Raw genomic sequence first — 552,972 nt, 5'->3', positions numbered from 1 at the left:
CGCGAAGCTTCCTTTTCAGGAAAGGGCCCATTGGAAGTAGAATCGCCTGTAGGCTTCTTAAAGGGGCTGAAGGAAGATTAGTTACCCTATTTGAAAGGCAGGAAAGGGCTGAACACTTTATATGTCGCTGTGAGCAGACTAGTCCCAAGGGCTGAATTTAAAGCATCCTTGGAAATAAATTATTTTTTGCCAAGCCTCTCATCCTTCAGATCCCCAACTCCCCTCCCCCACCCCATCCGATTGTCCCACAAAAGTCATTTTCAGATTTTAGGAAAGAAACAACATAAAACTGTTTATGGCATTTAAGGAGAAAGCCCTGAGGCAAAGAATAATAGGAAGCACCTGTTTGTAGCTTTCTGTAGGATTTGATCTTAGCCCTGGCTGGTGTGGCTCAGTTGGTTGGGCGTCCTCCCATGCACCCCAGGTTTCTGGGCTTGATCCCTGTAGGGGACCCACATATCTCTCTCACATGGACTTATCTCCCTCCTTCCTTCCTCCCCTCCTTCCCTCCTTCCCCCCTTCCCTCTCTCCCTCCTTTTCACTCTCTAAAAATCAATGGAAAATATATCCTCAGACGAGGATTAACAACAACAAAGTCCAAAAAGCATCAACCAGTAAAAAGACTGAGAAATTTGCCCTCAATAAAACTTTTTTAAAAAAAGATTTTATTGTCTTAATAAGAGAAGTAATACAAGTCCAACTTTCAAATACCTAATCCTCTAACTAAAGCCAAATGTAATCCTATGAAACCACAGAAACAGGTTTTCTTAGAAAGTAGTATTCAAAGATATGATGGCACTTTCTAAACATATTCATATTGATATTTTAAAATTATCAAGTCTTTTCCAGAAAATGTTGTTTCTTTTGCTTCACTCTCCACACAAAAATAAACTTGGTCAGATCAACTTCCCTGCCCAAGGCCTCAGTTTGGTCACTTTTTATGTAGTGGTGATGTCACAAAATCATGGTGTCAAAAATGGCTACTTATGTTTTGGCCCCTGGGTCCTCTACTCACCTTGAGCATCATTGTTTAAGACATATGTAGGCAGGTAGCCATTCAAATAATTTTCAGTGGGTGTTTGTTATTCCTCTGCAGCAGGAATCAATTCAGTTCACCAATGTTGTACAACACTCACATTCCTTTATACATAGTCTCTGTGTTAGTGATGTTGGTTTAGGAATGTGCATTTCCCCCAATCCCCATTCATTAGTGTGTTCATTTATTCAGCATGTGTGTAGGACTTTGTAATGTGAGCACTGGTAGACTTTTATCTTGTTCCTGTCCCCGGGGTATCAGTGAATTGAGTTTAACTAATGTATACTGGTGCCTACTGTTTGCAGGCATTGTACACCGTGAAGAAGTTAGTCCTTGTATTTAGGAAGTTTATAGTACAGTAGGGGAGATAGCACAAAAAGCAAAATCACTACACTGCAAAGAAGAACACAATAGAGACATAAAGAAGGTTCTACTGGGGCACAGAAAGAAGCTGGTTCCTGCTGAGTGGATGAGAGGGAGGAGGACAGGGTATTTGGGTTGCAACAGCAAAGGTCAGCTTTCAACAGAAGAATGGAGGGTGCTGAGAGGAGACGTGTGAGTCAATCCCAGGCAAGGCAGCTTTACACGCCAGGAATCTTCTCATAGTCTTTCAACTCCTCTGACTATTAGCCAAAGTGAACAAACACTTGGAAGCTAGAAAATATAAGGACATATTCAGGAATTGTTAAGTGATCTGTTTTTGCTAGAGTATACATTGTCAATAGGGAAGATATTGCCCCTAATGAAGCAAAAATTGGTTCTTGGTGGGTGAAAACATCTTACTTTTAAATATAAAGTATAGAACATAAATATGTGTATAATGCATAAACAGATATACACTAGTATATTGGTGGCATTAACATTTCGTAAGAGGGGTGATTAAGAAAAATATCCTTGAGCCCTAGCTGGTTTGGCTCAGTGGATAGAGCGGCAGCCTGTGGACTGAAGTGTCCCAGGTTTGATTCCGGTCAAGGGCACATGGCTGGATCTCGGGCTTGATCCCCAGCAGGGGACATGCAGGAGCTGGCCAATCAATGATTCTCTCTCATCATTGATGTTTCTATCTTTCCCTCTCCCTTCCTCTCTGAAATCAATAAAAAATATATTTTTTAAAAAAAGGAAAATGATAGACACGTACTTCTTTAAAAAAAAATTCCTCGGAAGGCTCCTTAGGGGGACAGTAATGAAAATGAGGTTGAGAAACATCAGGCTAGGGCATAGGGCATATGAAGAGTAAATAAGGCTGAGACCCAACTATGATTACTAGGCTAAGGAATCTGGACTCCAGGTGTAAGCAATAAGGCATCAACACAGGGTTTGAGGATGACAATGATGTAGTTGAAATGGAGCAATGGTAAGATGACTGTGGCAGCAGGAAATAAGAAGAGTAGAGTGAGGATGGTGGCAAGGACACCACTGTGCTGGAATGCTGATGTAGGAGAAAGACAAAGAGGACCTGAACTAAAGCAGTGGAAGTGGGAATAGCAAAGAGGGTTGGAGTCCAAAGATATTGGTTGGCTAGACTTGGTAACACATTTGATATGAGGGTTAAAGGAGTCACAGCCCTAGCCAGTTTGGCTCGGTGGATAGAGCATCGGCCTGCGGACTGAAAGGTCCCAGGTTTGATTCCGGTCAAGGGCATATACCTTGGTTGTGGGCACATCCCCAGTGGTGGGTGTGCAGGAGGCAGCTGATCGATGTTTCTCTCTCATTGATGTTTCTGGCTCTCTATCTCTCTCCCTTCCTCTCTGTAAAAAAATCAATAAAATATATTAAAAAAAAAAAGAAGGAGTCACAAAGATGATGCAGGTTTTTAAGAGAAGTGCCTGAAAGTAATCTATCTGATGACACAAGAAGCATATGGTTTGTAAAGAGATTGACAGTTCAGTTTTAGACATAAAGAGATTGAGGTACCTGCAATTTATGGAGACACTCAGCAAAAGTGAGAATGTGAGGCAGAAAATTAATAAAACAGGGATGGAGAAGTAGGTTTGGGAGTCATCTGCTAAAAGCCAAAACCCTGAGACTGGATCAGATGGCCAGAACAGAGGGTAGATAGGGCGTAGAGGCTGAGCTCAGACCCTTGAATGACCACCTCAGACATCGTCACCAAGGCACGCTTCAGCCCTGGGTTGTGGCACAGCAGGGCATTCGATTGAGACATTTTAACATTGAGGTTTTATAATGAGAAATTTGCAAGGCATTGAGGCTTGCTCTAGAAAACATACAGAATAATTTCTGTGGGGTTATAAACATCATGCTTTTAAAGTAAAAATAATTCTCAAAGTGTTGCATGATGGGCTCTAAGCAACTATTTTTCACTTTAGTATCTGGTAACCCTGGCAACCTCCTGCCCAGCCTCCCAGCTAGAGCGATACTCATCAGTTTTGTGGGGTTTTTTTAGTAATAACAGCTGGATAGATAGCAATAATCTTTAGAAATCTCCCATAGTCTCCTGTTTCTCCAGTCTGTTGGCCAAATCCCCAATAGATGCCTTAGTTTTTCCCCTCCCCTTGGCAGTTCACTCAGCCAAGAGAAATGCTGATCACATACTTGGTTAAATATCTGAATTTTTGTCACCTAAAGTCACTTAAGCCCCTAGTAGGCCCTTGAAAATCATCTCTCTAGCATGGGGATGGGTTCCCTCCCACCCACACACACATCTGCTCTGGGGTGAGTTTGGGTGGTAGCTTTCAGTTAAACAAGCAAATACATGTTGGCTTGGATGTTAGATGTTGGCAACAGGACTTTATTAATAAACAAGAGACGCGAAACTCCAAGAAGGAAAGAGTTTGCACAGTTGTTCCTTTCAGTTTTCACTATTCTAACAGTAGTGAATAAGTTAGCAAATCTAGACAGAAAACTCCCTTTTTGGTTTCCCTGAAGCTTCAGTCCTGAATCCACAATTATAGAATAAATGTTCCATGAAGAACAGCATTTACACTCTCTGAATGTTAGTTTTTTGGTTTGTTTTTGTTTCCTACAAAAACAAGGATAATAATAGAACCAGCCTTAGAAGATTATTGTAAAAATTCACTGAGATGATGCAATAAAGCAATTGACAAGATGGATGCTTAATAAACGGTACCTATTAATATTATCTGCACACAGAGCAGCCTACAATTTTAAAAGTAACATTTTCTTTGACTACTTGAGTTTGGGGAAAACTGAAAAAACAAACAAACATAGGAGTCAAACAGATGGAGATGAAAAATCTCAGCTTCATTACTGTTAAGTTAATGGAAGAATGTGACTTCGTTCTGCCGCCAAATGGGCTCACCAGTCTCATCCCTCGCAAGTCTAGACCTTGGCACAGATCACCAGAGGGAGCTTTGGGTCTGGGCCGCAGATATCATTGGTGGTAGGAAGATGGTAGGGAGAATGCCACCAGTACTTAAAGTTTCCTACTGGTTGGTCTCACTCATTCAAAAAGCAATGAGTCATGGAGTTTCATACCCTTACTACCCTCCAATCAAATGATTTACTCCTCCATCTACCTTGAGAAGGAGAAAGTAAGGACCAGATAGAGAGGCTGGGAAGTTACTCTAGTCATGGAAGTACCTGCACAGAGAAGTAAGGGAATGGTTGCGCCCCCAAGTAATGTCCATTATATAAAAATATAAGAATATAGAAAAGAAAAAAAAAGGACCAATGATCTATAATCTGCTATTTAAAAATATTTTTATTTACATCCTTATATAGCCCCCCCTTTCATAGATATCTAGTATATTATTAAATAGTCTTCTATAACGGCCCCTTACATGGCTGCATAGAGCTCCCTAGGATAATGGCCCTTTGAGTAAGAGAAACACTGTGCAAGATTCATAAGGGCTTTTGAAGTGTTTAAACAGGTCACTGAGCCCATCTGAAATCCGAAGTACCATATAAAGCAAAGGGGCCAGAGCTTCCTGCTTTCATGTCAGAATTCAACACGGATGAGGTCTAGATACCAACATCTACCTGATAAAAACAAAGAATCCTGACTAAATCAAGGAACTGAGCAGCACACATTTGTTATTCATCCCAGTCCTAAACATTCAATTCCACCTCGCCTCACATCCTCCGCGTGAGGGGCTTTCGGTGTTCCCCCTGCGCCCGAAGGATGAAGGAAGGTGCCGGTGGGGAAGGATGAAGGAAGAAGGCGGTGGACTCTGAGGTTTGTACAAACACCCAAGACTCTGCTCCCAAACTCAAAAGAAGTACATGTTTCCTAGGGCATTATGTGAATTTGTTGTTAGCCTGGAAGCAACACCTGAAAAAAATAGGTTATTACACAGACAGGCAAACACAATATAATTCTCCTTGTGACTAAAGAGATAGGGGGGGAAATCCTAAGAAAAAGGCTAGAAAACATTTCTAGAAGATAGAAAACATTAAATGAACCCAGCTGGTGTGGCTCAGTGTTTGAGCACTGACCATGAACCAAGAGGTCACATGAGGTTGTGCAGGAGGTAGCCCGTTGATGTTTCTATCTCTCTATCCCTCTCTCTCTAAAGCAAATCAATTAAAAAAATAAATCTATGAAATGACTAAGTGCAGTTTTTCTAGAAATGCAAGAGTATTATAATTAATGTAGTGCACTTTAGTATTTCAAAGAAAGAATACTGTATGATCAAAAGTCCTTTGATAAATTTCCAGATTGCTTTTTGTTTGAACTAAACTGAATTTAAAACACAAAATCTTAGGATTAAAAGGATGCTTCCTTGGTGTGGTAAGTAATGTTCATCCCAGTGCCATAATTAGTGGTGAATTAATTAAGTAAAAAAAAAAATCAAAGATGCCTGGTATTACCTGTATTATCTAACATTGTTTTGTTCTAGTTGATACATTAAAGGAAAGAAAAAGTAATGAGTATAACTCTCAGAAAAGAAAGAATTGACTATAGATGATGATTATCTACTTAGAAAAAAATCCCGAAGAAATCCATTTACAAACTAGTAGAACAAAAAGAGAATACATATAGGTGACCAGTGCACTGATTCATTTAACAGTTAATTATGGAATGTCTAGAATGTGTTGGGAAATGTCCTAGACACTGTGTATACAGTGTTAACATAAAGATGTCCCGGCCCTAACAAAAAATACATTGAATGGGCTGAGGGGGAAAGAAAAAAAAGAAACAAATTAATAGAAATTTAGAGTGTGATAACAGACAAACATCACAGCAGTGGCTGGGAGGGGTGGCGGGTGGCATACTCCGTGAGATGATCAGGAAAGGCTCTGGCCAGGTGCCATTTGAGCTGAAACCTGCAGGCTAAGAAGTTAGACATGAAGAACTGGGAAAATAAATGTACAGATGACCTCAAAGTGGCTTAAATTTGAGTAAAATGTGGGTAAAAATAGACTTGTATGCTATGTGTAATGTCTTTTGAACTTATATCCTTTTTATGCAAGAAATAACCCATTGGGTTCCCCGCCCCAGGTAATGTGGTTTAGTGGTTAAGGTCCCTTAGTATCTGTTCAACCTGCTATGTGTCAGGCCCTGTGCCAGGTGCTGGGAACACAGAAGTACAAAGACAAACAAGGTCTCTGTCCTCATGCAGTTTGCACTCCTGAGGGGAGAGACAGACAATACCTAAGGAGATACATAAATAAAAGACTAACTGACCATAATAAGTGCTCTGAAGAAAATTAACAGGGTGATTTGACGGAGAGTGATTTTAGAGAAAAGGAGACAGCTTCACATGGGGTGGACAGAGGACTACCGTAAAGTGACATGAAGTCGAGAGCTGAGGGGCAATGCTTCAGCCTTGGTGAGAACCAGGAGAAGGGGTTTCCAAGCAGAGGCAAGTACACAGATGCTGAGGCAGGGAAGACACTGACATACTCTGGGCTGATGTCTCTGGACCATGGCAAAAATGGGGCATTGGTGGAAGGAGGAGGGACATAAAAGGAGGGTGGGGAGATAGGCATGGGCCTTACAACATGAGGCATTAGGTCAGGGCAACGGAGTTTAGATCTCATTCTAAGGGCATGGGCTGGGAGTCAGGAGTCCTGGGTTCAAGCTCTGGCTGTGCAGTTGAGTAGATGTGTGACCCTGGATGGTCATATCACGTCCTTATCTGTGAAATAAGAGTGATAGTAGTACCCACCTCATAAAGTTGTAGAATTAAATGTCATAATGTATGTGAAGTGCTTAGCACATAGTAGTTCTGATGAAATAATGTATAAATGAGAGAGAAAAAGGGAGATGAGAGAGCAGGAGAGAGAGAGAGGAAGAGAAAGGGAGAGAGGAAAGAAAGGAGAGAGAGAGGAGGGAGAGAGAGAGAGAGAGAGAGAGAGAGAGAGAGAGAGAGAGAGAGAGAGAGTAACTCTGGGTCAGTTGGTTGGAGCATCACCCGTACACCAAAAAGTTACAGGTTTGAATTCCCAGTCAGGGCACATACCCAGGTTTCGGGTTTGATCCAGATTGGGGTGTATACAGGAGGCAATTGATTGATGTTTCTCTCTCTCCCCCCTTCCTCTCTCTAACATCAATAAAAAACATATCCTCAGGTAAGGAAAAATAAGTAACAGAATGACACCTAAAGCAGTAAAAGAGAAAAAAAAGATATTTATAATCCTATCATCCTAATTCAGGGACTCTTTTCTATATTTGAATATGCTCCTATAGTTCTTGTCCATACATGTGTGTATAGATATAGTTAATGAAAACAACTGTGTATACACACATATTCATAGCTCAGTTATAATCACATTGTGTATAGTTTGATAAGGCTCTTAATATTGTTACTGAAAGACCTCTGTAGGAGATGATTTCACAATCTAGTGGGATCAAAAAATGATTTTGGCCCTGACCGGTTTGGCTCACTGGATGGAGCGTCGGCCTGCGGACTGAGGGGTCCCGGGTTCGATTCCGGTCAGGGGCATGTACCTTGGTTGCGGGCACATCCCCAGTGGGGAGTGTACAGGAGGCAGCTGATCGATGTTTCTCTCTCATCGATGTTTCTGGCTCTCTATCCCTCTCCTTCCCCCTTCCTCTCTGTAAAAAAATCAATAAAATATATTTTAAAAAAATGATTTTGAAGTTTCTCTGAGAACTTTAAAGTGTTTTACAGAAATAAGATTATTGCTGTTTCTTATAAAACCTCAGCAACTGGTTGTGGTATTCATTCTTTGGAAATTCTTTCTTAGAGCAATTCTGCCTATTTCCATTGTGGTTCCTTTTCTTTTCCTTTTCTTCTTATTTTAAAAATATATTTTTATTGATTTCAGAGAGGAAGGGAGAGGGAAAGAGAGAGAAATCAATGACAGAGAATCATTGATCGGCTGTTTACTGCACCATGCCCCGCCCCCCTTGGGGATCGAGCCCACAATAACTGGGAGTTGAACTGTGATCTCCTGGTTCATGGGGCTCAAACATTGAACCACACTGGCTGGGTATGGTTGCTTTTTCTTTTGGAAAACAATGCCCCTTTTTAAAAAGTATGTTTTTATTGAGTTTTAGAGAGAGAAGAGAGAGGGATAGAGAGAAAAATAGATTGCTTGCCTCCTGGTGCCTCCTACTGGGGATGGAGCCCACAACCCAGCCATGTATACTCACAGGGAATCGAACCCGTGACCTCTTGATTCATAGATCTACATTCAACCACTAAGCCACACTGACCAGGCGACATTCAATAAATATCCTTTGAACACATGAAGTGACACCTGGAAAGTCTTTTTTGTTCATTGTTGGGGAGTCTTCTCATCAGTAAAAAGAAGCAGGGTAAGTGAGAGCACCCATAGTGATGATGGGATAGAGACTTTGATAAGCACTGCCAACCTGAGAGAAAGGATGCTGTCCCTGCTCTCAGTAGATTTAAAAAAATATTTCAATAACTCACTTCTTCAAAATCAAAGCCATACATTGGTTTCTTCCCAGAGAGCTTGATTTTACTCTTTGAGTCCAGGCGGTTGCTATCTGGGCAACTTGGAAAGAAAGAGGGAGATGAGAAGAGACACTTCCCTATACCAGTACATCCCCTGTTGTATTGCATGGACCGGAGGGAGAGTAGGACAGAAAGAGCAAAGGAAAATCTAATATGAAGACTGATCTCAGCTTCTTCCATGCTTTGAAAACAGGCCCCTCAGAATGAAAGGAGAAAGATTGAAATCTACATTTTCCTTTCCCCATCCACTGGTGCACAGCGGCCTGTTTGCAATCTCTAATGAACTAAACCATTATGGTTAATTAACATATTGTTTACATCAAATCAAATCATGGCTCAGGCTAAACTGGAAGGTTTTTTCCCCTCGGTGCATTTAAAGAGAGCTTATGAATATATATTTTTTAATTTTTTCTCTTTTTGATTAAAAAAACCTAGATTTCAAACTAGATAAAGTTATCTCCTTAGTGTGACTACCACAGTACCAAGATTATATAGTTCTTCAAAACTTGTATTGTGAATTAAGCAGACAAATTTTCATTAAATAGAATTTGATAATTTCATTTCTTGTTTCTAAATTCATTACCAGGACCATAAGGTTGGAAGACTTTAAGTAGATCTAACTACTAATTATGGCCTCCTAACTTAACCTTCATTTCTTAATTGGGATATGTTCTAAGTAAATTTTGGTCCTTCACTGCCTTTACTAGACATTTGTTCTGATACATGGGCATGCTTCAAATGGTACCTAAACCACATAGATTTCAGGATTTGAGCCATCACCTTTGCTATGATACCCAATTGTTTTTTCTGGTCATATTTGTTGTGTCACACGGTTATAGTTTACTATATGTTAAAACCTAACCCCCAATGTGATGGTATTAGGAGGCAGGGCCTTTGGAAGGTGATTAGGTCATGAGGAGGGAGCCCTCATCAATAGGATTTGTGCTCTGGAAAAGAGACCCAGAGCGCTCCTAGGAGCTTCTTTTTTGTGAGGACACAGAGAGAAGGCAGCAGTATATGAATCAGGAAGTGATCCTTGTCAGACCCTGAATCTCCTGTCACCTTGATCTTGGACTTCTCGCCTCCAGAAGTCTGAGAAATAAATGTCTGTTGTTTATAAGCCACCTGGTCTACTATATTTTGTTATAGCAGCCCAAACGGGCTAGGGCAGCTGGCAAGTGGCAAAGTGGATGACAGGTACAATGTTATCAAGTGCCTTCAGACAGGATCATGAAACGTAAGTTTCCACATAGGAGCAGTTGAAAGAATACAGAAAGCTGTTGCTGTGCATTAAGAAGCTAACTCCTCTAGCTAAGCCTGTGGATGAAAAAGAATTGCTTGCAATAGAGGTTTTCCCTTCAGCTAATGGAATAATCCTGCTCAAGGTAAAAATATGCGTCTTTGCTTGTGGTCCCTGAGTTTAAATATCTAATTTGAGTGTAATTGGGCAGAAATGAATACTCTCAGAATAGAATAACTTCTAAGTCTTGCTAAATCCTATTCAACTAATTATCCTGTAGATAAAAATTTGCCAGTACTTTAATTAATCCTGTTACAATACCAATAATCAATGATGGTATGTATCATATTAGACATTCTTCTAGTCAAGGGGTTTACTGGATAGATGGTTTTAAAAAATTAATAGCATACTTCAATTAATAGTTATATGGGAGAAAATGCAAACCATAAATAGTATCCTCACGACTGACTAAGAAAGGTCATGCAAATTTATGACTATACGAGGAGCAATCCAAGCTTATAAACAACAATTTATATAATAGCAGGTGCTCTTCTACTTCCAGGCCCTTTTTTAAAACCTTAAGTATTCAAATTCAATCAATATTTATCCCTCAAAGCTGTTTTCTCTCAGTATAAAATGTTTTTAATTTCAAATAGTTAATTATGATAATCAGCAAAACTATGGAGACTGATCTTTTTGCCTCAAGTGTAAATATTTGAATACAAAATAATAAATTCTTTACATCTTTTTCCTATTTGTTTTTAAGGCTGGTCCAGCTGCAATTACATAGTAAACATTTATTGTGCTTCCTCCCATGGCTTATCAATTGCTCATTGAAACACTACTCCTTGCATGCTAGATCCATTTTCAATGCATGCATGCATTCATCCATCCATCTGCCCATTCATCCGTTCTGGGTTATTTCATTAATTCCTATGGGGGTAGTTTGTTCACTTATTCAGTCAACGAACACTTTTTTGAGCACCTGGCATGTGCCAAGCACTGTTCTTTACTTCTCTATTCTAGTTCCTCTTTTTAGTTTAATATCCTCCAATTCCTACTTTGGTCATTTCAAACTGTTATTTGCCCCCATCCCCTACACCTCTCTTTTTGAAGAGTGTATTCTATAAAAATCCATGTTACTCATCAAATTTCCAGGAAGGTTATCTGGGCTAGGAGAGTTTTATTCTGTGTAATTCACTGACTGTGATCCTTGGACTCCCTCTTCACTAAAACTGTCTTTAACACAAAGTGGGTTATAAGGAATCAGTAAGATATGAAAAACAAATAGAAACCCAGTGCCTACTACTGGTATTGTGCAAATCATATATAATTTCCTAGGCTGGTTTAAAAATTATATTTCAATGGGTGTGATTTTCTTTTGGAATGCTAAAATATTTTGGAACTAGATAGTAGTTATATAACATTGTAGGTGTACTAAGTACTAAATACCACTGAATGTTTCTATTTAAAATGATTAATATTATGTTAATTTCACTTCAATAAAATTTTTAAAAATTATATTTCACTGTATTTGTCTATGTTAATAAAATTATAAACCTCCCCATCTTCACTCCAGTAATCAAGGAAATAGTTCAAATATGAACTCAATGTATCAAACATAATGTCATTATTAATTCAATCTTTTTAAAATGTAAAGCTTAAGTTTCGTGCAGCAGGACAGCATTGGGTCAAAGGAGTTGTAAACACATGCAAGGCATAGCCACTCTGTACTGATTTATGGCCTGTTTGCTCCACATAACTCTGAATCCTGCAACAAATATGGCCTCCACCTGTGGGTGGAGAGAGCAGTTCCTAATAACACCTAATTACCATAAGGAGCAGGGCTCCCTTAAGGATTGAGCTGGAGGGAAGAAAGGCATTTTCTAGAAGAAGCAATACAGATTTCAGAAATTTAAGGAAAAAGAGGGCTGGGATTCTGGAATGATGTTGGGGAAGCCTAACAAGACCATTATCCATAAGTAACTAAATATACATTTGAGATATATCTAGTGATCCAGGGTAGAACAGAAGATGTTCTGATGGTACTTGATCCGATTTAGGTTAATTTTTGGAGGTAGGCAGGTTTTTTTTTGCTGTATTTAATTGGGGAAAGGGCTGAATGTCTTTGCTGATGAAAGAGAATCTATTTTCCTTCCTTTCAATTCATCTTTCCCTCATTACTCTCTCATCCTTAGTGATTTTCATATTTATTTTATGAATATTATTACTAAAAATTTGAACTCAAAGGAAAAGATTTCCCGATCCCAATCCCTGTTCTATAAGCAAGTGTCCTGGTTTATAGATGAGAAGGTGGAACAGCAACAAGAATGTTGAGAAGATAACTTTTAAAGGAGAGAATACTGAAGAACGGTGGACAGAAATCTGGTCTGGAAGTGAATGTGGAGGTCAAAGAGAATGCCAATAACTGAGGCCCTAGGAGTAAAGGGAAGGCGACAACACAAGAAGTGGCCATCACCTCTGTTCAAGGAGGGAATCCAAGTCATGAGAACAAAATCAGTTTTTGGTTAAAGGGGAGAGGAACACTGTAAAGAAAGCCTATAAATGTATAGAATAATTTGGTAAAGTTAATAAGGGTTTCAGAGATCATGTAGTGAACCAGATAGAGAGGTAAAATTGAGTTGTATGGAGCTGAGTTGGAGCAGACTAAGTTGAAAGGGACTGGGAGTAAGAAAGAGGTCAGCCCTAGCCAATTTGGCTCAGTGGATAGAGTGTCAGCCTGTGGACTGAAGGGTCCCAGGTTCGATTCTGGTTGAGGGCACATGCCTGGGTTGCAGGCTCGATGCCTACTAGGGACATGCAGGAAGCAGCTGATCAATGATTCTCTCTCATCATTGATGTTTCTATCTCTCTCTCCCTCTCCCTTTCTCTCTGAAATCAATAAAAATATATTTTTTAAAAAGAAGAAGAAGAAGAGGTCCATGGACAATAAAGACATTCTCCAAGAGCTAGATCACAGGGATTGGTGTGGTGTTTCAGTAGAAAAAAAAATTTCTGGGAGAAGAGCACCAAACCAATTATCCCCAAAGTTCCAGATGGAGCTGGCGTGTGATGGTGAAGCCCCTTGTACGTATGCTTCAAGGCAGAGAACCTTTCACTGCCAATGAATTGTAGCTGCTATTTCCAAAATGAATTGGTCAAAGAAGCAGTGACTCCGCTGCTTGGATTTTTCTCATCCTTCAAAGACTCAGTGTATGAGCAGCACTCGCCTGAAGTTTACAGTGACAGTAATGGAAAATATCTGCCTCAGTAAAGCATAGGAGAAAATGTTATTCTTCTAAAAATTAAACTGCATGATAAATTTAAGCATTGGTTTTCAACTGAGGGTGATTTTGGCACCTCTGGAGAACCTTTGGCAGAGTAGCCCTCTAAGACAGACGGCTTTGAAACCTTTGCGTAAGCACTATCTTCTACTGCCAAAGGTCAGCAGCAGCCCAATTCTCCTCGCTGCTGGGCAGGAGCTGCAGAAAGCCATCAAGGACACCTTCCTTCTGTACTCAGCAAATGTACTCGTTCTTCATTGTCACAACTGGGGAGAGGGGGTGCTCCTGGCATCTACTGTAGAGGCCAGAGATGCTGCTGAAAGTCCTACAATGTACAAGCCAGCCCCTTACAACAAAGAATTATCTGGTCCCAAATGTCAATAGTGCCGAGGTTGAGAAACCCTATATAGGAGTGATTTTGATTGAGAGAACCTTTATTCTGAGACATGCTGCTCTCATTGCTAACTCTGGGTCCTCTGAAAAGCTACTCGGTTTTCAAGGTTTCTCTGATGGATCAGAATACACAAAGTTGTGCCCTACCTGGTTTGGCTCAGTGGATATACTAGTAACTTCGGCCTGGGGACTGAAGGGTCTCAGGTTCGATTCCAGTTAATGGCACATGCCCGGGTTGTAGGCTGGGTCCCCAGTAGGGGGTGTGCAGGAGGCAGCCAATCAATGATTCTCTCTCATCATTGATGTTTCTGTCTCTCTCTCCCTCTCCCTTCTTCTCTGAAATCAATAAAATATATATATTTTTAAAAAGAATATACAAAGTTGCTTGCCATGACCATCCTATGGTGGACCTATGTGATAATGAATCATTCTGAAAGATGTGAATAGATTTGACTTTGGGTGGTGGGCAGACAGTGCAATATACAGATCTTGTATCATAGAAATCTACATCTGAAATCTATATGATCCTATTAACCAATGTCACCACAATAAATTTAAAGAATCCTAATTGATCATGTTGACTTTCAGTATTGCTGGTTAGAAAGAATATGGAATTTACAATCATAAAAGAGAAAAGGGTGACTAGAAATGCAGATGTAATAATTCACCATGGGAGGCAGTGACTGACAGTGACTTACGGTCCCTTCCCACCTTCTCACCCTATTCTGCAGGGCTCTCCCTTCCAAGGCCCACCACACCTTCCGCCTGGAGAATCGCAGCAGCCTTTGTGCTGGCCTCCCAGCCTCCACTCCAAGCTCTTCATAGTTCCAAATGGAAACTGGACTTGTTTTCCCAAAATGTTGCCTTTAGCACATTACTTCCCTGATCAGAAATCTGTGAGATATTGACATCACCTTCTACATCAAGCATGTCAAACTCGTGGCCCGCGGGCTGCATGCCTCATTTATTTGGCCTGTGTTAGCCTTTGCGTTTGACATGCTTGTTCTACACGAATCCTCAGAAGCCCCTGCCTGCCTCTACAGCCCCATCTTCCTTTGACCCTGTTGTCCCTCCAGACAACCCCAGTCAGTTGGTTTCCTTGAGGCCCAGGCTTTTGCTCAGGTGCTTTCTCTGCTTGTGCGCCCTCATCTCCTCCATTGCGCTTATCCATTTCCTGCCCACCCTACGGCTTGGCTCCCCTCTACTTCCTTTATAAAGCGCCTGCTCCAACCCACTTTTCCAAAAGCTTGTTGACTTATTAATCAGTCCCACACAATTTAATGCTAAATAATCCACTATTTATTCATATATTTTTTATTTGGACTCTCTAATGAGATTGTGAACATATTGATTTTAAGCCTTTTAAAGACAGTTTCATACTAACTTAGCTCAAGATTCACTGTGCACATGAAGACTTTCCCCACTTCTCTCCACATGATTCATCCTTGCCTGCTGATACCCTCCCTCAAGCCTCAGTTGACACATAGAGACTTTTATCACAGCACCTAGAATTAACCCCTAGAGTGCCGGGGAGCACCATCGTGCTCCTCCTGTCTTTCGCCAAAAGTGCCGGGAGTGCTATCGCGCTCCTCCTGCAGTGTCACTATTAGATGGTAGTAGTTCACGCTTTATGTGGGGGGAAAAAAATTTAAAAACCTTAACTCAAAATGCCTTGGCAATTTTAGCATAGTTCCTAGGATATTGGTTGGCACTCAAAGGGTTAATTCTTTACTGCACTTTTTGTTTACATACCTCTCTCCCCTAGCTAGATGGTAAAATCTGTGAAGCAGGAATCATATCTTAATTATTTTTATTTTAAACTCACACATTTGGCTCTAGGTTCAATTTTTTTCCATACCACTTATCGATTTTAAAAAATATTTTTAAATTGATTTTTAGAGAGAGAGAGAGAAAGAGAGGAAGGGAGAAGGAGAGAGAAAGGAAACATCCAGGCCAGGAATCGAACCAGAAACCTTTTGGTGCATAGGGCAACGGCCAACCCAGTGAGCCACAGCAGCCAGAACCCACTTATCGATTTTTAAAATTACAAACGGTTGAGAACATTTCCATTTACCCTCACAGACTACAAAAATCACAAATGATGGACTCTTCATTGTGGCCGTCTAAGAGTCATCAAATTGAGGCTCAAGAGGAACAGACAAGTTTAGGAGGTCTGAAAAATACAGGTTCTCTGGACATACTTTGAATCTGAGAATAAACAGAAGCTGTTCCAGACAATAGATCAATACAACACAAGTGTAAAATATTACTAATAAGAATATCACTACCAACATAAGATTTTAGAAAAAGGGGGGGAAGTGCCTCATTTCTGTGTGTTCCCTTTTCCATCTGCTTGTCACTCACATGCCTTGAAGAACTGGAAGAACTGAAAGACTCTAATTCGTATATTCCCAGTCAATGTTAACATTGAAAATAATAATTATTTCAAAAACTTACTTAGACCTATATTTATTTAATGTCATGTGGTTTTTAGTGTGGGAGAATATGAAGTTGATTGGAAAAGAATCCATCATATGTTTTCCTCACTGGATGTACAAAATCCCCTCCAAAGAAAACATTTTTGCTCTATACATATCTAATAGAGTATAAACAATTGGAAATCGTGTCTTTGCTGGTACTTACATCGGGGCAGCTGGAAATGGTGGTACGACGGGCATGGTGGCTCTAGAATGTGCTCATAATTGTCTTTGTTTTGTTTGGCTCGTATATATATGCTCTTCTGATTTGCATGTGTAATTACCTAAATGCCAAGCTATTACCACTTTCCTCACACGGTGATTTACGCATGTGAGGAATCCCTCCCCTTTACTAATCTTCCATGCCTCCACCCACGGTTACAGCAAACAAGATCACATGTGTCTGCTAATTACCTTCTCTTAGATCAAATCTAGAAACATTTCTTTAGCCCTGGGACTCTGTACTATGATTTTCCGGAGCTCTTCCCATGAACCAGTTTTAAAATCTTGTCTTCATTGAAGAAAATTGTGTCCTGGAATTTCTGGCAAATCATACATTTCTAGCTGATCTCAGTACATCCTTAGATTTTAGTTCCTTTACTAACTAGTATTTTTGAAAGGATTATCTAAAAACAAGAATCAGCTAGGTTACTTATTAAAAATGCAAATTTCTGGGCCTATTCAGACGAACTGAAACAAATCATGGGTGGTAACCAAGTATCTGCATTTTTAATTTAGTATTTTAACATAAAATTTACCATTGTGACCATTTTAGTTGTACAATTCATTGGCATTAAGTATATTCACATTTTTGCGCAACCATTACCACCTATTTCCAGAACTCTTTTCATTTTACGAAACTAAAACCATATTCATTAAACAAATGACTCCCCCTTCCCCCCAACCAACCTCAGCCCTGACAACCATCATTTTACTTTCGTCTCTATGAATTTGACTGCTCTAGGTACCTCATATACATGGAATCACAATTTGTATTTTGTGTGACTAGCTTATTTCACTAGCAGAATGTCCTCAAGCTTCATCCATGTTGTAGCATGTGTCAGAATTTCTTTCTTTCTGAAGGTTGAATAATAGTCCATTAAATGTATTTAAGGGCTCTACATTTTAATAAGTGCTGTAAGGTAATACTTACTAGTATACACAGTAAAGTTTGTAACCACAACTAGGTTTTGGGGTGTTCAAATTGCACTTCCCTAAAGTATAAAGATTTGGAAGGCTCTGCTCGTCACCTATTAACACTTCAGTTCAAAAGGAAGGTGCTTTTGTGATGACTGAGTTTCCAACATGGGCATTCAGGACAAGCTAATGAAGCTCTGGAAGCAGAGGAAGCTTCAGATACACCACTGTTATGCTCGGTTCTTCTGACTTGTCCCTTTGCACACGGTGAAGGCGCATTTGCCGAATCCAGAAGGAGGAGTCCTCTATGCTTTTCTGCAGCTCCTTCCCAGCAGCTAGGGCAGCGGTTCTCAACCTGTGGGTCACGACCCCTTTGGGGGTCGAATGACCCTTTCACAGGGCTCGCCTAAGACCATTGGAAAACACATACATGATTACATATTGTTTTTGTGATTAATCACTATGCTTTAATTATGTTCAATTTGTAACAATGAAATTGGGGGTCACCACAGCATGAGGAACTGTATTAAAGGGTCGCGGCATTAGGAAGGTTGAGAACCACTGAGCTAGGAGAACTGGGCTGCCACCTACATTTGCTGGTAGAAGGAAGTGCTGGAGCAGAGACTGCAAAGACTTCTGTCTTAGAGGCCTGCTCTCTGCGGGGGGCCAGCTTCATCGTCAATGAGGGGACAGGGTGGGAGAGAGAGACTGAATAAGTGAGCACAGGATGTGGGCTGATACACATAACCTTTGCCCCCAAGTGGGGGGAGCCGATATAGGGTTAAGCCTCAGACTGACCTGGACTGACCTGTTGGCAAAGTCACAAACAAGTCCCAGCTTAGAGGGCACAGTCCTCTTAGCATAATTAGGCTTGACCTTATAACACTCCCTAGATCTTATCTGGGATGCTAATTGGCTGAGGGAAGCGCAGGAAGTGTAACTGTGGTCAAAACAAGTGAAACTCACAAGAACAGTGTAACTCTGGTAACCACTACCTTGTTTACCTCTGACTATAAAATGGTTGGTGCGGCTGAGCACAGGTGGAAGTTCTTCCTCTTGAGTTGGACTTATCCGCCTGGCCCCCAATATTCTCAAATTATCTCTTGTCTTTTCTCTTTCATTTGTGTGCGGCTTCTCTTCCAGATCCTGAACCCTGAACCACGCAGGACATGGAGGGAAACATTTACAACACTGAGAATTATTTCTGCTTGAATTAGTCTTCCACACACGGACTCCTTTTGGGACCCTGGTATCTCACAACAATCCATGATCTTTGATTTGTTCACATGGTTCTATGTAAGTGGTTCTTAACCAAGGACAGTTTAACCTCCCAGGGGACATTGGCAATGTCTGGAGACATTTTTGATCGTCACAACCCAAGGATGAGGAGGGGGATAAGAGGGGCGCTACTGGTATCTGGTAGGTAGAAACCAGTGATGCTGTTAAACATCCTTCTTTACACAGGACAGCCGCCCAAACAAAGAATTATTTAGGCCAAAATGTCAGTAGTGCGATATTGAAAAGCTTTGTCCTATCTGATGTCGTCCTGCCTGATGTGGGCCTGGTCATTCTTCCCTGGCCCACTCCTACCCACTATCCTTTGCTAATTTTCCCTTAACATTTCCATCCCAAGCAGGTTTTTGGCTTGACGAATTTGCTCTGGTCCAGCTTTATTGTGGGACCTGCCTGACCAATTAGGACAAATTATAAAGTTTACAAGAGAGCATGTGGTGTCTGAGCAGCGAAGGTGTAAGAGAGGCTGAGCCTTGCACTATTGCTTTAATTCTCTGCAGAAAAGTGCAGAAGTCCTAGCCCATTTGGCTCAGTGGATAGAGCATTGGCCTATGGCAGTGATCGGCAAACTCATTAGTCAACAGAGCAGAACAACAATTGAAATTTCTTTTGAGAGCCAAATTTTTTTAACTTAAACTATATAGGTAGGTACATTGTTATTAACTTAATTAGGGTACTCCTAAAATGGCCTTTGCTAAAAATGTGGTATTTTGTGGAAGAGCCACACTCAAGGGGCCAAAGAGCTGCATGTGGCTCACGAGCTGCAGTTTGCCGACCACTGGCCTACGGGCTAAAGGGTCGCAGGTTGGATTCTGGCCAAGGGCACATGCCTGGGTTGCAGGCTCGATCCTCCCCAGCAGGGGATGTGCAGGAGGCAACCAATCAATGGTTCTCTTTCATCACAGATGTTTATATATCTCTCTCTCCCTTCCTCTCTGAAATCAATATATATAATTGCTAATAACAGACAAACATGTAAATTGACCATCCCTCTGCTACGCTCACCAGCCAATCAGGAGAGTATGCAAATTAACCCAACAAAGATGGCGGTTAATTTGCATACATAGGCGTGAAGCAGCAGAGCGAAGACTGAAGGCTCTGGTGTGGGCAGCGAAGACTGAAGGCACCGGCCGGAGCAAAGGCCTGGGTCCCGGGTGCTGGAGGAAAACTGGTGCTGGCAGCCAGGGGAAGGGAAGGCTTATTGCACGAATCTCTTTGTGCAACAGGCCCCTAATTATATATATGTATATAATTATGTAAATATTTATTTATATATGTAAATATATATATATTTAATGAAATAAAATAAAAAGAAAAGTGCATGGAGGATTTCTCTCCCTTTCCTTCCTGTTTTAGATTAACCTGATCTTCAGACCTCTCACTGCAGAACCGAGTAAAAGAACAGAGCTCAGTGCCATCATTGCACTGTTGGCTTTTGTCTTCTAAAAGTCCCAAGTAATTCTTATGACTAGTTTTCATTTACCCTTGAAAGAAGTTTTGGTATTTCCTTTGATACACTCTTTGCCATTTGCCTGAAGTGGCTTTCTAAATGTAAACTGGAAATGGACCTGCAGGTCAGATGGTGGTGATGGGGGATGAGTGAGACCCAGGAGGTGAAGAGCAAAAAGGAAAAAGAGGGTCATCATCTGGTGATTTTGCCATGATTTTAGGAGACCACAAGGCTTTTTGCTGTTTTGTTTTTTAATTTGGAGGGAAGGAGTAAGAGACTGGAATGAATCTCCTATTTGGCAATACTTGCTTTAGACTTGCAAAGCCCATCACGTGCAAAATGCCAATCCTCAAGTAAGTCTACAATACATAAGGATCGAGTAAGCTAATTCAGTATTTATGAGCATCCCAGGAACATGGTGAGGAGCCCAGATCAGAAGTGGCGCAATTTTCTCATTTCCCTGTAATAAAATAGCTACCATTTATTTATGTTTATCTTATTAATCCTTTTTCTGTATTTTCTTATTAATCCTCACTGTAGTTCTATGAGGATTAGTATTATCCAAATCTCACAATTCTAAGATGCTCATTTTTTCACACTTAGCATCTTAGGATACATTAGATGGTGTGTGATGTCTCATAGCTACTATCAGAAAGACAGCGTGATGACAGTAGTTGTCATTGCCTACTTGTGTGCAAATGGGGTTGTTACTCTGGGGTCATAAAAGTGGCAGCATCAAGGCATGACTTGGAAAAACATCCTAGAAGCAATAGTGGAGGCAGCTTTTAAGAAATAAGCATTGCCAATGCTCTTAATGACATGCCAGTATTGTGAAGACAAATGGGGACACCAATGACTCTGAGTCCAAAGTGACTCAGAGGGCTGTCTCTATGTAAAATTTGAGGGATATATTAAGTAATTTATGTTGCTAAGTTTGTCTTTTTATCTATGCACTAGAGGCCCGGTGCACGAAATTTGTGCATGGGGGAAGGGGGTTCCCTCAGCCCAGTCTGCACTCTATTCCAGGACCCCTTGGAGGATGTCCAACTGCCAGTTCTGGCCTAAACCGGCAGTCGGACATCCCTCTCACAATCCTGGACCACTGGCTCCTAATTGCTCACCTGCCTGCCAGCCTGGTCGCCCCCAACTGCCCCCCTGCTGGCCTGATTGCCCCTCACTGCCCCCCCCCAGCCATCCTAATAGCCCCCAACTGCCCTCTCTGCCAACCTGGTCGCCCCCAACTGCCCCCCTTTGCCGGCCTGGTCGCCCCTAACTGCCCCCCCGATGGCCTGGTCACCCCTCATGGCCCCCCCACCAGCCTGGTCGCCCCACGCAGTCTGCTGTTCAGTCGTTTGGTCATCCCTCACTAACCCCACTGCCGGCCTGGTCATAGGCAGCCATCTTGTGAGGGTGTGGTGGTCAATTTGCATATTGCCTCTTTATTATATAGGATCAGGGTGATATGAGAATGGTATGATTAAAATCTACCTAAATATTTTTAAAGGAGCTCTTTAAATAAGTATGAAATAAAACTTCTACCTTATAAGAAAGCATTGTGTTTAATTGGCAATATACAGACTATTAAGTTCAATGAAATATGCTATTCTCCTTTGCCTGGCAATAAAGAAAATGAGCCTTAAAGGTAGTAAGTTTCTTGCTTAAGGTTATACACTAATAAATGAGCTAGACTGTGACCCTAATGGTCTCCAAAACCTTTTTTTATTTCCCACTGCATTGTATTGCTCCTTTACTGCATCTTTTTCCCTCACAAGGGGAAGATTCTTTTAATTATTTACTTATTGATTGATTTGAGAGAGAGAGAAAGGGAGAGAGAGAAATATTGATTTATTGTTTCATTTATCCATGCATTCATTGGTTGATTCTTGTATATGCCGAGATGGGGGATCAAATCCACAACTTTGGTGGTTTGGAATGGTGCTCTAACCAACTGAGCTACCTGGATAGGGCAGCTGAGTCTTTCTTCAAAATCATAGACTTGTTTGTTTGTTTTCACTAACATTTTGTGGCTCTAGAACCAGAACATTTACTTCTATTTTTTTCTAAGTTCTTTTGCAATGTGATACATGAACTTGATAAATTTATTAATGACTTTTGACGTTGGAGAAGCAAAATCTGACAATTTGTTTCCATCTTTACTAGAGCTTGTCAAAACTCTTTTTAAATTTAATAGAGGAATGAACATTTATTGAGCTCTAGGCACTGTGCTTAGGATTTAGGTTTTATTACCCCCACTTTAAAGATGAGGAAACTGAGTCTCACAGAATTTAAGTAACTCCTCTAAGGGCATACCAAGGACATACTGGCAGTAAGTGGCAAAGCTGGTACTTTGAGTTCTTTTGACCATGAGTGTAGATATCTCTTCCTAATACACAAAAAGCAATAAAATATATTAACGTTTTATTATTAGGTACTATTGAACTGAAGTTACATTTGTCTGGAGAAGATTTAAATAACGCACATCTATTTCTTACATATAATTCCTTTATGGTATAGTGTTTGGTATTAAATAGAAGTGCTGCTTCTTCTCAGTCAGACATGAAGTTATCCCGGTTACTAACTCCTTAGCTGATATATATGTATTAATGTTGCATTAGATTCCTCAACATCCTTGCTTCCATTGGCAATGTCACCATTTCTCCCTGTGCGCCAATTAGATGCGTTAGAGATGCCCCGGACAATGAGCCCTTAAAGGAACATGTTCAGAAATTCCGAGTCCTTCAAGACTATCATTCGCTGGCATTGACAGAAAAATACGGTTAGTCAATCAATCATTCCACCTTCATCAATTTCCCAGGGGTTTTTTTTTCTTCAGATTTTATATATTTATTCAGAAAGTGATTCAACTACATAGGATGAAGCATTTTTAGCATTATGAAACACACTGTTTTGAAATAGTTTCCCCTACAATTCTGTTTATTACAATTTTTATAATCCTGAAGAGATTTTCTTATCTAAGGTTTTTTAGGCATGTAGCTATTTTGCATGATTAGTGATAAAGGTTGCAATGAAGTAGTGGCTATGATTAATAACCTCTTGCAATCTAAAAACAACAGGGATTGGGGGGACGGGTGGGCTAGAAGGGCTCACTGGGGGGAAAAGGGGACATATATAATACTTTCAACCACAAAGATTTAAAAATAAATAAATAAAAACAACAGGGATCTTCTTTTCTGTACAGGCAGCTACGAGTTGTCAGGTAGTAACTGTCCATCTGAAAGAAGCTGGTCATCCTTTCCTTGATCAGTTAGTATGTCCAGCTGAGAATTTGGATTGGACTTTACAAGATGGGCAGCATCATAAGGCTTCCATTTACTTTGATCAGTTTCAAAGTATCCACTAAAGGTTTTTTTGCCCCAAGGACAGAGCACTGAATTGCAAATTGAATCAAAAGCTGATACAGATTTATACTTTCCAGGATTCTTTAAAGCAAAAATGAGAGCTCCATGGTTTCCCACGGAGTGGCCAAAAATAGACATCCTTTGGGGGTCCACTGGAAAACTGGCATTTATGAGTTGGGAAGCTCCTCTGTTACATACGAGTGCATTCTGTGCTTAGTGGTCCAAGGATCTCCAGTGGCATTCACATAGAACTCAGCACCAGTGCCAAAGTCCCAGCTCTTACCTTCTCCTTTATTTTAGAAACTATATATTTTTATTGATTTCAGAGAAAAAGGGGAAGGAAGAGAGAGAGAGAGAGAGAGAGAGAGAGAGAGAGAGAGAGAGAGAGAGAGACATCAATGGTGAGAGAGAACCATTGATCAGATACCTCCTGCACGCCCCTCACTGGGGATCGAGCCCACAACCTGGGCATGTGCCCTGCCTGGGAATTGAACCATGACCTTCTGGTTCATAGGTCAACACTCAACCATCGAGCAGCACTGGTCAGACTCACCTTCTCCTTTAATATTTCAGCCATGAGGGTTGGTATCTGGAACAATGACAACAAGGCCACTTGCTGAGGCAGCCTAATGATCACCAGATTTTGCTATTAAAAAAACAGACAGCCAATATAGTACAGGGCATTTGCTTTTGGTGTTTTAAGTAGATAACAAATTTCATTTTGTAGTTCAGTCCAACACTGTCATGTTCAAGAACTTTCTGCCAACCCCCAAGCACTTGATGTTGGAAATCTGTTTCAGTGCCATTCACTTCCTGTCCAACTGCTGCATGTTTTTTTGTCTGCACCAAAGGGTACATGATTCTCGAGAGGCAGGGACTGGGAGAGAAGAAGCAGTCAGGGGCCTCAACATTTTTCCATTTTACTGAGATATAATCGACATATAACATTGTATTAGTTTAAGGTATACAACATAATGATTTGATATGTGTATACTGTGAAATTATTATTCCACCTTTCACTGTTTTTTGTTTTGTTTTTAGAAAGAGATGGAAGGGAGGGAGGAGGTGAGACAGGGAGGGAGAGAAAAAACGTCAATGTGAGAGAGACACATTGATTAGTGGTTGCTTCCCGGGTGAGCCTGCAACCGAGGTACCGGGAATGGAACCTGCAACCCTTTGGTCCACAGGCCAGCATTCTAACCACTGAGAAAAACTGGCCAGGGCACCACCCCTCATTTTTTTATGAACATCCCAGGAACATAATCAGTTATTTCGTTACCATTTGAGGTAGCATGAGGGTGTGGCTTAGTGGTTGAGCATCGACCTACGAACCAGGAGGTCATGGTGGTTCAATTCCCAGTCATGGCACATGCTCAGGGTTGCCAACTCGATCCCCAGTAGGGGCCTGCGGGAGGCAGCTGATCAATGATTCTCTCTTATCATTGATGTTTCCATCTCTCTCCCTCTCCCTTCCTCTCTGAAATCAATAAAATATATATATATATATATATATATATATATATATATATATATATATATATATTTTTTTTTTTTTTTTTAAAGTAGTTTAGGAGCTCCAGTGGTGCAATCGGTTAGCGCATGGTACTTATAAAAAAGAAGTTTACAAGTTGTGTGAATTTCTGAACTAGTATTTCAAAAAAGTTGGGCTATTAATTCTTGTACACATTATTATCAGAATAAACTTTAAAAGCCTTTATAATTCTGGATTGAAAAATACATTTTCAAAAAAGTTTAAACAAGTGACAAGAAGATTAAGGTGATCATATATAGAGTTTAACTATATAATTAGTAAAATTTAAATAGCAACTGTAGGCCTGGCTGACATGGCTCAGTGGTTGAGTATTGATCTATGAACCAGGAGATCATGGTTCGATTCCCGGTCAGGGCACATTCCTGGGTTGCTGGCTCAATCCCCAGTAGGGGGTGTGCAGGAATGATTCTTTCTCATTATTGATACTTCTTTCTTTCTCCCTCTCCCTCTCTCTCTGAAATCAATAAAAATGTATTTTTTTGAAAAGGCAACTGTCGTCAGATTTCATTATTGTGCTAATGCTCAGCAAGACATGCCAAATGAATTACTATTGTCCACAACAGGTAGCTTAAAACACATATAGCTAATCGTGCTGATGAGTTATGATTTTTAAGTTCCCATTTATAAAGCATATCAATCGGGCTCTGATGACTGAAGTAAAACTGGTAAAGACATTACAGCCACCAATGACGGGGGAAGGAATTGGGTTTCATGCCCTGTTCTTACTCTACATAGATCATTACAAAGCAGGAAGATTTGAGTCGAATGACCAGGGTACAACACAGCACTCTATTTCTGAGTCATATCTGTAGGGATGTGTATACAAGTGTTGTTTATTTGGCAACTGTCAAAATCAACAGGTGGCATGAGGAGCAGCAGCTCTGACCGAAGTGTTGACAATAGTGTCAAAGCAGTTCAACAGGTTCATATGAAGGACCTACCATAAGCCCAGCATGTCAAAGTCGAGAAATGCACTCATTCATTCACTAGTCGCTTATCAACTGTATATTGGACACTATTGTGTGGGAGACACTTTGTGGGAAGTCAAAATTGCTAAGGACGTTGACTGGTAGAGAAAATTTAGTCGTGCCAAGGGCTGTACAAAGAGGTTCAAAAGGCTCAAGAAAGAGAAGTGGCCTATTTCTTTCTTACCAAAAACCAGGAGAAAAACTTTATCTATCACAATGACTTATTAATGGGATTTTGTCCCCCTTTTGCTACTAAGCATCTCTACTAATATTGCGATGATGCTTTGTCAGTTATTTAAGAGATAACAGAGCCCTAGCTGGTTTGGTTCAGTGGATCGAGTGTCAGCCTGCAGACTGAAAGGTCCTGGGTTTGATTCCAGTCAAGGGCACATGCCCGGGTTGCCGGCTAGATCCCCAATAGAGGGAGTGCAGGAGGCGGCCGATCAATGATTTTCATCATCGATGTTTCTATCTCTCTCCCTCTTCCTTCCTCTCTGAAATCAATAGAAATATATTTTTAAAAAAGAGAGATAACAGATTTCATGTTCTCTCAAGAGCAATAGTTATGCCAATTATGTGAGGAGAGGCTTTCCTATGGGAAAAACTGTATTCTCCAGTCCTCACTTCAAATATCTATTCACAATAATTTAGGATGTGATATTTGAGTGGATATTTGAGGGAAATAAATATAACTCCTAGGAATGCAAACAAAAGACTTATGAAATTGAAGAAAATGTATATGATTCATTTTATTTCCTCCATAGACATAAAACTAAAACATATTTGTACGTAATGAGTGTTTAAATTTAAAAAACTCAAATGATCTGGGCCTTTTGTTTTTGTCTGTGTGGAAGGTGTGCTGCCCATTACTTATGTAACTGAGGAGCAAAACAAACCTGGATACTCAAACTTAGAGCATGACTCTTATGACTCATAATTGCTGCTCGACTTGAAATCCTATTGTCTAATGATTGCCTGGTTGGGATTATATGAATCATCCCCTGGCCTGTGTGTGTTGACTAGAAGGAGCCCTCCTGGTTTCTCCTGAGAGGCTGTTTCCCTTTTGCTGTGCTCAGCATCACCGTGACACTTGAGTAGGGTGATCACATTCCAGGGCACTGGATGGAGGCAGGAGAGTGAATTAGGGATAACATGATTCCATTCTATCCCTTAAATATTCCATGAACTCTGCTCAGTATAATGCTAATGATGGTGGTCCCTGGCCTGTAAGAATTCTCAGCCTAGCAGAGGAGTAGAAAATGTTAGAGTACAACTGAGTAAAATAGACAGGGTCGGAGGTTTATAACAAGCCATGCCAATTGCTTCGATGTCAATCTCTTAATATGACATAAAGACTAACCTAACCCAAAATAGCCTCCCGTTTTGGAATAGGAAATCATAAGATAGTTCCCAAGGCTGTCTTTTCTTTAACATTGAAATAAATGTGTAAGGCCAAGAATAAGGACCATGAGGATATTACCAAGAGCTATTTTGGATTTTTGAATTCTAGGATCCACTGTATTACTCCCTCCCCCCAATAAACACACACACACACACACACACACACACACACACACACACACACACACATTTTCTTGGTCCACAGTGTTCTCTTTCATAGGCAAGGGTTAGTGTGTTAGCAAATACATTCCTCTAAAACCATTGCATGAGAATGAAAATAAGCCCTTCCTCTCCTTGCCCAGTGTCCTCCCTAGACGCTCTGAGAGTATTGTTTGTTAATGGTGCATCATGTTTGAGGACAAAGGGAGATGATGGAAGAAAGAGGAAAGAAGGGGATGGGAAGGAAGATGACTAATGTCTAGTCCATGGATAGTTCCGTGGTTCAGAAAGAGGTGGAAGCTTTCCCTGTTTACTAAGCCTTGTTAGCCTAGAGGGGATGCACCTCCTGTTTGTGGATATGAAAAGCTGAGACACCTTGAAAAGGTGCAGACAGACAAGTAAGGCCTTTCTTCTCTATCCTTTCTGTATTTTCTGTTGACACCAGACATACACCAGGGAAGTCCTAGACAGGCTAAAAGTGCCTTTGGATTGTATTTGATTAGTGAATAGATAATGAATTTATGGCATAATTTGGGGAAAATTGAAAATAAGCAAATTAAGTCGAAGCAAAAGCTACCCAAACCACTTAAGCAGGATGCTTTTGAAAATGACTGTCTGGATCTAACCTGTCAGAGACTCCTATAAGCTATATCCTACCCCATCTTTTTCCTCACCTTTTATATGCTCCCCTGACACAAGAAGGCTTAATTTCTGCTTTTAGTCTACATATATGTTAGACTTATAAACAAAATATAAAATTACAAGAGAATAATTTTTTTTAAATTCAGCTGTGTTTGAATAGACAAAATAATATGACATTTGTTTAGAGATTCACAGGTGAAGTGGGGTGTATGTCTGTCTACATGCTCATATTTGGAATTTGTGATCCATTTTTTAAAATATTGATTTCAGAGAGGAAGGGAGAGGGAGAGAGAGATGGAAACATCAGTGATGACAGAGAATCATTGATAGGCTGCCTCCTCCACACCCCACACTGGGGATTGAGCCCACAACCTGGGCATATGCCCCAACTGGAATCAAACCATAACTTCCTGGTTCATACCTAGGCTGACGCTCAACTATTGAGCCACGCTGGCAGGGCTGTGATCCGTTTTTTGAGGAGGAGCTCTTGAAAGTGTTTATGTACAAAGATGGAATTCTCCCATGTATGACAACATGCCCTTTACAGTGTTTGCTATGTGAGGATTCCGTTCAATTCTTCCACCATTTGTCTCTATTTGGGCTACTTATAAAACTTCCACTCATTTATACATTAAGCTTGCACTTGATTTGAACCTATAATTCATGTATTACCTTTGCTTATAGTGTGGTTTTTTTTTCTCTCATTGGCCTATAACAGTCAAAGTCATTCATATCATTTTCATACAAGGAAATGAAATCCTCAATGCATCCACTTTTCTATGAAACCAGTCTTTTTTTTATTAATCCTCATCTGAGGATATTTTTCTATTGATTTTTTTTTTATAGAGAGTGGAAAAGAGAGGCAAACACAGAGAGAAATATTGATGTAAGAGAAACACATCGATTGGTTGCCTCCTGCATACGCCCTGACCAGGGCTCTGGCCAGGGAGAAGCCAGAAACCAAAGTACGTGCCCTTGATCAGAATTGAACCTGGGACCCTTTGGTCTGCCGGCCAACACTCTATCCACTGAACCAAACCGGCTAAGTCCAAAGTCTTGTTTTCTATGAAATGACCCTTAATTTTGAATTATCACCTCAAAAAAAACACCTTTTAACTTTGGTAAAAGAATTAAACACGAGTACTACTTTGAACACACAGCTCACTATGCAGACACCAGGGTGGGCAGAGGTAATTTTCAGACTTAGAAATTAACGCTAATATTTAGGGACATGAACTTTAAACCTATGCGGGGATACTGAAAGGGATGTACCTCTGAAAGGAATAGAAAAACTTTCTCCACTGTTCCAGGGAGACTCAAAGGAAACTTGTCAATGCCTAAGAAATCAAAGCCCCAAGTTTACTTCAGGTATGGATTTGGAATCTGAAAATACTGAATTTATCCCATGTAAGATTTGAAACTTCTTCATGGTCCAGAAAATCTTGTCTTGCAACCCCACCCTACCCCACATCAAAAAGTGAATGTAGCTCTGGCCGGTTTGGATAGCTCAGCCTGGGGACTGGAGTGTCCCAGGTCCAATTCCGGTTAAGGTCATGCACTGTGGTTTCAGGCTCCTCCCTGGCCCAGGCCCTGGTTGAGGCTCGTGCAGGAGGCAACCAATCTATGTGTTTCTCTCACATCAATGTTTCTCTCTGTCTTTCCCTCTCTCTTCCACTCTCTTTAAAAAATCAATGGGAAAATATCCTCGGGTGAGGATTTAAAAAAAGTGAATGTAAAAGTTTGTCCCTGTTGGTGGTACCACTCAGCAGCCTGGCAAAAGCAAAAATCAAATATACAAGAAGCTATTTGGCAGGGAACTTCTAAATTCAAGTTTGTATAGAAAAAACTACCCACTGAAGATAAACCCACATTCTGAAAATTATAAAACAAAAGAGGAAACAATTTGCCATCTGTGAAAGTTATTGGATTCAATAAACAATAGATTTATACATTCGCCAAACATTCCTCCCTAAAACGTCAGCTTATAGCATTATAAAAAATATATATCTTATAAAAATAATTTAAGAGATAAGAAAGAAAAACAAGCATAGGAAAATGAGGTACTACAAAAGATAGGCTTTAAAAATAGGACTTCGTGAAAGAAAAATTAAAAAATATAATTGTAGCTTAAAAGCTTAATTTCCTAAATAGAGAATTCATGACCTGAAATATAAAACTAAGAGAACATACACAAAATGTGAATATCAGAGAAATGGAAAAAATGAGAGTTTAAGAGACATGGAAGAAAGAAGGGAGATGTCCAGTGTCTATTAATAGTTTACAAAGGAACAAATGGAGAGTGAAAGGCAATATTTCAAAAGATAATGACTGAGAATTTTCTTGAATTAATGAAAGACATGAATGTTCAGGATAAATAATTACATTACACCTAAAATAAAAAGAAAACATTAAAACAACAAGATATTTTTACAATCCTATATAATAAAAATCTAATATGCTAAGTGTCAGGTTGACCGGTCAGCCGTTCAACCAATCAAAGCATAATATGCTAATGATATGCTAAGGCCGCTCAACCGCTCACTATGACATGCACTGACCAGCAGGGTCCAGCCGATCGGGACTGAGTGAGACAGGCCGGACATGCCCTGGAGCCCTCCTGTGGTCCCTCCCCAGCTGACCAATCTCCCGCATCTGGCCCTGGCCCCAATCATGCATCAATAGGGTCCCTCGACCCGGCTTGCACCCTCTCACAATCCGGGACCCATTGGGGGATGTCAGAGAGCCAGTTTTGGCCCAATCCCACAGGCCAGGCCGAGGGAACCCACTGGTGCACAAATTCGTGTACTGGGCCTGTAGTTTTTACTAAAAGAAAACATTAGTTAAAACAACAATGGACTTAAACAGGACTTATCAAGTTCAGAGTCAATGGAATAGAAATTTCAAAACTGTCAGCTTAGAATTCTATTTCTAACTAAATGATCATTCAACTGAAATGGTAAAATAAGGCAAAATAAATGTGTTTTAAGATTTATCTGAGGGGGTGCGGGCATGTGCCGGGGGGGCGCGAGTAGACAGGGAGAGGTCAACGAGAGAAAAAGGAGACATATGTAATACCTTCAACAATAAATAGTTTAAATTAAATATAAAAAAAAAGACATATCTGAGGAAATTTACCACTCACAGATTCTTCCTAAAAGAGCTACCAAAGGATTTACTTTATGAAGAAGCCATTTGAATGGAGAAGAAAAAAACAAGGAAGAGAGAGGATTGGGAAATCAATGAGGAGGAAGATATTGGTTTCTGACCTCTTGGCTCATTCTCTCCATCTCTTTTCCATTCCAGAGGGTTTCTGCTTCCCTTCCTAGTCTTGGAGTAAGTTTACCATATCTTCCCCATTTAATGGATTTTCCTTCTAGTTTATACCTTTTTTTCCTGGGGCACCATCTAGTTTAGCATGAATGATAGCAGGTTATTGAGGAACATGATTAATAAGGAGAACAAAAAATGGCCTGCTTAATATTTAAAAAATATTATCCCTATAGTATTTATATTATTGCTTTGATTATCATTGGAATGAAAATATGAAATTTTAAAACCTTGCATCCAAGATCCCCAAGGGTTCAGGGCCACCAACTGGAAAGACCTGTTCAACAGATTTGCCCTCTTAACTCACAGTTGTTCTAATTTTTTCTTAGGAGCAGGTTCATTTTCATTGCTTGTCCCAAACAAACAAGCCAATCTATGCTCATTGTCTTGTAATAAAGTTTTGTGCTTGAGGTGGGGCTTGTGCATTAGAGATGTCCCCATGGTGTAATCGGCATTATTGTGAAAGGCAAACTTCTCCAAGAGTCAACACAACTGTGTCTAGCATGCCTTCTGGGTGCAGGGTTTATATTGGCATGTAAGTCCGTGGAGAGCTCAGTTTCCAGGCCCTTCCTGTTCAATGATATTATAAACAAAAATGTTCCAGCGGTAGTCAAGTTATCCTGTGGCTGAATAGCAACTTTCATCCTTTAAGATTTGAGCAGCCCTCATTTGACTGGCTCTTTTGGTTTCATTTGAAATGTTTAAGAAGTAAGATCTCACCTGCCAAATCTCTGCTTTCATGAAGCAGGAAAGGACATAGATTGAAACCTCAGTGACATTTAAGATTCTGTGGTTTCACAGTCTACGCTCTGTTAAATTCCGTCTTCTTTTAACTTGCTTTTGTTTTGATACAGTGGGTGGGGAATTGGCAGTTCAGCTTAATCCACAGTGAGTAATGAAATACTTCTGTCAGTACACAAAACTGGAAAACAGCTCATCCAGATAAGCCTTGGAAGGCAAGCTAGCTAACCTGCAGTACTTCAGTGTTTCTATAGAAGCTGTTCCCTAAAAGGCCACTTTTCACAATGTAGCCTAGATTTCCTGGCCTGATCTGATAAAAACACATTCAATGAGATAAATGTCAGTCTTTCTATCTTATAAAAAAAAAAAAAAATGAAGACAATTCAGCAAAGAGAAATTAGGAGCAGCAGCAGCATTGGTAGAGTAAGTCATCATCTAGTTTATGGGTAATCTGAAAGGTCCTGGCCTTTCTCCAGTGGCCCTGCTTAGGTGATAGAATGAGGTTGTGTAGAGAACCATTTCACAAGGGATCTCCTATGACATGCTGCAAAATGTGACCTTAATGCTCAGATGGTTACAAGAATACATTAGGGGCTCTTTTTTCTTTTTAACTAAATAACTTTGTCTTTATAAACCAAAACATTGTGTCTTCATAAGAGTGATATAGCTACCCAGAGGCCTGATGCACGAAATTCATGCAAGAGTAGGCCTTCCTTCCCCCGACTGCCGGCACTGGCTTCCCTCTGGCACCCAGGAATTGTGCTTGCTTCTCTCTGACTGCGAGCAGGCACCTGGGACCCAGGCTGGCTTCCCTTCGGCCCCAGCTTCATCCAGAATGACGTCCGGAAGGACGTCTGGTCTAATTAGCATATTACCCTTTTATTAGTATAGATTATTTAAAATATTCAGCAATGGAGTTTTTATTAAAAAGTGGACTGAATACACTTCTTTACCTTTACTCTCTGCTAAAATGCCATCAAAATTATAATAGAGATTTAACATGTCCCCAAATCCACGAAGACAAAGAAAACAGAAAAAAGAACTGGGAATGAAACTTTAGAGGCTAAAAAGTAAATGGACTGGTGCTAACTGACTTAGCAGAACCAACAGAGGCAAAAAGCAAGTTGCTTCACACTGCAAAGCTACTGAAAGGGTGGAATTGGTGGTGCCAGGTCTCCCTAAAAATCAGGATATAGGTGAGGTTAAAATAAGATAGTTGAAAGTCTATGTAAGGGCCCTAGCTGGTTTGGCTCAGTGGATAGAGTGTCGGCCTGCAGACTCAAGGGTCCCAAGTTCAATTCCGGTCAAGAGCTTGTATCTCGGTTGCAGGCACATATCCAGTGGGGAGTGTGCAGAAGGCAGCTGATCAATGTTTTTCTCCCATCGATGTTTCTGACTCTCTATCCCTCTCCTTTCCTCTCTGTAAAAAATCAATGAAATATTTTTTTTAAAAAAAAAGTCTATGTAAGGAATAAATGAGACAATTATTAACTTCAGGAAAAAGAGCAAGTTATACCAGGCAGGGAGTACTCATGGCTTAGCTGTGAATCATGTTTACATGGATATTAATAAGGCAAACATAGAATATTAACCTAGCAAACTTATGTACATAATTAAAAGGGGAGCAGCTTAAAGGATCTAAATATTCATCTTCTATAGTAGAAAGTCAAGAGATAACATCTAAAACTGAAAATAAGAATTAGCTGTTTAAACATGTTTTTTGGGAAAGCAACATATAGGTAAATACTAAAAGAAACAGCTGAAAGAGTTTAAAATGACTGCTCCTAGAGACTGCAAAAAATTGGATACCTACGTTTTCACAGAGCACCTTGTAGAGCTCTGACTTTCACTACTATGATAGATATGTTTGACTTAGATAAGAAGTAATATTGTAATAATAAAAACAATAACCACACTAGTCTCCTGGTTTACTGTGAGGATTAAAATAAATTATGACCCACCTGATAAAAGGTTAATATACAATATTTATAAAGAACTCATACCACCCAACAACAGAAAAACAAACAATCCAATTAAAAAATGGGCAGAGGACATGAATAGACATTTCTCAAAAGAGAACATACAGATGGCCAAGAGACATATGAAAAGATGCTCAACATCACTAGTTCTCAGAGAAATGCAAATTAAAACCATAATGAGCTATCACCTCACACCTGTCAGAGTGGCTATCATCAATAAATCCACAAATGACAAGTGTCGGTGAGGATGTGGAGAAAAGGGGACCCCCCCCCCCACCCCCGCCCCCATGCATTGTTGGTGGGAATGCAGACTAGTGCAGCCACTATGGAAAGCAGTGTGGAGTTTCCTCAAATAATTAAAAATGATCTGCCTTACAACCCAGTAATTCCACTCTGGGGATACAGCCAAAGGAACTCAAAACACTAATGTGAAAGAATATATGCACCCCTATGTCCAGTGCAGTGTTATTTACAACTAGAAGCCTGATACACAAAATTCGTGCAAGGGTAGGCCTTTGCAGCCCAGGCTGCCTTGAGGCCCCACCCCCCGCCTGCACCCGCCTTGGCCTGGCACTGCCTGTGCCCACCTCCACACCCCCCCTCCCGGTTCCCCAGTTCCATGGAGTCCACCCCCCTGATTGATTGTCCTGCAGAAGGTGGCCTGGGCCTCCCTCTGCGGGGTGATTGTGGAGCCCCCCCCGATTGATTGCCCCTCTGGCTGGTGGCCTGGGCCTCCCTCTGGAGGGCGATCATGGGGCGATGGTGGGCCCCCGACCAATCGCATCACACCCACCTGGCACCTGTGCGTGTGTCATAGTGTGGTCATCCAGATGGTCGTTTTGCTGTTCGGTCTTTCCGCCTATTTGCATATTACGCTTTTATTATTATAGATAGCCAAGCTATGGAAGCAACCTAAGTGCCCATCAATAGATAAGTGGATAAAAAAGCTGTGGTACATATATTCAAGGGCATAACAAAAAGGATAAAATCTTACTATTTGTGACAGCATAGATGGGCCTAGAGGATTTATGCTCAGGAAAGAAGTCAGTCAAAGACAAATACCATATGATTTCACTTATATATGGAATCTAAAGTATAATATAAACAAACAAATGAAATTGAAACAGACTCATAGATACAAAGAGAGAACTGGTAGCTGCCAGAGGGTAGGAGGGATTGAGGATTTGGGTGAAAGAGGTGAAGAGACTAAGAAAGCACAAATTGATAGTTATAAAATAGTCATGGAGAAGTAAGTCAAGTGTAGGAAATATACACTGAGTGGCCAGATAATTATGACCACCCCATCAGTACTTCGTTGGGCCACCTTTTGCCTTCAATACTGCGGTGATGCTTCTTGGCATTGAGTCCACGAGATGTTGAAAGGTGATGTGAGGAATCTGACACCATGCCTGATGAATAGCACTGTCCAGTTCTGTGATATATGATGGTTGTGGAACCAGCTGCCTGATGGCTCTTTTAACTTTGTCCCACAAATGCTCAATTGGATTGAGATCTGGTGATTGTGGGGGCCACCTAAGCAAGGTAAAGTCTCCCTCATGTTCTTGAAAGCACTCCTGCACAATACGAGCTCCGTGGCATGGCGCATTGTCTTGTTGGAAGAAGCCATCTCCATCGGGATATGCCATCAACATGATAGGATAAACTTGATCAGCAACGATACTTAGGTATGTTGTGCTATTCGGACGTTGTTCCACACGAATTAAAGGGCCCAAATCATGCCAGGAAAACATGCCCCAAACCATAAAACTGCCCCCACCAGCTTGAAGGGTTGTACTCATGCATGTGGGGTGCATGCTTTCATGCTGTTTCCGCCAAATTCTCACTCTGCCATCTGCATGATGCAACTGGAAACATGATTCATCGGACCACATGACTTTTTTCCAATGCTCGACTGTCCAATCCTTGTGTTCCTGTGCAAATTGGAGACATTTTATCTTGGTAACTGCAGACAGCAAAGGTGTTAGAACAGGCCTTCAGCTTCCATATCCCATACGATGCAGTGTATGGCTAATTTGCCTACAAATGTCAGGTGGTCATAATAATCTGGCCACTCAGTGTATATTATGATAACTATATGGTGCTAGTTGAGGGCCTGGGAATATTGAGGAAAATACTATCTAAAGCATGTGATTATCGCCCTAACCAGTTTGGCTCAGTGGATAGAGTGTCGGCCTGCTGACTGAAAGGTCCCAGTTTCAATTCTTGTCAAGGGCATGTACCTGGGTTGCGGGCACATCCCCAGTAGGAGGTGTGTAGGAGGCAGCTGATCGATGCTTCTCTCTCACTGATGTTTCTAACTCTCTATCCTTCTCCCTTCGTCTCTGTAAAAAAAATCAATAAAATATTTTTTTAAAAAAGCATTTGATTATCTAACTGCTAAGCTGTACACCAAAACCAATATAAAATGAAATTAAGAAAAAAATTTTTAAAGACTAAGATATGACCTAGTCACCTTTTAAATATTAAATTCTTTTTCATTAAGTAGCTGAAAACCTAAAAAAAGAATAAGGTATTCTTTTTTCTAATCCCAGAAGTTCTACCTCATAATGAGTGCTCAATACATGTTCGTTGTTTATTATTGTTGATATGAAATAATTTTAAATGTTAAGCAATAAAGAAAAGTACAAAGAAAAAGCAATGAATTAAAAATCCCAATATCTAATAATAAATAGTGTTAACATTGGGTGACCATTACTTTAAGTATCTTTCCATCTCTATATACAAATTAAGGAAATAGAAGGATGGATTAAAGTATAGATGAATACATAAAAGTAATTTTATATGATCATGACATGTGTATTACTTTTTAAAACTTTTAAAAAACAATTTTAGCTCTAGCTGGTTTGGCTAAGTGGATAGAGCATCAACCTGTGGACTGAAGGGTCCCGGGTTCAATTCCAGTCAAGGGCACATACCTTGGTTGCAGGCTTCTCCCCAGCTTGGGCCCTCTCCGGGTGTGTGCAGGAGGCAACCAATCAATGTGTTTCTCTCACGCCAATGTTTCTCTCTGTCTTTCCCTCTCTCTTCCACTCTCCCTAAAAATCAATGGAAAAATACCCTCAGGTGAGGATTAGCAACAACAACAACAAACACACAAAACAATTTTAAGATTTTTAGGAAAATTGCAAAGATAGTACAGAGTTCTCATAAACTGTCACTGAAGGAGGCTATGGAGGCAGTGACTAAATGCAGTGTGGGATCTTAGACAGGAAAAAGACATCAATGGAAAAACTGGGCAAGCCTGATAGAGTCAGAGTTTAATTCATAGTATTGCACAGATACTTAATTTCTTAGTTTTAATAAATATACCATGGTCATGCAAAATGTTAACTGGCCTGGCCTGCGGGGACAGGGCCGAAACCAGCAGTCCAACATTCCCTGAGGGGTCCCGGATTATGAGAGGGCGCAGGCCAGGCCAAGGGACCCCACTGGTGCATGAATCTGTGCACTGGGCCTCTAGTTATGTTTTAAATAGCACTCTTGGCAGTGAACAAAACAGGGTAAGTTCTCTACTCTCACAGAGTTTGCATTCTAGTTGGGAAGAAGGGGGTGAGTAAAAAATAAACAGTAAACAATTAAGTACATTATATGGCGAGTTGTAAAGTGAGAAGGTAAGGAGCACAATGGGAAAGTTGGATCAGGCTAAAGGGACTTAGGAGTGGGAGTTGTGGGCCATGTTGCTGCTTTAAACAGTGTGGTGAGAATAGGCTGCACAGCAAGGGAGGAGTATTCCAGGCAGAAGCAAGCAGTGCAAAGTCCTAAGGCAAGCATGATAGTCATTTCTACATGTCAACTTGGCTTGGCCACGGTGCCCAGATATTAACCAAACATTGTTCAGGATGTTTCTGTGAGGGTGTTTTTGGATAAGAGTAACAGCGAAGTGCTGTCCATAACATGGATGGACCTCATCCAATCAGTTGAAAGGCTAACTAGAACAAAAAGACTGACCTCCCTCAAGCAAGAGGGGAGAACAATACTAAATTTTTAATAAATTTTCCCCAAAGCTGAGAATGATCATACCTATCTCAAGACTTTGTTGCTTGTGTGATCCATTTGAAATACATCATATCGTATATTATAAGATTTCTTTTATGTGCATGTCTTCACTCCCTAATTGACAGAGATTCATAAGAGCAAGTATTACAAATTACATCCTGAACCTTTTTGTATTCTCCTCATTTCAATTTTGTAAACAAGAACTGGGGAGAATACAGATAAATCAAATTATTAATTTTAGTTAATAGCTGTTCAACTTTCTGTTATACTGAAGTGGAAAGAGAAAAGTACATACATATAAATAATTCAGTATCTATATTATCAGATTCCTTTTGCTTTTTATTTTTTATTTTTCCTTTTTATTGAATTTATTGGGATGACAGTGGTTAACATAATTGTACAGGTTTCAGGTGCACAACTCTACAACACATCATCCATGCACTGTATTATGTGATCACCACCCCAAGTCAAGTCTTCTTCCATCACCATTTATCCCTGTGATACCCTCCTCCCCCTCCCCCACTCCTCCCCCACTCCTCCCTCTAGCATTACTACACTGTTGTCCTTGTCAATTTCCTATTGTTAATTCTATCTTAAGCTTAGAGTCTTGGAATTTCATATATATATTTCAGAAAGGAAGAGAGAGAGGGAGAGAGAGAGACAGAAACATCAATGATGAGAGAGAATCATTGATCACCTGCCTCCTGCATACCCCACACTGAGGATCAAGCTCACAACCTGAGCATGTGCCCTGACTGAGAATCAAACCGAGAGCTCCTGGTTCATAGGTCAATGCTCAACCACTGAGCCATGCCAGCCAGGTGGGTCTTGGAATTTCTTTACCTAAATATGTTATTATAGAAGGATAAAAAATGAAAATTAACCTTATCAGACAGAAACAGAAAATAAAAAAATATAGATTTGTTTTTATTGAACTATTGGGGTGACATTGGTTAATAAAATCATACAGGTTTCAGGTGTACAATTCTATAACACATCATCTGTCTATTGTATTGTGTTCACCACCCCAAGCCATTTATCCAGCTTTACCCTTTCTACCTCCCCCGGCCCCCTCCCCCTCTGGTAATCACCATAATGTCTGTGATTGAGTTTTTGTTTGTTTTTGTATTTTGGATTAATCCCTTCTCTTTTTTCACCCAGCCTCCCAAATCCCTCCCTTCTGACAGCCGTCTGTTCTCTGCATCTGTGAATCTGTTTTCTTTTTGTTTGTTGGTTTATTTTATTCATTAGATTCCACATATAAGTGAAATTACATGGTACTTGTCTTTCTCTGAGTTAGCTAATTAATTTTTTAAAAATATATTTTTTTTATTGATTTCAGAGAGGTAGGGAGAGGGAGAGAGATAGAAACATCAATGCTGAGAGAGAATCATTGATCGGCTGCCTCCTGCACACCCCCCACTGGGGATTGAGCCCACAACCCAGGCATGACCCTGCCCAGGAATCAAAACCTGACTTCCCGGTTCATGGGTCAAAATGCTCAACCACTGAGCCATGCTGGCTGGGATGACTTAGCTAATTTCACTTAGCATAATACTCTCCAGGTCCATCCATGCTGCCACAAAAGGTAAGATTTCCTTCTTTTTTTGTGCCCGAGCAGTATTCCATTGTGTAATTGTACCACCGCTTTTTTATCCACTCATCTACTGATGGGCACTTGGTTAGCTTCTAAATCTTAGCTATTGTTAATAATGCTGCAATGAACATATTCTCTTTTTTAAAAATCTTTATTGTTGAAAGTATTACATATGTCCACTTTTCCCCCTATTAATCCCTTCTAGCCCACTCCTGTCCCCCACCCCAGGTCTTCACCACCCTATTGTCTGTGTCCATGGGTTATGCATATATGCATGCAAGTTCTTTGGTTGATCACTTTCCACTCACCCACTCTCCCCCTCCTCCCTCTGAGATTCTGCAGTCTGTTCTATGCTTGTATGCCTCTGGATCTATTTTGTTCATCAGTTTATTTTGTTCATTAGATTCCACTTATGAGTGAGATCATGCGATACTTGTCTTTCTCTGGCTTATTTCGCTTAGCATAATATTCTCCAGGTCCACCCATGCTGCCACAAAAGGTAAGATTTCCTTCTTTTTTTTTTTTTTTGTACCACTGCTTTTTTATCCACTCATCTGATGAGCACTTGGGCAGCTTCTAAATCTTGGCTATTGTTAATAATGCTGCAATGAACATAGAGGTACATATATTCTTTCAAATTAGTGTTTCGGGTTTCTTAAAATATATCCCAGAAGTGGAATCACTGGGTTATAAGACAGTTCCATTTTTAATTTAATTTAATTCCATACTGCTTTCCACAGTGGCTGCACCAATCTGCATTCCCACCAAAAGTGCATGAGAGTTCCCTATTCTCCACATCCTCACCAACCCTTGTTTGTTGACTTATTGATGATAGCCATTCTGATACATGTGAGGTGATATCTTACTGTGGTTTTAATTTGCATTTCTCTGGCAATTAGTAACATTGAGCATCTTTTCATATCTCTATTGGCTACCTGTATATTCTCTTTGGAGAAGTGTCTATTCAGGTCCTTTGCCTATTTTTTAATTGGATTGTTTGTTTGCTGTTGAGATGGATAAGTTCTTTATAAATTTTGGATATTAACCCCTTATTAGATGTATTATTGGCAAATATGTTCTCCTATTCAGTGGGCTGCCTTTTCATTTTGTTGATGGTTTTCTTTTGCTGTGAAAATACTTTTCAGTTTGATATAGTCCCATTTGTTTATCTTTTCTTTTGTTTCTCTTGCCTGAGGAGATACATCAGAAAAAAAATATTGCTATGGGAAATGTCCAAGATTTTATTGCCCATGTTTTCTTCAAAGACTTTTATGGTTTTGAATCTTACATCTATTTGAGTTTATTTTTGTGTATGGTGTAAGAAGGTGGTCTAGTTTCTTTCTTTTCTTTTTTTTTTTTGCATTTATCTGTCTAATTTTCCCAATACCATTTATTGAATAGACTATCTTTATCTCATTGTATGATTTTGCCTCCTTTGTCAAGTATTAATTAACCGTCAAGTTATAGGTTTATTTCTAGGCTCTATATTCTGTTCCACCGATCTATATGTCTGTTTTTATGCCAGTACCATGCTGCTTTGATTATTACATTGAAGTATATTTTGATATTGGGTAGCATGATTCCTCCAACCTTCCTCTTCTTTCTCAAGACTGCTGTGGCTATTTGAAATATTTATTCTAGTTCTCTGAAATACACCAGTGGTACCATTGGTATCTTGATAATAATTGTGTTGAATTTGTAGATTTCTTTGGGTAGTTTGGACTCTTCCTATCCAAAAACATGGTATATGCTTCCACTTATCTTCTTCAATTTCTTTCTTCGGTGTCTGATAATTTTCTGAGTACAGGTCTTTTACATCCTTGGTTAAACCTATTCCTAGGAATTTTTTTAAAAAATATATTTTATTGATTTTTTACAGAAAGGAAGGGAGAGGTATAGAGCCAGAAACATCGATGAGAGAGAAACATCGACCAGCTGCCTCCTGCACACTTCCCACTGGGGATGTGCCCCACAACCAAGCACATGCCCCTGATCAGAATCAAACCTGGGACCCCTCAGTCCGCAGGCTGATGCTCTATCCACTGAGCCAAACCGGTCAGGGCTTTATGCAATTGTAAATGAGATTATTTTCTTAGTGTCCCTTTCTGGTAGTTCATTATTGGTATATAAAAATGCAACTGATTTCTGGATATTTATTTTGTATTCTGCTACTTTACTGAATTCATTGATCAGTTCTAGTATTTTTTTGGTGGGATCTTTAGCGTTCTCTCTATATAATATCATGTCATCTGCTAAATTGGTATATTTGGATACCTCTTTTGAAAGTAAATTTTTAAACATGAACTTTCCCCTGTAAGTTCTTGGAGGCAGAATACATTTTTCCTTTTAAAAAATATATTTTTATTGAATTCAGAGAGGAAGGGAGAGGGATAGAGAGACAGAAACATCAATGATGAAAGAGAATCAGTGATTAGTTGTCTTCTAATCACGGACCAGGAATTGAACCATTACCTCCTGGTTCATAGGTCCACGCTCGACCACTGAGCCACACTGGTCAGGCCGGAACACGTTTTTCCAAGTAAAGGAAAGTGATAACAGGCGTATAGACCAGGGTCAGCAAAAGTGCTTTACACAGGGCCAGATAATGAGTATTTTTGTTATAATTACTGTACTCAGTTCTGTCCTTGTAATGTGAAACAGCCGTAGACAATACATAAATAAGCATGCCTGTGTTTCAAAACTTTATTTATGGACACTGAAACTTGAATTTCACTTAACTGTCATGTGTCTTGCAATATCATTCTTTGACTTTTTTGATCACTGAAATATGTAAGCTCCTTTCTTATGCCATGAGCCCTACAAAAATGGAAGTGGGCTAGTGTAGATGCTCATTCTGCAGGGCCTTGTTCCCAGAAAGAGAGTTTGAAATAGTTATTTTTTTTTAATCATATATTTCTATTTTCTTTTTTTTTAAAAAATATATTTTATTGATTTTTTACAGAGAGGAACGGAGAGAGATAGAGAGTTAGAAACATTGATGTGAGAGATACACCGATCAGCTGCCTCCTGCACATCTCCCACTGGGGATGTGCCCGCAACCCAGGTACATGCCCTTGACCGGAATCGAACCCGGGACCTTTCAGTCCGCAGGCCGACGCTCTATCCACCGAGCCAAACCGGTTTCCGCTGAAATAGTTATTTATAAAAATAGATTGTCCCTATATCCTCTGAGTTGAGCCAGCAGCCATAATAAGAAAATTTTATGTTATATTAACAAAAAAGGAAGTGAAATAAAGATGAGTAAATAGGGCATAAAAGTGAAATTTTTGTGATATTTATAGTCACTATAATAAAGCCACTGGAAAAATTGGTTTTTGGACAGGTGTATTTAAATTTTCTCTTTTCTTTGATGACATAGAGCACAAGGTTTATGAGTTTATCAGTTGAGTGGGCAAATATGTCTTTGGGGAGGTCATGCCTGAAGGTGCTAAGTCAACTTCTGTTTTAGAAATAAATCAGCTACTTTTCCTCTGGGAAAGTAAGCCTGGGTTTCTTCAGGCTCAGATCCCTACAGCCTGACTGGGGTCAGTGGTCCTACTCAGGCGGGGGGTGGCGGGGGAACCAGGGGCCTGAGCCCTCTTACCTACCTCTCCACTCTCCTCCTTTCGCTGCCCCCAGGGATATTCCAGGGACTTGCAATGAGAGAAATGACCTTGACTCTTCCTGGCCTCTTGCGCATCTTTTGTCTGAGGTCTGGATATTTTCTTTGGAAACTCAAAATCCAGAATCTGACTCTTACTTTTATGTTCTGAAGTGCCAGCTTTTTATGTAGATATAAATGTAGAATGTTCTTGCCTATGCAAGGGAAAGGGAATGGAGCGTAAGAAATGAAAAGGAGGTTCCAGTATCATGACCTATTACCTTGCCACATTTTTCTTGCATAATTGAATTTGTGGACTGAAAGTGGTACCTGTGCATATTTCCTACGTGTTGCTTTCCATAAGGATGTCTTCCCCGAACAGCTCTTCCCTGCGACCTCTTCTTTGACAACCCCATTCACTCTTTGACGGCTTCCAAATCATTTCTCCAGCCTTTGACTTTAGAAAGTTATAAACACTGACTTCTGGATATAGCCCTTGATGACCCATAAACACTTCTGATTCAACGTGACCAAGCTTGAACTAACATCGTTATCCAAAAATCTTTTTCTTAGCATTTCCAACGTAGTTGGTGACGCTATCATTTGGCCCAATCATTCAATTGGAACCCTGGCTTTATCCTTAATTTTTCTTCAAATCCCATAGAAAATCCATCTGAGTTTATTGATTTTATCTCCAAAACATTTTCCTACCGCCGGTGTCCTTGCTCATACCCTTGTTATCTAGTGTTAACTGCAACAGCCTCCTAACTGTGTCTCTGTGTCTGGCCCTGCTTGCCTTGAATCCGTTCTCCACATTGCAGCTGCAGTGCCCTTTCTAAAACATAAAGCCCCTGCTCCTCCAGTTTTACCTCTTCCCCAAGTTTCAGCAGTTGGGTGCTTATCTAATGCGTTTGTTGTCTGACCTATCTTCCCAGGTGGGGTGAGACCCAGCTGGGACGCCTGGGAAAAGTTTGAAGGCCCGATGAGAGTGAAACTGGAAACAAAGAAGCTCCAAACAATAGGCAGAAAGCAGAGATGAGATCAAAGTGAGAGGGGCTTTTGACTGGAAATAAGAGAGATGACCCTGAAATAAGAGAGATGGGAGAGACCAAGCTGGGAAGAATCCCTCTGAGGCAAGGGAGGGAGATATTTATGCGCTGCAACTATAAGTCCCAAAGGAGCAGAGAGCTTAACAGAGGAGCCACAGAGTTGTGCAAGTTGCGACCGACCTTTCCTCATGTAGCTCCTTTTGTGTCTGATTTCTAGTCCTCTTTTAAGACTCCGATGAGACAATGCATCTTGGGAAACCTTGTCTGACCTTCCTCCCTATGAGCTGCTGCCTTCTCCTACTCCTGTATATATATTTAAGTGCTCCTACTCCTACCTTGTTTTTTGCCAACATCTGTGCATCCATTGCCTCTTTGTTTGAAATGATCAGTTGACTGTCTGTCTTCTCTCCCTTGGACTAACGAATAAGTACTGAGTCTTATTTATACATATGCTAATCCCCAGTGACAAACACAATGCCTGTGAATTATTGGGAGCTCCAATATTTGTAGACCTTAAATGTCATCACTTCCAGAATCTTCACTTCAATCTCTCTCTCTCTCTCCAGGTCCAATTTCTAACCCTCCACCTTCCCAATTCTACTTTTCCTTCCACTCCTCTTTGTCAACTGCACAAAGATTTCTATCCTCATCTCTTCCTTTTAAAAGATGTTTGTAACCCTTGTTGGGGAGGAGGAAAATTCCTCCCTTTCTACTCTGCTTTAGTTCTTATGGCTGGACTCATGGGAAGATAATAAAATTGACAGAAGACTAGATTAATAGGAGAAAAACCAATTTAATACGTTCACATGGGAAAATTGCAATATGATGTTCAGGTCATAAAATGAGGCTCAAAGAAATGACCACACCAGACACCTTTTAATATTTTTTAGACAAAGAGACAATAGACTATGAGAAGTTGACAGGACGAAGAAAGTTAGTGCTCATTAGAAAGAAATCTAAGCAAAGTTTGGATATTTGTTAGTGAGGAATCTGAACAAAGTTTGGGCTTGGGTGGTAAATTAGTAAAAACTTGTTTTTTATTTTATTTTTTAAAATTGATTTGAGAGAGAGAAGGGGAGACAGAGTAAGAGAAACACTGTTTAAGTTGCCTCCCTCAACATGATAAGTTGGGGTACAACTTATCATGTACCTCAACCTGTAATCTGGGCATGTGCTCTGATTGGGAATCAAACCTGCCACCCTTTGGTATCCGGGACAATGCTCCACCAACTGAGCCACACCAGCCTGGGCAGTAAAGGCTTGTTTATATAAGCTTTTCACTCTAACTCCTGTGATAAGGTTGTCTCACCCCTCAGGAACAGGCTGAGTACATATTACATGGGAAATTTATCTCCGGCTTCTAGGGGGACAGAGAAGTCAGATTTTCCTGCATGGGAAATTCCTTAAATAACTTTAATTCAAAATAATTAATATGCCATGTGTGATATCTTGGGATGGTCTGCCTGGGCCTCTACAGTCTTCGTCTAGCTTCACTTCCCAATCCAGCCTCAACATCTTGGTACATTATTTTAACTATTCTTTTGCCATAACAACCCCTCTCTCCCTTGCCTTCCTATCACTTCCATCCTGCAAATCATCAATACCAGATCTAGTCAGCCATCCCCTTCCTTGTATCTAAAATAGGGAACTTTTGCTCTGGCTGGTTTGGCTCAGTGGATAGAGCATCGGCCTGAGGACTGAGGGGTCCTGGGTTCGATTCCGGTTAAGGGCATGTACCTTGGTTGCAGACACATCCCTAGTGGGGGGTGTGCAGGAGGCGGCTGATGGATGTTTCTGACTCTCTATCCCTCTCCCTTCCTCTCTGTAAAAAATCAATAAAATGTATTTTAAAAAAATAAAATAAAATAGGGAACTTTCCTTTTGTAAATAACTCTAGGTTAATATACAAAACACAGGCATAAGTTGTCCATTGCTCTTTTTTTGTTGGAGTAGTCCTTTCTAATTTTACTTTATCTCAAGTAAACTACGCTATTTGCATTTCTGGAGCTTCAGATTTGCTTATCCTATCACACAGTAGTTATGAATATGTGCGCTTTCTAACAATAGATCTGTAAGGTTCTTAACAAAGATGGTTCTGAGACCAAGTAGGGCTGCAGTCGTCAGGTGGTGAACATAGATGACTCTTTCAGCTCTCCCTCCTGGGAGTGCTGGCTTATCCTCTCCTGGTGATTCCACTTCCCTCAGGTCTCACTGGCTGCAGCTCTCTCCATTCCCCTTCGATAAACCAGGCCCTTCCCCCACCCCCACCCCTCCACCACCACACACACACACACACACACACACACACACACACCTCTGCTATGGCATCATGGGGCTTATTGGAAGATATGTTAGCTCTCAACTTGGCATCCAGGCCACCTACAGCCCTCACGATTTCCTCCTAGAACTAGGAGATACCATGTTTTAAGGTAAATCCAATTTTTCATACAGAAAGTAGATGTTTGTTTTTAAATTGTACCTTTTTTCAGTCTCCAGAAGACACTCCATTACATGAGTCATCACATTATAAATAGATCTTAATTGTTAAGAATAAGATTTTGTTGATGTGATCATAAATTGTTAAAAAGTCATCTGAATAGCAATCTAGCTACATATTTTAAAGAGCTTTAAAAAAATACTCAGATCAACTTGTGCAATGATACCTCTTAGGAACCTTTCATAAGGATATAAGGAAAAGTGCAGACATAGTTTAATATACAAACTTCTTCACTCTGATGTTACTTTTAATCTAATAAAATCAGAAACAATCAAAATGTACTTGGTTAAATAACTTTTCATAAATCCATAAACGTGATTTATGTAGCTTTTAAAATTAAGTTTAAAAAGAAAATTTAAAGACACTGGAAAACACTCAAGAATGAAAAATCAGAATACAAAACCCACACGCTTTATGAAACTCAATGTTTTATTAACATAACAGAAATTAAAGAAATTTGTCAAAATGTTAGGAGTAGTTAGCTGTCATGGACATAACATTATGGATACTTTGTTCCCTTCTTCATTCTTTTCTGGGCTTTTTTATCTTTCTATATTCTTTTCATAATCAGAAAAACAAAATAAAAAATATATAAAACCAAAGAATATTACGTACTTACAGTTGCAGCAGCGCAGATGCATACAGACTGGTTCTCTTGTCTACAACTAATTATTGTCCGCAGGCCCCACGCACAGGCTAGTAGATACACCTCACTGAATGTCTGATCCTGTTCAAACGTATTCCAGTTCTATGATTAAACAGTCCTTTAAGCTCTCATTTGGCTAAAAAGGCGAGGTTTTTACAAAAAGCCTCTGTTACCTCCCTTTCCTTCCCTGGAATTTTACGTGAGGGGCGTGGCTTATGTGACCTAGTTGCAGGGAGGGGAGTTTTTAGGCTTGATGTCCTCTACCTGGTCCTGCTGGATGGTATACCCAAGGTTTACTCTTTAGACTCCGCCTTCTTCTGAGGACATTGGTTTCCCCCCTTGCATATTTGATATCCTCTCCGTTATTACAAGCGGGAGACATCTGGGTTTCCAACTCAGGCCCCAGGCCCCTGACTCCACCCAGCTCTAGCATTGTTGTGGGATCGTCTGTCCAATTATGGAGGACCCCATGACAGGCTCACTGGTCACCCAAGAACCGAGGGAGGCTCAGTTCGGATGTGTCAATGAGAGGCTCCCTCTATCTGTCCATATGCCTCTTTTTCTTTACTGTATTGAATTGGCCCAATGTGACAAGAAGCTCTCTGTACAGAGATCTCTCAGAAACCAGACAGGGCAGCAGAAGGTAGAGCTCATTCTGTCCTTAGGTTTTGTAATAGTCAGACTTCTCCAGAGAAACAGAACCAATAAGATACATAGAGATTTTTAAAAATAATATTTTTATTGATTGCAGAGAGGAAGGGAGAGGGAGAGAGAGGTAGAAACATCAATGATGAAAGAGAATCATTGACCAGCTGCCTCCTGCACACCCCACATGGGGATCGAGCCTGTAACTGGGGCATGTGCCCTGACTGGGAATAGAACTGTGACCTCCTGGTTCAGATGTCGACACTCAACCACTGAGCCACACTGGCCAGGCTGAAAGAGCTTTATCTATGAGGGAGTGACTCATTCATTATGGAGGCTGAGCAGTTTGCCTGCAAGCTGGAGGTCCAGGATAGCCAGTAGTTCCTGTTTAAACCTGAAGACTTGAAGACTGGGGGAAGATGGTTGACGTCCCCATCTGAATCCAAAAGCCTGAGAACTAGGAATGGTGATGTCCAAGGGCAGCAGAGGAGGGATGTCCCAGCTCAAGCAGAGAGCAAATTTGGCCTTTCTCTGCCTTTTGGTTCTGGGCATCCCTCAGACCAGTCAACTAATCATTACAGGTTTATCCAAGGTTTAACACTGAAAGAGGAAAATGTGGACATCTCTCTATTTGCTTTGTGGAGAGGTTACATATGATGCCAAATGAAATTTGTTGTAATTAGTTTTTTGACTAGTCTATATTCAATGTCTGAAAGCATTCTCTCTGTGCTTGAAAGGGATGAGTATTGCTCAATTGTTGTGTGGAATGTTTTATACATATGTTTAGGTTAAACATCTTAATTGTGTTGTTAAAATCCACATACTTATTAATCGTGTTTTTATTTGACATGTAAATCACTGAGAGATTTATGTTAAAAATTTCCCATTTTGCTCATGGATTGATCACATTTTTGCTTCAGATATTTTGAGACTATTGGGACTAGGTACCACAAGTTTATAATTGTCACATTTTCTGAGAATTGGCCACTGAAGCTGATAGTCAAATTTTCCATTTTGTTTATGTGTTTAGCCAAGTATAATACTCCCAAGAGTGGATAAAGACTAGCTTACCTCAGTGTTACATTCCATTTTACTTAAAGGAAAATACTTTGTGACACTTTGCATATTAATAAAAATTTTCAAGTTAATATTTAATGTAAAGTTATTTGGGGCAATGATTTTTAGTGGACACTTTCATTATAATGACACTAATAACAAAAACAGATTCTAATGCTGTTGAGAGTGGTTGTACATTATACAGGCCCCCAATTGTCAGTCAGTCTACCACTTTTCATTACTTTGCCAGTAGGACAGCTTGGGTATTTGAACAATATCATAGAAACATGAGATATGACATTGAGTAAATGAATCTCAACTAAGTCAAGATTTATTTATGAGTATAATAATAAAAACATGCCCTAATCAGTTTGGCTCAGTGGATAGAGCGTTGGCCTGCGGACTCAAGGGTCCCGGGTTCGATTCCGGTCAAGGGCATGTCCCTTGGTTGTGGGCACATCCCCAGTGGTGGGTGTGCAGGGGGGAGCTAATGGATGTTTCTCTCTGATCGATGTTTCTAACTCTCTATCCCTTTCCCTTCATCTCTGTAAAAAATCAATAAAATATATTAAAAAAAAAAATAAAAACAGGTTAAGCCAAAGACTATTCTCTTCACTTACTGATTTTCACATGGATTTGGAAACCAGAATAGATTCCTAATCCTGAATATTATATCTGCTTATTAAAATGTAGGTATTAAACCACTAAAAATGCAATAAAACTCCACAAAGCATCTAAATACTTCTTTATATTGAATAAATAACTGCTTTATGCTGAAATTATAAGAAATATTCAATGAATAAAGTTACTGTGCTCCTACTCTGTTTTGTATTGAGAGATACTAAGAAATATAAAACAAGTAGTCAAGAAACTCAGAATAATGTTTGGAAAGAATGAGAAATACAAGAAAATGGATGTTACAAGACCTTATTAGGATGCCAAATGATTGTTAAGGTAATTCTTTCATTCATTAAACCAGTAGTTCTCAACCTTGGCTGCACATTAGAATCACCTGGGACTCTTTTTAAAATCCTGATTTCTGGGCCTCATCCTCCAGAAATTCTGTTTCTTTGTTACTAATGTTGTGGCCCCACCCCATAACAAAGAAACAGAATTTCCAGATGAGGCTGCCCAGAAATCAGGATTTTAAAAAGATTCCCAGGTGATTCTAATGTGCAGCCAAGGTTGAGAACCACTGCATTAAACAAATATTGATTGAGCATAGGAATTCAGTGCAGGGAGGATTGATGGAAAAATCATTTGCTGTGTGTTTTAGACAGGAGAATATATGGGGAGTAATCTAGCACACAAAATCAAGGAGGTAAGAAATGGAAAGCCCATTAAATTACAAACCATTACAAGTATACCCAAGGCATATTTTGATTCTTGTGCTTGATGTTAGCATCATAATCACACAAGTGGTAAATATCATGAATATGATGCTTGGCAACCCCCAGCTGAACGTTTATAGGCATACACTCATACTTTGTTAACAATAAAATATGCATAGCTGTACAATGACCTCCAGTGGTAAATATCTGTTCATTTAAAAACCAAATGCCTTCAAAACCATTTCCTCCTTTGCTACTGCATTGTTTTCTTGGATGACTGCAGAGTTGCTAATGATCTGAAGTCATTAAATTCAATATGTAATTTCACCAGAATATGAAGTGCAAATAGGATTTCAAACACAGCATTGACCCTCCTGCTATCTGCTAAGGATTTTTCATTCCACACTGATTCTTGTTGCTGACATAATTTTGAACTTGTTTTCTGTTTCCAGATCAGATGGTAGAGGCCTGCTTCCAAACAAATTGGTTTGTTTCTTCCATGAATGATTTGTGTTTGTGCTGAAGGAATCTTGACCAGCTAAATGGTCCGGCAGAAGCACGTATAATTGATGGCCAAGCAAGAAATGCTTTCAGCCCAGCCAGTGTGGCTCAGTAGTTGTGTTGACCCATGAACCAGGAGGTCACAGTTCGATTCCTGGTCAGGGCACATGCCCAGGTTGCGGGCTCGATTCCCAGTAGGGGGCAAGCAGGAGGTGGCTGATGGATGTTCATCGATGTTTCTATCTCTCTCTCTCTCCCTTCCTCTCTCTCTAAAATCAAGAAAAACATTTTTTTAAATACTATTTTTAACTTACCAAGAGATTATGTTCAAAAGTTCATTAGTAAATCAATTATTTACAAAATTAAATATATTTACATAGAAATATATATTGTGTCTAGATTCCCTGGGCAATCTTCAAAAGTCTGTTCATTCCATATTATAATTTTTCAATATAACTAGTTAACAGTAATGTTAACAAGGATGTCTGCTGTCATCTTCCTATTCTAAATTATCCTGGAGGTTTTAGTTGACATGATCAGGAAATCAGGAAGGAAAGAGGGAAGGCAGAAAGGTCGGAAGGAAGGATAACAGATATAGTGCTGTAAAAGAAAAAACAAAATTATTGATATTGACATGTAAAAGCTTCCAAGAAAATCTACAAACTTAGAACTAATAAGAGTACTCAGCAGGGTTATTGGACACAAGATCAACACATACAAATCAAAAGGGCAAAATGTTCTTCACAACAGAATAAACCTTGTGAGGTGTCTTACAATGAGGTATAGAGAACAGTAATTAAAACAGTTTTTTAAAAATATTTTGTGTTTATCACAGATATCAGGCTTTTATCACAAAATAACAACATCAATATTCAGAGGATAGGACAGTAATAACAGCAATAGGAGTGACAGCAACTAATAGTAAATACTGCTATGATCTGAACACATGCCAAGAGCCTTTAGGCCAGTGGTTCTCAACCTTGGCTGCACATTAGAATCACCTGGGAATCTTTTTAAAATCCTGATTTCTGGGCCTCATCATCCGGAAATTCTGTTTCTTTGTTATGGGCTGGGGCCACAGCATTAGTAGCAAAGACACAGAATTTCAGGAGGATGAGGCCCAGAAATCAGGATTTTAAAAAGATTCCCAGGTGATTCTATAATGTGCAGCCAAGATTGAGAACCACTGCTTTAGGCATTGGTTCTAATCCTCACAAAGCACCCAAGTATTAGAACCCTCACCCTCATATTACATACAAGAGGCCTGGTGCACAAAATTCATGCATGGGGGGAGGGTGCTCCTTCAGCCCAGCCTGCGCCCTCTCGCAATTTGGGACCCTTCTGGGGATGTCAGGCCTAAACTAGTAGTCGGACATCCCTCTTGCAATCCGGGATGCTGCATGCACCAGTGACCATACTTTTCATACCGGTGAAAGCCATCTTGCTATTGTATGGCCAGTTACATTTTTTTGCCCTGATTATAAAAAGTACTACTTCTGAGGCAGTAGTACCATTTTTCCCATCTTATGGGTGGAAAAATGGAAGCAGAGAGAAGTTAAGTAATTGGCTTTGTCACACAGTTCTAAGTGTCAGAATCAGGGCTGACCACAAAATGTGCAAGCCAGAGTCCATGCATGTCATCACTGCATCATCCTGTTTTTTTCAGTGTTAGAGTAGCCTTGCCAGGTTTTAATTTTTAAATCTAAGAGACTGTTTCCAATACATAGGGTAGGGTCCCTTGGCCTGGCTGGTGATCAGGGCCATCTGTGGGGCAACCGGTAGGTGGGGCATAGGGGGGGCCCCCACTGACACCTGCCTTGGCTGGAGACCTGGCACTGCCCACTGGCCAGCCCTGGCCCCCAATCGCCACTGTGGGTTGCCGCCCCCTGGTGGTCAGTGTGCGTCATAGCGGTTGTCCCACTGTTCGGTCGATTTGCATATTAGGGTTTTATTATATAAGATGAGGAAAATGAGGTATACAGTGATAAAGTCGCTCTTTTAGTTACATGGCCAATATAACCGTGTTTGCCTTATCTTACAGTGAGATAAGTGATTAAAACAGTGAGCTCTGGAGCTAGACTGGGCATAGTGTCTGGACCCTGGCTCTGTTATTTACCAGTCAGGTCTTGGTAGTTGTTGGCTTTCTAATTGGACATACTGTATTAGCGTGATTCCAACCATAACTGTATTTATGCCGAGGCCATCCTTTCTAAGGCTCTATCAGTTAAAGTGACCTTGGGTAGGTTACATTGCCACTTATTCTTTCATCCTTAAATAAGTTCATCTCTTGCTTCATAACTTGGAGAAGCTCTTTTTTTGAGTTTCTTAGGTTCTCTCTCTCCCAGGGTCTGTATGTTATTGACAACTGTCTAAAATTATCTTTTCATTATCTTTTCAATTAAAGCATTTTGGTTCATTTTCAACATCTTAAGTCTCATCATATCTAAATAGAGATTCTAATACAAATTTAACCTGTTTTACTTTCAGTGCTATCATTCAGATTTCTCTTGTTTACAACATCTTTGAAGTAGGAGGAGATTTATTCTTAGCTGTTGACTCTCATTTTCTTCCTCACATTCCAGGTCTCTGACCCCTTTTGTGTTCACTGGCCTTCAAGTACAAGCACTATTTGTTTCATCCACTTGTTATATGTGACTATTTCAAAGACCCCGGATTTGATGAGATGTTTAAGCTTGTCTTCATTTTTCTGCTTTGGAGCAAAAAATACAAGATAGGTGAGTCAAGACACTCATATTGACAATTAACTGTCATTTGTGTAGCTTTCATACGCACTGTAGGTAAAAATGAGGCTGACTCCGTTGATGCCGCTTGTCGGGGCCCACAGACTGTGAGGTGCCTACACAGCCCTGTCCACGCTGGGGGGCTGCCAGCCAAGATTCTTCAACTGTAACTCCTTTTCTCAGTCTTCCTCCTCCTCCTTTCTAGAGAGCATTCCCAGAGAAGAGATAGTTGAGAGATAAAGAGAAGAGGGGTATAGACAGAATAAAGGAAGCAAAGGAGAAGCTGAGTTTGTAGAGCTTCATGTTCTCTGTAAACTCTTGTGTATTGTTCTGTGATACGGGGAGACTCAAACTCAGCTGCCCTGGCTCCAGGGAAGGCCCTGATGAAGCCTGCAGGGGAAGGGAAACAGCTACACACGGAAGCACCAGCTTTCTGTTCAAGCGTCCTTCCTCTCTCTCAAATACACACACACACACACACACCCCAAAAATCAAAATACCAAAACCAAAACTAGCACCACAGCAAAACACTCTTCCTAACTTAGTCAAACTCATTTCCCCTGCTTTCAAAAGAATGGAGATGAGCTCTTTAAAAAAATTATATTCAGACACATTAGACTTGGCCTCGGAGGTTAATTTGATTGACTGGCCTCTGATTTCTACCTCCTCATTTGTTCGTAAACCCCAGGAAGTTGTTTCTAAGATTTCCATGAGACTCAGATAAGTTAAGTGCTTAGCTGCTGTCATGTAAACATTAAACATCAAACAAAGGAGGCAGATCATCTTCACATGAAATTATATTAGTCCCTAATTCCTAGGAGAGCACTTTGGGTAAATTCTTATTTTCTAGAGTAAGCTGCAAAGAATAAAAATAAACAAATAATAAGTGCACGGACGAATAGATATTGTAAGGCGTTTGCTAGGTTCTCTGTGGGGAGGCAAACAAACATTTTTTTTGAAAGAAAGCATTTAAAGACATGTGGGCAGTTGACACTATTAGGTCCATGATTTCTAGTTCAGACTCTTACACAGTTAAAGTCGGGGACACGGGCAGGCAGGTAGATTCTAAAACAAGATTTGCATAACTAATGATAGTTTCTGTTTGTTTGTATTGCAGATGACTAGCAAAACACACTGATCAATGCAGACATGCAAACTTAAGCTAGCATGCATCCTTGCATTTAGAATATCCTTTTTCTATGTAGATTAAAGGCATTCAGTCTCAGAGGTTCAATTAAAGTATTATTACCTTGAGATATTTAGGATAATTTACTGATGCCTGTGAAAATTCTGATAAAAACTCTTAAAATAAACTTGAAATATTAGAAAAGTTTTAGATTTAGAGAATTACTGCAAAGATAGCACACAGAGTTCTTATATACCTCACACTCAGTTTCCTCTGTTGTTGATATCTTCTGAACCCTGGTAGGTTAGCTCAGTTGGTTAGGGCGTGGTCCTGACATGCCAAAGTTGCAGGTTGGATCCCCTGGCAGGGCACATACAAGAATCAACCAATGAATGCATAAATAAGTGGAACAACAAATAGATGTTTCTCTCTCTCCCCTGCCCTTTCTCTCTCTCTAAAATCAATTAAAATTGATATTTTCAGTAAGTTTGCCACAATTAATGAAACAATATTGATACCTTATTATTTATTATAATATATACTAGAGGCCTGGTGCACAAATTTGTGCACAGGTGGAGTCCCTTGGCCTGGCCAGCGATCAGGGCCAATGGGGGGCAGGGGAGGGTGGCTGGCTGGGGGAGGTTGGCTGTGGGAGCACACTGACCACCAAGGGGCAGCTTCTGCATTGTGCATCTGCCCCCTGGTGGTCAGTGCACATCACAGCAACGAGTCGAGCAGTCATTCAGTTGTTTGGTTGCTTAGGCTTTTATATATATATAAAATTTTTAATTGATTTCAGAGAGGAAGGGAGAGGGAGAGGGAGAGATAGAAACCTCAATGAGAGAGAATCATCAATTGGCTGCTTCCTGCATGCCCCCTACTGGGGATTAAGCTCACAACTGTTATGAATGTACCCTTGACTGGAATCAAACCTGAGACTCTTCAGGGCGCATGCCAGTGCTTTATCCACTGGGCCAAACCAGCTAGGGCTTGATACCTTATTATTAACTAAAGTATGTACTTTATTCAGATTTTCTCAATGAATGTCTATTGTTCTTTTTCTGTTCCGGATCCTATCGAGGACACCACATTACAATTAGTTAGCATGTCTCCTTAAGTCCTTCTTGGCTGTAACAGTGTCTCAGACTTTCCTTGGTTTGGTGATCTGACAGTTTTAAGGAGTATTGGTCAAATATTTGGTAGACTTCTTCAATTTGTATTTTATTGATGTCCTTCTCATGATTGGATTGAAGCAATGTGTTTTGGGGAGGAAGAGCATAGGAACAAAGTGGTATTTTCATCACCTTACATCAAGGGCACCTATTCTCAATGTAACCTACCACTGTTGCTGTCAATGGTTTTTGTTGTTGCTGTTGATCTTGATCACCTGGATGAGGTGGTGTTTATCAGGTTCTTTCGCTGTAGACTTACCCTTTTTAAACTCCCTGTCCATACTGTACATTTTGGGAGAAAGTCAACATGCACAGTTTAGACTTAAGGCAGCGGTTCTCAACCTGTGGGTCGCGACCCCTTTGGCGGTCGAACGACTCTTTCACAGGGGTCGCCTAAGACCATCCTGCATATCAGATATTCACATTATGATTCATAACAGTAGCAAAATTACAGTTATGAAATAGCAAGGAAAATAATTTTATGGTTGGGTCACAACATGAGGAACTGTATTTAAAGGGCCAAAAGGTTGAGAACCACTGACTTAAGGGGTGGAGAGTTATGTTCCATCTCCTTAAAGGTAAGTATCTGCATACGTTATTTAAAATTCTTTTGCATGGGACATTTTTTATCCTCCCTCCCTATTTATTTATTCAATCGTTTATTTACATCAGAATGGGTTCCTGCATATTTATTTTATACTTTGGGTTACTATCCAATATTGCCTTATTTATTTTGTTGCACAGCTTTTTCTAGGTTTGGCGATTGGTAGCTCTTTTGGTTGGCTCCTATATTCCTTTGATATATCCCATCATTGTGGGATTTTGTTTTCTTTTGTTTTGTCTTTTGAGTACTTGCTTACTTTCTCATTCTACAAAATACCCCAGGCTCATCTTATCTATTTCTTGCCTCACTCTTAGAATCAGCCATTACTAGATGTTCAAAAAATGTTAGCAATCATTTGTTTTTAATTGAAAAAACATGGTGGAGGAAGAAAAAATTTAAAAGTATTCCAGAGAACTTGAGGAGGACTAATTGTAAATCATGTTCTAAAAACAGATAAGCTAACTAGTAAACCTACTACTTGGTGGACATAAAACTCGGGCCAAATTTGGTTTAACCCCAAGAGACAACTATCGTGTGATCCTATGCTGCCACCTGCTGGCCTGCAATGAACTGAAAAGAACTATCTGAAAGTTCTGATTCCTCACTAAGTGCAAACTGGTAGAAGTTTAGTTTATCTCCGATAAATGATAAGGGTATGAGTCTTCAAATATTTTTTACTAAGTAGATCTCCTGATCAGAATCCTTATGTGTGAGAGCCACAGCAATTTTTATTGATAACATTAGTGAGTGGAGGTGGTTTTGTTTGGCTTAGTATTATGGCTCAAATAGGAATCAAGGGCGTATGAAAGCTTTATTTACTAATTCACTACTATTTTCCTAATCTTTTATAGTTTTTATTATGATTTAATTTTAGTGCATTAAACTATAACTTATTTAAGCTGTGACCAGTTTGGCTCAGTGGATAGAGCGTCAGCCTGTGGACTGAGGAGTCCCAGGTTGGATTCCGGTCAAGGGCATGTACCTTGGTTGTGGGCACATCCCCAGTGGGAGGTGTGCGGGAGGCAGCTGATTGATGTTTCTTTCTCATCGATGTTTCTAACTCTCTATCCCTCTCCCTTCCTCTCTGTAAAAAATCAATAAAATATATTTTAAAAAAACAAAAAACTATAACTTATTGAAAATATGTAATTTAAATCAGCTTCAATTATTATGATTAATTATAATTTAACCAGAGGTTCCTAAAAGGCAATCTGCAGACCAGTTGATCTGCTGAACGTATCAGAATTGCTTAGTCTCTGTTTCATACTTGCAGAATAGAATATTTGGGGGTAAAGCTAAGGAAGAACTATTTTAATCCTCACTCGAGGATATTTTTCCATTGACTTTTGTAGAGTGGAGGAGAGAGACATATTGATGTGAGAGAAACACATCGATTGGTTGCCTCCTGCAGGTGCCATGACCAGGGTCCAGGTCAGGGAAGAGCCTGCCACTAAGGTACGTACCCTTAACCAGAATCAAACCCGGGACCCTTCGGTCTGCAGGACAACACTCTATCCACCGAGCCAAACCGGCTAGAGCAGGAAGTACTATTTTTAAAAGTTTCCTATGTGATTCTCATGCAGCTAACTTTGGAGACCATCATACTAGATTATAAGCTCCTTGAGACAAGGACAATTTCTTATTTATTTTTGTATTCTTGAGGCTTAACAATATCCAGCACATTATAGGCACCCACAAAAAATAAGATAAATGAATGAACAAAGGTGTACAAAGCCAAACTTAATTGATTCATGACTCTTGGCAGTAGTTAGCAACACAATAGCTGTGTTGGGCTAAACCTCTTGGCCTCTAGTTTCCGAGTATTAGCCAACTAGGTAAAGGTTGTTTGTTGTTCTTCAAAATTTCAGGGAGGTTGCACTTTGGGATGAAAGTGGTTGCATGTTGGCCCTGCCAAGTTTGAAAGGGTATGAATAAAAAATGCTGGAACCAAATTTAAGCAGCAACCTCTAAAATTTCAGAGTAGTGTATACAAAGGATTACTTCAGGCTATTATGTCAATGTTATAAAGAAACAAAAAGATATTTCATTACTTGAATAAACATATGCTTTGTTGTTTTATTGATTTTCTTTCCAATAAAAAGTCTACATGGATTGGATTGGATGGATTTACCAAAAATTATTTTCCATTTTTGTAAGACACGAGGACTTGGATGGGTTACCTTTTAGATTCTTCAGGCTAAGTTATTCAGATCTTGTGGGACTCGCTTGAAATTAAAGAGTATTTAATTTCAGTAACAATAAGAGGCCAGTACAGTATAGAAAGCAGAAAAGGCTTTTAAAAAGAGCTATTATTATTATTTTAATATATATTTTTATTGATTTCAGAGAGGAAGGGAGAGAGAGAAAGAGAGAGAGAGAGAGAGACCTCAATGATGAAAGAGAATCATTGATTGGCTGGCTGCCTCTTGCATGCCCCACACTGGGGATCAAGCCCACAACCTGGGCATGTGCCCTGAATGGGAGTCGAACCTCGACCTTCTGGTTCATAGGTTGATGCTCAACCACTGAGCAACACCAGCCGGGCAAAAGAGCTATTATTGAAGAGGTCCTTTGTGTGCCTGGGGAAAAAATTGACCTGTAGCAGTTAACTCTAAGATATAACTTAGTAAAATTGTTTAAGATTTGTTAAAAAAAAAAAAAGAAAGAAAGAAAGAAAAGAAAAGAAAGAAAGCAAAGCAAAGAAAAAAAAACCTTGACCCTCCAGGCAAAACAAATAATTTAGAAATATCTAGGTAATTATATAAGAGCGCTTGTTTCTTGTTCTTTTCTCCTTTTTTTAAATATATTTTTATTGGTTTCAGAGAGGAAGGGAGAGGGAGAGAGAGATAAAAACATCAATGATGAGAGAGAATCATTGATTGGCTGCCTCCTGCTCGCCCCCTACTGGGGATCTGGCCCGCAACCCAGCATGTGCCCTGGACTGGAATTGAACCTGGGACCCTTCAGTCTGCAGGCCAACGCTCTATCCACTGAGCCAAACCAGCTAGGGCCATTTCTTGTTCTTATGAAAAAATCATAAAGGCAACAGTAATTACTCTTAAAATTTAGCAACATTTTTGTATATATGGTTTCAAATTTTTACAAATTCTGAGATAAAACACAGAACTAAGATATTATATAACTTCTTACTAGACATTTGAAAATAATTTTTAAAATTAAAAGAATCAGAAAACAAAAACATAAAGTCATTATTGAGGAAAAGAATATTATTTGGATAATTAAATACATTTTTTTCTGGATAAAATATAGGGAATACTAGGAAAAAAGACAGTAATTTCATCAGAATGTAGAGCTGAGAGCATAATGGTCACTTAGGCTTTTATATATATAGATATATAGATAATTGGGAGGTCAGAGATAAAACAGTGCTACAATATTGTATATGAAAACATAATATATTTCACAGAATGATTCTCAAAAAGTAACTCTAGAGCATTCCACATTCATTGTACATTCTTTAAACTTAATGATGCAATACATAGCAAAAATATTTTTTTACACTATTGAAAATTTTATATCATTCAAGAACTATAAACTACCTTATAGTTCATTGAAACATGGAAGGGCATTGAAAAAAATGTTTATCTAATTTTTTTTGTTGTTGTTAATCCTCAACTGAAGATATTTTTTTCCATTGATTTTTAGAGAAAGTGGAAGGGGGGGTGGGTAAGAGAGAGAGAAGTGAGAGGTATAAATTGATTGATTGCCTCTTGCATGTGACCAGGCCAGGGATCAAACCAGCAACCCATGTATGTGCCCTTGACCTGGAATCAAACACGAGGTTCATGGGCCAATGCTCTAACCATTGAGAAACACCAGCCAGGGCAACAGTTACTTAATTGTGAAATCATAAAATATATGATGCGAAAGTCCAGTTGACACTATCTTGCTAATACTCAATTAGAGGCAGTAAGCAATGATGTTTTATAAATTATTGATATTTTCAATGATTGGTTATCTAAAGACTAGAGTCCCGGTGCATGGATTCTTGCACCAGCGGGGTCCCTCGACCTGGCCTGCACCTTCTCATAATGCGGTACCCCTCAGGGCATGTTAGAGAGCCGGTTTTGGCCTGATCCCCAGGCTGAGGGACCCCACTAGTGCATGAATTGTGCACCAGGCCTCTAGTATGCATATAAGATTTTTGGTTAATCTCTTCCTGCCCTCCCCCCGTCTCCCCTCCCCCTTGAGATTCATCAGCCTGTTCCATGTTTCCATGCCTGTGGTTTCCGCTCCTGCGTTGAGCATCTGGCCCCTGGTGGTCAGTGTGCATCATAGCTACCAGCCGGTCATCTGGTCGTCCGGTTGGCTGGTCACTTAGGCTTATATATATATAGATTATATATAAGGTATATATATAGACAAAGGATACTTTTAAGAGCACCTATATTTAAATGTATCTTCTCAGTACTAATTTGTCATTACTCTTTTGGTGTGGAATTTTATATTTTAAATCATTTAAAAAGTATATCCCTAGGAAACTACATAAAAGGAGTAGAGAGCCTAATGAAGTATTATTAGGCAACATTCTTGTAACTACCACCTAGGTAATAAAATAGAGCTGTGCCCTTCATTTCCACAATTTTTTGAGCTCTTCTTTCTTTTCCGGCACCTCAAGACATTCTAGACTAATCTAGTGATTTCTTTACTCTATCCCTGGAATTAGCTATTTCTCCAAAAGAACTCTGGTTCATTTGATTAAAAAGAAAACAAAAGTATTATCCTGGCTGGGTGGCTCACTTGGTTGGAGGGTTGTCCCATACACCAAAATGTTTCTGGTTCAATTCCAGGTCAGGGCACATACCTAAGTTTTAGGTTCAATCCCAGGTTGGTCTGGGGGTATGCGGGAGGCAACTGACTGATGTGTGTGTGTATCTGTGTATGTGTTCTCTCTCTCTCTCTCTCTCTCTCTCTCTCTCTCTCTCTCTCTCTCTCTCCCTTCCTCTCTAAAAATATCAATAAACACATGTTCTTGGGTGAGGATTAACAAAAAAAGTATTTACAAACCGAGATCTGGTTGACAGTTATACTCATCATTACTGGGGTATTATTGTTTTTATGCTTTTTCAAAGAGACTCTTTTTTAAAAAAAGTTTTAAAGTACTGGAAGAAATTAAAGTCTTTTCAGAGTTTTAGAGACATAGGTAATTTGAAGCATTATGATGATCAATCACAACTATGTAAAATTTTACAACACAAATTAACTGACGAATAGTATTAAATGGATATCAATGTGTGAGGAGCTAATATTACATCCCCTCCGCCCTAAATTTAGAATAGGGCCTACCCCTACTGAAGTGTCGCCTCTATTTACAGTAGCAGTTAACAGGCACATTTCCAAATCCTTTTCAGCCCTTTGGCAGTGTTGTACATAGTGGTCATTGGTAGTGGAGAATGAGTCTCAAAATTCAAATGTGTTAAAAACTATTTAATGTCCTCAATGTCCCGACTGAAAGCCTGTCTAGGGATCATTTCTACAGAAAATAAGTTATTGGAGCAAATAAGGATGGAAACCATTCTAAAGAAGTCATTTTATGCAGTTAAGATGTGAACAATTTAAATTCCAAATTATTAAATCCTAATAACTTTGGAATGTGATATTGAGTTTTAAATCATGATAAAAACTTTGAATTTTCTATTATAAATTTTATTTATATAACAAAATGACTTCTCTTAAGAGTTTTATTTCATTATCTTAATAGTTTTGTTTTCATTCATAGATACAATGCCTTATCTTTCTAAAAATATTAATAATTTTTGAATATTTCTTTTGCTCTCTGCTTAGTTTATTAGTTTTAGTTTCCAGTTCTGAAGTTAAAAATTTTTTTCAAGTGTTTGGTGGTCTTTGGTTATCTATAATGTAAAAGCCTAAGCGATCAAATGACCAAACGACGGAATGACTGGTAACAGGTTGCTATGATGTGCACTGGCCACCAGGGGGCAGACGCTCAATGCAGGAGCTGCCAACTGATGGTCAGTGTGTTCCCATAGCCAACCCCCCCCCCCCCCCCCCCCCCCAGCCAGCTGGCCCTGATTGCCCCAGTAGGGACTGGGCGAGAGAACCCCAATCGGCCCTGATTGCCAGCCAGGCCGAGGGACCCCACCCATGCACGAATTTGTGCACCGGGCCTCTAGTTCTTTTATATTTGAGTAAGGCTGATTAGAAACAATGAGTGCATGGAAGAGCTGTAATATTCAGGTATTTCTCTTAGAGCAGTCAGTTTCCATAGAGATGAATTTTCTAGGTTTGTTTATTTTTTTTCTTTTTGTCTGAGACATATATGCCTGGCTGCTTCAGCTTTAGGAGAAAAATGAGAGTTAGACCTAAGAGCCTCATTGTTCTGTATATATATCTCACAAAATTAAAAAGTTATTTTAAAAATTGTGGTAAAATACACATAAAATTTACTATTTAAACCTTTGTAAGTGTACAGTTCAGTGGCATTAAATATATTCACATTGTTGTGCAACCAATCTCCAGAACTCTTTTCATTTTACAAAACTGAAACTGTATACCCATTAAACAAAAACTCCCCTTCCCCCCTTCTTCCAGCCCCTAGTAACCCCCATTCTACTCTCTCTGTGATTTTGACTACCCTAATTATTTCATGTAAGTGGGATCATACAGTATTAGTTTTTTGGCACTGGCTTCTTTCACTTAGTATAATGTCCTCAAGGTTCTTTCACATTGTAACACTGTCAGAACTTCTTTTCTTTTTAAGGCTGAATAATATTCCATTGTATTCCTGGATGGACACTTGGCAATTGTGAATAATGCTACTATGAACTTGGGTGAGCAAATATCTTTTCCAGATCCTGCTTTCAATTCATTGTATATATATATCCAGAAGTAGAATTGCTGGATCATATGGTAGTTCTACTTTTAATATTTTTGTGGATGTATTAAAAAAATTTTTTTTAAATTGATTTCAGAGAGGAAGGGAGATGAAGAGATACTAGTAGAAACATCAGTGATGAGAGAGAATTATTGATCGGCTGCCTCCTGCATGCCCCACACTGGGGATCGAATCCATAACCCGGCCATGTGCCCTGATTGGGAATCGAACCGTGACCTCTTGGTTCATTGTTGGACGCTCAACCACTGAGCCACACCTGCCAGCTTGCAGATGTATTTATACTTATTTTTAACTAGAGGCCCAATACACGAATTTATGCACCAGGGGTGTCCCTAGGCCTGGCCTCTGGGATCAGGCCAAAACCGGCTCTCCGACATCCCCTGAGGGGTCCTGGATTGCGAGAGGGTGCAGGCCAGGAAGAGGGACCCCACTGGTGCATGATCAGGGACAGGTGGGATGCCAGAGGTTGGCCATCCAGAGAGGGACTACGGGAGGGCTCCAGGGTGTGTCCAGCCTGTCTTGCTCAGTCCTGATCAGCTGTACCCCAGCAGTAAGCTAACCTACAGGTCAGAGCATCTGCCCCCTGGTGGTCAGTGCATGCCATAGCAAGCAGTTGAACAGCCTTAGCATATTATTAGCATACTAGTAGCCCTGTGCACGAATCCGTGCACCAGTAGCTCGCTGCCACCCTCCTGTAGCTCTCTGCCCACTGCCCTGCCCTCCTGTAGCTCCTCCCACCCCCCTCTCTCCTACCCTACCTCATTGCTTGCTGCCCTGCCCCCTCCTGTAGCTTTCCATCACCCACTTGCAGCCAGTAGCTTGCTGCCACCCTCCTGTACCTCTCTGCCCACTGCCCCACCCTCCAGTAGCTCCCTCCTCCCTCCTCCTTCCCCCCTCATCATCCCCCACTCATAGTTTGCTGCCGTGCCCCCTCTTGTAGCTCTCCGCCACCCACTTGTAGCTTGCTGCCCCACCCTCCTGCTGATCCGTGATCTGGTCTTTATGTAATGACGATTTGCATATTACATCTTTATTATATAGGATTATACTTTGGTTGAATGGACGACTGGGCGATTGGACACTTAGCATATTAGGCTTTTATTATATAGGATTATTCCTCACCTGATGATATGTTGTTATTGATTTTTATTTTATTTTTGTTAATCCTCACCTGAGAATATTTTTTCATTGATATTTAGAGAGAGTGAAAGGAAGGGGAGACACACAGAGAGAAACATTGACATGACAGAGACACATTGATTGGTTGCCTCCTGCATGGCGGCCAGGGCCAGGGATTAAGCCTGCAACTGAGGTAAGACCCTTGCCTGGAATCAAACCCTGGGCCTTTCAGTCAACAGGCCAACACTCTATCCACTAAGCAAAACCTGCTAGGGCTGATTTTGAGAGAGAGAGAGAGAGAGAGAGAGAGAGAGAGAGAGAGAGAGAGAGAGAAAGGGAGGGAGGGAAGAGAGAGAGAAAGAGAGAGAGGAAGGGAGGGCGGTGAAGAGAGAGAGAGAGAGAGAGAGAGAGAGAGAGAGAGAGAGAGAAACATTGATGTCAGAGAAAAACATCCATCAGTTGCCTTCTGTACATGCCCCAATAGGGGGATTGAACCTGAAACCTAGGTATGTGCCCTGACCTGTAATGGAACCCTCAACCTTTTGCTCCATGGGGTGACGCTCCAACCAGTGAGTCACGGGCCAGGGCTGTATATATTCTTTTTGTTAAAAATTTTAAATCCTCACCCCAGAATATGTTCATTGATTTTAGAGAGAGAAAGGGGGGGGGGGGAAGACAGAGAAACATTCATGTGAGAAACATCGATCAGTTGTCTCCCGTGGAATTGAACCCACAACCTTTTGGTGCCCGGGATGACACTCCCACCAACCCAGCCACCTGGCCGGGCTATGCATTTATATAACTTCTCCTTTTGAGCTTTACTCTATACCACATCTAGTGACCCTGAGTGTGGAGATTCTCTGGTTAACGCCCTCACCCCCCAAAGCCCTCTTCTGTTTAGGGTTAGGCATGTGGCTGGGGTAGTCGTGTGGAGTTGGAGGGGAATTTGAGAGCCCAAACACTCCATGTAAATTTTGAACCTAACCTCCCTGTTTTCCTGTCCCACCCGTGCACACTCTAGGTAAATGTGCCAGAAAACCATTCATTGAAATCCCGTTCACTTAAATAGCCAACAATGTTTCTCTTAACTCTTTATTTTTAGTTATTTTGTCTTCATAAATAGAATGTTAATGCAAATGCAGTATGCCTCTGCTACAGTTACCTGATGCTGCAGAGTCTGAGGCCAGAAGAAGGGAAAACCTTTTATTCCTAGGGAGGTTCCCTGCAGTGGATAGAAACCAAAAGTTATGAACTAGCGCAGCGGTTCTTAACCTGTGGGTCGCGACCCCTTTGGGGGTCGAACGACCCTTTCACAGGGGCCGCCTAAGACCATCTGAAAACACATATATAATTGCATATTGTTTTTGTGACTAATCACTATGCTTTAATGATGTTCAATTTGTAACAATGAAAATACATCCTGCATATCAGATATTTACATTACGATTCATAACAGTAGCAAAATTACAGTTATGAAGTAGCAACGAAAATAATTTTATGGTTGGGGGGGTCACCACAACATGAGGAATGTATTAAAGGGTCGCGGCATTAGGAAGGTTGAGAACCAGTGAACTAGCTGTTTGATTTTTGGGCAAATCCTTTGGGTCCCTGGGCCGAAATATGCAAAACAAGTTTTATAATTACCATTTACAGGTTGTGGATGTGCAAACGCAGCCCAGGCGAGAACAGCCCTTAGGGGTTAACTAGTTCTGACGTAACCATAGTAACAACAAGCTGTGCGGAAGCGCTCCTTTAAAGAGTCCATGCTCTCTGACATGGACTGAACCCCGCCCTCTTCCTCAGCTCGCTCCGCCTCCGTCTTCCCGGGCCTGCTTCGCTGCGCCCTGCGGCACCCAACTCACCAATCACCGTCCAGCTTTTCCTGGCCGGCCACGGCGCGTGCCCCGGGTAAACTCGGGGGCGGGCTTCCGGTTTCGCGCATGCGCCGTCGCCTACCTTTCCCCACGCTGGTTCCGCGTCCTGTTGCCTGGCCCCGGCAGTCTCGTGTGCGGTGGTCTGGGCTGCTGCCGCTGCCACTGCGGCCGCCGCCGCGATGGGCAAAACTACCGACTTTCGGGGTCCGGGAGCCCGGCCCGATCCGGTGCGGAGCTTCAATCGCTGGAAGAAGAAGCACAGCCATAAGCAGAGTCAAAAGAAGCAGTTGAGGAAGCAGCTGAAGAAGCCCGAGTGGCAGGTCGAGCGCGAGGTTATCAGCCGTCTCATGCTGAACTACGGGAAGGTACGGCCGGCGCCGGGGAGGGGCCCCGGGGAGGGGGCGCCGGGGAGGGGGCGCCGGGGAGGGGGTGCGGGGAGGGGGCGCGGGCCGGCGGCCGAGGCGCGCGGGGTGGGTGGGCCGGCGGCCGGCTGCGTGTCGCCGCGGCGCTGGGCTGCGGAGGGCATGGGGCGGACCGGTCACCGGGGACCGGACCTGGGGAGTCAGCCGGTGGGCCGGGAAGGGAGTGGGTGAGGGTTGACGCGGGGGGCCCTGTGGTCTGCCGGGCGCCACAGCCCAGGCCGCCTGCGAGGCCTGGCCGCCCTCCCGCTCCCCACACTGTCCTCGGTCAAGATGGACATGCAGGGACTTACAGGGTCGGGAGGTTAATGGTTCCAGTAATACGCATGATAATGCCAACCACATAACGGTAATAGTGACGCCAACGTGTTAAGACCCTTACCGTGTGTTTCACATTACCTGGCTGGGTCTCGGATATGGGTTTTATCCCCATTTTACAGATGAAAACATGGAGGCTCCGAGAGGATCAGAAACTCGTCCTGAGCTTAGTAGTAGTAGGTGGTGTGGATTTGGAACCTAAACCCATGTCTTTCTTATTCCAAGCTTTTTGCTTTTAACCACCGTGCCAGACTTGCATGCCTCGACATCACCCATCTTCCTTCCTGTGCCTGTCTCATTCTCTCTGCTTGCTTTACAAGTATGTCCCCATTCAAAAACTGGGAAGGAAAACTAGACTCCGGGTCTGTTTTCAGTGTCTACCATCCCACATGGACGCTGATATTCCTAGATGAGTTTCCCAGGAGATGTCATTTTGACCTCTTGACCTCTTCCCCCATCAGGCTCCTTGGGGCTGTCGGTACCCCTCTTTTCCTCCCCCCTAATTCCCATGTCTGTGACCTTCAACCACCTCTCTCAGCCTCTCAGTGATTGCTCTCTTCTAGTGCAGTATAATCAGGAATTTAACCTGTGGGATATTTCTGGAATTAAAGTCACCATGTGTTGTGCTGCTAGAGCTTTTCTTTAAACCCTTAAATCACCAGTAAGGCTAGAGAGAGCCTCGAGTTTGTTTTGGCTTTTGAGTTGAGATGACGGTGATCTAATCATCCTAGCTTTTGTTCATCAGATTGAGTGGCTTTGGGCAAGTTACTTACTCTGTTGGCTTCCCTATTTTTGTGCTGGGGGCCAGCCCCAGCGGGGGTCCAGGGGTTCCCAAAGGTGTGGACAGAGTTGGCGAAGAATGTTTTACACAGAGACAGCGTTCAGAACTCTTTCCTTAGTCTCCGTGGATCTTCCTGTGCCTGGCTGAGGCCACAGAGAGAAATATCCCAAGGCAAGCTGAGCCTTTATTTTATAGTGAGGGGTAAACAAGGTAGTGGTTACCAAAGTTACACTGTTCTTGTGAGTTTCACTTGTTTATACCATGGTTATACTTCCTGCACTTCCTCAGCCCATTAGCTTCCCAGGTAAGATCTAGGGAGTGTTATAAGGTCAAGCCTAATTATGCTAAGAGGACTGTGCCCTCTAAGCTGGGAATTGTTTGTGACTTTGCCCACAGGTCAGTCCGAGGCTTTACCCTATATCAGCTCCCCACATTTTTGTTTATAAGAGGCGTAGTAATGTTTACCTTACAAGTTGTTGTGGGGAGTTAGTAAGAATGCATGCAACGCATTCTGCACAATGCTTGGTATGTAAATATTGCATATGTTAGCTGTTCTGTTAGTACTGCTGCTACATACATAGCGTCTCAAGAAGCCATTGTAAAGTAAATTACTACTGGATTGTAGTAAATTTTGAAACTTCATCAAAGACTAGAATTGTTCTGGGGGTTTAGCCTCAGCCCTTGCTACTAACCCACTCCGTTCTTCTCCCTGGTGTAATCTCAAGGTTTATTCTTGTGGACCAGTGACTGCTTCTTCTTGTATTCTACCCAGAGCTCGTCTGAGTTTGTATCTTTTTTATTCTGACTGCACTGGATGTCTTTACTTGTGTCTTAGGATACCCTAAATGCCACAAGGCCAAAACTGAGCTCATTATCTTATTCTTCTAAATTCTCAGTCTTGTGTATTAATTTCCCACTGCCATTGTAACAATTTATCACAACCTGAGGTGCTTAAAACAGGTTATGCAAAGTGCTGAAGTCCCAGAAAACCTCAGCGTTTTGTTCTTGGATTCCCAAAGAAGTAACCCGGAGGACTGGCTGTGAAAGACGTGGATTTATTAGGACTGACATGCTCACTGGTGTTGGCTGACTGGTGAAGTTTACCGCCCCACCAGCTTCCACCAGTGAAGTTGAACTGCTAAGGTGGATGGCCTGCACTGGGCGGCTGGCTGGCCCTATTGTTTGAGCACCACCCAGACTTTCCCAACACAGGGTTTTATTGAGGACAGAAAACAGGGCATACAGGGAGAAGGTACGTGTGTGAGACCAAAACACTAGCTGTTTTCTTGACTAAGGAGCTGGCCAGGCTCCCAAGGCCTCACGGTCCGCAGACTGATGGCCTTCACTGTATTTCCCTAAGGGAGGGGCAGTTGGAGTATGGGAGGGGCCCATGTTCTCATTTACCAACACAACAGAAAATTATTCTCTCACTATTCGGAAAGCCAGAAATCTGAAATCATGGGCACACATACTCTGGAGGCTCTAGGGCAGGAGTAGGGAACCTTTTTCTGCCAAGGGCCATTTGGATACTTATAACATTCATAGACCATACAAGATTGTCAACTTAAAAATTAGCCTGCTGTATTTGGTCAAACATTTAATTAACTCACCCTAATGCTTTGTCAGGGACAGACTAAATGACATTCCCCAACCCTGCTCTAGAGGAAAAGGGGTTTCTTGCTTCTTCTAGCTTCTGTTGGCTATTTGTGTTCCTTGGCTTGTGGCTGCATCACTCCAGTATCTGCCTACTTGGACACATTGCCTTCTGCTATTCTGTATCATCTGCTTGTGCCCTTTTTAAATAAGTGCACTTCTGGGACCACCAGATAATCAAGGATAATCTTCACATCTCAAGATTATTAATCACACATGTGCAAAGTCACTTTTACCATATAAGGTGACATTCACAGTTCCAGGGGTTAGGCATTGGGCATATTTGGGGACCATTATTTAGCCTGCCACATCTTAGCCTACCTTCTAAGCAGATTGCTGAGCTAGAAACCTAGGAGTAATCCTAGAGATTTCCCTGTTACAACTCTCATATCCCATCAGTCACATTGGTGATCTTAAATTTCTCAAATGTGTCTCCATTCCTACTGTTGTGCCCCATTATTTCTTGTCTGGTTACTATAGTAGCTATTGCTTATAATAGAAGCTAGCAAACTTTCTGTAAAGGACCCAGTAGTGAATGGTTTCAGCATTGCATGTCAGAAGGGTGGATCCACTCAACTCTGACATCGTAACACAAAAGCTTCCATGGAAATATTTAAACAAATGGGTGTACACTAGTTGTGTTCCAGCAGAACTTTAATTATTTAAACAGGTGGCTGATGGGATTTGGCCTTTATGCCTTCTCCCCCTCTAATCTACCCTCCATATTGCTGCTAGAATGATGTATTTCCAAGATGAAAATCCAGTCACTTAACTCCTGAACAAAACTTTTCCTTGCTTCACAATTACTTTCAGGAAAATGGTTAAACGAATTAACTTATCAACATGCTCTAGTCCAGTGGAAGAATAAGTTATTTATGGACAGGCAGACCTGGTTTAAATCTCAGTTTGGGTATTGACTAGCCACATTTCTTAATGTTCCTGAGCTCAGTTTCTTCATGCAACAAGATTATTAACCACCATTTGTAAGGCTCAAATGAGGTAATGTATGTAAAGCAAGCAGTCTGTGATAGGTATACATGAAAGAACAACTTGCAGTTTTGTGAATTGTTCGTGCTCTTCGATGCCTCTTGTCCTGGTACTTGATGTCCCTACTGCAGTGAGAAATCCCCTTCCTCCGCATTAGGGACACCTACTTGTCCTCTCAGATTTAAATTTCTCTTCCTGCCCTCCCCAGGTAGAGTTAGGGCTGTTGTGCTTCTGTAGCATTTTGTATACACCTTTATTACAGTATTTATCACCAGGTTGTGATGATTGGCTTCTTTAACTTCTTTGTTAACTATCCCACTAGACCAGTGGTTCTCAACCTTGGCTGCACATTAGAATCGCCTGGGAATCTTTTTAATATCCTGATTTCTGGGCCTCATCCTCCGGAAATTCTGTTTCTTTGTTACTAATGTTGTGGCCCCACCCCATAACAAACAGAATTTCCGGAGGATGAGGCCCAGAAATCAGAATTTTAAAAAGATTCCCAGGTGATTCTAATGTACAGCCAAGGTTGAGAACCACTGTTGGCAAACTTCGGCTCGAGAGCCACATGCAGCTCTTTGGCCCCTTGAGTGTGGCTCTTCCTAAGCCTTAGGAGTACCCTAATTAAGTTAACAATGTACCTACCGATATAGTTTAAGTTTAAAAAATTTGGCTCTCAGAAGAAATTTCAATCGTTGTACTGTTGATATTTGGCTCTGTTGACTAATGAGTTTGTGACCACTGCACTAGACGATAAACCTCTAAAGGTCAGAGACCATTGATTCAGTCGTTACATTTGCTTTGCTCTCCCCAAAGACTGGTCATAGAATGCTTGTCCTTGAGTAGGTGCTCAGCTGGTGTTTAGATATTGTTTGGTGCACAGTGACCTTTTCCAGATGGGTTTATTCTAGTTGATAACATTGGTGCATTCTTTTTGGCTTCTTATTTTATACTAGAGGCCCGGTGCACGGATTCATGCACCTGTGGGGTCCCTTGGCCTGGCCTGTGCCCTCTTGCAATCTGGGACCCCTTGGAGGATGTCAAATAGCTGGTTTCGGCCTGATCCCTGCAGGCCCAATTCAGACAGGAGGGAGCCCGATTCTCTGTGTTGAGCGTCTGTCCCTTGGTGGTCAGTGCACATCATAGTGATCGGTCATTTGGTCACTTAGGCTTTTATATATGTAGATTACTCATATTTACTAAGCATTTACATGTTTTGATTTGCCATATCTTCAAATAACAAATAGCCCTATGATATTGTTCCCATTATGCAGGTGAGGAAACTTGAAGGCACAATAAGGTTTAATTGTGCAAGGTTTAATAATTTAAACAGCAAGTGAAAAAGTAAGAGTTCTAGCCCAGGTAGTCTAAGTCTGATGCCAGAGCTCCAACCCACTACACTTTATTGCGTTGCAGTGCACAGATGTTTAAATCTTTTCATTAAATTGAAAGAGCAGTTTCCCCTCTTATTATTCTGTTTTAGTTTTTTAAATCTTAGAAGTATTTTTTTAAGACCTTGTCAGTAGAAAAATGCAGAGTGTAATCAATTGCCAGGGCTACAAATACCAGAGTACATCACAGCAGATTTGTTATTCTGGAGGTAACTAAGGGGCAGACCCTCAGCCTATGACCCCTCAGATGGAAGCGTTTATGCAAAAAACTTGTTACACTGCTGTAGTACACAGGTGGTGCTCAATAGCCTGAGCAATTTGATTCAGAAACATTTTGAAACAATTTGACAGGTACTTGTTAAGGTAGGTCTAGGTAAAAATAGATGCAAAACAAAAAAACCCCACATGTCTGTGACCCTAGGGAGGTAGGTGGAATTGATACATTTTGACAAATGTAATATGTACAGTGCTGTGGTGTTGCAATGGTTCTCAACCTTGGCTGCACATTAGAATCACCTGGGAATCTTTTTAAAATCCTGATTTCTGGGCCTCATCCTCCGGAAATTCTGTGTCTTTGTTAAAAATGCTATGGCCCCATCCCATAACAAAGAAACAGAATTTCCGAAGGATGAGGCCCAGAAATCAGGATTTTAAAAAGATTCCCAGGTGATTCTAATGTGCAGCCAAGGTTGAGAACCACTGTGTTAGAGGATGGTGTAATGAAGAGAAAAAAGGTTGTGTTATCTGGCCAGATGAATTGAAAAAACGTGTTTCTTCTGGGCACCCTTGCTCCTGGTGGTTGTAGCCTCAGGCCTGGCTTGGGGTTGGATTTCAGCCACACCTCAGCCTTACTAGAGGCCATGCCTATAATATTTGGCCTTCCCTTTGCTCCTTTCCTGTTATTAATAACTAGGCTAATTACAGCGGTATCACATTTGCCAGTCACTGTGAGTGAACAAATGCACATGGCTGGGGTGTGGCTTAGCGTATGTCTGCACATTGGCCAGCCCGCATTAAAACTGCCTGCCTGGTGTGCCCTGGTAGTTGAGCATCGACCCATGAACCAGGAGATCACGGGGTTCTGGGCTTGATCCCTGGTAGGGGGCATGCAGGAGGCAGCTGATCAGTTGATTCTCATCAGTGATGCTTCTATCCCTCTCTCCTCCCTTCCTCTCTCTGAAATCAATAAAAACATATTAAACAAAAACAAAAAACTGCTCTAGAAAGTCATACCACACAGCAATAGAACTAATTATCTCCTGTGATGAGGTGTGATCACATGCTAATCATTAGCCAAACATTGCATATGAGCAGTGACTCTTGGATTTAATATGTAGAATATAGTTGTAGATATATAATATTTATGCCAGCAAAATTACTACAGTGTTTTTTCCAACATATGTCCTATTTGCTAAAATTTGTTAAAAATAACAGTGAATTAATAACAAAAAACCCCCTGTTAATTTAATTATAAGCAAATCTTGGTTAAAAGCATTTAAAAATTAACAGGGTGTTAATTTTCACATAGGACATACCCACCAGAAATTTTGTCCATTAAATCCAAAGTCCGTTAAATTGAGGTCTGCAACATTGAGGGTTATCTATATTTCTTGGAATATAATTGAGAATCTTCTAGAACAGGGTCTGCAAACCTTGTCTAAAAGGGCCAGATAGTCAATACAGACATACCTTGTTTTATTGCACCTCACTTTATTGTTCTTCACAGGTGTTGCATTTTTATTTTTATTTTTGCTAATCTTTCCACTGATATTTAGAAAGAGTGTAAGGGGGAGAGACAGAAACATCGATGTGTGAGAGACACATGATTGGTTGTCTTCAGCATGTGCCCTGACCAGGGATTGAGCCTGCAACCGAGATCCATGCTCTTGACTAGAATCGAATCTGGAACCTTTCAGTCTGAGGGCTCTATCCACTTAGCCAAACCAGCTAGGGAGGTGTTGCATTTTTACAGATTGAAGGCAAGGTCCTCTACCAGCAAATAGGTTACTTTCCTGTGTTGAGTACCCACTTTATTTCAGTGTTCTGGAACCGAGCCACAGTATCTTTGAGGCTTTGTGGGCCATACCCTGTCTGTCACAACTATATAGACAATATATAAATGAATGATTGTAGCTGTGCTCCAGTAAAACTGTATTTACAAAAGTAGGCACCAAATTGGATTGAGCCATATTTCTGTTCTAGAGCATTAGCAGGATAATAATGTCCTTTGGTTTTTTGGTGACTTCTTTCTAAGACTATGGTGTATAGCTTTACATTGTCATGGCTGATAGAGTGCTGGACATGTTTTATCCTTCCAGACTCTTCCTCTAGGACAATGGTTCTCAATCTTCCTAATGCTGTGACCCTTCAGTACAGTTCCTCATGTTGTGGTGACCCCCAACCATAAAATTATTTTTGTTGCTACTTCATAACTGTAATTTTGCTATTGTTATGAATCTAATATAAATATCTGATATGCTATATGTGTTTTCTGATGGCCGCGACCCACAGGTTGAGAACCGCTGCTCTAGGAGGTTAACAGACTTTAGAAGTACGTATTTGTTTGAAGAGCCCACTTTGCCTATGCTGTTTTTCTAAGAGAGATTGAAGAGTATGTTGCCTGTCTAGCTCTTTCTGTAAGCATCCCATTCTCTGAAAGCAAGTACCAAGGTGGACTGCACCTAATTTTAGTGTCCTATTTAGAAGATTACCTTCTAAATGAGGTAATTTTCTCCTTCTAATGCAGTACACTGATTCTGCCTTCTCTCCAATGTTATCTGGAGTGATTTGTAGGGATTAAGGCAATGATTTAATATTTCTGTTTTCAGCATTGGAGGCCAAGAGTAACCTGTCTGGACTACAGCAAAAATCTTGGGAAAGATGTGTAGACTGTAAAATGAAATACAAGCTGTCATCCTTTTATTGCCTGGAGTGTAATTTAAATAAATGAACCTTACAAATGCAAGCTCCCCCTTTTGTGAATTATGAATAATTTGTCAGCCTATTCTCATATCTGAACAGTAGTTTTTTGCTTTCAGCATCTGTAATAACATAATTCTCCTGAGCAGCCTAAATGAAATTCAGAAAATTGGGTTGATGCTAATGAAGCACATCAGTAATGCACATTTAGATGATGTAAAGTTAAAGGACAAAATGTTACTTATTGAGGCGTCAGAGTGTGGCAGAGACACTTCCCTGGTTATTACTAAATAATGCCCCTCCTTTACTGTATTCCCAAATGAGTAGTTGTCAGATTGGATTTCTCATGCCACTGATTTATGGTTAAACTTTGAAAGTTTGTGCTAACAAGATATATTTCTCCAACTAACTTAAATCTGTTCTCTAAACTGTGTAAATAGAACTATTCTCATCATTTTTTGTGATTTATTTATAGTCATTTTGTGTCTTATTTCTTAAACTGATATTCTTTGATGGATGGACTGAAAGTAAATTTTATTCCTAAAATTGACGTGGTGATAACTTATTGTGTTAACATTTTAGAGATGAAGGATGTTCAAGGTAGTAGTATGTTTTGAGCGAATTTTTTTTGACCATTTGAAGTTATGAACTTATATTTTAATTTTTTAAAAAATATATTTTATTGATTTTTTATAGAGAGGAAGGGAGAGGGCTAGAGAGTTAGAAACATTGATGAGAGAGAAACATCGATCAGCTGCCTCTTGCACACCCCTTCCTGGGGATGTGCCTGCAACCAAGGTACATGCCCTTGACTGGAATCGAACCTGGGACCCTTCAGTCCGCAGGCCAATGCTCTATCCACTGAGCCAAACCAGTTAGGGCTACATTTTAATTTTTAATTTTTGTTGATTTCAGAGAGGAAGAGAGAAGGGAGAGAGAGAGAGAGATAGAAACATCAATGATGAGACAGAATCTTTGATCGGCTGCCTCCTGCATGCCCCCTACTGGAGATTGAGCCCACAACCCAGGCAAGTGCCCTGACAGGGAATTGAACCGTGACCTCCTGGTTCATAGTCCAATTCTCAACCACTGAACCACGCTGGCCAGGCTGCAACCTTATATTTTTGATAACAGCTTCCTCGAGGCATATTTCCTTTCAGAAGGAATAATGGTTTTCAGTTAGAACTCATGATTGAATTTAATCCTGTAGTACCAGGGGTAAGCTAGGCAGCATAACGTAAACCTCTAGCCCCCCAAATAAATAAATATTGGTTTTGTTGTAAGACGAATCAGTTATGTAGTATGTTATTTTGTTTTATTTGACATAGTCTTCTTTTTCTTTTTAGATAAATGTAAATGAAATTACAAGATTTTCAGATTTCCCCTTGTCTAAAAAAACATTGAAAGGTAGGTAAATGATGATCTTGGAACATGTTGGATTTCTTGATGCTTTTTATAAATGACAACAGATTTAGAAAGTTTCACCTGAAAAATCTTATTTTGGCAAGTAATTTTGATACCATGACAACCTATGACAAGAAACTGTTCATTTAAGTTTTACCAATTTGTCATTCTCATCCTTTCTGGACTAAAGAACAGTAGTGATGAAAGAAGATGCTAGGGCCTCTGTATAATTAAAATGAAGCCTAATTATGTTAATATGAGCAGGAGAACAAACAAAAATGTGATACCTTTTGTCTTAGTTTGCTAGTGCCACTAGAACAAAAAACCACAGACTTGGGTGGCTTAAACAAAGAAATTTATTTTCTCTCAGTTCTGGAGGCTGGGAATCCAAAGATCAAGATGCTGGTAGGGTTGGTTTCTTCGGAGGGTCATAATGGGCTTACAGAAGGCCTCTCCTTGGCTTTATATGGCTCTCTCTTCCTGCTTCTTCATGGAGTTATCCCTCTGCACTCATATCCCTCATGTCTTTGTCCAAATTTCCCCTTTTTATAAGGACACCACTCAGATTGGATTAGGACAGTGATGGTGAACCTTTTGAGCTCGGCGTGTCAGCATTTTGAAAAACCCTAACTTAACTCTGGTGCTGTGTCACATATAGAAATTTTTTGGTATTTGCAACCATAGTAAAACAAAGACATATTTTTGATATTTATTTTATATATTTAAATACCATTTAACAAAGAAAAATCAACCAAAAAAATGAGTTTGCGTGTCAACTCTGACACGCGTGTCATAGGTTCGCCATCACTGGATTAGGACCTACCCAAAAACAAGGGCTGTTTTTGACTCAGTCATCTCTTTAAAGGCCCTGTCTCTGAATACAGTCACATTCTAAAGTACTGGGGTGGGTAAGGGTCTCAACCTATAAGGGGCCCTCAATGTATACACAGGTCAGCCCATAATTCTATAGGAATTTTTCTAGAGTGTTATTCTCTTCACAACTGCAGGTTTGCAAGAAGCCCAGTACCGTTTGGTAACCGAGATACAGAAGCAGACCATTGGGTTGGCTTTGCAAGGTAAAGATGTCCTCGGAGCTGCCAAAACTGGATCTGGCAAGACTTTGGCTTTCCTGGTTCCAGTAAGTAGCTTATTCATATTGGGTCAGATTCTTTATTATATGACTTTTGAACAAGCGTCCTCAAACTTTTTAAACAGGGGGCCAGTTCACTGTCCCTCAGACGGTTGGAGGGCTGGACTATAGTTTAAAAAAAAAACTATGAACAAATTCCTATGCACACTGCACATATCTTATTTTGAAGTAAAAAACAAAACGGGAACTAATACAATATTTGTATTTGCATGTGGCCCGTGGGCCGTAGTTTGAGGACCCCTGCTTTAGAACATTCTGTGCCTAGATAGAAACTAACTATGTCAAGAGTTATTTCATGTTGAATCTCCCTGGTTAGAGTGCAAGCTTTATCAGACAGGTGTCTTCTTCTTCACCCTGGTCCTAACATAGCACCTTGTACATGTGAGCAGTCAGTAACTCACTGAGTGAATTATTGTGCCTCGACAAGCCATTCCAGGGTGGCAGGTCAGAATGGTTCTGTTCTGCTGTACAACTGTCAAGGGAGGCTTTTGCTGCGCTCCCCCTTGCAAATCTGCTAGTTGCATTTATAGTTGCCATTTGTTTAGGATGAAGCTGAAATATGCTTACTTTAAGAAGATTGGGTCACTCTTTGAGAAATGGTATCTGTCCTTTATAGCACTAAAACAGTAGGAATTCACTTATATCTCAGTTATGCAGCTGCTTTCATAATTTAGTTCCTTCAAAATAATTGGCTCATAAAAAAATCACATTTAAGTTTTTTTTTTTTGCATTTTAATTAAATCTTTATTGTTCAAATTATTACATTTGTTCCTCTTTTTTCCCCCATAACTCCCCTCCTCCCAGTTCCCGCCCCACCCTCACTCCCCACCTACTGTCCTCATCCATAGGTGCACGATTTTTGTCCAGTCTCTTCCCGCATCTCCCACACCCCTCCCCCCCCGCCCCCCCCAAGAATAGTCAGTCCATTCCACATTCAAGTTTTTGATCCAAGTATTGCAAAACCATTTTTCTCTTAAATCCTAATTTTCATAATGATGTTACTCCACAACTAGAAAACTGCCACTGTGTAACTATAGTAGCTACACAAAATGAGTTTATTTTGATGTGGTTTCTGTTCAGAAAATGGTGACATATTTTTCTGAAATCTGTTGTAAGGGTTTGGGCTTTGCAGGACTTCTCTGATTGCCATTGTGCTCATGGCATGGCTCTCGCAACCTCTGAACTGCCGTGGGCTTCTTTTTCCCTTCCCTCTATGACTTGGGGGAGGATACTTCTGATGGATGGAAGAAAAAAACACACAAAGTAAACAATTTCTTCTTTCTGATTGGAAAACACTTTGATATGCTTTCTGCTTAGAAGGTGCCTCTGATTGGGAGGGCAAGGTTGACTCAGCAGTCAAAAAGCTGCCTTCTCAGGACTTACTGAACATGAATTTGCTGCTTTTTTTTTTTAGGTGCTGGAAGCCTTATATCGTCTACAGTGGACCTCAACAGATGGCTTGGGGGTCCTGATTATATCACCTACGAGAGAGCTAGCTTATCAGACCTTTGAGGTTCTCCGAAAAGTAGGAAAGAATCATGACTTCTCTGCTGGTCTCATCATTGGTGGGAAGGTTTGCCCTTTTGTCCTTATCCTTCTTTCTTTTTTTCTGTAACTTAATGTTGGAGCACTGTGGCAGCTGATGGGGAAGGGGTGGAGATTTCATCTAGACAGACAGGCTGGCTCTCTGGATAGGGGGTGGTAGCATCCTGGTGTGGTCATTGTTATTTAGAGTCTGCTTGTCCATTTTGTAGGCCTAGAAAGTCCATATGTCAGGGTATCTGAATTGATCAGGTTCTGAGACCAATTTACTTTAACCAACCTGTAAATCTATTTGTTAGTATACTTTGAGAAAGGAACCATTTCAGTATGTAAACTATTTTCTTTTAATAAGGTATCTAAGAGGTTGAATAATTCAGAAAATTGCTGAGTTAGCAGAAGAAAGGAAGATATAGTTTTGAGGAATGTTTATTTTAGGTAATGGTAAAACCTGCTGCTAAGCTTCTGCGCTACCTTGTGGAATGCTTGTCTTCGCTAGATTGTAAGGATAAATGCTTGAATTGTTGAGTTTATATGCAGCCGTACACAAAAAAAAGAAAAAAATAGCATCACAGACCCTTACTTATTCGTGTACCTGTTACCCATGAACTTTAATAATGAACATTTTATGGTTCTCATTTCAAGAAGAACTTTCAGAATATAGAGAGATGAGCTCTTTTTTTTAGTCCATGAAGTGCAGTGAGTGGTGTCAGAGAGCCTGGGAATAATTCTGGCATTTAAGATGTTTTTGGTAATTCTAAGAGGAAATCAAGACTTGGAACATTCATATGATATTTCTTATGGCCTCAAAATCCTGCATATGATTAAGAATGTAGAGGAACATAGCACTCTTTAGGTCTTCACTGAGGACTTTTCTTTAGTCCAGAAATTTGGATGTGTTTCAGAAATAGAAGGAGAAGTTACATTTATTTCTAGAGTATCTACATTGCTGTGATAAAATGCCATATGCAGATGGCTTTTATACTTTTGCTACACAAGCTGCTCAGTGATGTGTTTGTGTAATAAAAAGAAACAACTGTTTTCAGGATCTGAAACATGAAGCTGAGAGGATCAATAACATAAATATACTGGTTTGCACACCAGGTCGGCTTCTTCAACACATGGATGAAACAATATGTTTTCATGCTACTAATCTCCAAATGTTAGGTGAGTAATGAATTTATAATGAAAAAAATCTCAGATTTAGGAGAGAGCCCTCATAAATTTTAATGATAAGAATGTTTTATTCAATAAATATTTTGATTAAAGACAACTTGAAACAATTTTTTGGCATTTGGTTTTTAAAACCAGAGAGTACAACTAGATTTAAAAAATCAAAATTAGTTGGAAGAATGTAAGTAGTCATATGAAAGTAGATACTTCAGTATGTGACACAGCTAAGAGTTTTTTTTAAAGGTACAGCCACCACCGATATTATCTAATGTGTTTTCTTAAATCAGCTTTTATTTTGGAATAATTCTAGATTTATAGAAAAGTTGGAGTGATTATACAGAGTCCCTCTATACCAGGGGTGGGCAGACTTTTTGACTCGAGGGCCACAATGGGTTCTTAAGCTGGACCGGAGGGCCGGAACAAAAGCATGGATGGAGTGTTTGTGTGAACTAATATAAATTCAAAGTAAACATCATTACATAAAAGGGTACGGTCTTTTATTTCAATAATTTTATTCATTTCAAACGGGCCGGATCCAGCCCACGGGCCGTAGTTTGCCCACGGCTGCTCTATACCCTTCCCCAGTTTCTGCTAGTATAACATCTTATATAACTGATACCTTTGTCAAAACTAAGATGTACATTATATAAGTTCCATACTTTATTTGGATTTCAGCATTTTTTTCACTAATATACTTTCTCTGTTCTAAGATCAATCAGTATGCCACATTGTATTTAGCCTAATGTATATTTTATTTTGCTTCACTTTTTTATAAATCTTTATTGTTCAGATTATTATAGTTGTTCCTCTTTTTTACCCTGATAGCTCCCCTCCCCCCAGTTCCCACCCCACCCCATGCCCTTACTCCCTCCCGCCCCCCACTGTCCTCGTCCATAGGTATAAGATTTTTGTCCAGTCTCTTCCTGCACCCTCCTCACCCCCTTCCCCCCTAAGAATTGTCAGTCCACTCCCTTTCTATGCCCCTGATTCTATTATATGCACCAGTTTATTCTGTTCATCAGATTTTTTATTCACTTGGTTTTTAGATTCACTTGTTGATAGATAAGTATTTGTTGTCACTTTGTTGTTCATAATTTTTATGTTTACCTTTTTCTTCTTCCTCTTCGTAAAGAATACCCTTCAGCATTTCATATAATACTGGTTTGGTGGTAATGAACTCCTTTAGCTTTTTCTTATCTGTGAAGCTCTTTGACCTTCAATTCTAAATGATAGCTTTGATGGGTAAAGTAATCTTGGTTGTAGGTTCTTGCTATTTATCACTGAATATTTCTTGCCACTCCCTTCTGGCCTGCAAAGTTTCTGTTGAGAAATCAGCTGACAGTCGTATGGGTACTCCCTTGTAGGTAACTGGCTGTCTTTCTCTCGCTGCTTTTAAGATTCTCTCTTTGTCTTTTGCTCTTGGCATTTTAATTATGATGTGTCTTGGTGTGGTCCTCTTTGGATTCCTTTTGTTTGGGATTCTCTGTGCTTCCTGGACTTGTAAGTCTATTTCTTTTACCAGGTAAGGGAAGTTTTCTGTCATTATTTCTTCAAATAGGTTTTTAATATCTTGCTCTCTCTCTTCTGACACCCCCATAATTCGGATGTTGGTATGCTTAAAGTTGTCCCAGAGGCTCCTTACACTATCTTCATATTTTTGGATTATTTTTTCATTTTTCTTTTCCGGTTTGGTGTTTTTTGCTTCTTCGTATTTCAAATCTTTGACTTGATTCTTGGGATCCTCTAGTCTGCTGTTGGATCTCTGTAAATTATTCTTTATTTCAGTCAGTGTATGCTTAATTTCTGATTGGTCTTTTTTCATATCTTTGAGGGTCTCACTAAATTTCTCAGAGGTTTCTAGAAGATTCTTGAGTAACCTTATAACTGTGGTTTTGAACTCAACCATTTGCTTTCAGCCATTTCTTTCATTTGTGACTTGTTTCTTTGTTTCCACATTTTGGCTGCTTCCCTGTGTTTGTTTCTATGTATGGGTAGCTGCTAAGTCTCCTTGAGTTGATAAAGTGGTCTTCTGTGGTTGGCATCCTATACAGCCCAGTGGCTCAGCCTCCCCAGTCACCTGAGGTGGGCGCTCTTGGTGCACCCCTTTGTGGGCTGTTTGCACAGTCTTGTTGTAATTAACCCATTGCTGTTGGTATCACTGGGAGGAATTGAACTCCAGGTCAATTGGCTGTGATGACCAGCTTGTCTACACTGGAAGATCTGTCATGCAGGAGACACCCTTATGGGGCAGGACTTGCTTCAGTGGGGCTTTGGTGCTCACTGAGTCTGCCCCTTGAGTGTGTCTCTTATGGATGTGAAGAGTTGTAATCCAGTATGGTCTCACTCTGGCCACTGGGTACACTGGCTCTTGGATCTCCAAGGAAGCGCAAGGTCAGCCACTGTCTGGGGCAGCTCAGCAGGAGCTATAGAGACATCTACAGATTCCTCCTCTTTGTATGGGGTTTGGAAGTGCGCAGATGAGGCCCAGCTGTGAAACAAGGTCGGCAGGGCCTTGGTCCTTCTTTTGGAAGCTCTGGGCCTCTCTGACCCAACTGCAGTTTGACAGGTTTTAGGCAAAAGGACAGGCCATTCATATGCAAAAGCCAATGCGCACAGCTTGGGTGGGGTTGTAAATTGCTTGGGGCGGGGTCTCTGGGAATCACCAGGGTAGAGCAAACAGCAGTGGCTGCCAGTCAGCCCTGAATCAGAGAAGTCCCTGGTTCTCTGCGTCCCGTGTCCCCGTGCAGGAATAATGATCGCTGTGAGCCCCTCTAAGGGAAAGCCGCCCTTGCATTCCTGTCCCAATGCCAGACAGTCCAGTTTCTCCCCATATGTGCCTGGGTCCCCCAGAGTCTCACCCGGAACTGGAGTTCAGAGCAAGCAGGAGCTTGTATCTCCCTCCTGATTAAAAGAGCAGCACATCCAGGTGCCAGCATTTTCTGTTCCTCCGCACTTCCTACCAGTCTCAATGCACCTTCTTCACCTCTCTAGTTGTGGGACTTTCACTCTGCCAGCCTTCCCGCAGCTCTGGGTGGTAGTTGTTCTGCCATTTAGTTGTGGTATTGATGTGTTTGTGAGAGGCAGCAAGTATAGGAGCTTACCTATGCCGCCATCTTGGTTTTCCCAGCCTAATGTATATTTTAAATTCTAGAGGCTTGGTACATGAATTCATGTACCAGTGGGGTCCCTCTGCCTGGCTTGTGGGATTGGGCTGAAACTGGCTGTTCGACATCCCCTGAAGGGTCCCGGATTGTGAGAGGGTGCAGGCCAGGCCAAGGGACCCCACCTGTGCATGATCGGGCCGGGGAGGAGTGCAGGAGGTTGGCCAGCCAGGGAGGGACTGCGGGAGGGCTCCAGGGTGTGTCTGGCCTGTCTTGCTCAATCCTGATCGGCTGGACCCCAGCAGCAAGCTAACCTACCAGTCGGAGAATCTGCCCCCTCCTGATCAGTGCAGTCATAGTGAGTGATTGAGCGGCCATAGCATATGATTAGCATATTACACTTTGATTGGTTGAATGGATGACCAGACACTTAGCATATTAGACTTTTATTACATAGGATTGTAGTTCAACCTGCATTTTCTTTTTTTAGTTCTTGATGAAGCAGATAGAATCTTGGATATGGGCTTTGCTGATACCATGAATGCTATTATTGAGAATCTTCCCAAGAAACGTCAGACCTTACTTTTCTCAGCAACACAAACCAAATCTGTAAAGGACCTTGCACGCTTGAGTTTGAAAAACCCTGAGTATGTCTGGGTTCATGAAAAAGCAAAATACAGGTATGTGCTGTCTGAAACCATATTTGATGCAATCAAAACAAATGTTCTCTCTTTTTAGTTTAAGAATTTGACATTTCAAATTAATACTACTTTTCTAGGAAAGAAAATAAAATACCATTTTATGAGTTATTAGGTATGCAAGATATAGTAAATATATTAGTAAAAATTATTTAAATTCTCAATGCATCATTAAATGTGAGAATACTGCAGTGAAGATTTTCCAGATTGTGGTTTGGGAAACAAATATTTTCTCATAAGATGTTATCAGGTATTTATTCATCAACTATCCTTCATAAAATGTGGTGGGTGAGCCTGGGGGAGGAGGGATGCATTCCTCAATAGATAGTGAATTTTGAGTTAAAGTAAAACAGTATTCTTTAAGACTTCTCTGAACCTTTGATATTTTCATAGACATTCTGATTCTCCAAAGCAGTAGATGAATATAGTTTCCTGTATTTACCAAAGTTATTTGGGTATGGAATCCTTCTTTATAGCTGCATTAGGCAGGACTAATGTGCTGTGGAACACATAAAATGCATTAATATTTAGCAAAGTACCTTTATGTTTAAAATGTCTATTGTTTTGTCTTGTATTCACTAAAAACTGGACAGTTAAGGTGTGTATGTTTATGTGACAGTAGAAAGTGTAAAAGAGGGAGAGAGTGTGTATGGTATGTGTAAATGGTTGGGGGAAATATGCTTTATTTATTTATTTGATTTTTTTGTTAATCCTCACCGAGGATATTTTTCCATTGAATTTTAGGGAGAGTGGAAGAGAGAGGGAAAGACAGAGAGAAACATCAATGTGAATGAAACACATTGATTGGTTGCCTTCGACCAGGGCCAGGGCCTGAGTAGCCTGCAACTGAGGCACGTGCCCTTGACTAGAATCGAACCTTGGACCCTTTGGTCCGCAGGCCGACACTCTATCCACTGAGCCAAACTGGCTAGGGCGGGGAGAAATATCTTTTAAAGTGAATTTTGATGTTATGACATTTAGAAGGATGTATATGTTTGGTTTGAATCATTGTAGACTATGGACATATTTGACTTCCAGAAGTGCTTTCCTAGGAATATAAATTGAATGTGTTGAAGATCTCAATATGGATTCAACTCCACCATTATTTCTATTTTAACTTTCACTTATTGCTATTAAATGTTAGCCTAAAAGAAATAGATTAGGAAAATGAATTGGGTTATCTTCCTGGGACATCTTCAAATATAGGGAAAATGGCATTCAGTCCCATCTTGACCTAGCTCGGGTCCTCAAACTTTTAAACAGGGGGCCAGTCCACTGTCCCTCAGACCGTTGGAGGGCCGGACTATAGTTCAAAAAAAACTATGAACAAATTCCTATGCACACTGCACTATCTTATTTTGAAGTAAAAAAAACAAAACGGGAACAAATACAATATTTGTATTTGCATGTGGTCCGCGGGCCGTAGTTTGAGGACCCCTGACCTAGCTGATAGCTGTCTAGGATTAGAAAAAGCTTCAGAGGCAAGGCTCTGCACTCCCAGGTGATCCTAGTGGGTAAACTTAGGAGAATCTGAGTACTGGTGGCTTTGTTTATCAAGGATTCAGGAATGGAATAGCAAAAGGTACTTGAGGTATGGTTTCCTCCACGGCTTACTATTGAGTTGACATCGGTCTTGTAAAGTTGTGTTGAGGTTGCTGTTGAAATTCTTGGTACAATTAATTTTATAATCTAAAGACTGCCTAGGTCTTTTGGTTTTCTTCTTTTCGTTGTTTGCTTTCTGCCTGTTTTCAAAACATAATAGTGTCTTCTAGACACTGATTTATCAATCATTAGATGGTCTATAAAACCTTTTGTAATTTATGTTAGGTAAATTGTACAAATTATCCCTGTTCTCTGTTGCTATAGATAATAGTTGGTTGTTATCTGTAGTTTATAGAGATGGTTAGATAAAATTGAATCCAAAGACTGTATCCAAAGATGTTTATTTCATAAATGACTTATCAATTGATTTTTAGAGAACAAAGGGAAGAGAGAGAAAGAAACATCAATTTATTGTTCCACTTATTTATGTATTCATTGGCTGATTTTTGTATGTGTTGTATAAGTTAGAATCTATGATGAATTATGAAACATTTCAAATTTGAGATGGATATTCTGAGCTTATGGTATTTGGTGCATACAAATTTAGTATTTCATTATGAAGTGTTCCACTTTATCTTTACTAATACTTTTTGCCTTAAAGTCTAATTTGATATTAGTCTGCCTATAGTAACTTTTTTTTTGTTTAATATTTGCTTAGTAAATCTTTTTCTTTTACTTTCTACATTGTATATGCCCTTATTTTAGATTTGTCTTTGTAAGCAGCTTATGGTCCAATCCCTTTTTTTTTTTTATAATAAATTCTCTATTGTTGAAAGCATTACATATGTTTCTATTCTTATTTAATCTGGTGTGATAATTGCTTTTTAACTGGAGGATTGAATTTGTTTACATTTAACTTACCCCATTATTTAAGTCTCTTTACCCCTTTCCATTGTGCCTTCATTGTGAAGTATTTTTTAAAAATATATTTTTATTGATTTCAGAGAGTAAGGGAGAGGGAGAGAGAGATAGAAACATTTATGATGAGAGAGAATCATTTATCAGCTGCCTCCTGTACACCCCCTACTGGGGATTGAGCCTGACATCCCCGCATATGCCCTTGACTGGAATCGAACCTGGGACCCTTCAGGCCACAGGCCAACACTCTATCTACTGAGGCAAACCGGCTAGGGCCATTGTGAAGTATTTTAATTGCACTTACTTTAAGCCCCATAAAGCCATTATTATTACTGTTTTAAAATCAGTATTTATTTAGAGTTACCCAAATACTTATTTTTTTCTGGTGTTTTTTTGTTTTGTTTTGTTTTTAATTTATTGATTTTTAATTTATTGATTTAATTTAGAGAGAGAGAGAGAGAAAGAGAGGGGAAAAAAAGAGAAACATCAGTTTGTTGTTCTACTTGCATTCCTTGGTTAATTCTTGTATATACCCTGACTGGGGATCAAACGCACAACCTAGGTGTATTGGAACCATGCTCTAACCAACTGAGCTATATGGCCAGGACCTTTTCTGGTGTTTTTTATTTCTTATGCCATACTAAAAAAAATTTCTGTATAGTTTAAGTTTACTAGTGAAAAATTCTGTTTTGACTTTTCTGAAAATCTATTTCATTTTTGAAGGATATCATGGTAGGTGTTTTTCTTTCTTCACTTCAAAGATATCTTTCTATTGTACTCGAACTTCTATTTTTTTTTCTTCTAACTGTTAAAAGTAGCTGACAGTTCTCTTGTTCCTTTGAAGGTAGTTTGTGGTTTTTAAGATTTTCTTAAGTTCTTAGCAAAATCATGAATGATGTCTTTTTGTTGTATGAGATGTGGTAAGGACTTTTAGCTGGTCCTGGGCTATTCTGGTTTTTACGCTCTGGGGCTATTCTGTTTTTGTTTTGCCCTTAGTCCTGGAGTATAGCCCTGACTCAGAGGCCTAGCCTTTCTGTGGATCTCGAGGGAAAGACAGGGGAGTTTATCTTTCCATCCTTCCCCTTTGTAGGCTCTGAACTTCGTGGCACTGTGAGACTGCCAGGATATGTGCTCTGCTCTGAGCTTCCCTGTTACCTGTGGCTTGTTTTCACTCATTTTGCCTTGTGTGTGCTGAGTTTAGGAGTTGACATATGTGGGAAAATTATATGAAGAATTTCAGATTTGGTTTTTCATGGTTCATCCTTTAGGATCTTGAACTGACATGTTTAGGCCTAAGTCTAGTTTGTCTCTCATCTCTCTTGTAAATCAGCAGATGCTTTGTGTGAAAAGTGGAGATTAATATGGGGCTTGCACAGAGCATTTCTAGGTCTCCTTTAGCACCTCCTTGCTGCCTTGGTTGCTCTCTGATGCCTACAGTATTTTTTGTTTTATATTTAATCTGGCTTTTATAGATAGTGCTCTAAAACAAAGGATCAATCTGATACAAACAGCTTCTTATGACAGGAATGAGAACTTTGTAACCTTATAATTTTAGTAGTCAGTGATGATGATTGCCTGGATTCATTGTTTCATTAGGATGTGCAAAATTATGATATTCTGATTCTATTATTTTTTTAATTGAGATTAGAATACCAGAATATATGCTTCATTCTTGTTACTTAACAGTTTTTATACTAAAGAGTTGCTTCCCTAATATTTTCCAGAGGTGAGCAGTTTTTTAAAAAAATTAAAATGAACTCATTGACTTAATGACATTTAAGATGAATTAATTATTTAGTGATATTAACCTATACATTTAAACTTACTTTATTATTTATCCTTCAATAAAAATTAATACTGTGTTTTTAATACACAAATTATCTTACATCATTCCAAACTTGGTTAATAGGAGGTTCTTTAAATTGTTACCTGGATCCTTTAGACACAGCCCAGTAGTTTTGGGCTTCCTTGCTTCTGGTGTTCTCGGTTCACCTTATGTTTCCATCCCATGTAAAATTCCTTTGGCAGGATATTGTGTTTAGAGACCATAGTCTAGGTGCTATGAGATGGTCACTGTGTTCAGGTTTTTCAGTGGACAGGCTTATTTTATTGTTTTGAAGAGAAACATGTCATGAGTTCATACTGATACTTAAAAAGCAAATTTAAGCCTTTTATTTTTGCAGTCTCTTTGATTTTCATATATGTATTCTTTTCTTATGCCAGACATCTTCTTTCCTTATGTCTTTTACTTATTTGTTCTATTTATTAGGTACTATATCTAAAGTTTCAGGATAAAGCAATAATATTGCTAACAACATGATTGTTTAAGAAAATTAAGATTCCTTTGCATTTTTTCCCTTAAATATCCCAGTAAGTGTAACAACAATTCAAATTTCTTTGAAATTCCTTTGTCATTAAGCTATCAACTTGCTATATCTTTAGGATTAATTGTTTTTTAAATTAAATTCGGTTCTGTATATCCCCCTGCGATAACCAATTTTTAGGTTTTGGTTTGTCTGCCTCTTCTTTTTTCTTTTTTAAATTTTAAATATGTTTTTATTGCCCCTCCCTTTTTTTTAGAGAGAGAAAGGGAGGGAGAGGAGTAGACATAGAAACATTTATGAAAGAAACATCAATTGGCTGCCTCCTGCACGCTCCCCTGTTGGTGATTGAGCCTGCAACCTGGGCATGTAGGTTGAACTGGTGATCTCTTGGTTCATGGGTCGATGCTTAACCACAGAGCCACACCTGCTGGGCATCTGCCTCTTTTTTAAAGTTATAAGCAGACACAGGGATGCCTGTGTACATGAATGTGTGTGTGTGTATTTTGTACAGCCCAAGCCAGATAATATGTGGATAGATTATTTATTCCTTTTTTACAGCTGCAAGATACTTAATTGTGTGGGCACACAGTAGTTCATTCCACAAGTTTTCTATTAATGTGGATTGATTTTCATTTTTTGCTTTATAAATAATACCATATCTTTTTGTATGTTTATCAGTAGTCTTTTTTAAAAAATATATATTTTATTGATTTTTTACAGAGAGGAAGGGAGAGGGATAGAGAGTTAGAAACATCGATGAGAGAGAAACATCAATCAGCTGCCTCCTGCAACCAACCCCCTCAACCCCGCCCCCCCCCCCCCCCCCCCGGATGTGCCCGCAACGAAAGTACATGCCCTTGACCAGAATCGAACCTGGGACCCTTCAGTCCGCAGGCCGATGCTCTATCCACTGAGCCAAACCTGTCAGGGCTATCAATAGTCTTATTAGTTCAAAGAGTAAATATATGTATATGTCTTTTCAGTATTTTATTATGAGAAATTTCAAACATGTAGCACAATTGAAAAATTTTACAGTGAACACCTTATGCCTGCTACCTAATGGTAGTGGCATTCATTTAGTGTCCGTTTATCCAGTTCATTTAACTATACACCCACATATTTTTGATGCATTTCAAAGTAAATTGAAGCCATCTGTTCACTTCCTTTAGGTATTGAAGTGCACATATCACTAAGTAGAATTCAATATATAAGTTTTTTATCTTGATGTAATTTTTACATACAGTGAACAAATTAAGAGTACGTTAGCTGGGTTTTGATAAACATGTATATCTATGTAACCCAAGTTCCTATTAAGATGTGGAAGTTTACCATCAGCTCAGCAAGTTCCTTCAGTGAAAGAAAGAGAGAGAGAGAGAGAAAGAGAGAGCGCGAGCGAGAGAGACAGAGAGAAATACCCAAGAGGCATGCAACTGTAATGTTTGAGTTCTTCGTTTTCTGGTCTGGTTTTCAAAATTACTAACATGGCATGTTTTTAATGTTTTTCCTCCTTTTATTTCCATAAGCACCCCTGCCACTTTGGAGCAGAACTACATAGTTTGTCAGCTGCAGCAAAAAATAAGTGTACTCTATTCCTTCTTGAAAAGCCATCTGAAGAAGAAAAGTATTGTATTTTTCTCCAGTTGTAAAGAGGTACTGAATGTTTATTTTTCATAAGTTATTTGTGTTGGATCATCTCTTTTAAAATACCAAATTTCAGTTAGACAAATAGCACTTTCTTTTCTCTTCTAGTAAATAGAGTGCTAGATGTGGTGAGGGATCCATAGATAGAGAATCCTGTGTCTTTGTTTTAAAAAGGAACTTGTGGATGAAACTATAAGCTCTGTAAGGGAAGAAACTGTCTCTTGTACTGAAGTATTGTTAGTACCTAGCACACTACTTAGAACATAATACTGATAGAATGAACAATGGAATGACTAGACTAACCAGAAGTCTTTATAATCTGAGACTCACATACGCTCCATGAAGACTGAATTGAATATGTCATTTATTTTCATGTTTCCATATCTTTGTTCATGCTGATCTTTGGAATGCCCTCCCTGCATCCCTTCATCCCAATTCTGGGGAAATATTTAGCATCCTTTATGGCTAACAAGCTCAAATGTTATACTTGGAAGTCCTTTTCTGACACTCCAGACTCCCTTGTTACAGTCAACTCCCTCTCCTACCCTCTGTAGTGTTTATATCTTTATTTAGTTATAAACATTTCTTCAACACTAGCCTTGTACTACAATTAAGGGATTCAGTAATTGTATAAGAAAACTGGGTTCCTTCCCTTACAGAGAAGAGACCCTGGTTGACTTTTGCCACTTTTTCACACTCCCTGATGACTTAGTTGTTGGCATAGAGTAGATTGATTCTAGATTTATAACTTTTGGAATAGCTTAGCCTGGTAAATATGAGGATGAATCTCCCTTTATCTTATGAGGAAGATAAGTAGTGGTTGCTCATTTTACCATGTAAAGAATGACTTTGCAGTTTTATTTTAGGACCTACTTCAGATTTTTAGAACTTTACATCTCTGAAAGAAGGGATGTTTTTGCTATGTATATATAAGAAAATAAATTTAGAGTTTATATTTAAAATTTTACTCCATAACACTCTGCTTTCCCTTTCATCACAGTGGATGAAGTATCTATGACTAATCCTCTACTGGTGCTCCCTATCCTCTCTCTGCACAAGGCTTTTATTACTGCAGATGTCCTCTGTCCTATGTTTTCTTGTCTCCTTGTTCGTCTTGAATATTGCCCAGATTAAGAATAAAATACAAAGCTCATATCCCTTTACAATTACTGCCTCTATTTTCTGCTCTTCTTCACAGCAATCTCTTTTAACGATTTATCTCTCCACTCAGCATCACTGTCTCATCTCCTCTTCTCTCCTCAGTCCTCCAGAGTTGGCCCCTTTAAAAGGCACAGCCTACCAAAGTGGGTGGCCAGTCATTAGTCTTTACTTATTTGACCTCTTAGAAGCATAGTAATACAGTTGAGCATTCTCTCCTTCTTGAAACACTTCTTTAGACTTCTGTGACTCCACACTAACATGTTTTCCCCTTGCCTCTGACTGCTCTGTTAACCTTCCTTGCTGGCTCTCTTTTGCCTTCCACTGCAGGTTAAAGTGCTTCCAATCTCTGTCCTCTACCCTTCCCTGCTGCTTTTCCATCTATACTCTTTCTAGGTAACCTCTTCAATTCCATGCTTTAAATACCATCAGTATTCTGGCAGCTGCCAAATCCACATCTCAAACTTGATTACTAGGTATTTCCAATTGCATGTCTAAAGGGCATCTCAAATTTAACATAGGAAAAACAATTTAAAATTTTCTTTCTCTAAGGTTTGCTTTCTCATCTCAATACATCACTTGTTTTTTTCCCCCTTTTTATTATATTTATTCAGGTGATACTGGTTAACAAAATTATATAGGTTTTAGATGCACAATTTTAAAACACATCATTTGTACATTGTGTTTTGTGTTCACCACCCTAAGTCAAGTCTCTGTCCATCACCATTTTCCTCCAATACCTTCCTTTACCTCCTCCAAACACACCCTGAATTCTTAATTTTTGTCCGTCTATCCATATTCAGTCTATTGATAACTCTCATTAGCGCTGCCATTCTCACCACCCCTCATGCTGCACTTTACTCTGAACCTGTTTGGTCTCTCCATTTCTTTACTCTCTTTCCTATAGTTATTCCACACTATAGCAATGATGATCTTTGGAAAATGGAAACTGGAATATGTCACTGCCTTGCTGCAAACCTTCTAAGAATTTTTCTATAAATTTTAGAATTAAATATAAATTCCTTACTTAGAACCTATATGGCTTTATTCTATACCAGTGGCCCGGTGTATGAAATTTGTGCACATTAAAAGGGAATTAATTAGAGGAAATATTTTAATATTGCTATTTGCCCTTTATAATAGAAGTGTCAGAGATGAAAGAAAATGAGTAAAATGTATATGAAAATCTTCCTCCTGTCAGAGTCTGGGACACGCCGTGGGACCCAGGGTCAGGTCCCCGCCCACCCATGTGCACCTTGAAATCGTGTGAGACCCAGACCCGGCTGGCCCCAACCCCGTCAAGCCCTTCTGGGTGGGGGGCACAGCCTGAGGTCCACTGGCCCTTCGCCAAGGCAGGGGTGTGGCCTGAGGTCTCCCAGCCCAGAGCAGGGGATGTGGCCTCAGGTCCCCTGGCCTGGGGCTGGGGGCGCAGCTTCAGGTCCCCTGTCAAGCCCCACCCGGCGGGGGGCACAGCCTCAGGTCCCTGCTCATCGCTCGTTGTGGGAACCCTGCCTCCGCTGTGGGCGCAGCCATCTTGTGATGGTGTAATGGAGTGAGGGTCAATTTGCATATTACCTCTTTATTATATAGGATATGTCCTCCACCTCAGCGAGTTTTTTCAATAGTGGGAATTCAAGGTCAGTCTTGATTTGAGAGAGACAGATTGCAGAAAGTTTTCATGATCTCAATTTATACCTCAATTTCCATATGTACTTCTCTCAGATTGACTTGCCTGTGGGGGCCTCTGTGGTCTGCAGGTTCTCATTTCCCATTTCCTTTTCATGGTTGTTCTTTTTTTTACTTATTTTTTATTATATACATTTTTTATTGATTTCAGAGAGGAAGGGAGAGGGTGAGAGAAACATCAATGATGAGAGAGAATCATTGATTGGCTGCCTCCTGGACACCTCCCTACTGGGGATCAAGCCCGCAACCCAGGCATGTGCCCTTGACCGGAATCAAATCCAGGACCTTTAAGTCCGCTGGCCAATGCTCTCTCCACTGAGCCAAACCCGATAGGGCCATGGTAGTTCTTTTAAAAACTTTACAAAAGAAAGGCTTATGTCCTTCTATCCTTAATCTTATTGATTCATTGTCTCATGGTCAGAGAGCCTTTTTGGCACCAGGGTAGCTACTCAGAAAGTCAGTGACTCTAATAAGGTAACAGGTCATTTCAAAGTTCAGGTGGTTTCCCATTCTTTATTTTGAACAAAATTTGAAGGGAGACTTAAATGGAGTTATTAGGTGCTAGATTACTATAAATTTTATCTGTCATGATTTTGCAAATTTTTTACCTTTATATTGAATTTATTAGAGTGATATCTACATGTATAAAAAGCTTATATGCTAAGTGTCCCTCCAACTGTCTGACCGGTCACTATGATGTGCACTGACCACCAGGGGGCAGATGCTCAACGCAGGAGCTGCCGTGACGCACACTAGCCATTTACAAAGAAACGGCAGCACAAACCTGGTGCAGACAAAGCAACACTCGGCTTCCCCCAAGTGGGACACAGGCCCCGCCATCATCCCAGAGCGACAGCCCACCAAATTGCAGCCAACACTGCCAAGACCCTATGGCACTAAATGCGGCCCACAGCCCAGCCTGGAAACAGTCACTATGGGCACCGGGTAATGATGTCACGTAGCAATGCCTGACTTCTTCTCCCTAGCAACTACTAGCCTCCTTGCAGTTTCTTCAGCCCAGGAACATGACTTGCTTTATAGCCAGGTGCAAACATTTTACACTTTAACCCAGGGGTGGGCAAACTTTTTGACTCGAGGGCCACAATGGGTTCTTAAGCTGGACCGGAGGGCCGGAACAAAAGCATGGATGGAGTGTTTGTGTGAACTAATATAAATTCAAAGTAAACATCATTACATAAAAGGGTACGGTCTTTTTTTTCAATAGTTTTATTCATTTCAAACGGGCCGGATCCGGCCCGCGGGCCGTAGTTTGCCCACGGCTGCTTTAACCAAATGTCTGTGAAGCGTTTTCCCGTGCCTCATCTCATTTGATCCTAACAGAAGTCCTGGAGTAGGTAGATAGGAGACTCGGTAGAATCCTATTTTCTTTTCTTTTCATTAGCCGGAAAACACATTTAGAAAGCTTAGAAACTTCGCCCAACTGAAAAGAAGTAAGAAATGGTGGAACTTGAAAATGACTTCAGGTTTTCTCACTGCGCAGAATATAGTCAAACACTGCTACAGTTAAATATTTTACCCTTTGTTCTCCCTGCGTGATCTACAATAATAATCTGCTTTGTGTTGATATTTACTGCTGTGTTGCTGACAATTACCTGAAAGAGAAGTTGGGGTGCTTCACTGGGCTGGAAAAAGTTTAGCTACATCAGAAAGCAGGTCTAATTAAACAAGTTTATTCTATACAGTGGGGCCTTGACTTACGAGTGTCCCGACTAACGAGTTTTTCGAGATATGAGCTCTCGGCCGATATTTTGCTTTGAGTTGCAAGCTAAAATTTGGGTTATGAGCCGGCTTCAGTTACCCCACCGCTAGTTGGCGCAGTGAACGTCACAGTGAACGCCACAACATCAGCCCAGCATCACGTGTCTCACTTGTTCACTGTTGATGTGACATACGAGTAATTTGAGTTATGAGCTCCATCACGGAACGAATTAAACTCGTAAGTCAAGCCCCCACTGTATATACAAAAGGCTAAGTTGATTAGCGCATGCGCGATGCATGTAAAGCTCTTGCTGGCGCCAATCGCATGCATGTGTTTTGATCTGTCATTGTCAGTCATGAATTTGGTTGACACCTCTATTATAGAGAAAGGACGAGTAGCAATATTAAAATATTTCTTCTAATTAATTTCCTTTCAGTGTGCATGAATCCGAGCACTGGGCCACTAGCTGGTTAATAAAATTATATAGATTTCAGGAGTACAATTGTTTCATACGTAATCTGCATATTTATTGTATTCACCATCCAAAGTCAAGTCTCCTTTCAGATTTTTATAAGAGTTCAGAGAGTTAAAGTTCATTTCAGTCCATTTCCTATATTTTTGTGATAAGATTTTCTTAGTACCTACATTATAAAGAGAAAATAGAAATTAAGTGATGCTGTACTCTACCTGCATCTAGCAATCAATAGTATTCACTTATGAATACATAAGATAAAGACAAGTAGTAAAACTATAACAATCAGCTCTATTTAGTCCCATAAATTAAGAGACGTAATAACATCTACTGTTGTATGTCCAACATCTTACAACAATAAATTTTTTTTATGTCTAACAGTTTTTAAAAATCAAATTCTAGCATTTCTTGTTTTGGTCATTTCTGTACTAATAATGATTATAGTAATAGTTTATTTAATCCAGAAAGAAAAATTTTAATACATCTTTATGGCCACAGGAAATTTTAAATGTTAAAACTGATATACATAGATTGGTTGTAGAAAATAATAAATTTTGATAAAGTCTTCAAAAGACTTTCAGGCATAAAGCTGTAAAGATAAAATTCTGTGGAGTCAAGAAATAAGAGTTCACGGAGGAAAAGAAATGATGTAAAATTTCTTTTTGTTAAACAAGTTTCTTCACATTGTGTTTTTAATCTTTTATTTATTTATTTATTTATTTATTTATTATTATTTTTTTTTGCATTTCAGGCTTTTATTATATAAGACTAGAGGCTCAGTGCACAAAATTCAAGCACTGGTAGGGTCCCTAGTGGTTGCGGCCTGGTACTCCCTCCCTTCCCCCAGTCGCCTGCTGCCCCATAATCTTTTATTTTTTTAAGACTTAATTTTTTTTAGAGCTGTTTTGGTTTGCAGCAAAATTGAGGGGCTGTCTCTCACAATGCATACTCTCAATATTATGTTTTAAAATATATTTTTTGTTTATTTCAGATATAACGGGAGAGGGAGAGAGAGATAGAAACATCAATGATGAGAGAGAATCATTGATTGGCTGCCTCCTGCATGGCCCCCACTGGGGATCAAGTCTGAAACCCAGGCATATGCCCTGATTGGGAATTGAACTGTGACCTCCTGGTCCATAGGTTGATGCTCAACCAGTGAGCCACATCGGCCAGGCGTCTCTTCATTATTTTGACATATGTTAAAAATAATTGATAGTGGGTATCAAATTGCTCTGCTATTTAGAATCTATTGGGTACATTTATAAGAAGTTTTAAGTATTTACTTAAAAATATTAATATTTACAATATATCAGAAATTACGTTCTTTGCAACCAATTAAATTTGCAAAAATATAAGCTATAAACTTTAAAAGGTAAGGGGAGCACCCCCCCCCCCCCAGAATTGTTTTAGGGAATAACGTGAGGAAAAATGCTTTAACACCGTAACTCTACTACATATCCCTTTCTCTGCTCTCTATATATTTAATCGTGTTCCTTAATACATTTTTGCTGTTCCTTTTGTGAACTTACTTTGCTGCTGCTATCCAGATGTATTAAACTCATTTTTCTGTTAATGCCTAGGTTCAGTATCTGTTTCGAGTGTTTTGCCGGCTACGTCCTGGTATATCTATCCTTGCTCTGCATGGTCGACAGCAGCAGATGAGAAGAATGGAAGTCTATAATGAATTTGTTCGCAAGAGAGCTGCAGTACTGTTTGCTACTGATATTGCAGCCAGGGGACTGGGTAAGAAGGCTTTGGAGAAAAGATTCTATGATCATGGGAAATATGATTTACTTATAAATGCGTAGATTCTGGGTATTCAAATAGTTTGATTCAAATAATTGGGCTGTCTTATAAGAGAAAAACAAGTGAATTGGTAACTAAGATAATTAGCATGAAGAATATACATCAGTGAAGATTTTTTGTAATATTTCATCTTTGTGCTCTTACTGTTTTATGATAATAGCGATAGCATAAAATCCTGAGGAGCCTACAAAATCAAAGAATGAAAGTTTTAAAGATATTAAAAAATTGTCCTGTTTTTTGAAACTGAAAACTTAATAAATATTACAACTTATTTAACAAGGAAAATCAGTAAAGTCCATCTTTTCAGCAAGCTTTATAGTTTTTATTTTAAAATCATATTTAATACTAGTGGCCTGGTGCACAAAATTGGTGCGGGGGAGGGGGGTGTCTCTCAGCCCAGCCTGCACCCTCTCCAATCTGGGACCCCTCGAGGGATGTCCGACTGCCGGTTTAGGCCCGATCCCTGTGGGCCTAAACCGGTAGTCAGACATCCCTCTCGCAATCTGGGACTGCTGGCTCCTAACACTTGCCTGCCTGCCTGATTGCCCCTAACCACTCTGCCTGCTGGCCTGCTCACCCCCAACTGCCCCCTTCCCCCCCCCCCCCCCCTTGCAGGCCTGCTCACCTCCAACTGCCCCCCCCCCCCCCCCCCGCTGGCCTGATCACCCACAACTGCCCTCCCCTCTTGGCCCCTCACCGCCTCTACCTCGGCCCCGCCACCATGGCTTTGTCCAGAAGGTCTCCTGGAAGGTCTCCCAGTCTATTTAGCATATTACCCTTTTATTAGTATAGATTTGTATAGATTAGTATAGATTTATTAGTATAGATTTGTAAACCTTCAAAAAGCTACTGTGGTATACATTGGTAGCTTTGTGAAGGTTGAATGAGGTATGGAAATAATTATGGGAAAACTAGAGATGAGAATAAATGAGATGAGAATAAATAGGTGGTAATTTGAATTCTTGAATCACTTTGTTTTGCTGTGTTAATTATTATGGCAAATTTTAAACATACAAAGAGAATAGGTCTACTATACGGTCATATACTACCCACTTTTCTTTTTTTTTAAAAATATATTTTATTGATTTTTTACAGAGAGGAAGGGAGAGAGAGAGTTAGAAACATCGATGGGAGAGAAACACCGATCAGCCGCCTCCTGCACATCTCCCACTGGGGATGTGCCCGCAACCCAGGTACATGCCCTTGACCGGAATCGAACCTGGGACCCCTCAGTCCGCAGGCCGATGCTCTATCCACTGAGCCAAACCGGTTTCGGCATATACTACCCACTTTAAGTAACTGTCTTTCTCATGATTCCTTTTCCTCCTGTCTCTTTTTTTCTCTTGGAGTACTTGAAAGGATAGCTCAAGACATCATATTAGTTTATCCCCGTGTAACGAGGTAGTTAGATAAGTATCTGTGTTTTTAAAGCTCTCTAGGCTATGTTGTTATATCACGACTTGGTAAAATGAGCATTTTGCATTTGCATTGTTTTGACTGTAGTGTGGTCAGGGAAGTAGCGTAGTATGATTGTCTTCTTTTTGTGCTTTCATTTGTGTTTTTCTTTGAATTAGTAATTAAAATTTGCTTAGTTTTGTTTCCCAGTTCTAATGTTTCTCAAACGTTCCAATAGATGTCACATGCCTAATTGTCTAGCAGTTCAAAAACAGTCTGTTTTTTTTCCCCTTGAAACTTTCTCTGGGAGTCTTTTGTCTCCAGCTCTAATCTAAATGGTTGCTTCATAAGCTTGATGCACATTTGCCATCGGGAATTCTCTTTCCAGATCTTTCTTGATTTATTCTTTTTAAATTTCATTCTCTAATAGCTTTCTAAGAAAAGGGTGCATGCCCTAACAGGTTTGGCTCGGTGGATAGAGTGTCGGGCTGTGGACTGAAGGGTCCCAGGTTCGATTCTGGTCAAGGGCATGTACCTTGGTTGTGGGCACATCCCCGGTAGGGAGTGTGCAGGAGGTAGCTGATCGATATTTCTCTCCCATCGATGTTTTAACTCTCTATCCCTCTCCCTTCCTCTCTGTAAAATCAATAAAATATATTAAAAAAAAAAAAAAAGCAAAGAAAGGGTGCATGGGAGGTAAATTTTTTGAGTCATTGCATTATCTGTGTCCTGTTCTTTTTTTTTTTTCTTTAATCCTCGCCTGAGGATATATTTTTATTTATTGATTGTTTTTAGAGAGAGAGGAAGGAAAAGAGAGAGAGAGGGAAACGTGGATATGAGAAACATCGATGGGTTGCTTCCTTGGATTGAACTCAAAACCTAGGTATGTACCCTGACCAGTAATCAAACCTGCAACCTTTTGATGTATGGGACAATGCACTAACCAATTGAGCCACCCCAGGGTGGCTCAGTGTCCTATTTTTGAATGACAGTTGGGATGGGAATAGAATTCTAGGTTGAAATATTTTTCATTACAGGTTTTGCAGATATCTTGAAATATTGTTAACCCTCTTTTATTTTGTAATTATGGTGGTTATCAGACCCACAACTAGGTTGTTACTTAATATGTTAGTAAATAAGTATACATAGTACAATATTAAAATTTTAATAAAAATGTTTGTTTTATTATAATTTTTCTTTTGTAGTCCTAAACGTTTTACTTTATACATTAAAAAAGGGTCCATAACACAGACACTGGGGCGGTGAAGACCTGGTGGGGTGGGGGGGGAGTGGAGGGGGCCAATGGGGGAAAAAGGTGACATATGTAATACCTTTCAAGAATAAAGAATTTTTTTTAAAGGGTCTGTAGGCTTCAGATACAGCACAAAAAATGTCGAGAACCTTTGTTCTAGTTTATTTTAAAAAGTTTAGATGAATGTATTCATAAATAGCATGTACTTTCTTAGGTGTTTAAAAACTTTGCATTAATAATATTAAACAAACTAGTCTATGACTTGCTTTTAAAGTCTTCCCATGTTAATGTGCAAAGATCCAGTGTATTTTGTAGAGTATGTCATAGCATGAATTTTTCCATTCCTGGAGTAAAGGACATTTAAGTTTATGTTTTTATTCCAAAGAGGTGCAATGAATAATCTGAAGCTCTATTCTTATGTAAATGTTCAAGAATTTCTTTAGAATACACCAGTATCTTTTTTAAACTTTATTTTATTCTTAACTTTTTCTAAATTATTTTACTTTTTTAATGAGCAACATATGCATATGGGTAAAAATGAGTTATGAGACAAACCAGTCCCTACTCTACCCCTCTTCACTTCAAAAGCAATTATTTCAGTCTGCTATTTCTTCTTTTGACATTTAGTTTTATATTTTGAAGTAATAATCTTGTCGATTCTTAATTTGTCAAGTTTAGAAATTATCTCAAGATTTGCTTTAAAAAAATATATTTTTGTTAATTTCAGAGAGAGGGAGGGAAAGGGAGAAAGGGATAGAAGCATCAATGATGAGAAAGAATCATTGATTAGCTGCCTCCTGCACGCCCCCTACTAGGGATTGAACCCGAATCCATCTCAGGTATTTGCCCTGACTGGGAATTGAACTGTGACCTTCTGGTTCATGGGTCCACACTCAACCACTGAGCCACATCGGCTGGGCTAAAGATTTCCTTTTGTTACCTCTTTACCCTGTTATTCCCATCTTTTTTTAAAGTGCGCAGTCCTTTCCTCTACTATAGAAGGTAGTCTGAAAACCTCATAGCAAAGTTTCTAAATGACTAAAGATAGTAAGAGAATGAGCATTAAGGAGTTGAGAACAGGATCTCTGGAAATGAATGGAAACTTATGTAGCCAGAAATATATATGGAGTAATTATTGCCAGGAAATTGGGAGAGGGACTTAATTCGAATGGAGATGGGAATACCAGGAAAAGTAAACCTTTATTTAAATCTAGAAACCAGTTACCACATGATCTCACTCATTTATGGATAATAAAGACCATTATAAACTTATGAACAAAAATAGATACAGAAGCAGAGCAGCCTCGAACAGACTGTCAAACTACAGCGGGAAGGCCGGGGAGGGTTTGGGGGCAGGAGGGGAGGGTAAGAGATCAACCGAAGGACTTGTATGCATGCATATAAGCATAACCAATGGACATAAGACACTGGGGAGTAGGGGAGGCCAGGGGATTGTCAAGGGCGGGGAAAAAAAGGAGACATATGTAATATTCTTTGTAATACTTTAAGCAATAAAACTATATAAAAAAAAAGAAACCAGTTTTATGGTTCACTAGGAGGCCATGAGAACTGGTTCTTTTAGGTTATTAAATATCAGGATATTTCATTATTTGTGTAACACAAAGCTGTCTGTCTCTGCTGTGTAAGATAAATAATTTTCACATTCAAACACTGTCATTAATTTTAGCTCACTTTGTCAAAGAAGTGTTTATTATCTCTTGGTTCATGCAATTAACTTTATTTTTAAGAGTCTGCAGATTATAGCTATCAGTTTAATGTGACAGAAAGTCCTAGCAAGCAATATTGTAAAATCAAAATAGTGCAGCAGGGCAGATCTTGAAACTGATTTTCTACCTTGACATTCCTTCTGTACAGATTTCCCAGCTGTGAATTGGGTTCTTCAGTTTGATTGTCCTGAAGATGCCAACACATATATTCACCGTGCAGGTAGAACTGCCAGGTAAGTGTGCTGGCCCATTTCTTTGCTTTTGGTGCTATCTAAATAAAAAACTATGCTCCCTGAAATGCAGACAAAGAATTCAGGTAAGTGAGTATAGTTGGGCATTTTTATGGTGTAGTTTGAGAACATCTGGTCAGCTGTTGCAAGTCAATATAGATGAGACTTGATTACTGCTGTGAAAAATCAAAGAAAATCTTATTTTAGTTTTTTTTTCTAACTTTGTTTACTTACTAAACTTTTTACAAGAACTGCTCACTGAACATCATCTCTCTGAATCCTAATGAACCCTCAGTGAGGTATCAGACTGTTATTTAATATCTATTTTCAGAGGAGGAAACTCTTTGAGCAGTTAAATAATTTTTTGAGGGCGCACAGCCCCAGGATTCTAATCCAGGTAGTCTGACTTCTCTAGTCTAGATCTGTACTCTTACTTTCTATGGTATTGGCCTGAAGAGGCAAGGTGGTTTTGAGATGTAGATTTCTCTTTCTTTTTTCTCCCCTAGTGTGGAAATTAGACATTGCTGGAGGCTACTCCCAATTACTCCCTTTTTCAAATATGTCCCCCTTCCTCCCCAATAAAAGCACCACTAAAAGTTGGTGGCTTAAAAATCTGAAGTGACTGTTCCAGTTAGTGTCTCTTCCATCATGAAACATCAATGTCTCATTGACGTCCACATTATAAATATTCGCTTAACCAGTTTTGATGAGAAAGAAGTGGCAACAAAATGGAAAACCAAAGAAATAGTCTATCTGTGGCTAATCATAATGAATCATAACCCTATTGTGGTTATTATTTTCGCTGTTTCCAATTCTTAATCATCACAAATATCAGTAAAATGAACAAGTGCTAACAAGTGGTGGGGAGACTATCTGGAAGAGAATATAGCAAAGTCATAATCATTTGGGAGTAAATGGCATAGAAAGGTATCTGAATGAATGAAAAGAATAACAAATGTCATTGCTATTGAGGTTGCAGTGAAGTTGGGATATGTATGCTGCTGGTAGAACTGTAAACGGTTAGCATCTTTCTGGATAGCATTTTGTAATCCTTATCAAAAGTCTTAGAGTTCTTCCTTTTGACTCAGTAACTCCATATCCAGAAATTGATCTTAAGAAAATAGGGAGAAGGAAAAAGTTTCAGTCAACATGTTCATTTTACTGATATTTGTGATGGTTAAGAATTGGAAACAGCCAAAATAATAACCATAATAGAGTTATGGTTAATTATGATTAGCCACAGATGGACTATTTTTTTGGTTTTCCATTTTGTTACCACTTTCTTTCTCATCAAAACTGGATAAGTGAGTATTTATAATGTGGACGTCAATGAGACATTGATGTTTCATGATGGAAGAGATACTACCTGGAACAACAGTCACTTCAGAATTTTAAGCTACGAACTTCCAGTGATTCCCCAGGGATGGCAGGGTCTTTAGACCAAGATTGGAATACTCATCTAAGTGGAGACTCATTCTCCAGCAGTTTGCTCTTCCATTTGCCCTGCATCTCCTTTAGCAAGTGGCCCAATTGTCTTCTGTCCCTTGTTTATCTATGAGGTCCCTTTGGTGTTTACTTGTACATTTCTTTGTGTCCACAGTTCTCATGGCTTTAACGAAATTTTATCTTTTTGTTTGATTCTGTTGTTTGTTTCAGCTTAAGTGAAGGTTTTTCATATTCTTCTACAGCCTAAGAAGTAGGTTCAAACATTTTTCAGTTGGTTCAATTTTAGCCCGTGGGCTCTTAAACATGGACTTTAGTCAAGGTCTCCTCACTTAAGTGCTTTTCTTTTGACCACCATGAAGAGAGAGCATGGTATAAGAGTGAAAGGTAACACTTTTTATAAATAGGATTTATGTATTAGAGGGTTCAAAGTATGTCATTTTATTGCAGTTAGATAATTTGAATAAGCAATGGGGTTAGAACTGGGTTCTGTGTATGATGTCTTTCTACATTTAGACAAACTTACCTTAGAATGACAACATTTTTTTTTTTTTTTAAAATAAGATCTAAGTAAATGTGACCTAGGTAGAATAGCACCTTGTTTTCCATTTTATGAGAAGGTACATTGTGTTTCAGTGTCTCTGATGCATTGGGTACATGTTCAGATTATCTTTCATAGTGAGATTTTCAGAAGTTTTTAGTTGTGATTGTTGGAATGAATGTTTCTCTATTGTTTAATTCTCAACGAATGTGTAATAAGTATGATTTTGTACAGGTACTCATGTACACACTTGCATTTTGTGGTCTTGTGGGCCTTTAGGTAGATAAAGTTGGGTCTGGTCTCTCACTAGCATATTGGACCAGGAGTAAGCAGGCTTTTAGATGTGCCATTAGTGTTGACATGGGCAAGGCAAACTAATTCCTTTATAGAATACATTTAGCAATGTTTTGAAATTATTCTTCCTATATGAAGATTATTGGACATTTTAGTGTATCAGGAAAACGTTGATGAAGGGCAAATATTTCCAGATTCTTATTTCCTGGAGAAGTTGTTAAAAATGTATGTAGTTGCCCTAACAGGTTTGGCTCAGTGGATAGAGTGTGGGCCTGCGGACTGAAAGGTCCCGGGTTCGATTCCTGTCAGGGGCATGTGCCTTGGTTTGTGGGCACATCCCCGGTGGGGAGTGTGCGGGAGGCGGCTGGTCGATGTTTCTCTCTCGACGATGTTTCTGACTCTCTGTCCCTCTCCCTTCCTCTCTGTAAAAAATCAATAAAATATATTAAAAAAAAAAAAGTATGTAGTTGAGCCTGGCTGGTGTGGCTCAGTGGTTGAGTGTTGACCTATGAACCAGGAGGTCATGGTTCAATTCCCGGTCAGGGCACATGCCGGGTTGTGGGCTAGATCCCCAGTAGAGGGTGTGCAGGAGACAGCCAATTAGTGATTCTTGTCATTGATGTTTCTATTGCACTCTCCCTCTCCCTCACTCTCTGAAATCAATAAAAAAAAAAAGAAAAATAAAAAAATGTTATGTAGTTGAACATGCCATAGTGAACATGAAATTGGTCTTAATGACTGTGGAGCTGCGGAGGAGGTAGAACAGCATCACAATTGATTGTATTTTAAGAGAGAGAATACTAATTTGAAAAACTATATTATAATGCAATTTCTATTGTGGTCATTAATTTTTAAAGTACAAGCCTGTTTGATCCTTCATAACCAATTAAAAATACTTTGAATTGACACTTTTAGGTGTATAGTGAGTGGAAAGGTTTAGGATATGTAATGCTTATTTTTCTTTGTCAGTTTAATAAAAATTGACTAAATTGCCATTTAAAAGTTGCCATTAATGGGTTTAGAGATAATTAGAAAATTTCTCATGCCATGAGCCCTGGATAATTGAATTGAATAAAGGCTAAATTAAAATTTGAAATTAATTAAAATCCTGTGTATATGCTGTAATTAAAACCAGGTTGCCAGATAGCATTTGCTTTTGGAGTTGAACGATGACATATGAATATAGATAAATGAACTTAGTGCTTTGTGGCAAAATAACTAAAGTTTGGGAAAATGAGTTTTCTTTTTCCTTTCTGTGTTTTAGCTAAGTGAAAAGGATGATTCAGGTACTTGTTGCCTTGAAGTACTTATTCTAATTTTTAATTTATTCACCTGTCTAAAATTCTTTTGCTCTTTAGCAATTGAGAAAAATTTCCCTCTGTTTCCCTTAATCATCCATACCCCTTTTAACATAGTGGTTAATCTCCTTTAGAAACAAATGAGGCAAGGGATCCAAATCTTGTTTTATAAAACTGTATCCTGGTATACTTTCTCCGTCTTAAATGTGATTATCTTTAGGGCTTGCAGTGTTTGGTACTCACAAAATTAGGCTCTTCCACTTACAAAAAGCCCAGTTGAAAATAAACATTTGGGAATAGAAAATAGGTATACATCAGATACTCCTCACTTTCAAAATGCTTTCATTTTGGAGAATGAGGATCTGTGGGTAAAAGGTGGCACTTCATGTAACTTTATATATAAGGAATTGGGAGTTGATAGGAGTCTATCTATCTATCTATCTATCTATATATATATATATATATATGTAACTGTTTTGTTTTCCAGAGTAGCAGTACAGTCCTGCAATATTCCAGCTCCACTTTAGTTATCTTGGCTGTTTTGTGGCTCTCAGATTTTGTGGGAAGTGATTTAGGTGGGCCCACTAGGGGACAGCAGAGGACAGTTCTTTGCATTGCACACTCATGGGCAATAGTTGAGATCAGCGGCAGCAAATATACAGATGGAAAGTGGTTTAAATTTTTAACATAACTTGTGAAGAGTTTATGATGGCTGTTTTTTGGAAAATACTGGTACTTTATAGAACAGATAATGAAGAAAAAATTTTAAATGTCTTTAATTGGTTTGTAAATTGAAATAATAAAAGTGAGAAGACAATTTCCATGAGTATTAATTTACTGAAGCTTACTATGTGTACCTTAGGTTTAAGATAGGTACAACATTTGCTAGTGAAAATTCTTTCATTCCTCTAGTTTAGACTTTACAGAGATTATCTTCAGCCCACTCTACCTTTATAGAGGCTGGTCCTTCCTTACATGGCCTTCTGCCTTTGTCTATTGGTATCTGAAATTTAAAGCTTAGAAAAAGGAGGACAAAATCAATCCATTATTTTGCATCAAAGAAGCATTAGGGAGATAAGGAAGAGTATGACCAGTCTAGCTATCAAGGTAGGTAAAGGGGCTGATATTTCTTAGGAATCTGTTATTTCCCAGACACTTCCCCCTTGCTCTCCTGCTGTCTGTCCTCAACACAGCAGGCAGAGTGATCCTTTTAAAACACAAGTAAGATCATTTTGCTCCTCTGATGGCTTCTCATTTCACTCAAGAGTAAAAGCCAGCGGCTTTCTGGGCTTATACTGTGCAACCCCCTTCCAACCCCAGTTCCTATTATCCTATGCTCCACACTGGTCTTGTTGTTTCTCCTACATGCCAGGCATGTTTTTGTCTTAGACCATTATATTATGTTTCTCTGGAATGCTTTTTCCTTAAGTGTCCACATGGCTGGCTGTCTTACCCTGCCCTAACCTCTCCTTCTTACCTGGTTCTTATTTTTTTTCATAGCACTTAACACTTTTAAATATATTAGAGCATTAACTTATATTTATTATTTGCTTTTTGTTCTCTTTACTAAAATATAAGCTTTATAAAGGCAAGTCAGGTTGTCTACTTAACTGATGTACTCTGAGTGCCTAGCACAGGGCTTGCAGAGTGGACACTTGAGATAACACAATTAGTTTCTCAAATCAGATGCATGAATTAGAGATCTTACCTAATATATTAATTAGCTGTACAAATTATCCTACAATTTAGTGACTTAAAGCAAGAACTGTGTGTTACGGTTTCTGTGGGTCATCTGGGTCTTCTGGCTATTGGTTAATCACATGTTCTTAATCTATTAAAATTTAGTTTCATCTTTTGTTGTTGTTGTTGTTGGGCTACAGTCAAGGTGTCACACAGCACTTTCAGATTCAACTGGAGATGGACCCCTTTCCGAGCTTGTTGCCAGGATCATTTTCTTACTGACTGGTCAGAGGTGCCTCTCAGTTCCTCTCTACGTGGTCATCCTCTTCATAGGGTTTCCTCACAACATAGCAGCTGGCTCATCAGAGAGAGCAAATGAGAGGGAACGGAGAGTAAGATGGAAACCACAATGTCTTTTATGACTTGGACTCGGGAGTCACACTCCATCGTATCTGTAGTATCCTAGGGTTACACAAATTAGCACAATTAAGTGTAGGGGGTGAGGTGAGTACGAGGGTGTGAATACCAGGAGGCATGGATTATTGGAAACTGCTTAATACACCTAATATCAAACTTTAATGATTTCAAGGATAAAGATAATCACAAGGTATATATGAGGCAGGAAAAGATCTGGGGCTTTCAACACAGGTGCACAGGTCCATTCTTGCACATCAGGGTGTGCTCTGGCCCAGATTAACCTCAGAGTCTCTAAGCGATATGTATGGCTTATCACTTACACAGAAGGGTCATTGGTATACTCGGTTACAAGGCTGACCGTCATGACCTACCTCTTGAATCCATAGACTGTCAACAAACCTGGTACATCCTGTTAATAGCATCTCATAGTTGAGGACTACTCTCACACTAGCAAATTTGCCAGGTTTGTTCCCAAGCAGGCCTGTCATTGGTATGTTTATGAGGAGATCTGACTATATTGCTTTTTATTTATTTACGGGGGGGTGGGGTGGGTGGGGAGCCCTGGGTGGGGAGCCCTCTCCAATCCGGGAGTTTCTGTCTGTCTTTGCAATCATATGAACGAATTGTCTGAGACCCCCAACTCAGTTTGGTTTGTTGCTCACAGAATAAGAGAGGCATTTTTTTTTCTTTGCTTCATTGGTGGAGATTTCCTGGAAGTTTTAGGATATCTTCCCTTTAATTTTTCCTAGACACTCTGATTTTACTTATGTCTTTCATCTTTGCTTTCCCTCCATCCCCCACTGCAACAGTAACTTGCTCTTGGCTCACTTTGCTCTAGTGTCTAGGACAGTGATGGCGAACCTTTTGAGCTCGGTGTGTCAGCATTTTGAAAAACCCTAACTTAACTCTGGTGCCGTGTCACATATAGAAATTTTTTGATATTTGCAACCATAGTAAAACAAAGATTTATATTTTTGATATTATTTTATATATTTAAATGCCATTTAACCAAGAAAAATCAACCAAAAAAATGAGTTCGTGTGTCACCTCTGACACGTGTGTCATAGGTTCGCCATCACTGGTCTAGGAGATCTGTCTGCCACCAGAACTATGATTCCCAGCATTCCTGGTGCTCCCCGCGCTCTGGGCTTCCGCTTCCAGTCCTGGCGCTGCCATCAGAACTACTATTCCCAGAATTCCTGGTGTTTCCTGCACTGGGAGCAACCTAGGGAGCCATAGCCCCCTAAGCCTCCGGCTCTCCTGCTCTGCTCTCCGCCCAGCGACCAAGGGAGCCATGTTCCCCCCAAGGAAGTGACCGAGGGAGCAGCCAAGGGAGCCACATCCCCCCAAGCTGCCGGCTCTCCCGCTTCTGCTCGCCTCGTGGCGCCTGTGTTTGCAAATTAACCCGCCATCTTTGTTGGGGTAATTTGCATATTCACCCTGATTGGCTGGTGAGCGTAGCGAAAGGATGGTCAATTTACATGTTTCTCTTTTATTATATAGGGGTTTTTTGAAGCTGGGGAGACTTCCCTTCCCCTGGATCCACACGGGGAATGCTTGGATTATAGCTTAGCCACTTCCTCATACTCAATAAATATCTGAGTGAATAAAGGAATGGGCTCATTTAGCCTTTATGATAGCCTTATGAAAGAGATCTTATTAGGGAACTCTTCCTCAGAGATTAGGAGGTTAAATGTCTCCAAGCTCTTCAGGAAGCACCAGGGTTGGCATTATACTGGGGTCTTTCTGACACAGCTCACATTCTTTTTGTGTGCCCAGAGCAACTGTTTTAACTTAATAAACTTTAGTGGTTACTCCTCTCATTCAGGGCTTCTAGACTTCATGAAAGCCAGGTCCTTGGAGAAGGAAGGTAGATAGCTTTAATTTGCTACAATTTGTGATCATGTACTAAAATATATGCATTTTTTCCTTCTTTATTTGGACTATGAGAGACACATATCGCATAGTTGATCAAACACTCTCCTTAAAAGTCAAGAAACTTGGGTTCGGCTCTGTCATCGGAAGGCTGCATACCCTTGGAAAAGTTATTAATTTCTTTAAGCCCCAGTTTCTGCTCCTGTAAAATGCGGTTAATTGTAGCTAACTCAGTTTCCTGGAAGTATAATTTTAGGTGGTATCACTACTGCTTTAAAATGGGTTTTCTTTTTTTTCTCTCTCTAAATCTATTAAAAACAGTCTTAGAAATTTTCTTCTGGAGATAGTTGATAGTATTTAATGATTTCTACATTTGTCTTGTGAATGCCATAAGTCTTTGTTCTTATTTATTTTTTTAGATGCTTTCTATGCAATACACATCAACCAGCTTGGTTTCTTTCCAGTTATTTGACGGTGAACTTCATTTGTCAAATTGTTGAGCCTATTGTGGTATACTTGTTCATGTTTCCATGATCTTCAGCTGCAGATGACTTATTTTTCCCAGGGTATTTCCCTGTCTTTCTCTTTTTTAAATCTAGTGTAAGCCTTTAGATATTCTGAGTCAGAGATACCCCTTTTTTTCTTGGAATAATCTCTCCTTTGTACCATGTTGAGCAGGAGTAACAGAACAGTTGGACTCTGCTGCCTATGGCTCGCTGTCTGCATGACTGGCTGCACTGTTCTCCCACAGTAGCAGGAACTGTTGGGGCTGGTTGCCACAGGAAAGGCCGAGGCATAGGGAGAATGGGAGACGGAGGGGGAAAAAGAGTGAAGAGCTGTGGAATAGCAGAGTGTGACCAACAGTTGTCTCCATTTCTCTAACTCTTGATCAGACTTGTATTGAGAACAGTGATTAGTATATTAGTAGTTGCAGGAATAGAATTTTAGCTCTTGAAAGGACCTAGATCATCTCATTCAAATTGTGTAATTTATAAATAAAAAAATGTGATAAAAATGCCCGGCCAGTGTGGCTCAGTGGTTGAGCATTGACCTAGGAACCAGGCGGTCATGGTTGGATTCCTGGTCGGGACACATGCCTGGGTTGTGGGCTTGATCCCAAGTGTGGGGTGTGCAGGAGGCAGCCAGTCCATGATTCTCTCTCATCATGGGTGTTTCTATATCTCTCTCCCTCCCTTCCTCTCTGAAATCAATAAAAATATATATTTTTTAAAAAAGTGATGTACAATGATAAAATGACTCATTATCCAGGGTTTATAAATAGTACAATAGGGATTTTAAATTAGTTCTTTGAACCCCAAATCCAGTATTTTTTCTACTAAATACAGCAATTCTTATCTCATGGTACACAGAAACTAATTACTAAAATTCTGTGGGATACCAAAAAATATATATTTTTGCTGATCTGAGCAAAAAATAGGTACAATTTTGATTCATTCACACCGAACAGCTATTGTTGTGTTGGCTGTTGTCATTTTTTTATTTGACAATCTGAGGGAAAAGAAATCAGTGCCCTTGAGTAAATAGGGATTGCATGTTTTAAAAATTCTTGCGTCATGATGGTTGAAAATCGCTGTACTAATGTAACTCCTAGTGGTTCGTTTACATTTGTTCATGCACCAAATATTTAGTGACCAGATTTTAGGTATAAATGATGTATATGTTAGGTGCAGAAGGTAAATTCATACATGTCTTCAAAGGTAATGGTCAGGATAAGGAAATATGCTAATATTGGTAGAACTAGGATGTGTTAACGAGGTAAGAGTGATAAAAAAAATGTAGATTATTAAAAGCATATACAGTTTTTTACTTGGTTTTAATAACTTGTTTTATTATAAAAGTAATGCTTATTCATTATACTAATCCTAGACTATGGCAAGACAATAAAACACCCAAACCCTACCACCTAGAAAATTTTTTCTATATGTTTGTGCATTTTTAAAAAATTATAAAAATGAAATTATTCTAAATATAATATTTTATGATTAGTCACCTGGAGAACCAAGCTTGGAGAAGTGAGGGTGGCTAGGTGGTTGTGAACCCTGCCAGATCATCCTCATATCAGTAAAGGTATGGATGATCAAAATCAAAGGGTATTTACAGACTCAACTGGAATGGAGTGTGTGGTGGGGAATCTAAATTGGAGTAATTGAGGATTAATAGTTCTTGGCTAGAAGGCAAACTATTGCCATTATTTCAAATGGAAGAATTACCATCGGGATGCAATAGGTCTGGATCTCCTATTATGGCTAGAAATACTAGTGTGCTCTAGGGTGTAGAGGTAGTTTTCTGATAGCAGAAAATCGTGATCAATCTATTGAAGATCCTTCTTTCTGGAAGGAATTCTGGTAGAGTTGAAAAAGCAATGAATTGGAAATTATAGGTCTCTGAAATGTAGTGATTAGTGTGCTACCCCGACACTACCCTTGTCATTTCAGGAACTTTATTTTTTATTTGTTTCTTTCATTGTTTGCTTGCTTTTAAGTTTGGCAAATTAATGTAAAATGAAGCTCTGTAAATTCTAAAGAGTTCTATAAATGTAGCATGTCATTAATACTGCTGGTGAAAATGAGATTTTTGTTGGTTCAGATTCTGGGCTTTTTATATGGTGCCTAGAATGTCTCTTAAAATAATTTGTCTTAATATATGGAGTTTTCAAATGTAGTTCTTATGAAGAATACTTATTTCTCTTTATATATATACTTAGCCTTGGGCTTTGCATATTGCTTTTGAAATCTAAAAGCTAGCTCATGGGTAAATAAACTATTCTTGTAAGCATAAAAAAGTGAAATGTGCTTATGCCTTCTTTTAAAAGTGCTTTTATTTTTGAAATAAGAAGCTTACTGGAAATTTTTGGGTGTTGATGTGTGGGAGATAATTTGTGCTTTCCATTGCTTCCGGAAAAAGTTGTGTAATGTAAGATAGGTAAAATGGCTGGTGATCTTTATTAGATGCTTGCCTTATGGGGTCCAACTTTAGACATTTGCCCCCATTTTCCTTTGGGAATCTTTCCCTTCTAAATTTCAGTGTTGTGGTCTGTTTTAACCTTGTGTAGCCATATATATATATATATATATATATATATATATATATATATATATATATATATGTATATATATATATACATTTTTTTTCTGTTAGCTATAGTTTTGAAAGGTTTGGATATGGCCCTCTTGTGACTTTAGTCATAACTCATTCTCCCAGATTCTTCTTGGGAGCATGAATGGGTAGATATGATAGATGTAGATAATTAGATTATTCTTCTTGTTTATGAGTCAGTCTAAAGATCAGAGACCTTTAGTAGATGACTTTTTGATGTTCTAGATCTTTCTCTTTACCCTTGGCTATAGTTTGGCCCTATATAGAGTCGCGGGCCTATTGATTTTTCTCTCCATCTCTGCATTTGGTTATAGAATGTTAAAGGGCTGTTTATCCTCAACCCACTAATCTCCCTTCTTCTTGATTGTTCATTGGGCCACACAAAGTAAGTTTTTTTATCGACTTCACCCCCAGTCTAGTTGCCTTGAGGGCATTTTAGTAAGTCTACTACATAGTGGCCAGTATTAACTGATCTCTGTCCTTTTTGACCCTTATCCAGGTCCCTGGTGAAATCTTGTAGTCTCAGAAGTTGTGATGTTGCTTAGATATTGTCTCTGCTCATGCTGTTACCTCACTACTTCATACAGTAATAATTTCTGCCTTCAGAGTTAGTTTAGTCCAACACTGTGAAGGGAGATGCTTTAAATTCATATTTCTTCATAGGAAATGAGGATGAAACATTTGGGTCATACTAGTCTATATTAAAATACAATGAGGAAGGTATTAGGTACTAGATTTTCAGTTATGAAATATACTTAGTGAAAGGCGTAAATACAGAGTGGGGCAAAAGCACATTTACAGTTTTTCGTATGAAAAGTAATACAATAATTAATACATTATAATATAAGAATAAACTATTTTTGCGTACTCATTACTGTAAACCTTGATGTTCACCCTTAATTTTTTCTTCCTGTTTAATACTCATGCAATTAGAAAACCTAGTAAATGCAAATAAGCATGAAGAAGATAAAACTTGACTCTCTCAATTGCTGCCTTTTGCCCCTGGAAAATTGACTCTCCATAATATTTGATTAATTTCTAATTGTTCTTTAGGTCTCAGCTTATAGAGTCATTTCCATAGGTAGGTTTTCTTGACTCCTACACTACATTCAATAGAGCTTTCCATTATAAATTCTCATGGCTTCCTGTATGTCTGCTATGGCACTCATACCACTCAAACTCACTGGTTTGAATGTCTGTGGTGGTCTTTTAGTTCTGTGACGGCCAGCACTATGTCTGTTTTGTCACTCTATTTCAATGCCTGGCATATAGTAGCCCCTAATTTTAAAAAATTTATCAGTTACCTTAAAACTTTTAACAGTTTTGATTTATTTCATACTTTTCTAAGTGTCTGTGTACACATAAAGATATACTCGCACATACTTCTGTAAAGGTATTACACTGGAGTTTCACCTTACGTGTTGAAGTGGAGTTTTGAAGTCAATATTTGATGTAAAATTGCCCTTCAGTCTTTGTATTACAGAATAATAAGTCACCAAAGTCAGTTTTCCCTCCAGTGTTCAGTGATAAAGTTCTGTTTACATACGATGGTATTCAGTCTCTCTCTACAGAGACATCCAAGAATTCTCCCAAACCAAACCAGACTCTAATGTATCTTCCTAGCAACCTTTCCTGCTATTTACTTACATGTACTGGCTTTGCTTGAATTTCTCTTTAAGTTTGCTTCATATTTTCCAGTTTCTGTTCCTTTGTTCATGCCATTCTCCCCCTTTGGGATTCCTAAGCTTTTATCTTTCTGTTTTCAGGGCCCACCTCAGAGTCCATCTGCTATGCTTCTGTCTGTCTGGTCTCTTTTCACTTCTGAGTTCATGGCATTTATTGCCTGTGGTAGTTCTTTGACACTCATTTACCATTTTGGGGCTTTTTAAATTTTGCGTGTGTGCGTGCGTGTTTTCTAGTTAACTGGATTGTTATATCACTGAAGATAGGGATATTCATCTTCTATTTCTTTGTGTTCTTCAGTTTATTCCTGCCACAGTTTCTCAGTAACCAAATTGTTTATTTGGTTAACTGTAAAAGCTTTCCTTCTTATTTTATGGAAGAAAACCTGAAGGGAATGCTTTGCGATTACTTTTTCTTTTGGGTCTTTAAAAAATTTCCATAAATACCCAATCACATTCTGTCTTACTGCTTGTATGTAATAGCTGACACTAAAGTATCAGCGAAATCTGTAGTCAAGTAGTACAAGAAGCTTAAGTAACTGTGGGTACCTTTTGGCCAGTTTATGCAGAAATTTATTATGGTACAGCACGAAATAAGATATTACTAGGTAAAGGAGAAGAAGAAGTACATGAATTGGAGGCAAGGTTTTCTCTGGGTAGAGATACATTTCAAAGTAGCCAAATCCCTAGGAAGTTGATTAGATTTCCTTAATGTACTGAGTTCCATGTTTATTAAATGACTAATTTTATTACAACATTCTAGTGGCTTAAATGAGAAATTGTCTCCTTGCTATAGGTATAGAGCTATTTAAGAAATTCTTTTTAACCCCGGCCAGATGGCACAGTTGGTTAGAGCATTGTTCCATGAGAGATTTTGGGTTCAGTCCCCAGTTGGGACATTAATGGGAGGCAACTGATCTCCCTCCCTCCCTCCCTCCCTTTTTCTCTCATTCCCTTTTTCCCTCCCATCCCTCCCTCCAAACATATCCTTGAGTGAGGATTAAAAAGAAATTCTTTTTAATTGATTTGTTTCTTAGTATCTAGATCTTCTATTGTAGTATAGTCACAAAGTCACTAGGAATTCTAGCTAGTGAGGAAAATTTGAAAAAGGCATTCAGAGTCCCAGTATTTTTGGTGTCACAGAAATTAAAAAAAAAAAATGGTATTCCTCAACTTACACCATACACCAGAATAAACTCAAAATGGATAAAAGACTTAAATGTAAGTCAGGAAACCATGAAAATCCTAGAAGAAGCCATAGGCAGCAAAATCTCAGGCATCTCTCGTAGCAATATGTTTACCGATACATGTCCTAGGGCAAAGGAAACTAAGGAGAAAATAAACAAATGGGACTACATCAAAATGAAAAGTTTTTGCACAGCAAAAGAAACCAACAAAGTGAAAAGGGAGCCCACTGTATGGGAGAACATATTTGGCAATGATACATCTGATAAAGGGTTAATATCCAAAATATATAGGGATCTCATACAGCTTAACAAAAGGAAGACAAACATTCAATTAAAAAATGGGCGAAGGACCTAAATAGATACTTCTCCGAAGTGGACATACAGATGGCCAAGAGACATGAAAAAATACTCAAAGTCACTGATCATCAGAGAGATGCAAATTAAAACAACAATGAGGTATCACCTCACACCTGTCAGAATGGCTACCATCAACAAATCAACAAATGACAAGTGCTGGTGAGGATGTGGAGGAAAGGAAACCCTTGTGCACTGCTGGTGGGAATGCAGATTGGTGTAGCCACTGTGGAAAACTGTATGGAGTGTCCTAAAAAATTTAAATATGGAACTACCATTTGCCTCAGTGATCCTACTTCTAGGAATATATTCTAAGAAATATATGTATGCACCCCTATGTTCATACCAGCACGATTTACAATAGCTAAGATCTGGAAACAGCACAAGTAAGTGCCCATCAGTAGATGAGTGGATAAAAAAGCCGTGGTACATTTATACCATGGAATACTATGCAGCAGTAAAAAGATCTCTTATACTTCATGACAGCATGTAGAGACCTGGAGAGTATCATGCTAAGTGAAATAAGTCATTCAGAGAAAGACAGGTATCACATGATTGCACTCATGTGGAATCTAAGTAATAAAATAAACTGATGAATGGAGTGGATTCAGAGACATGGAAGCATGGAACAGAGTGCAGAATCTCAGAAGGAAGGTGGTGGAGGTTGGGTGGGTGGGAGATAATCAACCAAAGACCTTGTATGCATATATGCATAACCAATGGCCACAGACAATAGGTTGGTGAAGGCTTGGAGTGAGGGGCAGGGGCTGACGAGGGTGTTAATGGGGGGGGGGAGGGGATATTTGTAATACTTTCAACAATTATTTTAAAATATGATATTCCTAATATTTACTAACTAGAGGCCCTGTGCACAGAATCGTGCACTGGTGGGGTCCCTCAGCCTGGCCTGCACCCTGTCACAATCCAGGACCCCTTGGGGCAGTCCAACATCCCCCAGGGATGTAGTAGTGTGCAAAGCAGCAGGTGGCCAGGGAGGAGCCTGAGCCTGGGCCGGGCACCGCGCCGCTCCTGCTCATCCTGGCCCCGCTGTACCTGCTGCCTCTGCCACCACTTGGTAGTGCGCTGCCGCGGAGGCGGGAGAGGCTCAGGATGCCACAGCTGCGCTTTCCAGCCATGAGCCCAGCGTCTGGCACCCAATAGTCAGCTGAGCAACACTCCCACTGTGGGAGCGCCCTGATCACCAGGGGGCAGCTCCTGCATTGAACGTCTGCCCCCTGGTGGTCAGTGCGTGTCGTAGGGATTGGTCGACTGATTGTTCGGTCATTTGGTCACTTAGGCTTTTATATATATAGACTAGAGGCCTGGTGCACACATCCGTGCACTGGTTTGGGGGGTGTAGCCTGCGGGGGTTGGCCCGCCCTTGGAGCACCGCTCATCCTGGTCAGCCAAGCAGCTGTGGACCCATCCTCTGAGCGGCTGCGGAATGAGGAAATTAGACTGAGCTGATATTTCAGGGTAATGTCTTGGGTAATGGTGTGTTCTGTGTCCTGGAGGGACCTGGCGGAAAGCTTTTCACACCAAAGCCACTTGATGAATGTCCTTGATGTGTGATGCCAGGTCAGTGACACCATCGGGGATGTTCAGGGCAGCCATGCTCCAGGATCCTCAGCCATCAGGACAGCCTCCCCGGGGGGTCCACAGTCACGTCCCCTCTTGCCATCCGCCTATGCTCTTTCTAGAACACACCTTAGAGGGCCTGCATCAGCTGGTGGGGGCAGGCCAGAGTCTGGATTGTCTAAGGCAGTGGTCGGCAAACTCATTAGTCAACAGAGCCAAATATCAACAGTACAACGATTGAAATTTCTTTTGAGAGCCAAATTTTTTAAACTTAAACTATATAGGTAGGTAATTGTTATTAACTTAATTAGGGTACTCCTAAGGCTTAGCCCACTGACCAGGATGAGCCCTAAGGGGCCAAAGAGCCGCATGTGGCTTGCAAGCCGCAGATTGCCAACCACGGGTCTAAGGTATTTGATAGGTGCAGAGACTCGGCCTCACCCTGGTCCTGCTAGCGCAGGGGTGGGCAAACTTTTTGACTCGAGGGCCAGAATGGGTTCTTAAACTGGACCGGAGGGCCGGAACAAAAGCATGGATGGAGTGTTTGTGTGAACTCATATAAATTCAAAGTAAACACCATTACATAAAAGGATACGGTCTTTTTGTTTTTTAGTTTTATTCATTTCAAGCGGACCGGATCTGGCCCGCGGGCCGTAGTTTGCCCACGGCTGTGCTAGTGGCTGCTCCTGCTGTGGGAGCAGCCACTTATCCTGGTCAGCCAAGCGGAGCTCCTACTGTGGGAGCGCAGTGACCACCAGGGGGCAGCTCCTGCGTTGATTGTCTGCCCCCTGGTGGTCAGTGCGGGTCATAGTGACTGGTCAACCAGTCATTCTGTTCGTTCTGCTAGTCGGTCGCTAGGCTTTGATATATATAGATTAGGTGAACTTGCTTCCATATTATCTGTTCATCAAACCGTTAAAATATAAAATGCAGACTGCATCGATGTGGAAGAGATTTTGTTTTTTTTTTAGGTATAAAGAGGATGGGGAAGCTTTACTAATTTTGCTGCCCTCAGAAGAGAAAGGGATGGTGCAGCAGCTCCTCCAGAGGAAAGTGCCTGTGAAGGAAATCAAGTAAGACACCTGGTGTGATGATGGGATTGTCAGGGTAACGAAGGCATGACATTATTATGCTTACTTATGTGTGCCCAGTTCCCCCCTCCTCCTAATCTATTCTGCTGTTTGGTTTGTGACTTCTTTGTTTTTAACTTTTACAGAAGACTGTTAGTGGAGAAAATAAGATGAAAAATAGAACTTGTTAGCTTCAGGAGACATTGATGGTTGAAAGGATTAAGTCTCTTGGATGCCATTTTTTAAGGTTGTTTGTCTATTTCAGAGGATTCTATTTCCCTATCATTGAAGATACTTATATTGAGTGTTAGCAGAACTGAACAGAAGCTCACTTGTATTGGAGTCCTTGAAACACCTTAGCGTTTATTTGAAGGAAAACAGTTGGGAAGGTTGTTTAATTGGGGGCAGGAGTGGGAAGGAGGTTAGATGAAATAAGATTGGCTGATTTGGTAATTGTTGAATCTGAGTAAAAGTTGTCTACCTTTGTGTATTTTGAAATTTTCTATAATTAAAAAACAAACTAAGTAAAACCACCTCATCTATTACCATCTGTCACCACCTCAGACTTGCAGGAACAAAGTGATTCAGTCTAAAAATCAAGAAATCAAGTGGGATTTCTTTTGTGAAACCCATACTCTTATAAAAATTTCATTTATTCCTGTAGCCTACCTGGGCAGAGTTAAGTAACAATTATTTTATATTGTGCCTAATATTCAGATAAGGAATATGATAATATCCTTTGTTGACTTGTTTATTTGAAGTTGGTTTTGTGATATTTGACTGAAAATGGAAATACACAAATGACATTAGGTTTCATTTATTCCATTTCAGTTATGATCCATCATCTCCCATAAAAGGCTACTCTCTAACTTCATAGAATTAAGTTACCAATGCTTATTGTACTAGTAACCTTAGTGTCTTTCACTTACTCAGCATGGGATGTTTAGAGATCTTTAATCTTTCATTTCTTTTTCTTGCATTATTAATATGCAAGAGAGTCAAATTTCTGTCTAGTAATTTCAATCTAATCTGGCTCATAAATGAGAAATAATGTTATAAATTTAAAAGTACTGAGGAAAACAGGAAAATGCTGTGTACTATTTTTAATTTCCAAAATTGAGATGTCTTAGTTTAACCTTTATGTTTTTGTTATAAAGAATCAATCCAGAAAAACTTATTGATGTCCAGAAAAAACTGGAATCATTTTTAGCTCAAGATCAAGATTTAAAAGAAAGAGCTCAAAGGGTAAGTCATTTCTGAATCTGATACCTTCATTGGAATGGAGCATATATATAATAAAGTTAAATTTCAGCATTTTCTGATCCTTCTGGTTGCATGCTTCAGATATTTAAGTAGTGTAATATTCAGATAAGATTAGCTTACTCTTAATCCCAAAACACCAATCAGAAGAAATATACTCATCCTTATGTTTATAGCAGCATTATTTATTATAGCCAAGATCTGGAAACAGCCCAGGTTCCCATCAGCAGATGTGTGGATAAAAAAGTTATGGTACATTTATGCAATGGAGTACTGTGCAGCTGTAAAAAAGAAGGATCTCTTACCTTTTGTGACAGCATGGATGGACCTGGAGAGTATTATGATAAGCAAAATTAGCCAGTCAAAGAAAGATAAATATTATATGATCTCACTAATGTGTGGAATCTAATGAATAGAATAAACTGACAAACAAAATAGAACCAGAAGCATGGATACATGGAACAGACTGTCCAGTGCCTGAGTTGGGGGTGGGGAGGGTGGGCTGAATAAAGAAGGTGAAGGGATTAACTAAAGAAAATATATGCATACCCCATGGACACAGACAGTAGTTTGGTAAAGGCCAAGAGAGGGGGTATGGGGATAGGTTGAGGTGAATAAAGCGGTGGGAGGGGGATATCTGCTATTATCAGCATTAAAATCCTATATAATAAGCCGAAACCGGTTTGGCTCAGTGGATAGAGCGTCGGCCTGCGGACTGAGAGGTCCCGGGTTCGAATCCAGTCAAGGGCATGTACCTGGGTTGCGGGCACATCCCCAGTGGGGGATGTGCAGGAGGCAGCTGATCGATGTTTCTCTCTCATCGATGTTTCTGACTCTCTATCTCTCTCCCTTTCTCTCTGTAAAAAATCAATAAAATATATTAAAAAAAAAAAATCCTATATAATAAAAGGCTGATAGGCAAATTGTCTCCTCGACCAGGAATTTGATCAGAGCGCGGGACTGGTCTGCCAACCCCCCTCAGCCCCTTCCCCCAGCTGGATATGCTCTCGATCAGTTCCCCCACCCCGATCAGGGGCAGGGCCGGCCCACCAACCACCAGCGGCCCCTCCCCCCAGCACTGGGCCTCTAGTCTCTATATATAAAAGCCTAAGCGACCATTATAATCGGTCAACCAGTTGCTGTGATGCTATGACTAGAATAATTGGTCAACCAGTCGCTATGAAGCGCACTGACCACCAGGGGGGCAGACGTTTAATGCAGGAGCTGCCCCCTGGTGGTCAGTGTGCTCCTACAGCCAACCTCCCTTGGCCAGCCAACCTCCCCTGGTTCCTCCCCCTCTGCTGGCAAACCTCCTGCAGTCCCTCCCCCGTCCCTCCCCCCATCCAGGAGGCCCCATCTGGTAGGCCCTGTCTGGCAGCTGGCATGCCCCGGCTGGCCTGGTCCCAGATAGGCCCTGATTGTTAGCCAGGCCTAGGGATCCCACCCGTGCTTGAATTTTGTGCACTGAGCCTCTAGTTTTTTGATAAAAACAAAACAAAACAAAAAAAGAGGTTGGAGACATGAAAAAAGTTTAGTTTATTCTTTTTTTTAAAATATATTTTATTGATTTTTTACAGAGAAGAAGGGAGAGGGAAAGGAGAGGGATAGAGAGTTAGAAACATCGATGAGAGAGAAACATCGGTAAGCTGCCTCCTGCACACTCCCCACTGGGGATGTGCCCGCAACCAAGGTACATGCCCTTGGCCGGAATCGAACCTGGGACCCTTCAGTCCACAGGCCGATGCTCTATCCACTGAGCTAAACCGGTTAGGGCTAGTTTATTCTTTAACTTTTAAAAAATTATATATTTCTTGTAGTAACCTGGGAAAATTATATATTTCTATTATTTGTCCATAAAAAATCCTCTTAAAGATTATTTTTTTCAGTGCATAGTGACCTGATTTCTAGTATACTTGAAAAGTTATCAACTTTTGATTTCTTCAGTAAAGTTACTATAACTCCTGATTGCACTTTCTTGAATATAAGATTATCATCTCTAATTATATTAGTGTGAATTTCTGGAAAGCATTAACACTCTTGTTAAATTGTCTTTAGGAATGAGATTTTAACTTATACTAGTAAATACGATTTAATGTTCCTAAATTACTTTTTTGGACTTAGAAATTTTCTTGATTAGCAAATATAAAAAGTGTCACTTTTAGTTAAACTTATTTTTTAGTCTTAGAGTCCCCAGCAGTAGATTCTTTTGAAAAGGAAGATGTGAAATTAATTTGCATTGTGAGTATAGCTATCCATTCTTTGGATTGACAACTATTTGCGTCTCTGTTACAAAGCTCTTCATTTTCAACACTCTTACTTATATCATAGTTATGAGATCTACATTCCCCATCTACATCTGCACTTACCATAGCACACCATCGGTGATTAGAGAGTAGAGATTCAGAGGTTGGATTCTGTTCAGCAGATAGATGAAGTGGGAGGAAGAAAATAGAGGATATGTGAAAAGGGCATCCTAATAGAGAGAGGAGTCCAAGTGGAAATACAGGCAGTAGTCAGGCTTTTATGTGATGATTTTGAAACTGGGTATTTTCAGCAAAGAAGTTTTATTTAAAGAGCAGGTCTTAAATTTAAAAAATTAACTTATAGTTAAATCAAATTATCATCACTGTTCTTCAGATACATGAAAGCTAGAAGTTGAATGCTTACTATGTGTTATTAGGCACTTAGCTGTGACGTGACTTTTATGAGGCAGTTTGTACACTGTTTTAATCTTCCCAACAACCTATTAGTAGGTGATACTGATTTAATTTTATAGATGACTATATAGTACCTTGAGGAAATTAAAAATTGTCCACCGCTACATGGCCATTAATGGCAGACCTGAGATTCTGATTTAGCCTGCCTTTCTTCAGAACTTCCATGATAACTCAGGAGAGACTAATTCCACAATATAAGAAAACCAAATAATGAACTATGCAAAGTTGGACTTCTATAAGTTCATTTCACCTGAAATATAAAATGTCTTTACACACTTTTTTTTTCTTGTACTATTAGGGATGTATTTGGAAATGCACATGTATTGTCTAGCAGACATACTTCAAGCTAGGAGTACAATCTTTCATTTGAAAGCTTTGGAAATAGTATGTACATATAAAAATAATATACATAAATTCTGATATGTTGTGATTTATCATATACCCAGAAGATCATTCAATTATGAATTAGGAAATAAGAAACACTGGAAGGATGCTATTTCACTGGTTTGTGCATACCACAAAATGAGGCTTCCAGAACAAAGATTATAGGAAAGCACATTGAAATAAATGATGTGATTTATCGGGTTTCATGCATGGCTTAGCAGCATGGCTAACTGTATTGCCAGCAGCAGCAAGCTATCTAGTTTCATAGAAGTGATTTTCTAGCTTTTGGTTTTAATCTGGATAGAACAAGAATGATAAGCAACTGGGGTGGTATTTTGTGGATTGTTGTAGGGGAAAAAATTATCCTTGAACTGGACCATTCATTGTTCCTTTCTGTGTAGACAGGGAAAGCGGTTTGAAGATTCGTGTACATGTTTTGAAGAAAGGATTAGTGTAAAGTTAGAGAAAATGTGAAGTTGAGATATAAATGGAAGTTAAATATGGTTTACAAAAATTAATTTTAAAATCTAAAAATAAAAATGCCTGCTTAGATGTGTTTCATAATCTTTGTTGTCTGTTTATTTTACAAACTGACAAAGGATCAGGACCATGTTTAATTTTTGGTTTGTATAGCTCTTTCCATAAAGGTAGTTTTATAAAAACAGAAGAAAATATTGCAAGATGACAAATTACTTGAAATTATGATGATGGTGTACTATTTAAAATTATAATAGAAAAGGAATAAATTTTAGGAATAAACTTGTTCCTATCATGATTTTATTAAGCTTAATTTAGTTAGAAATGGTAAAATCTTGTTTTGGTGGAAAATATCCTTTGACTCCTATGATAATAGTTATTACTAATAATGAGCATTTATTGACACTTTCCACATTCCAGAAGATAAGCCCAGGTATTCTACATACATTTTCTCATTTACTCCTCATAGTAGAAGGTGCTGTTATCTCTGTTTGATATGTGAGGAAACTGACAAAAGGAAGAGGCTTGCTCAGAGAGTAAATTTTGGAGCTCAGATTATCATCCATATTATTCTAAAGCCTGTGGTTTTCCCCATTACACCATATTGCAACTGAATAATAATAAGAACTTCTAGAACAGCTTCTTGAAAAGGTGACATTCTATGTTGAGTTGGCTTGATGAAACCAAATCTTAAGTCTTTTGGTATTATAGTCCTAAAAAGGTAGGTTTTGTTTTTTTTGTGTGGAATGGGGATAGACTCAACTATTTTAATATATATATATATTTATTTATATATATATTATATTTATATATAAATAATATATATAAATACATATTATTTATATTTTATATATATACATATATAATATGTATATATATATACATATATATATATATTTAATGTACACACACACACACACACACATACATACAGTGGGGCCTTGACTTATGAGTGTCCCGACTAACGAGTTTTTTGAGATACCAGCTGTTTCTCTGCTGTTTTTTTGCATTGAGTTGATAGAGTAATTTGAGTTAATGAGCTCCTTAACAAGCTTGGTCTCGGAACGAATTAAACTCGTAAGTCAAGGCCCCACTGTGTGTGTGTGTGTGTGTGTGTGTGTGTGTGTGTGTGTGCATTTTTTTTAAAATTTTTTTTTTTTTTTTTTTTTTTTTTTTTTACTGATTTCAGAGAGGAAGGGAGAGAGAAAGAGAGATAGAAACATTAATGATAAGAGAGTATCATTGATTGGCTGCCTCCTGCATGCCCCGCACTAGGGATTGAGTCCACAATCCGGGCATATGCCCTGACTGGGAATCGAACCATGATCTCCTGGTTCATAGGTGGATGCTCAACCACTGAGCCATGCCGGCCTGGCTCAACTATTTTTGAAGTGTTTTACTACTGTTGAATTTTACCCTTTGGTTTATTTTATCTTTAATTCATTTTCCATTTCTGACTATTTATATGTTGTATATTTAAACCTCTTTTACAGTGTTTTGTCTCTTATATACGTTCAGTATATCTGATGAAGGATAAAGAAATATTTGATGTGAGCAAGTTACCTATACCTGAATATGCCCTGTAAGTATTCATATTATAGCTTTATTTATGAATCCTCAAAGTTAGAGGGAATTTCTTTGAAACCTGGTTATCAGAGAGTCCTGGTTTAAACCACACTGCCTTACATTAAGATAATCTGTTAATAATCTGCAGAGAAAAAGTTTCTATAAACTGGAAGACTAGTTGAGTGTTTAGTTCTTATTATAAGAAAGAAATTTCTTACTTGTAAGTATAAATTCCCTGCAGCTTCCTATAGTATGGCCTTAAAGGAGATGGAGAGCAATTTATAAGCATTCTTTGAAATTTTTAAATGTCTGTATTCCTCTTAATTCTCTGAAATGCTGGCCTGGATTACAATAGACAGTTCTTTTTATGCTTTGGATACAAATAACTTCCTCAGTTCTTCCTTTATTTTATTATTATTTTTTAAAATATGTTTTTATTGATTTTAAAGAGAGAGGAAGGGAGAGGGAGAGAGAGATAGAAAAATCAATGAAAGAGAAATATTGATCACCTGCCTCCTGCATGTACCCCTACTGGGTGGGGATCAAGCCTGAATCTTGGCATGTGCCCTGACCAGGAATCTAATCTGCAACTTCTTGGTGCATGGGCCGGCGCCCAACCAACAGCCACACTGGACGGGCAGTTCTCCCTTTATTTTAGATTGGTTTTCTAAATACTGCGTACTGCCTAAATATTCTTTTTGTCTTGGTTTTTCTTACAGGTACTCACAGTTACCATGGCAAAGCGTCCCTGTTTAGTAACAGTGGTTACAATTATGTGAAAACAAAACTCTTGGTCTTGTTTAGGCTTGGTATTTGCAGGATTTTTCCCTAACATTTTTGGCTATAAAGGAGGAGCATCTATTTTTTAATGGGGTTCTACCTGTGGGAAAATAACGGACAATATCCTATAGATAGAAGCACCCTAGAGGTAGATCATACTTAGAATTTCAGCATGAAATTTCCTAGTCTGTGATGAAATATGTACTTTTAAGTCCAGGTCTGTATATTTAGCCAACTCTCCAGGAATTTTAGTGTCTTTACCTGTAAAATGAGTCTAATAAAAACTTGTATCTGGATGAGCTGCTGGTTTCTGTTTTCCATGTTAGAGTGCAATTATAGTATAACAGGTAATTTGTCAGTTGTAACATTTTAGAACCATTAAAATTGCTAGGTAATAGAAGTAAGGCCACTGACTTTCTGTCTAGGTCAGTGATTTTCAATCTTTTTCATCTCATGGCACACATAAACTAACTACTAAAAATCTGTGTCACCCAAAAATATATTTTTTGCCGATCTGACAAAAAAGACAACAAAAAAAGGAATAATTTTTATTCATTCACACCAGATGGCTGTTATTGTGTTGGCTATTGCCATTTTTTTAATTTGACAATCTAAGAGAAAAGTGGTCTGTGCCCCTCACTAGTCAGATATTGCATGTTTTAAAAATTCTTGTGGCATACTGGTTGAAAATTGCTGGCCTAGGTAATAAACACATTTTTGTTTGTTTATCTGTTTATATACCAGTTACTCATGAAATTCTATTCTGGTTGTCTGAATGACTTAGTTGAGAGGTTAGCAACAGGAGAGGCACAAGTCATTAACACTGTGGGACCATATTTAGGGGACATTTTATTGCCACAGGTGCCAGTAGATCTCATCTGTTTACATTTGAAGACGTTTGCTTTATCAGGCTGGTCACACCCCCTTTAGGGTGGGGGTCCCCACTGGAGTGCCATGCCAGTTTGGGTGAGGGACTGAGGGCCGTTTTCAGGCTGGCCGGGACTGAAGCTCCCAGCCTCTTCTTTTTTTCTGTTCTTTTTTTTTTTTTTTTTTTTTTCCATCGGATTATTTATTCACTTGATTCTTAGATTCACTTGTTGATAGATGCATATTTGTTGTTCATAATTTGTATCTTTACCTTTTTCTTCCTCTTCCTCTTCTTAAAGGATACCTTTCAGCATTTCATATAATCCTGGTTTGGTGGTGATGAACTCCTTTAGCTTTTCCTTATCTGTGAAGCTCTTTATCTGACCTTCAATTCTGAATGATAGCTTTGCTGGGTAAAGTAATCTTGGTTGTAGGTTCTTGGTATTCATCACTTTGAATATTTCTTGCCACTCCCTTCTGGCCTGCAAAGTTTCTGTTGAGAAATCAGCTGACAGTCGTATGGGTATTCCCTTGTAGGTAACTGAGTTTCTTTCTCTGCTGTTTTTAAGATTCTCTCTTTGTCTTTTGCTCTTGGCATTTTAATTATGATGTGTCTTGGTGTGGTCCTCTTTGGATTCCTTTTGTTTGGGGTTCTCCGCGCTTCTTGGACCTGTAAGTCCATTTCTTTCACCAGGTGAGGGAAGTTTTCTGTCATTATTTCTTCAAATAGGTTTTCAATATCTTGCTCTCTCTCATCTTCTGGCACCCCTATAATTCTGATGTTGGTACGCTTGAAGCTGTCCCAGAGGCTCCTTACACTATCCTCGCATTTTTGGATTCTTTTTTCATTTTGCTTTTCCGGTTGGGTGTTTTTTGCTTCCTCGCATTTCAAATCATTGACTTGATTCTTGCGCTCCTCTGTTCTGCTGTCGGGAGTCTGTATAATATTCGTTATTTCAGTCCGTGTATGCTTAATTTCTAGTTGGTTCCCCAATATAACATCGAGGGTCTCATTAGTTTTCTTGTAGAACTCATTAAGTTTATCGGCAGCTTCTAAACAGTTCTTGAGAGACCTTAAAAGTGTGGTTCTGAACTCTATATCTTCCATTGACAATTTTGTCCTGTTTCTTTGTCTCCGCATTTTGTTATATCTATTTTTTTATTCTGGGATTTATTTACCTTCTATAATTGAAACTTTGTTGCCGTCACTGGAGCTGAGAGTTGGTCTCCTGCTCGCTGCAGCTCTGAGGCCACGGCCTGCTGAAAGCAGGTATCTGGGGTTTGTTTAGCTTCTATAATTGAAACTTTGTTGCTTTTGGGGCTCAGAGCCAGGCCGCGGCAGGCAGGGAACCTTGGCTTCCTCCATCACTGGAGCAAGCAAGCCTCCTGCTCGCTTCAGCTGCGTGGCTGCTGGCCGCCATCTTGATTGGGTTAATTTGCATATCTCGCTGATTAGCCAATGGGAGGTATAGCGAAGGTACAGTCAATTACCATGTTTGTCTATTATTAGATAGGATTTTGCAGATGAAGGAACTGAGGTATAGAGAGGTTCAATAATACCTTTTGATCATACAGCTAGTAAGTGGCAGAGCCAGGATTTGAACCTTAACAGCCCTATTTCTGAATCTACATTTTACCATTATACTTCGCAGTGTCTATGGATCATGTCTTATAGGAAAAAGGCAGTGGATCCATGTTGTAATGTTAGCTGTTTGTTATATCAGGCTGTGCTTTAAGAGTTTATTTCCAATCCATCAGTGGGAATTTAGAAGCTGGGAAAGACCTTATCATAAAGTGAACCTTGATATTAGAAGGAGAAAATAATTTTTTTTTTTTTGTCTCTGATTTGAAAATTGTTTCTATAGAAGTGATTACCATTATATCTCTCAGAAGGGATGACCATGATACTGGACTTTATTCTTTGCTGAGAACTATATTTTGTCCTTTCAGGGTCATGTTTTTTCCAATGTTAGTATTTACATTTTACAAAGTGTTTTTATAGAGTTAGTATATCATATCTTCACAACAGTTGTGAGATAGGTCTGGTAGGTACTGTTATCCCATGTTTCAGGAAGTGGAGGCTGAAAGAGTTAAACTGGAAGTTGGCAGACCTACTACTCGTATTGTTTCTTTGTTTCTGGTCTCATGCTTTTTCTTTTATAAGGTGTTAACCTCTTAATGAAAAATGGGGTATCGTCAATGTTTTCTGACAGGTATTCAGTATTTTCTGGCTAGCCTGTCAAGACTTTTGTATCTCAGAGAAACATTTTCTTTGGAAAAGGCTCTAAAAATAGATCCTGACTCTTGAGAAACTGTTTCATAATAACCATAAACACATCATCAGTGTATTGATATAAGTATTTTTAATTGCCCATTTAAGGTCTCTTGGTCTTGCTGTGGCACCACGGGTAAGATTTCTTCAGAAAATGCAGAAACAACCAAACAAAGAATTGATAGTGAGCCAAGATAAAAAAGTAAGTGAGCCAAGGGCCCCCTCCCTCAGCAATGATGAAGTGGAAGAATTTAGAGCCTACTTCAGTGAAAAAATGTCCATCCTTCAGAAAGGTGGGAAAAGACTAGAGGAGACAGAAGATGGACTGGCTAATGGCATTAGTGATGAAGAGGAAGAAGAGAAGGAAGGTGAAGAAGAAGTGGAAGAGAAACTGGGAAAAGCAAAAGGGTATCAACCTCATTCTGGCCCTAGCACTGATGAGTCACAGAAGAACAAGGAGGCTCCCATGCAGTTCTTGGACAGAGATGATGATAATGAGGAGGAAGCTGATGAACTTGGTGCTGATTTCTTTAAGGTGAAGCGACACAATGTGTTTGGGTTGGACCTTAAAGAGAATAAAGCATTACAGGTAAGTGTACTCCCAATGGAGAGTCTTCTATTATTTCTCAACGCTTATTGTGTGTTGCTTTGTTGCCTTTGGGCAACTATGGGACAGCAAGAACTAGGAAGGATTTGTAGAATGATTTTTTTTGCAGTGAACTCTCCTTCTTTCTCTATATTTAGAGATATGTACCAAAGAATTCTCACTTTTTTGTGACTTGAGGAAATCTTAATCATCTTAGTTACTGGTGTTCTGATGCATGTTTTTAAAGTAGCCAGTGTCATGATTATAACATTAAGAAAGGTGATGGGGTTTCATGGTTTATAGTGTGAAGATATTTCATTGTGATTCCTAACATACTACTGATTTAAATAATTAAAATGTTCCTTACAACAGTTTAATCTCTCTAAACATGAATTTTACTTTTAATGAGACATTTGCATTTGGGCATCTATCCAGCATCTTAAATAGAAAAGTAGCACTTCTTTTTAAAGGCCATTTATGAAGGTTTATTGAAAGTTTCATGTAGATTCCTTGTTTCTCTGTAGGTATCTGCTAGGAGGAATAAAAGAGATAGCACCTGTTTTCTGGAGTACTTGCGTGTGCACAGTAAATGTGTTTATCCCTTGTTCCCTATTTCCCTTCCTGTTTATATGCCTTTTATTCTTGATAATTTCTTTAAAGAGAATTGAATGAAAAATGAAATTGCACTCTTATTTATATAAAGCTTAATAAAATTCTAAGACCCACAGTAAGAAACATTAAATTTTGAACCATGAGTTCAAAGTAACTAAATAAAAATTTTAGAAAGGTAGCAATCATACTTATTGAGTACTAAATTATATTGGGAATTTTCTAAACATCTCATTTTTTTGTTTTGTTTTTTTTACTAACCCTATGAGGTTGGTACTCTCTCATACAGATAAGAGGGAAAAAACAGACACACAGACAATAAAATAGTGAGGTATGCAATTTGTTACTGGCAGAGTTGGAATTTGAATCTAGATATTCTGACTCGAGTAGTTCTTGACCAACAAAAGATGTTTTTTGAAGTCTGGTTTATCACTTTTTAAAATAATTGATATATTTTGTGTGATATCTGATTAATTCAAGGTCACAAAAATTTTCTCCTATGTGTTCTTTTAGAGGTTTTATAGTTTATTACTTAAATTTAGGGCAAGGATTTACTTCAGCTTAATTTTTGTGTATGATGTGAGGTAAGGTTTGAGATTTTTGTTCTGTCTTTTTCAAAAGGCTGTCCAGTTAGACCAGTCCTGTTTATTAAATGCTGTGCTGTTTCCATCCATTTACTTGACCTTTTATTTATGAATAGGTCTCTTTGTTGACTCAGTTCTGTCTACACAGCTATCCTTTCACCAATAACACCTGTCTTGGTACTGTAACTTTATAGTACATCTTTAAATTGTGTAGTGTGAGTCTTCCTTCCAACTTGATGTTTTTTAAAAAAATTTGTTTTGGAGATTTTTGGATTATTTCATTTCCATATAAGTTTTGAATCAACTAGTTAATTTGTACAAAAAACCCTGATGATAACTTCATTGAGGTTGCATTGAATCTATAAATCTATTTGGGGAAAATTGACATCTTAATATTGAGTTTTCTGATTCATGAATATGACATCTTTCCATAGGTCATCTTTACTGTCTTTTAACATTGTTTTATAGCAGCGATTTTCAACCATTGTGCCGCAAGAATTTTTAAAACATGCAATAACTGACTATTTAGTCAGGAGCACTGACCTCTTTTCCCTTAGATTGTCAAATAAAATAATTGACAACAGCCAACACAATAGTCATTGGTGTGAATGAATCAAAATTAAACCTTTTTTTTTTTTATCAGATCGGCAAAAAATATAGTGTATTTTTTGGTGTACCAGAGAATTTTAGTAATTAGTTTATGTGTGCCATGAGATGAAAAAGGTTGAAAAACACTGTTTTGTAGTTGTAAGCACACTTGTTAGATTCATCTCTTACTGTTTCATAGTTTTAAATGGTATATTATAAATGTTACTTTAAAATTTTCAATTTCTAGTTCTGTTGCCAGTATATAGAAAAATAATTTAGTTTTGTATAACAAGCATTCTAAACGGACCTATTAGTTCTAATGGCTTATTTATTTACTTTTTCTTTTGCGATTTTTGGGACTTTCTCTGTAGATGGTCATGGTGTTTATGAATAAAGATAGTTTCACTTCTTTCTAATTTGTGTGAATTTTTAAAAAGTATGATTTTATTGATTTTAGAGAGAGGAAAGGAGAGGGAAAGAGAGAGATAGAAACACCAGTGATGAACGAGAATCATTAATCAGCTGCCTCCTGCACACCCCCTATTGGGGATTGAGCCCGCAACCCTGGCATATGCCCTGATTGGGAATCAAACTATGATCTCCTGGTTAATGAGTCAACACTCAACCAATGAGCAACACCAGCCAGGCTAATGTGTGGGCTTTCTTTTTCATTTTCTGACTTGATTACATAGTATGTTGAATACCAATGGTGAGAGTGGACATTGTTGTCTTGTTCCTGACCTTAGAGAGGGGAAACATATTCAGGCTTTTACCATTAATTACATCTGATGTTAGCTATAGGTTTTTCTAAATGCCTTTATCAAGTTGAGAAAGTTCCATTCTATTAGTTTTTTTAGTGTTTTTATCAGAAATGGATGATGAATTTTATCAGATGCTTTTTCTGCAACTATTAAAGGGAACATATAGTTGTTCTGTTGAAACATTGATTTTCTAACCTTGAACCAACCTTAAATTCCTGTAGTAAACTTCACTTAGTCATAATGTGTTTCCCTTTATCTATTGGAGGATTCTATTTGCTAATTTGCTAAGGATCTGTGCTTCTATATTCATAAGGGATATTGACTTGCCGTTTTCTCTTAATCACTTTGGGAACATGACACATTTTAAAAGTTTTGATACATTTTGTTAAAACTACCCTACAGAGAGGTCATATTGATGACTGTCTTTCCAAATTTGTATGTCAGTACCCATTTATTGATACCAATGCTGGATATTATTGAAATTTATTTATTTATTTATTTATTTATTTATTTATTTATTTATTTATTTATTTTAGGTATATGATTTCTGTGTATGTGTATTGCTTATGTGTTTCGCTGCTATGATATTGGCCTCTTTCCTGTTGATTTCCAAAATGTCCTTAAACATTAGTATACTATCCCTAGCTTTTAACTTTTTTTACAGCCCTTGTCACATAGACAAGGGCTATTTGTCTGCCTTCCTACTGGATTCTGAATTCCTTGAAATTAATGTCTTAATGAGCAATATGTGTTCAGAACCTGGTATAATGTCTAACTCCTGTTGCAGATTTCACAAATGTTTTATGAATAAATGAGTGAATTACTGAATTTCTTATTCTCTCACTTTGATAGTTTTGTTTGCTGTGAAAATTCATATATATAGGATTATTCTTGGAAGCCTATAATTTGAAACTATGTTAAATTTACCTGATTGATTTATTATGATTCAAAAGGTATTGTTAAATTTCTACAAACATGAGTATAAGTTCTTTATTTGATTCTAAATAATATACCTGTGCAGGCCAAGCTTTGTAATTGAGGTAGTAAATGAAGGCATCTAATAGTAATGATGTAAAATTCTAACTAAGAATATGTTTACAGGTATAGTTAGTAGGCTTCTGAGATGCTGATTGTTAGGTCGCCAAAGGAGGACCGCATGAGGCCAGAATGGTGAGGGATTATGAATTTATTTGATCTTCCACACACCAGGTGGCTGAGCCCCAGATGGCTTCAGCATCCAGTGATGGAGTCAGTGGTTTTTAAAGGACTTTTGGTGGGCTTTTTCTGGGCGGAGAATTCTCTATGCAGGTTCAGAGGGGAGAGATAATGGAATGTGGCCTCAACAAGTAAAGTGTGGTCTCAGCGAAAGGGAATGTCCATAGTGAAATGGCCTAAAGGTCAGTTCCCAGGGGAGGAGGTATCGATTCAATTATTTGATCAGGCCTAGTATTCCAGCCTTTTTGTTCTATGGAATAGGGATGAAGGTCATATCTTCTGTATTTACTTCCTGTTGAGGGGGATGTTGAGATCACAGGGGAATGGGCTTTGATAGTAGTGGGCTGGATGAGGGATGCAGCAGCATGATTTCCCGAAGAGACTAGTTGGTGGAGATTTGAAAGCAGTCCTGTGAGTGACTTGGGAGGTAAAAGCTAGTCCCAAGTTTGCCACAGCGTCACCAAACTTGTCTGGTTTTGCTGCTTTTGTGGGCCTGAAGCTGAAATACAACTGAGGCCTAGATGTTATCTTTAGGGAAGAAAAGATCAGAGATCTTCGTTGCCTGACTAGTTATTTGCTGGGGGAGGATAGGTTATCCTGGGGGATGAGGCTCTTGTTTTCCCAGTTTTGCCCCTTGGTAGCATCCAGAGCTCTCTGGCCCAGTGAGTATCTGTACCTGGCCCATCATCCTTGCTCTGTGGGAGGGTTGGGGTGGTCAAAGGGATGATGACATCTGGACACAAAAGGAGATTATTATGGTGTCTAGAGGTGGTATTTCCTGAGTACAAGTAGGGCTTGTAACCTGGTGGAGACAAACTGTTTTATAAATTTTAATATTACTGGGGCAAAAGCTAGAAGAAAAAGAATTATAGTAAATGGGCTGGTGGAAGGAAAGAGACATTAATTTGGAGGGCTATAGTCTAACTAGAGGCCTGGTGCATGAAAATCGTGCACTGGGGATGGGGGCTGTCCCTCAGCCCAGCCTGCACCCTCTCACAGTCCGGGACCCCTCTGGGATGTCCGCCTCCTGGCTTAGGCCCGCTCTCCCTGGGGATCAGGCCACAAAATACCACGTGCGGGTGCGCACGTACAGTGCGATCGAAACTTCGTGGCCCATGCGCAGAAGTTGGCTTTTTATGGAAGAGCCACACTCAAGGGGCCAAAGAGCTGCATGTGGCTCGCGAGCCGCAGTTTGCTAACCACTGAGCTAGCCCCTTCTATCTCACTACCAGCCTGTTCTTTCTAGTGTGTGTTTCCACTTAACACTGAAGTGATTTTTTCCTAAAGAATGCTCACCATTCCAGCATTTCACATCTTACCTATATTTCAAGAATTCTGTGCTGATCTTGATTTTTTCCTTGAAGATTACAAAAAAATTTTTTTATTTATTTCAGAGAGGAAGGGAGAGGGAGGGAAGGAAGGGGGGGGGGGAGAGAGAGAGAGAGAGAGAGAGAGAGAGAGAGAGAGAGAGAGAGAGAAACATCAGTAAGAGAGAAACACTGATCGGCTGCCTCCTGCCGATTGAGTCTGTAACTTGGGCATGTGCCCTGACCGGGAATTGAACCGTGACCTCCATGTTCATTCGACGCTCAACCACTGAGCCACAGTGGCTGGGCCCTTGAAACCTTTCTTTACTTCTTCATTCCACCACCATCTGGATTCCAATTATCTATTTTGCTTGTATTTTACTTTTTGGCATTTCATAATGAATATCTTAATTTCTGATTTTTCATACCTGGTTATTATTGATATTGTCATAACCTTTGTGTGCAAGGGTCTTATTTAATACTTAGTTGAATTAAACAGAAGGAGAGGTCTTTAAAGTAAAACTGAGGAGTCAAGATTACTATACTCTTAATATTTTGACCCATGAAGAACAACAGTGGGATGATCTTAAATGTTGAATAGTTGAAATATGGTATATGTGTTCTCTTTTCTTCATAAGGTGCCTTTTCTTTTTCTTGCATCCTGTGCTCAATTCTTTAGTTATAATTGAAACTTCATTCCGATTCAAAAGGAATAATTATTGTGTGACTTGAAACTTAGATGTACATACACAAACACACATGCACATGCGCACATGCGCGCATGCACACACACACACACACACACAGTGGGGCCTTGACTTAGGAGTTTAATTTGTTCCGAGACCGAGCTCGTTAAGGAGCTCGTTAAGGAGCTCGTTAACTCAAATTGTCAACTCAATGCAAAAAATCGGTGGAGAGACAGCTGGTATCTCAAAAAACTCGTTAGTTGGGACACTCGTAATTCAGGGCCCACTGTATACCCACATTTTCTTCCTTTCCTTTTTAAGTTTTGTATGCATATGATTTCCCAAGGCTATAAATGCACAATGGAAAGCAAAAAGTTTTTATATTTATGTTTATTCTTTCATATGCTGGATCATTTTTGTATAAAAGTATTTTGACTTGTTTTTCTTCATTTTCTACTTTTATATACTCAATATTTGAAGCAACTGCTGACTACTGAATTTTCTATTGACCTACTTTGTAGTCTAAATTTCAGAAACTATCAGGGTTTGTTTATCCTCATTTTAAGATAAAGTGGAGGTAATAAAAGAAATGTGAAATAGGGACAGATTATTATTATTATTATTATTATTATTTTGAAATCTATTTTTATTGATTTTTTTACAGAGAGGAAGGGAGAGGGATAGAGAGTTAGAAACATCGATGAGAGAGAAACATCGATCAGCTGCCTCCTGCACACCTCCTACTGGGGATGTACCCGCAACCAAGGTACAAGCCCTTGACCGGAATCAAACCTGGGACCTTTCAGTCTGCAGGCCGACGCTCTATCCACTGAGCCAAACTGGTTAGGGCCATTATTATTATTTTTGTCGTTAATCCTCACCCAAGGATATTTTTCCATTGATTTTTTTAGAGAGAGAGTGGAAGAGGGAGGAGAGACGGAGAGAGAGAGAGAGAGAAACATCAATGTGAGAGACACTTTGGTTGGTTGCCTCCCACACATGCCCGCACCAGGGTTGGGGATCGAACCTGCAGCCGAGGTATGTGCCCTTGACTGGATTCAAACTCGCAACCCTTCAGTCCACAGGCTGACACTCTATCCACTGACCCACGCTGCCGGAGCGGAACAGGTTATTCCTGAGGGTCATATAAGTTGTTCTTGAATTTAATTGTTGGAATAATCAGAAATAAAGTAGCTTTTCAAAGTAGTCACAAATGCTTCTTTATTTTTATAGCTCTAACAAATATAACTGTAGAGAATTTAGCTAATATGGTAGGTCCTCTGCTTATGAACAGGTTAGTTTCTAAAATAATAATCATCAGAATTTTTATTCTGCAGTTTAGGTAGTTAACATATGTATAAAGGACTGTATTGATAGTAACACTGGATTTAACTCTTAATGCTTCCCTCCCCCCCACCCCCCATAAACTCTTAAATTTGTCCAAATGTATTTTATGGAAATGTCAGCAAGTAGGAAAAACAGTCCAGATAGACCACCAGGGGGCAGACGCTCAACACAGGAGCTGCCCCCTGGTGGTCAGTGCACTCCCACAGCGGAAGCCCCGCTCAGCTGAACAATGGACACCAGACGCCTGGCTCATGGCTGGGGAGTGATGCTGTGGCTGCACAAGCCTCTCCCGCGGACACTCCCCCTGCGCGCCCCTTCCCCATCCGGACCGGGACTGTAGCAGGCGTAGTGGGGCCAGCCTCTTCATGCACTACTACATCCCTTGGGGGATGTAGAACTGCCAGTTTCCGTCTGATCCCCGCAGGCCAGGCTGAGGGACCCCACCGGTGCACGAATCTGTGCACTGGGCCTCTAGTACTAAAGAAAGATTACAAAGTGAAATGAACCCCTCTTTGTTTTTTTTTGGCTTCTCTTGACCTTTTTGTTTTGTTTTGTTTTGTTAATCCCGAGCCAAGGATATTTTTCCATTGATCTTTTAGAGAGAGTGGAAGAGAAAGGGAAAGACAGAGAGAAACATGGGTGTGAGAGAAACACATTGATTGGTTGCCTCTTGCACGTGCCCTGACCAGGGCCCAGCCTGGGGAAGAGCCTGCAACCAAGGGTATGTGCCCTTGACTGGAATTGAACGTGGGAGCCTTTGGCCCATAGACCGACACTCTGTCCATTGAACTAAACTGGCTAGGGCTTTCTTGGCCTTTTTTTGTTGCCTTCTTTTTCTTTCACTAGGTTGGGTTATTTTTCTCTTTTTACCGTTTAATCATAAAGCCTCCTTCTGTATATATTTTTCCTGTCTTTTTTGTTTATGTGACTAAAAGAATACAATGTTGTGGGATGTTTGAGTGTGAATGTGTTTGTAATGCATGATGTTTAATGAATGGAACATTTTTGTTTGTCATTTACAAAATTATGCAGCTTCTTTTTTAATCCTTCCATGTCTTTTGGGTTATTTTTGATGGATGGGATCACAGTTGCGATGTAAGGGTTCCTTGACCCCTTTTGGTATTGGGTCCTTGTTTATATTGTGCATGTACCCCTTAGAAAAGGAAGGGAGGAAGATTAAGAGAAAGAATTGGTAAATAGGCTTTTGATAGGCACATTGACTATTCAAAGAAATGTGTAGTAAGATGTATCTCCTTGAGAGCTGGCAACATAATGTAGCTCTCCCTAAACAAACAAAAAATGATTAGCAGCAATACAGTAAACTTTTAATAAACCTAATATTTATATTTTTACTTATTTTTCAAAGGACATAAAGTTTATCTGTATTAAGCAGGTAGCAGACCATCAATCTCTGGACATTTTCCCCCCAGAGGGCTGTTGCTGTTTTTGGTTTGGTTTGTTTTTTTTTTTTCTTCTTTTAACATGCCTGCTGGCTGTTAGAATAGAGGTGACAGATGGTCCTGATATATCATTGGGCAGAGAATCTGCTAGTTTTTATTTGGCATAATAAATGGTTGAAAACAATGATCTTTTGTTACAGTTCTAATCAAGCCAGCACAGTGGTGATTCTTGGAGTACATTACTTTTAAGCTCTGGTAACAAGTGTCTTGGAATACTGGGCACTACGATTGTCCTAGGAATATATGAAGACAGTCTTAACCATTAGGTACGCATGAGATAGAAATCACATATTGTAACTTTCTGAGAGCACATAGAGGGTGTGGCTCAGATTTTCAGGGATAATCGGTCTTGATGCAATTTTCCATCCTGCTTGTCTATTTCCTCCCGCCCCTCATATTGGTGGAACAAGTGATTCAGTCTGTTAGTGGCAGTCACTATAGAGAATGCCTCCAAATAACAATTTCTACCGAAGTTTGTTTTCTAAATTAAAATGGCAAACTCCCTATTCTTCCACCTGCATTCATTTTCATATCTGCTGGTTTTTGTCAAAGGAAGCAATAGCCCAGGAATTCTTTTTTCCTTGCTGTGATACCTAATTTTGGAAGGCATACTAATTTCAGAATGTTTGATGGGGGAAATAGTTGTATACTGCAGAAACAGTAAGAACCTGATGAATGTTCTCTCCTGTGGTTTGGTTCAGCATTGTTTTGTTTTTCTTACATCTTTTGATCTATCTGGACTGTTTTTCCTACTTGCTGACATTTCCATAAAATAGAACTTTGCAAATCAAAGAGGAGATAAAGTCTATTATGTGCTCTATCTTTATACTTTACTCAAATCTTCTGAGACTTAATTTTTTTAAAAAAATGAAGCTGATAATTTGACTTTTAATGAATGTTGTTTTCTTTTTACTATATCCTGTTAAGGGTTTTAGATTGACTCACCTTCAGACACACTTAGTAGTACATGTTTTAAAAGCTATTGAGCCATTTTATTTAATAATGTGAACAAATTATTGGTTTTTAATGGTTGTTTTTAGAGATAATACTCTGTTTCTAACACTCTTCCTTCCACAAAAAGGAGGGAGGGGGTATTTTATTGTCCAACAATATGCTATCAGTGTCCTTGAGGCTACCTGTCTAGTTTCCAGCCTGTCCACTAACACCAACCAGATTTATGGTTATAGGATTGGATATGGTGTATTGGTTACTCTTCTTTCTTTCCTCACCTCCCATTAACTAGCCCTGTTCTCTGGTGGAAATTGCAGATTCATTTGTCTTCTCCATTTACTGAAGAGAGAAAAACAAATTAGGCTTCAAGAATTATGAAGAACCTGAGATTCTACTCTACTTGCAGATTAACAAGTTAGCCTGCCATGTTTTGATATACTTCGCTAGGCAACTCGTGGCACAGCAGGCTACATGAACTTCAGGTTTGCCCTGGTTCCCCTGCCTCTCAAATTCCACAGGGGCCACGCGAAAGTGTGCCCAGGTTGTGTCATCCACAGAGTAGGTTTGTGTCAGAGCTAAGAAACCCCCAGTCCTGTGAGAGGTCTGCTAGCCAACCTGCCCAACCTTCACCCAGAGGGAGACATTATCTTCATTAACCTGGTCAGGAACAAATCTGTTATCTGCTCCCAACGGCGATATTGTCTCTATCATCTAAGGCTGTATTCTATTTTTACATGCTTGAAAAGCTAATCTGAAAGAGTAATTGATAGAAGGTGTATGGAAACAGGGATGATTTTCTCCCATGCCAGGTACAGCAACCAACTTTACATTAATCTTTCCGCTTTGGTCAGCTTCTCCCAGATCAGATTGTAGAAAAACTACTTCACTTTAAATGCCAACATGAATTCCATTGACACACAGGTTCTTCCATGTGAAAACCATTGCTTTTGTTTGATAAGGCCCTAAACTAGTGTGTAGTTAGGTTTTCTGGGACCAAGACAGATGCTCCAGAGTAGCAGTCGCCAACCTTTTGGACCTCATGGACCACCTGTTGGCAACTGCTGCTCCAGAGTGTGCTTACCCCTCCCTGTCTTGGCACTGAGCACACTGCACTGTCATAGTTTTGTTTTCCCTACTATACTGTATACCTGTAGGGAGGCAGGGAATTGTATTATTCATTCTGTGTCTTTATATCTGTCGGGGTTGCCTGTTATTGGAGTAGATTCTCAGTAGCTGTTTGTTGAATGGGATGACTGAATGAATAAGTGAGGAGAACCTCTAATTCAGATCTGTTGATCTTTTGTTTATTCAGGTTCCTTACCCCAATTTGAGACTTAGATATTTGATAGAAAAATGTACCTAGACATAAGGGGTCAGAAAATATTTGTTGGCTGAATGGGTTAATCTTAGATAGGACTCTTTTCTCAATAAAGGTACATATTGGCATCTTGTTTTGGATGAAAAGCTGGTTAGATACAGAGTAAATATCTACGTGAAATCATTCCTAAACGTGAATTAACCCATCCGTCATCTTTTCCTCCGCACACTGATTGTTTCGATCTCTAGGGGCCTTGATGTGGTCCTCCGTGTTCTCTAGAAAAATGAAAATTTAAGTAAAAGTTGACTACCCTTCTAAAGTTGGTTGAAAAATTTTTTTTGAAAAACTAAATTTTATAGAGCGTTCACTGGTAGAGATCAGTTTGATCCTAATTCTTTCTCTTGAGTGGCTTGTTTTATGTCTAAATGTGTGTAGTTCTGAGTAGAGTTATGATGAAGGGTGTGTATATAAATCATTGTTGCCAGAAGACTTTGCAGAACTCTTGACAGCACTGTGCTTCAGCTGAAACTTCAACGTTAGCAGAGGCAAAGGCACAGTGCCCACACAGGTTCTTGCATAAGTGCAGTGCCTCTTGAGTTTTGTTGTTCCCACATTTAAGAAGCTTGGAGAAATAGTTGAAAAACTACTATGTAGTACCTGTGTATCTCTTTTGAGACATATGTGGAAACATCATAAAAATTATCTAATTACTTTAAACCAGAAATGAATTGTTTTGGACAGGTCTATGTGTTAACATTTGTGTTGGGTTTACGTGTTTTTACCAAAATATATTTAGTAGTATAAAGGAGAAAAATGATTCATAAGCTTTTTCAAATTCAGATGTAGAGCTCATTTGTACTTAATTGTGTCTTCCTTAATATTAGTAATTTGAATGGTTTTATGTAGTTTTCTAGGAATTTCTCAAGTCAGAAGTTGAAGGAAAGAATTGTTTCATCACAGTTTGGGAGCATTTTTTCAGAAGGATCTATGTGTTGAGTTGCGCACATTGTGTGAAATGTGAAGCCTTAACAGATGCCAAGAAATGAATGATTATTTAATGAGGCTATTTATGTCTCTGGTTTTCTTAGGTTGAAACATCCTACTGGACTACTTAGAACACCAGCTTCTTCTATAAAAACACCTACATCAACTTTAGGAACTCACTTATTCCTATTTTCATTGAAATGATTCATAGTGCCAAGACCTAAAAATCATTGGGGAAGGAATAAAAATACTGAGCCTTTAGGTAGGGGTTGGCCTAAATATTTGGGATCAAATTTTGGGATCCTCTGCCACATTTTCCCTCGGTAGTTAATCAAATGTTTTATTTTCTTAAAATACTCAGTACAGACATTACTGTATCAAATGTGAAACAGACTTCTCAGTACTCAGTAAAGTTACATAGTTGTGGAGACATGATATTCATATGGAAACATTAAGTGAAATAATATAAGATCGAAATATAAGAAAGATTTATGTACAATATTCATCTGTAGTAATAAAATGTTTTGAATTTGTGCTAGAATTTAGGGCCAGAGTACTGGAGCTCTTTCTGGAGAAGATGAGACTTGATTAGTATTGAAGGTTATGTTGGATTTGATAGGTAGAGAAAGAGGGAAAGGTTATGACGGATGGGGGCAGTAGTTTTGGTCAATCAGTTTTGGAAGAATAGAAGAGCTCAGCAGAACATGGTGAATAATGAAGCAAGTGAAGGATAATTTCTATTTATATGTTTTGCAGTTTAATTATAAATCTGAGATTATATATATATATATATATATCTCTAAGCAACCGAACAACCAGAATGACTGGTCTCTATGATGTGCACCAACCACCAGGGGGCAGATGCTCAACGTAGGAGCTGCCCGCTGGTGGTCAGTGCACTACCACAGCGGGAGTGTTGTCCTGGTGGCCCATCAGCCTGGCAGCAGCCTCTCACTCCCTCAGTAGTCCTGCAGATCCAATCTCGGGAGAACGGGCCAGGCACCGACGGACCAGTGCTGCCGACATAATCCTGACAGCATTGCCAGCTTCTTGGAAGTCGGCCTCGGGCACCACGGTTGCTTCTCCTCTCTAGATGCTCCACAAGGAAGAAACAATATAAAAACAGCTGCCAGGGGGCTCCTGACAATGTGTGAATGTCAGCGGGACGGATCCAGATCCCTAGCTGGCAAGGGTGTCCCACTGCCTGCTTGGAGGGCCAATCTCGTCCTGGCCTTCCCAACCTGCCCCCTCCCCGGCGGCCCGCAGAGGGAGTCAGTCCTGGGGAGGGAGCTGTGGAAATGGAGCCATCGGACTGGCCTCTTGGTCCCTCCCCCTGCCTGCAGGCTCTGGGGAACCAGAGCCATGTTGCAATCTGGGAATCTTGGTCCCTCCCCCAACCCGCAGGCTCCGGGGAACTGGAACCATGCTGTGATCAGACTGACCTCTTGGTCCCTTCCCCTCGGCCCACAGGTACAGGGAACCAGAGCCATGCTGCGATGGGACAAGACCCTACCCGAGGGGTCCTGGATTGTGGGAGTGTGCAGGCTGGGCTGAGAGACCCCCCTGAGAGCACGAATTTTTGTGCACCGGATCTCTAGTATTTTATATAATACTTGTTTGGTAGTGATGAACTCCTTTAGCTTTTTCTTGTCTGGGAAACTCTTTTATGTCCTTCTATTCTAAATGATAGCTTTGTTGGGTAGCGTAATCTTGGTTGCAGTCCTTGCTTTTCATCACTTTCAATGTTTTGTGCCAACCCCTTCTGGCCTACAAAGTTTCTGTTGAGAAATCAACTGACAGTCTTATGGGAGCTCCCTTATAGGTAACTAACTAATAGGAGCTGAGGTCCTTGCCCAGCCAGCCCTCAAAGGCCTTGTCTCAGGAGGCGGTTGAGCTCTACCTCTGGCCAGAGGTTTGGTGGGTGGTGGGCAGCAGTGTCTTGGACTTCAGTGGGGTCCAGTTTTGGGCAGGTGATTATGCCAAAGACCATTTTCTGCTTTTCGGCCAGAGTGGCTACCTTGTCCCTGAAGAGGGCGGCTGCTTTCTTGTTATACTTATCCTGCAGGGATCAGCAGGAGTCCTAGTCTTCTTGAGACTCCAGGAACTGTCGGAACTTAGCATTACCACCAGCTTTCACCTTCTTGAGTCAGTGTCCTTCCATTTGCCCATAGTGACAGAGCACAGAACGCTGAGGTACACTCTAGGCAGACCCAGATATGCTGTAGGTCACACTCACCCACTGAGGGTTGAACGTGCCACACTCAGAACACATGTTTTCATCCTGCACCTTGACTTCCTTAAGAACTTTCCTGGTTCTGGGCTGGCCATGATGCAGGCAGGCTCTATCCTCATGCTGTGGTCGGGTGGGGTCCGGTGAGGTCTGGCTGTGCTGCAAGCTTCACTGAGGACTTTTGCCAGCCACCATTTACCCATTTTAAGTATACAACTTAATAGTTTTAGTACATTTGCAGAGTTGTCCAACCAGCACCACAATTATAGAAAGTTTCATCACCTCCCAAAGGAAACTTCACCCTTTAGCTGTTTTCCCTAAATCCCTTGTTTTCCCATAGCCATGATTAACTGTTGATCTATCTCTATAGGTATGCTTATTTTGGTTATTTCATATAAATAATCGTTGGTTGTCTTCTGCGATTGGCTTCTTTTACTTAACATAATTTTTTATTTTTTTATATTTTTATATTACTTTTAATTGAGGTAACATCTATAATAAAAGCATAATATGCTAATTAGACCAGACATCCTTCTGGATGTCCTTCCTGACAACCATCCGGACAAAGCCGGGGCTTTGAGGAAAGCCTGGGTTTTGGGTGCCTGCTGGTGGCTGGAGGGAAGCCCAGGTCCTGAGTACCAGAGGGAAGCTGGTGCCGGCAGCTGAGGGAAGGAAGGCCTTCTCTTGCACGAATTTTGTGCATCAGGCCTCTAGTGCAGCGGTTCTCAACCTGTGGGTCACGACCCCTTTGGGGATCGAACGACCCTTTCACAGGGGTCGCCTAAATACATCCTGCATATCAGATATTTACATTACGATTCATAACAGTAGCAAAATTACAGTTATGAAGTAGCAATGAAAAGAATTTCATGGTTGGGGGTCACCACAACATGAGGAACTGTATTAAAGGGTCGCAGCATTAGGAAGGTTGAGAACCGCTGCTCTAGTGTCTGTATAACATCCTCTTATTCAGCTGCCATTTTTAATCTGTAACAATGTTTTTAAAAGTCATCTATATTGTTGTGTGTATCAGTCCTCCATTCCCTTTTATGGCCAATTAATCTTCCACTGTATAGATATGCCACGTTTTTTTCCCATCTGTTGATGTACATTTGACTTTTTTTCCATTTTTTAAAAAAATTATAAATGCTGTCATTGTTAACATTTTTGTACAAATGTATGTGTGCACATAAGTATTTATTTCTATTGGATATATACCTATGAGTTCAATTGCTAACTCAAATGGTAACTAACTTTTGAGGCATTGCAAGTATATTTTCCAGAGTGGTTTTACTATTTTGCATGTCCACCAGTGGTGTATGGTGGTTCCAGTTCTTCTGCGTGTTCACCAGCACTCATTATCATCTGTCTCTTTGATTATAATCATCCTACTGTGTGTGAAGTGGTATCTCATTGTGGTTTGCATTTTCCCAATGACCAGTGAGGTGCTTATACTCATGTTGTTTGTAGTTTGGTTGAGTTCAGAGAGCATAAGCATTAAGCGATGAGTGACAATACCTGTTAACTTTAGGTATGTTATAGAAATGTTTTGGAGAGAGGAAGCACAAGGACCTGCGAGGGTAAGACTTGAGCCTTGAAAAAAGAAATTTAGCCAAGAATTGTGATTATAAGGATTTTTTAGCAAGGGGGTAGTATAAGCCAAGGCTTGCAGATAGAAATGTACATGTAATGTTGTGAATAGGGAGTGGGTGGAGTCGCAGAGATATATGTGAGGGAGTCATAACTAAATTTGGATAGGGAGGTTGTGCTAGATTAAGAGGCTCTATATGAATTTGAACTTGTTAGTGTAAATAGGGGTCATTTAACTATTTTTGTTTAGTGTGATTAGATATATAAAATCATTTTTTCAATTAGTCAGTTTGATCAAAATATGAATTAAGGATAGCATATAGATTTCCTATTATGTCTAACTGACCAGTTGGTGGTGGCAACTTGAATCTCTATATTGAAAGGAATGATAAATTCAGTTTGTCTCAACGAGCCAGAGTGCAGTAGTTGAAGAGTGAGGCTCACTTTTAGTATGGTATGGAAGAGTTTGACATGATCACTACTTATTTCCCATTTCTGAAGGGTAGATGCAGGTGATAACAGTGAATACAAGAAACATGGAGAGAAGGGTTAAAGTCATTATTTTCAGGTTGCATATTTTATCAGGTCAAAATTAAAAGTCCTCTTGTACTTAAATGTCAAAGAATTGATCCTCTTTTGTTATGCTTGAAAGAGAGGAACCATGTAATTTCCTTATTAAACATTTCCTGTAAACACTTGGCTTTCTCTCATGATTTTTGGAGGTGCCACTGCCATATATATACACACACACACATATATATATATATATATATATATATATGCACATATATATATATACACACACATATATATATATACATACACATACACACACACACTATATATATATATAGTGTGTGTGTGTAAGACATAAACTCTGGCTAAACAACATTAACTATGTAAAATTTTGTTAATAAATTGAGTTATCATGACAGAAATCACATAAAAACTAAGTGTTTAATAATCAATTAAAATACTGTAGAATTTCAGCCTGGTCAGTATGGCTTAGTGGTTGAGCATCTGTCTAAGAACCAGGAGATCACTGTTGGATTCCTGGTCAGGACACATGTTTGATTCCCAGTAGGGGGCATGCAGGAGGCAGCCAATTGATGATTCCCTGTCCTTGATGTATCTCTCTTTCTCCCTCTCTCTTCTCTCTGAAATCTATATCTATATATCTATATCTATATCTATATCTATATCTATATCTATATCTATATCTATATCTATGTTTTTTTTAAATGAGTGTACAATTCCAACCAATTATAATTTAAGTAGAATTACTCTTACTTCAAATGGATTATTAAAATAGTCATTTGTACTTTATTGTTACAAAGGTTTTTCTTTGTTGGTAAGAAAATTAGGTAAAACAAGTAGTTAAGAGTTGTATTTTATTGAAGTTCTATATTGAATTTATTGGTTGGTAATCCTTTTAAGTACTCTGTAAAAAAATGATTTTTTATCTTGAGCTTGTAATTTCTTTAAAGAAGAAAAAAATCATCAATATGGTCAGAGCTAAAATAAAATTGCAGAATTTGTATGAAGTACAGCTGTTGCTTTGAATGTTTCAGTTGATGGAAATGAGAAGCCATATTAAGACTCTATTATGAAAGATTCCACTTGAGAAATTGGCTGTTAGAGTGTGTCATTGTTTTCTTCTTTGGGAAACAATCAGAAAAGCTAACTTTAAAGGAACCTTTTGTTTTAGTATATTTAGCAGTGAATGATGTTACAGCACTGCTACCAGCTTGGTTTGTCCTTCTTTTCGTACTGACTAAGCAGCTGTGACTCAGACTGAAAGTCAGTCACATAGTTGTCTTAAACTTTCTTAAGGTTCACTTGCCAAATAGAAAATGTGAGACCTGAATCTTAAGTTTTCTACTAACAAGTTACAGGATATTGAAATATTGGCACACTTTGAAGATATTATGAGTTTAGCTCAGACCACCACAATAAAGTGAGTTGAAATTTTTATGCTAGTGAAGTATCTTGCCTTCAGTTTGTAAAGTACACAACATCTGTGAAAAGCAAGAAAGTGAAGCACAACAAAATGATATGTTTGCACTCACACAGTGGTGCTGTAATCAATTTCTATATTGTACAGGGGTTCCTAACACTTGGTGTCATTCTCACCCTCTTCTCTTTGCCATGGGCCCTTTCACAGGCCATGTATTTTAGCATAAAAAATTAAAGGGTCTTGGGGTGGGGTAGGTATAGGATGTATAAAGAATCACAGTAAATTGTGAAGCATGGGATTTTTACATTAGTTTAAGATATGTCATTATCAGAGGAGACTTTCCATAATTTGGAATCAAAGACTTTAAGAAGTAGAAAAGTTATTATAATTCCCTCTATAACAAAACCTCTTATCCTGCAGTGGATAGAAGAAAAAGTCAGGAGTCAAGTAATCCTAAATATTTTATTTTTTGCATCTGAAACATTACTTTGAGAAGGGGACTATAGGCATCATTAGACTCCCAACAGGGTCCTTTGCAAAAGAGGAAGAGGGCAAAACAAAAGGTCCTTTCTTTTGGGGGCTTTAAAGTGTTGTTAGGGAGACCTCTACATCTTAAAACAACAAAAGGCTTAAAGAGATTAAGAAATTAGCAAAAATACACATTCTTGAGCCAGGATGTGCATCAAATGTACATCACTTCACATTTATCTTTTTGTGTATGTGTATGGGTAACTACAGTCAGCTGTAGTTACCGTGTTATATGATAGATCTTCGACCTTACTCATCTTACAACTGGCAATTTGTACCCTTTTACCAACCTCTTCTTATTTCCCCTACCCTCCAACCCCTGGCAACCACTTTTCTACTCTTGCAGCGACTAGTTTTTATGTGGAGGTCTTAGACATACATTTGTGCAGGGTCTTCAAGTTTCATCTGCAATAGTTGTTTCATACTTTTGATGTGTACTTAGCAAAAGATAGAGAAAACAAGTAGAGGTATCCTAATAGGACTTCAGCATGTCAGTGTTTGGGGTTTCTGCCACCTATTTCTACATGGTCTTTACTGTCTCTCCTGTGGGATGAATTGGGTAGAGGTGGTTCACCAAGTAATTTAAGAAAATCCTTGAACACAGCTGCCACTCTTTTAGCATGAACATCCAATAGTGTTTCCTATGATAACCAGAGACGCATGTTTTGCATCACTATCATGGTCCCATCTTGATATACTTATGAATATTTGTTTTGAGTAGGTAGCTGATGAATATCATGACTCAGTGGGAACAATTTTATTGTTCTGGTCTTTTAGCCAGATTGGATGCCATGTGCTTGTTAGTCATCCATTGTGGAATGATCGCAGTGAAGAAAACTTGTGATACTTAGTAGTATTTGAAATGGTTTTGTATTTGTCATAGTCATATTATGTATATGTGTAAAACAGAAATGGTAGAAAATTGCAAAACTATTTTCCAGAACTAAATTGTAAATGTAGCATAACATTTTTTGCCACTGTGAGCAGTAGTGCTGGGGTCCACCCGAGCAGGTCCAGGGGTCCCCAAAGGTGTGGACGGAGTCGGCGAAGAAGGAATGGCACGGAGACAGCGTTCAGTTGATCAGCAGCCTAGCCAGGATCTCTAGCCAGGATCTCCAGCCAAGTTCTGTTCAGGATCTCCAGCGAAGTTCTGGTTAGAATCTCTAGCCAGGTCTGGTCACCAGGTTCTAGTCAGGTTCTTTTGCCATGTTCTATCCAGGTTCTGTAGCCAGGTTCTGTCTCTAGGTTCTTCAGCCAGGTTCTCTTGCTAGGTTCTGTCTCCAGGTTCTGTGGCCAGTTTCTGTCCAGGATCTTTTGCCATGTTCTCTCCAGCGAAGTTCTTCTGTCTCTAGGTTCTGTGCAGGCTCTGTGTCTAGGTTCTGTGTCCTGTTGTCTTGTTACATCTGTGTTTATACCAGTTGATTCCAATCCTATCAATCTCCATTTCAAAGGTTAGGGCGTTTCTTATCTCCATTCCAGGGAGTAAAGACTATGTAGCTTAAGCATGATTGTTCGTAGTTAAAGTGATTAATTACCCGCCTGGCACTTAGTTAAGGGGTTTTATTCCCTCCCTAACTTCAGGGGAAAATCCCTACCTGGGGAAACAACCTTTCTCAGAGAAGTGACCTTGGTTAAAACACATAGTGCCAAGAAAGTGAGCAAACATATTAAGAACAGTATGCCATATATGCCAGGTCCCTTGAAACAGCAAGGATGGACCGGCTCCTGGCACAGTAGCATCTTTTTATGTTCCTCAAGATATTTAGTGTTACTCTCTTTTAAAAAATTTTTTATTGTTGAAAATATTACATATGTCCCCTTGTTCCCCCATTGACCCTCTCCAGCCCGCCCCCGCCCCCCCACCCCAGGCCTTCACTACCCTATTGTCTGTGTCCATGGGTTATGCATAAATGTTTACAAGGTCTTTGGTTGATCTATTCCCACCCACCCCTGCCTTCCCTCTGAGATTCAGTAGTCTGTTCCATGCTTCTATGTCTCTGGATCTGTTTTATTCAATAGTCCATTTTGTTCATTAGATTCCACATATGAGTGAGATCATGTGACACTTGTCTTTCTCTTGACTGTTTTATCTCGCTTAGCATAATACTCTGCAGGTCCCTCCATGCTGTATCAAAGGGTAAGAGATCCTTCTTTTTTACTGCTGTATACTATATGGTGTAAAAGTACCACAGCTTTGTTATTCACACATCTACTGATGGGCACTGGAGCTGTTTCCAGATCTTAGCTATTATAAATTGCGCTGCTATGAACATAGGGGTGCATATATTCTTTCTGATTGGTATTTTGAGTTTCCTAGGATATATTCCTAGAAGTGGGATGGCTGGGTCAAATGGCAGTTTCATATTTACTCCATACTGTTTTCTATAATGGCTACACCAGCCTGCATTCTCACCAGCAGTGTACTAGGGTTCCCTTTTCTCCACATTCCTGCCAGTAATTTTCGCTCCCTAACTGCTTCCCTGCTGGCCTAATTGCCCCCTTACTGCTCCATGCCTGCCTGATTGCCCCTAACTGCCTCTGCCTCTACCTCTGCCATGCGGCTTTGTCTGGAAAGATGTCCGGAATGATGTCCAGAAGGTCTTTTGGCTGTCTGGTCTAATTAGTATATTATGCTTTAAAAAAATTTCTTTATTGATTAAGGTATTATATATGTGTCTTCATCCCCCCACTACCCCCCACCCCAAACCGCCCTCACTCATGCCCTCACCTCCCTGTTGTCTGTGTCCATTGGTTAGGCTTATATGCACGCATACAAGTCCTTTGGTTGATCTCTCCCCCCGTAACCCCACCTTCCCCTACCTTCCCTCTGAGGTTTTACAGTCTGATCAATGCTTCTCTGTCTCTGGATCTGTTTTTGTTCATCAGTTTATGTTGTTCATTATATTCCATAAATGAGTGAGATCATGTGATATTTATCTTTCTCTGACTGGCTTATTTCACTTAGCATAATGCTCTTCAGTTCCATCCATGCTGTTGCAAATGGTAAGAATTCCTTCTTTTTTTACCACCACATAGTATTCCATTGTATAAATGTACCACAGTTTTTTTAATCCACTCATCTGCTGATGGATACTTAGGCTGTTTCCAAATCTTAGCTATGGTGAATTCTGCTGCTATGAACATAGGGGTGCATATATCCTTTCTGATTGGTATTTCTAACTTCTTGGGATATATTCCTAGAAGTGGGATCACTGGGTCAAATGGGAGTTCCATTTTTAGTTTTTTGAGGAAACTTCAGTCACAAAGGTTGCTTAGGCTTTTATATATATAGATATGTGTGAGTATACATTTCATTTTACAAAGATTATTTTGTTAGTACCAGGTTTGGAACCTATGGCCATAATAAAGTTTATAAGTAGAATGTGTGTGATGAATCATTGAGATATAGCAGTGGTTCTTAATCTTCTGGCCCTTTAAATATAGTTCCTTATGTTGTGCCCAACCATAAAATTATTTTCCTTGCTACTTTATAACTGTAATGTTGCTACTGTTATGAATCGTAATGTAAATATCTGATATGCAGGATGGTCTTAGGTGACCCCTGTGAAAGGGTCGTTTGACCACCAAAGGGGTCGCGACCCACAGGTTGAGAACCGCTGGGAAATAGGAAGAATATTAGAACTTGTATTTACATTTGACCCCTCATATCTTTCTTGTTTATTTGATTTGATATACACCCATATATATTCATGCACAAATTTTATAAATAAAAATGTATGTTGGGTGTATATTTAAACTGTTTTTACTAAACGGTGTAAGTGATTAAAGACATTTGGAAACCAAATAGATGATAGGTGGATAAGAATCAAATTAGAGTGGTAGCATTAGGAAAATGAGAAGAAGGAGTATAATTTAAGATATATTGCACATTTAGCTACAGGTGAGAGAGAGGATAAGTATAAGTGATAGAAGGATCAGAGAAAATACCATTTTGTTCATGATATCAGTTAGCCTGGGGGACTTGTAAGAACATAGAGCAAACCTTGTTCACTTCCTGTCACCTGTGTCTCACTGGGTGAACAGCCAGGAGGATGGCAGTTAAAAACTAGGAAGTTAAGAATCAAAGTGGAATTTTCAATTGGCCCTTCCCTGACCTCCCTTCCCCTATGGTAATCACCATTCTGTTGTCTGAATCTGTGAGTTTTGTTTTGTGTTGTTAGTTTGGTTGTTACTCTTTTGTTTTATATTCCACATTTAAGTGACACTTTAGATTGATTCATTACGTCTTTAATTTGCGTAGCTAACTCAAGTGCACTCACTTAGTAGCTTCCTGCCTTCATTGTTCTAGAAAATCTGATTTTGTTGGCTACATGTCAGGACCCCCATCCTAATAGAATAGATGCTGTTGATGGGGAATAAATGTAGGCTGTGCAGCAGCCCTGGTGCACACTGCTGTGGCTTTGTAAAGCCTGTTCTTGGCAGGAGGTCCTGGCATCCCTTGTCATTTAGAAAAACCTAGAGCTGTCCATGGCAGCAAAGGGAAAAGCTGCTGTTAACACTGAAAGATTTAAAAATATAATTAAAATAAAAGTTTTCTGCAACTAAAATCACTTGCCCTTGAGAAGACTTATGTGCAGATTGTTCTGTAATTGATATATGTAGGAGTCATGAGTTTTATAGTATAACGAAACTTTAAATCTGCTTATGAACTGGTCTGGGGTTGACAGACTGTGGTCACTGAGACAGATTAGGCCTACCTGTTATCCGTGTTTGCAAATAAGTTTTTACTTTTTAAATCAAGTTTTATTGGAACACTGCTGTGCTTATTTGTTTATTTATGGTTGCTTTCTGGCTACAGCAGCAGAATGGAGTAGTTGTGACAGAGACCAGGTGGACCAGAAAGCCTAAAATATTTATTATCTGGCCCTTTACAGAAAAAGCTTAACCTCTCCCTAACTGAGTGAGTTGAACTTGCATGGTTTTTATGAATAGTTTTTTTCTCTTTCCCCAGTTAGATGGTTTTCTAGATGTTTATATGGAGAAACTTACCTTACCTTTTATGAGACAGTAAGAATGGTTAACAACATTTGTTCTGGAGTAATACTTTGTGAGTTCAAATCTTGACTGGGCCGTGTGTCAACTTTATGACTTGGGGAATATTCTCTTCCCTTTAGTTTCCTTTCTGAATGGTAAGGCTAATAATAAATAGTATTAGCTCAAGGGTTTGTTCTGATAAATAAGAGATGTGTCTAGTATATGACAGGTGCTCAGTAAACAATCTTAGCTGTTTTCACTGTATATATTTTTTCCTTTGAAAGCTAAGTAAAGGAAAAGGTAAAAGGAACCTATGCCAAGTTAATGCATTATGTCAGTTATACTTAGGCCCTGCCTATATTAATTCATTAGTGCTGCTACAGTTTTCTTCTTTAAAGATGTTTGTTCAAGCCACAGGAAGGTTAGTTTGCAGTTAACTTTATTGAATGTGATTTTTGTTGGTTAATCCATGTGTATTTTTTTATAATCAATTTAATGAAATTCAGTATGAAGCTGTTCATTGAACTGGGAGATGCTTACATATAAAATTTTCTAGTGCTGTGAAACCTCATGCATCCGGATGTCAGACTCACTGAGATCAAATTGCATTCTGCATCTGCCTTAATCAGATTGCAAGCATAATAAGTTCAAATTTATGGTTGTTTTGAGAATAAGGTCCCTGAATAGACCAGGGGAAAGTTGAAATTGACCCTGTATTTTTACTCAATTTATTCACTTCACTGAGCTCTTTAATTTAGCTTTTAGATTGGTGCATGCAGTTGGACTTTTCTTTTGATTTAAGATATTATGGGCTGTACCTGATCTTTGGTTTACATAGTTCTGAATTAGTAATGTTCTTCCTGTAACATCTTTATGGTTCTGCTGTTAGAGCTGTGGCTATGAGCTGTGAGTAATTTTGTGTAGATTTCAGGTTGGTCACTATTCTCTCACTGTGGCTTGCCTAAAAACAATAAGGTAGTTTTCTCATGATATTTTCAGAGTATGTATTTGTGTTTTCTCGACAGCTTGTGATAGCCATTAGGCATTTTGGGCCAGTCTTCTAGTGAGAAAAATGTAGGTCTTATGATTTAGTAAATTACAGTCAACATTCATCTAGTCATACCTTTCAGATTCTTTTGGTCTTTATTGAAGGAGAACAAGTTGTAAAGTCACTTATTGAGTAGAATCATCTCCCTTATAATTCCTCAAGCACCCACACATTAATTCTCTTTCCTGACCTAGGAAAATCTGAAAAATAAATACAGCCAATATAGAGCATTTGATTTTAGTCTGGGTCTGTGTTAAACTGGTCAGTGAAATGGATTCTTCCCAGGCAGCAGATGGAGGCTGAGGCTGCTGAGGACACTCCGGAATGACTTTTTGGAGTCTGTGATCTGTGGCTTCGTAGGTTACCTCAGCATAATTGTAGCAACCCAGTCTCAGAACTCTCCCATTTCGCCCTGCAAAGAATTCTCCAAGCCAAATTATCAGCCTATCTGCATTCACCTTCATCTCCAAGATCTTCTTTTCCTGTCTCAATAGAAGTAATGTTTGTTTTCCTTTCCAGGATGAATGCTGTAAATGAAAATAATTTTATTTCTAAAAATTCACTTGCCACCTTTTGTGTACCACTCCATGTAACATAAGCTACACACCTGTTAATTATAATTTTATGCAATTATCCAGTTAAAAATATTTGCTGGTAATCATATTTGTATAGTTTGGAAGCAAATGTATGCACATACCATTCCTTTTACTAATTATAATGATTTCCATACTTTTGTAAAACTCTTAGGTCTAATAGTCAACAGTTCTGTGGCCAGTGCAACCCCCTCTCCCCCCAAAGGGTTTCCTGAAGAAGTACAGTTATCTTCCTTGATGCCTTTATTTTCAAGCTTTTCTTTACACTCTTGTGATTCTTTTATGCCTAAATTTTACCACATTCTTTTGACTGTTTATTTCCTTCTAGAAACACCTGTCACTTTCTGTCCTGGAAACCATCATCCTCTCTGGCCCTAATTTCTTAACCTTTCAGCCTTTATAATTTATTACTCTCGACCGCTTGCCCTCTCTCTTTTTTTCTGGCTCTTGCCTGATCTCCCATGCCCCAGCCAGTTAATTTCTTACCCTCTATAAGCTTCTATTCTTTTCTTGTATACTCTCTAATTTGTGAACCATTTCTTCAACATTTTTCTGCCGGGGTTCTTGTCCCAGCATCAAGAAGGGTTCAGGAATCTGGAAAAGGTGCTGTGCGTAGATGACATAGGAATCCAGAGACTAATAAAGAGTCCGGAAACGACATATAATTTTGAAAGGCTTGGGGGTCAGAGGACCTTCAGCTAAAGGAACTGAAGACTCCCTCCTTGTCTAGGACCCTTGCTTTTATTACCACAATTTGTCCTAAGGTAAGGTGGAGATAATACACTTCAAAGGGTAAGGTTTCAAAGGGTACAGAAGCATTGTCAGTTTGGGGAATAGCCTACAGCTGTACAGGTGTTTGGTCAGGAGGAGGCAATAACATGTAGATTAAGATGCCCTTTAACTCTCTGGGAGCCACAATCAGTTTCCTATTCAGGTTTGGGGAAATGCCTTTAGCCATTCCCAACAGGTGACTACATGTGTGACTCAACCCTGTTGATTCCCCAAGTCTCATCAACCTTTTGATGAAACTCTTGAAATTATGGCATGCTGGAATTGGTCTACGGCATTTTTCTTTTTTGTTTTGTTCTTGTCAGTACATTTAATGCCATTACACTCTTGTCTTTGGGCCTTATCTACCTGACAAACTTCACACAGAATTCATCTGACTGTCCAACTTCACCATGCCTGAGCTTGGGCTGCCGAGTGCCACAGCAACCTCAGAGGGGCCCAACTCTTTCTGCCTCCTCTTATTCATTCAGAGTGGCAACATCAGATCTTCACTGTTCCTAAGCCTCCTTATCGGTCATCCTCCTGTTCAATTTTATGATATGACTCCAAAGAGAAAATAGGTGCCATCTGGCAGAAACCCTGGGTCATAGTAATAAGTGAAAGGTAAGTCTATAATACACTTTTGTGTTCCCAACACCCAGTTGCAGGTTTGTGTGCAGTGGGTGTTCAGGATGTTTGACAATATTGTATGATTTAGTTAAAAAATTTTTATCGAGAAACCAAGATGGTGGCATAGGTAAACACCTGAAATTGTAGCCTCACACAACCACTTCAAAACTACAACTAAAAGACAAAATGGACATCATTCAGAACCACAGGAAGGCTGGCTGAGTGGAAATTCTACAACTAGAAGGAAAGAGAAAAGCACACTGAGACACAGAGGAGGTGCGGAAGTAAAGTGCAAAGGTACGGAGGCGCATGCGGAAAGGGCTGGCAACTGAGGACGCGGTTGTCTTTTTCAATCGGGAAGGAGACACAAGCTCCCGACTGCTCTAAACTCCAGTTCTGGGCGAGTCTCTGTGGACCCAGACTCATATGGGGAGAAACTGGACTGTCTGGGATCGGGTGGAACTCGAGGGCGGCTTTCTCTCAGAGGTGCTTGCAGCGATTACCGTGGGACACTGAGACCCAGGGCCTCTTAGGGCAGGGCTGAGGATCAGCCATAGCTGTTTGCTCTGCCCTGCTGATTCCCTGAAACCCCGCCCTACCCAAGCTTCATGCAGAGGCTTTTGCATAAGAATGGCCTGGCCCTTTGCAATCTAAAATTACCTAACAAACTGCAGCTGGGTCAGAGCGACCCAGGACATCCAAAAGAAGGCCCAAGGCCCCACAGCAGCTTGCATTGCTTCACAGCTGGGCCTCATATGGGCACCTCTAAACCCCAAACAAAGAAGAGGAATCTGCAGATCTCTCCATAGCTCTTGCTGGGTAGCCTCAGGCAGAGGCTAAATTAGCACCTCCTTAGAGATCCAAGTGCCAGTGTACCCAGTGGTCAGAGTGAGACCATCCAGATAACAACTCCTCAGTTCCATAAGGGTCACACTCGGGGTAGAATCAGTGAGCACCAAAGCCCCACTGAAGCAAGTCTTGCCCCGTAAGGGGGTCTCCAGCACAGAAGTTCTCCCACCGTAGACACAACTGTTTTTCACAGCCAGTTGGCCTGGAGGTCAGTTTCTCCCAGTGATAGCAACAACAATCAGGCTTAACTACAACAAGACTGTGCACAAAGCCTACAAAGGGGTGCACCAAGAGTGTCTACCTCAGGTAATTGGGGAGGCTGAGCCACTGGGCTGTATAGGACACCTAGCACAAAAAGTCACCCTGTCAACACAGGGAAAAGAAATAGGTCACAAATGACAGAATGAATTGTTGAAGCAGAACTCTATAGTAATGAGAAGAACCTCCTCTTACGCTATTCTCAAAGAGGAGTTTTAAGTTTGATTTTAGCTTTTGCCATGTGTTTTAAAAAATATTTTAGAGAGGGAGGAAGGGAGGAAGAGATAGAAACATCAGTGAGAGAGAAGCATCGAGCGGCTGCCTCCTGCCCACCTCTTGCTGGGATTTGAACCTGATCCCAGGCATGTGTCCTGTCCAGGAATTGAACCAGTGAATCCTTGGTTCATGGTGGACGCTCAATCTCCTGGATTATTTTTATGATTATTTTCTGTCTATGATTGGTAGAGCTATCACTTAAATCTTCCTTGAAATGATGTAAAATATCGTGGGGAGTAGAAGATTGAATAAACAAAGTAATTCAATCACCTCTGTATATTAATTTATCACCTAAGCACATTCTGTTGGAATTCAAGCTGTGTGACAGAACCTAACTCCTCTATACCAGGGTCTGCATAAAAAAGTGGTACAAAATACAAGGTACAAAATGAAAACAATTTCCATACTCTCATCACTTCAGATAGCTTTTATTTCAGAATGTGATAAGGCATCCAAGGACCTGGTTGGTTTTCTGTTTCCTCCTTCCTAAATGTGGCAACAGTATGAGCATCCTTCAAGAGTGAGCGAGTCGGCGGATCACTTTTCACCTCTATTGAATACTCAAGGCAGAAAAAGCCTGACTTCCATTTTGATTCTGTTATGAAAATACTTTTACTTTGTACTTGTGCTTTTCTTCTCCTTTTCTTTTAGAGAACAGCAGTTTAGAGGCAGCTCTCTCTCAATTTATTTTTTTGTGTGGTCTGTGAGGCATTTCATTCTGCATGGCTGTAACTTTAGTGGGATTGAAGTAATGCTTTTGGTCCTTACTGATTCTGGATTTTCTTTCTAAATGGATGTCAATGTTAACTTTTAAAGACCTTTTGGACTTCCGGTCCCCTGACTTAGAATGCTGTGTGTTACTTCTGGCTTGGTGAGATTGCTATTTCCCTATTACTGTGTTGTCCTCAGTGATCAAAAAATTAACAGTGATAAGCCTCTTTGTTAGGGAGCTCGGAAAACATGTATGGACTACTGTATAAGAGAGATGAGTATTTTAGAGAAGGGCCAAGTAGAAATCTAGATCTATTTTCATTGTAGGACATTTCAACAACTGTAGTAGTGTTGTTTCTGTTCTAACTTGCATACATTTTGTCATCTTCCATTTGGGGACAGAATCAGAAAGGACATCAGATAGAGGAAGCACCTTGTAGTAAGAAATAAAACTTCCTTGGTAGCATGGAGAGTTATAATTGTAGGAAATTTAAATATACATTATGTGAGAGCACAATATGTTATTACCATGGGAGATTTATTAGAATGGAAAGTAAGGTAAATATATGTAGTATTTTCTGTAGTAATATAAAGATGAAAAAAAAAATCAATGTTTGACTTTTGCTCTCATTAAGAATGAATATGATATTTATTCACTGCTACTTCTCAGGCTCAATTCTGGTAGTTGGATTATAACAGTAATCTTTCTTTTGGATTGATACTGCTGTTCTTAGTATTCTTAAATTATTTTTAAAAAAAGAAGACATATATTTAAATGAAGAGTTTTGAGCAAGTCATAGCCAGTAGTGCTTTTGGCTATCCTAGTAGTGTACATGGGTTCATGTACTAAATCTGATTTATTTACTAAATCTCTTTGTTGAGAATATTATTAATATTATAGCCTACTAGTTTTGAATCACAGGTAACCTTTCCTTAACTCCCAGTTCTAAAACCCTCCTGATTTGCCAAAATCATTTTGTGGTGGGCATAATAAAGCTTCTTTGAGATAGCAAACAATTTGACTTTATTTTAAATACTAGAGGCCTGGTGCATGGATTCGTGCACCAGTGGGGTCCCTTGGCCTGGCCTGTGGGAATTGGGTTGAAACCGGCAGTCCGACATTCCCCAAGGGATCCCAGAGTGTGAGAGGGCGCTCTGCAAAGTTGCTGTTGCTCAGCAGTTCCTGTGTTGAGCGTATGCCCCCTGATAGTGCGCTGACGGTCGCTTAGGCTTTTATATATATAGATTAGGTGTATTTTGCCAAAGTTGCAGAAAGCGACATTTTGTGCATATAAAAACATTTCCCTGTCGACTTCTTCAGTAACTTAAGTACTATGGTAATAACAAAGTTTGTACACAGTGCATAATAAAAATCAATCTTAATAACTTAAATATTTAATGCAAGGAGCATTTTACTTTTAACTGAATGATGTCATGAGGCATTTAATTCTCCATAAACACTTGCAAGAAGATACTCAAATGGGCAGTGAGTCTTTATAACTTTACCATTAAAAAAGACTCAAATATATCAAAATGGCAGTTAATTCCTGTAAGTTCTTATGACTTCTGTATTTTTTCATAGTAACTTATCAATCCATTTCAACTGAACTATCTTAAATATTAAATAGTTAATTATTTGGATTGATGCATTATTCCAGTACTTGCTATTTTCTAGATATAAGCCATACATAGATTTCATTCTACCCTCCCTCCTTCTTACCATTTTCTTCACATCTTTCCACCCCAAAATAATGAATTTTGACAGCATTGAATTATATGCTTGGCTTTTAAAGGAAATTGTAGCTCTGTTCATTGTGTCCCCGAATAGTACTTGAAAATTTATAAAGAAGTGATAAAAAGTAGAAGAATGTCATATAGTGAATGGTTTTTTGTTTTGTTTTTTAAGTTGAGGTAAATTCTGGCAGTGAAAACTGGCAATCTAGCCCTATCTGTGATGAAAATTCTGGAACTTTAAAAATAGATGTGAGCAACATAGGGAAGAAAAAGGAATGAACACTAGAAGCCAGTGTGAATTGCTCACTTTAAACCTAGCTCATTTCATTTTCTAAATAGGATAGCTAGATAGATAAGTAGAGGGAATTCTTTAGATGTGTCATGTGGTCTGTTTTTGCAGACATTTTAGAGTACCTTTCTTTGGTAGCAAGATAAAGGGGCTAGCAATTCCCAAAGAAGTGTCTACTTTGTTCTAAAGCAGTGCTACTCAAAGTCTGACCTGCACACTGTAAATTGTTATTGACCTTGATCAAATTGCTATTTAAGTTTCTAAACTGGATTCTTAATTTCTGTTTTTATCTTATAGTAGAAAGGAGAGAGTTGGACTAGACCAGCGATTTTTCATCTCTTGGCACATATAAACTATTATGAAAAATTCTGAAGCACACCAAATAAAAATATATTTTGCTGATCTGACAAAAAATAGGTATAAATTTGATTCATTTCATTTACACCGGATGACTACTGTTGTATTGGCTGTTGTCATTTTTTTTTATTTGACAATCTAAGGGAAAAGAGGTCAGTACCCCTGACAAAATAGGTATTGCATGTTTTAAAGATTGTTGTGGCACAGCATTGAAAATGGTGGACTGGACATTCCTGTAACTCCCTTCCTTGTTCTAAATTTCAGATGCTTGGGGGTATTCTTATTCCTAATGGTTCTATTTGCTTCAGTTGAATAAAATGCTCAGATTTATGAAATAGATGTGTACTAGTGAGATGGAAATATAGCAGCAGTCTCTATCTATTTAGGTAAAAAAACTCAACAGAATGGATAGTTATTCCCCCTTGAGTTACTTTCCCATTTAGGAGGGTTGTGCTGTCAGGCAAACAGTGTGGGTTCATTTATATTGTGCTTGTGAAGATAAATGAGCAAACACACTAACCAGGGGTTATAGAATAATAAATACGTCATTTTCTGTTGCTGGTATTACTCTCATGGTGGGAATCGGACATAATCAGTGTAGATTGGGAACCCAGGCTTGAAAACAGGGGAACAACTAGGAAGCCTAACAGATTGCCAGACAAGAGGAAAAACTGGAAAGAAAAGAAGCTTTATCCAATGCTTGCTAGGTAGCATTTCTATTTATAGCACTGATGTACATTTTGAAACTTTCTTCTAGGGTGGGGGCTAAAAGGGGAGCGGTGGATATGAAGAGGTAGATGAAAGCTTTAATTTAAAAAGAAGAAAAAGTTTGAGTAAAAGGAAATTATTTTGATTAATTATGTTTTATTTTATCTGGGTATTTTTGGACCACATTATTAAATTAATTGTTAAGCTACAGTTGAGTTGTTCAAGTGAGAGGTTTTTTTTTTTATGTTATTTATTTATTTATTTATTTATTTTTTCCTTTTATTGCTTAAAGTATTACAAAGGGTATTACATATGTGTCCTCCCCCCCCCGCCCCCCCGCTCTTGACAATCCCCTGGCCTCCCCTACCCCGCAGTGTCTTATGTCCATTGGTTATGCTTATATGCATGAATACAAGTCCTTCAGTTGATCTCTTACTCCCTTCCCTCCTGCCCCCCAACCCTCCCCAGCCTTCCCACTGCAGTTTGACAATCTGTTTGAGGCAGCTCTGCCTCTGTATCTATTATTGTTCAAAAGTTTATAATGGTCTCTATTATCCATGAATGAGTGAGATCATGTGGTATTTTTCCTTCATTGACTGGATTATTTCACTTAGCATAGTGCTCTCCAGTTCCATCCATGCCATTGCAAATGGTAAGAGTTCCTTCTTTTTTGCAGCAGCATAGTATTCCATCGTGTAGATGTACCATAGTTTTCTAATCCATTCATCTACTGATGGGCACTTAGGCTGTTTCCAGATCTTAGCTATGGTGAATTGTGCTGCTATGAACATAGGGGTGCATATATCCTTTCTGATTGGTGTTTCTGGTTTCTTGGGATATATTCCTAGAAGTGGGATCACAGGGTCAAATGGGAGTTCCATTTTTAGTTTTTTGAGGAAACTCCATACTGTCTTCCATAGTGGCTGCACCAGTCTGCATTCCCACCAGCAGTGCACGAGTGTTCCTTTTTCTCCACATCCTCTCCAGCACTTGTCGTTTGTTGATTTGTTGATGATAGCCATTCCGACAGGTGTGAGATGGTACCTCATTGTTGTTTTGATTTGCATCTCTCGGATGATTAGTGACTCTGAGCATGTTTTCATATGTCTCTTGGCTTTCAGAATGTCCTCTTTTGAAAGGTGTCTATTTAGGTCCTTTGCCCATTTTTTGATTGAATTGTTTATCTTCCTTTTGCTAAGTTGTATGAGTTCCCTATAAATTTTGGAGATTAGGCCCTTATCAGATATGACATTGGCAAATATGTTTTCCCACGCAGTGGGTTTTCTCGTTGTTTTATTGATGGTTTCTTTTGCTGTGCGAAAGCTTTTTATTTTGATGTAGTCCCATTTGTTCATTTTCTCTTTAGTTTCAAGTGCCCTAGGAGCTGTATCAGTGAAGAAATTGCTTCGGCATATGTCGGAGATTTTGTTGCCTTTGGATTCTTCTAGAATTTTTATGGTTTCCTGTTGTACATTTAAGTCCTTTATCCATTTTGAGTTTATTTTTGTGTATGGTGTAAGTTGGTGGTCTAGTTTCATTTTCTTGCATGTATCTGTCCAATTTTCCCAACACCATTTATTGAAGAGACTATCTTGGCTCCATTGTATGTTGTTGCCTCCTTTGTCAAATATTAATTGAGCATATTGGTTCGGGCCGATTTCTGGGCTCTCTATTCTATTCCATTGATCTATATGCCTGTTCTTGTGCCAGTACCAGGCAGTTTTGAGAACAGTGGCTTTGGAATACACCTTGATATCTGGTATTGAGATCCCACCTACTTCGGTCTTTTTCAGGATTGCTGTAGCTATTCGGGGTCTTTTTTTATTCCAGATGAATTTTTGGAGAGTTCGGTCTAGATCTGTAAAGTATGCCGTTGGTATTTTAATGGGAAGTGCATTGAATTCATAGATTGCTTTGGGTAGTATGGACATTTTAATGATGTTGATTCTACCAATCCACGAACACGGTATATTCTTCCATCTGTTTATGTCTTCCTCTATCTCTTTTTTCAATGTCTTGTAGTTTTCTGAGTAGAGGTCTTTTACCTCTTTACTTAAGTTTATTCCTAGGTAGCTTAATTTTTTTGGTGTGATGGTAAATGGGATTGTTTTTATAATCTCTCTTTCTGAAACTTCACTATTGGTGTATAGAAATGCCTCAGATTTCTTGGGTTTAATTTTGTATCCTGCTACATTGCCAAATTCATGTATTAAGTCTAGTATTTTTTGATGGAGTCTCTAGGGTTTTGTATGTATAATATCATGTCGTCTGCGGATAAGGACAGTTTTACTTCCTCTTTTCCAATTTGGATGCCTTTTATTTCTTCTTCTTGCCTAATTGCAATGGCTAATACTTCCAGTACTATGTTGAACAGGAGTGGTGAGAGTGGGCATCCCTGTCTTGTTCCTGTTTTTAGGGGAAATGGTGTTAGTTTTTGTCCATTGAGTATGATGTTGGCTGTGGGCCTGTCATATATGGCTTTTATTATGTTGAGGTATGATCCTTCTACTCCCACCTTGCTGAGAGTTTTTATCAAAAATGGGTGTTGCATTTTGTCAAATCTTTTTTCTGCATCAATTGATATGACCATGTGGTTTTTTTTCTTTCAATTTGTTTATGTGATGTATCACATTTATTGATTTGCGGATATTGTACCATCCTTGCATCCCTGGGGTAAATCCTACTTGGTCATGGTGTATGATCTTTCTGATGTACTGCTGGATCCGATTTGCTAAGATTTTGTTGAGGATTTTGGCATCTATGTTCTTGAGGGATATTGGCCTGTAATTCTCTTTCATTGTGTTGTCTTTACCTGGTTTTGGTATTAGGGTGATGCTGGCTTCATAGAATGAGCTTGCAAGTGTTCCTTCCTCTTGAATTTTTTGTAGTAGTCTGAGGAGGATAGGTTTTAGTTCTTCCTTGAATGTTTGGTAAAACTCCCCTGTGAAGCTGTCTGGTCCTGGGCTTTTGTTTGCTGGAAGCTTTTTGATGACTGCTTCAATTTCTTCCATAGTTATTGGCCTGTTGAGATTTTTAGATTCTTCCTGATTGAGTTTTGGAATGTTGTATTTTTCTAGGAATTTGTCCATTTCCTCCAGGTTGTCCAGTTTGTTGGAGTAGAACTGTCCATAGCATTTTTTAACAATCATTTGTATTTCTGTGGGGTCTTTTGTTATTTCGCCTCTATCATTTCTGATTTTGTTTATTTGGGTCCTCTCTCTTTGCTTCTTGGAGAGTCTGGCTAGAGGTTTGTCAATCTTGTTTATCCTTTCAAAGAACCAACTCTTGGTTTCATTGATTTTCTGTATTGTTTTCTGGTCTCTATGTCATTTATTTCTGCTCTAATCTTTATTTTCTCCTTCCTTCTGCTTACACTGGGCTTTTCTTGTTGCTCTCTTCCTAATTCTTTGAGTTGTAGAGTTAGATGATTTACTACCATTTTTTCTTGTTTTTTCAGATAGGCCTGTAGAGCTATAAACTTCCCTCTCAGGACTGCTTTCATTGTGTCCCATAGGTTTTGGATTGTTGTGTTTTTATTGTCATTAGTTTCCAGGATGTTTTTAATTTCTTCTTTGATCTCATTGGTAACCCAATCAATATTTAATAATATGCTATTCAGCTTCCAAGTGTTTGAGTATTTTGGGTTGTTTTTATTGTAGTTTATTTCTAATATTATGCCATCATGGTCTGAGAAGATGCTTTTTATGATTTTAATCTTCTTGAATTTTTGGAGACTTTGCTTGTGACCCAATATGTGGTCTATTTTTGAATCTGTCCCATGAGCACTTGAGTAGAATGTATATTCCGTGGCTTTGGGATGAAGTGTTCTGAAGATGTCTATTAAGTCCATCTGATCTAGTGAGTCATTTAGGATTGCTGTTTCTTTGCTGATTGTTTGTCTAGAGGACTCATCCAGTGATGTCAGTGGTGTATTAAAGTCCCCTACTATGATTGTATTGTTGTCGATCTCTCCTTTGATATCTTCCAGGAGTTTTTTTATGAATTTGGGTGCTCCTGCATTGGGTGCATATATGTTTACCAGGGTTACATCTTCTTGTTGTATTGATCCCTTTAGTATTATGAAGTGGCCTTCCTTATCTCTTGTTATGGCCTTCACTTTGAGGTCTATTTTGTCCGATATAAGTATTGCTACCCCAGCTTTCTTTTCCTTTCCATTTGCCTGAAAGATATTTTTCCATCCCTTCACTTTCAGTCTGTGTGAGTCCCTTCTAATGAGGTGGGTATCTTGTAGACAGCAGATGTATGGGTCATGTTTTTTTATCCATTCAGCCACTCGATGTCTTTTTGTTGGAGCATTTAGTCCGTTTACGTTTAAAGTTATTGAAAGGTACTTGTTTGTAGCCATTTCTTTTTTTGTGTGGCTGTATTCTTTCTGAGCTTTTTATTTCTTCTTTTTACACCAGTCCCTTTAGCATTCCTTGCATTGCTGGCTTGGTGGTGATAAACTCCCTTAGCCTTTTTTTGTCTGTGAAGCTTCTTATTTCCCCTTCAATTTTTAATGATAGCCTTGCTGGATAGAGCATTCTTGGATTCAGTCCTTTGCTTTGCATCACTTTGTAAATTTCCATCCATTCTTTTCTGGCCTGATGTGTTTCTGTTGAGAAATCATTTGATAATCTAATGGGAGATCCATTGTATGTAACTTTCCTCCTCTCTCTTTCCGCCTGTAGGAGTCTCTCTTTGTCCTGAACATTTGCCATGGTAATTATGATGTGTCTTTGTGTGGGTCTTTTTGGGTTCACCTTGTTTGGGACTCTCTGGGCTTGTGTGACTTTTTTCTTCCCCACCTCAGGGAAGTTTTCTGATATTATTTCTTTGAATAGGTTTTCTAATCCTTTTTCATCTTTCTGTTATTCTGGCACCCCTAGTATTCGTATGTCGTTTCGTTTCATGTTGTCCCAAAGCTCCCTTAGGCTCTCCTCCTGTCTTTTAATTTTTTTCTTCAATTGCAGTACAGTTTGGGTGTGTTTTGCTTCCTTGTCTTCCAATTCACCAATTCGGTCCTCTGCTTCTCCAAGTCTACTGTTGATACTTTCAATTGTGTTTTTTATTGCAGCTATATTGCTCTTCATTTCTTCTTGGGACTTACTTAAGTTGTTGATATTTTCATCTGTTTCTTCTAGCTTCTTGCATATGTTATTGATTTTTTCATCTGTTTCTTCTTGCTTCTTGCATAAGTTGTTGATTTTTTCCTCCATCCGGTTTATGCACTCTAGGACCCTTATTCTGATTTCTTTTTCTCTCATTTTGCATGCCTCTGTATCACTTAGCTGCTTTTCTGGTGAGTCCTCCTTTTCTTTCCTTTGGGAGTTTCTTTGTCTACCCATGTTTGATCTCACTGACATATCTAGACGTTGAGTCGGTCAGTGGCTGCTCTCTGGGTGGCCGTGGCTCCTTGGGCTGTGGTTACTCTTCGGGCGGTTGCAGTACCAGCTGCTTCTCAGTTGGCAGCAGCTCCTCTGGTGGGTGCTGTTCACAGCTGTGGTGGCTCTTCTGCCTGGTGGGGGGTGGCTTCACGTACAGCTGCTGTTCCTCAGACAGAGGGTGTGGTGCTCAGGAGGCTGCTGTTGCTTGGATCTGCTTCGTTGATTTAAAGGCACAAAATACAACAAAACAAGGCACCACGTACCAGGCACTAAACACAAGTATATTCATGATATTGATAACCCCAAATAAAGGTCACCACCCAAATTAAGAGAATTAGGGGATAAGGAAGAAAGAAGAGAAAAAGAGAAAAGAGAAAAGAGAAAAGAGAAAAAAGAAAAGAAAAGTAGGGGGATAAAAAAGAAAAGGAGTGCAAAAATGAAATTTGTAAAATGGAGGGGGAGGGAAGAAGGGAAAAAAATAAAGAGCGAAAAGAGAGAATGAAGTAGAAGAGGGGAAGAGGCTATTTATATGAGGAGAAAACTCCTATAGAACAGCCACTAATCCCAACAAATTCCAGCAACAGCTCCCTGGATATCAATGCAAACTAGAAACAACCAATAATATCAAGAGAGGCAAGGGAAAACAGAAGCACAAAAATTACCAGAGAAAGAAAAAATAAGCAAAACAGAAAAATGAAAAACAAAACAATCTCCCAAACAAGCATAAAAAACCCCAATATACTCAAAATCAAGCAAACACTAGCAAAACGACAGAGAGAGAAAAAAAATTGGATAATGAAGAAAGATAAGAGAGGTGTATATGGATTTAGAGCAAGGGATTGGAAATTAGATATATAAGTAGGATGAAATTTAGACAGTGGGTAAAAAGAAGGAATAGGGAAAATCTAAAGCAGGAATAGGGTAAGAGAAACAGGGTAACAAAAGGGGAAAAGTGAGAAAGAGAGTTTTGGCTTAAGGGGAAAGGTGAGATAGAAATGATGCTAAAGAAACGATGAAAATAGAGAGTAGAACACTATTCCCAAAATAAAATAAAGAAAAAAAAATAAAATGACAGTTGAAAAAATAGTAAAATGATAGCAATAATACTGGTTAAAAAATGTAGTAATTAAAAAGGTAAAATCAGGTGATGAAAAATAAATAAAAAAGAATAATAAAATAGGTTCTTAATGAAATGGTGAAAAAAGAATTAAAAAAAAAAGATAAAAATGTGCAGTAGTGAAGGTGCTTCAGATCTTCTACTCTTCTTTTTGGCACGCCTTAGTCCTGCCAGGTATTCAGGAGAGTTGTGAATTTCCCTGCGATACACTGTCCCTCCGTGCTGTAAACCACAGTCCTGATTTTAAGGCAGGTTGTATTTGTTTACCAGACTGCCTTTATTTGTGATCACAGAAGAGACAGTTCGTGGCTCTGCCTCTGGGTGGCAGTGTGTCTGGATTGACCTCCGAGGCTATAAGTCCTCTCTATCAGTAGGGTTTATTTTCTCTATGGTACTTGAAAATGGTTTGGGAAAGTCCACTGCCCAGAGCTGGTTCTTTAATCATTACTCCCTGCTCTGTTTCCCAGGCTCCCCAAAAAGAACTTTCCCCTACAGGCTCTGCGCATGACCCCAACTGGGGAATCCCATGCACTGGGTTTAATAATCAAACTCACGGATCTAAGGGGAACTGTAACAAGAAGAGCCTGATACGTTGTGCGAATTCGCAAGCCACCACCTTCCAGGTCTTTGCCCAGTCTCCGTGGGCCCACTCGCCCCTGGCACCAAGCACCGGCAGACTGGCAGAATCCGAGGCTGCTTTTTTTGCATCCAGTCCAGGTATGGGCTTATTTTTAGCATTCCCTTCTGCCAGCAGCCCTGTGGGGCCCCTTCCCCACTTGCGGTCACGCTGGTCCCAACGGCCGCGAACTCTGTGGGACGCAGATTTTGCCCCAAGCGCGCGTGGTCCTCTCTCAAACCTGAGTTGCAAACCGCACCTTTAGGGGAAGTCTAACCTTTCCATGAGAAGAAGCAGTGCTCGTCTGAGTTCACGCAGTCACGCTGCTTGAGACCCCTTGTTTCCAGGTTAGTAGCTGATCTCTGGATGCCAGTAACAGCCACTCAAGGTGGCGCGGTCTCCGCTGCTGAGCTGGCGCACCGGGAGAGGTTTCAGCCGCAGTCTCCAAACGTCCTTTTTTTCCTGGGAGTTCTCTGTCTTTCCCAGCTGCAGACTGTCTCTCAGCTGAATATCCTCTGCCTATTCAGGCTATATGTTACCCGTTTCAGCTGCTCACCCTTATCTGCTCCAGGACAAGGCACAGGACCCGTCCGTTTATACCTCTGCCATTTTTTCCCTCGTGAGAGTTTTGATTAGCCATGAACGGACTGTGTTGTGAATCACTCGCCAGTTGTACTTTATGGTGCTTATTTCATGATTTAAAATACTGTACTGTACATAGGAGTTGTTTTGCCTTCTCCTTATTTGTATGTTTACCATATAATTTGATATTTGAAATGTTATGTACTGGGAAGGCCACTTATATTTATAGAACAGATTGGATTTTATGCAACCTTTTTTCCTTGAACTAACAGCAATCCTCCTATATAATAAAAAGGTAATATGCAAATTGACCCTAACAGCAGAATGACAGGGAATGACCGGTTGTTATGATGCACACTGACCACCAGGGGGCAGACACTCAATGCAGGAACTGCCCCCTGGTGGTCAGTGTGCTCCCACAGGGGGAGCTTCACTCAGCCACAAGCTGGGCTGATGGCTGCAAGCACAGTGGTGGTGGCAGGAGCCTCTCTCACCTCCTTGGCAGTGCTAAGGATATCCGACTGCAGCTTAGGAGCGGGGAGTGGGCCTAAGCCAGGGGTGGGCAAACTTTTTAACTCGAGGGCCACAATGGGTTCTTAAACTGGACCAGAGGGCCGGAACAAAAGCATGGATGGAGTGTTTGTGTGAACTCATATAAATTCAAAGTAAACATCATTACATAAAAGGGTATGGTCTTTTTTTTTTTTATTTTTATTCATTTCAAAGGGGCCGGATCCGGCCCGCGGGCCGTAGTTTGCCCAGGGCTGGCCTAAGCTGTCAGTCGGACATCCCCTGAGGGCTCCCAGGCTGCCAGAGGGATGTCTGCCTGCCTGCTTAGGCCTGATCACCCGGGGAGTGGGCCTAAGCCAGCAGGTGGACATCCCCCGAGGGGTCCCAGACTGTGAGAGGGTGCAGGCCAGGCTGAGGGACCCCCCTTCGAGTGCATGAATTTTTGTGCACTGGGCCTCTAGTAAGAAAATAAAAAACAAAAACAAAACAAAACAAAACAAAACAAAAACAACCTAGGAAGGAGGTCCTTAAAGCAGTATTAGTCAAACTAAAGGTTTTCTTTTGGATTAAGGGGATCTTGATTACTAAAGGCCCTATGATACAGGTTCTCAGAATACTTTTATACTGATCTCGTTGAATGGGTGAAGCAGATCTAATGGAGGTAAATAAATGATCCTCATTAAAGGTAGAGAAAACTAAAGCAATGTCTAGATCAGTGGCCTGTTTTTTTTTGTTTGTGTGGTTGTGTGTGTGTGTGTGTGTGTAGGGGGTTATGCAAATAAAAATTATGTTCATTTCTACCCTGATATCATACATTGAGTATTTTTATATCACATCCCCCTGGAGAACACTATTTGGCCAAGTGTGAATGTTCCTTTCCTTTTCCCCTTTTTAGAACAATGTTGACAGTAGGCTCTGCTGGCTTTCTTTCCTTGTATGTAGAATAATTGGATTCCTGTTAGAGTATCTTTGAATTTCTGAGTCATGCTTCGAAGAAATAAGTTCTAGTTACAAAGCAATTGTGGTGTATATAGATCCTCTTCTCTCTTATTGCTCCCTCTCTGTTTTCATTGATTTTCAGACAGACTTTCACCATGCATGTCTCTATGCATGAGCTGGAGCTGGCTGTCCTTGGCATAAATCACATTGACCGGCAGAGCAGGTGCTCAGTTAACAGATTCAGAGAAGGGTTTGTCTGTTCTTCCTCTGGTTTCAGTTCCATTGCTGCCGAACCTGTCTACACTGTAGCAGTAGTATCGAGAAGTTGATACCTCCTCTCATGGAGCGGTTGGCACTGATGTGGAAGTTCATAGGCCTTCTTCACTTGGGTCATCCTTACTTGGGCTTTTTTTTTTGCGTAGTCTCCCCTTGGGTTAAGAAGAATTCATAGTAATGCAAAACATTTTTAAAGAGTACCTTAACACGTTAAGCGCCATGTCAGTCACTGGTGCCACCAGCATATCGGTGAAATCAGATATTGTGGGCTAAACGGAAAGGAAGACAAAACAGGCTTGGTGCTTAATGTGTTAAGGCATTCTATTACCAGAAACACAATGTGTTAATAACAAATAATTCTAAATAGTCAATTTAGAGATCTGTGAATAGAGATGTAGGGAATGCTTAACACTGGGTAAGTGAGCACCATGCTTTTTCCAGTATTGAATTTATTGGGTTTCCTTTTAAAATGGGCTTGAAAGCTTTGTGTTTTTGAAATGTTTTATAGTTGTGCTTTGATAGAACCAAAGTCATTTGGTGAAAGAACAGTGAACTTTTAAAATTGAATTTTTAAATTGAGTTGTGATTCATTGGATAGTAAGTTCTGTTTTAATGGGGAAATAAAGTAATCTGTGACAAAGAAAATACTTGATCTTTCTCAAAATGTATGAATAGGAAAAAGCAAAAGGATTTCTAATCCCAGTATACATTTTTTACCTAGCAATACTGCACTAAATAGTTCAGGTTTTAAATTTTGTATAAGAATAGTTAATATTCAAAGAGAGAATATACTATGTTCTAAAAGTTTTTAAATTTTCAGAAAATACAAATTGACAAGTGTTAACCATTCAAAATATGGAACTTTCATTATTTTATTGGCCAAGTGATAATTATGAGAATTGGGGCAATAGACCATTATTGTTTTGAAGGCAAAACATCTAAAATCTTTGGTAGGTTTTGAATGAAAAATCTTCTATATTTTAGCGCATCTTTATAACCCCAGCTCATGTTTGCAAACTGCCTTTGCAGTTTGCAGTATATGCTGTTAGTCTTAGTGAAACAAATGAAGTTTACCTTTTTCAATTTTATGGAATAATCAAATACTCCATCAAAGGATATCATAACTTCCAGGGAATTTTAGATTTAGCAAATTAGAACACAAGATGAAGAATGAGAGAGATGGGGGTTGTTAATTTTGGTGTAGGAGGGAAAAGAGCAAAGGTCCTGAAGTTGCTTTTAAAAAATAAAGTTCATCCCTGGCCCATGTTGCTCAGTGGTTAGAATGTCGGCCTGAGCATGGAAGGGTCTAGGTTCGATTCCTGTCAAAGGCATGTATCTGGGTTGCAGGTTCAATCCCTGGCCCCCATTGGATCACATAAGGAAGGCAACCTGTCTCTCTCACACTGATGTTTGTGTTTCTCTTTCTCTCTTTCTCTCTCTCTCTCTCTCTCTCTCTCTCTCTCTCCCTCTCCCTCCCTCCCTCCCTCCCTCCCTCTCTCTCTACCTTCCTCCCCTTTCTTCTCGTTGACTCTCTCTAAAAATCAATGGAAAAAATATCCTAAGGTAAGAATTAATAACAACAACAAAGAGGTCATTATAACACAGGTCAATTTCACTGTGTTTGCAAGTAGATGTTGTAATATTAGGAGGACATCCAAAGGGCAAAACAATAAAAGCAAAAGGAAGCTTAAGAAAAGCTGCCTTGATACTATAAATACAAGAAAAAGTCTCATTTGAGATGGGCTACTATGGGGCCTGGAATGCATTTCTTAACATTCCTTTTCTTGACTTTGTCTCTTAAAATCTTTATAATGACTTGAAAACTGTGATCATAAACAAAGAAAAGTACTTGGATAAAATGACTTTTAGAAGTGTCACATCTGTGATGATTCTCGTATAAATTATAAAATAAAGTTAAAACTTTATATTCATCTATTAGTTTTAGAATTAAAAAGCATGTTCTTATATTAGGCAAAACATGTAAATGAAAATAAATCTACATGTATTACAATTTCAAACTTCATTATTTTTATTTAGTTTTAACTAAGCAAGGTTTTAAATGACCTTCAAATTAAATAAAACTGTACTACAGAAAGCAAAATTTCTTCACAGACCGGAAAGACACAGAGAAGTCGACACTTATAAAACTCTTCCAGTTCCCCAAAGTAGGTGTGTACCTTGACTCTGAGGCAAGAAATATAACAATCTCCTGCTTGCTAAAAATTGATTGAAGTGTCAAAACAGCTGTAGTGGTACTGAATTTAAGAAGTAGGCTGCTTCATGAGTTATATGCTACATCGTCATATTGCCCCTTCATTGAATTAGTATTAATCATAGAATTGGAATATGGCTAAGAAAAAAAAATTAGCATTGAAGTTTAACATACTTTAGTTTTAGGAAATTACTTACAGCTCCTTTAGAAATGTTACTTCGGACTAGATGACAAGGTGCTGTTAATTTTTCAGTAAATTAGGTGCTCTGCCTTTAAATTTGGCCCAGAAAAATATTTGTAGCTGTAGTTTCACTTCAGCTGCTGAAAGGAAATAAAATATTTTGACTGTAGTTTGAGAAATTTGACAACCTCATATTAAATTCAAGAGTTACTTTGTATTTAATGCATGTCACTTTACTTCTGCATTGCAAAATATATTACTAACCATGATGTTTGACATTTGTTCATGCACTTCATTTTTCATGTGAGCATCACAAAGTGATTTCGATCTGTGTCCAAATAGATGAGATTTTCTATTAAGTCAGCTCTGCAGTTCAATCATTTAATTGCCCTCTGTGTGCTTTGCACATTCCTTGGTGCAGTGAGAAGGTGTTGAATAAAGTGGAAGATTGGGGTAGGTGGTGCTGTAATGAACCTTACATTGTAGCTGAATTTGATCAAGTTTTAAGGAAATTTACAAGGTTTCTCATTAATATGTTGGAGTATTGAATCATAGGTGCCTGCAAAATTGAATGATCAGTGTGAGCTACAGTTGTAATTCTAACTTCAGCAAAGGCTTATTTAAATTTGATTGATGTTATCAATTTAAAAAATGATTTTGCATTGGATATTTTCCCCAATATAATAATCCATGAACTCGACATTTATAGTTCTAATTGTATTTTTTTGTTATTTTTGTACCTACTTTCTCCTCTAGATTATAAACTTAAGAGGGCAGAAATCTTTTGTTTTTCTTTGTATGTGTTACAGAACCCAGAAATAAAATAATATGTAGCTATACAATTGATTTTATACCATATACCTAAAATTACATATTCCTGATTCTTCCTTTGTAATGTCTGATCTGTAATTTATTTTCATGGTAACAGTTAAACTAGAAACAAAAGTAGCGTAGGATTTTAAAAATTCTTTACTTCATTCAAGTACATAATCTAGATAAAAGTAGTTCTACACACATGTGACTTTAGCCACGCTTGCTTGAAAACCATTACATGCTAATTCCTTTTTTAGATTTTAAAAAATGATTATAATTGCTATTAGCAAACATGTATTGAGGATCTACTATGTAAGACGTGTATGTTTTCTTATCTCAATTATTTAGATTCAGAGCAAACTTGTTATAGTGTACCTGGTTATCTTAAACATTCTAACTTTTTGGTTACTCTTGATATCATAAAAGCATACTTGGTTTAACCAAGTCTGAAGTTACCCATTTCCTCTGCCCTTCTTTTGTGTAATATGAGACACTTTGGGACACTTTCTATTGCTTTTCCAACTCAAATGTTATTGTGCTCAGTATTTTAGTTTCATATATTTTATGCCTTCTTAGCTGTTACCCTTCTCCTTGAACAGCCATGCTTATGGTTTAAAAATATACTTGCATGTTTATTCACATGCTCAGATCTTTCTTGTGCCTCATTTTCTCCTTTTTAATTGTTTCTTCTCAAAATACCACTTTTAGTGGTTCTTCTAGTGAGGGTATGTTAGTACTAAATACTTTCTTTTTGTCTGAAAACGTTTCACTTAAATGTTAGTTTTCCTTGGGTATGATGGTTATCTTTGTTAATCTGAGGATATTTTCCCAATGTCTTCCAGCTTATGCTATTTCTGGTGTTAGTCTGTCCTTCTTCTGTAGTACTTTGCCTTTTCATTCTTTCTTTTTTAAAAAAATATGTTTTTATTAATTTTTAGAGAGAAGAAGGGAGAAAGATAGAGAGATAGGAGTATCAATGAAAGAAACATCATCCATCGGCTGCCTCCTGCACACCCCCTACTGGGGATTGAGACCGAAACCCAGGCATGTACCCTGACCTCCTGGTTCATGGGTTGACGCTCAACCACTGAACCATATCAGCCAGGCCTCTTTACCTTTTCTTTCTATTATCTGTTTGGGTTTAGAATGCATACATCTGTCTCTATGCGGTCTCTACTTTTGGTCCCCGGTATCAGGGTTCTCTCCAGCGAGTCTGCTGTATTCAGGAAGTTTCTCTGTATTTTAGTTGTAATTCCAGTTTGGTCTGGGAGCATGTTCGTGCAGCATCCACTTACTCTACTGCCATTTTTAATCCGATTTATCTGGAAATTTCTACATCGATTTATCAAATTGTGAATTATACCTTAGACATTAACATTTTTTCCAATTCCTGGAACTCATACTTGGTTACAATAGGAAATACTATTTTACATCCCCCCAAACCGCCCCCCCCCCAAAAAAAACACCCACAAAAAACCAAAACCATGCCCCACTTTAGTCTCTTACACTGTTCGGTTTACCTCAGTGAAGAGGATTTTTGAACTTTACTTTTTATACACTGAGTGGCCAGATTATTATGACCACCTGACGTTTGTAGGCACCTGCTGAAGTTGCTAGAGGGCCAGATCATTATAAACGTCTGAATAGCACAACATACCTAAGTATCGTTGCTGATCAAGTTCATCCTATCATGTTGATGGCATATCCCAATGGAGATGGCTTCTTCCAGCAAGACAATGCACCATGCCACGGAGCTCGTATTGTGCAGGAGTGGTTTCAAGAACATGAGGGAGACTTTACCTTGCTTAGGTGGCCCCCACAATCACCAGATCTCAATCCAATTGAGCATTTGTGGGACAAAGTTAAAAGAGCCATCAGGCAGCTGGTTCCACAACCATCAAATCTCACAGAACTGGACAGTGCTATTCATCAGGCATGGTGTCAGATTCCTTGCCTCACCTTTCAACATCTCGTGGAGTCAATACCAAGAAGAATCACCACAGTATTGAAGGCAAAAGGTGGCCCAACGAAGTACTGATGGGGTGGTCATAATAATCTGGCCACTCAGTGTAGTTTGTATTACAGAAAAATATAGGCACGTGAAATCTGCTGTTTCAGACTATTCCTGGTATGTTTTGAGGAAGACATTTGACATGTGATTCTTCTCCAGTGAAAGTCATACACTACTCACTGTGGAGAGATTACAGCCTCCTCTGATCAGTATCTTACTTGCTAGAGCCAGAAAACAGGGGCTGGCAAGCTGTTGACCCTTGGTAATTTGTTATAACTTTTCTTTTTTTCTAATTTTCATTTATTTTAAGAGAGACAGAGAAAAACAACAACATGGACTTGTTGTTCCACTTATGCATTCATTAGTTGTTTCTTATATGTGCCCTGCCTGGAAGTTGAACCCAAAACCTTGGCATATTAGAATAGTGCTCTAACCAATTGAGCTACCTGGCTGGGGCAATTTGTTATAACTTTTCATGTCTACTTTTATTGAAAGAGCTCAATACCAGTAACTTTTTGAATGACAGAACGAAGAAATGTTTTTTTCCCCTTTTGATTGAATTTATTGGGATGACATCCTATATAATAAAGCAGTAATATGCAAATTGACCATCACTCCAACACAAAAGTTGGCCACCCCCATGTGGACACAACATGGCCTGCAGGGGAGGGTAGTTGTAGGTGACCAGACCAGCAAGGGAGGGCAGTTGGGGGCAACCAGGCCTGCAGGGGAGGGCAGTTGGGCATGACCAGGCTGGCAGGGGAGAGCAGTTGTGGGGGACCAGGCCTGCAGGGGAGTGTTTTTATTTTGTGTGTTAACTTATTTTGTTCTTTAGATTTCACATATGAGTGAAATCATATGGCTACTTGTCTTTCTCTGACTGCCTAGCATAATGCTGTCCAGGTCCATCCATGCTGTTGCAAAGGGTAAGATTTCCTTCTTTTTTATGGCTGCATAGTATTTCATTGTGTAATTGTACCACAGCTTTTTTATCCACTAATCTGCTAATGCACACTTGGACTGCTTCTAAATCTTTGCAATTGTATATTACGCTGCAGTGAACACAGGGATGCAGTGTTAGTGTTTTGGGTTTCTTTGGATATATTCCCAGAAGTGGAATTGCTGGGTCATAAGGCAGTTCTATTTTTAATTTTTTTGAGGTAGCTCTGTGCTGCTTTCCCGAGTGGCTGCACCAGTCTGCATTCCCACCAACAGTACATGAAGTTCCCTTTTCTCCACATCCTCGCCAACACTTGTTTTTGATTTACTGATGATAGCAATTCTGACTTGTGTGAGGTGATATCTCATTGTTCTTTTAATTTGCATTTTTCTGATGATTAGTGATGTTGAGCATCTTTCCATGTGTCTTTTGGCCATCTGTATGTGCTCTTTGGAGAAGTATCGAGGTCCTTTGCCCATTTTTAAATTGGATTTTTTTTTTTTGGGGGGGGGTGTTAAGTTTTGTAAGTTCTTCATAAGTTTTGGATATTAATCCCTTATCAGATGTATTATTGGTGAATATGTTCTCCCAGTTAGTGGATTGTCTTTTGTTTATGGCTTTCTTTGCTGTGCAAAGGTTTTTAGTTTGATGTGGTCTCATTTGTTTATTTTTCCTTTTGTTTTCTTTGCCCTAGGACCGTGGTTGGCAAACTGCAGCTCGCGAGCCACATTTGGCTCTTTGGCCCATTGAGTGTGGCTCTTCCACAAAATACCGACTTCTGCGCATGGGCCACGAAGTTTCAGTCGCACTGTACGTACACTCCTGCACGTAGTATTTTGTGGAAGAGCCACACTCAAGGGGCCAAAGAGCTGCATGTGGCTCGTGAGCCGCAATTTGCCGACCACTGCCCTAGAAAATATATCAGAAAAAATATTGCTGCATGAAATGTCCAAGATTTTACTGCCTGTGTTTTCTTCTAGGATTTTTATGGTTTCAAGTCTAACATTTAAGTCTTTAATTCATTTTGAGTTTATTCTTGTGTATGGTGTAAGAAGGTGGTCTAGTTTCATTTGTTTTATACCTCTCTGTCCAATTTTCCCAACACCATTTATTTAATAGACCATTTTTACCCCATTGTTTGTTCTTGTCTCCTTACAAATATTAATTGACTGTAAAGGTATGGGTTTATTTCTGGGCCCTTTATTCTGTTCAGTTGATCTCTATGTTTGTTTCTATGCCAGTACCATACTGTTTTGATTATTATTGCCTTGTAGTATAACTTGTTACAGGTAGTGTGATTCCTCCACTTTGTTGTTCTTTCTCAAATTGCTATGGCTATTTGGGGTCTTTTGTGGTTCCATTAAAATTTTTAGAATATTTGTTCTAGGTCTGTGAAATATGCCATTCATATCTTGCTAGAAATTGCATTGACTTTGTAAATTGCTTTGAATAATATGGAAATTTTAATGATGTTAATTCTTCCTACTCATGAACAAATTCTTCCACTTATTTGTGTCTTCTTCAGTTTCTTTCTTCAGTGTCTTATAATTTTCTGAAAACAGGTCTTTTACATCCTTGGTTAAATTTATTCCTAGGTATTTTATTTTTTGATGTAATTGTAAATGGGATTGTTTTCTTAGTTTCCCTTTTTGGTAATTCCTTATTGGAATATACAAATGCCATCAATTACTCAGTATTTACTTTATGTTCTGCTACTTTACTGAATTCACTTATGCTAGTAGTTTTTTTGGTGGAATCTTTAGGGTTCTCTGTATTTTACACTGGCAGATGGGCGCTTGTGAAGACTTTGACCTTCACAAGGAAGCACACCGTTCATTTGACAATTGAGTGAATCTCTCAACAAATAAATGTGTGACGTAGATCATCTGTTTAATCCAGGAGTTGGTGACCAGTGAACTGAAAAGAGTAACAAAGAGGAATATATGTTAAGTCTTGGTATCTGGGATGAGTTGTGGAAGCTATGACCTATCCAGTTAAGTTCGACATCTCAAAGCAATACCTAAAGATCTTGGTTTGTTGTTCATATAAAGGCTGCCCCAAGGAATTTTTCTCTTATTGCTAAAATCATACTACCTTAATTATTATAGTATTATAGTAATGTCATGGAAACAGGTAATATAAAGCCTTCAAGTTTAGTTTTCTTTGATGTTGTTTTGCCTATTCTAAGTCTTTTGAATTTCCATAGAAAATTTTGTCATTTCCTACAAAAAGTATGCGGGATTTTAATTGCAATAGCAATGATCAGTTTGAGAAGAAATGACATCTTACTAATATTTGAGTCTTTCAATTAATGCATATGAAGTACCTATTTATTTCTTTAGAGCCTTAATTTCTGGCAGCAAAATTTTGGAATTTTCTGTTAAAAGTCTTAAAGAGTTTTGTGTTCCTTTGAAGTATTTTATGATTTGTTAGTAAGACTTTTTTTCTTTTTTTAGAGTAGTTTAAGGTTCATAGCAAAATTGAGAGGAATGTACAGAGATTTCCCATATGTTCCCTGACCCCTCACTCCTAGACTTCCCCATAATGATACATTTATAACAATTAATGAACTTACATTGACACATCATCACTCAAAGTCCATACTTTACATTAAGGTGTATTCTTGGTTTTGTACATTCTGTGGGTTCAGACAAATGTATAACATGTATCCACTGAAAGGGCGAGGGCTATGCCCTCCATCTTGCCCCGTACCCTCCATGTTGGGGCAGCCGCCATGTGCTCAGGAGAGTACCTTCTTCCTGGAAGCCCAGGCCCCCGCTGGCCATGCCCGGGATTTCTTTAAACTAACCAATGACAATCAAGGGACGTGCGCGTCATAGAGATGACCACATCCTGTGTAAGAAGACCCGACTGGCGCCTGGCCAATCGGCAGGGCCCACAGTCAGCTCCCCTCCCCTCACTCCACCCCCTATTAAAATACTGTTTCTCCCACGGCAGGGACACTCTGCTTCCGGTGGCTGCGTCGGCCAGGAGGGGGAGTCGAGCTAGCTCAATAAAGGACCCTCTGCTTTTGCATCGGACTGGCTGGCTTCCTGGTGTGGTTTTCTTGGGGATCTTGAAATCTGGGCACAACATCCACCATTATGGATATATACAGAGTATTCTTACTGCCCCCAAAATTCTCTTTGCTCACCTATTATAAATTTATTTTTAAATATTTTATGATTTTTTATGACATTTGGTAACTGGTACTTGAAAATTTTATTCTTAAATTGTTTATTGCTAGTACAACATAGAATGCAACTGATGTTTGTATTTTGATTTTTGTATCCTGCAACATTGGTAAATTTGTTAGTTCTATTAGGTTTTCTTTTTTGGTAGATCCTTTGATTTTCTGCATGAACAATAATGTCATCCAGAGCCTTTGGAATGAGATGTAATGTGAGTTCACATTCTGATAAGCTGTTTACTAGTTGTGAGACTATGGCAAGTTAACCTATTTGAGTTTCATTTTCATCTTATGTGGAAAGGTAAGAAAGTCTAACCTTTATGGTTGCTTGAGGTTTAAATTATATGGTTTATAAAGTGTGTCCCAAAGTTCACGCAAGAAGTAATTTTGATAGAAAACACAGGTTTATAATTAAAAATTGTAAATTTTTTATTGATTCATAAAGTATACAGTATAGGGTTATGTATGGAATAGCATATCGGGTAAATGGCCTCCATGGCTTTGCTGGCACATACGCACTCTTTTGTTGAAATTTTCCATGGCCGTTTTGCATAAATGTGGCTGAATTTCGATGAGACTCATTTTCATCTTGATGGCTTGGTTAATCAACAGAATTGTCGCATTTGGGGTTCAGAAAATCCACGAGTGATTGTTGAGAAACAAATGCATCCACAACGTGTCACTGTTTGGTGCAGATTTTGGGCTGGAGGCATCATCGGACCATTCTTCTTTGAAAATGCGGCTGCTCAGGCAATAACAAAAGAGTGCATATGTGCCTGCAAAGCCATGGAGGCCATTTACCCGATATGCTATTCCATACATAACCCTATACTGTATACTTTATGAATCAATAAAAAATTTACAATTTTTAATTATAAACCTGTGTTTTCTATCAAAATTATTTCTTGCGTGAATTTTGGGACACCCTTTAGAAAGCACTGACAAAAGACTAGATGCTTAATGGGAGATGAGGAGATCAATATTGTGATCATAGCGATTGCTGTGTTTGCTTTCCGCAAGTAAAATGCCAGTTTACATCTGTACTGCTTCTTTTAATAGGTCTTCTATGTCACTAATGAAACAAAGAGGGACAGCTGCAAATAGTGGAGCACAGGACAGGGTAGCTGAAGTTACAGGTGAAAGAACAGACTTTACAGTACTACCATGTGCATATTTGATGCTGAGTCAGGTCTCTAAAAGACATAATTGTTCTATTCTCCTGAGTTTGTGCATTACAAGGAAATCCTTTTGAGATGGCTTAGAGGAGTGGTTTCTGCCTCCCTCCCCCTTCCCTTTGTGCTTCCCTTTAGGTCTAGTCTGTTTATGCCAGCAAACTGTACCATTTGAATAATTAGTAGGAGTCCTAAAAAGCTTTGTATTGGAGATCTTTTTGTTGTTGTTAACCCTCAACTGAGGATATTTTTCCATTGATTTTTTAGAGTGAATGGAAGGGAAGGAGAGAGACAGAGAAACTTGGATGTGAGAGAGACACATTCATTGGTTACCTCCCACCCTGACCAGGGCCGGGATGGAGTCTGCAACTGAGGTACATGCCCTTGACTGGAATCAAACCCGGGACCCTTCAATCCACAGGCTGTTTGTTGCTCTATCCACCAAGCCAAACCGGCTAGGGCTCTATTGGAGGTCTTTATCAAGTGCTAATTGGATTTATAATTTTCCTAGTTTACCACATCTTCCATAAATATACTTGTCTTGTTTCTGTGTCCCAAAGGGTGCTGTTTTATTACAACACATTGAAATGATATATTCTTCCTATTCAATTCAAGCAATTTATTAATGAAGATGTCTGAGTTATGTTGTTGGGAAAGGTTTTTGTTACTGACAACTTTTTATTTAGATGGGGCAGTAAATAAAACTACTTAATTTACATAAGCTTGTTAAATGAAATTCTCAAGAGGAAGGAAAATAATTTTAAAAGCAGTTTACATTGTGATGACAGCTGATCCACTTAACAAAGAGGCTCATTTAGTGGAATTAGATTGAATGAAAAAAATCTTTAGTTTCATAACGTTTTTTATATATACCAAATGTTATTTATAATATTGAGCTGCATTAAGGGATTGGCTCCATTCCTATTGACCTTTTTTCTTCTCTCCTCTTAAAAAGAAGACACAGAGTTTTTGTTTTGCTTTCCAAAATGGTTCTATCAATTTATAGTTGAAGTGGTTTTCCTTTAAATGAGAAGCAGAATCTGATTGGCAGTTACTGAGGTTCTAAAGGTGGGAATTGGGTGGAGGGGGCAAGGAGACAAAAGTGGAGCATCTGTAATACTCCCAACAATAAAGATTTAAAAAGTGTAGTTAATGTTGCAAATCAAAGAGAGTCATCTTCCCCAATTGTTTGTTTACTTTCTTGGATGAACAATTTGCTTTTTCCATGTAGAAATAAAATTAGCAAGAGAATATGAATAGGACAACTGAATTCCTCTATTTTAAGTTTCTCATTAAGTTTTTGAAAACTCTTTGTGTAATTTTATAAGAACTGTTTCTGTTGGCCATTGGGAGTTAAAGGCACAGCCATGAGAAGAGATTATTCTCACATACTCCTCTTTGACCTCCACAAAGGTGTATTTTCTCCTTGAGAAAGCCCTTGGCAAGTTTGGCTAATGCAGAACATGGGGTTCATCTGCTAAAAGGCTTGCAGCCTTAGTGCATAAATATAACACGTCAGTCTTTTCAGCTAATTTCTGACAAGCTCGGTGATGACTTTGATATATCAGAGTATATGTGGTATGGATATGGGCCTTGATTAACTTAGAAACCACCATTTTTCCTTAGGTTTCTGCTTAGAAATTGTGATTGTTACAGGCATTTCTGCAGAACATTTTCAGATTTGAATTTGGATATAGACGACCCTACGTTCTTCAGAGAAAGAGCAAGCCTAGAAATCATCTCCCATGAATTCATTATGTAATCATTTTTTAACATCTTGATATGCTTAAAATTTATCTGATAAATTTTTCTCATCTGCAGTTAAATTCTAGTTAGACTATTTCTAAATCACTTTAGATTCTGCAATTTCATTTCCCCAGGATTTCTGCTTGCTTCTGTTGAACATTTTATTCATGTTAGTATACCTTAGGCCACTGCTCATGCACCATATTATCCTTATAACTGCTATTTTTTTTAATTAAATCTTTATTGTTCAGATTATTACATTTGTTCCTCTTTTTTCCCCCCATAACATCCCTCCTCCCAGTTCCCGCCCCACCCTCCGCCCTCACTCCCCACCCACTGTACTCATCCATAGGTGCACAATTTTTGTCCAATCTCTTCCCGCATCTCCCACACCCCTTTCCCCCCCAAGAATAGCCAATCCATTCCCTTTCTATGTCCCTGATTCTATTATGATCACCAGTTCATTCTGTACATCAGATTATTTATTCACTTGATTCTTAGATTCACTTGTTGATAGATGCATATTTGTTGTTCATAATTTGTATCTTTACCTTTTTCTTCCTCTTCCTCTTCTTAAAGGATACCTTTCAGCATTTCATATAATACTGGTTTGGTGGTGATGAACTCCTTTAGCTGTTTCTTACCTGTGAAGCTCTTTATCTGACCTTCAATTCTGAATGATAGCTTTGCTGGATAAAGTAATCTTGGTTGTAGGTTCTTGGTATTCATCACTTTGAATATTTCTTGCCACTCCCTTCTGGCCTGCAAAGTTTCTGTTGAGAAATCAGCTGACAGTCGTATGGGTATTCCCTTGTAGGTAACTGAGTTTCTTTCTCTTGCTGCTTTTAAGATTCTCTGTTTGTCTTTTGCTCTTGGCATTTTAATTATGATGTGTCTTGGTGTGGTCCTCTTTGGATTCCTTTTGTTTGGGGTTCTCTGTGCTTCCTGGACCTGTAAGTCTATTTCTTTCACCAGGTGGGGGAAGTTTTCTGTCATTATTTCTTCAAATAGGTTTTCAATATCTTGCTCTCTCTCATCTTCTGGCACCCCTATAATTCTGATGTTGGTACGCTTGAAGCTGTCCCAGAGGCTCCTTACACTATCTTTGTATTTTCGGATTCTTTTTTCATTTTGCTTTTCCAGTTGGGTGTTTTTTGCTTCTTCGCATTTCGAATCTTTGACTTGATTCTTGCGCTCCTCTGGTCTGCTATTGGATCTCTGTATATTATTCTTTATTTCAGTCAGTGTATGCTTAATTTCTAGTTGGTTCTTTATCACAATATTAAGGGTCTCATTATATTTCTTGAGGATCTCACTGCATTTATCGGCAGTCTCACCAGTCTTTTCGAGGGCCTTACTAAGTTTATCGGCAGCTTCTAGACAGTTCTTGAGAGACCTTAAAAGTGTGGTTTTGAGCTCTATATCTTCCATTTCTGACATTTGCGTCCTGTTTCTTTGTCTCTGCATTTTTTTATCTTTTCTTGGTGCACCCCCTAGTGGTCTTGGTGCGCAGTATTGTTGTAGTTAAGCCTTGATTGTTGTCGGCAATAGTGGGGGTGATTTGACTTCCAGGCTAACTGGCTATGAGAGTCCGCTGTGTCTGCAGTGGGAGAGGTTCCGTGCTGGATCTCTAGGGCGGTGCTAATCTAGCATTTGCCTGAGGCTATTCGGCAAATGGCTCTGCACAGGGCTTGGGCAGGATGGGTCCCTGGGGATCTACAGGGCGGGCGGAGCAAGCAGTTATGGCTGCTCTCAGTTCTGTCCCTAGGTGCTCTGCCTCACAGAGTCCCAGCAACCACTGCAAACCTCGGAGAGAAAGCTGCCTTCGAGTTCCGACCAAAGCCAGACAGTCCCGCTTCTCCCTTTTGAGTCTGGGTCCCTAGAGACTTGCCCGGATCTGGAGCTCAGAGTCTGAAACTCCCTCCCAATTAAAAACAACAACCGCGCCCTCCACCTCCAGCCCGCTCCTCGTGCACTCCGCACCTGAGTATTTCACTTCAGCACTGCCCCTCCTCTGAGTCTGGGTATGATATTCTCTTTCCTCCTCGTTGTAGAATTTCCACTCAGCCAGCCTTCCTGTGGTTCTGGATGATGTCTGTTCTATCTTTTAGGTGTACCCTTGAATTGGTTGTTCGCGGCAGCAATCTCCGGCGTTAACCTATGCCGCCATCTTGTTTTTTCCTCCTATTTTTTTATATGTTAGTTTGTACATTATTTTTGTGAAAGCAATTGATGTGGCTAATCCTGGGATTCTTTTGTTTAATAGTACCATCATAAATGTTACATATAAAAGCTTTTTTTAATAGTAACCTGGTTTGCAGTGTCTCCCAGCCAGTGCTCAGCTTGGATCAAATCTTCCTGAGAGCATTTAGAGTGGGAGGGGAGGGGGGCAGACTCTTGGGAATAGAAAAAGGATACAACAAAAGAGAGAGATAAGAGGAGCCTGAGGGAAAGTATGGTCAGTTCTTCATATTATATGGTTTTGCATAGGTGGATCAAAAGTATTTGCAAAAAAAGTTACATTGTCAGTGATGTGTACTATGTAGTTAGGCCTGTGATTGTTGCATCTGTACTGAATACAGACTTTTTTTCTTGTCATTGTTCTCTAAACAATAGAGTATCACAACTAATTACATAGCATTTACATTGTATCAGGTATTATAAGCAACCTAGAGATGAATTAAAGTACAGTATATGGGAGAATATGCATATTTTATATGCAAATACTACACCATTTTATATAAGGGACTTGAGCATGCATGGAGTTTGACTGGAACCAATCACTCACAGTTACGGAGGTATGACTATCAAGAAGGAAAAATAGCCAGTAATATCAAATTCTGACTTACAGTTTAATTAATTTCTCTTAGAGTCATTCCCTCCTTCCTGCTCACTGCTATGACCTGAGTTTAGGTCATTTCTTTATTCTTCACACACATATGCTGTATTTAGAATATTTTTCAATGGCTACAACCTTAAGAATTTCTGTTAATCCTTTAAAAGTGAGATTACTCATCGCTTCTTTAAAACCACTTTCCAGCTTCCATTCCCAATAATTTCCTTCTATAATGTATAAGGCTTCTTTCATCAAACATACCATAGTATTAGAATTGTCTCTGTGACTCTTTCACCTGTTATACTGTGAGCTTTGTAACATAGGGACTGTTTTAAGCATCTTTGGCCATCTAGTACCTAACATACAAGTTGGTATTAATGGAAGCTTAAAAATAATCAAGAAAGAAACACAAAGACTTAAAAGGGGTCCTTAATTTTAGCAACGAGGCAATAATTGGTGATCTTTCCCAGAGCAATTTTAATCAAGTAGTGGAGATGGGAGGCAAAATGAAGTGGGTTGATAAATGAGTGGAAGAGATGAATGGGCCACATTTCAAGAAGGTTGGCTGTGAAAGGCAAGGGGTGGGAGTGGAGGCTGTAGCTTGTAGGAAAGGAATATATGGTGCAGAGTTTTATATGGGGAGGTGAGAACATGTTTAAAGGTCAAAGGGAAGGAGCCCCTGAAACTCACTGAAGAGGTTCAGGAGGAGTTGGAGGGAACAAAACCAGAATATGGGCAGAGGAGAGCCTTGGAAGTGACAAGCTGTCTTCATTTCCTTTGAAACCAAAAAGAGAAAAGATTTAAATAATTGACTTAGAATTGAATTTGGGGACCCACTCCTTTGTTTATTTCAGAGGATTAATTCACTTTAATTTTCTTGTATAAAAACTACATGGTGTTCATAGCTGAAACCTAGGTCTTCAGCGTGGAGACCCTGATGTGGGTCTTTACGAGATGGTCTGTGAATTCCTGATAGGGAGACTTGGTGAACACAGTCTCTTTCCAGAGGTTGGATGTGAGATAGCTGTAGGTCTTGGAGATGGCATCAACGTTGTCCTTGACGAAGTCCCCAGAGTGGCATTGCAGCCTTGGCTGAAGTGTAGCCTTCATTGATACTGGCCATCAGCGCAGCTTCTTGGGCACAGGGGCCTATATGATGCCAGTGCCCTGGGGGCAGGGATGAGGCACACCAGCACAGAGCCGAAGCAGCCAATCACCAAGAGACAGCGTGGGGCTTGCTGATCTTGTTCCCCCAGTAGCCTCACCACACAGGGATGATATCCCTGCAGATGGTAGTGCCTACAACCTCCTTGGAGCTCTTAACACCCAGACTGACATACTGTTGTAATCCTTGATGGCAGATGCCTTGAACCTGGCGCCCTGGTCAGCACAGGTCTTTTGTATCGGCATAATCTTTAAAACCTCACCCTTGAGGGAGATCACCAGGAAAAAGTATGTGATCTCAGATTCCTTGATGGGCAGGGCAAAAAGAGAGATTTCTTCCAAGGACTTCATCATCATGTTTTAGACCAGCTGGCTGTGCTTGGAAAGGGGGATCCATTCCATGTCCTTGCCAGCTCCAGCTCCATTGCTGCAACTCTAACCCTGGTCTCACTCCGAAACCTTTGTAGGAGCCATCTTGGCCTTCCAGTCCAGGGCTCTCCCAGTGGTGTCATCCATCACTTGGTGTTTTCTGGAAGAAGAAAACCATGGTCCTTTAAATCTGGTGTTTCCTGTTCATGTTGTACCATAAATCAGAACCAAAGTTGAGGAGTATCTACCATCCTCAAAGATTGGTGGCAGTTGCTTTTGATGTGTTTAGGTAGCTTGAATTGATGAATAGAACAAGAAGGATATATCATCCATGTAGTGTTTCATTTTGGTTTTTCAGAATGTCTTTAATTATTTCAGACTAATGTTAAAAGAATTTCTGGGAGATAGCTATTAAAAGATTGTAAAAGGTATATGTGCAAGATGATTCCGTCTTGTACACTACTGCATCATTGAGTTTCAGAGAGGAGCCATTAGTCATTTGGAGAGGCAGATGAGCAGACACATACTTATCTATTCAGATATTCATATAAGCTGTGGGAAAAGATCTTTGCATGTACAGCAAAACATCATTCTTTGCTAGCTCAAGTAAAATTGGCTTGTCCTTTGTCAGCAGAGTGACTGAAGTTCTGCTTCCTGTTTAGAAAGCCAAACTTTTATCCCAAAAATTGTATTGCCAGGTGTAGCATGTAAGATACTTTTCACTGCCAGTAATGGAAAACAATCAGAAGTGGCTTTAAATATGAGAGAAATTTGTCATTTTACATGATGAGAAATCTGGATGAAAGACAGTTCAAGGGTTAGTTAATTCAACAATGTTGTCAAAGTCAAGGTTCTATCCATCTTTTTGCTGACAGCCTTGGTTCCTATTGAGTTAACTTTTGTCTTAGACTTATCCCCTAATAATTAAAAAACACTATAACTCTAGACTTATCGCCTAATAATTAGAAGATACTGTAACTCCAGACCAATTAAGTCAGAATGGGGGAGAAAGGGTATCTAGGCATTAGTCTTTTAAAAACGCCCCTTTCATTCTGTTTTACAGCTCCCTGGGATTGAGAACAATGAGCTAACCCAAGTAATAATTCAGCCTGGAGCTTCTAAGCCCAGCTCCTCTGAAGCATGTGGCCGTTCAGTGACTGTAGAACGCAGTTCCTTTAGCAAGGAATAAGAGAAATTAATTCACCAATGGTGTCTGCACTGCTATTGAGGATTCACAGTTTAAAAGGAACACTGTTTTAAATTCATGCATGATCACCATTATCACTTAAAAAAGAGCTATATACATTTTTCCTACCCCCTCGTCTTAGAAACAAAACCCCAGATAGGCAGTTTATTAACCCTGTGAACTACAAACAGAATGTTTTCATTAGGAAGGAAATGGATATTAAAGCATACTTTTAGTCATTTTGTATGTAGATAAACATCAGTCTTTTAGCTAATACAATCATCTATGTTGCCTTGTCATCAGAATGTAGCCAACTCTTGATTGCTCAGAATTGAGTCTTTTCTTAATGTGTTATATAAAATGTGCTCTTTATTGTGGCTCTCTTCCTTGTTATTTCCAAATACATTCTGCCTTCAACAGCAATGCCAAAGAGAATTTGTTACTGTCCCTCCTAAACTTTGTCTTGCTTAATAGCATCTCATTTTCCAGAGGATCCAAGTTTACCCACATCCACTAGTTGCCAAGAAATTTTACTTGTATTCGTAGGGTGCCTCTGACAAGCCTATTGCCTCATCATTCTTATCACAGATTTTGTTCCACTTGAAGGTCTCTTTTGCTTTGACTCCTGAAATACCACCTTAATGGGTTCTCATTCTCCATTGCTGTGCTCACACATACTTTTTTAGTTTGTTCTTAATAGCGCTATTGGAGTTATCATCCTAAACTATAGATGGGATTATATTGTTTTTGCATTGTCCTAATGGCTCCCACTTATCCTATATAATAAAGAGGGAATATGCAAATTGACCATCATGCCCTCACACAAAGATGGCCGCCCCCTGTGGTCACAAGATGGCCGCCACAAGATGGCCAGCAGGGGAGGGCAGTTGTGGATGATCAGGCCAGTAGGGGAGGGCACTTAGGGGTGACCAGGCCCGCAAGGGAGGGTAGTTGGGGTTGACCAGGCCTGCAGGGGAGGGCAGTTGGGGGCAACCAGGCGTGCAGGGGAGGGCAGTTGAGAGTGAACGGGCCAGCAGGGGAGGACAGTTGGGGGCGACTGGGTGGGCAGGGAGCAGTTAGGCATCGATCATGCTGGCAGGGGAGTGGTTAGGGGGTGATCAAGCTGGCAGGCAGAAGTGGTTAGGAGCAATCAGGCAGGCAGGTGAGCGGTTGGGAGCCAGCAGTCCTGGATTGTGAGTCCCAGATTTACAGGGATTGGACCTAAACCAGTAGTTGGACATCCCCCGAGGGGTCCCAGATTGGAGAGGGTGCAGGCTGGACTGAGGGACAACAACCCCCCCCCCCCCCAGTGCTCAAATTTTGTGCACCGGGCCTCTAGTCTACAGAATAAAAACTCAATGTATTAGATTATCTTTTCCTAGATGGTCAGAAAAACAACTCCCATCTCACATACTGTGCTTTATAATGTGACTTTGATACTCCTACCATGAAGAGGTGGAGTCTGTGTCCCTCCACTAGAGTCTGGGTAGGCAGGTGACTGTGGTGGAAGGTCACTAATATGACCTTATAGACCATGTCATAAAAAGTGTTAGGGTTTCCTTTTTTTAAAAAAACAAAAAGTTGTTGATTGATTTAAGAGAGAAAGAGAAACATCGTATTGGTGTTCCACTTATTGATGCATTCAGTGGTTGATTCTTGTATGTGCCTTGACCAGGGATGGAACACACAACCTTGGCATATTGGGTTCACACTCTAACCAACTAAATTACCTGGCCAAGGTGAAGTGATAGGGCTTCCTATGGAATCAAAGCCACCATGCTTTGAGAGAGCCCACCAAAACCTTCCCTGCAGCCCTAGCTAAGCCAGCCAGCACCAGCTTGCTGCCATGTGAGCTTAAAAGTGGATCGTTCAGCCCCCAATCAAGCTGCCCCAGCTGATCTGCATGGAGCATGGATAAGCCATCCCTGCCAAGTCCTGCCTAAATTGGAAAGTTATGAAAGTGAAAATACTATTTATATTTAAAGTGCATGGTGTAAGTTGGTGGTCTAGTTTCATTTTTTCCCCTGTATCTGTCCAATTTTCCCAACACCATTTGTTGAAGAGACTGTCTTGACTCCATTGTATGCTCTTGCCTCCTTTGTCAAATATTAATTGAACATAGTGGGTTGGGTTGATTTCTGGGTTCTCTGTTCAGTTCCATTGGTCTATATGCCTGTTCTTGTGTCAGTACCAGGCATTTTTGAGGACAGTGGCTTTGTAATATAGCTTGATATCTGGTATTGTGATCCTTCCAATTTTATTCTTTCTCAGGATTGCTGCTGCTATTCGGGGTCTTTTTCTTTTTATTCCATATGAATTTTTGGAGAGTTTGTTCTAGGTCTGTGAAATATGCCATTGGTATTTTAATGGGGATTGCATTAAATCAGTAGATCGCTTTGGGTAGTATGGACATTTTAATGAGGTTGATTCTACCAATCCATGAACACGATATATTCTTCCACTTGTTTATATCTTCCTTTATCTCTTTTTTCAGTGCCCTGTAGTTCAATGCTGAGTACAGGTCTTTTACCTCCTTTGTTAAGTTTATTCCTAGGTATCTTATGCGATGGTAAATGGGATTGTTTTTTTAGTTTCTCTTTCTGTGAATTCCTTATTGGTGTATAAAAAAGCCATAGATTTCTGGGTGTTAATTTTGTATCCTGCTACAATCCCAAATTCATTTATTAAGTCTAATAGTTTTTTTGATGGAGTTTTTAGGGTTTTCTATGTACAATATCATGTCATCTGCAAAAAATGACAGTTTTACTTCTTTTCCAATTTGGATGCCTTTATTTTTTCTTCTTGTCTGATCACTATGGGTAGCACCTCCAGTACTGTGTCAAACAGGAGTGGTGAGAGTGGGCATACCTGTCTTGTTCTTGTTCTTAGGGGAAATGGTTTTAATTTTTGCCCATTGAGTATGATGTTGGCTGTAAGTTTGTCATATATGGCCTTTATCATGTTGAAATATGCTCCCTCTATTCCCACTATGCTGACAGTTTTTATCAAAAATGGGTGTTGGATTTTGGTGAATGTTTTCTCTGCATCTATTGATGTGATCATGTGATTTTTGCCTTTCAATTTGTTTATGTGATGTATCACGTTTATTGATATGCAAGTATTTTATCAGACTTGAATCCCTGGAATAAATCCCCACTTGATCATGGTGTATGATCTTTTAAAAATATTGCTGGATGTGATTTGCTAATATTTTATTGAGGATTTTTATCATCTATGTTCATCAGGGATATTGGCCTGTAATTCTCTTTCTTTGTAGTGTTTATATCTGCTTTGGAATTAGGATAATGCTGGCCTCATAAAAAGAGTTTGGAAGTGTTCCTTCCTTTTGGATTTTCTGAAAGAGATTGAGGAGTATAGGTGTTAGGTCTTCTTTGAATATTTGGTAAAACTCCCCTGGGAAGCCTCCCAGACCTGGGCTTTTGTTTGGTGGGAGTTTTTTGATTACCACTTCTGTTTCATCAGTGGTTATTGGCCTATTCAGGTTTTCTGATTCCTCCTGATTCTGTTTTGGGAGATTATATTTTTCCAGAAATTTATCTATTTCATCCACATTGTCCAGCTTATTGGCATATAGTTGTTCATAGTATTTTCTTATAATCCTTTTTTTATTTCTGTCGTGTCAGTGGTTTACTGCACTTTCGTTTCTGATTTTATTTATGTCCTCTCTGTTTCTTGAAGAGTCTGGCTAATGGTTTATCAATTTTGTTTATCCTTTCAAAGAACCAGCTCTTGGTTTCATTGATATTTTTGTTTTCTGTAGTCTCTATATTATTTATTTCTGCTCTAATCTTTATTATTTCCTCCCTTCTACTTGCTTTGGGCTTTTCTTGTTGTTCTCTTTTTAGGTCTTTAAGTTGTAGGATTAAATAGTTCATTGCTGATTTTTCTTGTTTTTTTGAGGTATGCCAGTAGTGCTATGAATTTTCCTCTCAGGATTGCTTTTGCTGTGACAGAGATTTTGGGTTGTTGTGTATTAATGTTTATTTATTTCCAGGAAGTTCTTGATTTCTTTCATGATCTCGTTGGTAACCCATTCATATATATATATATATATAAAAGCCTAAGTGACTGTTACTACCGGTTAACCAAAGGACCGGTCGACTGGTTGCTATGACGTGCACTGACCACCAGGGGCCAGACACTCAATGCAGGAGCTGCCCCCTGGTGGTGTGTGTGGTCCCACGGCCAACCTCCCGCAGGCCCTCCTCCTGGCAGGCCGGCCCCGGTCAGCCCCGATTGGGTTGGGTGAGACAGCCCTGATTGACTCCGATCACTGGCCAGGCCGAGGGACCCCACCTGTGCACCAATTTGTGCACCAGGCCTCTAGTATATATATAAAAGCCTAAGCGACCGGCTGACCATTTGGCCATTCCACCGGTACCTATGACGTGCACTGATCACCAGGTGGCAGACACTCAACTCACAGCCATGGAAACATGGAACAGACTGATGAATCTCAGAGGGAAAGGGTGAGGACAGGAATAGATTAACCAAAGATCTTATATGCATACTAGAGGCCTGTTGCACATATTCGTGAACTGGTGGGGCCCCTTGGCCTTGCCTGCGGGGATTGGGCCAAAACTGGCAATCGGACATCCTCTAAGGCGTCCCGGATTGCAAGAGGGTGCAGGCTGAGGGACCCCACCGGTGCACGGATCCGTGCATCGGGCCTCTAGTTGTTTAATAACATGCTATTTAGTCCCCATGTGTTTGAATGTTTTTGGGTGTTTTTACTGTAGTTGATTTCTGATTTCATTCCACTGTGATCTGAGAGGTGACATGCGAACTCATTTTTTTGGTTGGTTTTTCTTTGTTAAATGGAATTTAAATATATAAAATAAATATCAAAAATATAAATCTTTGTTTTACTATGGTTGTAAATATCAAAAAATTTCTATATGTGACATGGCACCAGAGTTAAGTTAGGGTTTTTCAAAATGCTGACACGCCGAGCTCAAAAGGTTCACCATCACTGTTATAAATAGTATGTCTGTGTAATGTAACAAATATTTCAGTTTTGTTATTCACATTCTTAATATGCTTTCGATAATTGTGGTCTCACTTTCTTTTGGTATATAGAAGGAGAAGGGTTCTTTTAGTAACTTTATCTGTTAGGCTTCCTTTTAACCTCATACCAAGCCTTTCTCACATGCTGCAGTGGAGATGAATGCAAAGAAATCCACAGTAGGATATAACAAAGGATATAAATTATTTTCTATTTCAAAACGATTTAGGAGGTAGAACTTGTATCTAGTAAATATGGGCTTACCTAGCACATTTAACATGTGACTGGAGTTAGCACAATTTTATTTCTAAGATATTTCAGAATTGTATCTATCATGTAATTTGTAAGGAGAGCTATGTTATTATCACAGCAGCTCAAATTCTGGGGTAGTGTAAATACTCCCATTATGCTTGGCCAACAGCTAGTAAAGAAGAGTAGTTATTTGCTGACCTTTTCAGATCTTTTTAGATGAGGAAAGGTATAAATAAATAAATTCTTTGATTCCTGATAAATGGCCTGGAGGCTGAAAAGCAATAGAAAGGACCTCATTCTGTCTCTTGGGCAGTTTACAGCCCCTTTATCTGCTTGCTCAGCCACTCTTTAATTATCCCAAGGGAGCAGGCTCAAGCTGTATGCTTCCTCTTACCATGCTAGAAACCATAACAACTTCATCATTGAACTGATACCTTGAGTTCTCTTACATGTCTTTCAAATTTTTCTGTGTTTCACTTGACATCCTATTTCCTGCTCTTTACTCTCATGTAATATATTGATGTCATATTAATTTTAGTAAAAAACATTTCAATCATCGTTGACCCTTGAACAATGCAGGGGTTAGGTAGGAGCATCAACTCCCTGCACAGTCAAATATCTGCATGCTACTGTTGACTCCCCCCAAACCTTAACTACTAATAGGCTTCTGTTGATGGGAAGTCTTACCAATAAAATAGTCGCTTGATATGTATTTTGTATATGTATTATAATATACTGTATTCTTACAATAAAGTTAGATAAATAAAATGTTATAAAGAAAATTATAAGGAAGAGAAAATACATCTATAGTATTTATTGGAAAAACTTTGCATATAAATGGACCTGTGCAGTTCAAACCCATTTTGATCAACTGTTTTGCCCCCAAACTTTCAATTCTTACAAATAAGAAACTCGTAAACTTTTACTGTTCAACTAGAGGCCCAGTGTGTGAATTTGTGCACATGTGGGGTCCCTTGGCCTGGCTGGCAATCAGGGCCGATTGGGCGTCTTGCCCAGTCCCAATCAGGGCTGATTGGGGCAGGCCAGTGGGGGGTGGGTAGGGGCTGCAGGGGGTTGGCCGGCCGCGGGGAGGGGCCATGGGAGGTTGGCTGTGGGAGCATACTGACCCCCAGGGGGCAGCTCCTGCATTGGCATCTACCCCCTGGTGGTCAGTGTGCATCATAGAGACTGGTCGACCGATCGTTCCATTCATTCGGTTGTAACAGTTGCTTAGGTTTTTTTTTTTTTTTTGTGTGTGTGTGTGTGTGTGTGTGTATAAGTATATATATATATGGTTCTTCTTGTTTCACCTTCTTGGGATGTGGATTCATTCTGTTATTTACCATTTCAGTCTTAATGAATTATCTTTTCAAAATTTTTATTATTTATTGTGGTAAAACTTATCCTATATAATAAAAGCCTAATATGCAAATTGTCCCCTCGACCGGGAGTTTGACTGGGAATTCGACCACTTGCTATGACGTGCACTGACCACCAGGGGGTGGCGCGGAACATGGCAGGCATTGGCAATGCGGTGCTGCAGTGGTGGCGTTGCCGGTCCCCATGGGCCCCAGCGAGAGCAAGCCTGTGGCGGGATGGTTGAGTAGGTGAGCAAGAGGTGCCAGGCCAAGGTGGGTGCGAGCAGGGGCCTGATCGCCCCGCTGATCTCCCCACAGACGGCAACAAGCAGTGGTGGTGGTAGGGGGTGGGTTCGCTGCCTGGCTCCCAGGCAGTGAGGGAGCGGGGCAGGGGGCCCGGCCCTGACCGATTGACCTGCAGACTGCGACCAGTGGCTGGGATGGGGAACTGGAGATGGGTGGTGGTGGCCAACCTCCCACGGCACCTGAGCGGGGGCCTGCGACCTTACACCGGCTACCAGGGTGTGGGGGCCTTGGGGATGGAGGTGTGGTAAATGTGGGGTTTCCGTTGATCTCTCACTTCCCCTGCTACCCTCCCCCAGGATGCCAGGGCTTGTGCGCCGGGTCAGTCTCCCAGCTCTTGTGCAAACCCATGAGGAGCCTGCCCTGCACCCACGTGGCCTCTTCCAGGTGAGCTGGGCGGCAGCCTTCAGGACTGCAGGGACCGGTAGGGCTCCCCATGGGTTCACGCAGGAGCTGATCTGTGAGGCTGGGCGGGAGATAGTGCACTTCCGTGCGGCATTGCTGGGCGGCCCATAGGTCGACACTGTGCCCTGGCCCACAGCGTTTAGCCACACTCACCACATCTCCGCGTGGGGACTTGGGCGTCATGACTCAGGCTGAGAGGAATGCGCGAGGACCCGGGAGCCCAGGTGCTGCCCAGGGTCCAGAGGTCACCTGGGACCTGCCCTTCCATGCCAGACACTCGTGCTTCGATTGCCGGCCAGGCCTAGGGACCACACCCATGCACTAATTTCATGCACTGGGCCTCTAGTTTTATATAACTAATGACCCAGTCCATGGATTCGTGCACATTCAAAGGAAATTAATTAGAAGGTGGCCTGTGGGGCGGGACTGGGCGAGATGGGCTGGACACACCCTGAGCCAACCTCTCACATTCCCTCCCCAGCCGGCTGCACCTGGGGTGGCACCATGGCTCAAAGGGTGTCTGCAGAGTGAGCGGGGTCCCTATGGCAGGTGACGGTCCTTCAGCCTGGCCTGTGGTGATTGGGCAAAAACTGGCTCTCCGACTTCCGCTGAGGGGTCCCAGAGTGCGAGAGGGCACTCTGCAAAGTTGCTGTCGTACAGGGTGTGAAACGCAAACGGACGTGGGCAGTAAACCAGATTCGGGACTGACAGTGCCCCAGCAACAACATAACCCACGGCCGAAGGTGGAATTGTGCGGCCCTGCGAGGAATCGGGCTCCCTCCTCTCTGATTTCGTGGTGCATCACCCGAGAACCACTGCTGCCAAATCATTGCAGCTGAGCAGCTCCTGTGTTGAGCACCTGCCTCCTGATGGTCAGTGCACATCATAGCTACTGGTCAGACAGACACTTAGATAGATGCTATCTATCTCCAAAATGACTTACATAACATTTTACTATTATTATAATTATTCTCTTATTATTGGTTATTGTTAATCTCTTACTGTACCTAATTTATAAGTTAAACTTGTAAGTGCTTTGCTGTTTGATATAAAACTAAATCTTTGTCCTATTTCTTGCCAGACTATAATTCTCACTCAGTTCCCTTTTACCTCTGTCTTCATCTCCACCAGATGACTTAGAGTTCTCCAAATGAGGTTACTCTGGCCATGTCCAAGCAAATGTGATTCTGCCTGCCTGGGACAACCTTTTCTTGTTTCTTTCTATCTGGTGAAATCTCACTATTTGATTGTGGCTTTTGTCTGCCAGGGTTCCTTATCCAAACCTCAGACTATTAATTTTCCCGAGGATGGTATTTGACTATTACCATTCTAGATGCTAATTCATTACTTTCAGTGAATGCTTTAGGGAAGGCCAGACTTTCCCTACCCCTACTTAAGGGCATTAAGAATTAATTTTCTTTTGAGACCCTGGATGCGTAAGGTCTAGACTGAGTTTGTTTCCTTCTGTTGCCTTTGCACAGATTTCACACTCCTCCAGAACATTTGTCACATAATTATTTGTTTGTATAATCAACATCCCCTTTAGACTGGGCTTCTAGAGAACAGATACAATATCTGTCTTATACATTCCCACACCCAGGACTCAACAGCACCATTCTTTACTTAGAGTTGATGTTCAATAAATATTAGGGGAATAATAGATAGAGATACTGAGAGGATTATGTTGACTTTCTAAAAGTAGTTTAGCTTCATCCTTTTTTAGTATGACTGCATTCTACATTGTTTATTCCCTTTTCTAATTTTGTTTTTTTTGCATAGTCTTTCTTCCTTAAAATGATCACCTTAATATTTACTACCCTGTTCTTCACTTGGTTATCTATCACATTTCAAGGACTTTTCTTGTTCCTTGTGGATGCTCTTCTTGCCTAAACAGAGCTAAATACTCCTAGTGAGACCCTATTGATAAGGGAGTTTTAGAACCTCTAGTGCAGCGGTTCTCAACCTGTGGGTCGCGACCATTGGAAAACACATATAGCATATCAGATATTTACATTACGATTCATAACAGTAGCAAAATTACAGTTATGAAGTAGCAACGAAAATAATTTTATGGTTGGGGGTCACCACAACATGAGGAACTGTATGTATTAAAGGGTCGCGGCATTAGGAAGGTTGAGAACTAGAGCTTAGTGTCAAATTTAAAAGAAATTAAAATTTTGTTGATTAATTGACAGTCACATGGAAAATTGTAGAAGATGATGCTTTTCCCTGATTTTATTGGAGAAAATATGGTTGAACCATTTTGAATAATAATGTTTTTGTGATATGTAGTTTGCTAGCTATACCATTTTCTTAGTTGATAATATTTCTTATATGCTATTATAACTGTCATTTGAGTGTTTGCTCCATAAATTGATTTCTCATCTGGGTGATAACAGAATTTTCTTCTTATTTTTTTTGCATCCCTATTTATTTAGTATGTAGAAATGGAAATGGATATTGATTATTATTTGATGTAATTTTGTCAGGTAAATGCTTATTTATAATTTGTTGAGTTGGTGGAATCACAGAGTTGAAGCACCAATGTACTTTCAGATGTATAAAATGTAAAGATGTATATAACTTCTTAAACACCTCTTTCCCAGACTTTGCAAAATGATTATAGTGTATATTTTCTTCATAGAAAAGCCCCTGTAGTTGTTACATTATGTACTTTGGAATGTCAGAAGAGGTACTTTGAATGCCAGAGTGTGATTATTTCAAATTTAAGGAAATATTTAACTGTAGGATTTAGATTGTAGTTTTATAACAATATTAGAATTTAAACAAAATTTTATCTTCACTTCTCCTTACCTGCCTAAACTATGAAAAGAAAGGACAGATCAACTATTTTGTAAACTGCCGTAGAATCAGTAGGTTTCTGTTCCGTTGGCTTGACTTTCTCCTCTCCTTAAAGCTTGAGATAAGTGTGTGTTTTGAAATCATTTTAGAACCATGTTTTCAATGTGTCTGAACTTTTAAAATGTTAAACAATCACAGAATTAGAAGTAGCTTGGTGTAGAGAGCTGCTGAACTAGATATCAGAAACCGGTGAATCCTGAATATACAATGTTTTGTTTTCTGACCACAGGCAAGTTTCTTAACTACTTAGAGCCTTGATTTTTCTCCTGCTGTTCAAATCAAGTAAAAGCACAAAGGGAAACATTGATAGCCTGTGTGGTATAAATATGAAGTGACATTTGCTTCTGTGTTCAGCTCCTATTTTCGCCTGCATCAATACATTCTCCACGTGCTTTTCACCCCTTTATAATGTACCCAGCTGCTTACAGCAGTAGTCCCCCATTTCCTCATAAATTTTGTTTGTTTTTCTAGATACTACTAAATAAAAACACAACTAGTAACTATCAAAGTTAGAATTCAAATCCAAGTCCTTTGACACCTAAGCCTGTGCCATTAACCAATATATATGCTATCAACTATCAATATTCTTTTACCACCATTAACTGTAGAATGGTGATCTTGAGAATCTTATTTTTCAGAAATATCTTTTACTTAAAAGGGAGGTGTGAAAAGCTTGAAAAATAAAGAGATTAGCTTATATGGCATTACTTTGTAGTCAAAACAGAAAAAAATAGAATACAATGTGACCTATTGTGGACCAACCCATTACTACTCCATTCAGAAAACTCAAATGTATGTGTATTGGTAAATCTGGAACATTCAGTTAATAGTGTCTTTATGAGATTCAGAATGTATTGTAACTAGAAAAATACTAGGTGTGTTCTTTATTCTCTTAAACTGATTTTTAAAATATTTATCAATCCTTTTTTGTTTATGTATAAGACAGAAGACACATCTGATTTCTTTTACACAATTTATGGTTATGAGATAGCATATTGTTTCCCTTCAGGGATATGTTGTTCTGTCAAGTCTGGTTTAGTCATACTTAGAATAAATTGCCTTTTTTGTGTGGTAATTTTCTGAAACTTTATTCCGTAGGAGATTTTTTTAAAAGATAATTAAAAGATTCCATTTAAAGTGCAGCATGGGGAATATAGGCGATAATATTGTAATAGCCATGTATGCTGTCAGGTGGGTACTTGTTATACCAGAGGATCACTTTGTAAACTATATGATTGTCTAACCACTGTGCTGTACTACCTGAAACTAATCCTATATAAGAAAAGCCTAATATGCTAAGTGTCCAGTTGTCCGTTCAACCAATCAAAGCATAATATGCTAATGATATGCTATGTGCACTGACCACTAGGAGGCAGACGCTCAGTGCAGGAGCTGCCCCCTGGTGGTCAGTGCACTCCCACAGGGGGAGCACCACTCAGCCAGAAGCTGGGCTCATGGCTGGTGAACACAGTGGCAGAGAGCTCCTGGACTGTGAGAGGGCACAGACTGGGCTGAGGGACCCTCCTGAGTGCACAAATTTTGTGCAGTGGGCCTCTAGTATAAAATAATAGCGAAAGTCAACTGTAATTGAAAAACAACATAAATGATTCCTAGAGTTATTTGCTTATATTGCATGGAGACAGGGATGTACTTATTAAATATGCACAATTTAGTGAAAATCTCCTCCCTCTACATCTCACTTTACAAAGACAATTTTTGAATGATAAAGTGGTAGCACAGGATACTTGAATTGATCTTTCCAGACTTGAAATTTAATTATACCAATACCCAAACTTAGGTATAGTGCAACTCCTAAGTACTATCAACAGAAGCAAGCTATAAAATTAATGTTGCACCTATCATTTAAAAAAGTAAATCCAACATAGGAAAAATGAAAAAAAAAAAACAGTTCTCAGAAAAGGCCATCAGATTCGAATTTATACTGTAGATTTGATATCTGCTATTACAGACACATGCTGTCTCCCGCAACCTTTTCTTTTTTTAAATTTTATTTTCAATCACTATTTACATTCAGTATTATTTTGTATTAGTTTCAACTATACAGCATTGTAGTTAGATAATCATATACTTTACAAAGTGTTCCCCTGATATTGTCATACCTACTTCTTCATCATTATTACAGTGCTAGAGGCCCGATGCATGAAATTCGTGTGTGTGTGTGTGGGGGGGGAGGTTGGGGGGGGGGGCTCAGCCTGGCCTGCACCTTCTTGCAATCTGGGAGCACTGGCTCCTAACCACTCACCTGTCTGCCTGCCTGATTGCCCCTAACCCCTCTGCCTACCTGATCGCCCCTAACCACTCTGCCTGCCTACCTGATCACCCCTAAGTGCTCACCTACCTGCCTGATTGCCCATAACCACCTCTGCCTTGACCCCCGCCTCCGTGGCTTTATCGTTCAGCCATCCAGTCTAATTAGCATATTACACTTTCGTTATTATAGATTATTTATTGACTATATTCCTTATGCTGTATTTTACATCCCATGACTATTTTGTAACTACCCATGTGTAGTTCTTAATCCCTTCACCTTTTTTACACAGCCCCCTAACCCCTCTTCCTCTGGCTACTATCATTCTGTTCTCTGCATCTGTGAGTCCAACAACCTTTTCTTTTTCCTTCTTTTGGCTGCTTATTTCAGTTTCCTCTACTTTTTCTTTTTTACTTTTCAAACAAATGGTTCTTTGCCAGCAGCATCCTTTCAGCATATCAAACTTGGTTAAATATTGCAAGCTTTTGCTACCTTTGTTTCTCAGGGTCATTGTCACCCAGATGAATAATAGCACCCAGGAGCAGTATTTTAGAACCTTCAAGGGTTTGTTTTTATCATTGCTGTTCTCCTTGTTAGTTCTCTGAGACATATATTATGTAAATCAGAGTTGTCTTTTGAGGTCATGTAGAATATACTTAATATGTAATTTCATATTCTCATTCTTTTATATTTTTTAGGTATGTATATTTCAGATGTTAATTTCATCAGAATGTTGTGATTTTTAATATTCTTTTGTTTTATCAGATAATCTCTAGGTAACAGACTGAGAAAGCAAATGCTCATATGTTGGAAATATCTTTGGTTATTGTTTGTGGGCTGTGTTTTCCTTTTTTAAATCTCTGAGGAATCACATGAAATAATCACATTCCTTTGATATTTTCTTACTTGCAGGTTCTATAGCTTCTTATCCCTTTGTAGAGAAGGTACTGCTAATGGTTCTCTTTCAAGGCAATTACCAGCATCTCTTATTTGTGGGATTTTTTGTTGCTTGTTTGTTATTATAGGCTTGAAATTTAAGTAGTTCAGAAAGATCAGATTCTCAGTTAATTCAATAAGCACTTATTGAGGGCAAGATATATTGTGTTAGTCCAAGTACATCAAAGAAATAAAAATAAAATCAAACTAAAGAGCCATTCTGAGGCAATGCGTTACTTTTCTATTGCTGCATAACAAATTTCCACAAACACAGCAGCTCAACACATTTATTATTGTGTGTTTTCTGTGACTCAGGAGTCTGGGCACAGGGTAGGTAGCTGGTCCTCTGCTCAGGGTCTCACAAGACTGCTGCAAATGCAGTCAATGTGTTGCCCAGTCTACAGTCTCATCATGTAGGGACTTAAATGAAGAAAAATCCCCTTTGCAGCTCATTTAAGTTAGCAGAATTTCTTTGGCAGCTGTGTGACTTAGGGCCCCTGCTTTTTGCTGGTTGTTGGCTGGGGACCACCCTTAGCTCCTAGAGGCTGCCCATAGTTCCTTGCCATGCAGGCTGTTTGTATGGCTGCTACATCATTAAACTGGCACAAGGGGAATGTAGCTCTAGTCCATGGAATCTTATATAATGTGACGCAATCATGGGAGTGATATCTCACTACCTTTTGCATATCCTATTGGTTGGAAGAAAGTCACAGGTCCTGCCTACACTGAAGGAAAGGGGATTACACAAAAGCATGAATACTAGGAGGTGGGATCATTGGAGGTCATCTTGGGATCTTTCTGCCTCAGACAAGATATGAAGAAATAGGTGATAAGTAAACCTTAAGTGATTAAAATGACACATTTTATTGCCTAGATATTGTGCTCATGCCAGGACTAGATTAGACAATATTTTGCACATGATTAAGTATTCCTTTTTGAAATGCCTTCACTTGGCTTCTGGCACCACACTTTCCTGGTTTTGCTCCTATCGTAAGTGGTTGTTCCCTCTTGGTTTTCTTTGCTGGTTCCTCCTTCTTTCCCATTGTTTAAATGAGGGAGGACCCCAAAGCTCTTCTGTCTACATATGGTCCCTAGCAAACGGAAACATTGGATCTGTCAGTGAATCCAAATATATGATGTAAACCCCTTCTGTTAACCTTAAACTTCTTTTAATGAACTATTTTATGTCTTGTGAATATTTAACACCAGTCATTCAGTGACTCAGTCCAAAATCCTAGGAATTATTTCTGAATCCTCTTCTATCTCCCACTTCTACTCTTCTTCTTTTTTAAAATCTTTAAATATTTATTGAATTTATTGGGATGACATTGGTTAATAAAATTGTGTAGGTTTCAGGTGTACAATTCTATAATACACCATCTGTATATTGTATTCTGTGTTCACCACCAAAAGTCAACTCTCCTTCTGTCACTATTTATCCCCCCCTTTACCCTCTACTCTTCTGTCAAAATATATCCATACTCTACCATGTTCTTCACTTAATACTCTGATTCAAACTATCACCTTGCTTGTAGACTAATAAATTAACTTTTTAATTGATTTTCTTGGTTTTTAACACCCTTGCTTTATGCAGTCTAGTAATCCAGATCATGTTATGTTTCTCAAAACTGGTATTCATTTTGTTATATTTGGGGTAAAATCAAACTCCTTACCATGTCCTGCAGGGCCTTACGTAATGCAAAATCTTCCTTTGTCTCTGACTTTCTGTCCTTCCACCTGCCGCTTTGCTCACTCTTATCTAGTTTTTCTGAATTTCTTTTCTTGAAAACAACGAACTCATTTCCACTTGTGGTCCTTTGTTGCTTACTGTTTACCTAGAAGTCCTATGCAGATGACTTGTCTTCCTTATCATTTAGACCTCTGCTCAAGTTAACCTTCTTTAGGAAAGCCTTCTCTCCTATCTAAAATTTCTTCATTCCACCCAGTCATTCCCCAGTCTGCCTTATTTGTTTCTAGCTCTTAACGCTCCTTGACATACACAGTATTCTGTGTTCGTGTGTGTGTTTTCCTACTAGGATGCAAGCTGCACAGTATACTCAGCGCCTAGGATAGGACTAGAATAGTAGATATCCAGTTAAGTGTTTGTTGAATAAATGACTGAACTTCTTTTATTAGTTTTAATTATATTTTATCACTTCTAATCCCATAAGGAATTTGAAGTAACTTTAAAAATAACTTCAAATGTAATAAAATGGAAAATATCAGGCATGCAAAATATAGATAGAATAGAAATGACTGGTGGGACATTTAATATGCAGGTTATGCAAGGCTTTGGTTTTTAAATATGGATAAGGAATTTGGCTCTGAGATCTTACCTGTTAAAATGAAAAGAACACCTTTTCCATAAGGAAAAAACATTCTTCCCCAAAGAAGCACAGCTTTTTCTTGCAATTCAACAACTATCCTACAAGACATAAAATAATACATTTTATATGGCAATGGTTAATACCTATCCTTAAAGTAAACAGGAGAGATGATACCAGGATAAAGTTTAGGGAGAGTGACTCCCTGAAAACTGACTGATAAGGTACCCATCTATATTTCTCCCCCCGCCCCCCACTATGCATGCATGCTTCCCTGAGTAAGGTAGAGCTCTTTTCTGACAGAGTAGTGAGATGTAGTGCACTCATTATTCTTAAGCTAGAGGCCTGGTGCATGGAATTCATGCACGGGTGGGGTCCCTAGGCCTGGCCGGCTATCAGGGCTGATCAGGTTCCCCACTTCTCCACCTACCCACCTCCTCCTTCCCTTGCCACCTGTGCACTGCCACCATATGGTTACCTGCTTCCCTACCTCCCCACCTCCTCTTTCCCTTGCTGCCCATGTGCCGCCACTGTGTGGTTCCCTGCCTCTTCGACTACCCCCCTCCTCCTCCTTCCCTTGCCTCCTCTGTCTGCCGCCACCCACCCCTGGTTCCCTGTCCCAGCCCCAATCAGGTGATCGGGGCCTGCCGGCCAGGGGGAGGGTCCAACTGCCACTGAGGTGGGTGGGCGGCGGGCCAATCGGGGCCTGCCAGCCGGGGGGAGGGACCGGGTGTCCAACGCCTCCCACCCCCAGTTTCCCGTCCCAGCCTCGGGGCCTGCCGGACTGGGGGGATGGACCAGGAGGTTGGCCAGCAGTCCCAATCAGCGATTGGGGCCTGCAGGCTGGGGGCAGCTGCTATGTTGAGCGTCTACCCCCTGGTGGTCAGTGCGCATCATAGCGACCGGTACTTCTGGTCATTTCGTTGTAAAGGTCACTTAGGCTTTTATATATATAGATTGGTAGCTTATTCCAAAGTTGAAAATTAGCCAGATATGTCTTTAGTTGAAGGAGGCTTTCTGTAGGTGCTCAAATAAATTGCTGATAACAGTATTATTTTATCAAGTTACTCTATGATAGTTTGTAGTCTTTTATTAGAAAGTTTTGATATTCAGCATCTTGGATTCAGATTCAATGAGGCAAATTATTAGTGAGTTTCATAATATAGTAACTTCAGAAATCTTAATATACCTAATGGAGAATTAATTGCATTTTAATAGAGAAAATTCCCATCAGTTCGACCTGTTTACTTGATTAGATTGGAATTGAATGTTCACAACTAGTTTGAGGTGAATATTTTATTAGTATTATCATTAAGTTTTCTATTGCATTCATGTATTAATAATTCAACCAATTCATTTAAATTATTATATGGCTTAAATAATTCAAGTTTTCTGAAACAGTCTAGATAAGATGTAAATAATGCTTGCCAGTGATAACATACTAACTTGGAAATGACCACATTGAGTTCCCACGGTTCATTTCACGTTCCAATGTATTCTTTTCTTTTGGACTTACCACTTCTAGTCTTATACCTCAGGAATTCTTTTGGTATAAGGTAGAGAATATTTGGGAGATGGAAGATAATTATTACATATCCTGTCAGTAACTGGTTAATAAATTCTCAGTTTCCTGATTTTGGTTTAATTATTTTGTTTTCAAGTTTAGAATTGATTGTTTGGTTGGGTATCTGTTGAGAGGAAAATGATTTGCAATGTTTTTGCAATGCATCACTAATCATGAGAGGTGTAATGTTTTTGCATTGCATCACTAATCATGAGAGGGATTTTTCATAGCACTTTTACTAAAAAACTACAGTAGTTCCTTTCTTGTGTTTTTGTTTTCAGTTTGTCTGCTTTTATTACCATAACTGTCTTAACTCTACATGGCCGTCCTTTTCCCTGTGTTTTGTTCTGTACACCCTGTCTCTTTTGCCCCGAAGCTTGTCACAGAACTCTTATTACCTTTCCAGTCTCCTAACTTTACCTCTATCTGTAATTACTATTGTCTTTTTCCTTGAGTGATATAAGAAAATACAATTAGTCTTTGTTTTCAGTAGTAGGTAGACCTCTCAAGGGTTAACACTGGAACTTGAAAAAAAAAAAGCATTTAGATTGAAATTTTACCAATGTTAATTGCTTATTTGGTTTGGAAACTACATGAATTTTTTAGTGAAAACAGTAATTTTCCTTATTGTTTTCCCTTGATGTAATTTATTCTTTAAAAATGTACAGGAAGGATAATTATAGGTGTCTTCATACAATGCATTCTTCTTTTATTTAGTGGATTCTCTCTGCAAGGATTTATTCAAGGAGAAACTGTATATCTGTATCCTAGGGAGGTCATGGGCTCCAGCCCTTGGGGAGTGGACTAAACCTTCCTACAGACAATGTTTCTAGAATTTATTTGAGTCAGTGACATTGTGGTGTCCCGAGAAGAGCACATACTTGAAGAGCACATTTTGAAGTTTAATGAGCCTCTGTTTAGAGCAGGGGTGGGTAAACTTTTTGACTCGAGGGCCACAATGGGTTCTTAAACTGGACCGGAGGGCCAGAACAAAAGCATGGATGGAGTGTTTGTGTGAACTAATATAAATTCAAAGTAAACATCATTACATAAAAGGGTATGGTCTTTTTTTTTTTTTAGTTTTATTCATTTCAAATGGGCCGGATCCGGCCAGCGGGCTGTAGTTTGCCCACGGCTGGTTTAGAGGCTGTCTCCATTAGGTAATTGTTTTTTTTTTTTTGATCCGTACTTATCTTTTTTCATACAAAACTGTAACTCTGTCTGACATTTCTTCTTAAAGGTTTTTCTTCCTTGCTACAATGTGCAAAGGAAATTTCTTTCTTTTTTTTTTAAATATATTTTTTATTGATTAAGATATTACATATGTATCCTTATCCCCACGTTGCCAACTACCCCCCCCGCGCCCCCCCCCCCCCCCCCCCCGCTCATGCCCTCACCCCCCCGTTGTCCGTGTCCATTGGTTAGGCCTATATGCTTGCATATAAGTCCTTTGGTTGATCTTTACCCCTTACCCCCACCCTCCCCTACCTTCCCTCCAACGCCCGACAGTCCAATCAATGCCTCTCCATCTCTGGATCAGTCCTTGTTCATCAGTTTATGTTGTTTATTATATTCCACAAATGAGTGAGATCATGTGGTATTTATCCGCTCTCCAGTTCCATCCATGCTGTGGCAAATGGTAAGAGTTCCTTTTTCTTCTTCCTCTTCTTAAAGGATACCTTTCAGAATTTCATACAGTGCTGGTTTGGTGGTGATGAACTCCTTTAGCTTTTTCTTATCTGTGAAGCTCTTTATCTGACCTTCTATTCTGAATGATAGCTTTGCTGGAAAAAGTAATCTTGGTTGTAGGTTCTTGCTATTCATCACTTTGAATATTTCTTGCCACTCTCTTCTGGCCTGCAAAGTTTCTGTTGAGAAATCAGCTGACAGTTGAATGGGTACTCCCTTGTAGGTAACTGACTGTCTTTCTCTTGCTGCTTTTAAGATTCTCTCTTTGTCTTTTGCTCTTGACATTTTACTTATGATGTGTCTTGGTGTGGTCCTCTTTGGATTCCTTTTTGTTTGGGGTTCTCTGTGCTTCCTGGACTTGTAAGTCTATTCCTTTCACCAGGTAGGGGAAGTTTTCTGTCATTATTTCTTCAAATAGGTTTTCAATATCTTGCCCTCTCTCTTCTTCTGGTACCCCTATAATTCTGATGTTGGTACGCTTGAAGTTGTCCCAGAGGCTCCTTACACTGTCTTCATATTTTTGGAATCCTTTTTCTTTTTTCTTTTTCGGTTGGGTATTTTTTGTTTCTTCGTATTTCAAATCTTTGACTTGATTCTTGGGATCCTCTTGTCTGCTGTTGGATCTCTGTAGATTATTCTTTATTTCAGTCAGTGTATGCTTAATTTCTAGTTGGTCTTTTTTCATATCCTCCAGGGTCTCACTAAATTTATCGGCGGTTTCCATAAAATTCTTGAAAAACCTTATAAACGTGGTTTTGAACCCTATATCCAGTAGTTTGCTTTCCTCCATTTCTGTCATTTGTGACCTGTTTCTTTGTCTCCGCATTTTTTATGCTTCCCTGTGTTGGTAGAGTGGTTTTGTGTGCTAGGTGTCCTGTAGGGCCCAGTGTCTCAGCCTCCCCAGTTACCTGAGGTGAACACTCTTGGTGCACCCCCTTGTGGGCTTTGTGCACAGTCTTGTTGTAGTTATGCCTTGATTGTTGTAGGTTCACTGGGAGGAATTGACCTCCAGGCCAATTGGCAGTGAGAATCAGCTGTGTCTGCAGTGGGAGAACTTCTGAGCTTGAGACACCCTTCTGGGGCAAGACTTGCTTCAGTGGGGCTTTGGTGCTCACTGAGTCTGCTCCCTGAGTGTGTCCCTTATGGATCTGAGGAGTTGTAATCTGGATGGTCCCCCTCTGACCACTGGGTACACTGGCTCTTGGATCTAAGGAGGTGCCAATTTAGCCTCTGCTTGAGGTTACCCAGCAGGAGCTATGAAGAGAACTGCAGATTCCCCTTCCTTTTTTGGAGTTTGGAGGTGCCCTGATGAGGCCCAGCTGTGAAGCAATGCAAGCTGCTGTGGGGCCTTGGGCCTTCTCTTGGAAGTTCTGAGTCTGTCTGACCCAGCTGCAATTTGTTAGGTAATTTTCAGGTTGCAAAGGGCTGGGGCATTCATATGCAAAAGCCTCTGCTGCAGCCTGGGTCGGGCGGGGTCTTAGGGAATCAAAGGGCAGAGCAAGCAGCTATGGTGGATCCTCAGCCCTGCCCTAAGGGACCGTGGGTCTCAGTGTCCCGGTAATTGCTGCAAGCACCTCTGAGGGAAAGCCGCCCTCAAGTTCAGAGTTCTGCCTGCTGCCAGACAGTCCAGTTTCTCCCCGTATGAGTCCTGGGTCCCCAGAGACTTTCCGGAACCGGAGTTCAGAGCAGTTGGGAGCTTGTGACTCCCTCCTGATTCAAAAAGACAGCCGCGTCCTCAGGTACCAGCCCCTTTCAGCGCGCGCGCTCGAGCCTCTGTACCTTTGCACTTTACTTCCGCAGCTCCTCTGAGTCTCAGTGTGCTTTTCTCTTTTCTTCTAGTCGTAGAATTTACACTCAGCCAGCCTTCCTGTAGTTCTGGATGATGTCCATTTTGTCCTTTCTTTGTATTTTTGAAGTTGTTGTGGGAGGCAGCAATTTCCCGGTGTCTACCTATGCTGCCATCTTAGTTTCTCTCTGTTGGGTAATTGTTTAACTTGTTTTATTGTCAGTTTCATCACCTATAAGATGCAGGCAGTACCTTAAAAGGGAAGTTGTGAGGAGTGATTCAAATATTAAACGTCTAGCATGGTATCTGGCAGATGCCATCTCTAATTACTGTTGTGTAAATTCAAAGTAATGTTTAATGGCCTTTGATTTGCTCAGTGAATCCATCTGGATTGTCACTTGTCATGTATTGGAACTTAGGACAAATTCGGCAATATCATGGCATAAATTAAGGAATAAACTAAGGGAAAAGGGGGCATTTTATGGGGAACAGCCAGGATCAGCAAGACTTGAGGCATGAGTTCCCAACTCCCTTATTCTAGTTAGAGGGGTACCAGAATTTTGACAGTTTGCTCAATATATAGAGCATAGATTTTATTCCAGTGAAGGTATCCTGTTCCATATTATTCCCCCTTATTTGTTACAGAACAAGCCACAGATTCAGCCTTATCAGTGACCAGTTGCACAAACTAGTTAGGAACCAGACAGTATAGTTGGATGCCTATAGTCATGTGAGGAATTCATCTGTCCCGCATGTGGAGACCTGGGGTCCATGGGAAACTGAGTCTGCCCTGCTAAGAGAAGACACTATGGTTCTGTCTGAAGCTGAGCGTGATCGCGGCCTCTCCTGCTGGGAGAAAGGGATAGAGGAGTGGTTCCAGCTCATTGGTTAGGCATCCCAAGTGACTCCTGACAGCATTTTCAGACAGTTCTGCTTCTTGCATCACACTTTACTGCCCAGGGTCAGTAAATCTGTTTTCTCAACAAATAAGTGTCAAATTAAATGCTAAATGTTATGTTTGTTTATTTCTATGCTGTTTAAGCAAGTTGATGTCTTTGAATGACTCTTAAACAAATTCAGAGTCTTAGAATTAATATTGTTCCCGATGAAAATTGGTCTAAATTTGCCTGTGCACAGCTCAGCTTCACAAATAATTATTGATTTGTTCAGGCACAAAGTAGATGCTTACTCTAGGAATTAAAGGGTAAGACAGACTCTCTGTCCACAGGGACGTTAGTGTCTAAGAGGGGTAAAATAGAAGTGGAAGAATTTCTTAAAACTAGAAGAAATGCCACAAGAGATATCACTGAAATAAATGACTGAAGGTAGAAAGTGAGAAAAGGTCTCAAAAAATAGCCAGTGTTGAATTTTACTTAATCACCTTAATTTTGCCTTTTGGGTGAGAATTTCAAGCATATTGATAGCTTCTGCATTTTCTAGTCTGTGGATAGAACAGTAAGGAGAGTGAATAAACAACAACAACAAAAAAGTGGCTATTTGGCTTACAGAGTTTGGAGCCTAGCAAAAATTATATTTTAATTCTTTGGGTATTGTGGTATACAGTAGTTATTAATAATTTGTAATTCAGAGTATTACATTTTAGTGTCACAGACTTACTAATGAAATAGGGTGGAGGAAAAATAAACAAATGAGCAAGTATCTGTCAACAGCTTCTAAGGCTGTCAAACATTTTTTACTGTTTAAGTGCTAAGGAAGGCAGATGGAAATTGTATTAATCACTGCATGCTCAACCTGAAATTTGCCAGGAATAAAAAAAAAAAAAAAGACAAAGTATGGAGCACTGAAGGACAGAATACTTTTTTCTAGATGTTATGCTTTTGAGAGAGAACATAAAATTAGAGGTAAGATTTAGTCATAGCCATATGGTCCTTCTTTGAATAAAGACCACTTTTAAAATAATTCATTTAAGCCTGGCTGGCTTAGCTCAGTGGTTGAACATTGATCTATGAACCAGGAGGTAATAGTTCAACTCCTGGTCAGGGCACATGCCTGGGTTGTGCTGGATTCCATTGGGGATGTATGTTCAGGAGGCAGCTGATCAATGATTCTCTCTCATCATTGATGTTTCTATCTCTCTCTCCCTTTCCTTTCTTCTCTGAAATCAATGAAAAAGATATATTAAAAATAATTCATTTAAAGCCCTGGCTGGGTAGGTCAGTTGGTTAGAGCGTCATCCAGATATGCCAAGGTTGCAGGTTCGATACCCATCAGAGCACATATAAGAATCAACCAATGAATGTATAAATAAGTAGAACAACAAATTGATATCTCTCTCTTTCTCTCTCTCTCAAATAATTTTCAAAAAAAAATTCTTGAGGGATTCTTTCCATTTTAAAAATATTTGCTGTTGACCAACTCTTAATTTCCATTTTATGGGGTGTCTTAGTGTTGCTACAAAAAATTATACTTCTCAAAGGAAAGTGTATCCTCTGAGATGTTTCTGACTAAAATCTTGTTATATGTGGTGTCAAGGAGATCACAGGTTAGGCTTTTTGGAAGACTATCCCTAACTTCGCTGGTATTTACTGTGATCTTGAACTTCTCTTAACCTCTGTATACGTATGTGCATGCAGTGCTATTCCTCTCAGGCAGTGGTTCTCAACCTTCCTAATGCTGCGACCCTTTAATACAGTTCCTCATGTTGTGGTGACCCCCAACCATAAAATTATTTTCGTTGCTACTTCATAACTCTAATTTTGCTACTGTTATGAATCATAATGTAAATATCTGGTATGCAGGATGTATTTAGATGACCCCTGTGAAAGGTTCGTTCGACCCCCAAAGGGGTCGCTACCCACAGGTTGAGAACCGCTGTTCTAGGGCCTTTTTAGCCTTCTAAGTTCTGTACTTAATGCCAGTATTTTTAATTGCCATTATATGGTTTTGCATACCACTATTTCATAAATGGTGTATTTTTAAGAATATCCAATTTTAAATGATTAAACATCATCCAAGCATGCCTTGTTGTAATGTGGTACACGTAGGCTAGCCATTGACTTTTCATTTAGTCTTTTTGCTTAGCTAACTTTCTTATACAGTAAAGATAGTCTTGGAAACTTGACTGTATATGTAGTTTTGAACGTGACGTGGACTAGACATGGTAGTGAGACTTGTTATTTCTCTTTCAGTTATGATAAATCCTATGCATATCTTGTGATGTAGTAAGTCAGCAAATTTAGAAAAATGTCAAACACTGGATCCATGGATAACCAGTAGCAGTGATTACCCTGTCTTGGGGATCTGGGAGGTTGGCATAAGTATATCTCAAATGTCTTAAAATAGAATGTCAAAACTGGTTTAACTAACCAGGTCCCAAGTCTGAGTTGAGTTTAGTGTATATCTTAGTTCTATGATTGTAATTCTTTGTGAAGTCTTTAAATCATACAAAGATTCTATTTTTGTAATTTAGAGTACAGATCCATGTCCATGTGTGTGTTTGCATATAATTTTTAAATTGGTGTACTGAACAACTGGTATTATGTCCCATTTGCTTATTATACATTCACGATGAATGAATTTTTACAAATTCTTCTTTATATCACAGTAACCAGACTGCCAAATAATTTGATATTTTTTTAGGTCCTGGAACCAGCTATGGAATTCTCAGTTAAACCTTATAATTACATATTGTTGACTGTTATTTTGATGCTATATAATTTTGGCCAAACTGATTCTGATTAATAAACTACTGGTTATTGCTGAGTCTGGTATCACTTAGAAGTAGGTCGATAGATTAGATACTCCTCTAAGAGAAGCATACCTTAGTGCAGCGGTGGGGAACCTTTTTTCTGCCAAGGGCCATTTGGATATTTATAACATCATTCGCTTACTATAATTCACTTAATCTAAATGTATGTTCTATGATACAAGCTCCTAGATTTATTGAATTTCGAGTCCTGCTTGCAGTTGCTTTGGCAGGGCAGACCAAATGATTTTGCAGCCCTTATACAGCCGTGGGCTGGATGTTCCCCACCCCTGCCTTAGTGTCATATTGCTTATTGTAATTTCAGAAAGCCTGCCCACGTTTTTTAACATGTTCATTACCATCATCCTGACTTACTTATGTAGTCTCCATCAACCCCATTAATTCAATGGCCATGTAACTCAATTAGCTTTCCTTTTTAGACAGTACTGTTTTTTTAAATATAAAGCTTATATTTCTAAGTTCTAGAATTCTAAAAGTTGTAAGAGACAACAGAAATTGATGCAGCCAATTTTTACATAAGTTAGAAATAAATCCATACTGTAATTTTTTGAAGTCTAAATAGAGAGGCAAAGAAGTACATATCAAGCTCCATTTCTTTAAATTGCTTCCAGCTGCCTGCTTCCTAATATAGAAATATTTATTGAAAGTGGCACTTTAAAAATTAGATTCCTAAGGCAAAATATGGCTGGCTCCATAATTTTGTTAAAGAACAGGAAATATCTGGCTTTTTTTTTTTGAGGGCCATGGTGTAAGCAGATAATACATACTTTCTGGCTAGTAAAACAGAACAGTTAACAGCCTAAACCAGTGGTTGGCAAACTGCGGCTCGTGAGCATGGGCCACGAAGTTTCTTCCTTTTTTTTTTTTTTAATTAAATCTTTATTGTTCAGATTATTACAGTTGTTCTTTTTTCCCCATAGCTCCCCTCCACCCCACCCTCCGCCCTCAACACCCCCAACCCCCGCCACTGTCCTCATCCATAGGTGCACGATTTTTGTCCAGTCTCTTCCCGCATCCCCCACACCCCTTTACCCCACCAAGAATAGTCAGTCCACTCCCTTTCTATGTCCGATTCTATTATAATCACCAGTTCATTCTGTTCATCAGATTATTTATTCACTTGATTCTTAGATTCACTTGTTGATAGATGTGTATTTGTTGTTCATAGTTTGTGTCTTTACCTTTTTCTTCTTCTTCCTCTTCTTAAAGGATACCTTTCAGCATTTCATATAATCCTGGTTTGGTGGTGATGAACTCCTTTAGCTTTTCCTTATCTGTGAAGCTCTTTATCTGACCTTCAATTCTGAATGATAGCTTTGCTGGATAAAGTAATCTTGGTTGTAGGTTCTTGCTATTCATCACTTTGAATATTTCTTGCCACTCCCTTCTGGCCTGCAAAGTTTCTGTTGAGAAATCAGCTGACAGTCGTATGGGTACTGCCTTGTAGGTAACTGAGTTTCTTTCTCTTGCTGCTTTTAAGATTCTCTCTTTGTCTTTTGCTCTTGGCATTTTAATTATGATGTGTCTTGGTGTGGTCCTCTTTGGATTCCTTTTGTTTGGGGTTCCCTGTGCTTCCTGGACTTGTGAGTCTATTTCTTTCACCAGTAGGGGAAGTTTTCTGTCATTATTTCTTCAAATAGGTTTTCAATATCTTGCTCTCTCTCTTCTTCTGGTACCCCTATAATTCTGATGTTGGTACGCTTGAAGCTGTCCCAGAGGCTCCTTACACTGTCTTCGTATTTTTGGATTCTTTTTTCTTTTTGTTTTTCCAGTTGGATGATTTTTGCTTCTTCATATTTCAAATCTTTGACTTGATTCTTGCGATCCTCTAGTCTGCTGTTGGAACTCCACATAATACCCTTTATTTCAGTCAGTGTATGCTTAATTTCTGTTTGGTCCTTTTTCATAACCTCAAGGGTCTCACTAGATTTCTTGAGGGTCTCACTACATTTATCGGCGGTCTCACCAGACTTTTTGAGGGTCTTACTAAATTTATCGGTGGTTTCTAGAAAGTTCTTGAAAAATCTTAAAAGTGTGGTTTTAAACTCTATATCCAGTAGTTTGCTTTCCTCCATTTCTGTCATTTGTGACCTGTTGATTTGTCTCTGCATTTTGGCTGCTTCCCTGTGTTGATAGAGTGGCTTTCTGTGCTAGGTGTCCTATAGGGCCCAGTGGCTCAGCCTCCCCAATTACCTGAGGTGGACACGCTTGGTGCATCCCCTTGTGGGCTTTGTGTACAGTCTTGTTGTAGTTAAGCCTTGATTGTTATAGGTATTACTGGGAGGAATTGACCTCCAGGCCAATTGGCTGTGAGAATCAGCTGTGTCTGCAGTGGGAGAACTTCTGTTCTGGAAACACCCCTCCGGGGCAAGACTTGCTTCAGTGGGGCTTTGGTGCTCACTGAGTCTGCCCCCTGAGTGTGTCCTTTATGGGTCTGAGGAGCTGCAATCTGGATGGTCCCACTCTGACCATGGGACACACTGGCTCCTGGATCTCTAAGGAGGTACTAATCTAGCCTCTGCCTGAGGCTACCCAGCAGGAGCTCAGCTGTGAAGCAATGCAAGTTGCCATGGGGCCTTGGGCCAGCTGCAAGTTTGTTAGGTAATTTTCAGATTGCAAAGGGCCAGGCCTTTCATATGCAAAAGCCGGCGCACAGCTTGCGCGGGGCTGGGGTCCCAGGGGATCTACAGGGTGGAGCAAGCAGCTATGGCTGTCCTCAGAGGCCCCGCTTCTCAGTGTCCCGGCAATAGCTGCAAGCACCTCCGAGAGAAAGCTGCCCTCGAGTTCCGACCGATGCCAGACAGTCCAGTTTCTCCCGTATGAGTCTGGGTCCCCAGAGACTCGCCCAGAACTGGAGCTCAGAGCTTGAGACTCCCTACTGATTGAAAAAGACAACCGTGCCCTCAGCCACCAGCCCTCTCCGCGTGCACCTCCATACCTCTGTACTTTGCTTTCGCACCGCAGCTCTTCTGAGTCTCGGTATGCCTTTCTCTTTCCTTCTAGTTGTAGAATTTCCACTCAGCCAGCCTTCCTATGGTTCTGGATGATGTCCATCCCGTCTTTTATTTGTATTCTTGAAGTGGTTGTGCTAAGTAGCAATCTCCGGTGTTTACCTATGCCGCCATCTTGGTTTTCTCCCTGGGCCACAAAGTTTCAATCACACTATATGTGCGTGCCCACACATGGTATTTTGTGGAAGAGCCACACTCAAGGACTGGCCTAGACAATTTCAGTGAACCAAAGGAAATTTCCTAAAGTATTAAATGAGGAATATGAAATTATCCTTTATATGTCCCAGAAGTGTAAGTGCTCAAAAGGTAGCAGGAACCATCCTATATAATAAAAGGGTAATATGCAAATTTACCCTAACAGCAGAACAACCGGGAACAACCAGTCTCTATGACGTCCACTGACCACAAGGGAGCAGATGCTCAACACAGGAGCTGCCCCCTGGTGGTCAGTGTGCTCCCACAGGGGGAACTCTGTTCAGCTACAGGCTGGCTGACAGCTGCGAGCTCAGCGGTGGTGGCAGGAGCCTCTCCCGCCTCCTCGGCAGTGCTAATGCTGTCCGACTGCAGCTTAGGTCCGCTCCCCTGTGGGAGTGGGCCTAAGCTGTCAGTTGGACGTTGCCCAAGGGCTCCCAGGCTGCCAGAGGGATGTCTTACTGCCAGCTTAGGCCCGATTCCCCAGGGTGCAGGCCTAAGCCAGCAGGTGGACATCCCCCAAGGGGTCCCAGACTGCAAACTGTGAGAGGGTGCAGGCCGGGCTGAGTGAACCCCCCGAGTGCACAAATTTTTGTGCAATGGGCCTCTAGTTTAGGATAATAAAAGACAAAGACAATGATAGATTTGGCTGGCCATGAAGTTGGGAATGAGGCTAAAAGTAAGGAAATAAGCAAAGTAAAATATGGCGTGGTAGAGAAAAGAAACTTAAATCTTATCTGGACTAATTGGGAGCCAGGAAAGATTTAAAGAGTTAGACTAAAATGCTATAAAGAGGCTTTTTAAAACCAAGGGAAATTTTGTGTTAATTATTGCAAGAAATTGAGGAAAAGAAGACAAATATGTTGGCAAAAACAACACCGGCGTTTGAGAATTTGGTGGGGGGATTCATCTGAAAAATGAGAGAAGGGACAGAGGGAAACAGAATCTGTATTGGAGATCTGAAAGTTATTTTTCTGAAAGCTTTCAGTAGTTAAGGTGGAGGTACACACTCTCAGGTAGAGTTTATTAGGTTAAAAAGCAGTTTCTAGAAAGTATTCCAAGGTAAGCCTGTGGATTCAGACAGTAGGAATCCTGAAGGAGGAGTCTAGCAATCAAAAAACATTGCGTAGAATGGTATTGCCGTATGATCCTCCATTAAGAGAAGGAAGAAAGTCCAAACATAACTGAGATCACTACATATCTATGTAGTTTTTGGTCTGGGGAAAAAAAGAAATAAGCAATACTCAATTGTCTGTTTTCCCATTAATGTTGACTCATCAAGATGATTTTTAAAAGAATCATGAATATTTCATAATAAATATTTTGTCATTGTTATTTAATATATTATAGTATCCATTGACAAATTTAATCATTTTATATGTTGCAGTTGCAGCTTTATTGAGGAATAATTGACAAATATAATTGTATACATTTAAAGTGTACAATGTAATGTTTTTGTGTACATATACAATGTGAAATGATTGCTATACTAAGATCAAGATAACACATCTGTCACCTCACAGTTAACTCCTTTTTTGGTGCGATAAGAATGATTAAATCTACTCTCAGCAACTTTCATAATACAGTATTATTAACGATACTCACTATACTGTACATACATTAGAACTTCAGAATTTACTCATGATTGATAGTTTGTACCCTTCTTCCCAGCCCCTGGGAACACCATTTTGTTTCTATGAAAGGGGCCTTTTTTTTTTTTTTTTTGCCTTTAAAGATTCCACAATAAGTGATGATATATAGTCTTTGTCTTTTCTGCCTGACTTATGTCACATAACATAATGCCTTCCAGGTTTATCCATGTTTTTGCAAATGTCAGGATTTCCTTTTTCTCATTGCTGAGTAATATTCCATTGTTGTTCGTATACCACATTTTCCTGATCCATTCATCCTTTGACACTTAGGTTGTTTCCCTATCTTGGCTATTTTAAATAGTGGTGCAGTGAGCATGGGAGTGCAGATATCTATCCCTCTCAGATACTAATTTTGTTTCCTTCAAATATATATCAGGAGTAGGATTTCTAGGTCTATGGTAGTTCCTATTCTTATTTTCTTTAATTAATTTTAGAGAGAGAGGAAAGGAGAGGGACAGAGAGAGAAACATGGATATATGTGAGAGAAACATCAATATCAGCTGCCTTCTGCTCACCCCCTACTGGGGATTGAGCCCACAACCTGGGCATGTGCCCTCACCAGGAATCCAACCAGTAACCTTTCTGTGCACAGAATGATGCCCAACCAACCGAGCCACACTGGGCAGAACGTGGTAGCTTCTGCTTTTAAAGTTGTGGTGTTTTTTTTAAATTGATTTCAGAGTGGAAGGGAGAGGGAGAGAGAGATAGAAACATCAGTGGTGAGAGAGAATCATCAATTGGCTGCCTCCTGCAAGCCCCCTACTGGGGAATGAACCTGCAACCCAGGCATGTGCCCTTGACTGGAACCGAACCTGGGACCTTTCAGTCCACAGGCTGACACTCTGTCCACTGAGCCAAACTAGCTAGGGCGGTAGCTTCTATTTTTAATTTTTTGAGGAACCTCATACTGTTTTCCACTGTGGCTAAACCAATTTACATTCCACAACAGTGTACATTCTTTTTCCTCCACAGCCTTGCCAACATTTACCTCTTGTCTTTTTGGTGATATGTATCGTAACAGGTGTGAAGTGATATCTCACTGGTTTTTATTTCATTTCCCAGATGATTAAAACTCCTAAAAGAAACATAGAGAAAAAGTTAACTTGATTTTGGTCCTGACAATGATCGTTTGGCTATAACACCAAAAGCACAAGCAACAAGAGCTGAAATAAACAACGTGACTAGATTAGAGTAAAAAACAAATTAAAAAGGCAACCTATGAAATGGGAGAAAATATTTTCCAATGATATATCTGATAAGGGATTGATATCTGAAATCTATCAGGAGCTCATATAACTCAAAAGCAAAGAGACAATCTGGTTTTAAAAATGGGCAAAAAAACTGAATAGACATTTTTCCCCTCCAAAAAGACATACAAATGGCCATTATTGTACATGAAAGTTGCTCAATATTACTACTCATTATTTCTCAAGCAAAGATTTTGTAGATGGCTTTAAAATAAAATGTCAACTAGTTCATCCTTAATTTAAATTGTAAAATTAGAATGACAGAAGAAATATGCTTTTATAGAAGGTGACTTTCCTTTTTCTTTTTCTTAAAGAAATCCCACCATGGGTAAGGTTTGGTTACTTAGGCAATGGAAATACCTAAAGTTAAGTACTTTTAGGCAACAGTGTTTATAAATGCTAGGAAATGCCCTTATCTTTAACACAGAGATGGGGAACATCTGGCCAGCGGGCCCTATACCGCCCACTAAATCATTTGGTCTGGCCCTGCCAAGGCATTAGGATTGAGTTATGTAAATGTTAGACCAAATATAGCAGGCTAATTTTTAAGTTGATAGTTTTGTATGGCCCACGAACAATGTTATAAATATCCAAATGGCACCTGGCAGAAAAAAGGTTCCCCACCCCTGCTTAACATAAGGGTTTAAGGTATAATAGGTAATTTCTAAAGTCTCCACCAGAGTTGATGGTTCTTTATTTTGTGGATTTCCTTCAATTTTGGATACAGTTGGTATTAGAAACTTTTAATTATTCAGTGATACATATGGGAGCTGCTTTAAGGAAGCATAAAAATATGATTTCTTTAGAGTATCTTTTCCTTTAATTCTAAACTTCATTTACTTAAGCTTTCTTTTCTTTTCTCTTTTCTTTTCTCTTTTCTTTTCTCTTTTCTTTTCTTCCCTTCCCTTCCCTTCCCTTCCCTTCCCGTCCCTTCCCTTCCCTTCCCTTCCCTTCCCTTCCCTTCCCTTCCCTCTCCTTTTCCCTTTCCTTTTCCCTTTGCAATATGATACTCCTTCCTGCCCCTGGATATATAGTAGTAATACTTACATTAAGTAGGTTTTCTTAATTACTAGAGGCCTGGTGCACGAATTTGTGCACAGTGGGGTCCCTTGGCCTGGCCTGCAGGATCAGGCCAAAACTGGCTCTCTGACATTCCCTGAGGAGTCCTGTATTGCAAGAGGGTGCAGGCCAAGCCAAGGGACCCCACTGGTGCACAACTGGAGCCGGGGAGGGATGTGGGAGGTTGGCCAGCTCAGGAGGGACCATGGGAGGGCTCCAGGGCATTCCTGGCCTGTCTCGCTCAGTCCCGATCGGCCAGAGCCCAGCAGCAAGCTAACCTACCCGCCAACTGTCTGCCCCTTGGTGGTCAGTGCGCATTATAGTGAGCAGTTGAGCAGCATTAGCATATCATTAGCATATTATGCTCTGATTGGTTGAACAGATGACCAGATGACCGGACACTTAGCATATTAGGCTTTTATTATATGGAATATTTTGAATCTTGTAGCCAATGTTAACTATATCATGATTCTTCTGATCAGAGCCATTATTGTTTTTGTGATGGTGGTGGTTATCTTTCAAGTTTTATCAGTTTTGTATTTTTTGATACTTTCCTTTTAGCATTTTATTTTGAAGTCTAGCATACATGTTGTGGAAGAAGTGCAAATAGAAATGGAAATTGGATTTTGATGTTTTACATCTTGTCAGAAAATCTTTCATAATACTTTCTGGCTGCTGCAAATTTCATTTTAATAGCAATAACAAAGTCTTATAGTCAAAACAGAATTCTTTCCTAACAATGGAATACCTTATATTTTTTGTGATTTAATGAATAGAAATTTGAAATTATTAATGAGTACTTTCTCCTTTGTCCAAGGGCCAGTGTTGAAACTTTTAAGTAAAATCTGCATGTGAAGGAGTTAAATTCATTTTAAAAAAGTCTTTTAGCCCAGCCAAGTGTGGCTCAGTGATTGAGCGTCGATCCATGAACCAGGAGGTTAGGTCATATGCCTAGGTTGCTGGCTTGATTCCTAGTTGGGGGTGTGCAAGAGGCAGCTGATAAATAATTCTCTCTCATCATTGATGTTTCTCTCTCTCTTTCCCTCTCCCTTCCTCTCTCTGAAATTAGTAAAAACATATTTTTGAAAAAGTATTTTAGTTAGAAAAGTATATTAAGGTATGCCACAAACCCAGAAAATTTCATTACTTAAAAAATGTATTACATAATTAAAAATATATGCTTGCCAAAGAAACCCAACAATTTTATCCCATATGGCAAAGTTTAAATATAAATGATGAAGTGGGAGAAAGTATTAATGCATCTTTAACAAATGAAGAGATTCCCCAAAATTAATAAATGCTAGGAAGCATTAAAAATACTGGCAAACAATATATACAGTGTACAAGAAGATGTGCCTTTGTACAAATGCAAATTAAGACTTCCCTGAGATGATATTTCTTCACCTAGTTGACTGGCAAATATAAAGCCTAATAACATACTTTATTTAAATAGATGTGGAGAATCAGTTCCTCTCAAATTTTTTGGCAAGTGTATAAATTTGTATAACTTCTCTGGACGCTTATTTTGAAATTTAAATGTATATACTTTGAGGGCTTTAACTTTAGAAATTTACCCTAGATATATAAATGCACACATATATGAAGGTTTATATACAAGACTTTTTGTTTTGTTAATTCTTACCTGAGGATTTTTTCCATTGATTTTTTAAGAGAGAGTGGAAGAGAGAGAGAGAGAGAGAGAGAGAGAGAGAGAGAGAGAGAGAGAGAGAGAGATATCAATTGGTTGCTTCCTACACTTGCCCTGATTAGGGTTTGGGATTGAGCCTGCAACTGAGGAATACCCTTGACTGGAATCGAACCTGGGACCCTTTGGTCCGAAGGCCAATGCTCTATCAACTGAGCAAACCGGCCAGGCTACAAGGCTCTTTCATGAGTTCTTGGTGTCCTTCATATACTAGTATACTTGCGTTGGGAAGGATGTCTCTGGAAGGATGCAGAAAAGGCTACTAGCAATGCTTGCTTCTTGAGATGTAACCTGGGGTGGCTTAAGAGGACACAAATGACAGGGTTGTGTTTTTTTAATAGCCTTTATAAAATAAATGAGTGTGTATTACCTGCTAAAATTAACATTCAAAAGGATGACACTGAGCTAAGACTCTGTTGTGAGCCATATGTGAAACATGCCGTCACTGTACATACAGAAGGTATTTTACACCATTGATGGCCAACAGTACAGCTGTGTTGAGTTGTTTGCTGCTCAGTTCAACATCTGTCCCTCAAAAGGAAGTGTTCCTGACTTCCTCTCCTTACCGTAACTTAGCTAGGGCAAGCATCTGTTACATAGATTTAGTCATCCTGTGCATTTTTTTCTGAGCACTACTGTATTTGTGATTAAATATATTTTCCAATGGTTTAATGTCCCCCTCCCACCACCCCCCCAACTGATAGAGTTAGGCTCAATGAGGATTGGGAGTCCATCCACCTGGCTTTTTCACTGCTGGGGCCCCAGTATGTACCATGATGTGTCTTGTTTTTTGATGACATATTTGAGTGAAGAATAATTCTAGAATATCAGAACAACGCCATGCCTATCCGGAAAAATATGACAGAATCTTTTCATACATGTTGCCATGTTTGGTCCTTTTCTCAGTGGCTTCTTCCCTTAAACAAGCAAAATTTGACCTTTTTTTCTTTGGGAGCAGGGTTGGGGCATAGGGGAGGGGGGGTCACAGATCCCATTTAGAAACCATGATAAATCATAAAAAATGCAAAGATACAAATACTCCCAAATTTTGTTACATAATTTCAGTGGTTTCATGGATTTCCCTTAAGCTCTTCTAGTAGACCTGCATCACTCCAAGCTTCCACTCTGCAGGATTGTTTTTCTGACTGACCTGTACATACTCTGTTCTAACAGTTTTTGGTATCTTTGCTTTGTGACTTTTTCTCTTGTTCCTGAGACTGGGCTTTTATATTTTATTACAAATAATTTTAAACATATAGAAAAGTTGAAAAAAAAATGTGTGCTTTTGGACACTAGAATACCAACCACTCATATTTTATAATTAACCTTTTACTATTTTACCTTTAATATGCAATTCTCCATCTATTCATCCATCACTCTTTTTTATTTAATGCATTTCAGAGTAAGTTGCCAGTATCACTACATTTTCTCCCATATAATTCAGCTGGCCTAGTTCTAACTAAAGTTCAGTTTTTGCTTACAGGATTCTTTTGAGGTAGAAATTTACAAACAGTGAAATGCATTAATCTTAAGTGTAATATTTGATGAGTTCTGATAAATGTAGAGATCCATGTAACGCAAACTCCTGTCAACATATAGAGCGTTACTGTCCCTCCAGACAGAAAATCTGCTCCTGATAATCCCCATTATGTTTTGTTTTTCAGTGATAACTTACTCCTGTTTAATTGTCTTTTTTTTTTTAATATATTTTATTGATTTTTTACAGAGAGGAAGGGAGAGGGATAGAGAGTTAGAATCGATGAGAGAGAAACATTGATCAGCTGCCTTCTGCACACCTCCTACTGGGGCTGTGCCCACAACCAAGGTACATGCCCTTGACCAGAATCGAACCTGGGACCTTTCAGTCCTCAGGCCGATGCTCTATCCACTGAGCCAAACTGGTTAGGGCTTAATTGTCATTTGAGACTCTCAGTTTGCGGTTTCATTGGCATTCTCTCTATCATTAATTGAGGTCTAATGACAGAGTAACAGCCAGGCAGATATTGTATGGTTAGGATGGACCAAACCATAAAATCAAGAAAATCTAGTAGGAGTCAGTAACATTGTCTTCACCCCTGGTGGTCAAGTTGGTGGTGTTCTTTGATAAGTGTTTGTGGGGAGAAAGTTGTAGGAGTAATGATTGGGAGTACGTGTGTGTGTGTGTGGGGGGGGAGGGCGGGGGGTATTTGTGCCCTGTTTTGTAAGATGTCCTATTGGTAGCAACTTATTTCAGTTGACAACTTCTTTCCACCCTATTCCCTTTTTAATTTAGGAGTTTTACCACCGCGGTTTATTCATACTCTCAGAAGCCAAATAAGGAAATGAGGATTGCACTATTTCATGAGGGAGAGTAATAGTGATGTATCATAGAGCATGGTGTGGGGAGGGGGTTTTGGGGGAGAGGCACACCAATTTAGGGCCTTATTTCATCAGATGTTAACATTCATGCAGTCATGGACCCCCTGAGGGGTGGCAGAGATGGGGTGTTCCATGGTGAGAAGAAATCTAAAAGCAAACAATCTCTGTAGAAGTCCTGTCAGATGTAGGTATAGAGTTTGTAGCATATTGATGTCTCTGTCTGATGTAATAAAAATTAGTTACTTAAGAGGAGATTAATCTTTTCATAAACATTTTATGGATTTGAAATTCTAGCAGATTCTTAAGTGCTCTGATACTATAGTTTGCATGTACTAAGAACAAGAAATATAAAAGTAGTGTTAGTAATACCTACATAATAGAACCATCAGTGCCAAAATTTTCCTGTACTTAAGTCATAATGTTATTGCAGATGTTCTAGCTGATTTTCATAATAGCTATTATCATTATCTAGAAATATAATTTATTAACAACTTGTCAGAAGCCTATTTTAGTAAATTTGTTGCTTTTTATTTTATGGTGTTATGTTTTTAAGCATTTTTGTATTCATCAGCAATAATATTTTTGTTGAATGAATTGTTTTTTGTGTGCATATTTATTACCATAAAGTAACAGTTGTAATTGATGTATATCTTGAAGCTTCTGATAATTCTTGTGTCCTAGATCAATCAGTCCTGTTCCAACTAGTCCTGTGGTACAAAATTAAAAAAACCCCCACAATCGACTAGGAAGCTCAAAGTCTGGGATTTTGCAAATTGTCTATGCAGTTGGTACAATTTCTTTAGGTGTCATGGAATCAATATATAATAGTGGTATTTGAGGTTTATGTAACACATATTTTATATGTTTACATTTATTATTAAACTCTCCCAGCACCCTATGTGATAGGTACTATTATTATCCTCAAGCCAAGAGGTTAAGTAACTTGCTCCTAAATGGTAAAGCTTGAATTCAAATCTATTTTCTAAACGACACCATTTTCCTAACTTCTACCATTCTGACTACTTGTCTAATGGAGGCTTCCTTAGATTAGTTTACTAAGCATCACCACTGGTATTACTGGCTTTGATTTAAGGAAAATAATCCAAATTCTTCTCAAAGGAGTTATTTTTTGTCACTCATTGAAGTAGGCTATGGTATGATCTGTAACTTCCTATTTTAGTTCACTCAGCATTCGCTTGCGTAGGTAAGCTGTGGCTTTGTACTTTTAATATCTTGCTCTAGTGGTTTTAGGTCACAGTTTTCTCAACCTTCCTAATGCCGCGACCTTTTAATACAGTTCCTCATGTTGTGGTGACTCCCAACCATAAAATTATTTTCGTTGCTACTTCATAACTTTAATTTTGCTACTGTTATGAATCGTAATGTAAATATCTGAAATGCAGGATATATTTTCATTGTTTGCGACCCACACGTTGAGAACCGCTGTAGGACATTAGCTACGTGCTGATCATTGTTTCTCTGTTAAAGTCCTCTTATCCCTTCTCACCTTTGGTGCCAGCTTAGTTTTCATAGGGTGTTTTCCCTTGTTCATCTAGGAAAGTACTGTAATGGCAGGAAGAATGTTGAGTGGCCATGTATTGCAGCCATCTTGCTTCCCAACTAAACATTTCTCTAGCCTAAAAGTTTAAGTTTGCACTTGGAAATTAGATGTATTTTTAAAATGTGCTCAATTTTTTTAGCTGGAAGATAGCTTTATTTATCTTACATGCCCATTTATCACATTATTATGTAGTTCCATTACCAGGGTAACATAGTTTTAGTAATAGAATAAATTTTAGAAGTTATGTCTAACTTCCATTTATTTACACTTAATCCCCTTTAGCATTGGCGGGGGGTGGGGGGGCGGGGGGCGTGTGTCGTTAGTTAAGTCTAATGACTTTATTTCTGGACATTGTTTTTGGTGCCTCTCATTAGCCATTGAGCAGTAAATGTACTCAGTTTTGGAAAGTGTATTTATTGCCAGACAGAGTTAAATTGTTAATATAAAGCAGCATTTACTTAATCGTCTGTTGTTGTTTTTTTATATTCTCACACAGAAGAAAGAATCTTCTAAATCCAGTGTCAAGAAAAAAGTGACCAAAGTCGCAGAAGCGAAAAAAGTAATGAAGAGAAATTTTAAAGTGAATAAGAAAATAACGTTTACTGATGAAGGGGAGGTAAGATTCTTAAATGCTTCATTTCTGAGGTACAGCAGGTCCTCAAATGTGTCCTTTTAGTATAATGTTGATGAGATGATGTAGCAGCTTAACTCTTGTTCATAAGCCAATTGGTTTCATCATCGGTCCATTTACTTGACATCCCAGAAACTAGTGAGGATGTTAAGTGAGGACTGTATGTTCCAACTCTTATAAAGAGTAACTGCCCTGCTAACTACCACTCACTAATGAGAAGAAAATGTTTCTCTAAAATAGGATAGGCAGTTCCCTTCACTGTTACCAAAGGAATTCCATCAACTGTACACCTGGAGGCAAGAACATTTTATTGACAGTAGACTGAGATACTTCTTGGTGATAACAACAGAGTTAGTTTTGAGCTTCCTAAATTCTGCTTGTATAGATTAGATTTTCTTGTCCTGGTGTCCATCAACATGCTCTGTGGGGACAAGCACAAGTAGTAGCACAGCTACTTGCCACAACTCTGTTTGCTGGACTCGCAAAGAAACTCTGCTGTGCAGTTCCTCAGTTTTAGACGTTGTGTTGGCATGTTTCTTACTTGCTGGCCTGCTAATGGGGAGGATTTCTCTGCTTTAAAATAATGTCAGACACACGGGTGCCTGGCTTTCCTCTCATCATTACCTTGGTCTGAGTGTATATATACCCATAGCTTAGGGGAGGGTTATCACTCACATATTGCTCATGAAGGGTCACTCTATTACAAATGAATACTATCTTTGTTGCTAAAGAAGAAGGATATCTGGAAAGTCGAGTGACTACCTAAGGAGTAATGGCTAGAAGTTCGTAGTGATTGCAGGCTCTTCTGAATATTATTTCTTGGTTTCACTCACCAGCCTACAGGTTTCCTTGTTCATCCTAACACAGCACACAGCACACAGCACTCCACACTTACATAATCTCATTTTTCTTGCCTTGTCTTTTTGTTCTTTTTCCCATAGCACTTACTGTGTAATTCATTCTGTATTTATTTGGTGGTGGTTCGTTTCTTCCACTGTGGAAGGTATTTGTTGACTTTTCTCAATACTCTGTCCTCAGCACTTAGAACAGTGTTTAACATATAGTAAGCCCTCAAAAAAGTTTGTTGGATGAGTGAATCATTGATACCTCAATAAAATAACAGTTTTTTTATACCAACTGTAATATATCACATCAGCTATTTCATCATTATTAATATAAGTGATGCCTAAGCAGTCTATGTCGAGTAACATATATTTTCTTTTAATTTTGAAGTTAAGAAAGACTTGGGTGTTTGGGTGGGGGGCGGGAATTTTATTTCAGAAGCCTGGGTTTGCACTAATAATATGGAGTGAAATGGTATATGAATCATATGAAAACTAACAAAATGAAGTGCAGTTCAAAGTTGTTGGTAGTTGCAGAGGAAGCCTGTATAATTGATAAGTAATGAAATCTTATCATTATGAAATTACTAAAAAGAGGTCAGCACCGGAGAAGCAGGCCAAGCCATACTGTAGTTGTATGACATCAGATGCTTAGGGTAAACAGGATCAGTGCTGCTAGCATAAAGAGGTTCCTTACTGTGTTAATAAGTAACTGCACAGATTATACCAATTGGCTCTAAGGGGGATATAAATCTTTAACTATAAAATTTCATTGTAAACATTGATAGGAGCTCTGTGTAGCTGTGAACCACATTGAAAATTCTGACCTAAAACTCAGAAAGAAATGCTGCTATTGGTGCAAACCACAGAGGGATGGACTTTTTTCACTCTGACAAAAAAAGGGGAAGAGCAGTGGATGGCATTCTTACTGCCATAGCTGATTTCTCTTCACTGCTTCTTCATTCAGTGTTAGTAACTGCTAGCATGGCTGCTCATGCAGTACATTTGTGACCTCATTTGTTGCCAAAGGTTGAGACTGTAGGAATCTCATCTTGAAGAATGACTGGTGGCGATAAGAGGGAGAGGCGACTTAATACCTGTGACCTGTGTGCCTACAACTTCCACTTGCCTGCCAGTCAATTCGCAGTCTTTAAAAAACAATTGCAGCTATTTAAATCCTGTGGTAACAATAGTAGGTAAAATAAAAGAATCATTCTTTGTCTAAATTGTCTAGAATTTTGCAGTGTTAGGCCTGGAATATTGTTGAGTCAAACCTTATTTTTCAGACAAGGACACAGATGCCCAGAGATTAAGTGACTTATTCAGGATTGTACAGCGGGCTAAGTGAGAAAGGCCTCCCAACTCCCAGGCCTCCCAACTCCCAGATCAGTGCTCTGACTTTTATGTCACCTTGTTCCTAGCCATACACTGTATGTGTAAAGTCATGCAGATCTGAGCAGCCTGTGAAACCAGACTGATTTTCTCCTTTTCACTTAGTTATTTCAGTCTTTATGTGTGGTCCCAGCTGGTATGTGATCCATTGATCAATTTTGAGCAACTAAAGTGTGCCAGATACTGTGTTGGGCTCTGAGAATACATGAACAAGACATGTAACTGTCCTCAAGGAGATAAATTCTAGTGAGAAAACCAGGAAAATAAAACAACCCAGTACAGTGAGAGAGGTGTTGGAGGGGCCCTGGTGCTGGTGGGAGGGGGCTCTCAGGCAGTCTGGGTGTGGCCCATGCACATTCAGAGCCAAATCAGTGGACTAATGCAGCAGTTGCCAACCGGTGGTCCGCGAGGTCCGAAAGGTTGGCGACCGCTGGACTAGAGCATACTGAGAACACTGCTTGAAATGACCTGAGGTGACTACTACTCCTCCACATTAATTTATGAAATTTTCCTTCAGTCTTGCCCTCATTGGGTTATGGTGGCATTGTTTTCTCCCAATTGGGACAGTCTTCTGTGGCTTGCTCACTTTAATGATAAAGTTTGTTAGAAAGTTTAAAACATATAGGTAGTAAAGCAGAGAGTGTGCATATGCACTGGTTCAAAATCCTTATACAAAGGGAAATGGTTTTTTGCTGACGCGCCCTGTCCCCTGACCCATACTGAATCTTTTCCTGTCTGCAGTTGGTTCAGCAGTGGCCACAAGTGCAGAAGTCTGTTTCGAAGGATACTGAGGAAGAGGATGACACTGGTGGTATCAATTTGGATAAAGCAAAGGAAAGGCTTCAAGAAGAGGACAAATTTGACAAAGAAGAATATAGAAAGAAAATTAAGGCAAAGCATCGGGTAAGCTTTTTCCATCATGAATTAATACCGAGAGAAATTTAATATGTCCCTATACATATCTAAATATTCATTACATATTCATTAATAATCATATCACTGTATTGTTTTCTCTGACTTCTTTTTTGGTGGCTATTTTGTCCTTTTATCTATTTCTTCTTTTGATTGGTAGAGGCTCTGTATACTGCCTGGTTTCTGGGAGTGTCACCAGATATGCTTTTTTTAAAATTAAAGTTTTAATTTTGGGATAATTGCAGTTGCATATGTAGTCATTAGAAGTACTGCAGAGAGATCCCATGGCCTCCATTGCTATAGTTTGGCACTTCAGGAATGTTGCATAAGTGAAACTAGGTAGTATGCACCCTTTTGGGATTGGCTTTTTTCACTCAGGTAATTCTCTGTCAATTCATCCAAGTCACTGTGGGAATTAGTACTTCATTCTTTCTATTACTGAGGAGAGTTCCATGTTATGGATGTACCACAATGTGTTTCACCACTCACCCACTTGAGCAACATTAGTGTTGTGTTAGGCTTCAACTTAATGGTTACATTTTCCCCCCATTGCAATGACTTGGTAATGCATATAAAATTAAACTTATTATATTTAAAAAAAGGAAACCTTGTAAGAGGGAGTGCTTCTATATAAGCACATGCCTCGTTGACTTTAAACTTGGCAGTTTTTTCTTATCCTTGAAATGGGTTATTCCATTCTGATTACTCATGATGTTGCTGTCCTTTCACACCACTTAATTTCCATTTTGCTACACAAATGAGTCAATTAATGAAATAAATAGAAATTTACATTTTCAAAGAAGTTTCTGCAGCATACTCCTGAGATAGTGCATGATGTCAGCGGAATACATCATCATAACCAAGAACCACTGTTATAATATTAAGTTTTGTATTAAAGAACAGTCAAGCCTTTTGATGAGGCCTTTATTAACTGTATCCTGAGCAGGGTTCTTACTTTTTGACTCCTATTTGACCTTGTAACCATTTAATTGCCCCGGAGAAATTTGTTTTAAAAGAGCAGCAGTTCTCATTTCCTTCAGGTTTGATGCAGCTTCACAGTAGCATTTGATGAATAGGAAAAAGTAGATATTGGAGTTAGCTTCAGGGATAGAAATGAACTGTGAGAAAAACATTTCAGAAATAACACTAATGAACCTGAAACGTACTGGTTGCTGTTGCTGGATATTTATGTTACTGAGAGAACTAAACATTTCCTGCATTGCTGCTTATAGGATAGTACTTTACATGGAAATTTGGCATTAATATTTGTTACTAAAATTTTTAATATTACTGAGAATGTCAGTATGTTATGTTATGTTTCATCACATGGTCTACTTTGAGCATTTGTCTAGGGGAAGATTGGGCATAAGAACATTTTATACTTTATTTTTAAATTGTAGCCAGCAGTAAAAGAAATATGAAGGCCCCCCCCCTTTTTTTTAAACAAATCAAAGGTTATTTTATATAAAATATGTATATTTTACACAAAGTGATCATGGCATACCTTCCATATTGGAGGTTGAAAATATGTTGCCCGAAAAAAGTACAAAGGAATAACTATAAAGTAGTCTTCTCTATATTCAATTTTTAAATATTTATTTTTTATTGATTTTAGAGAGAGAAAGGGAGGGAGAGTGGATGAGAGGGAGGGAGGGGTGAAGAGAGAGATAGAGAGCTAGAGAGAGTGTGTGTCTAACCTCAATTTGTTGTTTATGCATTCATTGGTTGATTCTTCTGTGTTCCTTGATCAGGGATTAAACCCACAACCTTGGAGTATCAGGACGACGCTCTAACCAATGGAGCTACCTGGCCAGGGCCTCTATATTGAATTTTAATGTAAATGCTTCTTGACACAAATACGATTAATTTCTTGGTATTATTTTATCAGTAAAGTTATTTACCCATATGTAAGTATTTGCTTATTGGTTACTAACTTTTACTTCAAAAACTAAATATAATAATACCACACACATTAATTTTTAATTATTATCTTAATTTCTCTAACTGAACACGATATTGCTTTTGAATTTGTAATTTTTTCCTAATTAAGTATATTACTAAAATGGTAATTCTTAGTTCTTCTAGCATAAAATTTTACCTTGGGCAAATGTAATTATATTTCCCTTAAAGCTATCACTTCTAATTTATTTTTTTGAATGTATATGGAGAAGAATTGTATGTCCCTAAAGAATACTTGAAATACTAACTTTAGAGTCTAGGAATAAGCTTTACTTCATGATGACAGAAAATGTAAAGAAACTTTTGACACAAAATTGTGAATAAGGAATGTGCCTGAACTAATTGTACATGTGAAAAGAAAGCTGTGTGAAAATCTATAATATAATTCTATATTTGAAACATACTACATTTTTAAAAATGTGTCAATTTTATTTTATTTTCTTATTTATTGTGCCAATTGTAGAAGTTTTCATAAACTTAGAAGTATTCCTTCAGTATTTTGACTAGATGTTCAAAATATTTCATGATTATCTTTTTTGGTTTAAAAGGATAAGATATTTAATATGTAAGTGAATTTAGTGTTAGTAATTCTGTTTGAAAGTAGTTGTTTGCTCCTGCTCTTCAAAATTAGCCTCTCACCATAGTTTTGAATGAGTACTTGGTCTTTCTAATGCAGGATTCAGCTACCCTTTTTTTTCCTACCTCTTTTCCTCCATGCTATTACATCTGTTCTTGACTCATATTTTCATCTACCAAATTCTGAAAGCCCTGTAATTTGTATTGTGATTCCAGTAAATATCTTTCTCTTAAAGATTTAGAAAGTGAGCAGTACGAATTTTTAACTAGTTTATAGCAAACAAAAACAAAAACCCAAAACAACAACACAAAAATTACAGCATCACTGGGAGTAGAAGCTTATCTGCCTGTTTGCTGGAACTCATAGCTACACACCTGGTGGACTTCAGAGTGCCCTTTTGCAACTGCTTTGTGTTAGTTAGCAGTTTTATTTCATTGTAGCCATTAAGCATTGTTTTCTTCTGAGACCATTTGGTTTTTAGCTTCCCCTGGCAATTCAGAAGTAAATGTACTTCACTAGGCCTCTTAGTATTTTCTCTGTTGAACTTCTTGAAACTGTTCATCAGAAGTAAAATTATAGCACAATTTTGCATATAAAGTCATTAGTAAATTATAAAGGCAAAAACACACTGCTTTTACTTGAAAACATTGTGTTTTTGGTAATTAGAACTGTGAAAGATGGGTCATGGATCACATTACTGATAGGATTTTAATTTAGTGGAGTGAAAGTTTGCTCTGTGGTGTATGTCATCATTCTTAGTTATGAAAGATTACTTGTGTTTAGGATGATAATATCTGCTATACTAGCTGAGAGTAGAGAGAAGCAATTCATTATGAAGTTTTCTTTAATTCCCTTGAAATTTACTTTGAGTACTCAATCCACTTTGGATTGTGTATTTTGGTAACACAGCCATGCCTCAAGATGTGACTGGACTGTTCCCAGAGAAGGCATAGCATTGCTTTGGATTCCATTTATTAGTAGCACAAATACTAGAACGTTAGCAAAGAAGTAAAGGGACTTTTTAAAAAATGTATTTTGTTGACACAGAATTTAGTTGGCATGTAATCTCGGTATCTTAAATATAATCTATATGGTAGTCAAGAAGGAGGGGAGCAGTAATCAGGCATCTTAGGAATAGTAATAACAAGAACATTAACAGCCGTAGCTGGTTTGGCTCAGTGGATAGAGTGTCGGCCTGCCAACTGAAGGGTCCCACATTCAATTCTGGTCAAGGGCATGTACCTTGGTTGCAGGCACATCCCCAGTAGGGGGTGTGCAGGAGGCAGCTGATCGATGTTTCTCTGTCATCTATGTTTCTAACTCCCTCTCACTCTCCCTTCTTCTCTGTAAAAAATCAATCAAATATATTTTTTAAAAAAGAACATTCACAATAACAGGTGGTAGCAGTTAGTTACTTGGGCCCTGCACTAAATGCTTCGTGTGTGTGTGTGTATGGTCTTAGGCGAACCCTGTGAAAGGGTCGTTCGGCCGCCAAAGGGGTCATGACCCACAGGTTGAGAACCGCTGCAACCACCGACAAGTACCAGCCAGGGCTACAGACCTTTTTTTTTTTTTTTAACAGCACATGGTGTTTGAGAGGTGGCAGTGGTTGTTAAATTGATGGTTGATAACTGAAACTGGGGTTAATGAGCAGGAGTAGAGTTTGGTACTGATGGAATTAAGGGGTCTGACAAGATGTCATAGACTACAAAGACTAAGTTTGTTTTGCCCATTTCTATATTCTCAGAGCCTGCCATGGGATGGAGCCTGGTGCATAGTTGCCAGCAAATATTTGAAAGAATTGATTAGTGAATCAGTGTTTCCATGTAAATTTTTCTACTTGTCTTTATATCCATATTATAGTTAACAGATTTGTATACGGAAGACCAATTTTTTTATGATGTTTAAATGAATAGGTAACAAATCAAAGAACCTTGTTTTGTTCCAAATTCCTGGGAGGGTTTTAGATTTATTAGGATTTTTAAAAAATATATTTTATTGATTTTTTACAGAGAGGAAGGGAGAGGGAGAGAGAGTTAGGAACATAGATGACAGAGAAACATCAATTAGCTGCCTCCTGCACACCCCCCACTGGGGATGTGCCCACAACCAAGGCACATGCCCTTGACTGGAATCAAACCTGGGACCCTTGAGTCTGCAGGCCAACGCTCTATCCACTGAGCCAAACCGGTCAGGGCTATGAGGATTTTTTTTTTTTTTTTTGAGGGGAGGAGGTATCTTCAGAGCCAAAAAATCTTTGTAGTTCTTCTTTTATTCTAGCAGTTCTCAACCTGTGGGTCGCGACCCCTTTGGCGGTCGAATGACCCTTTCACAGGGGTCACCTAAGACCATCCTGCGTATCAGATATTTACATTACGATTCATAACAGTAGCAACATTACAGTTATGAAGTAGCAACGAAAATAATTTTATGGTTGGGTCACAACATGAGGAACTGTATTTAAAGGGCCAGAAGGTTGAGAACCACTGTATCACTCTTGGTCAGTTTCTATGCCAGTCAGCGTCAAAATCTCTGCTTCCTAGGCAGCAATTGGCTCATCACCGTTGACCCAGATTTGGTTCTGATTGGTCAGTTTTTATGCTAGTCAGCGTCTCTGGACCTATCAACGGAGCCTGATCAGAAAGGTGGGGCCTGGAGAGAAATGGAGGCGTGGCTGGTGGCCAGGTCAGGAGAGAAAGAGAGGCAAGTTCTGATCAACGGCTGCCACAGAGGCTACGGATCAGACCCTCCTTCTCTCTCTGCAGGCCTCTCTCCAGGCCTGTACCGCAGCCCCCTAGGCAGTCAGTGCTGGGTCAGGGTGCCCGCAGTGGCCCAGATCAGTGCTGGGTTGCCTTCCAGTCTGGTAGAGCCTTCAGTCGTAATCAGTTGTTACAACCCTGGCTCTTTATTATATTGACTAGAGGCCCAGTGCACAAAAATTTGTGCACTGGTGGGGGTGGGGGGTGGGGGGTGTCCCTCAGCCCCACTTGTGCCCTCTCACAGTCTGGGACCCCTCGGGAGATAACCACCTGCTGTCTTAGGCCCGCTCCCCGGGTGGCAAATGGCAGGCCCGATACCTCGGTGCCTGCCCCGCCTCCCCGGGTCGCGCACATGGCAGGGCTGATCCAGGGGTTGGGGCACCGCCACAGGTTGTGTACATGGCAGGGCTGATCCGGGAATTGGGGCGCCACCTGGGTCAGGTCGCACACGGGACGCCTGGGCAGGCCGGCCGATCTCTGCTGCCCCGCCCGGCCACCCTGGGTCGGGTCGCACACGGATGCCCACTGCCCCGGGTCGCAGATAGCAGGCCCAGATGGCGGCAGGGCAGGCAGGATGGTGCTGTCCTGCCCTGCCTGTAGTATGCAAATTAGCCGCCATCTTTGTTGGTGGTTAATTTGTATATCGCTTGATTAGCCAATGGGAGGCATAGAGAAGGTATGGTCAATTACCATGTTTGTCTATTATTAGATAGGACTAGAGGCCCGGTACATAAAATTCGTGCATGGGTGTGTGTGTGTGTGTGTCCCTCAGCCCAGCCTACACCCTCTTCAATCTGGGACATTTCTCTCACAATCCAGGACTGCTGGCTGCCAACCACTCACCTGCCTGGCTGCCTGATTGCCCCTCACTGCTTCTGCCTGCCAACCTGATCACCCTCTAACCACTCCCCTGCCAGCCTGATTGATGCCTAACTGCTCTCCTGCTGGCTCGATTACCCCTAAGGGCCCTCACCTGCAGGCCTGATCACCCTTAACTGCCCTCCCTTGCCAGCCTGTTGCCCGTAACTGCCCTCCCCTTCCAACCCGATTGCCCCTAACTGCCCTCCCCTGCCGATCTGGTTGCCCCTAACTGTCCTTCCTTGCAGGCCTGGTTTCTGCCTACTGCCCTCTCCTGCTGGCCCAGTCACCCCTAACTTCCCTCCCTTGCCAGCCCGGTTGCCCTTAACTGCCCTCCCCTGATGGCCCGATTGCCCCTAACTGTCCTCCCCTGCTGACCCGGTTGCCCCTAACTTTACTCCCTTGCAGGCCTGGTTTCTGCCTACTGCCCTCTCCTGCTGGCCCGATTGCCCCTAACTGCCCTCCCCGCCGGCCTGGTTGTCCCTAACTGTCCTCCCTTGCACACCTGGTTGCCCCTAACTGTCCTCCCCTGCTGGCCCGGTTGCCCCTAACTTTACTCCCTTGCAGGCCTGGTTGCCCCCAACTGTCCTCCCCTGCTGGCCTGGTCGCCCCTAACTGCCCTTCCCTGCAGGCCTGGTCCCCCCCATCTGCCCTCCCCAGCAGGCCTGGTTTTCCTCAACTGCCCTCCCCTCCAGGCCTGGGTCCCCCACAACTGTCCTCCCCTCTGGTCATCTTTGACCGCATGGGGTTGGCCATCTTGTGTGTTGGAGTGATAACCAATTTGCATATTACTCTTTTATTAGATAGGATAGTCCTGACTGCTGATGAAAGTCATATTTCATGGCACTTTCTTTTCTTGAAGGTAAGGACTATAGTATTTGAGACGTCAAAAGAAGTACAATAACATCTATAAAGGGAGTATTTTGTACCTTGAAATGTGATTTTTCTGTTCTCCTGTCCTGTGTAATTTTGATTTTATTATTGAATTTCATGCTCTTCTTATACTTAATCATTTGAAGCACGGCAGAACTAAAGATAAAATGTTGCCTTCTTTTTGTGTGGCATAAAATAGTTTTTGGTACTAATCTGTCCTCAAGAATGAAATAGAAAACTGAAGGATTTCAAGTATTTGAACTACATAAAATTAAGGTGGGTAGGAGTTGAATCAAAAAAAGTTCAACTATATTTTCATCTCAAGTAATTGTACTCCAACCTTTTATCAGTATAGCAGCTATAATTCATATGCATACTTTTTGAAAATAAATTTTTCTGCCATAATATAGGGAAAAAATCATACTTTCTTCCCAATATTCATTTTGCAAATTTTGGATTATCATAATTCTACTTTTCTGTTATCTGTTTAAAGACTACTTTTTACTCTTGCCTTTTTTCAGAGTGTTAACATAGCTTTTAAAGATAATGTACATTTTTCTAATTTTGTTTCGCCCAGTATTAAGTTTTTTTTTCTTCTTGCTCTTGAGTTTCATGGATATCTCTGATCTGTCAAAAAAAAAAAAAATTGTCCCATTTTCATGCATATCTGAATTCTGATAGCCAATTGAAATCTGAAATTTGAAATATCCTTCACTGAGTATAATAATTAACAATGGAGTTTAGTAGTAGTGAAAAATTGTCAATATAATTTTTTGTGTGCTGTGATTAAATTGGCTAGATCAGTGGTCAGTGAACTGTGGCTCGGCAGACTGCGGCTCGTGAGCCACATGTGGCTCTCTGCAACCCTAACATGTGCTGACCAGGAATCGAACTGTGACCTACTGGTTCATAGGTTGATGCTCAATCACCGAACCACATTGACCAGGCTCCATTGATTTGTTTTTAGAGTGAGTGGAAGGGAGGGGTGGTAGAGAGAGAGAGAGGCAGAGACAGAGAAAGAAGGAAAGAATATGTGTTAGAGAGACACATCAATGTGAGAGATACAGATTGATTGGTTGCCTCCCACGTGCACCATGACTAGGGCTGGAGATTGAATCTGTAATCCAGGTATGTGTTCTTGACCAGAAATTGAACCTGAGACCCTTTGGTGCCAGGGCCAGCGCTCTAACCATTGAACACACCGACCGATGCTCAAAGTTTTGTTAACAGATTTAAAAATATATGTAAAAGGCCTAGCACACTGGTGATACTTAATAATTCAGAGCTATTACTGTTAGTAAGAAAATAACAGTAGTAATAGTGTGCTAATGGGCAGATATTCTATATAATAAAAGGCCAATATGCACACAGAATGAACAGCATAACAACCGGAACAACCAAACAACCGGTTGCTGTAACATGTGCTGACCACCAGGGGGCATGTGCAGAACATGGCAGGTGTTGGCCATAGCAGGATGGTTGAGTAGGTGAGCAGGGGAGCCAGACCAAGGCGAGGCGCCAGTCACTGTCATTGTGGCGAGCCTCTGGTGGTTACTGAAAATTCTTTGCTTCTGTACACCGCAGTCCCACCCAGCATTCACACCTGCTGACAGTGCTGGCCCCGCTTGCACCCGCTGCCAGCACTGGAGCTGCTGCTCGCACCCACTATCGGCGCTGACCCCGCTCGCACCAGCGGCCAGTGCCAGCCCCACTCGCACTCACTGCTGGTGCACGGTGCCAGTCCTGATCACTTGGCGCCATCAGTGGATGCAAATGGCAGCTGCTGGCCCTGATCGCCCCTGAGGGCTTCTCCACCTCCCCCTGCTCCTGAGGGGTGATCAGGACAGCAGCACTGCGCACACCTGCTGACGGTGCCAGCCCCGCTCACACCTACTGCTGGTGCCAGCCCCAATCGCTCCGTGCTGTCAGCAGGTGCGAGCCGGGGCCAGTGCCGTCAGCATGTGGGAATGGGGCTGCCAGCAGGCAGGGAACCAGAGGCCACAGCGGGAGGGGCCAGGTGAGGGTGTGGAGGATGGGCCGAGACCCACCCCAGTGCCTACCACAGCCTCACAGCCCATAGTTTCTTTCAAGGTGCACGAATTCGTGCACTAGGCCCCTAGTATTCTTATAAAAGTACAACTTGTTATTTCCAGTTATTTGTTGTTTTTTTATTGCTATAGTTTTAAAATTAGTTTAAGCAGCGCAATGCTTGAAAGTCATTGTAGTCTTTGTAGAAGAACATAGAACACTGCTCTGCTTAATTTTATCTCCTAAGACATAAGAATTATTATTATTTTTTTTTGGTAGAAGATAGAATAAAATTGTGTGTATGTGAAAGAGAAGAGATAAAATTACAAATACATGCATCCACAAACTAAAGCCATCTCTCAAACTAAGCATAATTATGATCAATTGTTTTTAATTCTTTTCTTTAGTATTTTGCTACTTCCTTTTTTTTGTCAGTGTTTATAGAAAATCAGTAATTGATACCAATGTTAATGGAAAATTTGGGTGCAGATGTTTAGAAACTGCCATCCATTACCTTTTTTTCTTCTATAAATTGAGGAAAGATTGAGACGATTTTACTTTAATGGTAGAACAATGCTCATAAGCTCTTTAAAGAACCAGTTCAGGGATAGAGTATTATAATAACTACTAGAGGCCCAGTACACAAAATTCATGCACGGAGGGCAGGGGGAGTCCCCTCAACCCAGCCTGCACCCTCTCTAATCCGGGACCCCTCGGACATCCCTCTCACAATCCTGTACTGCTGGCTCCTAATCGCTCACCTGCCTGCCTGCCTGGTCACGCCTAACTGCCTCCCACTGCCATCCTAATCGCTCCCAATTGCCCGCCTGGTTGTCCCCAACTGCACCCCCCATCTTGCTGGCCTGGTCGCTGTTAACTACCCCTTCCCCCCACAGCCTGCTTGTTCAGTCGTTTGGTCGTCCCTCACTACCCCCCCTGCTGGCCTGGTCGCCCCATGCAGCCTTCTTGTTCAGTTGTTTGGTCGTCCCTCACTAACTCTTCTGCCAGCCTGGTCATAGGCAGCCATCTTGTGAGGGCATGAGGGTTAATTTGCATATCACCTCTTTATTATATAGGATTGCATTAATTGGCTGTTTGTTCAAATAATTCTAGGTCTTATTTTCTTTTGTTATTAAAGTCACATCTGTTAAAGTTTTTAAACCTCAACTTTTTAATATTTACTAGAATTTCTAGAACAAAACACTAGACTTGGCATACAAAGATCCAGATTTGAGATCAGTCTCTGTCACTTTCTAAGTAAGCTCTTTGAGAAAGTCAGAATCTGGGTTTTTGTTTCTTCATCTTTCCTTTTCCTCCAACCTTGGTCCTGGAACTTTCAAGTAATCTTTAGAATGTTCCTCTGTATAAATAAGTGCACATTGTTTTAAGTTTTACCTACCCTTTTAGTTGTATGTTTTATTTGGAAGTCAAAATAACACCCATTTTCTCCAAAACTGGGGTAGAGAAAGAATAATAATCACAGAAAGTCATAATTTAACATTATGCATTAGGGGTGTGACACATTCACTGTTGCTGTTTGAATTTGAATTCTTGTTAGTTTCGCTTAGAATTTAGATTTTCTGCTGTGCAGTCTGAAACTATAGAAAGTTAATCTCTAAGCTCTGTGAACTCCCCTCTTCTTTGAGACTTTCAACATTTATGTTCTCACTTTGTCGTAAAGGAGTCTATAAACCTTGATAAGGTGGTTAGTAGCAATTGTCTGTCCTTCTCAATGCTGTAAGCAGCAGAGCAACCCCAGGTCTGTTCAGAGTGTGTGTTAGAATTGGCTTTTGAATCTGAAGAAAGCCATGAATAGTAAAGCAGATATGATGATGTATTCAGATTAGGAAAACTTGTTAATTCTCATGTTAACAGCTGTTAATATAATAGTGAATCATGCTTGCAGTTTCAGATTACTTCATGAAAAGAAAATTTTAAAAAATATATAAATTGTTAGCTATGCACTTCGGATTGAAAATAGTCTTTATTATGTTAACACTTTATTCTTGAAGAGGAAAAGAGATTTTTATTTAAAACAAAATTCTTTTCAACTTTAGATGGGTCAGTTTGTTGCTATGGATTTTAATATTGTGTATATTTATTTTTTCTTATTTAAAAAAAGTTAGTGTTGCATTTTCTGACAAGTTTATGATCATTGAAAAACCAATGAGGAAATTACAGGGCAATTCAATGAAATAACATGCTTTATGAGAACAATCTTTTATTGTTTTTTGTTTGGGGGAATATTACCACTTTTCTAAGAACTCCAGAGATGAGGATTCATATCCTTATAAATTCTGTTTAGATAAAGGAAAAGCGAAATAGGCAATATTGCATTTTTTCCTTCTTTTTATTCTAATAGCTAACATTGATTGTGTACCAGTCATATATCCCTAATTGTGCTGAATACTTATGTATGTTATTTTATATAATTCTTATAACAGTTTTATGAAATATGTGCTTCTGTTTCCATGTTTAGATGAGAAAATGAGAGTTAGAGAATATAAATAAGATGCTCTAAATTGCATAGTAAGTGGTAGAAATGGGATTTGATTCTAGTTCTGTTTGACACATACTTAATGATTACGAATATGTATGCCAATCTCATAAATATTTATTCAGTAATCATTTGATTTAATAAAAACTGTTATGAATGTGCAGTCTGATTTATACCTAATAGTTGGAAGTATATCACTCATTTTCCCCCTCTTCTTGTAGGAGAAAAGATTGAAAGAAAGGGAAGCCAGAAGAGAGGCCAATAAGAGGCAAGCAAAGGTAAGGGTTTATATTTTCATGAGAAAGTGTTTGTAACACTGAATGGAATTTAAATACTCTTCTTTTCCATCTGCCTTTTATGTTTATTTATACATCATGACAGTCAAATTGGATTGGAGTCTGTGTAGCCTGTGTCACTTTCTCATATTAATTTGTTTCCTCTGATGTGGGACGAAAATGCCCAAGATAATTTGTTGATTGGCCTTTGCCCTGCTACTTCACAGCCTTTTTTTTTTTTTTCATTATATATTGCGCCTGTTTAATATAGCAGATGGTTGACTCTGTGGGCCAGGCCTGATAGGATTTTAAACTATATCATCTTTAGGCTTGCTAAACAGCTTACATGAACCCAATATGATAATAACTGAAAGCATTGGTTGCTTCAGTTCAACTCCTAGAATCTAGGGCAGCCGTGGGCAAACTACGGCCGGTGGGCCGGATCCTGCCCATTCGGCTGTTCTATCCGGCCTGCGGAGCCGAAAGAGTGGAGGGTTCTCTTGCTCTCCCCTCTGCTCCTTCACCAGCAGCAGTGTTAATATGTATTAGTTCACACAAACACTCCATCCATGCTTTTGTTCCGGCCCTTTGGTCCAGTTTAAGAACCCATTGTGGCCCTTGAGTCAAAAAGTTTGCCCACCCCTGATAGGGGAAAGCTTTCTCTGTATCTCCCACCTTCACTGTATATTCTGTAAACAATTTCCAGCAAGTATATATGTATAATAGTAAACGCCAGTCATGTGCAGCAGTAATTTTTATCTGGTGTGTTAGACACCGAGAAAGGCTCAGCTTCTGCATTCCGAGGACATTTAGGAGAAATGATTTCCTAGAAGCAGGCCCAGTAACGTATGTCATTTCTCATGCTCCCTTTGTGCTGTGCCTGACTGGCCATGATTTCTCCTTGGCAGTCAGCATAGATCTGACTCCCTTGAGTAAGACCATAATGTCCTTTGTCATTTTTTTTCATGCTGGCCATTGCATTTAGAGAGCAAGTCAGAGATGATGGCTCATGTTATAGTTCTGAAGTGGGAAACAATTACTGCACGGTGGGAGATGAAAAGCCCGCTTATATTCCATGTTAAATATCACTCTGTCTTCAAAGGTGCCCGAGAACGAAGCTACAGCGTGTGCAGCCTGACTGCTAAATCAGGTGGTGGATTCTGCGCAAGCTTAAAATGCAGACATGAACTGTCATGGCATGGAAATTAGATCTTAGGGCTATAGTGGGAAAATTTAAATTTAAGAAGGGAATCTTAAATCTAATGAAAGCATTTGATATTTATGAATATTGCATGTTCACATAAGAACATACCTATTCATTTCACTAAGAAGCTCTCATTTCTGCATATAAAATTGTAAAATGAAAGTTAAACTCTAGACCAGAAGAAATCCCTGTTACTCTCTTTCCTTTGTGTGAATTCATGCATATTTGTGTATGTTACTAAATGTGCTTTATTGTTATAATTGTTGATACTGTGTACTTGATTTTTCATAGTGTTTAAGCTGTAAGAAATTGCTCTTTCCCTTGAGCTGGCCTCTTCTGCTTCTTCGTTTGTTTCCTCATAAATTCGAATGTATTTGGTTTTGATACTGTGCCAGCTGGGAAATATACAGACAGAAAGTGAAAAGGCTAGCAGAGTTTGCTTTTTCCTTTGCGGCAGATACCTAACATGAACTCCCCCAGCCAAGGCCATCCCTTTACACTTCACCCCCTCCCATATTTGTCATGTTTGTTTGTTTTCTGAAGTTTAAGGAAGGAGGAGGAATTTATTGTCAAAAGGACACCTCATTTCCTTCTGTGTAGCCACCAAGGACCATGCTGGGGACAGTAAGAGGCTCTGCAGCTGACTGGCTTTGCTGCTCAGTCGGGAGCTTTCGGTGACAAAGGCTGTGCTTTAGCATCGCTCTGAGTGGTCGAGCTGCCTCCAGTTCGCAGCCTTGTCTGAGTGCTCAGAGGTGGCAGCCCTCAGAAAGAGGGATGTTCACAAAGGGATGAGTGCCTGGGTCGTAGCCAAGACTCAGGTGTTCCCTGAGACACTAAGGACTGCAGCCTGTTGACAGATTCAGGCCTATTGACGGATCCCAGAATTAGCTCTTTACACTGAGCTTCTTTGCAAATGAAAGTGACATGGGATGAAGGCCTTCATGGCTTTTCAGGTGCCCCTTTGGAAACAGACCCAGAAGGTGTCATTTGGAGGGACTCTGTAAAGCGGTGATGGCCCACAGTTCTGTCATCTCTAAGAATATATGATGTGAATGATCAGGTTTCCTGTTTATGTGTGTGTGTGTTCAATGAATATGGTAGTTTTAGAGTAAACTTTTTCCTCCCTTTAATATGTTTAAACATAATCATTTTGTGTTTGATGCTGTGCCTTCTGAGGCCTTTGGTCAGCTTCATTCTAGAGCACTGAACCTACAACTATTCCAAATGGTGCTGTAGTATTACCTTTTTATAGATATTTTAAGAAATTAGTATATAGAAACTGAAAGTGTGAGAAAGGGACACACATAGCTTTCTTTCTGCCTGTTTTGTGCTTCTGTCAGCAAGTGTGTTCATTAAGAAGAGCATATGATACAGAATATTTTTTAATTGGAAAAAGTGTTTGAATAAAAGTTAATGTAATTATCTATATTTCCAAGAAATTTTATAAATGATGGTTGGTAGTTATCTCTTTCCTTACATAGAAAATATTCCTAAGAAAATTGCTTTAAAGTCTGAGTACACTAAAATAAAGTTGGAACACACCTCACAGGAATCAGATGCAACTTTTTGTTAAAAGACAGATCTAAGATCTGACTAGAATATGTTGTATGCCTTGTTAGGAGTAGGAGAGAGACATGAAGTTGAAAAATCTTAAGGTTTTCTGGATACCCAACATGTAGTGATTTAGGAGATAGCGGTCTTTTGGGTATCAAAACAAGCCGAGAAATATTTGAACTGCTCAATGGACTTTTACTTAACTGACAAGATGTTGTGTGTTCTTGTAACTTAGACATTTTAAAGTGAAATCTGAAAAAAGTACTTTTAGCAGAGATCAATAGACCACATTGCTTTTTGGATTTTGGGATGTTACATAATCCTGGACTTATAGCTTCACTTCATTATTCAGCCAGATTTCCTCATGTTACTTTGATGCTCACAAAGGCCTATACCAGCCTCTGGTGCCTGGAAGGACTTTGCAGAAATGTAAAGAAAGGAGCAACAGTGCTGAAACTTGAGGAAATACATCCAAGAAATATCTTAGTGCTATGCTGTTTTTGAAAAGAAAGTAGAATATAAGGCTGATAAAACTGAACGTTAAGTATAAAGGAGCAGAGTAGGAAACAGCTTAGAGGCACTTTAACACTAGAAAATTAAGCATTACTTTGAATATATTCCAGATGATGCTTATGATTCTTATTTTTTTAGGTGTGGGAAAATGATATTAAGATAACTAAGATTATGTCATACATTAACCCTTTGTGGTCCAATTTTATTTTTGGAATTCAAACAGTCTGGTCCAAATTAATTGATGGGATTGAATGTTGAACTGGTTTGCAGTGTCGACCTCAGCCTCGATGTTGGACCTGCTCCTAGCGCCTGGTCTGTCGAGTCAGCCTCCATGTTGGACCGAAAAGGGTTAAAATGTTGAAGTTTTATAGTTGTACATTTTAACTTGATTTCTTCCTGTCTGGTTTTTATTGGATTTTTATTTTAGTGACTCTGATATATTTAACGGTGCTCTAAATGAGCCATTTGGTTCTCTAAGCAAACTGCTTAAGTACTTTGTTTTAGTACTAAAATAAGACCCATTATGCTGTTCTTCCTTTCCTTTTAGATGATGGCTTTTTAGCAATGAAAACACAAGTAGGTTTAGTGTTGTTGTTGTTATTGTTTTTAAAAACAGTAACAAGAATGTATCCTCTCACAGTTGTGGTGGCTAGCAGTCCACAATCCAGGTGTCATCGCCGACGCCATGCTTCCCCTGAAGGCTCCAGGGAGGAATCCTTCCTGGCTTTCCTGGCTTTTGGTGACTGCGGTCATCCTTGGTGTTTCTTGGCCTGGAAATGCAGCCCTCAGATCTCTGCCTCTAGCTTCACATGCCTTCTTCTCCCTGTGTGTCTCTGTGTCTCTGTGTCTTCATCTACCCTCTTTCAAAGTCAGGGTGTCCAATTAGCTCCACACCTGCTCCTACTTTTGTTTTGACAAATTGCTCTCAGGTAAAGTAACCACCGTCAGTGTGAGAAGTCATCTCATGAGAGGGAGGAGTGCTGCCCATCTCTCCTTCTAGTCCAAGGGGCTGGGGTCTCTGGAGGCTGTAGAAGTTCTAGGGCCTGGGAGTTTCTTCTGCCAATGGAACCTTATGTCGCAACATGCTCCAGGCATTGGGATCCTTCAGCAGTGACATTGCCACAGTTCCCACCTTTTTTTTTTTTTTTACTGTTCCTATTGCGGTCACAGTACATTGAGAACTAGCATTCCTACTTCTTCATGGCAGTGCCTTTTCTTTTCTGCCTAGGGATTCTCAGGATGAGGGCAGAGGTAGGTGACAATATCAGAATCAATTGAAAAGAATATTTTTATGCACACACCAGAATTCCTTTAGATTCTTTTTTTTTTTTTAATCAACAGTACTTTATTTTTTGGTGATTCTATTGTTTGTTTGTTTTGCTTGAGGATTATTGTAGTGGTTTCTTTCTTTCTCTCCTCCTCCCTCCCCCCCTTTATGAAGAAGAAGGGGATTATGAAATTTGAATTTTTAACCATCTTGGATTATTTAAGAGGTACTTTCAGTGTTGCCTTTTCAGAGAATTGGCCTTCTCTAGTCATGAAGATTTAAAGGGATAACGCTGCTCATGATATCATCTTCATGTGCATACATACTGTGCCTTTAAGATTCAGCTTATTGAATTCTCCCTTTGTTTTTCTGACCCTCTCAGACACAGTGGACTCCTGCTTTTATTACTACTATTCCAGTCTCCTGTTAAAGCTTCTGATAGTTTACAGCACTTATTTGGATAGTATCTGTCTTTCCCACTCAGCTCTATGTCGTGTTCTCCTTGTGTCCTTGTCCCAATGCTTGCTTCATAATAAGCACTTAATAAATAAATATTTGAATGAATGAATGAATGAATGAATGAGTGGGTGAATGAATTGCTTAAAGAGATACAGAACCTGATGGAAATAAGAGCATAAAATCATTTCAGTTGTCCAACATTCTTTACAGAAATTATCCTCCCATTGTTGGGTATGTAAATGTAAAGCAGTTGGATGTTAGCCTGCTATATTTGAGAGGTTTTGAATAGCTAGCTCTGGTTGGAAATTTTGAACCAAGGAAGTAATATTCCTAGGTGTAATGTCCCACAATACAGAGTTTACTACAAAAATTAGATTCCAAAAAAATAAATTCTGAATTTATATTTGTTCCCTGGCTCTAATAAAGATTTTTCTAAAATGATGTAAGAGGAAGAAAGAAAGAAAAAAGGAAAGAAAGGGAGAGATACAGAATACAGACTTACATTTTTTAAATATTTTTATTGGGTAAAAAATACATAGCATAAAATTTACTATTTTAACCATCTCAAAGTATATTTAATTGGCATTAATTATAGTCACATTGTTGCACAACAACTACCAACCATTTCCAGAAGCTTCTCATTATCCTGGACTGAAACTCTGTGCTCATTAAACTGTGACTCTGGAGTACATACTCTTCAAGAGAACACTCTTACATTCCAAATAATGTTTCAGTATGCGAGGAAATGAAGACTCTTTGATAAATAGATGACTCTTCCAAGGTCTTACAGTTCAGTAACAGCAAAACTGGGCTAGCCCCCAGGTCTTTGGTGATTTTTCATTCTACTTTCAGCCCCCCCCCGTATAACAATATAGAAAATGCCAAAGAACACTCAGTGTGGCTTCGTTTTATTAGATTTATTTTATTCAAGGTGTCACATATAAAAATAACAAAAAAAATTATTAATACTGTTCCCAGTCAGTCCTCAACACATACTGAAAACTGTAACCCAAGTAATATTGAAAGTTTCAATAGCATCAAGGTTAAAATAGCAAAAGATTTTGTGAAGAATATCTTTTTGTGTGTGTCTAGAATAGAAATTGTAATAGCAACATTAGTTTGGGGTATGATTTCCACAGCTAATGTAAATCATAGTAGTAATTTCATTCATCGACTGCTTACTATGTTGCAAATACTGTGATTAAATTTAGGCTTTGCCTGTATCATTGCTTTAATACTCACAAACAGCACTGAGAGGTAACGTGTATTATTTTCATTATTTTAGATAGGGAAATTGAGGCTTAGGAAGCTTATGCAACTTTCCCAGATTGCATAGCTAATTTATGGCAGAGCCCAGACTTGAATCTACTTTACAGCACTCTAAAGACTTGACACTTAAACATCAGACCATACTGTCCCCTCATTTCCGAGGCAGTCAAGACTATGCCCATTTGTGAATCTTAAAAGTTAAAGCAGAAATTGCAGGTAAACACTTTTCTCATGAAATTGTTCTCCTCATCTACAATTACTTCTATTTTGTAATAGATACTTTAAGAAACAGAACATTTAGTTGCATAACCATTGGTAGATACAGAGTATTGTTAATTTCCTCACCAGAATCCCAGGAATCAATTTTTTCTTATGAGTGAAATATTATGAAACAATATACCATTTCCAGTCCACGGAGACCCGTTAAACATACCACATACCGTATTCTCCTTTACTTCTTTACTTTTGCAGGAGTGTTCCTCTGCCTAAGATTCTTCTCCACTGCTTCTTTCTCCTAGCACTGTTTCTCTTTAATATATTTTTATTGATTTCAGAGAGGAAGGAGAGATTAAGATAGAAACATCAATGATGAGAGAGAATCATTGATTGGCTGCCTTCTGCACACCCCCCATGGGGGATGGAGCCCACAACCCAGGCATGTGCCCTTGACCAGAATCGAACCCAGGACCCCTCAGTCTGCAGGCTGACACTCTTTCCACTGAGCCAAACCAGCTAGGGCTAGCACTGTTTCTTTTTTAAGCCTTTCCTACAGCCTTCAGGCAGATGTAGACATTTTTTTCTTTCTATTCCACTATATTTTTTGTACATTATTTTCCTATAGTACTTAGTGATTCTCTCTCTCATTGTTAAACTCCTTGAGAGCAGCAATGGAGTTTTTTCATAGCTGGTACATAGTAAGTGCTTATCAATGTTTATTGAAAGAATCAATGAAATACAGTTATATTTATTCTTAAAATAAACATTTACATGTCAATGCTATGTCAATTACAGGGTCCTTAGAATACAATGGGAGTTGTATCATGTGCATTTAAATTTCTGCTAAACTGGGTGTACCCAACACACCCAGTGCTCTCAAAAGCTGTTGCTCCTCTCCAACCCCATCTTATTTGTTCATCACAATTTCAGACAGATCCATTAACTTATATTAAGGTTATATATCCCTGATATTAAAATAGAATGTATTAAACTCTGTAGGTCAGTGGTTCTCAACCTTCTGGCCCTTTAAAATACAGTTCCTCATGTTGTGACCCAACCATAAAATTATTTTCGTTGCTACTTCATAACTGTAATGTTGCTACTGTTATGAATCGTAATGTAAATATCTGATATGCCGGATGGTCTTAGGCGACCCCTGTGAAAGGGTCGTTCGATCGCCAAAGGGGTCGCAACCCACAGGTTGAGAACCGCTGCTATAGATAATCGGGATGCTTTTAGAATACTTGACCCCATATCCTATTTGCTAAGAAGTTAACAAATTAATCTTAAACGTTGAAATGTCCTAATATGTACATAATGGTTTTCCTTTTCTTCCCTCTTTTTATCTAACTTAGTGGTCCTCAGACTTTACTGTAGGTGATTATACAAAACTATGTGGATCGTACTTTATGGGTGATAGAAAGGAAAATGTAGTAGTTTTATCACATTGAGTTTTACCTTGCTTCTTAGCTTTGGAATTTAACCCCCATAGAAGTGGGGACTTCACTTTGTCATCTAGTACCTTGCTCATAAATATTTGTTGACTGACCAAAACAGGGGATATTGAAAACTTATATGTTGGCAGTATCATGCTGAATATTGAATTTAATAGCATTAAACGTATGTTGCCTGAATAATTGCAACCTTTTCAAATGTGGTTAGACCATGAGAAAACTGGGATGCAGATCTGTATCTACCTTCTGACTCATGACCACAGAAGGCTGCAGTGGGTGTTAAGGTTAAGAGTGATCTTAAACTTGTCCTGTGCAAGCCATTCACCCAGAACAAGAAGAAATTTTTCAGAAAACAAGTCAGACTTGTTGCTTTTAAACTGGCAATGCAATACAGATTAATTAGAGACAGAATTTTAATGACTATTTCAGGGGATGTTTCTTCTAATACTTTGTAAAAAATGATGTTTCTTTTATAAAACTTGCAAAGTAAAATGTTCTATCCATATAAAATTAGGGAAAAATTGATTCAAAACACATTTGAATAAGATGTCAAAAAGAAGTGTTTATGTGCTCATGTTCTCTCATATGTGTGTATATGTACATATACATGTATGTATATATGTATGTATACACACACATAAATCGCTTTGTGTATGTTATAGACAGTAATTTTTATAATATTAAATATTCCGATGGACTCTGTTCAGTTGAATGGTCACTCACGTCCATTCCAATACATTTTAATACTCTGAGTTCAGATTGGACCAAAGCAGAATAAATCAATTCCTGTAATGCCCTTTATAGTCAATTGTGGTTTATTCTGCTTACCTCAAATTAGAGGTAATTGGACATTTATATGCTTCAGTTTGTGGTTTATAGACAGATCAAATAAACTTTATTTGAACCATTGGGGTCAGTTGATAATTATGTGGTTGAATGTGTGTATTTTATTGGATAATACTCTACTTTATAGAAACTACATGAGCATCTGTGTTTGTGTATGACCATCATGATTGAGGAGACTGATCTTAAAATCACTGACCCATATTTTTATATGTATTGCTCTTCACTAATGGTCTGCACAGCAAGATAACTTTGTTTGGTTGTTAAAGCTGTTGTTGGCTTTTGGAAGATTATACCATCATGATTTCTGACACAGTATATAAAAATCTCAAATACACTGGGGGTGGTGGGGTAGGGAGTGCATTTTTTTTCCTGTCCTGAGATTTTTGCTTTACAACTCAGAATCCTTTCATTTATACTTAGATATAGATACATGTCTAGAAAATCACCATAAAACTTGATTTTAATGATTCTCAAATTGTGGTACAAGAATCTGTATGGGTCTTACATGATATACTAGAGATTTTTTCAAGTTGTCATAAGCACACAACATTGGCTATAACAGGAATAAATTATATCAAATATACACATATATATACTAGAGGCTCGATGCATGAAATTCATGCATGGGTAGGGTCCCTAGGCCTGGCCGGCAACCAGGGCCGGTCTGTGGAGCGGCCGGGGGGGGCCCCGCTGGCACCCACCTTGGCCAGCCTGGTGCTGCCCGCTCACCGGCACTGCCCCCTGCTGCCGCTGCTGCCTTTGGGAGGCTACTGGCAGGGCAGTCAGGGGCGGCGCTGGCCCACTCACTGGCCAGCTCCCCCTCTCCCCCACAGCTGCCACCTGCTCACTGGCCAGCCCCACCCCCCGCCGCTGCTGCCATTCACCTCCTTCTGAGGCAACTGGCGGGGCGATCGGGGGACCCCCACTGGCACCTGCCTTGGCTAGCCTGGGGCCTGCGGGCTGGGGGCAGCTCCTTCCTGCATTGAACATCTGCCCCCTGGTGGTCAGTGCACGTCATATCGACCAGTTGTTCCACTGGTCATTCCGCAGTTCGGTTGATTTGCATATTAGGCTTTTATTATATAGGATTACCATTTTTAAATGTATGTAAAGGCTATTAAGGTTATTAAAATAGGAATTTTTATTGCTAAATATATAGTACCTTTATAAGTCTTGTCTTTTCTTAAATGACATTTACCAAATGTTACTGTTATCTTGTAAGTAGTTTTGTGTTAAACTTTTTACCAGAAGAGGTGGAAATCACTGTCATATGGTGTATAAATAGGACCAGCCATATGTGTAACAGTCAAATATCTAAGACAATAGATACCAGGGAGGATAGGGAGAAAGAGAAGGCTATGTCCCCCAACGAAGTTCATGGGAAAAGAAATGGAACATAGGAAAAGGAGAATGGAAATACAGTTTTGTACCAATTCCTGAAGGCCATTCCTGATTTTGGAGCTGAGTGATAGAATAAAACCGATTCTTTTTTCTTTTTTAGCTAGTCTTCATTTATTAACCTTTCCTTGTAGAGTAGAGGACAGAAGAAGTCTCAGAAATCATGACTAATTCAGACATGGACAAACCTCATTAATGTTAAAGATAATATCCATAAAAATAAAGTTTGAATTAATGATGTCTGTATTATCTGATTAAGAACCAATTCTTAATTTTCAAGTATTAATGGTATCCACTCCTGTAAAGTAACTTTTTGTGAGTAAGGTATGCCCTGTTGGAAGATGAACTTCTACTCACTGCAGGGCTGTGTGGGCTACTGAGTGACCAAGCCACGAAGACTTCTCTTGAAGAGCACTGCAGCCAGTGTTCTAAAAAGAAAAGTTAGTGGTGGCTACGAGAATTTGTTACTGGAGGTAATCAATGGTATTGGAAATATCATTGAGAAGAACTTGTTTTTCTAACTTACATCTTATTTTTTATCCTCTAAAGAATTACATGAAATGTTTTTAACTATAAAGCTCTATTTAGCTAATTGTTGTTTATTACTGCAGTTATTGTTATCAGCAACATTAAATGATTCTTGTTTGCTATATTTTCTTGTTTTGGGTAAAGATGTAGGCAGGTGTCTGCAATGTTTTGTGTGGAAATAGTTTTCCTTTGCCTATTAAGTCTTTATTTTTTATATATGTCATGGGATTCAAAGGTCTCTTTACTTGATGAGAACTCCAGAATTTGTTGTTTATGAACTATGTTGATGTATTTTTTCTGTAACATCACATAGTGTTTTATCCTTTTCAGATCATTTTCATTAAGATTATCCCATATGATGAATGACTTTATGTAATAAGTAGAAACATAGTAGTCATCTGACAGTTGAAAAAGTTTTACTACAGGGATGCAGTTTGTAAAAATTCATCAAGCTGTATGATTATTACATGTGCATTTTCTGAATGTCATACTTCAGTTACAAAGCTTATTTTATCTATATGTACTTTCAGCTTAGATGTTTTAATCTGGATTCAGGAATCTATAGTGCAATGGTTCTCAACCTTCTGGCCCTTTAAAATACAGTTCCTCATGTTGTGACCCAACCATAAAATTAGTTTTGTTGCTACTTCATCACTGTAATGTTGCTACTGTTATGAATCGTAGTGTAAATATCTGATATGCAGGATCGTCTTAGGCGACCCCTGTGAAAGGGTCGTTCGACCGCCAAAGTGGTCGCGGCCCACAGGTTGAGAACCACTGCTATAGTGCGTTATGGATAACTCTCGTAACTATAGGAGTATTAGGGCCTTAGTCCCTAGAGTCATCCATGTTTTATGAAAGCTATGAAAGAAAATGAAAAATGTATATTTTTCCAATACACATTTTGTTCTAAACCCCCTTGCTCAAGAAGTATGATATTTTTACCTCCTAAAACTTATAAAATGGTTTCTCCCAAATGAGAAGATAATTGTTCTTTTGATTCCCATGCAAATTAAAAAGAAAAAGTATATTTTCTAAAAGGGGGCACAGTAATTATTGGGCTGGTCAGAGACCTCCCCACATCAGTGAATTTCTAAGTTTCTATACTGAATTTGAGGTGGTTTGATGACCTTGGATTGTTGTGTAGCTTTGTATTGTTCCTGTCATTTGAGAGAACCCTGAGAGCTATTAAATTGGACTGTATAAGGAATAAGGAACACAATGATGATGCAATGGACATTAATACGAATATTTTTTTATGTAACTATTTTAGCTTCATAAATTGAAATATATGTTCAATAAGTTAATAACTGACCAGAGAAATTGGGAAAAATACAAAGCTTGAAGGATCATTTAATAAAGAAGTGGATTTCCTTCCCACAAGTAGACTTTTTTCATTGGGTTTACCTTGTTCTTGCCATAGACTCTTATTATTCAAACTAGAGGCCCGGTGCACAAAAATGTGTGCACTCGGCGGGGGGGCGGGGGGGGGCACGTCCCTCAGCCCGGCCTGTGCCCTCTCGCAGTCTGGGACCCCTCAGGAGATAACGACCTGCTGGCTTAGGCCTGCTCCCGGGTGGCAGAGGGCAGGCCTAATCCCTAGGTGCAGCCCCTGGTCGGACTCAGAGCAGGGCCGATTGGGGAGTTGGGGCGCCGCCCCCTGTCATGCACAGAGCAGGGTGGATTGGGAGGTTGCGATGCCACCCTCAGTCACGCTCAAGGTAGGGCTGATTGGGGGGTTGGGGCACCGCCCCCTGTCACACTCAAGGCAGGGTCAATGGGGAGGTTGCGGTGCCACCCCCTATCACGCACAGAGCAGGGCCAATCAGGGGATTGGGGCGCTGCCCCCTGTCTCACACAGAGCAGGGCCGATCAGGGGGTTGGCGAGCTCCCCCCTGTTACGCACAGAGCAGGGTCAATCAGGGGGTTGGGGAGCTCCCCCCTGTCACTCACAGAGTAGGGCTGATAGGGGAGTTGGGGCACTGCCCCCTGCAACACACTGAGCAGGGCAGATCAGGGGTTGGGCCGCCCTCTATCACCCACAGAGCAGGGCCGATCAGGGGGTTGGGGCGCCGCCACTGTCACACTCAGGGCAGGGCCGATGGGGAGGTTATGGCTCTACCCCATCACACACAGAGCAGGGCCCGTTGGGGGGGGGTTGGGGTGCCACCCTCTATCACCCACAGAGCAGGGCCGATCAGGGGGTTGGGGCGCCACCACTCTCACACTCAGGGCAGGGCCGATGGGAAGGTTATGGCTCTATCCCGTCACACACAGAGAAGGGCCCGTGGGGTGGGGGGGTTGGGGCGCCACACCCTGTCACACACAGAGCCGCAGGGCGATCAGGGGGTTGGGGAGCTCCCCCCTATCAGGCACAGAGCAGGGCTGATCAGGGGGTTGGGGCGCCTTCCCCTGTCACAAACAGAGCAGGGCGGATAGGGAGGTTGTGGCCCCGCCCCCTGTCACACACAGAGCCACAGGGCGATCAGGGGGTTTGGGCGCTGCCCCCTGTCACGCTGATCCCGGTGCCGGGAGGCCTCGAGGCTCCGCTGATCCCGGTGCTGGGAGGCATATTACCCTTTTACTATATAGAATAGAGGCCTGGTGCATGGGTTGGGCCTGGCTGGTTTGCCCTGAAGGGTGTCCTGGATCAGGGTGGGGGTCCCCACTGGGGTGGCTGGCCAGCCTGGATGAGGGGATGATGGCTGTTTGCAGCTGGTCACACACCCTTGAGGGTGGGGGTCCCCACTGGGGTGCCTGGCCAGCCTGGGTGAGGGGATGATGGCTGTTTGCAGCTGGTCACACACCCTTGAGGGTGGGGGTCCCCACTGGGGTGCCTGGCCAGTCTGGGTGAGGGGCTGAGGGCTGTTTTCAGGCTGGGACTGTAGCTCCCAACTGCTCCTTTTTTTCTTCTTTCTTTTTTTTATTCTGGGCCAGCTTTAGCTCTGAGGCTCCAGCTCTTAGGCCTCCTCTCCTGAAAGCAGGTATCTGGTTTGTTTCGGTTCTATAATGGAAACTCTGTATCAACTCCAGCTCTGAGATCCCAGCCGGCTGAAAGCTGGTTTCTGGGGTTTTGTTTAGCTTCTATATTCGTTACAATGTTTCTTAAACTGCAGGCTCAGAGGCCAGCAAGGCAGGCGGGGAACAGTTGGAGTCCTCCATCACTGAAGCAAGCAAGCCTCATGTTTGTTTCAAGCTGCCTGGCTGCCGGCCGCCATCTTGGCTCGCAGTTAATTTGCATATCACCCTGATTAGCCAATGGGAAGGGTAGTGGTTGTACGCCAATTACCATGTTTCTCTTTTAGTAGGTAGGATACGCTCTGTGCATATTTTGTGAGAGTTAAGTATTTGCTCTCTTGCTTTCCCCATCTATAGAAAAACATAAATTTGACAGTGCTTACTGTCATGTACCTGGTCCAGCAGTAAGAATTTACAGCATTAAGGAGGATGTAATCTCTCTTGTTAATGTAGCCTCATTTTTTCTTTACTAGGGGGAGTAAATCTTTTGCAATTCCAGATCAAATGTGAACCTTGGAATACACAGAAATGGTATATACGGTACATGATCCAAAAGATTCTTTATCAAGAGTCATATTGCTTATCTGTCTTTGGGCTATAAGATGATTAGTGTTAGAATTTAAACTAGGTATTTACCCATCTTGATTTTCAGCTGTGTAAATTGTTTCTCCCTCACTACAGACACATTTGATTTTTATTTCATAAAGTCATTTCATTTCCTTTAGTTAGAAATGATACACGTTCTCAAGCTTATACATTTATATTAGTGCAGCTTTTGTTGGAAACTAGAAAGTGTATTGTCATAGGGCTTCAGCCTCATTGAATTGCTCTTTACATGAGTCTCATCTAAATTCTAAACACGACTGCTATTGATCACTGCCTCCTGGCATTCATCCAATCTTAAGATTTTTGCCCTTCTCAGTACAGCTGGTACATGGCATTTTTGTAGTGTTCCTTTGAGGATGACAGAAAGTGAAAAAAAGGAAGAAAAAGGAAGTCATCCCTTAAGTAAAAGAGAAAATTAAGATTGAATGATACCACGGTCAGCATTATAAGTTCAGCAATGTTAAATCATAGATTTTGAGTTTAAGGTCAGCTTTTATCATTAACTTCCAAGTTGTTAGCACTGTCCCAAAAGAGCATAAGATTTGGAAATAGAAGATGGAGGAGGTTCAGTTCTTGCCAGTAAGCTTTGGAATTCTAGGCAGTCATCTTTCCCGTGAGTCTCAGTGTCCTCTTCTGTAGAACAGTGGTAGTGATGTTGCCTGCATTGGCAGCTTTCCAGGTCTCTTTTAGTGATAATAAATGTGTAAGGGCTTGGTGACTTTATGAATCAAAATGTTAACCGTTATCAGCATGAATATATGTATGTTGCCATCTCAGCCAGTCGTGTTCTCAGTTACACAAAATCTAAATCAGTGGTTCAATTAGGATTGGGATATGTTGAGTTCAAATCACTGAAAGATGTCTTAAAATGCACATATCTACCTCTTTCCATCCTCACCCTCCTTTCATTAGAATCTCTGAGCGGGGAATGTGGAATGGGGGGACAGAATATAAAATTGTCCTGAGGTTTCCTAAACTTGGCACCTATCATATGCTGACTGCTTGTGGAGAACAGGTCTATAACAGAAGGCCATTTAAGCTGTTTTATTTAGTACTCACATCTAGATATTCTCAACTCAATTTGACAGATGAGGGACCTGGAACTTAAAGAAATTTTCCCCAAAACTGATATTTGATAAGTGACTGAGTCCAAAATCTTGGCAGAGCTAGTAAAAAACATACAGTGATGGACATTATTATAGTAGCAGCACCACCCATGAATGATGCAAGGTACAAATAATTCAGAAGTTGGAGAGGTTATTTTTGGTTTGTAGGATTAAAAAAGAGAGCATTCCAGGAAGGGAGGCCATTTGAGTGAGGCCTTATAGCATAAATCAAGGTAAGTGTTCCTGAAGTATTAATTGTTATGGACCATAGAAATATTATATTCATGACAAGTGAGGTTAAATGTACAAAGTTGCCATCAAATAGAAGAAAGGGAGCATGAAGTCCCAAGTTACTATCAGCAATTTTCCCCCCCTGGGGGGCTAGAGATTCTCAAAGTGGAGCAGTACTAGTTGAGGCTGGAAATAGAAGATCTTGAATATTATAATAAGTAGACTGCACTTTATTAGTAGGTGGTAGAGAGCCATGAAGAGCTGTGAGCAAGGGTGTGTGTTTATGTATTCAGCTCATGTTTTAGTATTTTTGCATATACATATATTGAGTAGTCTAAATAGAAAGGTGGAACTTTGAAAAATAAGCCAAAATTTCACTTGATTCTTCACGTTGGGGGGGGGGGGAGGGGGGTTTCCCTGTAAATTTATGCAAATAATTAATTTTAAAAATTGAAATGTAATATCCCTGATACAATACTTCATGTATTTGAAAATTGACTACCATAATCAAGAACTAGGAAGTGAACTGGTTTTTGTTACTGGTTTTTGTTACTCTTACTAGTCAACGTAGAAGTCGCAACACCTGGGCACTGGGCATGCCATGTGTCTGCCTCCACGAAGGTCTGCATTCATCACACATTGATTTGTATTTCAGTCACAGTCCTACAAACATGGTTTTGTGGGTTATGAGGTTACAGAAGATAAATAGCAAATTAGAACAGATAGTTAAAGGCCAGTCACCTAATCATTAGTGAAATGAGCTCTAACTCACAGCAAGGAAAATTTATAGAAAAACTATTAATAAAGTAAACCTCATGATTGACAATCACAGTAAGATAGGGACACAGAGCCCTCAGGAGTCTCAGTGGACCGAGGGCACCATTTTGTTACAGTACTGATGGTTATTAATTTATGTCCTCAGGCAGCAAGGAAATACTATTACACTCAGTCTCCAGGCATCCCTCCATAAATAGTTTAACTTAAAGGCCTCTTCCATGTGAATGGTAGCTTAGAACCCAAGGTAATAGGAACTCCTCCTTTTATAGATAATTGCAGCTTGGTGTCCACTGGGTTCATTTTTCTTTTGTGTCCAGTGGTCAGGATTACCAGCATTACTCTTTACCTTGTCATAGGCGCTTGCAGTCAGGAAAGAAGAAGGGGCAGAGAAAAGCTCATCTCTTTTAAAACCTCGTAACGAAGGACTTTGATCTGCTCTTCATAGCAACACTGTGAGATGCCTATTTGTGTTAGTACCATTTTTCAGGTAAGGAAAGAAGACCCAGGAAGTTTAGATTGAAGGGTAGTTGGGTGCAAGGAAAGTGATTGGTATGGCTAGATGATTGAAGATCATGACGGTGTGGTTGTAGAAGAGGGAATAGTTCACCATACAGTTTGCCACGCTGTTTTGCCTGGACCCTAGAGTAAGAAACACATTTGACATTCCTTGTTAGTAACAAGTACAACATTGAAAGAAAAATTTCACAAAACAATACTACCCTTCCTATGCTTCATATACTCAGATATTTTCTGTTTCCTTTAAAAAAGTGATCATCACAGCCCACTCCATGATTTCTGAATTCACCAATGAGTTAAGATGTACAGTCTGATAAAACTAGTCTAATGTGACTAAAAGTGGATTATTTTATGAGGAGGTAAAGCCGGAGGGGATATATTGAGGTTATACTGCAGATGTTCTCAGGTACTATGCCTGAACTTGTTCTGATCCAATGGGCAACAAAAAATCCTTAAAGAGTTTATGTCCTGGTGACAACATGATTATGTCTTTGTGCCAGGAATCCTCCTATATAATAAAAGCTTAGTATGAAGATTGTCCCCTTCCCCAGGGAGTTCGATCAGGGGGCAGGGCCAGCCGCCTCCCTCCACAGCTAGGGACCCTACCAGTGCACGGTTTTCATGCACTGGGCCTCTAGTATTTTTATATACCCAAACAGAAGTCCTTATAAATAACTTTTACATACATCATTTAACTTGTTTCCCATAATAACCTTGAGAGGTAGATAAGAGGATATATTTATTTCCTTCACACAGGTGAAGAAACTGAGGTTTAAAGAGGTAAAGCCCTGGTGTCAAGTTTAAAGCCGCAGTTAGGACTTAAGCTCAGTTTTTGTGACTGCCAAATCAGTGAGTAGGGGGAAGAACTTAGCTAAGTGGCCCTTTCAGAAGTCTGGGCTAGAGGTAATGATAGTGATGGAAATGGAAGGGGGGGGGGTCCTATTTAAGGAAACCCAAATGGTTGCTTGAAAATGTAACTACTTTGTTGAAAGCCATATGCATGCACCCTAACTCGGATTCTTTTTTTTTCTTCTTCTTCTTTTTTTAAAGATAGCTTTTTTGGTTATGTTGTAAAATTCCAGCCCTTTACCCAGCAAGGCCAGGGTATAAAATTGCCATTATGTTCTGTCATGGCCTATGATAGTTTTCATCACTCATTTTCTCTTTGGAAGGAACTGAATTGAGAAAGCATTTTTCATTGTTTAACGTTCAAATTTGAAAATACTGATATTTAAACTTCATACACGTATAATTTGGAATAAGACATGTCAGCAGGTCTTTTGTCAAGTGTGAATTGTTATAGATGTGCCTGAGTTCTTCCTTTTTGTTATAGATTATTCTGTATTTTCATTGATAAGCTTTTGTTAATATCGTTTTTATTTTTATTTCTTACCCTTCTGAAAGTCATTAACAGAATGACTTGCTCCAAATTTCACTCCGAACAGACTGCAGTTCATCAGTGTTAGTCTGAAACACAAGGATGAAGAAATGAATCCTTGAATATATTTGTATACAAGTAAACTTTACAATCTCAATTTTGTACTTTTCTGATCTCTTACAATTTTGCCAAAAGAATTTGTTTCTTTCACCAAGAAAAGTTTGATATATGTTCTGTTTTATTTTTTTAAATAATACTTTCTGCAAAATGTGTTAATTTTTAAAGGTTATTATTGAAATTTTGACAGTTGATATTTGTAGCTTCATTTTAGAGAATTATGGTAAAATGTGGATATTAGTTAAGAGAGGGCTAAAATTAAAAAAATTCTCTAACATCATTTACCTGTTTTTTCTTGCCTAGAAACCTGGGAATCATTTTTAGTTTCTTTTATGCTCATCGTATGCAATTAAGTGTCAAGTTCTTGCAATTCTGTTTTTTAAACGCTCTCTCAAACTAGTACATACTCTTCCTTGAAACCTATGCTCATAAAACCAGCTGCCTATGGGACATATCCAACTGAATTTTTAAAAGGAGTCTCATTAACATAGCCAAATTCAAACCTGGTCTTCAAACATGGTCTTTTTCATCCCAGGAAATAACAACTCCATCCTTCCAGCTGTTCAGGCAAGACCTTAGAGATACCCTTGACCTATTGTTCTTATACTCCATCACCATTCATCAGTACATCCAGTTAACATTGCCTTAAAAATGATCCAAAAAATTGGTGAAATCCAAATTAAGTCTAGAGTTTAGTTAATAGTAACATGCCGATTTTGGCTTCTTAGTTGTGACAAATATGCAATAAGATGTTAACAATTGGGGAAACCGGGGTGAAGGTTATATGGGAACTCTGTACTATCTTGGCAAATTTTCTGTAAATCTAAAATTATTTAGAAAGAAAAACTTTCTTATTATATATAGAATCTAGCCATTTTTAACACCCCCATTACTATCACTTTGATCCAAGTCACCATTATCTCTGGCATGGATTATTAATTGTAATAGCCTTCTGACTAGTCTACTTGCCTCCCTTCTCTTACCCTCCTTCCCACCCCCTCCTCCAGTTTATTCTTAATGTAGTAGCCAAGAATGAATCTTTTAAAAGTAATTGGCATTATATCTCTCTTATGCTCAATCTTCAAAGGGCTTCTCTGTTTTATAATTAAAACTATAAAGTCAGTCCTACATACAGAATCTAACTCCCAGCTTCCTCTCTGATCTTACCTGCCACTATTCTGCCATAAACTCACTTAACATTAATACACTAGGCTGATTCTGTTCTTTGCCCTTCAAACTCCAGATAGTTAAGTGATTTGCTTCCTTACTCCCTTCTCCTTCTCCCACCCTGCACTATCTTACTCTGATTTATTTTTCTCCTTAGTACTTATCTCTGCCAAACAGAATATAAATATGTGCTAGTTTATCGTTGTTTGTCTTACCCCCGCTAGAATGTGAACTCCATGACAAGTGTGCCAGTAGTGTCTAGACTAGTATCCAGCAAATAGTAGACACCGACTACTTAATGTGAATGAAGCAGTAACTTTACTTTTTAATCTTCACCTGAGGATATTTTTCCCCCATTGATTCTAGAGAGAGAGGAAGGGAGAGGGAGAGAGAAACATTGACATGAGAAAGAAACATCAATCAGTTGCCTCCTGTACACACCCCAACTGGGAATCAAATCCAAAAACTGAATATGTGCCCTGACCAGGAATTGAACCTGGGATCCTTCACTGCCTGGGACAATGCTCCAATCATTGAGCACACTGGCCAGGGCAGTAGTAACTTTTTAATGTAGTTAACTTATTTTCACTGTGATACTTAAAAAACAATAATACAGCAAAATTATAGCATGACATTTATTGGAAGACATAACTTTGGTGATATTTAATGGTGACTTCAGAGGAAGAACAATAAAACCAAGCAAAACAAAGTTGGTGGGACGACCCCAAAGCAGTGTTGCCAGTCCAAATAGGTATTATTAGATACTAGTGGCCTGGTGCACAAAATTCATGCATTCAGCGGGGGAGGGGGGGGGGGCGCGGGTTCCCCCAGCCTGGCCGTGCCCTGTCACAGTGCGGGAACCCTGTGATCCATCGCCCCAAAGAGGTAGGCCGGGGGGTGGGGGGAGCTCCGGACCCCCAGCTGGGGCCACAGCAGAGAGGCCTCTCTGCATACCTGCGGACCCCCAGCGCAGGCACGCAGAGAGCCCTTTCTGCCTCAGCCCCGCCCCTGTCCTGAGGCTGCAAGTCCCTGCCCACCTGCGCCTGCTGTGCACGCGGCCTGCTGATTGGTTGTTATTGTGACGGCATCCTGACCAATTTGCATATTACCCTATTATCAGTATAGATAGGCAACCTCTAATTGAACATTTTGTGTCTCCATTTTCATTTGTCAGCTGGAGCATGTTTTTTTCATAGGAAAGATGTTGTACACTAAGGTTGATTTCCATTGTTACTTAGAGTGACCATGTAAAGTTCCATACAAACGGGACACTTTAGAGAGTGAAAATAGGTGAAATGAATAATTCCACCTGGTCACTGGTCTTGGACAGTCGTAAGATTGTACTTGGCAAACCCTCGGTCATATGGTCACCCTTATTGTAACTCAAACATGCAGTTACCCTAACCCACGGGAAAGGCCATCCCAAGTGCTCCTGGAGGATTGGGACTGTGGAAAATAGGCCTTTGCTTGTAAAAAATAGGAGTTGTAATATAATGCCATATTTTGTTTCATCTTTCCCCTTTCCTTCTCAGCCCAGCATGCTCTACTTGTTACCCTTGCCCTAGTCAGGGGAAGAGGGGAGTCTTTTTCCTGTGCTGTTCTAGAATCTAGAATAAATTAGCATTTCTTCCCCTATATCCATCTACTTGCCCACATCCAAACTCCATTCATCTTCTCTACTAATCCCCCTCCCCCCAATTTTTTTTTAAAGATTGAACTTTTTTGGTAGATGAATGTCTCCCCCTTTGTTTATGTATAAAGGAGTTTCGGTGAAGTACTAAGAATTTTTTTTAGTGCTAAGAATTTTAAAAGTTAACAAATAACATCCATTGCAACATTCTCAATTTGTCCTATGAGTTAACAATTTTGCAGTTTTTTGATTCTTACTTTTGTACAATGTGTTCTTGAAAACACATCTTGTCAAATGTTACTGTGACTACCAAACACCGGTATAATGCTGTATCAACAAGATAGATCACAAATATATAAAAGAGATGATTAATTGCAATCAGTCAACTTTACATAATTGACTTGCTATTAGGTGGTTATTGCATTAAATATCCTTTAAGATCATTGTGTTCCATTTTAGTGTCTGTAAAACATGCACTTTCTTCACTATGTTCAGCTCTTTCAGCGATAAGCAAATTGGTATAAGCATACCATACTTAAGAAAACATTCCTCATTTCCTTAAAATTAGCACTTATATAAGTTAGTGTAGGGGGTAGAGGGATCGGTATGTAGCTTATTAAAAGTATGTGAGTTGCACAAAACCAGGGATGGTTTGAGATAATATTCTCTCCAAGTTTAAACAGCTTTGATTTACAAAAGAAACTTGTTTTGACAGCAAAAAATGAGCCCATTTTGATTCAGTGTGCTAGCTTCTCAACTGACTATTATTTCTGGCGCCACCACCGTTCTGTTTCTTTTAGAAGAACTGTCTGGTACTCAGTGGTGACTGGTTGAGTGTGTGTGTGCTTGAATTTGTGGAAATACTCGCCTTTCAGTAGTGTTTTCTGGTGCAAATATAAGTGTGTTGTTTATCTCAAAAATAAGAATGTTAATTTCTCCTGTCTATTCCCTCACTCACCCATTTCTCTTTCTCAGTCCTGTTTTTCTCATTCTCCTTCCCATTCTATCTTTCATTCTCTCATCCCTATTTCCCCCATATTATAAAGGCTTCTGAAAACTAGGAATTGCTCTCAGCAAATATAAGATATACTGTGATTTGAAACCAGGAGCCACTGCCCACGAGAAGGCTTGGAATGAATTCTCTGTGCAATTCATAGTTAAATCATCCCCAGTATTTACATTAATCATTATAGGGGTCTCATGAATCAGTGGAAGGTTACCATGAGATTTAGCATTGTCATCTTGTAGTAGCATAATTATTATGGTATTTAATACCATATTATGGTATTTTCTTTCAGTTGGAAAATGGAACCGTGGTGTATTGTTCTTCTGAGTAGCTATACAAGGCTGCCTTAATTTTCTGAAGGTCAAACTTGAAGAGATTTTGACACTCTGTCCCTGAATAGCATGATAATTTCAGGAATGAGTGTGTTGGCTCAGTCCCATGGAAAAAGATTTACAATCTCTTTCCCTTCCTCCTTTTCACTGTCAGCTTCAGATCTCCACATGTATGGCTGATAGTTCAGGCAGATATATTTTTTTTATCCTCAAGATTGACCAAACACCCCTTTTATATAGGAGTGAATCACTATTTTCTTTTAGTCTATGGTTGCTTTTGTCTTATAACATTGTCCTGGGTGTTCCAGCCAAGAAAGTTTTATTTACCTGAGAACACCTTTTTGGGACAAATTCTTTAAGGATTTGGATTTGCTTTTCTTTGTCCCTTTTGAAGAATTTTAAATTCCTTTCATAAAACCACTTTCCAGTGATTGATTAGCTAAGAAGGATAACTTGGACTTTATGTCCTGTGACATCTGCACTGCCTATGTGTTTCATTTGACCCTCAGCATCCCTGCAAATTATTGTCCATGATGCAAAGCTGCCTCGTGTGAAAGTTTCGATGTTATTATAGTTTTAGCAAACAGATTATATAGCACCAAGCTCAAATAAGTTACTTTATTAATCTTTTATCCTTCTTGGCATTAGACTAAATTGGACCAAACAGTGCCTGAGCTGTTTCATCCGAATAACTGCAAGGGGTCTATTCTGTTTGGCTGTTTAGCTATCCACAGTCGGTGGCCCTGCCTGACCTGAAGGAGAGCACATTCTGTTTAATCTGCAAGATTGCTGAGAGGCAGAAGGGATATTGCTTTAGGTGACAGTATTGTATTTTCACAGCAGCAGAATAAATTCCAGTGTTTATTCCAGTTAAATTACAGCTACAGGAAATGTAGCAAAATTGGTGATTGCTGCAAGATGACATGGCTTATGAAAAAGAAACGAATTAAAAAATACTGTATGTGATGCGGACTAAAAGTTGCCTTGTGGAACAACTTCAGGACAATTAGAACTGTTGAGAAATGGGAGGAGCTCTCTCATGATGGACAAGGTTGTGCCCTCCACTTTTCAGGCATCCTTCTCATTGAAGCAGCGGACTCCTGCCCTCCGTGAGAGTTTGAATGAGATAGCTTCAAAGGCCTGTCAGGACACCTAGAAACTCATAATTCTGTTGATTCTACTTTGAGAATAATTAGAAGAGGCAAACATATTGTCCAGCAGAGAGCTGTGGATTAGAGTGGTAGTTGCTTTAAGAGGGTGGGGTAAGGGGAGAGGTCAACCAAAGGACTTGTATGCATGCATACTAGTATAAGCATAACCAGTGGACACAGACACCAGGGGGTGAGAAGGGGATGGGGGAGGGGGGCGGTCATGGGGAAGTAAGGACACATATGTAATAACTTAATAAAAAAATTGACTCTGAGATATTTGGAGGTACTTTAAAATACTTTCCTATCTTAGTAGCTCACACCATCTAACATCCTAACAAATCCAGTCTTACCTGATAGTTTAACAGTTAATTTCAGCTGTACCTTTTTAGATGGGGCCTAAGTTAATGAAGTATTACAGTTCTCCTCAGCTTATCTATGGCAGCAGAGCAATGGTAAGGAGGGCTGGCTCTGGAATTAGAATGCCTGGGTTTGAATTCTTGGGAAAGTTATTGAAATCCTTAGAGCACTTTCCATTTCTAACAGAAGATAACAATCGTTTGGGGGATAAAGTAAGGTAGTGCATATAAAGTTACCACAATTAAAGTTAAACAGTCAACAAAAGGTTGTTGTGGAGCCAGGAAGAGGTTTTAGGGCAGTAGTTTTTGCTTATTTTAAGGAATAACTTTAAACCAAGAAAGGATAGAAACTTTTTATGAAGACTTCATTACTTATTGACAACATTTTAATTGATTTAAAGGAAAAGATAGTGGCCAACATTAGTCAGTCTATGCTGGTTGTCTACTGGCACACAAATGTTTTCTAAACTTTTAATATGTGTATTTTTAAAATTAGACTTATTGTGTCATAGAACCTGAGTCATGGTTTGAAAGTGCAGGTCCTGGTGGAAACCTTATGTCTCATAAGCTTTAAAAAAAATTGCAGATTCTTCTGATCCCATTTTTAGAATTCCTGGTGGCCCTTTTTCGGTCATCATAGAATAACAATCTCAGGGGTTGTCAACTCAGAAGGGTCTCTCAGCAAGAGATTTATTGCTCCAATTTTTTTTAATGTGTTTTTATTGACTTTAGAGAGAGGAAGGGAGAAGGATAGATAGAAACATCGATGAGAGAGAAACATCACCAATTGGCTGCCTCTTGCACACCTGCTACTGGGGATCAAGCTCGAAATCCAGGCATGTGCCCTGACCAGGAATTGAACCAGTGACCTTTTGGTTCGTGGGCCGATGCTCAGCCACTGAGGCACACTGGCTGTGTGGTTAGTTATTCCAGTTTTTAAGCTCACATTGGAATGCCTTTTGCAGTTGCTGGTGTGTTAAGGACAGAGATAGAATAGTGCCTGTAACATTTGCATGATCACCCAGAATAAATAACCAGGTAGCCAGGAGATTAGACAGAAGAAGGGAGAGTCTTCATTTCCACAGGGAGAGTCCAGAGCCAACATCCTGCCAGATGTTACCTGTAGCAACAGTGGCTGGGGTCTGCACTGGCCTCCCAGGACCTGGAAGTCTGCCTCATGGCATGTTCCTGTGGGTTAGCTTCTCACTAGTGGCCTTAGCAATAACATAGGTAGGGATTACTATTGTATTGGTAGGAACTGGAGGGGGACTGTGTAAAGTTGGAGAGGCCAAATGATTGATTTCCAGGAGGCATCTGAGTTTTGCTGTTTATTTTTATATAAACAACTCAGAGCAAGTGGCTAAAGTCATTATGTGCAGTAGATTATAAAATGTTCTTAAACCTATGATGTAGGTATCTTTGTCTCCCAGTTTTGTACATGAGGAAAACTAAAGCCTTGGAGAGGTTAAATATTAGGTTGAATTTTAAAAATACTGATAAATGATAATCTTTCATTGAGAACAGGAACAATTTGACATGGTTCAACCTAATACTTTACTCAATGTTGCTAGCTAGATATGTCTGTGTATCTCTGTTCTGATTCATTTTATGTTGATTTTTGTCATTGAGTCTTAGGAGATTGTCGTTTTTAGGTTCTTTGGGGGTACCTTCCTGTCATTACTATGTCTTACCTGACATTTATTATTTTCTTCCATTAAATGAAGAGCCTGAGGGTCAGAGAGTTTAAATGATTTGTCTAAAGTCACACAGGTTATGTGCCTGGTAAATAAATCCACATACTCCAAACTTTTTTTATTTTGTGCCAGAATGGTGAGGGGACTCTGGAGCCATGAGATATGAGAAACTGTTACAGAGGAACTTTTGTACTTAACTTTTCTGAGAAAACACTTAGCATGTAATCTCTTTGTGTGTGTGTGTGTGTTAATCCTTATCCGAGGATAGTTTTCCATTGATATTTAAAGAGTGGAAGGAAGGGAGAGAGAAACATTGATGTGAGAGAGACACATTGATTGGTTGCCTCACACGCAGTGGTGGTGGTAGCCTCTCCTGCCTCCTCAGCAGCGCTAAGGATGTCCTACTGCAGTTTAGGCCTGCTCCCCACTGGCAAGTGAACATCCCCCAAGGGCTGCCGGGCTGCCAGAGGGATGTCTGATTGCCATCTTAGGTCAAATCCCCCCAGGGACGGGCCTAAGCCAGCAGATGGTCATCCCCTGAAGGGTCCCAGACTGCGAGAAGGCACAGACCTCTATCCTATATAGTAAAAGGGTAATATGCCTCCCAGCACCGGGATCAGCAGAGCCGTGAGGCCTCCCGGCACCGGGATCAGCGTGACAGGGGGCAGTGACCAAACCCCCTGATCACCCTGCGGCTCTGTGTGTGACAGGGGAAGGTACCCCCCCACACACACACACACACACACACACGGGCCCTGCTCTGTGTGTGACGGGGTAGAGCCATAACCTCCCCATCGGCCCTGCCCTGAGTGTGACAGTGGCAGCGCCCCAACCCCCTCATCGGCCCTGCTCTGTGGGTGATAGAGGGTGGCGCCCCAACCCCCTGATCCACCCTGCTCTGTGTGTGACAGGGGGCGGTGCCCCAACTCCCCTATTGGCCCTACTCTGTGAGTGACAGGGGGGAGCTTCTCAACCCCCCAATCGGCCCTACCCTGAGCATGACTAGGGGTGGCATTGCAACCTCCCAATCTTCCCTGCTCTGTGCATGACAGGGGGCGGTGCCCCAACTCCCCAATCGGCCCTGCTCTGAGCCCAACCAGGGGCTGCACCTAGGGATTGGGCCTGCCCTCTGCCACCTGGGAGCAGGCCTAAGCCAGCAGGTCATTATCTCCCGAGGGGTCCCAGACTGCGAGAGGGCACAGGCCGGGCTGAGGGACCCCTACCCCCCCCCCCCCCCGAGTACACAAATTTTTGTGCACCGGGCCTCTAGTATATATATAAAAGGATAATATGCTAAGTGTCCCTCCCATTGTCCGACTGGTCTCTGTGATGGGCACTGACCACCAGGGGGCAGACGCTCAATGTAGGAGCTAACGTGACATGCACTGGCCATTTACAGAGAAACGGCAGCACGGACTTGGCGCTGACAAAGCAACACCTGACTTCCCCCAAGTGGGACACAGGCCCTGCCACCACCCCAGAGCAACACCCCACCAAATCACAGCTGACTCTGCCATGGCACAAAATGCGGCCCACAGCCCAGCCCAGAAACGGTGGCTGTGCGCGCCGGGTAATGACATTATGCAGCAACACCCAGCTTCCTCTCCCTAGCGACTAGCCTCCTTGCAGTTTCTTCAGCCCAGGAACACAACTTGCTTTATAGCCAAGTGGAAACATTTACACTTTAACCAAATGTCTGTAAAGTGTTTTCCGTGCCTCATCTCATTTGATCCTCACAGAAATCCTGGAGTAGGTAGATAGGAAACTCGGTGGAATCCTGTTTTATTTTCGTTAGCCAGAAAAACGGAGATTTAGAAAGCTTAGAAACTTGACCTGACTGAAAAGAAGTAAGAAATGGTGGACCTTGAAAATGACTTCAGGTTTTCTCATTGCGCAGAATATAGTCAAAACACTGCTGCAGTTAACATGTTAAGCGCCATGTCAGTCACCGGTGGCTGACACTATACTTTCCATCCAGACCAGTCAGTCACTGGTGCCTCTAGCATATCGGTGAAATTGGATATTGTGGGTTAAACAGAAAGGAAGACAAAAGGCGCTTGGTGCTTAACGTGTTAAATATTTTACCCTTTGTTCTCCCTGCGTGATCTACAATAATAATGTGCTTTGTGTTGATGTTTACTGCGGTGTTGCTGACAATTACCTGAAGAAGAAGTTGGGGTGCTTCACTGGGCTGGAAAACGATTAGCTAAATCAGAAAGCAGATCTAATTAAGCAAGTTTATATATATATGGCTAAGTTGACTCACGCATGCATGATACATATAAAGCTCTCGCTGGTGCCAACGCACGTGTGTGTTTCAATCTGTCATTGTCAGTCGTGAATTTGGTTGACACTTCTATTACAGAGAAAGAGCGAATAGCAATATTAAAATATTTCTTTTAATTAATTTCCTTTTGAGCCACTAGTCTATATATAAAAAGGCTAATATGCTAAGTGTCCCTCCGCCCATCCAACTGGTTGCTATGACATGCACTGACCACTAGGGGGCAGATGCTCAACGCAGGAGCTGCCGAGATGCAGTGACTTGGCAGTGGCAGTTCTTGGATGACGCACCCCGAAACCAGAGAGGAGGGAGCCCAAGTCCTCAGGGGGCTGCGCGATTCCACCTTCAGCCATGGATTATGTTGTTGCCAGTGCAACTGTCGGCCTCGAATCTGGTTTACTGCACACTTGCTTTTGCCTTCCATACCCTGTACCACAGCAACTTTGCAGAGTGCCCACTTGCACTCCAGGACCCCTCGGGGGATGTTGGAGAGCCGGTTTCAGCCCGATCCCCATAGGCCAGGCCAAGGGACCCCACCTGCTGGAGGGACTCCGCTCATGCCGCAGATACCAGGAGGGACCATCGGAGGTTGGCTCCAGCATGTGTCTGGCCCATCTTGCCCAATCCCGCCCCGCCAGCCACCTTCTAATTAATTTCCTTTCAATGTGCATGAATCCATGCACTGAGTCACTAGTTGAAAATAATATTCAAGACACATTACCAGATTTGATTGTCTTTGAACCTCCCCATATTCAAAGTTAGACATGTTGGATTTGTTTATAGAACAGGACATTTTTTTGTTGTTGTTAGAGACAGTGTAATGATTTTTTCATCTCCACATATGAAAATATTTTAAAGCTCCCCCCCCCCCCAAAAAAAAATAGATTGAACAGAAATTTTCATTTACTGGGGGTTTTTTTGTTTGGTTTGGTTGGTTTTTATTTGCTTTCTTTTCTTTTAGAAGAAAAGCCAACTAAACTGAGATACATTGAGACATCATTTTATAAAGAACGAGTTGTCTCAGTGAACTTTTGATTGCATGTCAAAAGCTTTATATAAAATGCTTTTGTGGGTATAGATGTATATCACACTACTGCTCCAGAAAGCTCTTATATCTTTTTTTACCCTCATTTCTGGGTAGCTACTATGATATATTTTTACTGAAGTATGTATGACCTCCACACTTGTTCTCTTTTCTTGCCCCCCCCCCCCCCCCATGATATTCCTGTTATCTTTTGGAATGAAATTATGATTACTTGAAAAATCATTCTTTTTTTCACAATAGCCCATCAAGTCAACAGAAGTTCCTAGAATGTTTTAGTGAGATTCTCTGTCTTGAGTACTGCTTTGGGTCATTCCAGCATGAACTGCTATGGTTAAAAAGAGTTGAGCCTTGAACCGCACAGGTTTGAACTGTGCAAGTTCACTAACGTGTTGTTTGTTTTTTTTCAGTAAACATTTTCTCTTATAATATTCTTAACATTTTCTTTTTTGTAGCTTACTTTATTGTAAGAATACAGTATATAACACATATAACAGACTAAATATGTGTTAATCGACTGTATGTTATTGGTAAGGTCAACAGTAGGCTATCAGTAGTTAAGTTTTGGGGGAGTCAGAAGTTATATAGGGATTTTTGACTGTGCAGGACGGTCAGTAGCTCTAACTCCCTCATTGTTCAAGGGTCAACTGTTTAATTATCCTGAAATAGTAACTTCTGCATTGCTTCTACCAATTGTGTGTGAAATAAGAATCACAATAGGCTTTAGAAGCAGTTAGAGACACATGGTTTTGTTGCAGTTGGCGTGGCTATTTGATACAGATAAATGCTGAAGTACAAGAAAAGACAATCGAAAATCTATTCCTTTCACCTGTTTTGTTATTGAGTTAATGGCAATAAAATAGGTAACCATGCACCTAACCTGACTACTCTTGCCATCTCGGGATAGGTGACAGGCAGGAATTGATTGAGTTATCGCTATGTCTGCACATAATACTTGATAATTTAAAAAAATTGATTTTGCCTTCTAATGGGGTCACTCTGACATGACTTCATCAAATTAGTCTTGTCAGGATGTCGCTTACTTCAAGGTATCCTTGTCAGGATCAAGTTTTTGTGGGTATAATTGCATGCTTTTCCAAATTTAAGACATTCAAAAATATGTGCTAATAATTGAAGAAAATTTACTGATTTGTGGACCTCTTAAGAGTAGCTTTGAAAAACACTCTACCTGACATAATACTTTTTTGGCATTTACAGTGGTCAGTGCAAGCTGCCGTAACAGAGTACCACAGAGTGGGAGGCTTAAACAACAGAAATGTATTTTCTCACAGTTCTGGAGGCTACAAGTCCAAGATCAGGATTGGTATCTAGTGAGGTCTTTCTTTTAGGTTTGGAATCTGCTTTCTCGTTGTGTCCTCACATGGCTATCCTCGGTGTGAATGTATTGCAGGAGAGAGATCTCTGGTGTGTCTTCCTCATGTGAGGACACCAGTCCTGTTAGATTAGGGTCCCACCCTTATGACGTCTTTTAACCTTAATCACCTCATTAAAGACCCTGTTTCTAATTATAGTCAGGGGTTTACAATATGAATTTGAGAGGGGGGGATATTTAGTTTATAACAGCATTGCATTAAGCATTGGATATGTTAAAACATGAATTAGATCTCATCGTAATCTTTAAAGGGCTCACTCTAATGTGGAAGCTCAACATATAAAAATTATCTGTATATAATCTAGTAAATAAAATAGATATATTCAAAAGACAGTATTATTTTAGCTGGATAATGAAAAAATTGCAGGCTTTGCTATGAACAGAGGAAATATTGGCATTTTGGGGAAAGGAATTGCATAACATCCCATTCCAGGGTTGAACTGTAGTTAATAGTGAACGCTGCAGAGTTTTAAACAAGAAAGTGACAATCTGATTTATATTTTAGAAAGATAGCAGTGACCATCTGGCCCAGTCTCTAGATAGATGTAGAACTTCCTAATTCTTGAAAGCACTCAATCAAAGCTGTTTCTAAGTAGTACTTCTCACTATATTTCTTGGGAGAGCTTTCTTCTACCTTGTAATTTGGAAGTCTTCTAATGTTAACCTTGAATTTTCCTTATGTAGTTTAAAGCATTTTTACATTGCTTTCTTCTTGGACCTTAAACTCAAAACACCTTCATTTTTATCACTACCTCTGTATTTATAGATTCTTGTGCACCTTTTTGCTTTCTCTGAACTAAGCCATATGTATTAAGTGTTTAAAACTTAATACTTTTTGAAGTGCTCTTTAAACTCTCACTTTCTTGATGTACCACATGAATTGTGAGCACAAGTGCATATGGGATAGCACCAAAAAAGGATTCAGTATTTGTTTCCTTTTGAAAGCTCTGTGAATGGTCAGACTGGGAGCTTAATGGTAGTTTTCCCCTCTCGTACAAGATAGACTCTTAGGTGTCATTACTGCTTCCTCTAGAAATATTGGCTTTGTCAGAGATTTTTTTTATAGATTAGTTTGATGATGTGGAAACCTTAGGTATGAATTAAAGATGATAAGCGCAGTGTGATTATAATGGCAACCTGATATTTGAGGTAAAACAATCTGGGAAAATATACCTTATAAAATAAGGTTCAAGAAATTAGTAGAGTCTAGTCTAGATTAGAAAAGACCTTGAAAATATTTAAAAACAGTCTGGAATATATAAAAGTATATTTTTCAGGTGATCATGATAACTTCATTTTCTTTTAGTATAGGATAGAAATATGTGGGCCTAAACTGTTGTCAAAGGAATTGGGTTAGACACCTTGAAATGGCTTACCACAAGAGCTGTGGAGTTGGGAAATTTCAAGGGAAGGAGGTGGGTCAGGCACCATCTTTTATGGGAAAGAGTTGAGTAGATGTATTTTTAGGAGTCCTTTAAATTGTATGTGTATGTGCTATTTTAAGATATTGTAGGTTTTACAGAATCATAATTTGTATTCTGAATAAAACCCATGCTTGATAGAAAGGAGGAAAGGGTGTTTTTGCTGGTTAGAGAGCAGAACTATAAATAATTAGCTTTGCTGCAACTTTTTATTTCTGCTTTTAGGCAGGATCATTTTTTGATGATAGTTTAAAAACTGTCTTTATCTTACCATTAATGACAAACACGTTACAATCACCAACAAACTTTTTTTTTTTTTTACATATCGCCTATCAGAAAGAAACAAGATTCTATGAGCTAGTTCCAGGTGTAGAGAACATTTCATTAGTTTTACTTTCAAGAAATTCATTGAATCCACCCAGCTTCCTTTCTTAAGTATATGAAACATTTCCTTTTCAGTCATCTTTCCCATTTACAATCACTCCAGTTTGACGTTTCTGTTGCATCAAACTGCTACAGAAGCTTTCTGAATGGCTCTAAACTCTTAGAATTATTTTCCAGGGGTATAATTTACACACAGTATAATGCATCTCATTGCAGCCCTGTGATACCCCCTTCACCAGTCCTGCATAGTTCTATAAAATTAATCTGACAGTGTGCTGCTTTCACTCTGTTAGTCTGTTGTTTAGCAATCTTCATATTTTGTTTTTGCTTACTAGCTGAAATTAGAACTCTAGCCACATCTCTTATGGATTATTTCACTCTATTTTGTGCTCACAACCAATCTGAGGGGTGCTCATTTTTCTCAATATTTCAGACCACACACACACACACACACACACACACACACACACACACACACACACACATTTTAAATATTGTTAGGGAGGGGGGAGCGAAAAGGAATTAAAATGTGTGTACTGTGTACTGTATGGGCCAGGGGCTCCCGTATGGTATCCTAGGTAGTAACATCCCAATTTGACAGAGGAGGAAATATCTTCAGAGATATTAAGTCATTTAACTGAACTTATGCAACCATGAGAGTTGGGATTTGAAGTTGGGTTTGCCTAATTCTAGAGCTTCTCTGTCTCCTTAGTATATTAGTTTTTATTTAGCAGTGTGCCAGGTTATATATTTTTCAGTTTTATTTATTTTATATGAAAATGTGATCTAAGGCAACTCCCAAACAGAAGGCTTCCTGCTTTCTCGTTTAGGTTATTGGGAACATTTCTGTCTCTCTCTTTGTTTCTGCCTCACAACAGGATTATAGTTTGAATAGTGTTAACCCTTTCAATTCAGTAATATAAAGTAGTCCTTTTGTAATAATAAGAAGTATATCTTAGATAAATAAAATCTATGTTTTTATCATTTTATCCTGTGATAGAATATCCTTCAAGAACAAACCATTAGAAGAATCACAAGTGGTCAAAATTGTCAGGTCTGAAACCAATTTATTTTATTAACTTTACTTGGTAAAGAACTGAGCATCTTGAGGGTTGTCTAACCCTGAGATAATTATGAATTGTGGGGAGAAAGAAAACCAAAAGCATCTTGATCTTTCTAAACTTAATGAAACAGTCCAAATTCCTCAAGAATTCTCTGAAGTCATTTTCTGGCTTTTCTATACTGTGCCTTTGAAGAAGTGTTTGTTCAAAATTTGTTCCCTCTTGTTTTTTAAAATCTGGGGGCAGGCATAACTAGTCTCATTTTTTGGTGCTAACTTAAAAAGATAATTCTCAACCATTATGATCTCAGGGTGTTCCATTCATGATCTAATTCCTCATCTAACTCAGAAATGGAGGCAATGGTTAGAAAAGAGCAGGCCCTAGTCCAGGGGAATCCTCAATTGTTTAAGTAACAAGGTAATTTGAAACATTCTTTAAAACTATTATGTAGTTAATGTGTAAAATTTGTAGCCTTTCATTGATGTATTAGAGCCAGATTTCTGTTTTTGTGTCTTTGTTAGCTTTGGTTTCTAGTTCTCTTAGTGCTTTAGGAAATTACAGAAAATGTGTTTTAGTTAATATTGTACAAACTTCCTATATAATAAAGAGGTAATATGCAAATTGACCATCATGCCCTCACACAAGATGGCCACCCCCATGTGGTCACAAGATAGCCACCACTAGATGACTGGCAGGGGAGGGCAGTTGTGGGCAATCAGGCCTGCAGGGGAAGGCAGTTAGGGGTGACCAGGCCAGCAGGGGAGGGCAGTTGGGGGCGACCAGGCCTGCAGGGGAGGGCAGTTGGGGGCGACCGGGCCGGCAGGGGAGGGCAGTTAGGGGCAACTGGGCCAGCAAGGGAGGGCAGTTGGGGGCAATCGGGCCGGCAGGGGAACAGTTCGGTGTCGATCGGGCTGGCAGGGGAGTGGTTAGGAGGTGATCAGGCTGGCACACAGAAGTGGTTAGGGGCAGTCAGGCAGGCAGGCAAGCAGTTGAGAGCCAGCAGTCCCAGATTGTGAGAGGGGTGTCCAACTGCCGGTTTAGGCCCAAGCCTATGGGGATCAGGCCTAAACTGGCAGTCGGACATCCCCGAGGGGTCCCAGATTGGAGAGGGTGCAGGCTGGGCTGAGGGACACCCCATCCCCCACCCCAGTACATGAATTTCATGGACCGGGCCTCTAGTATTTTAATAACAAAGGATTCAGAGCAGTAGGCTGTAGTTAGGATACCAAACTTCTTGTTTGTTCTGGGCCAGTGACATGATCTTTAACAAATCATTTTAAATCTCTGGGTCTTTAACATTTACTCATTTATTTTAAAAATGTTGCTTTCACATCTAAAATTGTATGATTCATTCATTCCTCTTGGTTGCAACTACCATTTAAAATGGTTATCATTGGACACAGACAATAGGGTAGTGAAGGCTTCGGGCAGGGGGTGGGGATCGGCTAGAAGAGGTTAATTGGGAGAAAGGGGGCATATGTAATACTTTTGAAAATAGATTTTTTTTTAATCAATGGAAAGACAGAAAAAGGTTATCGATAAAATCCTTCAACACTGATTTTAAAATTATGAGTAGATATATTGTGGATCCGTGCTTTCCTTACATGCTCTCTGTTTAAGGACACTTGCACTGGTTTCATTAAAACTTGAATTATTTTTTAGCAGGTTGCTCATTATGGTTGATTGGAATAACAAAGAAAATTGAAGATTCAAGTCTCTGTTTTTCTCCGTAATAATAGTAATTATGAGATTTATGGGAAAAATAAGAGTTTTCTGCCTTCAGACCTGACTATAATGGAATGAAATATCAGATATCATGCATGCTGCTTTCTTTTTTACTTTCAGGGAATACATAGACTTGGAGGATAACATGTTATGAATAATTTTGCAGTTTTTCACTTCTGTCGTAATCTGCAGATCACACCTTCAATATTGAGGCTTGCTTTATTTAAACAAGTGTTGTCTCAAAGGCAAGCACTGAATAAATAAATGTTGCAACTCTGTAGTGGTGGGCTGTGTGACTGATTTTATGGCAGATCTCCACACGTCGATTCTGTACTAGGGGGAGGCTGAACTAGATGATTTTTGGTAGTGATCACAATTGCTAATGTTTCTTGTACAAATGTGCAGCCTGATGAGGCATTTAAAAGGTAAAGAAACTGAGGTCTAGTAGAGACTAAATAATTAGCCTTATAGTGAGTGGCAGGGATGGTATGCAACCTACACCACCCTCACCCACCACCTCTGAAGCTCATGATTTGACCAGTTTAATTACACGGCCTTCCTACTTCAACAGTCCATGATCCTCTGAATTTCTAATTCAGAAGTATCTACCTTAAATCACGTTTCAATTTTTTAAGACACTGCTCATATAAGTTGCTAAGCATTCCTTTGTAAATTTTCTACAGCCCCCACCATATCACTGTGTATATTTGTGACACTTACTGCTGTTCTATATAACTTTAAAATAGTTTGTACTTGCGTTCACAACACTCTATAAGGTAAATCGGGCAACTGAGGTATTATCATACAGGTGAGAAAGGAGATTTGGCTGGTGGTATTTTGGTGGTAAACTGAACTTCCTGGAAGCCACTTCCTAGCTGGTCCTGTTTTCAATAGGCCCTATACCTTCGATGGTTGCTTTTAAAGATTTGGGGGGGAAAAAAAAGATAATCACTCCTTCTTGCATCTGTGCATCTGTTACCATGAATAAATTGTCTCAGCTTCCATCCAAGGCCAGCCTCTCCTCTTGGGCTCTAGATCCAACCCCTTCCCTTCTATTCAGAAACTTTGCTCTTGGATATTCCCATGTCTCTTCTGTAACATTGATTTTTTTCTTTTTATCAGACTATTCTTATTAGCATGCAAACATGTTGTATCTCCCTTCATAAGGGGGGAAAATCCCTTCCTAGCTTCTACATTCTCCCTTGTTTTGTCACATTTATTGATTTTTATTTTATTTTATTTTTTACTTTTTTTCTTTATTGATTAAGGTATTACATATGTGTCCTTATCCCCAATCACCCCCCCCCCTTATCCCCCTTATCCCCCCCCACCACCACCACCATTCATGCCCTCACTCCCCTGGTGTCTGTGTCCATTGGTTATGCTTATATGCATGCATACAAGTCCTTTGGTTGATCTCTTCCCCTTACCCCCACCCTCCCCTACTTTCCCTCTGAGGTTTCAGCATCTGATCGATGCTTCTCTGTCTCTGGATTTGTTTTTGTTCATCAGTTTATGTTTTTCATTATATTCCACAAATGAGTGAGATCATGTGATATTTATCTTTCTCTGCCTGGCTTATTTTGCTTAGCATAATGCTCTCCAGGTCCATTCATGCTGTTGCAAATGGTAAGAATTCCGTCTTTTTCACCACAGTTTAGTATTCCATTGTGTAAGTCAGTGGTTCTCAACCTACCTAATACCGCGATCCTTTAATACAGTTCCTCATGTTGTGGTGACCCCCAACCATAAAATTATTTTCGTTGCTACTTTATAACTGTAATTTTGCTACTGTTATGAATCATAATGTAAATATCTGATATGCAGGATGTATTTAGGCGACCCCTGTGAAAGGGTCGTTCGACCCCCAAAGGGGTCGCGACCCACAGGTTGAGAACCGCTGGTGTAGATGCACCACAGATTTTTAATCCACTCATCTGCTGATGGGCACGTAGGATGTTTCCAAATCTTAGCTATGGTGAATTGTTGGGCTATGAACATAGGGGTGCATATATACTTTCTGATTAGTGTTTCTAGTTTCTTGGGATATATTCCTAGAAGTGGGATCACTGGGTCAAATGGCAGTTCCATTTTTAGTTCTTTGAGGAAACTCCATACTGTCTTCCATAGTGGCTGCACCAGTCTGCATTCCCACCAGCAGTGCACTAGGGTTCCTTTTTCTCTGCATCCTCGCCAGCACTTCTCGTTTGTTGATTTGTTGATGATAGCCATTCTGACACAGAATTTTTTCTATGCTTTTGTTACCACACTCTCATCCCCCATCTCTTCCAACTACTTGCCCAGATGTTATACTTCCATTTCTCTGAAAAGTTTCTTTACACAGTCATCAGCAGTTTCCATCAAATCAAATGACCAGTTCCCAGTCTTCATTTTATTGAACTTGTTCATTCTTTTCTGCTTGAAACTTTTCAAAACAGCAAGTTTTGAAAATCTCTCTGGAAATCTCTCATCTCTTTGACTAATTTCTTTTCTACTTCTGGGCTTCTAATTGTAATGCTCTGGGCTCAGTCCTTGGACCTTTGTACTTCTCTGTCTTCACTCATCCCCAGGTAATCTCATCCATTCTCAGCACTTTATATATCATTCCAATGTTGATGAATCCTAAAGTTATATCTTTAGCCTTCATTTCTCTCCTGAGCTCCTGCTTCGTTTATTTAACTGCCTACATAATATTTCCATTTGGGCAGCTGTTAGGCATTTCAAATTTGTCACAGCTAAACAAACTTTTTTTCCATGCTGAGTAAGGAAATTGGCATGCTTTTAAGGTCAACAAATCAAAGGGAATGATAAGAATTTAAATGATCTCTAGGGAAAGCACAAGTGGATGTTATGTAATGTGTAGCTTGTCAATTCATCTTCATTTATGGCCAATTCCTAAGGTATTCTGTATTCTCTCCTGCGTGTTTGGTGAGTCATTTCAAAACAGACTCAATGACAGAGAATCAATCCTTCCTAACAATTTAGAAACATACTGTACCTAGCAATAATTTAACCAATGCCACCCATTGCAGCTAGATGAGAAACTGGAAAGGCAAGCCATTTCGAGTTGAAAATGCAAGCTAAACAAACTGTTCTTTACAAATCCCTGTCTCCATTTCTGCTAAATCTGCATCTCTCCAAGTCTTCATCATAGTGTATGGCATACCATTTACTCGTTTGATTGGGTGAAAATCGTAGGAGTTGCTTTTTAAGTACCAAGCTCGTTGCTACCTCTGGGCTTTACACTTGATGGTCCCTCTTGTGAGAATGCTCCTTCCCCAGATCCATGTATAGTTCTTCCTTTCTATCTCTCCTCCTCTCTCCCTTCACTCTCCATCTTTTCTCCTCTCTCTTCCCCCCAACTCTTCCTCCTCCTTTCTTCCCTTCTTCCTCTCCCCCTACCCCTTTCTGTTCCCCACTCTCCCTTTTCCCTTCCCTTCCGTCCCTTCACCTCCCAACTTCCTCTCTCTTTGTCTATCTGTCTTCCTGTTCTAGTGATGAATCCTCTGAAGAATTATATAAAATTTTTTGAAAACAAATTCATTCTTTATTACCAAGTTTTTGGTGAAAAGCCTCTATCAATACCCTTAAAATATAGGATCTTCTGAAGTGACTACTAAATCTTGCCAAAGAAAATTCATTCTCATTAGAATGCTATTTATAACATTGCTTTTCCTCCTTTGACATCTAATAAAAATATCAACAAGTGATGTTGATCAGGATATCAGACACCAAAAACAAAGTAGCTTTTCTTTATTTGGAATGAAACAAATCAAAACCACAAGATAGCAATTAAGAGAGATGTTTTATTCAAGACAAATCAAACAAACATTTTTAGTTGTTTAGCCATCAGGTTATTAAGGTGATCTTTCTTTGAATCTGTGTTCTTGATTTTGTTGTTATTTTTTTACTAGCAAACATTATTCCATTAGCCACACAAAACTAATCTCAGCAGATGAAAATACACCTGCTATCCTGGACATTTGTAGGCTATCCCTTTTATTACCACTGCTTTAGCTTAATGAAACATTTCCATTTTTGTCTTGTGGCTACCCTTAGTCACCATCTTCCTTTTTTCCCTTCATGGAATGAATAACTTTTGGGAAATGATATATTACTTAGAAGCATTAGAAATAGTATAACTAATTACTTAAATGTGTTATAGTTTTGGAAAAATCTACAAATTAGCAAGTTTTATATTGATGGGGAAATGGAAGGTTAATTTTGGGGGGGAGGGGGCGGCTTCTGAATGTGAGAATACTTTACTGTTACATTATACATAGGCAGTGTAGGTATCATGTTCTCTATTGCTTTACCCAATACAAAAGTCAAGGCTATTCATCACAAAAGAACTAGTTGGTCTTTAGAATTAAGCACTTATTTCCAAACAGAAAAATGGCAAAGCATTTCTTAAAATCTTAGAAGTATTTTTTCCCTCATATTTGTCTCTGTGTAGCAAATTAGATGCTTAGAAAACGGTTGTTCTTATTTTTGTTCTATTCTTTTTTTCATTTTTGGGTTATTTTCCCCTAAGAAAAACTGTGGTACAGGAAGTTTATTAGGCTCTGAGCAGATAATTAGTGAATTCTCTTAATGCAAAGAATGAACTCACATTTTAAGTAACCTGAAATCATAGTCTGCTAGTAACATTGGCTAGAAATATTAAAGTTTTTTTTCATTCTTTATAGTTACTAAATTAGCCTTGGTTTTTATAACTTTTTCAACCAGAGGAAATGCATATTGCTTTTTTTGAGATAGTGTTTTTTGTGCTTATAAGCCTTATTTTTAAGATGAGATGAATCATGGATTTTAATAGCCCTGTCATTCACTTCATAAACATGTCTCCTCAGCAGAGGGATAATGATTAGAATGAAAATAAAGATACAAAACCATTTAGGTTGTAGGCCCTGAACTGTAAAAATCATGTCTGTATGAAATGTCAAATTAAATTCAAGTAAGGGTGACGATACTATCAGATAATATGATTTTATTGATATCTGCAAACACCATGCATGGCTCCAGTTATCTTAAAATACTTACACATATTCACTATATATGCCTCCACTGCCTTAGCATTGTTAAGTATGCTAAGTATGTGGGCCAAGAGGCCAGTGAACTTCCTTTATTCTGTAGTCGAGTATAGTTATTAATATTGCCACGTCTTGACTGTTTCTATATACGCTCTGCGGAACTGCAGTCTGCACACATGACTCATGAAAGGCTGCACAGCTGTACCTTTACCCCTGACGAGGTTTATGCCACAGAACCCTTGCCCACTATACCACATCTGGTGAAATTTGCTTAAACCAGAGCATTATACCAGGGAAATTGGACATGCTGTACTGGTAATATGTCAGAAATGAGATGTAGATGTTGATATATCTGACAAGATTGATCAAATCCAGCCCCCTGTAACATTTTTTATTTTGAAGCCAAACCAGTCGATTTTCTTGGTGTTCATCTCTGTGGTTAAAATCTAGGTTTCTGCAACATAAGCTGTGGTGATGTAGTGATAAGAACATAGAGTTTGTAGTTAGAAGATCCACTTCCAGTCCAGACCCTGCCATTTACCAACATTGTGGCCTTCAGCCAAGATATTTAAGATCTCTGAGCCTTATTTACTTATTTATTTAGTCTATAAAAGAGCAAAAAAGCCCATCAAATAGATTTGTTTGAGAATTAGAGTCAACATAGTAGCCCTGGCTGGTATTCTCAGTGGTTAGAGCACCAGCCTACACACCAAAGTTTGATTCCTGATCAAGGGCATGTACCTGGGTTGCAGGTTCAATCCCCAGCCCCGGTCGGGGCATGTTTGGGAGGCAATCAATTCATGTGTCTCTCTCACATTGGTGTTTCTCTCTCTGTCTCTTCCCCTCCCTTCCACTCTCTCTTTAAAAAATCAGTGGAAAATATCCTCAGGTGAGGATGAACAACGACAAAAAGAGTCAACATATAAAAATGTGCTGTGAGCCTGGCCAGTGTGGCTCAGTGATTGAGCGTCAACCTATGAACCAGGAGGTCACAGTTCGATTCCCGGTCAGGGCACGTGTCTGGATTGCAGGCGCAGTCCCCAGTGTGGGATGTTCAGGAGGCAGCCAACCAATTATTCTCTCTCATTATTGATGTTTCTGTCTCTCTTTCCCTGTCCTTTTCTCTCTGAAGTAAATAAAAAAGTGTTTTTTAAAAATGTGCTTTGCAAACATATTGATAATACAAATACCAAAATTCTTAATAGATATCTTCCCTTAATGATTTAGTATCTTACAGCTTTTATAATGATTACATAATTGATAGATCTTAGAGTGACAGGAGTTGGAGCCGAATCTGTATGACCCATACCACATAGTACTTCTTTTACTAAAAGTTCATTGTCCGCCAATTTTTACTTAATTGAAGATCACAGTTTTGTTTGAATAATGGGGGATTTAGTTTATTTATGACCTTAAAGTACTTACAGCTTAGAAAACTGGAGCCAGAGCACAGTTAACCATACAAAATATGCTAAATTCTGTAGCTGATATTAGCCTAACTTGAAATCTAGCAATAGTGATTTACTGTGTACTTTCATGGTTGCTATAAAACAAGTAAACTAAGACTTAAAAGAGCACACAATTTCAGCAGAGCCAAAATGAAAAAGAGAAGCCTCAGAAAGAATGTTGTTTGATTGTTCTGACCGTGAGGCATATTAAAGAAAATTTAAGGCATAATGTATCAAGTCCTTAATAAATAAAAGTTTTAATTACTTGTAAATAGCCTATTTAATAATTAAATAGATTAAGGAATGGCAATTTTATTTCTTCTGTAGCAGAGCTTTCCAAAAAGGTGTATTGAATCTCCTTAAAAAGCTAAGAATACATGACCCTTAACATAGGATTAGATTTTACAGACTAGACAGATTTTAGGTACTTCTTAAAACGTAGGTGCATGGCTGCCTACATGATATCCTTTGAGAATTTCACTATTCTGAGTATTTGGTAGATTTATAATTCTTTCACAAAGGTAAATATAATTTGATAGAAATGTAAGAATGAGGAAAGAATAAGACCTATATGGTACCCACATTCTGTGTCTGGAAAATAATAGCATGTAAATAGGCCATCAGTTTAGGGACGATCAATCCACACCACTGTAACTGCTACTGAGAGAGAGACTAGGGGTTTGTCAGGAATGACAAGTGGAACCTGTGTGGGCATGGTCCTCAGCTGGCCTAGAGCTGCTGCTTTGTTCTCAGTGTCTTCCGATGGTCACCTGGTACCTGTAGTGCTCCAGCACCCTCGCCAGCTTCGGCTTTTTAAAAAAGAATAAAACAAAATGTATCACTTCAGTATGGGTCTTATGACTATAATGAAGTTTTCAAGTATCATTTTTTTTATGCCACATCCCTGCCTAAGAACCTATGCAGACCTCCTCATTCATTAAACTCCTTTTTTCAGCACACTGAGTCCTCCAGAACCTGATGCCACCACAGATTTACTTGTTGATTATACCAAGTTTCATTCCACAGACGATTGAGGGATCCCATGAAAACGCTTACTATAAAATAATGAAATAATATATTTAGAAAAGAGGGAGGAACCATGGAAAGAAATAACAAGCAGAAGATTGAGACTAGGGAAGAGAACTCCAATGTATAAGTCAGACCTGTGGTAACTTAGGTTAAGATTTAGCTCTGAGCTGCTAGCTATCACCTGTTCTATCCCCTCCAACACACATCTACTCTAAGTATAAACTTCTCTGCACTGTGCCGTGTTCAGTAGCATTTCTGTGTGTTTACTTACCATCTTTCCATACACTGTCCGTTATTCAGCATTCAGCTCACACCCATTTCCTGCCTTCCATGAAGCCCCCTCCATGCACCCCAGCCCTCTTGGAACTCCTCCTTTGGACTCCTGTAGCAGCTATGCTCACTGTGTGAGCCTTTCATGACCCATCTTTTGTGGTCAACAGAATAGATTTTAAGTATTCTGAGAGATTTTGTATTTCTGAACTTGTCTGTTGGTGGCTCCCTTCATTCGCATCATCATCCTGTAGTGGTGCCTGTGTCACTGGACCCTCGAGAGACCGTGGTCACTCTCCTGAATCCTTCATCAGAGCCTGCACAGAGCTGAGGTTCTAACATAGCCAGTGAAATCAAGATCCATTGGCAAGTAATTAAGCCTGTCTGTGCAGTGTATGGCAAAAACCTTTAATAATTATATTAATTATAAAAAATAACCTTTTCAGGTACACAGCTCAACAACTCTCCCAAGAAAAAGTAGACTTTATAGAAAAGTATTACAATTCTGCACTTTTTTTTTGCCTTAAAGTGCAATTGTGAATCAGTCCCCTTCATAATGTTCATACTGTGGTTCTGGAATGAACCTTGGATAGGCCCCAACCCATCCGCTAAAACATTCTTAGCCTCTACAATTTACCTTGCACTCACCCAATGTTGCAATAATTTACACTCAGGATTGTGCTACTAGTTACTTGGATTTGGTGAGCAGCAGAAATCTCCAGAACATTTTGGGGGGAGGGCATGGGGCAAAGAGGTGAAGAGCTACCAGGGTGATACAAAAACTCCTGTAATATTGGCAAAGATGAGTGTCACACACCCGGTTGTGTCCACAGTCTGTTCAAGTAGTTCTGCAGGTCTCCAGACAGACCTTCTGCAGACCTGGGAGGCCTGCCCCTCTATCTGGGAAATGCTACAGTGTCTCGTACTTTCTGTAGTAGTCAGAACAGATGTAGTTCCATATGCTTTGCCATTTCTATATTTGTGTTTTCCTTCATTTGTATCATTATCCTATAGTAATGCTTGTGCAACCAGCATTTTTAAAAACACACCTCAACTGAAAAGACAAAACTGAATAATTCTCCTATATACATACCACAGGCACACCTCATTTGATTGTGCTTCATTTCACTGCCCTTCACAGACATGACATTTTTTTAACAAATTGAAAGCCAGACCCCCACCAGCCAGAATATTGCAACTTGCTTTATTAAGATACTAGCTTCATTGTGGGTGGTCTGGAACCAAACCAGCAATATCTCCAAGGTATGCCTGTACTAACTTGAAAATATGTTACTTTAGACTTAGTAAAAATACACATTTCAAAAGGGTCTTTAAATCTACAGTAATTTTTGTCATTATGTGTAATCTTGAAGATGATAAAAGTACAGTTACTATCATTTGAGGGGAGATGAGGATGGAAGAATCTACACAATTTTTTTTTTTCAGGATAAAAGAAGTGCTTGTTTTTATATACCCTTGGGTTCTAGAATTTATTCCAGATTCCCCTAGCATGCCTTCAAGGTCCTCCCCAAGCTAGCCCTTGTGTACTCAGCTAGCCTGGGCTCCTACTATTCTCCTGTCCTTCACTGCACTGAAAACTCCTTTTTCCCCTCTACCTTTCCCATTGCCCTCCACATTCTAACTCATCCTCAGGACTATTTTTGATCTCTTCTGTGAAGTCTTCACTGTCCTCTTGGATTTCTTTTGTGTATATATGTGTGTGTCTTGGCATTAATTAGGTAATTGTATGAGCAGATGCTGTACAATATAGAACTATTACTAAACTGCCATATACTAGGTTGTCAAATGCTTGCTGAAGGAAAGAAGGAAAAGATGTGCTCATGGGAATTCACAAATTTGTATGGTAGCTTCTTGGTATAGTGATTGTTTCGGACTTATGTTGGTATTTGAAGATTGTCATTATTAACATCATTGACTTAGTAGTAGTTTCTATTATGGATGAAGGGGAGCAATATTTGGTTCTTTTGTATTAATTTTGTATTAAAACCCAAAGATTTGGGTTCTAGTTCTACCACTAACTATACCTAAATTGTCTAATCCTATTTCCCTATCTGTAAAATATGAAATTCTGACATTTTCATAAATTCGTACATTTGTTCATTAAACAAATATTTATGTTCTAGACATTGATATTTCAATGTTTAAATTTTAATCTTTAAATAATTATGTTGGTTTTTCTATGTATTGCCTATACCTCTAGAAAATACACAAAAGTGTTTGTTTTATTATTTTCCTGTTAGCTGCTTATTTACCTACCTTTTTCTTTTTAAAAAATATATTTTTATTGATTTGAGAGAAAGAGAGAGAAACGTTGACCGGTTGTCTCCTGCACTCACCCAACCAGGGATCGAACCTGCAACCTGGGCATGTGCCTGATCAGGAATCTAACTGCCAGTCATTTTGTGCACGGGACGATACTCAACCAACTGAGCCACCGGCCAGGGCTGCCTACCTTTTTCTTTTGGAAAACTGCACAAAATAAATTGTCTTTCAAATATATGGTCACTAGAGGTTGTAGTCTCAACTCTTTATCTCTGTTAATAGATGATTTAATGTTAGCTCAACACCTGAATGATATACAAAAATTGCTTTTTGTCAGCCCCTTATCAGGGAAGCATTGGTTGCTAAGTAGAATATTAAAGAGATTGATATGCAAGATTAGCTATTTTTTCCAAACAGAGAAAGTAATATAAGATAAGAAATTTCATGTAAATTTATGCAGTCAATGAGTTAGCTATGATTTCCAGGTATTCATCTCCTTAAAATATGCTCATGTGTATATAAAACATTATCTTTGCTTTTGCTGAATGGAAAATTGATTATCTTAATTGTACCTCTATTCAAACTCATGTATAGAGGACTGTGTGGCAAACTGGATAGAGACAGAATAGACAGTTTCAGCATCATGTGAAGGTTTTCACTGCACAAGTGAACTTGATGAAAATCGAACTTGAATATTAAAATCATGAACTCGTTAATTGATTTCTTGGTTAAAAAAAGTAAAAGGAGCCTGGCTGGCATGGTTCAGTGGTTGATCATCAACCTATGAACCAGAAAGAAGGTTGATTGATTCCCAGCAACCTAGGCTCAATCGCCAGTGTGGGGTGTGCAGGAGGCAGCTGATCAGTGATTCTCTCTTATCATTGAGGTGTCTGTCTCTCTCTCCCTCTTCCTTCCTCTCTGAAATCATTAAGGATATATTAAAAAAAAAAAAAGTAGAAGGAAAGCTCATGAGAACAGGAGGATAATACACTTTAGCAAAAGAGGTCCTTGGTTGGTGCTGTGAAGTTTCATAGCCGGAAAGTGAGAATAGGGAAATAGTACGTGAACTTGAAGCATCCTGATTCACCCTTACTGTCTTTATTTAAGGTGAAAATGGTAAAGATACAGGAAATCGATAGTAACTGAGATTTTTATCATTTCTATAATATAATCCATTTATATTATAGATGGAGATTGTTATGTAGAATTTTAAAAGATATATCTATACAATTTAAAATGAGAGTTATCAATCGTTTTTCATGATAAGCCATTGCTTATTATGTGCTAGAAATCATGATTTTTTTTCTAATTTTTAAAAATATATTTTTATTGATTTCAGAGAGGAAGGGAGAGGGGAGAGAGAGATAAAAACATCAATGATGAGAGAGAATCATTGATTGAGCCTGCAAACCGGGCATGTGCCGTTGACTGGAATTGAATCCAGGACCCTTCAGTCTACAGTCCAACGCTCTCTCCACTGAGCCAAACCAGCTAGGGTGATTTTTTCCAATTTTAATTTATAATTTATTTTAACTAAACTTGAAACTAGATGCCTAAAACGAATAATGAAGCAGATTTAAGAACATATTATCATGGCTTATCTTAAACCTAATTTATTAAATTTTGTAAATAAAAACTTAATTTTGTTATGAAAACGTGGGAAATAACAAAATTAATTATTCAAAATACAGAACTTCTTAGAAAGTGGTATTTTGCTTATTTAGATATACTCTTTTTTAAAATACTTTATCTTTAAAATTTTTAAGCTTTTAGTTAAGAACAACTGTGACTTTTTTTAATGGATTCATAAAACAAGTATTTATTCAGCAGTTTGATATATATTTATTACCTCATGGTGTGTTTTTTTTTTTAATTATATAATTGTTATGAAATTTTAAGGGAACTTAGGGACAATTTAGACTTTATTTTCATTTTGAAGACCATACATGCTTTGAGAATAATAGCTCTAAGGCAGCAGTCTCCATGTACATGAGCCCTCCAGGGTATGCTGCCCAGTTATGATAGTTAGTTATACATAATTTGCCTTCCCTCTCAGCTATAATGTACACAGTTACAGCAGTGGTTGGCTGACGGAAAGTTGAACAGAGTTAGTCTACGTGTTGTGGATTGAAAAGATATTACTTACTGCAGGTGAGAGTCACAGGGTGAAGTCACCAGTGCCTACGTGAATCATATGTTAGTTGGAATAATCAAAAATTTCATCTTATGAGTATATAAGCACTCATGGCAGTCGTTCCATCCAAACTTGACCCAGTGCCAGAATGATATCTTTGAGTGAAATAATTATGGATATTCTGTGGATGAAACACGGTATCTCACATTTTTATAAATGAAGTGTGAAGCATGTCCTTGTAGGAGTAATTATGTTGCATTGTGGACACTCTTTTAAATATCAAAATATTCTAGGAGGGGGTCCTATATTTATTAACTTACATGTAGTAAAATTCACTATTTGTGGTATTCACTTCTAAGGGTTTTGACAGTTACATGGGAGTTGTGCATCTCCACCATTAAAGACACAGAATAGTTCCATCATCTCAAAAACTTATTTCTTGCTGTCTCCTTCCAACCTTAGCTCCTGGCAATCACTGATCTGTCTTCTTTCCCGATAGATATTCCTTTTCAAGAATTTTATGTAAATAGAGCAGTTGAGTATGTAACCTTTAGGGTTTGTCCTTTCTTAATAAGATACATTGAGATTCATCCATGATGTTGCATGTGTCAGACTTGTTGTTGTTGAGTAATACTCCATTCATCAGACTATTCACTGGTTGATTTACCAAGTAGTGCTTTTATTTATGCTTGAACCACCTTCCACAAGTACTCTGGTTCATTCTAACATTGATTACTTTCACCTTTTATAACCTTAACTAGGGTCCCAGTGCACAAATTTGTGCATCTTGAAAGGAACTGTGGGTCATAAGGCTTTAGTGGGCACAGGGGTGGGTCTTGGCCCATCCTCTGTGCCCCTGCCCAGCCCTTCCCATCATGGCCCCCAGTCCTCTGTCTACCAGCAGGGCCGTTGCCGCTGCCACTCCCATACGCTGAAGGTGCCGGCCCTGCTCACACCCGCTGATGGTTGGGGTCGGCACCATCAGCAGGTGCGAGCAGCGACAGCTGCCCCTCACACCCACTGATTTCGCTGAGCAATCGGGACCAGCACCAGGAGTTGGCCGCGGGTGTGAGCGGGGCTGGCACCGGCAGCAGGTGGGAGCACCTGGCAGGACCACGGTGCGCAGGAGCAAAGAATTTTCAGTAACCACCAGAGGCTTGCCCCTATGACAGCAACCAGCACCCCACCTTGTCTGGCTCACCTGCTCCACCAATCCACCGCGGCCAATGCCCACCATGTTCCGCGCTCTGCCACCTGCTGCCGGCACCTTCCATGTTCTGTGTGCGCCCCCTGGTGGTCAGCACACATCATAGTGACCAGTTGTTTGGTTGTTCTGCCTTTAGGTCTATTTGCATATTAGGGTTTTATATAGAGAGATTATTTTTATAATTTCAATTATATTCTCTTTTGTGTGTAATCTTTTGTTTGACTAACATGTTTCTCTAAGGAGATTTAAATCTGTTGCACATTTCTGCCCAAGTTAAAATTTGGTTTGGGCAGGAGAAAGCAGGAGAGTACTTAAGAAGGATAAGACCGCCAAATTGCTGGAATGTCTTTTTCAGTTTGCACAGTTGTTAATAATGATGATAAACATTATTGTGGACTTCTTCAAACACTTCTTATTTAGTGTTCACAGCAACATTGAATGGTAGATGGCAGTGTTTAGGTTACATACAGATGAGGAAACAGGCTCCCTGAGTTAGTAAATTGTCTCAAGGTCACACAGCTAGCCACTGGTGGAATGATCAAATCAGAGTCTTGTGACTCATATTAAAGTGTTCATTATTATGAGAAGAATGGCAAAGTGGGCTTGTAATTTGTATTATTTAATATTTAGTGTAACTTTCCTCTGGAAAGCAGAGAATGAGAAACAAAATCAGTATCATTTAATAGGGTGTTATGAAATTTTAGCGTTTTCAGTATTCTGTTGAGCTCTGGGAGATATTCATGTATCAAATAAGCAGATGAGTAAGCAATATAGGAAGAATAATGAATTTTGTACAAGGCAGCTTTAGAAGAAATTGTATTTTGCTGAAAGTCTTACTAATGTTAAAATGCTGAATCATAGTCTCTCTGTGTACTGTTGCATACTGCACCTTCTTTAACAGCAGTGCTCAGTGAGTGTGCAGTCAGTGGTTGTTGGATACTTGATTCTGAAGATCTTCCAGATTTGGGACTTGCTCTTTGAGGCTTTGAATATTCATGTGCCAGCCCTTTGTCTGCCATACTTAACTATGCTTACTTCTTGTGTATTTATAGTGCCTCTTCACAGTCCTTCAATCAAGTATTCCTATTGTTTTGGAATGCTTGGAAAAAATAAAGAAGTCAACTGAGTGAAATTCGGTTAAATTCTACTAGATTTAAGAGGGAAATTCTGTAACGAGGTGTCCTTTGCATAAATTCTATTTGTTCCCCTGGATATTGCTTTTAGCATTCCCCAATATTGTGCATCCCTTTTGTCTTCTCAGATGCCTTTATGGTTGGGTGTAGAGCTGAAATGTGTTGCCTTCCTCTCATTTGCTTTGCCTGTTTTCATAAATGCTGGATGTTAGAAAGGACACAGATGTTTCTGAGCAGAATCCCCACAATTGAAGAGTCCAGGGCCCTTGATCAAAGTGAGGGTTTTCAGTGGCAATTCAGCCAGTACAATTCAGCCATTACAAGTGCACAAAATATACTCTGATTTATAAACCAAGTATACAAATCAGCATTAGGTCCAACATCACCATTATGGAATACATTTCTATATTTTAAAAATATTTTAAGGTATTTCAATTAGTATTACAATATTATTAGAAGGAGCAGTGATTTCTCAGCACTATCAGCTGCTCCTGTGTTTACTGTTCTGCACATTTGCCTTAGAAGATAGATGCTCACTTTCAACAGGCACATTTAATAATATCATTAACCTTTTGGGTGTATAATTCAGAAATAAAATTTCAGTAATTTCTCCTCTAAGTAACTTTGTGCCTTGGATTTATAGGTTAGGTAAATCTCAAAAACCAGTCCATCTCTAACTACTGATGATGGTTAGCTAGCTATAGCAGTCAGAACTTTTAAATTAGAAAACTATGAAGTATCCTGTTCTCAATTCTTTTTTAGAAAGTTGTTATGAAGTTCTATATTAGTGAGAAAAATAGTTTGAATACCTAACTTTTCTCTAAAATTGTCTTGTCTTTACATTGATTTTCAGTATCAGAAAGAGTTTATCATGAATTTTGAAATTTTCCTCATGAAGTTTTGAGGTGTCAAAGGTGACATTCTGCTCTTTAATTCATATTACTTCATGAAAAGAACTCGTGACTCCAAGAATTTCCATGTTGGTGAATGCTTTGATGGTCTGGGAAGGTGGCTCATCTGGAGAGGCCATGGAAGCGTTGCACCCGTCCTCACTCCATACCTTGCCCTATGCATCTCTTGTGTTGGCTGTTTCTGAGTTGTACCCTGTAATAACTAACCTGGTAATCAGAACCATGGCACTTTCCCAAGTTCTGAGTCATTCTAGAGAATTATCAAATCTGAGAAGGGAGTGCGAGAGCCCCGGAATTTGTAGTCAGCCAGGCAGAAGGGAAGGTGGCTTGGAGACCCTATTTACAGGTGGCATCTGAAGTGTGGGTATTCTTGTGGGACTGAGTTCTTTTACCCATGGGGTCTGGGTTAACTCTGCTTGGTGTCAGAATTAGATTGTTGGAGACTCATTTGGTGCTGGAGAATTGATGTCAAAGACACAGTGTGTTTGGTGTCAAGAAAACACCACAGCAGGCAAGAGAAAGTAGAGGAGGAAGTAGAGAAACAGCTGGTGTGGAGACTCCTGGGTGTCAAGGGGCTTGACTTGTTCCAGCCCCTGAAAGAGAGTGTGGCTTAAAAGTTTGGAAGCAGGTGATAGACACAATTAGAATAGAAACTTATTGAAAAAATACGAAACTAACATTCTAATTACAGCAGAGAATTGGAGTGCTGGGAGGGGGGAACAAGGGGGTACAGGGAGACTCGTTAGGAAGCTGGTGCAATATTCACATGAGAGAACAGAGGCTTGGGAGAACTGGGAGTGAAATGGGCACATACAGGTTGACATAGAAAGCACCAGAATGTGTTTCATGAAATTTATAAAATATGCTTGATATGGAGAATAGTATAAGCATCAAATTCAAAGCTTTAATGATCAAAGTTGAGATTCAGGGTGATGTAGGAGAAGACCTGGTGTATGCCCAGGTTTGCATGACCTTGGTTAAGTTATGTAGTCATCTAACTCAGTTTCTCAATTTTGAAGATGGGCAAAAATCCTTTTTCTTCCTACTTTATAGGGTTTGAAGATCAAGTAAGATAATGTGTGTCAGCACTTCTTAAATTTGTTATAGGAGAATGAATGCTCTTCTCATCTGTTTCTTCCGTCATCAGAACTGAAAACAAGTAAAAACTAGCTAGGCTACATTTCTTTTCCAGATATTTTCATCTGCCCTACTTGTGATTGAATCTTCCAAGTAACTATTTTAGGAAAAATCATTCCTATTTTAGGTGAAGTGATTTCCTCAGAAGTTCTGAAACTATGTTTCAGGAACAACCAGTTCATAGAGGTGACCCTGATTTCTTTGTGTGTGTGACCTACTTCCTCCCAACCTCCTCGGGGCTTCAAGAGGAGTGTGAATGTGAAATCAGGGGTTCTTGGTTCTTATTTTGTTTTAAGCTGGGAGGGTGGAGAGAGATGGGAGAATGATTGGTTGGAGAGAAGTGGTTGCCCCTTCCAACCCAGCAGTGCCCAAGTACCCAAGAGAAAGAGGCATACTGGAGGGGAGGGTTCATATCAGCTACATGTTAGGGGTCCACAAGTAGAAGACCATTCTAGCAGATGCTGGGCATTGAGCAGGGCCAGTAGAGTCAGTTCACTCTCGTTTGGCTGTTCATCAGCATTAGCAAAACATAGATTTCATGTTTATGTTTGTGTGGGTGTTGTAATATACCCTGCGAATCACAGAAGGACACCTCAAGAAGTCGAATTAAAGAGTCACATTTATTGCAATCCGGGACTATGAGGGGCCATTCTCCAAATCTCATAGTGATAAGATGGTGGGAAAACCAGACTTATATAGGCAAAGATCACAAAGGCATTGATTACATCTCAAGGTTTGGAATGAGGAACCTGATTTGCAAAAAAACAGTTTACAGAAGCAGAATTAAGCATGTTAATTATAGTTTTGGGTCTCTGGGTCACTGAATTGACAGAAACACCTTATCTAGAGCCCTCGGGTCTTAAGACCACTGGGTTGCCAGGAACTTATTATCTAGAGCCATCGAGGTAATTTAGAGTAATTGCGCTGTCCTGGTCTTGGGACCACTGAGTCAACTGGAACGCATTATCTGTGGCCACTAAAACAATTTAGGATAATTGTGCTGTCCTGTTTCCCAGGTACAGAAGAATGTGCTTTCTAAAACCAGTAAGATAACAATCAATGGAATAGTTATTCAGTCGAATGGGATGATGTATACAATTCAGAAAATCAAAATAACTTGTCCATTGTTAAACAAAGCAAATAGGTACCATACTTCATGGGTAACTATCTCAGAACAGTTTATCATCAGGGCAGGACTGTGTCTTATTCATAGCTGCACCTCCAGAACCTAGTAGTGTGTCCGGCACATGTAATAGCTGAATAAAGGCATTTTCCTAAGGCATCTTCACAGTATTTACTAAACTGCTTTCTTAGACCATATTTAACATGCACAGTTATGCTTCTGTGCATGTTGATTCTCTGAAATATATTATGTATCCATAATATATTGGTCCACAGTCTAGTTGGTTCTCCTTCCTTAACATCTTTCATGCATGCCCCCAACCTCTATCTCCACTGCCAAAGTCTTTATTGAATCCCCTGCTCACCTGGATTATTGTGTTTTTAATAATACTTCAAATTCTGCTTACTGCTCCTGGTGGCAACCTTGTCCCCTCTGATATTTGTCTCCAGACCCTTTATTTTTAGCAGGAAGCTTCACCAAAAAGCAGTAATGAACTTAAGCACTGATGACTAATCCCTATTTTCTTTACATCTTCTTTCTTTTGTTATGTGTAGACTTACCAAAGGAGAGCTGTTCAAAGTGTTAGAGGCCTGCATGCTCCATTGCTTCTGTAGTGGCCTGCATGCTCCATTGCTGTGCTAGTCTGAGTTTTAGTTTCTGGGAAAGAATATTTCCAGAAAATAAAGAATCACTGAAGTTTGTCTCTTGTGGTGTGAAGAATTATAAAAATGGAAGCTGAGAGAAATTATAATCTTTTAAATGCATGTAGAAATGCTTATTTGTATTTCTTATCTACTAGGTGACAAAACCAGTATGCCAGAAATAAATTTGTTATAAGAGATGTTTATTACATAAACTAGTGGCCCAGTACACAAAATTCATGCACATTAAAAGTGAATGAATTAGAGGAAATATTGCTATTTGCCCTTTATAATAGAAGTGTCAGAGATGAAAGAAAATTAGTAAAATGTATATGAAAATCTCTCTCCTGTCAGAGTCTGGGGCACGCCATGGGACCCAGAGTCAAGTCCCGCCCATCTGTGCACGCCTCGAAATTGCACAAGACCCAGACCCAGTCGGCCCCACCCCCGTCAAGCCCCACAGAGCGGGGGGCACAGCTTTAGGTCCCCCGTCAAGCCCTGCCAGGCAGGAAGTGCAGCCTCAGGTCCCTCAGCCCTCGCATGAGGGTGCGAGGGCATGACAACTATTTGCATATGAGCCTTTATTATATAGGATGTGTAGTAAGTTTATTTTGACATTGTATCCTTTATTCTTTGACAAAAATAAACTATCATAAAACAAAAACAAAATGGCCCACCTACCTACTTACTTGTACAAAACTGGATAGTTCCCAAGTTAATCCATGTTAGTGCTTTTTTTATCTCTTGCTATTTCTTTCCTTTTCCCAATGTTCTCATTGACTTTATACTTACACTTGAATTTAGAAGAACCCGTACTGTTAATGAGTTTGTACTCATCTGATTTTTTTTTTTTATTGATTAAGATGTTACATATGTGTACCCTCTACCCCCCCCCCCCTCCGCTCATGCCCTCACCCCCCCGTTGTCCATGTCCATTGGTTAGGCCTATATGCTTGCATATAAGTCCTTTGGTTGATCTTTCCCCCTTGCCCCCACCCTTCCCTACCTTCCCTCCAAGGCCCGACAGTCCAATCAATGCCTCTCCGTCTCTGGATCAGTCCTTGTTCATCAGTTTATGTTGTTCATTATATTCCACAAATGAGTGAGATCCTGTGGTATTTATCCGCTCTCCAGTTCCATCCATGCTGTGGCAAATGGTAAGAGTTCCTTTTTCTTCTTCCTCTTCTTAAAGAATACCTTTCAGCATTTCATATAATGCTGGTTTGGTGGTGATGAACTCCTTTAGCTTTTTCTTATCCGTGAAGCTCTTTATCTGACCTTCCATTCTGAATGATAGCTTTGCTGGATAAAGTAATCTTGGTTGCAGGTTCTTGCTATTCATCTCTTTGAATATTTCTTGCCACTCTCTTCTGGCCTGCATGGTTTCTGTTGAGAAATCAGCTGACAGTCGAATGGGTACTCCCTTGTAGGTAACTGACTGTCTTTCTCTTGCTGCTTTTAAGATTCTCTCTTTATCTTTTGCTCTTGGCATTTTAATTATGATGTGTCTTGGTGTGGTCCTCTTTGGATTCCTTTTGTTTGGGGTTCTCTGCGCTTCCTGGACTTGTAAGTCCATTTCTTTCACCAGGTGGGGGAAGTTTTCTGTCATTGTTTCTTCAAAAAGGTTTTCAATATCTTGCCCTCTCTCTCCTTCTGGCACCCCTATAATTCTGATGTTGGTACGCTTGAAGTTGTCCCAGAGGTTCCTTACACTATCTTCATATTTTTTGAATCTCTTTTCTTTTTTCTTTTTCGGTTGGGTATTTTTTGTTTCTTCGTATTTCAAATCTTTGACTTGATTCTTGGGATCCTCTTGTCTGCTGTTGGATCTCTGTAGATTATTCTTTATTTCAGTCAGTGTATGCTTAATTTCTAGTTGGTCCTTTTTCATGTCCTCCATGGTCTCACTATACTCATTGAGGGATTCATTAAATTTATCGGCGGTTTCCATAAAATTCTTGAAAAACCTTATAAACGTGGCCTTGAACTCTATATCCAGTCGTTTGCTTTCCTCCATTTCTGCCATTCGTGACCTGTTTCTTTGTCTCTGCATTTTGGCTGCTTCCCTGTGTTGATAGAGTGGCCCTGCGCGCCAGGTGTCCTGTAGGGCCCAGTGGCTCAGCCTCCCCAGTTACCTGGGGTGGACACTCTTGGTGCACTCTTGGTGCCTTGGTTGTTGTAGGATCACTGGGAGGAATTGACCTCCAGGCCAACCGGCTGTGGGAATCAGCCGTGTCTGAAGTGAGAGAATGGTCCCCCTCTGACCACTGGGCACAGTGGCTCCTGGATCTAAGGAGGTGCTAATTCAGCCTCTGCCTGAGGCCACACAGCAGGAGCCACAAAGAGGCTCAGCTGTGAAGCAATGCAAGCCGCTGTGGGGCCCTGGGCCTTCTCTTGGAAGTTCCGGGTCTGCCTGGCTCGGCTGCAATTAGGTACATTCACATGCAAAAGCCTCTGCCGCAGCCTGGGTGGGGCGGGGTCTCAGGGAGTCAAAAGGGTGGAGAAAGAAGCTATGGCTGATTCTCCGCCTGGAGTCGCGCGTCTCAGTGTCCCGGTAATGGCTGCAAGCACCTCTGCGGGAAAGCCGCCCTCAAGTTCGCCCACTGCCGCCTGACAGACCAGCTTCTCCCCGTATGAGTCCTGGGTCCCCAGAGACTCACCTGAACCAGAGTTCAGAGCAGTCGGGAGCTTGTGATTCAAAAAGACAGCCACGTCCTCAGGTGCCACCCCCTTTCCGCGCGCGCGAGCCACCGCCGTACCTCTGCACTTCACCTCCGCAGCTCCTCTGGCTCTCAGCGTGCTCCTCTTTTCTTCTAGTTGTAGAATTTACACTCAGCCAGCCTTCCTGTTGTTCTGGACGATGTTTGCTCCGTCCTTTGCGGTATTTTTCAATTGTTGTGTGAGGCGACAATTTCCCCGTGTTTATCTATGCCGCCATCTTAGTTTCTCCCTCATCTGATTATTTTAAAACTTAGATTATTGTGGTTATAAAATGATCAAAATCATCAGGCAAAAAGGGTCTCTGTACTCTCACTCCTGGCCTTTTATATTTTCACCTAATAATTTGGGTAGTTTTAACATTTACACATGTGTGGACGGGAGCACTGACAACTTTATTTTATACTCTACTAGAGGCCCAGTGCATGACATTTGTGCATTTGGTGGGGGTTGGGTGATCCCTCAGCCCAGCCTGTGCCCTCTTGCAGTCCGGGAGCCCTCAGGGGATGTCTGACTGCCAGCTTAGGGGAGTGGGCCTAAGCTGTCAGTCAGACATCCTTAGAACTGCCGCAGAGGTGGGAGAGGCTTCCGCCACCACTGCTGTACTCACCAGCCGTGAGCCCAGCTCAGGGCTTCTGTGGGAGTGCACTGACCACCAGGGTGCAGCTCCTGCATTGAGTGTCTGCCCCCTGGTTGTCAGTGTGCGTCATGAAGACCGGTCATTCTGCTGTTCGGTCGATTTGCATATTACCCTTTTATTATATAGGACTAGAGGCCTGGTGCACGAAATTCGTGTGGGGGGGGGGGCAGTCCTTCAGTCCTGCTTGCACCCTCTAACAATCTGGGACCACTGACTCCTAACTGCTTGCCTGCTGGCCTGCTTGATTGCCCCTAACCACTCTGCCTGCCTGCCTGCCTAATCACTCCTAACTGCACCTGCCTGCCTGATTGCCGCTAACCACTCGCCTGCCTGCCTGCCTGATCACCCCTAACTGTTCACCTGCCTGGTCGCCCCTAACTGCCTCTCCCTGCCTGCCGCATTGCCCCTCATATTACACTTTTATTATTATAGATTATTATAGATAGTTGCCTTGCTCCAAATTGTAAGGAACTGCTTGTCATAGAGATAGAAAAGTTTTAATTTTTACTCTTGATTATGGCAATCAACTAACACAGATGGCCACCAGAAAGGTGACTTACCAAAGGGTGCATAGCGAACGGTGCTGTTACGTCCTCTTCCGTGAAAACGTGCATGCCGTGCATTGCATCTGCCTGGGTACACGAAAGAGTGAAGTTTCTGTCTGTCTTTGCAATCATATGAGTGAATTGTGTGAGACCCCCGCCCAGTCTGGTTTGGTGCTCACAGAATAATAGAGCTTCTTTTTTTTTTCTTTGCTCCATTGGTGGAGATTTCCTAGAAGTTGCAGGATATCTTCCTTTTAATTTTTCCTCAACACTCTGACTTATGTCTGTCACCTTTGCTTTCCCTCAATTCCCCACCCACAACAGTAACTTGCTCCAGGCTCACTTCGCTGGAGTGTCTAGGAGATCGCGCAACGCGTTCGCCACCAGAACCACGATTCCCAGCATTCCTGATGCTCCCTGCACTCTTGGCTTCCGCTTCCAGTTCAGGGACCGCCACCAGAACTACAATTCCCAGCATTCCTGGTGCTCCCCGCACTCTCGGCTTCCGCTTGCGGCCCGAGGCTCCACCCCTTTTGCCTTGCGATTGGGGCAGGGATGCTGGGCTCATGTCGCCAGGGGTGAGGCAAGCCCAGCGTCCCACGCCCAGGCCTCTGGCCAGAAGCCCTTCCCCTCCCACTGCATGGCTGGGGCGCAGAAGCTGGGCTCACATTGCCGGGGCAACACCGCCAGCATCCTGCCCTGGCCACTATGGACTCCGCCATCTTTGTCATGGAGTGATGGTTAATTTACATATTACTCTTTTATTAGATAGGATTCTTTGATAATTGTATTATATGGAAGTAACAGAACTGACTGCTTTCCCCCATATCACGTGTGAGAGACTTAATAATGATTTACTTTCATAGCCGTATTGTAATTTTGAAATGACTCGTTTTCTTTCTCTTCGCCAATGATTATGGTTCTGAAAATCATATAGAGGCTTTCACCAGAATAGAAGGCTTCTAATTTGAGGATCTTAGTCAGAGGAGTATTTAGTTTTGCCTAGAAATAAGACCTGAGTATTTATTAGCTGTTTTCTTACACCACAATTTCCCTTGTGTTTTTTCTTAGGCCAAAGATGAAGAAGAAGCCTTTCTGGATTGGAGTGATGATGACGATGATGGATTTGATCCAAGCACACTTCCAGATCCAGATAAGTACAGAAGCTCTGAAGAATCAGATAGTGAAGAAACGGAAAATAATATTAGGTATGTCTCTACCTTTGGTGGCATTAACTATATGAGTCTTCTCCGTTTAATTCAAAAGATGTAGAAACAAATGTCTCATGCTCTTCTCGTCATTTTAAGGGCTCTCTTACTGTTTCTATAATCCCTGTCAACAAATGTAAGGGTGTTATAAAAGTTGTATTTTCTTTTTCTTTCTCTATTCTTTTTTTGCCTCTTGTCTCTTTCTGTGGGAATCCATTATGCTTAATTATTTGATGCACTAGGACAGCGATGGCGAACCTATGACATGTGTGTCAGAGGTGACACGTGAACTCATTTTTTTGGTTGATTTTTCTTTGTTAAATGGCATTTAAATATATAAAATAAATATCAAAAATATAAGTCTTTGTTTTATTATGGTTGCAAATATCAAAAAATTTCTATATGTGACACGGCACCAGAGTTAAGTTAGGGTTTTTCAAAATGCTGACACACCGAGCTCAAAAGCTTCGCCATCACTGCACTAGGGTATATTTAATGCAAACAGAAGCAGGATTTTATTTTGATTCACTGTCAAAGAACCCTGTTGAAAGTGTTGTTAAAAATTGTCTCTGAGTTTGCCCTGACCAGTTTGGCTCAGTGGATAAGAGCGTCGGCCTGTGGACTGGGGGGGTCCCAGGTTCGATTCTGGTCAGAGGCATGTGCCTTGGTTGCGGGCACATCCCCAGTGGGAGGTGTGTAGGAGGCAGCTGATCGATGTTTCTCTCTCATCGATGTTTCTAGCTCTCTATCCCTCTCCCTTCCTCTCTGTAAAAAAATCAATGAAATATATTTTAAAAAAAATAAATAAATGTCTGAGTTTAAAAAGAGAGCCATTATACTTTCACATTCTATGATATAAAATTAAATAGCATATGCATAATATAATGGAAAGCTTATACATAAACAGCCCTTGGCAAATTCTCTCATTTTAAATTCTGTTCATTTGTAATGTGGACTTATTTGCTACCTGTCCAAAATAGATGAAATGTGATGAGTTGAATAATAGTGTGACTTGTTCAGCATTTGTTTTCAGAATACTATGTATTAGATTACATTGAGAGTCTATTGATTTAAAAGTTGAGGACATGGAACTCATGGGCATTCTAAACCAATGTGTCTATTTAGGCAGAAGGTAGGTTCTAATGACAGATGAAGTTAATGTGATTGAAGGGAAGAGAAAGATTGGTGGAACCCCTAAATGCTAGCCCAGGTAGAGTTGGAGAAATAGGCTACAGAGAGCTATAATCTGGTTTTAAGTAAGAACAACATTAAGAAACAGTCTTAAAAAGATTATCTCCCGAGAAGAAAATGCTGTAGGGGGATAACTTCAGTTACTCTTCATTTTAATCTTGTGCTCATTTAAATTATTCAGTAATAGTGAAAATGTCCAAAATGCAGTCTTACCAAGTAATGCTAGAAACTTAAGACATTTGCTATTGGACACGTAGGTAGTGGCTATAATAGTGTTCTAGTATATTTGCTGACAAGGGAGTGAGAATTAGCTCTCCTACCACAGGAGGCACCATAGATAAAAATAATTCGATTAGTATTTCAAAAAATGTATAGTCCTAACCGGTTTGGCTCAGTGGATAGAGCGACAGCCTGCGGACTGACAGGTCCTGGGTTCGATTCCGGTCAAGGGCATGTACCTTGGTTGCGGGCACATCCCCAGTTGGGGGTGTGCAGGAGGCAGCTGATCGATGTTTCTCTCTCATCGATGTTTCTAACGCTCTATCCCTCTCCCTTAATCTCTGTAAAAAAAAATCAATAAAATATATTTTTTAAAAATGTATGAATGTATGACATGGGCTTAAATAATTTAGTTCCAGGGCATATTCCTAATCTTTAGAAATTAACTTTTAAGAGTAAACATACATGCTTTGCTTCAGAAAGTTCCTTAGTGTACCTGTCGAAACCTGAACTACACTGTGGTTAAGTTTGCTGCTCCTTTATGCTTACGTAAATGTCTCGCTGTGAGAGTGGTTTAAGGGATCTCCATTCTGGTAGATGTAATCTAACTTACACATATGGCTTTATATCATTAACTTCCGAATGTGTCTGTGTATGTTTACTCTCTGGAGGGAACATTAATCGGTTCTTTCAGTTTGTCATGCAGCCATACTTTGCACATCTGTCTAACTAACATCTCTAACACAGAGAACCAGCTTTTCAAGTACCCCTTATGTATCTGATTCATAAGGAATTTTCCTAACATTTCATATGATAGTTTCTGGGTCATCCTTATTCTGTGTATAGCAGACATTTTATTTCATTCTCTGGCATTTCTTACTCTCAGGTTGACATTTCCTTGCTACCACCTAGTTAATATGATTGGTTGTTTAATAGCTTTATGTGTGTTAGCCTCTTAATTAGCCTGTAAATGCTTTGTAGCTAGAAACTCAGTCTTTTTGTACCAACACCTCCAGCTCCTCCAGCCTCTACTCCTATTCCTAACATTAATGTCATAGGCACAAAGAAGACCCTGAAATATTTGAATTGATTGATTGATAAAAACATATTTATAGAGTAAAAAAGATACATAGTAATAAACAGCTATGCAGTTGGTCCTAATAGCTTAAATGATACAGGAGATGACAGAAGAGATGGGTGGAGACTTGGAGGAAGCCAAGTTCAGATGTTATTATGGTGATGTACATGGAGATAGAAGTACCTTGAGATGCCAGAGCATTCTGACTTAAAGATAAGCGTTCAGCCCTGCCTGGTGTGGCTTGGTTGTTTGGAGCATCATCCCATACACCAAAAGGTGATAGGTTCAATTCCCAGTCAGGGCACATACCCAGGTCCCCAGGTTGCAGGTTCAGTCCCTGACTGGGGCATGTGCGAGAGGCAACTGATTGTCTCCCCCCTCTCCTCCCCCATTCCTCCTTCCCTTTCCCTCTCTCTCTCCCTCCCTCCCTCCCTCCCTCCCTCCTTCCCTCTCCATCCCTCCCTCCCTCCATCCCTCCCTCCCTCCTTCCCTTTCCCTCCCTCCTTCCCTTTCCCTCCCTCCCTCCCTCCCTCCTTCTCTCTAAATAAAATAAACAAATAAGCATGAAAAAATCTTTTTTAAAAAGGTAAGGGTTTAGACAAAATATTTAAGCATTACATGAAAATTAAAATAGTTTTAATTCAGGCACAGCTAGTAGTAACCCTGCATCCTGTGGAAATTGAAAGGAATTGGTAAACTTGCCTTAAGCTGAAGAAACATTCTTTTGTAGAAGAGAATATCAGCAAGGGCTTTATTCCTTTAGCCATTTAAAGGGCTTCTTTAGCGGTTTGTCTTTTGCCTACTACCAGTGATTGTCTAGTCAAACTCCTTCTAATTCTATTCAAATAAAACAGTAATTTGTCCATGATCACAATACAAGTGAGGGACAGTGTGAACTGCCCAGATCAAACAGATTCCCTAGTTCTAATACTCCAGTCAAGTCGTATGGAATTGCTCTAGCATTAGGAGAGGTAGCTCCGGAAAACTTCCTGAAGACAAGTTGGTTTTCATTTGGCTGAAAACCTGATCCATGGATAGGATAGACATGGTTCCCCAGCATTAACATTACTGACATTCCGGCCCAGATCATTCTTTGCGGGGGTGGGAGAGAGTGCTTGGGAATGATTGTCGGCTGTTTAGCATCATCCCTGGCCTCTACCACTAGCACCTCCCCCATCAGGACAACCAGAAATATCTTCAGACATTGCAGATATCCCTTGGGGAGCAAACACCCACAGTTGAGAACCACTGAACTAGACCCAGAATGGCAGGTACCTATTTCTGGTGTTTAATTTCCCCATCCTTCATCCATTACTTTCCACTTGGCCCAAGCAATCCTTCTCAATGCAGCCTCTATTAATCAGTTGGGATTGGAACACAAGATCAAACCTGTTTGCCATTCCTGGGCTAGAAGGCAGGATTTTAGGGTAAGTTATATGTGAAATTTGTATTTGTAGTCTAATTTCCATTTTTCTCCTTTTGCCTCTTCTCTTAAAATCACCTCATTGGCAATGAATAATGACATATATAAACTAAATCCAAAATTGTTTTGGTTAAGAAAACATATTCACAAGTAAATCCATACACACTAGAATTTTGACAGTGGTAATTGCTGCCAGTACGGCTAATTATAACAGTAGCACCAGTACAGTTTCCTGGGTTGTTGCAGTTTGGCTCCATCTCTTTTCTTTGCCTTCCATGCATGACTAGATGCTATGATTTTATGGTGTTGGATTAGAGGGTCCTTCAGGCGTGCTCACAGGTTTTATTTGCTGCATTATTTCTAACCTCCACTTGGTAGTTTTAGGAACAGCGAGTATTCTAGCCTTTTGGTCATCTTCTTTCTCCCAGTAGGTTATACTCTGGGTATTAACTTTGCATTTTCAGAAATGAATGTACTCTTAAGGGACTAAATACACCAAATGGAAAATGGCTATTACCAAGGTAATAGCATAGCTAGTTTCTTTGGAAGTTTTCTTTGTGTATTTTTTTCCCCTTCACTTTTGTGACATTCATAAATACTCAGTATGGGTAACACCTTTGTCTCTCTACATGGAAAGACACTTAGTAGGAAATAGGCAAAAGAGAGCCTTAATGGAGAATGGCTGAATCTGGAGTCAATAATTTCTCCTTAGGGAGGTCTGATAGGATTTTATACCTCTTTCCTCCTCAACTCAGTGCACAGCCACAGTCTATTTAAACCATCCTCCACCCTCTGTACAGTGATCAGAATTGTCATCTCTACCACTGAGATTCCAAAGGGATTCTGACGTGCAAGATTCAGGTCCTATAAGTTAGCATGACAAAGAGAGACTCTTGCTTTCAATATGGTCCCAGGGACAATGAAATAATGTCACCTTGAGTTCCTTTTAAGGAATTTTAAGAATGTCATCATTAATAGCTCTATTTATTAAAACTGTGAAATTTGGGTGCAGAGGGGTGTCAGCTGGCTCGTCCACAGCAGATGCCCAACCCAGTCAGAAGCTCTAAGCTTTGCTGTGTGCTGTTTTGCAAAACAAGTGTAGAGCTTTGATGCTCTCTTGTTTCTTTTCCTGTCTTCATCCTTGTTACAGATTGGTCCAGGATGCGCTTTGCTCTGTGGCTTTCACTTTGGCTCCCCTCGGAACCGGAGAATGAGCATAGGTAGAATTAATACAGGATGTTAGGATTTGTTGTTATTGTTATTAAAATGGAAACAGGCCGAAACCGGTTTGGCTCAGTGGATAGAGCGTCGGCCTGCGGACTGAAAGGTCCCAGGTTCGATTCCGGTCAAGGGCATGTACCTGGGTTGCGGGCACATCCCCAGTAGGAGATGTGCAGGAGGCAGCTGATCGATGTTTCTCTCTCATCGATGTTTCTAACTCTCTATCTCTCTCCCTTCCTCTCTGTAAAAAATTAATAAAATATATTTTAAAAAAAAAAGGAAACAGAAAAGTTTGGTAGGAAACCTAGCTCTTTGTTGCAGTTGACTTTATGACATCACAGAATTCACTAGTCTGCTAGGAACTACACAGAATTATATATTCTTGTCTCTAGTGAGTTTTCATGTAGACTTTTATACCTTTTGAGGAAAAATGACCTCAAATATTACAATGGTCTTTTTGCTCATAAATGATTTTTCATTTCTCTCTCTTCCAAATACTCCATACAATGTAGTTATACTGCTTTCACAATAAAAATATTTAGGCAATTTTCTACATGTGTTGTCAAGAACTGGAGTAAGAACCTTCAACGTTATTTAAATCACATTCTACTTAAGAGTTAAAAATACCCATTTGATCTGTTAGTCCCTAGCTTGTAATATTTCCTCAGTCTGTTCTTTCAACTAAAAGAAAATTTTAATAGCTGTCATGTGCCAGGCATAGTGAGTACAGGTACAGAAGATAAAACATTAAGCAAGGGCCCGGTCGGTTTAGCTCAATTGGTTGAGCATTGTCCTATGCACCAAAAGGTGATGTTTGATTTCCAGTCAGGGCATCTGCCAGAGTTGTGTGCTCGATCCCCAGTAGCGGGTAGGCAGAAGGCAGCCTATCAATGTTTCTCTCTCATTCATGTTTCTGTCTGTCTCTCTCTCTCCCTTCCTCTTTCTCTGAAATCAATAAAAACATTTAAAAACAAAAACACAAAACACTAAGCTAGAAAAATACCTTTCTTGCTTTCATAGTGTTCAGGTCAGTGGAGGTGACAGGGAGCTAAGCACGGAATTACAAAGCTGTGTGATGGGTCCATGTTGTGATTTGTGCCCTGAGGCAGGCAGTGAGGAGGGTGGGAAGTAGGGAATGGACTTGGAGATCAGGCAGGTGTGGACCGAACCTGGGCTTGATGGGAATCCAGAAGAGCTTTCTATGGGAAGTTACATCAAAACTAAGCCTGAAGGAAGTTTAGGGTTTACCCTTCTAGAATTTGAGGCAAGAGTGTCTAACCATATTTCAGTTAAACTCTTTTTTCAATAAAATTGTTCCTTTTAGCTGTGCCTCGCAAGCTGAGAGGTTTGGTTCTGAGCATGGAATATGAGATTGATTTTTGTATATCTAGGAGCATTCATCATGCTTGGTTTATGGCCACCTTCATGTGAATTGCTAATGATGTGAAAATTTGCAAAGTATTGAATTTGATGAAAAAGAAGCAGCTGGATATTCCAGATAGTCATTATCCAAATTAAGTTTTTAATATTTATAATCTTAACCTTTTTCTAACAAAAAAAAAAGGAAAAAGAAAAAGGTTGTGGTTAGACGCTTACTGACTTACATCAATCTTTTCTTCACAGACCATGGTCTTTGGCTAAGGCAACCAGGTTGCTTTATAAAGAACTGTTACATTGTGGGGTGTTTCGTAGGTGGCATAAGACCCATCAAATGCATCTATAATTTGTACTGATACTATTGGCATCATTTAGCCATGATAAATTCTGTATGGATTAACACCTTTTCCTGTTCAGAGTAAATGTTTCACATCTTAATACATTTAGCTGTTCTTTTTGCCTGGTCTGTCTGACACAGCTCTGAGCCAGAAGACTGGTCAAGTATTTTTGTCTGTTTTTTCATTCTGGGGTTTTTGTTTGGTTTTGTTTTTAAAATCTGTTCCATATACTTTTCTATTTTGGGGTGAACTTGCCTATCTTTGAAAGGTATCTCTTACATAAAGGAGATGAACCACTTTCATCTCTGTGGTTTCACCTAATGTTAATGTATATTTTGGTCCAGTAACTATTCTTCCAAGATTTTATAGCAACTTTGAAATACATGGAAGGCTTTTTGCCTGGAAAAGAAATGAGTATGAGTCAAAAAAGAATTTCTGGGGAAGGAAATTCCTAGAAAGCATTTTCATTTCCTTCTTAACTATTTTGGGAGCTGGTATGTTACATTAAATATTTTATATAAATTTTGGTGGAATTATTGGTGCCAAATATAGGGGGTGATTTTTAAAAGAATTTTTCTTTTTAGAGTCTAGATACTATTAAAAGAAAAATACTTACTGACTATAGTTTCCCCTGACTTGAATCCTGTTGGTTGGTGAATTTGGTTGAGGCGGGCAGATCACTAAGATGGACGAATGGCTTGGATGCGTTGAAAGAAGTCGGCTCAGCTTAATGCTATATTGACTTTATTGTGTGCCTGCCATTCTTTCCCTTTACTCTTCTTAACTTTAGGAGATTTATCCCTGATTCTAATATGCCTGGCAGCTTCCAAGAGAAAATCTCGATCATTCTCTTTATTGGTAAAATACAGAGTTCCGCGAATTAAAATTTCAGAGAGCTTTTATCAGAACTTAATATGAATTGTAGATAAAAGGAGGAATTAATTTACTTGACTTTCTTTAAATTATATTCCTTTGGTTTTTCTCCCTTATGCTAATGCCCTAAAAATAAAACAAGAACATCGTGTGTGACATTTAGCATGAATGGAGAAACTTCCAAGGAAGATTGGTGGGGTGGAGTATTATCTGCTTGGTGCTTTTAGGGGAAAGGTTGCTACCCGTTGAAGAAGGAAGGTGTTATTTCCCAGGGTGAGGGTTGGGAAGGGGAAGTTGTATTTTGTGAAATTGGGCTTTTGAAAGCTCGCAGCTTGATCTTACTTGGCATCTTCAGTTATTGCTCTGCACTCTCTATTCCTCTGTCATTTAGGGACCCATTGAATGGCTGTCACTCAATGACAGTTATGAGTTTGTTGTGTTTCACAAGTGCTAGGATCGCTAAGATGGACGAATGCTTGGATGTGTGAGGCCAGGATGAGCCATCCGGCAAGGGTGATGAACCATGCGGGCTTCTCCTGGCTGCTGCCCTGATTCTGGTGCAGGCAGCTTTGTTTTCACTGAAAGACCTCGAGGAAGACACTCTCTGGGGACCGTCCTTTGCCTTTCCCTTTCCTTCGTGTGGCATGCTTTCAGACCAATGACCATATAGTTTCCCTGTCCACTCCCCTTTAGGATTTTAGGTTGTACCCAGGCTTAGGTTTTTGGTTCTGTTGTTTGATTTTTGTTTCTGCCATTATAAGTAATTTTTTAAAGGACAACTTTTGTTGAAAATTGGGTAATTTCTCTCTTGATGAAATCATTTGAAGGACTAATAAAGAGTAAGACTATAGTGCTAGACTTAATTTTTCCAGATAGCTGGAACACTGGGGACGTGCTTGGGTAGGTGATGATCTTGAATATTGAAAACTAATCAGTGAAAATAGTTGAGGAGAAAAGCCAATGTGCTCCTGGGGAGCACAAAATGGTTTACACACAGATTAGTAACAAGAAAAATACGTAATGCAACCCAACTTGTTGGTGTTTACGAGTTTTGTTTTTATAAATCTGGGAGAAGAGAAATAATTATGTATATTTTCTGTATTGCTGCAGAGCAGGGATTCTTGACCTGGAGTCTGTGGATGAGCTTTAGGGACATCTCAAACATCTTGAAATTGTTCTCAAAATGATGGTGTGGGGTACAGGCAGCATAGACACTCCCCTTCATTTATCTGTGAAAGGGTCATGAATTTTTATCCAGTTCTCAAGTGTGTTTGTGAACCAAATAGATTGGGGACCAAAACGTTGTTCCAATCCCAAATGATGCGGGCATTTGTAACACATGTACGTTTTAGAAGGAAATGTCCATGGATCAGTAGTCTGATTGCAGTCCTCTGCCTTCTATATCCTCACCACCCCCAGCATTTTCTGATTATTAGAATTCTGATCTAAGAGGACATCTTCTGCTCTTGTGGTTACGTTTGTAATGAACTCTGAGCCAATAAATCTTTTCTTTGACTAAATTGTTTTTAAGTACCGAGTGTTAGAAAAGACGTTAAAGGACATGATACATTTTCAGTTCCATTTCTGTATGCCTTCACCATCAGAATGAAGCTGGGCAGATTTTATGGAATGTACTGCAGTAATTAATCTTCATTAGGACTGTTGCCACAGCCTTGGAAATTAAAATTTATGATGAGGGGGAAAGTCTCTGGCATAACATATTGGAATACCAGAGTGCCAATATTTAAAAGACATGTGTAAAGATTTCTGAGAATTTTTTAGTGGTCTCAAGATCATTTATTATTAGCTTAAAGTTCTTTAGGAAAATGTCTAAGCTACATTTATTGATATGAATGTAAGAGGGAGAGTTTTGTACAAATAAGACACAAACTAGACATTCAGGTACTGTGCTCTTGGTAGCTTTCCACACACAGTTTGGCAGCATGTTGGGAAAGGACACCCAAAGGTTTCTGTGTGACTGAATATCCACCATTCTCCACCTCTGTCTTCAGCTAGTGTGCAGCTAGAACATTCCACAGTTTCCCTGATGTATTTTCTTTGTGTTCCAAAAGAGAGAGAAAAGCAAGAGTTTCAAAAGCTGTGCAGACACTCAGTAAAGGTACTGTGCTTTCTTAGCAGCCTCCTTGTCCTGGCTTTTGTTAGATATTTTAAAATGTTAGAGAGAGAGAGAGAGAGAGAGAGAGAGAGAGAGAGAGAGAGAGAGAGAGAGAGAGAAAGAGATTTATTGATTGATTCATTTATTGTTCCACTTATTGATACAGTCATTGGTTGATTCTTGTATGTGCCCTGACCCAGGATCAAACTTGCAACCTTGGTGTATCAGGACAATGCTCTAACCAACTGAGCTACCCTGCCAGGGCCTAGATTTCTGAATAGGCTTGTAAAGTGATGTTACTGTCCCATTTTTCTGCAGTAACACACAAACATACCCCACTAAATGCAGCCGCGGCAGAGGTTGGGAGCTGTAACAGGAGGCGTCATGACACCTGGCTGCACAGCCTCCTTTCCAGTGTCAGGCTTAGTGTCTCCAGTGATTTCGGTTGCCTTTTTATAACTTCATTATTGGACCTGCTTGCCCCAGTGTCCTTGGAAGTTTGGTGCTCACTCTGCTGTGCTGTGTTTCTGTAAAGCTCCGCATATACCTGGGAAGAAGTCAATAGGTTTTCCCAGCAGATCTTTTTCTTCTATGGTGCCTTGACCACAATCGTTCAGACAGCGCTTGAAACATTCTCAAGGCTTGAAGGAGTGGTCCTCAGTGCAGCATTGTAGCCCAGGGAATGTGTTACAGATGCTCTGGCCCCTTTTTATTGGCGTTAATTTACACATTGTTTATTTAAAGTATGCTCTTTATCAATAAGCCCATTCCTGTTCATAGCAGGTACGAATGACGTTCTTCTTGGTGCATTGTATCATTTGTCTCCTCCCTTTCCATGTCTGTAAGCCTTGGCAAAGGCTTCCTAAGGAGAGAGAGAATTTTAAAAAATCAAGGGGAATAAGACCTAGTAGTTTCCTCTATCTAGAAAATTATGGTATCAGTGAATCAGACTACCTCCTTTGCCTTTCTGTATCAGTACATAGGAATGTAAACCGTATCTGTTCCTGGCAGAATGATCTCAGGAGCATCTGTATTACAAAAATAGTTGCTATAGCAGGTGTAAGATAGGCATTGCATGAGCTTCTATGAACCAACAGACTGAATGCCTTGCCCACATTCACCACTGCATGTAATTTGGGAATAAATTATGGTATGTTATCATAAACCTTGCAATATTGGGAGATGTAGGAGTTTGGAAAATTAAGTCTGTGTTAGAACAAAGACAGGCTACTTGACCCTGTGGGAAAACTGTGACTTTTGGGGTCAGATAAACAGACCTGAAGCTTAAGAAACTTAAGACCTGAATGTTTTCTAAGAAAAGAATCTTACTTTCTTTTACAGGTTACTTAACCCTTTGCACGCCATAAGCATCTATAGACACAAGTAAATTCAAAATATCATTGCACGTGGGTATGGTTTCCATTTTGGACATGTGGCAGTTAACTGGTTAATGACAAGTTATTTAACCTCTTGACCCCCAGTTTTAATCACCAGTCAAATGAGGATAATTCTTATGTTGCAAGGTTATCATGAAAATCTAATAAGGTATAAAGAATGCAGCATATGATGCTACTAGGGTCACTAATCTATGCTGATCAATTTAATTACTAAAAGTAAAACAGTGTTAGAATTTTTTAAATAAGTATGTACATTTACAAAAATATAATTTAATGCCCTCTCAGAAATCGACTTTCCATTTTCTTTCTCATCAAAATCATTCGTTGAGCTGCATGTGACATGGCAGGCCCTCTATTCAAAACAGTCTGCAAAAATGTCTTCCAGACTATGTTGAAATGATGAATGATACAGTAAAAAAAATGTCATGTAATATATTGCATCCAACATATGGGTAGAGTCTGTATCACCAAATTGGAATTATTGAGGCATTCAGTAAATGGAAAGCTGTAATGTGTTCCTGGCATCCTATATAATAAAGAGCTAATATGCAAATGGTCATCATGCCCTCACGCCATCACACCGTAAAGGCTCAGACACTCAACACTGGGGAGAGAGGAATGGGGATCGGCCAGGCACAAATGAGCTTGTGAGAGAGGAATGGGAACCAGCCAGGCGGTGGCCCTGCGGTTCCGAGCGCCTGCGGCTGTGGCCCAGGCGAAGCTGCCTGCCCATGCTCCCCTGTGGCTGTGGCCAGCCCAGGCAAACCACCCTGGGTCCTGGGTTCCTACAGCCGGTCAAAGGGAAGGCCCGAGTCCCAGGTGCCTGTGACTGGCCGGAGGAGGGAATCCTGGGTCCTGGGTACGGGGTAAGGCAGAGGCAGTTAGGGGTGATCAGGCCAGCAGGGGAGCAGTTAGCGGCAATCAGGCCGGTAGGGGAGCAGTTAGGGGCAATCAGGCAGGCAGGCAGGCAGAGGTGGTTAGGGGCAATCAGGAAGGCAGGCAGGCTGAGGGGTGGGGTGATCAGGAAGGCAGGCAGGCAAGTGGTTAGGAGCCAGCAGTCCTGGATTGTGAGAGGCAGTCAGACATCCCCCGAGGGGTCCTCGATTGGAGAGGGTGCAGGCCAGGCTGAGGGACACCGAATTTCATGCACTGGGCCTCTAGTAGAGTAATAAAGAAGATAGACTAGCTCCCAGCCCGCTTAAAGCTTACACTCTGGTGAGGGAGACCATAAAGAAGTAAACAAAAAGTAGAAAAGAGATGGTGATGAGGGCCATGAAAATGGTAACTGTAGGGTAATGAGAGGGGTTGGGAGAATTCACTTTATATGAGGTCTTTAGTAAAAGCCTCTTTGGGGTGACACCTGAAGAATTATTGAAAGCCTTCTTTTTAGGTAAAGAAGGAATGATACATGCTAACATACTAACCATTAATTCCTTTGACATTTATTAAAATTTAAATATTTACCCTAACAGCATAATCATGACTGTACAATTATGTATATTCCTGCCAGAGGTGATTCCTCAGCTTCTGTTCATCCCATCATCCTTCAGCCATGTGTCTATCCAATGATGCTAGTTGGCTTCATGGAAGGTGATGAGGGTAAGAAACAGCTGCTGTTCTAGTCCACAGGGGGGCAACTCATTAGAAAGGCATATGCCATCCCAACGTTTCTGAGAACAGAGAGTGGAGCTGAGATGGTCCGAGTACTCCAGGTGAAGGCTGGAAACATATACAGGTTCTGAACTAAAGTGACATATCATTCTTTAGGGATAAGAGGAGAAAACACTAATGTATTTTATGCTTAATAATTTAAGTTATAATTTGTTGATGGTATACCAACTCTTGAACTATGTAAATCTTTTTATTAATAGACTTTTTAGAAATTTTAGTTTTTACAATAAAAATTGAATGAAATTTTTGCCTCTCTCCCTCCCCACCCCAGCCTTTCCTATTACCAATATTTTGTTAACGTTTGCAACCTCTTAAAGCTATGGTTTCTTGTCAGAAATAAGACTAATAATAATAGGCTTAATTATTTTAATTAATTTTAGAGGGAAGAAGAGGGAGAGAGAGAAACATCAATGTGAGAAACATCTATTTGTTGGTTACCTTCCACATACACCCCAACCAGGGATTGAACCTGCAACCTGGGGTGTACCCTGACCGGGACTTAAACCCATGACCTAAACCCGTGACCTTCCTGTGCATGGGACAATGCTCCAACAAACACAGCCACGTTGGCCAGGGCAATAGACTTAATTTTAATAAAAGCACCAAAGACTATTGTTGCTGAGATTTTGCAAATTATATAAACCTAGGAACTGATTGAATACGCTGGCCTGGTGATGAGGGAAAAGCTCTACGCTAAAGATGCCTGTTTTTAAAGTCATTAGCATATGGGAGCTGCTTGAAATACTGAACTGCATGAGAATGCTCAGAATGAATATGTAAAATGAGAATAGTAGAGAACCAAGGATGCAGCTAAGAAATATGGACATTGAAGCAATGGACAGAGGAAGAGGAAGCTAAGAAGGTACAACCAAGGAGGTAGTAGTCAACATTTAGGTACTTAAAATTTAGATGGCTTTCCATTACATCTCTTAGGGAAGCTGCAGTAATGGTATCATTTTGACTGTCCCCTGGCTGGGTGTTAACACAGTAGAAGCCATTTGTTTGGAAAAATGAGTACTGAATATAGCCATAATATGACCATTTATTTAATTTTGAAAAATATATGCAAAGCCAAAGTTTAGAAAACCAGGAACTTGTACTATTAACAGAAGCATTGGTGAGGAGAGAGGAGACTGCGCCCTCACACACTGGACTGAGTGCTCTGGGGTGCTACCATGGCAATGTGCTCCTCCACGGCTGTTTTGGAAATTGAATTAGAAACGTCTGTTGAAACATAGCCTCCTTCATTGCAGTGGCAGTAGTTCTCACGGCTTAGAACAACCCAAACAGGACATGATTTCTACCATTCACATATGTGGACATTTATTGAATGAGTTTTATTCAGGTTATCTTTATAGATGAAGGTAACAAACAGCCCCAGGCTTCAAAAAGCTAAGAATTTAGTAGACACAGGGAAGACTCACTCAGAGTGAGTGCCATGGGAGAGCACAGACAGTGCATAAAGTGGTGCAATCATGTAGGATGGAGTCATTGAGGATGAGGTGACATTTGAACTGGGTTTTGAAGGATAAGGAGGATTTAGATAGTTATAAAATAGAAAGAGGGAATCCATATGGAGACAAAAGAAGGTGAGAACCTAGAGCATGTTTAGGGAATAACAAGTAGTCCAAAAGAACATAATAGTTATAGAGGCAGGCCTAAGCCAGATCGTGAGAGTCCTTAAAAATTATCTATATATATAAAAGCCTAAGCGACCATTACGACTGGTCAACCGAATGACTGGTTGACTGGTCGCTATGACGATGCACTGACCACCAGGGGCAGATGCTCAACACAGGAGCTGCCCCTGGTGGTCAGTGTTCTCCCGTAGCCAACCTCCATGGCAGGCCAACCTTCTGTGGTCCCTCCCCACGGCCAGCTGGTCCCTATCGGCCCCGATCGCCGGCCAGGCCAAGGGACCCCACCCATGATTGAGTTCGTGCACCGAGCCTCTAGTAATAAATAATACTATAAGCAGTCACTGAAATGGTTATGAAGAATTACAAGAGCCAGGGTGATTATTTCAGCATGTCAAGGAGTTAGTAGCCAACATTTAAGAAGACTGCTTTTTAACTTTTTTCTTGGTGGATAGTAGGCATGGAAACCAGTATTGAACAACTTCTTTAGAAGCCCATGTAAAACTAGCCAAAACTTCTACAAATTTCTCCATGTGGTTTGTGGAGCAGCGTTATCAAATCTAGAAAACTGACTTCTAACCTTTCATCACCACCGAGAACGTCTGCTTTCAACACTAATGATCTCTATGTTTTGAAAGACTTGTCTTTCCCATTTGTTTTATTAATAAAGAGAAAATTTTCATTCCACTCAAGCTTCTGAAGTGTAAAGTATGTACAAAGCTCAGTTAATAAAATTCTAGCCAAAAGAAAAGAAATACTAGAATTTAGTCTGTGGCACATAGTTGCAGGTGTTTTGTGATACTGAAAATTACCCATGACACATCTGTCCTGAGCTAAGAAGCCTTACCCTTCCCCATACTTGTACGGGTCCCAGGTTGACACTTAAGTGGAACACTTACTCTCTATGCTCCTGAGCTTTGTGAAATTATGGAGAATAATTGACATATACCTAGATGCCCAGACTACTTTCTCCTTCTAATTTAAGTTTCTTTCTTTTCTTTTTTTTTTTTATTGCAAAGAGCAATACAAGCTTAATACAGAAAAACAAAAACAAAAGATGCACGTACCAGCAGAAATAACATAAAAAAAATCTCCCAAATCTTTTTCTATGCAAATATGCATGCTGCCTTATTTAAACAAAGATTCTTTCTATATTGGTTTTATTACTGTTTTCAGTGTCGATAAAGAAATTCCTGCAACATTGTTTTTAATAGCTGCATCATGTTTCATTTGAAATTTTATAACATATTTAACAGATCAGTCCCTTATGATTGGATGTTTGGGTTTCCAACTTTCTGAAATTACAAATAGCTTTGCCTTGAATATCCAGTAACTAAATCTTTATACATATCCTTAATTATTTCCTGGGGATAAATTCCCAGAAGAGAAATTGCTCTGCATGCATACGTGAATGACTTTTGAAAGGCAGTTGTAGTAATATACATTCTCACCCAGGAGTTTATATTCTGATTGAGAGTTAAGATGCTTCCTGGTGGGGAAAACGTCACTTTAGTATTAGGAAGTAGCAAGTCTAGTAGCAAGTCAATTAGGAAGATGCAAAATGGCTAATAAACAATTAGACCTGTAGGAATTCAGAGGAAAGAAATCACTTTTAATAGGGAGCTTGGGTACCTTTCATAGAAGATGAGGAATTGAAGATGAGTCTTGAATCAGGGAGTACCCAGAGGAGGAAGAAGTGCCCTGCTCACAGAGGGGCACAGGTGGGAACACACAAGAAGTGTCTCTGACCTCATGAGTAAGAGCCACGCATGAGGACTGCCCAGAAGAGGGGCCAGGAGGAAGGCTGACCCTCGCGTGGTAACTCCAGGCGCCCCTCCTTTTCCTGTTTCTCATATAACAGTCTACCTTCTTGTCCGGGGTAACTAGGTTAGCTACAAGTACCTGAAAAAATTAAAATGTTGAAACCAGGAGTATCATATGAAATAAATCATGGCCCAGTAGAATCAGCACAGAACTTTCTATGAAAGCCCCTTTCTGCTAAGAATTACTCTGCTAACTGAATCCCCATCACAGGGGACACTTTCATTTTCACCTTTCCAGGCGCTATTTTAAATGCAGTTATTTGTGGGTAACCTCAGTGTTGTCTGATTTCTCTTTCCTCCAGTGGTGAGAGAGTGCGGCTGCTGAGTCAGCATTGGGCATTTCTGGGAGGTAAATGGGGAAATTAGTTTTGCTTTAAGCTGGTCATAACTGGATATGCTTACGAGGCACATTCACTTTGATATCCAGGCTGTCTTACGGAGTAATAGGCTCCATTGAAACTTGAGCAGTTTGTTCTCTTTTGGAATACATCATATGCTTGGACGATAATGTAATTTCTGTGATGTGTTTTTCCCCCTCTATATTATATAACAGCAATGTAAGAATTTATTTGAAAGGGGTTAGCTTAGAGTCCCGGGACCCATACAAGTATGGGGAAAGGTAAAGCTTCTTAGCTCAGGACAGGTGTGTCATGGGTAATTTTCAGCTTTCATGTATTGATCACTAATATGTTCTTACAGTTATCTTATTGTATTTAATTCCTATAGCAGGTCTGCTAAGTAAATTATATAATCCCATCTTTCAGATAAGGAAACTGAAGCTTAGAAATGTTAGTTGATTGGCCACGGTCTGACTGTGTTCATGTCAAAACCAGTGTTCTTTCCACAGCTAATCCTTTCTATTACTGTTCTCCAGATGCTGACTAAAGATGTTGACCAATTCAAATTGCTTTGGGCTGAATTTAGAGTCATTCAGATCTGGGTGTGAATCCCACGGGTATAATGTGGATCCAATCATTTAACCTCTCTAAGCTCATTGTGGAATGAGTCTAAGGACTCCACACCAAGGGTTTTCATGAAGATAAATTTAATCTCTGTAAAAAATGTAGTACAGAGCCAGACCCTTGAATAAATGGTTCCTACTGCCATTGCTGGTTTTTTATTTTGTTAATTTTGTATCTAGTAATTGGGTCATCTTTGAACATGATGATGGTATCTTAAAATCCTTTTGTATCATGTGATTGACTCTATCTTCAGAAATTAGCTTTATTTTTATAGTCTATGCTTCAGGTGTGTGCAGAATACAGCAGTAATGTTTATGCTTCCTTAAGACTTTGTGTGGGCCTTAGATGCAGATTTTAAATGGGGAAAATTTATTTGCTATCTTAATTTGTAATTTAACATTTCAGGTTTTGTTTTGGCCATGGTCTGTATATCACAACTTAATGCAACAGATAATAGAATTAGCACCTGGTATCCTGATATCTGTTAGCCCACAGACTGCTCCTAAAGGATGGCCCAACTTTAATAGAGGGAGAGGGGTGAGGCAGCACAAGCACAGATTGGAGCCAGACTGTAGACCTCTCAGCGTCCTCAAATTGTGGATGATACATCTAGTTTTCTAGAGTTACTGTAAGGATTGGACGAGACAGTATATGCAGACCCCCTGCAGGTGCCTGGTGCCTGATGGGCCCTCCCCCCGCCCACTGCTGGGAAGGTACTTAACTTATGACACAGATATCCTGACATTGTTACAGTTTCTTTCCCTCTTGAATAATAGTATCACTTTACCAGCTATCTGTTATTGGTAATTTTGTCACGTTTTAAGTGTTTGATTTCATAACAATGAATTTAATTATGTACTTACAAAGTAAATCATTGGATTTGTTCTCACCAGTGATACCAAGAAGAAGCAGGGGATGAGGAAAAGGAACAACAGCGAAGTGGAGAACACGGGACTCACAAGTCGTAACAGAAAGAAGGCCAAGTGGGAAGTCTTAGAGCCATTGGATACAGGCCTGTCTTTGGCAGAGGATGAAGAACTGGTGTTACATCTGCTCAAAAGTCAAAGCTAAATGCTTCCTGCTTCGTCTTCTCCTCAAGACCTCTGGTCATGGTTATGTGGACAAAAAGTTGAAAAGCTGTCGGCTTTGGGGATGTCAGATAATGTGAGTCCCAGGCCCAAAGGACGCGTTCCAGGCAGAAGTGAGAGTCCCTAAGCCCCTGTCACAGCAAACTCCGTGAGGGTGGATCCTAAACGTCTGATCCCTTTTCCAGCATGTGCTCTGGTAGATTGTTCTCTTGGGCTTTAACCTGTGACATCTTGTCACTGGAAATGCTTTCTTTGTTTTAATAGCAAGTTCTGGAGACCTTGTTTCGTTGTTAGGAATTTCTTTTCTTCTTATCTTACAAAAGTGTCTATGCTGTTAAATAAAATTGCTCACAGTTTTGATTAATATCTTCAAAAGACAGAATACGATGGACCAGCCCTAAGACTGAGTATTTTTTAATTGAGATGATTAATAATAAACATATTTCCTATAAAATTATTGTTTCAATTGTGTCCACTAATATGAATGCATTCTCAAGGGAAGGTTCTTAAGATTAAATTCTTGGCCTATTCCTGAAACTGAATTTTCCATATTCTTAAATTAACCTCCTCAATGATGTCATTTAACTTTCACTTGGCAGATTTGCTAGCTCTCATTTATAAAATCTATAGATGTCCTGAATCTAAAACCTCATCTCTTGGCATGTAGTAGCTTGCAGGCCTTCTCCAAGTGCCTCCTCAGCCATTTCCTCCAGCAAATGCAGCCGCCTGGGAGAGGCCGGGAGAATAAGACCCCACACGGAGGTGAGCAGGTGAAGGATGGGAGAGATGCTGACAGCGTCCTCTGAGCCCCTGGGCTTCACTCATCTACTCCTTATCCTTCCCTGTATGTCAGGGCTCTGTATTTTTTCTTTTTAATTAAAAACTTTTAATTTCTGTTTTCACATTTTTCCTTTGTTTTACTTGCAAAAGGAAAGGCGAGCTTGGCTCCGTAGCTTGTATATGATGCACAGCCCTTGGGCCTGGCAGTCCTGACCCCATTGTCCACTGGCTGCCTCAGGGCCTGGGGCACGGGGAAGGGGGGGGGGGGGAGGGAGATTCACATGCAGCCCCCAGGGCTGGGGTGTAAATTTCTTTTTTGCATAAACTATTTCCAGTTATATTCTGTCCCTAACACTGAATGGATCTTGACTACGATATACATTGTAGGGGATTTTAGTTTGCTGATTTGGAAAACACCAGAATAGAAAGCTCCTAACAACACATGGTAGATTATACTGTTGTTTAGCAAATGTTCACTCCAACCCCTTCCTCCCGTCGGGGAGCATATCTTTCCCAGGCTGCTGGTACTGGACTGACTGTGTGACTGACTTTAGGCCGTGGGGCGTGTGCCGGTTCAGCAGAGCCTTTAAGGTGCACTGACATTTCCATCAGCTCTCTCCCACTTTTGCCTTCCATCTTGGGACCAGCATGGACCAAAGAGAGGACACTGCTTCCGTGTGGGCACAGGGGAAACACTGCAACAGCTGTGCAGCTCCCACGGGCCCTCCCAAACCTGTGAGCAAGAATCCACTGAGACTCGGGGAGTCAGCACAGAAGAGCCTGATTAGTGCAGAAGGGGAGAGAAACAAGAGCATTCATTCATTCATCCATTCATTCATCCCATAAACGTTAATAAATTCAGCAGCTATATTCCAGGCCCTGTACTTGTAAGAATACAAACAGTTCCCTCTCCTGCTAACAGAGTGGAGGAAAGAGAAAAGCAAATTCATGAATTCATTATTGTATAATGAAGAGCCAGAAAGAGGAAGATTGTTGTCTGAGTGAGAAAGCTGTTGCTGGGACGCAGGAAGGAGGGAGGACAGGGTAGGTGCTTGTCCTGGGACCCAGGACAAGGGGTGAGTTCTTGCCTGATGGCTTCCCCGAGGCCAGTGCACCAGTGGTTCTCAACCTTCCTAATGCCGCGACCCTCTAATACAGTTCCTCATGTTGTGGTGACCCCCAATTTCATTGTTACAAATTGAACATAATTAAAGCACAGTGATTAATCCCAAAAACAATATGTAATTATATATGTGTTTTCCGATGGTCTTAGGTGACCCCTGTGAAAGGGTCGTTCAACCCCCAAAGGGGTCGCGACCCACAGGTTGAGAACCGCTGCGGTAGGCCGTTCCTCAGATTCACTCAGGTAAGATGATCTCTAAAATTGCCTCGTCTCAGAGTGGATACACCCAGCCATGGAGCCCTTTGGAGGACTGCCATCTCATAAGCTTAACATGGCATTTTCGATTTGTTTGGGGCTGTAAAAAGTGGATACATTTAATTAAATGTAATTAATTTTGTTACACAATGTTTGGAGCACCATGAAAACTGAACATGAAAACTCATCTCCACAACTGTCGGGGTCTGCCAGAGGATGCAGTATGCTGAGAAGGGGGCGGGGGGGGGGGGGGCGGGCGGAGAAGGGGAAAGTGTGGCCATGGAGGTAAAGGGGGAGAGCCTGCAGCCAAGATTTGAAACCCTGTTTCATGTCTTTGAAGACTATTGTAACTGGACGTGTGACCATAGTGCTGAGCAGACGGCAGGCAGGCAGACATGTTTATACCATATTACCCAGCGCCTGCTGAGTCAGGAATCGGCAGCCAACCTACAGGCTGCCCATTAACCTTTGAGAGAGGCTGGTGCAGAAAGCTCTGCCCAAACACGGACGAATTGGGCAAATAACATTCTTACTCTCAGAAACTGAAATTTAGGTTGTCAGCAAAATAGGCTCTGAGACAGAACAGGGAGCACAAGATAAGCAAAAAGTGAGTTCAGAGTCAGAGTTAGGCGAAGCTGTAAGTGAACAAAAACTGGCTAAACGGTAACAGAGCAAATGGTGAGGATCCAATTAGTAACATGCATGCAGAGTAGTGAGCACAGGGCAGCGCCCCGAGGACCTGCAGAGGGCCCCTGTTGAGGTCTCAGGTCCTCCCTGACCCTCTAGGTCAGTGGTTCTCAACCTTCTGGCCCTTTAAATACAGTTCCTCATGTTGTGACCCAACCATAAAATTATTTTCGTTGCTACTTCATAACTGTAATGTTGCTACTGTTATGAATCATAATGTAAATATCTGATATGCAGGATGGTCTTAGGCAACCCCTGTGAAAGGGTCGTTCGACCGCCAAAGGGGTCGCGACCCACAGGTTGAGAACCATATTCTAGGTTCTGTCTCCATAAGGCTTCCCTCCCCCTGGGTCCTCTTCTTAGATTTCTGTGCAAGTTGGTTTCCTTCACTGCCTGAGTGTGAGATGCATTGCCTGAGCTAGTCTGAGGGAGTCCTTGGGGTTTTTTGCACCCAAAAGAGCTTCATGAAAGCTCAGAATACTCTGAGACTGTGCTTCGCAGACTTCAACAGGCGCAAGGCATTACCAAGGGGTCGTTTTAGAGCACGAACCTCCAATTGTTGGTCTGAGGTGGGGCCTGGGATTCTGCACTCGTACAGGTTGCCAGGTGGTGGCATGCTCTGGCCCCTGGCCACATTTGAGTAGCAGGACAGAATGGAACTGAGTTATTAGAATCATTATTCACAGCTAGGGGTTCTGTCAGAGTCCCAGCAGGAGGCAGATGGTGCATACAAACCAGGATCATTTTAAGGGGATTTAGTGAAAGGATTGTGTCCATGGGTCGGGGCAGGATAAGGAAACCACAGAGGTCCACCTGAGGCTAGACATGGAAGTGTTACCCTCCTCACCCTGCGGGCAGAGAGCAAAGGAGAGACTAGCAATTCTTGACCTTCAGTTGACATGCGCCAGCCCGAGGTGACCACAGGGAACCGTCCTAGAGAATAGATGCTGTGACCTCACTCTCCTGCTGCTCTGGACTCCTGCCAGGGTTCCCTCTGGCCCCAGCCAAGGCCAGAAAGCAAACTGTGTAGATGTCATCTGTGCCGTCTCCCGGGACACAGAACAGGTAAGGGGCCAACAGGACATTGGGATCGAGATGTAGGGCATAAATAGGTGGGATCTTTTTGTGGATGAAGAGAAGCCCTCAGATTTTGTCCCTTTAACACTGTTCTAAGTACTAGACACAGCAAGGATGGACAACAAGCAAGCCAGCGTATAAAGCACCGTCGAGTGAGGATAAATGCTATGAAAAAACAGCAGGGTGAGGAGAGAGAGCAAGAGGGGCCGGGTAGTTTGATGAAGGCAGCGGGACCTCGTGGGTAGAAGTCTGAAGCCACAGGGGCCACTTCCCAAGCACACGCAGCACCTTAATGGGTGATGCAAATGAAAGCTGGTCTTCGCCAAAAGAACCATTTCACACATTTTCCTCTCGTCTTAAACCTCCACAACCTCTCCTTCACTCAGAGCTGGTAACCTTACTTTTCTTTCTTTTTTTTTCCTTCCTTCCTCCCTCCCTTCCTCCCTCCCTTCCTTCCTTCCTTCCTTCCTTCCTTCCTTCCTTCCTTCCTTCCTTCCTTCCTTCCTTCTCCTCACCTGAGGATATTTTCCCATTGATTTTTATAGAGAATGGAAGAGAAAGGGAAAGAGAGAAATATCAATGTGAGGAATATACTCCTAGAAGTGGGATCACTGGGTCAAATGGCAGTTCCATCTTTAATTTTATGAGGAAACTCCATACTGTTTTCCATAGTGGCTGCACCAGTCTGCATTCCCACCAGCACTGCACTAGGGATCCCTTTTCTCCACATCCTCGCCAGCACTTGCCATTTGTTGATTTGTTCATGGAGCCATTCTAACCTGTGAGATGATATTTCATTTTTCTTTTAATTTGTATCTCTCTGATGATCAGTGACTGAGCATTTTTTTATATGTCTCTTGGCCTTCTATAAATCTACTTTGGAGCAGTGTCTAAGTTCTTTGCCCATTTTTTAATTGGATTGTCTTCCTTCTGTTAAGTTGTATGATAACTTACACCTACTCTCCTCAAACTATTCTAAAAATCCAAGAGGAAGGGACATTTCCAAGTTCTTTTTATGAGACCAGCATTAACTTAATTCTAAAACCAGATAAAGACACTACAAAGAAAGAGAATTACAGGCTAATATCCCTGATGAACATAGATGCTAAAATCCTCAACAAAATATTAGCAAATCACAATACATTAAAAAGATCATACACTATGACCAAGTGGGATTTATTCCAGGGATGCAAGGCTGGTACAATATTCACACATCAACAAATGTTATACATCACATAAACAAATTGAAAGACAAAAATCACATGGAAAAAGCATTCGACAAAATCCAACACCCATTTTTGATAAAAACTCAGCAAAGGGGGAATAGAGGGAGCATATCTCAACATGATAAAGGCCATATAAGACAAACCTATAGCGAACATCATATCTAATGGGCAAAAACTAAAACCATTTCCCCTAAGAACAAAAACAAGACAGGGATGTCTGCTTTCACCACACTTATTCAACATGGTACTGGAAGTTTTAGTCACAGCAATCAGACAAGAAGAAGAAATAAAAGGCATCCAGATTGGAAAGGGGGAAGTAAAACTCTCATTCACAGGTGACATGATATTGTACATAAAACACTCTAAAGACTCCACCAAACACCTACTAGACTTAATAAATGAATTTCTCAATGTAGCAGGATACAAAATCAACACCCCCAAATTGATGGCTTTTTTATACATAAATAATGAATTCTCAGAGGAACTAAATAAGCAATCCCATTTACCATTGCAACAACAACAACAAAAAATTAAAATGCTTAGGAATAACTTAACCAAGGAAGCAAAAGACCTATACTCGGAAAACTACAGGACATTGAAAAAAGAGAAGAAGAAATAAGCAAGTGGAAGAATATGGTATACCATGTTCATGGATTGGTAGAATTAACATCATTAAAATGTCCATACTACCCAAACCAATCTACAGATTCAATGCAATCCCTATAAAAATACCAACATCATATTTCACAGTTCTAGAACAAATACTCCAAAAATTTATATGGAACCAAAAAAGACCCTGTATAGCCACAGCAATCTTGAGAAAGAACAAATTGGAGGAATCATAATACTAGATTTCAAGTTATACTACAAAGCCACCGTAATCAAAACAGTCTGGTACAGGCACAAGAACAGGCAGAGATCAATGGAACAGAACAGAGAACCCAGAAATCAACCCAAACCATTTAATTAATATTTGACAAAGGAGGCAAGAGCATACAATGGAGTCAAGACAGTTTCTCTTCAATAAATGGTGCTGGGAAAACTGGATAGATACATGCAAAACAAATGAAACTAGCCCACTAACGTACACCGTACACAAGAATAAACTCAAAATGGATAAAAGGCTTAAATGTAAGTCATGAAACCATAAAAACCCTAGAAGAAAACATAGGCACCAAAATCTCAGGCATCTCTCATAGCAATATGTTTACAGATACATCTCCTAGGGCAAAGGAAACTAAAGAGAAAATAAACAAATGGGACTACATAAAAATCAAAAGCTTTCGCACAGCAATAGAAACCATTAACAAAAAGAAAAGGGAGCCCTAACCAGTTTGGCTCAGTGGATAGAGCGTTGGCCTGCAGATTGAAGGGTCCCAGGTTCGATTCTGGTCAAGGGCATGTACCTTGGTTGCGGGCACATACCCAGTAGGGAGTGTGCAGGAGGCAGCTGATCAATGTGTCTCTCCCATCGATGTTTCTAACTCTCTATCCCTCTCCTTTCCTCTCTGTAAAAAAAATCAATAAAATATATTTATTTTAAAAAAAAGGAAAAGGGAACCCACTGTATGGGAGAACATATTTGGCAAGGATACATCCGATAAAGCGTTACTATCCAAAATATATTAGGAACTCATACAACTTAAAATGATCCCTTTAAATAACAAACTGGATCATGTGACTCTTCTGCTCCAAATTCTGTGGCTTCCTATCTCAAGTCCAATAAAATCCAATGTCTTCCATGGCCTCTAAGACTCCATATTTTTCCTATTTCTGACCTCAACTATAACCAGTTCTACCTCCAACTGCTAATTAATTGGTCTCTGCTACTTAGCTGGTGAATGACATTCGTCCTTGCTGAGCCTTGAACTAATCTACTGTAAAGTCTAATGCTAATGCTCACCCCCAACAGATCTTTTGAGTATTCAATGAGACAGTACATGTGGGACAGAGTATGTGCTCAAGAAAATATCACTAATAAAACCAAAGATTCTTCTTGAGATCCAGCTAGAAGACTGAATCATGAGAGACCACATAGAGAAAGGGGCTCAGTCATCACCAGCCATTCCAGCCATCCCAGCTGAGGCACTAACACTGTTCCAAGCCCAGCCACGTCCCCAGCTAAATGTAGCCATATAAGTAACCCTGGTCACCACCACCCGATACTAAAGAACTGCCCGGCTGAACACATCAAACCCACAAAATTGTGAGAAAAAAATGTTATTTTGTAAGCCTTTAAGTTTTGTCATAGTTCGTCATGTACCAATTGAAAACTGCAAAAGCTTAATTATACCACAATTGGTTTATCCATTTTCCTGTGGATAGACGTTTGAGTTGTTTCCAGGTTGAGTCCATTAAGAATAAAGTAGCCATGAACAATATATGGATATGTGGATGTACTATTCATAAACAACAAATATTAACCAACTACTGCATAAAGTCTTCCAAGAGAGCTTACTCTGCAAATTATCAAAAAGTGAATCACTAGCTAGAGAACCTGTGTCCTCGTCAGTGTGGGGGGTGTTAGTTGATTTGTTGTAACTAATCTAATAGGGACAATGGACTATCAGTGTGACGTTTAGCTATAAAATTAATAGACGGTTCTATCTATCGGCATGGATCCCGGAGAAGCACCTTTGAGGACTTCTACCAGAATTCTACAGAAAATGATTATTTCCACTTGCCCCAAAGGTCAATGTAGCCTCCATGGGACCGACCACCTAAGTCAGGGGTGGGGAACGTCTGGCCCACGGGCCATATAAAGGCCCTCAAAATCATTTGGCCTGGCCCTGCCAAGGCATTAGGGGTGAAATAATTAAATGTTTGACCAAATGTAGCAGGCTAATTTTTAAGTTGATAATTTTGTATGACCCGGAAATTATGTTTTAAATATCTAAATGGCCCTTGGCAGAATAAAGGTCCCTCACCCCTGACCTAAGCCTTTGCTATTCAAACATTTCTCTGCAGGAAGGAGGTGCTGCTCGAGGCCTTTGTAGGAGCCAGTGGGGCATGACCAGCAGCACTGGGAGAAGCCCTGCACTGCCCTGTGCCCCGCCAGTGACGATTGCTCAGTGTTTGCTCTGCCATACAATGGCAGGTTTTTAAAAAAAGTGTGAAAGATTTGGATTCAATGGACTTTAGCATTTTACAATTTTAAAAAATATGGACATTTTAATTTAAACAAACTTTTTTTTTTTTTTTTTACAATTTAGTACTATTTTTATTTTTCATTTGTTTGAGGAAGGGAGACTGCACCACAATTTTTTTGGTGATTGTCAAAGGTCTGAATCCAATTCCACTCTTCCAGGGTGAGACCTCATTCAGGGTGTGTCTGCTCCCTTAGAGCTGCGTGCCGGGAGGGGGGCAGTGGGGCAAGGCTGGACCAGTGCCCCTGTGGCTTCAGCCAGTCCTGCATAGGAGCTTCGTAGGCTCCTCTTACTAATGAATAAACTTTTGTTGTAGAAACTTTAAAATTATAGTTGTACAAAATGGAAAAATTGAATGTTCAGAGATAACCATTGTTAATATTTCAGTGTCTTTTCCTCCATATATATGAAAGAATCTATGGGCTTATATTGTTTTTATAAAATAAGTCTTTCTTTTAATATTTAGCAGATATTAAATATCCTTTTAACACAATTTTCAATAATATATTGAAATTCCATGGGAGGCCTGGTAGCAGTGAGCATACTCAGCACCTGGATCTCTGTTTCTAAAAGGAATCAGGCTCTTGGAGAAACGGCTGATTCTAGGATGAGGGCGGAAAACATTCTTGTCATGCCAGAAAGTAAGAAAATACTCTGAAAAAAGAAATAAAGAAAGGAGAAGAAAAACCCACAATGTGGGGGTATGCCGAAGGGGTGCCGGAGCCAACTGAGAGAGCTCACAATGGCCAAAGCTGAAAGCGTTGGAGCAAGAAAATAAAGCAGCATTGAATTATAACCCAGTAGATATAATAAATATACCTGCTAGTCCTCGTTGACATAAATAAATGATTGAGTGCATAAATAATTCCTGTGGATACTCTGCCCTCAGGGAGGTGGGCCATAACTCCCCTTCAGTGCAGTGACTTTCTTCCCAAGAGGACAGCGTGAAAGAGGAGGGAAGTAATTTGACTGTGGAAAAACCTGACAAACACAACCTTAGCCAGGTGATCAAGGTCAACATCAACAGTGGTAAGTCATGGTGTTTGCTCTTGACATGTGACAAGAATAGCCTTTACTTGTGTGATCTTCCCAACATGTATAACCCCAATCTCTGAATGAGAAAAACAGGCAAACCCCAGTTGAGAGACATTCTACAACATACCTGACCAGCTCTTCTCAAAACTCTCAAGGTCATAGACAAGAGGGAAGTCTGAGGTACAGTCACAGCCAAGAGGAGGTTGAGGCGACATCATAACCGAATGTAACGTGGTGTCCAGATGGGAGCGTAGAACAGAAATCAAACAGCAGCTAACACTAAGGAAATTTGAATACAGCCTGGGGTTTAGTTAGTATTAATTTATCAGTACTGGTTCATTGGGTGTGAGAAATGTACCAAAACAATGTAAGATATTAATCATAGGGAAACTGGGTGCAGGGTGTATGGGAACTCTCTGTGCTACCTTAACAATGACTCTGTAGGTCTAACCGTTTGAAACATTTATTTTAGAAATGACACACAACAGATGCAACACATTTAATCTAATCTTTTATAATTGGACATTTAAGTAGTTTCTAAAATTTTGCTTTTGAACACATTTAGAATGAACGTCCTTACAATTAAATCTTCGCACACAACTGTTATTATTTCCCGTAGAATAATTTTTGTAGAGGTGAAGTAATTGTGGGGTAATGGTTGTGCGTATTATAACAGTATTACGGATTTTGATACAAGATACCTAATGAGGCACTCAGCTGAAGCATGTTCACTCCAAACCACAGCCTATGCTGAGGGCTGGTCACCCGTGGGGAGGACTGTGGGATATTCTTCCTGGCCAGGCCAGTCACATCCAATGCGACTCCCTGAGAAAGTAACTAGCAACAGCAGGCCTGTGTTGAGGGGTGCATCTTCTTTGAAAAGGTAAACTTGGCAGAACACAACACTCACCCTCAAGCTGTCTTCAGGCCGCTGTTAATGAAGCCCCTCAGCTGTGGGGCCCCAGGAAGAGGACACAACGTCCGTCAGGGGAGTCGGCCATTGTGGCCGATGCTCAGAGCCGCCAGCCAGGCTCTGAAGGGCGAGCCCAAGTGGTTTTTTCTGGGACACTCTACTTGAATTATCGTTCAATCAGTCAATACAATAGATTTTCAAAGTAGAACAAGTGGTTATCACGATGAGGAGGTTACTGCATTCTTTGGACTGTATGTCCTAATTGTGGTCAGTAAATTCCGACAGTCTTAACAAAAATAGCCTCCAGCATTGCTACCGAATGATATGTGTGAAGGTGACTCCCCACTGGGCTTTCTTGTTTTGCTGGACAATATACTATTAATAAGCTAAAAATACCAGCATTTTTCATTCATTATGTTTATAGGCATTCACTGCTTGAGTCAAGGTTAGGCTTATTAACTGATTAAAGAGTTTTATTACAGCCACATGTACTTATTTTTCTAAAAGAATAAAATGCATAAAGATAAGCAGCTTTTATTTTGATTGCAATCTATAAAATTGAATTCTTTTGCTGAGATAAAATACCAATAACTCACTTGAGGACCATGCTACCTTCTGAAAATGCCACACACCTGCCTCTAAAACCTGACAAAGTTACAGCACGTCGCAGACTTGGCCAGAGCTGAAGCAACCAGCGGCTGGCGGCTCCTGCACAACGGGCGCTTTCCCGGCCACAGCTCTGCTGCTGGAAGGCAGCCTCGGAGCGGAGCGAGGTGGTGCAGCCAGATAGGAGGGACTTTTTACTTAAAGGCAAAACACTCAGATGCATCTTGCATTGGGTGTCTGCAGCCGGCATAGCAGAAAAATGAGCCTATTAAGGCATCCGCTGGTCAGAAGACTTCACTTCTTCATGCTGTTCAACCAGCCCAGTCCAAAAAAAAAAGGAAAGAAAGCAGAAAAATAAATACAGTGGGGCCTTGACTTACGTGTGTTCCGACTAACGAGTTTTTCGAGATACGAGCTGTCTCTCGGCCAATTTTTTGCTTTGAGTTGCAAGCTAAAATTCGGTTTACGAGCCAGCTTCAGATACCCCACCGCTAGTTGGCGCAGCGAACGTCATAGTGAACGCCACAACATCAGCCCAGAATCACGTGTCTCAATCATTCACAATTGATTTGACGTACGAGTAATTTGAGTTACGAGCTCCATCACGGAACGAATTAAACTCGTAAGTCAAGGCCCCACTGTACCTATCTCTAGATATCCAGGCGACATGGACAGAGCCTGCCTGGATTTTATCAGAAGAATACTGTACATCAGTGGTTCTCAAAGTGCGGTCCTGGAACCAGCAGCATCACCGGGAAGCCTGTTAGAAACGCACATTCTCAGCTTCAACTTCATCCACTGAATCTGCATCTGGGGTTGGGGCCCAGCCAAAAAAAAAAAGACAATATATATATATTTAGAGAGGTATATACACTTAAATTTTGAATATGGTATATTCACATGCCATACAATTCACCCATTTAAGGTATATAATTCAGTAGTTTTTAGTATGTTCATAGATCTGTGCCATCATCCCCCAATCAATTTAAAAATTACTATTACCTCAAAGAGAACCCTTGCACCCTTCAGCTATCACCTCCTATCCCTCCAGCTCTCCGCAACAATTCATCTACTGTCTGCCTCTACACACTTGCCTACTCATATAAATGGAAGCATGTACTCTGTAGCCTTTTCAGTCTGGCTTGCTTCACGTAGCATCATGTCTTCTAGGTCCACCCACGTAGCAGGACTACACTTCATGTGTTCATGAGTGATGGTCCCACCTTTTGGCTGTTGTAAATAGTGTTCTCACGAGCCCTCCGGTTGACTGAGTGCGCGCTGTGGTTTGATAACCTCTATCATAGACGAGGGGGGACACGAGGTAACAGGACAGAGTATTTTAGTAAGTAGGGAGCACCATTTATCCTTTAAGGAAAAGGAAGAGCTGAGAAGAGGAGGGAACTGGGCAGAGAGCTCTGATGGTGTGTGGCCCATGGCCTGGTGTTCCCGTCGTTAGAGGTGCGGGGACAGGCTGGGCTGAGATGGCTGAAGGAAAGGAGTCCCCGGTTATAATGGAGCTGCTCACCTTCTGACCTCTAGGCTGCCCCTCGCTGCTTCACCAGCAGGTCACTGTTCTGCGGGTCCCTGGGCTCTGAGTGTGGAAGCTTCTCTTCAGAAGGAGTGACTCAATGGGACCTCAGTTCTTGGAACTGTGTGAAGCTTTCCTCTCTGCACACTCCCTTTGCCTTCACCCTGTCCCTGTCCCCGGTATAGCGCGTCTTTTCATGTCAGAGATCAGGCCCCCAAGGCATCGCGAGGGGAAGTGCCTGCCTGAAGTCATAGAGAGGGTGTGTTCAATGGTCCAGCCTCTGTCCACCTCAATCCCAACTACACGTTAAAACCACCGGGGCAGGGGGCTTTTAAGAAATACTGATATTCAGGATCCATACCTGGACATTTGATTTAATTGGTCTGAGGTAGGGCCCAGGCATCGGTATTTTTTTCCATTACTTTCTTCTTTGCATTTTCTTTAACTTTTCCTTTTGAAATAATTCCAGACATAAAAAAAGCTTCAAAACTAGTACTAAGAAATAATTTCAAATAATTTTAAATAATTTCAGACATAAAAAAAGCTTCAAACTAGTACAAAGAAGTACTGTATGTCCTTTTCCAACTTTCCCAAATGTTAACGTCTTATGTAACCACCATGCAATTGTCAAAGACAGGATATTATATTGATGCAATACCATTCACTGATCTACAGACCTTATTCAAATTTCGTCAATTGCAATTCTGGATCATCTTAGTTGCTCCATCTTCTTGGGGTCCATTAATATTTTTCCAGTGATTTTAATGTGCAGCCAGGGTGGGAACTGCTGGGGCGCACAGCGGAGCCCTGCGGTTAGCATTCTGTATGAGGACATAATTGGCTATATAATAGTGAATGTTGCCCATTCTCTGGCATGTAAGCGTCGTGTCTGAAAAGCCAGTGTGTTTCTAAGCTATTGTTATGCTGCTGCTGGGATGAATCATTTGAAGGTTTCTGGCTGTTTTTTATGAAGTGTCAGTTGTTATATCTGCCAGGAGGAGAAATGAGGCTAGTTATATTCATAGCAAGCTTACTGGCACCCAGGTGAAAATGGAAAATGGCACATCGGGAAAGAAAGAGTTAAAGGGCTTTGAAATATTAACTCACAATCTAGGTCTAGGTCTCTGCTGAACAGAATGGCATTCTTTGGATGTAAATGTCTCGATTGCAATTTAGATTTTAATTAGAGATGTGTTTGGACCTTAATGTAGAAGCATTTATATAGGGAGGCCAAATACACCACACTGAAAACCTGGCGTTTCTCACAGATTGGTTTATTAAATTAAAAAGTGTCTCAACCTCTAGCCTTGACCCTGCTGTTGCAAAGATGAGTCATTGTTTCAATCAGCCTGTCGGTTTCTAGGAGTGATTGGCGGGGTGCTCCACGGGGTACATTGCCCTGCAACCCATGCAGCTGGGTGAAGCACAAGGGCTTTTATTTCCTCCCTCCGTCAAACTACCTTCATCCAATTAGAATTTTCATCCTCATCTATTCATTAGCCTCTGCTCTGAATAAAAACAAACCTGCGTGTCTCTGCGGTGTGCAAATCAGCCTGGTTCTGGAGGCTCCGGTTCATAACAGAAACCCATCCGCCAGGAAGTAAAAATGTTACTAAATTGGAGACTGCATCCCCATCACCAGCACTGGATTCCTTTAAGCCACAGATGTTCGCTGCCAGCAGATACCTCCCCTGCGAGGCACCAGCCTGGAAGCATTTGAACCTAATAGCATTACACGTGTGTTTATAGCAGAAATCATATGCACGGATACAGCAACGGCCTTCAGCTCCGCGGAGAAGCAGCTGGTTGCAGGGAGGTCAGACAGCTGCCAGGGCCCGGGGCCTTAGTCCCTGCACAGCAGACACCTGTAGCCCTGGGCTTTGGAATATGCTGCTCCCTCCGCCTAGTACGCCCTTTCCCTCACCAGTTCTCAGCCCTTCTTTTCCTGACTCATTGCTGCCACCTCCTCTCAGAAGCCCTCCTTGATTTCCTCCTGAGTTAGTAATTCTCTCTGTGTATTTGCATGGCACCCAGTGCGTATATGTGCTATAGTATAAGTAATTGTTTATAAGTGTGAGCTCTCATATTCTAACACCTAGCCCAGTGCCCGCTGCATAGGAAGTGCCTAAGACAGGTTTGTGTGTTGGAATGGATGGATGATGAATGGGTGCTACTTATTCAGCCTGTGTGTCAAGCACTATGCTAAGCCATTTGCATCCATGAGCTCATTTAATCCAGCCAACGATTCTGAGAGGAGAGGATTGTTTTTCTCATTCACAGGTAAGAAAACTGACTGAGGCAGGATTTGAACCTGGCCTGTCCAGTTCCAGGGCTGGGCCCTCCACCACCGCGTGCACTGTTTCAGGGGCATGCTGGCATGGCTGGCCGGCAGCTGCCTGCCTGCTGCCTTGGGAACGGAAGGTCTCCCCAGGGCGCTGAGCTGTGGGGCTCCGTGGGCGATGCCTGGGGTCTTGGTTCTTGGTGGAGAGGAGTGCGGCCGCCTGCGCAGAGGGTGTGCCCTCCTTGCTGCTGACACAGACGTCCTTAGCTTGCACCACTTGGTGGGGGGATGGCCTGGAGGGTCCCCAGGGCCAGCCAGCGCCTGGCCTGTGCCTTGCAGCCCAGCACTGCTGCAGCCTGACCTCACTCCGGTAGGCTGAGGCATGTAGCTGGCAATCTGGCTGCTCAGCAAGAACCCTGAGCCCCTGTTTCTGACCAACTCCCTAAGGTTCACAGCCAGTTCCTTCTCCAAAGTCCTGGTGGGTGGGTGCCAGGGCAGGCAGGGCAGGCAGTGCCTGGAGGGAGGGGAAGCTGCACTGAAGGGACAGGGAGAGGAGGGCTGGGTTCAGGTTGCCCCTCCAAGAGCCTGCACTCCTGTGGGGTGTCCTGTGGGGACAAAGGCCCTGCCGTCAGCCGCCTGCACACCAGCCTTGCCAGGCCTCTCCAGGTGAGTCACGCTCTCATCCATCCTCCTCCCAGGCGCACGCCTCCAGATGTTCTGGAAGACAACACGCACAGGTGAGAGGAGGCACTCCTTTTGTCTGGAGGTTCCCAGCAGGCTTTTCAGACGAAGAGTGAAAATGGTCCCAACACTTTTAAGGTTTCCAAGACCCGAGCTTGGATTTCTTACTGGGGAGGCTTTTGTTTCCTTAAAACACTTCTCCTCCACCTTCTTGATGTGCCTCCCACGCCTGACAGCAGAGCTTGTGTGGCCGGTTCGAGAAGTAGCAACTGTGATTTTTTCCCTACAGGAGTGCATCTTGTCCAATGTCCTACATGATAAGAATGAAATTTTCCCTTCCATTTTCCCCCTTCTAATCTAGAAATATTCAAACTGCTGCCCCCCGCCCTCCCCCGCCCCCTGTGTGACATCCAGTACATCTGTGGGTCTCTTTCCATGGATGCCCAGCTGAACAAAGCAAACACTGTCAACATTATTGAGACAACTCTGAAGATCTGCTGGAAATTACCCCCTCACTCAAGAGTCACTGCGGTGCGTGTGTATGTGTGGTATTCCCGGGGGGACGCAGGTCAGACGGAGGCCTGGGTGTCAGGAGACTGGGGCGCCGAGCGGGCACATGCCACACTGCCAACACAGGGTGCCCTTCTGAGCACCTCCCGACAGCAGCCACCACGGACTCGGAGGACGGCTCCTGGGAGGAGAAGGGGCAGAGGAATCAGGAATCTAGCGAGGGGGCTGGCAGTGAAAGAGGGTTAGGAAAGGATGAGCCGATTCCAAGGGCAAACTTAATATTCCAGACTGTGATCTCTGGGCTTCGGGAGGCTGCGATGTAGGTGCTCAGAGAACAGATGCAGCACAAAAGCGTCACGACTGGTCTCCGCCAGGAGACCCATTAGCATTCGCTGTAGGATGTTGGATAGAGTTCTTTTTATGCGGCTGTGTAGCTGTGAGCAACTCCAGGGACAGAAAGAACGGCCAGCAGGCAGCGTCACCACGGGAGCGTCTGTGTTTATTTGGACAGACGCACCTGCTTCACCTTCACGCGAGGAAAGCGCGTGTGTGGGGGATGGTGGAGCTGTTGAGGCAGTTTGTGCAGAAGGATTGCAGGCCATGAAATCTTTGCAGAGATCTGAGAAGAGACCACTGAGGGTTTGTGCTTTGGTGTGATTCTTTTCTCTGTGTTGGAGAGGGCTATGGAGTTCTCAGGAAATGGAAATTAGTCCTGTTCAGAGAGGCTCAAGAAGCTACATTTAAAACACCTCAGGGCAGGGGTCCTCAAACTACGGCCTGCGAACCACATGCGGCCCGCCGAAAGCATTTATCCGGCCCGCTGGGTGTTTTTGCCGCCGCTGTGTGCATAGGAATTTGTTCATAGTTTTTTTTTTTTTAAACTATAGTCCGGCCCTCCAACGGTCTGAGGGACAGTGAACTGGCCCCCTGTTTAAAAAGTTTGAGGACCCCTGCCTTAGGGTTTCCTGCCTGGCTCAGCTTTAGTCCATCGCAGGGGCTGCAGCTGCACAGGTGGGAGTGCTGCCCGACCTTGTGGGGAGGGGGCTCCGCACCTGCCAGGGCGTGTCGGGCTCCCACTGCCACCAGGGGCATGTGGGGCTGAGGCCTTACACACGCACAGGGCAATACAGAAGTGCAATGGTTAGGAAACCAAGCTGCCTGAAATGAGTTTGCTGTTTCCAGACGTGTTTGGCAATATACATCCAAAGCTGTGAATTCTGTGTTTCTTCTACCCAACAATTCCAGTTTCAGCAATTTGTGCCAAGGACACAAGGGTCTTCATTTCAGCCTTGCTCTTGCCACCCCCAATCCATGTTCCCTTCCACAGCCAGAGAGACTTTCTGAAACCAGACGAAAGCACGTCACGTCTGTGCTTAGGATAGGGTTTGAAACCCTTGTCTCAGTTCACGTGTGCTCTGCAATGCGGCCTCTGCTCCGTGGCTTTGCTGTTCCCCAGCCACACTGGCTGTGTCTGCTCTTGAGCGTAAAGAACCTTCCTCTCCCACCTCAGGGCCTTTCACTGCTCCTCTCTCTGCCTAGAGCACTCTTCTTCTTGCTCTTCTTGGCAACGCCTTCTCATCCTTCAAGGTCTTTGAATAAATATTACTTTCTCAGGGACTTTCCTGTCTCATGCTTACTCTCATACCCCCTGGCATGTTCACATCTCCTATAAAACATGTAACTATTTATATAACAACTAGAGGCCCAGTGCACAAAATTTGTGCATGGGAGGGAGTCCCTCAGCCCAGCCTGCACCCTCTTACAGTCCAGGACCCCTCGCTCCTTACCACCCGCCTGCTCGCTGCCCCTTACCGCTCAGCTTGCTGCTCTTCAGTGCTGCTGCAGAGGCAGGATAGGCTCCCGCCACCGCCGCTGCACTCATCAGCTGTGAGCCTGGCTTCTGGTTGAGCATCTGCCCCCTGGTGGTCAGTGCACATCATAGGGACCAGTCATTCTGGTCGTTCTACCATAACAGTCACTTAGGCTTTTATTATATAGACTAGAGGCCCAGTGCATGAAATTCATGCACGATGGGGGAAAGGGGTGGTCCCTCAGCCTGGCCTGCACCTTCTCACAATCCGAGACATCCCTCTCGCTCCTAACCGCTTGCCTGCCTGCCTGATTGTCCCTAACCACTCACCTACCTGCCTGATCGCCCCTAACCACCTCTGCCTCTGCCCCCACTGCTGTAGCTTCATCCGGAAGGACATCTGGAAGGTCATTTTGTTGTCCGGTCTAATTAGCATATTACACTTTTATTATTATAGATACTAGTGGCCCAGTGCATGAAATTCGTGCACATTAAAAGGGAATTAACTAGAGGAAATATTTTAATATTGCTATTTGCCTTTTCTCTATAATAGAAGTGTGAGAGATGAAAGGAAATTAGTAAAATTATATGAAAATAATGTATAAATTTATTAATAAATAAACAGTAACAAAATGATATAACAACAGAGGCATGATATAAAAACAACAAAAACATGATATAAAAACAACAGTGATGCAAACAATGACTGATAAAGTGATTAAACTTATTCTAATATCTCCCTGTACACCACATTAAGAGTGAAAACACTTTTAGAGTGCTTGACTAATTTCCCTTGTGATGAAGTATTTAGAACTTTAACTTTAATGTCACATGCTCCTCGAACTCAAGAGAAAGCAACATATAACTGACCATCTGCGAAAACAGGTTCAGGTAGGAATATTCCTACTCTATCTAGAGTTTGTCCTTGTGATTTATTAATAGTCATCGCAAATGCTGGCATCACGGGAAACTGTCATCAAATTAATTTAAATGGGAGGCCAGTGTCAGATGGGGACAAATCAATTCTTGGAATCGGAACAACCTCTTCCTCTACAGATCCTGTTAATACTTCAGCTTCGATAATGTTAGGTTATAATCCTATCTAATAATAGACAAACATGGTAATTAACCATACCTCCACTACACTTCCCATTGGCTAATCAGCAGGATATGCAAATTAACTGCCAACCAAGATGGCGGCCGGCAGCCACGCAGCTGAAGCGAACATGAGGCTTTGTTGCCCCAGCGATGGAGGAAGCCAAGGTTCCCCCCTGCCGCGGCCCAGCTCTGAGCTCCGGATGCAACAATTTTGCAATTATAGAAGCTAAACAAACCCCAGATACCTGCTTTCAGCCAGCGGGCCTCGGAGCTGGAGCCACAACAAAGTTTCAATTACAGAAGGTAAATAAATCCCAAAAGAAAAAAATAAAGAAAAAAAGGAGAGACTGGGAGCTTCAGTTGCAGGCTTGGCCTGCCTGAAAACAGCCCTCAGCCCCTTATCCAGGCTGGCCAGGCACCCCAGTGGGGACCCCCACCCTGAAGGGAGTGCGGGCAGCCTGAAAACAGCCATCAGCCCCTCATCCAGGCTGACCAGGCACCCCAGTGGAGACTCCCACCCTGAAGGAGGTGCGGGCAGCCTGAAAACAGCCCTCAGCCCCTCATCCAGGCTGGCCAGGCACCCCAGTGGGGACCCCCACCCTGAAGGGGGTGTGTGCAGCCTGAAAACAGCCCTCAGCCCCTCATCCAGACTGGCCAGGAACCCCAGTGGGGACCCCCACCCTGAAGGGGGTGCGGGCAGCCTGAAAACAGGCCTCAGCCCCTCATCCAGGCTGGCCAGGCACCCCAGAGGGGACCCCCACCCTAAAGGGAGTGCAGGTAGCCTGAAAACAGCCATCAGCCCCTCATCCAGGCTGGCCAGACACCCCAGTGGGACCCCCAACCTGAAGGGGGTGCGGGCAGCCTGAAAACAGGCCTCAGCCCCTCATCCAGGCTGGCCAGGTACCCAAGCGGGACCCCCATCCTGATCCGGGACACCATTCAGGGCAAACCAGCTGGCCCCCACCCGTGCACCAGGCCTCTATCCTATATAGTAAAAGGGTAATATGCAAACTGACCCCAACAGCAGAAAGACTGGGAATGACTGGTCACTATGACACACACTGACCACCAGGGGGCAGACGCTCAATGCAGGAGCTGCCCTCTGGTGGTCAGTGCGGTCTCACAGTGGGGAGCTCTGCTTAGCCACAAGCCAGGCTGATGGCTGCCAGTACAGCGGTGGTGGTGGGAGCCTCTCCTGCCTCCTCAGCAGTGCTGAGGATGTCCGACTGCAGCTTAGGTCTGCTCCCCGCTGGCAAGTGGACATCCCCCGAGGGTTGCCGCGCTGCCAGAGGAATGTCTGATTGCCAGCTTAGGCCCAATCCCCTGGGGAGCAGGCCTCAGCCAGCAGATGGTCATCCCCTGAGGGGTCCCAGACTGTGAGAGGGCACAGGCCGGGCTGAGGGACCCCCCACGCAAGTGCACAAATTTTTATGCACCAGGCCTCTAGTCCTATCTAATAATAGACAAACATGGTAATTGACTGTACCTTCACTACGCTTCCCATTGGCTAATCAGAGCAATATGAAAATTAACTGCCAACAAAGATGGCGGTTAACCACCAACAAAAATGGTAGTTAATTTGCATACGTAGGCGCAATGCTGGGAGGAGAAAGGGGAAGAACGGAAGAAGCTTCCTGCCACTGATGGTGATCGGAAACCCAGGTGGCAGGCAAGAGCTGGGTGGCAGGGCAAAGTCAGCCCTGGGGGCCACCTTTGCCCTGCCCCCCAGCCCGTGATCAGAGAACCGGGACCACCTTTGCCCACACCCAGGCCGGTGATCCGAGAAGTCGGGCGGGGCAGGGAAGAGGTGGCTGCCAGCAGCCGCCTCTTCCTTGACCCCCCTGACCGGTGATCAGTGATCAGAGAAGCCGGGTGGGGCAGGGAAGAGGCTGCTGACAGCAGCCGCCTCTTCCCTGCCCTCCCCCACTCCCACCCCTCCACCCCCCCGCCGGCCGGTGTTCGGAGAAGTACCTGTATTTTTTTTTTTCAAAGTACCTGTATTTTTAATAATTTCTTGACATGGTAAAAAAATTTTACATTACGATCCAAGGGTGGTGGGGTGAGGAGAAGGAGCAGCAGAACAATCCAGCAAACAAAAAGGGAAACAGAAATGCATGGTGGAAGGGATTTGAAGGGTGGGTAGGGGCATTGCCCAACTAAAATGCAATTGGTTTGTTACTGAGTACTATTCATGGGAAGACAGCATCCTGACTCCTTCTCTATACAGCATATTGGTAGTAAAAATGATGCATCCAGGTGGAAATATGATTAGGGGTTGGAAGACAGACAGGGAAAGAAGAAATCAGAAATAGACACTGAGAGAGTCCCTGGCTGGCTGGCTGCAAATACTGACTCTCCAGTAGTGATAGAATAAAAAGTGGGGGATATCTCTGGAAGATTCAAGAGATAGGGGGCAACTCTTCTATGGTTTTGACTTGCCCAGCGGATTTCCATATACACACGTGTACACGCCTATGTTTGCATGCACACACATATACACATAACTGACTGCCCTCCCTGGAAGCGCAGAAGAAGAAGCTGCCAGAAGAAGAAGCCGCCCACCTTTGGTGCAGGCGCCAGTGCCTGCGGCTGGCTGCAGCCCAGGAGATGGACAAGCCACCCACCTGAGGTCCCAGGCTGCAGCCATCCGGAGAAGCAGCCAGCCCTGTGGTCCAGGGTGCCAGTGCCTGTGGCCAGGGAAATAGGTTCCCTCTTCTCCTGCAGTCATTACTTCAATATTCCCCTTCTGAATTTCTCTCCTGTGCTGCAACCCAACTCTACTTTTCATTGGAAGGATACGGAACAGAGAGAGCAGTGTTAAAAGCTTACATTTTTAAGCCGGTAAGGTTGATACTTAAACATATAAATGGAAAACTAGAGTCCTTAAGGTAACAAAGGGCAGGGACAGCACATGACCTATTATATTCAGCAATCCATATGGGGACTGAAAACTTAGCAATGATGACAATTAGTGAAGATATGAATCAACTAAAATAGTTGACAGGGACAATTCTTCCATCTTTGAAAATATCTACATCAAATCTGTTTAAATAGATTTTCATCTGCATAATATAACACATTCTGACAAGACCACCACCACCACCAATATGGTCAATGTTGTGCCAATAAATGTTTAATAACTGAGGGACCACCCCTGAGTGCACAAATTTTTGTGCACCAGGCTACTAGTCTTGATAATAAATCTGGTACCATTACAAAGACCCCATTTACTATTAAGATTTCTCAATAGCGTGATGATTCACCCACTTTCAATTTTAATTTATGACACGGAATTCCCAAAGGAGTAATACTATTAAGAAATTCGATGGGAAAACTTTCCTTTTCAGCATCTTCTGTTGAATCAAAGGAATCATCACTCAAATATATGTGAAAATCTCCATCGAGTATATCAAAAATTTCTTCATTTAATTTTGAACATGCTCATTTTTTGGACAAAGAATTGCATGTTTAGATATATTTTTAATATTATCTATAGATATATTATTTCCAAAGGTAGCTTCAATAATAGATCCATTATAAATCATTTCATAAGAGATTTCGATAATATCCATTCCTGAATGAAAATTGCTATCAAGTTTGCCATCTCCAAGTTTTACTAACCATTCATTATAAGCAGAATCCTCTGATCTCATATTTGTTGTAAGAGACAACTTTCTGAAACATCCCCAAACAGTACAGTACTTTAAACTCGTTTGTACTACGGCCAATCGCATAGCATGTGGTACAATACTGAGACATTGTTGAAAATCCCCTCCAAGAAGGAGAACTTTCCCACCAAATACAACATTCAAATTCATAATTTCTCTTAGTAATCTGTCTATGTCATTTATAGCATGACTGGATGCCATGGTGCATTCATCAGTGAGAAATTGAGCCCTTTTAATAGTTTTAGCAACTTCACTGTTTATATCAAGTCTAGAAATTGAAGTTTCATTTAATGGAATTGGTAATTTATATTGGGAATGAAAGGTTCTTCCACTGAGAAGTAAATTTGCAGCAATTCCTGTAGACGCTGTGGGTAAAACAATACCACCACGACCTCTAATATAATGTATTAAAGTTTTATAAAGATATGCCTCCATGCTCCGAGGGCCTGTTCCTTTCTCAAACCTCGCCCTCGCCGGAAACAGCTCAGGGAGGGCGCAGCCATTGCCAAAGTGACCCCCGCAGGACTGACTTCCTTCCAGTTGGTTGAGCCTTGGTCATGATGGGTGTTACACCCAGGGTTTTTATATAAATAGGTCTTCCTCACTCGACAAAGTGAACCCCGAGGACAGGGTCCATATCTACCTGTCTTGTTAGATTCCCTGTTGAATTGGGTGAATCAATAAAGCATTTGGATTCTCTGAGCACTGTGTAGTCATTTCAAATGAAGCAATTTAGCGCCAGGTTGGGTGACCTTGGGGAAGGGCTGTCAGCCTGAGGAGAAAGGCTCCCCAGGACGAATGTGGAAAGGTTAGCGAAGCATTCACTGACCTTGAGGGAGACGCCCGAGTTTTAGATGTTGAAGAAGCTGGAATCGGTAGGAATCAGATATTTTAGAAGATGCAAGAAATAAATAAGTCTGACCTTGTCTTCAGAACATTCCCGGCCTCTGGGATATATTTGTACGCAGCTGTCATTTCCTATTTATAAAGTAGCTGGGAGGGGTTGTGGGTAGGCAGGTAGACTGAAGGACAATGGCGAGTCTATGTGCGGTTGAGAGAGAGGAAGGGAAAGAATGGGAAAAAGTGTCAGCTATTCGCTATTTTGTACATCCATTGAACAAATAGTTTTTGGCGACTTACCAATGTGCCAGGTACTGTGCTAGAAACTTTCTGAGTCGGGGTGGGGGGCAGGTAATGGGGGCAGAGGATTGGAAGCTCAAGGTCTGCAGAGGAGAAAACAGTAATTTGCCAAAGCCAGGTGATAGCGGGTGTCCCCAAGAGGGTGACTTTGAGCTGGGCTTTAAAGAAAACTGGAACTTTCCAGTCAAAAAAGAAAGAAGGAGAAAAAGGCATTCCAGAAAGGGAATGACATAACATGAACTTGACAAGTCCCCAAGTGTTTAGGCCATAGTGAGAAACAAGCACGCAGTGCGCCGGGAGCCCAGGCCTAAGTGCAGCACCCATGTCATCTCAGCCTCGCAGTGGCAGAGCCAGGGTTTGAACCGAGGCGACGAGCACCAGCCCACCCTGGCAGCCCGGGGCTGGTCCTCAACGCCAGGGAGACTGTGCCATGCGACACTCCCGAAGTGGGAGGAGGGTTTGGGAAAGACTTTATCATTTGGACATTCAGACTGTGATTCAGAAAGTCCATTCTGAGAGCCGTGTGCAGACCAGCTGTGCAAGATGTCGGTCGAGAGAGGCAGAAAACGGGATGCTGCACCCCCGCGTGGAGTCTCCTTAACCAGCAAAGCTCACGATGAGCCAATGAAACGCCTGAGCTGCGGGATGAGAGCCATGATGAGTTCAGTCCTAGAAGAGGGTCCTGACAGCAGAGCTCGCCTGGCCAAACACATGCATCTCTTTTAACGTGAAGTCAAGTTGACCTGTCCAGATTTAGATTTCCTTTGCCTGCAGTGAAATGACCCCGGTTTTGTTCCTAGATATACCACTTCGTGTCCCCTGACAACTCATGGCCACCCGGACCTCAGAGTGTGACCTTGTTTGGGAGGAGGGTCTTACAGATGTGCTCAGTGACGCTGAGGTTGTTCTGGGGTGCAGTGGGCTGAAAATGCACCCTCACTGGTGTCCTTGTGCTAAGAGGGAAACAGACGACACCTGCAGAGAGGACAGAAGAACGCGGGAGGCCCTGCGGTGGGGGCTGCAGAGAGTGGAGTGAAGCATCTGCAAACAAGCAGTGCCGGTGACCCAGAGACTGCAAGAGGCGAGGGAGGATTCTCCCTCCTCCTCCCCCTCCCCCCATCCCCCCAGGCTTCAGAGGGGGTGCCCTGCCAGCCAACACCCTGGCATAGGACTTTCAGCCTCCAGAGCTGTGAGAGAATACATCTGTTATCTTAAGCCACCCAGTTTGTGGCCATTTTTATGGCAACCCTGAGAAACCAGTGCCAGGGAGGCTAAGAAACCGGAAGCTAAGGTCCTCCATGCTCGCCTGACTATGGGGAGTCCTCTGCCCTGTGACTGAGTTAAGCAGACAGAAGACAGGCCAGGGACTCTGGCCTTCAAGTCCTCGCTCCACCACGCGTTCACTGGGTGACCTTGGGCTCGTGCCTGGGAATACTTACCTGTACGATGTGGTTCATGCTGGTCCCTGCCTCAGAGGGTTGTTTGGAGGGTGAATTGAGTTGCAGTCCATCAGCATTTAGAGCAGTGGTTGCTGTTACCGTTGTGGTCAACGAAGGCATCATTCCCTTGGGTTTGGGATCAGGAACCATGGTTTATCCCCCAGCTCCAACTAGGCACATCGCTGCCTCTGTGCACCGCGTGCTCAGCGCCCACAGCCATGCTGCCTGCACAGGACCCTGGGGATGAGGGCGGGGGTGGAGTGGGGGGTGCTCCATGCGCAGATATATGGGCCTGAGGCTGACTGAATCCTGCTGTGCATCTCCGATCTGGTCTGCGGGCGCCCCTGCAGGGCTCTGCTGCCCCAGAGCCGTCTGCGCTTTGGCTGGTGTGGTTCCCAAGGGCCAGGTTGTTTGCTCTAGAAAAGGTGGTGCCAGCTGCCAGGCAATGCAGAGGAATCGCACCTCCAGGCCCACTGGGCCCGTTTTGGTGCGGGGTCTGGGCAGAGCTCCAAAAGCATCACTTGGAGCCTCTTTCCCAGGCTGGCCTGTCCCCCGGGTCCCAGGACAGCAGCTGGTGAGCACAGCAGCGCCGAGCTGCATGTTGGCAGCAGAAGAGACTGAGGAGGACACTCACCCTTGTCTGGGCTCCTCACCCTCTGAGCCGGCCCTGGCTGCCTCGGGCTCCTGACTTCTCTGATCCAGGCTCTTCAGGTCTGAGAGGCAACCATCCCTTCTACCCCTCAGGGCCCGGTGTAGGGAATGTAGCCAAGCAGGGCTCCACACGCAGTCTTTATTTCTCAAAGTCAAGGCTCCTCAGGGAACTATGCAGGCATGAGATAAAAAATGGGGATTTTTGCCTCTTTCCCCATCTTAAAATTGATCTCCCCACCCTGGTAGCTGAGGATGGCCACAAATCCTTCGGCCCTCCTTTCATTGCCAGTAGGATCTGTGGCCCCATTCTTAAATGTGGTGAGAATCTGAAATGTGATGAGTATCTGAAATGTGGTGAGGATCTTTGACCAAGAGGACATGGGCCGAAGTGACACTGCTCTGGCCCTCCCCCTGACCCCCACCACCTGTACCTTTGTCTTGGTCTCTGGAGTGCTTACTCTCAGAGCCCCGAGTGCCACGTGCACATCGTCCAACCATCCTGCTGGTGCAAGCAGCAGGGCCCTGTGACTCCATTGGGGGAGGCCCAGTGGAGCCCAGCCTCCCAGCCATCCCCGCTTTGATGCCAGGCATCTGAGGAAAGCTGTCTGGGGATCCCCAACCTGGCCCAGCCCACAGCCAAATACAGTGGAGGAACCCTGCCAGTGCCAGGGGGAGCAGAATGGCCCAGTCACATTCCTGACCTACGAAATCGTGATCTGTAATAAAACGGCTGTTGTTTTAAGCCACTATGCGTTGAAGTAGTTTGCTTCTCAGCAATCGCAAACTGGCCCCTGCTGGAGACGCTGGGACACTGAGAGCAGAGGTCGGCTTGGCAGGACCAGCAACACCGCACTGACTAGACGAGGCTGGGACCCAAACAGAGCCCGGGGTCCCGGAGGGCGTGAGCTGAGCAAGGAGCCCGTGTCCCTGTGCCACGCGCCAACCTGCCCTGGCAAATGGCCCAGCGGTGACAGCCGCTCGCCACCAATCAGACAAATCATCCTCTCTCTGGAGGATGTCCAAGAGGGTGGAAGCGTTTGCAGAAGTTTCTTCTGTGAGAACCTGAGAGCAGAGGAGTAAACACCCTTTGCTAACACAGAAAGCCAGACACGGGTTATCTGATTTGACTCTGCAAGGCAAAGACATACTTGGAACCGATAAGCTAGGAACTGGCAAAATATTAGATTTCCCTCTCAATTTGTCTTTAATCCAGAGCAGGCCGGTCCCATTATACGTCTCTTGGCCTTTTTTTTTTTTCTTTCTTGGAGCCCCTTCCACAATGACAGTTACTTGTTCGTGGGATTATCTGTTTAACGTCTGTGCCTCCCACCGTGGCAGCTCAGAGATGGCAGGGAGTTTTCTCACTGGATCCTTGGGGCCTCGCAGTGTCTTGCTCATCACACATGCCCAGTGGGTGCTTGCTGAATGGGTAGATAGGCAGGCCAGTCTCCCCTGACATTGGATTTGTGGAGACCTGATCTCACCTGCTCCTCAGGCTCCTCCTGCGAGCGAGCACCTCAGCCCTCCGTTCCCCTTCTCCACGTGGAGCCAGCCATCTGCTGGGCTCCCTCAAGGCCTTGCTGTGTGACCACTCAGGGTGGTAGCTCCTCATTTGCACTCGGTTGAACTGTGTCAGCAGGAGGAGGAGAAGCCCGATGCACCAGGAGGCAGATTTCCTGTCCCCATCTTTCCTGCCAAGCTGGCTGTGTGGCCCTAAGTAAGTCACATAATAGATTGGGCCCATTCTTCTGTAAATGAGCGTCATCTTTTCTGCTCTGCCAACCGCACAGGGTAGCTGTGGGAATTCAATCAGAAAATGAGGCCGAGTCATCTGTAATGCTCCTCTCTGAACCATTAGCAGTGTCATTAGCGCATTCATAGGGTTAAACTGGTGCACAACTCGGTCATGGCTCAAGATTTTAAAAAATTGAATGTGTAGCATATGGTACACGTACCATACAACTCACCACTTAAAAAGTATAACTCAGTGATTTCTAGTATGTTCACAGAGCTGTGCAACCATCACCGCAATCAGTGTTTGAACATTTTCATTTTCCCCCCAAAAACACAGTATTTGTTAGTTACACCCCATTCTCCCACTAACTTCCCCAATCCTAGGAAACCACTAATCAATCTACTCTCTCCCTATAACTTTGTCTATTCTGCGCATCCTACATAATAAAAGCCTAATATGCTAAGTGTCTGGTCGTCGGGTTGTCCATTCCACCAATCAAAGCATAATATACTAATGATATGTTAAGGCCGCTCAACCGCTCACTATGATTCACTGACCACCAGGGGGCAGTAGACCGGTCTACCAGTCGCTATTATGTGCACTGACCAGCAGGGGGCAGACACTCTGACAGGTAGGTTACCTTGCTGCTGGGGTCCGGCTGATCGGGACTGGGCAAGAAGGGCCGGACACACCCTGGAGCCCTCCCGCGGTCCCTCCCAGGCTGGCCAACCTCCCAGGTTCCTCCCTGGCCCTGATCTTGCACCAGTGGGGTTCCTCAGCCTGGCCTGTGCCCTCTCTCAATCGGGACCCCTCGGGGGATGTCGGAGAGCTGGTTCTGGACCAATCCTGCAGTCCAGGCCAAGGGACACCACTGGTGCACAAATTCGTGCACCGGGCTTCTAGTTTCATAAGCTTCTAGTTTCAATGCAATCATAAGCATGTGACCTTTTGTGTCTGACTTCTTTCACGTAGCACAATGTTTTCAAGGCTCATCTATGTTGAGGCATGTATCTAAATTTCTGTCTTATTTATCTACTCTGCTGTATAATGAGCACGCAACATTTTGCTCATCCACTCATCAGTTGTTGGACATCTGGGATGTTTCGCTTTTTGGCTATATGAATAACGTGCTGTGAACATCACTCATCTACAAGTGCTGATGTAGACAGGTTTCCCTTTCTCTTGAGGATGTATCTAAGAGTAGAACTGCTGGGCCATGTTTTACATCATGGCCGAGGAATTTGGTACTTCAGGAAAAAGATGAATTGATCCCTGAAATTTCTGCCTGTCTGCTGCTTTGTCTGAATGCTGTCCCCGTGAGGTGATGATCCTCAAATGCTTACTCCATCAATTAGAGGACTTTGACAAAAATCAACAAGAATCAATTAGTTATATGACATTTACAATAGAGAGTATTGTAAATGTTATTATTGGTTGTCACGTGTATGTTATGCACCTGTTAGATCTATAAGATTAATAATCAATGAATGGATCTATACATGTGCATACACTTTTGCCCCAAAGAGCTGTTGTCAATATGGACCAGTTCAAGTGGCCAATCCGAGGAGCAGCACTGTGGCTCATCAGTCAGTGCTGAATGACTGGAAAGGAGCTCTGGTGAGGTGCGGGCAGAGAGGGAAGGTGTGTTTTCAAACTTCCAGGACCAGGCCCAGTAATCGCCAGTTACAGACTGCAATCCCTCAGTCCTGTGTGTGCCCTGCCCCTCTGGAGCAATCCCTGGCACCCCCTTTTAGGGCCTGCTTCTTCTGGGCTTCGATTTGCCCTAATAACTTGGTGTCCCCTTGCTTCTCCGGAGAGCCCCATTTGTCACCTCCTGCCTGAGGAGAGGCCTGGTTTCCCACTGGGGAAGCCAATGCCCTGCATCCCACAAGGTGTCCATGGCTAACACTCAACAGGGGGCCCAGCCCGTGTGCTTCTCTGCCGGCAAAACGGGCCCTTTGGGGAAAAGTACGCTCCGGAAAGATGTCAGAAAGAGACTCCTGCGTCTCTGTGCTTTGACTGCACACGTTTTCCTGGAGTTGCCCTTTATTATGGGAGCAAAAAGCCTGCTGACGTCACTGGCATCAGTTGCTGTCAGGTCTGGAGAAGGTACCTCTGGGCTTGAGGAATGCTAGTTCCCAGGTGCGAACAGTCTCTGATAATACCCAGCCTTTCCCTCCCACACCATTTCCCCAGGGCTGAGACCTCCGTTCGCCTATTGATTTTCCTTTAAACAAGCGTGCTCTGGGAAGGACCTGGGACAATGATATTGCTGCCTGGCCTGGCCAGGGCTCTGGCCCCCAGGTAGGCCTTCTATTCTTTGACCCTGCCTGCGGCCTCCCAGACGCACTCACCAGCCAGCCACCCGCCTAACTCAGAGCTTTTGGTCTGGAGAACCACAGGGGACCAACTGTTGAGCAAAGTGGGGTGGGGACAAGAAGCCACATGTGTTTTCTCTGACAGTGGATGCTCATTCTGCCTCCAGCTTCGCAGATGTTTACGGCCTTGTCTGAGATCACTGGTCCTGGGAAGAACGCAGGCCTCCAAGCCTGGGATTGCTTCCTGTGCACTGTCCTCTGTGGGCCCGAGTGTCGAAATGTCGCATCTGCAGATAAAGAAATCTCACAGTGAGAGTTTTGAGAGAGAAACCCCTGTTACTAAACGTACAAAGATTTCTGCAGAACCAGTATGTTTCGCCTAATGACTAGTGCTATTTTAATAATTGGCATATCGATTCCTTTGTCAGGGAGATAAATTGGTCAGGTGCTCACATCATGCCGTCAGATCAATTTTACTGCACCTGCGGGGCTGAGGGCATTCTTCATTGTTAGCGCGTAACACCCTCATTGATAGAGGCTGGATTGCTTCTGGGGATAACAATTCATTTTTATTGGCAAGAGGATGTGTGGTGTTTCCCCAAAGTGATTAGAACTGAGACACATGTGAGATCAACGGGGAAACACCTCTGACATCTGGATCCCAAAGAGACAGCCCCTGACCTGTGCTGCTTCTGTGCAAGTCACACGGGAGTGAGCGTCTCCTTAGGCCCCCCGGGGATGCCCAGCGAGTGCTAGATGCTCACAGGCTCTAACTGTCACTGGCTTATTGCAGCCCAGCTGCAGCGAGTTAGACTCTGGTCCAGTGTCCTCTGAACAGTTACCAGCCACCGAATCACCACTTTCTGTGCCTACTTTGCTTTGCCAGCGTCACGGGGGAGATGAGGAGCTTTCTAGGAGGTGGGACTTGGGTCTGCCCCAGGCTCACCTCTGCACAGTGTGGGCAGCCCTCACCGCACCCAGAGTGCAACGCCAGGCTGCCTGACCTGAACCTCTCTCCCGCCCTTCGCGCCGATGCCATTCAAACCTCGCCCAGATAGTTGCAGGCACATATCAATTCTGAGCAAATGAGTGCCCACAGGGTCCACTTGTTTGCAGCGTTTAGTATTCTGTGCTGCTAGTTTCTCTTACACATGTTATGATCCTTAAGTGCAACCAGCAGCAAGTGCGTTTGGGAGGGTGCCCATGGCAGAGAGACAGAGCGAGCCTGTGTAGAACTTTTCGTTCACTCCAGCCCCACCCCCGCCCTCTCCACTCAGCACCTGATGCCATTATTCCTCACTAAAAATAGGACGGTTCTCATAGCCCTGCTGCAGGTGGGAGCTTTGTGGCAAGAGATTGTCTTTGATTTTTCTGGCTCCCCTCCCAAGCCCTTGAGCATGTGATGGGCTGTTGCTGTTTGATTATAACATGTGCAGGGCGGGCTGGGGAGGTGGGAGCAACACTCCGATTTTGCTCACGGTCAGTGGCCAGGCCGGGCAGAAGAGCTTCCCTAGTTCTCCTGCTCCCACAATCAAGGGAGGGTTATCTAGCTGGTCCTCACCATGGGAAACTGAGGCACCCTCTCACTGGGACATTTGGAGGTGCTGTGTGCTGGTTTCCTAGGACAGGTGGGACAAAATGCCACAGCACGGGTGGCGTAAACAATAGGAATTTACCGTCTCACATTCCTGGAGGCTGGGAGGCTGAGATGGTGTTGAGTGAGAATGTGCGCCAGGCCTCTCTCCCAGCTTTCAGTGCTTTGCTGGCAGCCTTTGGCGTCCCTTGGCTCATAGAAGCATCGCCCCATATCACCCTTCATGTTCACATGGCCTTCTCTCTGTGTGTGCATCTGTCTCTGTGTCCAAATGTCCTTATTTTATGAGGACACCAGTCCTGTCGGATTAGGGTCCACTCTCAGAACTTCATCTAACAGGACCATCTGCAAAGACGTTTGAAATGAGGTCACATTCACAGGTACTAGGGGTTAGGACTTTGTCACCTTTTGGAGGACACAATTTAACCCATAATATGTCCCATTCAATGCCAACAGGAATCCTCAGTTTTGGGTGTGATGAAGAAGGAAACTTTATTCTGTGCAAAACAGCTCAACTGTGATACAGCATGGCCATGAAAACAGCTCTGGGCCAGGTGGCCCTGGGGCCAGGCTCATCTCTGCTCCATGTTGGTCTGCTTTGGTCTGCCCCATTCTACTCTGCTGGCACACCTTCTGCATTTAGTGGAAAGGGAAAGTGAGCTCTGGGACCTAGAGGGGAACTGGCTGACATGGACAGAAGTCCCCGCCCCTGGTCCCTGATGGGTCCATCCTCATGTAAATGAGGACTCCACATCCTCCAAGCTTGATTAATTCAGAAAAGTGCTGCTCTGATTGGATGGGGGAAAGCCTCAGTCCTACTGGTTGAAATATGATTCCAGAAAGTCCTTTATAAGGGCTGGCCCAGGTGGCAGAAACACAGTGCGCACAGGCAGGCAGCTCAGAGCAGAGGCAGGAAATTCAGCACCTGCTTCTCTGTGAAGTGCAGTTTGGGAGAAAGGCTCCCATGTAGAAATGGCTGCTAGACTCTGTTTTTCAAAATTTGAGCCCAGTTAGCCACCAGGAGCTCTTCCTAGTGGGTGTCTTTTTTCCTCATGTCCCCAGGGTGTAAACTCTCCTGTTCTTCCAGATTAGACCTGTGGCGTGCCCCGTGGTCCTGCTGACATCCCACACAGCAGCTGCAGAGAAGACGGGAAGGGAGAGACACCTTGAGCAGTCATTGTGGTGCAGCCGTGGGAAGCTGGAGTGAAAGCTGGGCTTAGAGGATACGAGGTGAGGCCAAGAGGCGTGTGACACGTGCCTCCCTCCCTAGACTGGAGCTCACGAGGGCAAGTCCGTGCTGGTCTTTTCCACCACTGTCTCCATCTTGCACAGCAGAATGGCTGGCACATCAGAGCAATTAATTCATACTGAAAGAAGAAAGGGAGGTGGGGATTTGGGTCCAGTCCCAATCTCTCCATCACAGCTGGAGGTTTTGGAGACTTGGAGTAGCTCAGTAGGCTGCTTAAGTGAATTGGGGAAATAGGATCCTCTCTCTGGTTCCACTTCCACACACAGTTAAAGCACTGGGAAGTTTAAAAGCATCATCTGCCACCTCCTCTCCCCTCTCTGATCCCTAAACATCTAGGGGACAGAGCGAGGAATGAAGGTAGAGCAAGACATTTGATTTCTTTTAAAAAAAATTGATGTACCTCAACTGTGTTTTCGGTGAAACCACCTTGCAACGTGTCTCTTAGGTATTTTAGTGACCACATCCCTTTGCACAGGCCCCAGGATGGGGCCGCAGGAGAACAAATAGTTCTGTGACAAGGTTACTGAGCGCTACCATTGTCCTCATCTTTATTTCAACCTTTCCTTGCAGAGAGGGAAGAGAGGTCACGTGCCACATGCTCATTTAGGAGTAATTTCTAACATCTGTCTGCACTGAGCGCCACATTAGGTACTAAGTGTACGGAGCGTGTTCAGTTGGGATCCTAATGAGTGCGTGCCAAGCACTCACAATCAGCTGAGCCTGGATGGGATGGGGACACTGTGACCTGCTTCCAGGAGTCGCTCATCAAGAAAAGCAGAAAAAAGAAATCTGTTTTGTTCTGACCTCAGAGTACTTCTCAGGCTTCTGTACCCATAACCCAGGCTGGGTGCATGCTCCCTGGGACCATGGGTCCCCGGGGCTCCTCCTTCTCCATGGACACATCCCCGGTGCCTCTCCACCCTCTGACTGTCTCAGGAAGTATGTAGCCTCGAGCTCAATGGCCTGCTCCCCTCCTCATGACTTAAAAATCAGGGACGCTTACGTAAAGCATCACATGTGATGGGACAAATAAGGTCCCACGCCTCTTCCTTTCTTCTCTCTCAAACGTCTCTCGGAGGGGTGAGGGGCGTTGGCTAGGTATTATGGCAACAGTCACCAGTCTCACTCTGTCTCCTAGATGTTTAGGGATCAGGGAGCAAGAATCACCAAAATGTGAGGGGAAGACTCATTTGTGAATCTGCAGGGAGGGAGTGGAGGGGTGTGGCGGATGGGTGGGTGTAGCCGCAACTGCAGCAGCACTGGCCACGACCCCCCTGACGCTCTCCTCCACTGAGATGGACATGGGAGGACAAGGGGAAGGAATGCTTTCAGCGTAAGGAGAGTAGCCCTGAGGCCAGCTCTCCCCGCTGGTCCATGCAGACAGCACCGGAGCCTCCTCAGAGCTGTGCAGGAGGCACATTGTAGGGGCTCCCTCCTTGGGCTTGGAGACAGAGAGAGCCGAGTTCCCACTCGGCCCCTACTAGCTGGGGCGCCTGTTCAAGTGGCTGAACCCCAGCAAGGCCCAGTCCCCTCCTGTGTAAAATGGGAGTAATAGAAGAATCTACCTCAAAAAGTTATCATGAGAATTACATGGAAAGCTGCTTATCACAAGACCTGAGAACAAACCGGATTTTAATGATCAGTTATTATTGTTATCTATTCCATGAGGACATTATTATATGAGCAAAGGAAAAAGTATGGAAGGACACATGTGAGGCTGTTTGGGGAACCAAGCTGACGTCAAAATGGCATCGTGTTTGTATGTCAAAAACAAAACACAAACCCCTGCAGAATCTGAGACTTTTAAGCTGTGGGAAAATTTACAGAAATTTGAAAATTAAAACTGAGGATTATGTAACCCTAAATAATAGTTCTCTTTGGACTATATCTTTTCAGTTTCTTTCTAATAACAGACAAACAGACACATATACATCCAGTTATTGATAAAAGGACGCTAGCTAGCGTCATGAGTTCCTGTGTCCTTCCTTGTCGAGGCCCTGGCCCTGGGCGGAGCCCGATCTGACAAGAGCAGTGGAATAGTTGGGATGGGAAAAGGAAGGGCTCTCCTAGGCCAGCAGTAACCAGGTGGACGGAGCCAACGGGAAAATGGCTAGAGGGTGGCACAGACAGGAAGGGCTGGTCACTGTTTGGGTGAGACAGGTGAGGGGCAAGGAGGAGTGTAGGGTGTCCCCAGGCAGCATGTGCAGGAAAGGACCAGCCTTAGGGAGAGCTGTGAGGAAAGCTGGGTCCTTACACACCGCCCTCTCCTGAGATGCTTCACAACGCCAGCGAGGCTTTGCTGGGCCTCATCAGCAGGACACAGTTTGCAGTCGCCCTCAGGACTCTTTACTGAACTTCCGCTGATTCTAGTGTGAAGACGGAAGGATGGTTTGGTTCATTTTCCCATCCCACAGTGTGCCTGTGTTGTAAGAGGCCCATTTGCGGCAATGTGTAACTTTGCTGGCTTCCATGGATGTTTTCCTTCTGTGAATATTGTTTCCTTACGTGTTTATATTTATCTTGTCACATTTGCACAGGCATTTTCTAAAATCGTTTTTTAAAAGGAAACTCAGACACACAATTTGAAGTGAAATTGGGATGAACTTATGTTAGCTTTTGCTGCAATGAAACTAACTTTTCTTGGGCCCTTATTGTTTAAGCTGGTGGTTTCCATATACAACTGCTCGTCAAGATGACTGAGATGCTTTCGGTAGATACAGCTTCCTGCCGTGACCCCTCCCCCAGGAGCTTCTGACTCACTGGGGCTGTGGCGGCTGCATGTCAAGTTCATCAGAAAATTCTCATGAGCACCTAGGTGTGGGAATCACACCGCACCCCCCCCCCCCCCCGCACCCCAGTCACATTTTTCTGATTTACAACCCAGCTTTGGTTACATTGGCATTGTATTTTCTCTGAAGAAGAAGACGGGCATTTTAGTGTAGAAGTAAATAATGGTTTGTTAACAAAAACCAATATTAAGTCACTGACTACCTGCGATTGCCAGATGCTGGGATAGGGACTTTCCAAGAATTATTTTACTTAACTTAGCATAGTCCTCATGGATGAGCCATAGGTCATCCTCATGTTCTGGAGTGAAGGCATGTGAAGCTGAAAGAAGTTGGAGATTATTTGAGGAAAGATTTCAAGTTTGGGATATGGTTGTGCCCAGGTGTCTCTGCCCGTGGAAGGAAGCCTGTCACTGAACCACTACCCACGGCCGCTAGTCTATGAGGTAAGTGATGGTTCCAGAATTTCTCGGCTCTTTTTTGCCTTTGGAGATAAGACTTCCTCTTTGGCTATTGGTGGGAGGGCAGCGAGTCAAAGCTGACACCCCACGAATGCTGAGCACTCTGAGTGAAGAAAAATTCTGGTTATTTCTCTGCCAGAAGAACTAGAGAGGAGGCCCATTTTACAAAAAAAAAACAACAACAACACACAAACAAAACAAAAACACACAAACAAAAGCAGAGAAGACTATCAAAACAAAAAACTACGCTTTCTGAAGGATTTGGCCTAGTCAAGATCTTTCCCTTCTTGTCTTGTTTTGAAGAGCCAGGATTGATTTATGTTTATTACTTAGAAATATTATCTTTTATTGCACAGTTACTGTATCCAGTCAGCTATACCCGGACGCTGCTGCTCCTGTTTGCGCTGTCATAAATCATTGAGTGACTGCTCATAGTAACACTGGCTTCATCACACGGAGGCCTCTTGTTGCTAATGGGGATTATAAAAATAGACGGAGGTGTGAAGAAATGTGTTGTCTGAAACCTGCCGGGCTTGGAGGGAGCAAAAGCAGAGATCTGGAAAGTGAAGCTGTAAAAGCCTTTGGGGGGACAGGCGACGATCTCCACTCCATCACCCGCTTTCGCATGGCTTGCCTTTACTCATGGAGAGCCCTGTGAGGTAGACATTTTAGCGTCTACCTCCAGGTGAGGAAACCTGGGCAGCTTCCTAGTCCAGAACTTTCTCCTCCCATCACAGCCCCCTCTGGGCCCAGATGGACATGTGCCTGGCGTTGGTGCATTCAGGCTTACTGCTTGCAGCCACGGACCATGCTGCCCGAGACCTCTGGGCCTGTGATTTCCCCGCGCGCTTGATTTGAAGTGAGTTGGGCTGAGATTCGGGAGCGGCCCCGGGCTGCACAAACAAACTTCAATCGTTGGTAAAAGGGAGCAGAGAAGCGGAATGGCCATTAGGCTCCGCAGAGGGGAGTTTTGCTGTAAATCCTCAGCCTTTCCGATAGCTCCGTTTTATTAGGGCATGAGCCAGGGATATTTTTCTTCATTTCCTAACTTAGTGCTCACGCAAGGATTATTGCTTTGTAATGTGTCATTCTCTTGGCATTGCAGCTGAATTAAATGAAGACCAGTGGGAGCTGGAAGGAGGGGAGGGGAGGGGAGGGGAGGGGAGGCATCGCCTCTGCTTAGGATCTGCCTCTTGGCCCAGTTTCCTGTATTTAATGAACACAGTGGCGAACATAGAATTGACCCACATGCTGTAGGCCTCCGCAGAATCAGGGCAGGCCTGCAGGAATGAAGAAAAATAGCATCTAAAGCAGAGCTTCTCAACCTGTGGGTCGCGACCCCTTTGGGGGGCGAACGACCCTTTCACAGGGGTCGCCTAAGACCATCGGAAAACACATATATAATTACATATTGTTTTTGTGATTAATCACTATGCTTTAATGATGTTCAATTTGTAACGATGAAATTGGGGGTCACCACAACATGAGGAACTGTATTAAAGTGTCGCGGCATCAGGAAGGTTGAGAACCACTGAAAAGTGTTTCTGAAATTGGATTCCTCCTATTCCCCCTCACTCTACCCCCCCTCCCCCCCCCCCCCCCCCCCAGCCCCCAGCAGGCCTCTCATGTGATTTTCTAGTTGGAGCTAGGCTGAGGGGAGGTGGAGAGGCATATGATGTATTTTTTTAGGTTTTCGTGTTTAAGAACCTGTGAGTAGGTTAACTTCATCGCACTCCCAATTTCAATGTCCCCGCCTCTCTGTGCCTGAGTGGCAGCTGGAGTCAAAGCAGCTGGGTTCGGCTGGCTGAGGCTGTGGAAGGGGAGAACTCACACAGGAAGCTGACGTCAGAACTGGACACCAGTTTGGCAAGAGTTGTGGGACCACCATCGGCATTCTGTGGAGATTGGGAGGGCCTGGCCCAGGGAAATCCTGGTACCCAGATGAAGGACGGCAAAGGCTGCGGGAGCATCTCACCCCCTTGGCGCCTGTGAAGAGCCACCAACCAGACCGGACCCCGCCGAGCCGGAGAGAAAGAGCATGCGGGTGGGAGACCCCGCAGCTAGAGCGGGAGATGAGTCAGAGCCAACCGCACACAATCTCAGCAAAAGGGAGCTGCTGGGGGAAGGAGGCAGAAATGTAGTAAGAGAACCCAACGCGAGTTAATGCAGTACAAAAAAACATTACAGTGTGAAAATATCCTCATTAATCTATTCCGTAGATGTAATTGAAAAGAGTTAACAGTCACTATGGAGACCCACATTGGTGGCTTGGAAGACCAAACCACAAGAGGGAAATCACAAGGAGAGGAAAATCATAAGTAAAAAAAGGAGAGTTGGGGGGGCGGGGGGAGGGATAGAACCAGGAGACCTAACCTGCAAAAAATGGGGCTTACAGAAGGAAAAAGGAACAGCTGAAGATGAAGTAATAATTAGACGTACAGTAGAAGAAAATTTTCTGGAAAGATCCAACTCTCCATATTGAAGGGATGAGCCAAGTTCCAGGTCAGATTAATGAGAAAAGTGAGACCCAATTTATTCTGGTAAAAATTCCTGAACGCTAAGAATAAAATCTCGTACATGTTCAACAGGAAGAACAAGTTATTTGCAAGGGAATAAGAATGAGGTTGGCATGAGACTTCTCATCTGGAAGCTAGAGGATATTGGAGCGAAATGTACAGAAAACACACAACACAAGGATCCTATTCCCAGCCAAGACATCACTCGCCTGTCAGGCCAGGGGGAAAAAGTGATGTGAAGATATGTAATACTCTGGCGTGTTTCACTCACATTCACCATCTCAGCAAAATGCTTGAAAAGGATTCTACACAAAGGGGAAGCGAATGGAGCTGGAAGATGAGAACTGGAAACAGTATTGAGCAAAAAGAACCTTGCTCTCTCTGGCCATAGGTTCTGAAAGACTGAGCCATCTCTAGCCCTGGGGCCAGCAGCATCAAGAGCAGAGCTGAGAGCTAGTCTTGATGAAAGAATTCCCAGTGAAATCAGGCGCCATGACTCAGATTTACCTAATATTTAAAGAAAGACAGTAGTAGTGTTATTTTAAGTATTCTCAGCCGTAGAGAAATACAAAAAAGAGTTGAATTCACTTAATGGGGCCAATGTAATTTTAATCCTCAACTCATAAAGGAGGCATAATTGGAAATTTAAAATTATAAACCAATCTAACTTGTGACTATTGATGCAAAAAATAAAATAAATAGCAATTAGAATCTAGTGAAGTTTTAAAATACTACACTGTGACCTAGTAAGATTTATTTTAGGGATGGCAAAAATAGATTTTAAAAAAGAGTATCTATTAATGTAATTCGTTACATCAGCAAATTAAAAACAAAAAATAATATTATTAGATTAATAGATTTTAAGCATTCATTGTATAAATCTATAATAATAAAAGGGTAATATGCTAATTAGACCAGATGTCCTTCTGGATGAAGCCTGGGCCGGAGGGAAGTCCAGGTCACAGAAGCCAGAGGGAAGCTGGTGCCAGGGGAAGGAAGGCCTACTCTTGTATGAATTTTGTGCATCGGGCCTCTAGTATTTTATAAAAGAAAGTTAAGTAATAGAGAAATAGAAGTAAACAATGTAAATACATTAAAGACCATTCACCAAAACTTACCAGCAAATATAATCCTTAGTGGCAAAACACAAAGTCAGGTGTTTTGTTAAAATCAGGAACAAAAGAATATTCCTACTATCATTATACAACATTGTATTGAAGTTTTTAGTGGGTTAAATATGAAAACAAAAAACTGACATTAAAATGACTTCTTTTTGCTGGTGATATATTTTCTTTAACCTTTTAAAACTCAATCTCTACCCTTAGTTATTAAAAAATACTCAAGTTAATAAGATCATTTTGTAAGGTAGCCGAAATAAGATACATATACAAATACCCAAAAGTCTTTTTCTACAAGTAAGCACTTAGAAATGAAAATTTAAAAATTTATTCATCATAGCTTTAAGGACTATGACATATTTATAAGTAAGCAGATTAAGAAATATGCAGAACCTATATGAAGAAAACTATAAAGCTTTATTGAGGGATACGCAACAATCTCTGAACATTTGGAAAGACTTTATTTTTTAAAAAAATTTAATACAAATTCATATACAAAACTTAGAAATTCCTGTCAGTATTCTAACAGGGAGTGTTTGGGGAATTAAAGAAAATAATGGTACAGAGTATATGGAAGAATACATTTGTTTAAAAGAAAAATGCAATGGCAGAGAGACTGCCCTCAGCTGATATCGCCACCCACTTTAAGGCAGTGAGATTACATCAATATATTCCTGGCATGGATAGACAAAGAGGCTAGCAGAACAGGATAAATAATGCAGAAATAGAGCTTGATTTGGTGAGAATTTAGTGTATTCCAGAAATGACATTTTAATTTAGCAGGAAAAGGCTGGATTTAATAACATGGTCTTGGGATTCCTGGTTTCCCAATAGTGTATTCCAGAAATGACATTTTAATTTAGCAGGAAAAGGCTGGATTTAATAACATGGTCTTGGGATTCCTGGTTTCCCAACTAGAAGAAAGTGAAATTGGATCACTTTCATATGCACATATTAATGTAAATTTTGCCCCTTCAATTGTGCAACTTGGTGGCAGAAGAGTTCTTAACCAAGACTAGAAACCCACTAGCTATTAAAAAAATAAAAGATTTCACTAAGCAAAACGAAACAAAAATAAGTGAATGCTAGTCATAGAAAAAAATCAATGAAAAAAAGGATCAATAGCCATATATCTGAAAATATACAAACAATTCTTGAAAATTGTCAAAAAGGGACAAACTACCCAGTAGAAAAATGAACAAATAATATGCAGAGGCTGTTGGCATAAAAACAACTCCAAATGGCCAAAACTTTATGAGAGGATATTAAAAGTCACTGGTATTCAGGGAACCCAATTTTAAATAAGAGCAAGACATAAACTGGCCAACTTTAAAAGGGCAAGAGCATCCATTCCTGGGGGTAGGGTGGATATGGAGAAGAATCCTCTTATACGATGCTGGCAAAATGTAAATTTTTATAGTCTTTGTGGAAAGCAAACTGTTAAAGCCTTTAAAATTAACTACATCTTTCTTTTGGTTCAGTCATCTCAGTACTGGGACTTTATAAAAAACAAAACAAAACCCCTAAACACCTCTGCCCTGGACAGTTTTTCTCAGTGGTTAGAGCGACAACCCAAGGTCCGAAGGGTCATGGGTTTGATTCCCAGTCAAGGGCACATATTTTGGTTGCAAGTTGCCCAGCCTCGGTAGGGGTGCATGCGGGAGGCAACCAATCGCTGCTTCTTTCTCTGTTTCTCCCCCTCCTCCCTCCCTTCCACTCTCTCTCTCTAGAAATCAATGGGAAAAAATATCCTTAGATTAGGATTCACACACACACACACACACACACACACACACACACACACACACACACAAATGACTTCCCCCAAACAAACATCCAAATAGTATCTAGAGATTGTGATAGTTAATTTTATGTTAACTTGCCTAGATATTTAGTTAAACAGTCTGGGTTTGTGAAAATGTTTTTGGATGAGATTGACATTTGAACCAGATTGAATAAGGCAGGTTGCTCTCCCCAGTGTGGTGGGCCTTGTCCAATCAGTTGAAGAAGTAAAGAAGAGAAAAAGGCCGACTCTCTGAGAGTAAGAGGAAACTCCTTCTGCTGACTGCCTTGAACTGGACACTGACCTTTGCCTGCCTGCAGACTCGAACTGAAACAGCAGCTCTGTGTGGGTCTTGAGCCTGCTGGCTTTGGGACTGGAACTTAGGCCACCAGAACTTAGGCGCCCCTGGTTCTCAGGCCTTTTCCCTTGGATGGAAACGACAGCATTGGCCTTCCTGGGTCTCCAGCCTGGTGACCGCAGAGCTGGGGACTTCTGCTTCCATAACTGCGTGAGCCAGTTCTGTATAATAACTTTTTCTCTGTGCACATGCCTCCTCTCAGACCTGTTTCTTTGGAGATCCTCGACCAACGCAGATTTACACATAAAAAATGAAGTGACTGTCCAGTGCGAGAGGAGTGGTTTCACCAGGCATTGTATTTTCATGCATACCAAGGCATCTTGTGCAGGTATTTAAAAGTCAAAGCAAAACGAACAAAATCACCTCTAACTCCGTTGCCTGACTTGGAGGGATTTCCATGAGGTGGGCTGTAGTGAGAAAAGCAGGATGCAGAAAAGGGTTTAAAGTAGAATTCCATTTTTGTGAAACAATGCCACATCTCTTCTCCATGTATATGTTCATATATGTACACGCGTCTGTGTTTGTTCATTATTATATGAGCACAGGGAAAAGTATGGAAGGACACGTGTTAGGCTGTTACCAGAAGATTGCTGTTTGGGGGACGAGGCTATGATGTGGGTGGAGCCATGAGGGAGGAGAGCAAGGTTGCAAAACAAAACAAAATAGCCATCATCGCCGAAATGATACACTTGGCATACAATTATAAATGTTTAGGTATAAGCTATAAAATGAAATATATAAAAGGGGGAAAAAAGAGAAAAAGTCCTGGTGGGTGGGGCAGCCAGGGACTTTGCAGACCTAGCCTGGTCAGCAAGATGAAGTTGATGCTGGTCAGGATGCATCTCCGTGGCCCCAACCTGACAGCTCCATCACGGGTGGTTGGTTCATCATACAAGATAAGCCACTGGACAAGTTTGGTTTCACCAAAACCACGAACTATTTTGGGGTCAGCTTTAAAGCTCAGTACAGGGTTGGATATCCCTGTTGTGAATAGGCCAGATTGGCACACAGGAGGACTCTGCGTTATTTTAAAGTAACCAGGTTACTGTTAGGGTAGGTCTGAAAGCGTGTGTAAATGTAGGAAAACTCAAAAGGCCTAGAAAGTTCCTCTTCTTCCTTGTCTCAGACTAAAATACACATTCCTGAACTGTTGCATTAACATTAACTTACATTTAAAAGTATCTTGAAGTTGCCTTCTGTGTAAGCACCAACCAATTCTTACATAATGCCAAGGTTTTCCTGGTGGGTAATGGGGAATGTGGTGTGTCTATTGCACCTTTATGACTTTAAACATAGAATCCCAGAACAGATGTCTGTGTTTATTTACAGAAAGAGGATCCATCTCTCTGTCTCTGTTATGCCTGCTACTGACACCTGCTCACCACTGTGAAGGTTGCCTGGGTTAGTCAGGAGGGGAGGCACACCTGCCCTTCCAGTAATCACCTGCTGCCCGCCCTGAGCACTTGCAGGAAGGCTGGGTTGCTGGGGGCTGCTGGGAAGGAGGGAGGTTCTGAATCAGGGGTCAATTGGCTTTTGTGACATTGTGAGTGAACCGGCCTTCTAAAGCGCAAGGCGCTGTACAGCATGGGGTCAGCATGTTGCAGCTGCAGAATTGCCTCTTTGGCCTCTGATGAGGAAGCTGGCTGAATGGGCACCACTCAGACACCATCCTGCAGGTATCCCGCACACGCCGCCTGCCTCAGGAGGGCACTGGGTTCCCGCAAGGAAAATTTCTTGCTTGGCTTCTGCCAAGTACATCAGCATACAGCTGTGGGCAAACTACGGCCCGCGGGCCGGATCCGGCCCGTTTGAAATGAATAAAACTATTGAAAAAAAAGACCGTACCCTTTTATGTAATGATGTTTACTTTGAATTTATATTAGTTCACACAAACACTCCATCCATGCTTTTGTTCCGGCCCTCTGGTCCAGTTTAAGAACCCATTGTGGCCCTCGAGTCAAAAATTTTGCCCACCCCTGGATAGACTGTGGTCGATTTTCTCCCCTATGGTCATCTTGTCCTTTCATGATGTTTGATGAAACATATGAGGGTTTTAAAAATCTCTTCTGTCTGATATGTGCAAAAAATAAAAGAAAAGAGAAGGAACTAGACCACCTTCTTACACCATACACAAGAATAAACCCAAAATGAATTAAAGACTTAAATGTTAGACTCAAAACCATAAAAATCCCAGAAGAAAACATAGGCAGTGAAATCTCAGACATTTCTCATAGCAATATTTTTTTTCTGATATATATTCTCAGGCAAGGGAAACAAAAGAAAAAATAAACAAATGGGATTGTACCAAACTAAAAACTTTTTGCACAGCAAAGGAAACCATCAACAAAATAAGAAAACAACACACTGAATGGGAGGACATATTTGCCAATGATACATCCGATGAGGGGTTAATACCCCAAATTTAGAAAGAACTTACAAAACTCAACACCAAAAACCCCCAAAACAATCCAATTTAAACAAATGGGCAAAGGACCTGAATAGACACTTCTTCAAAGAGAATACAAATGGCCAATAGACATATGAACAAATGTTCAATGTCAATAATCATCAGATAGATGCAAATTAAAACCTCAGTAAAATATCAACGCACACCTGTCAGAATGGCTACCATCAATAAATCAACAAACAACAGTGCTGGTGAGGATGTGGAGGAAAGGGAACCCTCATGCAGATTGGTGCAGCCACTGTAGAAAGCAGTATGAAGTTACCTCAGAAAATTCAACATGGAACTGCTTTATGACCCAGTGATTCCACTTCTGGGAATTTACCTGAAGAAACCCAAAACACTGACTCAAAAGAATACGTGCACCGCTATGTTCACTGCAGCAGTATTTACAGTAGCCAAGATTTGGAAGCAGCTCAAATGCCCATCAGAGGATGAGTGGATGAAAAAGCAGTGATACATTTACACAATGGAATACTACTTGGCCATAAATAAAAGGAAATAGCATGGATGGACCTAGACTAGAGAATATTATGCTAAATAAAATTAGCCAGTCAGAGAAAAAGACAAGTATCATATGATTTCACTTGTATGTGGAATCTAATGAACAAAATAAACTAACAAACAAAATAGAAACAGACTCAAAGATAAAGAGAAGAGACTGACAACTATCAGAGGGCTGGGGGCTCTGGGTGAAAAAATATATAAAATAAAAAGTGGGGAGTTAAAAAACACATACACCCCATAGACACAGGCAACAGTATGGTGATTATCAGAGAGAAAGGGGGGAGAGGGAGGTAGATGAGGGTAAAGTGGGGATAAATAGTGTTGGAAGGAGAATTCACTTTGGGTGGTGAACACACAATATACAGACGATATATGATAGAATTGTATACTTAAAACCTAAATGATTTTATTAACCAACTAGAGGCCTGGTGCACAAATTTGTGCAAGGGTGGGGTCCTGAGGAGGGTGTGTGTGGTGGGGGGGAGGCTGGGACACGATAGGCCCTCTGGGTGGGCGGTGGGACACCCTTGCCGGCACAGGATCCAAACTGTCTCACTGATGTTCGCACAAGTTGTCGGGAGCCACCTGGCGGTCTCTTTTATATCCTTTCTTCTTTGCTGAGCATCTAGGGAGGGGAATCGGCTGTGGTGCCCAAGGCTGATTTCCAGGAGGCCAGCAGTGCTGTCGGGATCGTGCCAGTGGTGCTGGTTCATTCTCTGGAGATTGGACCTGCAGGAACTACTGAAGGAGTGGCTGCCACCAGGCCGATGGGCCACCAGGATGGGTCTGTCAGCCGAGTAGTGCTCCCGCTGTGGGAGCACACTGACCACCAGGGGGCAGCTCTTGCATTGAGCGTATGCCCCCTGGTGGTCAGTGTGCATCATAGCGACCGGTCGTTCCGGTCATTTGGTTGTCTGGTCGCTTAAGCTTTTATATATATAGATGTCTCCCCAATAAATTCAATTAAAAAATCTCTTCTATCCAAGATAACCGGCACCACTCTATTCTCTGTTTACCTTTTCATCCTGCATCCTTGTGTTGCAGGATCCCCCTGTCCCCTCCACACTGCAGTGCTTGACATCACTGGACAGGACGTTTATTTGCCTCTCCAGGAGATTTTTGCTTCCACACCAGTGATAGGCATCTCAGACTGACCCTGGAGACAAAATAAATTCTTATAGTTTTTGGGTGCTATTGATTAGTATCTGAAGGAATCTTTTGACTAAAACCAAATGGGGTGTTGGGCAATGTGCATTTTATTTGGAGAAAAGCAGGCCATTTGATTGGATAAAAGGAGTGAGAGCAAGAAAGAGCACACGAGCGCACAGAGGGCAAGTTATGGTAGGTCCAGTCTCTAGGATATCCAATTTTTCAGGCTACAAATTGGGACACATAGTCTGGAAAATATATTTGTAATAGTGGAGGCAATAAGGCAGACCGTTTTATGTCTGTTCCAGAACTTAGAAGGCAATAAGAACTTCATCTTGGTGTATAAAACAAGGGAAGCAGAGGGAACTATGCCATTTAGATCCAAGGGAAACAAATTGTTCATTCATTGCTGCCTCTGAAATGCCCTTGGCCCGAGAGGCTTCCGGAGGCCAGAGCTTCACTCTGTCGAATAATTATGCAGGAGAATCACGTCATAGTGTAACTTCTGCCTACTTCCCTAGTAAGTGAGTAGAAAATGATTTGAAACAATTTCCGGCCAGTTTTAGGGACCAAGCCTCCAGATTGCTAATGCTGGAAGTTCCGGGAAAGAAGTAATTAAGGACATTTACTGTAGGTTGCTGTGTTGAGTCTTGCTTCTGGGTACATTCTGCACTTGAAAATGAAATTGGAATTTTAAAAACACATTCAACATCTTTGCTATTTTACAGCTTCTACTTAACCCCTGGGTTTTTGTCTTTAGTGCTTTTGGAAATGAAAATGGACTTTCGGTTTACTTCTGGCTCCAAGTTGCTGCTCATGTTCCCACTGACAGAGTGGTAATTGCTCTTACGGAACAGAAACATAAGCCACCAGGATTTTTCAGGAAAAGGGCCAAATTGTTTTTAATGTAATATTTCTCAAAATCACTCAGAATAGACTGAAACAATCTATTTTGAATTTGGAATCTGGGAAGCAATTATTTTAATGGATTGAATTCCAATCTCTTCTGAAAAACTATTTTTATTGAGTTTGGTTCTTTCAAAAATTGGGGGTAAATAATGCCATTTTTAGGTATATATACAGGGTGGGGCAAAAGCAGGTTTGCAGTTGTGAATACGTGAAGCACAGAGTTTATTCTTGTAGTATTATTTATTAATAATTGCATTTTCCATATGAACAATTATAAACCTACCTTTGCCCCACCCGTAATTTCTTGGTTAAAAAAATAGGTACTATCCTCTTATTATCTCTAGTGAAGGGGCATTTCATTAACAACTTGAAGTCCTACAGCTGGAAAGGACCCAGTAGTCATATTATTCATCTCCTTAATTTAATTTAATTTTATTCTTTTAGGATTAAAAATATTTTTTAAATTAATTTTTTATTTTTCAGTTAGAGTTGACATACAATATTATATTAGTTTCAGGTGTACAACCTAGTGAGTGATTGAGTTGGCATTATATAACTTACTAAATGATCATATCAATAAATCTCATTTCCATCTGATACCTTACATAGTTATTAGAATATCATTGACTATATTTCCTATGCTGTATTTTATACCCCCATGACTATTCTGTAACAACCAATTTGTACTTTTTAATTCCTTCACCTTTTTCACTCATCCTCACAACCCCCTTGCATCTGGCAACCAACACAAAGTTCTTTGTATCTAAGAATTTCTTTCTGTTCTGCTTGTTCATTTTGTTTGTAGATTAAATTGTTGATAGATATGTGTTTATTGCCATTTTATTTTATTTTATCTCCTTCTTAAAGAAAACCCTTTAACGTTTCATCTGATACTGATTTGGTGGTGATGAACTCCTTTAACTTTTTATCTTTATGTCTGTTTTAATTTTAAATGATAGTGAAGCATCCATCTTACATAAAAACTGCTGTTTGAAATTTTAACCCTGCTGTTTTGGCTTCTGTAAATGCTTGCTTGATTAAATAATAAGGAAAATAAGACTACTCCCATTTCAGAGAGGCCATAAACCTTCCCCGGACGAAGTTATCAGTGCTGGCGCCAGGCCAAGCCTTTGGTTGAGGTCTCAAAGCCCCAGCACATAGGGCTCTTTAAGAACTTGCAAATGGACGGCATGGATGGAACTGGAGAGCATTATGCTAAGTGAAATAAGCCAGTCAATGAAGGAAAAATACCACATAATCTCACTCATTCATGGATAATAGAGACCATTATAAACTTTTGAACAATAATAGATACAGAGGCAGAGCTGCCTCAAACAGATTGTCAAACTGCAGCGGGAAGGCTGGGGAGGGTTGGGGGGCAGGAGGGAGGGGGTAAGAGATCAACCAAAGGACTTGTATGCATGCATATAAGCATAACCAGTGGACATAAGACACTGGGGGGTAGGGGAGGCTAGGGGATAGTCAAGGGCGGGGGGGAAAAAAGGACACATATGTAATACCCTTTGTAATACTTAAAGCAATAAAAAAAAAAAAAGAACTTGCAAATGGGACTGGGAAAAAACCATATTTGGGAGACAAAGAAGGTAAAAAGATATAAATAGAGAAAGTTCCTCCATGTTGGGGCCCAGAATTTGAAATACAATTTTCTCTCGGCCCATGTGTAATAATAATAATAATAATAATAAAGTGTAACTCCATCTCTCTAAGTGTTGCTTGGTTCTTCCCGGTCTTCTGTAACAATAGCCCTGCTTGGCAGTATAGATCCTTGCTTTTCTTCACTTTGATTATTTCATGCCAATCCCTTCTGGCCTGAAATGTTTCTGTTGAGAAATCAGCTGACAACCTACTGGGAGCTCCCTTCTAGATCACTAACTGCTTTTTTCTTCCTGTTTTTAGATTCTCTTTTTATCTTTAACCTTTGGCATTTTAATTATGATGTGTCTTGGTGAGGGTCTTTTTGGATTCATCTTGTTTGGAACTCTCACTGCTTCCTGTACTTCACCAGGTTAGGGAAGTTTTTTGTTATTATTTTTCAAATAGATTTTCAATTTCTTGTTCTCTCCTCCTTCAGGCACCCCCATGATGCAAATGTTGTTATTCTTGAAGTTGTCCCAGAGGCTCCTTACACAATCCTCATTTTTTAAATTCCTCTTCTTGTTTTGTTTTTTTTTCTTCCTTATATTATAAATCACTGATTTGACTCTTGGCTTCATCTGCTCTACTATTGACTCCCTGTAAATTATTCTTCATTTCAGTTAGTGTATCCTTCGTTTCTGACTGGTTCTTTCTTATGGTTTCCATGTGTTTTTTATGCTGTTGAAGTTCTTGCTAAGTTCATTGAGTTTTGTTAATATCAGTGTTTTGGACTCTGCATCTAATAGATGGCTTGTCTCCATTTTGTTTAGTTCTTTTTCTGGAGTTTTGTTATGTTCTTTTATTTGAGACATCATCTCTGTGTTTGTTCCCATGTATTAGGTAGAGCTGGTACATCTCGTAAGCTTGGTAGAGTGTTCTGTAAGGGCCAATGGCATAACTTCCCTGTTCACCTGAGCTGGGAAATCCAGGTGTGCTCCCTCCCACCACCCCTTGTGGACTGTATACACCCTCCATTGTATTTGAGTCTTGATTGCTGTCGTCACATCAATGGGAGGGATTTATCTCCAGGACAGTGGCTGTAAGGACTAGCTGTGACCACTAACCACCATGGAGGATCAGCTGTGCAGGGGCCTCCCCCACAGAGTAGGACTTACTTCAGCAGGGCTCTGGTGCCTGCTGAGGCAACACCTAGAGCAGCGATGGCGAACCTATGACACGCATGTCAGAGGTGACACGTGAACTCATTTTTTTGGTTGATTTTTCTTTGTTAAATGGCATTTAAATATATAAAATAAATATCAAAAATATAAGTCTTTGTTTTACTATGGTTACAAATATCAAAAAATTTTTATATGTGACACGACACAAGGGTTAAGTTGGGGTTTTTTCAAAATGCTGACACACTGAGCTCAAAAGTTTCGCCATCACTGACCTAGAGTGTGTCACTTGTGGAGGTGGTTGGGTGTTAGCTTGGACAGTCTGAAGCTGTCTACCAATTGTGCTGGCACTGGGGCCTCCTGGGAGGTTCAGGCCAAGGTCAGCCACAACTTATGTTCTTCCCAGGGCCACCCAGCATGAGCTACAAAACAATCTTCAGCTGTAGCCAGTTTGGCTAAGTGGCTACAGTATGGCCCACAGACCAAAGGGCCATAGGGTTGTGAATTCAATTCCCAGTCAACACCACCTACCTCAGTTGCAGGTTCTATCCCACACCTGGGTCAGGGTGCATATAGGAGGCAACCAATCAATGTGTCTCTCATATAGATGGGTTTTTTTTTTCTCTCTCTCTTTCTCCCCCTCCTCCCTCTCTTCTACTCTCTCTAAAAATCAATGGGAAAATGTCCTAGGATGAGGATTAAGCAAAACAACACAACACAACACAACACAACACAAAACAAAACAAAACAAAACAAAAATCTGCAGATGGCTGCTACTTGTGCTGGGCTTGGAGGTGCCCAGGTGAGGCCAAGCTGTGAACCAAGGATGGCTGCTGCTTGTACTGGGGCCACTTAGCGAGAGATATGGGGCATGCTGAGGCAAGATGCTGCTTGTTTGAGAGGATTTTAAGAAAGTCTAAGCATGGGCCAAGGCAGGTCATTCGTTTGGAAAAGCCACTGGAAACAGCTTGGGTGGGCCCAGAGGTTGGGTGGAGTGAGATCTCAGGCAACCATCAGGGCATGGTGAACAATGTAAGCCAGGTTGATGAAGACTTAGACACGGCGCCTGCCAGCCAGCTCTATCTGTGTATGTGGGGGTGGCGGTGGGGGGTGTTTCAGAAAAGGAACAATGGCCTCTGCCAGCACTTTTGTCTGGCAGAAAGCTGCTCCTCCAGCTCTTGCCCTGATGCCTGGCAATTCAGTTCCTTCCTGTATGTCCCTGGTACCTTTTGGGCTGCTGCCCCAGTGCTGGAGCTTGGAGGCAGTGAGTCTGAGTAAGTTTGTGTATGGGCCCATTAAGAAGATAACCTAGGACTTCAGCAGCCATCCATCGCACTCAGCCATAATCCTCACTGGTTTTTATAGCCAGAACTTATGGGAATATCTCTTTCTGGCATTGGAACCCTGGGCTGGGGGGCCTAGTGTGGGGCTGGGAATCCTCACTTCTCAGGGGGGAACCTCTGCAGCCAAGATATCCCTCCCAGTTTTCATCTGCCACATACCACGCATGGGTGTGGGACCAGTCCATTCTGCATCTTCACTCCTCCTACCAGTGTCAATGTGGCTTATTTTTTTATGTCCTTAGTTGTAGGACTTGTGTTTAGATTGATTTCAGGAGGTTTTGAATGATGGTTGCTCTGTAGTTTAGTTGTAATTTTGATGTGGTTGTGGTAGATGAGGCGTATAAAAATGTTCAGAGATATTGTGCTGGCCACAGGTCTCACAGCTCGTTAAATGGTATTCAAGACTAGCACCTGAGTATCCTTATTTTCTGGTACTCTTTCCACTTTTCTGTATTGCACTAAAGAGCATATTGACCAATCGAATTCCTTACCTTGAAGACCATGGTTTTCAGTACAGTCAAGAGCTGCTGTGGTTTTGCTCCATTGGTGCAATCTTCCAAGGACTCCACATTTTGACCTTTACAAGCATCACTTCTGTTTATGTTTTTTTGCCTAAAACAATCATTATTTACATATGTAAATATAAATTTGATTAGGCATAGATTGAACTAGAATTAGAAATTGATTATTGTTGGTAGCACCTTAGGGATCAGCTAGGTAAACTTCTCAATGTGGTCTCACCACAAGTAGAATGATTTTTCTCTTTCTGGGTAAGTCTTGCCTACGGCAGGCATGATCAGGTAATTTTTCCTTCTGGTAAAATGACAAATGAGCTCAAGCCACTTGAGTCCTTCTGTTGGAGAAAGGACCAGAGATATGCCCAATGGGAACACAGGCATTTATCTCCATGCTCTCTTAGATGGCTTTGGGAAACAATGAGCAGAGGTCTTGATGCGGAGGCACCTTGTAGACAGCCTTCATTCAGGAGCTGAGCTAAGTTTCCCCCTAGAAGATGACCCAGATCTTTTTTTCTTCTGTGATGATGAGTTGTTTGGTGGGTTTGGAGTAGGAATTGATCACTGAATCCTCCCATTCACTCCTCTTTGCTTTGGGGTTTCTTCTAGGGAATCTACACACACAAATACAAGGACCAAGGACATAGGAAACACATTCTCAGAATTAGTAGTAGTAATAGAACTTGGCAACACACAATAACCAGCCACTGCTCCCCTCCTGACGCCTGGGCAGGGCTTCTCTGGTAGAACTGAGTTGGCAGGCTGCTCGCTTTAAACTTGAGCTGAAATGCCATCTTCTGCTTCCTTCCCTCTGAATATCTGCTTATTCTCACCCTTACCCCCAACATCCCCAACCGGAAGAGGGGATCTTTGAATTGTGAATCAAGGATGGGCTAATCCAAAGTACACCTATTAACACTAGGAGAAAAGATGCTAGACATCACTAAGGGACATGTTTGTTGTCAGTGTGTGGCCCAAAGAAGGTTTGGCTCAAGGCTATGTCAGCTGCCCAAGTCAGGCTGCTTAATGAGAAAGAAGAGGAGATGGATGAGCACTAGGGTGTTCAAAGGGCCATAAGCTGAGCCCACTGTCCCATGGTGTAGGAAGTAAAGAACAAAAAGTAGTATCATTCCTGTTTATGGCATAGTAACTCACCTTCTGGTGAAATGTAGCCTAATGAACATCAGGCTCTGAGCAATTGGAGAGACAACCCCTTCTCTTGAGGAGAGGGCTAGGAAGTAAGTGGAGAGAAGACCAGTGTATGAGCACAAAACCTTTCTTTTTGTACTATGGGCCAAGACCAAAATGTGGGGAAATAAGTTGAGAATTTCCCTTTTTAACATTCATAGGCTAAAGGCTTATAGGTTCACAGATTAATTAAGGATAAAGCTCATATAAGTTAATGTGAAGCCTAAAGTAGAAAAATAAATTAATGTCAGTTCATTATTTTCACAACAAGAACTAGCAGTCTAACTGCCATCATTTTCCCTAGTGAATTTCCGTAGTTCTTAACAATACTATCAAGAAGAGATAGGTGACCTTGGGCAACTATGTTTTTATGGATAGGTGACCTTCACCTCCCTAGAACTCATTTTCCTCAGTTGTAAAACGAAAGTTTTGAGTTGGACGCTATCCTTTCTGATGCTAAGATTTATGGCCCCATGGCTTGGAAATACTAGTATTTATGGTTGCACATGCCAGGCTGAGTTAGGAGGATTCACTCCATTTCCCACTCCAGCTCTCTGCAGAAGTACCCGCACTGACTGCTCGGTCAGTGTGGAGGGTCAGAGGGGGACTTAGGATTCTCCTTAGGAGAGGAATGGGATACAGTGGCATTAGGAAGAGAGGAGACGCATTTCTGCTTCAAGTTCCAACAGATTTAGAAAAACATTTCAGCCATTATCCAGAGATCAATGGGTCAGGCATTTGATAGAAATAGATTTCAAGCTGACCAATGGCATCAAGAATTCCAAGTTGGGGACAAAAGAGGGCTTTCCAAAAGGAGACGCCCTGATGGACACTGTTGAAGTGTTGAGACTTGGCAACACTCTGTCTTAATATGTAAAAAAGTAGACTATTTTATTATGTACATGAAGATACTACTACATGTTTTTCTTTCAATTAACCCTTCGTAGCCTTTTAATAAGAATATTTTCAAGTAGAGGAAGGAATAAAGATATTAGCTTTTAGTGGCGTGTGTTTCTCCCAATGTATTAAATAAAACTAGATATAATGTTTTTGTTTCAAAAAAGAGTAAGCTGAACTCTTGAAAGCTTGTGACTGAGTATAATATACACTATTATAGAAAACATTGTTAAGTTCTGGCTTTTATAGGCCTCAAGACTCTTAAAAATAGCATTGAGGAGCTTCTTCTTGGTACAATTGAATTTATAACAACAATTTGCTAGGAAACTATGTTTTTGTGGATATAACAAAGATAAGCATGGCAAAGTTTACATTAATGAAGTCTGAATTCATGAACTTTCTCTCTCTATTCCATCTTATCCATTATTTTCCACTTCATTTCATGCCAGATTATGAGTTAAGTTTAAACTCTTCTAACGGATCTTGGATTCTATCAGTGAAATTTCCACATGAGAAACACAAATTCTGGGAGGGAGCTTCAATTTGTCTACATATAATTTCTAATTTGTGTTGTGCTATTTTAGTGTGAGGATAACAACACGAAGTAGAAATTGTCCTTTAATAGACAGATGAAGGTAATTACAGTGATTATAATAGATGCTGGCAAATATTGCAATCCATCGACTAATTTAGTTCACATTACAGAAAACTACTAGAACTGAAGCATTACATTCTAACTGTGCAGTTATTTTTTTAAAGTTCATAGCACAAATACTTTGAATTAGTAATTTTATAGAAACCATCTCCATCTTTATTGATGTAAATTCATGACCCTTGCTCACAAATCAATACCATCTAAAACTAGAGCACAACAACATATTCTTCTTTTCACTTTCTTCTGTTCTCTCCTTCCTCCCTCCCATTCTTCTTTCCTGAGTCCTTTAAGAGCTTGTCTCTTTCCTCCTGGGTATGTATACCTAAGGAGTAATATGCCCAAACTCTTTGCCTTGACAAGGGTAGAGGCACTAAGAAATAGCCACATAATCAGAAGCCAGAGATTGAGAATGAAGAAAATCGTCTCATTTTCAAAACATCTTGAAATACCAGGGATAAAAGAGACAACAGCTTTTCAGAGCTGGGGGCATCCTGTCCACTCTGGTGGCGACTTTTAACCTGCAGGCTTTCCTTCGGGCTGGGTCTGTCGGGAAAGCTTTCATTGTCAAGGTTGACTTGACACTGGTTTAATCTGGAGAACTCAGCTGCTCAGCCTTTGCTCTCTCATGCTACTTCCTTCTCAGAATCGATGCTACTTTTCAGCAACCCTTGCAAATGTGTTTTCTAAAAATGTTCCCAGCAAAACCAGAATCCTAATTATCCTTTCTGAAGCAGATGGCCTAGTGCCACCTGCTCCCCTCTCCTCTTCTTTTCCAAAATAAATTTTCCTCTTGACCAAACTCCCTTGATTTTGCATTGGCATTTTATAGCACTGTACACATTATGCAGCACTTAAATCACACCTAATTACCATCCCTGCCAGCAGAGCTTGCTACCCAGAATGGAAATGGGAGAGTCCAAAAGAAACCAGAAAAGAATCAGCCATTTGAAAGGAGCATCAAGTACTTGCAGTTTGCTGTCTTCTATTAGGAGGACTGGGAACTCAAGACTATCAGTTCGTAACCGCACCCCCCCCCCCCTACCCCACTCCCCCCCACCCACCTCCGGCACTCTCACAGTCTAGTGAGCAATTTAAAAGCCTTGTTCTGACTGGGTTGTTGAAGAAATATCACAAGATTATACATGAAGCTCTGGCAGGAAGAGCTCTCCAGTTCTTTGAAAAGATTCTTGGAAAGGGAGAATGAATATGTCTATGAAAGAGGCTTTGGGCAAGAAAGGCCACATCCCAGGTCTTGCAGAGCCACCTCTTCTCACAGAGGAAGCTGAAGGTTTAATGTTAGAGACTGTTCAGTGACCTGGGTTTTTGTTATCGCTTTATTTAAACCATTTTCAGCTCTGGTATGCTTTTGTAGTTTGCTTTTATTTTTTAATGATGCTGAGCCAGTCTTTTCCCCCTTTTAGCTTGCAGAATGCTCAGTTGTACAGTAATTTTAAACATTGATCAAAGTCAAATATAATTAGATATTAAGTCCTGCAGAGCAAAATTTAAATAATTTTTAATATAACCTGTGCATCGCCAGTTCTAGCAGCCGAGGGCCCCCTGTTAAGGGTGGGTGGAAACATTTATGAAATTCTCAGAATTCCTGGTGTGCTGAAGGTCTCCCCTTGTTCCCATGCTACAAAATGTTCTTATTTTAATGGGACTTGAGGGCAGTTTAGAAATTAAATGCCCTTTAGTACTACCTCAGTGAAATGTACGGTTTAACACATGCCGTGTCCTCTTCCTGAAATGCCTTTTTCCCCCACCTTTAGAAGTTTTTTTCTGGTTCACCACCAACCTCCCTCCTCTCCCGTGTTTCTTTGACATTCTGCCCTTCTGTTTACTTGCCAACATGAGAAGGTGGGTTCCTGGAGACCAGCAGTGTGTCCTTTTGTCTTAGTTCTCACTGTGACCTCAGTGCCCATCAATGCTGAGCATCATACTAGTAGCAGGCACCAGATAGACGTCACCACATTGAGGAGATAGCAAGCCTGCTCCATAGCTCAGCAGCCTCTTCCATCGCTCCTGGAAGAGAGCGTCACCTGGCAACAATGCCGAGCTGTTAGGAATTGGGCTTTTAGGCATAGGCGTTGCACTGGCTGTCTTTAGCATCACCATGACCACCTGAGCTGGAAAACAATCTTTTAAAGATGTCTCAAGGGTCTGACAGAGATTGACATACATTTTCTCATAAGTGGGAGAAGGATTGAGCATCTTACCATTACACTTCAAGCTAGTACCCTTCGTTCCTTATTTGAAAGAATATAAAAATGATTGCTGAAATAGTTATGAAAGACAGCAAAAGAAGTAAAATTTTATAAAAAGTAAACGATAAAACAGTTAAAATTAATTTGTCATTAAAGGCCAATAAAACCGGAAAAGTTTTTTATTTTATATTCTGCAATATTTGATACCTAAACTATATAGTAACACATATATAAGACATATTAATAAAATAAACACCATGAACTCACCACCCAGCTTAACAACTAAATATTAAAAATATATAGTTGAACTCTTGAACAAGGAAGGCTATTAGGGGAGCTGCACCATGTTGAAAATTCACATTTAACTTAAGCCTTTCAAATCTGCAGACTCAGACAACTGCAAGTTGATAACACTATTTCCTATTGGGTTGGGAATCGAGGCTGGGAAACTGTGGTTGAACCTGTGGATGCAAAACCCACAGACAGAGGGTTTTTTATTGAAAAAAAATCTGCATATTTATATATATATATATATATACTCAAACCCGTGTCGTTCACGGCTCAACTGTAGCGTCATCTATGTGCTCTTTCTCCATCCCAAGCCCCCCTCTCTGTCTCTGAGGGAAGTGTTCTCTTGAGTTTTGGATTCATCGTTGCTGTTTTAAATGATGGGGAGGAAGAAATGCCATCGTGTGATTAATGTGGGTTCACATCATTTCTACAAATCTTCAATTGAACTTATCTGATAAGCAATCATTTCAGCGGCTCATTAATCCATGCATTCATTTCATAAATACTGTGTCATTTCCATGTGCCAAACATTACTCAGTTCTACGGCTAGAACCAGGAAGCAGCCATAGTTCCAGGCTTCACAGGGCTCATGAAATAGTCTAGGACCATGGTCGGCAAACCGCGGCTCGCGAGCCACATGTGGCTCTTTGGCCCCTTGAGTGTGGCCACGAAGTTTCAATCACACTGTACGTGCGCGCCCGCACGTGGTATTTTGTGGAAGAGCCACACTCAAAGAGCCGCAGTTTGCCGACCACTGGTCTAGGAGGATACAGCACATACAGAGGCCTGCCAAGGGAGCTCCTGGGAGGGGCTGCCCGCTGGCCGAGCTTAGACAAGGTGAAGGACAGGGAGTTGAAGCTGATTCCCAGGAATCAATGTGCACAAAGCCTGGGAGCATATAAAAGCGGGAGCATTCGGGGGAGCTGCATGGAGCCCAGAAGGTCTGGGAGGGGTGTGGCGAGTCTGGAAAGGAAAGCAGGACCAAGTGAGAGAGAACCTTGTGTGACATTATTAACCAGCCTATGGTTTCTGAGCAGAGCCTATGAGCAGAGCACTGTGCTTGGCAATAAGGACATCAAAAGTTGAAACAACAAATCCTTGCATTTAAGGAACTTAAAATCTTGTGAGATGAAGCATATATATGAGTTTGTGCACATACACGAAGAGCACAAAAATGACACCAACATCACAGACATGGCTAGGTTCTAAACAATAGGTAATTTATCAAGGGCTACACAAAACCTGGAAGAAATATTTGAGACTGAAGATGCTTATAACGTGGTCTAAATGTTTGGGTGTTCTGTTAGCAAAGGCAAAAATAATGGTACATTAAATAAATTACCGTGATGTTCCTGGTTTCTAACTTCCCCAAGCAGTGGTTTGGAATTGCTTTGTTTCAAACCCATCAGCTCTCTTGAACAATACTCTCTAAGACAGCACTGTCCAAGAGATGTTTCTGCAGTGATGGAACTGTTCCAGGAAGCCAAGCCTAGGAAAACAAGCAGCAAATGGGAGTGAAGGTGGGGACAGGTATGAAGTGAGAAAGGTAGGTGAGCTTGGTCTCCGTGTACATGTGCAGTGAGGCCTGTCCCGATAAGCGAAGGAATTCCAAGTAGGTGGTGTCTGTGAGTTCCCCTCCCTTCTCTCACCACCCCCTGCACCTTCCCCAGTGATATTACTGCAAGCGTCTCCATGCCCCTGTCCCTTTTGCTTATCCTGTTTACTCTGTGGTGAAGGCCTTCATCCTCACTTTGCTACCTGTCTACTCATCCTTCAAAGCCCACTTCAAATGCAGCCTTCCCCACCACCAGCCACAACCATGGGCCCTGTGTGGTCCCAAGCAGAGTGGTTACGATTCTTCCAGCATTTACCAGGTCTTCTAATTGCTGACTGTGCAGGGGGCTTACTTATTCCTTACTGCACTTTCTTCATTGCCCACCTCTGGATAGAGAGATGCACATAGTAGGTTCTAAAAAAAAAAAAAAAATGCTTGTTGATTGAGTGAGGGCACTCCACATCTGGGGTGGAAACAAGGTTCCACTGGCCGGTGCAGTTCCTGTCCAGCTGGGGACCTGGCAGCCTCAAATGGCAAGCACCCAGCAGACAGAGCAGATGTCGCCGTCTGGGTATGTTGCTGCTTGTCATGAATTTCCAGCAGATCTAGGGTCGGCTTTGACGAGCAAGCTGATTAATTACAGGCGAGACTACATAGGCTTGGGGAAGAAGAGTCACTTGAACACTTTTATCTCCCAAGGATTAGCTTAAGCCTTTCTTTATATTCTGCATTGGGAACAAGAAAGCAAAGGGAAACATTCATTGCCTTCCAATTCAGCCTTTACAAAGGGATGTACAAGTGGATGCAAACTCACTTAATACATACAAGCAGATGCCTGAAGTGCTCAGGGGCCTAAGTCAAAAGAGCAAACTGGCTGAGCCTTCTGTAAGGTGAATGGGTATTTGTTCCCAAATTCGTGGCTGACAGGTTGTGGTCAGGCTCGCTATGGGCTGAAGAGTGTCCTCAGTTAGTGTCCCTTGGGGGCACCTTCAGTGATGCTTTGGGTGGATCCAACAGATCCCCACCCAGGCTGGGCCAGCAATCAGCTAGGGTGCAATTAGCTAGCAGTGGTTCAATTAATAATAATAATCACTAATATTTACTAGGAATTTGCTTTGTGCCCGGGGCTGTTCTAAGCCCTTTACATGTGTGAACTCATTGACTTGTCATGGTAACCCGATGTCATAGGACTATTATGGTCATTCCCATTTTGCATCTGAGGAACTGTGGCCCAGAGAGGACACGTAACTCACCTAAGGTCTCTCAGCGTGTGTCTGGATGTGCAGCAGCGGGATCTGGGCCTTCTGTTCAGAGTTTGCACATGTACGAACAGGTCTGTCTGACACTCCAGCAGGGTCAGAGAGGTTTGGAGGCAACCTGCACATTGCCAGCTTGCCCGGTGGGTGGTGCTATGGGCTGAATTGTGCTCCCTCAAATCTACATTTGGAGATAAGGCCTTTGAAGAGGTGATTAAATTAAAATAAGGTCATTAGGGTGGGTCCTAATGCAATAGGACAGTGTCCTTTCAGGAAGAGGAAATTTGGACATAGACATGTACAGAGGCAAGACCACACGAGGGAAAGGAGAGCCGTCTACAAGACACCAAGAGACGCTCAGGAGGAACCAACCCTACCAGCGCCTTTGCCTTGGATTTACAGCCTCCAGAATGTGTGAGAATAAAACTCCGTTGTTTAAGCGGCACAGTCTGCTACTTTGTATGGCAGACCTAACACACTAATGCAGACGGTCAGAGGTGGTGAGTGTTGTGCCCACCTTTGCTTTCCTAGACACTGTTGCTAAGGAGCTGGGCATCCCTGCCCCTCTGGTTTGGGTGGACGATCATGGATTCCTTGGGTGATGTGTCCTTTGTTGGGTGGCTGGCAGCCACTGAGCAGAGCCCTCTGCCCGCCCTTCCAATCGGCAGCCCAGGGACCTCTGGCTGCTGCTGGATTTGTAGGTCCTTGTTAAGTCCTCACCAAGCGCCACATATTAAACTGCAGTGAGCGCCTGAGGGAGTTGTTTTGCTGAAGGCCTTTGGGTCTTTCTTTCCTAATATAAGGCTCCCTGGAAACCAAAGTAAAAGGCTGGGGAAGGTACCTTCTAAAGGCTGGGAAATTCCCTCCGGTGATCGAAATTCACACTAAATCCCTCTCACCCTAATCCCCAACACCGAGCAGCCTACAGGGAAAAAGACTCTTGGATGTTCTTGATAGAGGCTGTATCCTAAACACTGATGATTCCCCCCAAGCTCATTAGAACATACGGAAGATTAGAAAATCCAATTAAAACAAGATCCCAAATGGAGTTCTCCTCATGAGTCTGAGCTGGGTATCAGGTAGGTCTGAGGAGATGGGATCTAAATTTTATTCCGCTTGTATTCTTATGCAAACATCGCTGTTTTATTCCCAGGAACCACAATATCTTTCTAACTGGCTCCCAGCATGGAAAACTGCGTGCTGTTGAAATGGAGGTGATTTCTAGTCTCTCACCTTGTCACTTTGCCAGTGAGGAGGAAATGCCCTCATGCTTGGGTGTATGCACGCACCCACATGCATAGAATACATTCAGTTCCACTTAAATGTGGCTTTAAACCCCAGAGTTTAAAACCCACCCCTCGTTCGTGGTCCTGATTCTGGAGCAGAATTGCTTGTTTGGCTTTATCACTTGAAAGCTGGTTTTAGGGTTTGCACTTATTCAAAGCCTCGGATGTGCTGCATGAGGAAGATATACCTTGTAGAAGAACAGAGACGTTGATCGCTGTTCTTATCTGGAACAGACTTGAAATAAGAGCTGCTGGATGCTGACCTGTGGGATCCTAACTGCAGACAAAGTGGTCGAGCAGCCAAAGGCGTGGCAGAGTGAGCTGGCCTAGGACACCTCTTGGAAGAGCCTACTCTGCTTTTAGCACCTCCCCCCATTTCTGGGAACCGCAACTCCATCCACAGGGTCACCAGGTGAGTCTGCAGGTGTTCCCTGGAACCCTCATGCCAGCCCACTGTGACAACCAGAATGGATGCCTGAGCCTAATCAGCCAACTGGCTTTTCTCCAGTGAGTCTGTGGGCTGACCCGGAGGTCGTGAACTCAGGCCATCTTCTACTGTGGGGTGGAGAAACAGAGAGTGCCAGTCGGGGGGCACACAGGAATGAAGCAGGTGTTGGAGCCGAAGCCACCTATGGCCTTTCTCAGTCTGCACTTGGGAGAAGCACCTTGTATCTCTTTGATAAATTCATTTCTACGCAAGCTTCTCCATTTGATTTCTGTAGTCAACAGAGTTCTAAACAAAGCACCTGATTCATTCATCAGCCAAGAAGATATATTAGGACTGGAGTGGGTAGGAGGGGAGGTCCATGGGGAACATCATCAAATGAAAACCCAATATTTTAGGGCAAGAGAAAATTGTCTAAAGTCCCCTGATGTGAAGGGATCCAGAGTCTAGAGAAATTTCTTGTTGGATTTGGGAGGAAGGACTAATCTTTTCTGTGACTGGCCTATGGGGAACATTAATCATTATTCCTGGTTTACTGTAATCCCTGCTCTTGACTGTGAACTTTAGGTAGATATTTTACTTATAGAAGAGCCTAAGACACGTTCTTTAGTTTAGTTTGTAGAGCCACATACAAAAATTGGTATCTTTCCCTATTACAAGGGAAAAACCAGAAAATTGTAAATATACAGAAAAGTACAAGAAAAAAAATCACCTAAAATACTACCATATGAAGACAACTACTTTAAACATTTTCTTAATTAAAAAAAAAATCTAACTGTAGCTATCTGTCTAGATAACTCTATGTACCTATCGAGCTAACTACCTCTATTTAGCTACCTAGTTAGTTGACTATTTATATTACATTTTTTCATAAAAATGAGGTCATATAGTACTGCTGTTTGGTGATCTACATTTTCTCTCTATGCAACATATCATTAACATTTTTTCATGTCATAAAAATGTCATACTATAGCATCATTTTTAATGACTGCATTGTATTCCTTTATGAAGATACACCATTAACTATTGCTCCAGTTAAGTTATAATATAAATAGTGGTTATTACATCTTTATAGAAGACTCTTTGTGTGTCCAGTTTTATTAGTCTGTGAAGTAGAAACAATAAATTTAAATCTTTTCTAGGGCTATTGCAAGGGTCATATAAGATGATTTATGCACACACTTAGCACTGCACTTGGCAAATAGAAGACATCCAATAAATCTTGAGTCTTCTGGAGGAGACATAAAGGTGAAATAGTCAAGAGCATGGTTTTGGAGCCAAAGTTTCTGAATTAAAATTCTGTCTCCAGATTTTTGTCCAGGGAGTCCTTTTTCCCCCCCTTGTGTCATCCATTATCCAGTTGTATGACTCAGGGTAAGTTAGCCCCTCCGTGCCTTATTCCCTTATCTGTAAAATGTAGGGGATAATAATAGTAACTTCTTCCCAGGCTTGTGTGAAGATTAAATGAATAAATTCATGCAAAGTACTTAAAAGAGAACCTGGATCATAGCTGTTGCTAATTTGTTTCATCTTTATCTGGTTCACATATTTAAAAAGGTGTTTAATTTAATTTGCATTTCTTTGATCACTAGTAAGGTTAAACCATTTAAAAAATTACTACTATAGCCACTTTTATTTCTTTTGCAAAATGCCTATTTATGTTTATTGGCCATGTTTCTATTGAGGGGTTTGTTTTATTTTGGATTTATGAGAACTTTTTTTTGGTTGTTAATCCTTACTTGAGGATATTTTTTTTCCATTGATTTATAGGGAGAGTAGAAGGAAGGGAATGAGAAAGAGAGAGAGAGGAGAGATCTACAGGGGTGGGGATTGAACCTGCAACCCAGGTACATGCCCTTGACCTGAAATCAAACCTGTGATCCTTCAGTGCTTTAGCCGATACTCCAACCACTGAGCATACCAGCCAGGGCTGGCTTTATGAGAACTCTTTATATAAAATGTATATAAGATCTGAATGTGTCATATATGTCACAAATATTTCTTGGTATATCTCTTGCCTTTTATTTTTCTAGCCTGATAAGGAACTGAGACATGGCATGACTCAATAGGAAAAGATGAAGTACTCCTCCATCTGCACCATTTCCCTCAAGGAAATGACAGTTTAGTAGAGAAAATGAGTCATACAAATGGAAATATAAGTAATGAGAGGCGACAAAGTAAATACAAAGTGAGTGGTATCAGCAGTACTGGTGAGAACTGTCTACTTTGCAATAGCTTCTTCCATTGTGTAGGTCAGGTGAGCCATTTTTGCATCTTGAGTTGGTGAGCAGTATTTACCAGTGAAGTATCTGTTATGAAGTGATTTTTACACTTCAAGTGGTGTGAAGGTTGGGTTAAAAGATGATTAGAAACCATGTGACTATCCAGAAGAATGTTTGCTATATCTGGGAATGAAGAGGTGAGGAACAGGGTTAGGATATAACCTTGCAGTTAAGGTCGCAAGGTTAGTCTGGAAAAGGTAGTTCCCAGTCTTGTAGCCCTGTGATGCAAGTGAGAATGAGATGGGGGAATTGCTAACAGGCAATTCAATACAGCTGCTGTTTAGGGTAGGGCGGTGAAAACAGTCCTTTCAGAGGAGGCGGGGCCTGCAACATCCCCAGGTTCTGTTCCTCCAAGCATATGTTACTATTCTTTCCCATCATCCTCGAAACAGGCACTTTGAAGGTTTTTCTTTCTCCAATCTGACACTTCTAAAATTCATTCCCCATTCTACAGTGATCTTTAGAAACAGTGATCTTTCTAAAATATACATATAATCATCATTATTACAAGGGTCTAGGGCAGCAGTTCTCAACCTGTAGGTTGAGACTCCTTTGGGGGTCGAACGACCCTTTCACAGGGGTCGCCTAAGACCATCGGAAAACACATATATAATTACATATTGTTTTTGTGATTAATCACTGTGCTTTAATTATGTTCAATTTGTAACGATGAAATTGGGGGTCACCACAACATGAGGAACTGTGTTAAAGGGTCACGGCATTAGGAAGGTTGAGAACCACTGGTCTAGGGGATGAAGTCCTAAGCCATTGCATGGCATTGAGGTGTTGTATGTCCCAGCCCTTACCTGCCTTTTCTACCTCACCTCTCCATGGCCCCTTCCGATTCTCCCTGCTCCACTTGGCAATTTTCAAACACTCTTATCTCACGTGATTCATCTGGGTCTATTGTTCTCCCTTCTCTATTTCCCGACGCTTTGCCCACTCTTATTTTTCTGTCCTCCTAAACCATTGCACTTTCTCACCATCCTTGCAGCTACCGGTGTCCATGGGATACTGCTCTGAACAATATGTTCTTGGCAGAAGTCACTGCACAGGGCACCCATTCCCTCCAAAAAAGGCAAGTTTGTCCAGGGAGTCTTTTGTTCCTTCCCTCATGTCCATTTCTTCTTTCTGGAAAATAGAAAAGAGATCTGCCATGCCAACCCCAAGCTTGCCTCTCCTGGGCTTCTGCTTGAGAGATAAACTGTATTTGGGGGAGTTATGGATCAATTTTCTTTGATTTCTATGAAACTGACACAGAGCAAGCTCAGGTATAAGCCCTTCTGGGAACATTCCTGTCATTCATCTGTTATCCTGCACAATCCTGTACTTATTTCTCACTTAGAATTTATCTTCATTCATCTATTCCTCATCATGGAATTTGAGCTCCTGAAGAGTGGAAGTTACCAATTTCTCTTTGTCTCTCCAGCATCAAACACAGTGCCTGCTTCATAGTGGTCATTGATGGTATACCTAGGGCCCTTCCAGGAGTGCTGATTTAGCAGAGGGAAACCATATTGTGTGTGGACATAGTGCAAGGAGCCATGGAGGGAAGGATGGAGAGAGAGGTTAGACTGTAGTTAATGTGAGGTACTGGAGGAGATAAGAGTGAATGGGATCAAGAGCAGGTGGAAGTGTTAGTATTGGCAAAGAAGCCGGACACTTCTCAGATAAGAAGGTGAAGGAACTTCAGAGATATTTTAAGGAGAGACTGTGATAGCTGAGGGAATTAAATCACATTAAGTTGTTATAATCTTCCCAGTAAAAATGAAATTATCTATAGAAAGCGAGGTGGCACATTTTGAATTGAGGTTAAGGGAAGCGGGGGAGTGGCTGTTATGAAAAGTACCACTCTAGGGAGAGAGCCGAGTCCAATGAAATGTTCTCCGTGGAAATAGGGCCCTGCTGGAATTGGTAGCGTGTGTTTGATTTTACCTTGAAAAAAGCTCAGGGTCATGTTATTAATCCATCCCCACTTAGCGGACTGCCAGTGTATTCTGGAGAAAGTCTTGGGAAAGAAGGGGTTGCGTAGCTGGGGAAGTGCTGCATTTGATGGCAAATGGTATCCTAGGATGGAAGTGAGTGCACTGTTGCAGTGACTACCTCTGGGATGTGGGTGAATGAACACTGGGAGGGGCTGGCCGACTGGGAAGCTAATAGAGGTGAGTAAATGGAGATCACATGTGGCTAGAGAAGTGAAGTAAAGGATCAGGGATGGGCAGGAAGGGTTTATAGACATGGTAGGATGCTCTACAGCCATTATGAGGGATGATATTGATAAGGAGGACTTATAATCTGATAGATAGAGCACCTGAATTAATCTGAAAAGTAATCATATTATTTTAAATATTAGAACACATATACTTATGTGAATAGGGAGTTAAGTTTCTTATATGTGCATAGAGGGTTAAATTTTTCTTAAGTTTCCTTTGCAAGGCCTGTGCGAAGTGATTAGGGTGGTGACTCAGCTGTGAATCCAGCAAGCAGAACCGATAAACATGGTCAGACCAACCCATCAGGAGTCAAAACATCATCTCATCAACATCATCTCATCAACATCATCTCATCACCAAATGTCTGTTCCCCACCCTCACTTCCCTTTATAATCCTGTGCCCTATACCTTGCTGGGAGGGCAGGATTTGAATGCTTTGTAAGCGCCCTGTCTTCTTGGTTGGCTAGCCTTCTCAATAAATGCCTAGTATGATTCCACCCTGCCTTCGTTATTGGACACAGCCACAGGCAGCCCGAGCCCAACCTGGGGTTTCCCCCATAACAATATGTCTATGGAACTCTTATGTCCCTGCAGGTTCTGTGTGAGAGCAGATATGGAGGTCACTAGCTTTGTAGATTAAACCAGAGGCTAAGGAATTAAGAGGATTGTCAACAGGGGTGTTGAAAACCTTGAGGATGATGACAGGGGACATCATAGATAGAAAAAGGCAGGCTGTGATGAGGTCCAGAGGAAATGTGTAGGCTGACAGCCTTGGCATTGCCTGTTGAGGGGAGAAAGTTAAAGATCCACCACCCAAAAACGGAGAATGGGAAACTGGAGTGCCCGTCTCCTATGTGTGGGTGTGAGGAGAAGTCTTTTCACCACAGGACTGGGGGGAAAGCAGAGCCAGCAGAACAGTGTTTCCATGATGAGTACTTGGAGGGTGGACTGGAACATGGGCTCTGGAGTCAGGTGATCTGCTTTGAACCCTGACTCTTTTATGTACTCCTGTATGCAGTCTCCTGGGCCTTAATTTTCTCATTTGAAAAACAGGGATCCTGGCTTTTTACTTATAGCTTAAGTCAAAAAACTATAATGAGAATTCGATGATGAAATATATAGAAGTGCCTGGTGTAGAGTAGATGTTCAACAGTGATGCTACTATTGCTTTTCCATCAGGGAATTCATAAAGGAAGAGCTGAGGGCAGAAACCCTGGGTTGATATAGGTTCATGGGAGCCTGGCCCATCTGGCCACACTTGTGAGCACAGGCAGAGCTATCAGGGAGCGGGTGTCATCTCTGAGGCAGTTGTCAGTGGCAAGGGTTGGGAGGAAGGGTAGGGAGACATTCGCAAAAGAAGGCCCAGCACATCCTGGCAGCTCTTGGAGACACTGGGAAAGAGAGGCACGAGGTGGGCACCAGACTGGTGTGGAGAGAAGTCATTTCTGAGACATCTGCCAATAGGACACGGTGGCAGGAGCAGGGGCCTGGGGCTGCCTTGGGCTGCTCCTTGCACCTGAACCAGCCAAGGAGCTGTGTGACCTTGAGGAAGCCACCGGAGAGGCATGTGAAAATGGTTTGTAGCCTGTGCAGTGCTGGAACGGGGTGCAGGTTTGGAACGGGGCGCCAGGGGACAGCCCTGGGCCTGTGTCCAACATGAGTGCATGCACACTGCATCTCATGCTAACGTTTGGTGACACTAACTTTGGCTCTTTTTTTTTTTTAAAAGCAGGTTTTATTTATTAATAAACCTTATTTTCAGAGCAGTTTTAGGTTCACAACAAAATTGAGAGGAAAACAGATTTCCCATATACCTGCGGCCCTCACTCACCCACCGCCTCCTCATTATCAATCCCTCACCAGAGTGGTACATTTGCTACAACCAAGGAGCCTACACTGGCACATCTTTATCGCTCAAGGTCCATCATTCACATTAGAGTTCACTCTTGGTATTGTCCATCCCCTGGGCTTGGACAAGTGTATAAGGACATATATTTATTATAGTTTCATGCCTCAAAATCCCCTTTTCCTTCTATTCATCCCTCCCTTCCACCCAACTCTGGGAAACCACGGATCTTTTTTAAAAATATATATTTTATTGATTTTTTACAGAGAGGAAGGGAGAGGGATAGACAGTTAGAAACATTGATGAGAGAGAAACATCAATCAGCTGCCTCCTGCACACCTCCTACTGGGGATATGCCCGCAACCAAGGTGCATGCCCTTGACCAGAATCGAACCTGGGACCTTTCAGTCCACAGGCCGACGCTCTATCCACTGAGCCAAACTTGTCAGGGCCCACGGATCTTTTTACTGTCTCTATAGTTTTGCCTTTTTCAGAGTGTTATATGGTTGGATTGATACAGTGGGTAGTGGCCTTGGTGTTAGGCCCTTGCAGAGGAGCATTGCATTTATACAACCCCGTGAGGCAGGCGTTCATGTCCCCCTTTCATAGCCCAGACACTGAGCTCAGGGGGTGTCAGGTTGCTCCAGGAGGCACACAGCAGGCGAGGGTGCTCCCAGGTGTGCGATACTCTCCTGCCAGGAGGCCTCGCAGTGCAGACAGGAAAAGGCTCTGATGTCAGTGACTCTTTGTTGACCTGTTCTGTAGGCTTCTTTCTGTCCTTGCTTTCAAGGAGTTTCTCTTCCTTTCTGGGAAAATGTATTCCAGAGACGCAGTTTTGCTACATCTCTTTCAGCCAGGAAGCTGATTTTTGTTTGCTCTGCGGCTCCCACGAACTACCGCTGTCTCCATTTCTGCCAAATCAGCCTGAAAGACACTCTCCTGCCTCGTGGATCTCCTCTTGTGTCTCTTGGGCCAGTCGCTCCCTGCCAGTCCCCATCTCATGCCTGTCAGTGATGGATTTGCGTCTGGGCCACCGCACGCAGCCTGCCTCAGAGGGATGTGCTGGGCCCTGTCATTGCTTACATTTCTGCTTGAATACCCAGCTCTCACCCCCACCCCTTGAGATGCGTTATCCCGTGATTCATTACCGTTAGCCAGGCTGTGTCATAAATGAATTCTCCAATGGGACAGATGAGTCCTATAAAACGCCAGTTCCATTCTGTAGCCTTGCCTGGCTGGCAGAGGGGGCAGAGGTGTGTGGTGGTGTGAGCTGGAGCCTGTATGCGAAAGAGCAGCGCTATGCACTTGGAGCTGGGCTCCTTTTCATACTCCAAGACCCGCTAGCTGAGGAGGGTTCAGGGCCTCCTTCAGCAGCAAGAGAGTGGAGCTTTGCTGGGGCAAGCACAGGTGTTTAGTGGTTCCCTGTGTGGACCAAGGACCAGAGTCGGGAGGAGACTCTGGGATGTCTGCACAACCCCCAGGACAAGCCCTCAACTGTGATTGCATTTTGTCAGCATTTTGAAGGGGGGCTCAGCATTGGATTTAAATGGATTTAAAGTCCGTGCAGAAATGTGATATTCATGCCTATCTGAGTTTGTAGACTGAGATTCCTCCCTGCTTATCCTAAAGCTGAACACACTCTCCCTGTCCCAGGACCTGGGCCAGCCTCACCGCTGAACACTCCCTCTTGCAGTTTTACTTTGCAGTGTGGCCAAGCAGCTTGCAGTTCTCAGCAGAACTGCCTTTCCACCTCGGTGCCTTTGCTCGGGCCCTGAGAGAAACATCTGAACAAAGCCGTGTATGTGCAGGTTTGTGTGTCGTGTGGGTTATCTGTTCACCCCACCACTCTGCATGCAGATAGCAACCACGAATAGAAGGACACACAGACACCACTGACAAGCAGCCTCAGGTGACCTGGCTTGAGACCTTGACTCAGTAGAGCTGCTTTATACTGGACAGGGTTGGCCAATGGCGTCCCACTCTTGGCAAGTTTGAATGCAATGAGCAGAAAATCAGCATGGGAAGAAGTTAAGGAGAAGGTGGTAGACAGAAGCTAGTGTAGGAGAGAGAGAGAGAGAGAAGAGAGAGAGAGAGAGAGAGCGGGGAGACTTAATCACCGTTGTGATGGTCACTAGAATAAGGGGCAATGGATTACTTCTAAGAGAACAGAGGATAACTGAGCACTAAGAATTGTGTTGATTCTTGAGTGTTCCAAATGAGGTCCAACCATCTTTCTGAAGAGATGGTTTCATGTCCCTTATTTCTCTGTGCATCTTTATATTAAACTAGAGGCCTGGTGTATGAAATTTGTGCACGGGTAGGGTCCCTAGACCTGGCCTGCGGTCAGGGTCTATATGTGGGGCTACCTGCAGGGCGATAGGCGGGGTGATTGGGGGGAGGGCCCACTGGCACCTGCATTTAGCATCTGCCCCCTGGTGGCTAGTGTGCATCATAGTGACCGGTCATTCTGCTGTTGGTTCAACTTGCATATTAGGCTTTTATTATATAGGATTCCCAGTAACTGAAGCAACCTTTTAGTCTTTCAATCTGGAAAAATTTAACATAGGTCTGAGGTCTCCTCTGTCTAGATTGCTCTTCCCCCCCTTTTTCCTGGCTAACCTCTATTCTTTACAGCTCTGTTCAGATGCTCCTCCTTCTTTTGTCGGCTCCTCCTTCTCTCCCCTCTGGCCCCATCCCCTATGCTCCTAAGACTGTGAATGTCTCCAGTCTCCAGTGCTGGGCTTGCCTCACTGTGTGGTAATCATGTATTTATTGTCCCTATTAGATGTCTGTCCCTTGATGGCAGGGATTATATCTTACTCATTCTTTTAATCCACCTAGCAAATATCAGAACTTGAAATTGAACTCTCATTTTTACTACTAAACTCTACCACTGCTTTATCCTGTCTCCCATGTTTTTTTTTTTTTTTCAGCAAGAGATTTTTCCCTGGTCAAGGGCACATGCCCAGGTTTCAAACTCATCCCCACTGGAGAGTATGCAGGAAGCAGCTGATCAATGATTCTCTCTCATCATTGATGTTTCTCTCTCTCCCCATCCCTTCCTCTCTGAAATCAATAAAAATACAAGATTTTAAAGGAAGTAAAATGGGTGCCACATCAACTGAACGAAAGACAAATAGAAAACCGAAAAGTCATCAATAAAATGTTGTTTCAACGGCACGAAAGAGTCTTTTTTGCATCGAATTGTGACTGGTGATGAAAAGTGGATTTATGTTGAGAATCCCAAATGCACAGTCATGGGTTGATCCAGGTCAACCATCAACATCGACTGCAAGGCCAAATCACTTCAGAAAGAAGACAATGCTCTGCGTTTGGTGGGATCAGGAAGGAGTGGTGTATTCTGAGCTTCTAAAACTGGGTGAAACCATTAATACTGATTGTTATAACAACAAATAATCAATTTGTGCAGAGGCTCTTGTCCCAGCATCAAGAAGGGTTCTTGTCCCAGCATCAAGAAGCGTTCAGGAATCTGGAGAAGGCTGTGCGTAGATGTTAAATAAGAGTCTATCCAGAAAGATAATTTTGAAAGGCATTTGGGGGTCAGAGGAGCTTAGCTACAGGAGCTAAGTTCTAAGGTCTTAAAGTCTAAGGCAGTGGTTCTCAACCTTCCTAATGCCATGACCCTTTAATATAGTTCCTCATGTTGTGGTGACCCCAAACCATAAAATTATTTTCGTTGCTACTTCATAACTGTAATTTTGCTACTGTTATGAATCATAATGTAAATATCTGGTATGCAGGATGTATTTTCATTGTTACAAAATGAACATAATTAAAGCATAGTGATTAATCACAAAAACAATATGTAATTATATATGTGTTTTCCGATGGTCTTAGGCGACCCCTGTGAAAGGGTCGTTCGACCCCCCTAAAGGGGTCGCGACCCACAGGTTGAGAACCGCTGGTCTAAGGTCTTAGGTTCTCTCTGTCCCCAGGACCCCATGCTTTTTATTAACACAACTTGTCCTGAGGCGAGGCAGAGATATACACTTCAAGGGGTCAGGGTTTGGTACAGAGTCCATTGTCAGAATGGGGGAATTAGCCTACGGCTGTTCAGGTGTTTGGCCAGTAGGAGGCAATAATATGTAGATTAAGATGCCTTTTAACTATCTGGCAGGCACAATCAATTTAATGTATCCTATTCAGGTTTGGGGAAATGCCTTTAGCCATTCCCAGATGCAGCCCTGCTAAACATGCTGGAATTGGTCTCCGGCAAATTTGAACCACGCTTTGATCGAGAAACAACCAGAATGGGCCAGAAGACACGGCAAAGTAATTTTGCTTCATGATAATGCAACATCACACACTTCAAAACCAGTTAAAGATACGTTAAAAGATCTTGCCTGGGAAGTATTAACCCACCTGCCATATTCACCAGACCTTGCTCCTTCAGGTTACCACTTTTTCCTATCGATGGCGCATGCACTTTCTGAGCAGCACTTCAAAAAGTATGAAAAAGTTGAAAATTGGGTTTCTGAATGGCTTGCCTCAAAACAAGAAAAGTTCTATTGGGACAGTATCCACAAATTACCTGAAAGATGGGGGAAATGTGTAGCTAGTGATGGACATTACTTTGAATGAAGCACTTTTGATGTTTCTCTTGAAATTATCGTGTTTTCTTTGATTGCAAAATCTGCATTATTAACCGGTGCACCTGGTAGTTGGAGACAATCAGCCAGAGGGGTTTGACAAAGCCTGCTGGGTGACCAGTCATTGGTACCGGACCAATGGAGGTAGTAAAGTCCTGAGAAACAATAACATTTTTTTTCTGAGGTCACATAGCAAATAGGATGTAGGACTCAAATCTACATTTTCAGTTGGGTGTCCAAAATGGGCAAGTGAGTATGTGGAGAGGGGAATTTTTGTACCAGTACATCTCTTCTTCCCGTCTGACTACAGTGAACACATGGCCTGATATTTAGCTGACCAAGATCCCAGCGCTGTAATTTGGAGCCTGATTCTTTATGGGCCAAGGAGAGGCCAAGGGATTACCAACTTTTCCCTTTGTCTCTTAGCTTACAGGCTAAGATACCAGAGCAGTTCTATGGCCATCACAGCAAATGCTGGTATTTTTTTTCTGTCAGAATTCATCTTTTGCAAGGTGTTAGTGATTTTTTTTATTGGTCAAAGGACAAAATAAAAGTGCTTGAGTCTCTAATTTCCCTAAGGTGAGCTATTTTAGAAATCTGCAGAAAGCCAGGTAGGAAAAGATCACTGCCCAGATCAATAACTGCTTCCTGGACTGAGAGCAGAAGATGGTTTATTTATGTGCCTGGGATGTTGTTGAGTGCATGCAGCACCCCAATCTTTGTCACATGGGCATAGATAACACCAAGCAGTGAATTATTAAAACCAAGAGAGGCTTGCTTGATTCACATCTTTTCCTGTATTGATGCTGCAAAAAACAAAAACAACTTCTATTCTCTTGACTTTCTTGAAAAACTTCCCAGTGCTGTTATTTGGAATTACCTTTGTTAAAGATCTTAAGTTGAACTTACTAGTAGGCCAAATGCATCTAATACAGTAATTGTATTCTGAGGAGGGTGTGTGTAAGTGCTGTTCGGCAAAATCACATCATGTTTTAATTGCACTAGAGAAGCAGGCAAGTTAAAGCAACCTTGAAGCCTAATCCTTTTCAAAGAGAAGGCTCAGTTTGTAATGCTATTTGTAATGCTAATAAACTCTACCCTACATATCTGTTTAGTGAGTTGGAGTTTCTGTACTTCTGCAGTATGAATGGGTAGGAGGACATTGCAACATTTTTCCCCCCTGTATCTTGGTGCATGGCAGCCCCACTAGCAGACAAAGGGTGGAAAATGTATCAGGAGCCGCTTTAATGACTTGCAACATGATGAAGGAGACTCAGAAGAGAAGGCTGAGAAATCTTTGTGCAGAGAATGGAGGGGTGCATATGGGTAAATTCTCATCAGTATGCATAAGGACATTGTGATCCTATGGTCAGATAGCAGGGAATGTCCTGCACAGACGAACTGTATGTGTTCCTGGGCCTGTGAGCATTGCATCTCATTGTAAATGAACAAGTCACTCCAGGTTGGTGTGTCAGTCTCTCTTCAGTCTAATATCCATTCTATGCTCCTACTGTCCCTTTCCAAATTTTTATACTGTATTAGTCCCCAAAGCCCATGTAGAACAGGATGCTGGAAGGTTTTTATTTAGACCCCTTTATCAGATGGGACTTGAACCCTTCTCTCAGACCTTTGATCGTGATTCCTAACCATATTCCAAATGTAGGAATTTCCAGAGAAAGATAGATCTGTTTCCATCACAGCTGGTTCCCTTTTTCTTGAGATTTTCTAGCACCCCAAGCCCCTGTGCTTTAGTCTAAGCTAATGGAGAGCCATGTTCCTTCTCCCTATTCTTCAAGCAACTAAGCCTTTCGGACCTCAATGCTTTTGCTCATGCAAAACTCCGTCTGGACTTCTCTCACATCAGCTCTCACTGTCACTGGATAAAATGCTTCAGGTTTTAAATATCAGAAACCAAGTAAACCTGGCTTAAATAAAAAAAATTTACTGGAAAGACAGATGAGAGATTCAAAGAACCCAAAGGCAGTGACATAACTGGGCCTCAGGAACCAGGAAATGGGGGGCAGTAGAAATTCAGATGGTATTTCCCTTCCTGCATTTCTCCTTGGTTTTTATCTCTGCTTTTCTTTGCACACCCACTTCATTCTTTGCTCTTTGTCGATGGGCTTCTTTGCCCTCTGTTCACATGGTGGAAGACATGGCCTTCCCAGCCCCCAAGTTTTCTAAGCTACAGACTCAGTGACTCAGAGAGGCTAAAGCTCTCTTTCATTCTGTGTCCCAATCCCAATTTTAAGGAAGGGATTCTGATTGGTCCAATTTGTGTCAATGGTCCATTCCTGGACCAATTATTTACCTGTAGTGTCCAGGATCAAGCAGTAGAAATGTAATGTACTATTAATACTATGCCTATGGCCAAGATGGACAGATTCCAGAGAAAATGAGTGGGCAAATCAAAGGATGTCTGCTATACTCCTTCTCCATGACTGTGAAATAGATTTCCTACCTTCCTTCCTCCTTCCTTCCTTTGTTCACACATTTAGCAAATGTCTCAGGCAAAATGCTAGTTGCTAGAAATACAGCTCTGAACAAAACCTGATACCTATCTCAGAGATTTTATAGATGAGCAGAGAATACAGTATAGGAAAACTCCTGCTTATCCCTTATAATGCAGTTCAAGTATCACTCACATGAGTGGTCTAAGCTAATGGAGAGCCATATTCCTTCTCCCTATTCCTGTCTCCAATCATACAACTTGGCTGGTATCACCCTCTCTCTATTCCTTGTGGTTCCATGAACCTACTTCTTGTTGTAATCACATTTCATTTCCATGCTCTGTCTCAGTAGTCTGAACATTCTTGGAGAAAGATGGCCTTTGGATTCAGAGAAATTGGCCCAAGGTTCTGTGCTTAATTGAAAGAACTGCTCTCCTTTAGGAAAGGGTAAGGCTCACCGGCTTCTATTTCCTCCAAGGTGTAAGGTTGATGAGGGGCTACTAGTACTGTAGCTACATGTACTAGTGTAAAGGGCTTGGCATCTCTTGGGAGGGTAGGGCTACCATGGACACACAAGCTATTAATTTTGAACAGGATTTGGAGGAATTAGTCAGCTGCCCATGAAAGCAGTAATTGAGAGCCCTCAATAGTCCCAGTGGGAAATTGTTCACAGCTGTTTTTATTAAACAAAAGACAGATCAGACCATTAGTTTGATGGCTTTGTTGCTTTGTTGAATCTTTGGGTTTTCCTTCCTAAAAGGGAGGCTCAAGACAGAGGTAGTTCTCTTCTGATTACTCCATTATTCGTTATTTCTCTTCCTCATCAAGCCCCGATCTGTGCCAAGCACCACACGATGAACTCAAGATTCATACTTTATTGAGAGGAAAATAAGTAAAATAAAATTTGCCCAAAGTACAGTTTGAGTGAGTCACAGAACAGTAAACAGTATCTAGGTTTGATTTAAATGATAATTTTTTCAAATTAGAAAGTTTTACAAAGCATTTAGCCAGCAAGGGCTTGTTATGCTTGTAGAAGTGACTCATGGTCCTTTTGGATTTTTGAGTGAATGCCATTGTTAGCTTCTAGTTTTCAACAATACATAATTGGCACCCAAGCGCTCCACATTCCCCTTCTTTCCGTGAGTTGGTTGTGATTGGCAGGAACATTTCTCTCGGGTCTGTGCTTCCATTCTCCCGCGAGCCTGATAATATGCCGGCTGCTCATTCCTCACCATCCTCACTGGGTGTATACTGAGGTGTGGGGTGCTTAGGATGATGGGTAAGGGACGTTTCTATTGTATTTGCTCAGAAGTTCTTCTCCTTTACTGTTTCTCCATGTTCCACATTTTGAGGAGAAAAATCCATGGAAATAATTGCCTCCTAAATAATTCTCCTTCTCCCCATCCCCCATTTTTTTTTGGGGGGGGGGGAGGATGCTTCAAACAATGACCATGTTAGCCAGATGAGTTTCCTCTAATCAAGATGCCTTTGTTTCCTCCTCTGTAAAATGAGGTTAGTAGTAGAACACACTTCATGAGGTTGTTGTGAGGAACAAATAAGAAACTAAATAAGAACATGTATGTGAAGCTCTTAGAATACTGAGTGACTTAGTAAGTGCTCAGGAAAAGTTAACTATTATTAATTTTTTGAAGACTCTACAGATACTCACCACTATCTCTATGTAGAGAAAGGCATGCGAGCACATGCGTAGGATTCATCCTTCTACTCCTGCTGGCTCTCGTGCCACCGTCCCCCATGGCACCGGAACCTGGGAGAAGTCTCCGCCAATGGCCGGGACACTGCTGCTGTCTGGTCTCCCATCCTCCCGATTAAAAGAGCTCTTATCCCAAACTTAATATATAAAAATAAGTGGGGATCCTTTGTACATACGTGGCTTCAGTCCTCTGCCAGGGGGTTTCTGCTTCCATTTTTCTCTCACTCAAAGTGATCTTTCAAGTCAAACAGTGAGCAATTGTTAAAGAACAGTTAAGAAATCTGGATTTTAATTAATGTTATCTCTAATTGTAATGTAGCTCTGAGTCAGTTTTTTTTTTTTTTTTTGTAAGCAAGGCAAAGAACTAAAAAGATTAATAAAGGTCGTCAAGGCTGGGGAAGAACAAAACTGAAAATCCATCATGGCATCTCACAAATCCAGTACTGGGCTTCATTTGATTGCATGAAGCCTGGCAAAGGTAGAACAGTTATCTGTGCTCTGATTTGTAAGAAAATGGAGGCACAATGGAATAGAGTCTCTTTCCCATGGTGTGGTTTTGATATTTCCTCTCTGTGCTCAAGCCTTTTCTACCCTGTAATGTAATTTGTTTTTTCTTGTGTCCTTCCCCCACCAGAATGAAATCCATCTTGTTCATCTTTGGGTCTCTAGTGTTCATGTCAAAGCCTGGCACATAGTATGTGCCCAATAATGGAGAATGAATGAATGAATGAATGAATGAATGAAGAGTCAGGACCAAAGACTTGTAGGCAAATGATTTGTAGGCAAATGCTTGTTTTACTCCTTTTACACTGATTCCCAGACCACAGTGACCATTAAGTTACTAAAAAAAAGAGAAATGGTTATTTATGAAGATGTAAACAAGAGGCACTAAACCAAGAACATAGATTTTTTTTGTATTTGATTTTTTTAAAAAATGGGACACTCAAAGAATCATATAACCTGACAACATTAATCAGTCACGATAGATTTATTGAGGATTTGCTCTGTCGGCACTAAGCTTAGCGGTGCCGTCTTGCTATCTTGTATGGAGGAATGAAGGAGATAGGAGACAGAAGGAACAGATGAGAACAGCTTTCCCAGAGCCAACAGTGAGAGCTGAAGGTCCTAGGAGATAGGGGAAGGAGTCGGGGTGACCTCATAGAAGAGGTTGGACTTGGCCTGGGACCCAAAGGATCAGAGGGAAGTAATTAGAGGATGAAAATAGCCTGAGAGAAGGAGGCACTGGGGTGGAAAGTGCCGTGTGCTTGTGGACTTCTGGGAGTGGGTGGTTTATTTTATTTATTTATGTATGTATGTATTTACTTTTTAATCCTCACCCAAGGATATTTTTCCAATTTTAGAGAGTAGAAAGGCAGATAGAGAGAGAAACATCGATGTGAGAGAGACACATTGATTGGTTGCTTCCCACATGAGGCCCCACCATGGCCAGGGATCAAGCCTGCCACCTAGTGCCCTTGACCAGAATCAAACCCGGGACCCTCCAGCCCTTGGACCAACACGCTATCCACTGAGCCAAACCAGCTAAGGCTGGGGATGGGTGATTTATAAGACCTTTCAGGGCAGTGGTTCTCAACCTTCTGGCCCTTTAAATAGAGTTCCTTATGTTGTGACCCAACCATAAAATTATTTTCGTTGCTACTTCATAACTGTAATGTTGCTACTGTTATGAATTGTAATGTAAATATCTGATATGCAGGATGGTCTTAGGTGACCCCTGTGAAAGGGTCGTTTGACCACCAAAGGGGTCGCGACCCACAGGTTGAGAACCGCTGTTTCAGGGGATGAGAAATTCCCCTACGTCTTCCACTTGAAGATGGTTCACCGTTGCTCTGTATAATGGTCATAAGTTGTTCTCCTCTAAGATGTGAATTACTTAGCAGAGATATTCTTTTGTCAAAAGAGCCAATATTAAAGGTGCCATGGGCAGGAAAGAAGTAAGTTGTTTCATCAAAAAAAAAAAGATAAATTGAAACATGCTAAAATCTCTCTCTCTGGATACCCTATGCACTTCCCAGCATGGACATTTGAGTTAGACACAAAAGGGCTAGATTTTTTTTTTTAATCTGCCATTTTCTAAATAAATTTAGCAAGTTATTCACCTCCCTGAACCTCAATGTACTCAGTTATACCACAGAGTAAAATAAAGCTATCTTGCAAAATTACTGTGAGAATAAAATGAGAAAACGTAGGGAAAGTGCTTGGTATGCAGTGGGTACACAACAGGTGGCTCATTAGATGCCTTAAGTTCCAACTCAAATGCTCACAGGGACCAGGTGAAGGATGTGAATGAGTAATGGAGACCAAGTATCAACTGTGTACAGTGGGGCCTTGACTTACGAGTTTAATTCGTTCTGAGACTGGGCTCGTTAAGGAGCTCGTTAACTCAAATTACTCTATCAAGTCAATGCAAAAAATCCGCCAAGAGACAGGGGTATCTTAAAAAACTCGTTAGTCGGGACACTCGTAAGTCAAGGCCCCACTGTATAAGGGCCTGATGAGGACTATGGCAAAATAGATGTTGCATGTGCTCCCTAAAAGGAGCAGCTGCTCCTCAGAGCGATTAAATTATTGTTACACTGCAATTTTATCCTTCTGCTGTCAGATCCTTATTAATTTATAAAAAGGAAAACAGTAAGCTAGAATTTTATAGGCAATCCTTTGATTTCAAATGTAGCAACTGTGGCAGAGATGGCTAATTGCCCCCAGGATTTACTATTCCTTGTTTCTCTTTGGATTAGAACCTCAGGTTTTAGTTAGGCACATGTTCTCCCCCTTCATCTCTCTCTCCAACAGCTAAACAGCATATTTTCTAGCTTCCCTTGCAGCTAAGTGTGGCCATTGACCAAGTTTTGTTCAACAGAGCATTAAAGTGAGTGACACATGCAAGTTCATGGTCATGTCCTTAAAAAGAAGCTCCTTGAATTCCACTTCTTTCCCCCCTCTTCTTACTGTTGGTGAGCCTGTTTCAACCACATGGATGGATTTGTTGTTTTCAGGGACAGCTGGGAGCAACCAGGGAGAAGTAGAATTTTCTACACCGGTGAACTGCTTACCAGTTTACATATTTACTGAGAAAGAATTGAATGTTTATCTCACTTAACCCACTGTTATTTGGTCTCTAATAAAGTAGCAGGGCCAATATCCTAAATAATGCAACCAACTTACAATTAAAATAAACAAAGGAAGCACTATACATATACAAATATATATTTATGGGCTGTTGAGATGTCAGTTTTCTAAAGGGACAGAGCAGTGTTAAGACTCAATCCATGCTGGCAAGAAACTTTATATAAGTACAGACTCATACGAAGCAATTTGCCTCTGATACAAAACAGGGTGTACAGACGTTGAGTGTGGTAAGAATTCTGAGTAATCAGGTACCAACTAAAGATGTCTTGCATCCTTTGCTGGGTCACTCACAGTGCATTTGTCACGGCCAGGAGCCCTACGGTGGCCACAGTCAAGGTGGTACAGGTTGGACTGGGACAGGTGCATTGTGTACCTGCGATAGGTGTGTTCTCTGTCTGCTGATCCTAGTCACCCTCCAGGAGACAGAGATATGAGGAGACCTGGGCAGTTGGTGTTGCCATTGATGAACGCCCTTATTTTACATCTACTGTATCATTTAAACCATCATGTGCCATTTTATAGGTGAGGAAACTATGGCTGAGCAAGATGAAATAACTGTCCAGTAATAATTGATAGAGGCAGGGATTTAAACCCATGAATGTTTGATCCAAAGTCCTTGTTTTTTTCTGTTGCCCAGCCTTAGTATCGGCTTCCTTGGTGTGCTGCGGCAGGCTGAAGCACATTGTTAATCATAGCAAGGAAAATGATGAGAAAGAATAAACTGAGAGCTCTGTTTGACAGTATAGGCATGGCTTGAAATAAATTCATGAGTAAGAAATTCAAGGGGAGAGAGGACGATGAAGTGAAAGAAGTGCTTTTTTTTAAGGTTTAATCACATTGAACAAACTTAGAAGTAACAAATAGTGTTTGGAGCATCATTTTCTTGAAGTTCTTGCAATGATGCATTATTTTGATCTCTAAGAAGAGAGGATCATTAAACAGGAAGATTATTTGCTTATTTGAGATGACAAATCTATTCTGATCATGGATGCAGATTCTCGGGAGCCTGATCATAAGCACATTTTCTTAATCCTTGCAAAGATTAATGAATGATAATTACTTTATTCAATGGCAAAAACTTTGGTTTGGAGAATATGCCATATTAGCAATTTCAGTTCTTCATATTCTAAAATGAATCTACATAATGCATTATTTATAATCCCTGTGCCCCCCCCCCCCCCGCCCCTTTTCAGGCCCACTAGTAGACTCTCTTTATTTTATAGCATAAAGTAATTAGACTATTTCATGACTGTCATTTGCTGCTTTTAAAAAAATCACACTGTTGGTCTCAGTTCTCTGGTGAGTGAGGCCTATTACTCAGTATTTGTCGACATTGTGGCTGTGGGAGCTTTGTTTCCTCCCAGTCAAATGAACTCCCATTTCAATATTGAAGTTTCGGGAACGCCAATGAACAGTCCTAAAATTACACAGCGGGTGCTCTTAATTGCAACGCAGGGCCTGGAGACCATTGCCCAGTTGCAAATTAATAAAATCCTTGTGAAGTGGAAAGGTCATATTCAAAGAGATTGTAGGAGTTAAGCTACAAAAACCTGGGAAGGCATCTACCCTGGCACAGGAAAACATTTAACCTGACGCAGCCTGGACCACAGTGAGGAGTAAGAAGAACAAGAGCGTTCTGCACACCTGAGACAAGGTTAACCACTGGACAGGCAGGAGGCGGGGGTGTCCAGCAGAAATGTGGACGGGGCGGGGGGGTGGGGGTGGGCACATGTCCCATTTGCCCCATTTCTTTCCTCCAAGCCTCAGGGTGACAGAGACAGGAGAGCTTCTTTTAATGATAGCTGCCAATTTCTCCAACCTTGATCGATTCCCACAGAAAAGCCATAGAGGCCATGGAGATTGAATTGGGTTTCCTGTTCAACCTCTCAGTCCCAGATACAAATTCATATCCCTTCCTGAAAGTAAAGCTCATTTCTACCGATTTCACAAAAATATATTATTCAAGGTATTTTTGTAGAAGAGTTTCCTACAATTATTTCCCACAGCTAAGACCTCTGGTTTCCCACCCCGAGTTTCAGCTCTAATCCCTTGCCCATATGCCTTTAAGTCTCTATTCTTTTTCCTTTTCTTGGCTTTTCCACTTTTGCATGGTGATTTACATCAGCATTTCTGCTTCACAGACTCATTGTGGCAGGATCATAAATCTTCTTTCTTTCTTTATGTTTTCTTGTTACAAGGACCCAGAAATACTTCCTTCCTAACAGCCCTTTGCTCATATGATCGGCTTCTATGGTCTTAGCCTTTTGACTCCCAATCTGTCATTTTTGGAGTTGGGACCTAGCCTCTGGCAAGTGTGGCCTTGTGGGCACGTGACCGGAGACCAGACCCTGGTCTCCCTAAGACACAAAGACAGTTCTCTGGCCTCTTAACATTTCTGTATCTCAAAAGGGGGCAGAGCCTGGACTTTGAGCTTAAATCTTTACATCCCAGTTTCCCCATTTTTATTATATAAACAGATGCTCGTCCTCCCTTTCATCAGTTGTGTGCACGGTACCCAGCACTTTCTCAGCTTTGAGGTAAGATCCAGCGCTTTGATTGGTTTCCACAGGAAATTCAGGTAGGTTTACTGAATGTCTCTCGGGTCACAGGAAATGTCCCCTCACGTGGCACACAGCATCTCTCTCAGAAAATCTCGGTCTTGACTCCTCTTGCGTTTTCCCTCCTTCCTATGCCACAGCCAGGTTTCTGCTTTTCTGCTGATACTTCCCCCAAACAGTTCTTCCCGATTTTCTGGGCATTCATTGTTTCCTGTCTTTATTATGTAAAATAGCCCTTTGCTCCCTGAAGGGACTCTAGTGTTCAATCCAGTGCCCTTGCCTGGGAAGCTCATTCTTCTAGACATGGGTAAGTGTCAACAGCTTTGAATTTTAAGATTTTTAAACAGCTTGTCAACAAAGCTAGCTTTCTCCTTAGAGAAGGATTCTCTGACCAGCTGCTATTAACAAAAAGATAAACATTTCTGCATCTCTTTACTCATAAAATGGGGTTATTAATACTTCACAAGGTTGCAGAGAAGATTAAAGGAAATAGTGAACATAGAGGATTGAGCACTGAGTCGTTTGCCATCATCATCATCATTGAATGGAATCAGATCATGCAATTTTTATCTCCTCTCTCCGGGTCTGTGTGGCTACCTCCATTCCAGCACTGACAGCTGAGCTGTCTGAGGCTGCTCCTAGCTTTGAGCTCCCCAAGGGCAAGCACTTCATCTTATCCATCCCTGTATCTCCAGCAGCTACTGCAGTGCCCATCGCAGAGTGATGCACAATAAATGTTTGTTGAACAGTTGAATCTCTTTGGCCTGGGGAGCTTCTGGTATATTCTCTACTATGTGTAGAGAAAAAAGACAGATCTAGGGATAAATTAAGCCATGGTGGGGCCATTGCTAAAATCAAGCACTGACATCACTTTGCAGGGAGGGGCAAGGAGCAGCTGTGTTTGCTCATTTGTGGATCCGGAGCCCAGCGTCACAGTGCACACAGAGGAGATGCCGGGCTCCCCCTGGTAACAGACTTCTCACATTCATTTTACTTTTTTAGCAGCTTGACGTTGAATATTTTAAACTTAGTAAATTATTTATGTTTTAATAAGTAACCTTTAATGTCAATGAATGAGGTTGTAACTATATGAACTATTAATCATAAATCACTCAAAGCAAAATAGAAAAGATTTAACTCTAAGAACCTCCACGCTCTCACCAAGTTCTCACTGTGCTTTGCAGGCTGGTTCTCTTTCCACTGCTTGAGCAGGCACATGGCTAATCGGATGGACTGAGAAAGAAATCTCCTTGGCTGCCTGGGGTCTAATTCTGTGCGATTCCTTCCCCGCATGCTCGGCTTCTTCCAGGCCCAAGAAGAGTGGGTGGTGTAAGGGCTGGGCATATCCCTGGAACATGCCAATAACTTGATGTCCTATCAATCTGGTATTCATCAGGGGCTGATACCGGGACCTATTTCATGGGGGAAAGTTGCAGATTATAACTCTAAGCAGTTTATATTAGCCCCAAACTTGTGTGCCCAATTTAGAAAAGAGAAATCTCGACATTAACCCCATCAAAGCAGCGCATGAACGTGCCGTCTCATGTCACTTGAACATGTTCCTGGGTGGGTGAAGGGCTCCTCCAACCCCAAGTGGTTTTTAAAAATGTCTTCCAACCACATGGTCAAATGCCCCGAAAAGAGCTCTTGTAAACACGTTGTTCCTTCTCATTAAATCTCCAATGATGTCTTAGCATCCATTGTTGATTGACACCCCCGCTGATGTCACCTTAATATTGATTCACATTTAGCTTCACCATGTCACAACCTAATAAAGACAAAATTCACTGCTTCTCTCTCTGTATTTTCCTGGTATTTCCATAGTTGATTGTGAAATGAAATAACCAAATCCTCTGGCTTGGGAAGTAGTTGAACTCGGGCCAAGAAAAGTATCTTACAAATGCATGGCTTCATTTATGGCATAGGAAGATATAATCTGAGTAGAATTATATCTTGAAAGGACTTAATAATTTTGGCCTCCACAGGTTTGGGGTATATGGTATTGGTTTTATTATTCTAGCAATTGGTGACGGTTAACTATGATGTTCTGGAATGCTCTTCCAGGTTTTGCCTCTACTGGGAGGTTCTGGAATAGCACTGCGGAGCATTCCCACCACAGCAGCCCTGATAAGTATGGTCTGAGTGACTGAGCACTAGTTGGGCTCTTGTAAGTACCTTGAGCTGCGCTCAGATTTATACAACTGTATAATGGGGGTAATGATTGCTATCATGTTTCTTAATAATGGGTGATCTCAGTCGATAACCAATCTCATTCTTATTTGGAGAACACAAAAGTTTGGTGCTGAAAAAGACCATAGATCCTTATGCCAAGTGCCAAATAACACCACATCTAAGAATTCTCTGCAGGTGGTGGAATTTGTTACCTCAAGCTCTGTGCCAGTATCCGGGTGAGTAAGCTCGCCATCGAGGGCAAGGACAGTTAATAAAATCCAATCTCTTGTAGAAAACCAGGGAACTGATGCGCTCATTGTCTGTAGGGGTATTCTTAGATCCAGACGGACACCTCACAGAATTACATCAAATTTTTATGGAGGCAATTAGTTCCCTCAACTCCGGGCTATTCAATTATAAACTAACAATCAAACCTCAGCCTACAGCATTAAAATGTGATTAGTCCTTCCCTGATAATACCGAAGAAACAACAAGGTGATGATGAAAGAGGAGTGAGCAAGTCTGAAATGTAAGAGGATGAATTTTCAGAATATTTGTTTAGTGTTCAATGGATAACATGGCAGAATTTCTTTGGTGAGACCCATGGGCTGTTTCTTTTGTTGCTGAGAATGGGGAGTTCTGTATCTCTTATCTTTGACTTCTGCCAAGGAATTTTCTAAAATATAATGTGCTATTCTGGTTTAGATACCAGTTCAAAAAGACAACTGGAACCATGCCGCCTGGGGAAGCGACAGCTGAGGAGGGCGTGAGCTGTCTGCTGCATGCGGCCTTTCCGGATAAGCCAGAAACAAGCGCTTCTTTATTTCTACTGAAGCCAGGTAAAAACGAGATTAGATTTTAGTGGACTTTAGGTTAAAAATTAATCACCATTAATTGAGGAGCAATATTATTCAGAATTCGTGGTTGAAAAGGAAAGAAACCCAATCCAGATTTACTCAAACAAAAAAGTAATTTTGTTGGGTTTTTTTGTTTGTTTATTTGTTTGTTTTTAACTGACAATATCATGAGTTGTCCAGTTCAGGAACATGTTGATCCAAGATCTCAGTCACGTCATTAGGACGAGGATTCTCCTCTCTCCATCTCCTGGCCTGCCTCCCCTTCCCTTTTTTCCTCTCTTTCTCCCTCCCGCCCTTCCAAAATAATTTATTGAATTGAAATTAACATAAAATTAACAATTTTAAGTGAACAGTTTCAGTACATTCACAGTGTTGTGCAACCCCCACCTCTATGTTGTTCCACACCATTCCCATCTCTCCAAAGTAAAAGCCCATAGCCATTAAGCAGTTTCTCCCTCCCAACAGTCCCTGGCAACCACCAGTCTGTGTTCTGTCTCTATTGATGTATCTATTCTGGGTGCTTCATATAAATGGAATCATATGATATGTGACATTTATGTCTGGCTTCTTTCACTGAGCATCATGTTTTGGAGCTCCATTCATACTGTAGTATATGTCAGTACTTTTTTTATGGCTGAATAATATTCCATTGTATGTATAGACCACAATTTGCTTCTCTATTTATCCCTTGATGGACATTTGACTTGTTTCCACCTTCTGGCTATTGTGAATAGTGCTGCTGTGAGTATGTATGTGAGAAGGCTAAAAAGGGCTAATTCCAATGTAACCCTGATATTCTGGTGGGTAGCAATTGGAATCCATGCCAGCGAGCTCAGTGTACATTCTTGGTAACCTATAATTAAGTCATTACCTCCTTCCCAGAAACTGGTCCTAGAGAACCTGTTACAGAGGCCATAAAACTGTGAACAGTGCACTGCCCCAGAGGGAGGGTTATTAACGCTGGCGCCAGGCCAAACCATCAGATATGGCCTGGAGACCCCCAAAACCTGGGGGCCTTCTTACAAGGCCCGCGAAAAGGACCGGACGCATAATCCATATTTGCGGGACCAAGACCACAGGGAGATATAAAGAGAAGCCCCCGCATGTTTCGGTACTCAGATTCGGGAAGTTATTCCCTGAGTCCGCCGGCGTATTAAACAGTGTCCCTCCTTTTCTTTAAAGCGTTGCTTGGTTTTTCTTTGGTCTTCTGCAACATATGTACATTACTTGTTTTTATTTCGTTAGGGTGCATACTTTGAAATAAAATTGCAGGATCATATGGCAATTGCATTTTAGCTCTTTGAGAAACCACCAAACGGATTGCCACAGGGGCTAAACCATTTTACATTTCCACAAGCAATATACAACCATCTAATTTCCTCCACATCCTCACCAGCACTTACAATTTCCCCCACCCTTTAAACAAATTATAGCCATCTTCGTGGGTGTGAAGTGGCACCTCACTGTGGTTTTGATTTGCATTTCCCTGATGACTAATGATGTTGAGTACCTTTTCATGTGCTTATTAGCCACCTGTGTATCTTTGGAGAAATGCCTACATTCTCTCATAAGAGTTACATTCTCCTTCAGCCTTTCACTATGGGAAGGTGACAATCAACTCAATTTTCCTGGGCCTTGGAGGTATCCTGGAATGCAGAACTTTCAGATTTAAACCCAAGAAAGTTCCAGGCAAACCAGCTGAGTTAGTCGCCCAAGTGGAGGGAAAGATGGCTGCTGGAATCTTGGGATTATATAATTTTACAGTTTAAGTACCAGAGCAAGAAGTAGCATCATTTCCCCATAATCCTAGACCAATCATGGTGACTGTTCAGCCATTCTGATTGGCCTGACTTGAAACACGTGTCCATCCTTGGACTCTCTGTGGCCAGAGAGGTGAATTACTTTGAGGTGGTTAAGCATGTGTTCACCCTGAGTTAAAGGGTTAGCTTCTTCTTAAAAAAAATAGGGTTGGACTAGGACAGTGGTCGGCAAACTGCGGCCCCTTGAGTGTGGCTCTTCCACAAAATACCACATGCGGGTGCACACATACAGTGCGATTGAAACTTCGTGGCCACACTCAAGGGGCCAAAGAGCTGCATGTGGCTCGCGAGCCGCAGTTTGCTGACCACTGGACTAGGATTACCATGGAAATGGGGAGGCGATTCTCAAATAGAGGGATGTTTTATTTTTATCACAAGCATCTGTATGGACTAGCTATGTGCCTGCATAGAGATTCTTCCATTTAGTCCTCAAAATAACCCTACTGCACAGATATTGATACCCAACTACTTGCCCATGTATGACAAAACTGAGGCTTAGAAAAGTGAAGTTACTATGCTCGAAGTCCTATTCTGGAGGCAGAATAGGTCATTTAAAAAACTTAAAATATAATTGGCATATAACATTGTATTAGTCTTAGTGCACAACATAATGATTTGTATCAAGTGTATATACACATATGTATGTGTGTATATATTTATCTATGTAAATAAATTATTTAGGTTAATTTTTAATATGACATAGTGTAGAAAGGAGTTTTCAGGCAGCAAGGAGACTTGAACTCCAGAAAGAGGTTAAAGAAGCTTCCCTTGTGACTTTGTGTCAGCCAGGGCCTATTCAGGAAAATGAGCCTTACCAGTTACTTGAATAGAGAATTTAATAAACAGAAGTTGTTAAATAAATATTTCAATAGTTAAAGGCAAAAGGGGACACGAAGGTAATATATCAGGAAGGAGCTGCTACCTCTACAGCTGGGAACAGAGGCAAGAGGTTGGGGTTAAAGAATCTAGAATCTAGAAGAAGAGTCCAGACAGCTGGCTGTGCTGGCATCTCTAAAGAGATGCAACAATGCTGGTCCTGGGAGTGTGGTAGCATTTGAAACTGGAACCTACTCCAGTACCGCTGTAGGTACTGAAAGCATAAAAGGAGAAAGAGTGCCCCCTACAGCCTGCCAACCTCCCTCTGGCACCCCCTGTTGGCAGAGCCTAATAGGGCACCAGCTGGCAAAGCAGAAGTAAGGTTTTGCAGGGTCCCTGCTTTAGCATCACAAAGCAGGTGATAGCAGGGTGGGTCGGGAGCTGAGAGACAGTCGTTTAATCACCAACACTACTGCCTTTATTTATTTATTTATTTATTTATTTTTGAATTGAAATAATATCTTCTTTATTTTTTAAAAATTTTATTGCATTTACTAGTGTGTTACTGGTTAATAAAATTATATAGGTTTCAAATGTACATTTTCATAATAAAACATCTGTATTGTGTTCACCATCCGAACTCAAGTCTCTTTCTGTCACTGTTTATCCCCCTTTATCCTCTTCTACCTCCCCCCAACCCTCTTTCTCTCTTGTAATCACCATACTTATGTGTTTATGAGGTGCTTTTTTTTTTTTTGCTTAATCCCTTCACCTTTTTCACCCAGCCCCCAACCCTCCTCCCCTTTGACAGCTGTCAGTTTGTTCTCTGTATCTATGAGTCTATTTCTGTTTTGTTTGTTAGTTTATTTCATTCATTAGACTCCATCTATCAGTGAAATCACATGGTATTTGTGTCTTTCTCTGTCTGGCTTATTTCACCTAGCATACCAATGGTACATTTCACAGCACTAGAACAAATATTCCAAAAATTTATATGGAACCACAAAAGACCTCAAATAGCCACAGCAATCTTGAGAAGGAAGAACAAAGTTGGAAGAATCGCATTACCTGATATCAAACTACACTACAAGGCCATAGTAATCAAAACAGCATGGTACTGGCATAAAAACACACATATAGATCAATGGAACAGAATAGAGAGCCCAGAAATAAACCCACATTTTAATGGTCAATTAATATTTGACAAAGGAGGCAAGAACATACAATGGGGCAAAGACAGTCTCTTTGATAAATGGTGCTGGAAAAATTGGGCAGATAGGTGCAAAAAAACCCCACAATTAAACTAGACCACCTTTTTACACAATACACAAGAATAAACTCAGAGTGGATTAAAGACTAAATTGTAAGGCTTGAAACACTACTGCCTTTAAAAGTGGGAAGCTCTTATCTTTCAGAGTCCACAGTAGAATGACCATAAATTAGAAAGATGGCTACATTTTTCTTTTACAATCCCAGAAGCCTTTTATTTTCTGAACTTAAACTTACTTTTCTAGATTTAAGGAATTAGCATAATTAACATCTGTCTTCCTTTGTGCAGATGATTGCCAGGCCTCTCCCTAGTTCTACCTTAGAGAACATCATTTCTAAAACTTTCAGACCATCTCAAATTCATTTCCATTCTGCAATTTATCCTTTGAGTATTGTTAGGAGCTGATGTGGAAAGACAAGGGCTTTGAAATCAGAAAGGTGTAGATTTAATCTTGCCTCTGCCACTTAGCTTGTGGTTTAACCTTGGATGAGTTAGTTTTAATTTTCTCATTTTTATTAAAGGGGCATGCCTCAAACAGATTGTCAAACTGCAGCGGGAAGGCCGGGGAGGGTTGTGGGGCAGAAGGGAGGGGGGTAAGAGATCAACCAAAGGACTTGTATGCATGCATATAAGCATAACCAATGGACATAAGACACTGGGGGGTAGGGGAGGCCAGGGGATTGTCAAGGGTGGAAAAATAAAAAAGACACATATGTAATACCCTTTGTAATACTTTAAGCAATAAAAAAAAATAAAGGGGCATGGACAATATACATCAATATCATAGGGTTTTTATAAGGTTTACATGGCATAATATGGTAGAATGTATAAAAAACAGCTGGCATGCTGTCTGGCACCGCTTATCAATGAAGCTCAATAAAAACAAATTCCATTCCTGTTCCTTTTACTCAACCCTCTACTTATGCTCAAATTATAAACTTCAGACACAATACCTCCCTGAATGCAGACTCTTACTTTTGCAGCAGCAAATGAAAATTGGACAGGCAGTAGTGTCCCCCACATAATTTCCATTAGTTCTCTCTTAAAGCACCCACAAATAGTCCAATGACGTAACGGTAAGATCACCTGTGAAATCACCGTCAAGACAAGTTCCCTATTTCCCCCCTCCAATTAGATAACCAACCTTACGTTTCCCCTACGTAGAAAGTTTGGACCCCAAAACTGGTTGTTGCCTTCTCCTTGTTCCCCTCAACTGCCCCAGGATTTCTTTATTGAAAACTGGGGCAAAGACACATCTTCAAACTACACAGGGTGGAATAGGGTTACTTGTGCATTCCAAGCGTGCACTTCCAAGGTTTGGGAGATGGCGGTTCTGCATGAACAGAAACATCCTCTCCTTGGGAAGTAGGCCCGGGGCAATGCTGGCAGGAGTGCCAGGTATTCCTTGGGCCACTTTATAATGAATCTATACTAGGTAAACAGTTACAGATGTGTAGAAGTCTTGGGTGCCTGCCTCAAAGTATGCTCTAGGGTAGCAGAGAGAGACATAGATAGTGGTTTCAGTTTCAGGAACTGAGTAATTGGATCATAACTTGCCTTTACCGCATCAGAGAGCATAAGCTTACCGAGCATCTCCTGTACCCTCCCTGCCTTTTACTGACCCAGCAAAGATTTGATATGTGTCCCCAAGAGCTTTTCTGAACGCAGTCTTTGCTGGGGGGCATTGCTCCCCAGAGCACCCCCTGTAGAGCAAGGGTTAACACATGCTGCTACCACAGCTTTTCCAATCGCAAAACACATCATGGAGCTGAATGCATTTGGCGTCAGTGTCCTCAGAAGCCTGTTTGCACAAGGGAGTTAATAACCTGTGAAAACTCAAATTTAAAAACAAACTCATCTTTAAATCACATGAGGGCAAAGAAGCAGGGCCACACTCTAGCTTTCTCCCTTTTAAACAACCTGTTTCCTTTTTCTCTTTTCTCTTTGTTTGTTTTGTCTTAACTTCTTATCCTTTCTTTGAATCAAAGTGCTTCCTGGACTGCAAACTCACTATGCTGCTTTTCAGCCTCGATTGAATTTTTACGGCTAGTCATAAACCCTTGGAAATAGGATTTATAATGGAACTGCTGATGCAGGCCTAGCTACTGTGGCCAGAGAGTGTTCTAATAATACTGGAGAGTAATATTCTCTAAATCTAATACTCTATAGATTTTTCCCTTGCTGTGATTCGTACTGACCCAATTCTTTCTTTAACTTCTTCAATGTCAAAGCCTGTGGTCTGCCATGACTGGCAAAGCCTGTGGTGTCTGGCAGAGCATGACAGTTAATTCTTATCGGCACAGACTTGGGGGCGGGGGGTGTGGGGGAGGGAGTTTTGGAAGGAGACCAGATCCCTGGTGTGAGGCAGGTTTGGGATGGCAGGGATGGGCACAGCTGGCTGTGGCTGGTCCAGAGAGCAGAACCTGGAAAGAGGGAGAGTTTCCAGGTAAGCAGACAGGCTGCTCTGACAGGTGTGCTGAATACAGTGATAGGGAGCCAGGAAGAAATCCAGGCAGGTGGCTCTCTTAAGGGAAGTCTGATGGCAGGTAACATAGTTTCAGTCCTTGGCTCTGGTTCCTGGGGCTTGAGGGTATAATGTCTTGCCCCCAGTTCCTGGCACAGGGTTTCAGGAACCCTGGGAATTTCCTGAGTGATGGGAGTGTCACTTGTTATTCATAAAGAGACCCTTTCTATCATTCCTGAGTGTATGCTAATGAGATGACACAAGCTGGCCCCTCAGATAGTTGTAAGGGAGGGGCTGGCTCCACACCGCTGTTCGAGTTGGAACTTCCAGTCCATTCTTCAGTGTCTGGGGAGTGGAGGAGGGATGGAGATTGAGTTCAGTCACCAATGGCCAATGACATAGTCCATCGTGTCTACGTCAGAAAGTCTATTAAAAAGTTTTGAACAACAGGCTTTGGGGAGCTTCCAAGTTTGTGATGCCCTTGCCCTGCTGGGACGGTGGCTCACCCACAGAGGCCATGGAAGCTCTGCACTCCCCGCTCCCCTGCCCTCCTATGCATCTCTTCCATTGGCTGTTCCTGAGCTGTAGCCTTTATGATGAAACTGCAATCCTAAGTAGAGAGCTTTCCTGAGTTCCATGAGTAGTTTTAGTGAATTATCAAACCTGAGGATGAGCCGTGGGAACTCCCAAATTTATAATTGTTTGGGAAAATGGGTAGCTATCCTTGGGACTCCATTTATACTAGCGGTTGGTATCTTGTGGGCCTGAGTCATTAACCTGTGGGCTCTGTGTTAACTCCAATACTTAGTGTAAGAATTGTATTGAATTGTAGGACACAGAAAATTAGAGAATTGGTTGCTGTTTGGAAAGCAATGAAGGGGTCAAAGGGAGGAGGGTCTAAGCAGGATCAATGTAGGAACCCAAATCTCAGAAAAAGAAAGGCCCAGAATCAAATACGAGTTCTGCTATTTCCTAGGTGTGGGGCAGCAAACAAGGAGTTTCTGTTTTCCCATCAGTAAAATGGGCATGCTAACATATTTGGTAGCTGGTTGCATTCTCTTTTTTATAATTGGTATGTAGTAGATAATTAAAAAAATATTTGTGCAACGAATGAGTGAAGGACTATGCAAATAGTAAACAATCCACACAGGGTCTCCGACCCAGGGTACAAACGATTTTGTATGAGAGAGGTAGCTATGCACGTACGGTACACAATCAAGGTTGGTGCCACCGAAAAGGGTTCCTTGGTCCTACGTATCTGTACAAAGCCACGCAGATCCCGTTACCACCTTCTGTCTGAGATGAGGATTTGTCTGGATTCTTTGAAGCCAGCGGGTAAAAGTTAGGAGACCCCCGTTAAGGGGACAGGTCGCCTGGCTTCCGTGATGTAGTGGAGGAGCAGTGAGCGCAGGCTCTGCCTGCAAACTGCCTGGGTTCCAGTCCCGATTCTGCTCACTCGCTGTGAGACACCAGGCAAACTGACTTCGCTGACTTTCAGTGTCATCTTGGATAAAGGGGGTTAAGAGCAGTTTGACCTCACAGGCTATCGTGCGGATAACTGTTAGCTCACAACTCGGGAGCTCCCCAGGTGAAATGTGAGGCAGGAGAGACTGAAGGAGAAGGCGCTCCAGGTTGGTAGGTGGCAGGTCTAATAGACATGGGAACTTACGGAGGGGGGTTGCCTTCAGCAGCCGCAAGACGGCTAGATCTCTGACGTGCCTACAGGATCTTGGATGTTTACACAGAGGTCTTAACTGGGTGCAGTCCTGCCTACCGTCCAGGTGGGCTCAGCAACCCCTGTCTCAAGGGCACATTCTTGATTAGCTCAGGCTACAGAACATGGGCGCATTTACATCCATGGAAACAAGGGAGGGGGAGGAACTGCCAATTGTCCTCCAACAATAACTTGAGAATATACCAGGCACGTGACGGAAACTTAAGAATTGATTGATAAGTGTTCTTATATATTACTGCTCCTGTTATTATTATTTTGTATGAGAGAGCTAGCTCAATAGTTTGGGGGTGGGGCTGTCACAGAAAAAGCAGGGGTGGGGTGGGAGTTCCCTGAGTGCCCTTAGAAGCTTCCAGGAAAAGAAGAGCCCAGGAAGGAAGATGAAAGAGCAGACACCGTGGTGGAGCAGCCCCAGCTCATCCCAGACTGACTGGAAAATGTACCAGGTCGGGCCTGAGACACTGAAAGAGCTCCCCATTGTTTCTCCTCCTTCTCAGAACTTTTGTCCTTTTCCTCTTGGCCAGCTGCAGGGGGCCTGCCACAGGGCGAGGTGCTTGCCAGCTCCTGTTTGAACACAAAGGGTGTGGGGGTCATTGCCACGTGCCTGGCTGAGGTGAGGTGAAGGAGAAGAAGCATCCCCTTTGCGTGCCTGTCTGTGGGAGAGCCCCACACAGAGGTCTCCCGTGCAAGGGCTGGGGATGAGCCAATCGCTTCAGCTCACAAGAGCCTCAGTGATTGATAGACAACCGATTTACCTCTTTACATGTAGTTTGATGCCTGATGCTTAGCAGAGGTCGTTGGAGGTGGTCTGTATGAAGAGATGCTAAAGGAGACTGTGAAAAGCAGGTGCCTGACTTTCTTCCTATTTTTCCTCCCTTGCAGAGCTTCTTGAGAAACACGACAGGGCCTTGCCTTCCTCAGAGAACAATGATAGGCGTTGTATAGCTTATCCTGGGAAAGACGCTGAAAGAACCATAGAGAGTCAGGCATAGGCTGCAGTGTTACAGCTGGAAGGAATCTTAGGGAGCATTAAGTCCAAGTTCACCTGGCTAATTAACACTAGTTTACAACATAGGTGGGGAAAGTCATCTGCTGACACACTTGTCTTCAATAGGCTCTTGTTTGTTTGTTTGTTTATTTATTTATTTATTATTTTTCGTGATTTAATCCTCACCTGAGGATATTTTTCCTTTGATTTTTTTTAAAGAGAGAGTGGAATGGAGGGGGAGAGACACAGAGAGAAAAACATCGATGTGAGAGAGACACTTTGATTGGTTGCCTTTACAGGAGCCCCTGACCAGGGCTGGGGATGAGCCTGCAACAGAGGTACATGTCGGGGACCCTTCAGTCTGCAGGCCTACAATCTACCCACGGAACCAAACGGGCCAGGGCTTATAGAGACTCTTAATGACAATTTTGCTGACATCGTTTTTGAACAAAATAAGTCACCGGTGGTCTTCTGTGGACAGGGACTAGCCCATTGGCGAGTTACAGCAGGGTGCCCAGGTGTTGGGTGAGAGTTCAGGGGCCCCTGGAGAGGAGGGAGGAGCTGTGGACTCCCTTTGGAAGGAGGCTCTCTCAGGTACAGATTGAGATGGGGCACAGCTACCTCTGATTGGGGTCCTGACCTCCTGTGGACCTTTGTAGGTTTCAATGGAAAAACCTTTTTATTTTTCCTACTGGTCTTGGCTCTTCTTTTGATTCATTTTTAAAGTAAGAGCAGCAGTGGAAGGCTGGATGTTTTTCCCCTTGTTTAGCCTGAAGGCCATGTGCAGTTTTGGTACTTAACCTCATAAATAAAGTCCTTTGAAAAAGAGCACGCCTGTTTTTGTCAAACTTGGAAATTCCTGAGATTCAGCATTTTCCCAGGGAGATTCGCTCAGTAGAGAATGACAGAGAGCGAGGGCTGGGAGCACTGTCTCCTCCTGGTGGTAATTTGTTTTGGCTTCCACAGGACTTAGGCTGCACACATGGCCTCCAGGGGCGCCATCCTAGGATGTGAATGGAACTCCAGTGTTGGGACCCTGGTCCTGAGTGGCTGAGGCGCTGCAGTTTTGGGAGTCTCTGATGCTCCCCAATGACTAAGGTGCCCCACCTCTCTCTGCTTCTGTTGGGATTTTAGCTCCAGCTTTGCGCTCTCTCACGTGGGCTTGTGCTGTCTTCTGGCTTTCAGGGAGCCTGCAGCGGGGTTTCCCCCTTCTGGGTAGCAATCATGAGCTGACCCTCCTCTACCCCTTCGTCCTCTGAAATGTTCTTGTCTTGGATGTGCTTCCCTACCAGGACGGTGGGTGTTTACAAGGGTATATCTGGAGATGAATAGCCTGAAGGAAACATTTTCCATGGTGTTGGGAGTAGGAGCATTTGGGCAGCAGAGGGTCCTTTGGAGGAAGCTTTCAAACTGTCCCTCTCAGCGCCCTCCCTCCCCTTGGCTTGCTTTACCGCTGGGAGAATTAGTTGCCCAGTTAGTCCCCAGACATCCTTTTCTGTTTTTTCGTTCTCTCACTTGAGGTCGGGGCCTCTCCTTCCGTTACCCCTGAGATCACCTCACTCTGGGTCGGGGCCCTGCCCTGGAAGCTGAGCTTGGACACAGACCCCTTTCCTTTTCACCCCTCAGGACAGCTGAGAAAGGGTGGTGTTTTTCAAAAAGAACTTTTGGGGTGTTTATGCTAATGAGCCTGTAATAAAGAACACCTACATTTTTTTTCCCTAAAATTTTTCTAAATGGGAAAACTTTTAAAATCCAGGCATAAAGAGGACTAACAAGGTAGGATAAGGAGAAAAGTTACTTAGAAAATACTAGCTAAAAGAAACAACTTAAAAGGAACCTAAAGTTGAGGACTGAGCTTTCTATGTCAGGGCAAAAGAGGAGGCACATGAGTAGCTGCAATTGGAGGGAGAAAATGCATTTGTTTGAAGAGAAATTTTCTTTCTACAATTCCAGTGGCAAAAATAATACATCTAATGGGATATATTTTTAAAAAAAATATATGTATTTTTGCCTCTCTGAGTTCATGACTTCCTCCTCAGCTAAGGATATCCATCTGCCTGTAGGTATGTTAGAAATGTTACAGAAGGAATGAAAAGAGACGGTACAGATTAATATTCAGTTTCTGGCATGCAAAACAGGAGTCAGTAAGACAAAAGGCTTGAAAACCAGGCATTTTAGAGTGATAAAGTATTTATTAAATTAATCTAGGTGCTACCTAACTAATCAAGGACTAAGCCGGTAGAATTCATCTGTTATGTGGAGGAAGCACCCTTATTCAAGAGATGATTCAGCTCATAGAAATCTTTCAATGTGTAGAGAAAAAAAACCCCCTTTGTTTGCAATGAAGTTTAGCCACACCATTAGAGAGGAAGAATGATTTACAGTACTCAAAGGGTGGTCCCAGATCAGTGGGACCAGCATCTTTGGGGAACTTGTTAGCAATGCAAATTCCCTAGTCCCACATCAGATTTATTAAACAGAAACTCTAGGGATAGGGCTCAGCAATGCATTTCTGAACAAGCTCTCTGGGCATTTCTGATACACACTAAGATTTGAGAACCATTGATAGAGGACATCACCTTTTTCAATCCAGGGCATTTGGGAGGATGGAGGAAAGAGGCATGAGAGATGTATGTTTCTATTTTTCTCTTCTCAAAGCTTCGGCTCAGAAATGGAAGGAGTTTGAGAGAGTGAGAATGACACAGGGTTCTCTCATCCACGCTCCTATTTGAAACTCTGTGTGGTGACCATCTCTTAGGTTGGCCTACACCTACCACACCGAGGATGCGACGGAACTGGAAACTCTATGGAAGAGAATTTGGCATTGCTATATGGTTAGGATGAGAAGCTTTAAACATTAGTTTTCTAAGCATCCCATAAGTCCCCTGTGGCACAGATAGGTCCCAGACTTAGCTGAGAATCCAGCTAGGAGGTTGTCCATAGGTGCGGGTCTGTTAGGGGGTGAAATGGCTTTGAGCAAGGGTTGCAAAGTAGGTTTTCCAGGTCAAAGCAATGGAAGGCATAGTCATATCTGAGAGGAGTCTCTAGAATCAGAGAGATTCCCACCTAACCAGGCTCTCCCTTGCCAAGCTGAAAGAAAATGACACTGGCCGCAGGGTGGACAAGGCACATTGTTCAAAGTCCAAGATGAAGTCACCCCTCCCTTTCACCATTACATGAGTTAATATATTCCCTTTTTACTCTAGTCAATTTAATAGTTTTCTGTCACCTGCAATGGAATATGTCTGGAAAATATGCATCTTAAACTCACTAATGCAAAATGAAGCTCATCTTTCCCAGCCTGGCCCTGCTCTGTATTCCATTTCATTAATGATACCCCCTTCCACCCCATTATCTAGGCCAAATACCTGGGTTTCATCATTGACTCTTTTATTTCCTTTCCCCTCTCCCCCGTTTCCTCTTGGATCTGACCACTTTTCTTTATCCCACCCTAGTTCAGGCTGCCATAACCTCCCTGGATTATTGCGTTAGCTTCCTAACTAGTGTGCCTGCCATCATTCTTGCCTCTTCAATTCTCCATAGTCAAGCAACAGTGATCTTTCTAAGGTGAAATTTCATTATGTGACGCACTGGCTTCTGTTCCAGACACCTTGCCTTTGTTATGCATTGTGAACCTCTAGGAGGCTTTATGAGATACAACATTTTCCTAATAGACTTGACCATAAGGCTTTATTAATGAAATATTTCATGGGGATAATGTTCTGCTGAACACAAATTGGGAAACAATAATTGAGAAGAATTTAGGGGCAAGAGTTACAAATTCTTGCCTCCACTTTTAAAAGATTCTATATTAATCATAAAACATAATTTTATAAATGTCAGATATTACTATTATTACACTTTAATAATAGTAATATCTGACATTTATTGAATTCTTATTGTAGATAGGCAATGCTAAGTATTTTACATTCATAATCTTATGTAACCTCCAAAACAGTCTTTGAGGTTGCTATTATCTGCATTTTATAGATGAGGAATTCATATGTAGAAGTTTCAGTTAGTATCTCAAATTCGCATGGTGATAAATGGGAGGATTGGGATTTGGAACTAGGATCTTCTGATTTTGAAGACTGTTTGTTTAACCATTAGCCAGTACTTTTTGAATTGTATTACATAGCCCTGGGGTTCTACAGTTATGCCTTACAAGCAGCTGTAAAGGAAGGAACAGGAGGAGGTGGTGATGAGGGGGAGACAAACTCTATGAAATTGTGGGTCCCTGAGGGCCATTTCAACCAGAACATCTATGCCTTTATCTCTTTTATAAATGGAGGTTCTGCAGAAGACTTTTCTGGTGCAAGTGGTTGGAACATGTTGGAAACTACGGCATTACTCCATACTGATATTTAAGTGAAACTTCTCTGTCACAAATCATTTCTTTCCCATTTATTCTGATTCTTGAGGCTGCATTTTTTTCTTTTAAAAAAAATTTATTGATTTTCAGAGAGAGAGAAAGGGAGAGGGAAAGAGAGATAGAAACATGGATGAGAGAGGAACATCATCAATCGGCTGCCTCCTGCACACCCCCTACTGGGAATCAAGTCTGCAACCTGGGCATGTGCCCTGACTGGAATCGAACGGGTGAACTCTTAGTTCCTGGGTCAATGCTCAACTGCTGAGCTACATTGGCTGGGCTTAAGGCGGCATTTCCCTGAAGATACTGAGGGAGCATTTGACTGACATCTAGAGTTAGCTCCTTCAGCTTGTATTGTTGGTAGTTTCTGCTTATGAAATAAAGACTTTACAAAGTTTTCTTAGCTATCCTCTGACTTACATGAAACAGAGTGGGGTGGGTATAATAGTATACTCCACCAAAGCCTGCCTGCTTCTTATCTCAGATATTAGACTTAGGGAGTTGCAATTTATTCTGGTGGAAAGCTGCATAAGATACTGCGGGAGATTCAGGAGATGGGTCTGAGGAACTTGAAAAGATAAAAGAAAAAGTGAAACAAAGAAAAGAAATGTAAACTGAGGAGAAGAGTTTTCAAAGGGCAGGTTCCTCTCTCAATAAAATTAGTTGGGAATTTGATTCGGCATGAACTTCCTTTCATCTCAGGTATTTGTTCTCAAGCTGTGGACTGATGGGCAACTAGTAGATCTCTAGCATCTGCCTGACTTCTTCTCTTCCTAGCCTGTTGTCTTTTTTCACTTAGACATCATCTAGTTTCCTGCCACTCAGGAGCGATCAGCCTACACATGTATTTATGCACTGGCTTCAGTGCTGTTCGCTGATGTAAGCCTCCTGTACTTCTGGGGATTTTGTTTCATTTCTATTTCCAGACTCCTTTCCCTAATCATGTTGGTCAATGCCATTGGACTTCAGTGAAGACTCAGATGTTCCTAGCCTGGGCCATCCTGGTACAGTAGTCTCGCCTTAGCTATGGTCCCACTTTCTGTGGTTTCAATGACCCATAATCTGAAAATATTAAATAGAAAATTCATGAAATTAACATTTTATAAGTTTTAAGTTGTATATTGTTCTGAGTAGCATGATGAGATCTCATGCTATTCTGCATGGTCCTGCCCTAGACATGAATCATCCTTTGTCCAATGTACCCACACTTATATGCTACCTGCCCATTAGTCACTTATTAGCCTTCTCTGTTATAAGATTGGTTATGAGAGAGAGAGAGAGACAGAGAGAGATCACATTAACTTAACTTTTATTATAAGTATTCTAATAATTGTTCTATTTTATTAGTCGATTTTGTTATTAATCACTTAGAGTGCCTAATTTGTAAACTAAACTTTATAAATGCTATGTCTGTATAGGAAAAAGCATATTGCATATAAGGTTTGCTACTACCAAGGGTTTCAGGTAACAACTGGGGGTCTTGGATGGTGTCCCCTGAAGATAAGGAAGGACTACTAACTGCATAAGTTCCAAGGAATCTGTTCACTAGGAATATGCTTTTACATTGTGGCCTTTGGGAAGCCACTCTGAGTTGTTATTTGTAACTGAATGTTAAACTAATTAATGCTTCTAATGAATTAGGTGTGTTTGATTGGAGATGTTTTGTGTGCAAGTCCCATTAATGTGGGGGAATTATATGGTAGATTCAAATATCAGGAAATGATTGTATTAGGTGACCTCCTCGGTCTTTTGATCTACTCATTTATTTTTCAACTCTTTTGAACTCTACCACTCTTCATTTTGAGCCATGGAGGAGGGCCACCATTGGTACCAGTACCCTTCAGTTCATAGGTCGCAATTGAGGGAGACTTAAATATAGAATTACATTTAGTCATGGCTACAAATATGGATGCCACTTAGAGACAGATTAAGGGAGAATGTGGGGAGGTGGTGGGTGAGGGAAATGTTGCCAGGTTAACCCCCCTCCCATGTGCTTGTGCGTGGAGTGACTTATATTACCATGAGGTCTTAGCTATTTGAGTAAAAAGTGATAAAAAGTGTTGTTGATGGCAATTGCTTATTATTGTTGTTGTCCTCTTCATTTAGATACTTTTATAAAGAAAAGTTTCTCAAAAGGCCTGCAGAGATCTGAGGACCAAGCATGTCTGATAAGTGGTGGTAGCATCTGTAATCTTGGTGCCTTTCTTGAATAAAATAAAATTGAAGAATGTTATATACCCAAAAGCATGACACAAAATTAATCAAACTTAGTACCTCTTTTCTTCAGGGATTCCTAAATCCTAAATTTCAGCCTTTTGAAAGTTACTGCAAAGATCATAAGGGATAAAAATGGCTAAATTAAAACCCATGGAAGAGTATTAATTTAAATTATGATAATATGACCTATTAAAGAAATGTACTCTGGTTTCCCACCAGACCAGGCCAACATCAATCAATTTTTGTAAATCATTTGGGAAGAAAATGGAAGTTACTTACACTAGTGATCAGAAATTTAAACTGAAACTAGCTACCTTTCTTTTAATGCTATTTATACAGAGAGTGATCATTTCTGCCATTTTTCTCTAGCTTCCTACATTTTGCCTAAGCTTTACACTTAGGTGAAAAATGATAAAAACATTATAAATTCAGAGAGATGCCAAGTAGATTCCTGCTCACATCAGGAGGATCAGATAGAACCTGACACAGGTGCTCCTCTTACCTTCACCACCATTTACAAAGGAACATGGTCCCCATCCAACCCCTCCCATCTTGCTTTTAAGTTCAATAGGCAGACAGCCATGATATTTTAAGTGGAGAACTTATGACCAGGGTTGAAGTAGTTTCATCTAGCATGCTGAACAAAATTTTAAGTGATCAGAGATTTGGGTAGAGTTTGAAACAAAACAAACAAACAAACAAACAAAACTTTAAGTTGGGAGTAGACACTGGAGAAAGAATAAATGAATGCATATCATAAGGTGCTAAGATCACAGAGATAATGTGTTAGAAATGATCTATGACACCATAAGGATGTAATTGTACATTGAGGAGCCTTGGCCAGTTGGGGTAAAAATGCAAACATGTTTTGTTTCTAAAGTTGCAGTTAGTTAAACTCTATTAAACTTACTTTTCATTCATTCTACAAATATTTATTGAGAGCTTATTTTATGTTAAGCACTATTTTAGGTGCTGGGGATACAGTGATATATAAAATAAAATCCTTGCCCTCATGGGTCTTGTACTCATTAGATAATAGTTCCCTTCATTAATCTGATTTCATGCTTTTTCAGATACTTTGGTTTATTTTAAAGCCACTCGATCTACTAAAAATCTCTTTGTTTTGGGTTATTCTGTGCTATACTTAATGCTAGATACAATGCGTTAAGTGCAAGTCAGTCAATCCTAGTACAAAGAGAGCTGTAGAGGTAAATTTTTGTCTTTGGAATGTTGGCAGCAGGGCAAGCAACGAGGACAGAGGCTGGGTGTAGGATAAGTAGGACAAAAAGACCAGGTAAAAAGCACAGATAAGAGGATACTAGTGATTTGAGGGGAGTGCCAGAAACTGGCAGCAGGAACTAAGTGAGATGTATAGAGTTGGTGGGGAGAAGCTTGATACTGAAGGCCCATGAAGAAGTCCCTGAACCAGAATCGGGTAGGGAAACAGAAGAGGCATAAATAACCAATGATACTCAGGCGTGTGTGTCAGGAACAAGTATAAGTAAACAATAGGGTATAACACAAGGTCAAGTGTTCTGGGGAAATAGCCAGAGAGTAGTAGAAACTGAAAGAGAAGAGGCCAGAGGTAGCTGGAATAGGCATTATCTGGGATCGAGGACCAGGTTGTCTGGGCAAGTGAGATGATGCTTATAGGGACAAGCAATAAATACAAGAGGAGGTTGCACAAGGGAAGGCAGGAAAACCCAAGTTGGAACTGGAAAGCACTTAGGCAAACAGATTGAGTATTGAGACTGGGAAGTCTGAATCAAAGACAGAAGATTGTGGGGTTGGAAGGAAGGTGAGACCATGGGTCTAGACGTGGACAGGAAGTTCAGGGGTCGTTTTTACAGGAGGAGTAGGCTAGTTTGAGGAAGTCTAGTGGACTGGGTAGCATGGGGTTGGAAAGTCTTGGTTGAGAATTGGAAGTTGACAAGTGAGAACAGGTTTGGGGGGCATCTTCGAGCATATGGGGCCTCTTCACTGGGGGACAGTCCTTGCAAGGGACCCAGTTTCTGATGAAGGAAGCTAACATTTCTGATCACTGCTGTGCATCAGGCTGTATTAAAGACATTGCACATATAAATGGTAATGATGGATATTTTTAATATAGAGTTTACTGCTTCTACTCTGTTCCCATTCTCTACACAGCAGGAAAAGGGGTTATTTTAAAATATGAGTCAGAGTTGGGATTTCTGTAATGGCGGTGGGAGGAGTTTGGTGGACCCTTTCCCCAGCAAAATAATCATTTAACTGATGAAAATTACATATGTATAAAAATACTATTTAAAGCCACTGGAAATTGTCCTCAGAGCATACAACGAGTGGAGAAATATTTATTCAAGAAAATCTCCCAAATCTCAGTAAGAACAATGAGTCTGTGGCATTTGAACACCCATCTCTCCCTCCTCCAAGTCCATGTGGCAGGAGCTCTAATTTGGGCATCTACTTGGAACAGTGTAGCCAAGAAGAAGGGGGCTTTCTCTCCTCCAGCATCTAGGACTACTGGGTCATCCAGTAGGGGCAGCTAGTGTCTCTTTCCTACCACCTTCCCCGCAGTCTATGTCAGGAAAGCACTATTTGAGGCAGGGACAGCTGAGAGGATTGGTGCTTCCTTCTCTCCCATCTGTATGGCAAGGGTAGTCACTGCCCCCAGCTCCGATGAAAGGGGCACAGAGGGTTTTTTTCCAGGCTAAGAATTTAGGCCTTAGAGCAGTGGTTCTCAACCTGTGGGTCGCGACCCCTTTGGGGGTCGAGAGACCCTTTCACAGGGGTCACCTAAGACCATCGGAAAACACATATATAATTACATATTGTTTTTGTGATTAATCACTATGCTTTAAGTATGTTCAATTTGTAACAATGAAACTACATCCTGCATATCAGATATTTACATTATGATTCATAACAGTAGCAAAATTACAGTTATGAAGTAGCAACGAAAATAATTTTATGGTTGGGGGTCACCACAATATGAGGAACTGTATTAAAGGAAGGTTGAGAACCACTGCCTTAGAGATAGAGAGCCCCACAACTTTGCCTGAGGGGGTTGACTTTATTTGTAACAGAATATGGAGAAGTTTATGCTTAGGATTTTTGTTGAAAACAATACATACCTTCATAGTGAGCAATTAAGAGGACCTGGTAATTTCATGATATTAGTAGGAAAGCATAGAAAAGGAGACCCAAGGAGAGACCTCCTGAGTCATTCTCATCCCTGGGGTTCCAGAAGGCTGTACATGTGTGCTTTTACCCATGTAGGAACAATCAGAGCAGAATGTGGGGCTGACTTGAAAGCATGACCTAAGCTACATACAGACCCATCAGCAAAATACGGAAGCCTTATTGGCTCAAGGGAAGTAAGCACAACCTCTGCCTAAACACTGTCTGAACAACAAACTACTCTGACCCAGGAGTGATACCTAGCAAGCCAAGCTTCAAAATAAAATTGCACTCTCCCCTGGCAGTCTGTAAGATTATATGTGTACACAAGACTGTGTCCTGGAGTGAATGATGAGGAAAACTGAGCTACTAGCCCAAGGCTGAATATGGGACAAAGTTATAAACTCCCTGAACTATAAAAGCAGTCTCTTGTCACCCATATCTAATAGTAAGAGTATATTCTAACTTGCTCAGGGGGCTTATGCACAAACGTTGACCAAAAAGTGGCTCATACAGATCTAAGAGTAATCCCTAGAAGCCAGGAAAAAAGAAAAAAGCAAGGGAAAAAAACCAAGCAAGCTGTGCACTTTGGGGAAATGACCTTCAATAATCAGTCCAGCTGCCTAGCCAGTGTGTCTCAGTGGTTGAGCATCGACCCATGAACCAAGAGGTCACTGGTTCTACTCCTGGTCAGAGTACATGCCTGGGTTGTGGGCTCGATCCCTGATAGGGGTCATGCAGGAGACACCCAACTGATGATTTTTCTCTCACTGATGTTTCTATCTCTCTATGCTTCTCCCTTCCTCTCTCTCTCTAAAAATATATCAATAAAAAAATAATAAAAAAGGCTTTCCTGAAAAAAAAAAGTTGGTCCAGCTAAGTCACTAAAAAATAAACACATGATAAAGCAAACAAATTCCCAAACACTTGCCAAAGAGGGAGAGATCAATATTGAGTTGCTATTATATATTATCTAAAACACACAGTTTTCAACAAAAAATTATGAGCCATGCAAAGAGACAGGAAAGTGTCATATATATACAGGATAAAAAAGCAGGTAATAGAAAATAATTTTGAGGATACCCAGATGTTAGATTTAGCTAACAGAATCTTTAAGGCAGCTATTATAAATATATTCAAAGAAGTAAGGGAAACCAAAGATTTAGAGGAAAGTATAACAATGACTCATCAAATAGAGACTATAAAAAAGAGAGAAATTAAAAAGACTGAACATAAATTCTGGATTTGAAAGGTATAATAACTGAAAGGAAATATTCACTTGAAGGACTCAGCAGTACATTTGAGTGGACAAAAGGAAATCAGAGAACTTGAAAATAAATCAATAAAGATGACACAATCTGAATAATAGAAAGTAAAAAGAATATAGAAAAATGAATAGAGCCTTACTACTTCATGCACCAACTATATGGAATTGTAGAATCAGAAGGAGAGAAGAGAAAGGTACAGAAAAAATATTTAAAGAAATCATGATTAAGAACTTCCAAAATTTAGTGGAAAACTGTAATATACACATTTAAGCAGCTGAGCAAACTCTTAGCAGGATAAACACAAAGAAATCCACACTCAGAAACATCATACTCAAAATGTTGAAAACCAAAGATAAAGAGAAAAATCTTGAAAATAATAAGAGAAAAATAACTCACCACAGTAAGATTTACCACTTACTTCACATAAGAAACAATAGAGGCCAGACAACAGTGTGACAATATATTCAAACTTCTGAAAGAAAAAAATCAACCAAGAATCCTATATCCAGTAAATCTAGTTTCAAAATGAAAGTGAATTAAAGACAATGTGAGAGAATTTATTGTATTGTTGGCAGATTATAAAGAATACTTAAGACGCTTTTCAAGTTGAAAGGAAATGTCAACAGACAGTAACTTGAATCTACATAAAAAAATAAAGAAATCTGGTAAAATGATTATAGGTAATGGTAAAAGATGGTATAATTACATGTTTTTCTAACTTAAAAGAAAACAATAGTTATTCAATGGTATTATTGGACATATAGCATATAGAAATATAACATACTTGATAATAACACCATAAAAGGGGGAGTGGGAATGAAACTTTATTGACCTGAGTAAATGATACCAGGTGATACTCAAATCTACAGGAAGAAATAAAGATAACCATAATTGGTAAATAAGATTAATATATTTTTAAAATATTAGAAATATATTTGTGCTCTCATTTCTTCTCTTAACTTACATAAAAGGCAATATTATAAAAAGCAGTAATTACATGTATTGTTGCGTTTGTAACATATATAGGCATTAATATCTATAACAATAATAGCACATAAAAAGGAGAGGAAATGGATCAATATAAAGATAAGTTAAATGTCTTCATAGAATTAAAAGTGTATAAATCTGAAGTGGATTGTAATAGGTTAAAATGTACATTGTATGTCCTAGAACAACTGGTGAGAAAATGACTAAAATACAGTAAAAAAAATCACTGAAGGAATTTAAATGGCACACTGGGAAATATCCACTTAAGTCAAAGGGGGTAGTAAAGGATAAACATATAAGCAACACAGCTATGTGACATATAAAACTGGAAAGCAGAATGATGATTAACTTTCCAGCCAATCAATAATAATATTAAATGTGACTGTATTAAACAATCTAATAAAATGAAAGGGATTGTCAGACTAGATTAAAAAAAAAACCAACAAACATGCTCGCACTAAGTGTTGTCTACAGGAGACACTTTAGATTCAAAGATACAAATAGGTGGAAAGTAAAAGAATGGAAAAAGATATGCTGTAAACAGCAGCCATAAGAGACACACACTGAAAAAATATCAGATAGACTATAAGAACTAACATCAGATTAAATAGACTATCAGATAAAATATATGTCAGATTATACCACTCTTCTGGTCAGAATTCTCTAGTAGCTTCTTATTTATGGGAATAGAATCTAAATATTTAAACCATCAACTACCCCTCACCTCCCAATCTCATGTCATCCTTTCCTGAAAATGCCTTTACTTTATTCTACATTTGAACTTAGTTTGGATAGGTATAGAATTCTTGGTTGGAAATAATTTTCCTCAAAATTTTGAAAGCACTGCTTCATTTTCTCTTTGGAAACCTTATGGATGTTTAGGAGATTTCTCTTGTAGTCTTTGAAGTGTTCTGAAAATGTGCCTAAGTATGGGTCACTTTTCTTTCATTGCTTTGGACACTCAGAGGGTCCTTTTGATTTGTAAATTCGTGTGTGTGTGTGTGTGTGTGTGTGTGTGTGTGTAGTTTCTCTTCCTTCTCCTGTTTTCTCCTTTCCTTCTAGGATAACATATTCACCAATAGCTTTCCAGGGTCAGTTACTGCTATACATGACTGTCACCACCCTTCATATGTTGAGTTTTATTACTTCTGTTCTTAGGATATTTTCATGTCCTCTGCCAAAGTCTGGACGGAACTTATTGCAACCACAAGTGCACCAAACCTATTCTCTCGATCAGCATTTGAATAACAATTGATTGCCCAAAGAAAACCAGCTGTTAGGAGTGACTACAAGATGAACTAAAATATGATGGGTTATAAGTCAGTTCGATGGTCCTGTCCCCGTTTCTTTTGTTAGCCTCTGGAGTTTCCTGACTGATTTTCATAGACCTGGCATCCTTTTCACTTGTGTCTTGATACTGCTTTTATACACCAGTTCTCCCAAATTCTGTCCAGCACAGCCCATGATATCTCCATCTGGCTCCAGGGTCATGCACTTAACCGTTCAGTTTTTCTACCTCTAAAAATTCCTAAAATTAATAACCACCTAAAATAGCATTCATTTCTATTTAAAATAACAATAGTTTCTACTTTTTGAGCAAAGATAGTTACCATGATCCCTATTTTTCATATGAGGCAACTGAAGCTTGTCTGGGTGAAAGAGTGAGGTTTTCAATCCAGGTTGGACTTCAAGGCTTCATGCTTTTTAAACCTTCCATGCTGCCTCTCAATCCATACAGTGTTGTCATAAGGATCAAATGAGGCAAGCAATGTTAGACTCTGCACAGACCTTGATTATGTTAATGGACATGCAAAGTCTCCCCAAAGTTTTTTCACTTTATATGATGATTTCTGGGAAGATGGGGAAAGCGGGCTGGGTTATTGATGGAAGGGAGGCCTCTTGGCATTGTCCTTAAAGAACCTCATTCAGGCACTGCATGAACAAGCAGATTTGGGTGATCACAGCAGAGCTTTTGTTGGCATTTCCTCCTCCACAAATGACAAAGCCAAGGACAGTGTGTTCCAGCTTCAGGGGGAAGCAAGCGGTGTATTAGGAAGTAAATCTCTGGCTTTCAAAAGGTTGAATAAGGTGCTCCTTTAAAAAGCTCACCAGATGACTAAATTTAGGGTGGTGAACACTGTCAGGTCAAGAGTATTATTTGGCCTTAGGCCCATAGCATTTTCATTTGATTGTGAATTAGATACATTTCATTTTCTCTAAGCTTTTCTATTGACTCTCAGTATAGTGCCTTTGAGTTTGAAGCAGGAGACTATGTGCTGATAGTTGGGTGGAACCCCGTGGCTATGACTAATGTCCTTGTTGATAACGACAGTTTATTGAGATACCTTTTCTGTGAGTGGTTGGGTGTGCATTGTGATGTTTTTATATAATTTTGTTTTATTATTCATCAATCTACATTCTCTTCTCTGACTTGAAACTATTTTCAAAGACAAGAAGGTCTTTGGCAACATGCGCCCTTTGCAGGTCATAGATAACAGGTCTGAATGCCTGTTCATCTGCTTATTGATTCAATGCTACCACTCAGGGATGTCCAGCTTCCTAGCCATCATTTTACTAACCTGAATGTGAAAATAAACATCCAAACCTATCAAACTTGTGATGCAGTGTGAGAAAGTGTGGACTCTAGCATCAGCAAGTCCAACTTCCAGTATCAATGTTGTTATTTACTGACCCATTATTTGCTTCCCTGAGCACTGATTTTCTTATCTGTAGGAAGATGGTGATAATACTTTGCTTGCAAGCTTTTATTTGACTTAAATGGGATGTATGCAGGTGCTCTATAAGTGATTGTTCCTTGCCTTCCTTTTTTACAAGGAACAGCTGGTTTACCTTGTTAATCTCTCCTCTGCCTTCTGGCATTGCCCATTCAACAGCATCAATTCCTGGCTCACTCATATAACTAACTCACTGTGAACTCTAGGGAGATACCCAGTTTTCATTCCTGGGGACTTCCACTTTCTTTTTACCAAGTATATTGGTTTTTCCTCAGTAGACCCGAGTAATATTTTTATTACAGCTATTAATATAATTTATGCACTTATTCAACAAATAATTATTGAGCACTTTAAAATGCCAACACTGTGTTAAGTGCTAGAGGTATAGTTTATGTCCTCAAGGAACCCATAGTTTAGTGGAGAAGATAGACAAGTTGACATACAATTGCAGTAGAGCCAGCTAATGTTAAGATACGTGAAGATGCACATAGAAAGGGCACCTAAGCCAACCTTGGTGAGTCATTAAGGACTTCTTGAAAAAGAGGACATTTATACTGAGATCTAAGGATGAATGAGAATTGGCCAGGCAGAAGAGTGGTCAGGTAGAGTGGGTACAAAGGGTGGTGAAAGTGAAGACAGTTATATTTGTGCAGCATAGAACGGCCAGGGTCTTGGGAGGCATTGAGCCGAACTTAGTACTGTCTGCTAAGAAGCTCTTGAGAGACTATGGGGCCTGGTGGTGTTTCAGAGAGGCAGAGGGTCATCAAGGATGACTAGTGAGAATTATATTTTTGTAGAGTATTTTAGAAGATACTTTATTACTCTCAGATTCTGTTCTGAAACAGCCCCAGTGTGATATTTTTGTTGGTTAATGGGTAGTTGTTTGTGTGCATTTATGTGTAGAATGGTGCAAGGTGTAGGGGAGAGACACTTCTCTATGAAGTTTTATGGCATGCTGTTAACTGTGTTTTCTTTAAGGTTGTTTATTCTTTCAGCCCACGCAGTTTGGAGAACATTCTGTGACTCCTTCAGCCCAGCTAGCCCCAGCTTCTCATCGCCACCAGTTTCTTATGAATCTCTCACAGACCTTCAATGAGAGATGCAGCATTAGACAGGGTTTAGGCTGGCTGATGGATAGGAGGGACGCATAATACAAGAAACAGGGCCATGGACTCATAAGGGGCATGGGTGTGTGTGTGTGTGTGTGTGTGTAAGGTGGGTAGGAGGCCAACACACCTCCGAAGCTGGCTTCCACTTTTACTTTCTTTCTCCAGTGCTTCTACCCTGCCTATCTGATGTATGTGGGGAATGCCTAGGAGCTCCATTATAGAGTTGAACCTGGATTAGCCAGCTAGGGTCAATGGCGCTCAGTGTTTGAAGTCTGTCCTGGTAGAGTAGGAGGTTCTTTCATTTGAACTTGCAGCCATGATTTCAATGAGGAGGAGGATTGTTTCTCTGCTCCTGCTCTCCCACCCACCTCCCTATCACACCCCAACTACCATAAGTATAATACAAGGTAGTTCTGTTTGATCCAGAATCTTTAGATCCTGAGATAGCAATTCTAAACCCATTCAGTAATTCTGGGGGGCCCCGAGTTGATGGCTCTATAACCCTAGATATGGCATTTTTTTTTTTAGCACTGTCATCTATACCCATCTTTAAATCAGAATCCCTGTATTGCCAGAGGACATCTCAGAGGTTATCTTGTCCATTTTGTGATAAAGCTGATTCATCAGAAAGGGAGGTGACTTGTCCAAAGTCACAGAGCTGGATGATGTGGTAACGAATTCTTAGCCTAGTACTCTTTCCCCTAAATATCACAGGCTTATTGGCCATCCTATATACAGTCTTAAACATTGGTTTCAGAGGTGATAAAGAGAACTAACATGTGGTACACACTGTGCTAAGGGACTTATACGTATTTACCTCATTGGCCCATCATCTTAGCGGCTACTGGCACTGATAGCCAAAGAAGGGAACAGACTTAGTGAATAAAGCAGTTTATCCATATGGATTTGGGGTTTGAAACAATGCCCAAAGCCATGTTCTTTTTTGCAAACAACTTTATTTCAAATTGCAGTACATGAGCCTAAGAATCAATGGGCTTTGGACTGGGGTCAGGTGTTACTGTCTTTTGCTATTAAAACTATGCAGAAGTTCTAACGTGGGTCTGTCTGCCTCTGCGTTTTCTCTTTCTTTTTATTTTATTGTTGACAGTATTACAGCTGTCTCCCATTTTCTTCTTTTTTGGTCCCCTCCACCCAACCCTGCCCCACCCTAGGTATTCCCCATGCTATTGTCTGTGTCCATGGGTTATGCATGTATGAATATATGTTCTTTGGTTACTCTCTTCCTGTCCTCTTTCTCCCGCCCATCCTTATCACTCCCCACTGAAGACTGTTATTCTGTTCCATGCATCCATACATCTGGCTCTATTTTGTCTGTCCGTTTATTTTATTCTTTAGATTCCACTTACAAGTGTGGTCATGTGATATTTGTCTTTCTCTAACTGGCTTACTTTTCTTAGCATAATACTCTCCATGTCCATCCATACTGCCTCAAAATGTAAAAGATCCTTCTTTTTTAGATATACAAAGTATTCCATTGTATAAATATACCACAACTTTTTTATCCACTCATCTACTAATGGGCATTTGGCCTGTTTCCAGATCTTAGCTTTGTAAATAATGCTGCTATGAACATAGGGGTGTATATATTCTTCCTGATTGGTGTTTTGGGATTCTTAGGATATATTCCCAGAAGTGGGATCATTGGATCAAATGGAAAATCCATTTTTAATTTTTTTGAGGAACCTTCACACTGTTTTCTACTGTGGCTGCCTCAGTCTGCATTCCCACCAGCAAAGTACTAGGGTTATTTTCTCTACATCTTTGTCAGCACTTCTTTGTTGACTTATTGATGGTAGCCATTCTGGCAGGTGTGAGGTAATACCTCATTGTCAGTTTAATTTGCACCTCTCAGGTGATTAGTGACTTTGAGCATTTTTTTCATATGTCTCTAGGCCATCTATATGTCCTCTGGAGAAGTGTCTATTCAGGTCCTTTAACAATTTTTAAATTAGATTGTTTATCTTCCTGATGTTGATGTGTATGAGTTCTTTGTATATTCTGGAAACTAACCCCTTATGAGATGTATCATTGGTAAACAAACCCATACAGTGGGTTCCTTTTATTTTGTTGATGGTTTATTTTCCTGTGTATAAGCTTTTTAGTTTGATGTAGTCCCATTTGTTAATCTTCTCCTTTGTTTGCCTTGCCCTAGCAAACATATTGCTATGGAAGATGTCTGAGATTTTGCTGCCTATGGTTTCTTCTAGGATTTTTATGGTTTCACAACTTACATTTTTTTATCCATTTTGAGTTTGTTCTTATGTATGGTATAAATTGATGGTCTAGTTTCATTCTTTTGCATGTACCTGTCAAATTATCCCAACATCATTTATTGAACAAACTATCTTTACTCCATTGTATGTTCTTACCACCTTTGTCAAATATTAATTGGCCATATTGGCATGGGTTGATATCTGGGGTCTCTGTTCTGTTTCATAGGTCGATATGCCCATTCTTGTGTCAATACCAAGCTGTTTTGATTACAATAACTTTGTAGTATCGTTTGATATCTGGTATTGTGATCCTTCCAACTTTGTTCTTCTTTATAAAGATTGCTGTGGCTATTCAGGGTCTTTTTTGTTTCATATAAGTTTTTGGAATATTTGGCATAGATTTTTGAAATATGCCATTGGTATTTTTATAGGGATTGCATTGGATCTGTAGATTGATTTGGGTAGTATGAACATTCTGATGATGTTAATTCTTCCAATCTATGAACATGGTATACGCTTCCACTTCTTTGTGTCTTCCTCTATTTCCCTTTTCAACGTCCTATGGTTTTCTGAGTACAGGTCTTCGACCTCCTTGGTTATGTTTGTTCCTAGGTGTCTTTTGTTGTGGTTGTTGCAGTGGTAAAGGGGATTTTTTTTTTTTTTTTTTAGTTTCTTTTTCTGAGTGTTCACTATTGGTGTATAAAATTGTCATCAATTTCAGGGTGTTAATTTTGTATCCTGCTACTTTGCTGAATTCATTTATTAAAGCTAGCAGGGTTTTTTGTTTGTTTTGTTTTGTTTTTATGGGAGTCTTTAGAGTTTTTTGTATACAATATTATGTCATCTGCAAATAGTGACAATTTTACTTCCTCTTTTCTAATTTGGATGCCTTTTATTTATTCTTATCTGATTGCTGTGGCTAGGACTTCCAGTACTATGCTGAATAAGAGTGGTGAAAATGGACATTCTTGCTTGTGCCTGATCTTAAGGGAAATGCTTTTAGTTTTTGCCCATGGAGGATGATGTTGGCTATGTGTTTGTCACATATGGCCTTTATTACATTGAGGTATGGTCCCTCTATTTCCACTTTGCTGAGAGTTTTTTATCATAAATGAGTTGGATTTTGTCAAATGCTTTTTCTGCAGCTTGTTGTGATCATGTGATTTTTATCCTTCATTTTGTTTATGTGTTGTATCATGTTTTTTGATTTTCAAATAATGAACCCCTTGCATCCCTGGAATAAATCCCACTTGGTCATGGTGCATGATTTTTTAAGATGTATTGTTGGATTTGATTTGCTAATATTTTGTTGAGGATTTTAGTATCTATGTTATCAGTAATATTGGCCTATAATTTTCTTTCTTTGTAGTGTCTTTATCTGGTTCTGGCATTAGGATAAAGCTGGCCTCATAAAAAGAGCTTGGTAGTCTTCCCTCCTCTTGAATGTTCTGGAATAATTTGAGGAAGATTAGTGTTAGTTATCTTTTGAATGTTTGGTAAAACTCACCTGTGAAGCCATCTGGTCCAAGACTTTTGTTTGCTGGGAGTTTTTTAATGACTGCTTTACTTTCCTCAGTTGTTATCAATCTATCCAAGTTTTCTGCTTCTTCCTGATTGAGTTTTGGAAGATTGTATGTTTCTAGGAATTTGTTCATTTTTTCCAGGTTGTCCAGTTTGTTGGCATATAGATGTTCAAAGTATTTTCTTACAATCCGTTGTATTTCTGTGATGTCTTTGTTATTTTGCCACTTTCATTCTAATTTTATTTAGTTGGGTCCTCTCTTTTTGTTTCTTGGTAAGTCTGGCTAAAGATTCATCAATCTTATTTATTTTTTTAAAGAAACAACTCTTTGTTTCATTGATGTTTTGTATTTTTTTAATCTTTATGTAATTTATTTTCACTCTAATCTTTATTATTTCTTCCTTCTACTTACTTTGGGCTTTTCTTGTTGTTCTCTTTCTAATTCTTGCCTCTGCATTTTCACTGTTGCCCTCCACATTAAGGCCTTCAGGGATTAGTCTCTCTAATGGGACACCTTTGTCACAATCCTGGTTGAGTTCAGTGTCTGCCCTATCTTGCTCTTGAGGAACATGTTATTTTCTCATTCAGCCATTTTGATTCTTCCCAGATTTATTCTTTACTTTTGGATTGGTTAAAGAGTATTTGCTGACTGTGGGAAGAATAACTTTAAAATGCAAAGCTCACTAACATCAAATATGGCTCTCAAATTCTTTCAAGTAATCTTTTATAACACCTTACTGAAAAGACATCTTAGCTGCAGGCTTGTAGATAACACATTTAATTGACACCTGGAGTTCTTATTTATATTACTAGCAGAGGCACTTGGAAAGGTGAGATTGACTAAAATTGTGGTTCCTCTATATTTACATTTAAGAAGTTCTTTCTCTGGTCTCCGAGTCAGTCACAGCTGATTTAGAATTTTGTAGCCATGCATTCAACTCCTTTAATATGCACTGAGCACCCATAGGGTGCAGGTCACTATAGTGAAGACAGGCTGGGTTATCTCAACTTGTGTCTGATTCTTAGAAGCTAGAGAATTGGAATGTAGAATTTAAAAGGGCCAGAATGGAGTTTCACAGAATATTTCTTGTTTTAGATTCAAGTTATTAATGTCAGGCTTTGGGCATCTTCATGAATTTTGGGTTTGATGTGCCAGGATGTTCTCACATGGCCCTACAATATCTTCCTGAAGTCAGTATACTCCTTCTTCACATCCAGTCTCGGCTGCCTCCCTCTTTCATGACAGCATTTTGAGGAAATTCCAAAATCTCAACACCTTTCCTTCTTGGTACATAGAGCATGTGACGAGGCCCTAACCCGAAGACTTAGTTCTGCAGGTGCCAAGTGTATTTTCTCCCTTGCTTGTGCACATACGTCTCTTCATCCCTCAGCCAACAGCTCTCTGGCTTTTTACTGAATTACTGATGCTCTGTGAACTCTCACATCACCTTTTTCTCTCAGACCTGCTGTAGACTAATTTTTCTGAGGAAAGAAGCGCCTAAGACATACAACAGGTTGGAAAGGCCCTGGGAAAGAGTACAGCTTATTGTCCATATGATTCCTCTGCAGTGGCTGGGAGTTGAAGTATGGGGAGAAGATAGACAGGAAGGCAATACTAATTTTGGACACCAACCCTTTTCTCTTTTCAGCGTGAGACCTGTTTTCTGTAAATCTTTTGCAGTGCACCTGGAACGCTCCAGATTATGGAACACTGTAAGAGGCTATGGACACATGAGTAATGAAAGAATTTAAGGGACTTTTTAGTGTGTAAGCATGCCCTGGTGGACATCAATTTTGCATTTTTATTCAGGAAATATCTTTCTATCCCTCTCTACCCCAATACCTTTTGTTTCCTTTCCCTCACTTTGCTAGCTCATTTCCGCCTTATTTGATAACTTACCTCTACTGGAAACTGGTTGGATTCTCAGTGCAATGTGTTCTATGATGATTTTCAGCTCTGGGCTTCAGTATTCCGGTCAGGACCTTGTTCTTGAGTGTCTGAGGATCTGAGAAGTATAAATCGTCTCGGTGTGGGGGTTAAATTAAAGTTCTGTGTGTTGCTGCCTTATTTTAAAGATCACAAATGCCCCAAGGGGACTGTGTAGTGATTCCCATTATACTGTGGTGTATAGTGTGACTGGTTCTGTTAGGATCTTTGTTATTTGTTTGATATAGACAAACCCTGGGCTAGTACAAAATGCCAAGAATGCGGTGAGAGGTCCCGAGGTGAAATGACAGAGGAGGTAAGCTCTCGCTGATGGCATCCAGCCTAGCTTACTGAGACGGAATGGCTGGTAAGGACGGCTAGACAGTCTCTCCCTTCAGTCTCACCTCTTGCAGCTGCTTAGTAAATGGCAAGACTGAGGGGAAAATATGGATGTGGTTTTACTTCTCTGGGATTCATTTGTTTAGTAGAAAGGATTCTAGAATTAGGAGGTTTTTCTCCTCTCCATTTTTCCTAACAGATTTGCTCTCCTGCTATATTGTAAGATTGATTTCTATCTTCAAAATGTGTTCATGGGGATGAGGGCTTTTTAGTGAGTTTGGAATCACTCATAAACATCAGGCATCTTTGGGAGAAGCGGGGCTGTCTCTGTCATGCTCATTTTTCACAGACAGCAGCAGTACCTGCCATCATCTTGATTTCCAATTTCAGGTTGTCCTTGTCTGTTTGAAGCTTGGGCATGTGAACTCCAGATGAGCTTTGCAGGCTTTTCAAATTTGCATGGTTAGAGGAGAAGGAGCAGTGACAGCTGATTGACACGGAGATGGCTAAGGAAGCCAGGCTGAAGCAGAAGCCCTGATTCCCACGAAACCCCCTTCTGTGCTGAGTGCTGGCTTGTCACCAATGAAACCAAATTTCAAAGTGATTTTTAATTCACAGGTGTTAGTTCACTGACTCCTCCAGTTGCTTGTGAAAGAGAAAGAGGAGGGAAGATGAAGTCCTTGTGGCAGAAGCTGAGAGCATGAATGTTTCTGTGACGTAAGCTTAGCCAAAAGCAGGTTGGTGGTAGAGCTTGGATAAGAGCCCAGTTATTTTCTCACTGTATTTGGAAGAACCAAGGCCTGGGGAAATGTTCGTTAGGAGTCTATATAAAGCTCCTTAGGTTGTATAGTAGCAAGGGACTCAGATGGGATCAGAAAATTAACCTCAAAAGATCTGGGTTTTTAAGTAGCAATCAATATGACTTTATGTTAAGTTTCTACCACGGTATTTGGCTTATAGTAGGTACTTAATAAATATTTGTTGAAATAATAAATAAGCTCTCATCTTCAAGCCCCAAACTTTGAGGAAATAGAGCTCTTATTAGGTAGAGGATATAGAGAGATGAGAGGACACATCTACAGAGGTCCAGCTGAGGGGCTTTGAAAGGACTTCAAGGCAGCAAAACATGTGGTCCAAAATGAGCCTCTGGATGCCTGCATCTCAGACCTCCATTCATTTGCTCCCATAGGACTGTTCTAGGATTTTTTTCTTCCATTGTTCACTTACATTCTGGGAACCCAGACCTGGAAAGGAAACCGACATTTTCCATCAGATATTTTCCAGAGCTCCCATAGTGGCCCGTGACATGCATGGCCTGATACATATGACAGTGTTTTAGAGGACAAGTTGTTGGGATTTGATTTTCTCTTGCTGTTTCTCAAGATACTGACCTCTCATTGGCTTTTGACTCATGATTTTCTGACTTGGAATAGACATAGTCTACTCCATCATGTCTCTCAATTACGATTTCTTCCTTTGGGTTTTCTTGATGTCCTCGTACTTTGGCCATGGTGTCCTCTCTCTGAATATTTGGATCTGCTCTATGGGATCCTTGATGACTGGCCACTTGTGTGACTTCAGATCCCAAGCTTCATCTTAACTTTTGGCTTGTTGAATCCTCTACCCTCTGGCCCTGTGACCTGAATTAATTTCAGTCTTGCGATTTTTTCCCTGTCTTTTCACTTGACCACTTGTACCATCGTCCATGTAGAAGTTATTTTGTAAGTTGAGAGCAGAACAAATTATCAAAATATTAGCTGATGGAACTTTGAAAAAAAATTTTTTTTTTGGCAAACTCTTCGCTTTATTGATAAGGAATCAGGCTCTAAGAGTTTTAGTAATTTATCTCACAGAGAGGGTTGGTGGCTGTGTCAAGTGTAGAACCCAAGTGTTTTGTTCCCCACTTTGAACTGTGGTATCTATTTTTGTTGTTGTTGGCTGTGGCCATGTTTTTATTTGACAATCTAAGAAAAAAAGGTTAATGCCCTGCCTAAATAGGCAGGTATTGCATGGTGTTGGTTTTTTAAAAAATTTAATTTATCTTTATTGTTGAAAGTATTACAGATGTCCCCTTTGTTTGTTCCCATTGATCCCCTCCACTCCACACCTGCGCTTCCCAGGCCTCCCAGGTTCTCCTGGGTCTTGAATGTTATTGTCCTCTTCATGGATGGAGCCTCCTCTGAGGCTGGCTGATTATGTGACTTACCCCCAACCACATCGTACGAGCTGTTGTGGAGGTGCTGACTGAACAGAACAAAATATAACATAACAAAACACAAAACAAAAACAAGATCCCTACAGCACCAACAGAAGCAACCACCAGAGAAAGGAGAATTAGGAAAGAGAAAAGAGAGCAAAAAATGATAGAAAAAAAAAATATGAGGAGAAAACAAAATGAAACAAATAAACAAACAAACAAAGCACACAAAAAAACCACAACAAAAATGAGGGCAGGGGAAAGGAATACGTAGATGCAGACCTGAAATAAAGAAAATAAAGAATTAGAGGGACAGGGGGAGGAAAACGGTTTAAAATAAAGGAAGAAAACAAAAACAAAAACAAAAAAATGTTGAAAAGGAAAATAGAAGAGAAAGCAGATAGACCTAAAATAAGAAAACGGAAAAAGATGAGAGAGCAGGAGAAAAAGAAAACAAAGAAAGAAAAAAGAAAAAAATTGACTAGGAAAAGAGAAGAGGAAAATGAGATAAATGAATGAAACTATAGAAACTAGAATAATACAAATCAAAGAGCAGATGGATAAAGAAGATAAATTAAAATGGGGAAAAAGAAAGGAAAGAGAAAAATAAAAACAAGAAGAGAAAAGGGAAGAAGAAGAGAAAAGAAGAAGAAAAAAAGAAACAATAAAAGTGAAGTGGTGTTCCTCTTAGCAGAGTTTAGTGCCCCTAGGGGGCTCCCTTTGGATTCTGGTCCTGTCTTCTGTCTGCTAATTCTGGGCTTCCTGTGAAGTACTTAGGTGCTAAACACTGATAGGGACTGTCTTCCTTTGGCTTTCAGCAAACTTTCCCTCTTCCCTGGGCTCCGCCGCTGCCTGTCTTTGCCTGCTAGCCAGCTGTCAATCTTAATCACTCAAAAGTTTTTTCTGAAAGGGCATTAGGTGGGGGAGATGCCATTTAGCATTCAGGAAATGTGGTGGGTGTGTTTCCCTGTCCCAGAGCTACTCTTCCATGAGTGGCCCCAAATATTACCCTGCTGGACAGAGATCCTTGTATAGAGACCTGAGGCATCAGCTGGAAACCTAGAGTTTTTATCAGCTCTCCCCTTTGGGGAAAGTACCAGTCTGGTTCCCAGGATAGTGGGCGGATTGTCCCTCCTCCAATCCAGTCACTGATGCTTCTGACACTGTCCAAACCTATCTGCTTGGCCTCTGCTTTTGTTTCCTTTGAAAAGGACAAAATGCAGGGTGTGGCATGTAGGACTCCTGAGGGTGGGACAGGCTGTATCACCTAAGGAGTTGTTGTTGTTTTTCTTTTCCTGCCCTGTGGCTACTGGGAGTGGCTAGCTTCTCTTGGGGGTGGGGTGGGGGGGGGGGGAGGGAAGGGTGGGGAGGAAATGGCTGTTTTGGTTTGGGGCCTACAACCAAATACTCCTGGCTGCTGTTTTCCACATCTTCCCAAGTTTCCTACCCCAGCCTCTCCTTAGGCACCTCAAGTCTGTGCCTCCCTCCCTGTACCAAAGCCTTGGGTGAGTAGCTGCAATTGAAAACTCCTGTGCTCTGGGTTTTAAAAATCTACTTATATAAAAACCCTGGGTGTAACATCAGGGCCAGAACCTCGAACAGCAGGAAGGAAGTCAGTCCTGCAGCGGTTGTCTTAGAAACAGCTGCACCCTTCCCCAGCTGTTTCCTGGAGGGCAAGGTTTCAGGCAGGAACCCGCCCTCAGAGCTGAGCATGGAAGTTAAATGATTTGTAATGGATCTATTATTGAAGCTACCTTTTGAAATACTATATCTATAGATCAGTGGTTCTGAACCTTGGCTGCATATTAGAATCACCTGGGAATCTTTTTAAAATCATGATTCTGGGCCTCATCCTCTGGAAATTCTGTTTCTTTGTTACTAATATTGTGGCCCCACCCAATAACAAAGTAACAATTTCTGGAGGATGAGGCCCAGGAATCAGGACTTTAAAAGATTCCCAGGTGATTATAATGTACAGCCAAGGTTGAGAACCACTGCTATAGATAATAGTAAAAATATATCTAAACATGCAATTCTTTGTCCAAAAAATGAGCATGTTCAAAAATTAAATAAAGGAAATTTGGATATACTTGATGAAGATTTTCACACATATTTGAGTGATGATTCCATTGATTCCACAGGTGATGCTGAAAAGGAAAATTTTCTGGTAGAATTTCTTAATAGTATTACTCCTTTGGGAATGCTGTGTCATAAAGTAAAATTGAAAGTGGGTGCAATCATCATGCTATTGAGAATTCTCAATAGTAAATGGGGTCTTTGTCATAGTACCAGATTTATTATCAAAAGATTATGACCTAACATTATCGAAGCTGAAGTATTAACAGGATCTGCAGAGGGAGAGGTTGTTCTGATTCCAAGAATTAATTTGTCCCCATCTGACACTGGCCTCCCATTTAAATTGATTCGACGATGGTTTCCCATGATGCCAGCATTTGTGATGACTATTAATAAATCACAAGGACAAACTCTAGACAGAGTAGTAATATTCCTACCTGAACCCGTTTCGCACATGGTCAGTTGTATGTTGCTTTCTCTCGAGTTTGAAGAGCATGTGATGTTACAGTTAAAGTTCTAAGTACTTCCTCACAAGGGAAATTAGTCAAGCACTCTGAAAGTGTTTTCACTCTTAATGTGGTGTACAGGGAGATATTAGAATAAGTTTAATCACTTTATCAGTCATTGTTTGCATCACTGTTGTTTTTATGTCATGTTTTTGTTGTTTTCATATAATGTTTTTGTTGTTTTCATATCATGTTTTTGTCATTTTTATATCATGCCTCTGTTGTTGTTATATCCTTTTGTTACTGTTTATTTATTAATAAATTTATATATTATTTTCATATACATTTTACTAATTTCCTTTCATCTCTCACACTTCTATTATAGAGAAAGGGCAAATAGCAATATTAAAATATCTCCGCTAATTAATTCCCTTAAAAAAATATGTTTTATTGATTTTTTTACAGAGAGGAAGGGAGAGGGATAGAGAGTTAGAAACATCGATGAGAGCGAAACATCGATCAGCTGCCTCCTACACACTCCCCACTGGGGATGTGCCCGCAACCAAGGTACATGCCCTTGACCGGAATCGACCTGGGACCCTTGAGTCCGCAGGCCGATGCTCTGTCCACTGAGCCAAACTGGTTAGGGCAATTAATTCCCTTTTAATGTACATGAATTTTGTGCACTGGGCTACTAGTAACAAAATAAAAAAATTAAACTACGCTCTCTCTGACAGCCTCTGGTCTACTGGCCCCAGATTCTGCTATGGCCAGCAGCAATGCCGCCTTTCATGTTGCATTTTACGTGGGCTCTGGCACTTCTGGCTCAGGAGCCTCTATCTTCTAAGGAAACAGACTCCCCCATGGCCAGAAGCTCCCTCCTCACTCTTGGCCTGCTGGCCTGCTGCCCCTGGAAGCTGGGCCAGCTCCTCTCATGACCTTGCCCTTCCTACTGGTCTCCAGGTGAAAGGGTTGGCTAGCTAGCTTAATTAGGAAGGTTTAGGGAGTAAGGAGGGTCCATGGGAGACTTGAAGATGCCAGGTGCTTATCTTACTTGTACGGAGGATAGAGAAATGCTCCAGGCAGATGGGAACATTTCTGGCCTGAGCCATTAAAACAGCCATAAATCAAGGAGAGAGAGATCTCTGGCCTGAACAGATGGGAGATCAAAGGCAGCTCTAACTAGCAAGATAAGGAGAGAATAAGAGGGGCATCACAAGGGCTTTGAGCTTTGAAACTAATTTTATGTAGCAGAATGACCAATGAGGAAAGCAGAGGGGGTCCAAAATTAAGGAAAGGAACCAATTAAAAAGGGTCAGGTTCAGACAAACAACTGCAGCTTATATAAATCAGAGGCCAAGAGACATGAGACACTTTTTTTTTAGATTGATTTTGAGAGAGAGCAGGCTTTTCCCACTTGGGGACCCTTCCCCAGAGCTTCCCTTTGGGGACACCCCTGCCCAGATGGAGTTTGTATCTGTTTCCAATAAACTTCTACATTTTATTTTTCAAAGAAGCCTTTTCGTCCGTGAGTTTATTCTTCAAACCTCATGAGGACAAGAACCCACGGGAAGAAAAGTCTGCACCCTGAACCCCACGTTTCACAGGTGTTTTCTGTCCTTCCTGATATAAGTGCCCTCAGCTGGGCCTCAGTTAGTAATTCCAGGTGAATGTTCTCCAATTTAGTTGTAGTCCCAGTCTGGCCTTGGGAGGGTGCACAACAGGTCTGCTTATTCGGCTGCCATATTTTCTCTCCTCACTCGCTCTCTCTCTCTTTTTTTTTTTTTTAATATAAAAAATATCTAGACTCCACCGGCAAAGGAAAGGAGCAGCAGAAACAGCTTTCCTAATGGAAGAGGTGCACACTCCTCTCCCGTGTCCTTTGACCTTCTCACCAATACTTAAGCTTCTAGGGAAGGAGAGGAATTTCAAATACAAGTGCTCTGATTGTCTAATAATGTGTCTAGTCTCCCAAGAGTCAAGGCTATGGGCCATTACCAAAAGCATTATAGTTGGTTCCTACAAAGAAGCATAAGGTTATCCCCATGGTAACCATGACCAGAATGGAAATGGCAGCTTGTATTGCATTCTGGAGCTAATTGTTGGCTATAGAAGGCCACAGACCATAAGGTGCAATGAGCTTCAGGGTCGCAGACTGGTAACTTGGATGCCAGCCAACGTTTGTAAGTAAGTGAGCTTGATTAAGCTTGATTTATTAGCTGTGCAGATGAGAATCAGAATCAGAGAAATTCCGATTTGAAACCTGGCCTGTATTTTGTCCTGGAGCTAGCTATCTGTGCCCAGCCTGGTCCTGGGTAGACTTTCTCAGTAGCTGAGGAACATGGCTGTGCCCTGGGACACCTAACCTGGGCCGGCCAAACTTGTTTTTCCTGCTGTCTCTCCTCTAAATCATGTAATGCCTTCTTGAGTTCTATCTTAGGGCAGAGCCCATACTTTCTGGACCTCCACTTGTCCCTCTCGTCCTGCTGTAGGGACATCTGGGTCACAGGTATAATTTGGGGTACAGGTCATTTAAAGAGGTAATGATCTTGGTTGTGGAAGCTGCCATGGGCCAAATTCAATTCATACGCCCTCTGCTTTTTGCTGGGTGTGACTGCAGACTGAGGAATCCTAGGCCAAAGGGCAGCTTGCTAAAAACCACAAGAGAAGAAGCAGTGGTTTTGGACAAGGTGAGATCGGTGTTCATGTTACCTAGGCTGCTTCCTGCCCTAAGTCCTGCTATGTGATTTCTCTGCCCACATCATCCTGTCTCCCCACCGCTATCTTTTCCTGCTTTCTATTTCCTTTCTTTCTGTTAGGAAAGGAAGCCTACATTTTCTAGCAGACATTCCCACATCTTCAGTGGCTTGTGACAGACATGGCCTAATTTACATGCCTCTAAGTGTTGTTAGAGGAGATGTTGGGATGACATGCCTCTAAGTGTTGTTAGAGGAGATGTTGGGATGATGTTGGAAAAGGCGGAATTCTGGTATTGAGTTATAGCAAAACACCTCTTCCATTCAACATAAAGCACCCAGTACACCTTCACTGAGGCCTACGATGGACCAGGGCACAAAGATGAGTGAGGAAAAGCTTCCTGGAGGGGGTGGTGCCTAAGCTACCCATCTCAAAGGATGAGTGAGCCAAGGAAAAAGCAGAAGGAAATTCTATCCAGCAGGTGAGCAGGAGCAAAAGCATGGAAGCAAGGAATGGGGTGTAGAGGGATGTCACAAGCATTTGTATTTTTCTAGTTGACATGACTCAAAGCCAGAAATTGAGATGGGAATATTGGAATCATTTATTATCACTTGCTGGCTACTTTATTTTTTCTATTACTATTGCTATTTGAGGGGCCGTAATGAAAGCTATTTTAATTTTTTTTAAAAAATTGATTTCAAAGAGGAAGGGAGAGGGAGAGAGAGAGAAAAACATCAATGATGAAGGATAATCATCAATAGGCTGCCTCTTACATGCCTCCTACTGGGGGCTGAGCCCACAATCCAGGCATGTGCCCTGACTGGGAATCAAACTGTGACCTCCTGGTCAATGCTCAACCACTGAGCCACACCAGCCAGGCCTGCAAGCTGTTTTTGATTATTTATGTTAATAGAGCTTCAGACATTACAAAATAATAGATAATTCTCAAGTCACTTATATCTGGCCAGGGAAAGTGGCCAGGAGAAGGTGTGGTGTATAAGGCCTGCTTTCCTCCCCTTCATCAGAGAGTATATTTGAGGGACCTGGGATCTGCTCCAATCTCTGTACAGCTCTCTCTCTGTTCTCCTCTGGGGCCCTCCGAGCGTCCTGCCTTCACACATATGCCAGGGAATGTGTGAGGGAGACACTGGGCTGGAAATAAGGCTTCGAGTTGGCCCTGATATTTAAACTGGCTGACCTGAGACAAGTCAGTTCACCTCAATTTCGGTTTCCTCATTTGTGAAATAAAGGATTAATACTCTGAAATCTTGGTGGGCAACTATGCTCTGGAGTTAATGTTAGCTATTGTTTTTCTGAATATTTCATTTAAAAAGTACCTGGGTACATTTTAAAAAATGAAATAAAAATCAAATTACAAAATATAATATTATAAATGCATAATATAATATTTTAAATAGTAAACAAAAATATGATATATATAATATATTACCTATTTCTCTATATAAAATAATATATATACATACACACATACATACATATTTCAGGGTATTAGTGCTGCTAGATTGTGTTTCTTAGGTCAGATTTGAAAGTTATCTTTGGATTTGAGGTATTTTGCAGCATCATTTCAGATAAAGTAAGAAAACCTATGGGAAAAGCCAAAGTAAAAATGGCCCTGCCCCATCTCATCCTCGTTCTTTTTAGTACAGCCTAATTGGAATCTATATTAACAGTGTCTTCTGGGTATACAGGGTAGGAAAGGGAGCTTTTCACAAGGAAATAGGTTCGTATGAAATGGAACATCGCCTGTAGACATTCCCAGGGCCAAGTATGCATGCGCGTTCACTCTTAGAGGTTGTGAGGGAGTCATTTGCATTCATAATTCAATAGTTACCATGTGTCAGGCATAGTGCTCCATATACAGCCATTATACAACCTTGCAAGGTATGTATTCTTTCCAATATCTTGCAGGTGAGGAAACTGGCTCAGAGAGGTTCAGCAACGTGCCCACAGTCACAAAGCTAGTGCACCGGGATTTAGAATGTGAACCAACTCTGTCAGGAAAGCTGGTTCTTCCTTCTCAGTTACCCTGCCTCTCAGCGGGGTGGGGGGTGTGGGGGGTGGTGGGGGGTGGGGTGGGGGGGGGCTGGCTTTGGTGGTGTGGCATGAACTGCATACCATACCCTCACCTGCCTGTGGGTTCTGGGGAAAGACTTAGAAACTGAGGAGTGTTGAAGTTTCATCTCCATCTGGGAGAGAAAAGTTGCAGCAATTCTTAAAGAAGATTATATAAAGGACAGGCTGATAGCCAGGGGCAGCTGAGTCTTTCTTCTTGACCTAATAAAATATTGTGCTATTAACCCGATAATTGTAGGATGTGTAGTTCATGGCTAATTTACTTTGTTTTGTGAATATGTACTATTTATAGGCTCAGCATCTGCTGCTTCTGTAAATGACAGCTCCCAACTTCATCTTTCTCGTTTCTGCCCGAATGGCCATGTTTTGTCATGACTTCATCCCTTTGACCACCCCTGACTAATACAAGGTTGGACATCTGATCCAGCTGGGGCCAAAGTGGCCTGCTGTCTTGCCAGAGTTGACTGGTTTATGTTTGGGCATCTGACTGGATCTGGGCCACCAACTTCCTCTTGCACTGGGATCAGAGAAAGCAGTAAGTCAGTCTCCGAGGCTGGGGCTTTAAGACCTACAACACTAGGCTTGCTGGTCACGATGGAGAGGAGAATGTAGCAGGGGCACCGAGAGAAGCAGAGGCTGGGGAGGGAGAGGAATCCTCGCGGTGCATGTGCTCCCGCTTTGAGATCTTATTCAGGTCCAATTATGCCTGGCTTAGGCTCCAGGATGCACCTCAATATACTTTCTTTGCCTTAACTATTTCTGGGTGAGTTTCTCACACTTATAAACGAAATAGCCCTCATGCTCTCACTTTGTCACTTAATTTTTTGAGCAGCCCTAATAATTGTTGATGAATTGGGTTCCGCAGCAGGCTGGCTAGTTTAAGTGTTTAGAGCTCAATGCTAATGAAGCCAAGGACCTACATTGTATTGAGGGGCTCTGTTCCACACTCACTGATTTCGTCTGTTTCTCAGCTTATTGTTTTGTGAATCATTCATGTGTGTTTTTTTCCCCCCCAAGAAATTTCAGCTGTGGGCCTATCTCTTTAAAAAGGGAGACCAGAATTCCAAACCCTTGAGCCATAACATAAATGTGTGCTTGGTAGATCTCTGAACTGATAAAAAAAATGTCCTGTGCTTTGTGTACCAGCTTTGCTCTTGCTCTCCCAGCTTCAGTCTGGTACCCTGACGGGCTGGATCTGTGTTCTGAGCTCTGAGTTTGGTCTCTGGCTAAGGCTCTCAACCAGCTCCACTTACACGTGATTGTAATACATTGGTAACATCTGGCACCCCAAGTCCCACGCAGTTTTCTACTCCATTTCGGGAGTTTGAGGTAGAACTGAGGAAATATTTTAAAGCACAGGGTTGGATCAGTTAAAATTCATCATCACTCCTTTTGATCAGAGGTCAATAGCATTATTTTCCTTACAAAGAGCAGCCTCCATATTCTTGTTCAACCGAGTTCAACTTGCTGTAAAACCTTCTAAGCGCAAAATAAGAGAGAGCAAGGAAAAATAAGCCCCGCCCCTCACCGTTTTCCTGGAAATAAGTAGAGCTCTTCTTTTGAGTTATGTTACACAAAATATATTTTCTCTGTTCTTCGTTTTAAATGTATTAACATCAGTGAGAAGGGAAATGATAAGAGAAAGTAATTTCTAAAAAAGTACAAATTGATATTCTGCCAATGATTTTTTTGTTTACATCTCAAACATCACCTTGAACAACAAACTATTTTCAATGCAATGAAGAGTATTTTACTCAATACGGTTCCCATTTGGTTTTGGAAAGTGTTAGTGCTTGAATGAACACTGAATGGCTGTTCTGCAAAATGAAAATAAGTGGCTAATCACTTCTGGATCATGTCTAATAACACTTGGCTATTACCACTGAAAACTACCATTGGGATGGAGGAGCAGCTATAATGAGACTGGCTGCAGGGCTCCAACTCCTTTTGGCTTTAAGTGATCAATAAATATGTGTGGAATGAATATAGGTGGAAAGCACAGTGTTTGTTTATGGAGCTGCCTCCCAAATTAGGTATGCGTGTGAGAATTCTTGCTCAAGGAACAGATCCCCCAGCTATACATGGGGGCCTTCTCTTGGTGGATTCAAGGTTTCAGAGGTTTGCTGAATGCTTTGGGCCAATGCAGACCTTTTCTATCCAGATTATTGATGTTATTTCACACTCATTTGGCGGTGGTGCTGTTGATCATAATGCAGCAGCATCTGCTGTTATTTTCAGGTGCTGGGGATAGGAGTGGTGTTGGGGAAGAGGAGCGGAGCGAGGACTTGGGAGAAGGTGAGAGGGTGTGGCTCACAGGACAGGGCGCTGTTCAAAGGGGGAAGACAAGAACAGAGATCCCTTGAATATAGCAGGCCAGGGCCTCTTGGCTCCCTAGGCCCAACCTGTCTCTGTTCTCACCTTACCTCTGCTCTTATGATTTCCCATGACATGCCTAAATTTTCAGTTACATTGTTATCTGAAGAATAAGGGAGCCTTAGTACCGTTGCTCAGACTGTTTCTCTGCTTGGACTGCGTTTACATGTGTTCGGTCCTCTCTGTCTCTTTCCAGAAATTGTCTCTGTTGCTCAAAGTCCAGTTCAAATGTTACTTCCCTGATTCCCACAGGCAGAAGTTCTTCCTCAGAACTTCCATGACACTTGGTATTACTTGTATTTATTATTTTTTACATCTTTCCATGTAGATAGATGATACCATACTGTATGAGGTTTTCTGTGACTGCGTTCCCTCACTTTTTTGGTATTCATCCACCTTGATGTGTGCAGCTGTAGCTCATTCACTTCAGTTCCTCACTTAGAAGATTCTGTATTATTAAATTGCCATATTTTTGTCTCCATTTCTCGGTGATACACATTTGAATTGTTTTCATTTGATTGCTCTTTATTCCCATAAGCTGCTCTGTTTTCTGGTACATATGTGCACGTATGTCCAGGACACATAGTTGACTCTTTTTACAAAAATATTTTTATTGATTTCAGAGAGGGAAGGAGAGGGAAAGAGTGATAGAAACATCAATGGTGAGAGAGAATCATTGATTGGCTGCCTTCTGCAAGCCCAACACTGGGGATTGAGCCCAGACCCTGGGTGTGTGCCTTGACTGGAAATCCACTGGAAGCTGATTCACGACTCCCCCCAGATACTAAAATCTGTGGATGCTCAAGTTCCCTGTATAAAGTGGCACAGATCAATGCATACAGTCATCCCTCCACATCTGTGGACTCCCAATTTTGGATTGGAAACAGTACAGGTATTTATTGAAAAAAAACACACACACATAAAAAGACCCTGTGTATAAATGATAAATAGACTCATTCAGTTCAAAACCATGTTTTTCAAGCTTCAACTGCATATGAATTGAAGCATATTCTTTGTATTTATTCCCTAGAAGAGTTTTTAAAAGATTGAAATTCCATTTATTTTTCTTTCCTTGTGGGATGATCATTAACTACTAATTTAATTTCGTTAATGATTATGGAACTCAAGTTCTCTATTTCTTCATGAGTCACGTTATGGTAATTACTTTTTTTTTCCTCAAGGAGAGTGTCAATTTTATGTGTTTTAAAGTTTCTTAGCTGAAGTTATTATCTTTTTAATTTTCTGCTCTATCTGTAGTGTGATCCCTGTTTATTTTTTGCTGTTGTTTATTTGTCTTTGCTCTTTTATACTTGATTATATACTTCACTCTTTTATACCTGATTAGTCTAACCAGGGAATTTGCATTTTTATTAGTCTCCTCAGAGAAATATTTGTTGGATTTGCTGGTACTCTATTTTAAAGCTATGTTTTCTCTGTTGTTTGTTTCTGCTCTTATAATTATTCTTTCTTTCTTTTTAGTTTCTTCAGGCCTTTTTCCATTGTCTGTTTTTTTTTTTTTAAAGACATGGATATTTATCTGAAACATAGTTTCTTTTAAAATATTTCTTGAAATGTTTTAAGGGTATAATTTGTTTATTACTAATCCTATATATTAAAAGAGTCATATGCAAATTGACCATCACTCCAACACACAAGATGGCCACTCCATGTGGTCAAAGATGGCCGCCCCCATGTGGACACAAGATGGCCAGCAGAGGAGGGCCATTAGGTGTGACTGGGCCAGCAGAGAAGGGCAGTTGGGGGTGACCAGGACTGCAGGGGAGGACAGTTGGGGGGTACTCAGGCCTGCAGGGGAGGGCAGTTGGGGGAGACCCAGGCCTGCAGGGAGGGCAGTTGGGGGAGACCCAGTTCTGCAGGGGAGGGAAGTTAGGGGCAATTGGGCTGCCAGGGAGCAGTTAGGTGTCAATCAGGCTGGCAGGGGAGTGGTTAGGGGGTGATCAGGCTTGCAGGCAGAAGCGGTTAGGGGCAATCAGACAGGCAGGCAGGTAGGTGAGTGGTTGGGAACCAGCAGTTCTGGATTGTGAGACGGATGTCCGACTGCCCATTTAGGCCTGATCCCACCGGAACACCCGCTCCCCACCTTGCATGAATTTCGTGCACTGGGCCTCTAATATATTTATAATGTGTTTTGTCCTAAAGATGATATAGAAATCAGTTAAATTTATTTTTTAATTTTATTTTTCAATTGCAGTTGACATTTAATATTATTTTGTATTAGTTTCAGGTGTATAGTATAGTAGTTAGACAATCTACAATAGCTATGTAGATATATAAATACCTCTGACTTCTCACTTCCCAGGGCCAACTCTATTTAAGGAATTTTGTAGATTCAAGGTTTTAAAATGCAACCCTCCCGTGAATATAGTGTGACCTATGTTCACAGTGAATATTCTGTCTACAGATCTATATATAGAGATAATGAGTGAAGCATGCACCAGGGATGGTTATATATAGATTTATCTAGCTCCAGAAAGCAAGGGAAATTAGAATAGATCTCTTACACAACTTTTGAAACATGGTACTATTTTCTACAGTTTTAATTCTAATAAAATCATTTTAAAAATATATATTTATTGATTCAGAGAGGAAGGGAGAGGGAGAGAGAGATAGAAACATCAATGATGGGAAAGAATTATTAATTGGCTGCTTCCTGCACACCCCACACTGTGGGTAGAGCCCACAACTCAGGCATGTGCCCTTGACCAGAATCAAACCCAGGACCCTTCAGTCCGCAATCTAATGCTCTATCACTGAGCCAAACCAGCTAGGGCTAATAAAATCATTTTTAAGAAAAAACATCTTATAAGATTGTCTCTCAAACATTCAACTTTTAAGTACCACACTTCTGTCTGAAGATAGATTCGTTTTCATTTTTGTTTAATATCCTAACCTCAAGGGCAAAATCTGCCAGACTTCTCACTGCTGCTGCCTTTTTTTCTAATCTGCTACCAAATGGAAGATGACCAACTATAAATCAAATTTTGGGACAACTTTAGTACAAACGTCTTCCCCAACTGTGATTATTTCAAGCTACTATTATGAAAAAGCTAAAATACGCAGATGTGTTAGTGACATTTTATGTTATAAAAGATTAAAATCGGGTCTTTGCTGTTTGATCCCCACTGTAATTAGCCTTTCTTTTATAAAAACATCATTACTCCATTACTCCTCTGCCACTTGTTAAGAGAAAATTATAGATTACTTTTAGTAGTTCATTCACCTTTTATCTACCAAAATGTGGTGCTGAATAAGAGAGAAGCATTTTGTTCAGAATGTGCAGTGTTCTAGAATGTCAAGTCTCTACAGAAAGAAGAAAAATGAGAGTGCAAATAGAGAAACCACAAAGAGCCCTTTCAGATACATTATGTTCAAGCATAACACACTTGGATATGCACATACACATCGATTTTAGAGTGGGGAACAGTGAGCAGATCACACAGCCCTTCAGCTAAAAAGTCAGAAAAGAATCTTTTCCTCTCTGGTTATTGCCAAATGCATAATTCCCCCATGGTTTTGGGAGGTACGCAGGCAATATTCAAGATGAGAAAATAAGATAAAAGGGGGAGCTGACAACATCTGTGCGGACTGAGTTTTGGGAGATGAATAACTGATCTTTGATAAACAGTTAATGGTTGGAAAGTGAGCAAGGTTAGTGAGTATTTGTTGTGGGTTGACTTGCATCCCCCTAAAAAATATGTTGGAGTATTAACCCCAAGAACTTGTGAATATGATCTTATTCATAAGTAGAGTCTTTAAAAATATAATAAAGTAAGGAGGGGGTCATACTGACTTAGGGTAGACCTTAGTTAGCTCAGTGACTGGTGTCCTCACAAGAAGAGGGACATTTAGATACAGAGACGTAGACACACAGGGGGAAGCCATGTGAAGATGGAGGCAGAGATCAGAGTGACGCATATAAGCTAAGGATCATCAGGGGCTGCCAGCAGCTGCCAGAAGCTAGGAGGCAGGAGCAGATGCTTCTTAAGAACCTTCAAGAAAGGACCCCACCTGCTGACGCCTGGTTTTGGACTTCTAGTCTCCAGAACCATGAGAGAATAATGTCTGTTGTTTTAAGTCACCCGGTTTTTATTCACCAAAAAAGTGTTTTCTGGATTTCAATGAACTAAAAAAAAAAAAATCCTGGTTATTTATTTGTACCAGATGGTAGCATACATATTAAATAGTAAAATTAAAGTGATCTAGACCCACTCTAAATTCTGGAAAGCATCTACTTTTTTAAAGATATAATTGACTTAAAACATTATACTAGTTTCAGGTGTACGACATAATGATTTGATAAATTTATATAGAGATAAATGGTCACCACAGTAAACTTAGTTTACATATATCAACACACATAGTTACAATTTTTTTCTCTGATGATGAGAACTTTTAAGTCCTACTTTCTTAGAAATTTTCAAATATTTAATCCAGTATTATTAACTACATGACATTCCCATGACTTATTTATTTTATAATTGAAAGTTTGTACCTTTTTATTACTATTGCCATTTGCATACCCCCCCACTGCTCACCTCTAGCAACAGCCAGACTGTTCTCTGTATATCAGTTGTTTTTTTCTCTCTCTTTTTTTAGATTCTACATATAAATTAGATTCTATGGTAGTTGTCTTCTCTGTCTGACTTGTTTTGCTTAGCATAATGTCCTCAAGGTTCATCCATTTGGTCACAAATGGCAGAATTTTATAAGTTTTGGTAATTCTTTGTATTATTTATTTGTTTGTTTGTTTAGTCTAAAACCCAGAAGGCCATCTTCAAGCCCCTTTTGAAATAGAACGCTATAGCACTAGCTGGTTTGGCTCAGTGGATAGAGTGTCTGCCTGCAGACTGTAGGGTCCCAGATTCGACTCTGGTCAAGGGCACATGCCTGGCTTGTGGGCTTGATCCCCAGTGGGAGGTGTGCAGAGGGCAGCCAATCAATGACTCCTTCTCATCATTGATGTCTCTCTCTCTCTCTCTCTCTCTCTCTCTCTCTCTCTCTCTCTCTCTCCTCCTTCCTCTCTTAAATCAATAAAAAAGTGTTTAAGAAAAAGAACGTTATATTCATAACTTGAAACTTTGAAAACCACCCCTCTTCACTCCTGCTTGCTTCTAGTGATCCTCCTCTCATTGTTAGTGGATTTTCAAACTCTCACATTTGCCTTGAAAAGGATAATTTTGTGAACAAACAAGAATAGACCAAGTAAAATTGCATGGTTTCAAATGTTGCTAAGTCCCTAAAAATAATGGCTACATGCTGAGCTTCTGAGGAGAGGTCTGCTGGGTAACCCACGCATTGGCCTGTGAGCCAAGGCATCGTTTCGTCCTATAAAGGCTGTTCTCAGGCCAGGCCCTGCAGAGGCTTCTCTCTGTCCGAGGACACTGGGCTCACCTCTTTCAAAGCACCGTGCGTTAGTGCGATGGTCTTCCTTTTAGCCAATTTTCAGTCTCTCACTCTGGTTCATGTCCCCCACTCGATGCAAGGGCCTGGAGGCAGGTGTCTTTGTATTCCGTCTGTGTGTTCCTGGGATTCAGCATCCTGCCCCGTGAGAGCAGGCTCTCAGCCTTGGAACAATGGCCATCTCTGCCCTCGCAGGCCCCATTGAGCAATCTGGCACCTTTATTTGAAAGCAACATTGACAAAGGGCAATGGCTTTCCATTTGAGCCCACATTTGTTAACGCTGTCGTATTGGCACACACACCAACATAAAGACAAAGTCACTTCTACAGAACAAGGGGTGTCCTGAGATGAGCCTCTGTGTCCAGGGAGGGAGGTAAAGAGAGAGGAGTCAAACCAGTCACGGGTATGTTGAGGATATAGGAGAGAGCCTCAAATTTCGGGTTATTTATGTTCTTCTACCTGCCTCTCTCTTGCAGTGACTTGAGTTAGCTGTGGATGCCCTGGCTTTAAATTAGTGATGGTGCTGCTATTGATTTCTGGGAGCACATCTGAGCTAGTCATATTTTAGCTGATCTCCCAGGAATTGCCCGCAGCTGCAAATTAACCCGGCTCCCTTTACCCTGACATGCTCTTTGGCGGGGTTTCCAGGCTGGCCTGCATTAGCACGCGTCTTGGAGTGGGACTGTCCCGACAATGATTATTTATTTCCAGGAGGTGGTCTTCTCACAGGAGCCTACCCATCCCTGTGTCAGGGCAGCCTCATCCCGCAGCTGCCACGCCGAGCACTGCAGGCCGAGAGTGGCTCCTCTGCTTCCTGTAATGCCCATCCCCTTCCCTGCCATGTGCATTCCATGATAAATCACCCCAGAAGGTTTTCAGTGCGTTTTGACAGGATAAAACTGTGTGGTTCAGCTTGATCCGGTTAAGAGCCCCAGAGCCAAATCTCTCCAAAGCACAAAGACAAGGCGAGCTTGCCAGCTGTGGATGGCTTGTCCTTCCAGCTGAGAGGGAGACACTGAAAACCCTTAACTGACATTGCTCACTTTCTGCCCTTGACCGAAAGGAGAGAGGGATGCATATTTTCATTCGCAAAGTGTAGGTGAAGTCAGCGAAGGCATTCCTGCAAGGGGCGAACACCAGGCTTCAGAAGAATGTACCAGCCCTTCTTCTCCCCTCCCCTCCTCTCCCCTCCCCTCCTCTCCCCTCCCCTCCTCTCCCCTCCCTCCCTCCCTCCCTCCCTCCCTCCCTCCCTCCCTCCCTCCCTCCCTCCCTCCCTTCCTTCCTTCCTTCCTTCCTTCCTTCCTTCCTTCCTTCCTTCCAATAATGTGAGTGCTACATGTAACAGGCACTGTGCTAAATAATAAATAAGATAAAAATCCATGCCCTCAAGGAGCTCACAGTGAGGTGGGGAAGAGAGATATGCAGCTAGATAATTATATACCAACATTTGGAATGCAGTGGTATAAAGAAGCACCGGGCATTACAAGAATGGTTACCAAACTCCAGCTGGGAGAGATGGCAATGAGGATGAGTCTCCTGGTGAACGTGATGCTGAGACTTGTTCCATAGCACAAATAGGAGTGAGTAAGGTGGATTTGGGGTGGGGAGGTGGGCTGCCTTAGGCAGAGAGGGCAATTATGAGCAAGGCCTCCTTGTCATTCCCTGTTACCTTAGTCTCAGATTTGCTCAGTGACAGTGTTACCTCATTATCTGAACCTCTCTGCCTTGACTCCATGCGGATTTTATTGCATGGATTAGAGTTTAGCAGCCGGCTTAAGTGATCTTGACCATCTTCAGTCTCCCCCTTGATTTTAGGTTCACCCCTCTCTTCTTGACACTGAGTCTTGTGGAATACACAACCAGTTAAAAGAGCAAACACAAATCCTGAGAAACAAGATGGTCATGCCCTCTGACCAAGTCCATGGGAAATTCAGGTTGGGTTTGTGTCTTCTCCATCTTTTTATTTCCAACTGCCTTATGCATAAGAGGACTCAGTATATATTGACGAGAGAATGAACAAATAGGTGGCCCAACTAACAGGCTCTTCATGTTTTGTGTTTTTTATTATTCTGGCTCTTCAAAAAGAGAAAAATATTACCAACGCCATTTTTTTTTTTTAAAGGAAAATTCAACTTATTTGAAGAGTCAGACAGAGGCTGTAGGAAGGATTTGAGGGGACCTGCAGTCAGATGACCACTGTGCCTCACAGGTAAGCTGTACACAGAAAGGGGAAACCCAACTTCTGTAAATCAGGGAGCCTGGGCACAGAGGCTGCGGCCCGGAAATGATGATGGAGATGGGTTCATCCCTCTTGCCTTCAGTGGCTCGTATTTAGGACTCTGCCTTGGCTAGACAGGAAGACACTTATATTCTGCGTATGAGGGAGGAGGGAATACTCTTTCCAGGCAATTAGCTTAAAAAGAGAGCCGTTTCTTGGCTTTACGGAAATGCCAGAAAAGACTATGAAGTCTCTGAAGATCAGAACAAAGGCAGGGGTAGATGACATTTTCTTCATGAGGGTGGATATCCAAGTATTCTGTGTCCCTAAGAATGCTTTGTCCTTTTACGCTGGGATGGGGCCCTCGGAAGGCCATGAGCTGCAACAACAGCAGTAAAACCACCTTACATATGCATGGCACTCTGCAGTTGGAATGTGCGTTTATATATGTAATTGAAATTATACATGGATCTTCTTGTGGGGGGAGGGTAGGAAGAGGAGGTTTTCCAGGGAAGATTGATTGTTTCTGTGCTTTAGGAAATGTAACCACCAGCCAACTCTCTGTCTCTGGAGTGGGACTCAGCTCAGCTTCAACAGTCCAGAGGGTAGGGCTTCCTGGCTCTCCCCACCACCTTATGCTCCAGTTGCATCCCCAGGAGAGTCCTGACCCCCACATCTTCCCCAGGAAAGCCTGACACTCTCCAGGCGACCCCCTCAGGGTGGCTTCTTGCAGTCTTGCCTCCTGCCCTCCAGTGGCTCAGTTTCTGGAAATTGTGTTGAAAAGCAGAGCTTCATAACATCACTGGTTGCTTATGTTGCCGGTGTCCTGGAGGGTCGAGGGACCTGAAGGTCCAAGACCCACTGTGGGTTCTTGGCTTCATGCAGGAAAGAATTCAAACCAGAGGCAGCATGGAGTTTAAAGTGACAGTGAGTTTATTAGTGAAGCAGTGAGACAGAGAGTGGGCTACTCCACACACGGAAGAGCCCCCTTTAGTGGAATTGCTTTCTTTATTGAGGTTCATTTAATCCAGGGGACGGGGAGGGGGTATTCACTAACTGGGAGGAATATTCAGGATCTTCCCAGGAAAGGGCTGGAGACTTTTCCGAGGAGCTCACTTGGCCATACTGTGTCCTTATATGGGCTTTCCGTGTCTGATTGTGGTGGCACAGGGTGTGTGGCTCAGCATGCTGATGTGTTCCAATGAGCCTATAATGAGGCTAGGGGTTACCCTCAGGTGAAATTAGTCACCATGTTGGATCCAGCTGGTCTCTGCCAGTTTTAAGGCATAAATCCAGTGGGGGGTGGCCTTCCTTCGTCACAGTTTCTGTAGCTTTTATTGATTGTAGCTACTTCACCACATTTCCTATCTCACTTGGGTGCCTCCTGCTTTCTTCCTCAAATCACAGTCCCAGTTGCCTCTGCCACTGAGACCAGGCTCTGCCCCTGGCCACTCCATTGGACTGTGTTCTGCCGCTTTTTGTAGCCACTGCCACTGTGCTCATCACTAATTTCGATGTCAGTAATTCTACTTCAGTCTCCCTGTGGCGCTAATGCCACAATAATCATCAACGGCGACCATTTTATGTCTCTTTTACCACCTTTAGTATACAAGCAACTAAGCAACAACTGACTCCTGTGAACAACTTGTATTTTTTTGTTTGTTTGTTTCATCCCATTCTTAGGTCCTTACGGCCAAGAAAGCAGGATCTCAGGACAGAGCTGTCCCACCTGCTACTGCACGTGGCTCTTGGCTTTCACAGCCACTGTTCTGGCAGGTGACGGGCAGCGCTAAACCTTCCCCTCAACTGACCCGTGCCTGATGGAGAAAACGTATTGACCCAAGAAGATTTAGGGCAAACTTCAGTTATATACCTACTCTTTCAACACAAGAATAATATGGTTCGAGTCCCACTTCCTGGTCCGACCAGCAGGAGGCAATAATAATAGCTGCCTCCAAAGGACTAGGCAAATAATATGTCCTTATTCTAATGCTTACCACCAAGCTACACAGATATTGTTCCTAGTTTGTAGATGAAGATACTCAGAGTCAGAGAGGGAAAGTAATTTGCCTGAAGTCATACCGTTAATAAGGGCCAGAGCTGGACCTTCTACTCAGATCTGTCTGGCCTCTAAACCATGCTGTTTCCGCTCCTGAGGTTGCCTACTCCTCTTTTCTCCTGTAGTGAACAGAGACCAATCCTCGGGACTGGCTTCCACAGCACAAGCAGGTTATCCAAAGTCATGTCATTTATTTTGTTCTTAAGTCGTTTTTAGTTAATTTCAATAAATACTCATTATCTTACTTGAGCCTATCAAAACCACCAGATAATTAGTAAGGCAATAATTCTGAAAATAGCAATTGTGAATTGAGGAATCTGGAGCTTAGAAAGAGTATGTGATTTCCCAAAGTTACAAAGCTAAGAGGTGATGGGGAACAGGCTTACCTCTAGGTTCTCTGGATCAAATCCCTGTGCATTTTAAAGTAGTACTCATTTTAAATCTGATTACAGAAATAACATATTTCTTATAAAAATTAATAAAACCCCACAGGGGATAAAATAAGAATTATGCATAAATCTGACTTCCAAAGATCCCATGTTCTCCGGTCTCTTCTATGTCAGCAGGACAGGCACTTTTTGCTGTTTGCACGTGGGGATGACCCCTGCCTACTCTAGGACCTGATTACCATCCAGCTATAACATGACTGCGTTGGGTGCAGCTCTGAGGAGGGTGAGTATGAATCACCTACCAAAATGCCCTCTGTGTGACCTCACTAGCCCCTCACAGGCTTGACCCTGCACCTGACCTCTTCATCAGCTTTCTCACTTGCCTCTGAAGACAGGTTCCACCTAGGACTGCACAGGATCAGTGACTGCTGGGACACGCTTCAGCTTGGTGGTTAGCCAGGACTTCCATAGTTTATGCTCAAAGACATCAGGAGTTGCCTTGGATAGAAGAGATCAAAGAAACAAGCTGTTCACCTCCCTCAAAACTTGAATGATCAAGAATATGTTCACTAAGGAAAGAATCATCTTTATATTTAATCTAGGTTGTGAGGGGCCAACTGGAGAGTAAGTTCTTGATTATGATGAACTGATTGCTTTATGGGAGGGCAGTGATCTATGTGTCCTCAGCTCAGATGTGAAGGGATCAGGGCTGGGACCCACTCAGGGTCATGGAGGAGGTGGGAGAGCAGCCTGAGGCTGCAAAATGCAGGTGGTCTGGGCAGGCTCCCTGGGATGGAAATCTGATTTCTGGGTTGTTCTGCTTAGTGATTTTTCAGTCACCATTCATTATTCACTTGCTCCTGCTTGGCTTCTTAGGTCATAGTAGAATATTTTGATCACTGCCTAGAAATCCTAGCTTATGAAATGTACACAAAGGCCCAGGCACACATTGATCAAAAGTGGAGATTTCTGACATAAAGCATCAGATTGAAAGCAAGCTTTATGTTCTCACAGCCCTTCTGAGAAGCAGTTGGATTTTATGTCTGACCTTCCTATCTCTGTTTCTCTTGCTGCCTTTTCCTTTGTCCTTCCCCCTTCTTCCCCCATATTTCTCAGCCTCAGCCAAGGGACCATATTAACATGTGGATCTGGAGTCTCTGGGCCTGGGTGAGAATCTCAGTGGAGCTGTCGCTGCTTCTGGGAGGAACACACTTTGAGGGCCCAGGCTCTGAGCCTGTGTGGGTTTAGCAGAGCCCTGGGGAGGCTGCAGGCTTGGCTGCAGACTAACGCATGTGTCTGGTTCTGAGGGCTAGGAGACTTGTTATCAAGCTGCTGCCAGCTCAGGGGGACCCAAAGTTGTCAGCATTGAGGAACAAACAGCCCCTTGCCTCACTGCCCTGCCCTCACAAAAACTCTAATATGCTGGTCTCAGGCCCAGAGCTCCCTCTGTCCCTGTGAGCGTCACTGTGCCAACAACGCTTCTGTAGTTACTGCTTCTGAGGTCTTCGCTTGGGAGCACCGCAGTCATGGGGAGGGGCAGGAATGAGAAAAGCTTTACTTCCCTGTGTTCTCTCCCTGGCCTGGTTTCCTGCGATGAGAGAATGACTTTCCTCTTGTCCTAGGGACACAAGGGCAGTGTCTACATGACAGTTCCAAAATGTCCCAAGAGTGGGGGAAAATGAAAGGTGGGACCAGTGATGTTGTGATCATTAAGCTGCTCTTTATTCAGGGTCTATATTGGCTGACTTCACTGTTTTTCAACAGTTAGAGACAAGCTGTTTTTTAATTGAGTTTATTTTTAATTAAATTTATTGGAGTGACATTGGTTAATACAATTATATAGGTTTCAGCTGTACAATCGTCTGCACATTGAGTTGAGAGACAAGCTGTTTTTATTACTTTTCTCCCCTGTGCAGCCTATTCTGTCAGGCTTCTTACCTGACTACAACTGGAAAATGGTGATAGAACCCAACCTGGGCAGCCATCTGTGATGAGGTGAACGGCTGTGTAAGTGTGGTTTTAGCCTTATTATCCTCAAGCAAATTGGGCACTCTTTTGGTTCCCTGACTTACTGGATCTCTGGCCACTTGGAAATCAGGGAAGGTCTAATGGTTCTCCTTCCACAGGCCTTGCCCCAGGTACCCATCCTGGGCACCACAAACCTCAGCCTTTGCTCTTCTCTTTCTGCCACAGCTCATTGAATCAGGGGTGGACTCTGAGCCAAAGGTGGTACTCCATTATCTGACCCGTGGTTGATTGACTGGAATCTGGTCTTTCCTTTGCTACACAGTCACAGGTAAGTGTAATGGCCTTGCCTTTGCACGTGACTCTGCTATGAACAGTGGCTAATTTTTGATTCAAGGGTAAAATATTATGGAAATCACATGGTCTTAACCTAAGCCATATGCTGCCAACAGATTTGTCGTGTAATGAAGATAATATTTTAATTTCGATGTGCTTGATCCCTGTGTGTATCTCACTATTAGTTATGCATTTGACAGAAAAATAGATGACACTTTATGGCTCTCTGCACCCCAACAGCGGTAGATGATCCAGAGACTTCGTGAAGGAGATAAGGTGTGGAATTTGGGGATCAAAATAACTGGTACATCCCTGGCTGGTTGTTCTAGTCATTAAGGTTAATAGGTGGTGCCCCGTGGGTTTTTCGACAGTGACCTACATTCTGCTGTGTAGCTGGCTTTAGATATGTGGTTGGTTTCGAAGAAGCCTTATAAATAATGGCTTTAGGCCCTGAGCTTAATAAGTGAGCCATGTGGGAAAATGAAATGGGTGGGTCACTTCTGATTATGGCAACTCTGTCTGCAGGCAAGAGGGGGTTTTTGTACAAGAAAGTGGGTGTTCCATACAGGCAGGACTGGAGCAAGTGAGGAAGGGAAGGAGAGAAAGGGTTGTTATGGGATGGTTTCCATTATGGGCGATGGTGCCCTGTGGGGATTAAGTAGAATAGCTAAGGTTGTCTCTCTGCAGCATGGGAAACTAGGCTGCTGATCCACCCCCTCCCATTCCCCATGGATGGAGAGCAGTCTCCTCATCTTCTGGAATGTATGACACAAGCATTGAGCAACTTTCTGAGGTTTCAGAGAGAGTCCTGAAGCACAGAAACATTGGGAAGTGCTTGGGAGAGGACACAGGGAACATGCCAGAACTGCCTACCTCAGCTGTGCTGAAATCAAATGGACTGGGGCGGGGGGAAGGGGATGTGGCGTGGGACCTCCAGAGCTTCCACTAGTAATCAACTTAACTCAGGAAATCGAGGAATAAAAGTAGTTTGAGGAAAATATTTCAGTTTTACTATCAGAATAGGAGCACAGGAAAATAAAATAAAATAATGGAAGAGTATGGTTAAGCTGTGATAAAGAGATTTCTCCAGGAGATGTGCTGCAATGTAGAAGCCAATAAAATAGAAATTCAGATATTTGAAAACTATGGATATGGATGGGAAAATGAGATACGCTTAAGTGAAATTGCTCTTAAATAGGGCTTGGACAAGAGGAACGTATTTTGTATGTTACTAAGTCAGATAGTGACTGGGCTGTAAGGAAGGCAAGAGAAGCAATATTTTAGGGAGAAAACCAGAATGACTCCTCAGAAGATGCTAGATTCTATGACGTGATTGAAAAGCGCTCCTTCAGAGCTACAGATGAAGACTCCATAGTAAGAGCAGGGGCACCCATCCTTGCACACTGAGACAGCTATACCAAGGGGCTAAGGAAAGGTTGACAGGAGACTATTAAAAATAGGAACAGTTTGTAAAACTCCAATATGACACAGATAGCACTTGTACCTTCAGGGAATGTACCCAAGAAATGTATGGAATTAGTACACTAAGAGAAAGCACAGAAAAAAGGGAATATTAAATGGGAGCAGGCAGATAATAATAAATAAAATTCAGGCCTGGGTTGATCTGGTGGGAGAATGTCCTTGGTGAATGGGACTATGCAACTCGATGTGGCTTTGAAGGTGGGAAGGTTTGAACAGTGAGGATGGCGGTAAACCCACATTATTTTGATTTCATAGTTTTTGCTAAAGAAAAATGTGCAAGACTAAATCATACGTCTGGGCCAGAAGGGAAAGTAAAAGAAAAGAGGATAGGCAGATTCTAGGAACAGTTTGGCACTACCTGTGCTAGAACAAAAAAGATGTCCTGGGAAGCAGTGTGAACAGTTGGAAACTCAAATGAGCCTTCCTGAAGGGAATGGGGCAACAATAGATGGAAATGGAACATAAAAATGCGCTCAATCTTCTCCACTGACTCCTCCGGATCCATTGTCCATCCTTCCAGGACCTGCTCTGTGCTTCTGGGGGCGTATTTTTCTGAGGCTGCTCTACCCTCTCGATCTGGTTGCGTGTGGCTACTGGAAGGTCCAGCATGGAGCAGAGAGCAGGACTGGAGAGAGGCTGGGGTGTCTACTCACTGGCTCATTTCCGGCTCCTATAGCTCCTTTGTCTTACTCCTTTAGCCTGGGCTGGTCATAGCTTATTTGGATACTTCCCTCGTAGGTTACATTTACCAGCCCGCAAGCCCTCAAACATAGTGCTCTAAGGAAAGCTGAAAAATGTAGAGGTTTTTGGTATGCAGATAAGCAAAAAAAGGCACTATGGCTGGCATCCATAGAGCATAGTATTTATATGTCGTTATTTAATAGCATTGCAGAACATCTGGTGAGCTATATTAGATTTGATGGCTGGGAAAATTTGGGATGAGAAATGGAATAGAGAGTGAATTTTTCAGCTTTGAAGTTAGTTGAATTAATGAACTGCAGCAATCCATTTCAGAACTCTTGGAGAGCAAAATGCTAAACTGCAAGCCCCCCCCCCCCCCCCCCCCCGCAGTGGTCCCAGAAGAACCCACATAGGAGCACAGGTTTGCACTGACCTCATCGAGATGGGACAGCCTTCTGACCTGCTCCCCAATCATCTGTTTGAATATGGGATAAATGCACAGGTTCTCAGCTAAGGCTACTCATTAGAATATCCTGGGAAGCTTATAAAAAACTTCTACTACCCAGACCACTTCCCAGACCTACTAAATATGAATCCTTGTAGAATGGGACCCAGACATCAGTATTTCTCAAGTTCTCCCAGTGTTTGCAGTGGTGGCTGGAGTTGATTGAGATCACTTGCTTAAAGGTCAAGAAAAGAAAGGGAGGAAGGAAGAATGAAGGAATAAAAAAGGAAGAAAGGAAGACACCCCAATGAGTGTTTGGTTGAAAATACTATTCCCCCCTCTTCCTGTTTCCAGGTGGGATAATTTTGACGATTAATAATCTGGGCTACTTTCTTTCTTTTTTTTTAAATATATTTTATTGATTTTTTACAAAGAGGAAGGGAGAGGGTTAGAGAGTTAGAAATATCAATGAGAGAGAAACATTGATCAGCTGCCTCCTGCACACCCCCTACTGGGGATGTGCGGCAACCAAGCAAGGTACATGCCCTTGACCGGAATCCAACCTGGGACCCTTTAGTCCACAGGCCGACGCTCTATCCACTAAGCCAAACCTGTTAGGGCCCTGGCTACTTTCTGATCTCACTCATTAGTCCCCTCCACAAGGCCCCCCAAGGTAATAGAATCAAATTCTGAGTTTGGGCATACATTCCCCTCCTCTTTCTCTCCTTTGGATCTTCTGCTAAAAGAGCTGTCTGCTCTCCTCTGGCTAAGAGGTAAACTTAGTGTCAAAAGCCTTTTGGTTTTTAGTGCTGCCTGTGTTGGTCCATCTCTGCCAGTGACTGGATGCATAGTATTAGTTCAAGGCTTAGATGTGAGGAAAGCCACTGGTTGAGAAGTTAGTTATCTTCTCCAATAGCTTTATCAGTTAAAAAAATAGTTGATACTTTTAATCTTCATGCATCTGACTTTTGTATTTTTCTTTCAAATTTTTCTGACCTTAAGAGAGAAATAGAATAAGCCAGGACACAGGGTGGACAGATACATGTGAGTGCTACAGGCATGCTACTAATTTGGTCACTCTCTAAGTCAATATTTTAAAAATATTTGTCCAACACATACAAAGAAGGGGATCAAATTTATATTTTGCTAATAAAAGTCTTATGCCTCTACTTTTATGTCCAGAATTACATGCATTATATCAAATGAACCTAATGTTTTAACTTACTTAGTTTATCTTTCATTTCTAGGTTTTTATGGCACTCATGATTGGACAGCTTTAATCACTCAGACTCACTAAGGCTAAAAGTAATTTAAGTAGAAAACTTGCTAAGTATTATTCAAAATATCTTGAAAGCCTTTTTTTTTACTGGCGGAAAAGGTTGGCAACTTGTTGGTTGTTTCTACTTCACCCTCATTTTTTTGTTTAGAATTTTCTAAGCCAGACGACTTCTCCAAAGTCATATGACAAACTGTGGTCATACAACATAGATAGTGGTAAGTCACTCATTTGTAGCAAAGACATTACCCAGTGTTGCCTGGGACTGCCCGCTTCAGATCACTGGAGCAGCAAAATGAAGTGCGCATTGGTACCTCATGAAAATAGTCAACACAGAGAGATGGGCACCGGTGAGGAGTACTTTCTGAAATTGTCACATGAGGGACTGACTTCCTCTATGTGAGCTGGACCGCATTGTGCTTGCGATGCAGTCATGAATGGAAACTGACACCACAACTCTGGCATACTACCTGATGCTTTAGTGTCCCATAGAGACTGACCACACCGAGCCCCTAGTTTTCAAGTTTCTCTGTTCATCAGGGGCTGATTAGGATGTAAGAGGAGAGACCACCAGCCAAAATGCCAAAGAGAGGCCAGGCTTCAAGCTAAAGGTGCTTGGCTTATTCTGCAGATTTGCAAATTCGAATGATGGAGGTTGGGCTAGAAATGATGGGTAGGGCTCATGTGCATGCCCTTTGATGAAAGGTCCAGAGGGCCTACCAGATGGATAAATGTGGAATAGATTCTGATAAGAAGTTTATATGATGTGATTTTTTTCACTTCATAAGTGGAGGCATTAAAAAAATTATGTATGTAGGTTTCCTAGAGCAAGTGAGTGCAGACTTGAAGTAACATAAAGTAAAATATTTTCTATCACTGAGATACAATGGACTACAATAGGCTTTAATGAAGTAAATAAAAACTATTTCTGTGTATGGCCTATTGATATTGTTTTATCAATGTATTATGTAAACTTATTTTTATTGAAATTTTGTATTGATGTGTAACTGTACTATTGATAATATGACCCTCCTTTTATGTTCAAATTTCTCTAGAGAAAATCAGAAATTAATGTCTGCAAAGATAAGTGGAAAAATACTGGATTTTATTTGAATCACTTAGAAACCAACTGAGTTAATCACTTTATAATGTCTTGGTCCTTCTATTAAAACCAATTATTGCTCTTTCATCCCATCTCTAATCAGGCACAAAAAGTAATCTAAAAGCACTTTAAAACTTAGGTGTGCTTGTGGCATAGGTCAGACCCTGTCTTACCTATAATTAACTACAGGCTCCTTCCCTGTAGTTATTGAAATCTGTATTTCTGTTTTCTTTGGTGGCACTTTGTGCAACTTACCTTCTTCCTCAACCTTGGAAGATGAACAGGAGCCAAATATTATTACTTAATTCCCAGTGGTTGTATCAATAAAGGACTTTATTCATTATAATAATTATATGTCTATTTCATCTCTACATCTTCAGCATACTTTATACCATAGAAATGAATGCTTGTTGAATAAAGGAACATTTTTTTTTTTCTAGAACTTCTACCCACCAACATGTTTTATGGAAACACCTCAAGAAGTTCAGCTTGTTGAAAACGTTATCAGCTCCTATCCTGTTTTAAAATGCAGGATGATCCCATACATCAAAACAATAGTATCTTGCTAGCCTTTAGAAGGGTTTCAAATTTGATGAAAATCTGACATTATTTTTTTAGTGTGACTGTGGTATATATTGATAATGTAAAATTAGGAGTGGTTAAATTGGCTGAGATTTTACTTTGTTCAGCAAATCAGTTTTCTAGTTATTATGAGCTGGCAGTAATATGATGGAGTATTTGGATATATAAAAAGACACTTGGCAGATCATGCATGGTTTACACATTAAAAATTTGACAAGTTTAGCAAAAACTAATTAACAATACATCTTAGGAAAAGTCAGGAAGTGTGAATATTCACATTTGGTATGATTAGTTCCCCCCCGACTGTGTTCTTTATACTGGTTTACTTTCTAGGGATCTACTTCAAGTTTACTGACCCATTCATTGTCTTGTCATTTCCAATGTTATTTAGCCTATTGAGTGAATATTTCATTTTAGATATTATAATTTAGAATTATAGGCTTTTCCATTTATTCTTTTTTATAGTTTCCATTTTTTCTGCTAATCTCTATTTTCTGAGTAAGATCATATTTCTTTAAGTCCTTGGAGATATTTATTATAAACCAGAGGTCTGGCCTGCAGGATCTGGCCAAAACTGGCTCTCCAACATCCCTGAGGTGTCCCGGATTGCAAGAGGGTGCAGGCCAGGCCGAGGGACCCTACCGGTGCATGCTTGGGGCTGGGGTGGGATATGGGAGGTTGGCCAGCCGGAGAGAGACCGCAGGGGGGCTCCAGGGCATGTCCGGCCTGTCTCACTCAGCCCTGATCTCAGCCCCAATTGGCTGGACCCCAGCAGCAAGCTAATCTACCGGTCAGAGTGTCTGCCCCCTGGTGGTCAGTGCACGTCATAGCAAGCAGTTGAGCGGCCTTAGCATATCATTAGCATATTACGCTTTGATTGGTTGAACGGACGACCTGACGACCAGACACTTAGCATATTAGGCTTTTATTATATAGGAAATGATTTTAAGTCCATTGTCTGAGAATTCCAACATTTATATCATCACAGGATCTGTTTCCATTCATATTTTCCCCTTTGATTGTGGTCCACATTTTCCTCTTTCTTTGTTTGTCTAAAGTTATTTATTGCATGTTATATATTGATACGCTGTAAAGAGTCTGGATTATGTTGCCTTCCTTTAAAGAGTATTGTGATAGATAATTTTTGGTGTCTCTTCTTGATCTCTCCAGGCTTGGTTTTTAGCTTTGTGAGAGTAGGGCTATCCAATGAACCTTTCTGTGATAATGAAAATGTTCTGTATCTGTGCTGGCCAGCCACTAGTAACATTTAGCTATCAAGCATTTCCAAAGTGGCCAATGACATTGATGAAAATGAATTTTAAATTTTATCTAATTTTAATTGCTATATGTGGTTAGTGGCTACTGTATTGGCCAGTGCCACTCTAAATGAAATCTTAGGTTGATCTCTCCCCTTTACCCCACCGTCCCCTACCTTCCCTCTGAGGTTTGATGGTCTAAGGACTTGTATACATGCATATAAGCCTAACTAATGAACACAGACAACAAGGGGGTAAGGGCATGAGTGGGGTGGGGGTCGGGAGGCAGTAAAGGGGGGATAAGGACACATATGTAATTCCCTAATCAATAAAGAAATTTAAAAAATAAAAAAATAAATGAAATCTTACTCTAGGTTATGGTCCTTTCTCACTGACCTTTCTGGAATTTCAGTGAATGTCTGGTGTTGATGAGTCTCTCTATTCTGACTGAGCCAGAGTGTCTGTGGTCTTCCAGAACTGTGTAACTCTAGTATCTTTAACCACCATACTCTGCCAGGCTTTGTGGGGTCTTGCCTTGCATGTACACAGTCTAGTGCTTGGCCAAGGAACCTTTATGCAAACTTATAACACTGACTTGCTATAATTAGGATTTGGAATTTTTAGCATATTTGGATTTTGCATGTTTCATCATTCTGTCACTGTGCCTAAAGATGGCTATAAAATTGTGATCTTTAGGTCTTAACGAGTAAGGCAGACTATACTGATGACCTTTTGGCTCCTTCGTCCCTGTTCCCAAAGCCCTTTCATGTCCCATTACATGTCTTACCACATTCCTCTGGTGCGTTATATACATGTCTGCCTTCCCAGCTAGTCTGAGTTACTTAAGAGGAGGGACTTTGTCTTTTTCACTTTTTCTAGGTACTTTTCTTCAGTACCTAGAACCTGTTGGATGGATAGTGATGTTGGATTTTTGAGGGATTGACAGAAGGCAGGAGAACCAGAACTTCTGTCAAGAGTAGATGAACCAGCACTAGAAAAGCAAGGAGTCCCCAAGTGCGCTGAGAGGCAGTCCAACAGACACTGGGTTCAGCAGGCTTTGTCTAGAGATTGCTGCACACTCACAGTCCCCTTAAAAACTTAGCATATTAAGAAGACTGATCCCAATATTATTCCACTGTTCCAATGGGGTCCTAAGAGAGCAGATCTCAATGGAAGAAAAAAAAAAGTGGGAGAGGCACACCTGTGAATATATCTTCATGCCTATAGTAGTGAAAACAGCTAACATACTTTGAGTAATTATTATATGTCAGGCATTATTTAAGTTTCTCACAGCAAGTCTGTAAGGTATTATTATTATCATCTCTTTCAAAGAGAGAAAGAGAACTTGACCAGTTTTTAAAAATGAAAACTTGTCAGAGAAGGGGTCCGACCCGGCAATGTGACACCAGAACCCGTGTGATCTTGCTTCTCTTATTCCTTTTCTGGATGATTGTCTTGACATAAGGAAGAATGATGACTATAGCATTGTTTACCAGCAAGTTTCAGCAGCAGTTTTTCAGCCAACACACCTCTGCAGGGCCGTGCTACATATCAGTAGTTAAAAGACATACCTAGTTTAAGAAACTTGAAATCTTGCTGGGCAAAGACATAGAATTAAAAATTGAATAATGATATAAAACATATGCTAAAGACAATGATAAATTAATACAGCTATAGTTAAAATTTACTATGACATAAGACACTTTGGTGAAATAATCATATAAATTAACCATATTACAGGTATAGGAACTGAAGTACACAGGTTAAATGATTTTTCTCAAGCCCTTAACCACTCACTGGTCCATCCACCCATCCATCCAATATTTCTCAAGTACCTACTTTGTTCCAGAAACTGTGCTTATGTCCCCGGGATCTATGTGGGTAAGAAGCTATCCTTGTTTTCATGGAGCTCTTGATTCAGTGGGGGGGGGGGGGGGGGCACAAGCCTGCAGAATTTATGAGCATCTAATACACTACGTAATGTTTTCTTTTTGTTTTGTTTATGGTTTTCCTCTATTACAGTGGTGGCAGATAGATATAATCTAAGTTTTGTGGTGCCTAAAGTTTGTACAGTTTTGGGAACTTTCATTTAAGAAAAATATTACAAAATTATTAACATAAAATTAGTTCTAAATGAATATTTGTTTAGAATTTAGAAATTCACATTTATCAAAGCTAACAAATAGCATAAACATGATAAATTCCAGAAAAATGGCATGTTATTCTCATTAATTAAATACCTATCATTGATTCTATACTTATTCTTCATACAAGTTTTGAGTACATACTCTTTGATCATATCTTTTATTATAATATTTTTACAATTTAGTCTATTTAAGACACTAGAATTATACATTACTTTCCTAGTTGATAAAATTTGTTACTTATTATTGTAAGTTTAGAAAAGTTTCTTTCAGCTTTCTAGTTTGTTATTTTGATTTTATCTGAGCATCTGTGGACATACTCACTCTGTATACTTATGGGTTTGTGCCCTGTTAGCACAGGCCTTCTAAAAAATAATTTCTTCTAAAAAATGAAATAAATGTAGAATGCATTTCTAACTGCATTCATTGTGTTATTGGATACATGTTGGATGGGAGAAGATTTTTGTTTCCACTTGCTGTTGATGAAAACTAAATGGTCTGTTTATAATGTTTCACATTAGGTTTTGGACAAACTAGTTTCTGGTTGGTATGTTTAAACCATATATCTCCTCCACACACATCTGGTGCTGGGCACTGCAGGGTAGGTACATGTGGCTAGATCACATCTGGCCCAGCACCTCTGTGTCACAGTGGCTGGTGAGTTGGCACAGTACATCGTAAGAGTATTTCTTGAGGCCATTTCTACTTCAAGAAGGCTAATACTAGCTTAGCTGTATACAAAAGTGACCATGAACCACATAAAAATACCCCACAAACCCAAAGTACACATATCCACTTTGACTTCCCCTTGGCCAGATCCCCTGAATGCCTGCTGTGCCTCCAACTTCTCCCGAGAAGAGGTGGGAGTGGAGAGAGAGGGTGATTTTAACTGAGCATGGTGAAAGGGTCTTACTTGTACAAATCTGGAAGAAATGTACACTGAGTGGCCAGATTATTATGACCACCCCATCAGTACTTCATTGACACTTCCAAAAATACTGAATATTGAAAACTTCCTAAGCAAATACTCTCAAGGTTTTATTATTATTATTATTTGCAAAACTAATTCACTTCATTGTGCTGATGGGGTGGTCATAATAATCTGGCTGGTCATAATAATCTGGCCACTCAGTGTATGGCCACATGACTCGATGACCCCTCCTAGGATGTTAGGAGGTATGCATGTAAGTGAGGGGCTGTGAAGCTTAATCTTCATTAGCTTTATGATAAATCCAGGTATCTGGTGCCTAGAATAGTGCCCGGGACTTTATACATTGTGTGGTGAATGAATGAATGATGATACAAGGAGTTTAGTGTTGCAATAAAACTTTGAAAGCATCCTATGGGGGCTAAAGGTGGGCCTGCTGGCATCAGGGCAGCTTTTCCAGCTGCAGTGGGAAGAGGAGAGGCAGCAGCGACATCTGACGCAGGGAAGCAGCAGCATGAGATGAGACCTGAGTGCAGGGCAGGCTTGTGACTTGGTGGCTGGCTTTCACAGAAATCTGTCATCTCACGCCAGTGGTTGTTCTACCACCTCACAAACAGCTGCTCATTTGTTTTGAAATTGTTACTTCTTCTGGTCTTTAATCCTTAGAAAATGAAACGAGAAGAAACTGCTGTAGCAGATTGTATTCTTCAAGATGGCACCACAGGCTTGCTCGTCCTGCATGCGTTTATTATAATAGGATATTGACATTCCGCCCAATGAGGACTCAGAGTATGGGATGAGGGGTGGTTAGCTCCTCAAATATTTTTACATGAAGACACTGAACGTAGAAAAAATGTTCTTTACAGACAGGGTTGTATGAATAAATGCACAGCTTGGTGGTTACTGTTTTTTGGGCATTTGTTTTTCTTTGGTCTTTACGACAACTTCACTTTTCCACACGTGTTGTCACAGAGGCAGGTGCTGCATTCATGTTATTCTGGAAGATACATGTTGCTTTTACTCATTCAGCAAATAGTTATTGAGTGTCCACTCTGTGTCAGACACTGTTCTAGGCACAGGCGGCATGACCATGAATGAAACCGACAGTCTCTGCCTGCATGGAGCTTAAACAACAGTAGAAGGAGATGGACACACACATACGTACATGACATAATGTTGTATGGCGTGGATGTTACAAAGAAAAAATAAAGCAGAGAAAGGAGGTAGAATGTGACAGGGAGTCCTTTTAAATAGGATGATCTCCAATGGCTCCTCTGAGGAGGAGACGATTGAGTACAAAATGGAATTAAGTAATAGAAAACCCATGAAAAGATGGGGAATAGTGTTCCAGGCAAAAGGAACATGAGTAAGGGCCCTAAAAGTATTGCATACAGTTTCATTCTCCCGGGCAATGGTGCATTGAATGCTGCAGGGAGGGGATCTGGGTCCAGTTGCTCTGTTACTGTGACCATGTGCCAGCCAGGCCTCTTCAGCTTCCCAACGAAAGGCACAGAGCTGCCTACCGTGGAACAGTGGTCCCGGGAGTTTTCACCATTCAGCTCACGCGCATCTGGACCATTGCAGCGAGCGGTTACTGCTCTTCCGTGAAGCTCTTTGTAACACAGGGGCCAGTGGTTATCTCTAAGTAGGTTGCTGAATTTCCTGCTCTGCTAAAGGAAGCTCAGCCCAGTTGTTGCTGGAATCTCACTTTTTAACAATATTACAGTTTACCTGCAAATATAGGGTTTTACTAGTACCTGTATAGATCTCTGGTCCTAGAACCAGACAGTCTGTGTTGTGTTTAATGACCGGTTTACTGCATCTGCTTGCTGAGATGTGTAGTGGGAGAGCTGGGGCATTCTAGAAAAAGTATGGGCTCCTGGAGGCCAAACTCAGACCCCTTAATAGCAGTATTAAGGGGGTTGGGCAGGTGATGCCTCTCAGTGTACTCATCGGTCAAATGGCTACAGGTCCTTCTTGAAGCTGAGTCTCTTAATTCATTTCACCAAATCCTCATCAACTCTTGGATGTGGTAGTATTAAATTACCTTAATTTACTGAAAGATAGGGTAAGAGACATTTATGTGCACAGCGAGCCTGCTCCCTACAAGGAGGCGCTCTGCTGGCAGACACACTAATTTTAATGATCACTCACTCAGCCTTCCCCTTGGCAGTCAAATACTTGTTCTTGAGAGAGTCATCAGTCCCATTACTGGGTACAGAGGCTGGGAGAAGAAACATGGATCAGATTTAACAAATAGCTCTCAAACAAAAAGCTCTCATTAAGCAATATGCTATGGGTGGATTCAAAGGCACTTGGGGGCTTAGGTACCAGGCTTAGAGGATGCTGTCTGCTTTTCTAAAGTTTGTGGTCTAGAGTTCGTGTGCTGACAGTCTCAGTGAAAGATCGTGGACAGCTCCTAGGAAGCATGTGTTTCCAGGAGACAGCAAATAACACACAGAGTCCACAGACATGGGGTTGACATTTAAAATTTTTCACATCTAATATTTCAGCTACTCTCCCTAAAACCTTTGTGAGCCAACAGCCTTAGACAATAGCCAGCAAATCCTATCTTTACTGAACACTGAAATGTCTCTAATGAGAAAAGCTGTCCTTCAGAATGGTTGGCCAGGGACATTATTACTGACTTGCAAGGAAGCTCCTGTGCTGGTATCCAAACACAATGTTTTTTTTTTTTTAAATTTCTTTATTGATTAAGTTATTACATATGTGTCCTTATCCCCACATTACCTCCCATCCCCCCCCACTCATGCCCTCACCCCCCTGTTGACTGTGTCCATTGGTTGGGCCTATATGCTTACATGTAAGTCCTTTGGTTGATCTCTCACCCTTACCCCCACCCTCCCCTACCTTCCCTCTGAGGTTTGATGGTCTGATCGATGCTTCTCTGTCTCTGGATCTGTTTTTGTTTATCAGTTTATGTTGTTCATTATATTTCATAAACGAGTGAGGTCATGTGATATTTATCTTACAAACAGAATGTTGTAACGAGTCTGCTCATGTACCATCCTTATTAAATTACACGAGGATACAAGTGAAAGCCCTGAGTGATTGGACCCCCAGCCTAGGGACTCAATAAATCAGTGGTTTGGATCATGGGGCTCTTGGTGGAAAAATTATTTTGTAAATCATTATCTTAATCTGGGTTTTCTCTTGCTGGTATTGTCACTGTGGTAACTGCCTGCAAGTGGCTGCCAAACAAGCCACTTCCATGTTAGTGAATCCCCTTGCTGACTGCTCAAGGCACATTGAGGGAGAGGAGAGCATGAATGACTAAGAGCCTGGCCATTGGTGGTTCCTCACTCCCTCCCCTGTCCTGGGAATGTTCCCATGGCGGGAGCCATTTTTAACAACAACATCTTGAGAGAGCAAGGTGTTGTAAAAATGATCTGGACTAAATATATGATCAAACCCAGTTAAGATCTTTTAAGAGTCTGGTGCAGAGATCTACTTGCCTTGAGGCCAACCAAGCAAGCCTCATATGTAAGTTCTTTATTAAACCCATCACCTACCAAAAAAACCCCACCTTTGTGAGGAAAGCAGAACAGCTATTATTCTTTTCATTCGTTCAATCATTCATCCAGCTGTCATTTACAAAATACCTACTGTGTCTCAAGCAGGAATAGGCTTGTTCTTTCACATACATTATCTCACTCAATTCTCAAGATACCTTGAAAAGTGTTGTCAAAGTTCCCATTTTTCATCTGAGACAACCTCAGCCTCAGAGGGATCAAAGCAGGGCCAATATGCAGCAGCTGCACACCGAAGTTGCTATACTCTTTGTTAAAACATCAAAACATTTCGAAGTCTTTGATAAATAGTGCCTGGAGCTCCTGAAGAAGCCCTATTCCTTTGCTCTGGTCTCTTCCCTCAACCCCTCCCATAATTTAGTAACTAACTGGTCAGTGCTTGGCACAGCAGGGAGCTGCCCCAGCATGGCAGCCGGTGTTGGTCCTAACTGGTCAGTGCCTCTGCCATACTTGCCAGGAAGTACGTGACTACCACCGCTGGACAGAGGGGAATTAAAGTTCAGAAAGATTAAGCAGGCTGTCCAGAGCCCCAGGCAGGCCTCAGATCCTGGTCTTTGACTCTAAGTTGTGTTTTATTTGTTTGTTTCACAACCAATACTACCCTACATCTCAGTGAATAGGATTGGAAATATTAGGTCTACAGGGTTTACATTTTCTCTCTAACTAAAATTGCGAACTTTATATGGCTGATTTCTCAACAAGTCACTTTATATATCCTTCCAGCTTGACTGGTTAAAACTTTAATGCTTTCACCGACAGAAGCAAATATGGGAAGATCATCTGCAAACAGTTTGGTTCTGATATTCTTGGAATTTGTGGGGCATTTAACACAGTGGAAAGTAGCACACTCTTTATAAGGAGTATGCTTCTGTTCTCAGATACATCTAATTTGATCTCCTCACCACTCTGTGGGCAGAATCTCCCCCTGGCAGGAGCGTCCCTGAAATTTCTAATCGTTTGCAGTGGCATTGCTGCTGCAAGGAGGGCCTTTTCTAAATGTCGAGTTCAGGACTGCAAGAAGTAGTTTCAAGTCTGGGCTTCATAGTTAGTGAATATCAGAGCTGAAAAGGCTGTAGAAATTTCCTAAGTCATCAATCAAACTGTTTTAAAAGGCACCTATGAACTAGGCTCTGGGAGGCTCCGAGGATACAGAACTAAAAATCAGTTTCTACTCATGATGAACTCAAAGCTCACTGAGAAACAGAGCAGTAGAACGATACAACTCTGCTCTCTAACAGCTGTTAAAAGAACTGGAAGAGGGAGCCGCCGACTGTGGAAGTAAAATGTATAGTCAAGCAAGCTAAGCACCTTACACGGTTGGAAGAATCCTCCTGTTTTTCAGCAGAAAACGTCAACACTGGGTTGAACCAGGATAAGGGATTAATAGATGGATATGATGGGAGGATAAAGGGTGAACATCCCAAGTGTTAGCCAAAGAGTAGTTTATATGATGGATCATACCATCTAGGCTGCTTATAGAAGGATGTGACAGTTTGGGAAAAAGTGGAGGCCCCATTGCCTGGATGTCTTAATGAGGCAAAACTTTAGGAGCAGAAGTGATAAATGTTGCTGTTCAGAAGTGCGATAGAGAAAAAGGTCCAGGGAATGACCATGTTAGGTAGCTGAGGTGTTCTGGCTGAAGCAGCAGCAGCACTTTTGTTGACAAGCCAGGCTTCGGCCAGAGCGTGATGGAGAAGGGAGTGTTCTGTGAAGAGGTTGAGAATATTATGGTATTTAGAAGAGAGGAGTAGGAGGAGGGAGCTGGTGGGAAGACTGGAGTATTGGGTTGTGATTGGAGTAAAGGAAGCACAGAGAATAAAGGTGTGAGAGGATAAGTGATGGCTGGCTGGCCAGGGGGTCATGGAAGGGAAAGAGACAATGCTGACATGCCTTCCAAATGAAATACTCATTGAGGTTGTTTCAGTGCTGCAGGGGCCGAGGTCTCAGATGGACTCAGGGCCTCAGAGCACAGGCCAGAAGATGTACTTTTGCTTCAGGTTCCAAATGGGGCATAGGAGAAAGTTCCAGTGTTCCTTCTTTTACATTCTTGACCTGAGGAAAACATAGGATTGCTCTGTCCCCAGAATCCTCACCTTGAGTTGGAGAACTCATTTTTCTGAGAGGAGACAACTGGGTGGATTCTTTTCTAGAGGGCCTTCCAGCCCAAGTGTGCAGACAATGGCATTGGCCGCTCCCAGGATCTTGCCTTCATGCAGTAGCATCATCAACCATAATACATGTGTTATGTGTTAAATTTGAAATCCCCCCTGTTGGAAAGATATGGTTTCTTGGAAAGTCTAGTTGTACTCATATACATTTATTTCAATTTACTTCAAAAGTCTAAAAGCTGGAAAAATGGCATCAGAATCCATGTCTTTAGAGAAGGCCATTCTATTGGCTTTAACTCTACTTTTGGAGGCCTCACAGTTGTTTCAGACAGACCAGAGCCAGTCTCTCTCACTAAATGGTGAATTCTTGAAGGTTGGTTCAGGAGGGGTTTTCAATAAATGTTTGGAGAGTTATCAGCAAGTATTTGTACATTTCTTGGTACAATGGGGCAGCTGTTTCTTCTGTAATAATGCCTCTTTCAACAGGCCCTTCTTTTACAATCTTGCCATCACCAACCCCCATGATATTACAGGCTCTACTACCTCATACCACTATTCCTCCAAAATCTCCCTTCTCAAACCCATCCTAAAGATTATTATCTAATACTTTTCTAAAACATTATGCATACCACTTCAATCCTTTGTGTAAAAGCCATCACTATATCCCTAGTCCCTAAATGATCATATCTGTTGTTCAGAATGTGACGTTCAATGTCTTACATGACAATGACCTACACCTTCCCAATTTTATCTGTCATTTATCCTTTATGGGACCTACCTTTCTAGCCAAATTGATCTGTTGACTATATTTTGTTCAGGCCTTAGATTTTCTCACCCTTGTTTCATATTTTATGTTCCCTTGCTTGGAATAGCAACACCTTCCTTCTGCTTGTTTCTTGCTTTCTAGAACCAGTGCATGTTAGTGATGTTTTGTGGTATTGACTATAAATGCAGTGAGAAGTCACTCAGAGTGAATCCAGTCATTCAGTCACTTAACCAACATTTATTAATCTTATACTATTAATCTTATATGATTAGCCACTGTTTTAGGTACTTTTAGGCAACAATAAGAAGAATAGCTAAAGCATACGTGCTAGACACTATTCTAAGCATTTTACATATAATTGCTCATATAAGTCACATAATTAATTTAACTCAAATGATATCACTTTAATGTAAATGTGAACCAGATACAGTCTGCTCTCATGAGACTCACAGTCTTGGTGGGGGAAACAGAAAGTTAAAGGCAATCATGATACAATTTGGTAACAGGGCTTGTCACATGGTGCTATGGGATTACATATGGTATGGTATTAGTTTTATATAACTGTAACAAATTACCACAGACTCAATGGCCCAACACAATAGAAAGTTATCTCATAATTTTTGTAGGTCAGAAGCATGGGCATTGCATTGCCATATTCTTTTCTCTCGCTCATGTTCTATTGAGGTGAAATCATGGTATCAGATTGCATCTTCTCTGGGGCTTGAGGTTCTGGTCCAAGATCGTGGTTGTTGGCAGAATATATTTCCTTGAAGTTGTAGGACTGAGGTCTCCATTTTTTTGCTAGTTGTCAACTATGATTCTTTTTCATTTCCTCGGGGTCTTTCTAAGGTTCTTTGCATGTGCCTCCTCCATTTTCAATCCAGCAATGACATATCAAACTCCTTAATGTTCAATTTTTTTACTCCCTCTTCTGCAAACATCCAGAGAAAACTCTGCTTTTAAAGAGCTCATGTGATTAGCCCAGACCCACATGGATATCTCTTTTCTGATTAATTCATAGCCAATTGATTAGTAACTTTAACTATATTGGCAATATCCTGTTTGCCACACAATGCAACATAATCACGGTGGTATTGGCCTGTCATATTCACAGGGAAGGGAATTATATGTGGAAGAGGGCTACTGGGGGTCATGTTGAATTCTGCCTATAGACACATAGAATGAACACTTCACCTAATTTTGGGATTGGAATGGGAGTAAATAGAGCAGGAGAAAGCTTTTCAAAGGAAGTGACATTTAAGCAGAGAACTAAAGAGTTTATAGAAATTAGTCAGGTGAAGAAGGATGGAGTGAAAATGGGAAGAGAGGATTCCTGCCCAATGTGGTAGGGGTAATATTTGATATCAACCAATGCTCTTTTTGCTTTGCACATTTCTTGTCTGTACGGAAATCTTTCATTTATGTTGTATTTTTGTTCCTGATACTTCCCTCTGCACTGTAACCCTTCTATTTATTTTGGGTCATATAGGGCAGGCTGAGCTGATAGCTTCAGGGAAGGAATGAGCCAATATTCAGCTTTTGTGTTCTGTAGCGAACTTAAAACTCAGCAGATAAAACACATAAGTCTTTTTCAATCTTAAAAGTCAAAACCCTGAAGGACACAGACATAGAATTTGAATAGGAAGAAAGAGAATCTGACAGAGCATTTCTCCAAATGAGAAGACATAAATTCTTTCTGGGAGAAGAGAGGATAATGGAGGAGAAGAGTGATAGTGTTAGAAGCTTGTGTGGGCATCTAAGGGGAAATGTAACCTACACTTGGCCTGTGTTCTGTCTGGGCGAGGATAATAACATCACCATATTGATTGGAGGGTCTGAGGGCAGAGAGGATCTGAGTCCTGCTTCCCTATTTGGAGTCTTGGGGAAGGGGGTGTCATCAATATTACCAGGGTTTTCTTGTTTCCAGGGTAAGAGGGCATTAGTGAAGAGATGGGTGTGAGGGTTGTCTAGAGAAAGAAGCCTGAGCTAGCCTCCCTTGGTTTTCAGAGATGCTGCGACTGTGAACCAGTAGACCTGACCAGGCTTTGTGGACAGAAAGATAAGATGCAGCAGAAGATGCTGGGTTGGTGTGTAGAACCAGAGACCTTATGGGAACTCACACCCCAAAGTAGATATTAATATGAGAAGACTGATGCTGGGTTGGGTGGCGGGGGTAGGGGGGCATATCACAGCTGGTGCTGGAAGAAAGAGTGGACAATGCCAAGGTGGTAAGATTCTCCACAAGCCCCAACCTAAGCATTATGAAAATGTCCCTGGCATTTAAACACAATCCTTAGAAAAAGAGAAAGCTGAATATCCAGGAATGACTGAGAAAATTCTGATCTGAACAAGGAAAAGCACAGGTGACTAAGATTAAATTACTACCTCTAGTTGGAATGGGGGCTTGAGCTAGAAATCATATGTAATTACAGAGAAAGAAAAAGAATTACATCCCTAGATGTCTAAGCTTGTGGCCTGGGAAACTTGTACCCACTGCAAACTTCTGAAAATGGCAAAATCATTGTGACTAAGGAGGCTGGAGGTTGAGTGACTTAGGCTGGATTTTAAAGGATTTGCAGGACAGGACAATGGGCTGTGGGGAAGCAGAAATGATTATGGAGCATAAGCAAAGGAAGAGAGGTACAAATGGGGGAAAACGGGAGTGGGCGTGTCCTTGGGGCAAAGAACTCTTTCAGGGGAGACACATGGGTAGATATGGAGGATGGCATCAGATTACAAAGGGCCTTGGGGTGTCCTGACCACCAAGAGTTGGTGCTGTTTAGGGTTGTAAGCTCTCAACCTTAATTGAGAGGGGAAACTGAAGCAACACTTACTGAGTGCTTTCTGAGGCCAGGTACTTTGCAAATTATGTACATTTATTTGTAATAACCTTCATGGCGTACATTATTTCCATTTTACAAATGAAATAAGGCTCAGGGATGTTAAATTCCTTTTATAAATTCAAATGGCTTTGGTTGATGAAACAGGATTTTAAACCTTTGTCCTTGACTTCAGAGCTCTGGCATTTCCCACTGCACCTGAGTCTTCTGTGGTAGATTTTTGAGTGGGGGAAAGGCTGGACAAATTAGAAGTTTTTGAAAGATTGGCTTGGCATAATTGTGACTGATGGATTGGCAAGGGAAGAGGCTACAGAGCAGAAACTGGAGCCTTAATTTCAGGAGTGGGTGGTATGGGGTCAGATTTGGGAGATGCAGATAAGGAAGGATATAGCCAAGAAACAACCTGAAGGACTGAAGTTGCATAAGATGGATATGATAGATGAGGCAACTTAAAAAAAAAATTAGATGATTTCCCTCCCCAGTGTCCAATGGTTTCAACTTCATTCTCCATAAACCTGAAGCTATTAAAAATCTAAAACATTAAAGAAGTAATAGCCCAGGGCTTTTCACTTTTTGCAGGTTTATTCAAGGACATCGAGCTCTCATAATTAGTTTCCAGAAGGTATGAGCTCTACCTGCAGTGTTTCAAAGAAACATTTTACCTTTTTGTCAGCTTTTCGATAGGAAAATTCCCTTTGCCACGGTTGTAGCTTGCCGCACATCCAGAGCTACACAGAATGTTCTTTTGTAACATATGGGAAGAGAACAATGAAAGCACAGTGCTCTGAGAGCGCTGAAATTTATGTAATTTATGCCCACGTTTTCATGGAATTTCTGGTAACAGGACATCTGTAAGCTTGCTATCAGCAGTCTGCCACCAGCAGCTGGTCCCTATTTCTGAAGCAGGGCTACATCCCAGGTCTACAAGTGTTTGGCAAGGAGTTAATTTTATTTTCCTGAGGCCTTGCCTCGCTTACAGCTATACTGACGATGATAAAAAAAAAAAAAATCCACTTTCTGGGTAAAACATCAGGTTCGTTGGTTGCAAGCAGTAAAAACAGATGCTGGCTAGCTTAAGCCAAAAAAAAAAAAAAAAGGGGGGGAAAGGAATGGAAGGTTCCTGGGGTGTTTCATGAGACTGAAGGAAGTTGAGGAACTAGGGAAGCTCTGGGTATCTCAGCAGGATGGCAGGCGGGACATGGTGCACCCGTCTGGAGTCCTGACATTAATGCAGTCCAGGTCTGAGACTTAGCTCTCTCCCATTCAAATTTCAAATTCCCAGGACAGAATTTGATGGGCCACTTACATGTGGGGCTTCCCATGTATGCAGTTTCTAGAAGGAATATCATATAAGTCATTTCCAGAAAAGGGACTCAGTCTGAGTCAGGCGGTCATCCCATGCGATGTCTACAACAATGGCCTTGTAGTCAGACAGATCTGGGTTAAACCTCAGCTGTTCTTCATTCATTCAAAAATATTTATTGAGAATCAATCTTACCTAATATGACTATACATTTCATACTTGTAGGTGTTCCATAAATGTGGGTTCTCACTTTCTGGAGAAAAAATATAAAGAAAGTCCCCGATATGTGGGCTCTGACAGTCAAGTTTATTAATAAAGTAATAAAGGGTTTATAGACAGCAATTGCCCTTTACTAAGAAACTAGAGGCCTTGCACAAAATTCATGCAAGAGTAGGCCTTCCTTTCCCTGGCTTCCAGCACTGGCTTCCCTCTGGCACTCGGGACTCAGGCTTCTCTCACAGCCCCAGCTTCATATGCAAGGTCATCTAGAAGGATGTCCAGAAGGACATCTGGTCTAATTAGCATATTATGCTTTTATTATTATAGATAAGGCAGTCTAAAGAGGACCCTTGATGTAAATACCTAGAGGTAGGTAGGCATCAAGTGGCTAGGAGGTGAACGACTAGGTAATAATTGATAAGACTGAATCTGTAAATGTAAATTCGTACATTTTTCAGGATAACACATAATAATACATGTTGGACATCCCCCGAAGGGTCCCAGACTATGAGAGGGCGCAGGTCAGGCTGAGGGACCCACTCCCCCATGAATGAATTTTGTGCACTGGGCCTCTAGTCTTTTATAAGAACTCAGATCTGCTGTTGTATGTGAAAGCAGCCATAGATAACATATCAGTGAATGAGCATGGCTCAATAAAACTATTTGTGGACACTAAAAGTTAAATTACATATAATTTATGAAATTTAAATTTCATATAATTTATGTTCTTCTTTTGATTTTATTCTCAACCATTTAAAAATGTAAAGACCTTTCGGGCCTCCTGGTGCTTACCACAGGCTGTGTTCTGACACTGACTGTACAGAAAGAGGAGGCAGAGTAAACTTACCCCATATACACCTCAGCTCAGGCTCTTTGCCTGGTCTGTATTGTGAATGGGGAGACATTGAGAGAGAAAAAAAATAAAAAAAAAGGAAAAGGAAAAAAAAGAGAGAAAAAAAATAAAAAACATGTAAAGACCTTTCATAACTTGTAAGCTATACAGAAACAGGTGGTGCCTGATTGGGCCCAGGGGCCATAGTTGTGGCCCAGATCAATAGCGTCTTCAGCTGTATCCTCTCTTTCATTCCCAAATTGATAACTTATGTTTTCTCTTTTTCTTTTCTTTATCAGTCTTGCTGGACTTTTGCATTATTCTTAATTTTTAAGAAGAAATATTTGGCTTTATTGTTTTTCTCTATAGTTTTCCTATTTTGTATTTCATAGATTTCTACTCTTATCTTTATTATTATATCTACTTACTTTATGTTTAATTTTAAGTCATCAATTTTAAAGTTCTCTTCTTTACTAATACAAGAATTTCAATCTACATACCCCCCCTGATAAACATTATTTTAGGTGCATCCCATTAATTTTGTTATATTGTATTTTCATATTCATTCTGTTCACAATATTTTAAAATTTTGCTTGTAATTTCTTTGACACAAGGGTTATATAGAAGTATGTTGCTTAACTTCTAAATATTTGATAGTTTTTGGTATTAATTTCTAACTTATTTCTGTTGTGAATATACTCTATAATATTGTACTCTAGAAGAGAACATATTCTATAAGATTTCAATCTTTTGAAATTTGCCAACACACTTCATGGTATGTAATATAGTTTGTCATGGTGATCATTCTATGTGTGCCTGAAAATAATGTTTATTTTACATTTGTTGGGTTAGCTATCACTATCTTCTGTAGTCATAGATTTTATTTCCTTATATGTCTTAAATTCTGCATAAAACAATGTTATTATTTTTGCTTTCAAATCAGTTGTTTTTTAAAACATTAAAAGAAGAAAATGTACTTTTAAAATTTACCCATGTATTTGCCATTTCTGGCACTAGTCCGTAGATTCATTTGAATTATTTCTCTTTAGTTTGAAAACTTTACTTCAGGATTTCTTGTAATGTAGATATACTGGCAACAGATTCTTTCAGCTTTTGTTTATCTGCAAATGTCTTTATTAACCCTGATTTTGAAAGGGTTATTTTTCCTGGTATGAAATTCTTAATTAGCATTATTTTTAACACTATGAAGGAGTAATTTCATTTTCTCTGCCTTTCACTCTTTTTGATGAAAGCTGCCATTATTATCATTGTTCTCTTTATTTATAGTTTTCAGCAGCTTGGCTATTATGTAATGTGGTGTGACTTTTCTTCATATTTATCTTGATTAAAGTTTGCCAAACTTTTTGAATGTGTTGGTTAACTTATTTTATCAGACTTTCAATCATTATTTCTTCAAATAACTTTTCTACTCTACTATATTTCTCTTCTCTTTCAGAGACTCCAATTACTTGTATGCTAGACCACTTGATATTTTTTCAAATATAATTGACAATCTGGTAATGGAAAGCATATATTTTCTCCTCTCTCAGTGTGGATATTTCTATTGTTTTGTCTTCAAGTTCATTTATCCTTTATTCTGTATAATCCAATCTGATTTAAGCTAATTGGTATATTTTTTATTTCAAATATTATAATTTTCAATTTTATAATTTCCATTTGGTTCTTTTTAAAAATAGTTTCTACTTTTTTGTTATTAAGCTTTCCTATCTGTTAACTCATTTGCTTTTTTCTTTAAATTTTTGCACATATTTTTAATAGCTGTTTCATACTTCTTGTCTGTTAATTCCAGTATCTTTGTTATCTTTGGGTCATTTTCTTTTGACTTCTACTTCTCTTGGTTCTGAGTCACTTTACATATATAATATTCTTAATTATATGCTGCACGTTGTGAACAATATGTTGAAAGGAGGCTGGATTATGGTATCTTCTTTTAAATAATATTGAATTTTGTTCTGTCAGCCAATTAAATTATTAGAGGAACTTCTTGATTCTGTTAGGCTTGGTTTTAGATTTTGTCAGGGTGGGTTTATTTTGTCCTTCCTCCTAGGGCATACCCTTATTCAGTGTGGACTTTATTCCCAAGGAATGGCCTTTCTTGGGTCTCAGATGACCGTATGAGATACTCAGGTTTCACTATTTTGGCTCAGCTAGTATATCCAGGCATTTTAAATTGTTGATATCTCCACTCAGTCTTCACTCTCCAGGAGCCGCTGCCTGTTAAATGTTATGGAATTTCATTCTGCTAATGGACAGCCTAGTGTTTAGCTAAGGACTTGAGGGAAACCTCTATACAATGTTCTGAGGCCCCCTACTTTGAAAAATTTTAAATTTTAGTACCTTTTTCACAAAATCCAGTCACCTCAGCAGGACTGTGGTCCTGTGCTTCTCATTTTCTAATGCATGACAACAGTAGTCTCAAATATCTTTTGTCCAGTTTTACAGTTGATTGTGGCAGAAAAATAAGTCTAATACTAGTTATTCCATCACATGCAAAAGCAACTGTTACTAAATTTATAAAGGATTAATAATTTTATGGTGTTTTGAACCATTTGTTAACATTTTCTTTATACTCACAGATTTTTGTGTAACTTCTGCAATTTTTTCTTCTGCAGTAGACAAGTTTTGTTGTACTCTTGAAGGGAAGTTAATCTTCACCATTATTTTTAATTTTGTTTCTGTCCTATTTGGAGTGCATGAACACTATAGAAATTATACAAGGACATGAAAAGATATAGCAGCACATTATTGCGCTTCCTCAAGAGATTGTCTAGTTTTCTTGAATAATGAAAGTCAGGGTAGCTCAAAGAAACATTAAATAGAGTTAATAAAATTATGCTATTTTTAGGGAGTCACTACTTGAATTATGGTCTGCATATATTTAGCACTTATTTACTAAGCAAACAATTCTGTCAATGGATAATAAATCCTTGAGTGATGGTAATAGAAGGGATTGAGATAGTAGTTTTTAATGGATGAAAATACATTATTTTCTGAGTGTGGTTAATAAGGACCTGAGTCATACTCTAGAGTGATTTTAATTTTTGAAAAAATATGGGCAAAGTAGTCATCTCATTGTACTAATTTTCACTGATAGTTCTTTTAACACTTATCCAAAGAGCGTACTGAGTGCTTATGTTTCAGGCACTGTATCAGGAAGCTGAGAGCTGAGGCCGGGCCTGTCTTGTTTACTATCATATATCCATTGGATAGCAAATTCTCAAGAAGTATCTTTTGAATAAAAGAATGTATGTCCCAGCCCTTGAGGAATCTAGGTGAAGGGACAGAAACATAAATGAACTGTTTTGATATAATTTGAGATATATTCTGATAGAATTAGATACTAAGAGTTATGATTAAGTTGGAAGCGGCAACTAGGTTTCTCTAATGTTGCCATTCTTTTTAGGACCATTAGTCTAAGAACTAATTCACCCACTAATTTAAGTAAATTAGGAAAAATTGTGGCCCCCATTTTGGAGAAGTGGTTGAGCCTGGACTATCTTGTGGTGTCAGAAAGTAAGTGCTGAAAACAAAAAAAGATATTTAAAAAGGAACACAAGAGCTGATCTAAAAGAGATAGCAATAGTCCCAACTGAACAATTTGGGAAGCAAAATAAATAGTAATAGTATTGAGCTATAGCTCAAAGAATAAAATAAATATTTATAAGTACATGCTGATATAAATAATTGAGTGAAAAATAAAGGGATCTTCTTCCTTACAAAGGAACCTCAATTAATACATATAGGAAGAATGAGGGATAAAAACACCACCAGTAGAACACCATATTAATAATTGCTGCAGACAAAATCCACCGATGCATACTACAATCTGTGGGGAAAAAGATTTTGCATCGTATTTACTCAGGACAAATGGAAAGTATTTACTAATTATGAGTGAATTTTCTACAAAAGTTGGAAATCTGGGCATGTTCCATTTTAACAGAGTGATCAAAGTTCAAATCACCAGTAACAACTCACAGAGGCATCATGTGCTCTGTTTTAGGATGAAAAAGACCTAGCCCATCTGTGGTATTCTTTGCAAATGTGGATAAACACAGTCTAATCATGAGAAGGCAGCGGACAAACCCAAATGGAGAGAGATGCTACAAAACACCTGACCAGTTCTAGTCCTCTTCAAGTGTCAAGGTCATAAAAGACTGAAGAATAGCTCCAGGCTGGAGAAGACTAAGGAGACATAACAATGAAATGTAACATGGGATTCTGAATTGATCCTAGAATAGAAAAAGGGCATTCATTAGTGAGAAATTGGCTAAATCTGAATAAAGTCTACAGTTTAATAACAATATTGTACCTCTGTTAATTTCTAGTTTTGATAATTGTACTATGGTTATGTGAGATTACCACATTAGAGGAAGCATGGTGAAGGGTATATTAGAATTCTCTAGTATTTTTGCAACTCATATATAAGTCTAAAGCTATTTTCAAAATAAAATGTTCCAAAAAATTAGAAGCCTTGTAGTTAATCTTGTTTCTTTGGGGACAACCATACACTTTGTCCTTATAAAATTGCTCTTGATAATTGAAATGGGAACAAGGCTGATGTGGATACCAGCAGGTGAATGAACTGGAGGAAACACAAATGCCTCAGGTGTGTATGAGCTTCAGACACTAGTAATGCAGCCGTTGTTAATATTTGTTTCTCACTGTTTAACTCAAGGCAAGATCGTAGGCTCCGCCAGCTATTGGGAAGCCACTCAGAAAAAGAGCAGTTCAATATCTTAGCAATCTAAATGCTTTTTCATCCTTCTGTGGAAAAATTGATAGATGCTTGAGCACAGACCAGAGTTGGTTTGTATTAATAATGTTACTCCTACATTACTATTCTAGGAGGGAATCTCAGAAACAGGCAGATAATGAATTGCCAGAGAATATTTTGACTATTAAATCTGTGAGGGGATTAGGAATCTGAGAAAGAACAGAGTCTCTAAGATAGAAAGTTTCACAGATCCTTCTTAGGAGGAAAATGATTTTCTAATAAAAAAATCTATAAATCTTTCATTTTTCAAAAATTAGTAAGTTTTTGTTGAGCAGTTACTATATGCCAGACATTTTTCATGTGCTATCCCACTTAAACATAAGCAAAACAACTTCTATGTAATTATTCCCATTAACAGGTGAGGAAACGAAGACTCAGAGTTACGTTGTCCAAAGACACAACCTTGGCAGGTAGAGGAGCATCCTTACTTACAGGTAGAGGAGCAGCCTCAGAACGGCAAGTTCATCCACTAAATTTGATAAAAGGAACACTTGGTACTGTGTAAGGCTGTGTAATACATGCTGGTTGATGTGTACAGATTGAGAAAGTCTAACTTTAAAGTGGATGGGAAAGATGAGATAATAACCCAGGATGGTGTAAATCTAGAACTAATGATCATTGTGTTGTATCGGATAAATTTTGTGGGGTTCAGATGGAACAGGTGAAACTTATACTAGGACTGGATGAGTAGTTAGGATATAAATGGGCAAGAAGAGGTAGGGATGTAGCATGTTGGAAGTAGACTAGATTCTTGAGAGTCCCTTTATAATTTGAAGAATTTTCACTCATCTTATACTATATTTTTTCCTTGAGTATGGGTATCTCTTCAAAGAAATTTATTTTCCAACTATCTTCAAGTCCAACTGATAGGTTAATAAGTACTATTTTCTAGTGATTTATTCTCAGATTCTTAAGAATTTCCCTTCTCTGCTAAGAAATGGCTTGGGATAATACTGGTGAGTTTAAACAATGCATAGTGTCCTACTCTCCTATCTCCCTCTATCTGGTAGCCCTGGCCTAAGTCATCCTTTTCTCCCAAAATATTTTGGATTCTGGAAGGGAGGGATGCTAATGGAGTTATTCATTAAGATCTCTTCTTTTGGCTGTCTGCTTTGCCATAAAGATGATGAATGGGCAGATCAAAGGTAGATCCCCGCCAGACTGTTTGCGTTTCATGTCTCCAATTCTAATCTGTTAAGGAAAACTGTTTATTTTAGGATTCAGATGGACCAAGAACAGACTAAGTGAACCCTTATCAACTAAACCATTGCTTTTACCATGAGAAATTCTAAAAGTTAAACAATTACTTTATTCCCACAAACTGAGCAATTCTTGTGCTGAGTAGAGTATGTACCATAAATTTTACCTTGAAAGTAAGAATTGAGCAGATTCATAGAATACTTGAAGTAGTCTTTTGTGGACATTAAATAGAGATTAAAAAGTTTGAATTCCAATGTCATCCTGCAGTTCCCATCTCTGCAAAAGTTGCTAGGAAAGAGATGGACTTAATCAGTAAGCACTTGTTAAGCAAGTTAACTTCTTTTCAAGCATTGTGTTAGGTATGATACGATATTGCATTTACCCCCAGAAAGCTTATACTCCAGTGAAGAAAGCTAACTATGAATAGTCACAATGTACTGTAATTTCATACTGCTAGGATAAAAGTATACATAAAGATTTGGAGAGTAAAGAGAGGGCAGTGATCACCTCTGGGGTGGGAATGGTTGACATAAAGCCAAGTGGATTCATGGTAATCAATAGATCAGAGGTTGGACTATATATATATGGCTTGGTTGGAGTGAAAGGTTTGCCATAGTCTGTTCAGCTGTTATAACAAAATACCATAGACTAGGTCAGTGTTCGGCAAACTCTTTAGTCAACAGAGCCAAATATCAAGAGTACAATGATTGAAATTTCTTTTGAGAGCCAAATTTTTTAAACTTAAACTATATAGGTAGGTACATTGTTATTAACTTAATTAGGGTACTCCTAAGGCTTAGGAAGAGCCACATTCAAGGGGCCAAAGAGTCGCATGTGGCTTGCAAGCCGCAGTTTGCCGACCACTGGACTAGGTGATTTATAAACAACAGAATATTATTTCTCACAGTTCTGGAGGCTGAGCAGTCCAAAATCAAGGCATCAGTGGACTTGATGTCTAGTGAGGGCCCTCATCCTGGTTCATAGATGGTCATCTTTTGTCTTTCCGCTTGGTGGAAGGGTGAGGGCTCTCTCTGGGGTCTCTTTTACAAAGGCGGTAATTTCATTTATGAAGGCTCCATGGTCATGACCTACTCACCTCCAAAGGCCCCATCTCCCAATACCATCATATTGGGGGTTAGGATTTCAATATAGGAATTTTTGGAGAACATAAACTTTCAAACCAAAGCAAGGTTCTAGTATGACTATTTCCAAGCATCAATATAGGCTACTAAAACAATTTCCTGAATGAGCACAGCTTTAAAAAATTGTTTTGAAGGCCAAATTAATGCTATGAAGGCCAGAAAGAATCATTAAATAAGGTCAGCAAAATTCCAGGGTAGTTAGGATGTTGGTCACTTTTGCTTAGAAGAAATAATTTTGAGATGGTGATAAGACCTGGTAATGACTAAAACTAGGCAATGCTGGCTTGATCACCTTTATTTTCTATTTCCTCCTGAGACAGTCTATGTGACACATCTTTAAATGTGAACTCTTAGAGAACAGAGACATGCCCCACCTGACCTTGCTTCAGTACTTTATATTTTAATGATAAGAGCAAGAAACAGCATAAAAAGTAATCGACTTCTAAGTGCTAGTGGCAAATTATTGTTGATAGACTAGCTGCTTTTCTTGAGTGTTGATTCACTGTCATGTCAGTTCTGCACTCTCCACGATGCACATGTGGGTTCTATTACATTAACTTCATCAAACATTTATTGAGAGTCTGTTGTGCACCAGACACATAGTCTATGGGATACAAAATAGATCTGGAAAGCTGAACTCAAGAAGAGTGTTGGTTTACCTGCAATGGGACCATGAGTAAACTTCATGTGGTGCCCATGGAATCAGCAGATTTAGACACTAGATATCGAATCCCTGTGGATATTACCATTTGAACATCGGTAAGCCAAAGGAAAAGAATGCTTTTTGGCACCAACGTACCTAACAATTCATTTGTGAAATTTTAGCTGAAGACCTTAAAAACTGACACTTGTCTTTAATTTTTCATACATGAACACAGTGCAAGAAACATTGCATTCTTTTTCTCTTTCTAAGCAATCATGCAAACATAGTTCACCCTGGCATCAACATGTTCTGGAGTATGTTGCAGGCAACATATGTTCTGTAAAGCACAAACAGAGAAGTGGCAATCTAAGATTGAAGGGCAAGACTGGATTCTGATTTTAAAAAATTCAGTGTGTGCCAGTTTGCTTTGCAGTGTTGTTCCTGGTGACCCAGTGCAAGTTGCTGTGGATAGAGAATGCCTTTTGTCACCTGTGACTGACAGTGGCTTGCTAGAGCAGTGGTGATAGCTTATGAAGGGATAGCAATTGTCAACTTATCATAAAAATGCCATTTGGAGAATACCTAGAACTGAGAGGAGAATGAACTAGAACATAAAGGATCCTGATTTTGTTCCGGGTTTCCACATGCTATATACTTTTAAGACATGTCAATATAAAGCTTTGTCTAACATGTTAACTTTGCTAGATCTATTGTCATCTATCGGTCAGTTCCTTGTAAGTTTTTATTTTCATATTGCTGAGAACAAATATTTGTCTTTTAAAAAAATACTAGCTTATAGTAATTCTTTTCAAATTTTAGCTACCTATACTTGTATTTCTCTATAAAGTAGCTAATCTATTATTGATGAGAGTGTGAAATAAATTTAGTCTAAGCTATTACATATATTAGCAATACTTAGTATCAAGATTCTCAGATTCCCTTTAGTTAAATAAAATATACATTTCTTTTTGCTCAAGAATAAAAGAGCATTGGTTTCATTTAAATTACCTGTTATTACAAAGTCAAAGGATTCTGACAATTCATACACCCAGAACAACAGAGAAAAATATAGATATTTGACAGTTACATAGTTAGTCGAAACAAATTATTATCTTAACAGTTGGTATCAGAATTTCTCTTAAGGAAGACTGTTTAAGGAAAAATTTGATAAAGTGCTTAAACAAAAAGTGAAACATTTTTTGTTTAGTAGGAGGGAACAACAGGTTTAAAAAGCTTATTGTTAGATAGGAAAAAAGCATATTGGAATGAGGAAGTAAAAAAGGTAGGAGTGATGTGATGGAGTGCCCGGGGTGGTTCAGAACAGGGATGTGTAATATTCAATTTTAAGTTTTTGTGTTGTGGTAGAGTACAACTCCCTTTATGTCCCTCTTGAAAATATTCAATAAGCTCTACTGCACACACAGGCTCTGTCTGTGTATGTATGTGTGTAGAAAGGAGGGGAATATGAGAGAGAGGAGAGAGAGAGAGAGAGAGAGAGAGAGAGAGAGAGAGAGAGAGAGAGAGAATATGAATCATGAAAAGGGACTGTATTTTATGTATGTGCTGAAACTCAGGGTAGAAAAGAAACAGGACCAATAGGTGAATCAATTTCTCAGCTGAATGAATTCTATAAAACTGTGATAGAGGTGACCAAGAGAGTTTAGGTTACCCCACCTCAAACCTTGAACTTATAGCTATCCTTAGGAAGCCATTGGACATTTGAGTTAGTCTTATCTAGATCTCTAGTGCCATATCATTCTGTTTTATTGCCTCCACAGCACTTGATGTTGCCTGAAATAACCTTATTTTATCTGTCCCTTTATTATTTATTTTTCTATATCTCCACCTTATCCATCCTCCCCAAACTGCCCCTTGAATATAAGCCCCTCAAAAATGGGCTGTTGCCTGTCTTGCTCACTGCGGTAGCCCCAGTGCCTGGCACAGCGCCTAGTTCAACAGTAGGCACTCAGTGAGTATTTGGTGAGTGAAGGATCTTCAAACTGCCTGCATTACATGCAGCTCATACTGAAGTTGTTCTTTGAAAGTTTACTGTGCTTATGGACAGTATCATGCAGTTTTGCCTGTAGTTAGATATATTTCTCTTCAAATGTGTTAGTTAGTGATTATTTCTTATAGTTTTAAGTTAGTTTGGGGTAAAAAATGAGAAACTGACACTTTTATCTTTATTTCTAGAAAATGTCCTTTCTATCTCTCTTTATCCCTGAGCCCCTCAGTATTTCTATATCAGCATCACCATGTGCATTTCTGATTCCACCAAGATAGTGAGGGAGTTGGAAATGGTTAACTCATTTAAGGAGATCAGGGTGCCCTCCTGAGGAGGCTTATGTGTCAGTTGATGGAGTGGAGATGGAGGCAGACCATGTCATGAGAGTGCTGTCCATACTCCCTCTGCCTCTCCCTCTTGTTTTATGTTTATTGCAAAGACTATTGGAAGCTGGAGACAGATAGGGGCCTCCACAAGGATCAGATTCACATAGGAATGGAATAGCTCCCTAAGTTGCCATTTTGATCTGGAAACAAAGTCTCATATTTGAGAATTGCCATTGCCATTTTCCTCCTAATGTTGAACGTTCTCCTGTCAAAGATTCACATTTTTTTTTTAAAATATATTTTATTGAGTTTTCACAGAGAGGAAAGGAGAGAGATAGAGAGTTAGAAACATCGATGAGAGAGAAACATCGACCAGCTGCCTCCTGCACACTCCCCACTGGGGATGTGCCTGCAACCAAGGTACATGCCCCCGACCGGAATCGAACCTGGGACCTTTCAGTCCGCAGTCCGACGCTCTATCCACTGAGCCAAACCGGTTCCGGCAAAAATTCACATTTTTGTATGAAGTTTGATCCCCCGGTTTTCGACATCTGGATACTATTCATGGAACCTACACTTTTCCTCTCTCTCCTCGGCATTATTTGCTGCTTCAAATATCCCTAGGGAATAGGGTTGTCAGATAAAATTCAGGACACTGAGTTAAATTTCACATAAACGGTGAATAATTTTTAATATAAATATGTGCCATGCAACCTTTGGGACATACTTGCACTAAATGATTTAGAGTTCGTTTAAAATTCACACTTCACTGGTGTTTTATTTGCTAAATCTGGCAACCCTACTGAGAGAGAAAAGTCACTTGGGGATGAGAAGCTGAAAGCCATGGTTAGGACAGCTGTAGGATGCACGCAGTATAAGCCTGTCTCATGCTGGAAAGAATGTGACACACGGCGGCACATCACACTGGCAAGAACTGGACTTCTTCCTTAGCATTTTTCTTTTCAAAACACGTGTCAAAGTAATTTCCTAGATTGGGGTAATGAATTCCAGATCTTTTAATTCCACACACTGTAATTAGCTGGATAATAATCTATGATTATTCAAGGAAAGTGAGCCCATGTATAAATTATTAGAGTGGTACACTATGCTCTTTCTGAGGAAGAACTTCTGGCCTTTTCTAATGAGAGGTGGCATTCAGAATCCTCTGGTGAGCATTTGGCCTTCTCTGCTGGGCCATCAGCCTCCTGCCTTGGCCATCCTCCTGGACTTCTCTCATGGTCTGTGGAGAGGCCAGGCAGGTGATGCTGGATCTGCTGTGTCAGTAGGTGGCACAGAGCCCAGACAGGCCTTCAGAAAGCCATGTGAGTTCTGTAAGCAGAAGGCCAGGTAGGCACTTCTGCAGTCGCTGGAGATGCAGGTGCCCACAGCTATGTAGCCTGGACATGGGGAACCAGTCAGGTGGCAAGTGGAGGACATGGTGTGGGTAGGGTCCTTTGGCACACCCCACATCCCACGGCTATCACCAGGGGCAATGCTTTCTACACACGGCACCTCCATCCAGGTACAGCAACTGTCAGAACTGTGATGTTAATAAAAGTTTATCATTCGAGTTTCCCCAACTACCTTCTCGTTCCTGTAATGCCCCTGTATGCTTGATTATTAACATCTTACTTCTTATTCTCTAAAGAATTTGGAATTTAAAAGTCAAAATCTGACAAGGACTCTTTTTTTTTTTTTTTTTTTTGAGAAACAAGAAGCAAGTCTCTAACTAAAATTTCAAACATCATGGAGACCGACGGGGAGATATTCTAACCATTAGGAACTTGGCTGGTCGTCCTTGGTTCATGTCACACGAAAAACTGATATAAGGCAAGTCATTTCTTCATCTTAGTGACTGTTGAGTGTCTCAGAAGGAATATGAGGAGAGCCAAATGTAGTGACGAATTGTCCCAGTATTTATGTCCCCAAGATGCCATTATGATGGGTTATTGGCCCTCTGATTGAAGGGGCCCTGGCATCCAAGAGTCTGAGAGTCTTTTAGATCTCCTCTGAGTGTAAGAGATTTTTGCATGTTCACTGTTAAGGGATTCTTATAGTCTATTTTATGTATTAAGCATGAGAGGGGGAAAAAAATCTCAATAAGACTTATGTTTATTGAATGCCAAGTATGTACTAGGAAACTTATTTTTTTAAATCCTCACAGCATCCCTATAAAAATATCACTGGATGTGTTCTTCATTTTAGTGAGGTGGGGCTCATTGAGGTTAATGCCTTTCCCAAAGTTAGTGAATGGTAGAGTCAGAATTTGAACCCAGGTCCATCTACCTCCACTTTGTTTGGAGACTCTCATCATGACATTGTTCTGTTCAGGGTGGCCCTGGGGTGGCATCTGGCAAAGAACTGACCTCTGTTGAAGCTGTAGAGCCTGGAGGGACCTTAGTGATTATCTAGTACAAAGTTTTACATTTTGAAAGTTAAGAATATGAGGCTGGGGCTTCTAAGAGACTTGTATAATGCCCCTCCGTTATGTAGGGATAATTCCAATGAGAACCCGATTTCTATCAGCCCTCTTTCCATTGGCTCCACAACTCTGTGCCCAAAGTATGAGCCAAGAGTCAGGTTTGGGTGGAGTGTGGCCGTCTGTGCCTCCTTGTAAGGAGTCCCCTGTCAGCGGGCCTGTGCTGTTCACCTCCAAGGGGGCAGGAATCCAGTCTGCCTTGTCTTCTTTTCCCATCTCCCAGGTCCTACCAGGAACAATGAGGCACTTCCTGTCATTGTTATTGAGAACGATGCTGCTGCTGATCTCTTTTAAGAGCCTTCGATTGGAGACTCATAAATTCTCTGGGCAGGACATACCCAGTGAGAAACCACTTCTTGCTCTGTAAAGCAGTGCTGGTACCTGAGAGGTCAGGTGGTTGGGGAGAAATACAAACCGCACATCTGGCTGGCATTTATTACTAATTTTTTGTACCTGTAACCGGATTTCTCTTAGGTTCTGTTTTATTTTTTTTATTTTTTTATATATGTATCGACTAAGGACATTTTCACAAGCAGCATTTTAACTAGACCACACAACTGTTAGGATGAACAGGAGGACAGTCTTTTATTCCCCCTGCTTTTAAGGCTCTGTAAAGTATTGTTACTAGAAACCAGTCAAAGACCCATTCAGCAATTAAAAACTACAGGAATACTGAGATAGGAAGCATTCTCATCAATTCATATCAACACGCAGTTCCTGACTTCCTGCTGCAGCTTGTGCATTGAGTAGGAGGCAAGGGAAATATAAAATTCAGTCCCTTTCTGCAATGCATTTATAATATGATTGGCAAACATGTCTGGAAAGCTACAGGATAAAATGAGATCAAATAAGTGACAAATGAGTGGCGTGCATGGTAAGATCAGAGGAGAAAGACCATGTTGAACTTGTGTGGGAAGTTAAGCCTCCATGAACTAGGCAGAATATAAGCTGGATCTGAAGTTCATGAAGAATATCAAGGTGACACTGAGAATGGCTAATGTGTTTGCCATAGTTGAAGAACAAGTGTGGACTTCAAAATGACCTTGGTGAGTTAGAGGAAAGGCCAGAAGCAGACACAGAAGAGGCCACAAAGGCATTACCATTCCTTCACACAGGGTAGATGAGAGGGAAACTGTGGATCAAGTGCTGTTTCCACAAGTTTTTGTTAAGTATCTATGAAGTTCTGGGGATACAGAGGTGATCAGAAACATACCATACCCTGATGGAGGTGTTGGAAGGAACCCAGGCTTTTTTTTTGGGTTGTGTACATATCTAAGTCTATTATTTAAGTTCTAGATAATGAAAGATTGAAAGATTGAACTTCCTAGAAACAGAAAATGTTAGGAGAGTGCTTGGTGCTTTTGGACAGGAAAAGCTCTAATGCAGTGGTTCTCAACCTTCCTAATGCTGCGACCCTTTAATAGAGTTCCTCATGTTGTGGTGACCCCAACCATAAAATTATTTTCGTTGCTACTTCATAACTAATTTCGCTACTGTTATGAATCATAATGTAAATATCTGATATGCAGGATGTATTTTCATTGTTACAAATTGAACATAATTAAAGCATAATGATTAATCACAAAACCAATATGTAACTATATATGTGTTTTCCGAGGGTCTTAGGTGACCCCTGTGAAAGAAAGGGTCGTTCGACCCCCAAAGGGGTCGCGACCCACAGGTTGAGAACTGCTGCCCTAAGGGATTAGATTGACTGGAGTAGCTGACAATAAGTCAGCAATTGGCGCTGTATTATTGTTGCTATTGTTTAAAAGAAGACTAACATTGGTCTTGCATAAAAAAGTCTCACTAAGTTAGTAAGTGGTCCATTGTATGAAAGTAAATAATTTTTTTCATCTTTAGCATCCGGAAATTTTGTTCTTCCACGGACTCAGACCACACAAAGGACAAGAAAACACAAGGGTCTACTCTTTCTATCCTAGTTCTATTCCACTTGCCTCCTACTTCTATCCCAGTCCTCCTCCATGCCTTCTGTAAGAAATAAATTAAAATACAGAGACCTGTAAGATACTCTTCATTTAAAGGCCTGTACCCATTTGGATTCTCCACACTTTATTCTGCTGTAACTTCACTTTCCTTTCCTGACCCCCAGACCAAGAGCTGCTCCATTGGAACAGTGACTGCCAGGCTTATACATGAACTGGAGCTGGAACCCACTGGCTGTGCGGACAAGGCAGTTCACAGAACAATGACTGTGGGAAGTGATTGTTCACAATTTGGTGGAAAGTGGCTTTGCTGACTGTGTGCACCACAAGGTCACTTAGCTCTGAAGTCCAGGCAATAACAACAAGGTCCTTTCCTGAGGGCCCCTAAGTGAAAGCCACAGCCACGGCAGCTGAGTTCAGAAAAGGCCACCGGGGCAGTTGTTCACCTTTGAGAAACTTACAAACGTCTTGTCAAGGTGCGATTTTCTACTGGTTTCCTTTTGCTCTACAGACACACAGAGCCCATCCATCCCTTCACCTGTGCAGTTCAGGCCTTTGGGGCCGCCCCCCTCCTAACATTAGGGCTAATGCCTTTTAGTGTAGGGACATGTCAGAGAGCGCTTTCACAGTAAAGGATGGAAGTCACTAGCAGGCTGAAAAAGAATTTCTCTAGAACTAGTGTTTGTTTTCTCTTCTTGTGAAAATACGTCACTTGTCATGGATCCTACTTACATTTTTTAGACAATAAAATATTTTGAACTTTGAAAAATCTCTGTCACCTTTTATCAGCGTTGATACCCTTTGGGTAGGTAGGGAATTAGGGACATCAGTTCGAATGCCAGCTTTACCACTAATGATCTCAGTAATCTTGGGCGAGTCTCCTTAGTTTCCCCATGTTATGTAGCTGCTGGGGTGTCCCTTGGCTGAGTCTAAACTAAGCATAGATTGGGCTGGGGGTCCTGGTAGCCCACGCACAACTCCCACCTGTCCTGCTCTCATGAAGTGACATTCACGAGACCCTCTCCCACCTTCTCAGTCAGAAGAGAAAGGAAGGGCATTTCTCTAAGGATACAAGAGGGGCACAAGAGAAGATTAAGACAGTGAGGGGCAGATGACTTGGATTCCTTTTGAGCCTCTATAGCAAGGAAAATTAGAATCAGAACAAACTATTTTTGGGAACATGTTGGTGAGTCTGTGGGCATGGGAAAAGCTCCTTCAGGGCTCAGTTGGCACAGTCCAGCCTAGGGCGACAAGGGCACTCTCTCCATGCACCACATGCAGCAGCTCAGAAGTACACAGAATACAACCAAAGCCTGCCTAGGCTGGGTGAAGCTGAGGGCTCTTTAAGAGAGTTAGCAGGGAAGTGGTGACAGGTGGGGATCTCTAGCCTGCTTGGGCATTGAGCATCCCCCAAAAACCATCCTTTCTAGGAAAATAGGTTAGACGATATAAATTCTGACTGGTAGGTATCACTCCTTCAGTCCCACACCTTGGCTGGCCACAGGAGAAATCCGTTTTTATAGTGGGGAATATGGTGAGGAAATTTAGTCAGCTTTCTGCAAAAAGAATGGGGTCAGAAAACACAATGTTTTCTTGGAGCATTCGCTTTTAGCCTTAACAAAACTTGGCTGAACATGCCTCTGAGAGGCGTGCTCTGGGGGAAAGTAAAAGGGGATGTTGGCCATTTACATGCCTTTTCACTGGAGTGTCGTTGTTTTGGCAGACAGTGCTGGGATTGCTGTGATGGAAGGCTTGGGTGTAACAAGCCACTTGGAAATATGGAAAAATGTAGGACAGGGCAAGTTAAGTTTCTTAAGCCTGGTCAGCTGGTAAGGAATGAATACTCTCTACTTATCTGTGACTGTTCTTGCAGAAAGCCACAGTCCATTAGTTTTCGAATTGTGTCCTACAGAACCTTAAATTCTCTTCAGTGCCCACTCAGAGGACACCCCAATGGAACTAGAGAGACTAAATGGTGATGGTGGAGGAGGGAGGCCAAGGGGATAGGATTCTTGGTCTCCCACCTGTCCCTGAACCAGACTAGCTCTGCTTTAAATATTGAGCCACTGCTGTGGCTTTGTTTAAACCCAGCACTCCTTGGATGCACCATGGCCATTTTGACAGAGGCTGTGGTAGAAGGAAGTAGTTAGTTCACAAGTGCCTCAAAAACTCATTGCTAAGAGAGCCTGCATGCCGGGCTTTGGTGCAGGTTCAGGCTGCAGTGAATGCTTTTTATTTCTCTGGGTTTCTCATAGGCTTAGAGTGAAGAGGAAGAACTCAAAATCAATTTGGATAGTCAGTAAGACCCTGGCCAGGCTTGAGGAGACAGTATAATGGGTGACTTTGCATTTCATAGCATTGTCCAGGTAAAGTGCAGATGTCACCAAGACTGATAACATCCTCTAACTCTGAAGTATCATTGTTTCCAGAACAAGGGCCAGGGAATTCTGAAGCAAAAAAATTCACTGTTAAGTTATCATTGGACAGAGAATGACCAAATCCTAGACAAAGCTTAGGGAGCCTGTAATTAATGATTCACAAGCAAAGCTACTTGAGAGCATGGGAACTATATATTCTGACCTTCCTTTCCAATTCCTCGGTAATAGAAGACACTTTTCAATTGTCTCACGTATTTGAGGGCTGGTGGAGCTCTTGAAGAAGAGAGGTCAAGGTCAACTCCACTCTCACAGTTGTTCAGACTATAAACCTTAAAATCTTCCTTGACTCTCCCATCCATCCACCAACTAGCTTTGTTGGGTCTGTCCTTGATGTGGATTCAGAATTCCATCATGTCTCACCTCTTGCCTATTGCCACTCTGATCTCTGTCTCCTTTTCCTCTGGATTCCTGCAGTAGTTTCCTAGCTTGCATCCCATTTCCACCATCTACTCTCAGTAGAGAAGCCGGAGTGATTCTATTAAAATGGGAGGAATGTGGGTCATTGTACTTCTTGCTTAAAATTCCATTTCATTCAATGTCTTCATAATGGCCTGTAGGGTTCCTCTACTTGATCTGATCTTTCCTTGTTTCTCTGAACTCATCTCCTATTCTCTCCAGCTGTACTGGCCTCCTTATTGTTCCTTGAACATTCTGGACTTATATGTGTCTTAGGGTCTTTGCATTTCCTGCTTGAAAAGTTCTTCCCACAGATGTCCACAGGGTTAATTTATTCACCTCCTTTAAGCTTTTGTTCAAATGGTATTTTCTCAATGAGGTTTCCCCTGAATACTCTACCCAAAATTGTTCCTACCCTCTACATACACATTTGTTACTCCTCTTTACTTGGTTCTACATTTTATTTCCCCCAAAAACATATTTTAGAGTTCTTTATGGTTCATTTATTTATTATGTTTATTTTGTATCTTTTCCTGATCGAGTGTAAGCTCACGAGGACAGGGATCCTCTTCAGTTTGGCTCACTACTATACTCAAAGTGCCTAAACTCATGTGTGGCTCCATTAGGTGCTCAATAAAATTGTTTAAATGAATGAATAAGGAAATTGATCAAAATTCTTCCAGTCTCTCTTCTACTTTAACATAGTGTGATTCTCTGATAAGAGTAAGAAACATTTATTGTCAACCTTTGTTCTCTGGTTAAAAAAAAACACACACACAAAACTAGATTTGGGGAGTTAGGTAACCAATTGCATCCTTTTTGATTTGAAAAGTGCTCTTGCAACAAGTATTCAGCATTGTTATTCACTTGGTGGTAGCTTTTGATGTCCCTACGGTTGTATTTCGATGATAACCCTACATGAAGAGGAAAAGGGAAAAAAGAAGCAGGTGATGAGGTATAAGCTCCTCATCCTAAGTAGAAGAGTTCTTGTCAGTGTATGGGGCATGTGGTAAGAAAACGTCTAAGCAGTTGCAGCTAATACGAATGTGTTGGCTAATATTTCTAATTATAAATTGATAAATTGGCATTTGGGCTTACAATTCAATCTCGTATGTGTTTTAGTTGATGGGAGGTTTTCAGGCCTGAGTGGGACCGGGAACATGGTGACTTGGTTAGACCAGCCGTGGGCAAACTACGGCCCACGGGCCGGATCCAGCCCATTTGAAATGAATAAAACTAAAAAAATAAAAAGACCGTACCCTTTTATGTAATGATGTTTACTTTGAATTTATATTAGTTCACACAAACACTCCATCCATGCTTTTGTTCTGGCCCTCCGGTCCAGTTTAAGAACCCATTGTGGCCCTTGAGTTAAAAAGTTTGCCCACCCCTGGACCCTTGTAAGATTTTGTCCAACTCAGCCTGATGCCACCTACCATTGCACATCTTCCATCTCTCAGTCTCCTGGTTTGATCAGGAACATACCAGTTTTGGAGAGTGGAATGATTTTCATCTGTCTTAACTAGAATTATTTATAAGAAAGTTATTAATGAATAAAAATATAAATTGTTTAAAAATAATGTGGCTGTGAAGGTTGTATTTGAACTCTAGTTTTATAGTTTCTACCAACTTCTCTAATCTTACAGTATTGCCCAAACTTGTCCTACCATCCTTTTATCTATCTGTAGAATACATTTTCAGAAAACTGAAATGAAAGTAAGCTAGAGGCATAACACATGGGCTATTTTTTTTCAATTTATTGAGGTATAATTAACAATTAAAAATTGTATATATTTAAGGTGTACAACTTGATGACTTAATATAAATATTCATTGTGAAATAATCATCACAATCAAGCTAATTAATATATCCATTACCTCACATAGTTACCATTTTTTGTGTAATGAGAACACAAGGTCTACCCTCTTAGCAAATTTCAAGTATACAGCACACACACACACACACACACTCACACATACGATTACATTTTATTCTTCTGAAGATGGATACTTAGGTTGTTTTTGTATCTTGACTATTATGAATAATGGTGAAATGAACATGAGAGTAAAACTATCTCTTTGAGATCTTGATTTTATTTACTTTGCATTACTCGAACATAAGATAGTCTTATTTTGAATATTTTGAGGAACCTCCATACTGTTTTCCATGATGCCTACACCAATTTATATTCCCACAACAAAGCGCAAGGGTTCCCTTTTCTCTATATCATCACCAATGCTTGTTATCTTGTCTTTCTGATGATAACATTCTCACAAGTATGAGGAGCTATGTCATTGTGGTTTTGATTTGCATTTCCATGTTGGCCTTTAGTATGTCTTCTTTTGAAAAATGTCTATTTAGGTCCTTTGCCCATCTTTAAATTGAGTTTTTAGGTGTGTGTGTCTCTGTTTTGCTATTAAGTTATAAGAGTTCTTTATATCTTTTGGATATTAATCTCTTATTAGATATATAGTTTACAAATATTTTCTTCCATTCCATAATTTGCCTTTTCACTCTCTTGGTTGTTTCCTTTGCTGTGCAGAGCTTTTTAGTTTGATGCAATTCTACTTGTTTGTCTTTGCTTTTGTTGTCTGTGCTTTGGTGTAACATCTGAAATATCATTGACATGGGCTAGTCTTTATTTTTTGGAAAGCAGAATAAATTGTATGTTAATATCATAAAACTGAGTTCTCCTTTGAAATCATTCGTCACTCAATAAATGTACAGGTAACCATTGTGTGGGCAATCTGTAGAGCAGAGGCAGTACTCACACTTCCAAAATCCAATCAGAAAGCAGGCATCTAGAGCATTTCAGGGCACAGGGCACAGTGAGGTCCTGCAATGCTGATTACTATGCTTCCTACCTTTCAGACTGGAGGGAGGAGGCAAAATCCCCGAAAGTACATATTAGCCCATTTTCCAAGTTTCGTTCTCTTTTCAATATATATTCTGCTCATAGACGGGGTCCTGGGAAATCAATCCATCTCTTCCCCAGCTCATTCCTGGTAATGGTTTTTTCATCTGAGCATTGGGTGAGTGATTGCAATGACCCAGTTTGTTGTAATATCATGTGCATTAGTGTACTGTGTATTGTTGCACTGCATTAGAGTATGGTGATGACTCTGTTTGAGCACAAGGGACATTTTCTGGAATCTCTTCTGTGTGATTTCATAATATTACTATGCTGTATATGGACTTGTCTCAAGTACTGCAGTTACACACACACACACACACACACACACACACACACACACACACTTCCATTAAAAGGTAATAAATGTAAAGTGGAAAGATGCAGTTCTGAGTCGCTTTCTTTTACTTTCAAAGATATTTCCCTAAGAGGCACCTACAATGTAAATTGTAGAGTTCACAAAATTTTATTGAATGCAGTCTTTTTGGTGGATATGGGTCAACCCAATCCTTTTAATACTACTTGGTCAGATTGAAAAGGCCCCCTCTTGGTTCTTACTGTATACTTTAGCTGTTTGATGGAACATGGGGATGAAAGACGCAGACTCAGATTATCCTGAAAGCATTACAGGAGCTCCCAGCATGTTGGCAAGGGCAGTAATGACAGAAAATCCCTTGTCCGCTGGGTGATTAGTGAGACTCATTTTGTGCTCCTCCTAATGTATCCTTCCTCTTCTGGGCCAGCTATGGATGAGTGATTGGATAGTTGGCTTATTAGTTTCAGGTTAAAATTGTTTATTGGTGACCTCTGGGTTTGAGCAATCAACATCTTCACATCTTTCCACAGACAGATTACGCCCCCCAAATACTTTCAGTGTGATGGTGGTTATCTTCATATTTTTCTCCCTTCCCCCCGTATCCCTGAAGGTTGCACCATTCTACGTGGCATGTGTAAAAACATACATGGGAAATTTGGAAGAATAAAAAGCAAGACAGTTTTCAGTGCATTAGACAAAGAGCACACAGAGGAATGCAATAGTTTTGAATGAGCTTTTGGTTTGAGTTCTGAAGCCAAGAAAGATTGCGGTTTGTCCTGGAACACACTTTTCACCACTTCTGGCATCAGTCCAATGGTTCATTCTGCCCTTAGGGGCATAAGGAGTGCCCCTGGGTTTTTGGTTGAGATATTTCTGTTCTTTATTGCTCCTGCCTTTTAACTTCTGGCTTCTGAAGTTGAAGTGTGGTTTTTTTGGTCCTGCTGGATGAAGCTGGGGAACTTGTGATGTGTGATCAGTTCTGACTTGAGAGAAGTGGGATTTTTGGGGCCAGCCCTGGTGTCTTAGGTGTACAGCCTATGTCTAGACACATCTCAACGAGGGAGAAGGAAGAAGTTACACTAAGGTTTGGAAAACTTTGGGGCTGATATATTGGTATTTGGGGAAAAGGGTGGGATTTATTTCCTTCTATAGTGAAATTAGTAAGTGGATATTATCATCTTGGCCTACTGTTCCTGCTACAGAAGGGTCCCTCTCATTGGGCTGATCTGGACCAGAGAAGATCCCAAACTTGAACCTGAGATGATGCTAATCCTTCCTTCATTCACTTGTTTACTCATTCATTCTTATATCATCCCATCCTTTCCATTCAAGAACCCATTCATCCAACCTGTGCACAAGAGCTTGAGCTGGGCACTTCTGATGTAGAGAACAAAGCCACAGTTCCCCCCTCACATTCCAGTAGGAGAGACAGTGGACATAGACAGGTGTGATGACAGCACACAGTGGCATTGTGCTGAGAGTAAGCACCATGATGTGCGGGCTCACAGAAGAGGTGGATCCCACATGGGCTTGGAAAGGAAGCCTCCGGTCAGTCCCAATGGGTCAGAAAGGGGTAGACACCTCCTGGAGAGTCTGCTTTCCTGTTAAGGAGCTCATAACAAGCATCATAATAAAATAAAAAATGTGGAGAGTCTTTTGGGTTTCCTGTTAAGATTTGTATTCAACCCAAGAAACCTGAGGTCAGAAGGTGACTGTTTACGAAGGTGGTTGAGAGGGAATTGTTCAAGAAATGTTCTAACAAAATGGAGTCACATTCACTGGCTTGGTGTTATTCTTGGAATCAAAGGCCCCTCTTTGATCTTTTCAGACTGAACTGAGTGTTTCACAACATACAGTGTCTTACCATCTATCTTGCTCCCCAAGCATACATTTCTTCCTTTTGCTCAACTGCAAGCTTGTATTTTCATTTCTGGCTTTCTCAAGATGATAGACAGGCCTGGAGCAAACAATGGATGGTTGTCAGAGAAACTGCCAAAGGTAAAGGGGCCTTTGCCAATATCACATGAAGATAACTGGGTATTTTTTCCTCTCTTTCGTGACATAAAAAAAGGAGGCCCGAGGTTTAAGCAGTGCTACCTCCCATCAAGTCTAGGATCTCAGTGATGAGAGAGCTCTACTCCTTCTATACCTAAACCAGTGTCCATGAGCTTTGGTGGTAAACACAGAGTGACAAGAGGGGGCAGTTGGATGACTTATGACCTAATTGATGACTGCCCTGATTTTGAAGTGAAGATATCTGGCGTATGTTGAAAAATCTTTTTAATGGGTTAGGCATAGGGGATAATATCAGTGTGATGGTTTGGAGAAGGGAATTGAATTAACAGGTGAGGGAGCATTTATGGAAGTTGACTTTGATCCCATTCCTGTCAAACTCAAGCAGCTGAAGTTCTCAAGGGACTGAAGGCAGAAATGGAAAAGTGTGACATTAGTATAAAGTTTGCACACTGTTATCAAACAAACCTGCGTTTCAGACCCACTCACAAGCTATGTCCTTTTAGACATTACTTAACCTGTTCACTTTCTCTTATATAAAATGGAGATAACTATTTTCAGGATGAATATTAAAGACTAATTAATTAATATTGAGATAAAAGAAGGATGTACAAAAATGACTACTACAATGCCCGATAATACAGAATACCTAAAATAATAGGAAATATTAACCAGTAGGTGAGATATGTAAGTAAGACAGACCGAAGCAGGTGACTCCTAGGACAATCGGAACCTTTGTAAGGCAATTGATGCTATCCACTTATTATTATTGACTCTGAAGTGGATAACATCAACAGTGAAAACAATAATACAACAACCATTTGGGTTATAGTAGGATTCTGGTGTTATTAATGACATCAATACTCAAATGCTGTCTGACATCCATTCTTCATTTTCCCCCTTTGAAGCCTCAGCTTAGAGCATTATTAGCACTGACTTCCTTCTAAGTTTTGGGCTATGAAACCCTCTTATTAGCAACAGGGAGGAAGTAGTTAGGGAAGTGGAGAGCTAGCTAGTTGATTTATGGGACAGGCCTTGGATGTAATTCCCCATCCAGCTGTATGCTTGTAGGCAGTAGAAAGGCACCAGAGGGAGATGACAGGGCCAACTGTCTGGGTTGTGTATCCACCAGCAAGGTGCATGCCAGGAAAGAGAGGGACAGAACACAGAGGGATCACTACCATTAGGAAGATACGGCCCTGCTGGTCCTTTATCCCTGGAGGAAGAGGGGTCAGGAGAGGGGACTGAAAGTTTCTTTCCCCCACAGTAGGAATGGAGCTAACATCTACTGAGTGATCCCAGGCAGGCCTGTCTGGCTCCAAATCTCATGTCCTTAACCTCCCCACTAGGAAGTACCAAGAAGGAAGAAGTTGCAACTGCTTAGATGTAAAAGATAAGCGGGAGTCCTTTGTGAAAATCATCCTAGACGTTGCACATACTAATGTTTTCTTTCTTTTTACTTTATTTTTATTATTTAGACTATTACAGATGTCTCATTCCGCCACTTCCCTTTGGACATCCCCCAACTTTGACCTCCCCCCCACCCTTGGGCTTTTTTTTTCTTATCTGTAAGCTTGCAGAATGTTTTCAATCATATCATACTTCACTCTAAGTGTTAGCTCTCTGCTCTCAGCTTTTAAATTGTGACCAACTTGGTAGATAAGTTACTTTATTTTTATCTATCTTCGAAATACTTACTGAGAAATTTGCATCAGTTATCTTTTTTTTTTTTAAAGCATTGAATTATATTGCCAGGTAAGCATTCATGTTCTTGGTGTGCCCAATCAATCTCATTTACATGTTAATGGAGTTAGGTCTGTGTGACTTGTAGTAAGATCTTATTTAGGCAGCTACAGGCTGGTGAGGCTGTTAGAGTGCACTAGGCTGCAGAGCTAAACTGATCTAGATCCAGCTTTGTCTTCAGGCGCTTCTAATTACATAATCATAATTCTAGAAAATTGTCTCCAGCCATGTTCTCTCTCTGAGGACACAGGACAAAAAATCCAGCTCAATAACAGTGAATATAGCCCTCTGGGACTGGGGTCTCTGACTCTTTTCTTTGTACTTTCGAAAGAAACCTGATGCCTCTATAGAAGGGTTTTATAAATAGGAAAGCCCCACCCTAATATTACCTGTTCTCACTATTCTTACTTCAGTAGTAGTTTGATTCTCTCTGAAAATACTTGTGATTTCTTTGTTCTTGGCATATTCTAGATGTTTTAGAGAGTTTTAAAGATATATTTTAATTAAAATATTTTTAAGAAAAGTTTTTTAAAAAAATTAATTCTTCCCCTTAAGATTATAACTTACCGGGAATATCTGGCATTCATTAACGATATAAATTAGAAAATTTAAGGGCTTTAATTATTTGTAGAAAAAATTTAAGAAGTGTTTTGGAGAATAAATATGTTGGTAGTGCAGCTCTCAATCACAGTATTATTACCTGTGTGCCACAATGAGTCGCGAGATATTTTATAGGTAATTTATTAGTAATAATAATTGAAGACCTAACATTTGTGAATTATTTATTTTTCACATGGATTTTTCACAGTGTAATCCTTAAAAACATGCCTTGTTTGAGTGCTGAAATGCTTTCTTAGACAGAAAATCAGAGAGGTTGAAGCTAGGGGCTATAATTATGGGACTGCTTCCTGGTTAAGGTCTTGAGCCCTGGAGTCAGGTCATCAGAGTTCTCTCGCGTGGCCCTCCTATCGCTGAGACTCCTTCGTTTGTTATAAGGATTCAAGAACATAATCCCTGTGCAGCCAGGCTTACCTTGCCATGAGGCAACAACTAGAATAAATGTCAGCCAATGCCATTATTAATTACATTCAGCGCTAGGTACACAGCTATTGTTCTCAGAGACCAGAAAAGGGAGTGAGCAGTGTTCACTGCAGAGAAGAAGGAGGCCTCAAAACAGGATCTGTGTAGAGATCAGAGCAAGTTTGGAAGAGAGATTTATTCCCCTTCAGGCTGCATAAGCCCCAGCAGCTCCTTGTGCAGGCCCCACGCTATGCCTCATTTCTTGGGTTCCTTACTACTTAAGCTTATCTTAGGTTTTCTAGCAGGTGTCCTTGGAGTTTGGCTTGATCTGTATGTGATTGGATGTTTGGTTTTGGGAAAGTGTGTAATGATCTGATTCTCCTCTGTATTTTTTATTTATTGATTGATTGATTTGAGAGAGAGAGAGAGAGAGAGAGAGAGAGAGAGAGAGATTGATTTGTTTTTCCACTTATTTATGCACTCATTGGTTGATTTTTGTGTGTGCCCTCAGTGGGGATGGAACCCACAACCTTGGTGTATCAGTATGATGATGTAATGAACTGAGCTACCTAGCCAGGGTCTGATTCTCCTTTCTTTTTCCCACACTCAGGGTGAAAAACCTCCCTCCTGGCTCCCATGTATCTTTTCTTTTCCCCGCCAAGGAAGACCGGCCCTACCCACGTCAGGGCCTTCCCCCTGAGGCGGGCCTTTGTCCTGTTCTTCAAACCACTCCCATCTCCCTCAGGAACTCTTCCCAGTCCCTCCTCCCTTAAGCCCACTTACTCTTTTTAAAAACAAAATAATTGTATTATAAATATTTCAAAAAGACCTAAAAGTAAAGAGTGATAATAAAGCCCCACAAATTTATATACTTATACAATAAAGATTTCATCGTATTTACTTCATCTCTATTTCGTTGGTTCTTTGTTTAATGAACTATTTTAAAGCAAAATATAAATGTGTTATTTTATGACTATGTGCTTAAGAACACATTTCTGAAAATTTTCTTACACAACCACAATGTTATCACATCTAACAAAATAGAAAACAATTCTTTGGTGTTAGCAATTATCCCAATTATATTAAAAAAAAGTAATGCTCATCTGAGGATATGTTTTTATTATTTTTAGAGAGAGAGGAAGGGGGGGGGAGAGAGAGAGAGAGAGAGAGAGAGAGAGAGAGAGAGAGAGAGAGAGAGAAAGGGAGAGAAAAACATCAATTGGTTGCCTCCAATATGTGCCCTGGCCAGGGATCGAAACTGCAATCCTAGGTATGTGCACTGATTAGCTCAAATAAAAACTGAGCCACTTGGACAGGGCTATCAAAATTCTTTTTAAAGTTGGTCTTTTAATTAAGATCCACACAAGCCTCTCAAATTATGTTGAATAGTATCATAAATTTCCTTTGATCTAGATCAATCTCCGTCCCCCTCTGTCCCTTCCCGCACCCCTTCCTTCTTCTTCTTCTTTTTTTTTTTAAACTAATACCATTAACTTATTGAAGAGAAGAAGGTAATCATCCTTAGGAATGTCCTTAGTTTGAATTTATCTGTTTGCTTCTTTGTGAAAGCTTGACCCCTCCAGTGATATTGAGTCTTCATATAAGAGCAGAGAATGATTTTCCATTTATTTAGGTGTACTTTTTTCATCTTTCAGTATTGTTTAAAATTTTTCCTTATATGGAATTTTACAATTGCCTAGGTAATTTATCTTTTTAAGCTGAAACCTTTATTCCTTTATATGGCATCACATTTCAGTGTTTGTATACTATATGGAAGCTATTGATTTTCATATATTAATTTTATATCCTGTTAATATACCACATTCTCTGATTTTTGTAGTAGTTTTTTTCATTGATTTGCTTGAATTTTCTTAATATGCACACTTACTGTCTAAATATAGGTTCTAGCTTTAACTCCCAATTGCTTTGTCTTTTCTAATTTCATTGACTAATTTTTCCAGTATCATGTTAAATATTAATGGATATGGTGGGCAACTTTGCATTTTTCTTACATTAATTGGAATGCCTTAAGTGTTTCCCTACAAAGATGTGTTAATTGATTCTTATCTTAGTGAATGAGTGTGTATGTGTGACTGTATATGTCTGATCAAAAATAAATGTTGAATTTTTTCAAATGCTTTTTGGCATTGTTAGAGATGTTCATATAATTTCTCACTTGACCTATTGCTATGATTAATTATATTAATGGATCTCCTCCTATGAAGTCATCTTGAATTCCCAGAATAAATTGTCTTTGATCATGATGTATTTTATTTCAATATGACATAATATTCTATTCCTAACATTTTACTTATGAGTTTTACATTAATTTTTATAAGTGAGAATAATAATAGCTGTCTTTATTATGGCTTTTATGTCAATGAATATTTTATATTTGACAGAAAATTCTTGAATGATATTTCTTCCTTTTCTCTGATCTTGAGCAATTTACATAGCAAGCAGACTATATTTTTTTTGGTGGCATTTCAATGTAAAGCCATCTGTTCCTGGTGCTGGTTTATAATGTAATGTAAACAAACACACAAAAACTCATTTAAATCTCATGTGAAGGAGAAAATATAAAAAATGATTGCAGAATTTCCAGAAGTCAACAATAAGTAAAATGCAATATATTTTGAAAATATATTTTGAAAACTCTCTCAGTTACTTACTTGTATCGTAATCAGTCTATTCGGAATTTCTACCTCAACGTTTTATTTTGACTGAAGTTACCCACTCCATCTAGGTTTTCAAATGCTAGAGTAAGCAAAAGTAGGTTTACAGTTGTACAAATAAACAATACAATAATAAATAAATAAATAAATAATAATAATATAAGAATAAACTCTGTGTTTCATATACTCACAACTATAAACATACTTTTACCCACTCCTGCCTGTATTTGTAAAGACTTATGCCAATATAATTGCATAGGTTTTAAAAAATTCCTTTATTTTGGTGGTTATCTTTTTCTTTACTATGTTTATTTTGTGCTTCCTACCTATTTATTAAAAATAACTATAGATTTGACCATTTTATTAATGTTTTTCAAACGGTAAGATTATTTACTTATTAATGCTCTATTATTTCTGTTTTTCTCTCAGTTATTTCTACTTTTATATTTAGTAATTCTTTTATTCTGCTTTCTTTTGATAGTCTTTGTTGTTCTTTTTCTTACTTTTGGAGTTGAGTGTTTAACCCATATTTTTCATTTCTATTGATAAATTGATAAAGTTATGAATTTTTATTTGAGGTTTACTTTACCTGTATTCCCTAGAAAAAATATATGGCATTTTACTTATTGTTGACTTCTGGAAATTCTGCAATCATTTTTTATATTTTCTCCTTCACATGAGATTTAAATGAGTTTTTGTGTGTTTGTTTACATTTCCAAGTAGAAGGACTTTTAAAAGATCTTACTCATTTTTAATTTTATTGCCCTTTGGTCAATAAAATATAGTTTACATTTATAAAATGTATTGTAACTTTCTTTGTGGCCTAATATTTTGTTAAGTTTTGTAACTGCTCTATGTACTCTCTCTCGCTCTCTTTTTTTTTTTAAAAAAAATATATATTTTATTGATTTTTTACAGAGAGGAAGGGAGAGAGATAGAGAGTTAGAAACATCGATGAGAGAGAAACATCGATCAGCCGCCTTCTGCACATCTCCTACTGGGGATGTGCCCGCAACCCAGGTACATGCCCTTGATCGGAATCGAACCTGGGACCTTTCAGTCCACAGGCCGACGCTCTTTCCACTGAGCCAAACCGGTTTCGGCATCTCTCTCTCTCTTTTAATCCTCATCTGAGGACATGTTTTCATTGATTTTAGAGAGAGAGGGGAAGGGAGAAACATCAATCGGCTCATCCCTTCCCCCCACCCCCATGCACTCTAGGTATTAAACCAGCTACCCAGGTATGTGGCCTGACTGGGAATTGAGCCTGTAACCCTTTGGTGAGCAGGATGATGTTCCCACCAACTGAGTCAGCTGGCCAGGGCCCATGTGCTCCCTTAAAGAAGGTGTCTTCTCTATTATTAGAAAACAGGGTTCAATACATATCTGTAAGATCTTCCTTATTGGTTGTTTAGATATATATTATTCAATTGATGTGGGATTAAAATAAACCAGTGTGATAATAACTTTTTTATTAGGTGAGTTAAACCCACTTGCATTTATGGACAGGAGGGACACATTTGGTATTGCTTCATGTTGTTTTTACTTTAAACTCATGTGGGTTTTTTTTTTTTTTGGCCTTCTATTGATGTTTCTTTTGTTATTTCAAAGTTTTAATTATTGTTAAAACAGACACATTTCTATCTTTGTTGAATACCTTTAGTCACCTCTTCTTTAGATATATAACCTATTGGTTTTCTACTATGACCAGTACTAAGGTTAACTGGTAACCATTTCCTCTTTTCTCCACTGTCTACTCCATGTTTCAGTTTTAGACATTAGTATTATATTAATGTTATTTTTTATAGTTTTAAATATACTTAGCTTTTACTATTTGATTTCCCAGCTTCCAAACACACATAATCATATCCCAGTTAATTCCTATACAATAACTATTAAGCTTATTTTATTTTCTATTTACTCTTCCTTTCTCATCTGTTTGGTTTGTAGCAAGTGTTATGGGGACTCTCAGAAACTACAATGTCTCCATATCATGTTGTCCTCAAAAAATATTCTAAGTGTAACTTTAGGGCAATCTCTTTGGTTCTTTCTCCTCTTACTACTTCTGGTAACTAATTTGATCAGCTATTCTCCCCTCTTTCCTTTATTGTTAGCTTCTGTGGTACCAGAGTCCTTCTCATTATCCCAGAAACAAGATCATCTTAAAAAATAAACTCTTCTTTGACACTGTATCCCCTTCAAGGTACCATCCAATTCTCCTCCTCTTTTTACCCCCAAATCGATGATTCATAGTCTTCATTTCCACACCTCACAATTGTAACTCATTACAAATTGTCTTCCATTTTACCACACTTTTTGAAGTGAATCTTGTTATAGTCACCAATAAGTAACTACTTGCAAAGTTTATGGAAACCTCTCTATTTATCTTATTTGACCTCAGTGTTATATTGAGGTCAAATAAGATTGACATGCTTTCCTATTTTCCTGTGTGTCCCTGAAAATCTTCTCTGACCATTCCTTCACGGGTTCATCTTTCTATCCCTACAGCCTGATATTCCTGCTTCCTAGGGCTCCATTCCAAGCTCAATTATTTTCTCATTCTAGATCTTCTTCATTTTCATCTACTTTCATATCTTTAACTACTACTCACAGACTGGTGACTTCTAAAGCCATACCTCCTGCCCCGTTCTCTCCTCTGACCTTCACGCTTGTTAATCTCTCTGTGGACTAGGAATCCCCAAGCAGATGTTTCAAAAGTATCTCAAACTCAGTACACCTCAAAACGAACTTGTCTTCCTTTTCTAGAAGTCTCTAGCTTGGTGGTAGCAGTTACACAAATTAGAAACCTAGGAATCATTCTTGATTATCTTTCTCTTTCCATCATCTCCTGTTATTCACATACCAAATCTTATAAAACTTACTTCCAAAATACTCTTTAAATTGGTCCCTCTATTTTTTTAATTCCTACTGTTGTTCCATCATCATCTCTTGCCTGATGTGATACTAACTGGGCTCTTTGCTTCTAGTCTTGTCTCCCTCAATTACCCATGTGTTATGCCTAATCGTGTCACTGTTCTACTTTAGATTTTCTAATAGCCCCTGTAGCCTTTGTGATAAAGATCAGTTCTGTGCCCTGATATGCAAAGACCCTGATGGTCTGGCCCATGGCTTGCTCAACAGTTTCTTCTTTCCTCTGCTAGACTCTAAGAACATGTTTCACCAATATTGACCTGCTCCAGCTCCCTCAGCACGCTGTGTTGTCTTGCTTTTCTATGCCTTTGCTCTTGCTGTTTCCTTCATCCCCCTTTCTTCATCTGGTTAGCTTCTATTTATTTTTTAAGACCAAATTTAGATATTAACTTGCTTTTGAAGACTCCCTGACATCTGGCCACCCTTTGCCCCAAACCTAAGCTGGGTTAATTACCCCTCCTCAGTGTTTATCAGCACCCACAGCTCACTGATGTCATTTCACTTAACATACTATATTGCAACAAATGCTATGTGTTTTTGCCTCCTCCTCTGTCTTCCTTTAGGTCCTCATATTTTACACGGGAGTCTCTTAATATACATGCTTTTGAATAAAACTACCCATTTAGATTCAGCACTATGGATGCAAGCAAGAACATGGTTGTTACTCTCCCCTGACCGCACATTTTTATAATATTTATCATGTTAGCCCCAATGCCTTGCACAGAGTTTGTGCTTAATAATTGCTCTGTGCTAGATACATTGATGGCTATCCCTGCTCTTAAAGAGCATAATCTTCAGTGAAATAATAATACCAGAAGGAAAAGCTCCCAGGCCTAAAATGTGAAGAAATATGGCTTAGAGGCAAAGGTCCATGAATAGGTTATCTGGAGGCCTGGCAGCTCTCACTAACTTGTAGGACAACCTTCCTGAATTCTTGAAATAAATCGATGGCCTGGGTAAGTATTGTGATCCCTCATAGCTCTAACATTTGACTCAAAGTAATAGTCCAGCCTGTTATTTTCAAGAAACTATTTCAAATGGGATAGTTTGGAGTTAGCCTGGTGCAATGAATGGGCAACTTAAAGAAAACCTGAGGCAGTATCGCTATCACCAAATATCTTCCCTCTAGACACAGCTTCATGAATTCCATCAGATGCTGTGACCTTCATTTCATGCCAACTCTCCTCCATTTTTGAGCTCTTACTCATTCTGTTGCTCCCACTCACAATGTTCTTCCTTTACCTTCTGCCTACCCATCCCACCCCCTTCCCTCCAATGCCCAGATCACATCACTTCCCTACTTGTATTTCCCCTTTATCTATTCTTCTATTTACTAGAATTATGATCATTACCATACTTCCATGTTTAATTGTTGCCCAAACATTTAATGTGACTTAAATTTACTTTTAAATTATGATGAAATTTTCTAAGCTCATAGAAGACTGAGGTATGTGCCTTTAAAAATTTCAAGTCTTCATTAGGGACTAGTACTAGGTTGGGCTCATAGTGGGTCCTTATAAAAATCTTGCTGGCTGATTCATCTATGTGCCAACGTTAGAAACAGGGAACATTGAGCAAGGGCTGTTGGTGTTGTGGGGAAATTTCCAGCAGGGTTTCCTCTTAGAGAAGATTAGAGTTTCAGAACAAGCATAAGACCTCTGCTGCGAATCTGAAATCTGCCACAGACTCTGTACAGGTTTTCATTTTCAGGTTGTTAGCACTGATTGATGATAATCACTTTGCCAGGGGAGTTGGAGAAGATCAGTTTGGGATCTGTGATCCTTCTCTCTTGAGACCACTGCTCATCTTTGCTTATTGGGTATAGCATCTGTGGGACAAAGCCCGCCACCATCATTAAAGCTGCCTAGGCCTCAATTGGACAGATTCCTTTGCTCAAAACAAGCCGCCTCAACCCTAATAACTTCCTGCTGAGCTGGTCTGACTCCTGCTGCTGTATCTCGGCAGCGCACAGCTGTGCCACGCCACTTGAAGCTTTGCTCCAGCTCATCCTTCACACATTTGCCTGCTCTCCCTTGCAGAGTCATGGGTACGCCTGACTGTGTGACATACTCTATACCTGCCGGCAGATGGCGTCACCAAGGGCAACCTTTTGGAGGCCAGCCAGGGACCAGAATGGGAAGTCTCTTGGCTGTAACGCAGCTGGGCAGGTGCTGAGGATGACAGATGTGCTGAGTGGAAGAGCTCCCTGCTGAAGGAGCTGGCGGGCGCTATCCTGGTGCTTTTGGCTGAGGGCTCATTCCACTGTCAGGAAACCCTTGACTTCTCTCAGATGGGGCTCTGAGTGTGTCTCTTCCCGAAATTTATCTAAGCAGTTACTGCTAGATGCACTGCCATGTTTCCCCACAGACTCTTTGGCAGAAGGTTCTTATTTGTACCTTCATGAACACTTTACAGAATATGCCTCTTACTCCTTTAAGATCTGGTATTCAGTTCATTCTAATTCAACAAATATTTGTTAAGAGGCTGGATTGCTGGTATAACAACTGTGAAGAAGATAGGCATGGCATATGTTCTCTGAGATTATAATGACAATTTATCTCATGCGTTCTTCTGGAGAGGTTAAAATTGCATTTTTACATCTAAATCATTAATTCATCTGGAATTAATTTTGATAAATACGCAATGAAATAAGTACATTATTTTTATCAGTTGCTAGATGGCGACTCACCTGTCCTTTCTTTTGAATAAACAATCCCTCTCTCTGCACGTTCTTCCTCTGTTATGGGAAAGTTCTTCCCTTTATGACTATAATTGGTTCTAAGTAAATTTCTTACTATTATTTTAATGGCAAAATTTCATATTTCAAAAGAAAAACAATTTATGCTAAAACAATCCCATACCACATTGAAATCTATACAGTAACTTCATTAATTAATATTTAGCTGATCTAATGGCATAATAAAAGCAACTTTCATTAATTAATTTCTCTAAACTATGGTTGTATACCTGTACTCATTCATCTCTCTCATAGCTATTAGATAATGTTGTAATCTTAAAATAATTCACATAAAGCATTCATATGATTCTCAATATTTTAGCAACTGAATTTTTTTTTGGGGGGGGAATTTTCTTTTTATTTATTTATTTATTTATTTGTTTATTTTACAATATATAAAATAAATCTATTACCAGATTGTAGATGCAAAATAATTAGCCATTTAGCCGAAACCGGTTTGGCTCAGTGGATAGAGCGTTGGCCTGCGGACTGAAAGGTCCCAGGTTCGATTCCAGTCAAGGGCATGTACCTGGGTTGCGGGCACATCCCCAGTAGGAGATGTGCAGGAGACAGCTGATCGATGTTTCTCTCTCATCAATGTTTCTAACTCTCTATCTCTCTCCCTTCCTCTCTGTAAAAAATCAATAAAATATATTAAAAAAAAATAAAATAATTAGCCATTTACATGCAATAAACATTACTATTTCAAGAAAAACAATTTAAAATATAATAATGTTACATGCAATAAACATTAATATTTTAAGAAAATGATTCTAAATATAATATTACATGCAATAAAGATTAATATCTCAAGAAAAACAGATTTTAAATATAATAATATTACCCAAACTGTACTAACATAGTATATCACAAAAGTTGTAGGAAATATTAAAAATATGCAAATAACAGGATTACTTCTATTATATTCTAAATTTTTTTTCCTCTGGCTCTAGTTTTGTTCATCAGTTTATGTTGTTTATTGTATTCCACAAATGAGTGAGATCATATCTTTCTCTGACTGGCTTATTTCGCTTAGCATAATGCTCTCCACAGCCATCCCTGCTGTTGCGAATGGTAAGAGTTCTTTCTTTTTTACAGCAGCATAGTATTCCATTGTGTAGGTGTACCACTGGTTTTTAACCCACTCATCTCTGATGGGTACTTAGGCTGTTTTCGAATCTTAGCTATTGTAAATTGTGCTGCTATGAACATAAGAGTGCATATATTCTGATTGGTGTTTCTGATTTCTTGGGATATATTCCTAGAAGTGGATTACTGGGTCAAATGGGAGTTCCATCTTTAATTTTTTGAGGAAACTTCATACTGTTTTCCATAATGGCTGCACCATTCTGCATTCCTACCAGCAGTGCACTAGGGTTCCCTTTTCTCCACATCCTCACCATCACTTGTCATTTGTTGATTTGTTGATGGTAGCCATTTTGACAGGTGTGAGGTGATACCTCATTGTCATTTTAATTTGCATCTCTCTAATGATCAGTGACTTTGAGCATTTTTTCTTGTCTCTTGGCCATCTGTATGTTTGCTTTGGAGAAGTGTTTATTTAGGTCCTTTGCCCATTTTTTTAATTGAATTGTTTGTCTTCCTTTTGTTAAGTTGTATGAGTTCCTTATATATTTTGGATATTAACCCTTTATCAGACGTATCATTGGCAAATATGTTCACCCATACAGTGGGCTCTCTTTTCATTTTGTTGATGGATTATTTTGCTGTGCAGATGGTTTTTATTTTTGTGTAGTCCCATTTGTTTATTTCCTCCTTAGTTTCCCTTGTCATAGGAGATGTATCCAAAATATATTGCTATGAGATATGTCTGAGATTTTGGTGCCTCTGGTTTCTTCTAGGATTTTTATGGTTTTACGACTTCATTTAAGTCTTTTATCCATTTTGAGTTTATTCTTGTGTATGGTGTAAGTTGGTGGTCTAGTTTCAATTTTTTTTTTTTGCATGTATCTGTCCAATTTTCCCAACACCATTTATTAAAGAGACTATCTTGAATCAATTTTATGTTCTTGCCTCTTGTTCTTGCAACCCCATGTCTTTTGATTGGATCATTTAATCCAATTACATTTAAGATTATTATTGAGAGGTAATTTTTTATTGCCATTTTAAGTCTTTCTGCCTATTCTCTCTCTCTCTCTCTGTCTCTCTGTCTCTCTCTGTCTCTCTCTCTCTCTCTCTCTCTCTCTCTCTCTCTCCCCCTCTCTCCCTCTCTCTCCCTCTCATTCTCTCTCCCTCTTTCTTCTTCTCATTATAGCCATCCCTTTAGCATTTCTTGCAGTGCTGGTTTGGTGATGATAAGTTCGTTTAGGCTATTTTTTGTTTGGAAAGCTCCTTATTTCAACATCTATTTTGAATGATAGCCTGCTGGATATAGTGATCTTGTTTTCAGATCCTTGCTTTTCATTAGCTTGAGTACTTTATGCACTTTTCTTCTGGCCTGTAGAGTTTCTGATGAAAAATCAGCAGAAGCCTTATGGGAGCTCCTTTGTAGGTAATAAATTGCTTTTTCTTTTCTTTTCTTTTTTTTTTTGGCCTTTAAGATTCTCTGTTTGTCTTTAATTTTTGGCATTTTAATTATGATGTGTCTGCGTGTGGGCCTTTTGGGTTCTTCTTGCTTGGGAGTCTCTGTGCTTCCTGAACTTGTGTGACATTTTCTTTTTGCCAGGTTAGAGAATTTTCTGCTATTATTTCTTCAAACAGGTTCTCTATCCCTTGCTTACTTTCTTTCCCTTCTGCAACTCCTTTTATACAAATAGTGTTATGTTTCATGTTGTCCCACAGCTCCCTTAAGCTGTCCTCTTGTTTTTTAATTGTTTTTTCTTTTTGGTTCTCTGAGTGATTTTCTCTACCCTGTCTTCTATTTTCTTGATCTGGTCCTCAGCTTCCCCTAATCTGCTGTGTATTCCTTTCAATGTGTTCTTTATTAGTGCTGTGTCATTCTGTATTTCTGATGGGTATTTTTTTCATAGTTACTATATCTTTTCTCATACTGTTGAACATTCTTTTTTTTTTTAATATATTTTTATTGATTTTTCACAGAGAGGAAGAGAGAGGGATAGAGAGTTAGAAACAACAATGAAAGAGAAACATCGATCAGCTGCCTCCTGCACACTCCCCACTGGGTGTGTGCCTGTAACCAAGGTACATGTCCTTGGCCGGAATCGAACTCGGGACCCCTGAGTACGCAGGCCGGCGCTCTATCCACTGAGCCAAACTGGTCAGGGCTGTTGAACATTCTTGCCATCATTATTATGAACTCTATATCCCATAAATTTTTTTTTATCTCCATTTCATTTATCTCTTCTTCTGGTGAATTCTCTTGTTCTTTCATTTGGGGCTTTTTTTTTTTGTCTCCCTATTTTGGCTGCCTGTTTGTTTGTATCTACATATTAGATAGATCTTCTATGACTCCCAATCGCTAGTGTATGACACTGTCAGAACCTATTTCTGACTTCCCTTAGTACCGTGTTTGGAGCTTTCAGCAATCCACAGCTTTGCTTGCTCTGGAAAGGACTAAAATGTGCTCCAAGATTTGTTTTTCCTAGCCCCAGACTGGGGATTAGACCAGGCAAAGACTCAAAGCCTCCAGAGAGCCACCCCGCTTCCTTCCTGAAGTCTGATTGTCATTCAGTGTTGATTAGCCTCAGGGTATTGACCTCAGGGTGGGATGAGAGGTTTTTCAATAGAGTGAGTCAATTGTTTCTGCCTGCAGGCTGATTGTTATTCTCAATCTCTTAATGGGCCTCAGAAAATCCACAGGGTGAGGCAAGGGATTTCCTCCCTAGGCAAAAGTTGCCTGGATGGTAAAGGTCTGCATGAGGAGGATGTCCTCTGCAGTGTGAGGGAATAACTCAGCACAGGAAACCAGGGTGTCTGCTTTCTCAGCTGTAACCTTAGAGCCCCCAATCTTGGCTTCTGCTCACACAGCTCTAGTCCACTCTGCCCTCTCTCTGCTGGAGCCTAAAGTGAGTGGCTGCACATGAAATTTTATGTGTTGGCCCTTTAAAAGAGTGCCTGCATTTTGAGTCATCTCTCCCTAGCAGACAGCAACTCTTCTGCTTTCCACAGCCAGATGGGCACCTTTTTTAGTTCTGGTGCCCTGGGCTGGTGGGCACAGCTTGGGGTTTAGTATCCAGTGTTCTCAGTGGGAACCGCTCCCCCTTTTCCTCACAGCTGAGATATCCCTCCAGAACTCAGGTGCTATTTGTGGGAGCCTGGCCAGCCCTTTAGCACCTCTGTACTTCCTACCACTCTCTATGTGGGTTCCACATTCTGTCCTTGGTTATCAGGGGTCTCTCTCGCTAGTCTTCAGTGGTTATTAAGGATGGTTTTTCTGTATTTTAACTGTTAATTCCAGTTTGGTTCTGGAAACGTGTCATTGTAGCTTCCACTTACTCTGCTGCCATTTTTGAATCCTACCATATAATTTTTTAATTGATTTATTACATATAGGGATTAGCAGAGCAGGAAGTATTTATGTATGAGGAATGGATTAGGGGTTGTATGAAATGCCTTTTTGTCTGTGCAGATAATAATGTAATCTTTCTTTTTAGACTTATTATTATGGTGATTTATATAAAGAGATTTCTAATATTGAACATTCTCACATTCTTTGAGTTAATGCCACTTAGAGATATGATTTATTCTTTCAATGTTTTGTTTATTCTATTTATTGATATTTTATTTAGGACTATTGGATTGATATTTCATAAGTAACATTAGCCTGTAGATTTAGGTGTGTGCAATCTTTTGGCATCAATATTACACTAGCTTCTTAAAAAGGAATGTTATGAAATCGTTTAAAGAGTACTATAATTACATATATAAAAAATTGATGCAATCACTCCTGAAACATCTAGACACCTAATGGTTCTCTTATTTAATGTTCATTATCAATTTATTTCTGCATTTATCTCCTAGTTGGCTTACATTCAGCTTCTAGTAGGTTTTCATTTCAAGAACAAGCAGCTTTTTTTCTTTGACTTGTGCACATTTGGATTTGTTTTCTGTTGACATTATATTTATATGACAATTATCTGATATGGCTGAGACTGCTGGCTGCTCATCCAAGTCTATTATTTCTCTTTGGGCGCACACTTTACTATATGTCCCAGCATGCCTTGAAGTTAGATATGATCAGGAGTCTGGCTGAGTTCTAGACAAAGAAATATGAACGGAGCTGATGTGCACTAATATTAGGCCCAGCTTTAGAAAACTCTCCACACATTTACTGTGAACCAGGCACTGTCCTGGGGACTTGAGATAAGGCAGTCCAAGAAGACCAGCTCCCTGCTCTCTTGAAGCTTATATTGAGATTGAGAGAACATGATATACAGAGGAAAAAAATATTTGCAGAAAAAATATCCGTAGTATTCATCATTTTTTGAAACCCAGGAATATAAACTGTAGGCAGCATTTGGGAGAGAGTCTGTAATTTGGTGTGATTAGAATGTAAATGGTGTGAGTGGTGATGGGGTGGTGTGTTGAGAAATAAAGCTGGTGAGGTAGGCAAGGACAAGATGGTGCAAGGACAAGCTAGGGGGTTGAGTGTAGCAGTGAAGTCGTAGTTTCAGTTGTGTGGTGTCAGTCAAGTCACTTTGATAGAGATCCAGAGAATGGACTAGGCTGGTGCTGGACAGGAACCTAGGTGACCAGCTAGTAAGGCCCTGGAAAGAGATGTTGAGTGTGGGAGGGTGGGCTTGAAAGGAGAGACCATTAAAAGGCAGATCATTATGCCTTTGTTACTGGTCAGATGTCGAGCATAAAAGGAAGGAATAGTTAAGGGTGAGTACCAGGTTCTTAGTGTGGATGGACAGTGAGAGCAATTTTATACACATTCTTATCTATGAGATTAAAAACATTTTAGTCAGTTAAAGGTTTCTTATCTAAAATTTAGAGGGAAAATGCCTGATGACATATCTAGTTGGTACTGGGCTTTTTCACCATAATGGTCAATTTGAATGATTTATTTCCTTTTATATTTTTCCCCATTACCATTTTTCCCCCCTATACCCCTCTCTACCTGTACCCATCCCATCCTTCCTTTAATCACCACACCATTGCCTGTGTCCATGAATTCTTTCTGTTATTATTTTTTGCTCAATCCCTCCACCGCACTCTCAAACCCTCCACCAGTGCTGTCCGCATGCCCTCTATGTATGAATCTATCTCTATTTTGCTTGTTAGTTCAGTTTTTTCATTAGATTCCACATATGAGTGAAATCTATATGGTACCTGTTTTTCTCTGAGTGGCTTATTTCACGTAGCATGTTCTCCAGGCCCATCCATGTAGTCACAAAAAGTAAGATTTCCTTCCTTTTTTTATGGCTGAGAGTATTCCATTATGTAAATGTATCATAGCTGTTTTATCCACTCATCTACTGATGGATACTTGGGCTGCTTCCAAATCTTGGCTGTTGTAAATAATGCTGCAATGAATGTAAGGGTGCATATATTCTTTTAAATTAGTTTTTTTTTGTTTCTTCTGATAAATTCCCAGAAGAGGAATCTCTGGGCCATAAGGCAGTTTTATTTTTAGTTTTTTGAGGTAACTCATACTCTTTTCCACAGTGGCTACACCAACCTGCATTCCCAACAACAGTGCGCAAGGGTTTGCTTTTCTCCACATCCTTGCCAGCACTAGTTGTTTGCTGCCTTATTGATGATAGCCATTCTGACAGGTGTGAGGAGATATCTCATTGTGGTTTTAACTTCATGTCTCTGATAATTAGTGACATTGAGCATCTTTTCATATGTCTACTGGACATCTTGCATGTCCTCTTTGGAGAAGTGTCTATTCAGGTCCTTTGCCCATTTTTTAAATTGGATGTTTGTTTTTTGGTGTTGAATTTTATAAGTTCTTTATAAATTTTGGATATTAACCCCTTATTAGAGTACCATTAGTGAATTTGTTCTTCCATTCAGTGGGTTGTCTTTTCATTTTGTTCATGGTTTCCTTTGTTGTGCAAGAACCTTCAAATTTTATGTACTCCAACTTGTTTATTTTTTCTTTTGTTTTCCTTGCCTGAAAAGATGTCAGAAAAATATTGCTATGAGAAATGTCTGAAATTTTACCACCTATGCTTTTTTCTAGCATTTTTATGGGTTCGAGTCTAACATTTAAGTCTTTAATCCATTTTGAGTTTATTCTTGTGTGTGGTGTAAGAAGGTGGTCTAGTTTCATTTTTTTACATGTATCTGTTCAATTTTCCCAGCACCATTTATTGAATAGACTATCTTTAGCCCATTCATTATATGTTCTTGCCTCCTTTGTCGAATATTAATTGACTATAAATGTGTGGGTTTATTTCTGGGCTTTCTGTTCTGTCCAATTGATCTATATATCTGTTTTTTGTCAGTACCATGCTGTTTTTAAAAAATATATATTTTTATTGATTTCAGAGAGGAAGGGAGAGGGTGAGAGAGAGAGATAGAAATATCAATGATGAAAAAGAATCATTGATTGGCTACCTCCTGCATGCCCCACACTGGGAATGGATCCCACAATCCAGGCATGTGCCCTGACTGGGAATTGAACCATGACTTCCTGGTTCATAGGTCAATGCTCAACCACTGAGCCACACTGGCTGGGCAGTACTATGCTGTTTTGATTACTATGGCCTTGTAGTATAGTTTGATATCAAATAGTATAATTCCTCCAATTTTGTTTTTCGTTCTCAAGATCACTGTTGCTATTCAGGTTTGTTGTTCTAGTTTTGTGAAATATGCCAATGGTATCCTGATAGGAATTGTGTTGAATCTGTAGATTGCTTTGGGTAGTATGGACATTTTAATGATATTAATTCTTTTTATCCAGGAACACAGTATATGCGTCCATTTACTGTCTTTGTATCTTTTTCAATTTCTTTCTTCAGTGTCTTATAATTTTCTGAGTACAGGTCTTTTACACCCTTGGTTAAATTTATTCCTAGGTATGTTATTATTTTTGAAGCAATTGTGAATAGTAAGTTGCTTTTTTAGTTTCCCTTTCTGGTAGGAGGTAATTTTTTAAAAAAATGTCTTTTCTCTAGCCCTTTAGGCAAAATTCAGATTAAAAAGTATAGGTTTAATTTGTTTATTTATTTTAAAACATTTTTTCAAGCTATTGTAATACCATACTTTAATGAGCTTCGTGCTTCTGTTCATGAATGTTTCCATTATTTACCTGCAAGCAGACTGAATAGTATGATTTCTAAGTGGGTAGTTTATTCACAGCTGTCTTTAGAATTTAAAACTGGTGTCAGAGTTGCCAATATAAAATGTTTTCTCTTTTGTATTAATGTTTTCATGCTTTATACTACAGGATATTATCATTCCTATGGGAAATGAATAATTATGGTTCATAAGTCTAGCAGCTCAGCATAACAGTAATTAACATGTCAGAAAGGTACCTGTCAAAGGTAAATTAGGACACATATCCGAATGATAATTCAGTATTTATGAAAACAGTAATTAACATGTCAGAAAGGTACCTGTCAAAGGTAAATTAGGATACATATCTAAATGATAATTCAGTATTTATACATTTTAGCCAAGTAAATTTTTAAGGTGTGGGGAAACTTGTCTGTGAAGGCTCCCTGGATTTGACTCATAGATTAATAATTTGAGATTTTTAAATCTATTTGCTTACATTAGGTTAAAAGCATACATACAAGGATAATGGGAGAATAAATCGATTCTCATACACTTTCTATTATTTTATCTTTTGTTTATTATCTTTAAAAATTCGCATTCACTTAGAATAAAGCCAAAATGTGGTAACTGAAATATTAAAAGCAACTTATAGTGCTAAAAAGATAGGAACATAAAAATTGTCAGGCCCATGACACTTAGATGGCAACAAGGCTTTTTGTTTGTTTGTTTTTAATCAATCTTGTTAAAAATATGTAGAATGTTGTTTTCCATTAATGTTTGCCTTTGAACATAATTGTATGTGCTTGACCTATTTTGGAACTACATGGATTTATTAAAATACTTGTAATTCATTTAGAATTGTACACATTTCTTTTATGCTTCACAGATCTTGAGTTTAGCAACTTAACTGTTATGTATTAGGCCAGCTTTTCTTAATTAAAATTTCTTTTTTGCCAAGTGTAGCTTTATTTATTTATTTTTTTAGGATCCCTCATACTAAATGTTTACTTTTCACAGCACAGTTCCGTAATTCCTAGGTAATCTTTCATGTGTGCTAGGCAAAATAAATCTTCAATTTCACTAAAACACAATTCTGATTTTGGTAGGTGACATTTTTTCCTTGCCAGGTTTTTCATATTTAGATCCATGAATTATTTTTTTCATTACACCATCTGTCTACTTTTTTATTCTCTTGAGAGTGCCAACACTCTTAGGCTAATGTGTAGGGAAGTGAGGCATCTTCCAGAAAAAGAATGTGTGCTCAAGATATTTAAACCAAACTACATGGCTAAGAATGTTTAGAGCTGATTTTATACTAGACAGTAGCATTAAAGCAAACTTCCCTTTTCTCATTTCAATGTCATTTCTCCAATTCTTTTTCTTTTGGGTACATTACTTTAAAAAGCTTTTTTATTTTTTTTAAAGATAATTACAAATTTACATGCAATTAGCAGAAATAATACAGGAAGATTCTGACTACATTTAATCCATTTCTCTCCAATGACAATATCCCCCAATGATAAATTATAGTACAATATCACGATCAGGATACTGACATTGGTATAATATTCAGACTTTCCTGGTTTTGCATGTACTCACTTGTGGGGTATGTGAATATGTTTTTCGTTCTATAATTTTATCGCATGTGTAGATTCCTGACCTGGCACCACAGTTGAGATACAAAGCATTTCTGTTCCCACAGAGAGCTTCTGTGTGTCCTGTTATAGCGCCGCCTTCTATCCCACACCTTGAATTCCTAATACAACTCATCTGTTATCATCTTGAAAATTGTATGATTTCCAAAATTTTATATGAGTGTTATCGTACAGCGTGTAATTCGCTTTTCTCACTCATCCCAATTCCCTGGAGACTCATCCAAATTGCTGTGTGTAGCAATAGTTCATTCTTTTTATTGCTGAGTAGTATTCCATGGTAGGACATACCACAGATTGTTCATCAATTCATTTGTTGGAAAACACAAAAGTTGTTTCCAGTTTTGGACTATTTTTACAAAAAAGCTACTATGAATATTTGTGTACAGGGTTTTATGTCAAGATAATTTTCTTTGTGATCATCGCCTAAATGTGCAATTGCTGTGTTGAACGGTAATTGAATGCTCAGTTTTATAAGAAATTGCCAAAATATTTGCCAGAATGGCTGTATCATTTTTCATTCCCCCCAGCAATGTGTGAGTGATCCAGGTTTTCTGCAATTTTTTTCAGTATTTGGTGGTGTTCCTATTTTTTATTTTAGCCATTCAGATAGGTATGATTAATAATCTGTGACTACTTGCTTTTGGTGTAATCGATTTTTTCAGTTTCTGATTTCATTTTTATCTGCTCTTATCTTTATTTTTTTTCTTTCTTCTGCTTGGTTTGGGTTTACTTTGTTCTTCTGTTCCTAGATTTTAGAGGTAGGAATTTTTGTTTTTGATATCATACATTTCTTCTTTTCTAATGTAAGCATTTAGTGTTATAAATTTCCCTTTTAGCACTGTTTTAGCTGCATCTCACATATTTGGATATGTTGTATTTTAATTTTTCTCAGTTTTGTGTATATCTTACATTTTTTTCTGTGATTTCTTATTTCACCCAGGGATTATTTAGAAATGGGCTGTTTACTATCCAAGCATTTAGAGATTTTCCTGATTTCTTTCTACTATTGATTTCTAGTTTGATTCCATTATGATCAGAGAACCTTATATGAATTCAATATTTTTAAATTTGTTGAGGCTTGTTTTATGGTTGAGGACCTGGTCTAGGTTGGTGAATGCTTCATAACTATTTGGAAAAAATATTTATTGTTAGGTAAAGTGTTCTGTATATGTCATTAGATCCTTTTGGTTAATTGTGTAGTTCAATTCTATATCCTTGCTGATTTTCTATCTAGCAGTTCTATCATTTGCTGAAAGTGAGATGTGAAATCCCTAATCTCTATATGACATAATGTTCATTTTGCTTCTTTATTTGTTCCTCTGTTCTTCTGCCACTCTAGAATGCAGCTTCACCAGAGCAGGAATTTGTGTCTATTTCATTCACTTCTGCGTCGTTCAGCAGACAGTATGCGAGACGCTGTATGTGTGACTGCAGTGAAAGAACTAAAACTTACTGCATCTTCACGGGAGGGATCATCTCTCATTCATCATGGGCTGAGGGCCCAGAACAAACATTAGCTTTGGGTAGGTGTTTAGTAATATCTGGAGACTGAGTAGATGCATTTCTTGGATGATTCATCCCCAGACGCTGGGAGGCCTATCAGGCGTGCTGTTCCTTGAACCGTTGCAGCTTTGACTTGTCCCCTGCGAGGTTGGCATCCTTGCTTAGGAAGCTCTCTGGCGAAGGAGGATGGCAGGCAGCTTCTCCAAGAGGCAGCAGATTGCACTTCAGATCTATTTCTTTCTTTGCTTTGTAAAGTTTTCTGGCACAGCTGAGAGTGTTCACAAGATTTTACCCAATGTTGTCTAATTACATTTTAGAATTTTGCTCAATATCATGTAATTTTAGATTTTACCATCTCATTATCCAGCAGTTTGGGTGGCTGGGGGTGAATGGTTGCGGATGATGATTCTGGTTGCTTTTGTGTGTGTATAACTCTTAAGTGGGCCAGCTTGAAGGGAGCTGAAGGAGCAATGGGTTTTTCCCTTGTAACAAACAAAAGATTGTACTGTTGCAGTGGTTCTCAACCTTCTGGCCCTTTAAATACAGTTCCTCATGTTGTGACCCAACCATAAAATCATTTTCGTTGCTACTTCATACCTGTAATGTTGCTACTGTTATGAATCGTAATGTAAATATCTGATATGCAGGATGGTCTTAGGCGACCCCTGTGAAAGGGTCGTTCGACCGCCAAAGGGGTCGCGACCCACAGGTTGAGAACCGCTGTTTAGAGGATGGTAAGAATGCCAGGATTGCAGGATAGATCAGCATACAGATAGAAATCAGGCATTCAAATCAGACAGATTGGGTTCAAATTCCAGCCCTGATATTCAATAGTTATAAACCATTATTCAGGTAATCTCTCTTAGCTCAATTCCTGCCTCTATAAAGTGGAGATAATTATTTGAAATGTTACATAAGGATTGAATGAGATTAAACTGTCTAAAATGGAGCCTGTCATAAATTAAGGACTTAATAAATATTCATGTATTTTATTCCTCCTCTATTTTTGACATGTTAGGATGAAGAACTCCCTCCATCTCCAAGAACATGTACCCTGTGTCCATGTTATAGTTTGGCATTGCTCACAGGCAAACATATTGTGGGGCACGGAGAATCTGGCATAGGCAACAATGAATGAATATTCAATCCCTTCTGATGAGAATGAAAATATAAGGGAAATGAAAAGATCAAACAAAATGTGAGCACATATCCCTGTAAAAGAAGAATAGATGGAATTCAAAAGTAGTTATTTCCTTATTTCCATTTTCCATGTTTCTATTACAAGTAGGATATTATCTCATAATGACGACTACTGATGTACATGTTATCTATTCAGTTTTTATTATCATATTTCAAGTGTCCTTAAAAGGTCTGTATTATATTCATAGTTTCACATTCCCTAGACCAGACAAAGTTTCTACTAGCTATTTTATAGATAACATTTCCACTTGTGTTTATCTTTTGTAGTGCATAATGATCACAATGTTTTTTTGGGAACTTGGAAATGAAGGAAAGAAAAATAGCCTGGGTTAATAAGCTAAAATATTGATCCATAATGAATCAGAACAAATATATGTAATTCTATATTAAAGTTAAGATTCCTCCTAGGAATCATAACCTGATTGAATTATAAGCTGCCCAAAAAGATGTCATTAAAATTGAGTCATATAACACCCTTTATTTTGACTACATGATTATGAATCAGTGCTTTGATTATGGTTTATTTCTCTCTGTAGCATGCTATGCACTGCCTGGAAGATCCAAAGGGTCTGATATCCTTAGAAATTTTATTTCTTATTTAAAAATCATAAAGTCTTAGTCTTGTACACTTTGCTATGTTGTGCTCTTGATGTACAGGAAAAATTAGATTTCTGGGTCTTTAAGACTAAGGACTAGGTTATTGACCAATTCAATTCATTTGGGAAGTCCCCTCTGGGGAACCTCCAGGAAGGTGACATGCTAGTTTGACAAGTGACACAAGAGTAAGCTCATCACTGACTCTTCTTACTTGAAACATGCTCACAAAGTGACCTACCTGGAGACTCATTACATATTGAAGAGACAATATGAGTACAAAAAGTAACCAATTAAAAACAACTAAGAGTTTTGTTTGGGGAAGTGACTTCATAGTCTCTTTTATAGATGCCAATGGAAATGCTATAAAGTCTTAGGTTTGGAAGAATCCTAAGATACTGGCTAGTATCATCTCCCCACTTAATTCAGGAAGCCTCTTTATCTCTAGCAGGCCATCATTAAGCCTCTGATGGAAGCTCATTAGCCTACAATGAGAGATGGGGAGGATGGGAGGAGATTACCTACCCTCTGAAATTATTTGGGGGGAAAAAGATATAATGGATCTAAAATATTTCATGGCTTAACATATTTCATGGCTCTTAGTAAAGTATACAGTAGAAGTAGCACATAATTATTGTAAACAAAGTAAATTTGAGCATTCTTGAAAAATCCTTGAATAAAACTTGTTTCTAATTCCGTCTACTTTTTTGACAGAGATTAAGGAGCACAATGTAGTGAAAAGAGAATTGGATTTAGAATCAGATTATCTGGGTTTTAATCCTGGCTCATTCATTTATTAGCCTGCGAGCCTCAACAAAACACTTAACCTTCATGGCCCATTCTAATATCTACAGAGGGGATAATAATATTGGCTAACCCATATCATAATTTTGTTGAGCAGTTCAAGATTAAAATTCAGTATGCATTAAAGTTTTCTTTGAACTGAAATTTTCTATATTAAGGTACTGGGGAGAAATGATGGTGGTGTGGTAGAAAATATAAGCTTGATATTCCTGATGTCTTTCTGCTGTTGCTACCAGTTATGTGGGGCTAATGATCCAGTAGCAGGCACTGCCATATCCGAAGGTGAATACCGTAGAGAAGGGGAAAGTTTCAATTTTCTGTTATTCAGAATTCCTAGCAGAAGCCCACCTGCTTTTCATTTCTGTCCTAGTGCCAACAACATAGATAAAACTCATTGGCATTTATATAGATAAATCACTGTCATTTTGTGTATGTGTGTATGCATATATTTTAATCTCATTTTTAACTTTTAAAATTATGAGATATGAGAAAAATGTCTAATATATATATATATATATGTTTGTAAGCAGCAGCAAAGTCAAGAAATAGAGCATTACCAGATTATAGAAGGCCCCATTCACCCCATCCCTTGTGCCTCTCCTTTATCACTGTATATGTATTCATATATGTATATGTGTATATACTTGCATTGATACAGTATTTTAATTTACCATTTCTATTTCATTTTTTTTTTTTGGTTGATCTAATAATGCCCTTTATAGCATTTTCTTCCTCCAGCAAAGGATCCAATCCAGGGTCAGAGGTTACACTTAGTGGCCATGTCTCTTTAGAGGCCTCTTTTAACGTGAAACATTTTCACAGCTTTCCTTTGTCTTTTGTGACATTGACATATATAGTCCTTCCTCCCTCCTTGAAAAGAACATCCCTCACATTGTGTTTGTCTGGTGTTTCCTTTAATCATGGTCAGATTAAGATTATGTTGCCTTGGCTGTAATACTGCACAGGTGATGTTGTGTCCTCAGGGTGTCACATCTGGAGGCACGTGATGTCCATCTGTTCCCCATTGGTCATGTTAATATTGATCACCCAGCCAAACATTGCCTGATTTCTCCACTGTATTTTCATTTTCCCCCTTTGCAACTAATAAGCACTTTGCACAGAAACCTGAAAATACTAGTATACTGTTTCTTATGAAGTTTCCCCTTGAATTAGTATCCATCAGTGATTCCTGCTTATCTGGTCTTTATTACAATAACTGTGAAATGATGATTTTTTTTTCATATCCAGTACCATAATTTTTCATTATTATACTATAAGTGATTATCTAATATCTAAATAATTCTTCAGTTCTTTATTTACTTAACTAATTTTTATCTGTACAGACTCAAGAATTCTAATTTTTAAATGGTTTATAATTTATTACTGAGCTTAGTTTTTGAGGCTGAAATGTTCTAGGTTTGTCTACTGAATGTCCCTCCAAGCTGGCTGCAGTATCCTTGTATGTCCTTGTGATAACCACACATCCCTTCCTCTTTTTTGAGCACTTCCTTACTTTCCTGTGTAACAAATCCAAGTTATTTAAGATCTAGTTCAAATGTTGTCTTTTCCAGGGCAACATCCAAGACTACTTCTGTCCCAAAGATGGTTTAATTTTTCAGCACACTTATGTACAAATTGTACAGAATTCTTATTCTTTGGTATCCTTAGAAGTTATTTCTAGTTGTTTCATATATTTGACTTATCTCTTCAATAGACTGCGTTTTAAGACTACAATCTGTGTTTTCTACCTAAAAATAAGATCCTCCTTGGAACCTTAAACTAGTTATACAAGAGATGTCAAATAATAGTCCTTATGAATAAGTAAATGAAGGAAGGAAAAAAGGAAGGAAACAGTCTCTCTGTTTCTATTTTACACTTTTCAATTTATATGTTGATTGGAGTTAAGTGTTGGAGGGTAATTAGACTAGGAGGAGAGAGCATTGAAATTGTATATCCCTATACTAGTGATATAGAAAATAATAAGACAAAAAGGCAGTGACCTCATTAGAGAACATTTAATGATCTCAGTTACCCAAATGACTGATGGATTTTTTCTTTTTATTCAGAATTCGAGGCAGGTTTTTTTGCATTATTATATTTTAGCAGGTGTTGGTGTTATTTTTTGAGGTAATGTAGTTGATATTTTTATTTGTTTTGGTAAAGATTATCTTTGTTTTTATTAAAATTTATTTCTTGCATAGATTCAGTGATTTTAAAAGTTATTGACTGTCTTACTATAAGGTTTTGTGATGGTGAACATATTTATTGTAGGAGGTGAATAGTTGAAGCCTTCACCCTTGAACTGATCCTGTCATGTCCATTTCTTCCTGTTGTCCCCAGAACCTACAGAGGTCAGATGAAGTATGTTTATGAACATGACTCCCTTGCCTCGTGCCCCATTTCTACAGGTACCTGGATCTATTCTAGTTATGAAATTTAGCAAAACCTCCTAATCTGATTTAGTCTAGGGAGATCTAGTGAATATCAGAGAATGTTTATATGATGAAAATTTTATTTTTAAAAAGTAGTATTGTAACAGTAACTTTTCAGAACACATTCATTGTGTAAAAGGCCCTTGAAGACTTGATATGCTAGAATAATTGACCTATTGATCATTTGTATGCAACTGAGTGTGTTTTTCATCGATTCAGCAAAGGACTGGGCTGGATGCAACTATGGAGGCCATTTAGTCAGACCTGCTCGTCTTACAAGAAAGGAGTTTGGGGTCCAGAGAAATCAATGAGAGCTAGTTAGTGACAAAGTTGGTGAAAAAACCTGCTCTTCTGATTCCTAGTTGATTGTTCTGTCGACTATACTTCAGAACCTGGAGTTTTCTGCTAATTAAATTCTCTCACCTCATGCCATACCCACCACACCCACCATCTGCTTAGTAAACCTTTGAGAAAGCATGAAACTTCAGCCCACTATGAGCATTGCCCTGAATTTCAAATGTCTGAAATCTAAAATTGTGTGTTTTTCTTATAAGTCTTACTAAGCCATCAGACACTCTTTTGTTAGATGGAAAATGAGTTAACAAAACACAGAACAAACTTTATAGAAGTTTCTGTGTTCTATAAAGGCCTTCAGATTAATCTGCAATCTCTTTAGTTACATTGCCACATCACAATAAACTTGGTATGAGCAATAACATTTTCTCCAAGTTATGCTAATTAGCTCTTCAGTTCAATTTTATTCATTCAATAAATATTTGAGGTTTACTGTGTGCTGTGCCCAGTGCTTACAATTGGAGCTATGAGGCAACTTGCAAGAATTAATCCCACTGAGATTGATAGACATTTGAAAACTAAAACCACTAAAGTGAGAATTTATGATAGAGGAAGAAAATGGAGCCATGAGAACATATGACAAGAGGGCCTAACAATTATGAGAAGCGATACTTAAGTTGAGACCTGAAGGAGGCATCACAGATGAAGGCACAGGGAAAGGTCATTTGAGGCAGAGGTACCAACATGTGGGAAACTGAAGGCAAGAGAGACCTCAGCAAGAACAGTGAGAGCTGGAACATAGGCATTCAGAGGATTTAGGGGAGAGGAGACGCAGGACCAGGCAGAAGTCCTGGTTTCAAAGGTTCTATTAGAGTGCCTTGAAGGCCAAGTGATTATGTTCTGACTTTATCCTAAGACAAAAATAGGCAGGGAAGGATTAATAGTCCCCTCTGTGGCACTCGTCTTATTATTTTATACTCATTGACTTATGGTGTACCTCCCTGATAAACTCTGCACCCCTAGAGGGAAAGGCTATATCTTTTCCATATTTGCACACTGTGTCCGACAGCATGCATGCCTGACAGACTAAGTGTGCAGTGAAACATTAAAGGCTGAATGAATGACACCATTAATGATAAATCATTATCACCACTTTCTCTGGTTCCAGCCTCTGAAAAACTGCAGGCGTCCTTTGCACATGAGGTTATGTTAGAGGAAATTATTTTTGTGGAGATAGGAGGATGAGTTTCTGAGATGTTCTAGAACTGTGTTTATAGGAGAGGGAAAGAGAGATAGAAACATCAATGATGAGAGAGAATCATTGATTGGCTGCCGCCTGAACATCCCCTACTGGTGATCAAGCCCACAACTTAGGCATGTGCCCTTGACCAGAATTGAATCTGGGATCCTTCAGTCTGCAGGTTGATGCTCTATCCACTGAGCCAAACAAGCTAGGGCTTAAATAAACTTTTTATTGTTGATAGTATTACAGATATCTCCCTTCCCCTCCACTTTACTCTCCTCCTCCCAGCCCCTACCCAGCCCCCAAGTCTTCACTACTAATTGCCCATGGCCATGGGCTATGCCTATAGGCATATAAGTTCTTTGGTTTATCTCTTCTCATCTCCCCAACCCCACATCGAGGTATGTCAATCTGTTCCATGCCTCCAGGCTTTAGGTCTTACTTTGTTGGTCAATTCATTCTGCTCAATAGATTCCACAAGTAAGTGAGATCATGTGATATTTGTCTTTCTCAAATTGGCTTATTTCACCCAGCATAATATTTTCCAGGTCCATCCATAATGTCCCAAAGGGTAAGATATCCCTGTTTTTTACAGCTGCATAGTATTCTGTAGTATAAATGTTCCACAGTTTTTTTTAATCCACTCATCTACTAATGGGTCATTCTTTACACGGAAATGTTGACATTCTAAAGACCACATCTACAGGTGACCTCGTTGATACAGCCTTTCTGCCTAAGCACTCTTCTGGCTAAGTCAGCAGTTCTCAACCTGTGGGTTGCGACCCCTTTGGCGGTCGAACAACCCTGTCACAGGGGTCGCCTAAGACCATCCTGCATATCATATATTTACATTACGATTCATAACAGTAGCAACATTACAGGTATGAAGTAGCAAGGAAAATAATTTTATGGTTGGGTCACATGAGGAACTGTATTTAAAGGGCCAGAAGGTTGCGAACCACTGGGCTAAGTGCTGTTTAAGGTTCAAACTCAGACACACTGGCTTAGGGTCAACCCCAAGCCATCGGTTTGTTATTTATGTATATATGTTGGGTCCAGCACAAAATCACCATACTACTTGGTGACTTTGTAAATTCCCCTTTTGTTCTGTTTTTAATCAGTGTAAAAAGTCGCAATTTCACAGAACAGTTATTTTTGACAGTGATGGAAGTTACTGTGGTTGCTTTTGGTGACTACTTTTTAAAAATCATAAAATGAAGAATTTTACTGATTTCTGACCCTTCTCTTCAGGAAAGGCAGTAGCAGACCTCCATTCAGTACTTATTGCCATGGAAACCAAATCTAGGGTAAGCTGCTGCTTCAGAAATGTTCACTGGTCTGTGGGTTTCTTAGTGAGGCTTTTTGTCGATACTACAATCCCTTATGATCTCTTTCTATTAACACTTTGTGCATGTGTATGTGTGTATGTGTGTGTGTGTGTGTGTGTGTTTGTGTGTGTGTGTACACACAAATAGGGAGATGGATGTATGTCAGAGTATTTATCTCCACTTATAATTCATATGACTCAAGTTATACAATCAAACGCATTCTTTGATGTAATTAACATTACAGTTCTTTTTATCTCTTCTTGATCTTGTAGAACAAACACATGATGGATTGGGCTGGTCTTTCACTTACATCTCATAAAATGCTAAGATGCAAACCATACCTACAGTGCCCCAGCAAAACCAAATTAGATGTTCCTTTGAACTAGCAGGGGCCTATATTTCAGGCTGAAACTGGATCAGTAGCTAGCACCAAACCAAAAAAAAGTAATGCCACACTGCCTATGAGTTTGCAGGAGCAATAGCTAATACAATGTGCTGTAAATAACTTCTAGCACGCTCCAGATTAAACCACAGTGCCTTTGTGCACGGACTGTGATCCTACACGTGGATCCACTGCCAGTGACCCGCTGCTGACTGACTACAGAGCAGTGGCCATTTCTGCCGCCAAAACGATGAAGACTGGGTGTCCCATAAGACTGCTATAATGACAGGTACCTCATCAATACTGTAGGGAGAGGAGAACGGTGAACACAAGAACAGTGAACCCAGTGTTGAGCCTGCTTTCCTTCCTTCTTGGTAGTTTGTCCTTCCTTGTTGGTAGAGGGTGAAGGTGGCTCTCCAGAGGTTTTCCTTCATTCTCCTTTGCTGCTACCTTAAACCTTCTGGTTTCTTGCTAGACGGCTTTGTCCAAGTCCTAGGTTATTTCTCTGTGATTTCTCACTCATGAACAGGATCCACTCCCAAAGCTTCACTTCCTATCCCTGTGCGGCATTCAGCCTTCAATTCTTTCCTGATTTCTAGCTCCTCATTTCCAGCTTCCTACCGACTATGGCCTCCTAGATGTCCTCTTTCCTCACAAACCAGGTCAGTTCCCTGGCGTCTCTAGTGTTATTAGAAGAACTACCCCCATTTTCTGGGTCAGTTGGGACTGGAACTTATCCCTTGCTCTCATTTGTGACTACCTCTTCTTCCTTTTTGCCGCCAAACTAGTGTTCATACATTACTGATTTTACTTCTATAATAATTCTTACATTTCATTCCCAATTATATGACCATCATTATGTAGATCCTCATTATCTCTCACTCAACATTTTTCTTGGTGTAACAACCAGACTTCCCAATTACCAGCCTCTTCTTTTCCCAACCCATTCTGCAAGTTGCTGCCGAATTATTTGGCTTAAAGCATATCTCTGATTAGGCTACTTCTTTATTCAAGAATCTACAATGGTTCCCCATTGCTTGTTAGCCAAATATTCACAACAAACCATTTTTTATTCATTACATGTTCCAGACTTATTCCCTGATACTACCCCAAATTCTTTAAGATGTTTGTTTATCTGAGAAACTTGCTTGTATCCAAATATATTCCTGTATCAGACAAGCACTTTTTAATTTATTTGAGTGTTGACTTGTCTCTCTTACTCACTAGACCATAAGTTCCAGAAGTGGCAGTGTGTCTGTTTTCAATCATCATTGCATCTTCTTATCTAATATAGTACCTGACACATAGCACGGTATGTAAATTTTAAATGAATGAATATATTATGTTACTGGCTTCCACAGAACTTTGTAAATGCACTGCTTATGGATAGACTATCTTATTTGTATCACTCTGCCTATTGTTATACTTTCTATGCTTCAATACTCATTCAAATGTTTCTTAATCCTTTTTCCTTCTCATTCAACTTGTGTTTCCTTTCTTCACTTCCCCAACTTATTGTGTTCTTTTCCTCCTCCTTCTGGTTGCTTTGACACACCCTTATGTCACTTAACATATAATAGCATCATATTTTGGATATTTATACACTATTAGCCTTATCTGTAACTATCAATGGGTATTTTTTTTTTTGAGTGAATTCAGATTTTATTAAGGAATTATGGGTTCACTCTTCTGTTTGTTTGTGTATGGGACTAGCCAATTTGCTACCAAGAAGGGGGGCTGGACGCAGCCTTAACTCCTCCAGTAGGTTCTCACCGAGATGTTGGTCAAGAATTCTGGTCTGGGGCGTGGGTGCCGGGAGTGCCCCCATGCCCATCTGGGGAGTTGGGCATTATCTGCTTGTTGTGCCCAGATTTCAAGATTCCCAAGGGCCCACCAGGGAGCCAGTGAGTCCGATGCAAAAGCAAAGAGTCCTTCATTTCAAGCTAGCTTGAGCTCCCCATCCACCACACTCACTGACACAATGGCAAGCCAAGTGGCCGAGAGAGGGAAAACTCTGTGTGGAGAGAGGTTTTATAGGGGGTTGGGGGTAAGGGGAGGAGAAAGGACTGTGGGCCCTGCCGATTGGCCAGACGCAAGTCGCTGTCTTGTTACACAGGATGTGGTCATATCTATAGCGACTTCCCTTGATTGTCATTGGTTAGTTTAAAGAAGTCCTGGGTGTGGCTAGTAGAGGCTTGGCTTCCGGGAAGAAGCCTTGCTGAGCACATGGCCAAGGTAAGATGGGGGGCATAGCCCTTACCCTGGGGCAAGATGGAGGGTGTAGCCCTTACCCTGGGGCAAGGTGGAGGGCATAGTCCTCGCCCTTTCATTCCCCCCTTTGTCTTGGAACTTCGGGCTCAATCATGAGACGGACTGCATTTCTATTTCACCATTGCTAGAGACCCGTAGTGGGCACATAGAATTATCAACTGAACTGTCCCTATACACTTAACAAATGGTCTGGTGGAAGGGCAAGAAACCATTTTAGATTTAACAACTTCTATTGAAATAGGATTTTTCTTCTTAAAATTCCTCCATGGCTATCAAAAACCCAAATCAAGATTAATTTATCCTGATGTTTGCATAAACACAACAAGAATGGTAACTGACTACCTTTGTGGAATTTCGTGGTTGAACCTTAATGTGCCCCGTAGGGCCAGGAAGCCAAGCCATCCAGCTGCCATCAGGCCTGCCTGCAGTATCTGCTGAGTTAGGTGAATCCTTCACCTGTAGCAACTCCACCTGAGCCCACGCTCCAGGCTTTAAGGCCCATCTCAGTAGCCCTCCTACTCGTTGCAGCCCAGAGTGTGTTGGGGTTCCGCAGGGATGCAGAGGCATCTTTAATGCTCCCCTTCTACTCTTACCAACTGCCAGTGATGGTAGGGCATGGGCCTGACGCTCCAGCGCCAGCCATCTTCAGGGCTCCAAAGCAGGATACCAGGCTTTCTTCGTGACATTCTTAGTGGCTTCAAGTCTTTAGAGTTCAGACAGGGCTCTTTAAAACATGATACTCGAGTCAAAGTTTTCCGTTAATAAAACCACTATTAGGAATCAGTCTTATTGGATCTATGCAAAGAAATGTATTGCATTTAGCATTGACAGATTTCGGAGGAATTACATAAGGAGAAAAACATACTGATCTATTCTAAGATTTTCTTACTTTCCTTGCTAATTCCTTTTCATGGATTTAAAACAAAACAGTAACTGTTGGTATAAAACCTTCTTTCTATGCATAACCATGCCTCAGACCTTCTATTCTAAACAGGCTTTTTCCAGCTTTACTACCCCTGACATGGGCATGGTGACTCAGGCCTGCAAGACAGTATTACAGGCTGCCAACTGTTAGCTGTCTCTCAACAGAGACCAAAACCTGATGGGCACCCTTCCCTGCCCAGTTGGGCACCTGCCCTCTTGGCAGCTAGACACCCTTTACTTTTGGGGGTCACCCCACACAGCTCCCTTCCAGGACAGCCAAAATACATTCAAACCTGCAAAAGAATCAAAGGTTAATATAACATATCAATACAATAAAACATAATATTGGCATCATGGCCACTTTAGGCAGCCAAATCTTCTGCTACTAAACATGTGATCCTATAAATGGTCCTTGTCTCTTTGGAGCCATGTCCATGAAGATGCAGGCATTATCTAAGTGTATTACACAGTATTGTGGGGGCTCCTGGTGACAGGAGTGATCGTGAGCCATGTTACCGGCATCAGGCAGGTCGAGCACACCGTAGCTTGAGCTTGAGCGGGTTGCGTTGATCTCGATCGATGCTCCATTTGGTGATGAAGTCTTTCCGGGTCATGGATGGATCCGTTGACTGGACGTGAGTGTGATGGACCCAGGTCGCGACGCCGTCTACCTTGAGAGCAGTGGGGGTCGTCAGCACCACAGTGTAGCCTTCCAACATGGCTCTAGGGTCTCCCAGCAGTGCCTTCTGACGCACACCCAATCTCCTGGTCTGTGCTGATGAGGAGTTGGGGTTGGGCTGGTCCCGTAGATGGCGCGGAGGCGCGGAGGCGCGGCCAAATGTCCTCGTGCGCCCTCGATACAATGGCAAGCCAAGTGGCCGAGAGAGGTATCAATGGGTATTTTATGCTGATTCTCTTCGGCCTTGTTTTCCTACAAAATAAAAAAGTGGAGAAGTGTGTAGAAGGCATGAGTATTACATTTGTGGATGACATGAAGGCTGGGAGAGGAAGCAATGCCTTGGTATTCAATAAGGTGTTGGATACAAGAAAAATGGACCAAAGGGAAATTAAAGAAAAATGTGCTTTATACACAAAGGGCTTAAAACAAACCATACAAATATAGGATGGAAGCATGCAGATTAGTAAAAACTTACAGTCTTGGTTGACAGTTGGTTAGTGTGGAAAAAAATGATGTGGCTATTAAAATGATGAAGCAATATTGATCATAGATTATGAATCTATTGACAGTAACAGACTCCAGAATGAAGGAGGTGGTAATTTTCCTTTCCTTAGGCTTAACCATTTATACTCTAAGAGATATAGAATCACTGGGGAATGTTAAATGGAGAAGGTACAGAATTTTGAAGGCTCTGGAAATCAATAAAAAGTGTATAGAGTAGGAAAGAATCTGTAATTCTGCTTCTGAGAGAGAATTCCCATTAATATTCTGAGAGCAGCACTAGAAAATGAGGTTTGTGGAGGGGGGAGGGTGAAGTTGCAGCTTTATGAGGGTGTTTGGGGAAGACCTTTTAGAGGCAATGATAATAAGCAGAAACCTGCAGGATAAGGAGTGGTTAGTCAATCGAAAACCCAGGGTTAAGCTTTCCAGATGGAGATAGTAAGTACAAAGACAGTGGAGCAAAAAACCTGTTGCGGAAGGAGCAGGGAGGAAATGAGTGCAGTTGGAATGTGTAAGCAAGGGGAGAATTGTAGGTGAGGCTGGTGAGGAAGGTGGGAGAACAGACATACAGAGCCCTGAGGGGCACATAGCCTGTGTTTGCATTTAATTCCTAGTATGTTGGGGAACCACTGAAAGCAGGCGTAACATGATCTGGTTTATTTTTCTGATAGATGACTCTGGTTGCTGTGCAGAGACCAGACTGAGGTGGAGGGTGGGGAAAAGAAGCAGGGACTTCTTGACAGGCTAAAACAGTAGTCCTTGCCAGAACTGACAATGGCCTGGGCTAGAGTAGTGGGAGAGGAAGGAACAGTTTGGTCTTTTTAAAAATAGAGATAGGACTAATAAGAACTTTGTGATTTTATGTAGGGTATGATAAAAAAGTGAAATAAGGGAAAACTGACCATTTTCTATCAGAAAAATATTGTGTCTATTGATTATTTTCATATTTGCTACAGTTACTATAAAGTAAAATCCCTGTAGCTCTCATCACAGAGTGGAGTCAGTCATTCTTAACTATTTTTTGTTTTATAAAAGTGCTAGAGGCCTGGTGAATGAAATTAGTGTGCTTGAGAGTATTACAGATGTCCTCCCCTACTGCCTCTCTCCACATGGTTCTGACCCTATTGCCTGTGTCCATAGGTAATGCATATATGCATATAAGATCTTTGGTTAATTTCTTACCTTCCCCCTCTTCCCTCTGAGATTTGTTACTCTATTCCATGATTCCATGTCTCTAATTTTATTCATCAATTTATTTCATTCATTAATTTTGATTTTTAGAATCAATTATTAATAAAATAGAGGCCCGGTGCACAAAAATTTGTGCACTCGGTTGGGGCGGGGGGTCCCTCAGCCTGGCCCATGCCCTCTTGCAGTCTGGGACCCCTTAGGAGATGACCACTTGCTGGCTTAGGCCTGCTCCCCAGGGGATTGGGCCTAAGATGGCAATCAGACATCCCTCTGGCAGCCCGGCAGCCCTCGGGGGATGTCCACTTGCCAGCGGGGAGCAGACCTAAGCTGTAGTCAGACATCCTTAGTGCTGCTGAGGAGGCAGGAGAGGCTCCCACCACCACCGCTGTACTGGCAGCCATCAGCCTGGCTTGTGGCTGAGCAGAGCTCCTCCATGTGAGAGCACATTGACCACCAGAGGGCAGCTCCTGCATTGAGCGTCTGCCCCCTGGTGGTCAGTGTGTGTCATAGTGACCAGTCATTCCCAGTCTTTCTGCTGTTAGTGTCAGTTTGCATATTACCCTTTTACTATATAGGATAGAGACCTGGTGCATGGGTGGGGGCCGGCTGGTTTGCCCTGAAGGGTGTCCCGGATCAGGGTGGGGGTCCTGCTTGGGTGCCTGGCCAGCCTGGATGAGGGGATGATGACTGTTTGCAGCTGGTCACACCCCCTTCAGGGTGGGGGTCCCCACTGGGGTGCCTGGCCAGTCTGGGTGAGGGGCTGAGGGTCATTTTCAGGCTGGCAGGTGACTGAAGCTCCCAGACTCTCCTTTTTTTCTTTTTATTTTTTTTATTCTGGGATTTATTTACCTTCTATAATTGAAACATCGTTGCTGTCACTGGCGCTCCCAGCTCTGAGGCCGCGGCTGGCTGAAAGCAGGTATCTGGGGTTTGTTTAGCTTCTATAATTGAAACATTATTGCTTCCGGAGCTCAGAGCCAGGCAGTGGCAGGCTTCTCCATCACTGGAGCAAGCAAGCCTCATGTTCGCTCCAGCTGCGTGGCTGCCTGCCACCATCTTTGTTGGCAGTTAATTTGCATATCGCCCTGATTAGCCAATGGGAAGCGTAGCGGAGGTATGGTTAATTACCCCTTTTGTCTTTTATTAGATAGGATATACATTTATTGCCATTTTATTGTTCATTTCTTCTTCTTCTTCTTCTTCTTTTTCTTCTTCTTCTTCTTCTTCTTCTTCTTCTTCTTCTTCTTCTTCTTCTCCTTCTTCTTCTCCTCCTTCTTCTTCTTTCAAGAATACCTTCAACATTTCATGTAATGCTGGTTTGGTGGTGATGAACTCCTTTAGCTTTTTCTTGTCTGTGAAACTCTTTATCTAACCTTCAATTCTGAATGATAGCTTTGCTGGGTAGAGTAATCTTGGTTGTAGGACCTTGATATTCATCATTTGAATATTTCTTGCCACTCCCTTCTGGCCTACAAGGTTTCTGTTGAGAAATCAGCTGACAGTCATATGGGTGCTCTCTTGAAGGAAACTAACTGTATTTTTCTTGCTGCTTTTAAGATTCTTTGTCTTTAACCCTTGGCACCCTTAGCATTTTAATTTTGATGTGTCTTGGTGTGGTCCTCTTTAGGTTCCTCTTGTTTGGGACTCTCTGTGCTTCCTGGACTTGTAAGTCTATTTCTTTCACCAGGTTGGGGAAGTTTTCTGTCATCATTTCTTCAAATAGGTTTTCAATATCTTTCTCTCTCTCTTCTCCTTCTGGCACTCCCCTGCCCCCTAATGTGAATGTTGGTATGCTTGAAGTTGTTTCAGAGGCTCCTTACACTATCTTCATATTTTTAGATCCTTTTTTCTTTTTTTATGTTCTGATTGGGTGTTTTTTGCTTCCTCATATTCCAAATCATTCATTTGATTCTCAGAATACTCTACTGTTGAATCCCTATAAATTATTCTTTATTTCAGTTAGTATATGCTTCATTTCTGACTGTACCTTTTTCATGTCTTTGATATTCTCACTAAGATTCTTGAAAGTCTCACTTAGTCCCTTGAATCTCTCAGTAAGTCCCTTGAAGCTTTCATTAAAATCCTTGAGCAACCTTATAACCATTTTTTTGAATACTGTATATAATTGTTTGCTTTCTTCCATTTCTTTCATTTGTGACATCTTTCTTTGTCTCCACATTATGGCTGCTTTCCTGTGTTTGTTTCTATGAATTAAGTAAAACTGCTATGGCTCCTGGAATTGGTAGAATGGCCTTGTGTAGTAGGTATCCTGTAGGGCCCAGTGGCTCAACCTCCCCAGTCATCCAAGCTGGGCATTCTAGGTGCACCACTGTGTGGGCTATGGTACAGTCTTATTGTAGTTGAGCCTTGATTGCTGTTGGCATCACTGGGAGGAATTGACCTCCAGACAAATTGGCTGTGAGAACCAGCTGCAACTACAGTGGAAGAGCTGCTATGCAAGAGGCACCCCAATGGAGCAGAACTTGCTTCAGTGGAGTTTTGATGCTCACTTAGTCTGCCCCTTGAGTGTGTTGTTTGTGGATGTGTAGTGTTATAATCTGGTATGGTCTGAAGCTGTCCACTGGGTGCACTGGCTCTGGGACCTCCTGGGAAATGCAAAGTTAGCCATTGCCTGGGGCCACCTGGCAGGAACTACAGAGCAATCTTTAGATGGCTGCTACTCATATTAGGCTTGGAAGTGCCCAGGCTAAGCCAAGCTGTGAATTGAGACATGCTGATACTAGTGCCAGATATTGGGCCTTTTATTGATAGGTTTGAGGCATGTTGACACCAGCTGCTACTTGTTTGAGAGATTTTAGCAAAGTCTGAAGCCTGAGCCAGGATAGACCATTCATATGGAAAAGATGCTGCAAGCAGCTTGGGTGAGACTGCAAATTGGATGGGCAGGGCCTCAGGGAATCTCCAGGGTGGAACAAACAGTGTACTCCAGGCTGATGGAGACTCAGATATGGTTGCCAGCTATCTCTGCCATTGGGGAGGTCCCAGCACAGGAACAATGACCCCTACAAGCACCCCCATCTGGGAGACAGCTGTCCCTGAGTTCCTGCCCTGATGACAGACAATCCAGTTCCTCCCAGTGATGCCAGCAGCAATCAAGGATCCCCAAAGTCGCCTCCCAGCACTGGAACTCAGAAGAAGTGGGACCATATAAGTCCATGTGCTGGTCCTTTAAGAGGAATTGTTGGGTCTTCAGTAGCCTCTGAGTTACTCAGCCACAATCCCTGCTGATTTTTACACCCTGAAGTTACAGGGACTTCTCTTCCCAGCTCTGGAATCCTGAACTGGGAGTCTGTTATGAGGCTGGAACCCCTTGCTTCTCACAGGAGGCCTCTGCAGTGGAGATATCCCTCCTGATTAAAAGAACATCACATGTGGGTGTCAGACCAGCTGTTCTGCATCTCTGCCTTCCTACCAGTCTTTTTTTTATTTTTTATTTTTTTTATTCATTAAGCATTTATTTTCAGGTTTCTTAATTGCTATTAAAATTCAATTAAATGTAAAACCTAATAGCCCCAAATTGTTCGGATTATCTCAAGGGACCCTGAATTGGGCAGTGAAAGTTGACATCAACTGAAATGAGCTGGACTTCCGCTGTTGGCTGTCTCCAGGCCGGCAGCAGTCTGTTGTCCCCCCGGAGTGGTCCCTGCCACCCCTTGGAGAGAGCACTGGGAAGCAGCAGGGTATGGTCTGGGGGAACCTACCAGTCTTAATGTATTTTCTTCTTTACTTCTCTAGTTATAGGATTTCCATTCACCCACTTTCATGTGGTTCTGAATGATGGTTGTTCTGTATTTTAGTTGTAATTTTGATGTGGTTGTGGGAAGTGACAAGTACCTGTGTTTACCTATGCCACCATCTTGGTTCCTTGTACCTATAAAGCTTTCTTAAAAAGTATCTTTTCCTATTAAATGAGTATTTGCTTTATGGTGGAAAGTTAAGAAAATAATGGTAGGCAGAGGAGACATACATGTGACCAGTGGTATTTCTAATACCTTAGATCAGTGATTTTCAACCAATATGTTACAAGCATTTTAAAAACATGCAATACCTGACTATTCAGTCAGGGGCACTGACCTCTTTTCCATTAGATTGTCAAATTTAAAAAAAAATGACAACAGCCAACACATCAATAGCTGTCCGGTGTGAATGAATATAAAACATACCTTTTTTTGTCAGGTCTGCAAAAATTGTAATATTATTTTGATGTGCTGGAGAATTTTACTAAGTAGTTATGTGTGCCATGAGATGAAAAAGGTTGAAAAGTGCTGACTTGGATATATACCTGTTGCCATTTTGTGGCTGAAACTTTTATAGAGGGCAGATTTACATAGAGCTAATGAGCTTGTGCAAATCCTTTCCAGGCTCCAACAGAAGCCCAGGTAATTCTGTATTCATCATTTTGTCTTTTTTTTCCTAAAATGATCATTCCTCATAGTTTATAAACTTTATTTTTGTACAAAACCAGAATCCAGTTTTATTTCCAGATTATTTATTTACAAGTAAATTTCATTTTATGAAAAATAGGGTCATATTCTACTAGATTTCATTTTCTAAAAATTACCAAAATCTCTCCATGCTGTTGCATAGTCTATAATTATATTTTATGGGGTATTTTCTTTTGCCATATGAGTATACCATTGTTAAATTATATTTTTTCTACTTGTATTTGATAATTGTTAAATTCATGCAGTTGATCTCTTAGTAGAAGGGATGATTACCTAGCACTCTCTGGTCATGAGTTCTGAAGTATTGCTATCTATATGGCTATTTCCAGGAGTGGAAGCAAAATACCAGGGAAATCATTTGTTTCCTCAATATTTCTCTTCCTGTTGTAATATTACTGTGTATTTGGGTGAAGTTTGGGGTGATTCTTGTTTTAGTTAGAATTAATCCAATTTTCAATAATATGTGAAACAATTTCATGGAAATTATACTTGCTAAGATTTATTTAAAACATTTAAATTTTGCTTATTAGAATTACTAAACCATTTTAAAATATAATATTTTTCTGCTTCAAAAAGATAAAAACAGATTGGGTGCATTAGCTCTTGAACACATTATTTATAACATGCATATTAGGTATTCACTTATAACAGCATAAAGTCTTAATGAGAGAGCCAATAGTCTAATTTTTAAAAGTATATGGAGATGATTTTGGAAATCCAGAAAATGCCTACAATGAAATGTAATTTCATTCCCAAGAGTGCAGAGTTATAGTCCAAATTTTAAAATAACAATGGAAATATGTTACAAAGGTGAATGCATTTGGTTTTCAGTAAGTCCACAAACATGATCAGATATCTTGCATGAAATGATTTAATGCTGATAAATGTTAAAACAACCATTTGGATGTAGATGTTAAAAACTATTGCTCATCAAAGGTATTTCCTGATTTATGAGTTGTTTATATTGTGTGTGCCAGTGTACTTCTACCTCTGGTAATGATTTCTACCAGTTTTCCACTGGTTCAGTCTATCAGTATGGTAGATTGAGCTGATGTGGGAAGTGTGGAGGGCACGTTCCCAATTCATGGAGTTGTTACAATGCTATCAAGTTAGAAAACCCAGCTCAAAGGCAAAGAAGAGAAATTCTGAGGAACCAGAAACTAAGAGGAAAGAAAGCCAGGGCATGAGAACAGGTTCAATCTGAAAGCCCACAGAGCTATTGAAACTTGGCACAAGCCTAGGGGGCTAGAGGTTTACAGATGAGGGAGAGGGTGGGTAGACTCAAGGCCAAGGACCCTGTGTGCCTGGAGGTAAGTCTCCTGCTTATGCCCAGAGCTGGCACAGACTTAGTAGGACAAATTCTGTCCATTAGCCCTGGGACACAGAAAGCACATGGGTAACAGGTAGAAAAAGTGATCTATGAGGAAATAGAACCCCGAGCCTCTTCTGGAGACGGGGGAGTTGAACTAAGAAAATGTTTTTCAACAAATACTCATTTGTTGAGTATTTATGTTAAGAACAACCATGAACTTACTGTTTAATTTCTTCACAAATATTTACTTATTTCATCCTGATAATGATTTTCTGAGAAAAATCTATTTAGTGAAAAATGACAAATGCAAAACTGGCCCGTGGGGGTCTCCTCCTCAGCTTCGCTTGCATGGAATTCCCACAGGAAAGAACTTGCTAACAGTGATCTAAGCCGGAAATGACAAAGCCCATATGAAAACTAGTAGGATACAAAAGCAGCAGACACCATAAACAGGAGAGTCCATTTTCATTACGGTTCGTAGAGAACTATGTGGACATGATCCTATTTTCTAGGTGATAGACGTTGAAGTCTCAAAAGTTTTAGTGACCTACACAGGCACTAAATGGGGAACTAAGATTAAAATCTAAACTAGAGACCAAACTCTTGACCACCAGTCTTTATTTTTTCCTACAAAATGAAACTCCTTACAAGGTAAGGTTGCCAAACTCTGAATCTATGTATATGTCTAAATACAGATAACCACAGAGACACATTTCTATCAATAATAGCTATAGTTAAGTTAAAAGTACTAGTTAAAAGAAATATACACCCAAGACCAGGCAAGTTCCTTTTCTCAATGTAAGATACACCTGTCATTAATTTTTTGTTCCAGTTTTCTCTTCTAGTTTCAAACTTAGCCTGATTTTCTCTTCCCAAGGCAGAAATCTTGGGACTTGCCTGCTCTCCTCCTTCCAGACATGGCAAGGCCTTAATGAACTCCTCGCCCATCAGGGGAGAGGCATGGTTTTTTCCTTCGGGCTCTGGTAAGTAGCCCCAAAGCTATTTCCAACAGTGGGTATTCATGTTTTACCTTCACTGTCTGTTAAGGAAAAAGTTTCAGCTATCAGGCCTCTCTCCAATTGAACTAAATCCCACAAAAGAAAACATGGTACCGTGGTCTAAACTTGACTTCTTCAGGGTTTCTCCAGTCAGAGCTGGTTTCCTTGGTTACTCCATGCAGGTTCCCTCATCCCATTCATGTTCTTCCTTTCATGATGCCTGTTTAGTTCCAGCAAGCTCTTTCTCTCCAAACGTTGGTTTGTGAAGGCCCTGCACTATCTCCTTGTGCTGTCCCTCAGTTGTTAGGACACAGTGCTTGGTCACATCTACAGCCATTTACCTTATATTTCACTTGAACTACTCAGCATCCTGCATTGATGATAAATCTTTAACTTAACTCAATATGGACTTTAAGATGCTCTTCTAATCAGGACTGCATCCTAACCTGTGGTTCTCCTGGTCCTCCTGCCATGGAGCCCAGCCCTCTGCTACAGTCAGGCAGACGAACTTGCTCTCTCTTGCACCTGTCCACTCTCACCTCTTAGACACTGATAATGCTGCTCTGCTCCTAACCTGAAATTTTCTCCTTTGACTTTATTGCTAAACCATTCTCCACCCTCTGGCAAACCTTCATTTAGGACTAACTGTCAACATCACACTTAGCTCAGAAATACTATATGAGTCCTCCTCAGAACCTTCCAGATTAGCCCCTGTTAGTTCTAATAGTTGGGGATCCCTAACACTGTATGGGCATCCCCCTCTCACCTTGCCTTCTTACCTGTGGACAAAAAGAGAGGCCCATGTCAACCACCAACTGCAGGAAGAGCAGGTGCTCCTCTGAAGGCCGATAGGATGGGCAGGGTTTTCTCTGAAGCTTTCTGCCATTGTGAGGAGGACAAGCTGGAGAACACACGAGAACAGGGTAAAATGCAGAACAACTGAGTAGTTGCTCAAAACAGCTATGTTGAATTGTCAAGATGAAGTTTCCCCTGCCCCCCTGCAATTTTTGCCATCACTGGAACTGGGGGCTTAAGAGCAAGGGGCGGGGGTAGCATTTAAACAGCACAAGAGGTGGTATTTATTTTTTCTGCACATATGAGGAGTTGTGTATAATTTTGATCCATCTTCCATTGGTTATTGGGAATATTCAAGCAAACAACATGTTACGTGCCGTGTTCAGCATGTGGTACTCAGACTTCAACAAAAGCCAATTTATTCTCATTTATAAACTGATGAAGAGTCCTGACATTTTTTTTCAGAGACTTTTTATGCTGATAAAAACACAGAACATCTTATCTGACAGCCAGGAAAAAGGTTTTCTTAAAACCACCAGGGCCTCAAAGAGGGATAAAAATAGAAATGAGAGTACTAGGGATAATAGTTGGCTTCCTTTTTCTCACCTTTAGCAGTAGCCTGAATCAATGAAATATGCTAGTGGATGCAGATGGATTGTGAGTGGCCATTCAAAGCCACTCCAGGTCACCACTATTTCTCAGGGTTCCTGGCTGGTCACACAATCCTCCTCGTCACCACTATGGTCTCAGTGCAGGCTTCGATGGTGCTCACTCTATTGCTCATTAGGAAAGGGACTTTCCCCCATGGGTCATCCTGGCTCTATAGAATTCTCTGAAAGAATCTTTTCAATCTTGTATGAATGGAGCTGCTCACAATGATGCCAGTGGTGACACACAACTTTTTATGGGATTTGCTCTCAGAAACACTCTTCACTGTGAAAGATAAAGAAGATAATGCCTCAGAGGCACACTTTCCTGCTCCTGATGTCCTTGGGTTGCATAATCAGCATTTGAGGTTGTTGGTGTCTTATACTCAATGTAGATAAAGTCACAAAATAAGAGTGGAACAAAACTCATTAGGTCCAGGTCAGGCAGAGCTGTTGGAGAGGGAGCACATTCCTTGTCACACATGTGTTTTCTGCCAAACTCTGCAGAGCCTGGAGCCCTGGTGATGATGCTTGTCCAGAACATTCTTTTTAATTTATAAGACTGACAATTATGTGGCAGCTCATCCCAAGGGAATGTACCTAAAAATAAGCGTTGGAGGTTAAATTATATTACTTCCAGATGAGGATTGTTTTTTCCCCTTACAGCAGTGGTTCTCAACCTTCTGGCCCTTTAAATACAGTTCCTCATGTTGTGACCCAACCATAAAATTATTTTCGTTGCTACTTCATAACTGTAATGTTGCTACTGTTATGAATCGTAATGTAAATATCTGATATGCAGGATGGTCTTAGGCGACCCCTGTGAAAGGGTCGTTCGACCGCCAAAGGGGTCGCGACCCACAGGTTGAGAACCGCTGCCTTAAAGATTTGAGTATATCTGAAACATGTTTAAATATGTTTCTTTATTTTTTTGAAATTTAGATATATCTTGAGGTTATTCTGTTGTTTAAAAAAAATATTTTATTGATTTTTTTTTTTTCCATAGAGGAAGGGAGAGGGATAGAGAGTTAGAAACATCGATGAGAGAGAAACATCGATCAGCTGCCTCTTGCACACTCCCTACCGGGGATGTGCCCGCAACCAAGGTACATGCCCTTGACTGGAATTGAACCTGGGACCTTTCAGTCCATAGGCTGCGCTATATCCATTGAGCCAAAGCGGTTAGGGCTATTCTGTCTTTTATTTTATAATTTTAGAACTTTATCTAGTAACCATACAATTGCAAATCCCAAAATGTGGTAGGATATACTTTTTGGGCCAGGTAACAATCTGGGAGATGTCATTTAGATGTTATAATATTAGAGCTTTTCTCTGGACTTAAAATATTTGGAATGGGGCTCAGTGGATAGAGTGTCAGTCTGTGGACTGAAGGGTCCCAGGTTCGATTCTGGTCAAGGGTCCATGCCTTGGTTGTGGGCTTAAAATATTTGGGATGGGAATAAAGGATGTCATAGTTACAGCCAGGACTTTTGCAGAACTTTGGACATGGCTATTGTCTTTCATGTCTATCACATCAATTTTCAAATTGGCACAGCTACTTCATAATTTTGAAGTATACATTTGAAGAACAAATGCAATAATATTTGTAAAAGATCTTTCAAATAAATAACATACTGTACAAACTCAAAGTTCCACTACAGAGAACTGTCACTTGGTACAAAGAACTATGGAGCCTAATTTAAAAAGGGTGGGGAAGACCCTTATGGCGAGGGAAGGGAACCCACATTTTTTGGTGTCTTAAGTATTTATCACCCATGACCTAATTTCATCTTTAAACAATCCTTGCTGTCAGACCTCGCTATACACATGTGCAAACTGAGCCTCACTCAGTTTCAGAAACTGTAAATCTTTGACTCCAAAGTTAAATCTTTTCCGATGGATCCAGGTGAATATCATATTCAGTTTTCTCTGAAAAATTTTTCTGTACTATTCTATTACTAAGGGCCCAGAGCACGAATTTGTGCACCTTGAAAGGAACTGTGCGCCTTGAGGCTATGGTAGGCACTGAGGCGGGTCTCAGCCCATCCTCTGCGCCCCCGCTCCTCACAGTCCCTGGTTCCCTGTCTGCCTGCAGCCTTGATCCTGCCACCCCCACTCCCATGAGCTGATGGCGCTGACCCCACTTGCACCTGCTGATGGCCATGGAGTGATGGGGGCCAGTGCCAGCAGTGGGTGCAAGCAGCGGCTGCTGCCCCAATCACCCTTCAGGAGCAGGGGGAGGTGGAGAAGCCCTTAGGGGCAATCAGGGCCAGCAGTCGCCACTCACACCCACTGATGGTGCTGAGCAATTGGGACCGGTGCTGGGCACTGGCAGCCATGCAAATGGTGGCTCCAGCACTGGCTGCGGGTGCAAGTGGGGCTGGCGCTGGCAGCAGGTGCGAGCACCGGGCAGGGCCATGGTGCACGGGAGCAAAGAATTTTCAGTAACCACCAGAGGCTCACCCCCATAACAGCGACCAGCGCCCCTGTTCACCTGCTCCACCATCCCACCGTGGCCGACGCCCACTATGTTCCATGCATGCCCCCTGATGGTCAGCGCACGTCATAGTGACCGGTTGTTCAGTTGTTTTGGTTGTTCTGCCTTTCAGTCTATTTGCATATTAACCTTTTATTATATAGGATGACTATTTCTGAACAACCTGTTAATCAGATGTGAGACCTTCTGAAGTGCTCTAATTTTTTAAATGTTTTTTTTTTAAATTACTTCAGAGAGAAAGGGAGAGGGAGAGAGAGATAGAAACATCAATGATGAGAGATAATCATTTATTGGCTGCCTCCTACATGCCCCACCCTGGGGATGGAACCCACACCTGGGCATGTGCTCTGACCGGGAATCGAACTGTGACCTCCTGGTTCATAGGTCGATGCTCAACCACTGAGCCACACCAGCTGGGCTGAACTTCTCTAGTTTTTGTATCTTGCTTCTATTTTCAATCTCTTGTGCTAAAACTTTATCTTTCAACATCTCTAGTTAGATTTTAATTTACATCATTTTATATTTATATTATTTATATTTATGTTTATGTTTATATTTACATTTATACTAGATGCCCTGTGCACAAAATTTGTGCAAGTGTATGGTTCCGAGGCCTGGCCAGAGATCAGGGCTGATTGGGGCCTTCTAGCTGCTGGCTGGGGTCTTCCTCTGGCTGCTGACCAGAGTCTTCCTTGGTGGTCAGTGCATGTCATAGTGAGCGATTGAACTCCCGGTCTTCTGGTCAAACTATTGAGGGGACACTTTGCTTATTAGCCTTTTATATATATATAGAGTATATTTTTAATAGGCAATGTTGTCTTCCTGTCTTTAGAGTTTTTCCTTATACAATATCCTGTTTTTGCTTCATGGAGTATGCATTTTCCCATTACTGTGAGGATTCAATGATAGTATTATTATGTAGAAATTTTCTTCTTACAACACAATCCTCATTTTCTTCAAATTATATTTTTTGTATGTTTTTGTTAGGCTCTGTTTGTAATGTCACGGACTCTTTTGAGGGTCCTTAGAGTCCTGGTCTTTCCACAATACTTAGTAATGGGAGACAAAAAATCTGACTTAAAACTCTTACTCAGCCCAGCTGGGGTGCCTCAGTGGTTGAGCATTGACCTATGAACCAGGAGGTCACAGTTCGATTCCTGGTCAGGCACATGCCTGGGCTGTGGGCTCAATCCCTAGTGTGGGGCATGCAGGAAGCAGCTAATCAATGATTCTCTCTCATCATTGATGTTTCCATCTCTCTCCCTCTCTAAAATTAATAAAAACAACAACAAAAACCCCCTTACTCTGTGTATTTGTGTGTGTGAGTATACTAGGTGTGTGTGTGTGTGTGTGTGTGTGTGTGTGTGAGAGAGAGAGACAGAGAGAGAGAGACAGAGAGAGAGAGAGAAAAACAGTGTTGAGTATCATTGTAGGGTGGAATTGTAATTGTAAAGAGAATTTATTAATCTGTTTAGAGAAAATTGTCATATTTGACATATATCTCAATATGAGCTTTCAGAATTTTTCCTGCAGAGGTATTTCACATTCTTTAAAATTTTTTATTTGTATGTACCAGACATTTTGCATTATATAATAAATAGTATATTTAAAATTTATTTAAACTTCTTGTTGTTAGATCATAAAAATAGAATTGATTTTTGCATGTTGACTTTGCATTAAGCAAACTTGCTAAGCGCTCTTATTAAATTTAATAATGTATCTGTAATTTATTTAGATGTCACAGATATATGATTATATCCTCTGAAAATATGATCTGGTATCCTTTCCAGTTATTACATATATATTTTTTATTTTTCTTGAATTACCATGTTGCTGAGAATTCCCAGTTACAATATTGAATAAAATTGGTGATGACAGTCATCCTTGCCTAGTTTCTATCCAGGTTTTATGTCTACTTATTAATTCACTTGTTGCACATCTATTGCTCAGAAATGTTTTTAGATTGGAGAAATTTATTTTCTCCTATTTGCTAAGAACTACTATAAGAAATGGATGGATCTTAAACTTTTCTGAATTTTGATTTTTGCTTATATTGAAAGCATCATATGATTAATTTCCCTTTATCTGTTAATATAGTATTTGTGCTGAGTAATTTTTTAATGTGAAGCTAACGTTAAACTAGAATTCCTACTTTAAATCTAAATTGATCATGGTATACGATCATTCATGTATTTTTGGGTCATTGATTTGCTGATATTTTATTTAGAATTTTTGTCAGCTATGCATACAATCTCTCAGACATATGTTTCTCTGCGATTTTCTTCCTTTAGTTCTTTGTCTTTCTCTTCTTGCCTTTCTTACATTCTCTGTCCTTTTCTTCTGCTCCCCACCTTCCTTCATTCTTTCCTTCCCTTCTCCTTCTCTCCTCCCTTTATCTCTTTCTGTCTTCTGTCTTTCTGAGTTCTGATTGGCTCCAATGCAAGTTTCCCTACAGTTCTCTGGGTTGGGGTTTGGAAGAAGGCCTACGGATTTAATTCTGGTTCATAATTACTCAGAAATCATAGCCATCTGGGAGCCTAACTTTCTGTTTGGGCCTGCCCTTGTCTAGTTAGGTCCCATCTGAAGCCCAGTTTCTTGACATTGCACATGTCCTCAGGATAAAAGCAGTTTCGTGCTCTACAAGTGTTCACTTTTCATCTCAGGGTTCCAACTTTCTCCCCAACAGTATATATTTGTTTTCAGCAAAAATGTTGATGTCAGTAACCTATTACCAGAAACAGAACATATTTACAATATGTTTTTAATGATTTGTTTAACATTTTGTTGTTTTATAGCAGAAGGATTTCAGGAAAATTGAATGGGAGGCTCTCTATAAGTATTTGCTGTAAATACTATCATTTAAAAGTATAAGTGACCACCTTGGGGCACTCTGAAGAGCTGGGTCTGGTTATCAGTTCACTCCTTTAGTGCTCTTTTTGGCAAAATGTATGAGGATCTTAAAAGTTCCTTTCATATTTTGGGCCCATAGGCCAACACTAGGCTGCACAGCTCTCTCGTTAATATGAATATGACTGAGGTCATTTTTGTACTACATGAAATTTATCTCCAAAGTGTAACTCTTAAAAGGGATTAGGATGAAAATGAGCTCAGTCGAACATAGTTCCAAGTGAATATTGAAAGGAATGCCGCCAGCAGCTTTCTCAGCCACAGGCTGAGCTGTCTTTTCATGGCCTTGGATCTGCACTTGGATTGTGCTCATCCATGAGGTTCCAGGCAGTTTGTTTTTGACTTATACCTCTGGCATGTGGGACACTTTAATTGTGGCTTAATTTAGGGTTGTAGACGCTTCTTTCTGCTCAGTGTTGACTACCTTGCCATTTTGTATTTACACATTCATATGTCCATGATGTCACTGCACATGTTTGCTTTGTTTTGGAGGGGGACGCTCCTATAAGGGAGGGCAACCAGTGTACGCTATTCTGGATGAAGAAGTAAATTCATCCTCAGGAGTGATTCATACAACGAGACGTGCAAAGGATTACACATACAAAGAGACGTCTTAGATTTGTTTCTGAAGCCTCTCTTGCCAGAACCGCTTGTTCTGACGCTGTCTCTTGACTGAAGGTTTTAACAAATTTTCCAGCTGCTTGGTCCTGTTTTTGTTTCTACCTATTTAAATCCCCAAGGACAAGAGCATGCTTTTGTGTGTGGATCCACTTACATTTGAAGATGGTTCAGACATTAAGTTTCTGGAAGCTC

At 40.7% G+C, this 552,972-nt stretch overlaps 1 protein-coding gene and 1 pseudogene across 2 annotated transcripts; one reads left to right on the top strand and one right to left on the bottom strand.

Annotated features, from left to right (window-relative positions):
- Nucleotides 1–23,319: 23,319 nt before the first annotated feature.
- On the bottom strand, nucleotides 23,320–24,346 carry LOC308525565 (S-formylglutathione hydrolase-like; annotated as a pseudogene). Its single transcript has 2 exons — nucleotides 24,094–24,346; nucleotides 23,320–23,823 (listed from the first exon to the last, which is right to left on the bottom strand). The product of its transcript is annotated as an S-formylglutathione hydrolase-like (transcript).
- Nucleotides 24,347–66,859: 42,513 nt separating this feature from the next.
- DDX10 (DEAD-box helicase 10) lies at nucleotides 66,860–318,955 on the top strand. The gene is made up of 18 exons (XM_081098779.1): nucleotides 66,860–67,127; nucleotides 76,577–76,637; nucleotides 77,642–77,772; nucleotides 79,199–79,357; nucleotides 80,370–80,490; nucleotides 84,088–84,277; nucleotides 90,603–90,729; nucleotides 97,340–97,502; nucleotides 102,088–102,172; nucleotides 118,607–118,708; nucleotides 119,863–119,950; nucleotides 125,037–125,125; nucleotides 129,137–129,617; nucleotides 225,975–226,094; nucleotides 229,085–229,246; nucleotides 241,028–241,084; nucleotides 299,505–299,641; nucleotides 317,861–318,955. Exons 1-18 carry the CDS (start codon nucleotides 66,942–66,944, stop codon nucleotides 318,036–318,038), a joined length of 2,637 nt encoding a protein of 878 aa, XP_080954905.1. The 5' UTR covers nucleotides 66,860–66,941; the 3' UTR covers nucleotides 318,039–318,955.
- The last annotated feature ends 234,017 nt before the right edge of the window (nucleotides 318,956–552,972 follow it).

Source organism: Myotis nattereri (genome assembly GCF_964212035.1).
Source record: "Myotis nattereri genome assembly, chromosome: 9".
In the NCBI taxonomy this organism is placed as follows: domain Eukaryota; kingdom Metazoa; phylum Chordata; class Mammalia; order Chiroptera; family Vespertilionidae; genus Myotis; species Myotis nattereri.
The sequence above is the reverse complement of the archived record's forward strand: the minus strand, read 5'-3'. Positions and strand labels throughout refer to the sequence as shown.

Coding starts and splice junctions, on each gene's coding strand:
- DDX10 (XM_081098779.1), top strand. CDS start 66,942: ATGGGCAAAACTACCGACTTTCGGGGTCCGGGAGCCCGGCCCGATCCG. Junction 67,128..76,576: donor TCATGCTGAACTACGGGAAG/GTACGGCCGGCG, acceptor TTTTCTTTTTAG/ATAAATGTAAATGAAATTAC. Junction 118,709..119,862: donor GTGCCTGTGAAGGAAATCAA/GTAAGACACCTG, acceptor TTTGTTATAAAG/AATCAATCCAGAAAAACTTA.